This window comes from Salmo salar, chromosome ssa23 (assembly GCF_905237065.1).
Source record: "Salmo salar chromosome ssa23, Ssal_v3.1, whole genome shotgun sequence".
Lineage (NCBI taxonomy): Eukaryota > Metazoa > Chordata > Actinopteri > Salmoniformes > Salmonidae > Salmo > Salmo salar.
The window spans coordinates 21,349,998-21,926,713 of record NC_059464.1 but is presented as its reverse complement, the minus strand read 5'-3'; the positions used below and the strand labels follow the sequence as shown (position 1 = coordinate 21,926,713).

Here is a 576,716-nt window from a genome sequence, read left to right as displayed (position 1 = left end):
ACAATGAAATGTAAACATAAATATACAGGTTGATATCTCCCTCTGCAAACAGTTAAGTCTCTGCCACAGGCTCATCAGCTGTGTGAGTGGTCAGTCTGTATACACTCCTTAGTAGAATATCACTTAGAGTTAAATAAAACTTTTTTAATATATATATATATATATATAATAGATTTATTCTGTGCAGTCTTTTAGCAGTACTTCCTCGTTTTCACCAGTTTGCTCTGGTATTTGACTGAGTGACCACTGTGGCCCACAACATAAACGTCCAGCAGATAGGTCTTGCCCGGCTCCAGCCCTGTGATGGTTTCCGTGGTAACGGCCTTCTGCAGGTTTGGGCTGTGGAAGTACTTGCAGAGGACCTTCTCTGACTTCCTGCGCGTCTCAGGCCCGGCACACTGGTTCTGCTCACGGCGCCGCTGCTCCTCGCCGTAGCTCTCGGACACCTCTTTTTTGTAGACGCAGAACTTGTTGCGGTCCTGCGTTCCCAGCCAGGCCACAGTAGCAGAGGAGCAGGTACGCAGCTTGTCGAAGGCCTTGATGCGTGTGTCCTCGGGTAGCGATGGGAAGGGCTGCTTGCTGCTGGGCTTTGTGGTGGCCAGCACCTTCAGGGTGGACGCTCCTTTCCTGCTGCCTCGCAGACGGATGAGGTACTTGGCCTTGGGCTTCCCTCGCAGCTGGAACTGCCGTATACCCTCCACATTCTGGGAGAGCAGCAGCTTGCCATCACGCCTAACCTGCACCTGAACAGAGTCCAGACAGGCATGTACAAACAGAGTGACCCTCTGGTGGGAGGAGACAGGGGCGAAGCGCAGGAATTTACTGCTCTTCCTCTTGATGAAGACGTCGGACACTTTGCCATCCTTCAGTTCCACCGTCTTCTGCCGAGCCTCCTCCTTGGTGCGGGCGAAGGTGCCCACATAGGCGGTGCTGGTGTTGGTGGCAGAGTTCACAGCAAACACGTCAAAGTAATACTGAGTGTCCGGCTTCAGGTCCGACACGGTGAAGATGTTCTTGTTACCAATGCAGACTTTCTGAATGTCAGAGGCCTTGGGTTTGGCTGTGTAGGAGCGGGAGATTTTGTTGCTGGTGAGACCTCGGTTTAAGTTATTGTCTGAGGGGACAAAGCCAAAGTGAGCAAAGTCGAAGGGGCTGAAGTCCCGGCCTGGCTTTGGAGCGGCCATGAAGGCATCGTCAGCGCTGATCTTAGCCTCAGCAGCACACAGGCTCTTGAAGTTGTGCTCCTTGTTGATGACCACACAGTACTGGACGGGCTGGCCCATCAGAACACCCGTAGGGGTGGGCTTCCAGGCCAGAGTGACAGTGGTCCGGCCCAGGGCGGTGACGTCCACCCGGGGATCGTAGGGCAGCTCGGGGTAGGGCTGGTCAGACGCTGGGGTGGTGGTGGCGTACACCTTGAAGTTGCTGTCCTTCTCTGTGGAGAGCATCTCCAGCTGATAGAGGCCGGAGGGAGAGCTGGTGGCCACGTATGACTCCACATCGTTCCCCTTGTAGGAGAAGAGCTCTGTGCCCTCATCTACTGTCACCTGCTGCTGCTTCTGCTGGTCCAGGGGCTCTGGCTCACCTGGAAAACACACGAACTTAACATGAGTTCCTTTCATATCAAAGCATCCCCATCACCTCCTGAGATATTTTTTGCTAACCTCCCTTAATGTTTATTTAATTTTTTTCGGCCTCTGAAGTAAAATAATTTCCACAGGTGGCTAAAAATGACCCGTTTAATGTGTTGATCCTGATGAGGTCATGGTAAAGCTCTCTCCGAGCTGTACGGACGATTAGCCCCTCACGAGCCAGCGACCATGTTTTCACTCTAAACATCCCCAAAAATCCCAGGCTGGTATTCACTTGGCCCTTCCTGGGAACTTGTGAAGCTATGCTACAAAGAGGCACCTTGTAGCCTATCCATGAGGGAGTCAGTCGCAGGCCTTATTTCACCTGAGCAAGGAAACATAATATTATGCTTGTCAACCAGAGAGTGTGCTCAACGGTGTTCTAAATTAATGCTGAAAGATCCGATCCGAGGCCGAGACATTCAGCAAAGAGCGGAGCAAACATATGAACAGACAGAGAGGTTGTGCATTTGTGTATTTACACTGGAAACTAATGCAATCCTGACGGCTAGTGCTCCACTCAGCCTATGTGAATGGCTGCTCGGTCTATGTTAAGTTGCCATGTGTAGCACATATTGGAGATTAACTGTGTTACAGTATTTAGTCTCTATTCTATAATCTATTAGGACAGTGCGTGAACATCAAAAAAGCAGGTGGTATCAGGCAAGGAGCCCATTTATTCATTGGCACAGACACATGCACACCCATATAGTCCTACACGTGCACACATGTACTTTCACACCCTCACATTATGCACACTCTAAAACCACCGCTGCAGTCCATGTCTGTGCTCTAATGGGACTGGGCTTGAGGGAGTTGATTGATTTCTTGTGTTTCTAAGACAATGTCCAGATGGAGAGAGAGTGACTGAGTGTGTGAGAATGAGAGGGGAGGGAGAGAGATAGTCTTCCCATTGGAGGACAAAGGGAGTATACGTTAGGAATGGACATAGGGGGTTATTGTACCTAGCTATATAAATATGTTTATGGGGGAGGAACGAGGAAGGCTTAATCACATTCTAAACTCTTTACTCATACACTGTGTTTGTCTGCCAGCCAACCAACCAGCCAGCCAAGGGCAGTCTGTTCTACTCAGAGCTCTGTGCCCTTTTCACAGACTACAGAGGTGTGGTCAATTCAGACTTCAGTGTGGTCAGTTCAGACATTGTGCCACTAGTTAGTTAATAACCATATCACAACCACACCAAAAAAGCCGACCAGCAACGCGACCCAACCACAACAAAATGTACAAAGTCTTTCTCATTTTATTCAAAACTATATCAATCAAATGTTTATGTTGCTGTTAGTTAATGTTCATCCCGATGAATTAGTGAGATGATTGTTTATGTACTTGTTGTACATCAAACATATATTTCACAAGTTTTACAATGTACTTATTGTAATAGCCCAATTTACATTAGCTATCAGTTCTATAAATCATATTTATGTAAATACCTGATCCCTCTCCGCTGGCCTCCTCGGGCAGCTCCTGCAGAGTTAGCTTCCACTCCAGAGGAGCATCACATGGTGTTACCGTCACAGACAGTGGGGTGTTGTCCTCCTCCACCACAAAGTAGTACCTTCAGAAACAAGAAGTATTGCCCAGGTAAATGACAGGGATCCAACAGAATGCAGGGTTAACTGCAGGGTTAACTACTGAAATCACCCTACACACTAAATCTATGGTCACACTATGGAATGCTAATGACCTGGGTCTCTATCAGCAGACATTACCTAAATCACATGAACATCTCTTTCTCATCTATAATGCATTTCCTCGTCCTAGTATACATTACACAATGCATTCCATATTCCCCATGCATCCATTTGCCATAAGTCGTCATACAGAGCCTACAGTGCTATTTAGTGTGGGAAGGCTACGACGCTGTTTTTGAGTGATACACAACCTGGTCTCATGCATTTGGTAAGATAAGACATACAGTACATGTACATGTTTGGAGCAGTAAACCTACATGTTGGTAATGGTTGTTGATAGTGACGGCTGTCTTTACATAGACCTAAACTCATTACCTTTTGGGCGTGTCTCTGAACAAGTATCCACTGATCTCAGCTCCGTCTGGGATGACGGAGGAATCATGGAACAGGGTCTTGTCTCTGATCTGCATCTGGAACAGGCCCTCGTCTCGCGTGGGCAGCTTCTGGCCCACTACAACCCCCAGCAGTAGAGCCAGGGCCAAAGGCCAGCCCTGAGGTCCAAAATCCAGCCTCATCCTCCTGTAACACATAAAGCAGATATGCAGGACCGTCAGAACAAGTAGAATTCATGTTAGAAAAGCCAAAGTAGTGAATATTGGACATCTTTCAATAAATACTTGGAAGAAGAACTAGAAAATGTACTTCCAGTTTTGCCTGTTAAGTCTATCAGAATGGAAGGGGAACCAGTAACACGCTGCCAAAGAGAGGAAAGTGAGAGACAGAGATGGACAGAGAGAGGCCCCATCTCTTGGAAAAAGAGAGAAAGTGGAAGGCAGAGAAAAAGAGAGAAGACACTTTGGACCAGAAAGAGGGAGAAGATCAAGAGGAATACAGCGGCTAGTGTGAGAAAGGTTCCCCAAGGTCAGAGAAACAAGATTGAAGAGGATAGAAGAGGAGAAGAGATTGGCACCAGCCGCTACACTGTACTGTTCAGTAGATATCCCCACGGCTATGGGACGTGGCTCAGTACACAGGTCTTTGCAGCTCACTGAAGATCAGGAACACTCAGATATCCTCTGTCTATTGATTTGGCCACATTGATTGCAGCTGATGGGAAAGCCAAATCCCAGGTGATTTAATCAGGATAAGGATAGCAGATTAGCCAGATACTTTACTGCCATTTACAGCAAGTGAGAGTGTGTCCTTTTAATGACCCCTCTCTCTCCCTCCTTGCTCTCCTTTTCTCTCTCCCTCTTTCTTTTCCACCCTAGCTCTCCATCTATTTTTCTGTTGCATCTTTGTCTCTTGCACACACATACAATCTCTATCCCTCCCTCTTTCTGTCCTTGTCACACAGACATCCTATCATTCCTCCCTCCCTCTGGAGAGACAGATAAGTCAAACCAGAGAACCCAAAGCTGGACATGCTTCCATGCTACAAACATGGCTTCATTACTACATTGTTTTCCTTTTAAAACACAAGCCAGAGAAAAGCCCTTGACAGCTGTGTCAATTTTTCCCTTTAGGCCTCTCGTGTCTGAGCTGAGCCTTCCCTCATTCAGCCAGACTTCAGAGAGGTGGAGGAAAGCCTTCTAAGTGGTACTTTGAGATTTGACTCACAGAGAGGAGATCCTTATCTCCGCTTGTCTTATTCCACTTCAGAAGCGTGTCGGGCGGAACAAAGACATGTCTATTAATACTCGAGACAGTCCTGAGGTGGTATGTACAGAGCTCTACAGAGTTGTCTCTCACTCTTCAGCCCCAAAACAAAGCACAGAGGCTCCCAGAGGCCCCAGTCTCTGCTGCACCAAGCCCACATAATGACACTACTGGACTGATGTCATCAGACATGGGATATGTGCGCTCTCAATTATTAATTAGTGTGGAATCGTCCAGCAGATTTGCTTGCAAACATCTGTGGCATAACCCAACATGCACTTGATGTGTTGTTTCCAAGGTAAGCAACTTGCCCACCGCGTGTGATATTACTGATTCAAACTAATGGCTTGGGTTAGAGTTGGTCAAAGTGCTGCAGTATCCCAAGTCTGAGAAGCGTTACCACTAAATGCTACGTTCCTCCATCCAGACTCTGATCCCATGTATGAGCCACTGCTGAAAGATGACACCTGCACATTAAAACAGTTGGATTCGACTGTGCTAATGTCTAGACCTTGAGGTTGTGTGGTGCAGCACAGGCAGTATGTATGGGTCATACAGGCTGGAACCTGGAATGTTTGTGCATGCATGAGACTGCAGGCCTGCCTCTACCATTCACAGGCTCCCTTTACCAAAATAAAACTTCAAAAAAGCTGCATCTGGAACAAATAAAGCCTAATGTTTAATTAGAGTGAGGGAGAATGTATGATCGTAATTTGGGGGAGGATAATTTGAAGGCAGAGCCGGCCACAATCGTGGCAACTTTGTTTTGCTGCTGTTTTTTGTATATTTATATATTCATTTATTTTTCAGTTTCACTCCGACTGGAACTTTGTTCAAAACTTGAAGCACTTTTGGTTGTTAAAGAAAAAGTCTAATGCATAATAAATGGTAAGTTGTGGCAGCTCGAGGGGTGGGGAGGGGTGGGGAGGGGGTAAGGATAACACTGAACAGGTTAGGTGCACAAAGCATAATTAAGATAGTAATTGATGGAAATAAAGGTATGTCACAGTTCAACTGTTTAACCCATAGTACGACAACAACAAATGAACCAATGTTTACCCTGTGCCTATATCATGCCTTTACCAGAACTATGTGAATGACAACTTAGCCAGATAACAATGTTAAAGGGATACCTCTGGATTTTGGCAATGAGGTCGCTTTATCTACTTCCCCAGAGTCAGATGAACTCGTGAATACCATTTTTATGTCTCAATCAATCCATACATTAAACAAATGAAATGTATTACATGATAAAGAAGTCATTGTGTGTGGTCAGTTTGGTTGTAGGATGTAGGTGTTTGTTCATGAATGTTTTTATGGGTGTGTTCGTACATTTAATCTGGAGTGCCAGAGCGTGCTCAGAGTGCGCTCTGGGCATTCGTAAATTCACAGCATTGTCAGATTGTCCGTTGGTAAAGTCAGAGCGTTTCGCACTACACTGGACACTCTGACCGAGGAGTAGGGTAGATCTGAGCGTTCTGACCTCACAACGGCAGTCAAGCACCCAAGCTGGCTAACATTGGCTAGCTTGCTAGCTACTTCAAGACACAAATCAGAGAACACCTCACTCTGACCATTTTACTCGCCCTAGCAGAGCTGGTTAGGCTGTTTTCATGTTATCCAGAGCATTGATGAATGTAACTGGGCTGCTGGCAACAATTGAATTGCACTTTTTTTGCCGACTTTTACTGACACGTTCAATGGGTGTTGCGCGTTCATAAATTCATCAGTTATTGTGCGCTCTGGCACACTCAGACGAGAGTGCTCTGAAATCAGAGTAGATAGCCAGTGTGAATTTACGAACGCACCCTATATGTATGTATGGTTTGAGATCAGTTGGTGAGTCAGCTGGTGAAGTCAGTCAGTCAATGTGAAGCTAGCCCAGCACAGCCTGATGACCAGCACACCTAATCAGTGTTCCTGAGTGACAGAGAACATGTATGCACAACGGAGCAGCTTACGCCCGTCATTCACACGGCCCTACAATAGTCTTGGACTCCAACTGTCCAACATGAAAGACCCGTGTGGAGTGTGTGTGTGTGTGTGTGTGTGTGTGTGTGTGTGTGTGTGTGTGTGTGTGTGTGTGTGTGTGTGTGTGTGTGTGTGTGTGTGTGTGTGTGTGTGTGTGTGTGTGTGTGTGTGTGTATAAGCATGTGTATGTAAAAGAAGATTGTGTGTGTGTGTCTGCGTTTTTGCCTGCCAGTGTGTATACTAGGCCTCCGACTACCCCTACACTACCACATCGCCCCTCCATCTCTCCATCCCTCCAATGTCTTCTCTGGGTTGCCCTCTCCATCCAGCCGCAGTCCCAACCCCATCCTCCCTCCAGCCTCCCACCCCCAGCTCCACGACTCCCTGTCAGGACGGGTAAACCTCATGCCTGCTCCCACATGGAGCTCATTAGCAGGACGGGAAGGAAACAAATACACTTTAATTTCAACACAAATAAAGAGACATTTAAGATTCTCCCCAACGAGACGCCTGGCAGGGCTCACAGGACCTGGAGCCTTTGTTTGATTTCTTAAAGCTGCTCTGAAGGCAGATTTACAGTCGGTAGGTCTTCAGTAGTAGACTCCATCACTGCTGTGCTGTCAATTCAGGGCCAACCAGGGGATTGGGGATACAGACAGGCAGGCAGGCAATGGCTGAGGGCTAAGAGCCTGAGATGGAACCAACCACACATAACCTGGGCCCATTCTGACGGAGAGCCAAACCCAGAGCACGTCTGGTGCTCTTGGAGAGCCAAACAGCTCATTAATGAATTGGTAGAGACTGTGGTTTAGGCTCCTGTCCAGGGGCAGAACTTTTGTCTGTGCACAATGTGAGTTTCTCTGTTTGTGTATGTCTTCTAAACCGTCAAATTCCTCAGAGTGTGTATAAGTCTACATCATCACTCATATTCTGTCTCTAAACCACCCACATCCTCCTCATCGTCAGCCCACAAAGACTCAAAGACTTTGCTACTGCTGGCACAATAGCGTGTTCAGGAAGGGGAGCCTATTTTCCATCCATGCCTGCCTGCCTCTCTCTTGTTCTGTTTTATGGTCCATCTCTGAGCGAGGCAGCGGTTAGCACGGCATCCTGGAATGTTGCTTAGTGGAGCGGGTCAGGTCATAGGGCACTTTCTATTACTGCACAACAAATGAGCCATTCAAATGAGGGGCGCACCTTTGACTGATGTGCACTTCGTTGCTGTCATTATGACTAAAGGGAAGCGCACACAAGATTAGCCCACAAAAAGCCCCATGGGAAAGAAGTGGTCCACTCTCTGCCCATCAGCATATCAACGATAAGGGCATAGACCAGCATCGTGGGAAATGAGGCAGTCATGTATCCATTATGTTCCGCTGGGCAGAGAGATCCGTCAGTCTGAGGGCACTGCCTCTGCTTGTGTCCATTTGAAGAGGCATAATGAGGGATTTGCAGAGGGAATGTTTTGGACACTGGGAGAGGGTGTGGGTGGATAAAATGAATGGTTTAATGAAGGGAATAAAAACCTGTCGCTATGTCCTTAATCTTCCAGCAACGACTCTGGACGTGACATCCCACTCCAGCGGTCCGCACAAAGCAAACGCAACGAGAAGACTGTATATACCGCAGCTCGTCACTTCTCCGGACGCATAAATTGCAGTAGCAACACTGGCGGAATTCTTTCAGCCCAGAGTTTTCATATGCAAATCACGGTTTAGTTACGGTATGCAACACAGACCTTCCCATTTTCAGACTTTTTGTTCATGATTCATTCTCCTGAGAAAGTACGGGAGGCAGTGTGGCTTCTCTCTGCTACTAAATACAGTTATTCAAATTCCCATTCTGAGTCTGTCTCTCATTATACTCCTGAGCCCAATGGGGAATGCAGCTGGGGGAAAAAACAAGTCTCACCAAGGGATGGATGAGGTGAATAACAGAAGCACAGAACTTGGAATTCCTTCCTTTCTGATTTCCTTGCGTAAAATTCATAACGTAAAATGCATTAATTTATACAAATAATTTATTAACGAATAACTCGTTTTATAAATCAAAAATATATTATTACGGCTCAAATAAACGTATTTCTAAAACAAAAAGTTAATAAGAAAGGATTAATATGATCAATGATCAATTGTTTAAAAAAAATGCAGTAGTTTGTTTTAATTTTAAGAGGATTTTTAAGGGTCTCCAAATGTGAATATATGTGTGTGAGAGAGTAATCAGAGCAGCGGTTATAGTGCAGGTGCGGGGGCTCGCACAGGGTTGAGGAAAACTATTCTAAAATACTGATGTCCCATTTTTAAAAAACGGATGTCCCAACGTGTGTGGTATGTTGCATCGGTAGCACCACTATAAAAAAGGGCAAGTGAAGAGAATGTATGCCACGCACTATAGAATGGGGTGAGAACGCATCTTGGTGAATTGCGTCTGGCGGCTTTGGAGGGTGCTCCGTCACCCCTGAGAGCATGGGAACCCCGTTAAGAGCACAAAGCAGCGCGCCTCAGATCCAGGAGCCCCGAGCCCGTGGACACTGCCTCCCGCGTGTCCTTTTCAACTCCCTCAAAAGTTCATCCTTTTTGCGCGATATTAATCGTGCCAAGTGAAATAGTGGCCACAGCCAAACTAAGGGAACCAAATTAAAACAGCATGCGAGCCCGGGCTTGATTGAAATGTGTTTGAAAACCTTAACTTCCCGGAGTTGTAAACCACAAAACCCTTTCCCCTCTATCTGGCAGAATTTTCAAAGGCAAGCGTTATTTAATCGGAGAGTCCCTTTCTGTTTTTCTTTTTTATGGAACCGTCTCATTATCTTCAAAAAGCGCTCCACAAACCATATAGAGTAGTCCAGGCTACTCCAAAAACGCAAGCATGTTGCCTGAAAGCAGCGTTTTCAATCGATGTGATTTGGCATTCATAGGTTTAGGCTATTTCATAAGATATTTATAGAAAACAGAGATCTAATGAGCCACGGATACACTTAAAATATTTTGTGAATGAGCGTCTTACCTTTCAGTTTTAGGGATGATGAAAATAGTTGGAAAGTTGTATGAATGTGTAGCTTTTTCCTAACCTGCCCAACAATTATGAGACCACAATAAAAAATGTTTAAAAAAATGAAGAAAAAAATACAAAACAATTGTCCTTTTCACTGTCCAATAGATTCCTCGAGTCAGTTCTTGTGTGGTGGCAATCGGATTACAGGTCTGGTTAGTTGGTGGCAGTTCTGGAGGGTTGAGCCTTGTTTCAGAATCTGAGTTGGTAGGTATCCTGAGTTCTGGTTGCGCGTCCGTCCCCTGCCGCGCGGCTGCTATTGAGACTCCGACTGGCAAACTGGTGCGAACTTCTGTCTCTGCGCTCTCCCTAGGTGCACTCCGATAACCAGCCCACTCCTCCTGGACATCACAGCCCCAACAAATAAAAAACCAACCAGAGACCAGCCAGAACCAGCAACGGACCTATCACAGACATGAACTTAAACTGACATCACTTTATGAATGAAAAACCTATATTTCTACATTACTTTGGATTTACTTGGAATGGCTATAGCCATACCAAGTAGACCCAATTTGTATAAATTGGATGACAATTACACACGTTTTACATACATTGTATTAAACCTTTTTTCTTTGCATTCAAAATAAAACTTTAAAAACATTTTTCCATCGAATAAGGTATTATCCCTACAAGGCGAACACTAAGGTTTAACTTACCAGAAATACTTGAGAGACGTGTCTGTAAACCTAGAGCAAAGCAAAACAAGGCATCGATCTGGTGTCTTCACCTCTGTTATTTTAAGAGCGGGGATTCCCTGTGAGCTGTTTACGTACGTCGTAATGCGCGCAGAAAACGAGCAGACTTGGGTAGGACCCTTTTCAAAGTCACGCAACCCTCGGGTTACATTTTCTGTGTTATCAGTGAGCAAGTTTTATCATGAGCCTAGATAGATGTGTAAGCAAAACCATTTTATTCCTTCATCTGTCGTGTGTAATTTATGTGTAATATATCCATAAAGAGCGATTTCTCTGGGTTGCTTTCGTTTGTCCGGAGTGTTTACACCAAACCAATTCGACTGGGCCGAATGTGTTTTTGTTGCTTACATGACATTATTCCGTTTAGCCTAAAGGTGTGAAAACGCCGGCGGTACAGAGATGCTTTTGTCTGTTCCCGGGCCATAACCCAGGGAAGTAAATATTTATCCAAGATAAGAGCCTTTGACTGAATTCTGTCGGTGATGTGAATTGTAAATAATGTACGACTTTATGGGGGCTGCCGAGGTCAGCAGAGTAGCCGGAGTAAAATGATGTCTTTATCCAACCCCGTCCAGAAAATAGATAGGAGCGTTAGCGTTTAAAACTGTTGTTTCATTACCCCGAATCCCTTGACGCATTAGCAGAAACACGTGTAGCAATAATGCATAGTCTATATAAAGGGTTAGCATACTCTACCTCGTTAAGGGGAGAGGGAAAGGAAAGCAACGTTGGATAGGAGAGAACTTGGCAATTATTTAACATTATGTTAGAGAGCAGTTGGCCTAAATATGTAGCTCATTTTCCATCATACATTTCCAATTTGACCTCTAGCCTAATCATATCATTTAATGCAGACTAATTCAATATGCGTAGTCTATTCTATATATTATATATATTTTCAGGCAAAATCAAATATATATGCGTAATTTCGCATTAAGCATATTCCCTCGACATTATAGTATCAGTATCAGTATAGACAGTAAGTAGGCCTAACAAACATTTCGCAATTAAAGTAAAAAACATTGAGTGAGACGCCTTGGTGCAACAGCATCATCTAGCGTCAGTGGTCTCTCTGGAGGCGTAAATCCGCGCACACTAGCCTACACTGGTTAGCGCGCTGGCTAGGTAATTACCGAGTGGACTTTCTATCACAGGAAATTGGTGGCACCTTAATTGTGGAGGACGCGCGCGTGGTAATGGCTGGAGCGGAATGAGTGGAATGGTATCAAATACATCAAACACACGAAGTTTATGGACATGGCTCTTGTTATGTCCACTGTAAACGAACGGTTTTCCAGGCACATTGCTGCCTCCATGGCGAAGTGATCTCGTCAGCGCACAGGGTTATATGCGTTTGAGTCATTCGGACAGACTATGCTGCCACAGTGGTAGGTGGGCAAGTGCTGGCCACTCCTGGCTCCTCGCATGGTCTGGACTGTCTGGATCCTGTAGGGAAGGTTGTGTCAAGTTTGATAGATTATTTGGGAGCAACTTGAAGTAGAGCTCCAGACCCCTGACTTCCTGACCTTGCATCTCACATCCTGCTATCAATCCGCATAATGCAAAGCCCTTCTCTCTCTCTGTCTCTCTCTCTCTCTCTCCCTCCCTCCCTCTCTCTCTGTCTCTCTCTCTTTCTCTCTCAATTTCAATTTAAGGGGCTTTATTGGCATGGGAAACATATGTTTACATTGCCAAAGCAAGTGAAATAGATAATAAACAAAAGTGAAATAAACAATAAAAAAATTTACAGTAAACATTACACTTATAAGTTCCAATATAATAAAGACACTTCAAATGTCATATTATGTATGTATACAGTGTTGTAATGATGTCCAAATAGTTAAAGTACAAAAGGGAAAATAAATAAACATAAATATAGGTTGTATTTACAATGGTGTTTGTTCCTCACTGGTTGACTTTTTCTATTAGCAACAGGTCACAAATCTTGCTGCTGTGATTGCACACTGTGGTATTTCACCCAATAGATATAGGAGTTAATCAAAATTGGATTTGTTTTCAAATTCTTTGTGGGTCTGTGTAATCTGAGGGAAATATGTGTCTCTAATATGGTCATACATTTGGCAGGAGGTTAGGAAGTGTAGCTCAGATTCCACCTCATTTTGTGGGCGGTGTGCACATAGCCTGTCTTCTCTTGAGAGCCAGGTCTGCCTTCAAATGCCTTTCTCAATAGCAAGGCTATGCTCACTGAGTCTGTACATAGTCAAAGATTTCCTTAAATTTTGGGTCAGTCACAGTGGTCAGGTTTAGGGCCAAATAGCATTCTAGTTTGTTCTGTATTTTTCCAATGTGTCAAGTAATTTTCTTTTAGTTTTCTCATGATTTGGTTGGATGTAACTGTGTTGCAGTCCTGGGGCTCTGTGGGGTCTGTTTGTGAACAGAGCCCCAGGACCAGCTCTCTCTCTCTCTCTCTCTCTCTCTCTCTCTCTCTCTCTCTCTCTCTCTCTCTCTCTCTCTCTCTCTCTCTCTCTCTCTCTCTCATACACAGACCAGATTCAAATTGGACCAGATTCAAAGAGAGAGAGAGAAAGAGAGACAGAAAACAGTTTGGCTATTGACATGACAAAGATTTGGAAAAGTATCCACACTAAGGACATTTTACCACAGATGGGAAAAGGACTAAGGGGGATAAAGAGGTGAAAAATGTTCATGGCATAATTCTCTCCACTGTACTTCAACCCCATTGCAGGGCTGATTAGTATCTCACTTTCACACACATTCACTGACAAAAGCATTCCAAGCACATACCGGTAAACTATTAGACACCTTTTAGCATTACACTGCCTATAGCCAATTGTGATTAAAAACATTATGTTAAAGTGGTGTACTTTTTCTAGACATACATTCCATTCAAATGCTTACTGTAATGTTGAGTCAGCTTCAGCCCATACAGTATTATAGCCCACTCCTAACATTCATCAGCATGCATCTCTATGCGCCTGATCCTGGATTGGTCAGCCTGTCAGAGTGGAGATGCGTTCTCTCTGAGAGTCATTGTTATCACTGACCTGGAGTCTGTTAGCATTGGGGGATGCTGTAAGGCAATGACTGATTGTTACCTCCTTTAAATGTTCCCCTTACACACTTCTCAACTACTCCCCTAAGCTATTAATGCAGGGAGGATGGAATGCCATAGCTTATCAGGCTGGAATGTATTTAGTGTGTGTGGATGTGGTGGCTCAGAGATACACACGCACACTCTGAGATACACACGCACACACTCTCTAGGTTATCTATGGGTCTCCTCCTCAGAGCTGTGGAATGCTAACTAGGAGGCTGTTCCCTGGCCAGTGTCCCCTGCTGGCTAACAGAGCACTCCACTACACATCACAGCTAATCATTTACTTTGGACAGACAAGAGCTTGTGCCATGGCAACAGTTGCTGTGTAAACAGTTTTCACCATTTATGGTTTCCCCTTCCTGTTGTCCTGTTGTGTTTGTGACAGGACCAGACGGACCAGGGACGGATTAGGCATAAAGGCTGAACTCTGACCTCCAATGGCCACTACTTCTTCTTCCAGTCATTCAAAGACATTTGGCAAAATATATTGTTACAAGGTTTCCAAGGAAGAGAGCAGAGTGGGAGAGAAGCAAAGGGGGCTACAGTTCAAGGTAAGGAAAGAGGCAGGGGAGGATGATAGCAGTAAGTAAACTTTATCTGAACACAACTTGTCTTTCAGTAAATATCGCTCAGATGAAAGACACCTGTAAAAGAACATAAACTATGTGGAAGAGCCCCTTCTGTTGGACTAACAGTTTTAATATATATCTGGTTGTGTCAGCAATCCATCCATTTTTTCTCTAATTGGTCTTTGGAACAATCCAAGCAGCTCTGAAAAAGATCTGATGTGAAAAGATCTGATGTGAAAAAGACCATTTAGTAGAAAAAAGATCAGAATTGGGCTGCCTGTTTAAGACCATGGCGCATTTGGAAAAATGTGTCTGTCCTTCCCGCCCTTCTCTCTAAAAATTATATTTCAATCATGGGGAAAGGGGTTATACCTAGTCAGTTGTACAACTGAATGCCTTCAACTGAAATGTGTCTTCCGCATTTAACCCAACCCCTCTGAATCAGAGAGGTGCGGGGGCCTGAGGTAGAAGACGAAAAGCTACAATTGAAGCCAGACGAAAGAAGACAAGGGTGAAGAGTGAATATCGTGTCAGTGTCTAACTTCCTCTTATCCAATAAGAGCGCGGTGTGTCAGCGGCCGACTTCATCTTATTATCCAATAATGGAGCAGCAGGCCAGTGGTACCCAAAATACCCAGGGGACCCCAGACATAAACATTGCCCAAAGTTTGGATTCACAATCACACACAGACACACACACACACAAGTATACTGTATACACACAGACGTTTAGTCCAGGCCTTTTTACTGCAACTCTAGAGCACAGCAGCCAGAGGCATGGTATGTGCATTGTAAACACAGCCGGGGAGAGTCAGAGTGAGACGAGTGGAGGAGAGCTTGACTTCCTACTCTGCCTCTCGTCCAGGCCACAGGAGGACACACTCAATGGAAGCATTGCATCACTAGCAGCACAGCAGCATGGTTACACAACGCACCCATTTACAGAATTAAGATGAAGTTCAAATAAACAATGTGTCGTTGAAGAGCTGCTAACAGGAAAACACTAGGGGGCCATACATGCAAACGCTAGAAAAAGATGAAGGTTAAGTTTAAGAATCAGCCAATTAAAATTGTCAAAGTAGTGGCATTTGATCAAAGGCTACATGTTAGCTGTTCCGATTAAATAAACCTGCAGATTTAGCCCTACCTCACCAGATGGCCGTGATTATTTACTGTAACAAATTCCATATCAGCCAACTAAAATCGTAGACGTAGTTGGACGTGTTTCAACACTTGTTCATGGAAGCATCCTTAACATACAGTACCAGTCAAAAAGTTTGGACACCTACTCATTCAAGGGTTTTTCTTTATTTTTACTATTTTCTACATTGTAGAACAATAGTGAAGACATCCAAATGGTGAAATAACACATATGGAATCATGTAGTAACAAAAAAAGTGTTAAACAAATCAAATGTTATATTTTAGATTCTTCAAAGTAGCCACCCTTTGGCTTGATGACAGCTTTGCACACTCTTGGCATTGTCTCAACCAGCTTCATGAGTAATGCTTTTCCAACAGTTTTGAAGGAGTTCCCACATATGCTGAGCACTTGTTAGCTGCCTTCACCTTCACTCTGCACTCCAACTCATCCCAAACCATCTCAATTGGGTTGAGGTCGGGTGATTGTGGAGGCCAGGTCACCTGATGCACCACTCCATCACTCTCCTTCTTGGTCAAATATCCCTTACACAGCCTGGAGGTGTGTTGGGTCATTCTCCTGTTGAAAAATAAGTGATAGTCCCACGAAGCGCAAACCGGATGGGATGGGCTATCGCTGCAGAATGCTGTGGTAGCCATGCTGGTTAAGTGGGCTCCCGAGTGGCGCCATGGTCTAAGGCATTGCATCTCAGTGCAAGAGGCGTCATTACAGTCCCTGGTTTGAATCCAGGCTGGATCACATCCGGCCGTGATTGGGAGTCCCAGAAGGTGGCGCACAATTGGCCCAGTGTCGTCCGGGTTTGGCTGGGGTAGGTCGTCATTGTAAATAAGAATTTGTTCTTAAGTGACTTGCTTAGTTAAAAAAAGGTTAAAAGAAGTGTGCCTTGAATTCTAAATAAATCACTGACCATGTCACCAGCAAAGCACCCCCACTCTTCCTCCTCCATGCTTCACGGTGGGAACCACATATGAGGAGATCATCCCTCCACCTTTTTGGTTGGAACCAAAAATCTCATATTTGGACTCATCAGACCAAAGGACAGATTTCCACCAGTCTAATGTTCATTGCTCATGTTTCTTGGCCCAAGCAAGTCTCTTCTTCTTATTGGTGTCCTTTAGTAGTGGTTTCTTTGCAGCAATTCGACCATGAAGGCCTGATTCACGCAGTCTCCTATGAACAGTTGATGTTGACATGTGTCTGTTACTTGAACTCTGTGAAGAATTTATTTGGGTTGCAATTTCTGAGGCTGGTAAGTCAAATGAACTTACCTCTACAGCAGAGGTAACTCTGGGTCTTCCTTTCCTGTGGCGGTCCTCATGAGAGCCAGTATCAACATAGCGCTTGATGGGTTTTGCAACTGCACTTGAAGAAACTTTCGAATTCTTGAATTTTCCCAGATTGACTGTAAATTCTTAAAGTAATGATGGACTGTCGCTTATCTTTGCTTATTTGAGCTTTCTTGCCATAATATTTTATTTTATTTTATTTTATTTCACATTTATTTAACCAGGTAGGCTAGTTGAGAACAAGTTCTCATTTACAACTGCGACCTGGCCAAAATAAAGCAAAGCAGTGCGACAAAAAACAACAACACCGAGTTACACATGGGATAAACAAAAGTACAGTCAATAACACAATATAAACATCTATATACAGTGTGTGCAAATGGAGTAAGGTGGTAAGGCAATAAACAGGCCTTAGTAGCGAAGTAATTCCAATTTAGCAAATTAACACTGGAGTGACAGATGTGCAGATGATGATGTGCAAGTAGAAATACTGCTGTGCAAAAGAGCAAAAAAGTTAATAAAAACAATATGGGGATGAGGTAGTTAGTTGCATGGGCTATTTACAGATGGGCTATGTACAGCTGCAGCGATCGGTAAGCTGCTCAGATCGCTGATGCTTAAAGTTAGTGAGGCTGATATATGTCTCCAACTTCAGCGATTTTTGCAATTCGTTCCAGTCATTGGCAGCAGAGACCTGGAAGGAAAGGCGGCCAAAGGAGGTGTTGGCTTTGGGGATGACCAGTGAGATATACCTGCTGGAGCGTGTGCTACGGGTCGGTGTTGTTATGGTGACCAATGAGCTGAGATAAGGCAGCGCTTTACCTAGCAAAGAGTTATAGATTATCTGGAGCCAGTGGGTTTGGCGACGAATATGTAGCAAGGGCCAGCCGACGAGAGCTTACAGGTTGCAGTTGTGGGTGGTATATGGAGCTTTGGTGACAAAATGGATGGCACTGTGATAGACTGCATCCAGTTTGCTGAGTAGAGTGTTGGAGGATATTTTGTAAATGACATCGCCGAAGTCGACGATCGGTAGGATAGTCAGTTTTACGAGGGTATGTTTGGCAGCGTGAATGAAGGAGGCTTTGTTGTGAAATCGGAAGCTGATTGTAGATTTAATTTTGGATTGGAGATGCTTAATATGAGTCTGGAAAGAGAGTTTACTGTCTAGCCAGGCACCTAGTTATTTGTAGTTGTCCACATATTCTAAGTCAGAACCGTCCAGAGTAGGGATGCGATCGGGCAGCGGGCAGCGATCGGTTGAAGAGCATGCATTTAGTTTTACTAGCGTTTAAGAGCAGTTGGAGGCCACGGAAGGAGTGTTGTATGGCATTGAAGATCGTTTGGAGGTTTGTTAAGACAATGTTCAAAGAAGGGCCAGATGTATACAGAATGGTGTCGTCTGCGTAGAGGTGGATCAAGGAATCACCCGCAGCAAGAGCGACATCATTGATGTATACAGAGAAAAGTATCGGCCCGAGAATTGAACCCTGTGGTACCCCATAGAGACTGCCAGAGGTCCGGACAACAGGCCCTCCGATTTTACACACCGAACTCTATCTGAGAAGTAGTTGGTGAACCAGGTGAGGCATTAATTTGAGAAACCAAGGCTGTTGAGTCTGCCGATAAGAATGTGGTGATTGACAGAGTCGAAAGCCTTGGCCAGGTCGATGAAGACGTCTGCACAGTACTGTCTTTTTTGATGACGGTTATGATATCGTTTAGTACCTTGAGTGTGGCTGTAGTGCACCAGTGACCAGCTCGGAAACCAGATTGCACAGCGGAGAAGGTACGGTGGGATCCAAAATGGTCAGTGATCTGTTTGTTAACTTGGCTTTCGAAGACTTTTGAAAGGCAGGGCTGGATGGACATAGGTCTGTAACAGTTTGGGTCTAGAGTGTCAACCCTTTTGAAGAGGGGGATGATCGCGGCAGCTTTCCAATCTTTGGGGATCTCAGACGATACGAAAGAGAGGTTGAACAGGCTAGTAATAGGGGTTGCAACAATTTTGGCTAATCATTTTAGAAAGAGAGGGTCCAGATTGTCTAGCCTGGCTGATTTGTAGGGGTCCATATTTTGCAGCTCTTTCAGAACATCAGCTATCTGGATTTGGGTGAATGAGAAATGGGGGAGGCTTGGGCAAGTTGCTGCAGGGGGTGCAGAGCTGTTGGCCGGGGTTGGGGTAGCCAGGAGGAAAGCATGCCCAGCCGAAGAGAATTTCTTATTGAAATTCTCGATTATCGTGAATTTATCGGTGGTGACAGTGTTTCCTAGCTTCAATGCAGTGGTCAATTCTCCATGGACTTTACAGTGTCCCAGAACTTTTTGGAGTTAGAGCTACAGGATGCAAATTTCTGTTTGAAAAAGCTAGCCTTTGTTTCCTAACTGACTGTGTGTATTGGTTCCTGACTTCCCTGAAAAGTTGCATATCGCGGGGACTATTTGATGCTAGTGCAGTAAGCTACAGGATGTTTTGTGCTGGTCGAGGGCAGTCAGGTCCTAAGCCAGGATTCAGAAACGGGAAGGACATATGGACTCTTTCCCCAAATAGGGCTATCTTCTGTATACCACCCCTACCTTCACAACACAACTGATTGTCTCAAGCGCATTAAAAAGGAAAGAAATTCCACAAATTAACTTTTAACAAGGCAATTGTTAATTGAAATGCATTCCAGGTGACTACTTCTAGAAGCTGGTTGAGAGAATCCCAAGAGTGTTCAAAGTATATAAAATATATATAACATATAAAATATATACACTTTTTTGGTCAGTACATGATTCCATATGTGTTATTTCATAGTTTTGATGTCTTCACTATTATTCTACAATGTAGTAAATCGTAAAAATAAAGAAAAACCCTTCAATGAGTAGGTGTGTCCAAACTTTTGACTGGTACTGTAAGTCCAACAGCACTTTCTGATAATCAAAGCAACTACAGCCAACAGGTTGAAAATGAAGCTTAAGAATGAATTTAATAAGGAGCTATCTCTTTATTCAGCCTTGCAGACAAACACACTTTTATGGCCTTATAATCATGTTGCATAGGCTATATTACATGGAGGTGTACACCTAAATGTAAGCCTACAATGTTTCACATGCATTTTTATGATCATATACTATGTCACATTTGCGTTATGGTTAATTGACTGGAGGACAAGCTTTACGAAGACTAATGGAGTAGGATTACAGGTTGCACTCTCGTTATCATCCTACAGATGGCAGTATTGCAGTTATTGTTAAGAAGTTTATTGCAGTCCAGACTCAAACCCACACTTAGCCTTCCATATGTAAAAGGTTCCACATCGACAGTCTTAACGGAGGAAGACACTTGGCTGTATCAGTATCAGAATATGAATTACTTATATTTGACAAAGTCATCTAACTCTCAGATGAGCCTTTTTTTGTAGGCTCCTTCCCTCAGCAGCCTCCACTGATTTCATCACTGACCATTCTCTCTCTCTCTCTCTCTCTCTCTCTCTCTCTCTCTCTCTCTCTCTCTCTCTCTCTGATCCCATGCAGTGTATGCCTGGGCAACAGTGCCCCCTGGTGGTTGACAGGGCCCTGACCTCCCTCTATCATCCATCAGAACAGCTGCCAGACCGGACCAGGTCAGCATCATCTCCAGCTGGACCACTGGACCGGGTCAGGTCAGCCTCTACAGCTGGAACAGCAGGACCAGACCTTGTCAGCACAAACACTCAACACAAATATTAGTCTCTAAGCTTAGAGAGAACAACCCATATACGCTCAAACAGAAACTATGACCGTACCCTCACACATGCTGTCATGTGCTGTAATCCCTGTGTACACACACAGATACGACCTCGTATAGCCCCCACGTTCTACACATAAACACAGACCGACACAAAGCCCCCCAACACAAGCTGTAGAACACGCTCTGCATAGAGACAGGAATGTAACTAGCCCTTAAAGTGAGCTCTGCTGTGGAGAAACCGGAAGAGAAAAAGGAAACCATTCTTCCAGATCTCAATGTTTTTCTGGCATCATATTTAGTTCCTCCTCGGAGGCTCCTTGCTTATCTGCTGTACTGTGTTCTTTATAGCACCTCATCTGGGTTTCTCATGAAACCTGTTTAAGAGCACTTACTATACAATCATACACAGCAGCACTAACTAAGCAAACAGAACTTACACTGAGTTTGGATGAAACTCTCCAGATCTATGCAACTAACAGGTCTATCTGTATTCATTAGCACAGTAATGATGTATCAGATGCACTGACTGTATATAGTATGTAGAAGTAAAAAGCACAGAGGGTTATACATTACATTACATTTACATTTAAGTCATTTAGCAGACGCTCTTATCCAGAGCGACTTACAAATTGGTGCATTCACCTTATGATATCCAGTGGAACAACCACTTTACAATAGTGCATCTAAATCTTTTAAGGGGGCGGGGGGTTAGAAGGATTACTTTATCCTATCCTAGGTATTCCTTAAAGAGGTGGGGTTTCAGGTGTCTCCGGAAGGTGGTGATTGACTCCGCTGTCCTGGCGTCGTGAGGGAGCTTGTTCCACCATTGGGGTGCCAGAGCAGCGAACAGTTTTGACTGGGCTGAGCGGGAACTCTGCTTCCTCAGAGGTAGGGGGGCCAGCAGGCCAGAGGTGGATGAACGCAGTGCCCTTGTTTGGGTGTAGGGCCTGATCAGAGCCTGAAGGTATGGAGGTGCCGTTCCCTTCACAGCTCCGTAGGCAATCACCATGGTCTTGTAGCGGATGCGAGCTTCAACTGGAAGCCAGTGGAGAGAGCGGAGGAGCGGGGTGACGTGAGAGAACTTGGGAAGGTTGAACACCAGACGGGCTGCGGCGTTCTGGATGAGTTGTAGGGGTTTAATGGCACAGGCAGGGAGCCCAGCCAACAGCGAGTTGCAGTAATCCAGACGGGAGATGACAAGTGCCTGGATTAGGACCTGCGCCGCTTCCTGTGTGAGGCAGGGTCGTACTCTGCGAATGTTGTAGAGCATGAACCTACAGGATCGGGTCACCGCCTTGATGTTAGTGGAGAACGACAGGGTGTTGTCCAGGATCACGCCAAGGTTCTTAGCACTCTGGGAGGAGGACACAAGGGAGTTGTCAACCGTGATGGCGAGATCATGGAACGGGCAGTCCTTCCCCGGGAGGAAGAGCAGCTCCGTCTTGCCGAGGTTCAGCTTGAGGTGGTGATCCGTCATCCACACTGATATACAATAATTATAAAAATTATACAATACAGTATGTGTGGTGTTTTGGGGTTGTGCCGCAGAGCATTATGGGGGTCTTGTATATGTTGTCGATGATCACGTTCCAGATAAATGGCTGGACTGAATTCCTGTCTCCTGTCTCATCATTATTGAATTGTTATAAAGACGTGGTTATGAAACCCATGAGACATAACAAAAGACTGGCGACGAGTAAGTCTGAACCTTCGGGAACTATTCTGTCTGGAAGAAGTCGGTTTCCTAAGTTTAAAACTGCTATTTGCAATTGTAGCCTACAGTCTGGGACAGTGGTCACCAACCTTTTCTGAGTCAAGATCACTTTCTGAGTCCAAAAGCAAACTGAGATCTACAGTACCGCTCAGATCTACAGCACAGGAACGCCCCCCCCCTTCCCTGCAGGAACGACCCCCCTCGAGCACCCCATTGGTCCCTGCATGAACGCCCCCCTCCCCGAGTACAACATTTTCAAGCTTGTGTGACACTTTTGAATGTGGGTCAAAATAAATCTTCATGCTTGTGTGACACTTTTGAATATGTGTCAAAAGGAAAATAACAGTATTATCTGACTATTTCTGCCCCTGCCTACCAGAGTCCTCCTTGCTAGCTAGCGGGAGCGACACCGATAGGCAGTGTTCTTCGCTCCCACATCCTGAATACCGGCCCTCCCCTCTGTTAACAGAACTGTGGAAACATTGGGCGACAGGCGGGGGCGAAGGAAACTGTCTACTGGTCACTCCCGCCTCCCACTAGCACAGCAGGCAGAAGCAACACTGTGTGCTAGTGAACTAGCCAGCTTGGTAGTTAGCGACATTGTGTGCTAGCTTGCTGGTTTGCTAGCTAGCACACTGTGTCGTCGCCGCCTCCAGTGTACACGAGAAAACTGTGCCCAACAGGCGGCGGCAAAGGACACTGTGTACCGGTTGTCCCGCCTCCTGTTAGCACAGCAGATGGGAGGCTAGGGCGACACCGTGTGCTAGCTATTGACCAGTTCATGACCACTGGTCTAGGCTAATGTTAACACAGTGTATTACTAGCAGAGGCAAGTGCAGAGTCGAGCTAGCTAAGAGATAGAGTTAGCATAGTCATGGGCGGCAGAATAAGATTTGAGACGGACTTCAGAGTGAGAAAACAACGTGATTAAAAAGGGAGGAATGTATCGTGACTAAAGGAAAGAACATTTACTCAACTGTGAAGACGAACTTTGGAAACTGCTAGATAAGCAAACTTGAGGATGAAACATCAGTGAGTGAAGTGAATGATCACGTGACTGAGGAAGATATTTCTGTGTCAGAACAGAACGTTGCCGTGGTGGAGGCCAATATTGAAGTGGGTGACTATCAGGAGCCTATTGAGAAACAAAAAAATGTCTGATATTGTTGGAAATATTGGACAGTTTGATGAAGGTGTTGAGCAGTGGAGTTCATATACATAACAGTTTGAATATTTTGTGCAAATGACATTGATGAGGACGAAATTGTGACTACATGTTTTTGTGTTATGGGTCCAAAGACATTTAATTTACTACGCAGCCTGCTACAGCCAGACAGGCCAGGTAATAAGGCGTATGGGGATATTGTGGAAATACTGAAAGGACACTTTTCACCAAAACCACTAGTTATTGCTGAAAGGTTTAGGTTCCAAAGAAGAAATCAGAGGGAGAATCAGTGACAATGTTTGCTGCATTAAAGAAACTATCAAAGCACTGTGAGTTTAAGATGTTCTACATGACACTATGAGAGACAGACTAGTATGTGTGCTCGGGAGTGAAGCTATTGAAGGCCATTCAAGTCAGTGTGTCCATCAAACTAGCTGCTAAAGAGGCTCAGCAGTTGAGTTTATCAGGAAAAGTGCACAGAGTTGCAACTGAAAATCAGAGACAGGGAAATCAAGGCACATGCTTCCGCTATGGCAAAGCGGGACATCAGGCGTCTACATGATGGTGTAGGGACATGGATTGCAGAGCCTGCGGTAAAAAGGGCCACATCAAACAAGCCTGCAGAAACAAAAAGAGATTAGAGAAAACTATAAAGACTGAAAACAAGAAAGAGACATTCCATCAAAAGAAAAAGCGACATGTTCATGCTGTTGAGCAAGAGCACACAGAGGTGAGTGACTCATCAGACGAGGAAGTCACACTGAATATACTGACTTGCTAGGGGGCCGCACGGCTACTATGTCTCTCCCTTGCTAGAGGGGCAACCAGTGTCTATAAAGACTGACACGGGGGCAGAAAATACATTTAAACCACTTCCGATTCAACCGGCACACATCGAGATAAAGACTTACACGGGTGAATCTGTCGTTGTGAGAGGCATCACTGAGGTCACAGTTCAGTTAAACGGACAAACTGAAAAGCTGCCACTCTACATCGTGAAAGGAGACTATCCATCACTACTGGGACGTTCGCGGCTGGAGAAAATCACACTAGACTGGTTATCAGTGCGTACAATGACAAATGGCGACACAGGCCTACCCGCCATCTTAAAGAAACAAGTCTTTAACGGAGAGCTGGGTAGCATGAAATACATTACAGTGAAGCTTAGCATTAACCCAGACAGCAAACCAAAGTTTCTGAAAGCACGACCCATTACCTCATGCTATCAGACCAAAAGTTGAGGCTGACTTGGACGCTTTAGTCAAGAACAAAGTACTGGAGCCGGTCAGTGTGAGTGAATGGGCAACCGACATCGTACCAGTCCTTAAGAAGGATGGTGGAATCAGGATATGTGGAGACTTTAAAGTCACAGTTAACTGTGTGTTGTCCGCTGAGCAGTATCCGCTACCTCCCATCAAATACCTTTCACGGGTTTAGCTGGGGTCAAAAGTTCTGCAAAATCGACCTCTGCCAAGCCTACTTGCAGATGAAAAGTAAAAAGAGCTGCTGACCATTGTGACACACAAGGGGCTCTTTGGGTACTGTTGTCTACCGTTTGGAATCACAAGTGTGCCAGCGCTCTTGACTGGATTGCCAGGAGTACAATGATACCTGGATGACATCCTCGTTACTGGGAAGGACGAAGAGGGCTATCTTCGGACTTGGATGCTACCATACAGAGACTGAAGGACTACGGACTGCGAGTTCGTAAGGACAAACTTGCATTCTTCCAATCATCGGTTGAATACCTAGGACACGTCATCGATGATACAGGCCTTTACAAGGCTCCATCCAAGGTCAAGGCAATCTTGGACATTCCAGCTCCTCAGAACGTCAGCCAACTACGTTCTTTCCTGGGGTTACTCAATTACAATGAAAGCTTCATTCCGAGCTCAGCAACAAAGCTGAAGCCGCTGCATCAGGTGCTTTGTCAGGACAAAACATGAAAATGGACATAACAATGCAAAGAAGCATTCGTGAAAACCAAGGAAACACTAGTGAAATTGAGGTAGATGCACTTCGACCTGTCATTGCCCATCCAACTAGCTTGTGATGCTAGTCCCTACGGTGTGGGAGGAGTCATGTCCCATATTATGCCTTCTGATGAAGAGAAGCCAATCGCTTTTGCATCGAGGACATTGAAAAAAAGCAGAAAGGCACTACGCACAGATAGAACAAAAAGCTTTAGGCACAGTTTTTGGAGTGCATACGTTTCACCAGTATCTGTACGGGAGGAAGTTCACCCTTCTTACTGATCATCGTCTGCTGACGAGCATCTTTGGACCTCATACTGGAATTCCGTCACTTGCTGCAAGCAGAATGCAAAGGTTGGCTTTGTTGTTGTCAGCACACACCTACGACATCAACTACCGCAAGTCAGAACTGCACTGCAACACAGATGGACTTTTCAGGTTACCACTACCTGTGGTCAAGCCGGAGTCACCCCAAGCTGATATCTTCTACTTCAGACAAGTGGAAAATGCAACAGGCACTTCATCACAAGTGCAGAGAAACACCAGAAACGACCTGGTGTTATCTGAAGTGATGGAAATGAAAATAAAATCAAAATGAAATCAAAGTTTATTGGTACTGTACATAGTTTATCAGACGTTATAGCGGGTGCAACGAAATGCTTATGTTACAGTAATCCTAATGCATCTATACGTTTATACACCGGATGAATATACACAACATATACTAAGAATGATATGTAAAGCAGTAGATATATTAGAGTAAGCTATTTCAAGAATCCAATATATAAATAAATATGAGGTGTGTATTAACATTGTAACTAAAATGCAATGTACAGTAGTAGAAATATTAGAATGAGCTATGTCGAGAATGCAGTATTTAAATACACAGTACAAATCCCATGGCAAAATGGATAGAATTACAGGAAATTAGCTTCTGGACCGGAATATAAATATATACAGTGAGGGAAAAAAGTATTTGATCCCCTGCTGATTTTGTACGTTTGCCCACTGACAAAGAAATGATCAGTCTAAAATTTTAATGGTAGATTTATTTGAACAGTGAGAGACAGAATAACAACAAAAAAATCCAGAAAAACACATGTCAAAAATGTTATAAATTGATTTGAATTTTAATGAGGGAAAAAAGTATTTGACCCAGTCTCAAAATGAAAGATTTCTGTCTCCCAGGTGTATTTTATATAGGTAACGAGCTGAGATTAGGAGCACACTCTTAAAGGGAGTGCTCCTCATCTCAGCTTGTTACCTGTTTAAAAGACACCTGTCCACAGAAGCAATCAATCAATCAGATTCCAAACTCTCCACCATGGCCAAGAGCAAAGAGCACTCCAAGGATGTCAGGGACAAGATTGTAGACCTACACAAGGCTGGAATGGGCTACAAGACCATCGCCAAGCAGCTTGGTGAGAAGGTGACAACAGTTGGTGCGATTATTCAACAGACACGCATCCCATTTAACACCCTGATAATAGCTCATTTACAATTCGATTAATTTCTCTAAACTCTAAATAGAATAGGAATGGAGTTATGGACTTACTCAGGCTGGTTATAGGCAGACTATCACATTCAACCTATACCATAGCCCATCTAGCCTATTTAAAAAGGACTGAAGACAGAAACAGACCATTTGGTTCCATTTCAACATATTTATTATGTTGAAACCAAAATGCTGTAACATACATAAATGAAATAGCATAGTACACGCACCAAAACTTTTCAAATGTTCAAATCAAAAGGCTATTGCACAGAAAAACGTGGACAGTCAGGTGCACCGCAAATTCAGGACGGCTGGAGAGCAACAAAATAAACTGAAGCACTGATCATTGCTAAACCTAGTCTACAAAACCAAAACAATCCATATGTTCAAATCAAAAGGCCTGATTAACATCACATCAATAACACAGCTACATCCAGAGTCTCTGGTGCTGACACATTCAGAAATCAAAAGATGGTTTAGTATTTAGTTTAAAAGCTCTGACCAAGGCCGAGAGAACAAGAAACACTTTTCAATGAGAAAACAGAAATTCCCTTTGGGTAAAAAAAAAAAAAAGACTGCTGTTTTCAAACATGTAGCCTATGATGCAATAGCCTACTCATGATCACTTTAAGGAGAACAAATGCTACTTAGCCTACATTTGAACACCACCGCAGAAGCTTCGCTATTCGGCATCCTCCCAATTAAGTAGCGTAGTTTTGTTGTTTGGCTACTTGAAGAGAACAGCCCACCTCTTCCAATGCATTGTGGTAAAGTGTGCATCGAATTCTACTAGATTAAGAGCTGAAATGAGTATAGCATTCTGGCATTTAAACCACACTTGATTTTCGCTAATTCATATACTATAAAACTCTGTATTTTTGCATACTTAGATTGCGTCATGGGCGATTTAGTTTTTTCCCGTTATTTGTTGATTTCGGAAGGCATCCCCATATTTAACTGATCAGCTGTTGTCAAAGCCAAAATGAGTATGACATCCGGGCATTGAAAGTATCAAACATTTTCGAAAGGTCTCATACTATAAACCATATTTTTTTAGCATTATCAAACGGTCTACTATTTAGGATTCAAGTATGGGTATTCGGACATGGCGAGTGTCTAAGGTTCAGGGCAGGGTACTGGGCAGAGGCCTGCTAGTGGTGACTGTTTACCAGTCTGATGGCCTGGAGATAGAAGTTGTTTATCAGTCTCTCAGTCCCAGCTTTGATGCACCTGTACTCTCTGCCTTCTATATGGTAGCGAGGTGAACAGGTCGTGGCTAGGGTGGTTAAGGTCCTTGATGATTTTCATTGTCATCAAAGGTAAAGCTACTGGAGATGCTCCAGAACTGAAAATGTACCTTTTTAGGACAACTAAGCCATCAGTACAGTCCGGTTCCCTGCTGTGTAGGAGGAGAGTTATCATTGCGCCTTTGCTGAGGAAATTCAGTGTTCCACAGGTCATGTGCAATGGTTCGCATGAAGGAAATCACACACATCTACTTCTGGTGGCCTGGACTGGATGGAAGCATTGAGGAGAAAGCAAAAACATGTTCCTCATGTCAGAAGGTTCACAATGTACCTCAATTTGCACTTCTTCATCCATGGGATTGGCCGGAGGAGACATAGCAACGCATACACGTCAACTTAGCAGGTCCATTTAAAGACAGAATGTTTCTTGTGGTCGTGGATGCTCATATTAAGTGGCCATAGGTTGCCATCCTGAGGTCTACTAGTGCTTAGAAAACCATCAAGAGAAGTGTTTAGATGGTTCGCATCGCCACTCTAACTCATTAACGACAATGCACCGCAGCTAGTGTCCCAAGAAATGGCCATGTTCATAAAGGTGAATGGTTTACAGCATATCAGGTCTGCACCGTATCTGCCAACGGGCGAGGGGGAGGTTCAGACCATTAAAAGCATCTCAGGGTGAAGGGACACTGCACCAACGCTTGAATAGCTTCCTGTTATCCTACAGGAACATACCTCACGCAACCACCAAGGCGTCACCTGCAATGCTACTCATGACGAGAGAGCTACACACAAGCTTCGACCAACTCAGACCTCCGATCGTAAAGGAGACAGTGCAACATCAACAGTAGAGTCAAGTCAAACGTTGTGAACTAAGAGCAAAGGACAGAGCTTTCAATCTTGGAGAAACCGTCTTAGCTAGGAACTACTAGTATAGAACAAAAAGGCCTGCACACTGTTAAAGCTCCCAATTCACTGCTTTATTGACAACGTTTCGATCCGAAATGGATCTTCGTCAGGTCGGATCGAAACGTTGTTAATAAGCTGTGAATTGGGAGCTTTAAAAGTGTGCGGGCCTTCTTGTTCTATACTAGTATTCTTCATTAGCCCAGCACCTATGTTTTTAAGGATGTGCGTATGACCACAAACTTTAGCTAGGAACTACCTCAACAGACCAAAGTGGGTTCCTGCTACAGTCATTGCTCAAACTGATCCTGTGTCCTACACTGTCCATACTGCAAAGGACTGTTTTTTTTATGGAGTCAATTTAAGTAGTAGGGGAGGAGATGTGGTATATTGGGGGGCCATAGAGCATCATGTGGGTTTGTATGTGTCGTCGATGGGCACGTTCCAGATAAATGGTTGGACTGAATTCTTGTCTCCCGTCTCATTATTATTGAATTGATATAAAGACATGGTTATGAAACCCACGAGAAATAACACTATGCACCATGAGGAGAAAGCTACACAGTGTACTTATGCAAAGTTCTCTGAGGATCTATGAGGAAAATACTGGACTGTTAATTTGAAGCATCCAGATTCTACTGGCTGTTTGAAGAAAAGTTAATATCCCAGCTGGCACATTTCTTTTGGTTCTTTGGAAGTTCGTTTTTTGGTTTCACGTTGGTTGCGGTAACGAAGCCATACGTTTCCTGACAGGTAAAACGTAATGTTTTTTAAACAATGAGAACAGAAATGCAAATTTGACCTGTTCTGGGAATATTTATTTTTAGGTTGCAGGGAGGTTCTGAGAGCATTTTACTCTGGTTGTCTGAACGTTTTCCTGGGAGGTTTTATTAATGCTCCGAGAATGGAAATTATAGGTTATTTGGAGGTTTGTGAATAACTCCTTAAAACTTTCACTGAATGTTTCATTAGGACTTTTGACATTGCTTGCTTATTTTGGGTTAACTTTCTTGAACTCCAAGCACAGATAGAGCATATGGAAATTCATTTTCTTAGCCTTTCCTTTCAGCACCATGGAGTGAATCCTTACCACTGCTACACCTGGCTATCAGCGGAGCTTGGTCTGGCAAAGAAACAGTTCGTTCAGCCTCATTTACTGACTTTTTAAAACCATAGCTGATATGGCTGACTTGCTAAAACAAATGTGGCTTGTACTGATTCCTTGTGGATTTGTGTAAGTCGATAAGAACTGCATTGTCCTTCTGAACCATACACAAACATTATTACATTTATGTTCAGTAAATTCCTAATGTTTGTTCTTATATCATTAAGTATAAGCAGGTGCAAGCAAATGAGCTGCAACAAGGTATTCCTTCAGCACTTTCAAAATGGACATCAACAGAAATTCAGATAGGTGTTAGTTCAGATAAATTTAGCAAGATGTTGAGGCCAGGGGTGGAAAGAGTAGTGTAAAATCCTACTCAAGTAGAAGTATTGTTACTTTAATGAAATTGTAATCAAGTAGAAGTAAAAGTACTGGTGTAAAATACTACTAAAGTAAAAGTAGCACATTTAAAAAGTACTCAGAGTAAAAGTTACTAAGTTACTTCTAAAATAATTTGCTATTTCAATTTTGATGGTTATTTGTATTCTCCTTTTACAAGAATGGAAGTTCATGTGAAAAGGGTGTGGCAATTGAATGCAAGCTTCACAAACAAATGAATATCATTTATCTATATACTACTGTATATGTAATACACTGTGTGCACAATTATTAGGCAAGTCAGTATTTTGACCATATCATCATTATTATGCATATTTCCCAACTCCAAGCTGTATAAACTGGAATGCTTATTGGATTTAAGCATATCAGGTGATGTGTATTTGTGTAATGAGGGAGGGTGTGGCCTAAGGAGATTAACACCCTATATCAAGGTGTGTATAATTATTAGGCAGCTTCTTTTCCTCAGGCAAAATGGGCCAAAAAAGAGATTTAACTGACTCTGAAAAGTCAAAAATTGTCAAAAGTATTTCAGAGGAATGCAGCACTCTTGAAATTGCTAAGATATTGGGGCGTGATCACAGAACCATCAAACGTTTTGTTGCAAATAGTCAACAGGGTCGCAAGAACCGTGTTGAGAAAAAAAGACACAAATTAACTGCCAAAGATTTGAGAAGAATCAAACGTGAAGCTACCAGGAACCCATTATCCTCCAGTGCTGTCATATTCCAGAACTGCAACGTACCTGGAGTGCCCAGAAGTACAAGATGTTCAGTGCTCAGAGACATGGCCAAGGTAAGGAAGGCTGAAACCCGACCACCACTGAACAAGACACATAAGTTGAAACGTCAAGACTGGGCCAAGAAATATCTGAAGACAGATTTTTCAAAGGTTTTATGGACTGATGAGATGAGAGTGACTCTTGACGGACCAGATGGATGGGCCCGTGGCTGGATCAGTAACGGGCACGGAGCTCCACTTCGACTCAGACGCCAGCAAGGTGGAGGTGGGGTACTGGTATGGGGTGGTATTATTAATGAAGAGCTAGTTGGACCATTTCAGGTTGAAGATGGACTCAAACTCAACTCCCAAACCTACTGCCAGTTTTTATAAGACACTTGGTACAGGAAAAAGTCTGCATCTTTCAAGAAGACCATGATTTTTATGCAGGACAATGCTCCATCGCATGCACCGAAGTACTCCACTGCATGGTTAGCCAGTAAAGGCCTTAAAGATGAAAGAATAATGACATGGCCCCCTTCCTTACTTGACCTAAACCCTATTGAGAACTTGTGGTCCCTTCTTAAACGGACGATTTACGGTGAAGGAAAACAGTACACCTCTCTGACCAGTGTCTGGGAGGCTGTGGTTGCTGCTGCACAAAAAGTTGATCGTCAACAGATCAAGGAACTGACAGACTCCATGGATGGAAGGCTTATGACAGTTATTGAAAAGAAGGGTGGCTATATTGGTCACAGATTTTTGGGGGAAATGTCAGAAATGTTTATTTATACATTTTGAGTTATTTGTTTATTATTCTCACTTCAACAGATGAAAATAAACAAGTGAGATGGGGTACTTTTCGTTTTTCATTCAGTTGCATAATAATTCTGCACACTAATAGTTGCCCAATAATTGTGCACACATAGATATTCTCCAAAGAAAGCCAAAACCTCACTTTTACTTTCTTAAATATTCATGTTTGAGGTTTATTAACATTTTGGATTGACCGAGAGCACTGTAGTTGTTCAATAATAAAATGAATCCTCAAACATACAACTTGCCTAATAATTGTGCACACAGTGTATTGTTTCATGTAATGCTTGACAGGCTAAATGTTCCATAAAACACCAGAAAATAACCAACAAGATAAGATCCAGCACAGCTGATTTTAATATTAAATCTTCAACTTCACATATACAAATGTTCAAAGAAATGTTCAAAAGGCATATTTTTTTGTGGAACTACCTATCGAACCCTTAACTCACCTCAATTCTCTCAGAATTTGCCTTTCATTTTCAGTTGGAGCTGATTTTCTAAGTTAATTGAGTCTATCCTAGCTCGCTTTGTAGTGAAGAGTAGTCCAGCACAGCTAAAACGAGCGGCAGATGCAGGCAGGCCTGTGTTGAGCTTGAGAGACAACTTCTTTATGTACGAAAACAAATGAAGTAAATCCATTTTGTCCGATGGACTAGCAAGATACCCATCCAGCTCCCCTGTACCTTCTGACCGCTTGGTTGTCAGTGATGAGAAGAAATTCTCTTCATCAGATGAATGCTGCCTTACGTGCTAAGTCTCGTCCTGTGTGATTGTGTCAAGTTGATTCTTCAGGTACGCCAAACCTGTACACTGGAAACAACACAACATTCACATATTCAGTGTTTCAGCAAACTCTATTGTATGTGGCTGGCAACACAATCATATTATTGGCATTGCAATAGCTCTAACACAGACATCCGCACTTGTTATTCTAAGATACTGAGATTGATTTGAGCTGTTCAAATACATTCAGACCTAACAAATGCTCTAATGTTGAGGTGAGTCCATGTCTGGCTGTACCCAAACATAGTTATATGCAAAGGTTATTGTCCAGCACCTGTAATGCAACTTAAATAATGAAAAAAAAGAAAAACATAACAAAAAACAATGAAATAAAAGACTCAAAAACCAAAAGATATCATCATATGGACAATGAGGTTAAAAACTTTTGGAGTAAAGAAATCATACCGGCTGTGATGACATCAGCTTTGTCAGTCCAAGACGTCTTGAACTTTGGCAGAAGGATTGCGGCAGCAATAAGCTGTGGCTGCTCCATCATTTCTCCAAAGTGCTTTTGGAGACCGTTCTGAATGGCTCTGATAAGTGGTAGGCATTTTTGGCAAGATGCTTCCAGGCTTTGAAGTTTTGTTTTTAGTAAGAAGATCACTGGCAGCAGCCACCCCATATGCGTGTTGGTCTCAGACTGTAGAATGTTCAAAGCTGAGACCAAAGGCTCCATCACTTTGCAGTACACATTCAAGAAGGACATTTCTGCCAGGCTCAGCCTGAAAGATAAAGTAAATGTAATACCTCTTAGAATTCTAACATTTCATGGACAATAAATATTACCATAATAGGAAAGCATTACATTGATTCAAAGAATTGCTACTCACATTTTCACTTTTAATTCTTCTCACACATTTCTTATGGCATCCTCCCCCTTCTCTTGTATGATACGTGTGATCCTCTCCACAGCCAGGTGAGTTCCAACATGTTTGATTTGGACGGATCAACTGCAGTTTGCAATCATTCTCTACAACTTCAGCAGCTAAAGTTGACCGCCCCATTTTATTCCACATGGCTTGGCATTTGGCAAAAGATGACCTGGACAACCTTTTGTAGCTTTCACTATATGTTTCTGCCAACGGAGAATCTGTTGTTGCAATGAGGTTCAGCAGGTGACATGCACACCGTTGATGCTGAGGGAGTTGATATTCTAGGCCACTGTCATTTTCCAGGATGGAATAGGTGTCTTGGTATTCAACCTGCTCTGCTGGCTCTTCAGCATCTGAGTCTCGGTCTGCTGACTCGACTGCCTGGTTCTGCTCACCAAAAACATTGAATGCTTTGATGAAGTTTGATCCACTGTCTGTTGTGGTTCTTACCACATTCCCCCTGATCCTGTATGCACAATTGATGTCATCGAGGGCACCCGCAAGCACATCAAATGTGTGGAAACCTCTCAATCTCTTGCAAGCAAGTGCAGCAGAACGTCTCACCAGAGTTTATTCATCTATCCAGTGATATGTGACCCCGATGTAACTCGTTTGATGAGCTGTCCAACAATCAGTGGTGGTGGCAACATAATTTACCCTGCCAAGGTGTGCCATAACTGTCTTCTTGTGATTGGCAGCTTCATGTATACTTGAACGAACAGTAGGTCTGGAGATGACTTTGCATTGAGGATGCAGGGTGGTTACCAACTCTTTAAAAGCTGGTTGTTCGACCAGAGAATGGCTGTTGGCCCTCACAGATCAAATGAATGACAAGCTTGTCAACGGTTGCCTGTGAGACGCACCTGGCTCCTCCCACTGCCATCATTTCAGACATCTTTGCTTGCTTGCAAGTTGAAGAGGTGTTTGATAGTTCCTTGGTTTGTTTGTTTGTGGTTGCAGAGGTGAGCATATTGTAGTTTGTCATCTTTAATGGATGTTTCCTCTGTGGACAAAATTATTGCGTCAATCTGGGCAAATAGGAACATAGCCTGACCAGTTTAGTTTTATACAAAGTAACTTAAACCAACACATTTTTTTTATATACCTTTATTTCAACAAGGAACACAGACTGAGACCAAGGTCTCTTTTACAGCTGGTCCCTGCGTATACATGTTTACACACACAGTTTAGGTACAATTATTAAGAAATTACACAAGACAAACAAAACGATCACAGATAACACAAAAAATACAGCAGCAGATTGTTACATTTTCACATAGGTTATTCCCCTAACAGCACAATAACTTGCATTACCCGAAACAGTTACAAGCAATACAAAAATAAAAATCCTCCAATAAATGTTTAAAATGAGCAAGGGGGACAAGAGTCTGAAGTTTAAGTTTAGTCTGCAGGCTATTCCATAGGCAAGGAGCGTAACAGGAAAAGGCAGCCATACCCAACTCTGTGGAAATCGTATGGGCCTTTAGTGTAATCCATGCTTGAGACCTGGTTTTAGGAATTATAATTGTAATGTTGATGAGTGATGATAAATAAGGAAAGAAGTTTATTCAGAAGTGCTTTATAGACAAACACCATTTAGAAATGACAGCATGTTTTGAATAATGTCACTGTTCAAATACATATGGATGTTGGGGAATATTGTTCTTTCTTTTCCCCAGTTATAAGAACTATAGTTTTACCAAACATGATTTCTGTCTATTATTCGAAAGTCAGTGATCCAACCAGATGTAGCCAGGTAATAACCAAGCAAAAAAAAAGATCATGTACATACCGAAAAATCCCAGGTCTCAAAATGATTTATTTCTTTTATCTTCACAAGTTCCTTCATTTCACTTTTAGTTATCCCCAACAACTTACATTATGGGGATGGCTAACTACTAGCCACCATAATGTCAAAGCGGTAGTAGCCCGCACTACAGCGTATAGTTCTTTCAGCTGTGTAAAGACGTTGGTCAGGGTTAGCTTCTAACTGGCTAGCAACAGGATGAGCTAGCTAAACGTACCAGTATGCTACAGATTGAATGCAACTGGCTACTAGCAACACTTTGTTAGCTACATTACATAGCCTACACAACAAACGCCATTCATGGAAATAAAATGTATGTATAACTTTACTTTTCGTACTATTACATGTTTCCTCAAGTATGACACAGAGCTTTTGTAGGCAGCCACCTCCACCATCTTTGCTAAGCAGAGCTTACATTCCATAATTACCCTGTCACCTCTTTGTTTGAAGCTGAAGTGTTCTTTGAGATGCGGCCAGGGATTTCCTTCCTCATGGTCTTCAGAAGACCCGGCCACTGGCTCTGTCTCTGTGCGTGTCTGTATTGTGTTATTTTTCAAGTTGATTAGGAAATCTTTTTTTTCATAGCATTTAGCTGCCTTTTTTTTACTGTTAGAAAATCCTGCTACCGATCATCATTTGGTTTGCATACACAGCTGTGATTGGGCCGTTTTGGCGCGATGCGTGAAATTGAATTGTATTGGTCCATCTGGTCATGTTACTTGTCACTGACAAACAAGTGAACAGTTCTAGCTGCTACAAAAGGCGCAAACTTTATGTGCTTGCCATGATGATGTGTATCCTTTTTTTAGATTGTACTCTGTAACGGATGGTTTTGAAAATGTACTTAAGTACTTTACTTCATTCAAAATGTACTTAAGTAAAAGTACAGCCTTTGAAAAATACTCAAAAAAGTACAAGTACACAGAAAAGCTACTCAATTACAGGAACTTGAGCAGTTGTAATTCGCTACTTCCACCCCTGACTGAAGCCTTAACTTTACTCTTCTTTAAGTCACCACACACAGAGATAGAGAGCGAGAGAGATGCGGTTAGCCTACCATTTGAAGTATTTTATTAGGCCTACGTAGTCTAAAAAGGAAGGAAAATACAATCACAAGGATCCACTTTTATAGACAATATACAGGTGCACAGACAACTCATTGCACAAACAAAACAACCCTCGCAATATCAATTGGAATTACATGGGTCTATTACTGAGCTTTTTGTTGAAAACAAATATTTGAATGGCTGTCACTGGCAAACATGGTTACAGACTCAACAAAATTATATAGTATCCCCTCCTCGTGAATGAGAAGCGCATGAGCTAATTTATGCAGCAGCATACAAGACATTTTTGGATTAACTGTTGTGCTGTTGTGCTGTGCTCACTTGAACAGGAAGATGGTGCGGTGGTCCTTCTTGTCTGCAAATTCTGTCACCAAAGGTGCTTTCAAGATAGCTGAGAAGTCTGGGGGGAAAAAAAGGTTGAATCATGACGTCAGTGAACTTCAGGTCGGAGCTCTAGAAAGAGACCGAAGTTCCCGGCTTGGAAGTCTGAGTTGGATGACTGTTAAAAACCTATTTTCCCGGTTGTCTTGAACTCACTGAAGTCTGAGATTTCCCAGTACCGAGTTTCCAGTTGTTTTGAACACTGCAGAAGTCATGCTGGATTGGCAGCATGGCCAATCTATTCAACCTTTTCTGGCCCATGATGTTGCAAGTGAATGTTTTATCCTTTTAAGCTTGGTAAATATACCATTTCAGTCAGATGTTTTAAATCCTTAAACCCAGACTTGGACCACATATCCTATCCACCGAATAGCAGGCAGGGGAAGCAAAATAGTGATTGCTTTGCAACGCTTGCAGCTAGCCATTGATTCCTTCCAAAGCACTCATTGTTGAATTTGCCATTTCTAACTTTTTGTGTAATGTTTGTCATATGACAAGGATTGAAAAGGATTTGCCAGTAAATTGTCAACGTGATTCATGATGATGACTGCTTGTCTAGCTTGCTAGCTAAGATTTTGAAAGTAAGATGATCAGTCCAATCAAAGCTACGGTAGATATAACGTGATTTGACATCATTTTATCTGTGGCCAATGACCTTGAGTCTTCTTGATTGGGCACTTCTAATGTAAATCTATGGCAGCACCCAAGGGGGCTTGAACTGCCTAGCTCTCCCTGTAGATTCTGCGGTGACGTAGTGTCCCCATGAGTGACAGAACACTGAGCAAATCACAGCGCAAGTAGAAATGATTACCAATGCCTACGCTCTGTATATTCCGCTGGCTGCCCCGACACCACAGAAAGCACTGAGCTAGGCTGGAACACCTGCATTTCGGAGCTGCCTTACTCAAGAAAGAGACCATGTTTGTATGCGGCTTGATTAACTCAATCTTTTTTTCTTACACTACTTGCAAACTGATATGTGACATGAATTAATGCCAGAATAACATAAAAAAAACAGGCTCTGCCCCACCTGCCCTGAATGACAGGTCGACACTGATGCTGAGAACGGGATGTATATGTTTTTTAATAACATTCTTAGAACGTTACTAAAGTTTTCTTGTGGTTTTTAGTGAAAGTTGTCTGAACGTCCTCTGAACAATTTGAGAACATGACTTTAATATAACCATGAGGAAACCTGTAGAAAACATACTGATATACTACAATTCCCACAGAATAACATTCTCACTGGGCACACACTAGTTGAATCAACGTTGTTTCCAGGTCATTTCAATGAAAATATGTTGAACCAACGTGGAATAGACATTGAATTGACGTTTGTGCCCAGGGGGTTCTTTCTTAACATTCCTAATGTCAAACAGGTTGGAGAATGTTCCTAGAACATTAACAAATTTGAAATTAAATGTAACCATGTTTGAACGTCAAGGAAATGTTCTGTTAATAAAGTAATGAAATACCAAGAAAATAACGTCTTTGGTCAAGTTCCTTAAATGTGCTGAGAATGTTCCAAAGCCAAGCAACAACTATCCAGAAAGTTGTGGGAAGGTTGTATGCAAAATAACCATAGGACAACCACAGTCTCACCAAGCTCTAAGAAACATATGGTTCTCTGAACATTATGTGCTAGCTGGGATGTTACTATCATTAAGATATCAGAGATCCCAGGGGAGATCAGTTCAGTTTTTATTAGATTTGCCCTGTCATAGTCAGGGGAAATGTCAAACAAAAACATTGGATGTTCCAGATTTTTCAGGCAGAGGTTTTTCAGTCCTTCCCAAAAAGGGGCTGTACAGGAAAACCCCCATAAAGACCTCTCTGAGAGACATCCAGCATCAACTTTACAGTCTAGACAAGCACGCCAAAGAAGAGTTGGAAGAATATATGATTGGGTAGAAATGAACACACTTTGGCCAACTCAAACACAGACTGAAAAAGGTTAACGGAAAGTATAATTTAATCGCTGTCAGGACTACACTAAAAGGAAGCATAGTAAATACATGAAAATGCTATAAAAATTACCTTTAACCTACAAACTGTATGAAGTCACATGCTGTGTTGTCTGTACATCATATCTTCTTATGACACAATCAAAGAGTTACTGTGTAAAAAGAAATTGCACTCCAAGATTTCAATGACTTCCAGGTGTAAGAAAGATGAGAAAACAACCAAATGTCATGAATGCAAAGACCTCCCTCTTCTGGCCAGAGTAGTATAATGCACCCCCTCACTAAACCCAAAATCCATGTTTGAGTGTAATACACACTAACAAACACAAGAGGGCAGTCAAAGATTAAATGATGTCAAAGTTCCTTTGTTATGGGAATCAAATTCAGTTTTTTTTGTGTGGGGGGGGGGGGTCACCTTTATTTAACCGGGTAGCCCAGTTGAGAACATTTTACAACTGCGACCTGGCCAAGATAAAGCAAAGCAGTGCGACAAAAACAACAACACAGAGTTACACATAAACAAACGTACAGTCAATAACACAATCGAAAAATCTATGTACAGTGTGTGCAAATGTAGAAGAGTAGGGAGGTAAGGCAATAAATAGGCCACAGAGGCTAAATAATTACAATTTAACATTAACACTGGAGTGATAGATGTGCAGATGATGATGTGCAAGTAAAGATACTGTGGTGCAAAAAAGAAAGAGGATAAGTAACAATATAGGGATAGGTAGTTGGGTGTGCTACTTACAGATTGGCTGTGTAAAGGTACAGTGATCGGTAAGCTGCTCTGACAGCTGATGCTTAAAGTTAGAGTGGGAGATATAAGACTCCAGCTTCAGTGATTTTTGCAATTCGTTCCAGTCATTGGCAGCAGAGAACTGGAAGGAAAGGCGGCCAAAGGAAGAATTGGCTTTGGGGATGACCAGTGAAATATACCTGCTGGAGCACGTGCTACGGGTGGGTGTTGCTATGGTGACCAGTGAGCTGAGATAAGGCGGGGCTTTACCTAGCAAGGACTTATAGATGACCTGGAGCCAGTGGGTTTGGCGACGAATATGTAGCGAGGGCCAGCCAATGAGAGCATACAGGTCGCAGTGGTGGGTAGTATATGGGGCGTTGGTGACAAAACGGATGGCGCTGTGATAGACTACATCCAGTTTGCTGAGTAGAGTGTTGGAGGCTATTTTGTAAATGACATCGCCGATGTCAAGGATCCGTAGGATAGTCAGTTTTACGAGGGTATGTTTGGCAGCATGAGTGAAGGAGGCTTTGTTGCGAAATAGGAAGCCAATTCTTGATTTAATTTTGGATTGGAGATGCTTAATGTGAGTCTGGAAAGAGAGTTTAGAGTCTAACCAGACACCTAGGTATTTGTAGTTGTCCACATATTCTAAGTCAGAACCGTCCAGAGTAGTGATGCTAGTTGGGCGGGCGGGTGCAGGCAGCGATCGGTTGCTGCAGGGGGTGTTGGGATGTTGGCCGAGGTATGGGTAGCCAGGTGGAAAGCATGGCCAGCCGTAGAAAAATGCTTATTGAAATGATCGATTAATGTAGATTTATCGATGGTGACAGTGTTTACTATCCTCAGTGCAGTGGGCAGCTGGGAGGAGGTGCTCTGTTCTTATATCTGTTCTTAGTTTTACATTTTTTGAATGGGGCATGCTTATTTAAGATGGTGAGGAAAGCATTTTTGAAGAGCAACCAGGCATCCTCTACTGACGGGATGAGGTCAATATCCTTCAAGGATACCCGGGCCAGGTTGATTAGAAAGGCCTGCTCTCTGAAGTGTTTTAGGGAGCGTTTGACAGTGATGAGGGGTGGTCGTTTGACCGCGGACCCATAACGGAAGCAGGCAATGAGGCAGTGATCGCTGAGATCTTGGTTGAAAACAGCAGAGGTGTATTTGTAGGGCAAGTTGGTTAGGATGATATCTATGAGGGTACCCGTGTTTACGGATTTGGGGTTGAACCTGGTGGTTTCATTGATAATTTGTGTGAGATTGAGGGCATCTAGCTTAGATTGTAGGATGGCCGGGGTGTTAAGCATGTCACAGTTTATGTCACCTAGCAGCACGAGCTCTGAAGATAGATGGGGGGCAATCAGTTCACATATGGTGTCCAGGGCACAGCTGGAGGCAGAGTGTGGTCTATAACAAGCGGCAACAGTGAGAGACTTGTTTCTGGAAAGGTGGATTTTTAAAAGTAGAAGCTCGAATTGTTTGGGTACAGACCTGGATAGTAAGACAGAACTCTGCAGGCTATCTCTGCAGTAGATTGCAACACCGCCCCCTTTGGTAGTTCTTGTCGGAAAATGTCATAGTTAAGGGTGGAAGTTCCAGGGTTTTTGGTGGCCTTCCTAAGCCAGGATTCAGACACGGCTAGGACATCCGGGTTGGCAGAGTGTGCTAAAGCAGTGAATAAAACAAACTTAGGGAGGAGGCTTCTAATTAACATGCATGAAACCAAGGCTTTTACGGTTACAGAAGTCAATAAATGAGAGCACCCGGGGAATAGGAGTGGAGCTAGGCACTGCAGGGCCTGGATTAACCTCTACATCACCAGAGGAACAGAGGAGGAGTAGGATAAGGGTACAGCTAAAGGCTATCAGGACTGGTCGTCTAGTGCGTTCGGAGCAGAGAGTAAAAGGAGCAGGTTTCTGGGCGTGATAGAATAGATTACGCACAGTCTGGGCACTGATGGAGGGATTGTGCGTTTCTGGTGTAACTCAGGCAGTTGTTTTTGCCATCCTGTACCTGTCCCAAAGGTGTGATGTTCGGATGTACCAATCCAGTGCAGGTGTTGTTACACGTAGTCTGCCACTGCGAGGATGATCAGCTGTCCGTCCTGTCTCCCTGTAGTGCTGTATTAGGCGTCTCACAGTACGGACATTGCAATTTATTGCCCTGGCCACATCTGCAGTCCTCATGCCTCTTTGCAGCATGCCTAAGGCACGTTCAGGCAGATGAGCAGATGGAAAGCATTCCATCTTTAAATTAATGCACTTCAAAATGAATTTTGTAACTTTTGCCGCAGAAGTATTTAACTCCAGGGCACTCCATCATCGTATGAACGAATGAATCTACCTGATTTAGGGGACACAGTGAACAGTTGGGAGTTGGGTCACATTTCATCGTCATTATTTTTGTTGGTGTGTTAAATACAGTCTGTGAGCAAACTTAAAATGTATAAATTGATGGTTCAGATTACAGGATGGCAAGGTCATATTTTTCCATGTTATGTTTCAGTTAAAATGTGGTTCAGATTCAATTAGATTGTGGGCCATACTTTTTTAATGGCTAGCTCAGAATATGAACATGCCAAAAGTTGTTTATACATTATAAAGATCAGTCCTTTCAGGAGCAATAGGAGAAAACCTTATTTCTCTCTATACTCAGCCGGAGAGGAGGAGAATCATATCTAAACCAGTTTAGGATGGGGCGAAATGCTACTTCTTTCCCTCATTGTAAATGTATACATTTTATCCAGGATTGTTTACATTGCCATATAAATTGTGATAAAATGTTCTCTCTGCCCCATGGCAAAATGAGTAGAACTGCAGAAAACTTGCTTGAACCTTTTCACATGAATTCCAAATATCTGTAACGGTCACACCCTAGCATGAGTTGTTTTATGCACGTGATGTCAGAATGCACGCGCTGTTCCAAAATGTGATTGTTACGCAACAGGATGGTTAACACGTTCTGCCTGCTAATTATCTATAGGCTATGCTTCGACTTGTCAATTTAAAATTATTTTCTAACAAGTTTATTTTCTAACAGTTTGAGTTTGAGTTCTGCATCCTCATTAATTCACATATAATTAGGCCATTGTGTTGCGGAAAATGTATGTTTGAGGCTTTACTGAGGCGGACAATCTTCTCTCTTCGAGGAGAGCCCAAGCACTTCATCAATGTTTCCGCAGATGAAGTATGCAGACATTTGCGCAGTCTTGCACGAATTGGCACATTTTCTGGCTGGCGCTCGCATTGCCTTCCTTGTAAATTTTCCTCACAAATGACTTTGGACATGTGTGCATTCCTATCAAAGTAAGTGCCTTATTTTCTGTGTATCATGTTGTCGTTTCTACTGTAGCATACAGTATGCATGTATGGAGCATAATGTATTTACAGTTTTATTCACATGTTTTCAAGTACTGGTGACAAATAATGCATTCCGATTATTGAATAGATTATAATGGACACCTATGATGTGTGTACAATACTTTTTTGAAGGTTGTACTGATTATAATGAGCTAACGCTAAGCTACTTGCCAGCTATGTTTGTTGACATTATACAATGCATTCTGGGTGTCACGTCAGCGTATGTCAGACCAAAGATGTTATAATGAGATGAAGGGTTAACTTCCGGAAGTGAATGAAGGAAAGTGAATGATCGTAGACGTCACACCACCTTCAACATGCATACTGCAAACAGACCAAACTCATCTTGTCTCCTCTTATTATCTTTGGTTGATACAATAAAACAAACATGGCGGCGAGCACAAACTACCCATCATTGGATTACTTTCGATTTCTAGAAAGTGTTTTACTCAATGATTTCGATCAATGGTGAGCTCACCTGTGATGGGATAAATTATAAATAATAATTGCTATTAGCTAATTCATATTGTGGTTTCTGACAGCCGAGAGTTATCTAAATATGACCGCTTTCCTCAGTTAGCGCTACAACTAATGTTGCCTTCATTTTCCGGCTTGGATGATTGCGTATGCTGTCACTACTTCTGTGAATGTCTGAACATTGCATCGAAAAATAAACTGGTCACATTTACAGTGGGGGAAAAAAGTATTTGATCCCCTGCTGATTTTGTACGTTTGCCCACTGACAAAGAAAGGATCAGTCTATAATTTTAATGGTAGGTTTATTTGAACAGTGAGAGATAGAATAACAACAAAAAAATCCAGAAAAACGCATGTCAAAAATGTTATAAATTGATTTGCATTTCAATGAGGGAAATAAGTATTTGACCCCCTCTTAATCAGAAAGATTTCTGGCTCCCAGGTGTCTTTTATACAGGTAACGAGCTGAGATTAGGAGCACACTCTTAAAGCGAGTGCTCCTAACCGCAGCTTGTTACCTGTAAAAAAGACACCTGTCGACAGAAGCAATCAATCAATCAGATTCCAAACTCTCCACCATGGCCAAGACCAACGAGCTCTCCAAGGATGTCAGGGACAAGATTGTAGACCAACACAAGGCTGGAATGGGCTACAAGACCATCGCCAAGCAGCTTGGTGAGAAGGTGACAACAGTTGGTGCGATTATTCGCAAATGGAAGAAACACAAAAGAACTGTCAATATCCCTCGGCCTGGGGCTCCATGCTAGATCTCACCTCGTGGAGTTACAATGATCATGAGAACGGTGAGGAATCAGCCCAGAACTACACGGGAGGATCTTGTCAATGATCTCAAGGCAGCTGGGACCATTGTCACCAAGAAAACAATTGGTAACACACTACGCCGTGAAGGACTGAAATCCTGCAGCGCCCGCAAGGTCCCCCTGCTCAAGAATACATATACAGGCCCGTCTGAAGTCTGCCAATGAACATCTGAATGACTCAGAGGACAACTGGTGAAAGTGTTGTGGTCAGATGAGACCAAAATGGAGCTCTTTGACATCAACTCAACTCGCCGTGTTTGGAGGAGGAGGAATGCTGCCTATGACCCCAAGAACACCATCTCCACCGTCAAACATGGACGTGGAAACATTATGCTTTGGGGGTGTTTTTCTGCTAAGAGGACAGGACAACTTCACCGCATCAAAGGGACGATGGATGGGGCCATGTACCGTTAAATCTTGGGTGAAAACCTCCTTCCCTCAGCCAGGGCATTGAAAATGGGTCGTGGATGGATATTCCAGCATGATAATGACCCAAAACACACGGCCAAGGCAACAAAAGAGTGGCTCAAGAAGAAGCACATTAAGATCCTGGAGTGGCCTAGCCAGTCTCCAGACCTTAATCCCATAGAAAATCTGTGGAGGGAGCTGAAGGTTTGAGTTGTCAAACATCAGCCTCGAAACCTTAATGACTTGGAAAAGATCTGCACAGAGGAGTGGGACAAAATCCCTCCTGAGATGTGTGCAAACCTGGTGGCCAACTACAGGAAACGTCTGACCTCTGTGATTGTCAACAAGGGTTTTGCCACCAAGTACTAAGTCATGTTTTGCAGAGGGGTCAAATACTTATTTCCCTCATTAAAATGCAAATCATTTTATAACATTTTTTATATGCGTTTTTCTGGATTTTTTTGTTGTTATTCTGTCTCTCACTGTTCAAATAAACCTACTATTACAATTATAGACTGATCATTTCTTTGTAAGTGGGCAAACGTACAAAATCAGCAGGGGATCAAATACTTCTTCCCCCCCACTGTAGGACATAACTTTGTAAGGACTGTGTTTGTGCAAAATGTTTCTGTGAAAAAACAGTGTGGCTAGCTCAAATGCTGACTATTGCGTCAATCGAAACAGGACGTTCTAAATAAGCTTTCTAATCACACCGGTTTGAGCGTACGATGCAGGGACCACTGTAGAATGATCACAACCGTTTGTTGGTACGTGTGAAAATTAAAACTGCAACATTTTAGCTACACCCCATGACAAAATGTGTAGAATTGCAGGAAAAATTGTTCTCTCTGCCGTCAAGAGGGGGTCCACTAAAACGTTTTGCCCACTTTGTGGGGGGGGCAATAGGCTAGAGCCGGCTCTGCTCTCAGTACATCAATAATAAATACATGGTCTCTCTCATATCTCATATTCACTGTATGCAGCTACTATGCAACATTATTGAAATGTTTATTAGTTGTCATGATAATGACCATCAATGATCTAAGACAGTCCTTTGGCATTAGCGTAATGTTGTGCAGCGTGTGTGTGTGTGTGTGTGTGTGTGTGTGTGTGTGTGTGTGTGTGTGTGTGTGTGTGTGTGTGTGTGTGTATGTGTGTGTGTATACATAGCTGGAGCTTTGAATTGCCCAATTCATTATTCAGTGAGAGCTCCAGCATCAAGTGTCTGCTGTATGTCGATGTAAGACAAAAACTTGCCTGAGTAACAATGCTGCATCCACCATGTACAACGTAATTAAAAAATAATTAAAAATGATTTCACCTTTATTTAACCAGGTAAGCTAGTTGAGAACAAGTTCTCATTTACAACTGCGACCTGGCCAAGATAAAGCAAAGCAGTGCGACAGAAACAACAACACAGAGTTACACATGGAATAAACAAGCGTACAGTCAAAAACACAATAGAAAAAAAAACAAAGTCTATATACAGTGTGTGCAAATGGCGTGAGGAGGTAGGCAATAAATAGGCTATAGTAGCAAAGTAATTACAATTTAGCAGATTAACACTGGAGTGATAGATGAGCAGATGATGATGAGCAGATGATGGTGTGTAAGTAGTGATACTGGTGTGCAAAAGAGTAATGTACATAGTTACTGGTTTGAAATCCATATCTATTTGTAGGTTGAATATAAATGACAAAGGCCAAAGACGCTTTCCATTATCTTTCAGTGTTCTCCCCACAGCACCTGCTCTTCCAGACCACACAGAGCATCTGGAGCTCAGGGACACCTGTCATCATCATTGACCTCCGACCCCCAGCTGGAGTGCTGCTCTGGAAAAACTGGGGATGGCCCTGATGATAACAAACAAACACATACACACACACACACGCACACAAACACACACACACACACACACACACTAATCAAATTTCATTGGCTATAATCGTGTAATGTAGAGGCTAATACAATAGTTTTGGTTGATAGAATCAGAAAAAATGGGTTGTGTGTGACTCTGTCTTTGTGTATCTGTGTTGTCTCTGTTACTTGTTTAAACAGTTTTACAGACACTCCCATGTGTGTCTGCTGCTTACAGGCCAGACCAATAGGTAGTCTGTTTTTGCCTACAGTGAATATCTACTCTATGGAAAATCGACGGCTAGTGGCGTGTGTGTGTGTGTGTGTGTGCAAACTTTGCCCTTACTGTCACGTGTGCTCCCTCTCCGGCCTCTAGGTCACCAGGCTGCTCGTTATGGCTCACACTTGTCACTATCGTTACGCTAACCTGCGCGTCATCAGACTCACCTGGACTCCATCACTTCCCTGATTACCTTCAAAATGTATCAACCCCGACAAAAATGTCACATTTCCTGTTGCTGCACAATTATTTTCCTGCTGTAGCAAACTGATTTAAATTAAGATCCTACATCTGTACGTCAGCCAGTTGTGGGTGTAGTAGAGGCAGCCATGCTTGTGTTGGTCTCAAGATTCCCTCAGATTCTGATAGGTCGCATATTGCTGCATTTACACAGGCACCTCAATTCTGATCTTTTACCCAAGTTGGCGAAAGAGCTGATCTGATTGGTCAAAAGACCAATTAGTGTAAAAAAAGATTGTAATTGGGCTGCCTGTGTAAACGCAGTGTGTGCGTGTGTGCGTGAGCGAGCCCATTGTTAATACATGTCCAATGGAAAGCAGAAGGCTAGAGCGAGGTTGTTATCTGTCCATGTGGATGTTTGCTATTAAAACAGACCACTAGCTTCTGTGCAGCAAGGGGACATTTACTCTGTCATTAAGATAATGCTGTGTCTCACACACAGGAAGCTACTGAGTGCAGAGTAGTGATGGAGAAAATACTGCATGGCACCAACCTAGGAAATCATTGTGGTTAGAGATATTGATGGGAATATCAAGAACAGATTTATTACAAATAGACATTCCTAGACAAACTAATTTCAAGTAAAATGGAGATATTGATCTGGCATAGTGAGGATGATCACAATGATGCAGGAGAGGAAGAAGAGACTGAGCTGCAGATTTGTTCTCTCACAACGAGGTTATTTTACCTCCCTCTGATACCGAAGACCCCAGCCCTAGACCCTTAATAAGTGTAAACCCTGACAGATGTGACCGCCTATCTAGCCCCACTCCTTCAGCCCGGGAGATGCCATAGATCCAATCAGTGCCACCATCCCACTGCAATGGGCCGTCAAATGCTAATGTGTTCCACTCTGATACCGACCTGCTGCTCTGCCAAGCTCTCTGAATAATTCCAATTACACAGAGATGCATCATATATAATGTCTAGAAGACCATGGAGGTCTGGTGTGAAGGAGTGTGGTGTGTCTGTTTCAGACAGGATGCCTGCCCTCGCTTTGGAGAAGACACACATCAGGGTGTATGGTTTGACGCGTGTGTGTGTGTGTGTGTGTGTGTGTGTGTGTGTGTGTGTGTGTGTGTGTGTGTGTGTGTGTGTGTGTGTGTGTGTGTGTGTGTGTGTGTGTGTGTGTGTGTGTGTGTGTGTGTGATGACTGTTTGCAGATGCTTTATCAGTCAGTGGCAGAGAGATGCTATGTAGTGGTGGGAGAGACACAACAAAGAGCCAATTTACAGAAACAAAGGCTGCCACGACCTGCAGGCCATGCTGGTTACAAATCAGAACAAAACCCTCCGATAACCAAGCACAAACCCTAAGGAGATGTTTAACAAACCTTCAGAAAGGCTCCCAGAAACGACCAGATGACCTTACAACAGTCAGGTAACATAACATACTGCCCCTGAGCAACACACAGGAACACATAACCACATCAATTTTGGGGCCATAATGATGAAATTGAGAAAGTCATATTTGGTACGGTGTGTACTGAGTGGGTTTTGGTGTACACCGACAAAGGGAAATTACCTGTTGCCATGACTACAGCAGCTGAGCCGTGCCACAGCGTGAACACACACTCACTCAGATGAGACCTAATTTGAGCTGGCTTTACACACACACACCATGAAATCGGAGATAGGTCTGGATCAACGTAACAGGTGCACTGTGATGGCCAAAGGTAGCATTATAACCAACCATGTAACCATGTTAAAAGCCTACCTGTTTGGTTTCGTAACTCGCGTGTTCGCACATGTGTGTGTTTGTGTGGATAGAAAGGGTTGATGGTGTATATGAGTATACCACGTGCTTTTTACTTTTTGTTCTGTTTTGCTTTTATATATATATATATATATATTTATATTTGTTTTTTTACAACCTCCCTAGTGCGAAACTGAATGTGTGTCAATGTGAGTTTGTGTGTCAGCCAGCCTAGGTGAGTTATTTGTGCCTATCTGTGTTGGAATGTGTAGGTCAGGAGTTGAGATTTAGGTGTCATATTCTGCATCTGCCAGCCCAGGGACAGGGCAGCTGGAGGCCTGAGCCTCAGAGAGAGAACACCCCTAACCACAAAGAGAAGAGAACACCCCCAACCAGCCACCCTAGCAGCAGCACCCTTCGCCCTCCAGGCCCCAGTCATGGTCCCCTCGCCCGGCGATGTATAAGCAGCGTGTGGAGGGGGGCTAGCACTAGCAGCTGGTAGCCTGCCTGCTCTATCACAGCTCCCCCATCCCTTACCCCAAACTGGCTAATCACAGCCAATGATTGCTCAGCACCAGCCGTGGCCACTACACCTGCCCCCTTCCTCTGGTGGGACTGTCCCATCTGGGACACATAAAGAGGGAGGGGGGGAGTAAAGAGGGTGTCTGCTTACTAGCCAAACAGCTGAAAACGCAACGAGGATAGAGAAGAGCAACCTCCATGGCCTAATCAGATAAATAAGAACAATCACTGGAGAGAAATGATTTCATTGCTTTGGAAACATCATACAGATGTAGGATCTTAATTTGATCACCCTATTGCACCCTAATGTAAAACTAGAATTGCACTTGAGGTTTAAAAAGGTTTGTAATTTCCACTTTCAAATTTAAGACTTGATTCTCCCATCAAAATATGTCCATTAATTATAATCCACATAATAATTCACATTTCCTGTTGCTGCAGGATTATTTTCCTGCTGTAGCAAATGACTCAAATTAAGATCCTACATCAATACGTCAGCCAGTTGTGGTCAGAGACCAATGTGTTGTAGAGGCAGCCATGCTTGTGTTGGTCTCAAGATTCCCCCAGATTCTGATAGGTCGCCTGTGGCTGCATTTACAAAGTCTAATTCAGATATTTTGCCCAATATATTGGCAAATGAACTGATCTGATTGATCAAAAGAGGGGTCTCAAAGGGGCATAGGGGGTTCAAAGTGTGTGTGTGTGTGTGTGTGTGTGTGTGTGTGTGTGTGTGTGTGTGTGTGTGTGTGTGTGTGTGTGTGTGTGTGTGTGTGTGTGTGTGTGAAATCATTTCTGGGTAACAATGAAGTACCTTAATGTGATTGTTTTCAATTAAAATGGCAACAAACCAAGAATTTTGCTAGAACTGTCTGGGAGTGGTCTGAGTGCAAAGGGGAAAACTGAAAATGAGTTATTATTGGCAGAGAGGATTGGAACTCTCTTTCTTATTGGTATATTAACTAATTTCTCACCTGATGATGTCATCAGGCAGGCCAAAACTCCATCCCACCAAAACAGGTTGAAATTTCAGGCGGTCTTTTCATACAGCTTTCACAGTATTATTCCAACATCATAGTGTGGAAATATATATAAAACACAGGGAAATCACGTTTTTGACTGCACTAGGCCTTTAAGCACTGAATCAATTGAATCGACGTGATTTGGAAAGGCACACACCTGTCTATATAAGGTCCCACAGTTGTCAGAGCAAAAACCAAGCCATGGGGTTGAAGGAATTGCCCGTAGAGCTCTGAGACAGGATTGTGTCGAGGCACAGATCTGGGGAGGGGTACCATAAAATGTCTGCAGCATTGAAGGTCCCCAAGAACACAGTGGCCTCCATCATTCTTAAATGGAAGAAGTTTGGAACAACCAATACTCTTCTTAGACCTGGCCGCCCGGCCAAACGGAGCAATCGGGGGAGAAGGGCCTTGATCAGGGAGGTGACAGAGCTCTAGTTCCTCTGTGGAGATGGGAGAACTTTCCAAAAGTACAACCATCTCTGCAGCACTCCACCAATCAGGCCTTAATGATAGAGTGGCCAGACGGAAGCCACTCCACAGTAAAAGGCATGACAGCCCACTTAGAGTTTGCCAAAAGGCACCTAAAGGACTCTCAGACTATGAGAAACAAGATTCTCTCATCTTATGAAACCAAGATTGAACTCTTGCTAAGCCTCAAGTCTGGAGGAAACCCGGCACCATCCCTACGGTGAAGCATGGATGTGGCATCATCATATTGTAGGGATGTTTTTCAGCGGCAGGGACTAGGAGACTAGTCAGGATCGAGGGAAAGATGAACGGAGCAAAGTACAGAGAGATCCTTGATGAAAACCTGCTCCAGAGCACTCAGGACCTCAGACTGGGGCGAAGGTTCATCTTCCAACAGGACAACAACCCTAAGCACACAGGAGTGGCTTTGGGACAAGTCTCTGAATGTGCTTGAGTGGCCCAGCCAGAGCCCAGACTTGAACTCGATCTTAAATCTCTGGAGAGACATTTTCATAAATGTGGCGTACCGAATTATTGGATCCCTTGACAAAGATGAGCAAAAAAAGACTGTATCAAATGAACAATACAAATCGTGAGCTATTATTGTATGCTAATAAAAATGGAAAAATTATATAATTTTATGCTAATATAATTTCTCAGAGAAAATGTTTTATTTAACAAGTACAGTTGAAGTTGGAAGTTTACATACACTTAGGTTGGAGTCATTAAAACTCGTTTTTTAACCACTCCACAAATTTCTTGTTAACAAACAGTAGAAATCACTCTGCCCTTTCCTGGTTGTTAAAATACTAATGGTTTGCCAAATTTCAGTTTATGTGACAAAACCATCTAAAACGCTGTGAAATATATGTTCAATAACCAAAGATATTATATTTTCAGCTGTTTGAAGCTGGTGTACCAAACCGAAAGTAAAAGCAAAAACAAAATTTAAGATCAGGAAGCATAGAAATAGCCCACATAGAACATATCTACTGCTTCTTAGACGTGCTTTTAATGAGAATGACAAATCTATAACTCACATTCCTATGTGAATTTGTTTGGGTCGCCCATAAAGTTACATATATTGAAGGGAAACGCTTAAGATGTTTTATGCAACTTGGCCCTGTTCTATGACAGCTGCTCTGGACACAAAACCGTTAATTACCTGCTTAAGGCCTATATATTCAATTTCTTTAGGCAATAATGCATGCTTTTAGTCCATGTGTGACCCAACATCAGTAGGAATAAAGCATATGATGGTGGGGATGGGCTATCTGATGGATATCTGACACATAGGACTGGATGTTCCCATTCCGCCCAAACCTGCAGTGGACAAACTCATAAATATAATTTCAAGCTTAATGATCAGGACATCATGACGAAGTAGGCTACTGGACCTTATGAAAAATGAAAGATTTACGTAAACAATGCGGTGTTTGCAGCTCGGCCCCGGTAGAAGCGCTCAGCAGCATTCACTAAAAAGGGCGGAGCAAGGGAACAGAACTTGATGCGGTCATGACGTAGACTTCATCGAGACCTTTAATCCTGTTCCGCAGCAGTACAGCCGGTATCGAGAGGAGGGGGTATACGGTCGGTCAGGACTGGATTGCGTAAGCTACAATATAAGGCTAACTTTAACATGAATAAATAGGGGCCTATATTCATCGTGTTTAAAATAAGAAACAAATATTAATTGTAGAAAACGCCGACCGAACAGAGACAAACCCCTCCTCTCTCGTAGACTATTTATCTGTCGACGCACCTATTCTGCAAATTCTCCTATGTTGTTCTAGGCGGAGGAATGGAAAACTGCGTTCAAATCCATATTTGTAGATAAATAAATGGGTGATTACGTTTTGGTTTATTACAGACAGCGACCATTGGACACGGCTCTACTCTCCTCGACGGACGCGCTCTAAGATCTGCTCCTCCTCTTCTCCGGTTTCCATCCGCCAGTTGCGCCCCGGCTCGCCCTTGGTCTCGCACAGTAGCGTCGCCGCCTTGTCCCCACTGTTCCTGTCAGCTGCTGCGCATCAGCAAAACATGCAGGATGAGCCTGTGGGGGTGACAACCGAACAACGACCCCCGCCAACAGAGGAAAAGTAGTACAGCAAAAACAACACAATCAATAAAACCGGGATACAGCAACCAAATGAAACCAACAACCAACTGGAAGCCCTCACTTCCAACTACAACCACCTGAACCAGTATCCAGATTTTCCGATTTTGGTCAAGATCATTTTTGCCCGACACAGTCTATCTTTGACCTTCAGCACGACTGGAAAATACATCAGCTAGCTGAGTTTGGATGCGCTGAGTCGCCCCTACCCCAAGGAAAATTCAGTCACCTGCCGCTGAGGCAGCCTTTCACCACTCAAGTCTCCACCAAACCCGAGCGTAGCACAGACTCCAGCCCCGGACGAATCGGCGGTTCGCCAGTGGGGGAGGTTGAAGCCGATGTGGAGACTGCCGCGTCGCCATCGCCCATTTCCGTAAATCCAAACAAGGTTAAGATCCAAATGGACTCCCTCATCACCCACCATATAAATAACGGCAATGGCAGTGGCACCGGCAATATGTTGGCCGGAAGTCTCGGGGGTGGTTTTCCAAACCTCCAGAACCAAGAGATGCAGAACCCGAGTGGCGGCTCAGCTTCACCTCCACTCCATGGATTCGGAACCCCGTGGTCGGTTCAGACCAGCTCCCCACCACCCGTCTCCAACTCGGCCAACCCTATCCACCACGCAAACGCGATTAATCAGATGGCTCCTACCGACCCAGACAACAGCTTTTATCCCGGTATCCCCTCCTCCATCAATCCAGCCTTCTTCCAGAGTTTTTCTCCGGTGTCGGCTAATCCGTGCCCCGGGATTAACGTGCAGAGTTTCACCAGTCCGTTCTCGCACCAGATCAACGCCCCTCAGCAGACGCAGCAGAGCCGCCGGTCCCCAGTCAGCCCCCAGATGCACCCCCAGCACCAGCAAGGCGTCTTCCTGCAGCAGAGGAACAACTACAACCATCACCACCAGGTGAGCTATCTCCAGTCCTCTCTACGCATCTGTTGACATGGAAACCATCATCAGGATCCCCAGAGAATAGAGGATTGATCCATTAAAATGACAGATATATAGAAACTGTTCAAGTGGGTGGGAGATAGTAATATAATACTTTTTTGTCAAGCTAATGTAAGTTAGTGCACATCAATGTCACTCCTAGATTGTATTAGGCTCAGGCTATGGTTATGAATATGTTATTACATGTTAGTTAGCCTACTATACAGAAGTGCAACAAAGCAGCTATGATGATGAAAACAAATAAAGAACATGTAAGAGTAGGGCAGGGATTACATTATTCAATAAACCCCACACTGTGTGTGTGTGTGTGTGTGTGTGTGTGCGTGTGTGACTAACTAATAGATCTGAGGTTCAAATGGAAATGTATTCATCACATGCTTGGTAAACAACAGGTGTAGGACTAACAGTGAAATGCTTACTTACGGGCCCTTCCCAACAACGCAGAGAGAAAGAAAATAGAGAAGTAATAGAAAAGTAAAACACAAAATAATAAATACACAATGAGCAGCGATAACTTGGCTCTATACGCGGGGTACCAATACCGAGTCGGTGTGCAGGGGTACGAGGTAATTGAGGTAGATATGTACATAGAACTAAGAATAAAGTCACAGATAATAAACAGTAGCGAATGTGATAAGACAAAAAAAGTTAGTGCAAAAAGGGCCAATGCAGATAGTCCAGGTAGCTATTTGGTTAACTATTTAACAAACTATTTAGCTGTTTTATGGTTTGGGGGTAGAAGCTGTTCAGGGTCCTGTTGGTTACAGACTTGGTGCGTCGGTACTGCTTGCCGTGCAGTAGCAGAGAGAACAGTCTTTGATTTGGGTGGCTGGAGTCTTTGACCATTTTTAGGGCCTTCCTCTGACAGTGCCTGGTATAGAGGTCCTGGATGGCAGGGAGCTCGGCCATAGTGATGTACTGGGCCGTACGCACTACCCCCTGCACCTTGCGGTCGGATGCCAAGCAGTTGCCATACCAAGTGGTGATGCAGCCAGTCAAGATGCTCTCAATGGTGCAGCTGTAGAACTGTATAACTTTTTGAGGATCGTTAAATCTTTTCAACCTCCTGAGGGGAAGAGGTGTTGTCATTCCCTCTTCACGACTGTGTTGGTGTGTGTGGACCAAGATAGATCCTTAGTAATGCGAACCCCGAAGAACTTGAAGCTCTCGACCCCTCCACTACAGCCCCGTCGATGTGAATGGGGCCGGCTCGGCCCTCCGTTTCCTGTAGTCAGTGATCAGCTCCATTGTCTTTCTGACGTTGAGGGAGAGGTTCATGTACTTACTATGACTGGGATATGTGGTTATCCCACCTAGCTATCTTAAGATGAATGCACTAACTTTATGTAGCTCTGGATCAGAGTGTCCACTAAATTACTCAAATGTAAATGTCATTTTGTGAGTGTGTGGAGAGAGAGAGAGAGAGAGAGAGAGAGAGAGAGAGAGAGAGAGAGAGAGAGAGAGAGAGAGAGAGAGAGAGAGAGAGAGAAATGGATGTTGGTGGTGTCAGTGTGCACGGGATACTTTGTATTAGTCTTAAAGCCCTAAATCTTCTTACCCTTCCAACCCCTCCACAGAACCAGGTCATTGTAGGCTGTTGCAGAGGGAAACACAGGATCAAAAGAAACACACAAAATACCAACAATGAATACAATATCACATTCAGTCTCTATCCACTCCTCCCCGTTCTCTCTCTCTCTCTCTCTCTCTCGCTCTCTCTCTCTCTCTCTCTCTCTCGCTCTCTCTCTCTCTCTCTCTCTCTCTCTCTCTCTCTCTCTCTCGCTCTCTCTCTCTCTCTCTCTCTCTCTCGCTCTCTCTCTCTCTCTCTCTCTCTCTCTCTCTCTCTCTCTCTCTCTCTCTCTCTCTCTCTCTCTCTCTCTCTCTCTCTCTCTCTCTCTCTCTCTCGCTCTCTCTCTCTCTCTCTCTCTCTCTCTCTCTCTCTCTCTCTCTCTCTCTCTCTCTCTCTCTCGCTCTCTCGCTCTCTCTCTCTGTAGCCCATGGTGAAGCAATCTCCCTGGGGGGGCAGTCACCAGGGGAGTGGTTGGAGCTCTGGTGGTATGTCCTGGGGTCGGGACCACCGTCGTGGTGGAGGCATGGGCATCCCGGGCTCTGTCAGCCAGGTCTCCCCCATGAAAAAGCCCTTCTCCAGTAACGTCATCGCACCGCCCAAGTTCCCCCGTTCCGCCGGCCCCATGGGCCCCAAGGCCTGGATTGAGGAGAACATGTTCCGAACAGACAGTAACAGTAACACGCTTATGCCTCTCCAGGTACGTGCTTTGACTGTGGTGTATGTGTTTTTCTCAGTAAGCTACAAAACATTAGGAACACCTGCTCTTTCCATGACAGACTGACCAGGTGAATTCAGGTGAAAGCTATGATCCCGTATTGATGTCACCTGTTAAATCCACTTCAATCAGTGTAGATGAAGGGGAGGAGACAGGTTAAATAAGGATTTTTAAGCCTTGAGACAATTGAGACATGAATTGTGTGTGTGTGCCATTCAGAGGGTGAATGGGCAAGACAAAAGATTTAAGTGCCTTTGAACGGGGTATGGTAGTAGGTGCCAGGCACACCAGTTTGAGTGTGTCAAGAACTGCAACGCTGCTGGGTCTTTCACGCTCAGCAGTTTCCCGTGTGTATGAAAAATGGTCCACCAACCAAAGGACATCCATCCAACTTGACACATCTGTGGGAAGCATTGGAGTCAATATGGATCAGCATCCCTGTGGAATGCTTTCGACAGCTTGTAGTCTATGCCCTGACGAATTGAGGCTGTTCTGAGGGCAAAAGGGGGTGCAACTTAATATTAGGAAGGTGTTCCTAATGTTTTGTACACTCAGTGTGAATTTACAGGGGTGTGTGTGTGTGTGTGTGTGTGTGTGTGTGTGTGTGTGTGTGTGTGTGTGTGTGTGTGTGTGTGTGTGTGTGTGTGTGTGTGTGTGTGTGTGTGTGTGTGTGTGTACTGTATACTGGTGGGTTTTAATGCAGTGAGTGAAATAGGGCCGGACTCATAGGATTACGGAATTATTTCCTGAATTAGATATTGAAGCCAGAGAGTGAGTGAGAGAGTGGGTGTTTGAGAGAGAGTGGTCGATGAAAGGTGGTAGAGAGAGAGAGAGAGAGAGAGCAGGGGTGACAGGAGAACAGTTTAATTGATGGGAATGGGACAGTTTAATATTCACAGCCCTGTTTTCAAAGTACAGAGTGTTTCAGAGTGTAGGATTGTGGGAAAGAAGGAGCAGGAAGGCGACAAACATCAAACGCAGAGAGCCAGACAGAGAAAGCAAAGCAGGAGGCAGAGGGGAAGACAGAGAGCCAGGAGGGAGCAGAGGGGGGGGAGTGTAAAGGGGCTCTTTAGAAAACACACAGCTGAGAATCAATGTCACTCCCAGATGACGAGCAGAATTACCATTTCAATCAGACGGGAGCGGTGTTATTTATTTCTGCCATAGTGGGAGGTGTTAGGGAGTAGGGCTGCTTTAAAGCTACTTTAACACCACGTTTAGCAGGTTTCACCTGAGTCTATTTCAGGATGGGAGTTGTTATAGCTTTTATGAACACATACTTCAAGACACATAACTGATGTCATCTAATTATGCACAGCACAGTTCTGACCTTTTAAGTACAAAGGGGGAAACTGGAGGCAGAAGGTCTTAAGAAAGGATCTTTGGGTGGACCACTGTCACCATACTGTACTTTCCCAGGTGGAGACCGGAAAAACACGCTAGTTATTCCCCTGATGTATTTTTCAAAGTAATCCCCTCATCACTTTCTCCCTTCTGTCATGGCTCTGCTCTTCCTCTTCCAGGAAGCAGGCGAGGCTCCATGAATTGTTCATTTCCATAAACAGTGTCCGACTAGCAATTCCTCAGATTCCATACACGTCTCCTCTCTTTTCCTTCCTTCCTCTGTGTTATGTTTGGATAGGGCTTTTTGCATTTGTGCTTCATCATGATGTGAACGTCATTGACAGAGATATGTAGAGGGAGAGAGAGAGGGGTGTATGCTGGCACTGGGAGAGAAAGAGAGGTGACCTACTGCCTATTCCGTGGAGTGTACATTCCTACACGCTTCGATCATTCCATAATAATGCCTTTATAAATCCTTCATAAGATATGTCATACCATATAAAGGATGTTATAATACACAGACCTGTACTACATTCTTATTCGGTGACAGTGTGGCAACACTCCTTCAGTTGCTACAGCATCACATAAACTAGACTGTCCACCCGATGACAGGCTATAGGATATTTAACGGCCATGTTGTTTTTTCCTCTGTGTAAAGCCCAGCTATAAACAGGCCTGGAGGGAACCTGGCTGGGCTGCCTGTAATAATCTGGTATTATCCAACCAATGGCCTTTTCTCTCTGCCCTTCCTCTTACTGTCAGGGGCCCTGACTGATGCCTCAGAGTAAGGCAGTAAACGTTAGCCTAACATTAGGCTAAAAATCACACACAGATTGACCACTGGACCACTTTTAGATGAGTGTTTTGAATCCTGTGTGTGGAGACGTAGTGTGTGGAGTACTGTTGAGTGGTGGTCTGGCTATGTGATGAACATACGTCTAGCATCTCATGTTCGGCACGTAGAAAATGTTTTTATTGTCTAATTAGATAAGAGAGTAAATATTAAGTTGTGAGAGGTGCTGATATGACCTTTTACTATCTCGCCTCATGTTCTCAACCGTGAGAGGGCACAGATCTGTATAAACCATTTTCTACGTCTTTCTTCTAAATGATCTACCATCTGTGGTATGTTATAAAGGTTGAGTGGCCTCTGGTTTAGATCTACTGTACAGGGGTCTGTCTTATTGCCCCTCTGATGAGTTCATAATAACCTCCATCCCATCCCAGCAAGCACTCTGGTTAAATCCCTGGATTTGGTTTCCGCTCTCTCTCTCTCTCTCTCTCTCTCTCTCTGACGTGCTCCAGAGTTCCTGGTGAATCCATCATTGGGTCCATTCTGCTTACAACCATACCTTAGTACCCCTGAAGTGAATAAATACAGATTTGTTTTTTTATCCGTGGATGTGCTGTTCACCCGTGGAATATTAAGCCAAACCCACAGGCTTACCCATGCCTACAGTATGTACCAGACCACTGCAGGGTTCCAGTTGTTGCATGTGTGTGTTTCAGTTTGACAGTTTTTTTTTTCTTCAGTTGTTTAAGCCTTCATATCTCTGTCCTTCCCTCTCTCCCTCCCTCCCCTCAGGATCGATCTAGAATGTACGACAGTCTAAACATGCACTCACTGGAAAGCTCTCTGATTGACATCATGCGGGCGGAGCAGGATCCAATGAAGGGTGAGACACTACTTACTTACTCCCTCCCCACTGTCTTTAATTCTCATACTTACTGTACTTACTCACTGTATAATGGGGAAGGGCATTGTGATTGTGGAGAATGGTGATTAAGGGGAATGCGTTTGAGGCGCAGCATACTCTTTCCCAGGGAACTGACAGGCTTCCTGCTCCCTCCTCGAGGCATGTTGTTTTCCCCAGAGCGAGCAGCTTATGTTCTCCCTGGTAAGAGTGAGTATTACTGCCACCACCGGCTGTGCCTTTAAATGAACTTACAGCCCTGATCCTGATCCTACTGCTACTGCTTAACCTGGGCCACACGGACAGACAGGAGTCAGGCAGCCTGGCAGCACTCTCTGTCCTGATAGGGTAGGACACTCCTCACAGGGACAAGGAGTAGGGTGACTGGGCTGGCCCAGGAGTAGGGTGACTGGGCTGGCCCAGGAGTAGGGTGACAGGGCTGGCCCAGGAGTAGGGTGACTGGGCTGGCCCAGGAGTAGGGTGACAGGGCTGGCCCAGGAGTAGGGTGACAGCGATGGCCCAGGAGTAGGGTGACAGGGCTGGCCCAGGAGTAGGGGGACAGCGATGGCCCAGGAGTAGAGTGACAGGGCAGGCCCAGGAGTAGGGGGACAGCGATGGCCCAGGAGTAGAGTGACAGGGCTGGCCCAGGAGTAGGGTGACAGCGATGGCCCAGGAGTAGGGGGACAGGGCTGACCCAGGAGTAGGGGGACAGCGATGGCCCAGGAGTAGAGTGACAGGGCTGGCCCAGGTGCTGGATCTTGAGAAGAGACTCCATCCAGGTACACTGCAGTCAGTGTAAAATGACTCCTAGCTAGCTACACACATGGTTAAGCCTACTGGCTTCAACATACTCCCCCAAACCACGGACAGGAGGCTCCTAAGACTATATGGCAGAGACTGGGAGACAATTTTACATTTACAGTACACAGTACAATCCCTTACATTGAATTTGGCACAGTATACTACCCCTGAAAGACTATTATTATTGTTCATTATTTACTAGTCTAAATAGCGATGTCATTCTCACAGCCAGTGTTCGGTACTCCACCTGTACAGGACTCTGAGTTGAATTTCTTGTTTAGCCTGCAGGAGCAGATAGAGCAGACATTTTAGTCATTTAGCAGACAGTCTTATCCAGAGCCACTTACAGGAACAATTAGTGTTAAGTGCCTTGCTCATGGGCACACCGGCAGACTTTTCACCTAGTTGGCTCAGGGATTCGACCAGCGACCTTCTGGTTACTGACCCATCGCTCTGCCGACATAGGCCAGTATTCACAGCACAGAGAACCAGAGGGGAAACAGACTAAATTTAGACATGATCACACATTCACACACAGCATGTGACAGCCAGAGGAGTGCGGAGAGGAGGGTGGAGGGGAGGGTGGAGGGGGACGGTAGGGGAGGGTGGTCTTTGCCATTTATAGCCCTGACTGCTAGGCACAGGGCTAAGCTAACAGAGCAGAAGCAGAAGGCGAGCACAAACCTAACAGGGCTTTAGAAATTAGCTTAGCTAATTGGGCATGGGAGATTTACCATGCTAACATGGCAGTGGAAAAAGGGTTGCTTCTTTTTCAACTGGAGATCGGATCATTTGCCGTTATACATTCTTTCTAACCAGGAAGTTGGCGATGTCTACATAACAGCAAGTGATTCAGGTTTTGCATTAAGGCTCCCTCATTGCGTTCTAGGTAACATTCTCTGTAGTTAAACATGCTAAGCAAGTTCTATATATTTATTTTTTCCCCAGCTTGGATCAACAGGGTATTGTTCTGTGTTCTGTTTCTGACACTACAGCTCAGTAGGCCATGTGACAAGGGTGCTGCTGCTCCATATACATGGCCGTGCCCATGATGGCCTCGCCCTGGCCTCTCCATCTGCTAGGAGTCTCATCCCTGTGTGTATGTGTGTGTGTGTGTGTGTTGTGTGTGTGTGTGTCTCTCTCTAATGTCAGGCCGTGTGGGATGCCCTCACCCCGGAGCCGACGGCCTGCTCATGCTCAATGGTAATTATCTCTTGTGGCCAACGCCAGCTTGTGTCTCTTTTTCCATCTCTTTTAGAAATGTTTCAGTGTAAATGTTTCCATATCATGATTATCACATTGGGGACACTTAACCAGGCTAGTTCGAGAAGCAGGCTAGACAGTATGTGTAGGATGGACATTTCTGAAATTCATTTGTGTTGGGATATACCCTTCTCTATAGTGGACCGGGCTGGATTGCCTTGTTTAATGAGTAGTGTTGGTTCTCCTATGCTGTGTGTGTGTCAGTTAGACTGACAGTAGACTGTAGTAACAGTGTAGTAAACATGTCTCCTGTTATATATGCATATAGAATCTATAGGACAAACTCAGCCATCATGTCAACTCTAAAAACCTCATGAGGGATATGCATTGTTGTTGTAATCCTACTGTGGCTTAAGATAATGAAGTACTGCATGTCCAAGAGGAATGTTTAATAGTGTCCTTCACATGATGAAGTGAAATGCCTAGTTGTCTAAGTCACATGACCAGCAGCAGACGAGCCGGATGTAGGCTTGGTCACATGACTAGAGGCCTAGTGTTGTTTCCATTAGGCTGGTCCTCAGCCTAGCGAGGTTTACAATATAGACTACAGTCCTGCTTGAAACAAAGCTGTTATGTTTCCATCCAATTTGCGACAGGTTTTCATGCGAATATGATCAAATCTGCAAACAAAATACCCACCAGAGGTGTGTTTCTATCAGACTGACTTTGTTGCGGATAAAAGGATAAAAGACATTGTGCACATAAAAAAAAAACAGTTTTGCGTTTAAGATTTCATGTATCCAATAAAAAACATGTTTGTGTTCCCATTGCATTTTCCACTCTACCAATTTTTTGGTCACAAAGAAACTGTTGCGATAAATGACAAATTTGCCCATTCTCGTTTTTTGCACATTCTGCTCTCAGAGAACAGTTCGCTTTGAAATTGCAGTAAAAGTGCAGTAACTGCAGTCGACTGTGGTATTTTGGACGCGGTAATTGCAGAATAACTGCAGTGTACTGCAATTATACTGCACTGTAACCGCAGTTACACTGCAAAATTACTGCAGTAAAAAAACAGTGTTATTTTGGACACAGTATTTGCAGCACAGTTATACTGCACTCTGACTGCAGAATTTTTTTGTAAGGGCAGGTTAGGTTATATGATGAGCTAGATAAGAGCAAGATCATTTGTATTTGTTAATTGGCAGCTAAGCACTGATCATCATGCCACTGGCATACAAATTAAGACCCTAAATATTTATTGGAAAGGAGCATCAAGCTCATCACCGTGCACTTTCACCACCCTGTAGCCTAAACTGTGCATGCATTTCCAAGTTGCAGTGGGAGCACCACCAGCATAGCATCGCGTGACAGCAAATGTACCTCTACATGCTAGTTATTCTAGCTACAATTGCGCAAGTAATAATTTCCACCACAATTTGTTTCATAATTCATTTTAACGACACAAAAAGATGCCACTATGTCGAACGAACAAATGATCTGTCAACGTTTATAAAACGGACACTTCCTGTTTCCATTACACTTTTTTATACACAATGACTTTACTCGCATAAAAACTGTGGAGGGAAAAGTAATGACAAGCTTGTGACCATAATAAGGTTTTATGACACGCCAACCATGCAGTCAGATGAAGAGGAGATGAAAGGGGGTAGGGGTAAATAATGGTACTAGGTACTAGAGAGCCATAGTTTGATTGCTCTGTAGTGTCAGTAGTACCAGCCAGGTCTGTGGGTGCTTTACTTTGCGAGGAATGTCTGCAAGGCATAAAACCACTCTTTACTTTGTTTACGTACAGCAAGGAGCTATGGGAGACGTCGAGGTAAAGCCGCCTTCATGTGACGTGCAGTCTGTGTCATGTCGTGTGTGTTGCGTGTACATACACTACACAGCATGGTTTAACGCTACTGAACTGCAGCTACCAAAACAGTGTCTGGATACAAACAATTCAGTGTTTCTAGTGTCAGCATGACTTATCACCAACCGTGAAAAGGCTCAGTTCAGTCCAAATGATATTTTTTCCTGTGTTTTGTATCATATTGTAAAACAGCTGATGAAACTAGCACTGTAAAAGTGTGTCTTTTTTTTCTCAGTGTTATTTCCTGATAGTTACTGGTTGAAAATACAATCCACAAAGGACCTTCTAATCAGCGTGTTTGCATGGGCGGGAGTTTCTGCTTGCCTGGTGTTATCACCAGGCGGTAAATTGGTTAATCGACCAATAACAAAGTTCCAAACCTCTCTGCCAATAACAGCTTGTTTTAAGTTTTCCCTCCCCACTCAGACCACTCCCAGACAGTCCTAGCAAAATTCTTCCTTGAAGAATAGTTTTTGTATATATTTGTATAATGTATATCTTTTTCAATTTGAATGGAAAACTATTACAGTAAAGTACTAAATTGTTACCGAGTAATGATTTGATATTGATACAAAACGACTGCATTGGGCCTTTAACTGATGTGGGAGACAAAAAAAAGACTTTAGTACGAATAATACGTGGTGTCCCAAGCAGTTGCTTCTTGTACCAGCATTTGCTTTTTGTTTTTGATTGTACTATGTTACAGGTCACTCTGCTGCACAATATGTGTTTACATCCAGACATAGCACATTGCTATAGGTTTCAGACTCAGTAAACCATAGGTTTTCCTCAGTCCATTACTCTAACCCCTGCTACTGCTTTCTCACCAGACCTCTATCCTGTCCTCTCTGTCTGCTGTCTGTCAGTCTGTCACAGAGCTCTGGCTGGAGAATTCATGGTCTTACAGCACATCTATACTAGATTGCACATAATCCTCTTTCACTTCATGTTTATACTTTATATTGTAGCTACAAAGCACAACGCCTGATGACAGTTGTCAACAGCCAATAGCACATGTTATAGACCCTGTGCATTTATCATGTGATTCATTATAAAACGAGAAGTGTATCAGAGCAGGCTGGGGGGAGGAGCTATAGGAGGAAGGGCTCATTGTAATGGCTGGAATGGAATTAATGGAACAGAGTCAAAAATGTGGTGTCCATAGGTTTGATACTTTTCCAAGTATTCCATTCCAGCCATAAAAATGATCCTGTCCTATAGCTCTTCCCACCCGCCTCCTCTGAGATATATAACATTAAGCCATTGGGCTCCATGAGTGTTCAATCTAGTAACTGTCAGTGGGTGTTATAGCAGAGATAGGACAGAACCATTGGTTGCTTCTGTTGTTTACAAACCCCCAAGTATTGAATATGCACAGCAGAAGTATGGGTGCCTTGTGATGTGACTGTATGTATGTTTGTGTGTATCTATGTGGATGTCATTGTCTTTGCGGTCTGACCTCTGACCTCCTCTTCTCCAGGCCGCTCGTCCCTGTTCCCCATTGAAGACAGCCTCCTTGACGACGGGCACGGTAACCAGGGCGTCCCAGGGCTTGACACTAACTGTTACCCCCACCCAAACGGGGAGCGCATTGAGCGTTTCTCCCGCAAAGTGTTTGTGGGCGGCCTTCCCCCTGACATAGATGAAGGTGAGAGGAGGAAGAGCATAACACAATCTTGTTAGTTCAGTGACAGTTTGTCTGTGCCAGTTAATATGGTGGTGTGAACGGTTGCTCTTACTCACGTTGGTTCCTTCTTCTTTGCCCCTGCTCCCTACTCCCTCCTATCTTTCTCTCGTCAGATGAGATCACCAACAGTTTCCGTCGCTTTGGCCACCTGGTGGTGGACTGGCCACACAAGGCTGAGAGCAAATCCTACTTCCCCCCGAAAGGTAAAGCTCCGCTCAGAATTTCTTTAACTGAAACTGACATAAAGGTATGTCATAAAGGTATGTCTTAGCACCGTATACTGTATATATATGGCCTGTAGCTATCAATGAAGTCCCTGTGACTGCTGGAAGAGACAGCACAGCTACGTTAACCCACATTCTCTTTCCATTATGACTACCTACATAGTCTGTATATATAGTACTTAGTCAAATGGGAATAATTCAGTGTATTTGTAGCAGTATTTTTCCCCACAATCGGATATGCTTTCCAGGTGCTATCCCCTGAGAGTGTGTTGTGTGTGTTGCCTAGGTTACGCCTTCCTGCTGTTCCAGGAGGAGAGCTCAGTGCAGGCTCTGATCGAGGCCTGCATGGAGGAGGACGGCAAGCTCTACCTCTGTGTCTCCAGCCCCACCATCAAAGACAAGCCTGTGAGTCCAACACAAACCCAGCTCTCTGTAGGGCCATTCCCACCAGCAAGGACATCTGTGAGACTAGCGACACCTACACTGTGTAATTCTATCTGGCGATGATTAAATGTATGGGATATGTGTGTATGGGTGTGTGTCTCCAGGTCCAGATTCGTCCGTGGAACCTGAGTGACAGTGACTTTGTGATGGACGGCTCTCAGGCTCTGGATCCTCGAAAGACCATCTTCGTAGGAGGCGTTCCCCGCCCTCTCAGAGCGGGTAAACACACAATCTCCCTCTATCACAGAGCTCTCCAACGCTCCTGTCGTTTTTCACTCCGACCCCAGTCTAACCTGGTTCAGTTTATCAACCAGCTAATTATTAAGGTGTGCTAGATTAGGGTTGGAGTGAAAAACCTACAGGACAGTAGCTCTCCAAGTAGAGGGTTGGGCAGCTCTGCTCTAGTTGATCTACTCAGCATGTAATTGGATCGGTATGTTCATGTTGGTGATGGTGAATAGATAAACAGATGTTGTGTTTGAAGTAATATGGACCGTCTGAAAGCTGGCAATGTTTCCCCCTGTGTAATCACATCTCGTATAATTCATCTGACAACCCCCTCCTCCACTCTTTCTCTCTTGCCCCTCCCCCATCTCACCTACTCATGTGTCACCTCCCCATCCCCTCCCCCACTCTCTCTCGTTTCTTCTGTTCTGTCTCTTTCTCTCATCTCTCTCCAGTGGAGTTGGCCATGATTATGGACCGTCTCTATGGGGGGGTCTGCTACGCTGGCATCGACACCGATCCAGAGCTCAAGTACCCCAAAGGGGCGGGGCGCGTGGCCTTCTCCAATCAGCAGAGTTACATCGCTGCTATCAGCGCCAGATTCGTCCAGCTGCAACATGGAGACATTGACAAGCGGGTATAGCCCTCCTCCCTTTCTCCCTCTTTTCCTCCCTCTTTCCCTGCCATCCTTCCCTCCCTCCCTCCCTCCCTCCCACCTACCGCTCCCTCTCATTAACCACACAATCCTGTCAGAGACATTCTCCTTATGATTTTCTAGGGATGACGAGAGAGAGTGAGTAAGAGAGGGAGCGTGTGAGAGGATCAGTCCTCCTGAGGATTTGTGGTTCAAAGGAAAAGAGTTTGTGTGTTCCCTCAGCATCACACGCAGATAGTTAGGCGGTGGTTGCTATGGAGAGGAGAACGCTTGTTAGTGCTGATTGAATTACTTCCATTTCTCAGCGCTGACTCCTTTGTCTTTAAATCTCACAGAGCCTCAACCCTGTCCTTGTTTGTATAGTAGCATGTTCATCTCTCACTATGCATTTTAACTGTGCTTTCTCAGTGTATTTACATGCTGTATGCTACATGTATTTACATCAATACCTATTATTTTATAGGTATATTATTTGGATATTCGACAGGCAGAACAAAAACTTAATTTAGGCATACTGGTCGAAATGAATTAAGGTTAGGTTTAGGAACAAATGTCAGGTTTAGGTTAAATGTAGGTTGTTTCGCTGAGGTTAAGGTCAGGGTTATGGAAAGGCATAAAAGTTGGGTTAGCATAACGCCGTGCGTCGCCATACTGTAGATTTTCTGCCGGTCAAATATACACTTATCCTATTGGCTTTCTCAGTATACACTGAGCTTGCAAAACATTAGGAACACCTGCTCTTTCCATGACATAGACCAGGTGAATCCAGGTGAAAGCTATGATCTCACCTCTTCAATCAGTGTAGACAGGTTAAAGAAGGATTTTTAAGCCTTGAGACAATTGAGATGGATTGTGTGTGTGGGTGCTATTCAGAGGGTGAATGGGCAAGACAAAATATTTAAGTGCATATGAACAGGGTATGGATGGTGGTAGGTGCCAGGTGCACCGGATTGAGTTTGTCAAGAACTGCAACGCTGCTGGGTTTTTCACGCTCAACAGTTTACCGTGTGTGTCAAGAATGGTCCACCACCCAAAGGACATCCAGCCAACTTGACACAACTGTGGGAAGCATTGGAGTCAACATGGGCCAGCATCCCTGTGGAACGCTTTTGACACCTTGTAGAGCCCATGCCCCGACGAATTGAGGCTGTTCTGAGGGCAAAATGGGGTGCAACTCAATATTAGGAAGGTGTTCCTAATGTTTTCTACACTCAGTGTATGTATCTGTGCTGTGTCTGAGTATTCCACTTCTCATCCCCGCCATGCCCCTGTACCGCTATACCCTTGTACCCCTGTACCCCTGCAGGTGGAGGTGAAGCCCTATGTTCTGGATGACCAGCTTTGTGATGAGTGCCAGGGGGCACGTTGTGGGGGGAAGTTTGCCCCTTTCTTCTGCGCCAACGTGACCTGCCTGCAGTACTACTGTGAGTTCTGCTGGGCTAACATCCACTCCCGCGCCGGCCGAGAATTCCACAAGCCGCTGGTCAAAGAAGGGGCTGACCGCCCACGGCAGATTCACTTCCGCTGGAACTGAGGAGAAACGCGATCACATGTCACCATGGCGACATGGTCAGAAGCAACAGTCAAGGATGAGAGACATCGCCAGGCAGGAAAAAGTGTCATCGCCCTGCTTCTTACCGTAAGCTATCAGTATAGAGTACATAACAGTATACAATATATCTATCTTTTGTAGCAGCCAAACATTACAAGCCTCAGTTTTTCACCAACCCCCCCCCTTCACATCTCAGGCTCTGACAACTTTTTTTGTGGTACCTTCATGTTTTTTAAGAGGATATTTAAAAAGAGATCGATTTTTGGTAGTTTTTCAAATTATTTTTATATGTGAGATATAATGTAGATATGAGAATGTCTTTGCATGGGGGCAGCCTGTCTGTCTGTCTGTTTGTCTGTTTGTCTGCTGCTAGCCACCCCCTAGTGGGTGTAGCGTGCCCTTGTTTCTGGGAAAACCTTGATTCTATAATCTGGATGCCTGCCCCAGGTCATTTACCAAAGGTAGCAAAACGATAGGAAGCGTAAAAGGGATACACTTCTGCCACAAAACAAACTTTAATTGTTCATTGTTGCTATGTTCTCTTTTTCCTTATTGGGGAAGAGGTACAAAAATGATAGGGTTATTTTTGCTCTCATTTTGACCTGAAAAAATATAACTACAAATATGAATCTGGTTTGTATTAACTCTATTTAACATTTTTAATCACAAGCTATATTAGAAGCTTTGCTGCTATACATAATATATGAATAGATGTATAGGTGTTATATATTAACAGCATCTGTAAACCGTAATCTTGAAAATGAAATGCAGTCTGCACTCAAACACTCATGGCCCCCATTGCCATGGAAGAATAGAATGTGAAAATTAAAATGCATGTTTGTGCATGCAGGATAGACTTAACCAACACATGCAGGATAGACTTAACCAACACGTGCAGGATAGACTTAACCAACACGTGCAGGATAGACTTAACCAACACGTGCAGGATAGACTTAACCAACACGTGCAGGATAGACTTAACCAACACGTGCAGGATAGACTTAACCAACACGTGCAGGATAGACTTAACCAACACGTGCAGGATAGACTTAACCAACACGTGCAGGATAGACTTAACCAACACGTGCAGGATAGACTTAACCAACACGTGCAGGATAGACTTAACCAACACGTGCAGGATAGACTTAACCAACACGTGCAGGATAGACTTAACCAACACGTGCAGGATAGACTTAACCAACACGTGCAGGATAGACTTAACCAACACGTGCAGGATAGACTTAACCAACACGTGCAGGATAGACTTAACCAACACGTGCAGGATAGACTTAACCAACACGTGCAGGATAGACTTAACCAACACGTGCAGGATAGACTTAACCAACACATGCAGGATAGACTTAACCAGCACATGCAGGATAGACTTAACCAGCACGTGCAGGATAGACTTAACCAACACGTGCAGGATAGACTTAACCAACACGTGCAGGATAGACTTAACCAGCACGTGCAGGATAGACTTAACCAACACGTGCAGGATAGACTTAACCAACACATGCAGGATAGACTTAACCAACACGTGCAGGATAGACTTAACCAACACATGCAGGATAGACTTAACCAACACATGCAGGATAGACTTAACCAACACGTGCAGGATAGACTTAACCAACACATGCAGGATAGACTTAACCAACACATGCAGGATAGACTTAACCAACACATGCAGGATAGACTTAACCAGCACATGCAGGATAGACTTAACCAACGCATGCAGCAAACAGATATCATATAACAGATATCGTACATAAACAGATATCATATAACAGATATCATACATAAACAGATATCGTATAACAGATATCATACATAAACAGATATCGTATAACAGATATCATACATAAACAGATATCGTATAACAGATATCATACATAAACAGATATCGTATAACAGATATCATACATAAACAGATATCGTATAACAGATATCATACATAAACAGATATCATATAACAGATATCATACATAAACAGATATCATACATAAACAGATATCGTATAACAGAAACCACTAAAATCCTACTGTGAGTAGCATGAACAAAAACAATAGAAGCCTAGGTGTAGGAGAAAAAAAATACCACGGAGATCAAGAAAAATACATTAAAACGACTTACTTAAAACATCTTGCATGCATTGATGTTGATACGTTGTTTGATCCGACATACTTATACAAAAAAAATGCTATATTGGTTCTAGACTAGTGGATGCCACCATTTTGTGACGTGGTGGTTTGTGAGGAGTGAAGAAGCTGTTGAGAAGCTGAGTGGTGTTTAGTCAGTGGTTAGTGTCGTCTCTGTGCTGTCTGTGTGGGTCTTGTTTGTGTGTGGACAGAGGTTTTAGTCTAGTAACAATGTAGATATACGAGAATGAGGACATCACAATATTTTGCCTTCACCCCTCCTTTCCTCCCCACCTTTTTATAGTTACTGTGGTTACTCTGATGTAGCAAAGCGCTTAACAGACCAAAAACACACACAGTAGCCTGGCTGGATCAGCTAACTACAGGCATACGACTGGGAGATGTGTGTTTGTGCGGTGTAGTGTGCCATGTGTTACGCTAGTTGGCTAATCCACACCGCTGTTCAAATGTTGTCATGGAGAAGGATTCGTAAGGAAGCATCTGTCCAATATTTGTTCCTGGGTTGTGTGATCAGGCTATGAATTTTGCAGTTTGATGAAACTGTTCTATAAACAATCTGTCTCTCATATGTACAGTAATTACTCGTTTTGAGACTCCAGACCTACAGAAAGTGGCCAGTTTTATGTCCTGTTAGTGAAAGATGACAAAGACACACCCCTTCACTTATAATAATAAAACATTTTGGTCTGCAGAATATATATTAACTGTGTTCTTTGTTTTTTTCTAACTGTGACCCTGTGAGGATATCGCTCTTAAATACTTTTCAGGGACAATCCCTCTCTCTGTGAGCAATGACCTGCTGGTGCATTAGCATATCAGCTGTATGGTACTGTACATGTCTGTATCTCTACAGTGTAATATCCCTGTTATTCCTGTGTCATAGTGTTTCTATGTTTCATGCCCTGGTGTGGAGTCCTTGGTATCCGTAGGTCAGGTGTCAAGTGTTGCTGTTACTACTCTATGGGGATACGATTTTATGTTCATTTATTCACATACTGTATTATTAGATCATTTATTTGTTCCGTCTTGAACTTGTGACCCCCTCCCTGTCCCAAGCATCTCTAATCACTTCTGATAATATATTATGCACTTCCCTTTCTATATTTCCCTCTCTTTACCCTTGGATGATTTGATTCTTGACTCATTTTCACCCTAGCAGTTAGATAGCTAATACAATGCGGACGTGGTTTGGGAAACAACCCATTTTGCATCTTTTTCATTACTCATGAAAAATTCTATTTTATCACACTTCTACCTATTTATAATTCTACCAGATGATTTATTGAATATCATTTTTTCATAATGACTTCTTTAAGAAATTGTGTGAGGAGGCGGTGGTCTTAGGTTTTTCTATGTGAAGGAAGCAGTTATCTCATACGTTCTAATATATTCAAACTGAGTCCCGTTGTTACAGGAAATGTGTTTCTGCCCGTCTCTCTGTAAACTAACAGGGTGCTGAGCTATGATGACTGGCTCTACAAAATGGTAGCCAAAAAAATGATAAGCAACAGCTTCAAAGCAAATTAATAAGGATCCTTTAGCCACCAGCCACCCAACTTGTACTCGAGAGTTCTTGTACGGCGTTCGTGGTGTGGTTGGTGTTGTGCTCAGAACAGAACAGAGCTCGCTTTTACATTGTCACCATTGTCCTGTAACACTTGACTCCTTGTGCTGTTTGTTGAGTAATCTGAGTAATATGTTGAACACTGTTACTTTGTACAGTGCCTTCAGAAAGTATTCAGACCCCTTGACTTTTTTCACATTTTGTTATGTTACAGCATTATCCTAAAATTGATTAAATTAATACAAATCCTCAGGAATCTACAAAAAAAGACCCCAAAATGACAAAGCGAAAACAAGTTTTTAGACATTTTATTTACATAAGTATTCAGACCCTTTGCTATGACATTCGAAATTGAGCTCAGGTGCATTCTGTTTCCATTGATCATCCTTGAGATGTTTCTACAACATGATTGTTGGAGTCCACCTGCGCTAAATTCAACTGATTTTACATGATTTGGAAAGGCACACACAGTGCATGTCAGAGCAAAAACCAAGCCAATAGGTCAAAGGAATTGTCCGTAGAGCTACGAGACAGGATTGTGTCGAGGCACAGATCTGGGGAAGGGTACTAAAACATTTTTGCAGCATTGAAGGTCCCCAATAACACAGTGGCCTCCATCATTCTTAAACTTCCAAAGAAGTTGGAACCACCAAGACTCTTCCTAGAGCTGGCCACCCAGCCAAACTGAGCAAACGGGGGAGGGAGGTTACCAAGAATCTGATGGTCACTCTGACAGATCTCTAGAGTTCCTCTGTGGAGATGGGAGAACCTTTCAGAAGGACAACCATCTCTGCAGCACTCCACCAATCAGGCCTTTATGGTAGAGTGGCCAGACGGAAGCCACTCCTCAGTAAAAGGCACATGACAGCCCACTTGAAGATTACCAAAAGGCACCTAAAGGACTATCAGATCATGAGAAACAAGATTCTCTGGTCTGATGAAACCAAGATTGAACTCTTTGGCCTGAATGCCAAACATCACGTCTGGAGTAAACCTGACACCATCCCTATGGTGAAGCATGGTTGTGGCAGCATCATGCTGTGGGGATGTTTTTCAAGCAGCAGGGACTGGGAGTCTAGTCAGGATCAAAGCAAAGATGAACGGAGCAAAGTTCAGAGAAATCCTTGATGAAAACCTGCTTCAGAGCGCTCAAGACCTCAGACTGGGGCAAAGGTTCACCTTCCAACAGGACAACAACCCTAAGCGCACAGCCAAGACAACGCAGGAGTGGCTTTGGGACAAGTCTTTGAATGTCCTTGAGTGGTCCAGCCAGTGCCCGGACTTGAACCCGACCGAACATCTCTGGAGAGACGTGTAAATAGCTATGCAGCAACACTCCCCATCCAACCTGACCGAGCTTGAGAAGATCTGCAGAGAAAAATGGGAGCAACTCCCCAAATACAGGTTTGCCAAGTTTGTAGTGTCATACCCAAGAAGATCTGATGCTGTAATCGCTGCCAGAAGTGCTTCAACAAAGTACTGAGTAAAGGTTCTTAATACATTTGCAAACATTTCTAAAAACCTGTTTTTGCTTTGTCATTATGGGGCATTGTGTGTAGATTGATGAGGGAAAAAACCGATTTAATAAATGTTAGAATAAGGTTGTAAAATAACAAAATGTGGAAAAGGTCAAGGGGTCTGAAAACTTTCCGAAGGCATTGAATGTGTGCGTCTTTGTTTTTTTAAGAATCATATTTATTTCACTTTTTAGTAGACAAATAACTATTTGATTTTGATTGTATTTTGTATTTCAATAGGTTTGTTATTATTATTATACATATTTTAGTTGTCCTAATATTCTAATTATGTTATTAAGTCAGGCTCTGTTGAAAGACAAAAAGAAACAAACTATTTCAAAAATCATGTCATTATGTATATATTGATGTATTACTATATAACTGTTTTAATATGTCTAAATGGTTGATATATAAGTTCAGCTTTACACCTTTTAATTGAAGGAAAGAAACATTGAGGGTTCTATTATATTCATGGAAGACACTTGAGATTCTCTCCCTGTTGCATCGAGGCCCTTGGTGCCTCTCCTCATAGATGCTCTGAAACTTGAATATAACACATTTTGAAAGGCTGACTAACCTCGATTCTGTGTTGTGACGTGCAATACTGTTTCTAATGTTTGTATAAAAAGTAAGAATTACAGTGTAAACCTTTTTAATGCAGATTTATTTTTTTCATTGCATATTTTGCATATTTCTGATCCACAGCGTCATTTTTTACTGTCAGAAAAGAAACCCCTTTTCATTGCAACTATTTTTAAATCCAGATATCTTTGTACTGATGTAAATGATTGTAATTATTTTGGATAGTGTTTTGCTAACAAAAAGAGATACTTTTTCATGCATATTTCTATTTCATTTCATTTTCATTTTTTAAATTTAATTTAATAGTAGAATACTTTGAGTCATTTTTCATATTGTATGTCATTGATATTATTTTGTATTTTTATGTGGCAATATATACAATTTTAAGAGGCTAATTGCATAGATATTATTTTAATTGGAATAATTTTTTAAGCTAAATCTTTGTAATATTGTTAAAGTAACTCATTTCTAAATTTGAGTTTGTGTATGGATTCACAAAAGTGGTTTGAGGTGTACCGATTGTAATTATAACTCAATGGTTCTTTGATATGCAAAATAGATATAATGTTTGTTTGTTTTGTATTTAAATGGTGTGTTGATTACAATCTGTTTTCTTTAATTTCCTGAATAAATAAAGACCCATTCTGTTCGGACACAACATGCTTGCAGTTTTTCTCTGTGTTTGTCTCTATGGCTCTGCCTAATGTTTAGGACAGTTGTTCACAACCTTTTTTGATTACTGTGCCACCAACTGAATTTTGCTCTGCCCGGAGTACCCCTGCTGTACCCCCTCGTGCATTTTACCTGTAAGCCTATGGTCTCATGAGTCTTCTCAAGTACCCCCTGTGGATAGTCCAAGTACCCCCATGGGTCCTTGTTCCCCTGGTTGGGAACCACTGGTTTAGGATGCCATCACTATTGCTTAGCTATTCTTGACTAAGCTGCAGTATATAGGGAGAAATGACCCTCTGCTTACTAGCCTAACTGTATAAGGAGTCCTTTAGTTGTATGTCTGAATAGGAGTGTAGTGAATGATATGAAACATACAGGTAACTGTCAAAGTAAGTGAACACAAACTACATTGAAAGCAGGTGCTTCCACACAGGTGTGGTTCCTGGGTTAATTAAGCAATTAACATTCCATCATTCTTAGGGTCATGTATAAAAATGCCCAGTTGCCCATTGTTTTTGGCTACCATGGCTAGAAGAAGAGAACTCAATGACGTTTGAAAGAGGGGTCTCGAAGGAGCATAAGGGGTTTAAAGTGTGTGTGTGTGTGTGTGTGTGTGTGTGTGTGTGTGTGTGTGTGTGTGTGTGTGTGTGTGTGTGTGTGTGTGTGTGTGTGTGTGTGTGTGTCTCACCAAATCTCAACCCATTGAACACTTACGGGAGATTCTGCTGCTGTATGTAATCTAGTCTTCTTGAAAAGTGATTAAATGTTGCGTTATAGATTGACCCAGCCAGAGGCTGGGCTCCACTGGGACTAGTAAATATAAGGCCAGGGTCATTGTGCAGTCCATATGATATACCGCTTAGCACAGCAAGCATCCTGAGAGAGTGTGGGAGCGAGGGAAGGAAGTTTCAGAGTAAATGGGTTTTGAGATCAGTTTTGACAGATGGCCAGGTTTGACCATGACCAGGGTAAACGTGCCGGTCATTTGCCAGTACTCAGAACACCTACCTGTGTTTCCACTGAGAAATGGTGTGTCAGTAGCCAAACACCAGCCAGGATCCCATCCTACAGCACTCCTTTACCAAAGCCACTATTTCCCCTCCTCTCTGTCCTTCTTATACTGTATATATATCGCCATCTAGAGGCTAAATGTGGCTATTGCTACAACTTCTCAGAGCAGCTAATACTGTACTTTACCTGAATTATCATGGTGTTACAAGAATCACACTCCAGAATAATGTATGGTGTCAAGAGTTGACTCTCTATGGTTGACTTTATGGAGGAAACGACTGGTGAAAAGGTGTGTGTTTAGGCCTGCACTCTGAACTTGAGTCGGTCATAGTTGTTTTGATTTGTGGAAAGTTTGTAAGGAGACAGAGGGAGTGGATGAGGGAGAAAGAGGGAGGGGTGGGAGTGAAACAGAGAGGGGAAGGTTTACTAGACTCTGAAAGGGAGCAGAGAGACAGAGGGAGTCCCACACAGATGTTTGAGCACACAGGCGGAGGATAGGAGAGAGACAGAGAGATTGAGAAAGACACTATGTTATCCAAGGACATTCTCTTCATTTCTCATCACCAAGGAGACAGGACTGTGACCAGGAAAGAGACCCGAGGATTGACACACATATCATAATTTGAAGTCGTTCAAGTGGTCAACATGAGGAGCAGCTCTCAAGCCTGTGGTAAGAGCATTCAACTGGCAAATCAAACATCTGCATGTTCCTTCATTCCATACGTTATGTCAGTGCTATGATCACTAAGATTATAAGCCTAGTACCTCTGCACATTCATCTGGTATTGGTAGCCTATTTCCTGTATATAGCTCCATTATTGTTTATTTCATTTTATTCCTCTTGTGTTACTACTATTATTTGTATTATTATTTTTAAACTCTGCGTTGTTGGGAAGGGTTCGTAAGAAAGCATTTCATGGTAAAATCTACACCAGTTGTATTCGGTGCATGTAACAAATACAATTTTGATTTGTACGGGCCATACATTTTTGTTAATGGATCAGAGACGCTGACATGCTTTTACAGTAACCTCATCTGATCAACACCTTTGTCTTTATTGCTCATTTTAGCAGGCGTACCAATAAAAAAAATGGCACTATGCTTTAGTCATTCTTTTAAGAATGTGTAAGTGTCCTTTCTTTCTCTGTGTGTGAGCGTGTGTATGCCCAGGTGAACACTTTGTCTCTGTGTGTGAGAATGTCTGCATCTGAGGCAAGTTAGAGTCGAGTGCTTTAATGATGGGTATGTTCCAGTGATGACATCATCCCTGCTGGGCAGAAATGGCAGGCAGAGATTCTCACTCAGAGAATAAATTGCCCTAATTAACTATGGGGGTCCTAAGGGTATCTATTTCACAGTGCTGGCTGAGCTTGCTCACACCAGTATGTGAATGATCAGGGGGAAGGGGTGTGTGTGTGTGTGTGTGTGTGTGTGTGTGTGTGTGTGTGTGTGTGTGTGTGTGTGTGTGTGTGTGTGTGTGTGTGTGTGTGTGTGTGTGTGATGTGCAGGTCAGCTGTTTGTTTTCCACCAACAATTGCTAATAACCCATCACCAATCGCCAGACTATATGTGATAAAGTGATAATCTGAGGCCCGTGCCTGACCCTAACCCGCTAATATAGAAAATGCGCTGTACAGTCAAAGATGGCAGAGCGATTTTTTTTGACAGGCCGTTTTAGAAAGGCCTATGTTTCTGCATATAATTTCCGACATTTTGGTTGGCAATTTGTTAGTCAACTTGTCTGTAGTTAGATACATGCAGCTTCTCTTCTGTCTACTTGTTGCCCTAGAATACAAAATAATCCCTTGCTCACCAGAATCATTTCATAAACCGATAGAATGAATGCTTCAATCTAGTTGACTGTAATGTTTTCTCTTTCATCTCTGCTACTGCTACTCTCCCGCAGCAAAGATGTTTACGGACTGAAAAGAAAAGGCAACTCTAAATAGTTTCCATGCAACATTTCAGTTTGACCAGTTTTAAGGAAATTTAAAGCTGTGAAAAACTACCCAACATGTTTCTGATAAGATTTCCGTTCAGCTTGGATGCATATTTTATCTGGTTGTGGTACTATCAGCTTTTAGAACTAGCTGGCTACCACATGGTTACTCAACACTGCAACTTAGAGGCTGCTGCCATATGTACATAGACATGGAATCTCAAGTAATTTTAATAATGAAACACTAGTCACTTCAATAATGTTTACCGTAATTTCCGGACTATTAAGCACACCTGAATATAAGCCGCACCCACTGAATTTTATTTTTATTTTTATTTTGAACATAAATAAGCCGCACATGTCTATAAGCCGCAGGTGCCTACCGGTACATTGAAACAAATTAACTTTACATTTACACAGGCTTTAACGAAACACAGCTTGTAACAAAAATAAATAGGCTTTAACGAAACATGGCTTGTAACAAAAATAAATAGGCTTTAACGAAACACGGCTTGTAACAAAAATAAATAGGCTTTAACGAAACACGGCTTGTAACAAAAAATAAAAAATTAGCAGTAAGCTTTAATTGTCTTTTTGCACTGAGTCAATTCCTCACACTGCTGTTTCCAACGTCTTATCATCGACTCATTAAGACCAAGCTCCCGTGCAGCAGCTCTATTTCCTTTTCCAACAGCCAAACCTTAACCCTTTTAGCTAACCCTTCCCCTTACCCAAACCTTAACCCTTTTAGCTAACCCTTTCCCTAACCCAAACCTTAACCCTTTTAGCTAACCCTTTCCCTAACCCTTCCCTAGCCAAGGCTGTGTACAAGCACTGAGGTTGAGAACAATTGTTATTTATCATTGGTGATCTCCTATCGTGTGCGTATGACGCTCGAAGGATTGTTTGATAAATCACACTTTTTCTATGCATATGAACATTCTGTATTCCATTTGTACAAAGTATTTTCGAATAGTTTCTCTGCAATATTGATAAATGAGGCCCTAGGACCCCCAGGACGCGCATCACTAGTGTGTGTGTGTGTGTGTGTGTGTGTGTGTGTGTGTGTGTGTGTGTGTGTGTGTGTGTGAGTGTGTGTGTGTGTGTGCGTGTGCATGCGCGTGTGTGTGTGTTCAACTATAAAGCATTGGCATGTGTGAGAATAAAGTATGACTGTTTTACACAGATTATTTATATTATGTTCTGTGGGTTATGATTCCCCTGATCATGAAGTTCTAAGTCTTCCATCTTCAGGACGGAGTGTTCATTATAGAGATCCTATTAAATTACTACAGCAGCTATGTCATTAACCCTCAAAGTTCCAGAATGGTATGAAAATGGCAGCCATTGTGGTCAGGGAGAAATCCATACCAGTCTAATTGGAATGAGTGGCAGTAGAGGCATAGGTGATGCATTTCCTGCGTTTACTTATGCAGGAAAGTAAGGCATGTGATATATCAGAAATGGTGTAATATAGCCTAACTATTGTCAACCTAAAATATTATCATACAATTATAAATAGAGTTTACACAGGTTTTATACCAATTGTCTGTATAACAGCCTGTAAAATAATCAGGGCTCAGGCTAAGACCCAGATGCAGACACAGGAGGCAGATAGTACGAGTCTCAGAGGTTATTGTAGTTCAGAGTTTTTTATAGTTAAAAGGGCAGGCAAAGTAAGTCAAGGCAGGCAAAGGGTCGTAATCCAAATCAGAGTCAGGCAGGTACAGGACGGCAGGCAAAGTAAGTCAAGGCAGGCAAAGGGTCGTAATTCAAATCAGTCAGGCAGGTACAGGTCGGCAGGATCAGGGTCAGGACAGGCAGAAAGGTCAGAACTGGGAAGACTAAGAAAAACAAAAGCTAGCGCACAGGAAACACGGGAACACGCTGGTAGAACTTGACGGGACAAGACGAACTGGCAACAGACAAACAGAAAACGCAGGCATAAATACACAGGGGATAATGAGAGGAGATTGGAGACACCAGGTGGGGGGTGGAGACAAGCACAAATACAGGTGAAACAGATCAAGGTGTGACAAAAATATATGCAAACAGACAATAAATGTCTCCATGTTTGTTTTCTTGGAAAACTGTGTGTTAAAATATGATAAAATATCAGTACTTTTTGAATTTACAACTTTTCTGTCCTAACATCAACTGAATTCAGCCAGTGTCTGGCTGTGTTGACTGCATTGTTTTTATGGAATGCTGGCATATTGGCAGTAAATTTGAAAAAATATTGGATCATCCCACTTAAACTGGGTTGGAGAGTAGCCTAACTAATTAAGCTTACATGTACAGTGCATTCGCAAAAATATTCAGGCCCCTTGACTTTTTCCACATTTCATTATGTTACAGCCTTATTCTAAAAAGGATTAAATAGTTTTTTCCCCCCTCATCAATCTACACACAATACCCCATAATGACAAAAGCAAAAAAAGGTTTTTATATTTTTTGGAGAATGTATTAAAAGGAAAAAACTGAAATAATGACATTTACATAAGTATTCAGACCCTTTATTCAGTACTTTGTTGAAGCACCTTTGGCAGCGATTACAGCCTCGAGTCTTCTTGGGTATGATGCTACAAGCTTGGCACACCTGTATTTGGGGAGTTTCTCACATTCTTCTCTGCAGATCCTCTCAAGTTTTGTCAGGTTGGATGGGGAGCATCACTGCAGAGCTATTTTCAAGTCTCTCCAGAGATGTTTGATCAGGTTCAAGTCTGGGCTCTGGCTGGGCCACTCAAGGATATTCAGAGACTTGTCCGAAGCCACTCCTGCGTTGTCTTGGCTGTGTGCTTAGGGTCGTTGTCCTGTGGAAGGTGAACCTTCACCCCAGTCTGAGGTCCTGAGCGCTCTGGAGCAGGTTTTCATCGAGGATCTCTCTGTACTTTGCTCTATTCATATTTCCCTCGATCCTGACTAGTCTCCCAGTCCCTGCCACTGAAAACATCCCCACAACATGATGCTATCGCTACCATGCTTTACTGTAGGGATGATGCCAGATGTTTCCTCCAGATGTGACACTTGGCATTCAGGCCAAAAAGTTCCATCTTGGTTTCATCAGACCAGAGAACATGTTTATCATGTTCTGAGAGTCTTTAGATGCCTTTTGGCAAACTCCAAGCGGGCTGTCATGATCCTTTTACTGAGGAGTGGCTTCCTTCTGGCAACTATACCATAAAGGCCTGATGATGGAGGCCACTGTGTTCTTGGGGACCTTCAATGCTGCAGAAATGTTTTGGTACCCTTCCCCAGGTCTGTGCCTCGACACAATCCTGTCTCAGAGCTCTTCGGACAATTCCTTCAACCTCATGGCTTGGTTTTTGCTCTGACATGCACTGTCAACTGTGAGACCTTATATAGACAGGTGTCTGCCTTTCCAAATCATGTCCAATCAATTGAATTTGCCACAGGTGGACTCCAATCAACCTCTCAAGGATGATCAATGGAAATAGGATGCACCTGATCTCAATTTAGCAAAAGGTCTGAATACTTATGTAAATAAGATATTTCTGTTTTTGCTTTGTCATTATGGGGTATTGTGTGTAGATTAATGAGGAAAAACATTTATTTAATCAATTTTAGAATAAGGCTGTAACGTAACAAAATGTGGAAAAGGGGAAGGGGTCTGAATACTTTCTGAATGCACAGTTACATTACTAGCAAAAATATTGTAATCAGATTAGGCTACAGATACTTTTGAAAAAGTAAATGATTACTTATTGGATTATTTTTAAATTCAGAAAGGATGTTTGCGAGAAAAAAAATACATTATGACACCTTTCTGTTTACTCAATGACATTCAATTCAGCATTGAAAAAAGGTGCAAGTTTAAGTTTCTTCCACCTGAGCGAATCTAACCACAAGTCAGAGACCACTATGATGTAACACCAAATGCATTTGATGCATCCTTTTTGTCTTCTTCTAATGCCTCTTAAGGGGAAAGTAATCCAAAAGTAATTGAAAGTAATTCGATTACGTTATCCAAAACTTACATTAGGCTACTGATGACAATTTTGGACAAGTAACTAGTAACTGTAAGGGATTACATTTAGAAAGGAACCTACCCAACCCTGACTGGCTGGCTAGCTAGCTAACAAACATTCGGTGCAGATTATGTTTTACACAATAACTTATCACAGCCCCAGCTGACCACTGGTTTACCAACTCCGTTACCAACATGGTTGACCTTTTGTACCATCATAAGAATGTTCATGTCCATTATAGTATTCTAAGTCCTAATTATGTGGTGCTCATCCTGTATCTCTAATATCTGACAACAAACTTAGCTGACATCTTCTTTACTAGAAGCCATGGAAACCCAATGTGTAATGGGAAGTAAACCATATTTACGACCAAAACACACATTAGAATCCACATATCCCCCCCCCCCAAAAAAACGCACTATTGTCAGAGACACACTGACGTGGAGCAGATGTACAAACACGGACAGAGACACAGACCTAACATGCTCATGCCCAGATGCCCACACATACACAAACACAAAACAAGAAGAGCAGAATTACAGGCGTGAACATTCTCCAGATCTCAAAAACATCTGTACCTGTCTGAATCTATTGTTCAGGTGTCTGTTACATTACTGGTATATTAACTATATTATAAATGCTGAAGCTGGAGTAAACTCAAAATACGTTTTCCCACAGCTGCTTACAATTACAGCTATACATGTTTTTTGCATATTCTTTACAGTATTATTATCATGGAATAAAATTAATGTTATTAAGCATTTCTAACAACCCTAGTCAATTATGCTTGCCTTTGGTGTGTAAGTAAGTCTAACTTAATTTGTATGATTTAGGCCTTATGACTTATTACATTTTACCAAATAGTATCCAGATACAATATGGGTGCCAGAGGGAAAGAGGCGTCCATGATGTGGCCTCTTACGTACCTTCTATACAGCCCAATGCACCCCAGTCCTTACAGAACTAAGTTCCATCTCTTTCTCTCTCTGTCTAAATCATCACTGATCTCATTGCTGCTTAGCGCAATCATCCACTCTTTTAATAACATTATTGCTATTGCATACTGTCAGTGTTTAGTGGATCCAAGAGCAGATAACACGGCTGTGTTTCTGTGTGTGTCTAGAAGGTTATTTCCCGATTGGGTTGCTCTGACAAAGTTGTTTTGGCTGTTGTCATAACTAAAGTATTGGCTTGGAACCAAGCAAGGCTTCTCTCACTGCATCCGCTAAAACATGACCTGTGACTGGGGGGCTGACAACAGAGAAGAGAAAGAGAGAGAGAGAGAGAGAGATTGTGTGAAAGAGAGAGAAAGAGTCCAAAACTCAGCGCTGTTCATTAGGACCCACATCTGGCCCTGTGGCTGTAGTTCAGCAGACGTGTTGAGGTGTGTAATCTTGATTAATCTCTCAGTGTTTGCCACTCTGTTTAAGGCATGTGTTGTTTTACGGGGGAATCTGCTGTGTTTTATAGTGCTGTGACTAATGCCTATATATAGTCTAATGTCTAGTCCCTACAATTGTATCCGAGTCTGTCTGCTCTGGCTAGCTGACACTAGAACGAACTCCTCTCCCGCCAGGAAACTGTTTTGTCTTCATTTCTGTTCGTATCTAATAACTGCAATCTAAACTGGCTGTTTCTCAATTTAGAATTTAGAAGAAAGTTCTCAGATTTGTTAGATTAATATGCACACTACCATTATCAGAGCATGTCATCTGTTTGTGAATGTGGATATTTGAGGTTGTGTATTACATACCTTCTCTCTTTCTCCCTCTACAGAGGTGAGGATGTGGCTGTTTGTGGCCATGGCTTTTCTTTGCCAGTGTGTGATTGGTCAGACGCTGGAGGCCAAGGCGAAAGGAGCTCCGCCTCGTCTGATCTGCAGTGTTCTGGGGTTGCCAGGGAGACCAGGTAAACCTGGCCCAAATGGGCCGCCAGGGGAAAATGGGAATATGGGAATCCCAGGAAGAGACGGAAGAGATGGCAGGAAGGGAGAGAAAGGAGAGAAGGGTGAAGCAGGTACAGTACTGACCTTGTATAACTCCATAAAACATATCCACACAGTTCACATATTGACTCATACTGTATATTTACTTATTGTCTACATTAGCTCTATCAACATGTAATACAATACATGGCCAGATTTGGCAGTATCACCACAACATTGATTGGAGTCCACCTGTGATGAATTCAATTGATTGGACATGATTTGGAAAGGCACACACCTGTCTATATGAGGTCCCACAGTTGACAGTGCATGTCAGAGCAAAAACCAAGCCATGGGGTTGAAGGAATTGTCCATAGAGCTCCGAGACAGGATTGTGTCGAGGCACAGATCTGGGGAAGGGTACCAAAACATTTCTGCAGCATTGAAGGTCCCCAAGAACACAGTGGCCTCCATCATTTCTAAATGGAGTAAGTTTGGAACTACCAAGACTCTTCATAGAACTGGCCACCTGGCCAAACTGAGCATTTGGGGGAGAAGGGCCTTGGTCAGGGAGGTGACCAAGAATTCGATGGTCACTCTGATAGAGCTCCAGAGTTCCTCTGTGGAGATGGGAGAACCTTCCAGAAGGACAACCATCTCTGCAGCACTTCAGCAATCAGGCCTTTATGGTAGAGTTTCCAGACGGAAGCCACTCCTCAGTAAAAGGATCATGACAGCCCGCTTGGAGCTTGCCGAAAGGCATCTAAAGACTCTCAGAACATGATAAACATGTTCTCTGGTCTGGTGAAACCAAGATTGAACTCTTTGGCCTGAATGCCAAGCGTCACGTCTGGAGGAAACCTGGCACCATCCCTACCGTGAAGCATGGTGGTGGCAGCATCATGCAGTTGGGATGTTTTTCAGCGGCAGGGACTGGGAGGCGAGTACAGAGCGGAGCAAAGTACAGAGAGATCCTTGATGAAAACCTGCTCCATTGCGCTCAGGACCTCAGACTGGGGCGAAGATTCACTTTCCAGCAGGACAACGACCCTAAGTACACAGCCAAGACAACGCAGGTGTGGCTTCGGGACAAGTCTCTGAATGTCCTTGAGCGGCCCAACCAGAGCCCGGACTTGAACCCGATCGAACATTTCTGGAGAGACCTGAAAATAGCTGTGCAGCAACACTCCCCATCTAAACTGACAGAGCTTGAGAGGATATGCAGAGAAGAATGTGAGATACTCCAAAAATACAGGTGTGCTGATACTCAAGGCTGTAATCGCTGCCAAAGGTGCTTCTACAAAATACTGAGTAAAGGGTCTGAATACTTATGCAAATGTGATATTTCAGTTTTACATTTTTTATACATTTGCAAAAATACATGTTTTTTTTCATTATGGGGTATTGTGTGTATATTGATGAGGGGAAAAAAGTATTTAATGCATTTTAGAATAAGGCTGTAACTTAACAAAATGTGGAAAAAGGGAAGGGGTCTGAATAATTTCCGAATGCACTGTATGTGTTACACAGCCATATTTCACCAGGCAGACCATGAGCCAGACAGATAAAGTTATGTGTGGTTTAAATCAAAACTTGTGTGTGAGGTGTGGTTTAAATCCAAGATTTCTATGTGTCTGAGCTTTCCAGGGAGTTTCCCTTATTTGGGGTGTGTTTATGTTTTCCCCACTGTTTAGACGCCTGGTTCTCCTGCTTTGGAGTGATTCAGTCTAAGACTTTATATGGGTCAGCGCTGCCATAGAAGCTGAAACAAAGTTAAATCACTGCCTCTGTTAATGTCGTCCATGTACTTCATGGCTTTAAGTCAAGTACTTGAGACATGAGCTCCCCTAAATGCAACAAAAGTCACATTTGATGGGGTCTCTAACCATTCCCCTATTAGTTTCAAATCAAATTTTGGACTGCTACAGTGGTAAATATGAAAATAAAAGCTTTTTCTAAATGAAACGAACACCCCCGCCTCCCGTGTCATCCTTTAAACCAGTTACAGTTGCTTCAGGTTATTTCAATCGCATTCATCTCTCTCTGTCTGTCTTGAGTTTTCTAGCAAACTTGCAACATTGTATTGACTAGGTCCAGCCCGCTAGCAACTTGCAACATTATCAACTCCCAGCTAGAAACTGATGTTCTGAGAACCATATGTTTCTTAGAGCTTGGTGAGAGCGTGGTTGTCCTATGGTTATTTTTCATACAACCTTACCACAACTCTCTGGGAATGGTGCAGTATAGTTGCTGAGCTCTTCCGAGAATGTTAAGAAACAATGTTCTTCTGTGGGAATGTCAGTACTTCAGCGTAATGTTTCCTACAGGTTTCCTCATAGTTCTATTTAAAGTCATATTCTCAAATTGTTCTGAGAACGTTAAGAAAACTATTCACAAAAAGCAAAAGAACACTTTAGTAACGTTCAGAGAACTTTCTAAGAATGTTATTTAAAACCATATACATTCCGTTCTCACCATCAACAAAACTCTCTCTATCCTCTGTCTTCTTAAGTGTGTTCAGGTGTGTTGGCCGCGCCCACTAATTGGCCACACCTGATCTTAATTAGTCCTTGTTTCCTTTGAAATGGGGTCTTTTTGAATAGACTAAAATGAATAGCTATGTATGAGTTAAAAACCATAGCATGCTAGCTCCATCTTGGTGGCACACTGGATTTTGATGGAGAACAGAAGACCATAGGTTTGAATCTCATTGCCCTGTGCCACAATAAAAAATAAATGTGTTTAATTGATTAATGCCTAAGCAAATCACATGTAATGTTTCCTATCTGTGCTTGGAGTTCATAAAAGTTAACCCAAACTAAGATAGCAGTGTTATTGAAACATGTTATACTTGTGTAAAAGTAAATATAACTTAAAACCTGTTTGGGATATGGGGCAGTATTTTCACGTTCGGATGAAAAGCGTGCCCAGAGTAAACTGCCTGCTGCTCGGGCCCAGAGTCAAATATTTGCATATTATTAGTAGATTTGGATAGAAAACACTCTGAAGTTTCTAAAACTGTTTGAATGATGTCTGTGAGTATAACAGAACTCATATGGCAGGCAAAAACCTGAGAAAAATCCAACCAGGAAGTGGGAGATTTGAGGCTTGTAGTTTTTCAAGTGATTGCCTATCCAAACTACAGTGTCTGTGGGGTCATTTTGCACTTTTTAAGGCTTCCACTAGATGTCAACAGTCTTTAGAACCTTGTTTCATGCTTCTACTGTTACTGGGGAGAGAATAAGAGCCCATTCAACCAGTGGACTGCCTGAGACCAATGAGTTGTTTACTGCGCGGTCACACTCCTTCTTTTTCCTCTGTAATGAATACGCTATTGTCCAGTTGGAATATTATCGAATATTTATGATAGAAAGACAAACGTTTATCTTTAAAATGGTGTAAAATAGTTGAATGTTTGAGAAATTTGAATTATGAGATTTTTGTTGTTTTGTATTTCGCACCCTGCTATTCCATTGGCTGTTGGCGAGGGGTCCCGCTGGCGGTGCGGGGTCCCACTAGCGGAAATTCTGTCCTCAACAGGTTTTATTAGAAAATGACTCAAGTAAATGTGAAAGTCACCCAGTAAAATACTACTTGAATAAAAGTCTAAAAGTACTTGGTTTTAAATATACAGTTGAAGTCGGAAGTTTACATACACTTAGGTTGGAGTGATTAAACTCATTTTTCAACCACTCCACAAATTTATAGTTTTGGCAAGTCGGTTAGGACATCTACTTTGTGCATGACACAAGTCATTTTTCCAACCATTGTTATCAGACAGATTATTTCACTTATAATTCACTGTATCACAATTCCAGTGGGTCAGAAGTTTACATACACTAAGTTGACTGTGCCTTTAAACAGCGTGGAAAATTCCAGAAAATGATGCCATGGCTTTAGAAGCTTCTGATAGGCTAATTGACATCATTTGAGTCAATCGGAGGTGTACCTGTGGATGTATTTCAAGGCCGACCTTCAAACTCAGTACCAATTGGCTTGACATCATGGGAAAATCTAAAGAAATCAGCCAAGACCTCAGAGAAAAAAATTGTAGACCTCCACAAGTCTAGTTCATCCTTCGGAGCAATTTCCAAACACCTGAAGGTACCACGTTCATCTGTACAAACAATAGTACGCAAGAATAAACACCACGGGACCGTACAGCCGTCATACCGCACAGGAAGGAGACGCGTTCTGTCTCGTAGAGATGAACATACTTTTGTGCGAAAAGTTCAAATCAATCCCAGAACAACAGCAAAGGATCTTGTGAAGATGCTGGAGGAAACAGGTACAAAAGTATTTATATCCACAGTAAAACGAGTCCTATATCGACATAACCTGAAAGGCTGCTCTTCAAGGAAGAAGCCACTGCTCCAAAACCGCCATTAACAAGCCAGACTATGGTTTGCAACTGCAGATGGGGACAAAGATCATACTTTTTGGAGAAATGTCCTCTGGTCTGATGAAAGAAAAATAGAACTGTTTGGCCATAATGACCATCGTTATGTATGGAGGAAAAAGGGGGAAGCTTGCAAGCTGAAGAACACCATCCCAACCGTGAAGCACACGGGTGGCAGCATCATGTTGTGGGGTGCTTTGCTGCAGGAGGGACTGGTGCATTTCACAAAATAGATGGCATCATGAGGGAGGAAAATTATGTGGATATATTGAAGCAACATCTCTAGACATCAGTCAGGAAGTTAAAGCTTGGTCGCAAATGGTCTTCCAAATGGACAATGACCCCAAGCATACTTCCAAAGTTGTGGCAAAATGGCTTAAGGACAACAATGTCTAGGTAATGGAGTGGCCATCACAAAGCCCTTACCTCGATTCTATAGAAAATTTGTGGTCAGAACTGAAAAAGTGTGTGCGAGCAAGGAGGCCTACAAACCTGACTCAGTTACACCAGCTCTGTCAGGAGGAATGGGCCAAAATTCATCCAACTTATTGTGGGAAGCTTGTGGAAGGCTACCTGAAACGTTTGACCCAAGTTAAACAATTTAAAGGCAATGCTACCAAATACTAATTGAGTGTATGTAAACTTCTGACCCACTGGGAATGTGATGAAAGAAATAAAATCTGAAATAAATCACTCTCCACTATTATTCTGACATTTCACATTCTTAAAATAAAGTGGTGATCCTAACTGACCTAAGACAGGGAATTTTTACTAGGATTAAATGTCAGGTATTGTGAAAACGGATTTTAAAGGCATTTGGCTAAGCTGTATGTAAACTTCCCACTTCAACTGTAAGTATGTATCAAAAGTAAATAGAATTGATAAAATGTATCTAAGTTTCAAAAGTAAAAGTAAAAGTATCAATTATTTCAAATTTCTTATATTAAGCAAACCAGATGGCACAATGTTCTTGTTTTATTTTATTGACTGATAGCCAGGGGCACACTCCAACATTCAGACATAATTTCCAAATGAAACATTGGTGTTTAGTGAGTCCACCAGGTCAGAGGCAGTAGGGATGACCAAGGATGTTCTCTTGATAAGTGTGTGAATTGGACCATTTTCCTTTCAAAATGTAACGAGTACTTTTCGGTGTCAGGGAAAATGTATGGAGTAAAAAGTACATTATTTTATTTAGGAATGTAAAAGTAAAAGTTGCCAGAAGTACAGATACCCCAAAAAACTACTTAAGTAGTACTTTAAAGTTTTTTTACACCACTGGATAAGAGCATCAGCTGAATTACAAAACTTTCAAACGTAACAGATGTTTCTTTCCCTTCATCAAATGGCAGGTGCTCAGTGCACTGCTTGGATGCGCAGGTATCCTACTTTTTGAAGTGAATTGACAATCAGATGAAAACATCATGACTGGTTGTGTTTATGTCATATTAAAAGGTAAAACACTTTTACCCTTAAAATACATGTCTTTACTATTAGGCCCATAAAAAATAAAGCATATGCACAAACAGGAAGTACCTTGAAAAAAATAGAGACCCCCGAATGTCACGGTATAATTAGCATACTGGGTTTAAGATAAATCCTGCATTAGTATCAGATGCAAAACATACTATATCAACGAGCCGTAAATGTCAGGCTCAAAGTACCTGCGTTCTGCATGATATTCTTTTACAGATTTACAGATTAAAAGGAACCTAGGCACGCAAATCCACACAGTGTCACGGCTGTCGAAAGGAGAAGAGGACCAAGGTGCAGCGTGTGTGTCGTTCCACATTTTTATTTACACTGTGAAACTATGCAATACATAAATAAACTGAAAGACAAAAACAACAAACCGTGACGCAAAGGTGAAACATACATAACTCAAAATGAATCTCCCACAAACCCAAGTGGAAAAAAACCCTACTTAAGTATGATCTCCAATTAGAGACAACGAGGACCAGCTGCCTCCAATTGGAGATCATCCCAAACAAAACCAACATAAAAATACAAAACTAGAACATGAACATAGAAATACAAAACATAGAAAAACACCCCCTGTCACGCCCTGACCTACTCTACCATAGAAAATAACATCTTACTATGGTCCGGACGTGACGCACAGACACATTCTCAGACACACACATCAGAATAGCACTCATTTTTGCAGACATTCAGTACATGCACACACATGCATCCTGTCCATTCTTTCCTAGCTCCAAGAAAATGTATTGTGTGATGGTTTGGTTTGATACAATCACAGATCTCACCACACAGTACACCAGTCAGTGCAGCACTGTCAAACATACTGTAGATTGTGGCTGGACTCCAAGGGTGACATAATAACCGAGGATGGATGTGAGGCACTGAGCCTATTCACTAATAGTAGGTTTGAAGATGCACAGGGAATCATCTTACCCATATTACAAATAGGTAATCAATGCTGGTCTAAAGTGATACCCATAACTGTTATAGAATGTGTCAATGGCAATACACAGCTAGAATTACAGACAGTCTGATCGCCAACTGTATCTCTCTGTTTCAGGGGAAAAGGGGAAACTTGGCCCAACGGGTAAACGTGGCGAGCGGGGTGTCCGGGGTCCAGGGGGGAAGAGAGGTCCTGATGGAGAATGCGGGGACGGGGGCCGACCAGGGCCTCCAGGGCCCCTTGGGAAGAAAGGGGACAAGGGCCAGCGAGGACCACTGGGTACGGCAGGCATCTGCCGGTGTGGCAGCCTGGTGCCTAAAGCAGCCTTCTCTGTGGGAATCACCAGCAGTTACCCTGCTGAGAAGGAACCTATCAAGTTCAACAAGGTCCTCTTCAACGAGGGCGGCCACTACAACCCAGAGACGGGCAAGTTCATCTGCGCCTACCCAGGCATCTACTACTTCTCCTATGACATCACCCTGGCTAACAAACATCTGGCCATCGGGCTGGTGCAGAACGGGCAGTACCGCATCAAGACATTTGATGCCAACACAGGGAACCATGATGTGGCCTCTGGGTCGCTTGTGATGTTCCTGAACCCAGAAGACGAGGTGTGGCTGGAGATCTTCTTCAAGGACCAGAATGGCCTGTTTGCAGACGAAGGGTGGTCTGACAGCCTGTTCTCTGGATTCCTGCTCTATGCAGATACCAACTACCTGGACTCACTAGCAGAGGACTACGCATAGTGACTTATAACGCTCAATAAAGGACTGAGAGGACTGAGTTTGTAGCCTCCCCTTGACATATTTACAGTATCTATATTTCATCATGTATTATTTATATTCTATATAACTATGTGGGTGTACATGTATGCAAGCGTGTGTGTATGTATTGTGGGACAAGAAACAATATATTTTTTAAATGTTTGTTTACAATGTTTGTTTGGAGAAAAATGTCTAAGTATCTCAAAGTGATATGTTTCATTAATAAAATTGATGATATGCACTCAGTCAGTAAGGAATATACACTGTACTCTCTTTTCAAAAGTATTGAATAGTATTAGAGTTGAATACTATTAGAGTTGAAGCCACAAGTACAGTACAGCCAGTGCGGAGATATAATATACAGTTGAAGTCGGAAGTTTACATACACCTTAGCCAAATACATATAAACTCAGTTTTTCACAATTCCTGACATTTAATCCAAGTAAAAATTCCCTGTCTTAGGTCAGTTAGGATCACCACTTTATTTTAAGAGGTCTTTATTTAACCTGCAAATTAATTATTTAAAAATCATACAACGTGACTTTCTGGATTTTTGTTAGATTCCGTCTCTCACAGTTGAAGTGTACCTATGATGAAAATTACAGACCTCTACATGCATTGTAAGTAGGAAAACCTGCAAAATCGGCAGTGTATCAAATACTTGTTCTCCCCACTGTATACATGCTGGAGCGCGTGCTACGGGTGGGTGCTGCTTTGGTTACCAGTGAGCTGAGATAAGGCGGTGCTTTACCGAGCAAAGACTTATCGATGACCTGGAGCCAGTGGGTTTGGCGACAAATTTGAAACGAGGGCCAGCCAACGAGAGCATACAGGTGGCAGTGGTGGGTAGTATATGGGGCTTTGGTGACAAAACTAATGGCACTGTGATAGACTGCATCCAATTTGCTGAGTAGAGTAGGCTATTTTGTAAATTACATCGCCGAAGTCAAGGATCGGTAGGATAGTCAGTTTTACGAGGGTATGTTTGGCAGCATGAGTGAAGGATGCTTTGTTGCAAAACAAGAAGCCGATTCTATATTTAATTTTGGATTGGAGATGCTTCATGTGAGTCTGGAAGGAGAGTTTACAGTCTAACCAGACATCTAGGTATTTGTAATTGTCCACATATTCTAAGTCAGAACCGTCCAGAGAAGTGATGATGGATGGGCGGGCAGGTGCGGGTAGCGATCGGTTGAGAAGAGCATGCATTTAGTTTTACTTGCATTTAAGAGCAGTTGGAGGCCACAGAAGGAGAGTTGTATGGCATTGAAGCTTGTCTGGAGGCTAGTTAACACAGATAACACAGGTTTGTAGGCTTCCTTGCTTGCACGCGCTTTTTCAGTTCTGCCAACAAATTTTCTATGGGATTGAGGTCAGAGCTTTTTGATGGCCACTCCAATACCTTGACTTTCTTGTCCTTAAGCCATTTTGCCACAACTTTGGATGTATGCTTGGGGTCATTGTCCATTTGGAAGACCCATTTGCGACCATGCTTCAGCTTCCTGACTGATGTCTTGAGATGTTGCTTCAATATATCCACATAATTTTCCTCCCTCATGATGCCATCTATTTTGTGAAGTGCACCAGTCCATCCTGCAGCAAAGCACCCCCACAACATGATGCTGCCACCCCCGTGCTTTACAGTTGGGATGGTGTTTCTTCAGCTTGCAAGCCTCCCCCTTTTTCCTCCAAACATAACGATGGTCACTATGGCCAAACAGTTCTATTTTTGTTTCATCAGACCAGAGGACATTTCTCCAAAATTACGATCTTTGTGCAGTTGCAAACCATAGTCTGGCTTTTTAGTGGCGGTTTTGGAGCCGTGGCTTCTTCCTTGCTGAGCGGCCTTTCGGGTTATGTTGATATAGGACTACCTTTTTCCTCCAACATCTTCACAAGATCCTTTGCTGTTGTTCTGGGATTGATATGCACTTTTCGCACCAAAGTATGTTCATCTCTAGGAGACAGAACACGTCTCCTTCCTGAGCAGTATGACGGCTGTGCGGTCCCGTGGTGTTTATTCTTGCGTACTATTGTTTGTACAGATGAACGTAGTACCTTCAGGCGTTTGGAAATTGCTCCCAAGTATGAACCAGACTTGTGGAGGTCTACATTTTTTTTCTCTGAAGTCTTGGCTGATTTCTTTAGATTTTCCCATGATGTCAAGCCAAGAGGTACTGAGTTTGAAGGTCGGCCTTGAAATACATCCACAGGTACACCTCCAATTGACATAAATTATGTCAATTAGCCTGTCAGAAGCTTCTAAAGCCATGACATCATTTTCTGGAATTTTCCAAGCTGTTTTAAGGCACAGTCAACTTAGTGTATGTACACTTCTGACCCACTGGAATTGTGATACACTAAAAAAAATCTGTCTCTAAACAATTATTGGTAAATTACTTGTGTCATGCACAAAGAAGATGTCTTAATCGACTTGCCAAAACTAAAGTTTGTTAACAAGAAATTTATGGAGTGGTTGAAAAACAAGTTTTAATGTCTCCAACCTAAGTGTATGTAAACTTCCGACTTCAAGAGTGTAATGTAACACATGTTAGGATATATGATATAAATGCTCAATACCGAGAGTGTAATGTAACACATGTTAAAGTTATCATTGGAAACTGACTGTAATAAACCAGTTCGTCCCTATCAGCACAATCATTACCCTTCACTATCTCTATAATATCCCAGCAAAACACTAGAGTTATGGCAGATAATAATCAAGTCAACTAATTCTACTACCCATAGATTATCATTGTGGTCTGGTCCAGCTGATTGAGAGCAGTATGTGTTGAAATCTTCCCCATGTGTTTTTTGGCATGATTTCAGGAATTTTTGAAGCAATGTGTGTTCCTGTTATCTTGTTTACCATCAGAGAATACGGCTTCTCTCATCACATAAAAATTATGCAGGTGAGTATTACCTCATAAAAATAAAAATGGAAATAAATCTGTACAGACATGAGGGGTGTGTGGGGGGGAGACCAGGACCATTCACAGATGATCTCACTCAGTTTAGCTCAACGCTGATTGTCTATTAGTATTATTGTTTATTTTTATCAAGAGAAGCCAAATGGCTTCCCTTGCATTCAATGCTACGGCTGGCAACAATGTCATACAACAGACAACATCAAATAGATGGCCTACACATACTGAGACAGAGGGATGCTGTTTCACTCGCTCAGATACATTTAGCCTCTTGTGAATTGAAAGAAAATTATTAAACACAGAGACGAAAGATAAAATATATTATTTTTTCTTGGTAATTTTTTTATTCTCTGGGTAGAAAAATCTAGCTAGCTAGCTCAGCCATTCATTGGCTAGGTATTCAGAAGCTGGGCAGAAGGCCTTTGCCATTCAACTGTATTAGAGCAGAATTTTGGAGTGACTGTGGAAGCAACCAGTCACATTTTGACTTGCAATGGGTGGGACCGTTTAAAAAAGAAACTGGCGTGTCTAGGCCTTCTACTGAATGCGCAAGAGAAAAAAATGAGTGGCGCAAGCAATATTTTTCCCACGCTAAAGCTAGTAACGCTAGCTAGCTTTTGTTGTAGTAGTGTGACAATGTAAGCTAGCTTGTGTTGTAGTAATGTGACAATGGGGACAGTGGCTGCTGCAGCTGTTATGAACTTCAAGGTGGATGTTGTTGGTCATTTTTTTGTAATACCCTTCTCAAGATTAACTTTCAAACTTCTTTCAAACTTCGTTTGCAAATTATTCTCATCTGGTGAGTGAGCGGTCAGTTATGTACAACGGCAAACCAATCTGTTGGTAAAGCGACGCAAAGCCAACAAGCCATGGCTTCCCTCAGAGGAAAAGACAAGGAGCAACTTGGAGATGCAAATGAGAGTAATGAACAGCTAAAGGATATCGAATGCTAAAATGCTTTCAATGCTAACAAAAAAAAAAATAACTGTTACAATCTGTTGTTAATAAAGTAGTCTATCGTGTCAGACATGCACATACAATGCGTGCGCAAGAACGAACGAGACAACAAAATTAGCCTTCTGGAAACAAAGTGGCAAACTTTAGAAGATGAACTGAACCAGCAAGAAAACAGAGTGAGACAAAACAACATGAGAATATTGTCCTTACTGGAAAATGAGTAAAAAGGAGACCTTTCCAGCTACATATCAGAGGAGCTTGGCGTGGATATGTTACCAGAAGATCTGGAACGATGCCATTGGATCGGCGTGAAACAGAAGAATGCTAAATACCCTTGCATGGTAATCTTCTAGCTGTGGCACTATCAGACCAAAGTCAACATTCTGAAGGCACAGAGGGGAAAGGAGATCAAAATCCACAGCCAGTGCATTCGATTCGTCCAGGACCTGTCTGCTTAGCTGAGAAAAAAGTACAAGCAATACATTCCGATCAAACAGTAACTGGAGGAAAAAGGAATCAAGTCTCAATTACGCATCCTGGACATTCTCAAGTGCCGATGAAGCCTTACATAGGCTGCAATAAATATTTTCAGTTGAAGGAGAGCCCATTGCCCTGAGGAGAGGACGAAGCAGGGGGAAAGTAAGCACACTAGGTTACATACAGTGATGCCCAAGACCAGCTTATTGTAAATTGAGACAATCCTCTTTCCGCCTCCCCCCAATACAATCTAAAGTCTGCTGTCCCCAAGCAACTGTTCTTCTCTATGAGGTAATGATAGAAGTAGCCAATGCCATTGAGATACATGGACACTGAAAAGTCTATACTAGAGAGGAAATATAGCACGTATGTCAATAATTGTTCTATGGATGTGTGTGTGGGCATGAGGGTGAATATGGGGGCATGATATGTGTGTGGGCATGATATGTGTAGTAGGGTGGGAGAGAATGGATATGTGTGTGGGCATGATATGTGTAGTAGGGTGGGAGAGAATGGGTGGGTGGATGCATAGGTTGTATGTTGTATTTGGATGAAGGAGAATGGATGAGTAAGTCGATATACGGATGGGTGTAAATGTGTCTGAGAAGGAAGGGTGGCAAAAGACTTGGGATAAACTTTGCCTGGGCGGGTAAGGCCCGGTAGGCCAAGGATGGGAGGTGGGGATAAGCTTGGCTTGGGTGGGCAAGGGTGGGTAAGGATGGGAGGTTTGGACAAGCTTGGCATGGGTGGGAAAGGGTGGGTAAGGATGGGAGGTTTGGACAAGCTTGGCATGGGTGGAGTTTGGTTTGGGAGAGAGAGAAATATCTCTAGCGGTTGCCCCAGCATGAGTTTTTTATGCATGCGATGTCAGAATGAGCTCACTGTTCCAAAATGTTATTGTTACGTAACAGGACAGTTCATCCGCGCTGCCCTCAAACCAAGACACGCTGCCTCCTTTTATCTACAGGCTGTTTCAACTTGTCAATTTCAAATTATATAAATAATCTCTCCACAATGAATTTCAATAGAAAACTATTGGTTGCAGGACAAGATCCTGCAACCAAGGAGAGGTAAATACCTGTCTATTTATGGAAAAATTGCCCTGATTAACTCCTTAGTCATATCTCAGTTATTCACTTACTTATTGTGCTGCCAACTCCTGATGATTTGTTTTCAAATCATATGAGCAAAAAATATTTCGTTTTATCTGGGACGCTAAACCAGACAAAATTAAAACGTGCCTATCTATATAATGAATATGAATTGGGTGGGTTGATATTTTTAAATATAAAGGCACTAAACCTCTCTCTAAAAGCTTCACTCATTCAAAAGTTGTATATGAACCCTAAATGGTTCTCAAGTAGATTACTAAGAAAAGCTCATCCATTTTTTGTGCAGATTGCCGTGTCTCATTTTCGATTAATTGAAAATGATACTTTTTTCAAAGTATCTCTCTTTTTCAAACAAGCATTGCAGACCTGGCTACAATTTCAATTTCATCCTCCTGAAAAGATAGAACAAATATTACAACAAATATTATGGCTGAAATCAAATGCGCTGGTTGATAAAATACCTGTATTTATGGGAAAGATGTTTGAAAAGAGTATTTGTTCTTAAATTATATTGTACATTGGAATAGTAGAGTTATGTCCTTCATGGAGTTGTCAGAATTGTACGAGAAGGTCTGCTCAACCAAGAGTACAACCAATTGATTACAGCATTACCCCAAAAATGGAGGAGGCAGGTGGCAGCCGGAGGAGGTAGAGAACTGGTCTGTCTGCCCAATATAAAGGATCAAAACTGTCAGAGGAATAAAAATAGCATACATAGGAAAGTACACCAGTTTCATTTGAGGACCAGGATGTTGACAATTGTGCCATACAGATTGCAAAATAGTTGGGAAGAGATTTTTGATGTACCGATTCCATGGTACAGGGTGTATGAGTTGATATATAAAACAACTCAAGATTCAAGACTTCGTACTTTTCAGCTAAAATGATTATATAGAATTCTTGCCACCAACAAAATGTTAAATATTTGGGGCATAAAATCATTGAAGCTTTTCAGATTTTGTTGTGAGGATACAGAATCAATAGACCATTTATTTTGGTATTTACATTTACATTTTAGTCATTTAGCAGACGCTCTTATCCAGAGCGACTTACAGTAGTGAATGCATACATTTCATTAAAAGAATTCCCCCGTACTGGTCCCCCGTGGGAATCAAACCCACAACCCTGGCATTGCAAACACCATGCTCTACCAACTGAGCCACACGGGACTCTTCAATATTCCCATTTAAGAAGTTTTAGGTTGTAGTTATTATAGGAATTATAGGACTATTTCTATCTATACCATTTGTATTTCATATACCTTTGACTATTGGATGTTCCTATAGGCACTATATTGCCCTCAGGTAGGCTGTTTCTGGTCTCAGGTTCAGGAATGGCTGAAAATGCATAGCATTGATCTAAAATTGACCCTAGAAATAGTACTGTTAGGAGATCTGGAGAGACCGTGTCAGATTAAATAACTAATACTTTAAGTTTAACGGATTTCATCACGAAGTGGGTGGCCAGCAGAGATAGATGGGATGGGCTGAGGGAAACTAAGGGTTGGGATGTGGAATTGGAGACAAGTGGGAGGGGAGTTGCTGTGCGGGAGATAGAATGATGGTCAAAGATAAAAGTAAAAAAAAAATAATTTAAAGTCTAAATAAAACATAATAAAAAGTCAGTTTGAATGACACTGAGAGGCAGTGTTTTTACAACTAATGCCGGTTTGCCTGAGGCTGATGCTGTGCAGGTGTTTGTACACATGCATATACACACACTCATTCAAATAAACACATACAAGAACACACACATACATGTAATAGTGCCAGACATGCACACAAACATATACAGTGCCAGGAGACAGGAGATGAGGAGCAGGTACAGGGAGTGAAGGTTTATTAGCTGACGGACATGAAACGGAACAGGACCAGCGTCTGGACAGGAACACATAACAAACACAATACGGAACAATGCGGACACAGGGAACACAACCAAGGAACAGACAGATATACAGGGGAAAATCAACAAAGGGAAGGAGTCCAGGTGAGTCCAGTGAGCGCAGCTGCATGTAATGTTGGTAACAGGTGTGTATGATGACGGGTAGCCTGGCGTCCTCGAGCGCCAGGGAGGAGGAGCAGGAGCAGGTGTAATGTTGGTAACAGGTGTGTATGATGACGGGTAGCCTGGCGTCCTCGAGCGCCAGGGAGGAGGAGCAGGAGCAGGTGTAATGTTGGTAACAGGTGTGTATGATGACGGGTAGCCTGGCGTCCTCGAGCGCCAGGGAGGAGGAGCAGGAGCAGGTGTAATGTTGGTAACAGGTGTGTATGATGACGGGTAGCCTGGCGTCCTCGAGCGCCAGGGAGCAGGAGCAGGTGTAATGTTGGTAACAGGCGTGACATACAGTTGGCATTGCTGTTATGATTATAGTTGTCCTTAATTTCCTTTGTTTTAAATGTATTATTTCGTTTTATTATTATTTTTTGCATTGTTGTTGACTGTTTTCTTCTGTCTTTTCCTTTTTTCTCTTTAGTTCATTCTCTTGGTTGTTGGTGCATTGGGGGGTTCTTGGGGGTGGGGAATGGAATTAATTGTATTTTTAAATTTATATTTTTCTTCTTGGGGGGGACTGTGGGAGGGGTCTTGAATGGTTGAGGGACAGCTATTGGGGAACTGTGGGGGGGGGATCTTGGAGGGTTCGGGTTCATGTTTTTTGGCCTGGTGGTAGATTTGTCAGCATGCCCTTGAGCAGGGCATTGACCATAGATGCTTCTGTGTGTCGCTCTGAATGGGAATCTGTTGGATGACTGGTATGATGTCGTTGTTGAGCGGCTTCACTGCAAGTATATTGTATGTTTCGGATATTCAATAAATAATAATAAATAAATTAAATAAATTAACAAATTCAAATGATTTTCTAACTAGTTTTATTTCGAACAACAGTTTGAATTGAGGTCAAATCAATCAATCAAATGTATTTATGAAGCCCTTCTTACATCAGCTGATGTCACAAAGTGCTGTACACCCATAGCACCACCAACAGTGTTAAACAAAACGTGTATGTATCTCTTTGAAGGTCTTAATAATCCACTTTTAAACTGTTTAAACACTTTTAAACCCAGCCTAAAACTCAAAACAGCAAGCAATGCAGGTGTAGAAGCACGGTGGCTAGGAAAAACTCCCTAGAAAGGCCGGAACCTAGGAAGAAACCTAGAGAGGAACCAGGCTATGAGGGGTGGCCAGTCCTCTTCTGGCTGTGCCGGGTGGAAATTATAACAGTACATGGCCAAGATGTTGAAATGTTCATAGATGACCAGCATGGTCAGATAATAATAATCACAGTGGTTGTAGAGGGTGCAACAGGTCAGCACCTCAGGAGTAAATGTCAGTTGGCTTTTCATTGCCGATCATTCAGAGTATCTCTACCGCTCCTGCTGTCTCTAGAGAGTTGAAAACAGCAGGTCTGGGACAAGGTAGTACGTCCGGTGAACAGGCCAGGGTTCCATAGCCGCAGGCAGAACAGTTAAAACTGGAACAGCAGCATGACCAGATGGACTGGGGACAGCAAGAAGTCATCAGGCCAGGTAGTCCTGAGGCATGGTCCTAGGGCTCAGGTCCTCTGAGAGAAAGAGAGAGAAAAACAGAGAATTAGAGAGAGCATACTTAAATTCACACAGGACACTGGATAAGACAGGAGAAATACTTCAGATATAACAGACTGACCCTAGACCCCTGACACAAACTATTGCAGCATAAATACTGGAGGCTGAGACAGGAGGGGTTAGGAGACACTGTGGCCCTGTCCGACGATACCCCCAGACAGGGCCAAACAGGCAGGATATAACCACACCCACTTTGCCAAAGCACAGCCCCCACACCACTAGAGGGATATCTTCAACCACCAACTTACCATCCTGAGACAAGGCCGAGTATAGCCCACGAAGATCTCCCCCATGGCAAGAACCCGAGGGGGGGTGCCAACACAGACAGGAAGATCACGTCAGTGACTCAACCCACTCAAGTGATGCACCCCTCCTAGGGACGGCATGGAAGAGCTCCAGTAAGCCAGTGACTCAGCCCCTGTAATAGGGTTTGAGGCAGAGAATCCCAGTGGAGAGAGGGGAACCGGCCAGGCAGAGACAGCAAGGGTGGTTCTTTACTCCAGTGCCTTTCCATTCACCTTCACACCCCTGGGCCAGACTACCCTCAATCATAGGACCTACTGAAGAGATGAGTCTTCAATAAAGACTTAAAGTTCGATACCGAGTCTACGTCTTTCACATGGATAGGCAGACCATTCCATAAAAATTGAGCTCTATAGGAGAAAGCCCTGCCTCCAGCTGTTTGCTTAGAAATTCTAGGGACAGTAAGGAGGCCTGCATCTTTTGACCGTAGCGTACGTGTAGGTATGTACGGCAGCACCAAATCGGAAAGATAGGTAGGAGCAAGCCCATGTAATGCTTTGTAGCTTAGCAGTAAAACCTTGAAATCAGCCCAAGCCTTGACAGGAAGCCTGTTTAGAGAGGCTAGCACTGGAGTAATATGATCACATGTTTGGGTTCTAGTCAAGATTCTAGCAGCCGTGTTTAGCACTAACTGAAGTTTATTTAGTTCTTTATCCAGGTTGCCGGAAAGTAGAGCATTGCAGTAATCGAACCTAGAAGTGACAAAAGCAAGAATTAGCTTTTCTGCATCATTTTTGGACATAAAGTTTCTGATTTTTGCAATGTTACGTAGATGGAAAAAAGCTGTCCTTGAAACAGTCTTGATATGTTCATCAAAAGAGAGATCAGGGTCCAGAGTAACGCCGAGGTCCTTCAGTTTTATTTGAGACGACCGTACAACCATCAAGATGAATTGTCAGATTCAACAGAAGATCTCTTTATTTCTTGGGACCTAGAACTAGCATCTCTGTTTTGTCCGAGTTTAAAAGTAGAACATTTGCCACCATCCACTTCCTTATGTCTGAAACACAGGCTTCCAAGGAGGGCAATTTTGGGGCTTCACCATGTTTCATCTAAATGTACAGCTGTGTGTCGTCTGCATAGCAGTGAAAGTTGTCATTCGGAAACGTAATGTTATCACCAAGAGGTAAAATATATAGTGGAAACAATAGTGGTCCAAAAACGGAGCCTTGAGGAACAGCGACATTTACAGTTGATTTGTCAGAGGACAAACCATCTACAGAGATAAACTATCTTTCTAACAGATAAGATCTAAACCAGGCCAGAACTTGTCCATGCAGACCAATTTGGGTTTCCAATCTCTCCAAAAGAATCTGGTGATCGATGGTATCAAAAGCAGCACTATGGTCTAGGAGCACAAGGACAGATGCAGAGCCTCGGTCTGATGCCATTAAAAGGTCATTTACCACCTTCACAAGTGCAGTCTCAGTGTTATGATGGGGTCTAAAACCAGACTGAAGCGTTTCGTATTCATTGTTTGTCTTCAGGAAGGCAGTGAGTTGCCATGCATCAGCTTTTCCCAAAAAAAATGGAGAGGAATGGGAGATTCGATATAGGCCGATAGTTTTTTATATTTTCTGGGTCAAGGTTTGGCTTTTTTAAGAGAGGCTTTATTCCTGCCACTTTTAGTGAGTTTGGTACATATCTGGTGGATAGGGAGCTGTTTATTATGTTCAACATAGGAGGGCCAAACTCAGGAAGCAGCTCTTTCAGTAGTTTAGTTGGAATAGGGTCCAGTATGCAGCTTGAAGGTTTAGAGGCCATGACTAATTTCATCAATGTGTCAAGAGATATAGTATTATAAAAGTTGAGTGTCTCCCTTGATCCTAGGTCCTGGCAGTGTTGTGCAGACTCAGGACAACTGAGCTTTGGAGAAATACGCAGATTTAAAGAGGAGTCCGTAATTTGCTTTCTAATGATCATGGTCTTTTCATTAAAAGAAGTTCATGAATTTATCACTGCTGAAGTGAAAGCCATCCTCTCTTGGGGAATGCTGCTTTTTAGTTAGCTTTGCGACAGTATTAAAAATACATTTTGCATTGTTCTTATTTTCTTCAATTCATTTGGAAAAATAGGATGATCGAGCAGCAGTGAGGGCTCTTCGATATTGCACGGTACTGCCTTTCCAAGCTAGTGGGAAGACTTCCAGTTTGGTGTAACACCATTTCCATTCCAATTTTCTGGAAGCTTGCTTCAGGGCTCGGGTAATTTATGTATACCAGGGACTAGTTTCTTATGACAAAGTTTTTTGTTTTTAGGGGTGCGACTGCAACTAGTGTATTACGCAAGGTTAAATTAAGTTCCTCAGTTAGGTGGCTAACTGATTGTTGTACTCTGACGTCCTTTGGTAGGTGGAGGGAGTCTGGAAGGGCATCTAGGAATCTTTGGGTTGTCCGAGAATTTATAGCATGGCTTTTCATGATCCATGGTTGGGGTCTGAGCAGATTATTTGTTGCAATTGCAAACGCAATAAAATGGTGGTCCGATAGTCCAGGATTATGAGGAAAAACATTAAGATCCACAACATTTATTCCACGGGACAAAACTAGGTCCAGATTATGACTGTGGCAGTGAGTAGGTCCAGAGACATTTCGAGAGAGGTGTGTTCCACCTCATCAATTTACATAAAAGTGGGCCCTTTCACTTTTGCGGACAATTTATTTTTGTGGCATAACTGAGCCGGATAAATTTCCCCAAGCACTTCCCCATAGTTTCCGCAGATCAAGTATGTAGACATTTGCACTTCTCCAGTCAGACCAGGACCTGCACAAACTTGTTCACATTTTCCGGCTGGTGCCCACATCGCCTTCATTGTTGTTTTCCTTACTACATGATAATAACTTTGGACATGTGTGTGTTTCTGTCAACGTTAATGCCTTATTACATTATAATAGTTTCTGTATGTCGTGATGTTGTTTCTGCTGTAGCTCACTGCATGTATGGACCATAAAATATGTGTGTATTCCTTATAACTGTGGACAAACAAGGTACTAATTTCATAACCTTTATGGTGTTATACTCAATTGTGCTTACATAGCTAGCTACATTCATATTAGCTCTGTAAAAACAATTCTAATTGCGTCAGAGAAGTATTAGCTTGTTTTGTCTTTTGAAGCTTCCCTGGCCTTATGAACATGGTTTTTCATTTGGCCTGTTTAGTATAGCTCTCTTCTGCCCTGCCCCCTTGTGGAGCTCAGCAATTACTTTTTCTTATTGTTATACAAACTGATATTTGTGATTTTGTATTTTTATAGCAGTATAATTATGTTACTTCTTTGTAATATTGTTTTATTGCTATATCCTGATATTGTATTCTAATTACAAAAAAAAAAACACACACAAACAATATTGAATATTATTTGCCAATATAATAACTGGAACTGGACATATTTTGAGCTGAAGATTGAGGCCAGCTTTTGTATTGTAGCGTACACTCAACAGTTTTACTGGATGAAAACACAGCAAGAAAACACAGAGGCCTATATGTAATAGTCGTCTATTTTATTGAAGTATTGGTGGTGGTTGAACAACAACATCAAAAACTTGCTTTAACAGAGGAAAAAAACTGCAAGAAAAGACTGACAACTTATGAATATGCATAGCCCATATTTCATATTCACGCAATGATTGAACAACAACTGCATTTCCACCCCCCACCTCTAAAGGCATAGTATCATGGCAGGTCACCTGTCAAGTCAGTCAGTCAGTAATTGCTTCAGATGTGCTCAATAGCGCTTGAGCATATGGTACTCCCCAAAGCATGGTGAAACACATAGAGGTGTGTCACTTGCTAAACCCTTGTACTTTGTCAACCTCTGCTTCCTTCTCCTGGTGTGAGACAGGCACACCTTGCAGTGCCTCCGTGTGCGACTGCCTTGAGCAGCAGTTTGAGGGACTTTGAAGGGAAAATGCCGTGCAGTGAGGCGTAGGGGATTGTCGCAGCAGGACGACTCCCAGCGGATGGGCGCCGAGGGGTGTGGTGCTCCTCCAGCAGCTCTCTCATGAGGTTCTCTCTGTACTTTGGTAGGTAATTACTTTACCTATGATGGAGTGGGGAGGATGAGGGAAGGGAGAGGATGATGAGGCAGTGGGTAGGTGGGTGAGATATTGTCACTATAATTGCATAGAGGAACTGTAGGTGATTTTGTATGTGAAAAGTCATCTCAGCTGTTAGTTGGCGGTGAACTATGTGGCCATTGAAGGCAGTAGTGTCGATCAGACGGAAAAATATCTTCTTATACCACTTGATAGTTTTCCAAGCGCATTCCACAAAGCTGTTTATCATGTCCACGTTATCCACTGCCCCCATTTTGAGGTTATAGTCAAGCACACAGCCTGGTTAGATCTCTCTCCCCCCGTCAGGTTGTCCACCTTCCCTGTGGCAGACATGGTTGCTGTATGGACAGTAGAGAGGACATGGATATCTCGTTTGTCATGCCACTTTACTGCCAGTTGTTGACCGTTCACCTTGAACTCCACCTCCCCTCTCTGCATCTTCCTGCAGCCAAATGCCGGCATCCCCTTCCTGTTCGACTTGACTGTGCCAAAGGCTCCTGTGCTGTTGGAGAGCAGATGCTGGAAGAGTGTGGAACTGCTGTACCAATTGTCCACATACAAAAAGTGTGTCCCTTCTCAAGATGAGGAGTCATCATGATCATCACCATGGACCCGGACACCCCAAGCCCCTCAATGTTGGATGTCAGTGGAAGACCCTGTGTAGACTATAACGTCCTGGCAAATCCTGTCATTATGTAGCACATAACAAAGAACTTGACCCCAAACCTGTGCCTTTTAGAAGGATAAATGCTTATGTCAGGCTGGTAAGAACATTTCTTATTTTGTGTAACGGGTCATTTAGGTTGCCAGTAGCATTGTCGACAAATTGCAGGCGTCGCAGCAGAACTAGGAAGCGGTATTGGGTAAAGAGGGTGGCAAAGAAGGGAGTTGCAAACATAGGATCTTTGCTCCAGTATTCTCTTAGGGAGTTCTTCTTCACTATTCCCATGAGAAGGACTGTCACCAGGAAGGTATACATTTCACTAATTGTGGTTGTCACCTATTTAGCGAGTTTCCCCCTCACTCCTGGCTGTCTTCGCCTGTAGCTTCAAGGCATAGCGATTGGGAAAGGGGGATACCTAGTCAGTTGTACAACTGAATGCATTCAACTGAAATGGTCTTCTGCATTTAACCCAACCCCTCTGAATCAGAGAGATGCGGGGGGCTGCCTTAAATCGACATCCACGTCATTAGCGCCCGGGGAACAGTGGGTTAACTGCCTTGCTCAGGGGCAAAACAGATTTTTACCTTGTCAGCTCAGGGATTCGATCCAGCAACCTTTCGGTTACTGGCCAAATGCTCCTACCCGCCAGGTTACCTGGTCTCATCCACTATGTCTTTAACCAGTTCCTCTGGTTAAAGCAATCTGCCTCAAAGGGAAAATGCAAGGGGCGTTTCACTCCAGACTGGGACTCATCAAAGCAAACAGCATGGCCAGGAGGGGTGAAATGGCTGGCAGCCTTCCAGCTACCACAGAACTCCTGTACTTCATCCACTGTCGGTCTGCCTCCATCCCCACCAGCATCTTCAAAGGGAACTGGGACTTCGTCAGTGGGCAAGGGGTCCTCAGATTCAGGGTTGGGGGGCAGCTCCTCACTGTCACTGTCAGAACCTGATTCTCATACTCAGACTCATTGTCAGAATTTATCAAAATCTCCAGAATGTCCACCTTTGAGAGTTGTCTCCTTTTGAACGACATTGCTAATGCTACAGCTTAGCCCACCAGCTACATAAATAAACAAGAGTATTGAATGGCTCAGAGCGGGGGTCAGAGGTTGTGATGGACTGCTGGCACGCGCCACTTGTATAAAAAAAAATCACTATCAGAAAATGTTGTGGGTAATTATTTATTTACTGTTTTATTCACGTTTTCAAGTACTGTGGCGAATCATGCCTTCCAATTCTTGCATAGGTTGTAATGGACACGTGTGTAAAATACTTTTTCGAAGGTTGTAATGACTATGATGAGCTAAGCAGCTTAGTAAGCTAATTCCAACTATGTGTGGAGCCATGTTTGTTAACATCCAATGCATTCTGGTTTTCACGTTAAACGTCTGTCACATGAAAGATGTTATAACAAAATGAGGTGAAGGACTGTTCACTCATCTTTCGAGTAAACTTCCGGAAGTGAATGATGGGATGTGAATGATGGTAGACGACACACCCCTTTCAACATGCATACTGCAAACAGACCAAACTCATCTTGTCTCCTCTTATTATCTTTGGTTAATGCGATTAAAATAAAATAAAAAAAACATGCCGGAGCGCGCAAACTACCCATCGTAGGATTACTTTCGATTTCTAGAAAGTGTTTTACTCAATTACTTCGATCAATGGTGAGCTCACCCATGATGTGACGAATTATAAATAGTAACTACTATTAGCTAATTCATATTATGGTTTCTGTCAGCCGAGTGTTATCTAAATATGACCGCTTGTGTTAAGTCAATCTTTCTTGTTAGTGCTAGGACTAAAGTAGCCTTCATTTTACGGTTTGGATGATTGTGTATGCTGTCGCTACTTCTGTGAATGTCTGAACATTGCATCCAAAAATAAACTGGTCAGGACATAACTTTATAAGGACTGTGTTTGTATAAAATGTTTCTGTAAAAAAAATCAGTGTGGCTAGCTCAAATGCTGACTGTTACGTCAATCGAAACCTGACGTTCTACCTAAGCGTTCTAATCACACCGGTTTGAGCATAAACTGCAGGGAACACTGTAGAATGATCACACCCGTTTGTTGGTACATGTGAAAAGGTTAACTATACAACAATGTAATTGTATTTATTTTTGTGACTTGCAAACCTGTTGTAAAAGGAATAGGAGTTCTGTACAGATTAGTCATTATTATTCTTTGTTTGTCATTATAGCTAAGATTCAACGGTGGTTATTGGTGAGAGTGGCTTTTTCAGAGGGATTGGGCCGGGGTTCATTTATTTGTTATATATATATTTTTTATTTATTTAACAAGGCAAGTCAGTTAAGAACAAAGTCTTATTTACAATGACAGCCTACCCCGGCCAAACCCTAACCTGGACAGCACTGGGCCAATTGTTCGCCGCCCTATGGGACTCCCAATCACAGATGGTTGTGATACAGCCTGGAATTGAACCAGGGTCTGTTGTGACGCCTCTAGCACTGAGATGCAGTGTCTTAGACCGTTGTGCCACTCAGGAGGGAATCAAACACTTTTCTGAAGTATGTGTGGGGCCTCCACTCATCCAACTTCAGTCTCTCGGTTGACCCACTCTGCCCAAGTAGACCCCAACCGGGCACTACATTTTCATTTAATTGACAAGGTAATACAAACTAACCACAGTACTTAAGTGTCAGTCTTTATCCAATGTATGTACAAGTACATAATCCTCAGTCTGTTGGTAGATTAGGAGAGGAGTTGGATCTTAAAAGCCCTAAAAAGGCTTAGTGACTCAAAGCACAAAGTACTTTGCTTTATGTTTTTTGTGTGTTCTCTGGAAAACGTCTGCTTAGCCCACATCTTGACACGCTCTGTATATGTAATGTATACTGCTCAAAAAAATAAAGGGAACACTTAAACAACACATCCTAGATCTGAATGAAAGAAATAATCTTATTAAATACTTTTTTCTTTACATAGTTGAATGTGCTGACAACAAAATCATACAAAAATAATCAATGGAAATCCAATTTATCAACCCATGGAGGTCTGGATTTGGAGTCACACTCAAAATTAAAGTGGAAAACCACACTACAGGCTGATCCAACTTTGATGTAATGTCCTTAAAACAAGTCAAAATGAGGCTCAGTAGTGTGTGTGGCCTCCACATGCCTGTATGACATCCCTACAACGCCTGGGCATGCTCCTGATGAGGTGGCGGATGGTCTCCTGAGGGATCTCCTCCCAGACCTGGACTAAAGCATCCGCCAACTCCTGGACAGTCTGTGGTGCAACGTGGCGTTGGTGGATGGAGCGAGACATGATGTCCCAGATGTGCTCAATGGGATTCAGGTCTGGGGAACGGGCGGGCCAGTCCATAGCATCAATGCCTTCCTCTTGCAGGAACTGCTGACACACTCCAGCCACATGAGGTCTAGCATTGTCTTGCATTAGGAGGAACCCAGGGCCAACCACACCAGCATATGGTCTCACAAGGGGTCTGAGGATCTCATCTCGGTACCTAATGGCAGTCAGGCTACCTCTGGCAAGCACATGGAGGGCTGTGCGGCCCCCCAAAGAAATGCCACCCCACACCATGACTGACCCACCGCCAAACCGGTCATGCTGGAGGATGTTGCAGGCAGCAGAACGTTCTCCACGGCGTCTCTAGACTCTGTCACATGTGCTCAGTGTGAACCTGCTTTCATCTGTGAAGAGCACAGGGCGCCAGTGGCGAATTTGCCAATCTTGGTGTTCTCTGGCAAATGCCAAACGTCCTGCACGGTGTTGGGCTGTAAGCACAAACCCCACCTGTGGAAGTCGGGCCCTCATGGAGTCTGTTTCTGACCGTTTGAGCAGACACATGCACATTTGTGGCCTGCTGGAGGTCATTTTGCAGGGCTCTGGCAGTGCTCCTCCTGCTCCTCCTTGCACAAAGGCGGAGGTAGCGGTCCTGCTGCTGGGTTGTTGCCCTCCTACGGCCTCCTCCACGTCTCCTGATGTACTGGCCTGTCTCCTGGTAGCGCCTCCATGCTCTGGACACTACGCTAACAGACACAGCAAACCTTCTTGCCACAGCTCGCATTGATGTGCCATCCTGGATGAGCTGCACTACCCGAGCCACTTGTGTGGGTTGTAGACTCCGTCTCATGCTACCACTAGAGTGAAAGCACCGCCAGCATTCAAAAGTGACCAAAACATCAGCCAGGAAGCATAGGAACTGAGAAGTGGTCCGTGGTCCCCACCTGCAGAACCACTCCTTTATTGGGGGGTGTCTTGCTAATTGCCTATAATTTCCACCTGTTGTCTATTCCATTTGCACAACAGCATGTGAAATTTATTGTCAATCAGTGTTGCTTCCTAAGTGGACAGTTTGATTTCACAGAAGTGTGATTGACTTAGAGTTACATTGTGTTGTTTAAGTGTTCCCTTTATTTTTTTGAGCAGTGTATAAAATAACTATGTATTCATACCACAGGAGGTTGGTGGCATGTTACATAGGGAGGACGGGCATGTGGTAATGGCTGGAGAAGAAAACAGTGCATTCGGAAAGTATTCAGACCCATTGACTTTTTCCTCATTTTGTAACGCTACAGCCTTATTCTAAAATGTATGAAATAGTTTTTCCCCCCCCCTCAATCTACACACAATATCCCATAATGAGACAGCGAAAACAGGTTTAGACATTTTTGCAAATATATAAAAAACTGAAATATCACATTTACGTAAGTATTCAGACCCTTTACTCAGTACTTTACTGAAGCACCTTTGGCAGCGATTACAGCCTTGAGTCTTTCTAGGTATGACACTACAAGCTTGGCACACCTGTATTTGGGGAGTTTCTCCCATTCTTTTCTGCAGATCCTCTCAAGCTCTGTCAGGTTGGATGGGGAGCGTTACTGCACAGCTATTTTCAGGTCTCTCCAGAGATGGTTGATCGGGTTCCAGTACGGCTCTGGCTGGGCCACTCAAGGACATTTAGAGACTTGTCCCAAAGCCACTCCTGCATTGTCTTGGCTGTGTGCTTACGGTCGTTGTCCTGTTGGAAGGTGAACTAATGCACCAGACTTAGTTCCTGAGCGCTCTGGGGCTGGTTTTCATCAAGGATTTCTCTGTACTTTGCTCCGTTCATCTTGCCTCTGCCTTGATCCAGACTATTTTCCCAGTCACTGAAAAACAGCATGATGCTGCCACCACCATGCTTCACTGTAGGGATGGAGCCACGTTTCCTCCAGACGTGACACTTGGCATTCAGGCCAAAGAGTTCAATCTTGGTTTCATCAGACCAGAGAATCTTGTTTTTCCATGGTCAGAGTCCTTTAGGTGCCTTTTGGCAAACTCCAAGCGGGCTGTCGTGTGCCTTTTACTGATGAGTGGCTTCCAATAGGCCACTACCATGAAGGCATGATTGGTGGAGTACTGCAGAGATGGTTGTCCTTCTGGAAGGTTCTCCCATATCCACAGAAGAACTCTAGAGCTCTGTCAGAGTGACCGTCAAGTTCTTGGTCACCTCCCTGACCTAGGCCCTTCTCCACCGATTCCTCAGTTTGGCAGGGCGGCCAACTCTTGGAAGAGTCTTGGTGGTCCCCACTGTGTTCATGGGGACTTTCAAATAAATGTTTTGGTACCCTTCCCCAGATCGGTGCTCAACACAATCCTGTCTCGGAGCAATATGGAAAATTCCTTCAACCTCATGGCTTTGTTTTTGCTCTGACATGCACTGTCAACTGTGGGACCTTATATAGACAGGTGTCTGCCTTTCCAAATCACATCCAATCAATTGAATTTACCACAGGTGGACTCCAAATCAATGTTGTGTAGAAATAGCTCTAGGATGATCAAACGGAAACAGGATGTACCTGACCTCAATTTCGAGTCTCACAGCAAACAGTCTGAATACTTATTTACATAAGGTATTTCTGTTTATTTGTAAGACATTTGCAAACATTTCTAAAAACCTTTTTTCGCTTTGTCATTGTGGGTTATTGTGTGTAGATTGATGAGCTTTTATTTTTTTTAATTTAATCCATTGTAGAATAAGGCTGTAATGGAACAAAAGGTGGGAAATGTGAAGGGGTCTGAATACTTTCCAAATACACTGAAGGTGGAGGACCCATTGAATGATCGCTCTTCATTGATAGAAAGCTGGTTGTAGATGACTCTGCTCTGGGCTTGAGTACACTTTGAACAAAACAGGGAGACAGATCACCTCAAATACCTCTACTTCATTTCAACAACTGTATAGCGGAACTCCTAACTCCTAGTCCAAATGTTTCTGCTACAGTTTGCCATTGGTAAATAGATTCTTGGCTTTTAAAATGAATGATAAAGGCATACATTTTATATCATTTGGGACTCATTTCAGAGGCGAGGTCCTCAATGGTCGACAGACTTTATTTTAATAGCTTCAAAAGAAGCTACTTCATGTTATGCACTTTAAGGATGTGAAAGAGCGCAAAGTTGACTGTTTTGGGGATCATGAGAATAATAATGTGCTGTCAATCGCCTATAACAATAATATCCTATATCATAGCCCTGTCACCTATAACGTCACATTGGATCAAAGGCTAATCGAACCAACACCAAAATAAGCCTAGATTGATTAGTCTTGAAAGTTGAAATCAACTTTACAATTCTGCAGTTGATGGCCTAATTTCAACATTTCAAAAGCACTGTTGAACATAATTGTAAAAGAACGCTACTTTTAAATGAAATGTTTTATTTAACTAGGCAAGCCAGTTAAGGACAAATTGTTATTTACAATGACGGCCTAGGAACAGTAGGTTAACTGCCTTGATCAGGGGAAGAACGACAGATTTTTGCCTTGTCAGCTCGGGGATTCAATCTAGCAACCTTTCGGTTACTAGTCCAACGCTCTAACCACTAAGCTACCTACTTACCTCAGATACATTGTTGGTCGAAGAAAACATTTATTCGATGTTATTATAAAAGTACTTACTATTTCAATACAGTGGGCGGGTTTAACACAAATTTGAACATATATACCTGTCATGTAAAGTCTTCATACAAAGTATTCAGCCTATATGTCACAGGGGTTGTGAAATGGAGACCAAGACGCAGCGTGGATAGTGCTCATTTTCAATACTTAGAAGACACTTGACAAAAATAACAAAAAAAACGACCAACACAGTCCCGTCAGGTACACTTAGACTAAACGGAAAACAACTACCCACAACACCAAAGGAAAAAACAGGCTGCCTAAGTATGGCTTCCAATCAGAGACAACGAAAGACATCTGCCTCTGATTGGAAACCATACCCAGCCGAACATGAAAACCAACACATAGAAATAGATAACTAGAACAAACCCATAGAAACAGAAAACCCAAAATACATACAAAACAAACCCCCCTGCCACGCCCTGACCATTCTACTATGGCAAATGACCTCTTTCACTGGTCAGGATGTGACACTATCAAGTATTTTTTTTACAATTATTTTATTTCATTTCATGATTCAATGTTTTTCAGTGCTACCAGGAGAGAGCAGTGACACAACAACCAGGTTTGGCAGAAGGACACTAGATGGTCGTATCTGTGTGGTAACAGACTAATTATAATGTATATGACGTTACAGTGGCAGAAAAAAGTACCCAATTGTCCAACTTGAGTAAAAGTAAAGAGAGCTTAATAGAAAATGACTCAAGTAAAAGTCACCCTGTAAAATACTACTTTAGTAAAGTCTAAGTTGGTCTTCCCTGTAGCTCAGTTGGTAGAGCATGGTGTTTGCAACGTCAGCATGGTGTGTTCAACGCCAGGGTTGTGGGTTCGATTCCCACGGGGGGCCAGTACAACAAAAAAAATATTATAATAATTGAAATGTATGCATTCACTACTGTAAGTCGCTCTGGATAAGAACGTCTGCTAAATGACTAAAATGTAAGTATTTTTGAAATAATTTCAATTCCTTACATTAATCAAACCAGAACACACATTTCCCTTGTTTTACTAATTTACAGACACAGTTGAAGTTGAAAGTTTACATACACCTTAGCCAAACACATTTAAACTCAGTTTCACATTTCCTGACATTTAATCCTAGTAACAAAATCCCTGTCTTAGGTCAGTTATGATCACCACTTTATTTAAAGAATGTGAAATGTCAGAATATCAGTAGAGAGAATGGTGTATTTCAGCTTTTGTCTTTAATCACATTCCCAGTGGGTCAGAAGTTTACATACACTCAATTAGTATTTGGTAGCATTATCTTCAAGTTGTTTAACTTGGGTCAAACGTTTCAGGTAGCCTTCCACAAGCTTCCCACAATAAGTTGGGTGAATTGTGGCCCATTCCTCCTGACAGAGCTGATGTAACGGAGTCAGGTTTGTAGGCCTCCTTGCTCACACATGCTTTTTCAGTTCTGCCCACACATTTTCTGTTGGTTTGAGGTCAGGACTTTGATGGCCACTCCATTACCTTGACTTTGTTGTCCTTAAGCCATTTTGCCACAACTTTGGATGTATGCTTGGGGTCATTGTCCATTTGGAAGACCCATTTGCGACCATGCTTCAACTTCCTGACTGATGTCTTGAGATGTTGCTTCAATATATCCACATAATTTTCCTCCCTCATGATGCCATCTATTTTGTGAAGTGCACCAGTCCCTCCTGCAGCAAAGCACCCCCCACAACATGATGCTGCCACCACCGTGCTTCACGGTTGGGATGGTGTTTCTTCGGCTTGCAAGCCTCCCCCTTTTTCCTCCAAACATAACGACGGTCATTATGGCCAAACAGTTCCGTTTTTGTTACATCAGACCAGAGGACATTTCTCCAAAAAGTATAATCTTTGTCCCCATGTGCAGTTGCAAACCATAGTCTGGCTTTTTAATGGCGGTTTTGGAGCAGTGGCTTCTTCCTTGAAGAGCAGCCTTTCAGGTTATGTCGATATAGGACTTGTTTTACTGTGGATATAGATACTTTGTACCTGTTTCCTCCAGCATCTTCACAAGGTCCTTTGCTGTTGTTCTGGTATTGATTGCACTTTTCGCACCAAAGTCCGTTCATCTCTAGGAGACAGAATGTGTCTCCTTCCTGAGCGGTATGACAGCTGCGTGGTCCCATGGTGTTTATACTTGCGTACTATTGTTTGTACAGATGAACTTGGTACCTTCAGGCGTTTGGAAATTGCTCCCAAGGATGAACCAGACTTGGAGTTCTACAATTCTTTTTTTTTTAGGTCTTGTCTGATTTCTTTTCCATTTCCCATGATGTCAAGCAAAGAGGCACTGAGTTTGAAGGTATACCTTGAAATAGATCCACAGGTATACCTCCAATTGACTCAAATGATGTCAATTAGCCTATCAGAAGCCTCTAAGTCCATGACATCATTTTCTGGAGTTTTCCAAGCTGTTTAAAGGCACAGTCAACTTAGTGCATGTAAACATCTGACCCACTGGAATTGTGATACAATGAATTATAAGTGAAATAATCTGTCTAAACAATTGTTGGAAAAATGACTTGTGTCATGCACAAAACAGATGCCCTAACAGACTTGCCAAAAATATAGTTTGTTTACAAGAAATTTGCGGAGTGTTTGAAAAACGAGTATAAAAACCTTCCGACTTCAACTGTATACACCGAGTGTACAAAACATTAGGACATAACTGTGGTAAGCATTGGAGTCAACATGGGCCAACATCACTGTGAAATGCTTTCAATACATTGTAAAGTCCATTCCCTGACGAATTGAGGCTTTTCTGAGGGCAAAACGGGGTGCAACTCAATATTAGGAAGTTGTTCCTAAGGTTTTGTATACTCAGTGTATAATAAAGCATAACAATACTACACTGAACAAAAATATAAACGCAACATGTAAAGTGTTGGTTCCATGTTTCATAAGCTGAAATAAAAGATCCCAGAAATGTTCCATACGCACAAAATAAATTATTTCTCACATTTTGTGCACAAATTTGTTTACATCCCTTTTAGTGAGCATTTCTCCTTTGCCAATATAATCCATCCAAATGAAAGGTGTGTCATATCAAGAAGCTGATTAAACAGCATGATCATTACACAGGTGCACCTTGTGCTGGGGACAATAAAAGGCCAGTCTAAAATGTGCCATTGTCACACAACACCACAGAGGTCTGAAGTTGAGGGAGCATGCAATTGGCATGCTGACTACAGGAATGTGCACCAAAGCTGTTGCCAAAGAATTTAACATTCATTTCTCTACCACTAGCCACCTCCAACATCATTTTAGAGAATTTGACAGTACGTCCAACCGGCCTTAGAACCACGTGTAACCACACCAGCCCAGGACCGCCACATCGGGCTTCTTCACCTGCAGGATCGTCTGAGACCAGCCACCCAGACAGCTGATGAAACAGTATTTCTGTCTGTAATAAAGCCTTTTTTGTGGGGAAAACTAATACTGGATTGGCTGGGCCTAGCTCCAAAGTGGGTGGGCCTATGCCCTCCCAGGCTCATCCATGGCTGTGTCCCTGCCCAGTCATGTGAAAGCAATAGATTAGGGCCTGATGAGTTTTTCAATTTACTGATTTCCTTATATTAACTATAACTCAGTAAAAAAAATGATATACATTTTCTTAATTGGTTTATATTTTTGTTCAGTATACATATTGAAAAGCATAGTTGTGAACGTATTGTTTCTTAACGACCCAATACAGTCAAGTGCATTTATGACGGACATCAGGTAGATGTGCGCGTGTGTGTGTGTGTGTGTGTGTGTGTGAAAAAGAGAGAGAGAGAACAAGACAGACAGTTGTATCAACACATGCAGCTAGAGACAGGGGTCCAGCTCCCGCAGTTACCTAGTGTAGGACTAACTGACCCTCTTGCTAGAAGAACCACACTTCCAGGAGGCTGCAGAAGGAGCGAGGGTGTGGTTGAACCAAAAGTACAGCCTACACTAACTTAAAGTTGTTAGATTTAACACTTTCTGTAAAATGTTTGGGACCTGAATTAAAGCAATAGACAGCAAGATCGTGTTGAACCATCCTGCCTGCTTACTCTGCCTGGTCTCCCCACACCCAGGGGCTGGCTACAACTGTTTAGCTGAAGTTTATGCAAAGATATGGGTCCAGCTCCCCAAGGAGGATGATCATGCTGGAACTTGACTCACGTGCCTTCTCTGACCTCTCAGCTATCATCTTACCTGACTCCATTTCCTCCTGGTTGATGACTGTGTTGCAGGAGTCTGTCCAGCAGACCGTCCAAGACAGGTCCTGACACTCGTTTCACAAACTCTGTCCGTACAGAACGCAGCTGCTGCTCTGAAGAACCAGTCAAACTGCTCCCAGCCGCAAGCCCTGCCCCCAATACAGCACCTGAGAGAGTCAGGTTAGAAAAATAACTACATTTGTAAATTCACATGACCTACTATAAAATACATTAACTGACGATATGTAAGCAGGTTAGTCGTTCTCTTTTACAATAACGACCTGCATCAATGAACATACCAGACCGCTCATTTTCAATTCAAAGTTCACATTTTCTTTTAAGATTAAGGGTTCAAAATCAACATATTTCATTCCTGCTCTGAAAAGACTTGGTGGAAGATGCTGTATGCTGAAGTCCATGATTATCGGCACCCTTGATTAAAAAAAAAGACAGTAAACTAGATACTAATACTGAGCTATATTGCATGCGCAAAACGTTTTTCGGGAAATTATATTATTTTTATACTAATAAAATTGCTGAGAAAGATTGTTTAACAGGTAATTATATATATATATTATTTTTTTTTTATTTATTTATTTTAAAACCATTCCTCCATACAGAATCTTTCCAGATCCTTGGTATTCTTCCGTCTGCTCTTATGAACTGCCCTCTTCAATTCAGACCACAGGTTTTCAATGGGGTTCAAGTCCGGAGACTGAGATGGCCATTGCAAAATGTTGATTTTGGTCAATTAACATTTTTTTTGTGGATTTTGATTAGTGCTTGGGGTTATCCTCTTGCTGGAAGATCCACTTGCGGTGTCAGCATCCTAACAGAGTCAACCACTGGTGTGTGTGGCCAAAGAGCTCTATTTAATTTCATCTGACCACAGCACCGCCTGGAGTTTGATAAACAGGATTGGCACTTAGATTAGAACCGGTGCTAAGGTCAGATGACACAGAGCTCTTTGGTGCCGCACACCAGTGGTGTGTTTGGTGTAGAAAAACAGAAGCATATGCAGAAAAGTACCTCAAACCTACTGTAAAATATTGAGGTGGATCTTTGATATTATGGGGCTATTTAGCTTCCATTGGTTATAGGGCCTTGGTAGAGGTCAACGGCGTCATGAACTTTACCAAGTACCTAATGTAACACAAAAGTAAAATTCTCGCAAACGTTGTCACTTCCCAATCTGTCCATGAGAGATACCAGGACATTATAGCCAAAAACTTGGTTGCCTCTGCCAGTGGATCTTCCAGCAAGACAATAACCCCAAGCACTAATCAGAACCCACAAAGAAATGGTTAATTGACTACAAATCAACATTTTGCAATGGCCATCTCAGTCTCCGGACTTGAACCCGACTGAAAACCTGTGGTCGGAATTGAAGAGGTCAGTCCATAAATGCAGATGAAGGTTATCAAGGATCTAGAAAGATTCTGTATGGAGGAATGGTCTAACATCTCTCCCAATGTGTTCTCCAATCTCATAAAACATTTTTGAAAAAGGTTCTGTGTCGTTATCGTCGCAAGTTGAAGGTGCTAAAGTATTGAACAAAATCTTTGAGCAATTGTATTCGTATAAAATAATTTACCAATTTTTGGGAGCATACAATATAGCTCAGTATTTATTTTACAGTATTTTTTTCTCATCTTTTTTAAGGGTGCCAGGTCCAAAGCAACTGATTAAAAGGTAAACTGCCCCACGTTGTGAAATTCGTATGAAATCCATTTAATTAATATGACCTCACAATTGAGGCTAGCTAAATAACTTCCTACACAAAAGTCATTTTAGCTGAGTCTGTTTTCTGTGTAGGTAGTTATTGCCCACTACAAGAATTGCCTAATTTTCCCAGGAGGGGTTGTAACATCAAGTTGCTAACAATGAGGTCTATGCCAATACCTGCTGGTTATACCTACTTGTCATATATAAGTGAACGATGAAAAAAAATATAACCTCACCAGTCAGACCAACATCCTGTTTCCAAACCTCCACCTTTCCTTGTTCCAGCAGCATCAAAATCACATGCTCCGTTTCTGCCTCCAGGAACACCTCAAAGCTGGCATGGTAGTTTGGCCCGTAGTCATAGTCACACTCCTCACTCTGAAACAGAATGAGCAGCCCTGGTTTTGGAACAAGCTCTTTTAAAAAGGGTCAATCCAGGATTTCGAAAAGGATGTGTTTACAAACAATGGTTTGGATGGGGTACTACAGTTGAATAAAGCTCATGAAGGATTAAGTTATATTCTTTAAGAAATGAATGGCTAAATATAATTGATGTACCGATCCCTGAATAGCCCTTTAACATCTTACTGTAGCGTGTATGCAGTGTCATAATGGCATAACGAATGTGTATGTGTGACGTCAGTGTGTATAATAGGACTGTAAAAGGTTGATGTATCTTATATCTTTCCTCAGGAACACAGCCAAGAGTGCATCTCTGTCCAGGTGTAAGAGTACATGTGGGGCTGGTCTTGATGAATCTATCATACTGGTGCTGCGACTGCGAAGTGACCTTCAATCAAATCAGAGCTTTAGGTTGTCTGAAACAAGCCTTCTAATGTTATTAGACGATTAGAACATACATTTTCAGAATAATAATTTAAAATATCTATTTTTTAAAACACTACCTCTGGAAGTGGCCCGTTACTTGGCAGTAGAAAAACATCCAGTATGCGTTTCAGCCTGCCGGGTAGTCTGAGGAGCTGCAGGCCCTGACCACGCATTGGACAACGAAGCAATTTATGGAGCAGACCAAAGAGAGAGGGGTGACGTTCACAAGCACGTGCCAGTCACCGTCAGTGGCTTTAAGATCTCAACATTGTCTTGAGTCACATGGGCCACAGACAAGGCAGTTGCGGCGGCGTCGGACGGGCTAGTTGCAACTGACGAATTGCGGCAGTGTCGGACGGGCCAGTTGCAGCGGCCGAAGTTGCGGCGTCGGACGGGCCATTCCCTCTGTCTCCATTCGAGGTCGGTTATTCTGACACGTGGTATAAATGATTGGAGACAGGCGCAGGAATACATAATACGGGGTTGTAATACTCCACCCAAACAATACAAACGTGCCAAGAAAAGGCATGGGGGACAAAGCCCAAAACAAAACACTTAGGGATGTAACCAAAACAAAAGAGCGAGGTTAAACTTCTAATAAATACACGGGACGAGACCCGTAATAACAACGCACAGGACGAGACCCGTAAACAATGCATGGGACAAGACCCGTAATTGTAACGGCTGGCGTCGGATATAGACCAAAATGCAGCGGGAAATGTGCACTCATCTTTATTATATTCGGACAAGAAGGAGAACCAAAATAAACACGTACACAAAAAAAACACAACGACTATTCACAGGCTGGTAAGGCACAAGGCTATACACAGAACAATCTCCCACCAACCACTCAAACAGATACCTATATATAAGGACTCTCAGAGGCAACTAGAAAACACCTGCCTCCAATTGAGAGTCCAACCCCAATTAACAAAACCTAGAAATACAAAAGACTAGACAGAACATAGAATTACACTAACATAGAACAGTGCCCAAAAACCCCCGGAATACATAAATCAAATACCCTACTAAACAAACCACCACCCCGAACCACATAAACAAATACCCTCTGCCACGTCCTGACCAAACTACAATAACAAATAACCCCTATTACTGGTCAGGACGTGACAGTAATAACAATTGCACAATACTACACAGGACCCGTAATAGCGAGTACACAGTACACACAGCACGAAAGCCGAAACAAATCACATGTACTCACAAGACCAACGGCCATGGTAACAATAACCGACCAAACAATGGTGAACAGAGGGCACATATATACAATTACTAATCAGGGGGAAATAGGAACCAGGTGTGTGTAATTAGACAAGACAATTTGTGGTTGGTGGTAATGAACCAGTTCAGTGACACCTAGAAGCCGGTGACGTAGAACTCCGGAAATGGTGCACGGAATGAGCACAGAGGAGGGATCTGTGACAGTTCACCATTTTTGGCTTTGGAATTTCCATAAAAACGCTCCAAAATCTTTGCAATGTAATTATTTCATAATGCATTTAATGTAAAAAAAATAATGTTTTTTTTTATCTATGATGAATTTTTTTGTTATACAGACCTCAAAAAGCACAAATTGCTCAGCCCTAGCAATTACATTTTATTTGATTAACTATGACCTTTTATTTAGTGAAACTCCATGTTCAGAGATCCAACTCACCAGAGGGAATCTCACAACTTGGGAGGTGTAGGTGATGGACAGACCCCTTAGGACATTCAATGCTGAACAGGGGTCCTGCAGGAGTCTGGCCTGTGGCTTGCAGGAAACTGTCATTCAATTGGACAGTCCTGTAGAGCACTGGTAGACAGTGAAGGATCAAGTGGATTCAGTAGAAACACTGATTTACAGGGGATAACCTGAAAAGGACAGAAAGACATGGAAATGGCTGGAGATTCAAAGATATTACAGTGAGGCTGTTCTATTTAAGAGGTTCTGCTGCCCTCTAGTGGTTAGAGTGAGACTAACTAAACAGAGAAGAGGAAACATCAATAAATCCAACAGAACACATTAAAACACACCAATACTCAAACTGTCTGTAGGTCCAACAGAACATATTAAAACACACCAATACTAATATAAAGTGTAGGAATGATTCCAGAAGAAAACTAATTATGAAACATTGCTACGACTCACCTTTGAATGTTTAGGTCATCTATCTGACACAGGGTCAATGAGGAGGAGGAAACCCCAAACCCAGGATAGAGCGGTTCAGTGAATGTGGTGTGTTCTGTGTGAAGGTGTGTCAGTTCAACAGGGGAGGACACGCTATAGAAGGACAAAGTACCAGCTGGTCAGTCCAGATACATACCAAGTCTGTTAGAATCAGGACCAGGGATGGATCTGCTGACTCCAGCATGGTAAAAGTCATAACCACTGTCATAGCAGAGTAAACTCCAGGACTTGCTATTGTACCTGGCAGGTAGCCTAGTGGTTAGAGCGTTGGGCCAGGTTGCTGGATCGAATCCTTGAGCTGACAAGGTAAAAATCAGTCGTCCCGTCCCTGTTCCCCGGTAGGCCGTCGTTTTAAGTAAGAATGGGTTCTTAACTGACTTGCCTAGTTAAATGAAAGGTTACACACACACACACACATCCAATCATACTGTCACGCTCCCATCCCTTCCTCGTCATTCCTTTGTACACCACACCAATGACAGTCACTCCACTTCCCAGTAATAACAATATCCAGATAAGCCTTCCCTGCAGAGAACTTGGGGATAACTGTCAAATCTGTCTGGATGGTCTTCATAATGCTGCTCCTCTTCAAACTCTGCCATCTTCCTGTTCCCCTCAGACAGTATCAGTTTTGGGTGTGCTATATTTGGGTCCAGGGTGAGATGACAGGCATCTGTAGATAAAAGGAGAGTTTAATCAAACGGTATATAAAATGTTGTTTTTGTAGGTACTGTACAACTATAGTTACTATGTCAATATAGTCCTGAATAGGTAGTTGATTAGAATTGAAGACTTACATTTTCTTGACCCTAATTTCAGCCTGCACTCTCCACCATGAACCACACTGTAGGAGAAACTGGTCATGAACCACACTGTAGGATAAACTGGTTATGAACCACACTGTAGGAGAAACTGGTTATGAGCCACACTGTAGGATAAACTGGTTATGAACCACACTGTAGGAGAAACTGGTTATGAGCCACACTGTAGGATAAACTGGTTATGAACCACACTGTAGGAGAAACTGGTTATGAACCACACTGTAGGAGAAACTGGTTATGAACCACACTGTAGAAGAAACTGGTTATGAGCCACACTGTAGGAGAAACTGGTTATGAACCACACTGTAGGAGAAACTGGTTATGAACCACACTGTAGGAGAAACTGGTTATGAACCACACTGTAGGAGAAACTGGTTATGAGCCACACTGTAGGAGAAACTGGTTATGAACCACACTGTAGGAGAAACTGGTTATGAACCACACTGTAGGACAAACTGGTTATGAACCACACTGTAGGATAAACTGGTTATGAACCACACTGTAGGAGAAACTGGTCATGAACCACACTGTAGGAGAAACTGGTTATGAGCCACACTGTAGGAGAAACTGGTTATGAACCACACTGTAGGAGAAACTGGTTATGAACCACACTGTAGGAGAAACTGGTTATGAACCACACTGTAGGAGAAACTGGTCATGAACCACACTGTAGGATAAACTGGTCATGAACCACACTGTAGGATAAACTGGTTATGAACCACACTGTAGGAGAAACTGGTTATGAACCACACTGTAGGAGAAACTGGTTATGAACCACACTGTAGTAGAAACTGGTTATGAACCACACTGTAGGATAAACTGGTTATGAACCACACTGTAGGATAAACTGGTCATGAACCACACTGTAGGAGAAACTGGTTATGAACCACACTGTAGGAGAAACTGGTTATGAGCCACACTATAGGAGAAACTGGTTATGAGCCACACTGTAGGAGAAACTGGTTATGAGCCACACTGTAGGAGAAACTGGTTATTGACTGACAAAGACCTAATAAAGCAGTAAACATTTAAACCAATTTTGTTGTGTTCTGGTGCGCTATACAAGTTCATTACTGGAGACAAACAGGTATTCTATACTAGCTATTGCACACAGAACGGGAGTACAATTACAACAGGATATCAGTGATGCAGAAGAAGAGTATGCATGTAGTGATGATGTATGCTGTGTTGGAGAGCTAAGGGGAGTAAACTTCTGCCTGAATGACGTGCCCATAGTAAACCGCCTGTTGCTCAGGCCCTGAAGCCAGGATATGCATATAATTGGTACCATTAGAAAGAAAACACATTGAAGTTTGTAGAAATGTTAAAATAATGTAGGAGAATATAACACAATAGAAATGGTAGGAAAAAATCAAAAGAAAAACCAACCTGAATTTTGAAAATTAGCAGTCTATGTTCAAGTTTTTAGGCTTGTAACTTCCAAAACAAATAAGAAATATCAGTTTTAGTAAAGGGACACAGTCTTGGAAATTCGTGTGTGCGCACGCCATGAAGACAGGACGCACCTGCTAAAATCAGTTTCCTATTGAACATGCTTCTTTCCGTAAGAAATATTATAGTTTTATTACATTTTATGGTATCTGAGGAGTAAATAAAAACGTATTTTGATTTGTTTAAACAAACTTTAGGGGTAGATTTTCGGATTCCTTTCTCTGCATGTTGAACGAGTGGATTACTAAAATCGATGGCGCAAACTAAACAGACTTTTTGGGATATAAAGAAGGATTTTATCTAACAAAATGACACTACATGTTATAGCTGGGACCCTTTGGATGACAAATCAGAGGAAGATTTTCAAAAAGTAAGTGAATATTTAATCGTTATTTGTGAATGTATGAAATCTGTGCCGGTGGAAAAATATTTTGATGTGGGGCGTCGTCCTCAAACAATCGCATGGCATGTTTTTGCTGTAATAGCACCTGTAAATCGGACAATGCAGTTAGATAAACAAGAATTTAAGCTTTCAGCCGATATAAGACTCTTATATGTACATAAATGTTTAATATCCATAATTTTAATGATTATTTATTTGAATCGTGCGCCCTCCAGTTTCAACGGAAGTTGTCCCGTTAGCGAGACGCCTATCCCTACTTAATGGCCTCATGTTACTGAGCCTACTACACCACCGCTGCTCACACAATTAGCACATTACTCTTCTGACTTCAGCTTCATCAGTTTATATGTGGGATCCACCAGAGCAGCTGAAATCAGTCCCCTTGCAGAGTCTCCTGGGTGATTGTAGCTCAGGTCCAGCTCTCTCAGGTGGGAGGGGTTTAACCTTAGAGCTGAAGACAGAGCAGCACAGCCTTTCTCTGTGACCAGACAGCCTACAGAGAGACACACACAACATCTGTCTAGGTTGGTGTACTGGTGTCAATCATCTGGTAGGACACTCATGTACTGTACAGCATACAATGTCATTCTAGATGATTCTGTACTTCCAACATTGTGGAAACAGTTTGGGGAAGGCCCTTTCCTGATTCAGCATGACAATGCCCCCATGCACAAAGCGAGGTCCATACAGAAATGGTTTGTCGAGATCGATGTGGAAGAACTTGACTGGCCTGCCCAGAGCCCAGACCTCAACCCCGTTGAACACCTTTGGGATGAATTGGAACACCAACTGCGAGCCAGGCCTAATTGCCCAACATCAGTGCCCGACCTCACTAATGCTCTTGTGGCTTCTTGAAAGCCTTCCCAGAAGAGTGGAGGCTGTTATAGCAGCAAAGTGGGGGACTAACTTCATATTAATGCCCATGATTTTGGTATGAGATGTTCGACGAGCAGGTGTGCACATACTTTTGGTCATGTAGTGTATGTTGAAATGACGATATCGCTGTATTCATTGAAAATCAATGAATACAGCGATATTCATTGATCAATCTGGAGCTGGCAAACAGATTGAATAAATAGCCTATAACTGCAGTTTGTTGTTGTTGTAGCCTTGTGTTATTATGCAATTATTAATGGCCATGTTTAGTTCATTAAATTGGAAGTTATCAATTGTGATCATGGTCATACAGCTCTATCGCAAATGTAACCTATCATTCTCTACATTTAATGTCAGTTCCATTGTGGACTTTTCCCTGAAATTATGTCAGGGGCTATAGGTTACCTGCATCTAGCTCAGAAAACCATGGCAAAGTTGAATTGCAATTATAAACCCATATTTTTGTCAGTAGCCTATGCCTATTGAAATAACAAGTCAATCTGGCAAATTTATAACGGTTTGTAGTCTTAACATCTGGCACATAATAATGGCACAATTGCCAGAAAATAGCCTAACATTACATTTTTCATCCAAGTTTCTTGCACAGAGATTTCAAAATCCTCTGTCCAACTTTCATCCCTTAAAATGTTGGATTTATCTATAGTTATGCACAAGCGCTAACAGGATTTATTTAAGCAATAAGGCCTGAGGGTTGCGGTATAGGCCAACATACCACAGCTAAGGGCTGTTGGAACGGCAGGTAGCCTAGTGGTTAGAGTGTTGGGCCAGTAACCGAAAGATTGCTGGATCAAATCCCCAAGCTGACAAGGTAAAAATCTGTTGTTCTGCCCCTGAGCAAGGCAGTTAACCCACTGTTCCCCGGGCGCTGAAGACGTGGATGTTGATTAAGGCAGCCCCCTGCACCTCTCTGATTCAGAGGGGTTGGGGTTAAATGCAGAAGACACATTTCTGAATACTAGTCCATTTTTGGGGGGGCAGCAAGACAGGAGTTGCCACATTTAGCAACGTTATCGAGCAAATTAAGAAGGAAAATCGACATAATTTGTAATGACATAGGCTAAGAAGCAAAAATCGGTTTTCCATCAAAATAATAATTCTTGGAGTTTAAGATTATGTCCCAAGAGAAAATATAATTTGCCTACTCACTTGGACAACTGACGAGGTATCTCCCTTTCCCTTTCTTTTGCACGACGCCTGGATACAGCCCTTACCCGTGGTATATTGGCCCTATACCACAAACCTCAGAGGTGCCTTATTGCTATTATAAACTGGTTACCAATGTAATTAGAGCATTAAAAAAAAAAAAAATTCTCATACCCGTGGTATACGGTCTGATATACCATGGCTGTCAGCCAATCAGCATACAATTATAAACTTGGCGGTTTGAGCCCAGTTTGGTGATTGGTGTAAAGCTGTGGTATAATCAAACTGTGTACCACGGGTATGACCAAAAAATAATGTTACTGTTCTAATTACGTTGGTAACCAGTTTATTATAGCAATAAGGCACCTCAGGGGTTTGTGGTATATGGCTAATATACCATGGCTAAGGGCCGTGTCCCTTAGCCGTGGTATATCTACCACACCTCCTCGGGCCTTATTGCTTAATCATAGCAGTCAAGCAAGTTAAATCGACATCCATTGATGTTAAATTATCTGGTGACTAGTTTTCAGGCTTTGTGTGCGTGTTTGGATCATTTGAACCTGACCTGGTAGCCCTGCATGCAGCCAATAATCACGGAAATGTGCTGTCAATGGGCCCATAACAATAATACCCTACATCATAGCCCTATAACATCTATAACATCTCATTGGATAATATTGATTAGGCTAATCAAATCAACACCAAAATAAGCCTAGATTGGTCATTCTTAAAAGTTGAAATCAGTGATCAGAAATCAACTTTACAAATCTGCGGCTGTGATATAAATGTTGTCGTTATTTGTTTTCTGTTACTCGATACACAATTTGGACACCATAAACGAGAAAACGAGTTTCCTCTTGTTTGGCTTGCCGAGATGAAAGGAAGGATTTTGAAGCCTTGAGACAATTGAGACCTGGATTGTGAATGTGTGCCATTCAGAGGGTGAATGGGCAATAAAATATTTAAGACTGTGCTATCGCCGAGCTTGGGTAAATTACATTACTAAGCTGCTCCCGAATGTACTATGCCAGGACATGGAAATCGATTCTATCTAGTCCATGTGGGTTTTAATGACATTATGAAGGGCAGCTCTGAACAGTTGAAACTGGATTTCAAAGAGCTGATTGATTATCTGCTAGACACTAATAAAAGACCCATCATTTCTCGCCCTGTGCCCTCTCTGAATCGTGACATTGAATGCTTTAGCAGAATTCATTCTCTTCACAACTGGCTATCTGATTATTGCAGCTCAATGTGTGTAACTTTTGTTGACAATTTCGATTCCTTTGGATCCTTTCACAGCATTATAAGGCTGCGTTGAGACAATGACTTACAGTGCCAAAGGCCCAAGCCCAACTCAGTTTATCCCTACCATTGTGTCGCTGAGTTGTCATAATGCTTCAGTAAATGTACATTGTAACAGGTGCGTTGGTAGACACAATGTAAGTTACCTAATTTATGTCCCTCTAACTAACCTGAATGCCTCTGCTGATCCTACAGCTGTTGTATGCAGTAATCATGTGCCTATGAAACAGTTATACTGTTATCACTGAGGCAGTGTGTCCTAGTAGGAAGTCCACTTTGTGCAGCTCACCCTGCGCTAACATAAATAACATGATCATGTCTACTTCTACTTAGCTTCCCAGTAAAGCAATGAAAACAATCAAACATCCCAGAAAAGTGCTAGAAATAGCCCACGTTAACATATATAGCTTAAGGAACAAGGTTCATGAAAACAATAACTTGCTAGTAACAGATGACATTCATATTCTGACTATCTCTGAAATTCACTTAGATAATACCTTTTGATGATACAGTGGTAGCAATACATGGTTATAACATCTACAGAAAAGACAGAAATGCCAGAGGTGGAGGTGTTGCTGTTTAAATACAGAACCACATTCCTGTAAAACTTAGAGAGGATATCATGCTAAATACTGTTTAAGTAATATGGCTACAGCTTCATCTGCCTCATCTAAAGCCCATTCTTGTGGGAAGCTGCCATAGACCACCAAGTGCTAACAGTCAGTATCTGGATATAATGTGTGAAATGCTTGATAATGTATGTGATATCAACAGAGAGGTATATTTTCTGGGTGATTTAAATATTGACTGGCTTTCATCAAGCTGCCCACTCAAGAAAAAGCTTCAAACTGTAACCAGAGCCTGCAACCTGGTTCAGGTTATAGGTCAACCTACCAGGGTAATTACAAACAGCACAGGAAGGCTCTGACGAAGGCCTTGAGGCCAATACATAAAGCTTATTAAAGAGCAGTGATACTATCAAGAGCAGTGTGAGGATTTCTTCTTTTTTCGCATCTTTTTTCGCCAACAGCACAGGAATGAAATCATCAACCTGTATTGATCACATCTTTACTAATGCTGCAGAAATTTGCTTTAAAGCAGTATCCAAATCCATTGGATGTAGTGATCACAATATAGTAGCCATATCTAGGAAAGGCAAAGTTCCAAAGGCTGGGCCTAATATAGTGGCAAGAGGTTATACAATAAGTTTTGTAGTGATTCCTATGTTGTTGACATAAAGAATATTTGTTGGTCTGTGGTGTGTAATGAGGAGCAACCAGACGCTGCACTTGGCACGTTTATGAAATTGCTTATTCCAGTTACTAATAAACATGCACCCATTAAGAAAATGACTGTAACAACTGATAAATCCCTGTGGATGGATGAGGAATTGAAATATTGTACAGTGGAGAGGGATGAGGCAAAATGAATGGCAAATAAGTCTAGCTGCACAACCGATTGGCAAACGTACTGCAAATTGAGAAGTCATGTGACTAAACTGAATAAAAATAAGAAACTATACTATGAAACAAAAATAAATGAAATAAAGAATGATAGTAAAAAGTTTTGAAGCACCTTAAGTGAAATGTTGGGCAAAAAGGCAAATTCAGCTCTATCATTCATTGAATTAGATGGCTCATTCGTCACAAAACTCACTGATATTGCCAATTACTTTAACAACTTTTTTTATTGGCAAGATTAGCAAATTTAGGCATCACATGCCAGCAACAAACGCTGACACTACACATCCAAGTATAACTGATCAAATTCTGAAAGACAAGCATTGTAGTTTTGAATTCCGTAAAGGGAGTGTGGTAGAGGTGAACAAAGTATTGTTGTCTATCAACAATGACAAGTCACCGTGGTCTGACAACTTGGATGGAAAATTACTGAGGATAATAGCGGATGATATTGCCACTCCTAATTCCATATCTTCAATCTAAACTAGAAAATGTGTGCTCTCAGGCCTGGAGGGAAGCAAAAGTCATTCCGCTACCCAAGCATAGTAAAGCCCCCTTTACTGGCTCAAAAAGCCAAACAATCAGCCTGTTACCAACCTTTAGTAAACTTTTGAAAAAAATGGTGTTTGAAGAGATACAATGCTATTTTACTGTAAACAAATTGACAGAAGACTTTCAGCATGCTTATAGGGAAGGACATTCCACAAGCATGGCAATTACACAAATGACTGATTGGCTGAGAGAAATTGATGATAAAAAGATTTTGAGAGCTGTTTTGTTAGACTTCAGGGCGGCTTTTTACATTATCGATCATAGGCTGCTGCTGGAAAAACGTATGTGTTATGGCTTTACACCCCCTGCTATATTGTGGATAAAGAATTACCTGTCTGAGAGACCACAGAGGGTTCTTTAATGGAAGCCTCTCCAACATAATACAGGTAGAATCAGGAATTCCCCAGGGCAGCTGTCTAGGCCCCTTCATTTTTTCAATCTTTACTAATGACATGTATGCGGATGACTTATCTCTATACTCGTCACCTACTACAGCGATTGAAATCACTGCAACACTTAAAGAGCTGCAGTTAGTTTTAGAATGGGTGGCAAGGAATAAGTTAGCCCTAAATATTTCAAAAACTAAAAGCATTGTGTTTGGGACAAATCATTCACTAAACCCTAAACCTCAACTAAATCTTGGAATAAATAATGTGGAAATTGAGCAAGTTCAGGTTACTAAACCGTTTGGAGTTACTCTGTTTTGTAAACATGTTGATACAACAGTAGCTAAGATGGGGAGAAGTCTGTCCATAATAAAGCGCTACTCTGCCTTTTTAACAACACTATCAACAAGGCAGGTCCTACAGGCCCTAGTTTTGTCACACCTGGACCATGTTCATTCATGTGGTCAGGGGCCACAAAGAGGACTCAGAACAATTTGCTCAGAAAAGGGCAGCAATGCTAGATCTTAAATGTACACGGAGAGCTAACATTAATAATATGGACGTAAATCTCTCATGGCTCAAAGTGGAGGTTGCTGGAACCCAGGAAGAGTAGCTGCTGCTTTGGTTGCAGCTAATGGGGATCCTTAAGACATTTTTTATAAAAAAGTGTTAAGTACATTTTTTCAAATAAAAGTAACAAATAATTCAACAGCAGCAGTAAAATTACAAGTGAGGCTATATACAGGGGGTACAGGTACAGAGTCAATGTGTGTGGGCACCGGTTAGTTGAGGTAAATGAGGTAATATGTACATGTAGGTAGAGTTAAAGTGACTATGCATAGATTTTTAACAGAGAGTAGCAGCAGAGTAAAAGAGGGGTCTGAGTAGCCATTTGATTAGCTGTTCAGGAGTCTTATGGCTTGGGGATAGAAGCTGTTAAGAAGTCTTTTGGACTGCGACTTGGCGCTCCGGTACCACTTGCCACGTGGTAGCAGAGAGAACAGTCTATGACTAGGGTGGCTAGAGTCTTTGACAATTTTTAGGGCCTTCCTCTGACACCGCCTGATATAGAGGTCCTGGATGGCAGGAAGCTTGGCCCCAGTGATGTACTGGGCTGTACGCACTACCCTCTGTAGTGCGTTACGGTCGGAGTCCGAGCAGTTGCCATACCAGTTGTTTGGACCATGATAGTTTGTTGGTGATGTGGACACCAAGGAACTTGAAGCTCTCAACCTGTTCCACTACAGCCCCATCTATGAGAATGGGGACGTGCTCAGTCCTCCTTTTCCTGTAGTCCACAATCATCTCCTTTGTCTTGATCACGTTGAGGGAGAGGTTGTTGTCCTGGCAACACACGACCAGGTCTCTGACTTCCTCCCTATAGGCTGTCTCATCATTGTCGGTGATCAGGCCTGGCCATGCAGTCATGAGTGAACAGGAAATACAGGAGGGGACTGAGCACGCACCCCTGAGGGGCCCTCATGTTGAGGATCAGCATGGAGGATGTGTTGTTCCCTAACCTTATCACCTGGGGGCAGCCCGTAAGGAAGTCCAGGATCCAGTTGCAGAGGGAGGTGTTTAGTCCCACGATCCTTAGCTTAGTGATGAGCTTTGAGGACACTATGGTGTTGAACGCTGAGCTGTAGTCAATGAATAGCATTCTCACATAGGTGTTCCTTTTGTCCAGGTGGGAAAGGGCAGTGTTGAGTGCAATAGAGGTTGCATCATCTGTGGATCTCTTGGGGTGGTATGCAAATTGGAGTGGGTCTAGGGTTTCTGGGATAATGGTGTTGATGTGAGCCATGACCAGCCTTTCAAAGAACTTCATGGCTACAGACGTGAGTGCTACGGGTTGGTAGTCATTTAGGCAGGTTACCTTAGTGTTCTTGGGCACAGGGACGATGGTGGTCTGCTTGAAACATCTTGGTATTACAGCCTCAGTCAGGGACAGGTTGAAAATGTCAGTGAAGACACTTGCCAGTTAGTCAGCGCATGCTCAGAGTACACATCCTGGTAATCCGTCTGAACCTGCGGCCTTGTGAATGTTGACCTGTTTAAAGGTCTTACTCACATTGGCTATGGAGAGTGTGATCACACAGTCGTCTGGAATGGCTGGTGCTCTCATGCATGTTTCTTTGTTACTTGCCTCGAAGCGAGCATAGAAGTAATTTAGCTTGTCTTGTAGGTTCATGTCACTGGGAAGCTTGTGGCTGTGCTTCCCTTTGTAGTCTGTAATAGTTTGCAAGCCCTGCCACATCCGACAAGCGTCGGAGTCAGTTTAGTACGATTCAATCTTAGTCCTGTATTGACGCTTTGCCTGTTTTATGGTTTGTCGGAGGGCATAGCGAGATATCTTACAGGCTTCCGAGTTAGAGTCCCGCTCCTTGAAAGCAGCAGCTCTACCCCTTAGCTCAGTGTGGATGTTGCCTGTAATCCATGGCTTCTGGTTGGGTTATATACAGTGGCTTGCGAAAGTATTCACCTCCGTTAGCATTTTTCCTATTTTGTTGCCTTACAACCTGGAATTAAAATATATTTTGGGGGGGGTTGTATCATTTGATTTACACATTTTTTATTGTAAAACAAACAAGAAATAAGACAATAACTATTCACCCCCCAAAGTCAATACCTTGTAGAGCCACCTTAGCAGCAATTACAGCTGCAAGTCTCTTGGGGTATGTCTCTATAAGCTTGGCACATCTAGCCACTGGGATTTTTGCCCATTCTTCAAGGCAAAACTGCTCCAGCTCCTTCAAGTTGGATGGGTTCCACTGGTGTCCAGCAAGCTTTAAGTCATACCACAGATTCTCAATTGGATTGAGGTCTGGGCTTTGACTAGGCCATTCCAAGACATTTAAATGTTTCCCCTTAAACCAATCAAGTGTTGCTTTATTTATTTATTTATTTATTATTTTATTTCACCTTTATTTAACCAGGTAGGCAAGTTGAGAACAAGTTCTCATTTACAATTGCGACCTGGCCAAGATAAAGCAAAGCAGTTCGACAACATACAAGAACACAGAGTTACACATGGAGTAAAACAAATATACAGTCAATAATACAGTAGAAAAATAAGTCTATGTACAATGTGAGCAAATGAGGTGAGATAAGGGAGGTAAAGGCAAAACAAAGTCCATGGTGGCAAAGTAAATAGATTTGTAGTAGAAGAAAGTGCAAAGTAGAAATAGAGTTAATGGGGTGAAAAGGAGCAAAATAAAATAAATAAAATAAATAAATACAGTAGGGGAAGAGGTAGTTGTTTGGGCTAAATTATAGATGGGCTATGTACAGGTGCAGTGATCTGTGAGCTGATCTGACAGCTGGTGCTTAAAGCTAGTGAGGGAGATAAGTGTTTCCAGTTTCAGAGATTTTTGTAGTTCGTTCCAGTCATTGGCTGCAGAGAACTGGAAAGAGAGATGGCCAAAGGAGGAATTGGCTTTGGGGGTGACCAGAGAGATATACCTGCTGGAGCATGTGCTACAGGTGGGTGCTGCTATGGTGACCAGTGAGCGGAGATAAGGGGGGACTTTACCTAGCAGGGTCTTGTAGATGACCTGGAGCCAGTGGGTTTGGCGACGATTATGAAGCGAAGGCCAGCCAACGAGAGCGTACAGGTCGCAGTGGTGGGTAGTATATGGGGCTTTGGTGACAAAACGGATGGCACTGTGATAGACTGCATCCAGTTTGTTGAGTAGGGTATTGGAGGCTATTTTGTAAATGACATCGCCAAAGTCGAGGATCGGTAGGATGGTCAGTTTTACGAGGGTATGTTTGGCAGCATGAGTGAAGGATGCTTTGTTGCAAAATAGGAAGGCAATTCTAGATTTAACTTTGGATTGGAGATGTTTGATGTGAGTCTGGAAGGAGAGTTTACAGTCTAACCAGACACCTAGGTATTTGTAGTTGTCCACATATTCTAAGTTAGAACAGTCCAGAGTAGTAATGCTAGGCGGGCGGCCGGGTGCAGGCAGTGATCGGTTGAAGAGCATGCATTTAGTTTTACTTGTATTTAGGAGCAGTTGGAGGCCACGGAAGGAGAGTTGTATGGCATTGGAGCTCATCTGGAGGGTTGTTAACACAGTGTCCAAAGAAGGGCCAGAAGTATACAGAATGGTGTCGTCTGCATAGAGGTGGATCAGAGACTCACCAGCAGCAAGAGCGACATCATTGATGTATACATAGAAAAGAGTTGGCCCAAGAATTGAACCCTGTGGCACCCCCATAGAGACTGCCAGAGGTCCGAACAACAGGCCCTCCGATTTGACACACTGAACTCTATCAGAGAAGTAGTTGGTGAACCAGGCGATGCAATCATTAGAGAAACCAAGGCTATTGAGTCTGCCGATGAGGATGTGGTGATTGACAGAGTCGAAAGCTTTGGCCAGGTCAATGAAAACAGCAGCACAGTATTGTTTCTTATCGATGGCGGTTACGATATCGTTTAGGACCTTGAGCGTGGCTGAGGTGCACCCATGACCAGCTCTGAAACCAGATTGCATAGCGGAGAAGGTGCGGTGGGATTCGAAATGGTCGGTAATCTGTTTGTTGACTTGGCTTTTGAAGACCTTAGAAAGGCAGGGTAGGATGGATATAGGTCTATAGCAATTTGGGTCAAGAGTGTCTTTCAGAACATCAGCTGAATGGATTTGGGAGAAGGAGAAATGGGGAAGGCTTGGGCGAGTAGCTGTGGGGGGTGCAATGCTGTTGACTGCAGTAGGGGTAGCCAGGCGGAAAGCATGGCCAGCCGTAGAAAAATGCTTATTGAAATTCTCAATTATAGTGGGTTTATCGGTGGTGACAGAGTTTCCTATCCTCAGTGCAGTGGGCAGCTGGGAGGAGGTGTTCTTATTCTCCATGGACTTTACAATGTCCCAGAACTTTTTTGAATTTGTGTTGCAGGAAGCAAATTTCTGCTTGAAAAAGCTAGCCTTAGCTTTTCTAACTGCCTGTGTATATTGGTTTCTAACTTCCCTGAAAAGTTGCATATCACGGGGGCTGTTTGATGCTAATGCAGAATGCCATAGGATGTTTTTGTGCTGGTTAAGGCCAGTCAGGTCTGGGGAGAACCAAGGGCTATATCTGTTCCTGGTTCTAAATTTCTTGAATGGGGCATGCTTATTTAAGATAGTGAGGAAGGCATTTAAAAAAAATAACCAGGCATCCTCTACTGACGGGATGAGGTCAATATCCTTCCAGGATACCAGGGCCAGGTCGATTAGAAAGGTTTGCTCGCTGAAATGTTTCAGGGAGCGTTTGACAGTGATGAGGGGTGGTTGTTTGACCGCAGACCCATTACGGATGCAGGCAATGAGGCAGTGATCGCTGAGATCTTGGTTGAAAACAGCAGAGGTGTATTTAGAGGGCAAATTGGTTAGGATGATATCTATGAGGGTGCCAGTGTTTACGGCTTTGGGGTGGTACCTGGTGGGTTCATTAATAATTTGTGTGAGATTGAGGGCATCAAGCTTGGATTGTAGGATGGCTGGGGTGTTAAGCATGTCCCGGTTTAGGTCACCTAGTAGCACGGGCTCTGAAGATAGATGGGGGGCAATCAGTTCACATATGATGTCCAGAGCACAGCTGGGGGCCAAGGGTGGTCTATAGCAAGCGGCAACGGTGAGAGACTTGTTTTTAGAGAGATGGATTTTTAAAAGTAGAAGTTCAAATTGTTTGGGTACAGACCTGGATAGTAGGACAGAACTCTGCAGGCTATCTCTGCAGTAGATTACAACACCGCCCCCTTTGGCCGTTCTATCTTGTCTGAAAACGTTGTAGTTAGGGATGAAGATTTCAGAGTTTTTGGTGGACTTCCTAAGCCAGGATTCAGACACGGCAAGGACATCCGGGTTGGCAGAGTGTGCTAAAGTAGTGAATAAAACAAACTTAGGTAGGAGGCTTCAATTGTTAACATGCATGAAACCAAGGCTATTACGGTTACAGAAGTCATCAAAAGAGAACGCCTGGGGAGTAGGAGTGGAGCTAGGCACTGCAGGGCCTGGATTCACCTCTACATCACCAGGGGAGCAGAGAAGCATGAGGATAAGGGTACGGCTAAAAACTATAAGAATTGGTCGTCTGTGACGTCCGGAATAGAGAGAAAAAGGAGCAGATTTCTGGGGGCGATAAAATAGCTTCATGGTATAATGTACAGACAAATGTATGGTAGGATGTGAGTACAGTGGAGGTAAACCTAGGCATTCAGTGATGATGAGAGAGATATTGTCTCTAGAAACATCATTGAAACCAGAAGATGTCATAGCATGTGTGGGTGGAGGAACTGAGAGGTTGGATAAGGTATAATGAGCAGGGCTAGAGGCTCTACAGTGAAATAAGCCAATAAACACCAACCAGAACAGCAATGGACAAGGCATATGGACATTAAGGAGAGGCATGCTTAGCCGAGTGATCAAAGGGTCCAGTGAGAGTTAGATAGCTAGCCAAGCCATAGGTAGCATGCTGGTAGAAGATGGAGGAGGTCTGTTTTTAGCCACCTCGTGCGATTCCGTCTGTAGATTAGTGGGGTTCCGTGTGGTAGGGGGGACCAGTCCAATTGGCAAAATAGTTAGTTATAGTGGTCCAAGAAAATTGTCCGATAGACCTATTCAGATAGCAGCCGATAAGACAGCTAACGATTAACGATTAGCGGGCCGCAGATGGGCATTCAGGTTACGTCGCGACGGAGGGGCCAGTTGGATAACTCCCTCGGACAGATAACGTCGGCAGTCCAGTCGTGAAGGCCCGATGGGGCTCCGCATCGGCAGTAAAACGGGTCCGGATAGGTGATTGTAGCCCAGGAGAGGCTGATGGAACTCTTCAGCTGGTAAGCTCCGGAATAATTATGTTAACTCCGGGACCAACGTTGCCAATAGTCACTCAGGTAGCAGCTAGCTAGCTGCAAGATCCAGGTGTAAACGTCCAGAGCCTGCGGTAGAAATCCGGGGATATGGAGAGAGAATAGGTCCGGTAAGCTCTGGTCTGAGTCGCGCTGTACAAAAATTGGCGATAGCTTTTCGAGCTAATGGATTGCTGAGGACCGCTAACCGTGGCTAGCTGAACTCCAACGTTAGCCAGTGAACTGGCTAACCTCTGGCTAGCTTCTGTTGTGGATTTCAGATTTGATATGTAAAAAGAGATGCGAAGAAAATATGTAAATATATATACACGGGACACGACAAGAGGAAGACAAAGGACGTCTGAACTGCAACGCCATCTTGGGACTGCTTTTTCATTTCACTTCACCTTCACCTTCACCAATTTGGACTATTTTGTGTATGTCCATTACATGAAATCCAAATAAAATCAATTTAAATTACAGGTTGTATTGCAACAAAATAGAAAAAACGCCAAGGGGGTGAATACTTTTGCAAGGCACTGTACGTACAGCCACTGTGGGGACAATGTCATCGATACACTTATTGTTGAAGCCAGTGACTGATGTCACTGGCTTCAGTCACTGGTGTACTCCTCGATGCCATCAGAAGAATCCCAGAACATATTGAACACAGAACATCTGTGCTAGCAAAACAGTCCCGTAGTTTAGCATCTGCTTCATCTGACCAGTTTCTTATTGACTGAGTCACTGGTGCTATATCACAAGATAAATATATCACTCCGTACTGTGTGTGTGTGTGTGTGTGTGTGTGTGTGTGTGTGTGTGTGTGTGTGTGTGTGTGTGTGTGTGTGTGTGTGTGTGTGTGTGTGTGTGTGTGTGTGTGTGTGTGTGTGTGTGTGTGTAAGGACAGACCTTGGCACCTAGGCTATTGCAGCATAGATACTAGTGACTAAGACGGGGGATTGACCAACACCTTGGCCCATCCAAAATTACTCCAAGATGAGGCCAATCAGGCAGGATAAACACCACCCACTTTTCCAAAGCACAGCCCCCACACCACTCAAGGTAAATCAACAGACCACTAACTTACTAACATGAGACAAAGTCGAGTATAGCCCAGGAAGATTATGTCAGTGACTCAACCCGCCCATGGGAGTGGAGTATAGTGAACAAAGCCTGGCATGACGTGATGCACCCTCATAAGGACGGCATGGGAGCACACGAACAGGCCAGTGACTCGGCCTCCGTTATAGGGTCAGGGCCAGCCAGGCAGAGACAGCAAGGGTGGTTCCTCTCGCCAGTGCCTTGCCGTTCACCTTCTCACCCCTGAGCCACACTACACTCAATCATAGAACCTACTGAAGAGATGAGTCTTCAGTAAAGAAGACATATTGAAGAGGGTTGACAGAGAGGCTATAGAGAAGAGCATTGCAGTAGTCCAGGTAAGCGGTGACAATCTGACAAACTGTTCAACCAATACTATTCAGAATGCCAAATCCTGGAGGTCCATCTATGCAGAGCAGAAAGTCTTACTGTTGTGTGAAACTGAGGGAGTCAGAGAGATGGGGCTCTAATGTTGTGTTTTTGGGGAAAACCAAAGGCTGTGCGATGCGTGTCCCTACCCTATGAACAATACAAAGTTGGATTGAGGTGCCTAGGTCATGTGACCAAGGGGCTATTGAAATTGTAAGTAAAAAAATCCATAAGTAAATTAAGGTAAAAATAAGAAAACTAAGGGTGTACAATGTGTGTCCCTACCCTGTGAACATTCCAACGTTGGTGTGAGGTTTCTAAGTCACATCATCAAGGAGCTATTGAATTTTAAGTAATTTTTATCAATATATTCCTTTTTTTAAATGTAGGAATCATTTTATGATAAAACTAAAGGGTTTGCAACATGCTTCTCTATATAAATGTGACCTGTTTCAGGAAACTAGGCATATGTCACGGGTCACTACTTCACAGGAGAGCCGTTTGAACGTAAACCTTTTTTTAATCAAAATGTTTTTTTGGGCAGAAATGCCTTCTCGAACATGTGAACTTTCATGTGACTTAATAACAAAATTGTATGCCATCTCTAAATATAAATACAATTGTTAAATTACGAGCCTAGTTGGTTTAGCCAAAGAAAAAGCCAGCAATCTTCCCGCTAGCCATGATTGGCAAATATAATGAGTGGGTTTGACATGCCGAGAAATGAGTTTGAATTGGTCTGCAATATAGCACGCTTCTGTCTATTTGAGCTAGTCAGTATGTCTAGGTAATCCTGTCTAAAGCAGCTTTTTTTTAATGTATTGTGTATTAAAACTGCATAAGTGTTGCTCTCCACTTTCTGGAGGACTGAGTTTTGAAATCAGTGGAATTTGAGTATGATAGATTTCGGATTACATTTTAAAACTAAGGGCAACCATAGATTCATGCAGGGTAGTAACGTCATTAGTTGTGATTATGGTTCGTTGTTTACCTAGCTAGCTAGCTAACGTTAGCTGGCTTTCTAGCTAACGTTATGTGTATGACCTTATTATTCATATCTCAGAGCTATTTGCTTAGCTAGGTATAGCCTAATGTAAGTTAGCTAACATTGAACCCGGATGGTTAGCAACCTGCAGATTCATGCAGGTTAGTAACGTTATGAGTTGTGAATATGGTTCATTGTTAATCTAGGTAGCTAGCTAATGTTAGCTGGCTGGCTCGCTAGCTCACAACACTCTGGAAAACATAACAGCCTAACCAGCTCTGCTAGGGCGAGTAATGTTCAGTGAGCTGTTCTCTCACTTAGATGTATGGAAATAGCTAGCATGTTAGATTGGGTGCTTGACTGCTGTTGTTAGTACATTCGGATCAATCCTTAAAGAGATGAGTGGGGCTAAAGTTAAGAGGGTGTGAACGATGCTGAATGGGTGTAGACAAAGAAAGGCTCTCCAATAGTAGTACCAAAACATTCAAAGGCCATTTTCTCAAAAGTGAGTTTACAAGTTTATCAACTTTCAAAGCAAAAATGACTTTCCCATTGTCCCTCAACTGTAGTGTATGATATATCATTTTGTAGCTCTGAGTCTCTACTATTATCCAATGTAAAAAACACAATTTCAAATTTTGCTACATAAGAACAATTTCAGCCGGTCGGTCACAAATAATAATAGGCAGTTGGAATGAAGTTGCTAAATCACGTGGTTGAAGAGATATTGACATTTTAATATTGTGATCTTGCACTTTGTTGATGGTCCCTAACTAGTTGCATTGCTGGTGTGCCAGGCTGCTTACACCATTGCCATTTGATTATGAAACTCGGGTTGGAATCGGGAAAATAACCTGTGCAATGTTGTACACCTTTTTTCCTTCACAAAGAGCCTAACCTGAGGTATGTAGCTCAAATTGTAAGCGAGCTATTGACGTTTTGAAGGTCCGAATGTCTGGCGAATATCAAATCTCAAACTAATTGTACCAAGGTTGTTTTGCAGTGATACCAGGAGAGGTCAGTGAGTCACTTTTATTTTAAATAAGAATATAATATGTTTCTAAACACTACGTTAATACACAACTGAATTTGTCCCAATACTTTTGGTTCCCTAAAATGGGGGGAATATGTACTAAAAGCGCTGTAATTTCTAAACGGTTCACCCATTTGGATGAAAATACCTTCAAATTAAAGCTGACAGTCTGCACCTTAACCTCATAGTCATTGTATCATTTCAAATCCAAAGTGCTGGTGTACAGAGCCCGAACAACAACAACAAAATTGGACACTGTCCCAATATTTTTGGAGCTCATGTATTACAATATCAAATTAAATCAAATGTATTTATAAAGCCCTTTGTGACATCTACTGATGTAAAAGGTACTTATACAGAAACACAGCCTAAAATCCCAAACAGCAAGCAATGCAGGAACCAGGCTCTGAGGGGGTGGCCAGTCCTCTTCTGGCTGTGCCGGGTGATTATAAGAATACATGGCCATTAAGGCCAGATCGTTCTTCAAGATGTTCAAACATTCATAGATGACCAGCAGGGTCAAATAATAATCACAGTGGTTGTAGAGGGTGCAACAGGTCAGCACCTCAGGAGTAAATGTCAGTTGGCTTTTCATAACCGAGTATTCAGAGGTAGAGAAAGAGAGGGAGAGAGAGGTAGAGAGAGAGAGAGAGAGAGAGAGGTAGAGAGAGAGAGCAGTATAAAGAGTGAGAGAGCGGTATAGAGGTAGAGAGCAAGAGAGAGGTAGAGAGAGAGAGGTAGAGAGGGATAGAGAGAGAGATCAATGAATTGTCAAGAGAACTAGAACAGTCTGCAGCACACGGCCTCATCCTACTAGAATCAAATGTCTACTGTTTGCTGATGATCTGGTGCTTCTATCCCCAACCAAGGAGGGCCTGTAGCAGCACCTAGATCTTCTGCACAGATTCTGTCAGACCTGGGCCCTTAGGAAGTATGCATGGATAAAAATGGCAATCGATAAAAAAGTGCAAAGGATCACGCATGTTAAGCAAATACTATGGCTTAACAAGTGTCTAGAAGTAGCCTAAAGAGTCCTTCTTATTGTACATAATCATTGGACAGTGGCCTTGCTCATGCTTACAGAAGCTAGGCGCCTTTACGTATCAGTTTGGACATCTTCTGCACTTTATTGATAGCTGGAAAATGCTTGAAGATTCACAAAATACAGTATGATAAAATGCCATGATAAATTTGAAAAAGATTGCATTATAATACCACTGTATTGTCATATCTGATACACCAACTGAAATAGACTATTCACCATCCGCCCGCTGTTCATTCTGGCTAGATCTAAAGGTACAGGGGGAACATTAGGCCAGTGGAGGCTCCTTAGGGGAGAAAGAGGACCCTCCTCCTCAGGCAAGCATTTAAAAAGTTATCATTTTTATATAAAACTATTCTAAATATATTCACGCCACCAAATAATTGTTTATAACACACTGTTTTGCAATGAAGGTCTACAGTAGCCTCAACAGCACTCTCTAGGGTAGCACCATGGTGTAGCCGGAGGACAGCTAGTTTCCGTCCTCCTCTGGTTACATTGACTTCAATACAAAACCTAGGAGGCTCGTGGTTCTCACCCCATTCCATAGACTAACACAGTAATTATGACAACTTCCGGAGGACATCCTCAAACCTATTAGAACTCTTGCAGCATGAACTGTGTTGTCTGGTCTGATAAAAATCAAAGGATCAGAGAATTAATCTAGTAATGAAAGCATAAGCTACAGCTAGCTAGCACTGCAGTGCATAAAATGTGCTGAGTAGTTGACTTAAAGAGAAAGACAATGGTTGAACAGTTTTGAACAAATTAATTTCTTCAAAAAAGAAAGAGAGGCAAAGAGAGAAACAAGGAGATAGCTACATGTTGTATTTTTTTAAACTTTCACTTCCACTTAGCTAGCGAATGCTTCACTGTGGGAACCACACATGCGGAGATGATCTGTTCACCTACTCAGAGTTTCACAAAGACACGGCGGTTGGAACCAAAAATCTCAAATTTGGACCAAAGGACAGATTTCCACCAGTCTACTGTCCATTGCTCATGTTTCTTGGCCCAAGCAAGTCTCTTCTTCTTATTGGTGTCCTTTAGTAGTGGTTTCTTTGCAGCAATTCGACCACGCAGTCTCCTCTGAACAGTTGATGTTGAGATGTGTCTGTTACTTTAACTCTCTGAAGCATTTTTTTGGGCTGCAATCTGAGTTGCAGTTAATTGCCGATTTTTGAGGCTGGTAACTCTAATGAACTTATCTTCTGCAGCAGAGGTAACTCTGGGTCTTCCTTTCCTGTGGCGGTCCTCATGAGAGCCAGTTCCATCGTAGCGCTTGATGGTTTTTGCGACTGCACTTTCCGCATTGACTGACCTTCATGTCTTAAAGTAATGATGGAACTGTCATTTCTCTTTATTTATTTGAGCTGTTCTTGCCATAATATGGACTTGTTCTTTTACCAAATAGGGCAATCTTCTGTATACCACCCCTACCTTGTCACAACACAACTGATTGGCTCAAATGCATTAAGAAGGAAATAAATTCCACAAATTAACTTTTAACAAGGCACACCTGATAATTGAAATACATTCCAGGTGACTACCTCATGAAGCTGGTTGAGAGAATGCCAAGAGCGTGCAAAGCTGTCATCAAGATAAAGGGTGGCTACTTTGAATAATCTCAAATCTCAAATATATTTTTATTTGTTTAACACTTTTTTGGTTACTACCTGATCCCATATGTGTTAATTCATGTAGAAAATAGTACAAATAAAGAAAAACCCTTGAATGAGTAGATGTGTCCAAACTTTTGACTGATACTGTATATCTTTTTTTTATCTGAAGAAATGTGTAGAGCACAACCACATTTTAGGCTATTTTGTCTTGTATTTTGTTTATCATTACATATGAGTGTGTTAGCTCTGGACTATATCTGATAGTTTGCAGGTTGTTTATCATTCCTAAGAAATAATAAAGTTGTATATGTACCAAATCTGAAGCTCAGCCTCAACTGTGTTAATGTACTGTATAATATTTTTTAAATAATTAAGCAATAAAGCATGAGGGGGTGTGGTATATGGCCAATATACCACAGCTAATGGCTGTTCTTATGCACAATGCAGAGTGCCTGGATACAGCCCTTAACCGTGGTATACAGCGCATTCGGAAAGTATTCAGACCCCTTGACTTTTTCCATATTTTGTTACGTTACAGCCTTATTCTAAAACAGACTTTAAAAAATCCTCATCAATCTACCCACAATACCCTATAATGACAAAGCAAAAACAGGTTTTGCAAATGTATTACTTAAAAGAAATATATATATATATATATATATATATATATATAAATGATTTACATAATTATTCAGACCCTTTGCTATGAGACTCGAAATTGAGCTCAGGTGCATGCTGTTTCCATGGATCATCCTTGAGATGTTTCTACAACTTGATTGGAGCCTACCTGCGGTAAATTAAATTAATTGGACATGATTTGGAAAGACACACACCTGTCTATATAAGGTCCCACCATATGATAGTACATGTCAGAGCAAAAACCAAGCCATGAGGTCAAAGGAATTGTCCATAGAGCTCCGAGACAGGTTTGTATCAAGGCACAGATCTAGGGAAGGGTACCCAAAAATGTCTGCAGCACTGAAGGTCCCCAAGAACACAGTGGCCTCCATCATTCCTAAATGGAAGAAGTTTGGAACCACCAAGACTCTTACTAGAGCTGGCTGCCTGGCCAAACTGAGCAATCAGGGGAGAAGGGCGTTGGTCAGGGAGGTGAGCAAGAACAGGATGGTCACTCTGGAGCTCTGTCAGAGTTCCTCTGTGGAGATGGGAGAACCTTCCAGAAGGACAACCATCTCTGCAGCACTCCACAAATCAGGACTTTATGGTAGCGGCCAGACGGAAGAAACTCTTCAGTAAAAGGAACATGACAGCCTGCTTGGAGTTTGCAAAAAGGCACCTAAAGGACTCTGACCATGAAAAACACAATTCTCTGGTCTGATAAAACCAAGATTGAACCTTTTGGCCTGAATGCCAAGCGTCAGGTATGGAGGAAACCTGGCACCATCCCTATGGTGAAGCATGGTGGTGGCAGCATCATGCTGTGAGGATGTTTTTCAGCGGCAGGGACTAGAAGACTAGTAAGGAGAGGGAAAGATGAACAGAGCAAAGTACAGAGAGATCCTTGATGAAAACCTGCTCCAGAGCGCTCAGGACCTCAGACTGGGGAGAAGGTTCACTTTCAACAGGACAACGACCTTAAGCACACCGCATAGACAACGCAGGAGTGACTTCGGGACAAGTCTCTGAATGTCCTTGAGTGGCCCAGACAGAGCCCGGACTTGAAACCGATCAAACATCTCTGGAGAGACCTGAAAATAGGTGTGCACCGACGCTCCCCATCCAACCTGACAGAGCTTGAGAGGATCTGCAGAGAAGAATGAGAGAAACTCCACAAATATAGGTGTGCCAAGCTGGGTAGCGTCATACCCAAGAACACTCAAGGCTGTAATCGCTGCCAAAGGTGCTTCAACAAAGTACTGAGTAAAAGGTCTGAATACTTACGTAAATGTGATATTTCAGTTTTTTTTTATACATTTGCAAAAATGTCAAAAAACCTGTTTTTGCCGTCTCATTATGGGATATTGTGTGTAGATTGAGGGGGGGAAAAACTATTTCATACATTTTAGAATAAGGCTGTAGCGTTACAAAATGAGGAAAAAGTCAATGGGTCTGAATACTTTCCGAATGCACTGTTTTCTTCTCCAGCCATTACCACATGCCCGTCCTCCCTATGTAACATGCCACCAACCTCCTGTGGTATGAATACATAGTTATTTTATACATTACATATACAGAGCATGTCAAGATGTGGGCTAAGCAGACATTTTCCAGAGAACACACAAAAAACATAAAGCAAAGTACTTTGTAAATATGTTTCCATTTTTTATTTGTCAAAAAAACGTTTTTGCTTTGTCATTATGGGGTAGTGTGTGTAGACTGAGGTGGGGGAAACAATTTAATCCATTTTAGAATAAGGCAGGAACATAAAATGTGGAAAAAGTCAATGGGTCTGAATACTTTCCCACTGTATGTATGTATACTGGCCATATACCACAAACCCCAGAGTTGCCTTATTGCTATTATAAACTGGTAAGCAATGTAATTAGAGGCGTAAAAAAAAAAGACTATGGCTTTTAGCCAATCAGCATTCAGCGCTCAAACCACCCAGTTTATAATTAACTTTATAAACTGTGTGGTTCTAGTCCTGAATGCTGATTGGCTGATAGCTGTGGTATATCAGACCGTATAGAACTGGTATGACAAAATATTTATATTTACTGTTCTAATTACGTTGGTAACCAGTTTATAACAGCAATAAGGCACCTCGGAGGTCTGTTGTATATGGCCAATATACTACGGCTAAGGGCTGAATACAGGCACTGCGCGTTGCATCGTGATAAACAGCCCTTAGCCGTGGTATATTGGCCATTTACCACACCTCCGTGCCTTATTGCTTAATTATATGAAATACTACTATTGTTTGAATCCTCTAACACATAGAGCAACACTTTAAATCAAAGTTACTTTTATTGTTCTACTTTTGAAATTGTACATAATCAATATAACTTCTCATGCAGATTGTTCGAACAGGCTACTTGTCTCCTGACAATGGATGTGCTATGTATAGCAATCACAGTGAGTTTCACAGATTAGGGGCTACTTTTCAAATTGGCTCCATTTGGTCATTCTATATCTCAGATTGTTTTGTAACCCTCTGCCCTGGGAGTGCTTATGTGAATGCAGGTGAATTTCACTGTCCTTACCATTGATTCAGTGGAGAACAGTGACAAAGGGAAAATACTTAAGTAAATATTAAATCAGAACAATCAAATGTTTCCAGCCACAAAAGAGAAAGATAAGGAGCATTGTGAATGACATTTTAAAGGTTGAAATCAGAGATATTGCATAAGTGTATTACCTGCAGCCAGAAACCACAATAGCTCTTTATTCCTGAAATGCCTGTACCCATCTGACACAATTCTACCAGTGAACTGACCACCATGGTGACACACCCTGGTGACCTATATATTTTTTAATAATAGCCCATTATCTTTAAGGACTTACAATCAACAAAATAAAACCTAGACAATCAGGCTCCCATTGATTTTGTGATTTTAGAGCATAAGAAAACAATTAGCCATGTCAAAATGCTTAGAATTGCAGGAAATTATCTTAACTGCAAAATGTTGTTTCAGCTCCATGCCAAATGTATAGAATAGCAAGAAATTTGCTTTAAAACTTTGCTGCCAAGAGAATTTTTCACTCATTCTTTGGTCAGTATGTTTTTACACCGCTCAATGGTGGGTCGTGCCTCAAGACACCTAGGACTCAAAGCAAAAAAAATACATAAAATAAACAAAAAAGTGTTGGAACCCCTGATCTAACTCACATGGGTTGCCAGATCTAGCTCACATGGGTTGCCACTTGCCAGCATAAGAACCAGTCTTCACCATGAGTGGGCACACTACATGAAGGAACTCTACAATAGCGTTATCATACATTTGTGTTTTATTAATATACATAAAATTGTTAAGAGGACCACGACCATTTTAAACTTTGTTGAATGTGTGTGGTCCCTGGTAGTGAAATGCGCAGCTGTGTGTAATAATAAATAATTTAGTGGGTGCTTATTTTCCTACGAAGGGACCTCACATCACAACAGTGAATAATATGATGTTTCTGACTTCTCTATTTTCAATAAACCAAGTAAGACTACAGTAATCGCAAATTGGTGATCTAAAACAAACATAGGAGAAGAGGAAGTGGAACTAGTCAGAAACGACAGGATACCGGTTTTACAGAAACAAATACTATGTGCTCACATATACCATCTGCTTTTTTGCAACTCAAACGTAAGTGTAAAACAAATCACCTTCTCAAAACCACAAAAATAAGGAATCAGAATTTATATTTGCAGATACGTCATCCAAACACCCATATACTTTATTTTCTAAATTAGTGTTTCCAAGAAATACAGATAGAAATGGCAATGTCAGGAATCTACTTTTTACTTAACATTTCATGTAGAAACTATCTGAAGTGACAAAATACAACAAATGGCATATTCCCAGGTGAGGATTAAAGTGCAGATGAGGGGGGGGATTCATCGAGAGTAAGGTCAAAGGTCACTCTCCAGAGCGGCAGCACGCCCTGAAGCCACACTGCAGGTTCTGGCAGCCGCTGGCCGTATCAGCATGGGGACCTGCAGAGAGAGTCCACAGTCAGAACAGTCAATCACTCACTCATAGGCCATGTACTGATGTGCCCATTCGTTTTACCTTGCCGGTGCACCGGCTGGGTGGAGTTTGCACTTTATGGCCAATGGAATGGTCTCAAATTCCAGTGGCATGGTCAAGTTAAAAACCAGTGCCCTTATTAACAGGAAATGTAACTCCTCCCAAGTAGGGCTACCGCCCACTCTTCCGACTGGTTTAAAAACAATGTCAAAAGATACTGTTTACACAATGGAGTTAAACATTAAGTTGTGACACAACAGTAAATGTGTTCCGCCAACCAGCTACTTATAGGCCCACTTACCTTGCACCTCACAAGATCAGCAGGACTGTTACATAAGGAACTTACACTGGGAAATGTTCTGGACAGCCAGGTGAGGTTAGGTATGATTGTAATAAGAGGGTTATCGAAGCACATTCATTATTAGTCTTGCCGGATAAGCCCCATAGAGAGATTCTTCAATCCTGCGACCAAATTCACATTTTTTTTGTCCATTAAAATAACATCAAATTGTATTTCTGATCAATTTGATGTTTTTAAATGGACAAAACAATTTGCTTTTCTTTCAAAAACAAGGACATTTCTAAGTGACCCCAAACCTTTGAACGGTATTGTATGTCATTGAAAGCAAGTCTAAGAAGCTTATATTTTGTATTACCATATCATGTTTGTATGATCTCTATAGTTATGTACTTGAAAATGTATCAATTGTCCAATTCGGCATATTTGGGCAGACTTGATAGAAAATATTGTGCAGTATTGCAATGCTTCACTGGATCAGTCTGAAATTTTGTACACACAGTGCTGCCATCTGGTGGCCTAAACTCCTATATGATATTATGGCCTTTCTCTTGCATTTCAAAACACATGTTTTTTTGTTTGTATTATCTATTACCAGATATATGTGTTAACCTGTTGGGGCTAGGGGGCAGTATTTACACGGCCGGATAAAAAACGTACCCGATTTAAACTGGTTACTACTCTTGCCCAGAAACGAGAATACACTAAAGTTTCTAAAACTGTTTGAATGGTGTCTGTGAGTATAACAGAACTCATATGGCAGGCCAAAACCTGATAAGATTCCATACAGGAAGTGCCCTGTCTGACAATTTGTTCTCCTTCTGTGGCATCTCTATCGAAAATACAGCATCTCTGCTGTAACGTGACATTTTCTAAGGCTTCCATTGGCTCTCAGAAGGCGCCAGAAAGTGGAATGATGTCTCTGCAGTCTCTGGGCAAAAAACTGCAGGAGTTTTTGTGAGTGGTCAGGCAGGGAAAAATGACACTGGAGATGCACGTCCACGAGACGACTCCATGTCTTTGAATGAATACAACGTCGCCCGGTTGGAATATTATCGCTATTTTACAAGAAAAATAGCATAAAATTTATTTTAAACAGCGTTTGACATGCTTCGAAGTACGGTAATGGAATATTTTGCATTTTTTTGTCACGAAATGCGCTCGCGCGTCACCCTTCGGATATTGACCTGAACGCACAAACAAAACGGAGCTATTTACATTTCCATTTTAGTCATTTAGCAGATGCTCTTATCCAGAGCGACTTACAGTAGTGAATGCACACATTTCATACATTTTTTTTTTCTGTGCTGGCCCCCTGTGGGAATCGAACCCACAACCCTGGCGTTGCAAACACCATGCGTTGCAAACACCATGCTCTACCAACTGAGCTACAGGGATGGCCTATTTGATTATAACTATGGATTATTTGGAACCAAAACAACATTTGTTGTTGAAGTAGAAGTCCTGGGACTGCATTCTGACGAAGAACAGCAAAGGTAATCCAATTTTTCTTATAGTAAATCTGAGTTTGGTGAGAGCCAAACTTGGTGGGTGTCAAATTAGCTAGCCGGGCTATCTACTCAGAATATTGCAAAATAGGCTTTCGCCGAAAAGCTATTTTAAAATCTGACACCGCGATTGCATAAAGGAGTTCTGTATGTATTTTGTGAACGTTAATCGTGAGTAATTTAGTAAATTCACCGGAAGTTTGCGGTGGGTATGGTAGTTCTGAACATCACATGCTAATGTAAAAAGCTGGTTTTGATATAAATATGAACTTGACTGAACAAAACATGCATGTATTGTATAACATGTCCTAGGAGTGTCATCTGATGAAGATCAAAGGTTAGTGCTGCATTTAGCTGTGGTTTTGGTTTTTGTGACATATATGCTTGCTTTGAAAATGGCTGTGTGATTATTTTTGGCAGGGTACTCTCCTGACATAATCTAATGTTTTGCTTTCGCTGTAAAGCCTTTTTGAAATCGGACAATGTGGTTAGATTAACGAGTCTTCTCTTTAAAATGGTGTAAAATAGTCATATGTTTGACAAATTGAAGTTATAGCATTTATGAGGTATTTGTATTTCGCGCCACGCGATTCCACTGGCTGTTGACTAGGTGGGACGCTTGCTTGCCCAGGGAGGTTAAATTCTCCTACAACTTCACATTTCCACAAACTTCAAAGTATTTCCTTTCAAATGGTATCAAGAATATGCATATCCTTGCTTCAGGTCCTGAGCTACAGGCAGTTAGATATGTCATTTTAGACTAAATTTGAAAAAAAAAAGGGTTACATTACATAATCGTTAATAAGAAGGCCACAATGGAAGTACGTTGTTAAACGTTGTGTCATCCCCAATCATTTTAAATGCATTGTGTCCACATGTGGTCGTTTTGTAAAATAAATTAAATTCAAGAAATGTATAAAATTGTGCATCACTCATATCCTTGTATGAATACGTTGCCTGATAAGAGGGTGTTTTCCCAGTTTTCCCTAATATTGTGCATTTTGTGTGTGCGCGCGTTACCATTGATGTTGTCGCAGTAGTAGAAGTGTTCATCATTGAGGGCAGGACAGGCTGACACCAGCTCCTGTAGCCCAACCTCAGTGATGAGGAGACATCCAGACAGGTTCAAATGCTCCAGGAGAGGAAGACCTCCACGCTGAGACAGCACCCTGAAACACACACACACACGCGTAGAGTATATAATACACAATCATTTGAACCTACTCACAGTCAATATCAGTAACACAAAGAAAGATTTACACAATTTATCCACAGGTATAATACATATGCATGTTTGTCATTTCTTTGAAGAGCAGCATCCCAAGCAGTTTTACCTCAAGCCCAGGTCTGTAACCCGATAGCATCCAGAGAGGCTGAGGAATCTCAGCGAGCGCCGAGCGTCTGACTGATCAGTTCTGTTGTAAAGCTCCAGGCACCGCTGACCCCCAGAGGAGCATTTAGTCCAAAACTCTGCCCCTGCACTGCCCCTGGTGGTGTAAGACAAACACTGCAGCCCTCCATAAGTCCTCAGGGCCATCTCACCAGTGCAGCAGGTTGAATGGCCACAGCAGGCCTCCCCAAGCCCATACTGCTGCTGCCAGTAGGAGGTGCTATAGCTTGTCCTGAGGCCCCGCCTCCTACTCCTCCTGCAGCAACACGAACCTCCTGGCTTCGTCGCCACAAAGCCTCGCCCCTCAGGGGTAGACACTCCCCCGCGGCGGTTCCACTCTGCTGCATCCTCGATGTCGGCCAGCTCCGAAGGGTCCAGGACCCAGACCCTGGAGGGGCTGCTGCACCGTCTCCCCGTATGCTGCTTGAAGATCAGGGCCTGCCGGCTGGCCCCCGTCAAACGGAGGCTCCGCTCGTCCAGCAGACTGATGGGAGGTGGGCTCTTCAGAAGCTTGGCTTGCCGGTCGGATCGTTTCTGAGAGTAGGTGAGCGATGCCAGGTACCCCAGACCAATGGACAGCTTCTTCAGGGTGTGGTCAGTGATCTTCTCACAGCCTGATAGGTCCAGGTGCTCAAGAGACAGACATGACCCCAGAGATGACCAACTGACAGAAAAGAAGTGAAGAGAAATCAAATCAATTAGGGGAGAAGAGAGACAAGTTCAATAGTTAATCATACCCTGTAGTCTTCAGCATAATTGGTCTGGCTATGGATGGCATACCTGTCAAAGGCGGAGTCTGTGACATCAGTCTGAGTGAGGTCCAGGTGGGTGAGATTAGGACAGAGACTAAGGATCTGACGCACCTGTGGCAGCAGACACACATACAGCACCAGTTAATGTTTGGACACACCTACTTATTCAAGGGTTTTCGTTTATTTTTACTATTTTCTACATTGTAGAATAATAGTGAAGACATCAAAACTATGAAATGACACATATGGAATCATGTAGTAAACAAAAAAGTTAAATCAAAATATATTTTATATTTGAGATTCTTCAAAGTAGCCACCCTTTGCACACTCTTGGCATTCTCTCAACCAGCTTCATAAGGTAGTCACCTGGAATACTTTTCCAACAGTCTTGAAGGAGTACCCACATATGCGGAGCACTTGTTGGCTGCTTTTCCTTCACTCTGCGGTCCAACCCATCCCAAACCATCTCAATTGGGTTGAGGTCAGGTGATTGTGGAGGCCAGGTCAAATGATTAAAAACATTTTTTTTTTTACCTTTATTTAACTAGGCAAGTCAGTTAAGAATAAAATCATATTTACAATGACGGCCTACCGGGGAACAGTGGATTAACTGCTTGTTCAGGGGCAGAACGACAGATTTTTACCTTGTCAGCTCAGGGATTCAATCCCGCAACCTTTCGGTTACTGGCCCAACGCTCTAACCACTAGGCTACCTGCCACCCCACCATGAATCTGATGCAGCACTCCATCACTCTCCTTCTTGGTCAAATAGCCCTTATACAGCCTGGAAGTGTGTTGTGGGTAATTGTCCTGTTGAAAAACAAATGATGCTCCCACTAAGCACAAACCAGATTGGATGGCGTATTGCTGCAGAATGCTGTGGTAGCCATGCTGGTAAAGTGTGCATCGAATTCTACATAAATCACAGAGTGTCAACAGCAAAGCACCCCCACACCATCACACCTCCTCCATGTTGGGAACCTCACAAACGGAGATCATCTGTTCACCTACTCTGTGTCTCACAAAGACAGCGGTTGGAACCGAAAATCTCACATTTGGACTCATCAGACCAAAGGACAGATTTCCACCGGTCTAATGTCCATTGCTCGTGTTTCTTGCACCAAGCAAGCCTCTTCTTATTATTGGTGTCCTTTAGTAGTGGTTTCCTTGTAGCAATTTGACCATGAAAGCCTGATTCACACAACAACAACAAAATATAATAATAATTCACGCAGTCTCCTCTGAACAGTTGATGTTGAGATGTGTCTATTACTTTAACTCTGAAGCATTTATTTGGGCTGCAATCTGAGGTGCAGTTAATTGCCGATTTTTGAGGCTGGTAATTCTAATGAACTTATCCTCTGCAGCAGAGGTAACTCTGGGTCTTCCTTTTCTGTGGAGGTCCTCATGAGAACCAGTTTCATCATAGCACTTGATGGTTTTTGCTACTGCACTTGAAGGATTGACTGACCATGTCTTAAAGTAATGGACTGTCATTTCTCTTTGCTTATTTGAGCTGTTCTTGCCATTATATGGACCCGGTCTTTTACCAAATAGGGCTATCTTCTGCATACCACGCCTAACCTTGTCACAACACAACTGATTAGCTCAAACGCATTATGAAACAAATTCCACAAATTAACATAAGGCAGACCTGTTAATTTAAATGCATTCCAGGTGACTATCACACGAAGCTGGTTGAGAGAATTCCAAGAGTGTGCAAAGCTGTCATCAAGGCAAATCGCAAATATAAAACATTTGTTTAACACCCTTTTGGTTACTACGTGATACCATGTGTGTCATTTCATAGTTTTGATGTCTTCACTATTATTCTACAACATAGAAAATAGTCAAAAATAAAGAAAAACCCTGGGATGAGTAGGTGTCCAAATGTTTGACTGGTACTGTATACATACAGATCATTAACCAACACTCTGCCATGTAGAGCCTAGTCAGTCTGAAACAGCCTTCATTCACACGCCAGCTTCTCTCATTACTTAGAGAATAGGAAGCTTTGTATTAGTAGCACTGCTTCATTGATGTTCTAGGCATATTATCATGAATATTCATACCATCTTACTGGAGACCGTAGAGCTGTAGGCCAGAACGATGGACCTGACAGAGGAACCCACAGCTGGCAGAAGGTTCTGGATCATTTCATTTAGTAGTTTCTTCTCCCGCTGAGCTGAGCTTATAGCCAATGAGTCTTCACAAGTATCATCTAAACAAGGGAGAAAATGGGTACACCAGAGATGAGGTAATAGGACAAGACAGCCAGAAAAATCGCCCTAACAATTCTTCCAAATCTGTAAACACTGTCACTTCAATCAAGCTATGCATTTTCCCTGGATCAATCCTTTAGATGTACTCCTGACAAACACAGACTGACTGGGGTTGACACCGTTAGGAGGCTGAAAGAGCTCACCAGACTCATCCACATCTGCATCCTCATCCCACTCCTGGTAGGCCTTGCCCTCATCCTGCAGACTGTTCACCCACTCCTCATCCGGTTCCTGATTCAGATCAGCTGGGGGGCCGCGATAGTGATCCCCTGGGAAACAGACAGTGTCTTATTTCATTAAGAGGAAAAACAAGTGTCAAAATATTTTATTGGCAGCTTTTACAGTGTTGACTGCTTCACCATCAGTGAGGACAAAAATATTAAAGGTCAACACTGATATCTCTGTACCTCTGGCCCAGCGTACAGGGTAGAGGTGCCTCCACAGAGAACCGGTCTTGGCCAGGTCGGACCAGGCTGAGGACACCTGGCCACAGTGACACAGGTCCTCAGGACCCAGGTAGCGGAACAGATGCAGCAGGATCTCTGTAGGTAGCTGGGAGATGTGGGTGGAGCACAGCTCTTTCTCTAGTTCTGAGGATTGATAACCAGTTTTTTTAAACGTTTTTTTAAAATAGTCAGTGTAGTGTACAATACATACTGAACTCAAGTGCTTATGAAATGTTACTTAAGTAATGCTTCTCTACAGTTCGAGGTAAAAAGACCTAAGAATAATTGCTAGACCATAGCAATAACACAGCAACAGAAGTGTGATTCAGCCGTCTGTAGAAATGTTTTTGGTAAGCATTAAAGCCACACCTCAACAAACATTTGGTTCTGGGAAATTTGGCCAACTCATTTCCTAATGTACTGACCACATCCGCCAATATAGCGTAGTTATGACTAAGCTGAAGTTGAGAAGTGTGTTGCTGAAGGAGATATTAGGTAAAGGGATTGCATGGTGATAGATGTCATATGGAGGAGGCTGTGTATACTGGGGAGAAAACAGAATCATAGCCGTCACCAAGATGTAGGTGTGCGCTCTAGAGAAGGCAATAAAGGGGTCTGTGACTCACCGTCAGTCTTCTCGTGGTCAGCATACTTGAAGGCCTTGTGCAGCTCCTCTGCCTGGCTCCACAGACTGAGCCCCTTCAGCACTTCTGCTGCACAGTCCCATCGCTGCTGGCTACAGTGCTGTGCCATCACCTGCTTCTTGAGGTCTTTCAGCTCCTCATAGGTGAAGTACTGCATCAGCATGGGCTGGAACACCTGGAATAGACCCCATTACATAAACACATATAAAGCAATTCATTATTATGAGCTAGACAGAAAGGCCAACAGTTCAAGAGAATATCTTATTTGCTGGTACTGTTATGATATGGAGGGAAGGTTACTGTTAGGACAGACAAAACGCACTATCCAGATTACACTTCCACACACTCCATTCCCCCAGGAGGCAGCAGCAACCTTGTCCAGATGCTGAGTCTGGTTGATTAGCACATCATTTGCTGACAATTAGTGTGATCGTCAGTCAGTGTCCCAGTTTACATGCCTTGAGGCTGCTGGGTTTGTTTGGTTTCGAGTCTAGTTTGGGCATGCCTGTTTGTAGGTTTCTGTTTTGTACGTTATTTTCGTTACTATCTGAACAACTAATAAATCGCTTGTGCTCGCCGACCACATACTCTTATTTCTCCCAAATGCACACATTAATTCAGGTTACAGACCATGTAACTAGGCCTAGGACCACTAAAAGTGAGTGCAACAATATCCGTAGGCTAGTTATGGGTTTTGTGACAGTACCCATTCATGGACAGAACACTATATAACAAACATGTATTAATAATTGGTAACACTTTATTTGGATAGTCCATCTAGTAACCTAAACCTTTATCTTAAACTTTGCCCTTATTCTAACCCTAACAAGCAGTTGCTTATCAACAGATCATTTCTTTGATAGTATGACCATATGTAGAGGATCTACAGATGGACTATCCAAATAAAGTGGGACCTAATCATTTACACAGTAGGTCCTACATCAGAATATCTCAAGTTAATTATTACAAATGACATGATTTAATCATACCTCTTCCTCCTCCTTCATGTGGGGTAAGAAGTCCTGTGTGAATGCCTCCAGTCGCTCTTTCAGTTGCCGGGCATAGTTCAGCTGCTCATACTCGCTCTGCAATTATACCGTAATCATGACATCATACACGACTGACTGTCATTCACTCCACTTAAATAAATGCCATCAATCCTCAGCTTCGGTCAAATCAAACCACACAATCGTAACAGTCAAACAATCAAGAGTGAACAGACCAATAAAATACTCTAACAAATACTTTCACTTGTAGGATAAGCAAATTATTAACAGGCAAAACTGAAAAATACCAGCTGTAACTTTTTTTCATCCAATATTCCATTGATGAATCTGCAGAGACTTAACCAAAAATTATTAGAATTGCATTTACAAACAATTAAACAAAGTTTTGTTTATCTGAGCTGAAATGAAAACATTTCCTGTCCTGGTTGAAGACCAAGTACAGATTACCAAATTCTGCTCTTACAACGGAAATTCCACCGTTTAGTAAGAGCAGATTATGATTGGGACAGACTCAGACAAATGTTAAAATGTACACAATTGCGCCATTCAGGACAGGCCATTTCTTGTTTGTACATGGCTACATTTGTCTCAAAAAGCTCTGGAAACAGGTCACAGGAACAATTCTGCCTGGAACCAAAATAGGCCAGCAGTCTCTCTCTCAAAACAGCTTATGGCATCTATAAACGGAGTCTCCCTGTAATGTTCACAGGCCCATGCTATTCGTGTCCTGCTTGGTGCTCCCTACAAGCTACAAAATACAGCTCCTCCTAACACCAAATATAGGCTACTGTATACAATCAGCATAACGAGGAGAGGCTATAAGGTCATTCCTGATCAGTGAAACGACTAACCAAAATCTAAAACAGACATTTTGCAGGTCAGGAAAGTCCATATAGGCTTTTCCAACATAATGCCAATAATTTAACAGATTCCATTTTAAGGAATTGAGGCATAATTATTATTGTTCAATCATGTGTTGTGTTTAGAAACACCAGTTTCACTAATGTAAGGGGTGGAAAAAAAAGGTAACAGGAAACCTAGCTGAGGAACGCTCAACTCCGTTGTCTTGTATCGAGGCGGAGATGAGTTTGGATAACTGTTCACGGGATTTGCTAGCAACATCTTTGAGCCACCACCAGTCGATTCTTGTAAAAATATTAATTCTGAAAACACTTACCTGTACCTATGTTTGTCCAGTACAACTGCAGTCCTTCCACGGGGTGCTGAAATTCATACTTTTAATAAACTTTTAGCGGCTACAACCACCAACTTTTCCCTTGTTGCTCGTACTACGTAAGCTGAGATGCAATTGGGTCTGTGCTATCCCGAATCCATGGGACGTCCCTACCCCATTTAAGTTTAAAATGGTTAAGGTTAGGGGTTAAAGTTAGGGTTTAGGGTTGGGACATCCCAAGGATCCCGGATAGTACGGACCAAATTGCATCTCAGCTTACGTCGTACAAGCAACGAGGAAAAGGTTGGTGGTTGTATTCGCTAAATGGAAGGACTGCAGCTGTACAGGACAAACAAAGGTACAGGTAAGTGTTTTCAGAATTGAAATTTTTTACAAGACTCGACTGATGGTGACCCAATATTGTTGCTAGTAAATCCCGCAACCAGTTATGAAAGCTAAACTCCGCCTCGATATAAGAGAACAGTGTTGAGCGTTTCTCAGTTACAGGAAACCAAGACCTTCCTTATCCAACAACATGTTGTTGTTAAAATGACATGTCTGAAGGCTGAATGACTACAGGGATAGGCTATCATTTCTGTGCAGACATGACTCAGTGACACACAACACAAAGCCCAAGGAGCAAGAGGGATTATTTGTGAGTCTTTTCATAAATGTTATGTTGGTGGCAGTACTTTTACTGATATCATTAGTGGAGTCACCTTAACGCTTCTCAGCCCTTTCTCAAACAGGGACAACATCTCTGACAACTTGTTATCGGAGTGCACATTATACACAGTGCAGCTGCGCTGTTGCAACAGGCCGATGATATACTCGTTTTCAATCTGTTCGTGCATCTTGAACTCCTTGAAGGTGGCACACAGTGACTGAAGAAATGAGCGGAAGTCATTGTTGTTGGAGAAGTTGGTCTGTGACAGCTGTGGTATAAAGGAAAGAAATAACATGTCAAAGTTTCTCAGATAGCAATAGCAGACCTGCACACAACCATAGCAACAGAACTGTGGACATGCCTGTATGAGTGGAACTAAGCCTCATTAACGTGACCTTAGGTATGCTCCCTCTAATTCTCCCATCTCGCTCAGCAGACCTGAGCCCTAGGACCATGGCTGTCTGGCTGTCCCCAGTCAGCATGGTCATACTCTGATCCAATTTCTGCTGTTCTGCCTGCGGCAATGGAACACTGGCATGTTCACTGGATGTGCTAACTTGTACCGGACCTGCTGCCCTCTCCCTCCACGTCATTTGCTGTCTCGACCTCTGAATGCTTGGAAATGAAAAGCCAACTGCCATTTACTCCTGAGTTGCTGACATGTTGCACCCTCTATAACCACTGATTATTATTTGACGTCTTAAAGAACGATCTGGATCTGTACTCTTATAATCTCCACACAGCACAGCCAGAAGAGGACTGGTCACCCCTTAAATCCTGGTTCCTCTAGTTTTCTTCCTAGGTTCCTGCCTTTCTACTGAGTTTTTCCCAAGCCAGCGTGCTTCTACATTTGCATTGCTTGCTTACTCTTTGGGGTTTAGGCTGGGTATCTGTATAAGCACTTTGTGAGTTCTGCTGGCGTAAAGGGCTTTATAAATACATTTGATTGATTGATAAATGCCCGCAGAACCGTTCATTCCGCTGTTCATTGCTTGGATGGGCTCAAAGTAGCTTGCTAGCTAAGTTATGCATATATTTTGTGTTTTGCTCATGCCAAGTTATGACGTTAGGTAAAGGGGAAACAATATTAACTAGCTAGCCACACTGTAACGGTTTAGCTACCTAGCTAAGATATCGTGTTGCATAACTACAAAAGGGCTAGAAAACTTCAGACTCGTCTTCGGCAGCCACGTAACTAGCTATAACTAAAGTGTTTGTTACCTACTAAATAGCCAAGTTAGCTATCCTGTCTTTGCCTTGCTAGGTTAGCTTGCTAAGAAACTGGTTGAGACCTTTCCCAACTAGCCAGCGACTGACATACTGTAGCTAACTACTATGCCAAAAACACACCCATTTCTCAGACCAGCTAACGTTAGCTAGCTAAACCACTGCGTTAGCAGCAAATACCAGGCAGCAGACGATAGCTAGCTTTTTGAGTAAATTCTCAATTCACATTCCTCCATACATACCTTCTCGCAGTAAAGTCCTACCAACTGTTTCATTCGCCAATGTGGGCCAGTAAAAACATCCACCTCGTCGGGAAAAGGTGCCATCTTCACTCCATAAAAACTAGTCAGCACTAACGTTGTACGCTAGCTAACTGGTTAGCTTAGCATTGGTGAAGTCAGAATGGGCATGCGCACTCCACTGTTATGTGACAGAATCGGTGGCGTTGGAATTAGGAATTAGAATACACCGAACAAAAATATAAACGCAACATGTAAAGTGTTTGTCCCATGTTTCATGAGCTGAAAAAAATATCCAAGAAATGTTCCATACGCACATAAATCTTATCTCAAATGTTGTGCACATTTGTTTACATCTCTGTCAGTGAGCATTTCTCCTTTGCCAAAATAATCCATCCGCTTGATATGTGTGGCATTTCAATAAATGTATTACAGAGCATGATCATTGCACAGGTGCACCATGTGCTGTAGACAGTAAAAGGCCACTCTAAAATGTGCAGTTTTGTCACACAACACAATGCCACAGATGTCTCAAGTTTTGAGAGCATGTAATTGGCATGCTAACTGCTGGAACGTTTGCCAGAGCTGTTGCAAGAAAAATAAATTAACATTCAGTTACCATAAACCACCTCCAACATCTGGCTAATCTGGGACCAGTCACACTGACAGCAGATTAAACTGAGTTTGCACAACCAAAGAATGTCTGTACCCACTGTCAGAAACCATCTAAGGAAAGCTCATCACTCTCACCAGGGTCTTGACCTGACTGCAGTTCAGCATCATAACCAACAGCATCATAACCATCATAACCAACTTCAAATGCTCACCTTCAATGGCCACTGCATGCTGGAGAAGTTACATTTTAGTCATTTAGCAGATGCTCTTATCCAGAGCGATTTACAGTAGTGAATGCATACATTTTTTTTGCTTACGTAACTGGTCCCCCGTGGGAATCGAACCCACAACCCTGGCATTGCAAACACCATGCTCGACCAACTGAGCCACACAGGACTGTGTGTGCTAGCAAGCTACTTTGAGCCCATCCAAGCAATGAACAGCGGAATGAACGGTTCTGCGGGCATTTATCAATCAATCAAATGTATTTATAAAGCCCTTTACGCCAGCAGAACTCACAAAGTGCTTATACAGATACCCAGCCTAAACCCCCAAAGAGTAAGCAAGCAATGCAAATGTAGAAGCACGCTGGCTTGGGAAAAACTCAGTAGAAAGGCAGGAACCTAGGAAGAAAACTAGAGGAACCAGGATTTAAGGGGTGACCAGTCCTCTTCTGGCTGTGCTGTGTGGAGATTATAAGAGTACAGATCCAGATCATTCTTTAAGACGTCAAATAATAATCAGTGGTTATAGAGGGTGCAACATGTCAGCAACTCGGGAGTAAATGAGTAAATCTCAGTTGGCTTTTCATTTCCAAGCATTCAGAGGTCGAGACAGCAAATGAGGTGGAGGGAGAGGGCAGCAGGTCCGGTACAAGTTAGCACATCCAGTGAACATGTCAGCGTTCCATTGCCGCAGGCAGAACAGCAGAAATTGGATCGGAGTATGACCATGCCGACTGGGGACAGCCAGACAGCCATGGTCCTCGGGCTCAGGTCCGCCGAGAGAGATGGGAGAATTAGAGGGAGCATACCTAAGGTGTGCTCTTCATGGATGAATCCCGGTTTCAACTGTACTGGACAGATGGCAGACAGCATGTATGGCATCTTGTGGTTAGAAGGATTACTTTATCCTATCCCAGGTATTCCTTAAAGAGGTGGGGTTTCAGGTGTCTCCGGAAGGTGGGTGATTGACTCCGCTGTCCTGGCGTCGTGAGGGAGCTTGTTCCACCATTTGGGTGCCAGAGCAGCGAACAGTTTTGACTGGGCTGAGCGGGAACTGTGCTTCCGCAGAGGTAGGGGGGCGAGCAGGCCAGCGGTGGATGAACGCAGTGCCTTTCTTTGGGTGTAGGGACTGAAAGAAGGGCACTGCGTTCATCCACCTCTGTTGGGGATTATACATATATTATATTAAAGAACATTGACACAGATATTACCATTCATTTATTTTTTATTCATTCTTGTATGCAATTGGTATACTTCCTTCTTACTCGTACAGCATATCATTTGTATAATTTGGTGTAAATGATTGCCGTTAGAAGTGGGTGCCGTTTATAATCCCCAACAGACAAACCCCCATACTTCTTTTCAATGTAAAAAGAGGATTTCAAACTTCCTTGTTTGCTACACTGCACGTTCTGTCTAGCCTTGCTTTCACAAAAGCATCATATTTTTATAATAAGCCATTTTCATTTATTTCATACGGCACAATTTCATCCCGGACTGTATTTTTATCCAGAAAACAGGATAGAGTGGTTGAGTGAATGTAGTTTGTACTCTATAGAGGAGGGTCATTGTGTCAGTAATGTCATAGAACGTTAGCGATCCAGCCTTGTGATCCAAGTAGAGCCCTATTTTCTTAGAGGGCCAAAAAGGTAGTTGTTTAGTCTGTTTAGTATTCTCCCAAACACAGCGACCAAACACATCCAAACTCCAGGTCTGTTCATGAAAGTTTAAAATCCAATCAAAATGATCATTCCTAGGACACGTCTTTCTGTTTATCCCCTTATATGCAACACCCATAATAACCTGTAGTCCACTCCATTCAACTTCCCAGTAACAGCGGCCTGACAGAGCCTCTCTACACAGTACTACAGCATTGTTTACAAATCTCTCTGGGTGGTCAGGATAAGGCAGCGCCACATCCTTCCATACAGCCTCTTTGTTGTCTTTGGAGAGAAGGAGGTTTTTATGTGCAGTGTTTAGGTCCAATGTGAGCTGACAGGCATCTGATGGTAAGAAATCAGATATGATGAACCCGTACAAAAAGTATTGATCTGTCTGTCTGTTGTTTGTCTTCCATACTTACATTTCCAAAACTCCTCCCTTGTTGTTGGTACTTTACTCTCCACAAACTTTTCTTTTACTTGGGGTAGAGCTAGAGGGATACAGAAATAATGAACTAAAGACAGTAAATTATGTTGCATTAGTCTCAAGATAAGCTGTGATTGTACCGATGTAATTTTAGTGCAAATGTGTGGTGAAAATCGACTCACGTGGACTGGGCTTTGATGGCTGCAGAATATGAACATCCTGTACTGTGGAAACGGATATATTGGCCTAGTGAATATAACAATATAATTGAGCCATTCTATACGGATTCAGGTATGTTTATTTGTTGTTTTTTAAATTAGGTTTACTCAATTAAATGAAGGAAAACTATTGATTGGTCAGTGGAGATGGTTTGAGTGTAACAAGGGATTTGACAAGTTTGGTCTGTTTGTTGCAAACCTTTTTTAGAGATTTTTATGAAGGTCCCTTTGCAGATGTCCTCCAATCGCTGTTTCAGTTCGGCCACAGATTTCTTCACGCCTTCAAAAGACACTTGTTGGCTGACATTGATGCTGCATGAGTCTCCGCATTCAGGGAGGGCTAGGATTGATTGACAGCTCTAAAGACACAGACAGGCAATCTTAATATACAAGTTGGATCCTGACAAATTCAAAGTGAAACAAAGTACCAGAGGAATTCTGTGTGAATTTGGCAAACAAAATCATATTTTACTGAAGAGTCATCGTATCCAGGAGTCTTGATAGTGCCATATTACCTGGAGGAAAATAATATAATCTTTTGTTTTTGACAACTGTCCAAGCTCAGCATCTCTCCTCCTCAACTCTGCAATCTCCTTTTGCAACTGGTCAACCTGCTCCTCAGCCTGGCCCACAGCAGCATTCTCCTGTGATCTGATCAGTCTTTTCACATCAGAGTGACACTTCTCAACAGAGCGGATCATTTCATCAAAGACCTTGTCACTGTCTTCCACGGCTACCTGTGCTGAGTACTGTAGGGAGGCACACACAAATAGAGAGCGGGAGAGAGAGCAGCAGTCTTCCTTTGAAATCATACCTCTCATACAGCTCTGAACTCAGATGATTGGTTGGAGAAGAGCTTCAGTTGTCAGAAGTTGAAGTTCTCTCATCAATACTCACTGTGAGAGACTCCATGGCCTGCTTCAACCGCAATAGCTCCTTCTCTTTCCTCTTGATTACTTGCTTGGATTTCTTGTGTGCCTCCTTCAGTTCTTTCTGTAGATCCAAAACTCTTATGAGTGAAAATGACATGGCATTTCATTGGAATGGTGCTTTAAACCTTCGGAGGTTAGGGCGGTGTTTTGTTTACTCTCTAGCTACTGTTTAATTGCTGTGTGGACTTCAGACTAAGTCCTATCTTTTTTATCACTGTGGATACTGACGCATAGGCTACAGTTTCATTTAAAAACAATTCATACAAAACATGTATAGAAGCAGTCTCAGAGAGCTTACCTGTTTTTCTGTGCTTTCAGCTACAGCTGAAACGGTTTCATGGCCTTTGTGTACACCCATCAAACACTCATAACAGATACAAAGTTGATCAGTACGGCAGTAAACCTCCAGCAGTTTGTCATGCTGGGAGCATATCTTCTCCTGAAGCTGTATGGAGGCTTCCTCAAGCCTGTGTCGTTTTCCTGGGTTTAGCTTGTCATGAAGCTTGAGGTGTGTTTCACAGTACGAGGCCAGGCACAGAAGACAAGACTTGATGGCTTTCTGCTTTCTCCCAGTACAGACATCACACACAATATCCCCTGTTTCAGCATAACTAGTAACAGAAGGGTCAGCTTGGAGTTCTTCAGTCTTCTTCAGTCTTTCCACTACCTCTGCAAACATGGTATTTTTGTTCAGAGCAGGCCTTGTGGTGAATATCTGTCTACACTGAGGACAGCTGTAGACACCTGTCTGGTCATTTACACTCCAGTAGTCCTTTATACAGCCCATGCAGTAACTGTGTCCACAAGGAATGGTCACAGGCTCCTTCAGTAGATCCAGACAAATTGAACAAGTGAATTGTTCTTCACCAAATAATGAACAAGACTCAGCCATTTTAGAGATTGTGGCGGAGACTAATGTTTATCTTGTGTGTCAGGGCTGGTTCCGGTATAGCGCAACGATCTGAATTCCTATTCGTTCTCAAAAATGACATTTCCTGTTTTGTCTGCACAGCTGCTGAGGGGGTGTGGTACACACTCTAGTACAGTAGGTGGCAGCCAGTGGTGTAAAGCACTTAAGTAAAAATACTTTAAAGTACTACTAAGTCGTTTTTTGGTGTATCTGTACCCAACTATTTATATTTTTGACAACTTTTACTCCACTACATTCCTAAAGAAAATATGTACTTTTACTACTATACATTTTCCCTGACACCTAAAAGAACTAGTTGCATTTTGAATGCTCAGGCAGGACAGCAATATGGTCCAATTCATGCACCTATTAATATAACACGTTGTCATCGCTATTGCCTCTGATCTGGCGGACTCACTAAAGTCTGAGTGTTGGAGCGTGCCCCTGTCTGTCCAGAAAAAAAAGAAAATCATGCCATCTGGTTTGCTTAATAGGAATTTGATGTATAAAATGTCATTTCTACTTTTACTCAAGTATTACAATCAAGTACTTTTGTTTGCGGACCGCCATAATACTATAAAAGAAGAAGCGATTTTTATCAAGTTCTCCATCTGGGGCTTGAATGTGTACTAGTCGGCTATGCTCAACGACAAGTTATAGCTTTTCTCTTAGCTCTAGAAGTCAACAAAAGAAATATACTGCTCTCTGACGGCTCACAGCTACCAAGAATGCTGTTCTGAATTGGTTTGTTTAATAATAGGGTCAACTTCAACAATGAAAGGTCCACAGAAACTGGAGCTGCAACAACATCGATGATGTTCATTTTAAATCCAAAATAGTAATCCCTAACTACTAGGTACAATTTTGTGTGATTTTTTTTTTAAGTGTATGTTTCTATTTCTTTTGTTTCTTATTTGAAGTTTAGCAAAGTACACAGTGATACTGTGTTTTCTCATATTTAGTTTAAAAGTTTAAAGCTAGAATCCTTAGTTGGTAGATCCATTTTTTAAAACTTTTAACTGAATTATATATACCCATTGATTCTTGAAGAATAGAACTTAAAAATGCTTCATGAACTGAGTTCAACTGTTGAACCCAAAATGCAAGCTTGTTTTACTCAAATGTTTGTAAACAATATACAGTGGCAAGAAAAAGTATGTGAACCCTTTGGAATTACCTGGATTTCTGCATAAAATGGTAATCAAATTTGATCTGATCTTCATATAAGTCACAACAATAGACAAACATAGTGTGCTTAAACTAATAACACACACATTATTGTATTTTTCTTGTCTATATTGAATACATCATTTAAACATTCACAGTGTAGGTTGGAAAAAGTATGTGAACCCCTAGGCTCACAAGATTCAGACTTCTCCAAAAGCTAATTGGAGTCAGGAGTCAGCTAACCTGGAGTCCAATCAATGAGACAAGATTGGAGATGTTGGTTAGAGCTGCCTTGCCTCATAAAAAACAATCACAATATTTGAGTTTGCTATTCACAAGAAGCATTGCCTGATGTGAACCATGCCTCAAACAAAAGAGATCTCAGAAGACCCAAGATTAAGAATTGTTGACTTATATAAAGCTGTAAAGGGTTACAAAAGTATCTCTGAAAGCCTCGATGTTCATCAGTCCACGGTAGGACAAATTGTCTATGAATGGAGAAAGTTCAGTACTGTTGCTACTCTCCCTAGGAGTGGCCATCCTGCAAAGATGACTGCAAGAGCACAGCGCAGAATGCTCAGTGAGGTTAAGAAGAATCCTGGAGTATCAGCTAAAGACTTACAGAAATCTCTAGAACATGCTAACATCTCTGTTGACAAGTCTACGAAATGTAAAACACTAAACAAGAATGGTGTCCATGGGAGGACACCACAGAAGAAGCCACTGCTGTCCAAAAAAAAACATTGCTGCACGTCTGAAGTTTGCAAAAGTGCACCAGGATGTTCCACAGCGCTACTGGCAAAATATTCTGTGGACAGATGAAACTATAGTTGAGTTGTTTGGAAGGAACACTCAACACTATGTATGGAGAGAAAAAAGCACGCCAACATCAAAACCTCATCCAAACTGTAAAGTATGGTGGCGGGAGCATCATGATTTGGGGCTGCTTTGCTACTTGCTATCATCGACGGAAAAATGAATTCCCAAGTTTATCAAGACATTTTGCAGGAGAATGTTAGGCTATCTGTCCACGAATTGAAGCTCAACAGAAGTTGGGTAATGCAACAGACAGATTAGGCCTACCGATGCAGAAAAATGTAAGCTTTAATTGCTGGCTACTCTTCTTCCATGGCTTAACCCAATGAGAAAAGGTCACAAGTGTTTACCTAAAAGCTTCTGGGTTTAAACATCTTCTATTGTACAGAAAGTGAATAGCTTAATCAATTGATAGTGGCAGAATTAGATTCCAAGCAAAGTCAGCCTCTGAATGTCAAAGAAACGAAACAATGATATCCCCATATGCATGGGAGTCGTGTCTTTCCCAGGTATTTTACAGCTTGTTTCTAGCGTAAAGGACCAAGCGCTGTTATAGATCACTTTATATAATCAGATCAGTTTAATTTTCTTCAAAATCTTAAGCTAACAATGGGTAGGCCTTTTTGACATTTTCCTTAATAAAAGGTAGGCCTATGGGATACCCCCTCAATTCGAGTTTTGGTTTTAACTAACAGCCCTTCACTGATACAGAGGTAGGCTATTTAAAGAGTGCATGATGGGTGGAGGATTTAACAGACAAATCTATGGATATACAGTGCCTTTGGAAAGAATTCAGACCCCTTAACTTTTTTCACATTTTGTTACTTTACAGCCTTATTCTTTCTTCCGTCGCGACGTCCCTCCAAGGCCTGTCTGTTACCTTGCTAGCCCCGGCCCGCAAGCTGCCTGAAGCCACTCACTGGACTCCTATGATCACTCGGCTACTCATGCCTCTCGCTAACGTCAATATGCCCTGTCCATTGCTGTTTTGGTTAGTATTTATTGCCTTATTTCACTGTAGAGCCTCTAGCCCTGCTCAATACGCCTTATTTAACACTTTAGTTCCACCTACCACACATGCGGTGACATCACCTGGTTTAAATTATATTTCTAGGGAAAATATCTCTTTCATCGTCACTCTATGCACAGGTTTACCCTCACTGTATCCACATCCTACCATACCTTTGTCTGTACATTATGCCTTGAATCTATTCTACCGTGCCCAGAAATCTGCTCCTTTTACTCTCTGTTCTGGACGTACTAGACGACCAGTTATTTTAGCCTACCCTTATCCTACTCCTCCTCTGTTCCTCTGGTGATGTGGAGGTTAATCCAGGCCCTGCAGTGCCTAGCTCCACTCCCATTCCCCAGGTGCTATCATTTCTTGACTTCTGTAACCGTAAAAGCCTTGGTTTCATGCATGTTAACATTAGAAGCCTCCTCCCTAAGTTTGTTTTATTCACTGCCCTAGCACACTCTGCCAACCCGGATGTCCTAGCCGTGTCTGAATCCTGGCTCAGGAAGACCACCAAAAACCCTGAAATTTCCATCCCTAACTATAACATTTTCCGACAAGATAGAACTGCCAAAGGGGGCTGTGTTAGCCTGCAGAGTTCTGGCTTACTATCCAGGTCTGTACCCAAACAATTCGAGCTTCTACTTTTAAAAATCCACCTTTCCAGAAACAAGTCTCTCACTGTTGCCGCTTGCTATAGACCTCCTTCAGCCCCCAGCTGTGTCCTGGACACCGTATGTGAATTGATTGCCCCCCATCTATCTTCAGAGCTCGTGCTGCTAGGTGACCTAAACTGGGACATGCTTAACACCCCGGCCATCCTACAATCTAAGCTTGATGCCCTCAATCTCTCACAAATTATCAATGAACCCACCAGGTACAACCCCAAATCTATAAACACGGACACCCTCATAGATATCATTCAAACAACCACCCCTCATCACTGTCAAACGCTCCCTGAAACATTTCAGCGAGCAAACCTTTCTAATCGACCTGGCCCTGGTATCCTGGAAGGATATTGACCTCATCCCGTCAGTAGAGGATGCCTGGTTATTTTTTTTAAATGCCTTCCTCACCATCTTAAATAAGCATGCCCCTTTCAAAAAATTTTTTTAACCAGGAACAGATATAGCCCTTGGTTCTCTCCAGACCTGACTACCCTTGACCAGCACAAAAACATCCTGTGGCGTTCTGCATTAGCATCGAATAGCCCCCGTGATATGCAACATTTCAGGGAAGTTAGGAACAAATATACACAGGCAGTTAGGAATGCTAAGGCTAGCTTTTTCAAGCAGAAATGTGCATCCTGTAGCACAAACTCAAAAAAGGTTCTGGGACACTGTAAAGTCCATGGAGAATAAGAGCACGTCCTCCCAGCTGCCCACTGCACTGAGGCTAGGAAACACTGTCACCACCGATAAATACACTATAATTGAGAATTTCAATAAGCATTTTTCTATGGCTGGCCATGCTTTCCACCTGGCTACCCCTGCCACGGTCAACAGCCCTGCACTCCCCACAGCAACTCGCCCAAGCCTCCCCCATTTCTCCTTCATCCAAATCCAGATAGCTGAGGTTCTTAAAGAACTGCAAAACCTGGACCCCTACAAATCAGCCGGGCTTGACAATCCCTCTCTTTTTAAAATTATCTGCTGAAATTGTTGCAACCCCTATTACTAGCCTGTTCAACCTCCCTTTCGTATCGTCTGAGATTCCCAAAGATTGGAAAGCTGCCGCTGTCATCCCCCTCTTCAAAGGGGGAGACACTCTAGACCCAAATTGCTACAGACCTATATCTATCCTACCCTGCCTTTCTAAGGTCTTCGAAAGCCAAGTCAACAAACAGATTACCGACCATTTCGAATCCCACCGTACCTTCTCCACTATGCAATCTGGTTTCAGAGCTGGTCATGGGTGCACCTCAGCCACGCTCAAGGTCCTAAACGATATCATAACCGCCATCGATAAGAGACATTACTGTGCAGCCGTATTCATCGACCTGGCCAAGGCTTTTGACTCTGTCAATCACCACATTCTTATTGGCAGACTCAACGGCCTTGGTTTCTCAAATGATTGCCTCGCCTGGTTCACCAACTACTTCTCAGAGGGTTCAGTGTGTCAAATCGGAGGGCCTGTTGTCCGGAACTCTATGGGGGTGCCACGGGTTTCAATTCTCGGGCCGACTCTCTTCTCTGTATACATCAATGATGTCGCTCTCACTGCTGGTGATTCTCTGATTCACCTCTACGCAGACGACACCATTCTGTGTACTTCTGGCCCTTCTTTGGACACTGTGTTAACTTCATTAGGGTAGGGGGCACTGTTTTCACCTCCGGATGAAAAGTGTGCCCAAAGTTAACTGCCTGTTACTCAGGCCAAGAAGCTAGGATATGCATATAATTGATAGATTTGGATAGAAAACACTGAAGTTTCTGAAACGGTTAAAATAATGTCTGTGAGTATAACAGAACTGATATGGCAGGCAAAAACCTGAGAGAAATCCATCCAGGAAGTGGGATTTTTTATGTTTGTAGTTTTCCATAGACTGCCTATACAGATTCCATTGACTTAGGACTCAAATTGCACTTCCTATGGCTTCCACTAGATGTCAACAGTCTTTAGAAATTGTTTCAGGCTTGTATTCTGAAAAATGAGGGAGTAAGACCACTTGAATGAGTGGACACCGCAGTGTCCCAGAGGTTTTTCATGTGCGTGACCGAAAGCGCGCCTTTCTTCTTTTCCTTTTATATTGACGAAGCTTTTGTCTGGTTGAAATATTATTGATTATTATGACTAAAAACAACCTGAGGATTGATTATAAACATCGTTTGACATGTTTCTACGAACTTTACTGATAAGGATTTTTCGTCTGCCTATTGTGACTGCCTTTGAGCCTGTGGATTACTGAACAAAACGCTTGAACAAAACGGAGGTTTTTGGATATAAAGAGGTACTTTATCAAACAAAACTAACATTTATTGAGTAAATGGGAGTCTTTTGAGTGCAAACATATGAAGATCATGAAAAGGGAAGTGATTCATTTTATTGCTATTTCTGACTTGTGTAACTCCTCTACTTGGCTGGTAACTGTTTGTAATATTTGTCTGCTGGGCGCTGTTCTCAGATAATTGCATGGTATGCTTTCGCCGTAAAGCCTTTCTGAAATCTGACACCATGGTTGGGTTAACAAGAAGTTAATCTTTAAACCAATGTATAACATTTGTATGTTTTATGAATTTTTATAATGAGTATTTCTGTTCTTGAATTTGGCGCTCTGCAATTTCACTGGATGTTGGCCAGGTGGGACGCTACCGTCCCACAACCTCTAGAGGTTTTAACTAACCTCCAGACGAGCTTCAATGCCATACAACTCTCTTAAATGCAAGTAAAACTAAATGCATGGTCTTCAACCGATCACTGCCTGTACCTACCCGCCCGTCCAGCATCACTACTCTGGATGGTTCTGACTTAGAATATGTGGACAACTACAAATACCTAGGTGTCTGGCTAGACTGTAAACTTTCCTTCCAGACTCACACTAAGCATCTCCAATCCAAAATTAAATTGAGAATCGGCTTCCTATTTCGCAACAAAGCATCCTTCACTCATGCTGCCAAACATACCCTCGTAAAACTGACTATCCTACCGATCCTCGACTTCGGCGACGTCATCTATAAAATTGCCTCCAACACTCTACTCAATAAATTGGATGCAGTCTATCACAGTGCCATCCGTTTTGTCACCAAAGCCCCATATACTACCCACCACTGCGACCTGTACGCTCTCGTTGGCTGGCCCTCGCTTCATACTCGTCGCCAAACCCACTGGCTCCAGGTCATCTACAAGACCCTGCTAGGTAAAGCCCCGCCTTAGCTCGCTGGTCACCATAGCAGGACCCACCTGTAGCACGCGCTCCAGCAGGTATATCTCTCTGGTCACCCCCAAATCCAATTCCTCCTTCGGCCGACTCTCCTTCCAGTTCTCTGCTGCCAATGACTGGAACGACCTACAAAAATCTCTGAAACTGGAAACACTTATCTCCCTCACTAGCTTTAAGCACCAGCTGTCAGAGCAGCTCACAGATTACTGCACCTGTACATAGCCCATCTATAATTTAGCCCAAACAACTACCTCTTCCCCTACTGTATTTATTTATTTCGCTCCTTTGCACCCCATTATTTCTATTTCTACTTTGCACTTTCTTCCACTGCAAATCTACCATTCCAGTGTTTTACTTGCTATATTGGATTTACTTCGCCACCATGGCCTTTTTTGCCTTTACCTCCCTTATCTCACCTCATTTGCTCACTTTGTATATAGACTTATTTTTCTACTATATTATTGACTGTAGGTTTGTTTTACTCCATGTGTAACTCTGTGTTGTATGTGTCAAACTGCTTTGCTTTATCTTGGCCAGGTCGTAATTGTAAAGGAGAACTTGTTCTCAACTTTCCTACCTGGTTAAATAAAGGTTAAATAAAATAAATAAAAAAAAATATTCAAGACAAAACAATTATTGCTTTGCCAAATGTTTTTGCAGTATTACTTTAGTGCCTTGTTGCATTGTTTTGGAATATTTGTTATCCTGTACAGGCTTACTTCTTTTCTCTCTCAATTAGGTTAGTATTGTAGAGTAACTACAATGTTGTTGATCCATCCTCAGTTCTCTCCATTTTCATCCATTAAACTCTGTAACTGTTTTAAATTGACCATTGGCCTCATGGTTAAGTCGCTGAGAAGTTTCCTCTCCGTCAACTGAGTTTTTAAATCATCTGATTTTGATTATTTTATATATTTTACATGTCATAAGGTCACACAGAGGGCCAGAGAATTAGCCACCTGTGATAATCTGAAGTACCCAAAAATGCGACTAGATGTCAGCTTATGAAATAACTTGAAAGCTACCAAAATTCTAGTAGTTTACTGGTGAACTTCTGAAGTTTCCAGTAATATACCCTCCCTTTGCAAGCCTAGGCACGCATAAGTCTTAGCCTAAGCTAAATTACAATTGTTTGTTTTTATCTTTGAAGTCATCTGTTTCAGAGACATGGACAACTATGAAAAGGTGAGGAAGATAGGGTAAGGTTCCTTCGGGAAAGCAATCCTCATCAAATCCAGGGACGATGGAAAACAGTATGTCATCAAGCAGATCGGCATCTCCCGGGTAAGAGAGAACACACATGACATGTCACATTTTACATGTTATGGAAGTCTTATTCCACCCATAATATGATATATTTCTGTCGCTATCTCTTTGCCTTTTCCCTCCCCCTCTCTCACTTTCTATGGCAGATGTCCAGTAAAGAGAGACAGGAGTCCCGGAAAGAGGTGGCTTTTCTGGCCAACATGAGCCACCCCAACGTCGTCCAGTACAAAGAGTCCTTTGAAGGTGAACAACAACCTGCGCACTACACAGTCCAGGGGCCCCAGTTCAGAGGTCAACATTCAGCCGTGATGGCCAGAATACCTCTGGGCCTATATCCATTTCCTTGAGACTTGTGAAATAAATCATGTAATTTAGCATACACTTAAACCTAAGCGATTTAGTCCTGCACGCATACATTTTACATATTGGTGGTCCTGGGAATTGAATCCACTACCCTGGAATTACAAGCACCATGCTCTACCAACTGAGCTACAGGGCCCGTCACCTGTGGTGTGATTGCTAATGAACCAACGTGATGAATCTCAGTGGGTGTGTGAGACTTGGCAGAAGCCTCCAGAGGGGAAGTAGAGAATCCATCTGGCTCATTAATTACATTAGACGGAGGATGGATGACCTCACACTGTCCTCTCCCTCCTGATTCAAGCCTGCAGAGTCTGTTTAACACCTGTCTGGCCAAGGAGATCGAATAACGGTGCTTGTGTGTCCTGTAGCACAGTGTAATACATAGACAGGGGTTAAACTAATCTTTGTGTGTGTCTTTGTGTTTTCTAGAGTGTGGATGTCTGTACATCGTAATGGATTACTGTGAGGGAGGAGACCTATTCAAGACGATCAACTCTCAGAAAGGAGTGCAGTTCTCTGGGGAGCAGGTACAAAAAAAACAATGGAGGCACCAAGCAGATGAAACTCACCTGAAAGCCATGGTTCAGATGAATGAAGCACAAAAAAGACTTACGTTTCCGTAGCAACAGACTGATTTTTGTCATGGAGGGAGCGCAGGAGTAATAGGTGAGCAAGACAACATACTAAAGAAGCTAGCCTGCGTTTTAGTGAAAAAGGGGGCAACTTCTTTGCAACGGTAATCTCCATTTCAGTAACTCCACAATCTTCTTTCTCAGTACTGTGGAGCTGGCCAGGACATGTATCGGGACGCCGTACTACCTGTCACCTGAGATTTGTGAAAACTAACCGTACAACAACAAAAGGTAACCATGTCTGCCTGGCTGAGGGGACATTGCCTCACATTGGGCCGTGAACTTACTTTGAGGATTTGGTCTTTGTGTGAATGTCAGTTTGTAAACACTCATTTTAAAATTTGTAGAGTTGAATCACCTTAATTGTACAAATTCTGAGTAAATTTGTCACACACACACAGAATAATGCAAAGTCTTTGAGGTACATTGAGGCAGCGGCCGCTGCCACCACGATGATGAAATGGTGTCATGTATAGCCTTTATTGAGTCGACTTACTGGCTGGTGTACGTCCAGAGAAGGAAGCCTGTGTTGATTCGAACCTATTTAAATATACTTCATGTACTGTAGTCTAATCAACGGTCATGCTTGTCTCCCAGACCATGATGCGGTGAAGAGCGAGCTATGGAGGCTAGAGCAAGCTCATGTTAGCAGGTCCGTGGTTGGTCACGAACTATTCTAGAACACACTGTTCTGTCTCTAACTGGCAGTAAAGCTTTGCTGGATTTTTTTGGTAATAGTTCTTAGTCATGATGTACAATGTTATTTCAATACTAAGTCAATTAAAGCTTTTCCTCTACAACTGTTTCCAGGCATTGGGGTCATGCGGGAGCTGAACGGGTCAATCAGGTTCAGGAGTTCCTGCAGCGTAAAAGGGACGCCATGCTGAACAAGGTGCGCCCTGAGGGACAGTTGGAACCCCCCCCCCTCCCCCAGCAGCAGTTTTACGGGCGCCCAACCAATTGTGCTATGATGTGTTTTTTTTCGCGTTATTTGTAACTTATTTTGTACATAATGTTTCTGAAACCGTATCTTACGACAAAAAAGAGCTTCTGGATATCAGGACAGCGATCACTCACCTCGGATTAGACGAGGATTTTTTCTTCAACAAGCAAGAGCTTCTGGATATCAGGACAGCGATCACTCACCTCGGATTAGACGAGGATTTTTTTCTTCAACAAGCAAGACGCACAAGACATTCTCCAAACACCCGACAGGGCCAACATCCCCGTTATTTGCAAGAGGAAGCGACGCAGGTACAGAGGACAAAGAGCCATACTACCTCAATCAGCCTGACTAACCATTTACATTTACATTTTAGTCATTTAGCAGACGCTCTTATCCAGAGCAACTTACAGTGGTGAATGCATACATTTCATTTTTTTTTGTACTGGCCCCCCGTGGAATCAAACCCACAACCCTGGCGTTGCAAACACCATGCTCTATCAACTGAGCCACAGGTAGAGTATATGTAGAGCATATGTAGCCTCGCTACTTTTATAGCCTCGCTACTGTATATAGCCTGTCTTTTTAATTGTTGTTTTTATTTCTTTACTTACTTATTGTTCACCTTACACCTTTTTTTGCACTATTGGTTAGAGCCTGTAAGTAAGCATTTCACTGTAAGATTTACACCTGTTGAATTCGGCGCACGTGACAAATTAACTTTGAATTGTTAATAACCATAGTTTCGATCTGGAATCAAGGTTGAATTGAATGCTTACCGGTGTTTTGGACTAAATGCAGCACATTTTATACATCTGAAATGTGATTGAATTGAACTGTGAACAGGGTGCCCGGCAAAACCTGGCAGCCCTCTATGGTCAGTCCAGCTACAGGAGAGTCAAGCCCAACAAAGAGGAGGAGGTAGGAGCCCAGCTTTCAGCTCTGGATGTCCAGCCAGCCTCACTCCATCCGATCCCTCACTCATAACGACATGCCTGGGTTTGGCTTCCCCGTCTTCTGTTGTGTCTGCATGGTGCTACCCTCAGACACATCCCCTCAACTCTGCAGTCAAAAAGTGACCCAGCAGCACCTCCCAGTGTCTCACTCCCTGTACTGCATGTTTCTGTGTGGACAGGTGTGTGTAACGTCATGTCAATGCACAAGTCTGTGTCAGAGCTGCCGTTCATTCATTTGGTGCACCAGTAATGGCTGTTTTTTTTTACTCTTTCCACACATTTTTGTGCACATTATATTTTGCCAGGGGTTTTTTGTTTTGTTTTTGACTGAAAGAACCTCATCTCAATTAACACCAGTGTGTCATTTTTAGGCGTTTACGTGTAACTGAAGTGAACGCACTGAAGTGAATGTATTGTCTTTTTTTTGTCGTGTCAAATGTGTTGATGGCTAATTCAGTCAATGTTCTCCTTGTGGAAATGGTTATGATGTTAGTGAATTATGTTGTGTTTTTAAATCATCAGTTGGTGTTTGTTGTATCAGGTGAAAACGTGTGTGTGTCTGTGTTACCTGCTAAGGTGATCTGCGCTGTAGTCTCACTGAGCACTGTGTAACTTCTTAGTTGTGTGTGTGTGTGTGTGTGTGTGTGTGTGTGTGTGTGTGTGTGTGTGTGTGTGTGTGTGTGTGTGTGTGTGTAACATCTGTGTGTCTGTTCTCAGGAGTACCTGTCCCAGCGGAGGCAGATCAGGCTACAGAACTTCAACGAGCGCCAGCAGATCAAAGCACACCTCAGAGGAGAGAAGGTATCCCTCCGCCACCAGAGATCAGATCCTGTCAGATTATGACACTGTATTTGTTGGATCGTTTTTGTGTGAGAGGTTTATGACATCCTCTCGGGGTCGTTCTGGGGTCCCTTCCAGTACGACAGTGATGGCTCAGACAGCCAGGTGTCCTGTAATGAGGCAGAGCTTAGGAGAAAGAAGATTGAGTGCCGCTCCATCGGCGCTCCAAGTGATGCGCCCAGAGCCAAGCCCAAAGGTCAGGAAGTGGGGGCGACCTTAGTGGAAGTGACAGGTCAGGAGAAGAGGCAGACTATGTTAGAAGAGATGCCTGAAGACGCCACCCAAACCTATAGAGAGAGAGGGTGAGTGGGTTACGTACTGTACAGGTTATCAGTTACTGACACTCTTTATCCAGAGACATACAGGTAGTAGAATATATCAGCCCATCTAAATCACTCAGGCAGATGTTCTCGTGTTCTTTCCAGATCCAACAGACTTGGAGTCAGTGGTCCTGGAGGAGTGCCAAAAGCGGGCTGCAAATCCCCCAGCTGGCGTAGAGCAGGCATGGGAGAAACAGGCCCTGCTGCTGAGGTGAGGGTTTACTGCCTCCACTGGAGCGGCATGGCATGCATCTAATCCAAGTATATGCCTATTCCTAGTGACCTAATGTGATTTCCATTAACATTATTAACATTGGATTAAAAACCTCTTGACTAAAATGTGACTTGAACTGTAATGAAGTTTAGCCATTTTCTTGGATTATTTAGGACATGTTCATGAAACTCAATTACAAAGAATTATGTCTTGCAAAACCAGCCTTCTGAATACAGAATTCCTAATTGATACTTGCATTGTATTTTGTGTGTGACTTCCCTATCAGGTCACCAGAGGGCAGAGTAACTCCAGCAGAAACCAAGGGGGTTGGGGAGATGGCAGAGAAACAACCCGAATCGTCTGGTAAACTGAGAGAGACACTGCTATAACTAGACTGCCTTTTCGGTGAAGCTGGTGTCCCATGCTCAGCTGCCTTTTCCTCTTTCTTTCTCTTTCCCTCCCTTCGTCTAGCTATAGTGCCAGTGTGTGAGGAACCTCTGTTTGTGAAGCTGTCCTCCTCCTCGGCCCACCGTCGTACTGCAGCTCTGGTTCTTATGTCAGCCCAGTCGTCCATGGAGGACTCGTCCTCCTCTCTGGCCTCACGCTCTCGCTTCGTCTCTCCGCTCCGCTCCAAACACCACAACGCCCTCTTCATCGGCCTCTCCGCGGGCCAGTTCGACGCCAACAACCCCAAGGTGAATAACAACACTTCTCCTCATGGAGACTGGGGATAATAACTAAAGAGAATGGATGGATGTGGAATTATAAAGGAAATATTATGAATAACGGAGTAATAACATTCTCATAATCGCACTAATATTGTAACCCTGTCCCTGAACATCCTTCTATAATAGTACACAATCACAAGTAACAAGCATATTTCCTCCATAAAATGAATAAATTAAATGGTTCATTATTATCAGCCAGTATCCTATATCAATCACAATTTAGTCATTTAGCCGACTCTCTTATCCAGAGTGACTTACAGGAGCAATTAGGGCTAAGTGCCTTGCTTAAGGGCACAACGACTGATTTTTCACCTAGTCGGCTTGGGGATTCGAACCAGCGACCTCTCGGTTACTGGCCCAATGCTCTTAACAGCTAGGCTACTTGCCACTCCCGTAAGTAAGTAGCCTTGAACGAGCCTTGACTTGTGCGAGCCAGAATGGCTCGTAGGATCAGTCTCCTGTTTCGGTAGCGTGAGGCAGCTTGATGTACAAGTACACCCTCTGGACAGGACGCTGGTCTATTGCAGGGTCTTCATTCATATGACATCTATTATTCTGTCCTCTACAGTGATGTGATGCACAGCTGTGGTAGATGTTCAGAAAATGTACTCGGACCTTTCTGCCTGTGCCTGATGAAATGCGGAGGTTCTGTGGTATTTTTAGGCTCTGATTCAGTCTTTAATAATAAAGGGCTCTGGAATGGAGCCAGCCCTATTAATCACGTGTCCTGGAAGAGAGCCTGATGGGGGAGAGAGGACATTTATCTTCCTGCATCTTTCATAACCTCTACCGGGGAGAGAGGGAGAGAGGCCCAGGGAGAGACAGGCGAAGTTCCCTGTTATTTTTGTAGGGACTGTGTGTGTCTGTGCAGAGTTCCAACTTGGAGCTGTGTGTGTGCGTGCACGCTCAGGTCCAGGTCGGGAGCCCTGCATGTGTGTTTTCAGCGATGGCTCTCCCTGGACACAGCGTTATTAATGCGATTCTTCCACATCCCTGATGTGTCATCATACCAGAGGCCACTCCACCGGCCTGCCTCACACACTCACTCACTCACGCATGCCCACACACACACACACACACACACACACCTCACATGCACACCCATGTCCTCAAACATGATCGGACCCATCATCTCAATTTCCACCTAAAATGATATCCTGGAAAATTGGCTTTTGTTTACAACGCCATTCTAGTCAAATATCGCATATTGAGCAGCAACTGTCCTGATTACGGATGCTGATCCCGTAGTTAAAGGCATTTTTCACATATTACAATTCTATTCGGTTTCTTGAGCTTCTGGGCACCTGACCTGGCTGCACTACAACTTATTTAAGGCAACAAAAGAAAATCCTGGTGTAACAAAAGAAAATCCTGGTGTAACAAAAGAAAATCCTGGTGTAACAAAAGAAAATCCTGGTGTAACAAAAGAAAATCCTGGTGTAAACTTTTGAGTTATGAAAGTCTTGAGCTGGCGCTAAGAATTTGCATGTGTGATATTTAGTTAGTCATGGTGGGTGTATAGGAGTGTGACTTGCTGGCTGTGTGGTGTGTGTGTCCTCAGATGCTGTGGACCTGTTCTCTCCCAGACCTCAGCAGACTGTTCAGCTCATTACAGGAGGCGTCAACGGGGCTGTTGCCCCCCGACAACAACAACAACCTGGAGATAGAGACAATGGAGGAAGAAGAGGCCAAGGAGGATGCACAATCAGAGAATGAGGAGTAAGACACTGCGACACACTTGCACTACACACACACAAACACCATGAGTATATGTTTGATATATAGACACTTAAGTTGACTTCTCTGTGTCATGAGGAACATGCTTTGTGCAGTATGAAACCATGTGTATAATGAAGCTGTGAGTAATATGTCCTGTGTTCTCTCAGTGTGTATCAGGATGATGACCTGAGGGAGCTAAGGGCCTCCATGGAGAGACTCCTACAAGAGGAAAACAGCGAGGGAGAGGGGTGATGAAGATGGTGAGGGGGGCTCTGGCTCTTAACGGGAGCCCTCCAGAGGAAGAGGGAGGAGATTGCTTCAATGGCAACCCTGCTTTGGATGATGATGATGATGATGATGATGACGATTCTGCTGAGGTAGAGGAGGAGCTGAACGGGATGGCTGAGGATGAGGAGGAGAGTTCTAATGGGAATCCAGGTGATGAGGAGGCAGGACACACACTCACCAACGGACTGGAAGAAGAGGAGCACCACAGCAGTGAGAGCCAGCTCCATGAAGAATGGAAGAAGAGGAGCACCACAGCAGTGAGAGCCAGCTCCATGAAGAATGGAAGAAGAGGAGCACCACAGCAGTGAGAGCCAGCTCCATGAAGAATGGAAGAAGAGGAGCACCACAGCAGTGAGAGCCAGCTCCATGAAGAATGGAAGAAGAGGAGCACCACAGCAGTGAGAGCCAGCTCCATGAAGAATGGAAGAAGAGGAGCACCACAGCAGTGAGAGCCAGCTCCATGAAGAATGGAAGAAGAGGAGCACCACAGCAGTGAGAGCCAGCTCCATGAAGAATGGAAGAAGAGGAGCACCACAGCAGTGAGAGCCAGCTCCATGAAGAATGGAAGAAGAGGAGCACCACAGCAGTGAGAGCCAGCTCCATGAAGATTGGCAATCAGGTACATTTAGTAATCCTTCTTTTATCCACATGCACAATAGTTACAATGCTCACAGTCAGAACCAGATTCTCAACAGGATTGTGTGTGTGAACACCAGACGACAGTGGTGAGGAGGAGGATGTTGAAGCTGAACAGCAGGACAGCATCTGCAGCCGTCTGGAGGAGCTGCGTTTGAACCTGGAGCAGGAGATGGGCTTTGAGAACTTTATAGAGGCCTACAATAAGATCAAGGTATGGATTGGACCCGCTTACCCTCTACCCTCATGATGTAGTTATGATCTATCGTCCAGAAATTACGGATGGTAATTGAATGTTCATGTCATTGTACCATTAAAGGCAATTCGTGAGGTTGAGGATAAGAACATCGACATGTTACTGAACAACATCCTGGGGACTGAGAACCAGCACCTGTACCCCAACATCCTTCACCTGGTCATGGCTGATGGAGCCTACCAAGAGGGTTAGTATCAGAGACCTTTTCTCTCTCTCTCTCTCTCTCTCTCTCTCTGTCTCTCTCTACTCTGCATCCCACCTTCACTTATTTGCCCTTTGTTTTGACAGATCTATTTCCCCTCATGTTTAAATCACAGGCATGCATGATGTGTTCTTCTATTAATTGTTGTGTTCAGCGAGTATGCTGAATGCCTCTAAAACAGGTTCTCCCACAGCTCTAGACTGTGTGAGAGAGCCAATAAACCCTTTAATCTAATCTGCCCAATCTGCTATTCTCTCCTAACGCCCCCACAGCTCTACCCAGTCACTTGGACTGTGGCGATGTGAAACACACCCTAAAGACCCCCCCCAACACACACACACACACACACACACAACCAGACTCCTGTGCCAAGTCAGCTGTCAGACACTGGGGAGGTGTAGGGGGGAAGAGTTTAATTTGTGTCTGACAGAACGGAACGGAACTCCCCCAGGACATGAGAGCAGAGGCTTCAGACAAAGCTCTCAGTCTCTCTGGACTGTCTCTCTGCTCTCTGTTTTGTTCCCTCTTCTTACTCTTTGGATAAAATAAACACTTGTCTTTCTCTCCCTCCTTACCACACTGTCTAGACTGTTCTGTCTAGACTTCCAGTGCTGGCCTGTTTGTCTCTAACAGCCTTGCTGATCGATCCATTATTATTTGATCTTGTGTGTGCCTCACGCCCTTTCATTTAGGCAATGAGAGCAGAGAGGGGAATGTTAATGGAGCAGGAGGGTGAAGCTGATTTACAACGCTTTTACTCTGCTGCTTTAAACTTGTCTGTAATCGGAATTAGTCTAACCTGTCGCTGAAGATTAGAGCAACTTGTCTCCATTTATGCTTAAATGCAGGGAAACTTAAATCAGTTCCACCAAATTTCCATCAACATGTTAAATGTGCAACCAGAGGGAAAAAAATTCACCTAGATCACCTGTACTCCACACACAGAGACGCGTACAAAGCTCTCCCTCACCCTCCATTTGGTAAATCCGACCACAACTCTATCCTCCTGATTCCTGCTTAAAGCAAGAAGCACAAGTGACTCGGTCTATAAAAAAGTGGTCAGATGAAGCAGATGCTAAACTACAGGACTGTTTTGCTATCACAGACTGGAACATGTTCGGGATTCTTCCGATGGCATTGAGGAGTACACCACATCAGTCACTGGCTTTATCAATAAGTGCATCGAGGACATCGTCCCCACAGTGACTGTACGTACATACCCCAACCAGAAGCCATGGATTACAGGCAACATTGGCACTGAGCTAAAGGGTAGAGCTGCCGCTTTCAAGGTGCGGGACTCTAACCCGGAAGCTTACAAGAAAACCTGCTATGCCTTGCGACGAACCATCAAACAGGCAAAGCGTCAATACAGGGATAAGATTGAATCATACTACACCGGCTCCGATGATCGTCTTATGTGGCAGGGCTTGCAAACTATTATAGACTACAAAGGGAAGCACAGCCGCGACCTGCCCAGTGACACGAGCATACCAGACGAGCTAAATCACTTCTATGCTTGCTTCGAGGCAAGCAACACTGAGGCATGCATGAGAGCATCAGCTGTTCCAGACAACTGTGTGATCACGCTCTCCGTAGCCGATGTGAGTAAGACTTTTAAACAGGTCAACATACACAAGGCTGCGGGGCCAGACGGATTACCGGGACGTGTGCTCCGGGCATGTGCTGACCAACTGGCAGGTGTCTTCACTGACATTTTCAACATGTCCCTGATTGAGTCTGTAATACCAACATGTTTCAAGCAGACCACCATCGTCCCTGTGCCCAAGAACACAAAGGCAACCTGCCTAAATGACTACAGACCCGTAGTACTCACGTCCATAGCCATGAAGTGCTTTGAAAGGTTGGTAATGGCTCACATCAACACCATTATCCCAGAAACCCTAGACCCACTCCAATTTGCATACCGCCCAAACAGATCCACAGATGATGCAATCTCTATTGCACTCCACACTGCCCTTTCCAACCTGGACAAAAGGAACACTTATGTGAGAATGCTATTCATTGACTACAGCTCAGCGTGCAACACCATAGTACCCTCAAAGCTCATCACTAAGCTAAGGATCCTGGGACTAAACACCTCCCTCTGCAATTAGATCCTGGACTTCCTGACGGGCCGCCCCCAGGTGGTGAGGGTAGGTAGCAACACATCTGCCACGCTGATCCTCAACACTGGAGCTCCCCAGGGTTGCGTGCTCAGTCCCCTCCGTACTCCCTGTTCACCCACGACTGCATGGCCAGGCACGACTCCAACACCATCATTAAGTTTGCAGACGACACAACAGTGGTAGGCCTGATCACCGACAACGACGAGACAGCCTATAGGGAGGAGGTCAGAGACCTGGATGGGTGGTGCCAGAATAACAACCTATCCCTCAACGTAACCAAGACTAAGGAGATTATTGTGGACTACAGGAAAAGGAGGAATGAGCACTCCCCCATTCTCACCGACGGGGCTGTAGTGGAGCAGGTTGAGAGCTTCAAGTTCCATGGTGTCCACATCAACAACAAACTAGAATGGTCCAAACACACCAAGACAGTCGTGAAGAGGGCACGACAAAGCCTATTCCCCCTCAGGAAACTAAAAAGATTTGGCATGGGTCCTGAGATCCTCAAAAGGTTCTACAGCTGCAACATCAAGAGAATCCTGACTGGTTGCATCACTGCCTGGTACGGAAATTGCTCGGCCTCTGACCGCAAGGCACTTCAGAGGGTAGTGCGTACGGCCCAGTACATCACTGGGGCTAAGTTGCCTGCCATCCAGGACCTCTACACCAGGTGGTGTCAGAGGAAGGCCCTAAAAATTGTCAAAGACCCCAGCCACCCCAGTCATAGACTGTTCATGGCAAGCGGTACCGGAGTGCCAAGTCTAGGATTTAAAGGCTTCTCAACAGTTTTTACCCCCAAGCCATAAGACTCCTGAACAGGTAATCAAATGGCTACCCGGACTATTTGCATTGTGTGCCCCCTCAACCCCTCTTTTTTACGCTGCTGCTACTCTTTGTTTATCATATATGCATAGTCCCTTTAACTATACATTCATGTACATACTACTTCAATTGGGCCAACCAACCAGTGCTCCCGCACATTGGCTAACCGGGCTCTCTGCTTTGTGTCCCACCCGCCAACCCCCTCTTTTACGCTACTGCTACTCTCTGTTCATCATATATGCATAGTCACTTTAACCATATCTACATGTACATACTACCTCAATCAGCCGGACTAACCTGTGTCTGTATGTAGCCTCGCTACTTTTATAGCCTCGCTACTGTATATAGCCTGTCTTTTTAATGTTGTTTTATTTCTTTACCTACCTATTGTTCACCTAATACCTTTTTTCCGCTATTGGTTAGAGCCTGTAAGTAAGCATTTCACTGTAAGGTCTACTACACCTGTTGTATTCGGCGCACGTGACAAATAAACTTTGATTTGATTTGAAATGGTGATCCTGCTGAATGCTGTTGTATGGCTGTTTTGCATGTGCCAGATTCAAGAGTTTAACCTCTATCCCCCTCTCTACTTTAGTGTTCAGGGTCAAAGGTCACTGGCTTAGGTTAATGGGAATGGCAATTTAGTAATATGACTGCGAAAGTGATGTGTTCAGTTTCTCGCCCATCCCGTCAAATGAAGAAAGATGATTTGACCTGTGACTCCTGGGCTCTGAGTGAATCCAACGATTCTCTCGGGCTACTGCTAATCTAATGACTCTTTGGTTTTTTTAACATGATTCCCATCTCTCCCCTCTTCCTCTCCGTCTTAGATAATGATGAATAGGGGATGTGTGTCCAAGCCGCTGGCAACTTTTGACAATCTACTAGCCATCTGATGTCTTCCGATGGTCCACTGCGTATGGTAGATGACTCTCTGCATGGAGGGTTGGGGCCATAGATGGATCTGAGAGGGGTTGGAGCCAGGCCCAGGCACACTTGCATGATTTGAATAGGCTAACTAGTACACTTGATGTCTGTTTTTCCTACTTCCACTTCCAGCACCTGACACACTTTTGTCTAACTTAATGTTAATATAAAAAGGTGTTATCAAGTAATACTTTCTGGTAACCAAAGTTAAATGGAAGGTTTCATCAAATGTATATCTTTATGTCTGTATCTGTTGGAATATATTCATGGACCAGTACTTAAAGGAACATTTCTAAAAATGTTCAACTTCATATTCATTATCCCCAGCATCACCCCAACATCAACATATGTGAAAATTGCGCGTTTCTATGTTTTGGAGTACAAAATGCAGAGGAAGATAAGTTTCCAATGACGTCGTCAACCAATTAGTAGGCAATTCCTACTCATAATTGGTTAAAATCCCACGATGTCATTGGAAACGCTTGTCTTCTATCTTTTTTACAACAAAACAAAGGAATGTGCAATTTTCACATATGTTGAGGTTGGGGTGGTGCTGGAGATGATGCATATGAAGTTGAACAATTTAGAAATGTACCTTTTTAATGGTTAATAGCACCATGTTAAGGGTCTACTACAGCAACCTGGTCAAACAGGTGATTATACCTCCGAACGTCAGGTGCTCTTCACAACGCTGAGGTTAGGACCACCCGGTCACCATCCTCAGAATACAAACCAGGTCAACTTCTACATGCAAAACTTATTTTCAACCTTGTTAAGATTCCATAAAAACCAGATGGACCTCCTTTTCTTACTCACTTTTTCATTACAGTTAAATATTCTATCATTTTTTTAAACATTTCTTACCGGTTCCGTCCGTCTTCAGCTCAAAATGAAAACTACATTTTGTGTGAGGATGTTGTGTAGCAGCTGTACTGGAGTGTTACTTGTTATGCGGTATGTCATTAGATTGCTACTCTGAAGAGAATTGTAAAGATATAAATGAATGGTAATATCGATTTTAAAGCATTCTTATTTTATAATTAAGCAAATATTGTACATCTTTATAATATAAAAAAATAAATGCTTAACTTTTTATAATCTTTGTTGTGTGGACCTGTGTTGTCTTGTCCATCAGGGACTGGTGTGCAGCTGTGTTCAGAACACAGTGGGAGAACCCTAATGTGGATTTCACCTGATCAGATATTCTCAGGCAGTTTACAAATAACAGTATGCGACAGCTATGTTTCACAGGGAAACTAAATGTGTTGGATGCGGATATGAAATGATCAGTGTACAAAACTACTGGCTTCTGTTAAGGAGTAATATGATACAGTACGCTGCCTCAATCACTCCCCATAGCTTCTGTTTTCAAGTGCTTTTGAGATTATACTAGCCACCCTTATTGTCCTATAAAAATGAGGATGCTGCTTCTAGTCTATATGTTACTGTATATTCAGAGCCATATCCCTGTAATGCTTAGAGAAGATCTCATGTCAAGTGTTGTTGAAGTGTTGTGGTTGCCGGTTCACCTGCCTCATCTAAAGCCTATTATTTTAGTGTGTTGCTATAGGCCACCAAGCGCTAACAGTCAGTATCTTGATAATTTGTGTGAAATGCTTGATAGTGTATGTGATGTAAACAGACGTCTCTACTTTCTTGGGGATCTGAATATTGACTGGTTTTCCTCAAGCTGTCTGCTCAAGAGGAAACTGCTCACTGTAACCAGTGCCTGTAATCTGGTCCAGGTTATTAATCAACCTACCAGGGTGTTTACAAACACTACAGTAACTATATCATCCACATGTACTGATCACATGTTACTAACACTGTAGAACTTTTCTCCAAAGCTGCATCCATACCCATTGGATGCAGTGATCACAATATAGTGGCTATGTCCAGGAAAGTTGTCACTGATTCCCCCCCGGTACTGCTGCTCACTCCGTTCACCAGCTCCGGAGGTCAACGTCACCGGCCTTCTAGGCGTCACTGAATTGGATCATTACCACCATCATTCCCATTCCCCCTGATTTAGTATGTGTTTAATTTTGCCCTCTGTTCCCGTGTATTGTTATTATGGGTCTCGTGCCGTGTATTTATTAGAGGTTTACACCTCGCTCTTTTGTTTGGGTAACATCCCTGTGTGTGTCTGTGTGTGTGTGTGTGTGTGTGTGTGTGTGTGTGTGTGTGTTTGTTTTGGGCTTCGTCCCCATCATATTCATGACGTACTATATTTTGGTTAGGGAAATAAAAATCAAATATTTTCATATTCCTGAGCCTGTCTCCTATCACTCCTATCATACAATGTGACAAAAGCCAAGGTTCCAAAAGTTGGGCCTAAAGTAATGTATATAAAAGATAATACAAAAGTATTTGCTGTGACTCTTATGTGGATGATGTTAAAATATTTGTTGGTCTGATGTGATTGATTATGAGTTTCCAGATGCTGCATTAATGAAATTGCTTTTTCCAATTATTGATGAACACCTGTTAAAACCCCCAAAGGTCGATGTCCATGACCCCGCGGAAATCTAATTACCTTAAAAATCTGTCTGTTTAAACTAAAGATATGTTTTTTTTGCATTGGATACATCTCAATCCACCACATTCGCATATGTAGCATTTCCACATCTGTGGTGAAAGGTGAAAAAGCTAGAGTGGTGTTTGTCAGATCATGAGACATCCTGAAAATCGGTCTTCTCACAAAATCGTTTGTAGCATACAAACAGTTTGGGCGAAACACTAATATGACCCCGCTGTGCAAAGGTGAGACTCTCCCGAACACGTACATGTTGTTTTGCTCTAGGACTCCCACAGGACTCACGAGACTCATCTGAAGGTCCCATGGTACCAGTTGAAAAAATCTATGGAAGTACAGTACTATTCAAAAGTTTGGACACACCTACTCATTGCAGGGTTTTTCTTTATCTTTACTATTTGCTACATTTAAGAATAATAGTGAAGGCAAAGCTGTCATCAAGGTAAAGGGTGGCTATTTGAAGAAGCTCAAATATAAAATATATTTTGATTTGTTTACAACTTTTTTGATTATTACATGATTCCATATATGTTATTTCATAGTTTTGATGTCTTCACTATTATTCTGCAATAAGTGTTCTAAAACTTTTGACCGGTAGTGTATGTGTTTTGGTTTTTCAACCTCTGCCATATCGTGGATTCAGAGCTATTGACTCAAATAGAACTCAGAGGGTTTTCTTTAATGGAATCTTCTCTAATGTCAAACATGTAAAGTGTGGTGTACCACAGGCCAGCTCACTGGGCCCTCTACTCTTTTCTATTTTTACCAATGACCTGCTACTGGCATTAAACAAAGCATGTGTGTCCACGTATGCCGTTGATTCAACCATATACACATCAGCAACCACAGCTATTGAAGTCACTGAAACCGTTAACAAAGAGTTGCAGTCTATTTTGGAATGGGTGGACAGTAATAAATTGGTCCTGAACATCTCTAAAACTAAAAGCATTGTATTTGGTACAAATTATTCCCTAAGTTCTAGACCTCAGCTGAATCTGGTAATGAATGGTGTGGCTGTTGAACAAGTTGAGGAGACTAAATTACTTGGTTACCTTAGTTTGTAAACTGTCATGGTCAAAACATATAGATCCAATGGTTGTAAAGAGGGGGAGAGATCTGTCCGTAATAAAAATATGCTCTGCTTTTTTTGACACCACACTCCACAAAACAAGTCCTGTGAGCTCTAGTCTTATCTTATCTTGATTATTGTCCAGTCATATGCAGCTGGCCCAGAACAGAGTGGCACATCTTGCTCTTTATTGTAATCAGAGGGCTAATATTACTATGCATGCCAGTCTCTCTTGGCTAAGGGGTGAGGAAAGACTGACTGCATCGCTTCTTGTTTTATAAGAAACCTTGTGTTGGGAATTCCAAATTGTTTGCATAGTCAACTTACACACATCACTGACACTCACACTTACCCCTACCAGTCATGCCACCAGGGGTCTTTTCACAGTCCCCAGGTCCAGAACAAATTCCAGGAAACATACAGTACTATACAGCCCCACGATTGCACGGAACTCCCTTCCATCTCATATAGCACAAGTAAACAGCAAACGTGTTTTCAAAAAACAAATAAAGCACAACGCCTCTCCCCCATGTGGCTTACTTTTTGTGTGAATGTACTGACGTGTATGTGTAACTGATATAGGCACACTACATTATGTTTTTAAATGTCTGTGAATTGTCAAAGATTTTGTCTGTAATGTCTTTTTTGTAATGTGTCAGACCCCAGTAAGACTAGGTGTCACAATTCCTCTCACCCATCCTCTAACAGACTAATGGGGATCCTAATAAAAATAAAGTAAAAAATGTAATAAAAATTCCATACTGCCCTGTTCCTAGCTCATGTTCTACACCGTTTAATGGTGTGATTTATCTGTGTATCACAGAGCCAGAATGTACATTGTCCTCACTCCCCCAGTCCTCTCACCCATCCTCTAACAGAGCTTTATTCCAGTGCCAGGAGCCAGGAGTGTGATGGAAATTGCTATAGATTAGTGTGCTGGCCACCAGCAAGCAGCGCTTTCAATATTTATACTGTTATCATGTTTATTTGTTTGTCATCCCATTTCTAATTTACGAATTCCATTTCATGTCTGCTGCTATCTGAATTGCATTAGGTGGTTGTTTTATCTTCCCAAGTTAATTACATTCCACGAGCTGAAGTGGCAAATAAGTACCAAGTGGGTGTTACACAGAGTGGAAGAGGAGAACTCCAGTGGCTATAAGAGTCAGGCTGGTTCCCAGACTTGCCCTCTACAAGATCATCAGCAGACTCCATCACTTTAATCTACCATCCTCTGACCAGCTCTCTCCGCTCAAGCCATGAACTGACCCTCTCCGTCTTCGGAGGATGCAGCTTTCAAAGAGTTGGTTGACCTGTCATGATATATTGCTTGTTTGTTTTTTGCCCTTGAAGTGCTATAGAAATTAATAAATTATTATTATAATAAATGGAGATACAGATGTTGGATCTTAATTTTACATATATTGTCACAGCTAAATAATCCTTCAGCAACAGGATTTGAACGTGCTATTAGCTGGCCAAAAGTAGGCTACATAAAAAATGCAATACTGTTACTATAACCGTGTGTTGGTTTGGATTTTCAGGGAATTTATGTAAATCACGAAGCTCATCTGCATTTCCTGCGGTGCAGAAAAATGATCAGGACCAGAAGGGTGATAAAACTAAGATCCTACATCTGTACCTGTTCATTTGCCAAATGCAGCAGCAAACTATTGGAGAATTTATTGTGGAAAGGTGGATTGCTGAAGGAGATCATTTGAAGGGCAATTCTGACACTTTTCAACCTCTTATTCATTATCTCCAGCACCATACCAGTGCCTATATCCACTATATATATATATATAAAAGTATGTGGACACCCCTTCAAATTAGTGGATTTGGTTATTTCAGCCACACCTGTTGCTAACAGGTGTATAAAATAGAGCACACAGCCATGCAATCTCCATAGGTAAACATTGGCAGTGGAATGGCCTTACTGAAAAGCTCAGTGACTTTCAACATAGCACTGTCATAAGATGCCACCTTTCCAACAAGTCAGTTTATACTGCCCCCTACCCAAGAGAGGTTATAGCAGCAAAGGGGGGACCAACTCCATATTAATTCCCATGATTTTGGAATTAGATGTTCGACGAGCCAGTGTCCAGATTCCTTTGGTCATGTAGTGTATGTGAAAACGGTACATTTCTATGATCTGTGTAAAAAGTTGAGAAGAAAGATCCCCCCAAAAATGCTTCTCTGTGACATCACAGAGGTAGGATTAAAAGTTAGAAAAACCATGACGTTCAAAACCTGCAACAAGTTACTAGCTAGTTGGAGAGTATTTTCTTGCTGTCCTCATCACTGCAAAGCTCAGTGTTTGAAATTCCCTATTTTTATTTTTGAAATGTTTAAACTTTTCATGATATCCTCAGGTAGAACGTTTTTTTTTTTAAATGTTCTTCTACAAAACAAAGACATGCACCGTTTTCACACATGTAGACATTGGTTTTGTGCTGGAGATAATACAAATGAGGTTGAAAAGTGGTGGAATTGCCCTTTTAAGGGTTTATTGAGGAGCACACATGATGAGAATATCACCTTCCATCAATCTGCATTGTCTATTTCATAAATGTGTGTGTCTTGATTTTCTGAAAAGAATTCCATCCACATTCACACCCACCTTGATATCTCCTTATTATCTCAACAAATGAAATTTGTTTTGTATATGTCTAGGATTCTTGTTTATACTCTTTGCTATAGAACTGCAGGTGGTAATTTAGTTGTTTTATGTCTATGATTGAATTAATATTTATTCTGTGTATGTCTATCATATATAGCCTTCAAATGCAGGCATTTTATTACTTGAAGTCCAGCCAACACCTGCTGTCATTTTACCCCTTATGGCAATAAAACCATGAAACTCTTTCAAGTCCGAGACTTGAAAGAGGGGCCCCTGATGAGAGCTATAGATCATACTCCTGTCCAAGGCCCCTCAACAGCTCCACTAACTCTATCCTGCAATGTCTACTATTAGGGCAAACTTTATCTCCATACTAGAGGGATTTCTAATAGTACTACCACAGCCCAAACCTTTAAGATTAGGGTTGATTTATGAGGAGATCAAAAAGACTGATAAAAGGAGTTATTGTTACTAGGTTGCTGTCCCATATTCACCTATCCCATAATTGACAGTATCACTGGAGTGAAGTTAATTGATTTCTTGGTTGAATTTCCCACAAGGCCATTGATTAGCTGAGTCTCGGCTCTCAGAGGAGAAGCTAATACACTGACACACATGTTCACACACACATCCAGCATTCATTGACATTCAGCTCTGATCCCAAATCTAATTTGAAAGCTTTTGCCCCAGGATGTGGTTTTGAGTTAGAACGTTTTATCAAGTTAATACAAATGGAGATCTCTTAAAAGTGATCTTTTCGCAAATAAATTAATGTTGGATATTTTTTTGTTAAACCCAACAGATGTTTAATGAATTTTAGTACTGCATTTCAATTAACCTCTGCTCTAGTTTAAATTAATCTACACAGACCTTTGCGTCAAATCTGTACTACTCATTTTCTGTTGGAAATTACCTCTGTGTTGTATGAATAAATAAGTGCACTATTGAGTTAAGGATATCATTTGATAAATGTTATTCTCAAAATTCAAAGAGCATTTCCCCCAAATGAATGAATTAGCTATTCATCCATTTAAAGTAATCTTGTATGTAGTTCTCTTGCAAAAGTCGATACATTTTGACAGTGCAAGGTGTAATGTGTTTGATACTCCACCACTAGTTCTTGAAATTATTCAATTTTCCATCACTAATGATGAATAATATATTCCTTACTTAAGTTATGTGAAATGTTGTGATATTGCTTTTCACATGTTTATATTTGTCATGAGAACTAGTCGGCGGCAGGTAGCCAAGCGTTTAGAGCATTGGGCCAGTAACCGAAAGGTGGCTGGTTTGAATACCCTAATCGATTAGGTGAAAAATCATGCTGTGCCCTTGAGCAAGGCACTTAACCCTAATTTGCTCCAGGGCTGCCATATGGGTGACCCTGTAAAACAACACATTTCACTGCACCTATCTATATCCTTATTCACATCCCTGAGTTAATGCTTTGTAGAAGGACCTTTGGCAGCGATTACAGCTGTGAGTCTTTCTAGGTAAGTCTAAGATTTTCCCATTATTCCTTTGAAAATTATTCAAGCTCTGTCAAATTGGTTGATGATCATTTCTAGACAACCATTTTTAGGTCTTGCCATAGATTTCCAAGGAGATTTAAGTCAAAACTGTAACTCAGCCACTCAGTAACATCCACTGTCTTCTTGGTACTGTAAGTAACTCCAGTGTAGATTTGGCCTTGTATTTTAGGTTATTGTCCTGTTGAAAGGTTAACTAATTTCCCAGTGTCTGGTGAAAAGCAGACTGAACCAGGTTTTCCTCTAGGATTTTGCCTGTGCTGAGCTTCATTCCGGTTCTTTTTTTATCCCCAAAAAACTCCCCAGTCCATATTGAGTACAAGCATACCCATAACATGATGCAGCCACCACTCTGCCTGAAAATATGGAGAGTGGTATTCAGTAATGTGTTGTTTGATTTGCCCCAAACATAACACTTTGTATTCTAGACAAAAAGTTTTGCAACATTTTTTGCAGTATTACTTTAGTTCCTTGTTGCAAACAGGATGCATGTTTTTGAATATGTGTATTCTGTACAGGCTTCCTTCTTTGCCCTCTGTCAATTAGGTTAGTATTTTGGAGTACAGTACCTACAAAGTTGTTGATCCATTCTCAGGTTTCTCCTATCACAGCCATTAAACTCTGTAACTGTTTGAAAGTCATCATTGACCTCATGGTGAAATCCCAGAGTTGTTTCCTTCCTCTCAGGCATTTGAGTTAGAACGGATGCCAGTATCTTTGTAGTGACTGGGTGTATTGATACACCATCCAAAAATGTAATTAATAACTTAACCATGCTGAAAGGGATATTCAATGTCTGCTTTTTTTTAACCAATAGGTGCCCTTCATTACAATGCATTAGAAAACCTCCATGGTCTTTGCGGATTAATCTGTGTTTGAAATTCAATGCTCTGAGGGATCTTACAGATAATTGTATGTGTGGGGTACGGAGATGAGGTAATCATTCAAAAATCACATTAAACACTATTATTGCACAAAGAGTGAGCCTATGCAACCTAATATGTGACTCTAGCAAATGTTTACTCCTGAACTTATAGTATTTAGGCTTGCAATAACAAAGGGATTGAATACTTACTGACTCAAGACATTTCAGCTTTTCATTTTTAATTAATCTCTAAACATTTCTAAAATAATTATACTTTGACATTATGAAATAAAAATCTAAATTTAATCCATTTCAAATTCAGTGTGTAACACAACAAAATGTGGAAAAAGTACTGGGGTATGAATAGTTTCTGAAGGCACTGGAATGCAGACTGCTAGCCAGGCCAAATCGCCCAACATAAGTGCCCAAACTCACTAATGCTCTTGTGGCTGATTGGAAGCAAGTCCCCACAGCAATGTTCCAACATCTAGTGGAAAGCCTTCTCAGAAGAGTGGAGGCATTATAGCAGCAAAGGGGGGACCAACTCCATATGAATGCCCATGATTTTAGAATGAGATGTTCGGCGAGCAGGTGTCCACATACTTTTGATCAAGCAGTTTATATATAACGTTTCAAAGTTTGGGGTCACTTAGAAATGTCCTTGTTTTTGAAAGAAAAGCTATTTTTTGGTCCATTAAAATAACATAAAATTGATCAGAAATAGTGTCGACATTGTTAATGTTGTAAATTACTATTGTAGCTGGAAACTAGAGGTCGACTGACTATGATTTTTCAACGCCGATACCGATACCGATTATTGGAGGACCCCCAAAAACCGATACCGATTAATCGGCCGATTTTGATACTTATTTGGAATAATGACAATTGCAACAATACTGAATGAACACTTTCATTTTGACTTAGTATAATACATAACTAAAATACATTTAGTCTCAAATAAATAATGGAACATGTTCAATTTGGTTTAAATATTGCAAAAACACAGTGTTGGAGAAGAAAGTAAAAGTGGAATATGTGCCATGTAAAAAAGCTAACGTTTAAGTTCCTTGCTCAGAACATGAGAACATATGAAAGCTGGTGGTTCCTTTTAACATGAGTCTTCAATATCCCCAGGTACGAAGTTTTAGGTTGTAGTTATTATAGGAATTATAGGACTATTTCCCTCCATACCATTTGTATTTCATGTACCTTTGACTATTGGATGTTCTTATAGGGACTATAGTATTGCCAGCCTAATCTCAGGGGTTGATAGGTTTGAAGTCATAAACAGCGCAATGCTTGAAGCACAGCAAAGAGCTGCTGGCAAACGCCGGAAAGTGCTGTTTGAATGAATGCTTACGAGCCTGCTGCTGCTGTGGCGGTCCTCATGAGAGCCAGCTTCATCATTGCGCTTGATGGTTTTTGCGACTGCACTTGAAGAAACTTTCAAAGTTCTTGAAATGATCCGTATTGACTGAGCTTCATGTCTTCAAGTAATGGGAAATGGAGGCACAGCCACTAACTTCCCAGTGACACGAGCCTACCAGATGAGCTAAAGTACTTCTATGCTCGCTTCGAGGCAAGTAACACTGAAACAGGCATGAAAGCACCAGCTGTTCCGGACGACTGTGTGATCATGCTCTATGTAGCTGATGTGAGTAAGACGTTTAAACAGGTCAACATTCACAAGGCCACATGGCCAGATGAATTACCAGGATGTGTACTTGGCACATGCGATGATCAACTGGCATGTGTCTTCACTGACATTTTCAACCTGTCCCTGACTGAGTCTGGAATACCAATATGTTTCAGGCAGACCACTACAGTCCCTGTGCCTAAGTAGACTAAGGTAACCTGCCATGCTGATCCTCAACATGAGGACCCCTCAGGGTTGCGTGCTCAGTCCCCTCTTGTACTCCCTGTTCACTCATGACTGCATGGCCAGGCACGAGTCCAACACCATCATTAAGTTTGCCAATGACACAACAGTGGTAGGCCTGATCACCGACAACGATGAGACAGCCTATAGGGAGGAGGTCAGAGAGCTGTGGTGCCAGGACAACAATCTCTCCCTCAACGTGATCAAGACAAAGGAGATGATTGTGGACTACAGGAAAAGGAGGACCGAGCACGCCCCCATTCTCATCGACAGAGCTGTAGTGGAGCAGGTTGAGAGCTTCAAGTTCCTTGGTGTCCACATCACCAACAAACTGTCATCCCCCTCAGGAGACTGAAAAGATGTGGCATTGGTCCTCAGATCCTCAAAAAGTTCTACAGCTGCAACATCGAGAGCATTCTGACTGGTTGCATCACTGCCTGGTATTGCAACTGCTCTGCCTCCGACCGCAAGGCACTACAGAGGGTAGTGCGTACGGCCCAGTACATCACTGGGGCCAAGCTTCCTGCTATCCAGGACCTCTATACCAGGCGGTGTCAGAGGAAGGCCCTAAAAATGGTCAAAGACTCCAGCCACCCTGATCATAGACTGTTCTCTGTGCTACGGCATGACAAGCAGTACCGGAGCGCCAAGTCTACGTCCAAAAGACTTCTTATCAGCTTCTACCCCCAAGCCATAAGACTCCTGAACAGCTAATCAAATGGCTACCCAGACTATTATCATTGCCCCCCCTCTTTTACGCTGCTGCTACTCTCTGTTATCTATGCATAGTCACTTTAATTTTACCTACATGTACATATTACCTCAATTACCTCGACTAACCGGTGCCCCCACACATTGACTCTGTACCAGTACCCCCTGTATATATAGCTTCGCTATTGTTATTTTACTGCTGCTCTTTAATTATTTGTTACTGTTATTTTTTATTTTTTACTCATCTATTTTTTACTTTACACTTATTTTTTCTTAAACCTGCGTTGTTGGTTAAGGGCTTGTAAGTAATTATTTCACTGTAAGGTCTACACCTGTTGTATTCGGTGCATGCGACAAATACAATTTGATTTGATTTGAATTGATTTGATTTGATGGGCTGTTGTTTCTCTTTGCTAATTTGAGCTGTTCTTGCCATAATATGGACTTGGTCCTTTACCAAATAGGGCTATCTTCTGTATACCACCCCTACCTTGTCACAACACACACAACTGATGTTCTCAAACACATTAACAAGGAAAGAAATTCCACAAATTAACTTTTATCAAGGCACACCTGTTAATTGGAATGCATTCCAGGTGACTACCTCAAGAAGCTGATTGAAAGAATGCCAAGAGTGTGCAAAGCTGTCATCAAGGCAAAGGGTGGCTACTTTGAAGAATCTCAAATATAAAATATATGTTGATTTGTTTAACACTTTTTTGGTTACTACATGATTCAATATGTGTTATTTCACAGTTTTGATGTCTTCACTATTATTCTACAATGTAGAAAATAGTACAATAAATAAAAACCCTGGAATGAGGAGGTGTGTCTAAACTTTTGACTGGTACTGTATATATTACTGTTTACTGTACATGAGTCTGATTGTTGGATGCATTATCATGGCTGTCAGATTTTCTCCCTCCAGGGGAAAATTTAGCATATTTCTTGTCTTGTCTCTTTCATCCTTCCTCTCCCCTGCCTCTAGGCAATAGCACATGTCACCTCCATCATCTGTGTGTGTGTGTGTGTGTGTGTGTGTGTGTGTGTGTGTGTGTGTGTGTGTGTGTGTGTGTGTGTGTGTGTGTGTGTCTTGTTTATTACCAATAACATGGTTGTGGACTCGTTTCTTTCTGTTCTTCAGATTGGGTCTTTCTGAGTGGTCATTACCTCTCAAGGTCTGTGAATCACTCATTCTGCTTTCTACTGCTACAAATAATCCATACCTGAGGCTCAGCCAGACGTCACACAGGCAGAGAGGTTAAAATATGATTGGGTTCGTGCTGGAAAGGAGGGCAGGGGTTATAGTCCTAGCCCTACACCCATCCAGGGAGAGTGGAGCACTGTCTCCGTCTCCATGACGATGAAACCAGACCTGAGAGTCTGCCAGCTCCTATGGGATCACTAGTGACAGAAGAGGGCCAACTCCATATAAATCTTGCTTTTATTGCTCTTTCTCTCCTTCTCCCTGTCTTATTCCCCCTCTCCGTCCCTCATTCAGTATGCAGTGTCCTCAAACAAAGTGAGATCATTATAAATCACACTTTTTCTTGTTTTCATGTGCCTTTCTCCCTCTCCCTGCTGCTGCTGCATCTGCACTCCTCTCTCTGCCCCTATGGCAGCTGTGTTTCTGTGCATATGGGTCTTTCTATAAACTAGGGTACCATTTCTTGTAATGGATAACTGTTTGGAGCTTAATCATTTTCCTTGTTTTTTTTTTACACAAATACATTAAGATATAAGGGGGAACACAGATACCTTCAATTTAATTCATGAGTTAAATCAAAACCTATGTTTAAACAATTTCTCATGCTTGGAGTCTTAACAGATTTGTCAGAAATCGTGTGACATAAAACACTACCTTTCTTTCCTTACATGAGACTTCTGTTTGTCATTATATCATATACTAAGCATTTACCAATTGAATTACACAATGAACTTGATCCTGTAAAATTCCTGGATAATGCTGTTGGACTCGTTTTTTTGTATGGAGATCTCGGAAGTGCACAGTAACCTCGTAACATTTCGTATCTCCGTATGTTATGTTGTGAAAACAGTTATCATGGGCACATCTCCATATTGCATGGATTGCGAAATAGAATTCTTCTAATAGAAAGAGTAACTTTAACAAGATCAAACAAAAATCGATACTGTCATTAACGGGGCTCTTCAATAATGATGCATAATAGTTGTTTGAGGTGTATTTGATGTCTAGCTGTTTAGTTTTGTGGGGAGATTATCGTGCAACGTCAGTTGATTCAGGAAAGGTGACAGGGATAAAGTTCTAGACACTGCATGCGATTGAACAACAGCCAAAATGAAGGGAATTGACAACATTTTAGTGTCTATGTTGTTACTGCTTTCAGGATAATTAGCTTATGTCATGGACAACATTATGTCAAAATTCCTGGGGTAAGATTACGGTCCATGTACGTTTTGATCGTTAGTTTTTCCGAGTTAAAAAGGAGCAATCGGGAACGTGAAAACGACTTGGATTTTTTTTTAAATGGCTTGTATTTCATTTTTGCATATAAAACCAAACAAAACAAAAATGTGAAATGTGGATTTTCACATGTGGGTAGGTTTAAATGTGGAATGCCTGCCATTGGCCAACACTTTCTGTGCTTTCAAAGTAGGAGTTCATTCACCCTTTTAACTCCATTCTATGAATCTATGAATCTATTATGTATTAATTCATCGATTAAGAGCTGCCCATACAGTGCCATGATAAAGTAAGATTTCTCAATTTCTGCATAAGAATTGGTGTGTATTGACTTGTTAATGAACTGCTGTTACTGTAAATGGTTAGTTGACTGATATATCCAAGTTACCTAACTAACCATTGGTAATCTTATTCAATGATGCCATACAGCCAAAACCACAATCTATTTCTAGACTAGACACATGCCCCTAGATATAGTTAGCCAGTGGTGACACATCTAACTAGCTGGAATGAATGAAACATCCAACCAATACCTCGAGTCATGCTGAGGGATGTTGGGTCCTGTCCAGAAGCAACCCCTAGCCCCTACCCCTAGCTGAGAGGAGTGGACAGGTGTAAGCAATACCGCCAAAATTCCACCAAGCCTTTCAGAGGGTAAGGTGTAGCTCTCACCATGTCACCACACATCAATCCCTCTAAGATCTCCACAAGTTTCTAGACTCTGGGCAGTAGGGGCTAGGAGTTGTTTCTGGACAGGCCATGAGTATTATGGTAGTGCAGTCAGTCAGTCTTGCACTGTCTAAAACTGTTAAAGGAGCAGTGCATTTAAAAACGTGATTTTTCCGTTTTTTTTAGGATACACTACATTACCAAACGTATGTGGACACCTGTTCGTCGAACGTCTCATTCCAAAATCATCGGCATTAATATGGATTTGGTACCCGCTTTTGTGCTATAACAGCCTCCACTATTCTGGGAAGGCTTTCTACTAGATGTTGGAACATTAGGCCTGGCTCAGAGTCAGCATTGCAATTCATCCCAAAGGTGTTCGATGGGGTTGAGTTCAGGGCTCTGTGCAGGCCAGTCAAGTTCTTCCACACCGATCTCGACAAACCATTTCTGTATGGACCTCGCTTTGTGCAAGGGGGATTGTCATGCTGAAACAAGAAAGGGCCTTTCCCAAAATGTTGCCACAAAGTTGGAAGCACAGAATCATCTAGAATGTCATTGAATGTTGTGGTGTTTAGATTTCCCTTCACCGGAACTAAGGGGCCTAGCCCGAACCATGAACCATTACAGTTGGCGCTATGGTAGCGTTCTCCTGGCATCTGCCAAACCCAGATTCATCCGTTGGACTGCCAGATGGTGAAGCGTGATTCATCACTCCACGGAACATGTTTCCACTGCTCCAGAATCCAACGGCGGCGAGCTTTACGCCACTCCAGCTGATGCTTGGCATTGCACATTGTGATCTTAGGCTTGTGTGCGGCTGCTCGGCCATGGAAACCCATTTCATGAAGCTCCCGACAAACAGTTATTGTGCTGACGTTGCTTTCAGAGGCAGTTTGGAACTTGGTAGTGAGTGTTGCACAACAATTTTTACTCACTACGCACTTCAGCACTCGGCGGTCCCATTCTGTGAGATTGTGTGGCCTACCACTTTGCGGCTGAGCCATTGTTGCTCCTAGACATTTCCACTTCACAATAACAGCACTTACAGTTGACCAGGGAAGAAATTTGACGAACTGACTTGGAAAGGTGGCATCCTATGACCGTGCCACGTTGAAAGTCACTAAGCTCTTCAGTAAGGCCATTCTACTACCAATGATTGTTTATGGAGATTGCATGGCGGTGTGCTCAATTTTATACACCTGTCAGCAATGGGTGTGGCTGAAATAGCCGAATGCACTAATTTGAAGGGGTGTCCACATACTTTTGTATATATAGTGTATTTCAACACACACACTGTGAGGTAGGGCCAGGATGACATCAGTATCACAATATTTTTTCCATGGCAAACATGAAGCAGATCAAACTCTTTGGTCCTTTAATAACCTGCTGTATGAAAAATATTGTGTGCTACAGGTTGGAAAATTAATAAATGTGACTCTGGATGACAACATATGATGTTTGTGTCCAACATTAGTGTTTGATTGCTACGATACTAACGAGTATCGCGATACTGGTATCGTCCCGCCCCTACTATGAGGTTGAAATAAAACTCTGAAATTGTGATAATGATGATACTGCAGTTTTTGTGTAAGAGCTATTGGGAAAAAAGCCTTGAATTTCAACCTGTTCAGGTGGTGATGGAACTTTTGGCCCACATCATGACATCACAATGTGATCTGATTATAATAGACCAATGACTGTTCATCTGGGTTAGGAGGTGGGCTCTAAACCATACTATCAGCCAATCAGGGATGTGTATGTAAATACAGTACCTGTCAAAAGTTTGGACACGCCAACTCATTCAAGGGTTTTTCTTTATTTTTACTATTTTCTACATTGTAGAATATGGATCTTCCCTGTGGCTCATTTGGTAGAGCATGGTGTTTGCAACGCCAGCATGGTGTGTGCAATGCCAGGGTTGTGGGTTTGATTCCCACGGGGGGCCAGTACAAAAAAAAAAATGTGTGAAATGAAATGTATGCATTCACTACTGTAAGTCGCGCTGGATAAGAGCGTCTGCTAAATGACTAAAATGAAAAATGTAAATAATAGTGAAGACATCAAAACTATTAAATAACACATATGGAATCATGTACATTTACATTTTAGTAATTTAGCAGACGCTCTTATCCAGAGCGACTTACAGTAGTGAATGCATACATTTCATAAATTTTCATTTCATGCATTTTTTTTTGTACTGTAGTAACCAAAAAAGTGTTAAATACTTAAAATTATAAAATCATATTTTGATTCTTCAAAGTAGCCACCCTTTGCCTTGATGACAGCTTTTGCACACTCTTGGCATTCTCTCAACCAGCTTCACCTGGAAAGCTTTTCCAACAGTCTTGAAGGAGTTCCCACATATGCTGAGCACTTGTTGGCTGCTCTTTCTTCACTCTGAGGTCTAAATCATCCCAAACCATCTCAATTGGGTTGAGGTCAGGTGATTGTGGAGGTCAGGTCATCTGAGGCAGCACTCCATCACTCTCCTTCTTGGTCAAATAGCCCTTACACAACCTGGAGGTGTGCTGGGCCAAGTGTCCTGTTGAAAAACAAATGATAGTCCCACTAAGGGCAAACCAGCTGGAATGGCATATCGCTGCAGAATGCTGTGGTAGCCATGCTGGTTAAGTATGCATTGAATTCTAAATAAATAACAGACAGTGTCACCAGCAAAGCACCTCCACACCATCACACCTCCTACTCCATGCTTCACGGGAGGAACCACACATGCAGAGATCATCTGTTCACCTACTCTGCATCTCACAATGACACTGTGGTTGGAACCAAAAATCTCACATTTGGACTCATCAGAACAAAGGACAGATTTCCACCAGTCTAATGTCCATTCCTCGTGTTTCTTGTCCCAAACAAGTCTCTTCTTCTTATTGGTGTCCTTTAGTAGTGGTTTCAGTGCAGCAATTCGACCATGAATGCCTGATTCACTCAGTCTCCTTTGAACAGTTGATGTTGAGATGTGTGTGTTACTTGAACTCTGTGAAGCGTTTATTTCGGCTACAATATCTGAGGCTGGTAACTGTAATGAATTTATCCTCTGCAGCAGAGGTAACTCTGTGTCTTCTTTTTCTGTGGCGGTCCTCATGAGAGCTAGTTTCATCATAGCCCTTGATGATTTTTGCAACTGCACTTGAAGAAACTTCCAAAGTTCTTGAAATGTTTCGCATTGACTGACCTTCATGTCTTAAAATAATGATAGACTGTTTTTTCTCTTTTCTTATTTTAGCTGTTCTTTCCATAGTATGCACTTGGTCTTTTATCAAATATGGCTACAGTATATTCTGTATACACCCCCTACCTTCTCACAACACAACTGATTGGCTCAAACACATTAAGAAGTAAAGAAATTCCACAAATTAACTTTTAACAAGGCCCACCTGTTAATTGAAATGCATTCCATGTGACTACCTCATGAAGCTGGTTGAGAGAATGCCAAGAGATTGAGCATTGCAAGGGCCAAAGGAGGCTCTGGGAAATAAATAAATAAATAAATATATATATTGGAGTTATTTTCATTAAGTAAACACACACAGTGATTTATTAGACATACAGTGTTGATTAAAAATTGCAATTAAATAGACTGCATGGGGGCTTTAATAGCTGTCAAATACTTGCTTCCTCTGTCCTTGGGAGAATCTCAATCCTCTCTCCTCGTCTCCTTCTCAAAGCCCATTGAATGAGAACGTCAGAGGTTCTTCCCCTCTCAACTTCTTATCCAATAGGTTATGAGAAGGAAGCGAGGAGAGGACGTGAGGAATCAATGAAATGCAATAGATTCTCCCCTTGTTTCCCCCCATTCCTCACCTCCATCTCAAAGCACATTGGGGGAAAGGAGTGAAGGTTCCTCCCCTCAAGCTACAATGCACTTTCAATTAGAGGCAAGAAGTGGAGGAAACAAGGACAGAGGAAGCAATAATTTTATGTCTAGTTTTCAGATACAGACTCACACACACACAATACTTTAAGAGTTTACTGATTTTAATGATTTCATTATTGGTAATAATCAGATCAAATCAAATCAAATGTTATTGGTCACATACACACGGTTAGCAGATGCTATTGTGAGTGTAGCGAAATGCTTATGCTTCTAGATCCGACAGTGGAGCAGTATCTAACAGGTAATATCTAACAATTCCACAACAAAACCTAATACAAACAATCTAGTAAAGGAATGAGATGAGAATAGATAAGTATAAAATATATGGATGAGCAGTGATAAGGCGGCTAAGATGCAATACATAGTAAAGAATAGATAGTTAAGGATACAGTATATACATATAAGATGAGTAATGCGAGATATGTAAACATTCTTAAAGTGGCATTATTAAAGTGACTAGTGTTCCATTTATTAAAGTGTCCAATGATTACAAGTCAAGTCTCTGTGCTAGTGGTGGCTGTTTAACAATCTGATGGCCTTGAGATAGAAGCTGTTTTTCAATCTCTATGTCCCAGCTTTGATGCACCTGTACTGACCTCACCTTCTGGATGGAAGCGGGGTGAACAGGTAGTGGCTTGGGTGGTTATTGTCCTTGATTATCTTTTTTGCCTTCCTGTGACGTCGGGTGTTGTAAGTGTTCTGGGGGGCAGGTAGTTTGTCCCCTGTAATGCGTTGTGCAGACCGAATCACCCTCTGGAGAGCCCTGGGGTTGTGGGCGGTGCAGTTACTGTACCAGGCGGTGATACAGCCCGACAGGATTCTCTCAAGTGTGCACCTGTAAAAGTTAGCGAGGGTTTTCGGTGACAAGCCACATTTTTTCAGCCTCCTGAGGTTGAAGAAGCGCTGTTGTGCCTTCTTCACCACACTATCTGTGTGCGTGGACCATTTCAGTGTGTCTGTGACATGTACACCGAGGAACTTAAAACTTTCCATTATTATTATTATTATTATTGTCTATGGTTTTGTTGACTTAACCCATTGTATTATATGATATTATTATTATAAACTATTAAAACATATAGAAATGCTGTTGTTTGTCTTTTTTATTCTTCAGGAATGTTTAGCATGTCTATAAATGATAGAGAAGTTGACTAAAGCACAAAAAGACCTGGCAACTAGGCATGACAAAGCAACACGCAGTTTTCATGTCTCTTGTGACATTTTGAATGACATGTAAATGTTTTGTTGTTGCTAGGTTGAGTTATGGTCTCATTGTGCCTACCTATACTTTTATTCCTGTAACTACGCATGTGAAGTTGCAAGAAAATAATATTTCAATGTATCTCAAACCATTTTTAAATGTTGACCCTGATGTCAGACATTGGCCCCTCAATTTATAGAAAGACCCATAAGACCCTCAGGTTATGGGACTTGTCGGGGAAATGGCAGTCCCTGATGGATTCTATTAATAAGAGCGGCACCCTCTGAAAGGGTTTAATCTCATTCTCTTTCTCTCTCACACATAAACACACTGTTTACTAGAGACAAACACACATGGAAAGATGTTGTTTACTGCAGACAAATGGAGGTGTAAATGAAGGGTTGCTCTGATTCTCAGTGGAAGAGGAATGGAGTCGGGGATGGGAAAGAGGTCTATCTCAGTGTCTGGCTGCTCAGAATGCCTGGCATATCCTCTTTATATCAGCCTGTTACACATCTTAACAATATTCACATATGATATATTTATATTAACATTCCAGTGAAGAATGGCGTACACCAATCATTGATCCCTTTTTGACATGAAATAGGCTACTTTGATCAATATTGTTGGGAAGTTTAGGGCTGAACTTGGAATGGAGGGCAGTGCCATGGGGAATGGAGGAAGATAAGGGGGTGAGCGATGGTACTGAGATAAAGAACCACAATACCATGATGTCTTTTTTTTCACCATACTTGCACCATGTGCACATACTTTCTGCAAGCTGACACAAATCTAAACTTTGAGCAGGTTTCACTACTACTGCCGTCTACCATAAAGCTTATTATTGTTGCGGGCGTCCATAACAATCTAACAGTATTACAAAGAAGGGTTGTCCGCTAGGGGTTTCAAATACAGTAGCCACATCAGGATGAATTATCGACAAAATGTAAATTGTTTCATGAATTGAATAAATAATATCACAGGGAGTATTGTTAAACATATTTTGAGTATGTGTGAAACAGACTATCTGTTACATATTGACTGACATCACATCACGCCCTCCTGCCTCGGTGAAGTAGCTTCGGCGTCTTCCATAGAATCAATCTAATTCATCATGGGGTTCGGAATCGGATACGGCAGCTGGAGTTTGTTACTCCCGTCCGTCTTTCCCAAACCATGAATTTCCCGGTTTAGATACATGCTCTCTTGGACTAGGACAGTGCAGAATAAAATGTCGTGTAAAGATTTTCTCTCCGTGGAGCAGAATAGAGGGTGAAAACTATATTACCCGCCAAATAGGCTATTTCCCAAATCGCTCATTCGCTATCCAAGTCGGATAGAGAAATTGTTTGGAGAGGGGAGGTGGAAGAGGCCCGACTTAGAGGTAAGATTTATGTTTTCAAGGGCGATTGTTTTTCTAAATTCAAACATATAATACACAAAATGGTAGGTGATTCAATGGCATTATTTAAATATTTGTATTGGTTTACACACTAATAACTAGTAATCACACAGCTACAGCTAACTTTAAAATCCCTCCCTCGTTTTGACACTGTTGTTTCTCAACAAACTAACCTAGCTAGCCAGACAAGTAGCCAACAAGCTAACCTCGGTTATAATACATAATCCTATGGGACACACTTAACTTTGTTCTTATGACACTTAACTAGTTGTGGCTTTAACTAATGTGGCTTTTCTTTTTCGTATTGTGTGACATTGTAGCAAAGTTACGCAAGAAATTGTTTTTCTGATTTTCTAAAGTCATTTGTTGTGAACAACGTTCTTTTCATAACGTAACCATTCTGCTCCCTAAACTTGCGTTCTACGAAGTGGTCGTATTGTGTCGGACAAGGTCGTTATTATTTCTTCCAAATGTACCTATGTACTTTGTTACAGTCAGGGATTATGGTCATCAAAGCACTTTCTTATAACATTCATTGGCACAGATACGCTTTCCTCTCGGTTAGTTCTGGACACAGAAATGCACACAAGTTTTGCGCGGTTGTAGTGTATGTAATCCCACCGCTAGAACGTGTCAACATCTCTCGCCAGGGTTTCAAATGGTCTTTAATCTAATAATGCACGTCTGTGAATTAAATTACATAATCCCAAATTAATATTTTATGTTGCGTTCTCCAGTCAACAAACGGTAAATGTTCTGTTGGGAAAAAATATTTTATCAGGTAGGATTGACTGGTATAAATGCGATCGAACGTATCTGTACCACTTTAGAAGACGAGGTGAAGGCATTCTGTGTTCCTTTTACCTTTGGATGTGACTGGCATGATGACAGAGAACTTTGGAATGTAACAGTCTTGAACTTTGCTACATTCCGTACATTATAGTAGCAATACTTAGCATAATAGCATCCCGTTATATGCAGGAATCAGACTGTTGCCATGTAATCTTTTCATATGTGGAATAACAAAGGATTTACCCCCATACTACAGCTGCTGCAGGCGCTATGGCCATAGCTGCGGCATGGGAGTGACGTGACATTCAGCACGGAAATGGCTTCCTAAACACAACCCCCAACCAACACTACCATCATGCTTGTCCCACTGAAGTAGAAGCATAGCTCAGAGGTGGAGGCAGAAAGCATGGATGAATCAGTGCTGTTGGACTTGCTGGAATGCCCAGTGTGTTTGGAGCGGCTGGATGCCACAGCCAAGGTCCTCCCTTGCCAGCACACCTTCTGCAGGCGCTGCCTTCAGGGCATCCTGAGCTCCCGGGCAGAGCTGCGATGCCCAGAGTGCCGTACGCTAGTGGAGTGTGCTGTGGACGAGCTGCCCAGCAATATCCTCCTGGTTCGGCTGTTGGACGGCATCAAACAGAGACCCCGCAGGGCGGGCCCCGTAGCTGGAGTCTGCACCAACGGCACAGCTGGAGTCAGGATGCAGGGCAACGGGCCCAGAGACTCAGGCGCTCCAGGAGCACAGCCCCAGAGAGGCCAGGCAAAGAGCACCCCAGTGAGGGTAAGTAGTCCACTTTCAGGGGGTTGTTAAATATGGATGAGTGAACATGTATGTGGTTTCTCATAGTTTGAGCCAGGGCTGAAACAAATCAGAGCAAATCTGCAGGGATTAAATAGCAGCATGTTGCATTACTGGCTCTAATCGTTGGCCCAGATGAACAGTTATCATAGTGATCCTACAGCTGGCCAGCTGACTAACAGCCCAGTGCTGAATACAACAGGGACTACTGAGCAGATGACAGTTGAGCCAACAAATGTTTCCGTCCTCCTGGCTGCTAAGTACAATAGTGTCATGAGGTTCATATTGAAAAATAGATTTTGAACTGTTGTTAGACCATTCATTTTTTTTCTTCGTTAGATTGGAACATATGTGTGTCAGGTCCATCTTGTAGTGAGGGTTTTGGAATGAAGGTGATGCAGGTGTTTGTCAGGACTGACAGTTGCTGTGCAGCACAGAGAGATAGTCATCAGGGATGATGCAGAGCCAGAGGTGAGTGCTAGAATCCTATTAGGTCTCCGACAACGAGCTTGGTGCTCTGAAGGCCAAGTTATGCAGCTGAGAGAAACCGTCTCCACTGACGAGAGTAAGCAGAATTATGTTCTTCCCTCGTATCCTTAGGAGCCACAGGCAGAAGACTGGATGACGTGTTTGGTTATGTTAGGGGGATATTTGGGGTCATATGTAACATGAAACCAGTCCACGATGTTCTTTTCAGATGGTGCCTTCAGAAGGTGTTTTCACCCCTTGACTTTTTCCACATTTTGTTGTGTTATAGCCTGAATTTGAAATGGATACATTTATATTGTCACTTGCCTACACACTACCCCATAATGTCAAAGTGGAATTGTGTTTTTTTTTTCTTCAATTTTTACAAATGAAAAGCTGAGATGTCTTGAGTCAAGTATTCAACCCCTTTCTTATGACAAGCATAAATAAGTTCAGGAGTAAACATTTGCTTAACAAGTCACATAAGTTGCATGGACTCAGTCTGTGTGAATGTTCTATATATTTTATGATTACCTCATCTCTGTACCCCACACATACAATTATCTGTAAGGTCCTTCAGTCGAGCAGTGCATTTCAAACACCGATTCAACGACATAGACCAGGTAGGTTTTCCAATGCCTTGCATAGAAGGGCACCTATTGGTAGATGGGTAAAGGAAAACATTGAATATCCCTTTGAGCATGGTGAAGTTATTAATTACACTTTGGATGGTGTATCAATAAACCCAGTCACTACAACGATACAGGCATCCTTCCTATCTCAGTTGCCAGAGAGGAAGGAAACTGCCCAGGGATTTCACCTCGAGGCCAATGGTGACTTTTTAAAACAGTCACATAGTTTAATGGCTGTGATAGAACTGAGGATGGGTCAACACCATTATAGTTACTCCAGAATACTGACCTAATTGACAGAGGAATAAGAAGCCTGTACAGTTATGTTTTGTTCTGATTAGTGTTATGTTTGGGGTAATTCCAACACACTACATTACTGAGTACCACTCTTCATATTTTCAAGCATAGTGGTGGCTGCATCATGTTATGGGTATGCTTGTAATCATTAAGGACTGGGGGTATTTTTTTCAGGATTAAAAATAAACATAATGGAGCTAAGCACAGGCAAAATCCTAGAGGAAAACCTGGTTCAGTCTGCATTCCCCCAGACACTGGGAGAGGAATTCACCTTTTAGCATAAAAATAACCTAAAACATGAGGCAAAATCTACACTGGAGTTGCTTACCAAGAAGACAGTGAATGTTCATGAGTGGCCGAGTTATTGTTTTGACTGACCAAAAATATAAGCGCAACATTCAACAATTTCAAAGATTTTACTGAGTTACAGTTCATATAAGGAAATTGGTCAATTGAAATACATTTAATTAGGCCATAATCTATAGATCGTTGGTCACAGATGCCTTTGAAAAATAAAATATAAAGTAGGGGCATTGGTCAGAACTAGTCGGTATCTGGTGTCCACTATTTGCCTCATGCAGCGTGACACGTCTCCTTCGCGTAGTTGGCTGTTGATTGTGGCCTGTGGAATGTTGTCCCACTCTTTAATGGCTATACAAAGTTGCTGGATATTGGCGGAAACTGGAACATGCTATTGTACTTGGCTATCCAGAGCATCCCAAACATGCTCAATGGGTGACATGTCTGGTGAAGGCCATGGAATAATTGGGACATTTCCATCTTCCAGGAATTGTGTACAAATCCTTGCAACATGGGGCTATGCATTATGCTGAAACATGAGGTGATGGCGGCGGATGAATGGCATGAGAATGGGCCTCAGGATCTCGTCACGGTATCGCTGTGCATTCAAATAGCCACTGATAAAAAGCAATTGTGTTTGTTGTCCTTAGTTTATGCCTGCCCATACCATAACTCCACAGCACCATGGGGCACACTGTTCACACCGTTGACATCAGCAAACCGCTCGCATACACAACGCTATACACCTGGTCTGCTATTGTGAGGCCAGTTGGATGTACTGCCAAATTCTCTAAAACAACGTTGTAGGCGGCTTATGGTAGATAAATTAACATTCAATTCTCTGGCAACTGCTCTGGTGGACATTTCTGCAGTCAGCATGCCAATTGTACTCACTCAAACTGAGACATCTGTGGCATTGTTGTATGACAAAACTGCACATTTTAGTATCCTTTTATTGTCCCCAGCACAAGATGCACCTGTGTAATGATCATTTAATCCACTTCTTGATATGCCACACCTGTCAGGTGGATGGATTGTCTTGGCAAAGGAGAAATGCTCATTACAGGGATGTAAACAAATTTGAGAGAAATAAGCTTTTTTTGTGCGTATTAACTTTTTCGTAATAGGCTATTGTTGCACAATCCAGGTGTGGAAAGCTCTTAGGGACTTACCCAGAAAGACTCAGAGCTGTAATCGCCCCCGACGGTGCTTCTACAAAGTATTGACTCGGTTGTAAATACAAATATAAATGAGATACATTTGCAAAAGTTTTCAATTTGTCATTATGGGGTGTTGTAGATGGGTGAGAAAGAATTTTGAATTCAGGCTGTAACACAACAAAATGTGGAATAAGTCAAGGGGTATGAATTCTTTCTGAAGGCACTGTAGTTGTCATGGCATGTCATCTGCTCTTTCTCCCCCGCCAACAAAAACTAGCATTCTTTTCTTTTTAAATGGAATAATTTGGGAAAATGTTAAGTACAATGCTTACTGGCACGGCATTCTGTCACTTATGTCATATGAAATGGCCTACCAGTGATGCAACATAAGATTACTGCATGTACTGTAACAGACAATCTGTAATGTTTAGCCTAGGTGTTGTATGAGCTGGGTTCACTCAGTATTTAGGTATTGACAAGTTGTGTTTGGTGTATTGTACCTCATTCAATAATACTCAAGGAAGAAGCTGGGTCAATGGACAGGTTGTATGTAGTCAGTGTAGTCAGTGGAATGTTGTTACTGTGTCTGTTTTAACTGTTCAGGTATAGAGATCCCATCTCCTCTGGGCAAAACTACCTAATGCTGGTTGAGCTGCCTCATTTACTGTAGTATCACTTCAAAAGTCTGCCCATTTCAAGCTGGGCCTGTTGGAACTTCCCTCTATTTTGAAAAGCCTGTTTATTGAAGATAAGAGCTAGTCATACTTGTGACTGCTCTATTATATGGTCCTTTTGAGGTTTATATGATCCCCTCAGTAAGGGGATGGAACTCGCAATGCCCTGAGCTATCATGTTTAGCCTAAACAACCGCGTAACACATAAACGCATGCACGCACACCCACCCACTACACAATACTGGGAAATGATCCAGACTCCTTCGCTTTTCCCACATTTTGTAAGGTTACAGCCTTATTCTAAAATGTATTTAAATGTGTTTTTCCCCCATCAATCTACACACAATACCACATAATAGCAAAGTAAAAACAGGTTCTTTCAAACGTTTGCTAATACTTTATTACATAAGTATTCAGACCCTTTACTCAGTATTTTGTTGAAGCACCTTTGGCAGCTATTACAGCCTTGAGTCTTCTTGGGTATGACGCTACAAGCTTGGCACACCTGTATTGGGGAGTTTCTCCCATTTGTCTCTGAAGATCCTTTCAAGCTCTGTCAGGTTGGATGGGGAGTGTTGCTGCACAGCTATTTTCAGGGCTGTTTGAGTTGGGGCTTTGGTTGGGCCACTCAAGGACATTGAGACTTGTCCCGAAGCCACTCCTGCATTGTCTTGGCTGTGTGCTTAGGGTTGTTGTCCTGTTGGAAGGTGAACGTTTGCCCCAGTCTGAGGTCCTGATGAGAAACTGCTCCAGAGCTCTCAAGGATCTCTCTGTACTTTTCTCTGTTCATCTTTGCCTCAATCCTGACTAGTCTCCCAGTCCCTACCACTGGAAGACATCCCCACAGCATAATTCTGCCACCACCATGCTTCACAATAGGGATGGTGCCAGGCTTCCTCCAGACATGACCCTTGGCATTCAAGCCAAAGAGTTCAATCTTGGTTTCATCAGACCAGAGAATCTTGTTTCTCATGGTCTGAGATTCTTTAGGTGCCTTTTGGCAAACTCCAAGTGGGCTGTCATGTACCTTTTACTGAGTGGCTTCCGTCTGGCCCCTCTACCATAAAGGCCTGTTTGCTAGAGTGCTGCAGAGATGGTTGTCCTTCTGGAAGGTTCTCCCATCTCCACAGAGGAACTCTGGAGCTCTGTCACCGTGACCATCGGGTTCTTGGTCACCTCCCTGACCAAGGCCCTTCTCCACCGATTGCTCAGTTTGGCCGGGCGGCCAGCTCTATGAAGAGTCTTGGTGGTTCCAATCTTCTTCCATTTTAAGAATGATGGAGGCCACTGTGTTCTTGGACATTCAATGCTGCAGACATTTGTTGGTACCCTTCCCCAGATCTGTGCTTCGACACAGTACCGTCTCGGAGCTCTACGGACAATTCCTTCGACCTCATGGCTTGGTTTTTGCTCTGACATGCACTGTCAACTGTGGGACCTTATCTAGACAGGTTTATGCCTTTCCAAATCATGTCCAATCATTTGAATTTACCACAGGTGGACTCCAATGAAGTTGTAGAAACATCTCAAGGATGGTTAATGGAAACAGGATGCACCTGAGCTCAATTTCAAGTCTCATAGCAAATTGTCTGAATACTTATCTAAATAAGGTATTTCTGTTTTGCTTTGTCATTATGGGGTATTGTGTGTAGATTGCTGAGGATTTTTATTTTTTATTTAATCAATTTTAGAATAAGGCTTTAACGAAAAAAATGTGTAAAAAGTCAAGGGGTCTGAATACTTTCCGAAGGCAATGTGCGTATTACCAAGTGTCTTCAAAGCACTTTCAGCATCATTTCTCTGCTGTAGCATGTTGTCTTTGTGAAGTCTGTTCTGCTCCCTCCCAAGGCATCTTACTGTAGAGAGAGAGAGACAGCTGAATGGGAGAGGGGAGGGTAATGCAGGTGGAATATGTCAAAACATGAAAGGCAGAGATCAAAGCCTGGCTGGGTGCTAGAACGGTTTTATCCCTCCCTCCCTGCCCAGTGAGTCAAGGAGTGCTGGTCGACTCCTCAGGGATCCTTCGCCTCGCTGCCCCCACTTGGTTCTCCTCATATTGGACTCAGTCCTCCACCACACTGACTCCCTCTCTCCTATTGGACTCAGTCCTCCACCACACTGACTCCCTCTCTCCTATTGGACTCAGTCCTCCACCACACTGACTCCCTCTCTCCTATTGGACTCAGTCCTCCACCACACTGACTCCCTCTCTCCTATTGGACTCAGTCCTCCACCACACCACACTGACTCCCTCTCTCCTATTGGACTCAGTCCTCCACCCCACCACACTGACTCCCTCTCTCCTGTTGGACTCAGTCCTCCACCACACCACACTGACTCCCTCTCTCCTGTTGGACTCAGTCCTCCACCACACCACACTGACTCCCTCTCTCCTGTTGGACTCAGTCCTCCACCACACCACACTGACTCCCTCTCTCCTGTTGGACTCAGTCCTCCACCACACCACACTGACTCCCTCTCTCCTATTGGACTCAGTCCTCCACCACACCACACTGACTCCCTCTCTCCTATTGGACTCAGTCCTCCACCACACCACACTGACTCCCTCTCTCCTGTTGTCCTCAGTCTCTCATTCTTTGAACTGGCCCCTTCAGCTTGGCGCTCCTGTCCAGCCCTGCCTGCCCCTCTAATTCTTATCTGGCCCAGAGAATGGACTTGAGGGGCCGGAGCCTGACCGACAGACGCAATACAGGGTTTTGTTTCTGCTCTCCTCTGATCTGACATGGGTGTCAGGAGGGACTTGGGGAGAGGGGGCTGTGTGTGTGTTTTTCTTTGGGGGGGGGATGCTGCCAGTGGCAGACAAAGGGTAAGGAAGGAATGCTATGGAAAAGGTGTTAATTGTAAAAGGGTCAATGGTCCCTCCCCTTCCTTGACCCTGGCCTGTCACAATGTAACAGAAGTCACCAGTGGTGTGACACCGTGGCCCTGGCATGTTTCTGAATAATGGGGAATAAAGGATCGGAGCAGGCAGCCTCAGGGAAAGGCTGTATGACTGTGGAGGGGACCTCATCACTGATGAGTCAGGTTAGCTCTATGGCTCTCCGATTACTGGGATGTTTTGTCCTCCTGGCTTTGTTGTTGAGTCATACTAGAACAACACAGTAGTTTTCCATCCTCCCACAGGTTTGGATCAGATGATCATTATCATGTGATGTGGGTAAAAGCCGTTGTAAGTGGAAGTCAGGGGTCAGGTTCAGGGGTCGTGGCTGTGTGGGGTCGGAGCCAGCGGAGACGGATTAAAATAACCTGCTCATTAACACAGAGGGGGAGAGCTCCCTCCCCCTGGATGTCTTTCATTTGCATTTTAGTCTTCGAGAAATTGTTATTCTACTGAAAGCTCAGGCTTGTTTTAAAACAGAATATTTTGTCAGCAATGGATTGCTATAGCTGTGTGGCTGATTGGCCAAGTGTCTTCAAACTGAAAAATTCTACTGAATCTGAAATTGTGGATCTGAAATTGTTCCACAGCTGGTGTCATTATCACATTGCCACTTTTGATGGGACGTTAGCTTTGTGTGAAACCCAGCACGTACATTTTGTAGAGGAGGTTATCTGGCATCCTGCTCGACGGCAAATGTTGATTCAACGACGCCGGAGGAGAGTTGCGTGAGCTGGACCTCCTGTCGTGTGGGCGCTAGCGATGGTGGGGGGGAGATGCAGCAGTATCCTGTCTAGCTGAAGCTCGGGGCTGGAATTAGGCCATTGTTTCCTCTGTAGTAATGATGCCTTAGTAGAACTCATGGCTGCTTCCCTCTTTCTAGGGCTGGTCATTTCCGGGGACCTATTATCACGATAGTTAGGTGCTGATACGATATGTATTACAATTCTACTGTATTGCCATTCTCTATTGCGATTTGATGTTCCAAACATATTGCTCACCATATGTCTGCTGCAGAGAGACAAGGGAGCCATGAGTGAATGAGTTCTGATCAGTCAGGGGAAATAAGTGCTTCTTATCTTTTTGTTTTATACTTGTTTTCTTTGGAGTTGGATGGGTTTCTTTTTATAGTGAGGAATGATGTTGTTTACCGCTTTGTCCTGGTATAAGTGTCTCATTCAATTCCAGTGCTCCTCCTTGCGTCTGAGTCCCACTGCTGCTGGCCCTCTTTGATGACGTCATATTGTTGTTGGCGGTGTTTTCTGCTGGCTGTCTGGCTCACTTCGGCCTGTGTGATGGAACCACCTCATTACACCCTCACTCTGCCCACACACTGGCAAACGCATACTTACACCTCCACTGGGAACAGATGAACAGGCCCTATACTTTTCTCTCCGTCTTTCGCTCTCCTTCCTTCTCATTTTGCCATTCCTTCTCATTCTCACATTGCCATTCCATGTATTTCCCATGGAAGTCCCGAGGGAGCAGGTAGTATTGTTGTCTGAGGTTTTGATTATTCACCTAATGTCCTTCTTTGTGAAACTATCACCATCTCTTCTTTCACGTCTCTAGGGTGCCCATCCTTTCTGCTGAGTGGCGTCTTCTGCCCCCCCCCCCTTATCTAGCTGGAGCCTGTGGCCCTCCCTCTCCTCGTGGCTGGAGCCTGTCTCTCTCTCCATGTTAAAGGGTTCATGAGATTAGACTGGGATTGATTGGCCAGTGAGACAGCACTGCTCACATTCTGGCACTAGCAAGCACTTGTTGGTCACTGTGTATGTATGCTCGGAATCAGGGCATTATGTCTGGGTGTACATGTTGCCCATGCTGGCTATGCTATGGGAATGACTGTCCCTCTCTGGTGTTTACATCATTCAAAGAATGTTTTCAGCTCAGAAATGTAAGGCGTATGTAGGCCTGTCTCCCCAGACAGAACGGTGTGTCTGTGTTAATGTATGATCTTTTTATCTGCCTCCCCAGACAGACTTGAGAAGCTGTGTGCGTGTGTTCAGACAGCTAGTGTGTGTGTGTGTGTGTGTGTGTGGAATGCCACAGGTGGTCAACATCTCTGTTTTCCTAAACACCGGGCCTGTCTGGTCTCGTCCAAACGGCAAGCTCACACACTCAGCTTTTGTGCTTGTTGTTCGTGTGTGTGTGTGGTTTTCTGCGTCTGTCTAGTGACGTTTGGTAGCTCTTTGAACTTTAGGTTATGCTCTGGTATGATATACGGTGGCTGTACATCAATAAGGCTTTGTCGGGCAGACGGGGGAGGCAGACGGGGGAGGCAGACGGGGGAGGCGGGCGCCTGGGCAGCTGTTGCCCCCAGGGCAGAGTCACCTGCAGCATCTGCCTCCTGTCCTGACAGACTGACACACTCATATTCAATGGGGGGATGAGTCGGCCATCTTTACTTTCATCACGTATTCCAATGTAATGTAAGGCTTAAAGGGACATTTTTTCTTGTAATCGTTGGCGTTACTACAACAACTGTAATTTTATAGTCTAATCAGTCACAATTCAGTGTGTATGTGTTTGTTCTGTTGTCTGTGAAGGTGTGGTAGGAACGTTGGTTCCTGTGTAAGCACTAGACTGGGTGGCCTAAACTCAGCATTTGCCAACCCCAGGCCCCCCTCCACATGCCCCCAACAGCTCTGTCAGCATGAGGTTGGGGGGGGGGGGTCGTCTGACCTCTATTTTAATGCGGTGCTGACACACACCTGTGATGACCAACCAAACTCTCTCTTCCATCTACTGGGTCTCCAGAGTGACTGTGTGTGTGGTCCAGCCACAGAGACTTCCTGATTTTATATACTAACAAACTCATGGCGCAAGTGTCTCAAACACACAACAGCAGGTGCCTGGCTATGCAGCCTTGGGTTGATCACAGGGTTGCAAAGTTCAGGGAACTTTCAAGAAATTCCCTGGTTGTCCAGAAATCCTGGTTGGAGGATTCCGGTTTTCCTGATTTACTAGGGTATACGGTATTACCGGAAGTGCCCATGAGGGGCGCTATATATATATATCTCTCTCTCTAGATCTAGGTACCAGTCTTAGCTAACATTCTGCTCCTTGCCACCCAATCTCATTGCCAAAGAGTCTGGCCTTTCGGCAGTCTCAACGTGCAGCTAACTAGGCACGTTGTTGTATTTTGAGGCTTCAAATCAAAGCAGAGGTTTTGTGGTTGGGATTTGCAGCATGTATTTAGTTTGAGCATTTAAATGTGAGCTAGCAACGTTGGGCAGACTGGTTTCGTCTGGACAAACAAACGGTTGCTTAGCAACTGGATACCAACGTGTTCTACTGTGATTGGAGGATGGCTGTGAGGGTTAAATCGAATCAGGATCAACTCCTCTGTTCTCCTCTCTCATTAATGATATAATTCATTTTTGAAGATGGCAGAAAGGCCTGTCTTTGGCAATGGCAAGGAGTGGAATGTTGGCAAAAGAGACTTGTACTCCGACTAGAATGTCTCTGCTGTAACCAAGAAGCTTGATATTGACATCTAGCCGCTTAACTAGCAAGTTAGCGAACCAAATGCAAAGCTGGAGTTCTGAGCTGGATAGAATTTATTTGGCACATCTTAGATTTCTTCTAGTTAAAAGCAGTGGCGTAGCAGCCCCCGGGTGCCTCCAACACACCCCCGCTCCGAGTATTCGTTATAAACGGTATATGGTATAAATCGTCCCGGGATTTTGCAACCCTAGTGGATCGTAACCCCCATATTCACCCTGAACTTTGGTCGGTCAGTCAGTGAAATTAATGTTTGACTGTGTGTCAGATGTTTGAAATCAATCACATAGTGGTGCTCCATCTCAATTCCTCTAGTCCCTCTGGCCCTGTAACTCCACAGCTTTAACAGAGCAGCTTGACCTCTGACCTTGTGGTGTTATTGGTCTGTGGTCGGTTGACCATTGGCTGGCCATCATGTTAAGTGTCCAGTTCCCATCCCCAGGGCTGAGTCATGATTTGGTGGGAGTTTCCTTTTCAGTTGATTGACCTCTGACCCCTTGCCCATTACTCCCACTGTGGAAGGTGTGTGCCTCACCTCTGAGGTTTTGCATACAGATGTGTGGTCCATCTTCTGAAAAGGAGAGATGGGAAGGAGGTAGAGCTGGGTGATATGGCCTACAAATCATAACTCATTTTCTTTCAAGCTTATGGGCGATTCATGATATCTCGAACAGTCAGCAGTAATCGGATGAATTCAAGGCTTGTGAAGATATACCTAGGCTAAATATAAACCATAACACCCAATAATGATTTTTATCAAAATGGTCCAACCTGCTTTTCTTTTGCAATCACTGATCTCTCAAGTCTGTCAAAATGCCTTTTTTGTTCCAAATTTAACCAGAACCATGCATAATGCACATTCACTAATAATGACTAACTTCTTGTAGCAGTCATTATAGAAAATGAACACGGGTCTCATAAACAATCTCTTAAGCACGAGCTAGTGAGGAAGTAGCCAGGTAATCTTTATATTTCAGGTTTAGCCAACTTGGATCTACTTGCTAGCTAACAAGGTAGAACAGTTGAATTGTTATCCACACACCCTTCTGTCTGTCTCCAACTGTTTGAACAGCATGCTAACCTGTCCACTTTGTTCAGATGTTGAAATCAAGTGGCCTATCTTATTTCTCAGATTGAGAATGAGTTGCCTATTCCTTACATAGTGTATTATGCTTACTGCACATTTATAAAACGCAGACTAGACAGCTAGTATAACAGTCTTTGGTTAAAATGCTACTCGCGGTGCCGCAATGCCGCGCCGGTCGAACTGAGCATTAATTTCCCAGAATCTATGTTAATTGATACACACGTTTTAGAAGTGTCTGCTCTGCTCGCAGTTTTGAGTAGTTGAGACATAAAAAGGGTATCATTAGAAAGGTTATGTTGTCCTCTATTACAGTAAAATAATGTCTCCATGTGTCCCATTCTGTTGGACCAAACCTCAAACGCAAATAGCGAGTTGAAGCCGCATGTCAGAGGGATATGTGATCTCTCAACTTTGTTGGCGTGAGTGGCAGGGGGAGGGGCTTGATGTGTGTTAACCATAGGCGAACAGTCCAAAATAAGCCTGATGTGTTTTCTATGGGCTTATTTTTGACAACTCCCATTGTTAGGGTGGAGACGTGCATCTTGTTATTACACGTCTCTGGTGTAGATGGGAAGGTGCGCACTGCACAGAAGAGTGAAAGAGACGAGACCAAAAAGACACACGCTCGTTTTAAAAACCAAAATAAACGTGATTCTTGCGATACAGGCATTTGGAATATCGAGCGAAAACGTGCATTCAAATGAATTGGATTATATCGCCCAGCCCTGAAAGGAAGGCAGCCACACATGCACGCTTCCTCTACCCCCCCCCCCCCCCCTCACTTTTCTCTGACTCTCCTTTCAGATCCCTTTTGCTTCTTGCAAGGGAAATCAGAGCCTTGTGTTTGTTTATCTGCAGTGTGCTGATAAAGTTTCCAGTTTGTGCTATGGGGCCCAGGGGCACAGTTTAATCTGCATTTGTCCCCTGAGTGACATCCCTTCCCCATCAGAGGGGCACGGGGGAGCCAGCCGCCCAGCCAGGCACTGAGACCAGGGGATGTGGTGGGGCTTGATGTGCTTATGGGTGATTATGTATATGGGCTATAACAAGGGCTATATAAATGGGATTACAGTACAGCCACCTCTCTCCCCTTTCTCTCTCTCTCTCTGTCTGTCAGTGGGTGGGTGGCCATAGAAACACTTCTCTTCTGAGGGTCAGGAATCAAAGCCCTTGGTGAGAAGCACAGTGCTAAAGAGCCTGGGAAACTGTGTGTGTAGGAGATTGTTAGAAGTGGGTATAATGGTATAATGGTCAGTGTATATTGTTTGTTACTGAAGTGGTGATTGAGTGATAGAGAGGGCCCTATGAAGCTGCTGCTGGTGGGAGCTCTGGGTTCCAGGTTGATGTTGGTGAAGGGGAATGTGTAATTTAGAAGGCTACTCTCTTAACCTCTGACCTGTCTCCTTTCGGCACCTTGTCTCACACACACACACACACACACACACACACCCACTGCAGTATGTTTTAACTTTACCAGGCTGTTCCTCTGCTGGTCCCTGTGGAGTGCTGACCCTTGACCTGTCTGATACTTGTTACTGATGCCTTGTGTCTCCTAGAATAGATCGTATTTATTCACATCCAGTCCCAGTGCTCTGACTATGGAGAGAGGGGATACCGTTGGATACCGCTGTGAATGGAAACCAGTGGATCTCTCAGCTGCTCTTCATCAGCCAATTGTTGCATCATTTGATCACCTCCCACCACTTCTCTCAGCACATACCACTACAGTCATATGATGCTTTCATACTGAATCTGTTTCCCACAGAGCCACGGAGATGAAACGTGTGTGTGTGTCTGGACATCCAGTTTGAGGGAGGCAGTGAAGGAGATATCAAGTGTTCTCATTCTTCCTGCGTGGGGCCTCTCCTGCTGACAGTGTGGGATTTAATTATTCAAGTTGGTTTGAATAGAAAAGAGGAGCGCTGTTGAGGACCGAGGGAAGGCTCTACTTGTTGGTTATTCTGTTTCACACACACGCACGCTCTCTCCCTCCTCTCTCTTGCTCTCTCCCGCCACCCTGACCAGAAACAATCTTCCTGGGCACACCTGAGTAATGTCACACACATCTTCCTCCCTGGCGAGCTGACCGACCTACGTCGGGAGCCCCGGAGACGAGGATGTCCGTTTTTAGTGCTGTTTGTTTATTTGGGTGACTCCCACACTGATACAGTGGATTTGAATGTCGTCATTGTGGTGAACTCGTGGCTGATATAAAATCACACCCACACAGGCACAGTGAGATCCAGGTCTCTCTACTCTGTAACCATGCAGATGCGGTCAGTGCACAGTGGCAAACAGTGTTGGAAGTCTGATGTCACAGTCCAGGTGTATTGAATATTGTGTGAGCTGGGCTCTGAGCTGCTGATAATAGCAGTGTGCGTCCCTCGTTAGCTCCTACTGTATCTCACAGCCTGTCCTCTGGAGCCATAAACACACAGCCCCTCCCTCCCATAAGCCCTTCCCTCCCTCCCTCCCAGTCCCTTCCCTTCTCACCACCAGGCAGACCAGAACATAAGCCCCTGCCTGCCTGTTATTAGTCTGCCCTGACACCCTCAGTCTGATAAGCTGATGAAGTCCAGCTGCTCTGCAGAGGCTCTGGCCTCTGAGTTCTGTTTTTCTGTGAACAAACAAAACCATTTTTTTTGTTTTGCTTACGTAGCTGGGATTGGATGTGTTGCTTCAGGTGCAAAGACCCAGTCAAGGTCTTGGTGGACAGGACAGGGGTCAGGTCTAGTAAGGGGGCTGCATAAGCTGGTGGAGTTCACAACGATCTGACTCTAATGGTCTAGCTCAGGTCTGCCAAAATATGGGGGGGGGAACGAGCGTAGAGCAGCCAGTCCGTTGTCCCCGGCTCTCTAGCTCCGCAGCTCTAGAGCTCTGCCAGCATTCATCAGGGGAGAATAAATGCTAGACGTTCGATCTAAGCTGTGGGTGTTTTGGGAGAACACTGCACACAACACACTCCCATACTGGATCACACACACACACACACACACACACACACACACACACACACACACACACACACACACACACACACAAACGTGTGCTTTCTCACAGAATGATAAATGATGGACATAGCTGTGATGGTCTTTGAAAGGGGGAACAGATGCAGCATTTGTATACTGGTCCTTTGCCACAAATGCTTTGTTTGTCCACTGTACAGCTGTCCAAATACCAGCCAATGCAATCAACCGTTTAGCTGCCCGCTGTTTCCTTTCTGTCCCCAAAGGCTGATGCCCACAGGTTTGCGGCCCAAAAGGCCAAGCTCGGGCCTAAAGGCCAGTGGTCTGAAACCGCCAGGACCAACCCACAACCTAAAGTCTTAACACTGGCCAACACTGGTCAGGGCCCAATCACAGCCCATGTAATCAGTAAATTGACTGTGTAGTTTCAAATCTGTTGGTGTGTTCCTCTTGTCTAAACGCTGCTAATTCAGGTCCTGCGGTTCTACTGTCTGCCTGGCAGGTGATCCAGTCCTCTTTTTTTAAACAATTAACCCTCCCAGTGCCACTACCACGGCCAAGGCCAAATCAGTCCAGTCTGACTCAGCAGGACAGGAACAGCTGGCTCTGCCTCAGTCTAACTAATTCACTTGACTGGAACAAAAGCCTACCGACTACCATGCTGCACCCGCTTCCTTCCAGGAGCTGAGCGGTCGTGGAGAGTTCTGAAGAGGCGCTTAGTGTTCAGCTCACACCAAGCGGCACCAGATACACCGATAACTATGACATTTCGTAAAGTAATCTCCTTGAATTAGTCCCAATCTCACTTCATTTATTCTAAAGCCTCTGTCAGAGCTCGTTCTCGATTAGGAGATTGAAGATTCCTATGTTCTCTTGCATTTTCCCCTGAATAGGCAGAAAACTCACGGATGGAAACATGAGATTTTAACGCTGACTTCCCTCTGAACTCTGTGGTTCCAGAGTGGGCCCAAGTGGGCCCAAAGGCTGACATCTGTGGGAGAAATGGTGAAAGAGAGGGAGGCTGAGCAGAAAACAAGCCCTTCAGAGAGGGGAGATGTGAACTTGAGAGAGGAGTTAATGTGCGGATGTTGAGCCTCTCGAGGCCACTCTTAAAGCCTGCTCCTCTACTCACCAAACACACAATCCCAGCCTCTTCTCCTTCAGCCTGGAGCAGCACGACTCAGCCCGTTTAACATGCCTCAGCCAGAGCAAGATGGACTGGGAGAAGAGGAGAGGAAAATAGACAGATAAAAGTGGAGGAGTTTTTGATTCATTGCTTTTAGTGACTGCATGGTCTTTGCGTGGCCAAACTGGCCCATTGAAAGATCTCTGGTGAATTACTGGAAGAACTTGTAGTGTACTGCTCTCTTGCACGCCTCACTGCAGGCAGGGATATAAAGTGAACAGATTTCTGTTTGCTTGTCCTTCTGGCTCCCCCAGCTGTTTCTGCTACATTATATTAGTCCTGGCCAACAAGCCTGCTGGGGCCCCGTCTCAACGTGTCGCTGTGTGTTTCTGGCTCCTGTTGGAGTGGAGGTTCTGTCAGAAGCATCACCATCACACTGAGAGTCCCATCTCAGTGTCTCTTCTTGCCCCCCCCCCCACATCTTCCTCTACTCCTGCTCTTCTGTCTTTTGATCGTGCTTTCTCCCTCCCCCTCTTTCTCCTCAGTGTAATGTGAGTGGGCTCTTTCCTATGAGAGAGAGTCTTTAAGCCCACTCAGTGTATGAACTGGCACAGAGATAGAGGGTTCTGTTCTCAGGTCTGCTGCTTTAGCCAGACAGACCATGTGATTTCCCCCAGCCACCCAGAACCAGCCTCCACTGCTGGAATGGGGCCAACCAGCCAGGTAAAGGCTAGACACGCACATGCACTCACACGGTCCATGCACACGCGTGCTCATGTAAGATGGCAACTTCACTACAACACATCACACCAACACACACACAGAGCCGCACACAGCTTTATCAAAACCGTATGGTCTTCCATAAACCCAGACCCCCTTCCTGGCAAACTGGTTTCTTTTTGATGACTAATCTGTAGTTTACGTCTTAGTTGTACTTCCTTGTGTTGAATGTTTTTTTTATAGATTTTTCCCCTCTCTCTTAAAGTGAATTCTGAATGTAGCCTAGTCCCTGGTTTAGGCCTACACATGGCTGCCTCATGGGCCCTCGCTTTGTCCAGACTCCAGGAGAGGCCGCTTTGATCAAAGCCAAGGACTGCAATTCCCAGGAGCCCCCACACTGCAGCCCAGTGAACAGGCCGTAAAGGGAAAATTTGTTTGGGTCAATGAGTGGCTACTCCTGAGGTGTGTGTGTGTTATAACTGACACTCGGGGGAAGGGAAGCAATGGCTCTTTGTATGTACATTAGTCTGGATGAGAAAGACCTTTAGTGACCTGATCTAGGGATGAGGCTTGGGCGGTATCCCGGGATTTACGGTATTACTGGCGTAGCACACAAGGGGGCGGCAAAAACGCAAGGAAAGCCTATTGGGCCTATTACCAAAATACCCCCCAAATTACACAAGTAATAGCGAACTTGCATAGACGCTGTTAGCTAAATACTAACTAACAAAATTAACATATACTAATTGGAAAGACCGACAAATCCAGCTAATAAAGTTATACAGGCATAGCTAGTAGCTACAGAATGTAATTTTTCGGGGAGTGTGGACATTTACAAGCGAAAGTGTGAGATTGTTCAGTTGCACAAAGTTGTGATTCATGCTTTTCTGATGGAAGAGCAGCATGTGTACACGGAGGGGAGAGGAGGAAGAACAGAGGGGGAAAAAAAACGCTAGTGGGAAGCACAGGGGAAAAAAATAACTCATCCAGAGCTCTTTAGCTTCTCAAACACGGCAGAAAGCCGGTATAAGATATCTGTTGGCAAATATTTAATAGTAAATGGCATACAAGTGTGACTTCATCACCTCATGTGCACAACAGAGACTCGTGGACTCACCAGCTCCTGCTTTCTCCCGTTGTGCTATTTACAAACACTGGCTTAACTGTTCTGGGGAACTACCGTAAGCTTCATAATGTGAAGAACGCAATCTGCTTCATGTCTTAATAACATGTTGCACAAGTTGACTGCATATATTAACTTAAAAAGTAACTACAAATATTCAAGTTTTTTTGAAAAACCTACTAGGGATAGCAGGAGGAACCGGAAGATCGTTAGTGCCAGTACACCGAGCCAGTAGTAGAGTTGAGGACAAGTGAGATGTTCTGCTCACGTTCATGTGTGAGCCAGACCTCCATCTGTTCACTCTATGGTGTGTTACTGTAGCTTTTACCCCTCTAGAGAAGGTGATAGTCCATTAACTTCAGCACTGCCCTACGCCCCTCCCCAGGCCCCACCAGGCCCCCCAGGAACTGCATACCCCTCTGACTTTGAATGACTCTCTTTCATAAGATTCACTACATTGTAAAGAGGCCCATAAATAGCCCTCAAAAAGGCTTGCTGAGACGAGTTGCCATAGAAACCAGTGGTTGGAAGTTAGTCTTTGTGTTGGTTCCATGCAGGAGTGCGTGCGGGAGGCAGGCGGGGGGCAGTAGGAGCAGTAACGCTAGCTAGCTGCTCTTTGGCTCAATGAACAGACCTGTTTGAGGTCATCTGAGAGCGCTGGAGGTAGACTACGATCTGTCTGGCTTCCTGAGGTAACATTTACAGGACTCAGGTAACCTTTTAGAGGACTCAGACAGGACTAGTAATTCTATTTATGGCTAAATTAGGGCTAAATATAACCCTCTATCAGAGTCCTGTTTAACAGATCACCCACTCATCTTTTCTCCTGATCTGTGCTGTCTCCATGTGTCCGGACTGATCTGCTCATTCTTACCTCCGATTAGGGACATCAAACGGTCAACCTGCTGCACATACGCTATGGACCATCCAGTCTAGAGTGCCTGGTTAAATTGTGCTTGGGAGCATTTTTTAAATTTTTATAAATGGTTAAACTAGTGAGATATCTGATTATTGAACAAATCTTTGCTTCATTTCCTATCCTAAATGAAGGTATTTAATTGTTTTGCCCTATCTAATTCATGTATATTACGCTGCTTTCCATGATGTGTACAGTATGTGCTACTACTTTACACAAGCTGGTGTTTTGACCACATTGAATTGGGGGGAATTAAACATTGTTTTTACCTCCGATTGGGTGATGTTAGTATAAAAGTTTAGTCAACAAGATGACGCGATCGTTTGCTTTAACAGAGCAATATCTTTATTTTGCTACTGTTGATTTTGTCATAAACGCTGACGCAACTGTCATTTTCTTTCTCAAATGGCACCGATAATTCGGGGGGGAGGGATCTCTCTAAAAGTTGCTGGCCACCAATACGCGGACAGTCAAACTATCACTTAAATACAGTGGGGGGAAAAAAGTATTTGATCCCCTGCTGATTTTGTACGTTTGCCCACTTAGAGAAATGATCAGTCTATAATTTTAATGGTAGGTTTATTTGAACAGTGAGAGACAGAATAACAACAAAAAAATCCAGAAAAACGCATGTCAAAAATGTTATAAAATGATTTGCATTTTAATGAGGGAAATAAGTATTTGACCCCTCTGCAAAACATGACTTAGTACTTGGTGGCAAAACACTTGTTGGCAATCACAGAGGTCAGACGTTTCTTGTAGTTGGCCACCAGGTTTGCACACATCTCAGGAGGGATTTTGTCCCACTCCTCTGTGCAGATCTTCTCCAAGTCATTAAGGTTTCGAGGCTGACGTTTGGCAACTCAAACCTTCAGCTCCCTCCACATATTTTCTATGGGATTAAGGTCTGGAGACTGGCTAGGCCACTCCAGGACCTTAATCTGCTTCTCCTTGAGCCACTCCTTTGTTGCCTTGGCCGTCTGTTTTGGGTCATTGTCATGCTGGAATACCCATCCACGACCCATTTTCAATGCCCTGGCTGAGGGAAGGATGTTCTTACCCAAGATTTGACGGTACATGGCCCCGTCCATCGTCCCTTTGATGCGGTGAAGTTGTCCTGTCCCCTTAGCAGAAAAACACCCCCAAGCATAATGTTTCCACCTCCATGTTTGACGGTGGAGATGGTGTTCTTGGGGTCATAGGCAGCATTCCTCCTCCTCCAAACACGGTGAGTTGATGCCAAAGAGCTCCATTTTGGTCTCATCTGACCACAACACTTTCACCAGTTGTTCTCTGAATCATTCAGATGTTCATTGGCAAACTTCAGACAGGCATGTATATGTATTCTTGAGCAGGGGGACCTTGCGGGTGCTGTAGGATTTCAGTCCTTCACGACGTAGTGTGTTACCAATTGTTTTCTTGGTGACTATGGTCCCAGCTGCCTTGAGATAATTGACAAGATCCTCCCGTGTAGTTCTGGGCTGATTCCTCACCGTTCTCATGATCATTGGAACTCCACGAGGTGAGATCTTGCATGGAGCCCCAGGCCGAGGAAGATTGACAGTTCTTTTGTGTTTCTTCCATTTGCGAATAATCGCACCAACTGTTGTCACCTTCTCACCAAGCTGCTTGGCGATGGTCTTGTAGCCCATTCCAGCCTTGTGTAGGTCTACAATCTTGTCCCTGACATCCTTGGAGAGCTCTTTGGTCTTGGCCATGGTGGAGAGTTTGGAATCTGATTGATTGCTTCTGTGGACAGGTGTCTTTTTTTATAGGTAACAAGCTGCGGTTAGGAGCACTCCCTTTAAGAGTGTGCTCCTAATCTCAGCTCGTTACCTGTATAAAAGACACCTGCGAGCCAGAAATCTTTCTGATTTGAGAGGGGGTCAAATACTTATTTCCCTCATTAAAATGCAAATCAATTTATAACACTTTTGACATGCATTTTTCTGGATATTTTTGTTATTCTGTCTCTCACTGTTCAAATAAACCTACCATTAAAATTATAGACTGATCCTTTCTTTATCAGTGGGCAAACGTACAAAATCAGCAGGGGATCAAATACTTTTTGTGACACTGGCCTACACACAGTAACCCATAATGTCGAAGTGGAATTCATTGTTTTAGAATTTTTTACAAATTAATTAAAAATGAGAATCTGGTATGAGTCAGTAAGTATTCAACCTCTTTTGTTATGGCAAGCCTAAATATGTTCAGGGGTAAAACATTTCTTAAGTCAGAAGTTGCATTGACCCAGTCTGCAATAATAGTGTTTAACGTTATTTTTTAATGACTACTATCTATGTACCCCACACATACAATTATCTTTTAATGTCCCTCAGTCGAGCAGTGAATTTCAAAGCGCAAGGGAGTTTTTTAGGATAAAACGGAATAGAACTAAGCTCAGGCAAAGTCCTAGAGGAAAACCTGATTGTCTGCTTTCTGACAGACACTGGGAGGCAAATTCACCTTTCAGCAGGACAATAACCTAAAACACAAGGCAAAATCTATATTGACTTAAATATGCTTGAAAATCTATGGCAAGACTTGAAAATGGCTGTTTATCAATGAGCCACAACCAACTTGACAGAGCTTGAAGATTTATTTAAGAATAATGTGCAAATACTATAAAGTCCAGGTGTTAGACTTATCCAGAAAGACACCGCTGTAATCGCTGCCAGAGGTGCTTCTACAAAGTATTAATTTAGGAGTGTGAATACTTATGTAAATGAGATCTGTATTTCCTTTTCAATAAATGTGCAAAAATGTCTAAAACAAAGTTTTTACTTTTTCATTTAGGGTATTGTGTGCGTGTGTGTGTAGACAGGTGAGACAAATTGAGTCAATTCTGAATTCATGCTGTAACACAACAAAATGTGGAATAAGTGAAGGGGTATATAGAGTGCCTTCAGAAAGTATATCTCAAATAGTCTTTTACCATATCAAAATATATTTTGGCATATAGTGTACTATATTTGCAGGTTAGCGTTTTTCGTCATGGTGTGATTTTAATTTATTGAAATGACAGACATCCCAACTGGTTTGCCCTGCCTACTCTGACTAGCTCAAATTAACCAGTACATGTATTAACCCCCCCCCCATTGAACTATTCATTAGGCCCTAAACTATGGATGTCACATGACTGGGAATAAAGATACAGTGGGTTAGGAAAGTATTCAGACGCCTTGACTTTTTCTACATTTTGTTACGGGCGGTCAGCTCTAGGAAGAGACTGATGGAGGCCACTGTGTTCTTGGGGACCTTCAGTGCTGCAGACATTTCTTGGTGCACTTCCCCAGGTCTGTGCCTCGACACAATCCTGTCTTAGAGCTCTACGGACAATTCCTTCGACCTTAAGACTTGGTTTATGCTCTGACATGCACTGTCAACTGGGACCTCATATAGACAGGTGTGTGTGTGTGTCCCTTTCCAAATCATGTCCAATCAATTGAATTTAGCACAGGTGGACTCCAATGAAGTTGTAGAAACATCTCAAGGATGGTTAACGGAAACAGGATGCACCTGAGCTCAATTTCAAGTCGCATAGCAAAGGGTCTGAATACTTATGTAAGTAAGGTATATCTGTTTTGTATTTTATACATTTGCAAAAATTCAAAAACCTGTTTTTGCTTTGTCATTATGGGGTAATGTGTTTAGATTGAATTAGAAAAATGCTTATTTAATCCATTTGAGAATAAGGCTATAACATAACGTTTTGAAAGTCAAGGGGTCTGAATACTTTCCGAATGCACTCTATGCATCTGTTGGTCACTTTTTAAATTTTTTTTTAAGTAGGAGTGTGGATTAGAAAACCAGTCTGTATGTGGTGTGACCACCATTTGCCTCGCGCGACACATCTCCTTCACATGGAGTTGATCAGGCTGTTGATTGTGGCCTGTGGAATGTTATCCCATTCCTCTTCAATGGCTGTGCGAAGTTGCTAGATATTGGCGGGAACTGGAACACGTTGTCATACACGTCGATCCAGAGCATCCCAAACATTCTTAATGTGTGAAATGTCTGAGTATGCAGGCCATGGAAGAACTGGGACATTTTGAGCTTACAGGAATTTTGTACAGATTGTTGCGACATGGGTACGTGCATTATCATGCTGAAACATCAGGTGATGGCGGAGGATGAATGGCACAACAATGAGCCTCAGGATATCGTCACGGTATCTCTGTGCATTCAAATTGCCATTGATGAAATACAAATGTGTACGTTGTCTGTAAATTATTCCTGCCCATACTACAACCCCACCACCACCATGGGGCACTCTGTTCACAACGTTGACATCAGCAAACCGCTCAACCACACAAAGCCATGTCTGCCATCTAACCTGTACAATTGAACCGGGATTCATCCGTGAAGAGGACACTTCTCCAGCGTGCCAGTGGCCATCGAAGGTGAGCATTTTCCCACTGAAGTCGGTTACGACGCCGAACTGCAGTCAGGCCAAGACCTTGGTGAAGACGATGAGCACGCGCATGAGCTTCCCTGAGATGGTTTCTGACAGTCGGTGCAGAAATTCTTTGGTTGTGCCAACTCAGTTTCATCAGCTGTCCTGGTGGCTGGTCTCAGACAATCAGGTGTAGAAGCCAGATGTGGAGGTCCTGGGCTGGCGTGGTTACACATGGTCTGCAGTTGTGTTGCCGGTTGGATGTATTGCCAAATTCTTTAAAGCTACGTTGGAGGCGGCTTATGGAAGAGAAATTAACATTAAATTCTCTGGAAACCGCTTTGGTAGACATTGCTGCAGTCAGCATGCCAATTGCACGCTCCCTCAACTTGAAGTGGCATTGTGTGAACTGCACATTTTAGTGTGGCCTTTTATTCTCCCCAGCACAAGGTGCACCTGTGTAATGATCATTCTGTTTAATCAACTTTTTCACACCTGTCAGGTGGATTATCTTGGCGAAGGAGAGATGCTCACTAACAGGGATATAAACAAACATTTTAGAGAAGCTTTTTGTGCATATGAGAAATTCCTGAGATCTTTTAGCTCATGAAACATGGGAACAACACTTTACGTGTTGCGTTTCTATTTTTGTTCAATGTTGTTAATTATTTCCTTGACCTTCCTTAGTCCTTTCCCTGCTTATGATCCACAGTCAGAAGCCCCTCACCCCAGGATTGTGTGTACAGAGAGAAGACAGGGAAGGCTGCGCTCTCCCAGTGGTCATAAACGTGACCATTAGGAAGCAATTTAAAGTAATGGCACTTTAATGAAAACAAGATGGCTACTGCCCGTAGAATTCCACACTTCCACATTGTGTCACTCCCTTCCTGTGTGCTTTCTCAACTCTAGGGGAGACTCATCAGTAAACGGTGACATGTAAATGAAGACCGAATGCCACGTGCTGGTTGGAGAAAGATACTGTTTTGTCCAGGAATGTCTGGGATCTTTCTGGGGAGGGGTGCTGACAAAGACCAAGCCCAGGAGCGAAAGACGGGAGGCTTGGCTGGAAGAAGAACATCCCTACAGTCCTCAATCCTCCCAGACTGGAGATTTCTTTGGCCAGGGGTTTTTTGTCTACGATCTGCATAGACCTCACTTCCCAAAAGGCACCTGTAGTCAAAGGACTGTGTGTCCGATGGCCATCTATGGCAGTTCTAAACAGTAGGCTTACTGTTACTTGGTAGAGTAGCTGTGTGATGAGCAGCAGACATTCTCTTCATAATCTACTACAGTGTATATATAAATCATGGCAGGTATACAGCCTTTGATTGCTCAGTTAAAATGGCATATAGTTTTTGTAGTGCTGCTGTCGTCATTGGTGGTTAGGGTTAGTCTAGTCCACAGGCAATGACCTAAGCTTACCCCCGTCTGTCTTTCTGTATGCATATAGTGTTTTGTGTAGTTGTCTGTTTGCTCGCTGGTTGTTGACATCTGGCTGTGCTTTGGAGCACAACAGTGTTGTAATTCTGTAATGATTCGATGCCGTGGAAGTGAAGACTATTACAGCCAAATCCACGTAGCACTCCACTCAGGTCTAATTGCATTATCTTTGAAGGTAGGGTTACACACGCCATCTGATGCCAGACAATATTGCCTTACACCAGGGTTCCCCAACTGGCGGATTTGGACAGGGTTCCCCAAATATTCGGCTCGCGGGTGATTTCTATTTGCCCCCCCCCCCCCCAAGTTTTGAGCAAAACACAAGTTACTCTACTGCCAATGTTTGTCTATGGAGATTGCTTGGCGGTGTGCTCAAATGTATACACCTGTCAGCAACGGGTGTGGCTGAAATGTCCAAATCCACTAATTTGAACGGGTGTCCACATGCTTTTGTGTGTGTGTGTGTTTATATGTGATCGTATACAGATGTAAGCAAGGTTTGAAATGATTGTTTTAGTCAAATATGATATCTGTTTGGACTTCTTGCGGTCAATTTGCAGTTATTTGTAATTATGTTCTGGTCCCTGACCATCTGCTCAAGAAAGAATCTTCCCGCGGCTGAATCTATTGATGATCCCTGCACTCACACGCAGCCTGTTACTGCTGTTCATGCACGCACACAAACACATTTTCTGCAAATTAGAGTGTATAGTTGTGGATCGAAATAGTGTGTTTGTGTAGTCAGCCTCTCTCATGCATGATGTGGAAGTATGTGTACTTGTTGTTCAACCGTAGTCCTCACACCACCACACACTCAGTAGGTCTGTGATGGTGTACTGTCAAATCATGTGTTTAAATTTATAACCAGGGCAGAAGTGATTAGTTGTGGGTTGTAGTTAGATTCTCATTAGAGGTGCAATGGTGAGAAAGCTCCCTGCTCGGCTCTGCTCTGTCTGATACAGAGTTATGCTGATGAATGATGACTTCCATTAAACATTTCATTCAGAGCAGCTGTTAATGTGGGCTGGAGCAAGAGAGGGGGGGAGAGGTAGAGCGAGGGAGGGAGGGAGGAAGGGGACTAGAGCGAAAGTTTACCCTCTTCCCTTGGCTGTATTTAAAGCCTTAGTATCTATTGATTTCCATCTCATTGCTCTCCCTCGGAAGGGAGCACCAGCCAGCTCAGCACACAGGTATCAAGGCTTTATCTGTGGGAGCGGAAAGGCTGAGGAGCAGGGAAGATGTTCCCTGACGCAGTCTGTTCTGTCTGTCTGCCTCTCTCCGGATGGGGGTGAAAAGCCATAAAGACACAGGGACTGTCTCTCTCTCTCTCTCTCTCTCTCTAAAAAGAGATTGTACCATTTGTGTGGGGGATGCTCTCCCTCTTTCATACACAAGCGGGTATTGGCATAAACTGGTTCATTGTGAAACCCAGTCGTACAGTGACTAACACAGTCATGACGGGAGGGCTGGCGGCCAGTTGTTTGGACTGGACTGAAGCCTGGATTAGACTCCTTCATGTTGGTCCAGTTCAGACACATTAGCATAGTTTCCATGGTTGCAAAACGGAAATGACCCCCCCACCATCTTTTTTCCATCTCATTCATGCAGACCAACTCTTCCATTCACATTCAGAAGCCCCCTCCCTCTCTTCAACCCCCCCCCCCACCTCCACCCCTACTCTACGCTATCTCTCAAACTGGGATGGAACAGAGAAATGTAAATCTGCTGACGGCTCCTCTTGTGTGAGGCAAATGGAGGGGTATCGAGTTGAGGGAGAGAGTCTGACTGCGTGTGTGTGTGTGTGTGGAAAGCACTACTGGACTGCAGAGCACTGGGTTTGTGTAAAGTTAATACTCAATACACTGACTGTAGTTGTTGTGTACTGACCATTGTTGAGTTTAAAGGGCCCTACACACCCTATGCAAACAGAGCGTCGTATACGGTCCGTTCCAACATTTTAGCCACACAAAGGTACGCAGAAAGCGCCGCTCAGTCACTGCGTTTGCGTACGGTGTGTAGCGATCTTAAGGGTGGTTAACGAACAGCCATGTCATGAAAATGAGGCGACCTGAATGTGCCAACAGTCTGAATGTACACATTTTTATATCAGTTTGTCCTTTTTTGGGGGGTCCTTTTCTCCTCTCCCTCTTCTGCACAACATGCCGTGTTATTCTTAAATGAATAGCAGCGCTTTTAACGTTAATGTGCATCTACATCTGGTGGGCTGCCTGCCCCCCTCTTCTCTCTCCCCCGGACCCCCCCCTTTAGCCCTGACCATCCTGTGCAGCGTGTGATTGGCTGTGAGGTCCAGGCAGGACGGGGCCCAGGTCTAAGCAGGGCTGTGTGATTGTGTGCGGGCGGGGTAATGTCTCCCTGGCTCAGCATCACAGCTCTGTGTTCTGTACTCTCGTTCTCGTCTCAGCCACGAAACACTTCATTAGCCTTTAACAAGACCACAGCGCCTGCCTGCGCCAAACTCTACTTTCACCTCTCGCTCTCTCCTCTCTCTCTCTCTCGCGCTCTCTCTCTCCCAGACCCTCTTTCTATTGCCCATTTCTCTTTACCTTTGACTGTATCTTTCTCCCGTTCTCTCTTTAATGCCTAGTTTCTTTCCTGTCAGTGTTCGGATCCAGGCACTGTTGGTAGTGATTGTGATTCTGAGCACTTCTAAAGGCCTCTAACAGAGTACAGGGAGGAATAGGAAGGGGGTAGAGGATTTTTGGATGGGTGCCCTCCTCTTGGACAGCCACCCTGAATGGGGCTCATTGATCCCCCTTGTCCCCCCTCTGTGTTCTCACCCCTGAATGGTCCTTTCAGGGCTCTGGACTAGCAGGTCGAGACCACCAAGCCTTCCTGTGTAAGAGAACTGGGCCAGGCCCAGGGCATTTAGACTGCTGCATTACACACACACACACACACACACACACACACACACACACACACACACACAGAGAGACACACACACAGAGACACACACACGCACACACACAGCCTGCCAGCCACAGACACACACAGCCTGCCAGCCACAGACACCCAAGCTCATCACAGTCTCACTCTGATCCTGTACTACAACTGACTTTCTCACTTAAAGGGGCCCTAACAAGACACACTCAGTGTCTCACACACACACACACACACACACACACACACACACACACACACACACACACACACACACACACAGATGCAGGTTTTGTTAACTGCATTCCCGAAACAAGGAGTATTCTTGTCTCTCTATTGCTTCTTCTTTCTTCCTGCTCCCATAGCAAGTAGGCCTTCCTTTGGTTTCCATAGTAACTGGTGTCTGTTTTGGGCCGAGCTTCTTTTAGGTACATCGTTTGAGTCTCTTTCTCGGTTAGAGAGAAACTGAGAGAGGTGAATGCCGGTGAGTGTGGTGACTGAGGCCCTCCCTGACTTGGAGGAAGCCGATGATTCACCTGAGGGAGGGGTGATAGGGTAGTGGTGCGTGAGGGTCTGAAAGTGTTCCTCTGCTCAAGTCAGGGTGGTTTATTCCTGATTCCCTCGTGTGTGTGTGTGTGTGTGTGTGTGTGTGTGTGTGTGTGTGTGTGTGTGAGTGACCCATCACTACTACCCCTCACTGTGCTCTTTCTTGTCCCTAGTGGCTCTGGTCTTCACAGTTACACCTCTCTGGGTTTTGAAAAATGTATGTGCTTCTGAGTGGTGCTCCATCAGTCCTGATATTTTGGGTCTAGCCTGAACTCTCTTTCCCTCCCTCCCTCTACAGGGTGTACCCCAGCTGCCCTGTGCCAAGGCCCTGTACAACTACGACGGCAAGGAACCTGGGGACCTCAAGTTCAGTAAGGGTGACATCATCATCCTGCGACGCCAGGTGGATGAGAATTGGTACCACGGGGAGATAGGCGGAGTCCACGGTTTCTTCCCCACCAACTTTGTCCAGATCATCAAGCCACTGCCGCAGCCCCCGCCACAGTGCAAGGCCCTCTACGACTTTGAGCTAAAAGACAAGGAGGCAGACAAGGATTGCCTGCCCTTTACTAAGGTGAGTTATAGACAACTTTACTAGTGTTGCACGGTATACCGGTATCACGGTACCAAAGCGTAATAATACTTATGATACCAACATATGATACCAGCCCTCACCCACCTGCTGCTCTCAGCATCCCCTACCAGCCCTCACCCACCTGCTTCTCTCAGCATCCCCTACCAGCCCTCACCCACCTGCTTCTCTCAGCGTCCCCTACCAGCCCTCACCCACCTGCTTCTCTCAGCGTCCCCTACCAGCCCTCACCCACCTGCTTCTCTCAGCGTCCCCTACCAGCCCTCACCCACCTGCTTCTCTCAGCGTCCCCTACCAGCCCTCACCCACCTGCTTCTCTCAGCGTCCCCTACCAGCCCTCACCCACCTGCTTCTCTCAGCGTCCCCTACCAGCCCCTCACCCACCTGCTTCTCTCAGCGTCCCCTACCAGCCCTCACCCACCTGCTTCTCTCAGCGTCCCCTACCAGCCCTCACCCACCTGCTTCTCTCAGCGTCCCCTACCAGCCCTCACCCACCTGCTTCTCTCAGCGTCCCCTACCAGCCCTCACCCACCTGCTTCTCTCAGCGTCCCCTACCAGCCCTCACCCACCTGCTTCTCTCAGCGTCCCCTACCAGCCCTCACCCACCTGCGTCTCTCCGTCTGCCCTCCATGCACATCTATTCATCCATCAGTTTTGTAAATATAATATAGCCTTGATGGTGAGTGGGGATGGAGACCCTGATCAGTATTTTGTTAAGTTTGATCCATTGGAGCAGTGCACAGAGCGAGCAAAGTTGATACATTGTACATCATTTCATCCCTGATATAACCAAGAGCACAGGCCAGTCTGAGTATAGGCTTTGCAAGTTCGCTGCCACGCAGCAGTGCCAGAGAAGAAAAACAGCTTTGCAACAGCATGGAAAACGGCGTAGAAAATGAAAACATTGTTGACTCATATAACCGGAGCTAATGTTTTGTCTTCTGGCACCATTTTGCGCATTTGATATAATTTCACAAACCATGTCGCGAGACGTTTTTAAACCAATCCCGGACCGCTAATTATTGGTTTGATAACACAATTTTCAGTCATGTTAGCTAGCTAGCTAACAACCTGGTAACTTCACAGTAGAGCTAGGCAAATTTGATTGGCACAGGAAGAAAGGAAAAGGGTCTGCTACTCACAGGATGTTTATTCAAATGTAGGATTCATATAGGCATAACTATATAAAAAATCTATCTTTTTCTGGTGCACCTTACATTCTGTTTGGTGCCTAACATTTTTTTTAAAGTTGGGAGCAGTGTGAGTTTGTGTTTATGGGTGGCGTGTGTGTGCTTATGAGAGAGAAAGAGAGTGAGTGTGCTTGGGAGGGAGGGAGGGAGGGAGGGAGGGAGGGAGGGAGGGTGTGTGTGTGTGTGTGTGTGTGTGTGTGTGTGTGTGTGTGAACTGAAGAGTAGGTTTCATGCAGTGTTTTCCCCTTACTGACACATACATGCAGATCATTATGCATGTATATTCCTCCAGCAAATCACAGGTAGACCTTTGCAAATATGAGTAATTTGCCATTCTATGTTATACATTGAACAGTGTGGCGTTAAATTCAGTATGTGTTGTATTGAGTAGAAGTGTGAACATCAGTCACAGATTGGTTGTGTAGCACAACATCTCTCCCCCCCCCCGATACTACTTGGTATCGTGATACTTGGCCTGGTATCGTTTGTAAAATGTGGGTATCGTGACGACACTAGACTTTACCGACGTACCACATAGGACATAGTAGCAAGAGTTTTAATTACAACCTATACTGTTTTTTTTCTAAGCTGTCATTTTCCTGTTTTTGGAGCGTCTAACAGCTCAACTGTTGATTGTAAAAGCTCTGTGGTTTAACCCTGACCACACTCTGAGTGAATTCGTGGCGGTCTTTGTGGACGTGTCCTGCTGATGCAATACATTTTCCCTCCTAGTGTAGAGGACCAGTTATCCACGCTCACACTGCACCTACTGTACAATTGCTAAGCGGGTTGGAACAAATTTTCCAATCGTTTCGTTCTGAACGGAACCATTTTTTTTTTTTCATTCCACTGTTCTAACCAGAAAAAGAAAGTTCTGAACCGGTTCAAACCCCCAAAAAGTACCGGTTTATATTGTTCCTTTTTAAACCTCAAATATATATATATTTTTTTACATTAGAGCAGCTCATAATGGAGCAGGTAAGCCATTTAATCTGTATAGGAAAGTTGTTAAGAGCATATTGTCTTTTGCATGGTTTAATCATAATGAAAGACAAACACACACTGCACTGTGCTGCCAGTCACTATGGACAGACGTGAGATACAACTGAAATGTTGCAGGTGGGAAGAGGGTGGAGCAGGAAGCTTGACTTGAAGCGCTGGGCATCTTATGACACGTGTTATCTGAATTAGATTACGTTATAGTATCCTTAACTAGCATTGAAAAAGTTACATTCTTCTCTTATAAAAAATGTCTCTAATTTCTGAATCACAGTTGTAACATGGTCAGCATTCTACAGTAACCTATGCTTGGACAGGGGCAGGTAGCCTACACACGCACTGACAGGCAGCCTACACACGCACTGACAGGCAGCCTACACACGCACTGACAGGCAGCCTACACACGCACTGACAGGCAGCCTACACACGCACTGACAGGCAGCCTACACACGCACTGACAGGCAGCCTACACACGCACTGACAGGCAGCCTACACACGCACTGACAGGCAGCCTACACACGCACTGACAGGCAGCCTACACACGCACTGACAGGCAGCCTACACACGCACTGACAGGCAGCCTACACACGCACTGACAGGCAGCCTACACACGCACTGACAGGCAGCCTACACACGCACTGACAGGCAGACACTGGGACACGTCTCTGAGTGACAGTGAGGGCTTTGCATAGACGCTAAACTGTCACATGAATAGAGCTTTGATGCGATTTTTGTGGGACTGTGAAAAAAATGCCCAGAACGTAAAAGAACGGCATTAACCGGTTCCCATGTGTTTTAAAATAACGGTTCTGTTCCAGAACAGTATAAATGTAAAATAATTGTGTTGTTTTAACATATCCTTCAATCCTTCAACCGGTTCCAACCCCTGTTGCTAAATTACTTCATTCCTGGATCTACTCAAATATACCCAATGGGTCATTACTTTCTATCTTTGACTTTTATATGCTGTCTGCTGTTTTTTTATGTCTTATGAGCAAAATCTGAAACAAAGGAAAGTGCTTGGCTTGTTCCTTTCTAAACAGGATCCAGTTTATTGCTCTTGTAATGCAGTCTAGCCTTAATGTGGGCACTTCCTTTTAGTTTTTAATAAAACATGGTCTCTCTCTTTCTTCATAAAGGATCTAAAACTCTGCTGGTTAGCAGCATCTTTAATGACAGTCTGCCCGGTAACAACCTCTGTATATTTTCTCTTCTAGGATGATATTCTGACTGTGATTCGCCGAGTGGACGAAAACTGGGCAGAGGGAATGCTGGGGGATAAAATAGGAATCTTCCCCATATCGTATGTTGAGGTAAGCGAAATGTTCCCGGAGCGTCCCTGATATGTCCGGGGGGGGTATTTTACCTCAGGAAGAGGTTGGAAAATGCTGAGTGTGTTAGTGCTATCATTTTTGCTTTGTTAGACATCTTGCAAAATGTGCACATTAGTGCTCTCTCTGCTCTCCCCTGTTGCTTCGCCCCTGAAAACGGTCAAAATATATTTCACCAAAGTACTAAACATGCCAGTAGATTTCCTGCCGATTGGCCATCCTGAGGTAATTCACTGTCCTCCAAAAGCCTCACTGATCACTGCTATTTTAGGAGAGAACTGTCTGCTGGGTTGATAAACTTTACCTGTGTAATAGACCTGAAACATAACCGGAGAATGTAGAAGTAACATGCAGAAGTAACCAGTGGCACTATGAAAACCTTTTAGAACAGCATTTCTTTCTTAATGGAGGAGCATGGTAGAGAGACGCACAGGAGTGGGTGGAGACTTGTCATAATAGGAAGCGCAATTTGAGGAAGGCAAGACCTTTTTCCGTGTGGATGATTTTGACACTGACGTCGAAAGTGACATTCTTAGAAGCAGAGGAGGAGAAGAAGGCCCTATTCATGTGACAGATTTTAGGTTTGTCTAATTTCCCGACGGGGGCGTTTTTGAAGGGAATGGATGCGAAATCATTCGTGCATATACAATTGGCTGTGTTTTCACAGCAGACATACTATGTTTTCCTCCAAGGAAGACATTTTTTCACTCGTGTCTCGCACAGGTTACACAAATATCCCAATGATGAGTACTCCGCATATGTCACACAGTAAATAGCTTTTTAAAAGAAAATATGAACAATTCTGGCACTGTTATAGAGGACAAACCCAAATCTAGGTCTTGCATAACCACACTTGATTATGGATGGGGAGTTCTGTCTGTGCAGTGATTCTATACTGATACCCGTTCTATATTTGGCTGTATATACTTGGCTGTAAATCTGATCTAGTGCTACGTGTGTACACGGGACCACTTGGTGAACCCAGCTTAGCACTGCCTCTCCTCAGGATTGGTGTGAAAATTCTCTGCTTTGATGTTCTAAGTAGAGGAAGAGCAGCTCGGGGCTATCTGTGTCGTGGAGTGCTCCCTCGTCCTCCCTGTGATTAGCTAAACCCTTTTTAGTGTTCCTCCTTTGATTCCTGCCTCACACGAAAGAGGCAGTGAAGGCCTGCAGTCTCCTCCGCTCGCTGCCTGAAAACCCTCCACTCCCCCTGAGCCCAAGGTCCTCTCTCAACCCCCTGGCACTGGCAGCATTCTCAGCACACTGCTTTCTCCCATCAGATAACGGCAAAGGGTGGTTTTCACTATAGCTAGGTTCATTATGAAGAGTGACAGCTTTCATTATCATATTAACAACTCCCTTTCTCTCCTATCTACCCCTCCACATCCTGCTCTCCATGTTCCCCCTTCTTCTTTTCCCACCTTCCCTATATCCATCCTGTTCCCTCTCTCCTTCTGTAGTTTAACTCTGCGGCCCGCCAGCTGATTGAGTTAGACAAGCCTGGGGACTCCAGTGGGGACTCTGGCGAGGGGGCCTCGTCGGGCCCCCAGAGTAACGGGGGGCCCCACCGGGCCGGGGAGAAGAAGAACAGTAAGAAGCGCCACTCGTTCACCTCCCTCACCATGTCCCACAAGCCCTGTCTGGCCCCGCCCCCCCAGAGACACTCCATGGAGATCAGTGGGCCGGTCCTCATCAGCTCCTCCAATCCCACGGCAGCCGCACGCATCGGCGAGATCAGCGGAGGACTGTCCTGCAGCGCACCCTCACAGGTGAGATAGAAGGGAGAGGGAGCTACTGCGTTCCCTCTTGTCCAGTGTCTTTGTACTGTTTGGTTAGGGGCCTTGTATTTAACGAGGAAGCCACTAAATCGAGAGAACCTTATGTCTGAAGCACTCTTGTATATGATGAATGGAATTAATTGACCCAGAACCCAAAGTCTATTGTCCCTAGTAATGAATTCCTATACAATTTACTGTAGAACTTTGTTCTGAACAACCCGCTTAAACCAGAATTGTAAAAACTGTCATGTTGGCCCGCATAACAGCTCATCTGTCTATGGGTGGGTGTCTGTACAATGGACAAGTGTATAATCACTGCCATTGATTTCATGGGGTAGGTGATGATGGACTTGTCACTCTGTCACCAGATCTGTCATAACCCTCAGTGTGTGTCCTGCTTCCTGTCCATCTCGGCTCCACACTGTCCATCTGGGCTTGTTAATCAGGCGTAATGAGTGAGGAACCGAGGGAAACTAGGTGCACTAAAGACGCTCACGCAGCAAGCACAAACAACAAGCAGATTCCACACTCTTGTTTTCATCAGATGTTTTTGTTCCCTGATAAAGATTCCCACTCTCCTTATGTCAGCAATTACCCACACTTCCCTCCCTCTCTCCCCCCGTCATGCCAAACAGGCCAAGGCTCCGTCCAAGCGTTTGAAATTACGGCTGCGTGACTCCACTCGCCCGCAAAAAAGACTCCAGCTTAGCCCCCGAGGTTTCCACAGCAACCTCGGAATGGCAACCACTCACAGCTGCTCTGTGGTTGTCAAACTCTGTAGAGAGAGAGAGAGAGAGGGTGGGGTGGCTGGGGGCTTGACAGACACAGACAGGCAGACAGTTTAGCAGGCAGACACACACAGACTATAAGATAGACAGACAGATGATTAGTTAGCGTGTCAGGCAGGCTGAAGTGTTCTGTGACTGACAGGGGGCTGTGAGAACCTTCAGTAGGTCGTCTAGTTTTTTTCTTCATTTTCTCTCCAGTGGAGAACAGCGTAGAGGAGCATTGAGACGACAGCTGCCTCACCCCAGCCTGCATGGTATACAGAGTATGGACTTCTATACTGACATTGCCAATGAGCATACACTCTCTTCACATGAAGGTTAAATATTGACTTCATTTCATGAGTGTTATTTTGGTTTGAAGTACACTGTATATACAAAAGTATGTGGACACCCCTCCAAAGACTGAATTTGGCTATTTCAGCCGCACCCGTTGCTGTCAGGTGTATAAAATTGAGCCCACAGCCATGCAATCTCCATAGACACACATTGGCAGTAGAATGGCCTTACTGAAGAGCTGTGACAACGTAGCACAAGGATGCTACCTTTCCAACAAGTCAGTTCGTCAAATATCTGCCCTGCTATATCTGCCCTGGTCAACTGTAAGTGTTATTGTGAAGTGGAAACATATAGGGGCAACAACGGCTCAGCCGTGAAGTGATATGGCACACAAACTCACAGAACGGGATCGGTGAGTGCTGAAGCGTGTAGCGTGTAAAAAATCGTCTTTCCTCGGTTGCAACACTAACTACCAAGTTCCATACTGTCTCGGGAAGCAAAGTCAGCGCAATAACTGTTCGTCGGGAGCGTCATGAAATGGGTTTCCATGGCCGAGCAGCCGCACACAAGCCTAAGATCACCATGCGCAATACCAAGCATCGGCTGGAGTGGTGTAAAGCTTGTGCGCCATTGGACTGGAGAAGTGGGAATGCGTTCTCTGGAGTGATGAATCACGCTTCACCATCTTGCAGTCTGACAGACAAATCTGGGTTTGGCGGATGTCAGGAAAATGCTAACTGACCCAATGTATAGTGCCAACTGAAGTTTTGGTGAAGGAATAAAGGTCTGGGGCTGTTTTTCATGGTCCGGGCTAGGCCTCTTAGTTCCAGTGAAGGGAAATATTAACGCGACAGCATACAATGGCATTCTTGATGATTCTGTGCTTCCAACTTTGTGGCAACAGTCCCGTGCACAAAGCGAGGTCCATATAGAAATGGTTTGTTGAGATCGGTGTGGAAGAACTAGACAGAGCCCTGACCTCAACCCCATCGAACACATTTGGGATGAATTGGAATGCCGACTGTGCGCCTGGCCTAATCGCCCAACATCAGTGCACGACCGCACTAATGCTTGTGGCTTCTTGAAAGCCTTCCAACTATTGGAGGCTGTTATAGCAGCAAAGGCGGGACCAACTCCATATTAATGGCCATTCTTTTTTATGAGATGTTCGACGAACAGGTGTCCACATACTTTTGGTCATGTAGCGCATCTTAAAAAATGTGACATTTGAGTGGTCTCCCTCGTAGTCCCTGGCTCTTTCTGACTGTTGCAGCAGTCAGAAATTGAGCATTTATTTTGGAGGGTGTGATTCTCTTCTTGGTTATATTTTGAGTAGGAGAATAGAATGTACCATTTGAGTGTCTTCTCGCTGTCTCACCCCCCCCTGGGCATTGGGCTGCAACACATTTCAGACACACTAACATGCTTTACCCACAGCTTCTCCTGGGAAACAGCAGCCTCACAAATCCTTTCTCCAACTGCTGGCATTCCTCAGTGTGTGTGTGCCGACAGTTTCTCCAGAAACTGTCTGAGTATTTTTGTGCATCCCATATAGCTTTTCATTTTTGGATGATCCAGCTCTCGTTAAAGCCTTGGCCACACAGGGAGGGGAGAATGATGTATTTTAAACTCTTCTTTATTATAAAACCTCTGTTCCCACCTGGGAGGTGAGCCTGCTCTTTGAAACAGGCGCTGTAGGACTCACCATGGGTTTGATTTATAGATTAATGGGCTTAATAAAAACACATATAAAGATGGAGAGAGACCCCAGGTGGAATCTGTGTCTCGGCCTCTCGCCTCTCTTCTCTCGCTCCTCTTCTCTCGCTCCTTGAAAGCAGACTGAAAAACAATAACGGGAAGCAGTCGTTGCCCCGGGGGGCCGGAGGGAGTGTATGGGAAAGAACACGCCCTCTGTCCACTGCTTTTATTTTAGAGGGAATGGACTTGAAGAGACTGTTGACTAAAGGAGCCTGTAGTGTATGAAAACAGAACTGCTACTCTTTAATGTGTTGTAAATCGGAACACACTGTTACGTTGTAATTGATGTGCTGTACACATACACTCACATATAAGTGGCTCATACACGTATAGCAAAATGCTCAACACAGGTATAGCCTAGTACAGTACTGCATGTGTGGGTACTGCAGCCCCTCATGATGAGATGTTTTTGTGGCCGTCTTGCCTCACTGCACCTTCCCCTGCTACACAGTTGATTTGAGTTTGAGGTGGGTCCTCTGTAATGATTTACCTTGAGGCTGCTGTGCTCTGTCTGGGGCAGTCATGCATGGCTTGTGGGGAGTAAAGGGTACAAGGAGACATTGTGTGTCCAACAGTATTGCCCCGTGAGTCAGTGTCGCGCAATGGGTGAATCACTGTGGTTCACTTTCTCTCAGCAAGTTATCCGTCTTCACCCGGCCAATGAAAACTTGTTCTTGACAGTCATATGATCTCACCCAGCCAAGCGTGTCATCAGGACACCAGCACAGCTTGACTTAGCCAATTGGGTCCACCGCTGCTGTGAAGGCGACGTTTCCATTTGATGTGACATTTTAAGGCCGTGTGACATGTTTAAGAGACTGGGTTGGGTAGGTTACTTTCTAAATGTAATCCGTTAGTTACTAGTTACCTGTCCAAAATTGTTATCAGTAATGTAACTTTTGGATTACCCAAACTCAGTAACGTAATCTGATTACTTTCCCCTTAAGAGGCATTAGAAGAAGACAAAAAGGATCCATCAAAAGCACATGGTGTTACATCATAGTGGTCTCTGACTTGTGGTTAGTTAGATTCGCTCAGGTGGAAGAAACTTAAACTTGCGCCTTTTTTCAATGCTGAATTGAATGTCATTGAGAAAACAACAGAAAGGTGTCAATGGGTTTTTTTCACGAACATCCTTTCTGAATTGAAAAGTAATCCAATAAGGAATCATCTAGTTTTTCAAGAATATCTCTAATCTGATTACAATATTTGTGCTGGTAACGTAACTGGGTACCGTTGTTTTGTAATCCGATTGCATGTTACTGATTACATGTAATCAGTGGCTTACATGTAATCGGTTACTCCCCAACCCTGTTTAGAGATGAAATAACTCGTCTGTTAGATAAAACATAAGTCTTCTGCCCATGTGAGACTGGATGTGAGGAGACAGACTGGCACAAATGGTGGGTTGCAACGATCATTGAAATGCCATAATTGTTCTAGCACACAGTCCTGTGTTCTGTGTGTAATGCTATTATATTGTAGTGGTGGTATTGAGGAAGTTGTCTGACTTTGTCCATCCTAAACAGGTACACATCTGCACAGCTGGACTCATAGTGACCCCTCCCCCCAGCAGTCCTGTTACTACAGCAACTGTCTTCACGTTTCCCCCGGAGACGGGCTACGCATCCATCCCTGTGGTAGGTGGAGTTCTCTCTTCACCTGAAACTACAATACTGGGCCTCTAATACTGGTTTTGAATTGGCCCATGGCACTTCACTTACATCAGGTTCCTCTTAAAACTGAACCTGCATACAGGCTGTGCCAGTGTTGCGCTGAGTGTGTGGAAGGGGGTGTGGCTGTGTTGCTATGTGGTACTGCTGAGAATGTATACATAAAGGTTGAGCTCTCTGCTTCAATGGAGAACTCTACATGATGTTTCTGTACAGAGGATTTCTCTGGCCTGCAGGCAATCTATTTATCTCCGCTCTAGCGTCAGCCACACACACACACACACACACACACACACACACACACACACACAAGCATGTAGGCCCTTCTGAGTGCTGTGCCACTCCCTCCCCCATTGCTCCATAGTATTTATGTCTGTCTGCTCCTCAGGCCTGTTAATGTCAAGTTGAGACAGAGTTATCTTGTTCCTTGTTTATTTCTCTGCAGATACAGTGCCTTTAGAAAGTGACTTATTCCACATTTTGCTACAGCCTGAATTCCATTTTTTTTTTTTCTGTCTCACCGATCTACACGCAATACCCCATAATGACAGTGAAAACATGTTTTTAGAAATGTTTGCAAATGTATTAAAAATGAAATATAGAATTATCTCATTTCCGTAAGGATTCACATGCGAGTCAATGCTTTATCTTGGGCATTTCTGTTTCAGCTTTGAGTCATCTTGGGCATTTCTGTTTCAGCTTTGAGTCATCTTGGGCATTTCTGTTTCAGCTTTGAGTCATCTTGGGCATTTCTGTTTCAGCTTTGAGTCATCTGGATTTGGGGATTTTCTTCCTTGCAGATTTTCTCAAGCTCTGTTAAGTTAGATGGGAAGTGGCTGTGAACCACAATCTTCAAGTCTTTCCACAGATTTTCAATGGGATTCAAGTCTGGGCTTTGGCTTGGCAACTCAAGGACTTTCACATTCTTGTTCTGAAGCCATTCCAGCGTTGTTTTGGCTATATGCTTAGGGTCATTGTCCTGTCGGGAACGTAAATCTTCGCCCCAGTCTAAGGTTGTTTGCACTGTGAAGCAGGTTCTCATTAACAATTTTCCTGTATATGGCTCCATTCATTGTTCCCTCTATCCTTACCAGTCTCCCAGTCCCAGTTGCTGAAAAGAATCCCCATGGCATGATGCTGCTGCCACCACCATGCTTCACAGTAGGGATGGTGTTAGACGGGTGATGAGCTGTGCCTGGTTTTCTCCATCAGAACACAATCTTTCACGTGCCTTTTTAACTCCAGGCGTGCTGTCATGTGCCTTTTTCTCGGGAGTGGCTTCCGTCTGGCCACTCCCATAAAGCCCAGATTGTTGAGGTGCTATAGAGACTGTTGTCCTTCTGGCAGGTTCTCCCATCTCAGCCATGGTACTCTGTAGTTCTGTCAGTGGTCATTGGGTTCTTGGTCACCTCCCTGAACAAGGTCCTTCTTGCCTGGTTGCTCAGTTTGGTTCTGACATCTGGGTAGTTAAATATTTGTATCATTTCCCAGTGATGGAGACCACGGTGCGCTTGTAAACTTTCAACAGTCTAGAAATTGTTAAACCCTTCCCCAGATATAAGCCTCATCACAATTCTATCTCGGAGATCTACAGACAGTTCCTTAGATTTCATAGTGTAGTGTCTGCTCTGACATGCACTGTCAACTGTGGGACCTTATATCGACCGGTGTGTTTCTTTCTAAATCAAGTGGCCACAGGTGGAGAAAATCAATTTGGAATTCAGGCTGTAACAAGAATGTAAAATGTAGAATAATAAGTAAATGGGTATAAATACTTTCTGAAGTCACTGTACATGGATAGTTATACATGTTTAGAAGAGAACAACCTCTTTCTCAGTACACCAGTGTGTCTGTGTGTGATTGTGTAATAGTTGTTTAGGTCTGGTTTCTGTCCCGCTAGAGGCAGAACAAGGAGGAGAGCTCAGAGGAATCCGCTCACTGCGGGCCTGTGGGCTGAACTATATAATGTTTAAAGAAATGTTTTTACTTTCATATGGTCCTCATTAAACACAGCAATGGATTCACCAGGCCCCAGTGTCGTTTCTATAGCAACAAACAAGCAAACAAGCATGCTGGAGATTCCTTCCCAGATCTCGGGGGAAGTTGGGGACAAGACCAAACCTCTGTGCCAAGCGATACTCTCCCTCATTGAACAGAGTAAATGATATCCCTCTTTCACTGACCAGTTTCTCATTATGTAACACCTAGTCAGTCATTGGTTAAAAGGCCAGGGGTGGGCCTCCCGAGTGGCGCAGTGGTCTAAGGCACTGCATCGCAGTGCTAGAGGCGTCACTACAGACCCGGGTACGATCCCAGGCTGTGTCACAACCGGCTGTGATCGGGAGACCCATAGGGCGGTGCACAATTGTCCCAGCGTCGTCTGGGTTAGCGGAGAGTTTGGCCGGGGGTGCTGTACTTGGCTCATTGCGCTCTAGCGACTCCTTGTGGCGGGCCGGGCGCCTGCAGGCTGACCTCTGTCGTCAGTTGAACGGTGTTTCCTCCGACACATTGGTGCGGCTGGCTTCCAGGTTAGGCGGGCGGGTGTTAAGAAGCGCGGTTTGGCGGGTTATGTTTCAGAGGACCCATGACTCTTTCTTTCGGTTCCAAACAAAAATGTTTTTGTGTGTTGAGATTCGATTCAAGCTTACTGTAAACTGTTCTAATATGCTGTCTAATCTCTTTCAGACTGTCGTTGTTGATGTTTGTTGTTTTCATTGACAGGATGCTCTCCCTCCTCCCCCGCCGCCTCCACCACAATCCTCAGCAGTGGGAGCAGCCTCATCGTTGGCTGCCAGTCAGAGACCCTCCCCCAGCACCAGCGAACAGAGTGGGCGGCAAAGACCCACAGTGTGAGTACACACACACACATGCATGTAACACTCTTCCACGTATAAAGTACAAGCACGCTAAACCCGAGAGAACATGCAGTGAAACAGCAGGTTCCACACATGGCTAGGGCATGGGTCCTTCTGGGTGGGTTCTGGGAGTTCTCCAAGCCTCTGAATGACCCCTAAGCTTTCAGTGTGGAGCACCAGAGGTTGACCCAGAGCTCCGTTGACGGATGAAAGGGCAACACCTGTGGGGGACAGTCTCCTGGGTCCTATCAGAGACCCTGTCTGTCACCTTTGACCCCTGGCCCCTCACATCATTACTCCTCTGAGACTCCAGACACCTGATTTGGAATTAAATACAGCCCACCTCCCCAAAGCGTGTATCTGTCCGTGTGTGTGTGTCTACATTTGTCTTCATTTCCCCTCCCCTGACACCAGTGAAAGTGTCTATGCTGTCTGGTAGCAGGGGTTCTTTAAAGCCTCTGCGGTTCCCTGAGACATGCCTTTCCCACTCCCTTTACAGCACCTCAGTGGTGCCCTGACCCACATGGCTGTGTCATCCAGAATGTAACCATAGCATTCCTCTATAGTAGTATAGTGCAGCTTTCTCTTAATGTACTGAGGAAGACCAGTCCAGAAGGGACTGTCCGCCTCCGTCTTTCAGTAAGGGTTTCAGAGAGAGAGCGGAGATGTTGATGAACATTCTATAGACTGTGGTAGGGGGGTAAATTTAGCTCATGTGACGGACTAAATGTTCCAAACACACAACACGTCTTCGATTGACTCATTTCCTCTTGAGGGTAACTGGACAGTCCCCGTGTGTGTGTGTGTCCATATGTGTTTGATGTTTCCTGTCTCTCTCGCCTCCCTCTCCAGCTACGTGGCCCTGTTTCCCTACACCCCCCGTAAGGAGGATGAGTTGGAGCTGAGGAAGGGAGAGATGTTCCTGGTGCTGGAGCGCTGTCAAGATGGATGGTTCAAAGGCACCTCCATGCACACTGGCAAGATAGGAGTGTTCCCTGGCAATTACATGAGCCCTGTCAGCAGGTCTGACGCAGACATTACACACACACACACACACACACTCTGATTATCTCTGTATGTGTAGCGTTCCTAAGGCTCCCAGCTCTAACCCTTCGTCCCCGTCCTCTGTTTGTCCCATTAGGACGATGTCCGGCAGCACCCAGCCCAAAGTGCCCCTGGCTCTGTGCACCCAGGCTGGGCGAGGGGTCACCATCGTCAGCCCCTCCTCCACTCCTCTGGGGGCCATCGTTCCAGGGCCTGACTTCAACAAGGCCCTCCCCATCTGCCCGGGCCCCGCCCTCTCCATCCCTTTACCCGCTGGCATGGTGACGGCTGCTCACGTGACAACGGGACAGGCCAAGGTGCTCATGCACATGACGTCCCAGATGACTGTTAACCAGGCACGCAACGCTGTCAGGACAGGTAGGGTCCCCTGGGGGAAGAGGAAGGGTGCAAGCATGCGTTCTATGTAGCCAGTGTAGGATAGTGTATGTGATTGTGAATATATGATGAAAGGGGCATATGGTTCTGTGTGTATGGCCTAACCCCGTGCCTCTCCTCTGCCCCCAGCTGCATGCCACAGTCAGGACCGGCCCACGGCTGCTGTGCCGCCCATCCAGTCACAGACATCTGTAGCCTACCTGGCAGTGTGCCAGTCCCAGAGCTGCTCCTCCTCCTCCAACCCTGCCCAGGGCTGTGTCCGCTCTGGGGTGGCACTGGGATGTGCCGCCGCCTCCCTCACCCCGCCAAACGTCAGCGCCGCGTCCCTGGATGGCGATGCCTTGCGACAAGTGGCAGTCCTCACTGTGCCTGTCGCCCCCGGCAACGGCAGCTCCACGTCAGCTAACTCCTCCCTCGCCTGTCGGCTGGACAAGGATGGCAAGGTGGGCATTCATAATAGCACCCTAGTAGGGATGTGCATCGATCCCTTTCCAGACGATTCATTACCTATCTAGATACTTGGGGTCCGATACCATACAGGAACGATACGTTTTAGTTTGAAACGATTCAGTTTGATACGATTCGATGCACTGACATTTGATGCATGAACATTTATTTTCCATTCTAAATTCAAATCTGCTGATGGAGCTCATATATAGCACAACTTTGGATTTCACCCCCATCGCATAATAAACATTAACACCTGCTCTTTCCATGACAGACTGACCAGGTGAATGCTGTGATCTCTTATTGATGTCACTTGTTGAATCCATTTCAATCAACGTAGATGAAAGGGAGAAGACAAGTTCATTAAAGAAGGATTTTGAAGCTTTGAGACAATTGAGAGATGGATTTTTGTGTGCGTGTCATTCGGAGGGTGAATGGGCAAGACAAAATATTTAAGTGCCTTCGAACGGGGTATGGTAGTAGGTGCCGGAGCACCGGTTTGTGTCAAGAACTGCAATGCTGCTGGGTTTTTCACACAACAGTTTCCTGTGTGTATCAAGAATGGTCCACCACCCAAAGAACGTCCAGCCAATTTAACACAACTGTGGGAATCATTGTAGTCAACATGGCCAGCATCCCTGCAGAACACTTTCGACTATAGCTGACCCCATTTAGTCGACTTGTTTGGTCGATAGACTGTTGGTCAGCCTAATATTGCGCTAGCCATTTTACAAACATTTGAATGCTGGAGGTGATGTGCAGATGTGCCAGATCAGGAATAGGCCTACCTATTGGTCATCGCGCAAAACGGTGCACGGTTTGGGCTCCCGCAGACCGATGCACTCCATATCCATAAAGATTTGAACTGGGGACGATGCATATCAGTGAATCGTTACACTTAAACAACACAATGTAACTCCAAGTCAATCACACTTCTGTGAAATCAAACTGTCCACTTAGGAAGGAACACTGATTGACAATACATTTCACATGCTGTTGTGCAAATGGAATAGACAACAGGTGGAAATTATAGGCAATTAGCAAGACACCCCCAATAAAGGAGTGGTTCTGCAGGTGGGGACCACAGACCACTTCTCAGTTCCTATGCTTCCTGGCTGATGTTTTGGTCACTTTTGAATGCTGGCGGTGCTTTCACTCTAGTGGTAGCATGAGACGGAGTCTACAACCCACACAAGTGGCTCAGGTAGTGCAGCTCATCCAGGATGGCACATCAATGCGAGCTGTGGCAAGAAGGTTTGCTGTGTCTGTCAGCGTAGTGTCCAGAGCATGGAGGCTCTACCAGGAGACAGGCCAGTACATCAGGAGACGTGGAGGAGGCTGTAGGAGGGCAACAACCCAGCAGCAGGACCGCTACCTCCGCCTTTGTGCAAGGAGGAGCAGGAGAAGCACTGCCAGAGCCCTGCAAAATGACCTCCAGCAGGCCACAAATGTGCATGTGTCTGCTCAAACGGTCAGAAACAGACTCCATGAGGGTGGTATGAGGGCCCGACGTCCACAGGTGGGGGTTGTGCTTACAGCCCAACACCGTGCAGGACGTTTGGCATTTGCCAGAGAACACCAAGATTGGCAAATTCGCCACTGGCGCCCTGTGCTCTTCACAGATGAAAGCAGGTTCACACTGAGCACGTGACAGAGGTGACAGAGTCTGGAGATGCCGTGGAGAACGTTCTGCTGCCTGCAACATCCTCCAGCATGACCGGTTTGGCGGTGGGTCAGTCATGGTGTAGGGTGGCATTTCTTTGGGGGGCCGCACAGCCCTCCATGTGCTCGCCAGAGGTAGCCTGACTGCCATTAGGTACCGAGATGAGATCCTCAGACCCCTTGTGAGACCATATGCTGGTGCGGTTGGCCCTAGGTTCCTCCTAATGCAAGACAATGCTAGACCTCTTGTGGCTGGAGTGTGTCAGCAGTTCCTGCAAGAGGAAGGCATTGATGCTATGGACTGGCCCGCCCATTCCCCAGACCTGAATCCAATTGAGCACATCTGGGACATCATGTCTCGCTCCATCCACCAACGCTACGTTGCACCACAGACTGTCCAGGAGTTGGCGGATGCTTTAGTCCAGGTCTGGGAGGAGATCCCTCAGGAGACCATCCGCCACCTCATCAGGAGCATGCCCAGGCATTGTAGGGAGATCATACAGGCACGTGGAGGCCACACACACACTACTGAGACTCATTTTGACTTGTTTTAAGGACATTACATCAAAGTTGGATCAGCCTGTAGTGTGGTTTTCCACTTTAATTTTGAGCGTGACTCCAAATCCAGACCACCATGGGTTGATAAATTGGATTTCCAATGATTATTTTTGTGTGATTTTGTTGTCTGCACATTCAACTATGTAAAGAAAAAAGTATTTAATAAGATTATTTCTTTAATTCAGATCTAGGATGTGTTGTTTAAGTGTTCCCTTTATTTTTTTGAGCAGTGTATATATATATTTTTTGTAATAACGACAAATTACAACAATACTGAATGAACACTTATTTTAACTTCATATAATACATCAATAAAATCAATTTAGACTCAAATAAATAATGAAACATGTTCAATTTGGTTTAAATAATGCAAAAACAAAGTGTTGAAGAAAGTAAAAGTGCAATGTAAGAAAGCTAACGTTCCTTGCTCAGAACATGAGAACATATGAAAGCTGGTGGTTCCTTTTAACATGAGTCTTCAATATTCCCAGGTAAGAAAATTTAGGCTGTAGTTATTATAGGAATTATAGGACTATTTCTCTCTATACGATTTGTATTTCATATACCTTTGACTATTGGATGTTCTTATAGGCACTTTAGTATTGCCAGTGTAACAGTATAGCTTCCGTCCCTCTCCTCGCTCCTACATGGGCTTGAACCAGGAACACATCGACAACAGCCACCCTCGAAGCAGCGTTACCCATGTAGAGCAAGGGGAACAACTACTCCAAGTCTCAGAGCGAGTGACGTTTGAAACGCTATTAGCGCGCACCCGGTTAACTAGCTAGCCATTTCACATCGGTTACACCAGCCTAATCTTGGGAGTTGATAGGCTTGAAGTCATAAACAGCGCAATGCTTGAAGCACAGCGAAGAGCTGCTGGCAAAACGCACTAAAGTGCTGTTTGAATGAATGCTTACGAGCCTGCCTCTGCCTACCACCGCTCAGTCAGACTGCTCTATCAAATCATAGACTGAATTATAATATAATAAACACACAGAAATACGAGCCTTAGGTCATTTAATATGGTCGACTCTGGAAACTATCATCTCGATAACAAAATGTTTTTTTTTCCTTTCAGTGAAATACGGAACCGTTCCGTATGTTATCTACGGGTGGCATCCCTAAGTCTAAATATTCCTTTTACATTGCACAACCTTCAATGTTATGTCATAATTACGTAAAATTCTGGCAAATTAGTTCGCAACGAGCCAGGCAGCCCAAACTGTTGCATATACCCTGACTCTGCGTGCAATGAATGCAAGAGAAGTGACACAATTTCACCTGGTTAATATTGCCTGCTAACCTGGATTTCTTTTAGCTAAATATGCAGGTTTAAAAATATATACTTCTGTGTATTGATTTTAAGAAAGGCATAGATGTTTATGGTTAGGTACAGTCGTGCAACGATTGTGCTTTTTTCGCAAATGCACTTTTGTTAAATCATCCCCCGTTTGGCGAAGTCGGCTGTCTTTGTTAGGAAGAAATAGTCTTCACAGTTCGCAACAAGCCAGGCGGCCCAAACTGCTGCATATACCCTGACTCTGTTGCAAGAGAAGTGACACATTTTCGCTAGTTAAAATATATATTCATGTTAGCAGGCAATATTAACTAAATATGCAGGTTTTAAAATATATACTTGTGTATTGATTTTAAGAAAGGCATTGATGTTTATGGTTAGGTACACATTGGAGCAACGTACCTAAGCGATTATATGCAACGCAGGACAGGCTAGATAAACTAGTAATATCATCAACCATGTGTAGTTAACTAGTGATTATGATTGATTGTTTTTTATAAGATAAGTTTAATGCTAGCTAGCAACTTACCTTGGCTTTTTACTGCATTCGCGTAACAGGCAGGCTCCTCGTGGAGTGCAATGTAAAGCAGGTGGTTAGAGCGTTGGACTAGTTAACCGTAAGGTTGCAAGATTGAATCCCCGAGCTGACAAGGTAAAAATCTGTCATTCTGCCCCTGAACAAGGCAGTTAACCCACCGTTCCTAGGCCGTCATTGAAAATAGAATGTGTTCTTAACTGACTTGCCTAGTTAAATAAAGGTGTTAAAAAAAAATTGGTCGTCCAAAAATACCGATTTCCGATTGTTATGAAAACTTGAAATCGGCCCTAATTAATCGGCCATTCCGATTAATCGGTCGACCTCTAGTTGCTACTCTCCCTAGGAGTGGCCGTCCTGCAAAGATGACTGCAAGGACACAGTGCAGAATGCCCAATGAGGTTAAGAAGAATCCTAGAGTGTCAGCTAAAGACTTACAGAAATCTCTGTAACATGCTAACATCTCTGTTGACGAGTCTACAATACGTTAAACACTAAACAAGAATGGAGTTCATGGGAGGACACCACGGAAGAAGCCACTGCTGTCCAAAAAAACATTGCTGCACGTCTGAAGTTTGCAAAAGTGCATCTGGATGTTCCACAGCGCTACTGGCAAAATATTCTGTGGACAGATGAAACTACAGTTTAGTTGTTTTTCAAGGAACACGTATCACTATGTGTGGAGGAAAAAAAAGGCACAGCACACCAACATCAAAACCTCATCCCAACTGTAAAGTATGGTGGAGGGAGCATCATGGTTTGGGGCTGCGTTGGGGCTTGGACAGCTTGCTATCATCGACGGGAAAATTAATTCCCAAGTTTATCAAGACATTTTTCAGAAGAAGGTTAGTCTGCCAGTTGAAGCTCAACAGAAGTTGGGTGATGCAACAGGATAACGACCCAAAACACCAAAGTAAATCAACAACAGAATGGCTTCAACAGAAGACAATACGCCTTCTGGAGTGGCCCAGTCAGAGTCCTGACCTCAACCCGATTTGAGATACTGTGGTATGACCTCGAGAGAGCAGTTCACACCAGACATCCCAAGAATATTGCTGAACTGAAACAGTTTTGTAAAATTCAATAACCAAATGTTTGGTTATTGCTGCCAGAGGGTCAACCAGTTATTAAATCCAAGGGTTCACATACTTTTCCTGCACTGTGAATGTTTACACGGTGTGTTCAATAAAGACATGAAAATGTATAATTGTTTGTTATTCGTTTAAGCAGACTGTTTGTCTGTTGTTATGACCTAGATGAAGATCAGATCAAATTTTATGACCAATTTATGCAGAAATCCAGGTAATTCCCAAGGGTTCATATACTTTTTCGTGCCACTGTAGCTACTTCTATCATGCATAGCATATTTGGCTGATGTGGAACATGGCTACAGTGGATTGGTGAAATAATTCACATTTTCCCGGAGTTTCTGGTGCCCTTGTTTTGAATACCAGGCGCTCAGTATTTTTGTTGAACACAGGAGTCCTTCCAGTTTATCTTTAGAAACAAATTCTCACACAGAGCTCTGTCTGTTTCACGGGTCGGCCCTGGGAATTGAGTTAGAGAGTGAGAGAAACTCTGCTGGCTGCAGTCCTGAAGACATCATTACACAACAGTGATTAGTCTGGAGCAAATTCTCATCAGGCCCTAATGACCATGACAATGGATTATGTTTATGCAGATTTGACTGTCCACACAGTGAGTTCCTGTAAGACAGTCTATATGCAGCCCACACCATTATCAGACAAGTGCATGGTAGTAGCACCGTGAATTTACCTTTTTCTCTCTGTTTTGTTATTTTGTTTCAGAGGGAGAAGAAAGGTATTCTGAAGTTGTTGTCTAACAAGAAGAAGTCTCGCCCCTCTCCCCCCTCATCCCCCACCCTGGAGGCAGAGCAGGCTGCTACGGGAGAGGTCTTCCATGGGGCCATGGGCCCCGACATCACCCCTTCTCCCTCCTCTGCTGGCGTTGTCGTGGGTAACCATGGCCGTGCAGTCCCCTGCCCTGTGGAGCCTGAGTCTACCGCAGCCACCTCTTCATCCTCCTGTTCCTCAGCCCCGGAGTTAACGCACCGTAAGAGCAGCCCCCTGGACGGATGTGCCCCCATCGCCCCGCCCCCTCGCCAGGCATGCTCCTCCCTCACCTCCCAGCAGCACGACGCTCGGCCAATCCTATGCGAGAGGTACAGCATTTCTTATATTGTAGGACAGTGACATATTGTTAAAGGTCTGTCTGATGTTGTGATTCTGCTGGAAGTGTGTGTGTGGCGTCTCTGATCTCCTGTGCTTCTGCAAAGTGTCAGTACAGTATCCCCTCTGATTCCCCCCCTCCCCCCAGGTACAGAGTGGTGGTGTCCTACCCCCCTCAGAGTGATGCAGAGCTGGAGCTCAAAGAGGGAGACATAGTGTTTGTCCACAGGAAGAGGGAGGACGGCTGGTTCAAAGGAACCCTCCAGAGGAACGGCAGGACCGGACTGTTCCCTGGCAGCTTCGTAGACAGCATCTGACTGACCATCTGACTCACACTTGACCACAGTGGACCGACCGTGACCTGACCATACCATGAACTGACCATCAATGGAGCCACATCTGACTTTGTTGTTGCCTTGTTTTGGGGCCAAGCTGCGAGCCAACCAGCTGAAGTTGCTAGGGACAGGATGAGAGATGGATACATACACAACATTCAAAGTGGTCCTCAAAGCACACAGGAGAAGAATGATGAAATAATTTAAACATAGCTGCAGAGGAAGAGGAGATAACTGTCAGTTGGAAGCACGGTGGACCGAGCTGGAGGAGAGCACACTACTCCTGTTGATTTCCTTTTTGTCAGTTATTTATATCTGTAACAATTCAAAACGTTAAATGTGTGCCTTGTACTGTTCCTCACTTTAGTGTATATAAAGAAACAAAGACCAGAGAGTCAGAACTAATAATATGAACTGTTAATAGATGAAAATATGACAAGTTGTAACTTATTTTTGTTGTTGGTTTTTTTTTCTGGAAAAGATGTGCTTGGCCTTTCGTTGTTTAGGGGTTTTAGTCGGCGCCTGTCTGACATGTTTCCTACATCATTTTGTGCTTGTCTCTCATTGGCTGCCGTGCTGCATGTTAATATTGCATGGTGTCTCCACTGATTGGCTGTTTGAGCGCAAACGTAAAGAATACAGCAGATGGGAGGAGAATCGGTGATGTCAGCACATGCAGTGAAGCAAGAAAAGGGGTAGAGGTGGGCCCAATTCCAATCTGATCCCTTGAACCTATTCTATTGACTGGAAGTTATCAGCTGGATATAATTAGCTCCATACCCTCTGGTTGGGTAGTTGGATTCTCTGACATATTGCAAACACCCATCTATTCGTTTGACATCCAATTTGGCCCAACACCTCTCTCCAACAATGGAATTTGCACAACCTCCTCCTGTATCCCTTGGACCTTTGGTGTCCCAAATGGCTTCTCCTTTGGCTCCAGGACCCCTTATTGGCGAGCGGGAGAGTCATCTTGGTGGAATTATTATACCGTTGATGATCTGATGCCTGGTGAGGTTTTCCAAACATTCCCATAACGTTAGGAAAGCCAGCTTCTACTGTTGATTTACATTATTATTAGGAATTTTGTTTTGGTCTTTTTTGACATGTTAACTAAAACACTCCATAGATGTTGCAATCAAGTGTTACTTAGTGTATATTGTTCTGTGTGTAGTTATTGAACATGGTAGCTGCTCCCCCACTCCTCTAGTAGTGGACCAACCTCATCGGACATACTGCAGCTCAAGATCTCAAATGGACCACAATCAGATACAACACAGGAACCATATCATGCGACTGATAGTTACGTCTTTAATAATATATGGATATCTCTCTTCACTTGGATCTATACGACGCCAGATGTTCTGGACAGCATGGAGATGCAGCAAGACATCTGACAGGCCTGCTCTATGTATGACCTTCACGGGCTCTCAACCCTCATTTCAAAGATGAATTCATTCCTAACGTGTCGTCAATACAAGACAAAAACACTGCTTACTTATAAAGCACAGACTGTTTTCCTAATGTAACATATCACTGATATCACTCCCCCAATACAATCTAGTGTGTTTCTCCTTGAAGTTGCGAGTGGATTTTTTTTTTTAATACGATCAATGACTTGGACAACGTTGATTCTTGGTTTAGTCGGGTTTAGCTGTACAGTGCGTCTATACAATGTGTGTGATTGTTAAGTGTTCTATCGACTTGAATATGATTTGTGGTGATTTGTGTGTGGCTGGTGTGAGTTTTGGTAGCCGTTTTTAGTTTTCTGTTTGTTTCAAAGCACAAAAAAGAGAGCGAGGTGCGATTTGATTGGGTTTGGAGGATGTGAAACCTCAGAGCCCTGGGTCCTACTTATTCTCAGCTACTTTTGATTTCAAAATAATCCAGTCTCACTCCACACACTCTCCACCTCACCCTCCTCCATAGGCCTTCAGTCGTTGTAATGAGATTGACAGCACTGCTAGTAAGAAACACCGGGCACCACACGATGAGCCATTGATTTGATCCAATCTCATATTTTTGGCAGTGGAGAAAAGTCTACATTGGATTATATTAGTCAATGATAGACAGTAAGTGGCTGTTCTATTGTTAGTGGGCTTCCTTTACTATAGCACACCAGGCAGACACCAAGAGGCTAGTGTCCTTGGTTTTCCTCCTGCTGCAGCCTCTTCTATCAGATGCTATGGTGCAATATCAACAGCTGAGGCCACTGTGTCTAAATGACAGGGTGGACCTGTAGGCACTAATCCACTCCAATAAGAGATCTGCTCTTAGTTTGCTCCTAGCAACTGGCTATCAACAGTCTTAAGGGAGTTGGAAGGTCAAATTAAAACATTTAAAGATTGAGGACATTTTAAACACCAGATGGTGCAGCATTTTGGAGATTTCATATGTCAGACCTGAGGGGAATATTTTCCAAAGCATGTGTAAGTGGGTGTTTGTGTCATGCAGTAGCTGGGACCACTATGTGTGACTGCTGGATATGTTGTAGTTGTATGTTGTTTTGAAATAGCATTTCAGTTGAGAGTAAAGGCTCTATAAAGTGGTACGAAACACTGTTCAGACCAGTTTGCTTCTCAATTTGCCTATGTAGAATGAACCTAATGTTCCACTGTTGTCTTGGCATTCACCATCTCCACCTCACCTCTAATGCTGAACTGGGTTTTGCATTTGGAGTGCTTTCTGTTGCTGATGAGCCTTTTTTTTTTTCATACATTACACAAAATACATTTAACTACTGTACCATCAGTATATACAGAAGTAGGATCTTAATTTGAGCCAGTTTGCTACAACATGATGGTCCTGCAGCAACAGGAATTATGTGGATTACAATTAGTGGATATTTTTGTAGGGGCTGATACATTTTTCGTAATTGGACATTTCAAACTTCAAATACACTGCAAGTTTTACATTTCCTGCATTGCAGCAAAGTTCTCCTGCAACAAAGTGATCAAATTAAGATCTTACATATGTACCATAGTCATTTTAGTCAGGTTTATTTTCATATATAGTTTAATGATCAAATAATGACATTCTCTGACTGTCTAGAACAACCGAAGCCGTTCGGTGTTCCTGTGAACATGTTTTTACTGTAATATCATGCCTTGTTGGAACACAAGGTAGCACTAAAGTCTGCTTTATTAAACTAAACAGATTCTCCTTATGCCAAGGTGACTTGCTTGATTATTTTTTTGGGGGGGGGGGGGTGTTATAATTATTTTTATATAGTTAGTCTGATCATGGTGACATTGGCATCCATTCAAAACATTCTTAAATATGAGGGAATAGCACATTTTGTAAAAATAACTACAACAATAAAAGCTAATGGTTTCCATGGTTTTTGTCAGTCCTCTTCATTTCTGTGTGTGTGTCATTGCGTTTAGCTGGTCTCTTCCTGCCAGTGTAGAGGTGTCTGAAAGCATTACCACAGACATGAGGGACTGAAGACATGACAGCAAAATCACCTCTCGTCTCTATTCTCATCCCTCTGCAGGATCTGCTTAAGATTGTGTGTAGGTCTTGAAGCAATCCTCTCTATGTATGAGCCATGTTACAATCCCCACCAAGTGGGTATACCTTATTGGCGCGATGCATAGGGTGTTTCCCTTTTACACCAGGGTTCGCTTCCCGCTCCTTCCATTCACTACATTGGTGTCAGAAGTGGGATGGTGGCCGTGGGGCCATCGGAACGCACCGACCGGGACTTGTGAGGGCCGCTGAGATTAGTCAAAGCGCAGGGATGTGCCTACCTGTTCAGAGGGGGCAGTGTAGCGGTCCTCGCTATATGAGCCATGTTACAATTCCCACCAAGTGGGTTAACCCTATTGGCGCGATAGGTAGGGTCCCACTTCTGCCTTTCACGCCAGCAACCCAGGCTACCGTAAGTTTACAAAATGCCAATTGGTCTGTCGGGAGTCTGTATATTAACTGTGTGTATGGAGATCAGGGCCTCGTTTCAATGTTCTTATATATTTTTTCAAAAATGTCTAAAACCTGTTTTCACTTTGTCATGGGGTATTGTGTGTAGAGTGATGAGGGGAACAATTAGTTGAATCCATTGTTTGACAAAGGCTGTAACGTAACAAAATGTGGGAAAAGTCAAGGGGTCTTAATACTTCCCGAATGCACTATATACCCTAACTTCACTTTGACAGGCAAAGACTCAAAATGAAAACTCAAAAGAACAGAAAATGACTTCTGTTTCACTACTCACGCCACCCTGTCTGCGTCTCACCCAAACAACAAGCATCACAAACACAGGGAATCTTCCCCTTCGGCTGGTCAACTTTCATATTTCCCGCTACCTCAGTAATCACTCCCTTCAATGGAGCCCTTTTCTTGGGAGCAAAACATCTCTTGTCCCCACTTGTTTAACTCAGAGCGTCTGCTCCCTCTGACCAGCAGAAACACAAACAATTATCACAAGACCACTTCTGGTTACCTTCACCGATTCCGCAGCATCCTACTCTGTTTTCACCCACCCTAAAACCACAAATGGATCAGCCAAAAGGCAAGGGTCCAGTTTTTCCCAAAATGTCACTCCTACCGTCAGACTCATCTTTATCCTGACACTCAGTGCAAGCCTCGGGCTCTGAGAACTTCACCACACTCACAACCTCTGATAAAGAAAAGCAGCGCTGCTCCCAGATCTGCTTTCTCCATTCAAATCTTACCTTAACATTAGAATTATTCCACAATTTTGATGGATCTGCTGCTAGCTATTACCACCTATGGCTGCAAATACGCTATTGAGGCGGCTTATTGGCCTATTCTTACCAAATAATAATGCACTAAATCAAAGATTGGGCACATCATGAAACCCGTTGAGTCAAAAATTACAGACAGTAGCCTAGTCACAAAATAGATCTCAATTTATTGAACATGAAATTGATTTCAATATGGTTGAAATGGCCTATATAGCTAGGCCCATGTATGTCTATGTATCTTTTAATGCAGTCATCTCAGCATCATTTTATCCTTCACTTGTTTGTAAAGTTGCAAATACTTTGGCAACTTTGTATTTCTAGTGAACTTCGTTCTGAAGTTATTTGCAGTCACAGTCAAACAGCATAAACATCTTGATTCTATGTTTAGCTGAGATCTTTTTTTGAAGATCCACGTTACTAAAGAAAGCTCTGGAACACAGCTTGTCTACTAAAGATGCATTGCAAGAATGTTCTAACGATGATCTTAACGCTATGAAGGATCTGGGAAACGAGATCCTAGTCACAATACAAAGCCAGGTTTTCACTTTAACTGCGGTCAAACACAAAGCCCCAACAGCCAAACACTGCATATAGAGTCTATATAACAATGCATGACTTAAAGCTCCTTGCCGTGGCTGTGCTGTTCCCAGAGTGAAATAAACTCCACAATGCTGCTCTGTGAGGTAGGTGAGTCATGCAGTAGCCTAAGCTCCTGTCTTTTTGTGTGTGATGATGCTGAGCTGGAAAATGTTGAAAGGAGCTAAAAGGGGCTCTGTGAGGTCACTGGTGCACTGACGCTTCCTCTAGATGGTAGGTTACCATGGAGATTGGTTATTCCAATTTGTGTGCATGACTCTGGTGGAAAGAGATGGTTAGGTGGCTCGATGGGGGGTACAAAGACAAACAGTTGGATATTGAGATAAAGTGAACGTGTGTTTTTCCATTGCTTGCTTTTAATCTGACTTGGCTCAATTGGCTGCTCTTTTCCCTCCCTCTCTCATGCCTCCCCTATATCAAGGTGTTCTGGTACCTCCCTTATGTACTATGCTTTTCGCATGCTAGACTTTTACTATAACACAGGTCAATATACTTCCCTAACAAAGGCAAAGGCAGGTAGCCTAGTGGTTAGAGCCTTGGACTAGTAACTGAAAAGTTGCAGGATCAAATCCCTGAGCTGACAAGGTAAAAATCTGTCGTTCTACCCCTGAACAAGGCAGTTAACCCACTGTTGCTAGGCTGTGATTGAAAATAAAAATGTGTTCTTAACTGACTTTCCTAGTTAAAAAATATGCAGTAACTACACTTTTAGTCAAAATTGAGTTACGACTGAAATCAGACTTTGCAGTATCTGTTTTATCTTGTGACATAGTGTCCCGGTACAGTGATGTTCCGTTTCAGAGAATATTTAGTTTGAAATTTGCAGTAACTACAAAATCCAATAAAAACCAAGGCAACCAGCAGTAAATGAAGTTACTGCACTTTGGCTTTGTTCCACTGTGTTTTGACTGCAGTTACCCGCTCTGCCATACAAAGGCAAATAGCAGTAGCTATGCAAACAGTAAAACTGACAAAAATGACTTTAAAGTTTATTTGCTCTTCAGCCAAATATGTTGTAGGTAGATAAGTTATAATGCACTGATATATTGTCTTATTATGACGTAATTTCTTATGCATATCAATCATGACCACTGATTTGACCCCTAAGTCAAATAAAGTTCGATTAACACTTTTAGATTGAAGATACTGCACAAAGTCAAATATTTCAAGCATACACATTCTTTGTGATGAAATAGTCCTTACCTTATGGTGAAAAAATGCTTGAGGGTTACAAGAATACGACATTCAAAAAATGTCGTATAGCTACATCAAACCATTAAATATATTTGGAATGTAGTTAGAACTCTCAAACTGTTTCCATCAAACAGAAAAATAACAAGAAAGTTGGATAAACACAATTAGATTGTAGATACTGCACTTTGCCATTGCATTACCCATAGTTACCCAAGTTGTTTAAGGTCAGTATCTGCATTTTAGGGGTCATACCCACACTGTGCCAGAGAGGGCGTACACGCTACTGCAACACCATTTTCTTTTTTGGGACAAAACAATGAGTAGGTCTAGAGTTGAAAATGCAATGGAAACCCATTGAACTTGTATTTTTTATTCAGTACATGGGGATTTAACCGCAAAAGTAATTTTTATATGCACTATTTATATGCACTATTTATATGCACTATTTGTGCACAGACAAGTCAATTTGATGGAAAAACAACTCTGATGGGAAAATTTGCATATTGTTTTTATGCAGATTTTTGAATATTCACATGAAAATCTGTGGCCAATTGGAAGGAAACCTAGCTATAGACACTTTAAAGACTCTGGCAACTGCGCTAGTCCAGTGTCACTTTGATTATGCCTGCACATCATGGTTCACCAGCAGCCCCAAACATCACTAATGCACGCACGCTCCTATTATGCACAACAAAAATGACAGAGACATAGGACACAGACACACGGAACTCCAACATAATACCGGGAAACCATACACGTGATCCTATATATAGCAAGTCAACCTCGAGTCCACAACTCTGCTACTGGTTAGTACCAATGGATGCAGAAGAAATGGATGAAGTCTGTAGCTCAAACACTCAATGTTTAAAACAGGGTTAGAAGTCCTAAATCACACCAGCGTGATGATGGGACTCATTAAGTTAAAAATAATGCCAAAAGCTAGCTAATGTGTGAACAGTAGAACCTTTTTTGTCTGTATATCTGTAATGTGTCTGTATCTATGTATTTATGTAAAAATCGAAATAAGTCCTCGACTTTATTGTGCAATCCCGGTCATTGAAAAACATTTTGTACTGTGTATATATATATATATTTAAAAAATGTATTGACAAATTAAATTAATCAATCAATCCAAACTGTGCCGTGACCATTTAATCAATAGAAATAGAGCTATATGGAATCATTTTAAGAAGGCCATACCAAGGATCATTTTGCTATTTGATTTTGAATTTTAAGACCCCTTTAAGTATGAAAAAATATGTAAAAAATACCAGGAAACATTTTAATTTTTTACATGTATTTAACCCCTTATTTTTGTCACTAAACAGTCTCCATAAACACTTCCAATTATGTTTTCAACTGGTACAACTGAGTCTTGTGAGGCCTGTGTGCATCCTAGAGCAAAACAACTGACATGTACGTGTTCGTGAGAGAGTTCAGACAAATCCCAAGATGCTTGTGGGGGTCGTAGAGCAAAACGGAGACACCTCCGAGTTCGTGAGGGTCTCATCTTTCCATAGAGGGGTCATAATAGTTTGTAGGCGAAACCAACGTTACAGACGATTTTGTGAGAAGACCGATTTTCGGGATGCCTCATGGTCTGACAAACCCCACTCTATCTCTGTCTTTTATTTGTATTTTATGTTTGTCGAGATTGACATAGTGTATTTATTGTGGTGTTGAAAGCGCAAACCATGATATTGAAGCGCCCGAAGTTGGTATTCATTGTTCATTGGTTGTGTGGTGCAGTGGCACAGAAACCTGTTGGTGGAAAATTTGTTGCATATATTTTATATCATTATCAATATTGCATCAAAATGTTGAAAGTCTGACTTCCCCCTAGCTAATCATTTTCTGCAGCCGGCACTGATCGTACTATAGGCCTGATGAAACAGACAGGAGACTGAGCTCGTCCGTGGTGGTCGGCGAACCTTCTGGCCCATAGCCCTGCATGTCATCGACTGCGCCACAAAAGTATGCTGAAGTGGCAGTCGTGTCCATGTTTCTTAACACAGGGTCGCTACAGTTATTGTTATTTATGGCCGTAAACATTATTTACATTTAACTCTATGAGGGGGACGGTCTGCAATTTTTTTTTAAGTACAAGGGGAGGGTTTAGGATACCTTGATGTTGGACCAGCCCTCCCCCAATTAAAATTCAAACTGTCCCTAATGGTATCGGGTACTGTAACAGATTAAAGAGTTGTCTGTTTAATCAATAAGCCTTGATCTGGCATGGCCGGGCCTTCCTACTGGAGAAGGAGGGAGGAAATCATTATCCCTACTACAAACAGTGTGAATGTTGTGTTTGTGTACATGTTGATGAGGAGGTGCGGGGTGTGTCAGTGTGTCAGATACGCTGTATATTCATGTGTGAGGGAGGAAGTGTAACCAACAGTGCAATTTTTAAGTAAAAAATAGGTATTAGGTGAACAATATTCATGTGAGTGTATGTGTATGTAGCAAGAAATAGAGTACATTTATTTGAGTTGGTTGAATAGAAAGTGTGTGTGTGTGTGTGTGTGTGTGTGTGTGTGTGTGTGTGTGTGTGTGTGTGTGTGTGTGTGTGTGTGTGTGTGTGTGTGTGTGTGTGTTGTGAGGAAGAGAGCAGAACGTGTGTCTATGTTGGCAGGCGTCATTAGACCACAGGAGTGTGAAGGAGGAAAATGAGGTCCTGATGTTCAGGATGATGATCTGAATACAAATTAAGCCTTGTGACACACACACACACACACACTCACACACACACACACACACACACACACAGTCTCCTTCCATACAAATCATAATACATTTCAGTCAACACCTAAACACTACAAGCAACACCAAATGTTGCTCAACAGTTTTTCTTGTGAATGTGGAGATGTGCTTTGTATTTTCTTACATCTTCTGTGTTTTTCCATCTGAGGGCGTAACTCATAAGACAGGGGTCAAATGTCAGCTTGTGATTTACCCGCTCCCCTCCTGGAACCAGGTCACTGAGGACAGCAAATCAATCCTGAAGAACTTCCAAATGATTAAAACCCTCCAGCTGCGTTTGACCATTGTTTTTCCACTGGTGACCCAGTGGTTACATTGAGCTGGGCTCCTGGACCTTGGGTCAAAGAGAAAAGTATGATAAAAGTATGATAAACCAAAGTTAGGGTTGTAGTTGGGGATAGGGTTCAATAATGTATGTAAACCCTGGATTATTGATGCTATGTTTTTGTCAGGCTTTGAGAGAGGCTTTGAAGCCACTGGTCTGCCATATTGGCACTTCCCAGAAGAAGCAGTCCTCCGTAGGAATGAATGGAATTCTACAGTACTTGAATGAAAGGTTTCAAGGACAAAATTACATGTATTTAAGTATTTTTGTTGTTGTAGTGTGAACAATAACATTAAAACTTTCTGGAAATTATACTTTAAGGATTTCGTTTTTAATAAAAAATATGCATTAAGGTGTCTGTAACAAAATAAACGTGACAAAAACAAAATGTACACATTATTAAATTAATTTCTATAGCTCCCAAACTATGTTTTACAATGGTCATCCAGTGTATATATAGATCATTGGTAGAGCTAGGGTGTGGACATCAGCTAGGATTAGGGTGAGCCGGTGAGGGTAAGAGTTGAGCTAGGGTTTTTAAATGTATTTATTTAACCTTTATTTAACTAGGCAAGTCATTTAAGAACAAATTCTTATTTACAATGACGGCCTACCTAAAGGCAAAAGGCCTCCTGCTTGGTTGGGCTAGGGGTTGAACATAAGGCTAAGGTCAGCCCTTATCCCAACCCAAACCCTAGGTTCACGTACACATCTGGTTCAACCCCAACTTCAACCACAACACTTACCCTAACCTCATGTCCACATCCTGGTTGAAACTCCTTCCCTCTGGCCGCAGGTTAAAAAAACAGGGCCTCCGCAACTTAACAAAATGTTGGACTAATTGCACTTGGAGGTGAAATAAACGCACACCTGCTTAGGTGAGGTGCTGGCTAGCGGAGTAGAACACGTCAAGAAGAAAACGGGAGCCGCACACTAGGAGCTCAGATGCAATAATTTAATTTTACATATCTGGCATTACTCATCTCATATGTATATACTGTTTTCTATACTTCTACTGTATCTTAGTCACTTAATAAAGTTTACATATCTTGCATTACTCATCTCATACGTATATACTGTATTCTATACTATTCTACTGTATCTTAGTCCATTCCACTCTGACATAGCTCATCCATATATGTATATAGTCTTAATTCATTCCTACTTAGATTTGTGTGTATTGGGTATGTTGAGTAATTTGTTAGATATTACTTGTTAGATATTACTGCACTGTCAGAGCTAGAAGCACAGGCATTTTGCTGCACCCGCAATAACGTCTGCTAATCACGCGTATGTGACCAATCAAATTTGATTTGAATTAACCTAATAACCAACGTTTCGACAGACAAGTAGTCTTCATCAGGGTATAATGACAAACACTGCGGGTCACTAGTTTATATAGTGTCAAAGGACACACACAGGAGTCTGTAATCATGGCCGGGTATGGCTTGATATCATTGGTTCATTTACAGATATAAATAGAACATACATTACCAGTCAAAAGTTTTACTATTTTCTACATTGTAGAGTAATAGTGAAGACATCAAACATATGAAATAACACATATGGAATCATGTAGTAACCAAAAAAGTGGTAAACAAATCTAAATATATTTTATATTTGAGATTCTTCAAATAGCCACCCTTTGCCTTCATGGAGGCTTTGTACACTCTTGGCATTCTCTCAACCAGCTTCATAAGGTAATCACCTGGAATGCATTTCAATTAACAGTTGTGCCTTGTTAAAAGTTAATTTGTGGAATTTATTCCATCTTAATGCGTTTGAGCCAATCAGTTGTGTTGTGATATGGTAAAGGGGTATACAGAAGATAGCCCTATTTGGTTAAAGACCAAGTCAATATTATGGCAAGAACAGCTCAAATAAGCAAAGAGAAATGACAGCCCATCATTACTTTAAGACATGAAGGTCAGTCGATATGGAAAATGTCAAGAACTTTGAAAGTTTCTTCAAGTGCAGTTGCAAAAACCATCAAGCGCTATGATGGAACTGGCTCTCATGAGGACTGCCACAGGAAAGGATGACCCAGAGTTACCTCTGCTGCAGAGGACTAGTTCATTAGAGCCTCAGAATTTGTAGCCCAAATAAATGCTTCACAGTGTTCAAGTAACAGACACATCTCAACATCAACTGTTCAAAGGAGACTGTGTGAATCAGGCCTTCATGGTCAAATTGCTGCAAAGAAACCGCTACTAAAGGACACCAATAAGAAGAAGAGACTTGCTTGGGCCAAGAAACACGAGCAATGGACATTAGACTGGTGGAAATCTGTCCTTTGGTCCGGAGTCCAAATTTGAGATTTTTGGTTCCAACCACTGTGTCTTTGTGAGACGCATAGTAGGTGAACGGATGATCTCCATATGTGTGGTTCCCACCGTAAAGCATGGAGGAGGAGGTGTTATGGTGTGGAGGTGCTTTGCTGGTGACACTGTCTGTGATTTATTTAGAATTCAAGGCACACTTAACCAGCATGGCTACCACAGCATTCTGCAGCGATAGGCCATCCCATCTGGTTTGGGCTTAGTGGGACTATCATTTGTTTTTCAACAGGACAATGACCCGAACACGCCTCCAGGCTGTGTAAGGGCTATTTGAACAAGAAGGGGAGTGCTGGAGTGCTGCATCAGATGACCTGGCCTCCACAATCCCCCGACCTCAACCAAATTGAGATGGTTTGGGATGAGTCGGACCGCAGAGTGAAGGAAAAGCAGCCAACAAGTGCTCAGCATATGTGGGAACTCCTTCAAGACTGTTGGAAAGCATTCCAGGTGAAGCTGGTTGAGAGAATGCCAAGAGTGTGCAAAGCTGTCATCAAGGCAAAGGTTGGCCATTTGAAGAATCTCAAATATAAAATATACACTGCTCAAAAAAATAAAGGGAACACTTAAACAACACAATGTAACTCCAAGTCAATCACACTTCTGTGAAATCAAACTGTCCACTTAGGAAGCAACAATGATTGACAATACATTTCACATGTTGTTGTGCAAATGGAATAGACAACAGGTGGAAATTATAGGCAATTAGCAAGACACCCCCAATAAAGGAGTGGTTCTGCAGGTGAGGACCACAGACCACTTCTCAGTTCCTATGCTTCCTGGCTGATGTTTTGGTCACTTTTGAATGCTGGCGGTGCTTTCACTCTAGTGGTAGCATGAGACGGAGTCTACAACCCACACAAGTGGCTCAGGTAGTGCAGCTCATCCAGGATGGCACATCAATGTGAGCTGTGGCAAGAAGGTTTGCTGTGTCTGTCAGCGTAGTGTCCACAGCATGGAGGCGCTACCAGGAGACAGGCCAGTACATCAGGAGACGTGGAGGAGGTCGTAGGAGGGCAACAACTCAGCAGCAGGACCACTACCTCCGCCTTTGTGCAAGGAGGAGCAGGAGGAGCACTGCCAGAGCCCTGCAAAATGACCTCCAGCAGGCCACAAATGTGCATGTGTCTGCTCAAACGGTCAGAAACAGACTCCATGAGGGTGGTATGAGGGGCCGACGTCCACAGGTGGGGGTTGTGCTTACAGCCCAACACCGTGCAGGACGTTTGGCATTTGCCAGAGAACACCAAGATTGGCAAATTCGCCACTGGCGCCCTGTGCTCTTCACAGATGAAAGCAGGTTTACACTGAGCACGTGACAGACGTGACAGAGTCTGGAGACGCCGTGGAGAACGTTCAACTGCCTGCAACATCCTCCAGCATGACCGGTTTGGCGGTGGGTCAGTCATGGTGTGGGGTGGCATTTCTTTGGGGGGCCGCACAGCCCTCCATGTGCTCGCCAGAGGTAGCCTGACTGCCATTAGGTACCGAGATGAGATCCTCAGACCCCTTGTGAGACCATATGCTGGTGCGGTTGGCCCTGGGTTCCTCCTAATGCAAGACAATGCTCGACCTCATGTGGCTGGAGTGTGTCAGCAGTTCCTGCAAGAGGAAGGCATTGATGCTATGGACTGGCCCGCCCGTTCCCCAGACAGGAATCCAATTGAGCACATCTGGGACATCATGTCTCGCTCCATCCACCAACACCACGTTGCACCACAGACTGTCCAGGAGTTGGCGGATGCTTTAGTCCAGGTCTGGGAGGAGATCCCTCAGGCGACCATCCGCCACCTCATCAGGAGCATGCCCAGGCATTGTAGGGAGGTCATACAGGCATGTGGAGGCCACACACACACTACTAAGCCTCATTTTGACTTGTTTTAAGGACATTACATCAAAGTTGGATCAGCCTGTAGTGTGGTTTTCCACTTTAATTTTGAGTGTGACTCCAAATCCAGACCTTCATGGGTTGATAAATTGGATTTCCATTGATTATTTTTATGTGATTTTGTTGTCAGCACATTCAACTATGTAAAGAAAAAAGTATTTAATAAGATTATTTCTTTCATTCAGATCTAGGATGTGTTGTTTAAGTGTTCCCTTTATTTTTTTGAGCAGTATATTTTCCAATACCTCGCAAAGAAGGTCACCTATTGGTAGATGGGTAAAATTTGTTTACCACTTTTTTGTTTACTACATGATTCCATATGTGTTATTTCATAGTTTTGAAGTCTTCACTATTATTCTACAATGTAGAAAATAGTACAAATAATGAAAAACCCTTAAATGAGTAGGTGTTCTAAAACTTTTGACCGGTATTGTATAAAAAACATGAATGGCTACCTAGGCCTACAAACATTTACAATAAATAGCAAAATCACAATAATCACAAGAATGGCTATAGATCAAAGTCTACGTCGAGATCGAAGGGAGCAAGGGACTTTAAATTAAAGATCCAGGCAGCCCCTCATTTTAACCAAAAATTGTCAAGGTCACCCCCTCTCCTAGGAAGGGGGTGACGCGTTCTATGCCGATATAACGTAGGGACGAAATAGAGTGGTTCGCTTCCAAAAAGTGGGCCGCAACTGGTACGTCGAGTTTTTGCACCTAAAGCTGGACTAATTGCACTTAGCACTTGGACTATGAAGCTGCAATTACCCAGCCTATTTGCTTGTAAATATCCTTTGCTATTATTTTTTTTATGTGATATGTTTTATGGCTGCTGCAAAAAGATTTGCCTCTCTGAGGACATTCAAGTTTTCTGAATCTGAACGTCCACATCCCAGTTCCAACCCTAACCTCAACCACAACCACAACCACAACCCTAACCCCAACCTCAACTACAACCCTAACCCTAACCCTAACCTCAACTACAACCATTGCTCCAGGGTCGCTGTCAATAACGGCTGATCCCTGGCTCTGACCCCACTCTCCGGGTTTGTCTCGGGGGGAGTGAGATATGCAAAAAACGAATTCCAATTCACACATACACTTGTACATGTGTGAAAAATGACAAATGTAAGCACCCACCTAATTATCTTATTATTCCCGGTTCAAACCTAACTGTAACTCTAACCCTAAACCTAGAGTAGGTTTGATCATCATGTCTAAACTGTGGACAGGCTGTGGTGTGGTATGTCTGTGGGTCCAGCTACCTGTGAGGGACACCGCCAACCTCAGTGGTCCGGGGACACTGGCACGAGCTGTGAGATTTATGTGCGTATCTCTTGCTCCCCCATGTGGTCGAATTAATAAACGCACTACAGGAAAAATGGCGACCTCCGTGTGTGTACGGTGTCAATGATCAACTAACGTTTGCACATATTATTGCCAAAGGACCCGGATAGTCAAACGATAAGAATTATATGGAGTGAAATGCCAACTTGGTATCCATCTTAAACGACAACAGAGTTGCGTGAAAACGTGAGTTTTGCACCAAAGTACCTTCAAATAATCTTGCTAGCATAGCTAGCTAACTTAGCTTTTAAATCAACTAACAGCCACACAGACAGTTGCATGCTCTGTCCAGAATAATGTTACTAGCTAGCTAGTTAGCCGGTCTATCAAATATTTGTATAACTAAACCATTGTTCTATCTGTGGGTCTATGGCCCAGCCGTGTTGTTGTTTTGACAAGGCCAAGGGTGTATTCATTAGGCCAGTTCTATTGCAAAACGTTTTGCAACAGAAACCGTTCAGTTCCATTCTGTTCTTAAACGAAGTTATGACACATGTTTTGTTGTTTTGGCTCTGTACTCCAGCATTTTGGATTAAAAATAATACAGTGACTATGAGATTGAAGTGCAGACTTGTCAGCTTTAATGTGAGGGTATTGTGTCATTTTGGAGTCACTTTTATTGTAAATAAGAATAGAATATGTTTCTTAACACTACATTAATGTGGATGCTACCATGATTACGGATAATCCTGAATGAAATGTGAATAATGAGTGAGAAAATTAGATGCATAAATATCATACCCCTCAAAAAATGCTAACCTCAGATGTTATTGTAATGGTGAGCGGTTAGCATGTCTTGGGGTATGATATTTGTGCGTCAAACTTTCTCACTCATCTTTATTCAGGACTATCTGTAATCATGGTAGCATCAACATTAATGTCGAAGTGTTTAGAATCATATTCTATTCTTATTTACAATAAAAGTGACTGCAAAATGACACAATACATTAGTTACCATTAATTTCTGTTGGGCACAAAATAATCTAAAACACAACCAAAACAAACAGCAAATGCACCCAACAATGTAATCATTGCGTGCTAGGAATATGGGACCAAATACTAAACCTTTGACTACTTTAATACACATATAAGTGAATTAGTCCCAATACTTTTGGTCCCCTAAAATGGGGGGAATATGTACAAAAAGTGTTGTTCACCAATATTGGTGAAAATACCCTCAAATTAAAGCTGACAGTCTGCACATTAACCTCATAGTCATTGTATCATTTCAAATCCAAAGTGCTGGAGTACAGAGCCAAAGCGACCAAAAATGTGTCACTGTCCCAATACTTTTGGAGCTCACTGTATATACCACTATCCCCAACACACCCCACCACCCCTTCCTGCTACTTTGGCCCTAACAGATCCTACACCAGGTTGTCAGCCTGGGAGGCTGAAAACCCTTCTCTCAAACCCCCCTGTAGTTCTTCTGCACTAAAATCTCTGACACCCAAAAACCTCTCTGCTGCTGCTGCTACTAGAAAATTACATCTACTTGGATTTTCTTTCCATCTGAGCAGCGCAATTAATGACCATAGCAATAAACGGCAAGAAGCCGGCCTTTCTAAAGCACAAACTGTTCGGGTTACTCTGTACAGGCCTCTCAGGCTCCCTCACCCTTTGCCCACCATTTTCTACTTACCTCACTGCTCTCACCCTGGAAACTTCAACCTGTCTCACTCGCACAAGACATTTCTGATCACTTGCAACATGGCCACTCCCACAATTGAAACGACATACTCCTTTGACCCATGCCCTCCTGCACACTTCTCACATCTCGGAATCTCCCTCCTACATACTGCTGCAAGATGAGCATAAACTTGTCACCTGCGCACCCTCGGAGGCTCTTTGGGGATGCAGTGGGGGGCACCTTCCGGAAGGCCGACAGGCGGCGCTCCGCCGGCTAAGCGGGCTGCCTGGGGACCAGCCCTAGCACCAGGTCGTACCGGCCTGAATTTCCATTGCTCTATCCAAAATTACAAACAACTAATTGCAGCATTACCTCAAAAATGGAAAAGGAAAGTGGAAGGGGGAGAAAGTAAGGAACTTGCCTGTTGGACCTGCATTAAAGACCAAAATTGGTTAAAGAAAATTGTGCTGAATAAAAAAGTACCAGTTTCATTTAAGGACAACAAATTGGCAACTGTTCCATATACAGTGCATTTGGAAATTATTCAGACCCCTTGACTTTTCCACATTTTGTTACGTTACAGCCTTAATTTAAAATGTATTAAATTGTTTTGTTTCCTCATCAATCTACACACAATACCCCATAAAGACAAAGCAAAAACAGGTTTTTAGAAATGTTTGCTAATTTATATTTTAAAAAAATACTTAAATATTACATTTATATACAGTTGATGTCGGAAGTTTACATACACTTAGGTTGGAGTCATTAAAACTCGTTTTTCAACCACCCCACAAATTTCTTGTTAACAAACTATAGTTTTGGCAAGTTGGCTAGGACATCTACTTTGTGCATGACACAAGTGAATTTTCCAACAATTCTTTACAGAGATTATTTCACACATAATTCACTGTATCACAATTCCAGTGGGTCAGAAGTTTACCTACACTAAGTTGACTGTGCCTTTAAATGAAGTCATGGCTTTAGAAGCTTCTGTGATAGGCTAATTGACATCATTTGAGTCAATTGGAGGTGTACCTGTGGATGTATTTCAAGGCCTGTCTTCAAACTCAGTGCCTCTTTGCTTGACATCATGGGAAAATCAAAAGAAATCAGCCAAGACCTCAGAAAAAAATCGTAGACCTCCACAAGTCTGGTTCATCCTTGGGAGCAATTTCCAAACGCCTGAAGGTACCACGTTCATATGTACAAACAATAGTACGCAAGTATAAACACCATGGGACCACACAGCCGTCATACCGCTCAGGAAGGACTCGCGTTCTGCCTCCTGGAGATGAACGTACTTTGGTGCGAAAAGTGCAAAACAATCCCAGAACAACAGCAAAGGACCTTGTGAAGATGCTGGAGGAAACAGCTACAAAAGTATCTATATCCACAGTAAAACGAGTCCTATATCGACATAACCTGAAAGGCCGCTCAGCAAGAAAGAAGCCACTGCTCCAAAACCGCCATTAAAAAGCCAGACTATGTTTTGCAACTGCACATGGGGACAAAGATCATACTTTTTGGAGAAATGTCCTCTGGTCTGATGAAGCAAAAATAGAACTGTTTGGCCATAATGACCATCGTTATGTTTGGAGGAAAAGGGGGGAGGCTTGCAAGCTGAAGAACAACATCCCAACCGTGAAGCACGGGGGTGGCAGCATCATGTTGTGGGGGTGCTTTGCTGCAGGAGGGACTGGTGCACTTCACAAAATAGATGGCATCATGATGGAGGAAAATTATGTGGATATATTGAAGCAACATCTCAAGACATCAGTCAGGAAGTTAAAGCTTGGTCGAAAATGGGTCTTCCAAATGGACAATGACCCCAAGCATACTTCCAAAGTTGTGGCAAATGGCTTAAGGACAACAAAGTCAAGGTATCGGAGTGGCCATCACAAAGCCCTGACCTCAATCCTATAGAACATTTGTGGGCAGAACTGAAAAAGCGTGTGTGAGCAAGGAGGCTTACAAACCTGACTCAGTTACACCAGCTCTGTCAGGAGGAATGGGCCAAAATTCACCCAACTTATTGTGGGAAGCTTGTAGAAGGCTACCAATGCTGCCAAATACTAATTGAGTGTATGTTAACTTCTGACCCACTGGGGATGTGATGAAAGAAGCAAAAGCTGAAATTAATCATTCTCTCTACTATTATTCTGACATTTCACATTCTTAAAATAAAGTGTTGATCCTAACGGACCTTAGACAGGGAATTTTTACTAGGATTAAATGTAAGTAATTGTTAAAAACTGAGTTTAAATGTACTTGGCTAAGGTGTATGTACATTTCCGACTTCAGCTGTACGTATTTAGAGCCTTTACTCAGTACTTAGTTGAAGCACCTTTGGCAGCGATTACAGCCTTGTGTCTTCTTGGGTATGGCTCTACAAGCTTGGCACACCTGTATTTGGGGAGTGTCTCCCATTCTTCTCAACAGATCCTCTCAAGCTCTGTCAGGTTGCAAATGTATTAAAAATACAAAACTGAAATACCTTATTTACATGAGTATTCAGACTCTTTACTTTGAGACTCGAAATTGAGCTCAGGTCCATCCTGTTTCCATTGACCGTCCTTGAGATGTTTCTACAACTTGATTGGAGTCCACCTGTGGTAAATTCAATTGATCTGATATGATTTTGAAATGCACACACCTGTTTATATAAGGTCCCACAGTTGACAGTGCATGTCAGAGCAAAAATCAAGCCATGAGGTCAAAGGAATTTTCCATAGAGCTCCGAGACAGGATTGAAGGTCCCCATGAACAGTGGCCTCCATCATTCTTAAATGGAAGAAGTTTAGAACCACCAAGACTCCTAGAGCTGGCCGCCCAGCCAAACTGAGCAATCGGAGGAGAAGCGCCTTGGTCAGAGAGGTGACCCAGAACCCGATGGTCACACTGACAGAGCTCTAAAGCTCCTCTGGGGAGATGGGAGAACCTTCCAGAAAGACAACCATTTCTGCAGTACTCCACCAATCAGGCCTTTATTGTAGAGTGGCCAGACGGAAGCCACTCCTCAGTAAAAGGCACATAACAGCCTGCTTGGAGTTTGCCAAAAGGCACCTAAAGACTCTCAGACCATGAGAAACCAAGATTAAACTCTTTGGCCTGAATGCCAAGGGTCATGTCTAGAGGAAACTTGGCTCCATCCCTAAGGTGAAGCATGGTGGGGGCAGCATCATGCTGTGGGAATGTTTTTCAGCGGCAGGGACTGGGAGACTACTTAGGATGGAGGCAAAGATGAATGGAACAAAGTACAGAGGGATCCTTGATGAAAACCTGCTCAGGACCCCGGACTGGGGCGAAGGTTCACCTTCCAACAGGACAATGTCCTTAAGCACACAGCCACGACAACTCAGGAGTGGCTTCGGGACAAGTCTCTGAATGTCCTTGAGTGGCCTAGCCAGAGCCCGGACTTGAACCCAATCGAACATCTCTGGAGAGACCTGAAAATACTGTAATAGCTTATGTTTCACAGAGACTTGGCTGAACGACGACATGGATAATATAGAGCTGGCTGGCTTCTCTGTGTTTCGGCAGGACAGAGCAGCTATGTCTGGTAAGACAAGGGACAGGGGTGTGTGTCTATTTGCCAATAACTGCTGGTGCGCGATGTCTAATATTAATAAGAAGTCTTGAGGTATTGCTTGCCGTAGGTAGAATACCTCATGATAAGCTATTGACCACACTATCTACCAAGAGAGTTCTCATCAATATTATTCGTAGCCGTCTATTTACCACCACAAACTGATGTCGGCACTAAGACCGCACTCAACGAGCTGTATAATGCCATAAGCAAACAAGAAAATGCTCCTCCAGAAGTGGCGCTCCTAGTGGCCGGGGACTTTAATGCAGGCAAACTTAAATCTGTTTTAACTAATTTCTACTAGCATGTCACATGTGCAACCAGAGAAAAAAAACTAGACCACCTTTACTCCACACACCGAGACGCATACAAAGCTCTCCCTCGCCCTCCATTTTGCAAATCTGACCATAATTCTATCCTCCTGATTCCTGCTTACAAAAAAACTAAAGCAGGAAGTACCAGTGACTCGCTTATTACTGAAGTGGTCAGCTGACACAGATGCTATGCTACAGGACTGTTTTGCTAGCACAGACTGGAATATGTTCCAGGATTCATCCAATGGAATTGAGGAGTATACCACCTCTGTCACCGGCTTCATCAATAAGTGCAGCGACGACGTCGTTCCTCACAGTGACCGTACGTACAATTCCCAACCAGAAGCCATGGATTACAGGCAACATCCGCACCGAACTAAAGGCTAGAGCTGCCACTTTCATGGAGCGGGACACTAATCCGGACACTTATAAGAAATCCCGCTATGCCCTCAGACAAACCCCTCAGACAAACCATCAAACAGGCAAAGTGTCAATACAGGACTAAGATTGAATCCAACTACACCGGCTCTGACGCTCGTCGGATGTGTCAGGGCTTGAAAACTATTATGGACTACAAAGGGAAACCCAGCTGCGAGCTGCCCAGTGACGCAAGCCTACCAGACAAGCTAAATGCCTTTTATGCTCGTTTTGAGGCAAGCAACACTGAAGCATGCATAATCAGCTAACACCAGCTAATCCAGACGACTGTGTGATAACGCTCTCCGTAGCTGATGTGAGCAAGACCTTTAAACAGGTCAGCGTTCACAAAGCCGCGGGGCCAGACAGATTACCAAGACGTGTACTCAAAGGATGCGCAGACCAACTGGCAAGTGTCTTCACTGACATTTTCAACCCCTTCCTGTCTGTAATACCTACATGCTTAAAACAGACCATCATAGTCCCTGTGCCCAAGAAAGAGGTGACCTGCCTAAATGATTACCGCCCTGTAGCACTCACGTCGGTAGCCATGAAGTGCTTTGAAAGGCTGGTCATGGCTCACATCAACACCATCATGCCAGAAACCCTAGACCCACTCCAATTTGCATACCGCCCCAACAGATCCACAGATGACGCAATCTCAATTGCACTCCACACTGCCCTTTCCCACCTGGACAAAAGGAACACCTATTTGAGAATGCTGTTCATTGACTACAGCTCAGCGTAGGGCCCACAAAGCTCATCACTAAGCTAAGGACCCTGAGACTAAACATCTCCCTCTGCAACTGGATCCTGGACTTCTTGATGGGCCGCCCCCAGGTGGTAAGGGTAAGCAACAACACATCTGCCATGCTGATCCTCAACACTGGGGCCCCCCCAGGGGTGCGTTGTTATTCCGCTCCTGTACTCCCTGTTCACCCACGACTGCGTGGCCAAGCACGACTCCAGCACCATCATTAAGTTTGCTGACGACACAACCGTGTGTTGTTGCCTGATCACCGACAACGATGAGGCAGCCTATAGGGAGGAGGTCAGAGACCTGGCAGTGTGGTGCCAGGACAACAAACTCTCTCTCAATGTGAGCAAGACAAAGGAGCTGATCGTGAACTATATGAAAAGGCGGGCCGAACAGGCCCCCATTACGTGATCGCTGTGCTATTGCCTGTGTGAGAGATGGTAAAATTCCTAAGAAATCTCCACGTGTCATTACGAAAAGAAACTGGAAGCGGTTTGATATTCAAGGAATTTTACATGATGTATCTAGCATTGAATGGAATTAATCCCTGATGTTGAACAAGCCTTTTCTTACTTCCACAACGCATTCCAGGATGTATGCAATTGGCATGCCCCCATTCAGGATTAAGGGCAGAGAGAACCCTTGGTTTACTAAGGAACTTACAAAAATCATAAGGGAACGAAATGCTATGTGGGCTAAAGCAAGAGGGACTGGTTTGGCAGATGATTGGATGGATTTTAAACGTATTCGAAATATGGGTGTGACTATGATCCGTAAATTGAAAGCAGACCACTTCCTGAAATCTACTTCACACAATTTAAATAATCTATCCAAATTCTGGCAAGTAGTGAGAAGTTTGCAGTGCAAAAAAGATGCACAGCTTCGCAAACAATTGTTGGTAGACACACAGATTGTAACTGAGAGAACCTCTATTCTGAAAGCCTTAAATCAACATTTTCTAGATGCAGGCAGTTTATTTAAAAAGGTCAAAGGTATAATTGAGCCCCCTATGAATTTACCTGACACCCCTGTGCACTCCTTCACCATGTTCTCCTTTTCATCCTTCTCTGTTTCAGAAGTGTGTAAAGCCCTGAAAGAAATTGATGGGGAAAAAATCCCCATGACCCTGAGAAACTAGACCCTAACTACACCTAGCTGCAGACATCATTGCTCCCCCCTTAACATGTATTTTTAACCTCATGCTTGATGATAAGGAAATCCCCAAGTTATGGAAATCTGCTTTTGTACTGCCTCTCCTGAAAGGTGGAGATCCTTCGCTACTTGACAACTATCGACCCATATCAAAATTGTCTGTACTGTCAAAGGTACTGGAGTCCTTAGTTAGTAGGCAGCTAAAGGCCTACTTCCAAGAAAACAACATCTTAAATGGAATGCAATCAGGTTTTAGGTCTGGCCACAGAACTGTTTCAGCAACATTGAAGGTTTTAAATTACATCCACTGTGCTCTTGATAAGATGTTACATTGTTCTCTCAGTTACAATCTTTATTGATTTGTCGAAGGCTTTTGACACCGTGGACCATGCTGTGTTAGTGCAAAGGTTAAAATATTGTGGAATTACTGGTCATGCTCTAGATATGTCATTTATAAACCAATCAAATCTTACACAATGTGAAATGGCGGACGGTTGTAAATCTGAGTCCATAGAGGTGTGCTCAGGTGTTCCGCAAGGTTCTATTTTGGGCCCACTGTTGTTCATTTTGTATATCAACAACATTGGAGATCTTATGGAAACAGCGGATGTTCATTTTTATGCAGATGATACTGTTCTTTATTCAAGTGGTAGCAGTTTAGCTTTTGAAAATGCCCAAAGAGCATTTAACATCATACAACAGAATCTGGATGATTTAAAGCTGGTTCTAAACTTGGGTAAAACAAAATGCATGGTATTTTCAAATGCCAGGCATGTTACTAATCATGTCATTGCTACATTGGCTGTACATACTATAGAGCAAGTTAAAGTCTACAAATATTTGGGTGTGTGGGTTGATGACAAGCTGAGCTTCACTGTGCATGTAGAGAACTTGATAAGGAAGCTCAAGCTGAGAATAGTTTTTTTTACCGGCATAAGGCTTGTTTTCTTTTGATGCCAGGAAGGAGCTGGTACGATGTACATTACTGGTGGTTTTAGATTTTAGTGATGTTATATATATGCAGGCCTCAACCACTACTCTGAGAGCACTTGATTCAGTGTATCATGCAGCCCTCAGGTTCATTCAAAATCAAAAACGTCTAACACATCATTGTGATCTCTACAGCGCTGTTGGCTGGTCGTCATTGACCTTGCGTAGGCTTAAACACTGGTATACACTGATTTATAAGGCCATATTGGGAAAAATGCCATTTTATCTCTGTTCTTTTTTAGTTAGTTCGGTAAATAAATATTAATTTAACGTCCCATTCTCATTTGCTTCTAACAGTACCAAAAATTTGAACAGGTCATGGTAGAAATAGTTTTAGTTACTCGGCTCCGTGGTCCTGGAATTCTCTCTTGAACATTTAAACATTTTATGATGTAGTTTGGTTGGTGGAGTTTAAACACTTGATCGATGTATATATCATAGAGGAGTGTAATTCTCTTTAGGACAGTTTTTATTCAAGACTTTTGTGTTTTTTACATAAAATTTTTTTGTTGTACTGTATATGCCTTTATTGTTTTGTTTAATGTTGTGTTAGTGTATGTAAGTTGTTTTGTATGAAACTTTGTTCCCCCTGCTACTATTGGACCAGGTCTCTCTTGGAAAAGAGATGTTATCTCAATGAGCAAAACCTGTATAAATAAAGGTAACATTTTTAATTTTTAAAAATAAACATTGACGGGACTGAAGTGGAGCAGGTCGAGAGTTTCAAGTTCCTTGGTGTCCACATCACCAACAAACTATCATGGTCCAAACACACCAAGACGGTTGTGAAGAGGGCAAGACAACACCTTTTCCCCCTCAGGAGACTGAAAATATTTGGCGTGGGTCCCCAGATCCTCAAATAGTTCTACAGCTGCACTATCAAGCGCATCCTGACTGGTTGCATCACCGTCTGGTATGGCAACTTCTCAGCATCTGACCGCAAGGCACTACAGAGGGTAGTGCGTACAGCCCAGTACATCAGTAGAGCCAAGCTTCCTGACATCCAGGACCTATATACTAGACGGTGTCAGAGGAAGGCCAAAAACATTGTCAAAGAATCCAGTCACCCCAGTCATAAACTGTTCTCTCTGCTACCGCACGGCAAGCGGTACCGGAGCGCCAAGTCTAGGACCAAAAGGCTCCTCAACAACAGGCACCCCCAAAAAGGCTACCCACAAGCTTCTACCCCCAAGCCATAAGACCGCTGAACAACTAATCAAATGGCCAACCGGACTATTTACATTTGATTTCCCCCCCCCTTTGTTTTTACACTGCTGCTACTTGGACAAGTTCATTTGAGTTAACTGCACCTCACAGAGTTCAAGTAACAGACACATCTCAACATCAACTGTTCATAGGAGACTGCGTCAATCAGGCCTTCATGGTTGAATTGCTGCAAAGAAACCACTACTAAAGGACACCAATAATAAGAAGAGACTTGCTTGGTCCAACAAAAATGAGCAATGGACATTAGACCAATGGAAATCTGTCCTTTGGTCGGTTGAGTCCAAATTTGAGATTTTTGGTTCCAACCACTGTGTCTTTGTGAGACGCATAGTAGGTGAACAGATGATCTCCATATGTGTGGTTCTCACCATGAAGCATGGAAGAGGAGGTGTGATGGTATGGGGGTGCTTTGCTGGTGACACTGTCTATGGTTTATTTAGAATTCAAGGAACACTTAACCAGCATGGCTACCACAGCATTCTGCATCGATACGCCATCCCATCTGGTTTGCGCTTAGTCCCACTATCATTTGTTTTTCAACAGGACAATGACCCAACACACCTCCAGGCTGTGTAAGGGCTATTTTTTCAAGAAGGAGAGTGATGGAGTGCTGCATCAGATGATCTGGCCTCCACAATCCCCCAACCTCAACCTAATTGAGATTGCTTGGGATGAGTTGGACCACAGAGTGAAGGAAAAGCAGCCAACAAGTGCTCAGAATATGTGGGAACTCCTTCAAGACTGTTGGAAAAGCATTCCAGGTGAAGTTGGTTGAGAGAATGCCAAGAGTGTGCAAAGCTGTCTTCAAGGCAAAGGGTGGCTACTTTGAAGAATATAAAATATATTTTGATTTAACACTTTTTGCTTTCTACATGATTCTATATGTGTTATTTCATAGTTTTGTTGTCTTCACGATTATTCTACAATGTAAAAAATAGCAAAAATAAAGAAAACTCTTGAATGAGTAGGTGTGTCCAAACTTTTGACTGGTACTGTAAGTATTCAGACCCTTTACTCAGTACTTTGTTGAAGCACCTTTGGCAGCGATTACAGCCTTGGGTATGACGCTACAAGCTTGGCACTCCTGTATTTGTGGAGTTTTCCATTCTTCTCTGCAGATCCTCTCGATCTCTGTCAGGTTGGATGGGGAGCGTTGCTGCGCAGCTATTTTCAGGTCTCTCCAGAGATTTTCAATCGCATTCAAGGACTCTGTCTGGGCCAATCAAGGACATTCAGAGACTTGTCCCGAAGCCACTCCTGTGTTGTCTTGGCTATGTGCTTAGGGTGTTTGTCCTGTTGGAAGGGGAACCTTCGCCCCAGTCTGAGGTCCTGAGTGCTCTGGAGCAGGTTTTCATCATGTACTTTGCGCCGTTCATCTATCCCTCAATCCTGACTAGTCTCCCAGTCCCTGCCGCTGAAAACATCCCCACAGTCAGATCCTGTCACCACTATGCTTCACTGTAGGGATGGTGTCAGGTTTCCTCCAGACGTTGTGCTTGGCATTCAGGCCAAAGAGTTCAATCTTGGTTTCATCAAACCAGATAATCTTGTTTCTCATGATCTGAGCATCCTTTAGGTCGCTTTTGTTAAACTCCAAGCGGGCTGTCATTTGCCTTTTACTGAGGAGTGTCTTCCGTCTGGCCACTCTACCATAAAGGCCTGATTGGTGGTGCTGCAGAGATGGTTGTCCTTCTGGAAGGTTCTCCCATCTCCACAGAGGAACTCTGGAGCTCTGTCAGAGTGACCATCGGGTTCTTGGTCACCTCCCTGACCATGGCCCTTATCCTGCGATTGCTCAGTTTCGGCTGCCAGCAATAGGATGAGGTGGTTCCAAATTTCATCCATTTAAGAATGATGGAGACCACTGTGTTCTTGGGGAACTTCAATGCTGCAGAAATGTTTTGGTACCCTTCCCCAGATCTGTGCCTCGACACAATCCTGTCATGGAGCTCTGCTGACAATTCCTTCGACCTCATGGCTTGGTTTTTGCTCTGACATGCACTGTCAACTGTGGGACCTTATATAGACAGGCGTATTCCTTTCCAAATCATGTAAAATGAATTGAATTTACCACAGGTGGACTCCAATCAAATTTTAGAAACATCTCAAGGATGATCAATGGAAACAGGATGCACCTGAGCTCAATTTTGAGTCTCATAGAAGAGGGTCTTTTTATTTTTGAAACAAATCTTAAAACATGTTTTTGCATTGTCCTCATGTGTTATTGTGTGTAGATTGATGAGGATTTGTTTTATTTCATCAATTTTAGAATAAGGCTGTAACATAACAAAATGTGAAAAAAGGGAAGTGGTCTGAATACTTTCCCAATGCACTGTATATCATTAATTTATATGTCCAAAAATGAAACTTATGGATCTAGCTTTAAGGAAGGGCTTCAGTAGACGTTAAACCCGACTCACCCTGAAACCAAATGCCAATGTCATCTCATCTTTGACTTTGCCCTGTGATGTGGTCTCTTCTGCAGGGCAGGGGCATGTCCAGGCTGTGTGTGGTGTGTGGGGGCTCCAGGGGCATTGGCAGGGCTGTATCAAGGCTACTGGCAGAGAGAGGCTGCAGGGTTGCTGTGGTGTCCAGGAACCAGGATGCTGCTCAGGCCACTGTGGTGTCCCTCGCTGGAGGTACAGTATTATACCTGCAGTGGTGTCATGCACCTCTTAGTTGGGCTCTGCTGTTCACATTTTCAATGTCTAACCCAGCGTTTCCCAAGTTCGGGGTCACGACCGCATGTGGGGTTGCCTAATTAAAAAATGTCTAGCAAGAGATTTGCGCTTGGTTCATAGAACCGGGGTTACGTCGGTAACCTCCAGTAGCCGCTAGATGCGGTTGTCATAAACAGCACGTTTTCGGTTTTCTTCCAACAAACGTCTTACTATCTTTTGAACCATTTAAACTGCAAATATAATGACCCCATCAATGAAAGATAAGACTCTCAGGAACACAGAGTGGACAGGGCCAGGCACTAAATACGACTGGGGGAAAAATAAGGTACAGGCTAGTTTTTCAACACAGAATATCATACAAAATTATTGACTGATGATCTACTGAACTTCCGTCAATTCTGTCACTTCAAACCATACTTCCTTCAGATTTAAATACTGTGAAAAGTACTGTCAGAATGATTTGTAATAAACTGTCATAGCCCCATTTTAAAAAAGTTAACATTGGCCGTTGATTACATAACTTATTTTTACATGGTGGGGTGGGGTCGCACATTTTTTTGAAATATCAAAATGGGTTCATGTGCCAAAAAGGTTTGGGAACCCCTATTCTAACCAGATGATTAGGCTAGTGCCACATTCACTTATGTTGTTTATCAGGCCTAAACACAGTTGTAGTTTTCGGTTTACCTTATGTTTAACCAATCTCTCGTTTTCTAGCTGACCATATGGCCTTTAGTTGTGACGTCTCCAAAGGAGAGGAAGTTCAGAAGATATTTGAGACGATCCAGAAGACCTGTGGAAACATCTCATACCTGGTGAATGCAGCTGGTATCAACAGGTGTGTATGTGTGTGTGTGAAATACTTGCATGAATCAGTACTCGTTAGTTTCATACCTTCAGAACTCCCATGATAGTCATAAGCCGGTGCGCTTGCATGTGTATAAAAATATAACTCATCCATCTCCTGTGTGTGTGTGTGCACCTTCCTGTCTTTATGTGTGTGTTCAGGGATGGTCTGTTGCTGAGGACCAGGCCCGAGGACATGGTGGCTCTGCTTCATACCAACCTACTGGGGAGCATGTTGACATGCAAGGCAGCGCTACGGAGCATGCTCCACACCCAGGGAGGGGCCATTGTCAACATAGGTACTGTTACTGTACAGTGCCTTCGGAAAGTATTCAGACCCCTTGAATTCTTGTTACGTTACAGCCTTATTCTAAAATTGATTAAATAAATAAAAAATCCTCAGCAGTCTACACACAATACCCCATAATGACAAAGCAAAAACAGGGTTTTAGAAATACCATATTTACGTATGTATTCAGACCCTTTACTATGAGACTCAGGTGCATCCTGTTTCCAGTGATCATCCTTGAGATGTTTCTACAACTTGAGTGGAGTCCACTTGTGGTGAATTCAATTGATTGGACATGATTTGGAAAGGCGTGTCTATATAAGGTCACACAGTTGACAGTGCATGTCAGAGCAAAAACCAAGCTATGAGGTTGAAGGAATTGTCCGTAGAGCTCCAACATAGGATTGTGTCGAGGCACAGATCTGGGGAAGGTTACCAAAGCATTTCTGCAGCTTTGAAGGTCCCCAAGACTACAGTGGCCTCCATTATTCTTAAATGGAAGAAGTTTGGAACCAACAAGACTGGCTGCACGACCAAACTGAGCAATCGGGGGAGAAGGGCCTTGCTCAGGGAGCTGACCAAGAACCCGATAGAGTTCCTCTTTGGAGATGGGAGAACCTTCCAAAAGGACAACCATCTCTGCAGCACTCCACCAATCAGGCCTTTATGGTAGAGTGGCCACTCCTCAGTAAAAGACACATGACAGCCCACTTGGATTTTGCCAAAAGGCATCTAAAGACTGAATGCCAAGCGCCACGTCTGGAAGAACCTGGCACCATCCCTACGGTGAAGCATGGTGGTGGCAGCATCATGCTGTGGAGATGTTTTTCAGTGGAAGGGACTGGGAAACTAGTCAGGATCGAAGCAAATATGAACGCCGCAAAGTACAGAGAGATCCTTGAACTTGCTTCAGAGGGCTCAGGACCTCAGACTGGGGCGAAGGTTCACCTTCCAACAGGACAAGGACCCTAAGCACACAGCCAAGACAACGCAGGAGTGGCTTCGGGACAAGTTTCTGAATGTCCTTGAGTGGACTTGGACCCGATTGAACATCTCTGGAGAAACCTGAAAATAGCTGTGCAGCAATGCCTCCCATCCAACCTGACAGCGCTTGAGAGGATCTGCAGAGAAGAATGGGAGAAACTCCCCAAATACAGGTGTGCCAAGATTGTAGCGTCATACTCAAGAAGACCTGCCAAAGGTGCTTCAACAAAGTACTTAGTAAAGGGTCTGAATACTTATGCAAATGTGATATTTCCGGGGGGGGGGGTTTTAAATATAAATTTGCAAACATTTCTGAAAACCTGTTTTTGCTTTGTCATTATGGGGTATTGTGTGTAGATTGATGAAGGGGAAAAAACAATTTCATATATTTTAGAAGAAAGCTATAACTTAACAAAATGTGGAAAAAGTCAAGGGGTCTGAATACTTTCTGAATGCACCGTATGTCCAGCCCCTTCACACTACTGAGGTACTAACCTAACGTAGCAGACGTAGAAGAAAGCGCCTGAGCGGAGTTCCCACATCCGGTTTTCAGCGGAAAAGGAAGCTAGGTTGAATTAGCTGTATCCCTGAAAACCGGGATACATCCGGTTACTGACAACTCTGCTCAGGGTGCTGAGAGATCAGATGCATTCTATGTTGCCATTTGGCCACAAGGTGGTGGTTGTGGTCCAGGGAATAAACATAATCTCTCACTTCACTTTACGTTGAGTTAGCCAAATCACTGTGCTCATGGTTGTGATCTGTGTGTACTGTAGGCTCTGTGGTGGGGTTGAAGGGGAACGCAGGTCAGTGTGTGTACAGCGCCAGTAAAGCAGGTCTGGAGGGCTTCACTCGCTCCCTGGCCAAGGAGGTGGCCTCGCGCAATGTCAGAGTTAACCTGCTGGCTCCAGGTATGGAACTGTCTCTTCCTCTTTTCTTTACTGCTCCTCTCTCTCTTTCATCTATAGTCTGCTTATTCTCCTCAACTTCTCTCCTGTCTTGTCCTAGCCTTTGTACTCCTCTGTATGCTTCAGCCATCTCCTTCATCATTGTCATGCTAAAATAGAAAGACTTGTACTGTACCTAGGATATTGATTTCCAATGTCCACTCAGCTCGAATTCAGTTTTCTCCTGACGCTGACCCTCCCTTATCTTTTCTCCTCTAGGTTTCATCCGGACAGACATGACAGTGGGGCTGAGGGAAGGGGAGGGGGTGCGGACCATCCCCCTGGGGAGGTTTGGGGAGCCTGAGGAGGTGGCCAAGGCTGTTCTTTTCCTCCTGGAGTCTCCCTACATCACAGGGCAGGTGCTGGTGGTGGACGGAGGGCTGCAGCTGGCCATGTAGGGAGGCCCTCGACCCCTCTATATACACCTGGTGCCCACTATACCTCCTAACACTGTCAGCTGGGTGGTTTAGAGCCTGTGTCTCGGATGAGAATTACAATGGAGAGTTCTGTGTTTTCCAGAATATGCATGTTTCAGCTTAGGATGGGCTGGGTTCATGCATAGGAAAGGGATAAATATCAGCTTTTTATCTATACTGAACAAAAATATACACGCAACATGTAACGTGTTGGTTCCATGTTTCACAAACTGAAATGATCCCAGAAATGTTCAATTTGCACAAAAAGCGTATTTCTCTGAAATGTTGTTGTGGGCTTGACCTTGTAATAGTCAGGGCCATAGATATGTATACGTGTGTATGGTTCATGTAATACTGTTGCCCCTATCTGTACACAGTGCTGAGTCACAGGGTACTGCTCCACATAGCTCAGAGGGGTTGTGTCTTTATGTGAGTGACAGTTTTTCATGACTAACACTGCTGACTCCACTGTGTCTGACTCAGCCTGGCCCTCCACGCTCCTGAGGCCTTAACTTTGATCAGCAGATTTAATGCTATTACTCTTTCCATGACTTATAGGCACCTAGTGCTGACCAAAGCTCTCATGTTTCACTCTCCCACTCCCCTGGGGGACTGCGACACAGTGCAGGCCCCAACCGCCGCCCCCCCTTGAGCCCAGCCCTGGAGGGGCCCAGAGAGGGGGTATGGATGGGGTCTGACTGCCTAGTGCCTACAGCTGGAGGGGATTTTTAGCCCATGGAATGTTTTGAGGGTCCAGTTACAGCTCAGGATCGGTGGTGCAAATGGATGGGGTCAGAGGTGACTGTCATGCTCAGTGTGGAGATTTGAAATGCTGTGATCTCATCTGTCATTTCCTCCAGTGGAGAGACATTTCACCTCACTGGAGTGTGCTGCCCAGTCCCCTCACACACACCGCTCCAGGGTGCTCAACAGTCACATATATTTACACGTCATTAGAAGCCTTCATGGATCTGGGGCATCTGCGCTCAGCTGCTGTCTATCATGTGACCTAAGATCAAGGTGGAGACGATGTAAACTAGGGATCAAGGTCAAATCTGATAAGAATTCTCAATAAAGAATGGCATTTCCCCTGTGATGGATGATATGGCTGCTGGGTAAGTTTTTGTATGGAATTGATTTGAGCAGTCTCCTACTGTCTCCTCACTCAACATAAACACAGTACCTCTAGACACTTAGATTGTTTTATTATCTTTCATGAACTAATGTAACATCATGAGAACATTCCATATACAGGCATAGAAATCAAAAAGGTGTCCTATACGTTTGTGTGACTGATCACAGTAACGGCAGGACAAAACATGCTGTGAACAGATACAGCAAAAGAAGCCTATTTAATAATGCAGTAGTGAGAGAAAATATATCATTACTTATTTCAATACAATTCTGTGTATATCTTTTCCCTTAACAGCTTTGCTATAATTAATAATAATAGTCATTTGGTATAAGTGCCTCATAAAAACATGGACAGATATTGTGATTGAAATAGGCCCAATATACTGTTTCAAAAAGTGTGATATTTTAATACAGACAGGATTAGGTTTTGTCATTGAACATTTGAGAGAAAAAAAAATCACTAATATAATTTATGTCAAGTTTCTTGAGAAGGTTTTCTCATACAAAAATAAAGCAGACAATCTGTGGTGTGTGATCAATCAACTGAAGCCATTATTAGGACTGTCTCGTGTCTGTGAAGATTTTAAACTTCAAAAATAAACCAAAGCAAATAACTGATCTCCAAAATCAGTCATCAGTCATAACCATCATTTTCCTCATCAACACCATCATCATTTCATCATCATCAACATAGTCAATTTCTTCTTTGTCATCTACAGTGAATTCTATTCCAAAAAACTTGCTTTCCTCTGTCCTCGACTTCCACTCATGGATCACACAGTTCACAAGCGTTGAAGTGACTGTTGTCACTGCGCTGAGACTGATCATCTGGGCCTCCTGGCACAGGATAACCCCTCTTCCTGTCCCTGTTACAGTCAACCTTCACACACCAGTACCTCCTAGCCAGTCATGGCCCTCTCTATCCATCAATCAATCACCGAAGTTACCATGGTAACGGTGAGAGCTCTCAACGGTGTCCGAGTCATTCAGCCAACATTCTCTTTTTCACAACTCATCTAGTCACTAAATAGTTTGAACTTTCAAGGTCATTTGACCTGACAAAAGAACAAGAAAAAAAGTATGTAAGTCCTTGTGCAATATTGATGGTAATTGTGCTAAATGTTGAACCTGACAATGCTGATATCTATGGATTTGTGCTATTAATAACTAAAACCAGACACTGTTTATATCCATGTTGTGCTATATTACCAAGACTATGCTGTGATAACCATATAAAAGAACAACTCTTTCGTCTCTCAACAGTCCAGGGAAACATGACGTGCGGCTCCCATGCTTTGGACTTTCCATACCTTTCCATTGCGTCCAAAGTCTGTCCCGTTTCTACATATCTCTACCCCTATAATTTGGTGCCTCTGTTGGGGGAGTATTTCATAAGTAAGGCATCAATTTAGATAGAGCATTACAAATGGCACCATTGTCACATGCATAATAACACTACTTTAGACTTTAAAATATATAAAAAAAATTTACAAAGAGTTCATGTGAGATATCTTAGGCACTTAAGAGGTGTGTGTTTATGGTAGTGTTACTTTGAGAACTAATTTACCAACATTCAAGTCTTCTTCAGTTCCACCACCCATTATCAGAAATTTGTGAACAATATTTTTTTTTAATGGACCACAGAATTGCAAACAAACTACAATGGCCACCAAGGGTAGATTCCTCTGGTTCCTCTGGTTGATAAAATGGAACCATCTTTTTATTACATTTTTTATTTAACCTTTATTTGACTTGGCAAGTCAGTTAAGAACAAATTCTTGCGTTAACTGCCTTGTTCAGGGGCAGAACGACAGATTTTGACCTTGTCAGCTTGGGGATTCGATCTAGCAACCTTTCGGTTACTGGCCCAAAGCTCTAAACACTAAGCTACCTGCCACCCCATCTGATCCTAAGTTGGGATCCATGTTTCATTGACACTGAGATATTATGGGGTGTCACATTGCCCGTCATCCATCTTCCAAAATAGTATCTGTGGCATTGTCGTAATACGCCTCAGATGGAGGGGATTACATTTACCCCTATATGTCTGGGGAGAACGGGGGAGAACAGGGGTTGGTGCTTGTAGCACTGGGGGTCAGTTTTAAGGCATTAGGGGGTTGAGTGGGGGGTGTGAACCCCGCTGGTCTCTACAGGTCATCACTCTCCACCAGGCCTCCCGGCTGCAGGGGGCTGGAGTCAGGGAAGAAGGCTGCCTTCACGTCCAGTCCTCTCTCTGTCAGCGCTGCGTAGCGACTCGTAGACGGACGCACCTTCTTAGGCTTGGGAGTGTTGGGCTGCTGCCACTGAGCTGAGGACGGAACATAGGTGGAAGAGATGAGAACAGAGACAATAACAGTGATTTAGCCTTTACATTTGGTCCTGTGTGTTTAGAGGGTATATAATATTCAGTTGGTTTGTGTGGACACAGAGAAAGACATTGGTGTCTGGAGGACTTACTGTGGACGTCGAGTCGTGCGGTGCTGGATACAATGCCAGCGTCATTTTTGGCCGACACGGTGTACCAACCAGCATCCTCCTTCATGGCTGGCTGGATGATCATACACAGGTAGCCACAGTTGTCCTGGTGCATGCTGGGAAACAGAGTTCAACACACTCCCTCAGGACCGAGTTTCACCAACTGTTGTCAGATCATCAATATCTTTATCTTTTGCAGGTCCAGTTTAAGAGGCTGCTTACCAATAATATTGCTACACTACTTCCTTTGACTGTTATTGGACTTATATAATACAAGCCATAGACGGTGAATGGTAGAGCTGACTTACCTGATCCTGTCTGTATTGCGAGTGAAAGACTCGTTCTCTTTCTTCCAGAAGATCTTTGGGTTGGGGACAGCCGACACACGGCACTCCAGACGTACAGGGTTACCCTCGGCAACAGCAGTGTTCTGCAGCTTCTCGATGAACGAAGGAGCCTTGTGAATCTCTTTGGCTGGAGACAAGAGAGAGACCACGGTCAGTCAATAGTATATCAAACTATGACGTATTGTGATAAGTACTACGGTATTTGCATCAACAAATAAAAATGGACAAAGGGCCCTTATATCTGAAAAAACATCTAAAATATTATGGCCAATGCTTGACTTGGGTAGGAGGAGCTCACCGGAGCTGAGTACCAACACCTCAAATGTTCTACTGCTTGAGCTCCTGTTCCTCTTATAGAATAGTAGCTCAAAAGTATTGTGGAGCTCCTGCACTTAAATATAAACAGTACCGGTACCCAAAATGAGTACTGGAACCTATTTCAGTCCAAGTCAAGCACAGATTATGGGTACATTCCTGTAACAATGTTTTAATGTTGTTCATCTGTCTATACTTATACATCTATGTACTGCGTGGGTGTCTACCTGCGACAATGAGTTCCAGGTTGAAGGAGTTCTGTCCGGCGCGGTTGCTAGCGATGCAGGTGTAGATGCCTGCGTCGCGGCTGGACACGGGCTCGATGACCAATGAGTGTACGCCATTCTCCCTCACTAGCATCTTGTGGGCGGAGTCAGGACGGATGGTCTGACCATTCAACTGCCAGATCAGGTCTGGTGTGGGCAAGCCACTGACCTAGAGGGGACACACAACACAGACTCACACATATAGTACTCACACATCACATTGTGTTATTTATACAGTGATATGGTGATTTGAATCTAGATGGAGCATGACTCTATCTGCAGTGTATATGTGCTGGTATATATTTGCATTGTGAGTACAGTAATATGGTGTGTCTCTGTCTGCAGTGAGAGCAGCAGTGTTTTATTGTTGCTTGTCTGGAGTCTCCCGGTCGCCTGCATGTTTTCTCATGGGAACTGCCTGGCCTTTAAAAGGACCCGTCTCTCTTTTCAGCACCCGCTGCATACCCCACACCTTCCCCTTCCTCAGGTCTGACCAGTAGAGCCCACCTGTGTGTGTGTGTGTGTGTGTGTGTGTGTGTGTGTGTGTGTGTGTGTGTGTGTGTGTGTGTGTGTGTGTGTGTGTGTGTGTGTGTGTGTGTGTGTGTGTGTGTGTCCGGCCTTGACTCTATTGAGTGCTGGAAGAAGAATTTATACACTTTCTGTTGAACAACATGGTTCAGCCTGACTGCAGAACACTTCCTGTAGTTGAGACACTATTGGCATGGAAAGTTTGGAAACCCACAAACGATTTGGAAATAAATATATTCTATAAATATAATTGACATTCAGAGCCCCAAGACATTGGAGACTCACTGTGTTTATTTTTTGGACGAGTATAAAAAGAGTCTTTTTATAGCGTGTGAAATCCGTGTATGGCGCTGTTTGGTTGTATTACAGTTTTGTAACATAGTTTTCTAACGGTCTGACCGCACAGGGAGGATTAGTGGCCTAGTGAGAAAGGGAGAAAAGGGGACGGACAGAGAAAGCGAAAACAAAGGGAAGGAGAGTATGGAGAGAGACATAATTGCAGAAAGAGTGAGAGAGACATCCCCGTAATCCTAGCAAAATGACCCCAGGATTTCCACTCCTCTTGCGCTCTGAGCCATTCATCATGAAAGAAGAAATTAGATATATAGCCTGCAGTTTTTTTCTTCCCCAGTATATGGAATTAATGGGGAGGACACCTTTCTCAGGCCCACAGACACTCCTCATCTCTGACACATACACACAATTAGAGGGTGGATCTGCACTGCTTTCCTCCATTTTCTATGATTTACTATTTGCTGAACACCAGGGTTAATTTTGGAAAGTTGGAATGTTCCTTTTGGGAATTCTTAGAACCTGCACTGCTTCCAGTAATGAAAAAGCTCCCAGTCCTCCATAAACAGCAGGCCTATAATGGTAGAATCCTAAAGGTGTGGCTGTAGTTGAAGAGGTCAAGGAGAGATGGGTTCAGTGTTAAGGGGGCGTGGTCTCACCTTGCAGTCCATCCGGCAGAGCTTGCCCTCCTGGACGATGAGGTCACCGGGCGCCTGCAGGAAGTGGGGGCGGAAGTGACGCTCCTGGATATTCTCGTTCTCATCACCACTGTCTCTGGACCGAGACCTAGGTCTGAGAGAGGGAGGCAGAGCAAGAATTTTACACCTAACAGAACCCAGTGCTCCCACTAACAGCACCCTGTCTCTCCGTTTTGGAACTCTATGGTGGGTCATGACCCCAGGCGTTCCCTGTCCTCCTGCACTATCACAACAATGACATCACCATCCCTCCACACAGCGTAAATACACCCGAGCTGTGCAGAGCGGAGCGAGGGGAAGAGAGAGGGTAAGAAGGAGAGAGATGTACTGATGGATATCTTCAAACGCTCTACTCAGACAAATGAAGGCCTTATCTGGGAGTGTCTGTGTACAGATCAGCTTACCGTAATGCACGTGTGTGTGTGTGTGTGTGTGTGTGTGTGTGTGTGTGTGTGTGTGTGTGTGTGTGTGTGTGTGTGTGTGTGTGTGTGTGTGTGTGTGTGTGTGTGTGTGTGTGTGCGTTCGTTCGTTTCCGTTCGGTTGGGTGTGGGAGTGTTATTATATGTGGGACAGGTATTATGCAGAACAAATATTACACCTATCAATCTAACAGAGCAGAACCAACAGGTGTTTCCGCCCTCTCACGCTACACTATTCACCTCACATAAAAATGTCAGCACAATGATTTAACACACACTTGTATCAACAATACTGTACATAACTCTTTTAAAATGTCATAATAATGGTCGTTTGGAATTGATGTACATATACTTGGTATCATTGTGAATATGAACATTTAGTTAATAATGTTGCTTGACCGGTGGTTAGGCTGGCCAAAAGTAGGCTACATGAAAAGTTCAATACTGGTAATATAACCGCGTGTCAGTGTAAGATTTCAGTGAATTTATGTAAATCATAATGCAGGAAAATTCTCATAAACACAAGAGTGATCAAATGAAGATGCCACATCTGTAAGAACGGCATATGAATAATAGCCAACAGTGTTTTTCTGCCCTCTCCTTCTGTGTCAGGTATTGTAGTCTTCCTGTACCTGCGAACATGTCCAGGTGCAGAGCGCTGGCTCCTCCCTCTCTGGTTCACTGCCTGGACCATCATCCTGCCAGTACAGCTCACCCTCCCCTGAGAGAGAGAGGGAGAGAGAGGGAGAGAGAGAGAGACGTTTGTTCGACGTTTATGACTGTTCATACTCAAACTCAACTAAAACCCTCGTCAGGGAGGAAGTACAATGTGTTGAAGTTGGCCAGGCTCTCAGAGAGCCAACAGTACATGAACTCTCGACCCACATGAAGGCTTTAGTGATTTCCTGTCTCACTCAACGCCTGCTTCCCCTTGCTGGCTGGAGACCCTTATCTTCTCCATGGCTATTATTCTCCAGAACTAATGACTGCTAACAGCATCAGCACCACTGGCTGCCAAACGGCACCACTGGCTGCCAAACGGCTTGGTCCTGATAATGTGTGTGTGTGTATGCGTGTCCATAGATACAGTGTGTGTATGTCCCTTGTGTACAGTAGATCAGTGTGAAACAACTTGGTGTGAAAGTCTGTGCTGAGTTTTCTACATGGGGTGTGAATCAGTCAGGTCCTGTGTGTGTGTGTGTGTGTGTGTGTGTGTGTGTGTGTGTGTGTGTGTGTGTGTGTGTGTGTGTGTGTGTGTGTGTGTGTGTGTTGGGTGGGTGGGTCAGGTGTTCTCACCTCGGGGTTACCAGCCATGATGGTGTAGTTGCCGTCATCGTCCAATGAGGCGGCGGCGGTGTGGAGGTTGCAGGTTCCGTCAGCGTCACGGCTGATCCTGTAGTGTTCACTCCTCTTAGAGATCTGCTTCCCATCCTTAAACCAGTAGATCTATACGGGACAGGAGATATACACCACAGAGTTACACAATGACCTGCTTCCCATCCTTAAACCAGTAGATCTATACGGGACAGGAGATATACACCACAGAGTTACACAATGACCTGCTTCCCATCCTTAAACCAGTAGATCTATAGGGGACACAATGACCTATAGAAGTGGATAGGAGTAGAGAGGGAAGGGAGGTATATTATTATATTATATCATATTATACTCCCTCCATCCTCTATCTATCCTCTCTTTTTCTATCTCTTCCATTCATCTGATGCCTGTCACCACCCAGTCATTACAGCCTCTGATGCTGACCACAGTGGCGGACTCAGAGATGTTAGTACAGCAGGCCTCGCCCTTATAACACACAGTACATGTACCTCCTACTAACAACACCACACATCATCAATTCCAAATGATCAGAACAATATGGCAGTACATTAAATAGGTTCAGCATACAACAATACACTATAACTAAATAGCGTAGCAGTGATAATATTGACATTAAATACAATAAAAAATACTAGAATACGGCGTCCTGGTATGCGAGACTAACGATGAATCAGTCCGCTATATTTCCACATCCTCACTCTGTGATCTGTGTGACCTCTGACCTTTGGCTTGGGGTCTCCGATGACCTTGCAGGAGAAGGTGACGGGCATGCCCTCGAACACCTTGTAGTGTTTGAGCTTGCTGTCAAGGAATGGCACCACCCCTTGGCCTGTAGAGTGTTCGTCATGCTGCACATCGTCGTCGGACTCCTCCACTGGAGAGCGCTCCAGACGGAACTCGATCTCACTGATCAGGCGCTGCTCAAAGCTGGACACCTTGTACTCCTGCAGAGCACACAGAGAGGGAGCAGGGTTAACCCTGGGAGACGGAGTTCAAGGAGCATCACTGTTACAGGAAGAGCCTGAAATCACAGAGGGCCGGGGTCACAGAAAAAGCAGATGAAGAAGAAGCGCACTCCACCAAGAACATTCTGTGTCACTCAGGCATGCATTCATTGATTTATCCTTTCATTCATTCAAGAACAATGAGTAACGGAAAACCAAGATTCTCCTTTTCCCGTCAGCTCGCCTTTATCCCGTGTCTTCCTATTCCCTGTCAACTCTATTCCTCCCTCCTTTTCAGTCTATTCCTCTCAATTCCTCCTCTCTCCTTCAATCTCAACCTCTCACCATCCTGGCCCAGCCTGTTGCGGCAGAGGCAACATCTGGAGAGTAGAGTGTACTGACTGACTGACTGACTGACTGACTGACTGACTGACTGACTGACTGACTGACTGATAATTACAGGCGTAAGACACGGCTGAAGGGTTATGACATCTCAAGGGGAGGCAAAGCTTTGGTAGGGGGAGGACTGTGGTATGTTGCCAACGCTCACCAAAGTGTAAATCTATTTCTCTGCCTCTCACTCAATCCCCGTCTCCCCTCCTTCTCGCAAACGTTTCTCTCTCTCTTCCTCCCTCTCTCTCCCCCCCCTCCCTTGAATTCTTGTTCTTTCTGTTTCTCTCTGTTTCTCGTTCACTCGCTCACGCACGTACACAAACAAGAGACAAGTATATAGGTCGTGACACGTAACACACACACACACACACAGCTACGGGTGTATCCCATAGTTCTGATGACAGTGGACCATGTTCATTTTAGCATTTCATGCCAGGAAGGTGTGGGAAACAAGCTCATGCAGGCGCCAATATCTGATTAACACATCAAAAGTGACCAATCGACACACTGAGATTCAATGAATCAACATATACATTAAAAGTAACAGCCATGCTGGGACAAAGCCTTGGCCATACTTACACGGTTTCTCATAAAAAAGTATTGGTCAGTAATTGGGTCAACTCTGACTGAAGACCACAGGCGGTCAAAAGATATGTAACCACCACAATGACCTTAACAGAACCATGAATGAACTTTTTTCCCATCTGCTTTTTTGTCAAATGTATGTTTGTCTTTATCCTTATCAGTTCCTTTGCAGGTTCCCAGGCCTGATCCTGTTACGGTCAAAGTGTTTGTGAGCACATCTAATAGAATTATTATCAGTGTGGCTTTGTTTAATGGCTTAAGCACGGGGAGTGACCACACACAGTGAGTGAGAAAGAGAGAGGGAGAGAAGGAAAGAGAGAAAGAGGGGGGAGGAGAAGGAGAGAGAGAGAGAGAGAGAGAGAAAGAGGCTTGAATAACCTTTTGAGGGACCGATTCTATATCAGATGAACTGGAGTCCTGCGAAGACATAAAATAATAGTGAGGTGTTATCTCTGTGTTACTGTATGACGTCACGACCCGAGGTCCAACCGCACACCAAGAGGGTGTGGGCGTGCATGCACTTACCAGCATTCATGAAAGAGTGTGTAACATTGTAAGTCTTATACCATTTCACATTTCCACAAAACACACATGTTTTCATCACACATCCTCTGATTTGGAACAGGCAAACGCACAGCCTCAGGCAGAATAGTGCCCAGAGCCATGCAGAGCCAATCTCTATCAGACAGGGAACCAGGCTCACAGTCCCATGGACCTCCAGGCAGCCAGAGCCCAACGTCATTACAGCACAGCAGCACAGAACAGCCCTGACCTCCACAAAACACCACTGCCACTGTCTGCAGCTGTGAGAGGACAAACTCTGTTTACTTGGCACTGAGGCTGGACTTTAGTCAATGCAACAACTATGTGTGTGTTCTGGACATCTTTAAGACGACATGCTGTATTAATCTGTGTGGCTGTAGCCTATATTCGACACTTTATCACAGTTCTATACAGCTTTTTAATGTTTCTGAGGGGAACAAATAGCTACATTCAACTCATTTCCAGCTGCGTCCGTATCAACACTGTGGAGTCTGCAAGTTTTAATAACAGAGTGTTTTTAAAGAGGGTTCTGTAGGATAGTATTCTGTTCATATCAAAGCTTTATTGCATGCTTTAAATTAAAGTGTTTCCAGTGTAGCCGAAATATAATATAGGCTTTTTCAATAATAAACATCACAGGCCAGCATTCAGATGGAAAAATAGACGGAGCTCAGAAATTCAGTAACCCTGCACACCGACACAACTCTGAGTAAAAGCGGTGTGACTGACAAATATGACTAATGTAGGTGTGTATGCCACACGCACACACACACACGCAATACTGCAGTGTAGCACAGAGGTGGTGATCCTAGACAAGTATTTTGTGACTCTGTGAGTCTGTACCTGTCCAGTCCAGCCCAAGTGTGTGTGTATATACCTGTCCAGGTGTGTGTGTATATACCTGTCCAGGTGTGTGTGTATATACCTGTCCAGGTGTGTGTGTGTGTGTTCTTGGTCTAGTTGCAGCAGCAGCGTACCTGTGTGACTGGCTCCTCATCCTGCTGCTGTGTGTTTAGTACTGTGGCTGCGTTGTCTGCCCCCAGCAGCCTGCGAGCCATCTTCTCCTCGTAGGTTAACCTCTGGAAGCACCGATTAATGGGTCAGCCGGGGTTAGTGTGTCAGTCGCAGCAGCAACACACACTCGTTAAAAATATTAATAAGATACAGTCTTCCTGAGATACTCTTGTGATATGGATGACATGGGGGAAAAACGTTTTGTCCTCTCCAAGTCAAAAAGGCTCTTTTGGACTCACTATAGTACCGGGCCTGTTCTAACAGCAGCAGAAAAGCTCGTCTGTGGACATATCTGTGGCATAGTTATGCATGTATTAATGGTTGGGAATGAAATATGATTGATATTTGACGTGATGGACCGCTTGTTAATAATATGTATTAAAAGAACGTCACAAAAATACCTTCATTCCCAAGTTACCTACAAATACACAGTCATTTACAAATACACAGTCATTTACAAATACACAGTCATTTACAAATACACAGTCATTTACAAATACACAGTCATTTACAAATACACAGTCATTTACAAATACACTGTCATTTACAAATACACTGTCATTTGCAAATACACAGTCATTTACAAATACACAGTCATTTACAAATACACAGTCATTTACAAATACACAGTCATTTACAAATACGCTGTCATTTACAAATAAACAGTCATTTACAAATACACAGTCATTTACAAATACAGTCATTTACAAATACGCTGTCATTTACAAATACACAGTCATTTACAAATACGCTGTCATTTACAAATACACAGTCGTGTTATGAAGGCACTCTGTAACACACACCTGTTGTCCATTGCTCATGCGCTCCTCCTTGAATCGTAGCTTCCTCTCCAGGTCCTGAATGACAGCATCCTTGGTTCCCTGGATGTCAGAGTCAGAGGCCAGGCGTGGGGTTCCTCTGGACTGCTTCCGGGGGAAAGCACCGCTGACAGAACACAACAACAGAAGCAGGGGTTAGGACATGGGACCTCAGGCCGATAGTCAACAGCGGCTGCTGTTTCTTTCTACAGTAGATCACATAGCCATGATGTGCAATATGTTGTATGTGTGTGTGTGTTAGACTGACTGGGAGTTATTTGAACCCGTGATTGAGACAGAATAAGCCACTTCTTTCTGTTTCTCATTCCCTTATCTGAACATGTCCAACTGCAGCCTTCCAGACAGAGTCCTCTTATCTCTCACCCCTGCTGCAGGAATGCCCCGGTGAGGTGAAAAACAGAGGAGAGGGCTTGATGAAAAAGAGGGCCGAGGGAAGGAAGGAGATGTGGAATTGCCTTAAAGGGGAAGGGGGAGAGCGTGTTTGACAGCAGAGCAGAGTGGATGTTTTCTCCAGAAGGCCAGGCATCATCAAGCGGAACCAGAGCCAGGATTATCTACACAACACCAGATCTCTATCAGTTAAATAAACATAAACATGACCAAGCTCACTCTGGGTGCAGCCGACTCATAGTCAGGCCTGGCCTGAGATGGTAGGGTTTCTTGACTTGAGAAATACTATTGTGTTTTGGAAAATGCCCAGTAGGGTGTGTTGAAATCTCAGCTGTGCATAAACCCTTCAAATATATATTGATTTGACTTTGACACACCCTTCATTCTAAATTCATTGTGTATATTTTTCAGACGATAGTGCAAATATTCTTAACTCACACCCACACACACATTTACACACCTCGGGACACTGGGAGAGAAGGTGCTCTCTGAGCTGAGTGTCTGTACGAGCCCCTGGCTGGTCTCTGGGTTGTAAACATGCTGAATAAGAATTTAAACAGGCCATCTTCCATCTAGCAGCAGACCTCCAGCCTCCAGGCTGTCACTCACTGACTGATATGCTATACTACCATTTGACTGTGGAATGAAATGGTCTGAAAGTATAGGGTACTGCCCCATGGACAGCCAGTGTAGCTGTGTCTAGAGCCAGTGTAGCTGTGTCTAGAGCCAGTGTAGCTGAGTACATTGAGGATACTCACATAGTCCCATTCCCTTTAGGCAGGCCCAGGGCGTTGATGGACGGGCTAGTGGGCGTGGCTGGCAGGACGGAGGCCAGGAAGCCAGCAGGTGATTGGGGCATGGAAGTGAAGGGGGAAGAGCTGCTGGAGTGGCCGGGGGGAGAAGGGGGGAGTCGAGGAGATGGGTGGAGGAGGGGGGTGGGGGAAAGTCTTGGCTGGGGCCTGATGGAGAGGACATGCTGCTGCTGAGGAAGGGAGGGGGTGGAGGAGGGAAGGAGGGAGAGGACGGGGACTGAGACCCGATGCTGCTGCCCTTAGTGAAGGGAGGTAGGGTGACCCTGGTGAAGGGTTTGTGTGAGGTGGGTGGGGAGAGGGGTGAGGGCAGGCTGGATCCAGAGGAGCCAGAGGACTGGGTGATGTAGCCCCCCACAGGGACTGTCCCCCCGGGGCTCTGGGCAGCGATGAACTGCTTGGGCCGGGCGTAGTTGAATGTGCTGGTCTGCATGGCGCTGCTCTCCAGCTCCTGGAAGGAGGGAGGAGGGGGAAGAGGAGGAGAGGGTGGAGAGGACGGAGAGGACACTTCCTTGGGCTGCTGCAGCGGAAGTGGGACTTCCTGCTCTTGCTCCTGCTGCTGGATCCAATTGGCTGCTTCTTGCTGTTCCAATAGAATCTGATCCTGCAGCTGCTTCAACTGTTCTGTGTTCCTAAAAGGAAAGGGGATACATAGGCATCATCAGTAACATGACTGCTGGACAGTGGGGTCACTTTGAATGATCATGCCAAACAGTAAAAAATAAAAAAAAACACTATTGCAGAATAAAACTGGACAAAGTTTTAAAAGGTTTGTGACCTTAATGAAAGCAGGAACACACACCAGTAGATCAGAAGCATTCCGTACAGGCCTTTTCTTTTCACCAATGGAATCTATACAGCAAAGGCCTAGACTCCATACTATGTATCCATATTTTGTGTCATGGTCAGTATAAACGCCCAGAGAGCCTATCAGCAGTGGTTTTCCTTTCCCAGGTCACCAATCAGCACATAGCACACATACCCCTGTAACACTCAACATCCTCTCAACCCCACTAGAACGCTGGAGGGGATGAGATAACGCTGCCAAGGTTACAGGGACGTTGTAAAAATGTTACAAAAGCATGCGGCTGTAATCCATTACCACCTTGACTGACACAAGACCCTATTACTCGCCTCTCACTCTCTAGTTACACAACCATGGTTGACAAATGAAAGAGATTGTGATTGTAAAAACAGCAATCACAGAGAATGAGCCTCCCAGTCGTGCCTCACTCAGGAATCACACTGGAGCTTTTGTCACCAGCCTGGAATTGATAGCCTGTGAGGCCTGAGTTGAGAGGGTTCAGAGTACCATGGGGTGCGGTTAATTCAGCTAGCCAACCTTACCACGGTGTTTGTGTGTGTGTGTGTGTGTGTGTGTGTGTGTGTGTGTGTGTGTGTGTGTGTGTGTGTGTGTGTGTGTGTGTGTGTGTACGTAAAGCGCTGATTAGTGCTGTTCTGGGGAGGAAACCTCTGCATAGTGAGTCTATCAGTCATTACATAAAGTCTTAAAAGGCCAGCCACGTCAAAAAGTACAATTTTAAATTAAATTAAACATATTCATTTTGTTTGGCATATTTTAACATCTCAACCAATGCCTTTTAGCATAGGAGTCCTGTATTTTTTCAAATATGGTTCAAAACCAGGAAGTGAATATTAGCAAAAATTGACGTTATTAATCACACATTTTCAGTACTAATTCTGTATAAAATTGAAAATTACAAGACAGTATTTCGGATATGTATTTCTTGGTGTGCCAGTTAAAGGGTTAAACTGCAGTGCGATGAAACAAAATCAACACAAATACACGTCTCTGTCACGTCTTGTTTTCAGGGGTGAATCCTAATTATGCAGCATGGTATTCTGTCATAGAGGATTTCACACACAGAGCCCTCCTACACTGTCAAATCACCTCTGACCTGGTCTGGGATCAGTTGGCTGGAGAAACTGAGGCTCTCAAGGAGGTTCCTGATCCTAGAGGGGGTGGATGACATGACTGTGGACTGGAATGAAGAAAGAGGGGCAAGTAAACTAGATTCATCCTATGTCCACTGTTTGCTTTGAATGTGTTAATTTATAATGGGGAAATATTTGATTTGGGTCTGGGGGCTTGTAACGGGAATGTACAGTGGGAACTTCAGAACACACATGACATCGTTGAGTTATCTTCTCAGGTTAGCAGAAGGGGTCTTGGGGAAATCTATAAAACCCCAATGTTAGAAACCTTAATGTTAATGGTCCAGTCTGTGACTGGTAGTGAGTCCATCAGAAAACCTGGATAGAAGAGTCTAGATACAGCTACATGCCTTGTCATCAGGACTTCACTAGCACAAAATTCTCAGAATCTGTTTCAGATGCTGAATAACCAGGACATTTTTAATTTCTGTCTGAGGTTCCAGGGGATAAGCCCCCCATTCCCCAGCCTCCCCTCTCTCTCAAAAAATATGAAGAGCCCAACACAGGTATTGAACATTTTACAGTAAAATGACAGAACTAACAGTGAAAACACCATGAGACAGATATTCCACATGATTTGAGATCAGTCACATGCTCCCCTCATTAGTAGCATAGCAACAGTGGAACTCCAGGCCCAAATAAACACTCATTATTCGAATCACTCCAACCTGTCATAACCTGTGTGATGGTGTAGACTATGGTACATGAAAAATAGCATGTGAAATAGCAAAATGAAATAATACAGGGTCTACTTTTCCTTGTGTGTTTTTCTTAATATCCCAGCAATGTCGGACATCCAAGCCTCCACCAAAAGAGCGCTTTTACAGGAATAGTTTGGCAGCTCCTGAGAGCGGCAGCCCTGGCCTCCACTCCTCCGTGGCGCTTTCAGTCCTTTTTTGGCTGCGTTCTCTCAGCGCAAGGCAGAAGCTCTTCGCCTCGCCCGCCCGCTCAAGCAGAGGGGAAACGCGCTTAATTTCCTCAACGCCTTGTCTTTCTCTCTCCTTCTCTGCCAGCCTTCGTGTGTGAGTTGTGCATGAAATTGTTTCGACAACAAACCGTTTGCCCGCGTGCCTGCATTTTTTAATAACCCACCTGATGGTTTCCAGCCTGCCTAGTATATTTTAGAGAATGTTAGGAGCCCAGTTTGAGTATACTAAATATATCTGAAAAGTTGTTCTGGTGTTTTTACTCCTGCCTCCTGGAATTTTTCTGAGTATGTTTGGGAGGCCGAGTGGATGTTGGCTAGCTGTGACTGACTGACATCATCTTCTTGCCTTAAAAGGTGTTCCTTCTTTATATAGAATAGCTACTTCCAAACAAACGTCGGCGTTCATTATTCCCCAAAACAACTGTTGTACACCCCTCTCCCTCTCTCTCTCTCCCAGCATGGTCAATCAATTCCACATTTAGGACAGTCTAATTCCCCTTGCTTATTTTACAAAAGGGCACTCACATGATTAAGATGAATTTGTCCTTCTTTCCGCATAATGACTAACGCTCCAATTGTATTCTACGTTATGAAATCTGACATATTAATTTCATTCGAATTTTTCCACGCAATTGAATTACCATTTTGTCAGATAGTATCATCTTTTATATTCTGAAACTCTAAAACAGCCCATAAACGTCAGATATTTTTATGGTTGTCAGTGAGAAGGTCAGACTGTGTAATATTGTAGCTGCATCAGTGGTTTTATTGTGCCTGGTCTGTCTGCCTCTAGGACAAAAGGAGTGGGCCACCTTGGCTGACACCATGGCCCTGACCAGACCAGCCTCCAGCCAGCTCTACCCAGCCAACATTCACTTACCAAATGACTTCCGAGAACTATTTCATCTCTCTCAATCAAGCTTTTTCTCTACTGATTCAGGACAGGGATTGTCTATTAGTCTTGAATGAGCCAACGGACAAATCATTGGGATAATAAAGTATCACTTGACTTGATTTAGTCACCAACTCTGGGAACAAAGAGAGGAGCCTTCCGCCCAATCAACCACTCTTAAAAAGATATTTAAAAGAGGTGGAGGTTCATTCTAGCATACAGCATTCACGTATAGCCATACAGCCTTTTAATTTACAGTACTTTCACATCTCCACATAAATCCTCCCATTGTTTAGTCTGAAAAAGGGCATTTTCTTATAGCTGTTCAGAACAGCCTGTTCTATAGATGTCAGTCTGACTCTCTTGGGGACAAGAAACAAAACCTACATTATTTAGAACTTCTAAAAGGTTTGTGAACAGAGTTGGTGCTTGGTTAAAAAAAAAGAAGTTTTATCTCTCATGTGAGCAGCTAAAGAAACGACAGAAACTGCTGAAAAGGCTGGAGTTAATTCCTTTCTTTCTTCCATTCCTCTGAGAGTCTGTTCCTATCTGTCTTGCGGTGCAGTGGGGCCTTGCAGGGAGGGAGAGAGGGAGCCGTCCTGCTCTCCATCTCCATGCCAACGGCCCAGTGTTGTGCTTTACCGAGTTGAGCCAACTGGCCCACACAACTCCCAGTTCCAGTGTGAAAACACTGCAGAGCTCTGCCCTGTCATTTCAGACTGTAACAGTACATTACCGTTAAATTTCTCTCTTCCTTTCTCCTCTCTCTTTCCCTCCATTTAGAGGTCTAAATAGGCCAGGCTGTTAAATGTTCTTTCTCTCTCATCTTGAAAAATGCTTTCAGTTGGCCTGGTTCCTGGTGTAAATTATTTAACATGGAACACAATGAAAGGAAACTTTAGAAGAAACTTTTGATTGACAAACCATTCTTCACATTACCCTCATAGTAAAACGTCAATAAGGATTCTGGTGGTGCTTTTACTTTCCAGTTTCTACATGGGAACATTAGCAGCATCGCTGAGCTTAACGGGGTCAGGCACAGCTTGTCTGAGTGAAAGTTAATTGAATCAGTCTTTTAGAACACCATGTAGCAAGCTGAAACAGACTGTGTTGTAGCGGTCAGAAAGAGCAAGCTGAAACAGACCGTGTTGTAGCGGTCAGAAAGAGCAAGCTGAAACAGACCGTGTTGTAGCGGTCAGAAAGAGCAAGCTGAAACAGACCGTGTTGTAGCGGTCAGAAAGAGCAAGCTGAAACAGACCGTGTTGTAGCGGTCAGAAAGAGCAAGCTGAAACAGACCGTGTTGTAGCGGTCAGAAAGAGCAAGCTGAAACAGACCGTGTTGTAGCGGTCAGAAAGAGCAAGCTGAAACAGACCGTGTTGTAGCGGTCAGAAAGAGCAAGCTGAAACAGACCGTGTTGTAGCGGTCAGAAAGAGCAAGCTGAAACAGACCGTGTTGTAGCGGTCAGAAAGAGCAAGCTGAAACAGACCGTGTTGTAGCGGTCAGAAAGAGCAAGCTGAAACAGACCGTGTTGTAGCGGTCAGAAAGAGCAAGCTGAAACAGACCGTGTTGTAGCGGTCAGAAAGAGCAAGCTGAAACAGACCGTGTTGTAGCGGTCAGAAAGAGCAAGCTGAAACAGACCGTGTTGTAGCGGTCAGAAAGAGCAAGCTGAAACAGACCGTGTTGTAGCGGTCAGAAAGAGCAAGCTGAAACAGACCGTGTTGTAGCGGTCAGAAAGAGCAAGCTGAAACAGACCGTGTTGTAGCGGTCAGAAAGAGCAAGCTGAAACAGACCGTGTTGTAGCGGTCAGAAAGAGCAAGCTGAAACAGACCGTGTTGTAGCGGTCAGAAAGAGCAAGCTGAAACAGACCGTGTTGTAGCGGTCAGAAAGAGCAAGCTGAAACAGACCGTGTTGTAGCGGTCAGAAAGAGCAAGCTGAAACAGACCGTGTTGTAGCAGTCAGAAAGTACAAGCTGAAACAGAAACAACCCATGCCAACAGTCAGCTACAGAGGGTTTCCAATCTGTGATCGCCACCGGCTGCCTCTCCTCCATAGACTCCAATCATACTGTCTTTAATCAATGCTCTCTCTAATCAACATGTCTATAATGGTCATCTTTACACACAGTCGCTTGTTTGTGCTTCCTGGACAATGATGGCCTCGGGTCCATACAGACAGGCGGTTCTACAATTAGACTGACTAACATGGCAACAAGCAAGCTGTGAGCCATCGCTGGGTTTTACGACCTAACTTGTTTGGGTGTGAGGAAGGGGAGCTTGTCTTTGATTGGCCACTGGTTTGTTGACTAGGAGGAGGAGAGGAGAGAAGGGAGAGGGTTTATGGGATTCCGCCAGCAGCACTCACTAATCACAGGAAGTGACCATGGGAGGACAGGAAGTAGTTGAGTGTAAACAGCCAATAAGGAGGGGGTTCCTTCTATAAACAACAACAAGAGGCTAAGCTTCCTTCTGCATGATGTGTACATACAAGCCAGCCATGTGTAAGTGAAAAGCTGTTGATCCACTCAAATGTCTGAACAACAGGTTTACATTTTCCCACAATGGAAGCAAAGAAAGTTTTACTTATATTAGTGTTTGTCTGTGAGTGTAGAGTACAGCAGTGAAGGCTCCTCAGAGGAGGAAGGGGAGGACCATCTTCCTCAATGAATTTCATAAAAATAAAAATTGTAAAACATTGAAAAAGTTATCCTTTTTAGATAAAACTATACTAAATATATTCACGTCACCAAATAATTGATTAAAACACACATTGTTTTGCAATGATAGTCTAGAGTAGCCTCAACAGGGTAGCGTCATGGTGTAGCCGGAGGACAGCTAGCTTCCGTCCTCCTTTTGGTACATTGACTTTGTCATGACTGTCCTGTGAGGATCCAAATAGGTCAGATCATCTTTGCAATAAATAACTTCAATCAGACCCTCTCTCACCCACAGAGGGGGGGAGGAGGGAACTGGTCAAGGAGAGAACATTCAGACATCCCTCTCCAAATTCAGCCAAGGAATGTGCCTTGATTTTAAGAAACTCTAACACGTTCAAAAGCAACTACTGGAACAATATTTCTAACATAGAACGTGGGGAATGGTCAGAGGCAATCTGGAGACCACTGGTGACGTTTCGGGTGTTATTTTGTGATGTCATTAAAAATGTTATAACGGAAATACTGTAACTTGGAAAGTATACACACTATATGTGTGAAGTGTCCATCCGATGCGTTGTGCATGAAATATGAAAAATGATGAAAATGTTTTTGTTAAGAGAGGGACATGATTTTAGGAGCCATAAGAGATAATAGTTTTACATAACTTTGCACAGTGACAAGTCACGCCATTGAGTGAGGTCAGCCTGACGGAACCGCCCCTTTTGAACTAACTGTATAAAATTATGGGTTAAGAATGAACATGTCAGACCAGGGAGACGTTGAGCTGCAGCTCACTTTTTATTTTTTCTCCCCAATTTCGTGGTATCCAATTGGTAGTTACAGTCTTGTCTCATCGCTGCAACTCCCGTACGGACTCGGGAGAGGCGAAGGTCGAGAGCTGTGCGTCCTCCCGAAACAACCCAACCAAGCCGCACTGCTTCCTGACACAATGCCCGGAAGCCAGCCGCACCAATGTGTCGGGGGAAACACCGTACACCTGGCGACTGTGTCAGCGTGCACTGCACCCGGCCTGCCACAGGAGTCGCTAGTGCACGATGGGACAAGGACATCCCTGCCGGCCAAACCCTCCCCTAACCCGGACGACGCTGGGCCAATTGTGTGCTGCTCCATGGGTCTCCCGGTCACGGCCGGCTGCAACAGAGCCTGGACTCGAACCCAGAATCTCTAGTGGCACAGCTAGTACTCTGATGCAGTGCCTTAGGCCACTGGGAAGCCCGCAGCTCACTTTTAAGGTGGTTTAAACTTTGAATCTTAACACGAGGTAGAGACGATAAAGTCAACTCCCGGACAATCACTGGTACGACTGATAAGCTGTCCTAAGTAAAGTATCTAGAAAAACTAATTTAAGTGGGACCATTCCATTACTCTGTTCAAATCATCGTATTACGCTACTCTCATCACCCCACTGGGAACCATCGACACAGCTGGCTAGACTATCTTCAATGAAGCATCTTCCAGAGCAAATGGAATTAGAATCAAATCTGTAGTTCTGTTCAGGACTACACAACAAGTCACCAGATACCGGACGGCTGCCGGATACCAGACGACTGCAGAGGAGAACAACAGTAGAAGACTGGTGGGGACCCCTTTTGGACAATCAGAGCCTTACAAGCGTGTCACGCAAAGGCCCAAACAAGCCCCTTTCCAAGAAGGCCCAGCTAGGAGAGATGCATGGCAAACCAAGGCATTTCCACGTAAATAGATTCATGATTTCTTACTCCAAGCAGGCGGCGGTTCATGTGCAAAGAATAAGTGAGAGTAGTTTCTAAATGTACCAACGTTAAGTGTTTCTGTCCCTCTCTCTCTTTCTCGCCCTCTCCATGTCTTTTGTAACAAGCAGCCATATCGTTGTCAGTCCGCTAGGGACCTGTTTCTAATGTATTATGTGTGTATGTTTATTCTGTGTTCCCTGGGTGCCGAAGACATGGATGTCGATTATGGCAGCCCTCCGCACCTCTCTGATTCAGAGGGTTTGGGTTAAATGCGAAAGATGCATTCAGTTGTACAACTGACTAGATAACCCCATTTAGTTAGCTAAACCAATTTGTGTAGTACTGAACCATAAGCAAGGCTGGGGTTTTTGCAGATGCAAGGAGGTTAAGACTGTTCAGAATGATGATATGATTAATAAGTTGACTGTTTATGGATGTAATATGTACAGACCTTTAGAGTTTAATTTGGGAGATGATAACTCTTTAAAGAACTTCTCTTGTGGTGCCCCAAATCCTAATGAGTTAATTGTTACATGATTCATTTAATTTAATCGGGTAACAATTAAACATAGTTAGTTGATTAGATAAATAACAGTCATCTGATTAATGAAAGTAAAGTCACGACAACTTCAATACATAACCTCTTGGTTCCATAGACTTACAGAGTAACTATGACAACTTCCAGCCTATCAGAGCTCTTGCAGCATGAACTGGCATGTTGCCCACCCAATCAAATGATCAGAGAATGAATCTAGTACTGAAAGCATAAGCTACAGCTAGCTAGCACTGCAGTGCATCAAATGTGATGAGTAGTTGACTTAAAGAGAAAGACAATAGTTGAACAGTTTTGAACAAATTAATTTCTTAAAAAATGAAGGAGAAGCAAGAGAGAAATAGAGAGAGAGAGATTTCGTATTTTTTTTAGTTACTCAAACACCCGGCTCAAACAGAAGGATGTGTTAGCTAGCTGGCTATGACTATCCAACACAACACTGGAACTCGTCAAATTCAAAGTAATCTTTTGGTTTTAATAATTTATTTCCACCGGGGCCCCGCCGGTTTAACTGCTTAACTGGGTTTACTAACACACTAGTTCTATTAACTATGTTGACTAGGACGTTACTTTAGCTAATATGGGGACAACGATGTAGGCTGTGTGTAGCGGTTATGGTTTGGCTTGGAAAGATTTTTTTTCCTAGTCACATACAGCTGATGTGTTGTTCATTGAAGTCCACAAACGAAGGGAAATGGTGAGAGGAGACTGCATAGAGGCTACAATGAAGACAACGTGGCTATGAAAGTGAACTGTGTTTATGCGTGATTAGGGGTTTATTCATTCCGCCGATTCTGATCGAAAACGTTTCTTAAACTGAAGCAAACAAAACATGGATAAGAATTCCTGAATTTGTCCAATAGAAACTCTCATTTGCAACTGTTGGACTAATGATCACACCCTCGATCAAATCAAATCAAAGTTTATTTGTCAGGCGCGCCGAATACAACAGGTGTAGACCTTACAGTGAAATGCTTACTTACAGGCTCTAACCAATAGTGTGAAAAAAAGGTGTGTGTGTGTGTAGGTAAGTAAAGAAATAAAACAACAGTAAAAATACATTTGAAAATAACAGTAGCAAGGCTATATACAGACACCGGTTAGTCAGTCTGATTGAGGTAGTATGTACATGTAGGTATGGTTAAAGTGACTATGCATATATGATGAACAGAGAGTAGCAGTAGCGTAAAAGGAGTGGTTGGCAGGAGGTGGGACATAAAGCAGATAGCCCAGTTAGCCAATGTGCGGGAGCACTGGTTGGTCGGGCCAATAGAGGTAGATGTACATGGATGTATGGTTAAAGTGACTATGCATATAAGATAAACAAAGAGTAGCAGCAGCGTAAAAGAGGGGTTAGGGGGGCACACAAATAGTCCGGGTAACCATTGGTTACCTGTTCAGAAGTCTTTTGGCTTGGGGGTAAAAACTGTTGAGAAGCCTTCTTGTCCTAGACTTGGCACTCCGGTACCACTTGCCATGCGATAGTAGAGAGAACAGTCTATGACTGGGGTGGCTGGGGTCTTTGACCATTTTTAGGGCCTTCCTCTGACACTGCCTGGTATAGAGGTCCTGGAAGGTAGGTAGCTTTGCCCCAGTGATGTGTTGGGCCGTACGCACTACCCTCTGAAGTGCCTTGCGGTCAGAGGCCGAGCAATTGCAGTACCAGGCAGTGATGCAACTGGTCAGGATGCTCTCGATGTTGCAGCTGTAGAACCTTTTGAGGATCTCAGGACCCATGCCAAATCTTTTTAGTTTCCTGAGGGGGAATAGGCTTTGTCGTGCCCTCTTCATGACTGTCTTGGTGTGTTTGGACCATTCTAGTTTGTTGTTGATGTGGACACCAAGGAATTTGAAGCTCTCAACCTGCTCCACTACAGCCCCGTCGATGAGAATGGGGATCTCCTCGGTGCTCCTTTTCCTGTAGTCCACAATAATCTCTTTAGTCTTGGTTACGTTGAGGGATAGGTTGTTATTCTGGCACCACCCATCCAGGTCTCTGACCTCCTCCCTATAGGCTGTCTCGTCGTTGTCAGTGATCAGGCCAACCACTGTTGTGTCGTCTGCAAACTTAATGATGGTGTTGGACTCGTGCCTGGCCATGCAGTCGTGGGTGAACAGGGAGTACAGGAGGGGACTGAGCACGCACCCCTGGGGAGCTCCAGTGTTGAGGATCAGTGTGGCAGATGTGTTGCTACCTACCCTCACCACCTGGGGGCGATCCGTCAGGAAGTCCAGGATCCAGTTGCAGAGGGAGGTGTTTAGTCCCAGGATCCTTAGCTTAGTGATGAGCTTTGAGGGTACTATGGTGTTGAACGCTGAGCTGTAGTCAATGAATAGCATTCTCACATAGGTGTTCCTTTTGTCCAGGTGGGAAAGGGCAGTGTGGAGTGCAATAGAGATTGCATCATCTGTGGATCTGTTTGGGCGGTATGCAAATTGGAGTGGGTCTTGGGTTTCTGGGATAATGGTGTTGATGTGAGCAATTACCAGCCTTTCAAAGCTCTTCATGCCTACAGACGTGAGTGCTACGGGTCTGTAGTCATTTAGGCAGGTTGCCTTTGTGTTCTTGGGCACAGGGACTATGGTGGTCTGCTTGAAGCATGTTGGTATTACAGACTCAATCAGGGACATGTTGAAAATGTCAGTGAAGACACCTGCCAGTTGGTCGGTACATGCCCCGGAGCACACGTCCTGGTAATCCGTCTGGCCCCGCAGCCTTGTGTATGTTGACCTGTTTAAACATCTTACTCACGTCGGCTACGGAGAGCGTGCAGGCAAGAGTGTGTGTGAGGCCGTATTGAATGTGTCACTGTCTGTCCACTTGTCATTGTCTGTCATCTCAAATGTTTATCTCGACCTGTGTACACCTACATTGTAAACTTTCATTCAGAGGCTAGGTTGCAGCAACCTCACGATGGGTACAGGGAAAATGTCAGTATCATGTAGTATCCTAAACCTATTCATGTTACATTGAGCTGGGTGAATGGAATATGAATGACAGTCATCCAACATGCTGTAATAGAAATAAGGCCATTCTCATGAGAAAAAAAAATTGTCCTCCCTCATCATAAACGGCACTGACCACCACTGGAGTACAGTATCTGTCTGTGTCATTGTTTAACCACACGTCACCGTGCCAGTTTTAAAAAGAGTGTCCTTGTCAAACAATAATTATTTATACCCAAACAAGCTAGCAGAGCTCCAGCATCACACCTCCAAAACAAACACAGTCCCTATGTGTGTGTCCTACCGTGGAAATACACCCCAAGGTGGTAACACAACAACATGCTGGCCCCAAACCATGCCCGAGCCAAGAGTTTATCAGACCAGATCCAGGAACGCATGATGAAATCAATGGGAGTATGGGAAAATATCAGACTCCCACTGCAATCACATAGACAAATACACCTCTCCCTGTCACCTCCCCCAAGCATGACCAGACATACAGTACAGTACGATCAGTGGTGCATGTTGTCTCTCTGTGCATGACAGCACCTGTTTCACACTTCCCTCACCTGTATTATACAGTATTACCGTGCCCCCATTACATCACTGTTACAGTGCGTCATCCTGCACTCAACCAATCTCTGACAGAAAGTGTCTGGTCTGTCACTCTGTCTGACGTACTGACTGAATCAACGAACGTCAGACTGTGACTAATTGACTTAGTGTCTGACTGACTGGCTACGACATGATTGATTGACTAAGGAAATTCTGAATTCATTTGACGTGTGGCTCACAGACACACACCTATCAGGCTGAGTGTAGATCAAAATAATATCATGTTTGTGTGAGATCAGACTGCAAGAGGAGGAGTAGATGGGAGGCATGCAATACTTACACATGTTTATACACATGCACAAACAGGTACAATACCCAAGGCTTTTACAAATGACAGGAAGTGTAGATATGGGCCAAAATCCCCATGATCCCGTTGTTAATGGTGATCTCTATCGCTGCAGAATAATGTCGACACTATGGTATCTGTATGTACCCTAGCAAAGTAACAGGTCATACACACAGTTATACATCGACTTTGTTCACCAAGGATCTCGAATAACAACAATGAGCTCTTTTTTTGTTGGCAATTTGACATCCATTTGGAGTTCTATGGTAAGTTTACAGTAAGGGGCTGCAATAACAACATACATGATTCCAGTATACAAACAACCCCAGCAAGATAGCTGAATGTTTATGTTTGACATCATCACTTCAGATCGCCGGATGAGATAAACCAGTGAGCGTGATAAACTTCCATCAACAAATTCATGTGAAGCCCTCAAACAGAGGGGTATAGTAAAAAAGCAGGTTCACTGAGTTAGCTAACTCGGCTAACTTGTCTAAATGTTCTGAAATAACTGAGTATTTTTTGGGGGGGACGATAAGCTTCAAATGAGCATGGTCTCTTTGACTCAACAACCAACAACACATATCTGAGTTTAGCTTTGTTTTTACTTTGTAGTATACCCCTCAGGTGTGAGCTGCGCGCACACAAACCACACCAAACTAAACACACACAGAGACAGTACACACATGTAGGCCTACACCTGCGCACAAGCTCTGCCTGAAATTAGCATTTTGGATCATGTTTTTAAGGAAACACCTCAAATATCTCCGCCCCGTCCATCTGAGGGCAAGCGAGCTGATATAAGACAGGTAAGTTACCCAACCTGGTGTTAGGGCTGGAAAATGCCAGTGCGGCAGTTTTTATACATGACGAAATTGCAAACTAACGTGCTTTTGACACTAGCACCACCTTAACGCCAGCCGAAAATAGAGCCCTTAATCAGATCCGTTTCCACATGAAGGAGCATGTAGGTCAAACCTCCAGTCAGGTTTAGAACCAGTGTTAACCCATTTACCTGACCCACATCACAGGCTGACTCAACACCATGCAGTCCCACTCTGAGAACCTCATTCACCCCATACACACAAAACTCATACACACCCTAACCTCTCAACACACACAAAACTCATATACACCGTAACCTCTCAACACACACAATACTCATATACACCCTAACCTCTCAACACACACAAGACTCATATACACCCTAACCTCTCAACACACACAATACTCATATACAGCCTAACCTGTCAACACACACAATACTCATATACACCCTAACCTCTCAACACACACAAAACTCATACACACCCTAACCTCTCAACACACACAAAACTCATACACCCTAACCTCTCAACACACACAATACTCATATACACCCTAACCTCTCAACACACACAAGACTCATATACACCCTAACCTCTCAACACACACAATACTAATATACAGCCTAACCTCTCAACACACACAATACTCATATACACCCTAACCTCTCAACACACACAATACTCATATACACCCTAACCTCTCAACACACACAATACTCATATACACCCTAACCTCTCAACACACACAATACTCATATACACCCTAACCTCTCAACACACACAATACTCATATACACCCTAACCTCTCAACACACACAATACTCATATACACCCTAACCTCTCAACACACACAAAACTCATATACACCCTAACCTCTCAACACACACAATACTCATATACACCCTAACCTGTCAACACACACACAATACTCATATACACCCTAACCTGTCAACACACACAATACTCATATACACCCTAACCTCTCAACACACACAATACTCATATACACCCTAACCTCTCAACACACACAATACTCATATACACCCTAACCTCTCAACACACACAATACTCATATACACCCTAACCTCTCAACACACACAATACTCATATACACCCTAACCTCTCAACACACACAATACTCATATACACCCTAACCTCTCAACACACACAATACTCATATACACCCTAACCTCTCAACACACACAAAACTCATATACACCCTAACCTCTCAATACACACAATACTCATATACACCCTAACCTCTCAACACACACAATACTCATATACACCCTAATCTCTCAACACACACAATACTCATATACACCCTAACCTCTCAACACACACAATACTCATATACACCCTAACCTCTCAACACACACAATACTCATATACACCCTAACCTCTCAACACACACACAATACTCATATACACCCTAACCTCTCAACACACACAAAACTCATATACACCCTAACCTCTCAATACACACAATACTCATATACACCCTAACCTCTCAACACACACAATACTCATATACACCCTAATCTCTCAACACACACAATACTCATATACAGCCTAACCTCTCAACACACACAATACTCATATACACCCTAACCTCTCAACACACACACAATACTCATATACACCCTAACCTCTCAACACACACAATACTCATATACAGCCTAACCTCTCAACACACACAAGACTCATACAACTCTCCCTAATCCCTCCCCCCCTGGTTTGGCTGAGTGCTCCTCCTCAGTAGAGAGCTGCCCAACTTTCCATGGACATTTCATAACCCCCTTGATTCAGCTCCTAGCTCAGATCCTTTGAGGTGCTTTATTGGCAGCAGTAGTCCCTGACATTTTTCATATAGACAACAAAGGAAAACAGAAAAGCCCTTTTTTTTAATCAACTTCCATTCCATGTCTCTTTCCTTGTCCCACTTCAATTTCTCTCTGTCTTTGTTCTCCTAGACTTCCAAACGTATTTTCAACCTCTCCATCTTCCTCTCTTTCACCTCCCTCCGTCTGTACCCTATCACCTCCCTCTCTTTATGGTTCTAATTGCACACACACCACATAAAACAGAACCAGACTATTTTCTTTCCCCCCCCCTTTAAACGCTGCACAGAGCGTGTGGCTCATTCCAACTAGACTAACAGTTCAGGGCTGCTCCAGCTCCAATCACCCCCTTCTTTATGTCTCTCCCTCTCTCCGTCCATCTCTCTCTCTCTCTCCCTCTCTCCGTCCATCTCTCTCTCTCTCTATCATCTGTGGAGCCATTTCATATATATAATAGAATAACAGGTGAGGAGTACCGAGAATGAACAGTGAGCTCTCTCTCTCTCTCTCTCTCTATCTCTCTCCCTCCCCTGTCTCTATCTCTCTCCCTCCCCCTGTCTCTCTCTTCTCCCTACCCCTGTCTCTCTCTCTCTACCTCCCCTGTCTCTCTTTATCTCTCTCTCTCCCTCCCCTGTCTCTCTCTCTCTCCCTCCCCTGTCTCTCTCTCTCTCCCTCCCCTGTCTCTCTCTCTCTCCCTCCCCCTGTCTCTCTCTTCTCCCTACCCCTGTCTCTCTCTCTCTACCTCCCCTGTCTCTCTTTATCTCTCTCTCTCCCTCCCCTGTCTCTCTCTCTCTCCCTACCCCTGTCTCTCTCTCTCTACCTCCCCTGTCTCTCTTTATCTCTCTCTCTCCCTACCCCTGTCTCTCTCTCTCTACCTCCCCTGTCTCTCTCTCTCTCCCTCCTCTGTCTCTCTCTCTCTATCTCTCTCCCTCCTCTGTCTCTCTCTCTCTTTCTCCCTCCCCTCTATCTCTCTCCCTCCCCTGTCTCTCTCTCTCTCTCTCTCCCTCCCCTCTATCTCGCTCTCTCTCCCTCCTCTAACTCTCTCTCTATCTCCCTCCTCTGTCTCTCTCTCTCTCTCTCTCTCTCTCTATCTCTCTCCCTCCCCTGTCTCTCTCTCTCCCTCCCCTGTCTCCCTCTCTCTCTCTCTCCCTCCCCTGTCTCCCTCTCTCTCTCTCTCCCTCCCCTGTCTCCCTCTCTCTCTCCCTCCCGTCTCCCTCTCTCTCTCTCTCCCTCCCCTGTCTCCCTATCTCTCTCCCTCCCCTGTCTCCCTCTCTCTCTCCCTCCCCTGTCTCCCTCTCTCTCTCTCTCCCTCCCCTGTCTCCCTCTCTCTGTCCGGTGAGACGGAGTGTTTTTCTTTATTGCAGGAAGGCTCAAGACATTCTTCCTGGGATTGGAATGGGAAAGACATCGCCATCAAACGGGATTAGCAGCAGGAGTGGAGAGGAAGAAGGAGAAAGAGGAGGAGAGCCAGAGAAAGAGAGAGGAAGGGAGGGGGTAGAAACCAGAGAACCGGTGAAGGACTGGTACTACTGTTCTTTCCTGACAGACACTATTGCGCTAACTAATCAGACAGACCCCAAGAGTGGCACCACACAACTGGCCTATATAAGCATACCTAGTCTTTCACCACTAACACACCACGGACACAACCCACAATAAAGCAACGGGCACTGGACTACTGTTATCCATACATCAACTCACACTACAACTCCTTGCAAACTCACAGACCCTACCACCCTTAGTAAAGCAGTCATTTGCCTGCAGCCCTCCTCTTCAGACGAACCACTTCCCAGAGCCTTCAGTGAATGAATGGGCTTCTATCTCTGCCTCCCTAGGTCCTATAAACCACACATCCATACTCCAACACATGCTTTTAACATTAACTGGGTGAGCGGCTGGCAAAGCAGACAGAAATAAAGGAAAGGCATTCCTGGCTCTCCTTCTCTATCATTTGTCTCTCTCCTTATTCTGCACTCCCTCATTCCCTCTCTCAATTCAACCCTTCGGTTTGAACGTTTTTTTTCCAGAAGATTTTGTGATTTTAATCCCATCTGTTTTAGCTCGTGAAGTTTTACTACAACGGCAACACTGTATTTCATTAAAGCAGTGAGGTAAGCATGAAGCAACAGTGGCTGTGCTAATGTGGTGTGCTCATTGTTCTCTCTCTAATGAACTGAACATGACAGAGAGTTAATGAAAAGCATCTTGCTCGTTGCTGCTCACCCTCTCCTGGCTTCCCCTCGTCCTTCTCTCTCTCTCCATAAACAATTACTTCCACTGAAGTGTGTTCAAAAAAAAACATATTTTTGTTTAAAAAAGTTGTTAGTACCTTCAGTGATGTGGTCCAGGTGAGTGTGTCTGTCTGGTGCTCAGGTAGTCCCCAGGAGGTGTGTGTGTGTGTGTGTGTGTGTGTGTGGTTGTTTCTGTGCCGGTCTGCCAGGTAGCAGAGCAGCATATATAGAGCAGCCAGCAGCCAGACAGTGACAGACTCAGCCTCTCTCTCTCCCTCCCTCCCTCTCTCTCTCTCTCCCTCCCTCTCTCGCTCTCTCTCTCTCTCGCTCTCTCTCTCTCTCTCTAACTGCATGAGTCAGCCTGAGCCTGTCTGAGAACCACCTCTTTCACAATAAAAGCTTGGCAACACGGCCCACTGATCGAGAGACTTCCCTTTCAGAACCAGACTCCAAGAATAACAACACCCCACTATTTTTGAGTCAGAGACAAAAGACTGAAAGTGAGAGAGAAAGAGATAGATTGTGAAAGAATTGCGACAGCTCGAGGCAGACGCCCAGATCGTATTACATTAGGGTACCTGACGTATGTTTATCGTATTGTTATTTCGGACTAAGATCTGATGTATAATGTTCCCACTGATTCATGGGAAATTAAGTTCCTGAATCAGAGAAGAAATTCATCAAACATGTTATTCTCTCTTCCTCAGATAAGATACAATCGGAAGGGAATCTCCGTTATAAAGTCTCTATTATGGCTTTATACTGGCGGGAAATATAATCCATATTATGTTCTGTGTACTATAGCTTTCATGGGTGGCACACAGAAACAGTCTCTGCTGTGCTTTTCATATGTTTACAGACCAGAGTTAGCATTATCTACATGCCAGCCACATAACAACCAAATAGTCTGTGCTTTATTTAACTGACAAACGTAGCCATAGCAGTCTGTCTAGGAACTAGGATTAGTTCAAATAGTGGATCACACTTACAAGGCCACACAATCCATTACAGACTAACAATCTTCCACCACCACCCCCACAGATCTGGAACATGTCAACAGTTTTTTTCCCCCAGAGATTTTGGCCTTCAATTTTGGGAGGCAGACATACATTTTTGGTGCATTTATCAGTTCTGTTTTGGTGTGTAATGTCTATTTGTAGGTCGACCTGTGTTCTCCATCTCATCTGCTCTGCTGTTGTCTCTCAGTGGCTGGAGATGAGTCCCAGAGGAGAGATACGGGGGCGAGGGGGCGGGGTAGGGGTCAGGGGGCGGGGCCAGGGGGTGGGGAACATGGGGGCGAGGGAATGTTCAGTTCCTCTCTCAGGACGGCTCAGTCATCTCCCCAGTGTCGAGTCACACCACTCACGGCCAAGTCAGCTTCTATGTATCTCACTCTCCTGCTTATGGAAGACAGGTTCAACAACTGTGTGAGTACTATAGTGTTGTAACGGTGATGTATGTATGCAATATGTTGCTGACTTTACAGTATATCACAGACACCCTGTAATTCATGTCACTCTGCTCGCTATAAAGAGGAAGTTGTGTCTACGTTTCCTGGGTGTTAGGATGTGCGTCTGAGCGCATCTGGGTACCAGAACCCCCCCCGCACGCACACATGCAGGCACACACACACACACAAACAAGGGCAGGGATCTGGACGGCAGCTATAATCAGAGGCTGATTGACTTAATGCGGAAACAATGTGATTCTCAAAAGCGTATGGCTGCTAGAGCTCCTCTGTGTTTAGAATGCCATTCCCTCTGGGAAACAGCCCCTGCTCTCAACAGGGCATCACTAAGACCTCTGTTTCCATGCTGTCAACTAATAAGCATACTCTCTCTCTCTCTCTCTCTCTCTCTCTCTCTCTCTCTCTCACACACCACTCTCTCACCACTCTCTTTCTCTCTCTCTCTCTCTCTCTCTCTCTCTCTCTCTCTCTCTCTCTCTCTCTCTCTCTCTCTCTCTCTCTCTCTCTCTCTCTCTCTCTCTCTCTCTCTCTCTCTCTCTCTCTCTCTCTCTCTCTCTCTCTCTCTCACACACCCACTCTCTCACCACTCTCTTTCTCTCTCTCTCTCTCTCTCTCTCTCTCTCTCTCTCTCTCTCTCTCTCTCTCTCTCTCTCTCACACCACTCTCTCTCTCTCTCTCTCTCTCTCTCTCTCTCTCTCTCTCTCTCTCACACACCACTCTCTCTCTCTCGCCTCTCTCTCTCTCTCTCTCTCTCTCTCTCTCTCTCTCTCTCTCTCTCTCTCTCTCTCTCTCTCTCTCTCTCTCTCTCTCTCTCTCACACACCACTCTCTCACCACTCTCTTTCTCTCTCTCTCTCTCTCTCTCTCTCTCTCTCTCTCTCACACACCACTCTCTCACCACTCTCTTTCTCTCTCTCTCTCTCTCTCTCTCTCTCTCACACACACCTCTCTCTCTCTCGCCTCTCTCTCACCACCCTCTCACCACTCTCTCTCTCTCACCACTCTCTCTCTCTCTCTCTCTCTCTCTCACCTCTCACCACTGTCTCTCAATTAAATTTCAATTTCAATTCAATTCAATTCAAATTCAATTGAAGGGCTTTATTGGCATGGGAAACATATGTTAACATTGCCAAAGCAAGTGAAGTAAATAATAAACCAAAGTGAAATAATCAATACAAATTTACAGTAAACATTACACTCACAAAAGTTCCAAAATAATAACTACATTTCAAATGTTAAAGGGAAAATAAATAAACATCAATGTGGGTTGTATTTACAATGGTGTTTGTTCCTCACTGGTTGCCCTTTTCTTGTGGCAACAGGTCACACATCTTGCTGCTGTGATGGCACACTGTGGTATTTCACCCAGTAGATATGGGAATTTACCAAAATTGGGTTTGCTTTCAAATTCTTTGTGGGTCTGTGTAATCTGAGGGAAATATTTGTCTCTAATATGGTCATACATTTGGCAGGAGGTTAGGAAGTGCAGCTCAGTTTCCACCTCATTTTGTGGGCAGTGTGCACATAGGCTGTCTCCTCTTGAGAGCCAGGTCTGCCTACGGAGGCCTTTCTCAATAGCAAGAATTTGCTCACTGAGTCTGTACATAGTCAAAGCTTTCCTTAAATTTGATTCAGTCACAGTGGCCAGGTATTCTGCCACTGTGTACTCTCTGTTTAGGGCCAAATAGAATTCTAGTTTGCTCAATTTTATGTTAAACCTTTCCAATGTGTCAAGTCATTATCTTTTTGTTTCTCATGATTTGTGTTGTGTTGTCCTGGGCCTCTGTGGGGTCTGTTTGTGTTTGTGATCAGAGCTCCAGGACCAGCCTGCTTAGGGGACCCTTCTCTAGGTGCATCTCTCTGTAGGTGATGGCTTTGTTATGGAAGGTTTGGGAATCGCTTCCTTTTAGGTGGTTGTAGAATTGAACGCCTCTTTTCTGGATTTTGACAATTAGCGGGTATCGACCTAATTCTGCTCTGCATGCATTATTTGACTTAATAGTTGATTTTAAGATTTTATTTGATCATGTATATGTTTTTGTTCTTTGTTATAGGGCAAAAAAGATTGGAGTTGGTTTACCCATACATCTCCATTTTGGATAGACAACTCTTTGTGTTGTTGTTTGTTTATTGTTTTCCAATTTTCCCAGAAGGGGTTAGAGTCTAGGGATTCTGCAATTACATTGAGCTGATTTCTGTTCCTTCTTTTTCCGTAGTGTATTTCTGTATTGTTTTAGGGATTCACCATAGTGAAGGCGACGACTCAGGTTTTCTGGGTCTCTATGTTTTTGGTTGGATAGGTTTCTCAATTTCTTTCTTAGGTTTTTGCATTCTTCATCAAATCTTTTTGTCATTGTTGTTCATTTTCTTCCGTTTTATGATAAATATTTTTAGATTTGATAGGGAAGCTGAGAGGTCAAATATACTGTTTAGGTTTTCTACTGACAAGTTTACACCTTCACTACTACAGTGAAGCGTTTTGTCCAAGAAGTTGTCTAAAAGGGATGGAATTTGATGTTGCCTAATTGTTTTTTGGTAGGTTTTGTCACTACTTTCCTTCCTTCTATAGCATTTCTTGATCCTCATGATTGAGTACTGCTCTGTTCAAGTAGACTGTGATTCTGCTGTGATCTGATAGGGGTGTCAGTGGGCTGACTGTGAACGCTCTGAGAGACTCTGGGTTGAGGTCAATGATAAAGTATTCTTCAGTACTACTGCCAAGAGATTAGCTATAGGTGTACCTACCATAGGAGTCCCCTCGAAGCCTACCATTGACTATGTTCATACCCAGCGTGCCACAGAGCTGCAGGAGTTTTTGTTATGTTGTCGTAGTTGTGCCTAGGGGGGTATATAGGGGAGGGAATGCTGGGCAGGTAGGTGTTTGTCCCCCTGTATGCTGAGGGTATCAGGTTCTTGTCCAGTTCTGGCATTTAGGTCGCCACAGACTAGTACATGTCCCTGGGCCTGGAAATGATTGATTTCCCCCTCCAGGATGGAGAAGCTGTCTTCATTAAAGTTTGGGGATTCTAGTGGGGGGATATAGGATATAGGTAGCACATAGGACATTTTTCTCTGTTAAGATCATTTCCTTTTGAATTTTTAGCCAAATGTAAAATGTTCCTTTTTTGATTAATTTAATAGAGTGAGTTAGGTCTGCTTTATACCAATTTAGCATACCCCCTGAGTCCCTTCCCTGTTTCACACCTGGTAGTTTGGTGGATGGGACTACCAGCTCTCTGTAACCTAGAGGGCAACCAGTGGGTCCACCTCCTCTACGCCATGTTTCTTGTAGGATGACAATGTCTGTATTTCTGATTTCTTTGGTGAAGTCCAGGTTCCTGCTCTTTAGGCCAAAGGCAGGTGACCTCAGGCCTTGGATATTCCGGGATGAGATAGTGAAGGCTTTGTGTTCCATGAAGAGTCCAATGTTGTTAGTCGTGTAGTTTGGCGAGCAGAGCCTGCTGTGTGAGCAGAGCCTGCTGAGCATCTGGTACACACCATTGCCTTGGGCTAGTGTAAGAGTGGGGGTTGGGCCTGTTTGCCTGCTCACGGCCTGGGCGAATATGTGTGACTTTCATGCTGAGGGCCTCTTAGCGGGAATGGGGGGCATGGGGTGGGCAGGAGGGGCAGAGGTCGGATCTGAGTGGGCCTAAATGGGGTGTGGGCATGGTTGACTTGGGGGGGTGTTGATTGGTTGGGGTGGGGGTGTGGATGTGGCTAGTGGTGCTGTGGTGTGGATGTAGGTCCTCTCTGTGTAGGTCCGGGGGGGGGGGCAAGGTGGGCGAGTGTCTCTCTGGACTGGGCGGGGTGTCTGTTGATCTGTTGCTCCTGTGTGAGGTGTTGGAGCTGCAGTTGAGGGCGATGTCCTTTAGGGTCCGGGCGAAGGTGGGCACTGCTGCCTTGTATTGGTGGACCTGGTCGTAAAGGCTGTTCAAATCCAGGGTGGAGTGGTGGGCCAGGTAGACTTTTGGTTTTGAGGCACAGTCACGGGAAATACTTGCGTTTACCTTGTGTATGGTAGCAGGGTGGCAGTATTTTTGTGGTAGCAGGGTGGAGATAACCACTTGTGTGTTGGCGAAAGTAGAAGAAGCTTTTTCAATCACTCCCTTGAGTGCTGTGGCCACCCTTTCGTGCTGTGTTCTCAGCTCGTTTGTGCCTGTGTGTATTGTTATGTGGCTGGGTGACCTTAGTTGGTCCTCAGACAGAAGGCTTAGGACACACTGGGTGTTTGGACACCAGAGTTTAGACACTGTGTTTGGGAAAATGATAATTTTCCTGTATATATTTCCTGTTTGAGTCCATAAGAAGTACAATCTGTGGCTTGTGTATGTCCTCAGTGGGTGTGTGGGGGTTGTCAGGAGGGCTATCAGGGTGGCTGATAGGGGAGGTGTTCAGAGGGGGTGGGATCCCCTGGGCTTGGGGTTCTTCATTTGTCTGTCCTGCTGTGATGTCGAGACTTTGGTCAGTGTGAGGTGGGCTGTTCTGCTGGCTTCTCTGCGGGGGTGGCCAGCTATCTAATGGGTTGTTCTCTGTCACACTTCATTGTTCTCACCTTCTACTCCAGCACTCTGATCCTCTCCTGTTGATGTTGTCTCACCACAGTCCAGAATGTAGATATGTCTCTCTCCACCCTCAGCTCTGGTTGGGGGAGGTATTGTTGAGCTGGACTATGTTGTGTGCTGACTAGAGTGTGTTCACCTGCAGTTCCAACTCCACCTGCCTTATCCTTCATTGCAATGAGGGAGTAGTACTGGGAGGTAGACTTTCCGCTTGGGGTTGCTGGTCTGTGGGGTTGTTTAATGAAGAGGTCTGGTCTGACACGCTCGGGGTGGGGGTATCTTTCTCAAGGGAGAGCTTATCCTACTGAGCTTTCTCTGCGATTATGTGAAAGTCCAGCTGAAACGGTTTGGGGTTGTCCTGTACCATTACTGTTCCAGACTTGTACAGGTTGACATTGAGTCCTCATTCTCTAGTATCCTGAGTTTCCACCCATCGCTACCCCCCCCCTTAACAGAGGGGTAAGTGTGTTTATATAGCACTGCGCCATGCCAGGGGATGGTCTGTGTGGAAGATTAAGCTGCTTATGTTCCCATTTTACTAATAGTCAGCAAAAAGTGTCTCTTGATTTTCCATAAGGAGCTTATTTTTGTACTCTTTTCGTGCGTTCTCATTTTTTACATCCAGAGGGTACTGTATTGTAATGACCTCTGAACAGCGGGAGGGGGCTTCAAAGGCCTCTGCATTTGGGTGGGGTAGGCTGTGAAACTCTCCTGCCATTGTTGCGCTCAGTGGCTTTGACACCTCTCACTTCACACCTCAGTGCTAATTGAAGTTGCAGTCAGATCTGTTTTGTCCTAGCAAGTTTGGTAGCCTTAACATAGCATTAACATTAAGTCCTTATAAAGTAAATATATCATTGTAATGTATTTTTCTTCTTGGCTTTAAAAGTAGCTTCAGACTTAAACATGACTCACTCAGTTCCAGGTTGGATGGTGTTTTCAGGTTTCTGTTGTTTGTTTCCCAGAGCATTTGCTGTACAGTAGCTTGGTAATAAGAATCTTTGGTAGTAGGAATCCTTCCATGTAATTTTGTCCAAAATCAGGTTCCAGGTTTGGAGTTTTGATTTGGAGTGAAGGTTATGTTGTGGAGGGTAGTATCCTGTATTTTTCCTTCCTGAAAAATCCAAGTTTATCTAACTCTAAATCTATCTTTTTATAAAAACATGCTGAAAAACGCGGGAGCTCATCTGCTCTCACTCTCTCCCTCTCTCTCTCACCACTCTCTTCTCTCTTTCACCCCCCCCTCTCTCTCCCTCTCTCTCATACCACTCTCTCTCACCACTCTTCTCTCTCTCACCCCCCCCTCTCTCTCTCTCTCTCTCTCTCTCTCAGCACCGTCTCTCACGACTCTCTCACTCTCTATCACCACTCTCTCTCACCACTCTCTCGCTCTCCTCTCTCTCCACTGTCTCTCTCTCACCACTGTCTCTCTCTCACCACTCTCTCTCTCCTCTCTCTATCTCACCACTCTCTCTCACCACTCTCTCCTCTCTCTTTCTCTCTCTCTATCTCACCACTCTCTCTCACCACTCTCTCCTCTCTCTCTATCTCACCACTCTCTCTCACCACTCTCTCTCTCTCTCTCTGCTCACCCTTATCCCTTTCTTCCATGCCCCTGCTGTATTGTAAAGGCCAGCTCTAACCAATCAATCAATCAAATGTATTTATAAAGCACTTTTTACATCAGCCGATGTCACTAAGTGCTATACAGAAACCCAGCCTAAAACCCCAAACACCAAGCAATGCAGATGTAGCAGCACAGTAGCTTGGAAAAACTCCCTAGAAAGGCAGGAACCTAGGAAGAAACCTAGAGAGGAACCAGGCTATGAGGGGTGGCCAGTCCTCTTCTGGCTGTACCGGGTGGAGATTATAACAGTACATGGCCAAGATATTCAAACGTTCATAGATGACCAGCAGGGTCAAATAATAATAATCACAGGGTGCAACAGGTCAGCACCTCAGGAGTAAATGTCAGTTGGCTTTTCATAGCAACTATCTTCCTTATTTGGAAACCTGCTCCATTCCCTGCAGGTCACTCTAACCCAACCGGCCAATACAGTGTCAAGCCATAGCTCTTTCAGCCAATCCTGCTGCTCGCCATGTCCTTTTAAGGACTGCCCATCTCAGGGGAAGTCTGGGGGTTGTTGAGGAACGATCTGCCTCCCTGCTTTCTGTACTTAGTATCCTCTACTTTACCTTATTCTTTATCTTTCAAGAAAACTCTCTCTCTCTTTCTCTGGCTAGTTCTTTTTGTAGACACCCATTCACACTCCAGGTTCACATTTACAGCAACAAATGTAACCACTCAGATAGCTGATAAACAACAACAGTCTCACTTTGGGTTTTTTAACAACATTGGCATGACATTAATGAAATACCTCAAGTTGCAAATGAAGGTCAGGACTGTCCTGAGCTTGCCAGGTAGCTGATAATGAAGAAACAGAGTGTTCTGTGTATAAACCCAGTTCCATATGTGTCTCTTTAACATACATGTTTCCCAGCTTTCCATAAAACCACACACAAAGCCCCTACAAGAAAGTGATTGTTAATACAGCATTAGAGAGTTAATGAGTTACACCTCATAAACACAAGGCCTCTGCTGTGAGTACAGCTCTGAGTCACAGCACAGATATGTGACAAAGCCCGGCAGCCAGCGCAACAGCGCAACACAACCACAACCATAGAGCAGTACGGTCCCACAAACACGACCCTGAATGGAACACAACCACAACCATAGAGCAGTACGGTCCCACAAACACGACCCTGAATGGAACACAACCACAACCATAGAGCAGTACGGTCCCACAAACACGACCCTGAATGGAACACAACCACAACCATAGAGCAGTACGGTCCCACAAACACAACCATAGAGCAGTACGGTCCCACAAACACAACCATAGAGCAGTACGGTCCCACAAACACGACCCTGAATGTAACACAACCGCAACCATAGAGCAGTACGGTCCCACAAACACGACCCTGAATGGAACACAACCACAACCATAGAGCAGTACGGTCCCACAAACACGACCCTGAATGGAACACAACCACAACCATAGAGCAGTACGGTCCCACAAACACGACCCTGAATGTAACACAACCACAACCATAGAGCAGTACGGTCCCACAAACACGACCCTGAATGGAACACAACCACAACCATAGAGCAGTACGGTCCCACAAACACGACCCTGAATGGAACACAACCACAACCATAGAGCAGTACGGTCCCACAAACACAACCATAGAGCAGTACGGTCCCACAAACACGACCCTGAATGGAACACAAACAAAGACGCAAGACAAAGAGCAATAGGGCACACAGACACAACCCCGAACGCAAGAGGTCGCAAGATCAACACAAAGCTCTGAATTTGACAGGCACGGACCATAGCTTCAACAACACCACATATGTATATTAAACATGTTGTTTAAGTATACTGTATAAGCACAGTTGGAGAAGTAATGAACATTCCAAAGCATCAAAATCCAATCTGAGATGAACTCTTGAGTACAAAACAACAACCCGTATCCAGGCACCTCTGTAAACAGTTGATGTGTATTTGTGTATGTGTGTGAGTGAGAAATAGCGCCGGGGAAGAGCGGTTTGTAACCAAACGGGTCGAGCATGGCCTTCAGTTTGTTCCAGTTATCCACTGTTACCCTGACGATGATGACCTCAGAGAGGGTTAAAAAGGCTGAGGGGTGGGACACAATCATTTAATCTCTGTGGCATGACAATTATGCAGCCGGCATGGGTTTGAATGGCACTGGGTCAATCCATAAGCAATATATAGCAAATGAAAGGGGATTAGGAGCTTCCTCATCTCTACCACTCTGCAGGCTTAACACACATACACACATGGTGTCACCTACAGCCAAGCAGGCTGTTGTTCTAAGCTCCTGCATGTTTGGGATTGTTAGCCCAGTGTGTGTGCGTGTCACACATTTTAGTCAGGAATGGGAGTTCCCCGAAGCCTTGAGGGGGAGGGTTACCACATGGTGAGGTTGTGACCCCATACGCAGCCATTTACTAGCAGCATTTTAACACATAATAGTCACCTTTGACCTCTGACCCCTAAAAGATAATTGTTGTACCCTGTCTGCTATGTGGCTCCAGCAGAGCCGACACCTTTCACTTCCTGCTCCCTGGACACAAAAGGACAGAACATGACTTTGTATTGTTCTGTGATTTCAGCTGTTTACAAAACCAAATACTCTCTCTCTCCCTCTCTCCCTCTCTCTCTCGTTGTGACTCAGTGTGCTTGTGGTAGGTCTCTCAGGGTGGAGGCTGTGACAGATCAGTCTGGAACAGTGAGGATTAACACAGCTGTCTGAACACGATGACCCTCTCACCCTAACCCTGCAGGGGTTCTGAGAGGCACCACAGCATCACTTCCTCGTCACCGTGACGACAGGCCCACTTTGCCACATCATGAGCTCATGATCAACAGCCTGTTTATAGACTCACCAGAAGGAACTCAACTTGAACCAGAACTCAACCACATTTCAAGTAGTCCCCAATCAAGGACTGCGTTGTGAAGGTTAATGGTTTTGTTATGTAATGTTTTTAAGTTTAGATTGTGAGCGGGTTATGACAAGGCAAAGTTGAGGTTGTGTAAACTGCTGATCTGTGCTTGACTCCTCTGCTTTTCACGATCTGTAATCCTCACATAATCTGGAGCAATCAGGAAGATGGAGCCAGGTGGAGATTCTCACAGAGGGTTTGCCAGCGAGGGCTCAGCGGTAGATGAAAAGAAGGTTGTTTCTAAAATGGATACGTGCAAGATAACTATTTCAACTGTCATGTTTTGATTCCCTGTCTTATGAAACAGTGATTAAGATATCAAATGTTTGCAGGGTAATTGCTGCTTGTGTGTTTGACGACGCCCACCCACAGATTATATCCCAACCCATAATCTAATGTTGTGCGACCGTGATCACAGTCAGTACTACAGTCACACCTCACTGTGCCTCATTCACTTGACTCTTCGCTATGATCCTCTCCTCGAAAACCTCACATGACATGGGTTTGGACTTTCCCTTCAGAGGCTGCCGCTTGAAAAGAATGTCCTTGGTGTTTCTGTACAAATACATACTGTGTCATTATCTTTTGTAAACTTTGTTGGCATGTGAAAATAGTCAATGTTGACAGTAATCGACAGCACGGGAGTTAAGAAATTGAAGACGTGCCACACGGAATGTCAGGGAAAATCTGAGACAACAGCTCCACTAACTGACTCTCTGAATGCCTCTCCCACACAGTGCTTTCAGCTCTTACTAGCAAGGATATGACATAATCCATAGTGAATGCAAACAGTTCATGTGAAATTTCACACCGTAGCATGTATTAATACTAGAAAGTTGATACTAGACACCAATACCACTCACACTCCATCCGTCACAATGTACAGTACACATGCGACACACACACACACACACACACACACACACACACACACACACACACACACACACACACACACACACACACACACACACACACACACACACACACACACACACAGTCGTAAACACACACACACATTCCACCCAGGTCGTCCCAAAATACAACTTCCAGATCAGTCCAGTGCGTATGTGTGTGGCTTTATACGTGGTCACATGTGTCCCTTTAGACCCCTGGTGAGTCTGAATCATAAACCAGGACTGCGCATACAGACTCTCTACAAAATTGCAGCCCAGGTACCTCAAACTGATGTCATAGCTCCCAGCTAAGTGATTTATGACCTGCCTCATGGCATAGCTACATACCCAACATTTACAGCTTAATACATACCCTTATACACCGCCGCAAGCCCTTAAGACCCAAAACCGCCTCTCTCTCTCTCTGACTCTCTCTCTCTGACTGACTCTCATTCAATGGGCTTTATTAGCATGGGAAACACATGTTAACATTGCCAAAGCAAGTGAAGTAGTTAATATACAAAAGTGAAATAAACAATAAAAATTAACAGTAAACATTACACTCACAGAAGTTCCAAAAGAATAAAGACATTTCAAATGTCATATTATGTACATATACAGTGTTGTAACGATGTACAAATGGTTAAAGTACAAAAGGGAAAATAAATATGGGTTGTATTTACAATGGTGTTTGTTCTTCACTGGTTGACCTTTTCTTGTGGCAACAGGTCACAAATCTTGCTGCTGTGATGGCACACTGTGGTATTTCACCCAGTAGATATGGGAGTTTATCGAAATCTGTTTAATCTGAGGGAAATATGTGTCTCTAACATGGTCATATATTTGGCAGGAGGTTAAGAAGTGCAGCTCAGTTTTCACCTCATTTTGTGGGCAGTGTGCACATAGCCTGTCTTCTCTTGAGAGCCAGGTCTGCCTACGGTGGCCTTTCTCAATAGCAAGGCTATGGTCACTGAGTCTGTACATAGTCAAAGCTTTTCTTAAGTTTGGTTCAGTCACAGTGGTCAGGTATTCTGCCACTGTGTATTCTCTGTTTAGGGCCAAATAGCATTCTAGTTTGCTCTGTTTTTTGTTAGTTCTTTCCAATGTGTCAAGAAATTATCTTTTTGTTTCTCATGATTTGGTTGGGTCTAATTGTGTTGCTGTCCTGGGGCTTTGTGGGGTGTGTTTGTGTTTGTGAACAGAGCCCCAGGACCAGCTTGCTTAGGGGACTCTTCTCCAGGTGCATCTCTCTGTAGGTGATGGCTTTGTTATGGAAGGTTTGGGAATAACTTTCTTTTAAGTGGTTGTAGAATTTAACGGCTCTTTTCTGGATTTTGATAATTAGCAGGTATCGGCCTAATTCTGCTCTGCATGCATTATTTGATGTTCTACGTTGTACACAGATGATATTTTTGCAGAAGTCTCAATTTTGTGTTTGTCCCATTTTGTGAATTCTTGGTTGGTGAGCGAACCCCAGACCTCACAACCATAAAGGGCAATGGGTTCTGTAACTGATTCACGTATTTTTAGCCAGATCCTAATTGGTATGTCGAATTTTATGTTCCTTTTGATGGCATAGAAGGCCCTTCTTGTCTTGTCTCTCAGTTCGTTCACAGCTTTGTGGAAGTTACCTGTGGCGCTGATGTTTATGCCAAGGTATGTATAGTTATTTGTGTGCTCTAGGGCAACGGTGTCTAGATGGAATTTGTATTTGTGGTCCTGGCAACTGGACCTTTTTTGTAGACATTTTACTTCAGATTCTAGTAGGGTGAGGCCGGGAGCTGCAGACTTTCTAGTGCCCTCGCCAATTCGTTGATATATATGTTGAAGAAGGTGGGACTTAAGCTGCCTCCCTGTCTCACCCCAAGGCCCTGTAGGAAGAAATGTGTGTTTTTTGCCTATTTTAACCGCACACTTGTTGTTTGTGTACATGGATTTTATAATGTTGTATGTTTTTCCCCCAACACCACTTTCCATCAATTTGTATAGCAGACCCTCATGCCTAATTGAGTCAAAGGCTTTTTTGAAATCAACAAAACATGAGAAGACTTTGTTTTGGTTTGTTTGTTTGTCAATTAGGGTGTGCAGGGTGAATACGTGGTCTGTCATACGATAATTTGGTAAAAAGCCAATTTGACATTTGGTCAGCACATTGTTTTCACTGAGGAAATGTATGAGTCTGCTGTTAATGATAATGCAGAGGATTTTCCCAAGGTTGCTGTTGATGCATATCCCACAGTAGTTATTGGGGTCAAATTTGTCTCCACTTTTGAGGATTGGGGTGATCAGTCCTTGGTTCCAAATATTGGGGAAGATGCCAGAGCTAAGAATGATGTTAAAGAGCTTTAGTATAGCCAATTGGAATTTGTGGTCTGTATATTTGATAATTTCACTGAGGATACCATCAACACCACAGGCCTTTTTGGGTTGGAGGGTTTTTATTTTGTCCTGTAGCTCATTCAAGGTAATTGGAGAATCCAGTGGGTTCTGGTAGTCTTTAATAGTTGATTCTAAGATTTGTATTTGATCTGATTTCTGGCGTGCTGTTCCTTCTTTTTCCGTAGTGTATTTCTGTATTGTTTTAGTGATTCACCATAGTGGAGGCGTAGGCTCAGGTTTTCTGGGTCTCTATGTTTTTGGTTGGATAGGTTTCTCAATTTCTTTCTTAGGTTTTTGCATTCTTCATCAAACCATTTGTCATTGTTGTTAATTTTCTTAGGTTGTCTGCTTGACATTTTTAGATTTAATAGGGAGAGGTCAACTATTCTGTTTAGGTTTTCTACTGCTAAGTTTACACCTTCACTATTACAGTAAAACATTTTGTCCAGGAAATTGTCTAGAAGTGATTGAATTTGTTGTTGCCTAATTGTTTTTTGGTAGATTTCCACACTACTTTACTTCCATCTGTAGCATTTCTTAATATTATTCAAATCCTTTGGCTTTGATGACTCATGATTGAGCCTGTTCAAGTAGAGTGTGATTTTGCTGGGATTTGATAGGAGTGTCAGTGGACTGACTGTGAACTCTGGGTTGAGGTCAGTGACAAAGTAGTCTACAGTACTACTGCCAAGAGATGAGCTATAGGTGTATCTACCGTAGGAGTCCCCTCAAAGCCTACCGACAGAGCTGCAGGAGTTGTGACCATTTTTGCTGGTTATGTTGTCGCAGTTGTGTCTAGGGGGGCAGATGGGGGAGGCAATGATGTCACCTCCAGGTAGTTGTTTGTCCCCCTGTGTGCTGAGGGTGTCAGGTTCTTGTCCAGTTCTGGCATTTAGGTTGCCACAGACTAGTACATGTCCCTGGGTCTGGAAATTGTTGATCTCCCCTCCAGGATGGAGAAGCTGTCATTTGTAATGTATGGGGATTCTAGTGGGGGGATATAGGTAGCACACAGGAGGATTATTTTCTGTTGGGATCATTTACTTATTAATTTCTAGCCAGATGTAAAATGTTCCTGCTTTGACTAATTTAATAGAGTGGGTTAGGTCTGCTCCATACCAAATTAGCATACCCCCTGAGTCTCCTCCCTGTTTCACCTGGTAGTTTGGTGGATGGGACTACCAGCTCTCTGTAACCTAGAGGGCAAAAAGTGGATTTGTCTCCTTTATACCATGTTTCTTGTAGGATGACAATGTCTGTATTTCCAATTTCTTAAAAAAGTCTGGGTTCCTGCTATTTAGGCCAAAGGCAGATGACCTCAGACCTTGTATATTCCAGGACGAGATAGTAAAAACTTTGTGTTCCATAGTGTCTAGTGTTGTTTTTGTGTGATTTAGTCTCTCTCTATCCCCCCTCTCCCTCCCTCTCTCAACACTAGGCCAATGTTCCGATCCTAACAGCCAACCTGTGGCCTCTCCCCTAAGAGCTTCCTCTGATTCTTCCACCAGGTCTGGCAACACCAGGAACATCAGCCATCAGAACCACACACTGACTGACTGACTGACTGGCTGAATGACCCAACTCCCTCTTCCTTCAGTAAAGAACAGTCACAGTGCAGACAGACAGCAGGCGTGTTTTCCCAGATCAGGTCTCCTGCGGTCACCTTAGCCTGCCAAGTCATACAGCCACTTCCTCTCCACAGCCCAGCTCTGTTAATGCAGTTCTGAGATAGCATCGACAGGAGAGCTTTCAGTAACACTACTAATCAAGGTACCGTCCCACAGATCCATAGCTAAGAGATCAAGGCAATGTGGCACATTAATAACAGGTGTAGGCCTATGTAACGGTTGAGATGCATGGATGCAACAGTACTGTACGTCCTCTTAGGCCATCACTAAAACACATTTCTTCCCTCCGAATACAATACAGCCGTTGAAGCAGAACGAGACTGTAATCATGGTTGGTCCGGTCTATTGAAAACATCAGTCAAAACAGACACCTGTTTTGACATCAGTCAAAACAGACACCCAGGCACCTTATTGGCTGCAGTGAAATGAGAGCCATTGCATGATAGAGTTTGGTTTTACATAGAGAGATGTAGAGCCAAGACAGTAGGGTCATAGTTTCCATTCAGTCCCCATTGGATTTACGGCAATTTAGCAAAACTACTCAATCGCAAACTCAATTAAAGTTACATTGGAGTCCTCAAATCAAATCCAGCAAATATAAAAACGGACTTTTACACCAGAGGCAGTAAAAGTCACACAGCAGGATCCCTTTTCAAAGGCAACAGACATAGATACTGTAGAACAGCCGCTTCAACATTGTGCAACAGCATGCCGTTTAAAAACCATGGAAAAAACTTTAAAGGTAACAGGAACGTGTGCAGGAGAACAAATGAGAGGCGGTGACCCCTGCCGTGAGGTCAGAGATTAAAGATCAAGAGTGGCCGGTGCCTAAGGCTTTAGTTTGTCAGCCAACATTTGTACAGGTCACCAGGGGACAGAGAGGGATTTAACCTCGGGTACGGCACAACGCAGTACACTGTCCCACTGCACGCTTCACAGTGGGGGGGATGATTGTTTTAGGTAGCCTGTCCATGTCATTACTATGGAAAAACTCACTCAAGGAAGCAGCTTTACGGAGATCCTGCTATTTGCAGAAACTCAATCCGGGACACAGAGCGAAATATAGCAAAACAATGTAAATGTGCCAACACGGCATTCTGATCCCAGCATTACTCAAACAACAGGGCTCAGTTCACATCACACCCAGAGAGCCTCACCCAGACCAGACCCAGACCAGACCAACTTTTCTGTTGTTTACCTGTCAGTTTCTGTCTCCTCCTCTATACCCGCCGCTCTGGAAGCATAGAGGACAAAGTCAACATTTAGTAAGAGTTAACCAGACAGGCATCCAAAAGGGGGATTCAGAAACTCAACGCAACAATGCACATGCGATGTGCAAAGCACAGAGCATGAGCCCCACATAACATTCATGCTTCACATGCGCCCAGTCTTAGGCCACATCACAAATACGTCAGTCTCAGACCCCATCGCGACTATAACGTCCCTCCTCACTAATGCACAAGACCTATATCATGCCTGAACCACTAAATCAAATGAGCCAAGATCAGAAGCTTCATACAATTCCATCTATAGACAAACCTGACTGAGCAACAGCAAGTAGCAACGCGCATGCCCCGCCCACCTGTGGAGCGGTCTTTTTCAGCCATCTACTTCCTGTGTGTGAGGGTTGCAAAATCCACTTCAATCTCTCTGGATTAACTGCTTTCATTTGACTCCTAAGACTTCTATTATACTCTTGCCTGTTGTTTTCCCCCGTTAAGGTTACGACCGCGGAAATGTTTAATGACCTGTCAAACACACCCTGGTAATGGCTGAAATGGGCTCAATGGAATACGTTGTTTTACCTTCGTCTGGGATTTAACGCACCGTCTCGATATTTGCGTCAGAAGAACGAGAACTTTATTTTGATGTGTGTTGATTTTTGGTGGAATTGAAAAAAGTTAGAATTTAATACAGTTGAAATGTTTACAAATTAGATGTGCTGAAATGAAAGCAACTCCCGAAAATGAACACTCTGATTATAGTGATATTATGTCTGATCTCACAAACAAAAGTATGTGTAATCTAGAGCCAGGCGTGTTGACTTTTAATCCAATTTTATCCTGTTATTTGTTTCAAGATGCTTTGTGTTGTAGTCGCGACAGACAAAGATACTAGGCATGTTGTCAACCAGCACATCCAGGACATGAATAAGGTAAGTAACAACTGGCTTCCGTTTCCTGTGTAACATCAATATGAGTAACATCAATATTGCTACATGTTCTCTTTTTACAGCAAAAGCAGACTCTACCTAACTTTGGCTTGTAGTCCATGTCTGCAATAAACTGGAATGTGAACTGAATGTTTGTTTAATGTCTCTGATTGTCCATTACATTATTATTATTTTTACCTCCACACAAAGTCTTTCAGGTGTATAGATCTTTGGATGGCCCTACCAGACCTTGTGTGGGGAGTGTTGACTACATCAGGAGGTGCTTGACCTGAGATGTTAGGATCTTCTTGTTGAGGTGCAGCGTCCACCTCTAGGTTGTGTTCAGCACCCTGCTGGGCGTCAGCTGGTGCTCTGTCTACTGGCTCTGTGCCAGGGTCTTCAACAGTGGGGAAATCCTCCTCTATTTCTCTGCTCTTCCTCAGGTGTCGCCTGTTCCTCCTGAAGACTTGTTCCTGTTCTGTCTTCACCTCGTAGGACCTTTGCTCCACAGGTCTGACTACTGTGGCCCTCTGCCACCACTGTTTCTGTCCTGTGAGTGGCTGAACTCTCACCCTGTCATCTCGTTGCAGCTCTGTGAGATCCTTAGCAGAGGTGTCGTAGTACTTTGCCTGTCTCTGCTGTCTTTCTTTGAAGTTCTCCGGCTGACAGTTTGCCATCACCGGTCCCAGAAGATTTTTGCTCATTATAAGTAGTGTCTTTGTACGTCTTCCCATGAGCGCCATTGCAGGGCTGCTGTCTGTTCCTTGTGAAGGGTATTTCTGTGATGCAGCATGGCCAGGTATTGGTCAGCACCGGCTCTCTTTGCTTTTACCATCAGTCTTTTGGCTGTTTTCACTGACGATTCCACTTTCCCATTACTTTGCGGGTATCCTGGAGACAATGTTTTGTGTGTAAAGTCCCAAGCCTTGCTGAAACTTCGGGAACTTGTCTGAAGAGAACTAGGGACCATTGTCTGAGTAAAGGATGTCAGGTATCCCACAGCGTGCAAAGTGTGTCTTCAGTTTTTGAATGACCGTTTTCAACTGTGTGTTCTCCAAATGGTCCACTTCCCAGAAGTTGGAGAGATAATCAACTGTGACCATGTAGTCTGTTGTTGAACTGGAACAGGTCAGTCCCTATTTTTTCTCAGGGACGCTTTGATGCTTCGTGTGGCCTCAACGTCTCTTTCTGCTGCTTCACACCCCATGCAGTGCAGGTGCTACATTGTGTCATTGTAACGAATACTCTGTGAGAAAAAGATGTAGATTCACGCGCAGACCACGGCAGATGTTTATTAAGCCTTCGCAGAAGGCAGGAATCGTGGTCGCAGGCAATGGTCAAACACAGGTAGGCAGTCAAAAACAAGCAATACCTCACAACCATACAAACAGAAAGAACTGAACTAAATAGGGAGCTGATGAGACCAGGTGAGAAACGAACACAGGTGAAATCAATGAACAAAAATGAAAGACAAGGGCTACGTTCAAGAACACAAAGAAAAAGAACACAAGGTTGACTACGAAAAGAAAAGCAAAACCTTACAGACATGTATGTTCTCAGCTGTGCATTCATGCCCGGCCAGTAGACACACTCGCGAGCTCTTCTCAGACATTCCTCGATTCCTATGTGTGAGGAATGGATTCTCTGCATTTTCTCCTACCTGAGGGCAGTAGGCACAACGACTCGCTCACCTCTGAAGATAACTCCATTTTGCACACTCAGCTCATCTCTGTTGTGAAAATACATGGCTACTTCCAAGGGTACATGTTCTTTCACTTCAGGCCACCCCTGCAGGATCATATTTTTCAGTGTCTGGAGCTCCCGGTCCAGCTCAGTGGCTCTCTGGATGGCCTTTAGTCTCTCGCTTGACACAGGGAGGTAGTGTATCATATTGATTGATTCCACTTTGACCTCCACAGGGCCTCTGTTGTCTTGTTCTGTGAGGTACGCCCTGCTCAGGGTGTTGGCCAGCACCACATGCTTTCCAGAAACGTATCGGAGACCGACCTCATAGTTTTGGAGTCTCATGAGCATGCGTTGTAGTCTTTTTGGTGCGCTGAGGAGAGGCTTTGTCATGATGCTCTCTAGAGGCTTGTGATCTGACTGCACTTCCACAGTTCGTCCATATGTGAATTGGTGGAACCTCTTCATGCCAAACACCACTGCAAGCACCTCCTTCTCGATCTGTGCATACCCTTTTTCAGTCTCTGTCAGGGCTCTGCTGGCGTATGCTATTGGTTGTCCTCTCTGCATCAAGGCTGCTCCTAACCCACTCTTTGATGCATCACATTGTAGTACACGCTGCTCTGTTGGGTTGTAGGATTTCAGCACAGAGGTCTGTGCAATGGTATCCCTGATTTTATTGAAAGCATGCTCATGTCTCTCTGACCACTCCCACAGTGAGTCCTTGTGTGTTAGCTGTCGCAGTGGCTCGTAGAGCTCCGTGGTGTGGCTGTAGAACTTGGCTAGGTATTTGACCATGCCCAGGAAGCGCTGCACCCCCTGCACATCTGTAGGCCTAGGAATCTATCTGATGGCTGTCACTTTTCCTGGGTCCACTTTCAACCCCTCTGATGTTAGCAGGTGGCCAATGTAAGGCACTTCCTTCTGCCTGAGCTGCAGCTTCTCCGGATTCAGCTTGATATTGAGCTTCCTGCATCTGTCCAGGAGCATTCTCAGGTTTTTGTCATGGTCCAGACTCGCTGCTTAATTGTTGTCTCCTTCTCCCACAATCAGGATGTCATCTGCATTGATTTTGACTCCTGGAAGACCTTACATTGCCTGGTTCAACTTCCTCTGAAAGGTCTCTGGGGCTGGACTGATTCCCATTGGCATGCGCAGCCACCTGTAGAGTCCCATGGGAGTAGAGAATGTGGTGAGATAGCTGGATTCCTCCTCCAGTTCCACATGCCAAAATCTTTTTTTTACATCACAAACAGAAAACACGCGTGCTCTGTTCAGATCTGGCAGCACGTCTTCAGTAGTGGGAAGTGGGTAATGGCTCCTCTTGAGTGCCTTGTTGAGAGGTTTTGGATCAAGACACACTCTTAGTTACCCAGACGGTTTCTTCACTACGATCAGGCTGATAATCCAGTCTGTGCTTTTTTCAACTGCATTTATCATCCTTCTTTTCTCTAGACCACCGCGCTCCTCTTTGAGTGGTTTATATAGTCCCACTGTCACTCCTCTCTTTGGCAGCTGGACGGGCTCCACTCGCTCATCCACTTCCAGCTTCAGTTTGCCGGGGAAGCATCCATCTCCCTGGAATACATCAGAGTAGTCCTGTTTAATTTGCTCTTTAGTCCAGGATCCTGTTGTTTTCTCGATGTCCAGAATGTTGTGGTGCTGCACAGTAATTGACTCCATTGCCTGGATAGCCATACTGCCTAGAATGGGCCTGTGCACGTTCTTGATGACTACAATTAACTCAACTCGGTAGGTTTTCTTATTGCGTGGATTGATCACTTTAAGTGTGCACTTCCACAGTGGCGTCAGAGTACTCTTGTTATACATCACCAATACCTGACTGCAGGGCTCTAGGTGACTGGCTTTTGTGAGGTTTGCATGGATAACATTACAACTAGCACCACAATCTAGCTGAAATCTGACTGCCTTTTTGTTGACCAGCATGGTTGTAAAGATAGCTACATTGGGGTCTGTGGTTTTCTCCTGTACCAAGTTGACGCTCTCTGACTTTGGCCCTAGTGTGATGCAGAGAACATCCTCACCGCTCTCTGAGTCAGCTGACGCATTTTCCATTGCCAGGACTCTGTTTCTCTTGCTGGGCCCTGCACTTTTGCAAACTGTAGAGAAGTGATAATTTTTCCCGCAGGATTGACATTTTTGTCCATATGCAGGGCATTTTTCCTTTTTTCTCTCATGTGTCTGTCCACAGTATTGTACACTGCTCAAAAAAATAAAGGGAACACTTAAACAACACAATGTAACTCCAAGTCAATCACACTTCTGTGAAATCAAACTGTCCACTTAGGAAGCAACACTGATTGACAATACATTTCACATGCTGTTGTGCAAATGGAATAGACAACAGGTGGAAATTATAGGCAATTAGCAAGACACCCCCAATAAAGGAGTGGTTCTGCAGGTGGTGACCACAGACCACTTCTCAGTTCCTATGCTTCCTGGCTGATGTTTTGGTCACTTTTGAATGCTGGCGGTGCTTTCACTCTAGTGGTAGCATGAGACGGAGTCTACAACCCACACAAGTGGCTCAGGTAGTGCAGCTCATCCAGGATGGCACATCAATGCGAGCTGTGGCAAGAAGGTTTGCTGTGTCTGTCAGCGTAGTGTCCAGAGCATGGAGGCGCTACCAGGAGACAGGCCAGTACATCAGGAGACGTGGAGGAGGCCGTAGGAGGGTAACAACCCAGCAGCAGGACCGCTACCTCCGCCTTTGTGCAAGGAGGAGCACTGCCAGAGCCCTGCAAAATGACCTCCAGCAGGCCACAAATGTGCATGTGTCGGCTCAAACGGTCAGAAACAGACTCCATGATGGTGGTATGAGGGCTCGACGTCCACAGGTGGGGGTTGTGCTTACAGCCCAACACCGTGCAGGACGTTTGGCATTTGCCAGAGAACACCAAGATTGGCAAGTTCGCCACTGGCGCCCTGTGCTCTTCACAGATGAAAGCAGGTTCACACTGAGCACATGTGACAGACGTGACAGAGTCTGGAGACGCCGTGGAGACGCCATGATTCAACAACTGAGACATAAACTGAACAAGTTACACATACATGTGACTAACAGAAATTGAATAATGTGTCCCTGAACAAAAGGGGGGTCAAAATCAAAAGTAACAGTCAGCATCTGGTGTGGCCACCAGCTGCATTAAGTACTGCAGTGCATCTCCTCCTCATGGACTGCACCAGATTTGCCAGTTCTTGCTGTGAGATGTTACCCCACTCTTCCACCAAGGCACCTGCAAGTTCCTGGACATTTCTGGGGGTAATGGCCCTAGCCCTCACCCTCCGATCCAACAGGTCCCAGATGTGCTCAATGGGATTGAGATCCGGGCTCTTTGCTGGCCATGGCAGAACACTGACATTCCTGTCTTGCAGGAAATCACGCACAGAATGAGCAGTATGGATGGTGGCATTGTCATACTGGAGGGTCATGTCAGGATGAGCCTGCAGGAAGGGTACCACATGAGGGAGGAGGATGTCTTCCCTGTAACGCACAGCGTTGAGATTGCCTGCAATGACAACAAGCTCAGTCCGATGATGCTGTGACACCGCCCCAGACCATGACGGACCCTCCACCTCCAAATCGATCACGCTCCAGAGTACAGGCCTCGGTGTAACGCTCATTCCTTCGACGATAAACGCAAATCCGACCATCACTCCTGGTGAGACAAAACCGCGACTCGTCAGTGAAGAGCACTTTTTGCCAGTCCTGTCTGGACTAGCGACGGTGGGTTTGTGCCGCCCATAGGCGATGTTGTTGCCGGTGATGTCTGGTGAGGACCTGCCTTACAACAGGCCTACAAGCCCTCAGTCCAGCCTCTCTCAGCCTATTGCGGACAGTCTGAGCACTGATGGAGGGATTGTGCGTTCCTGGTGTAACTTGGGCAGTTGTTGTTGCTATCCTGTACCTGTTCCGCAGGTGTGATGTTCGGATGTATCGACCCTGTGCAGGTGTTGTTACAAGTGGTCTGCCACTGCGAGGATGATCAGTTGTCTGTCCTGTCTCCCTGCAGCTCTGTCTTAGGCGTCTCACAGTACGGACATTACAATTTATTGCCCTGGCCACATCTGCAGTCCTCATGCCTCCTTGCAGCGTGCCCAAGGCACATTCACGCAGATGAGCAGGGACACTGGGCATTTTTCTTTAGGTGTTTTTCAGAGTCAGTAGAAAGGCCTCTTTAGTGTCCTAAGTTTTCATAACTGTGACCTTAATTGCCTACCATCTGTAAGCTGTTAGTGTCTTAACGACCGTTCCACAGGTGCATGTTCATTAATTGTTTATGGTTCACTGAACAAGCTTGGGAAACAGTGTTTAAAGCCTTTACAATGAAGATCTGTGAAGTTATTTGGATTTTTACGAATTATCTTTGAAAGACAGGGTCCTGAAAAAGGGACGTTTCTTTTTTTGCTGAGTTTATGAGTGCATTGTATGATTTTATTTTTTACATTTTACAATACATTGAATACCCACCAAAATCCCTGTGGCCTCATTTATCAATCCTGCTTAGGCACACATTTGTGCGTAAACCATGCGTGGAATCATTTCAAATCAAATTCAATCAAATCTATTTATAAAGCCCTTTTTACATCAGCCGATGTGAGATTCATCAATATGAATGTTTGCTTGAGAGTATGGGCACAGCCATGACATTGCGTATGCACAGTGCAAAGCGGTGGAATAAGGGAACTGTTTGTCAAGTGTAGAATGGGGAAAATATATGTTGAAAATGTGTGAAATTGTGAGTTATAATTAAATAATATTTAAATGTCATTGTATTTCCATTGTGAATTCAAGCAACATATCTTGACATGCTATTTAATTTGACCACGTCAGTGCATTCGTTAAGATAATAATCCATATAAAGTACAGTAATTTATTAAATGAGAGGTACGTATGTGTCACGTCCTGACCAGCACAGGGCGTATTGCTTAGTCTAGGTCAGGATGTGGCAGGGGGTTTGTGTTTGTTAAGTGTTGGGTTGATGATTGGGACTTCCAATTGAAGGCAGGTGTGTATAGTTGCCTTTGATTGGAAGTCCTATATAGGTGTGTGTGTTTGTCTTTGGGGTTGTGGGGAATTGTTCTGTGTTGAGCCTATGCTTTGACAGACTGTTGGTTGTTCGTTCATTCGCGTGAGTGCTTTGTTATTTTGGGTGTTCATTTTTGATAGTTAATAAAAGTCAAGATGAGCCTGCACATACCTGCGGCGTTTTGGTCCTCTTCTCTCCAGTACGACATTTTTAAGGATGAGTACGACTTATTGTATGACAGAATTCCCCACCAACAAAGGACCAAGCAGCGGAAGAAGGCTGGCGAGGTAAGGGAGACCGAGAGGCACCCCCAATAATTTTTTAGGGGGGGCACAAGGGCTGTTTGACGGGGCAAGAGCTGCCCGCCAGTCAACAGTCGTCATCAGAGCTGCCCGCCAGTCAACAGTCGTCGTCAGAGCTGCCCGCCAGTCAACAGTCGTCGTCAGAGCTGCCCGCCAGTCAACAGTCGTCGTCAGAGCTGCCCGCCAGTCAACAGTCGTCGTCAGAGCTGCCCGCCAGTCAACAGTCGTCGTCAGAGCTGCCCGCCAGTCAACAGTCGTCGTCAGAGCTGCCCGCCAGTCAACAGTCGTCGTGAGAGCTGCCCGCCAGTCAACAGTCGTCGTGAGAGCTGCCCGCCAGTCAACAGTCGTCGTCAGAGCTGCCCGCCAGTCAACAGTCGTCAGAGTGCCCGCCAGACTGCGCTGAACTGCCGGCCCAGTGGCCAGAGCTGCCCGCTGAACTGCCGGAGTGGCCAGACTGCGCTGAACTGCCGGAGTGGCCAGACTGTGCTGAACTGCCGGAGTGGCCAGACTGTGCTGAACTGCCGGAGTGGCCAGACTGCGCTGAACTGCCGGAGTGGCCAGACTGCGCTGAACTGCCGGAGTGGCCAGACTGCCCAGACTGCCCAGACTGCCCCGAGCTGCCAGACTGCCCAGACTGTCCCGTGCTGCCAGAGTGGCCCGACTGCCTGGAACGGCCTGCACCTGAGCCACCTCCAGGATAGGTGGGTTGGGGAGGGAGGGTGTAGCACAGTGGCGTCGGTGACGGCAGCCACCCTCCCTTCCCTCCCTTATGGTTTAGGGGTTATTGTTTGTTGGGTTTTTGTTGGGGTATTGGGGATTTTCTTGTTTTTCTTTTTTTTTTAGGTGCATCCTGGAGTCTGCACCTTGAGGGGGGGTACTGTCACGTCCTGACCAGCAGAGGGCGTATTGCTTAGTCTAGGTCAGGATGTGGCAGGGGGTTTGTGTTTGTTAAGTGTTGGGTTGATGATTGGGACTTCCAATTGAAGGCAGGTGTGTATAGTTGCCTTTGATTGGAAGTCCTATATAGGTGTGTGTGTTTGTCTTTGGGGTTGTGGGGAATTGTTCTGTGTTGAGCCTATGCTTTGCCAGACTGTTGGTTGTTCGTTCATTCTCGTGAGTTCTTTGTTATTTTGGGTGTTCATTTTTGATAGTTAATAAAAGTCAAGATGAGCCTGCACATACCTGCTGCGTTTTGGTCCTCTTCTCTCCAGTACAACATTTTTAAGGATGAGTACGACTTATTTTATGACAGTATGAAAGTGAAACCATTGTTGAAATACGATAAAATACTGAGATAATGGGAAATCGAATGACAGATGGCTGATCTTGCTCTTTTGGAAAATGTGGCACGTGCTGTATTTCGCAGAGAGCACATTTTTAGAGACAGGTGGGACATTTTCTGCAGATAGTACCGATTGGCTCATCAGATATCGTTTCCAAAAAAACTATCTTATAGGATCTTTGCGAGGATTTAAGACCTACTTTAAAAAGGCAAACACGTGCCATTCCTGTGCACATCCAAGTGCTATCCACCCTTGGGTTATTGGCAACAGGTACTATTTCAGCGGGAGTTTGACGATTGGCATCTCACAGCCCTCGATGAGCCAATGTTTGGGATGCAATCATCAGCAAAATGAACAGTAACACTTACAATTTCTATACTCCATTGTACAACAGGTTGAAGTCAAGAGATGTTTCTTTGCGATGATGCCATCAATCGGTTCCCAAATACGAACGGACCAATAGACTGCACCCACATCGCCATACAATCACCATCCCAAAACGATTTAAGCTATATTGAACAGAAAAGATTTCCATTCTTAATGTGCAGGTGATGCGATGCACAAAAGACACTGCTGAATGTGGTGGCAACAATGTTAGCCTATACACCTACAAGAGGGAGAGCGCTGAGGATGGATGGCTTAATGGTGAGTGTTGTCTACTGATGTGAAGTATATTTGCCATTGCTAAAGCAACTTCATTGTCCTAATGGTCCTCTCTTTGTAGCTACAACTGAGCGAGCCAAATAAAACCTTTTGGTTGTACTCAATCTCTGACACTAGCACCTCTATTTCCGTCTCTGAAACGTTTTTATTTGTTTGGTTTTGAACAACAAATGGTATTTATCAATGGTGATCTCCTACCGGTGTGCATATGACCCTTAAATCACACTTTTTTTCTATGTGGTAGTATTTTGAATAGTTTCCACTCAATACTGATAAATGAAGCCACTGAACTTTTAATTCAGTCATTATCTGATGGATTATATAAATCCTAAAAGTTTGGATTATCTTCATCCATTTTCCAACTGTTGCTGACCATTGCTACAGCAAGCCCTGCAACAGGAACAGTCCCAATTTTTTTATCTTTAACTAGGCAAGTCAGTTAAGAACAAATTCTTATTTACAATGACCGCCTACTGGGGAACAGTAGATTGCCTTGTTCAGGGGCAGAACGACAGATTTTTCTACCTTGTCAGCTCTGGGATACGATCCAGCAACCTTTTGGTTACTGGCCCAATGCTCTAACCGCTAGGCTACCTGACACCCCAAATAAAAACATAAAAAAGCCATACAAAGACTATCAAAGCTCTACAGCCCTGTAACATCACAGACATCATACCCGCTGCCTACACTATAATACACACAGGGAGGCTACAGGGAGGCTACGGGGAGGCCATACAGACAGAGCAGGGGTCCTGGGCGTGCACACAGGAGTCATACAAAGACAATCGGAGCCATCCAACAGAACAGAAGCCATACAGACAGATTAGTTTTGAGCCGCAAAGCAGCTGCCAGCCAGGCCATCTCTGGCACACAAACACAGCACTGACATGGCACTGACACCATAAAGAGACCGGAAAGCTTTTGTTCTCTCTGCTGGGATTCCCCTTTCAAAAGCTGAATACACCCAGCTCCCTGATCAACAATCCAGTCCAATCCCTTACTATGGGAATCATGATGCCGGCTCAATCAGCCATCACTTAGGACAAGGGTGATGGCAGGATGGGTGTACTCACAGTTTGGGCTTGTTGGGCAGCGGAGGGGCTTCCTTCACCAGGGGTGGAGACATCTTGGCTGGGCCTAGGAAGTCTGGCCGGGGCTCTGGTGGAGGCAGGCCGAAAGAGGGCTGAGGGGGACTGGCCCTCCGGTCCTGGCCCTCCATGTTGGGGTACATGTGGGAGTGCGGCAGGGCTGACACACTGGGCCAGATCTCCAGCTCATTGACATGGAAACCCTCTGCACTGGCACTGGGTGGGATCTTGGGCGGTACCTCCAATAGGCTGATCTCTGTGGGCGGGGGTGGGGGGAAGGCCTGGGCATCCTCGAAGACAGAGTCATCGCCGGATGCCACACCGTCCCTGGCCGATTCGTATACCGCTAGAGGGAGAGAGACCAGGAGAGAGTAGAGGTTTACCCCCAGCATAGCCCTACCCCCTCCTCTTCACAGTGCACTAGCATATCCTCCCCTCCCCTTTTCCTAACATAGTACACTAATATTACCTCCAGCAGAGCCCAGCTGACCCCCATCCTCACATACCCCACTAACATGGCAGCTCTAAGTTAAGTTAGCATGTGATCTAAAGTAGCAGCTGTGTCTAGTCAGCCTGTTTGTCTTGAGGAGCTCTTGATGTAATCCCTGTTTATTTGGCCTGTGGATTTCCTCTGATTGCGTGGTGAACTGAGAGTACACAGGGAGAATAAACACGCCTCCCTTCTCCCGCAGAGATATATGCTGCTCACCACCTAACTAGCCTATTTCTTCCTCCTCTCCTCCCCCTCTTCTTTTCTTCTCATTCTCATATAGATCAAAGATTATCCAGGATAATAAAGAGGACCAGAGGAAATACCACACAGGGATCCAGGTCGGAGCCAAAACCACTCGACCTCCCAGGCTGACTGCCTATTGGTAATCATTGACATGAACCAGAGGTACACGATCCCTCGTCGTTGAACCAGATGTACAGTGCATTCGGAAAGTATTCAAACCCCTTGACTTTTTCAACATTTTCTTAAGTTACAGCCTTATTCCAAAATGAATTACATAAAAAAAATCCTCATCAATCTACACACAAGACCCCATAGTGACAAAGCGTTTTTTAGAAATGTTTGCAAATATATAAAACATTTAAAACAGAAATACCTTATTTACATAAGTATTCAGACCCTTTGCAATGAGACTTCAAATGTAGCTCAGGTGCATCCTGTTTCCATTGATCATCCTTGAGATGTTTCTACAACTTGATTTGAGTTCACCTGTGGTAAATTCAATTGATTGGACATGATTTGGAAAGGCACACACCTGTCTATATAAGGTACCACAGTTGACAGTGCATGTCAGAGCAAAAACCAAGCCATGAGGTCGAAGGAATTGTCCGTAGAGCTCCGAGACAAGATTGTGTTGAGGCACAGATCTGGGGAAGGGTACCAAAACATTTCTGCAGCATTGAAGGTCCCCAAAAACACAGTGGCCTCCATCATTCTTAAATGGAGGAAGTTTGGAACCACCAAGACTCTTCCTAGAGCTGGCTTCCCAGCCAAACTGAGCAATGGGAGGAGAAGGGCCTTGGACAGGAAGGTGACCAAGAACCCGATGGTCACTCTGACAAAGCTCCAGAGTTCCTCTGTGGAGATGGGAGAACCTTCCAGAAGGATAACCATCTCTGCAGCACTCCACCACTCAGGCCTTTATTGTAGAGTGGCCAGACAGAAGCCACTCCTCAGTCAAAGGCACATGACAGCCCGCTTGGAGTTTAACAAAAGGGACTTAAAGTCTCTCAGACCATGAGAAACAAGATTCTCTGGTCTGATGAAATCAAGATTGATCTCTTTGGCCTGAATGCTGAGCGTCACGTCTGGAGGAAACCTGGCACCATCCATACGGTGAAGCATGGGGGTAGCAGTATCATGCTGTGGGGATGTTTTATGGCGGCAGGGACTGGGAGACTTGTCAGAATCAAGGGAAAGATGAACGGATCAAAGTACAGAGAGATCCTTGATGAAAACCAGCTCCAGAGCGCTCAGGACCTCAGACTGGGATGAAGGTTTCCTTTCCAACAGGACAACAACCCTAAGCACACAGCCAAGGCAATGCAGAAGTGGCTTCAGGACAAGTCTCTGAATGTCCTTAAGTAGCCCAACCAGAGCCTGGACTTGAACGCGATCTAACATCTCTGGAGAAACCTGAAAATAGCTGTGCAGCGACGCTCCCCATCCAAACTGACAGAGCTTGAGAGGATCTGCAGAGAAGAATGGTAGAAACTCCCCAAATACAGGTGTGCCAAACTTGTAGCGTCATACCCAAGAAGACGTGAGGCTGTAATCACTGCCAAAGGTGTTTCAACAAAGTACTGAGTAAAGGGTCTGAATACTTATGTAAACGTGATATTTCAGTTTTTTCATAAATTTGCTAAAATGTCTACGAACCTGTTTTTGCTTTGTCATTATGGGTTATTGTGTGTAGATTGATGAGGATTTTTTTTTTTAATCAATTTTAGCTGTAACGTAACAAAAAGTCCATGGGTCTGAATACTTTCCGAACTGTACAGTACCAAAACTCTGCATAAACACTGTGCAAACTAGACAATTGAAAGTTGAAGTCAATTACACTAAAGGCAAATTCACCTATAAGTTGCTACAAGTTATACAAACTGTCCCGATGGTACATTTTCTGTAACTGTGAATACAATAATGATGGTAACTCACCTGTGGGAGTGTTGAAAGCCCCTCCAGTAACAGAGAGTTGGGCTGTGCTGCTGATGGAGCCGTAAAGGTTGGTTGCAGTGCAGCAGAACTGACCTCCATCGTCAGGGAAGGCCTCAGCTATCACCAGCGTACATATCTCCTCTGGAAGAAACAATTACAACTCTCATCAAATCCCTGTCGTAGCAGTGACACAGTGTTACAACTAACAGCTAAAATATATATTTCTGGTGGTCAGTATAAGGACAGTGGTATGGCTGACAGAGAAGTGTGTAAAATCTGAATGAGACAGACGCTGACTCTTTTAGACAGGTTTAATAGACATTTACACAGCCATAGAAAAGAGTGGCAGGTTTACTATCCATGTGTTTGTAGTTGGAGGTAAGACAGACATATGATAGACAGTTAGACATATGGTATGTACATGTTAGACAGGAGACTGACAGTTAGATGTGACTCACTGCCAAGGAAGAGACTAAAGAGCAGACAGGGTTGGAGGGTAGAGAGACAGACTGACTGACACACACACCGCTCTGAATATGGCAGGTGAAGTAGGAAAGCATAGACAGACAGACAGACAGACAGACAGACAGACAGACAGACAGACAGACAGACAGACAGACAGACAGACAGACAGACAGACAGACAGACAGACAGACAGACAGACAGACAGACAGACAGACAGACGACAGAAAGAAAGAAAAGACAGGTCCTGAGAGATGTCTGTAGTGTGACTCACAGGGTTTTTGTGAGAGCTTGGCGATAACACCTGATGTATCTTATTAGTCACACCGTCTCAGACTGGAAAAAGTCTGTGTGTAAATATGTGTGTGAGAGTTTAGTAGGGATTCCCTCTTACTGTGCCAGACTGTAGTTTTAAGGCCTTACACCTTTTTCTTCATCAAATCCAGGTGAACGGGAGATGACATCATCCCAGTGCCAAAGTGACAGCACAGACTGACACAACAGATAGATTGAGGACAGTTTGGATGGATGGTGGAGCAGACGGGAGTTGACATATGGCTGGGACTTTGTTGACGACAACATGACTGAAAATGACATATGGAGGAAGTGGGGTTCCTCTTACCTGGCTCTGCTGCAGACCGGGGCTCTGTGTTTCACATGATATCAAAGGAAGCGAGGGAGAGGAGGTAAAGAACAGAGAGAGGGAGGGAGTAAGACTCATAAGTCACAATCCTTTTTTTTTTACTCGTCGATGCTATGTGGGTCTAACTCTGGGTCCAGCCACCACCAATAAGTATTCTGACTCTACTGAGAATGTCTCACTTTTCTGCAGGATGCGGAAGTCTGGAGAGTCCTGGATGACCTGTCCCTGTCTGAACCACTGGACCTGCAGAGGAGGACTGCCTCGAACCCGGCACTCCAACACCACCACCTGACCCTCTGACGCCTGGGCATCCTGTAAGAGCTGGATGGGGAGAGAGAGACAGAGAGAGAGAGAGTTAGTTAGTTAGTTGCAGGAAGGGAGAGAATTAAGGTGAGATAGATTAAATGGAGATGGGGGGGCGAGGTAAAGAAGAGAAAGTAAAGGAGAAAGGGTCCGGGGTAGACACATGAGAGAGAGGCGAAAGAGAGGAGGAGAAAGAGACGTGGGAAGGAAGAAAGGGCAAGAAAGTGGGAGAGAAGGGAATTAATGAAGACAAAGAGGAAGATGACAACACAGTGTCAGTGAGCAGAACAGAACACCACGCTACGGAGTGGGAGGCCAGCAGACACTGTCCCCATTTACAGCACTCTGTTTCACTAAAGGACAGAGCAGGGCTCTTCTCCAGACAATCCTGTGACAGCTTTAGTGTTGCAGTCAGAGAGGCAGGAAGCCATCCATTGAGAGGCCAAGGCAGCATTGTGTTACCTCTCCAACCAGTCAACAGGTCTCACAGTGAAAGGACTCATCTATCAGCAACTGAAACTCCCTCTTTGTGTGTGGAGAAGGTCATGTGTGCGTGTGTGTGTCTGTGAGTGTATTAACTGTGTTTGGGAATCTCACTGTGTATTTTGGGACGACCTGGGTGGAATGTGTGTGTGTGCGTGTGTTTACGACTCTGTGTGACTGTTTGTGTGTGACTGTTTGTGTGTGACTGTTTGTGTGTGAATGTGTGTGTGTGTGTGCGTGTGCGTGCGCGTGCGTGCGCGTGTGCGTGTGTGTGTGTGTGTGTGTGTGTGTGTGTGCGTGACAGCCAGGGTGACATCACACCCCTGACTTCACCCACTTGTTGAGATGATTAAAGCCCTTCAGCTCCTGCAGGAGGGGGTGAAGACAAACAAATGTCTTTCAGTAATGAACTGGAAAATGTAGTCTTCAGGGATGGATGGGAGTGAAACTCTCCTGACCCCTGTGGGTTTGGCAGGCCTGTTTGATGCTCTGCCACTTACATGCCACCATCACACACACAGCCCGACGCATGGCCCGAGGTGGGCTGGGGGAGAGGAGGGGGAGAGGTGTGGGTTCCACAACAGTTAAACCAGGAGACAGGAGCACTCCGGCCCTTCGGCTAACTGTAATGATTTATTTGGCCCCCGCCAGTGAAAGCCACTGTCCTATCCTGTGTTATTCCAGGGAGATGGAGCATGCAAGTGTCTGCACATATGTGTGTGGGATGCATAACTTTGCCATAATTCCAGATGTAGTCTTACCTTGGTGAAGATAGGGGGCGCTGTGACAGAACCATCACCATGTAGTGAAGAAACTGGACTCCGCATCTGGAGGACAAGATAATCTGACCATCAACATCCACCTTGAGAAATGGTTGTGTTTCCTTGTGGTTTCAATTTTAAGACAGATCGTATACCGCTGTGTGTGTGTGTGTGTGTGTGTGTGTGTGTGTGTGTGTGTGTGTGTGAGTGTGTGTGTGTGTGAGAGAGTGTGTCCTACCCGGTGTTGAGGTGCAGATAGGGGCTGGACCAGGGTGAAGCGGTGAGGTACGGACTCGGGGCTCTTGGGTGAAGGTGAATGAATGGACAGGGAGATTGACGTTGTCTTCTTCTGGGACCTGAAACAGACACAGTATTAGGTCCGTTCCTCAGAGATGTCCACACACTGACCGAGTGGCCATTTAGAGAGAGAGAACAAAACAGTGCAGTTAATGTCTCACATTATCTGAGATAATAAAGATGTTGATGCCTTAAACACATTTCACTACTAAATACTCTTTACTTATTGCTCGCTCTTTACAATAATGGTCTGCTCTCACACGTCTAATTCGATAGACACACAAAGTGGGCAGTTTGCACCTTATAAATGACTTTGGAGCCTATGAAAATGGTCCCCCACAAGGACTAAGATGATGTCACTGAGAGTGAGAGCCAAGATGTTAATGTGTGAACAGAAGAGAGAATGAAGGCAGAGTGAAGACAGGAAGAGTTGGGAAATACACAGAGAGATACAGAGAGACAATGACAGAGAAAGATAAGAAAGCGAGATAACATGAGATGGGGAACCAAGGAATTCTGCACAAATATCCTCAGTGTAGAAAGTAAAACACCAAATAATGCATGCAGAGCAGAATCAGGCCGATACCCGCTAATTATCAAAATCCCGAAAAGAGCCGTTCAATTCTACAACCACTTAAAAGGAAGCGATTCCCAAACCTTCCATAACAAAGCCATCACCTACAGAGAGATGCACCTAGAGAAGGGTCCCCTAAGCAGGCTGGTCCTGGAGCTCTGATCACAAACATAAACAGACCCCACAGAGCCCCAGGACAGCAACACAATAGACCCAACCAAATCATGAGAAACAAAAAGATAATTACTTGACTTATTGAAAAGAATGCTATTTGGCCCTAAACAGAGAGTACACAGTGGCAGAATACCTGGCCACTGTGACTGACCCAAATTTAAGGAAAGCTTTGACTATGTACAGACTCAGTGAGCAAATTCTTGCTATTGAGAGAGGCCGCCGTAGGCAGACCTGGCTCTCAAGAGGAGACAGCCTATGTGCACACTGCCCACAAAATGAGGTGGAAACTGAGCTGCACTTCCTAACCTCCTGCCAAATGTATGACCATATTAGAGACACATATTTCCCTCAGATTACACAGACCCACAAAGAATTCGAAAACAAATCCAATTTTGTTTGCGTGAAATACCACAGTGTGCCATCACAGCAGCAAGATTGGTGACCTGTTGCCACAAGAAAAGGGCAACCAGAGAAGACTAAACACCATTGTAAATACAACCCACATTGATGTTTCTTTATTTTTCCTTTTGTACTTTCACTATTTGCACATCGTTACAACACTGTATATGGTCTTAATATGACATTTGAAATGTCTCTATTCCTTTGTAACTTTTGTGAGTGTAATGTTTACTGTTCATTGTTTATTTCACTTTTGTTTATTATCTATTTCACTTACTTTGGCAATGTAAAAATATGTTTCCCATACCAATAAAGACTTTTGAATTGAAATTGATTATATTACAGAAATAGGTCAGAGGTAAAGAACCTGAGTGAATGAGATTCAAGTTCTTAATGTCACGTGCACAAGTACAGTGAAATGCTTGTCTTACAAGCTCCAAGCCCAACAACGCAGTAATCAATATCAATGTAGCACAAAAATAAATGTAGAGAGAGAGAGAGAGAGAGAGAGAGAGACGAGAGAGAAGGCCTGTATAAGCTTTCAGGGCTAGGGCAGGCAGCCTTTACCATATTAACCCATGGGGACCTCTCATTATCTAAATGAGCCAGAGTTTCACTGGCCAGGGTAAGGTCATTATAGAGGTTTATAGGACTAGTTAAAATTAGAGCAGGCAGCTAGCCTGATTACCACCTGGAGGGTCCAGCTAACCTGAACACTACCACAGAGTTAGGAAGGGGTTAAGGCTCACAAGGTGAGGGGTGGAGAGAGGGTCATGCTGAGACACTCGCACACACACACACGCACACACACGGAGGCACACACACGTACTGAGGCATGACTCCTGATCTGGAATTTGTCAAAGATCCTTCTCCTTCTGAGTCTGAGGATGAAGCACCTAAACAGAGGTACAGAGGGAAGGGGAAACAGAGACCTTTCAGTGGAGAGTTTACATGAATTCAAATGGCATTCATTTGTTTGACAGTGAGCCCAGATATATTGGAGAAGTTGTACCGATGCAACACAGGAGGTTGGTGGCACCTTAATTGGGGAGGACGGGCTCCTGCTAATGGCCGGGGCAGAATTAGTGGAAACCATGTGTATGATGCCATTCCGTCTGCTTTGTTCCAGCCATTATTATGAGCCGTTCTCCCCTCGGCAGCCTCCACTGCTATGCACTCACCCTCGATGTAGACCTCTGCCGAGGTGTTGTCAGCGCCGAGACTGTTGGAGGCAACGCAGGTGTAGCGTCCCGTGTCTTCCTCGAAGGCCTCAGCGATCATCAGCGTGGACAAGTCACCATCCCTCCAGATCTGGACGTCAGGACAGTTGTGTAGCTCCCGCCCCTCACAGAACCACCTGGACATAACAGATGGGGGGGGGGGGGGTAAGAGGGAATTTTCGGTTAAATACCATTCCTACAAACAGCCGTAGGCCCTACCAATGTGCTGATACAAGTAAGAGCCATTGCTCAACGTAAAACAACTGAATTGATTTCAGATTCTCAGATTAGCGGTTATAATCATGACTGTGAAGAATGTGATGGAGGTCTGCCAATCAGGGTCATTAATCAACTGAGTACTGCCAAACACCTCACGAATCTGTGTTACATTGGTTTTGGGATCATTGAGATCTTTTGTAAAAAAAAATTGGACCAACGTCACTTGTGTGCGACTTTATTTGTGGCTACTGTGCATACTGTGACATTTCTACATGAAGTTATGAGTCCCATTTGATTTACTTCTCTCGACACCATGTCCACTGTGCAGCGTAAAGAGACAAAGTCGTTTCAGACCTTTTCTCAAACATATGCCTTCACCCACACCTCTACCCTCTGGGCATGTCTGAGAGAGTGTTTCCATACCTGCTTAAACTCAGCCCTGGGGCAATGACAAAACACAGAGTTACGGGAAACAGCCCCCCCCCCCAGACGTCTGAGGTTCTGCCTGGGCTGGAGCGTGGCCTGGTGGGACCTGCCTGGCTCGGTACCCCCTCACAGGGCTTCAATCACTCTGGCGTTGTTCCCCTCTCTGGGTCCCAGGAGGCATGAGACAGTCTAGTCTACCACACTAAACAGGCTAGAGACAGCCTACCACACTACAAAGACTGTCTCATCTCTGTTTACTGAGCCAACGATCAAACCAACCACTACTGACTCCACCCAACTACTTCAAACACAGCCGATGACCCCCATAACCATCTCGCTCCTTCTTCTCCATGCTTCTTCTCCATGCTTCTTCTCCATGCTCATGCCCTCCTATAAAATGAGAGCACATGCTTCTGCACAGTTCACCCGAGCAGTGAGGGGGAGGACGAGCAGGAATTCAGCAGATTGCAGGAAGCACAGCTGTTCCGTTCCGCTGGTCGCAGACCTCGGGACATTCCAGCCCTCTTGGCGCGCTATATAAAAATGCTATGCATTCCGCTGTTTGGCTATTATACTTTACACTATACACTCCACCCTGCTATTAATCTACCAGCCCAGATAACCAGACAGACAGATGTCACTTCATCCCCTGTGATTTACACTTGATGGTGTGGGTGTGAGAGACGCTGAGAGGAGAGAGGGATGGAGAAAGTGAAAGACAGGGCTGGGTATGAACGAGTGGCGTGCCAGGCAGGTTCAGACAGAAACAACTGTCTACACGACACTGTCATTATCAAAACGGGATCGCACATCGCAATTCATTAGCACCACTGACAGCTGGATGAACCAAAGGGGTTTAGTCATCATATTCCGACAACTGGGACTGAGATTAGCAAAAGGGTTATTCCCCATCATGTGTCTTAGCATGGTTAGCAAGGCTAGTCATAACACATTCTAGAAGTGGGACTCCACTGAAGTGCTGCTACTGCCACAGCTCGTACCTTAACCTCTCACTACAAAAGACTTGGGAGCTGGGTCTCTTCCTTATCGCTCGATGAAGGGAAATGAGGGAAAGTTGGCAAGCTACAGCCTATCGTGCTGTGTGTTAAATGACAGGAAACAGAGCAGTGCTCAGAGATTGGATGAAGGGCTGTTTAAGACATGCGGCCTCTAGCAGGAAGGCAGGGGGACCTTTTATCCAGCAGCAGCGGCAGCATGTCATCCACACAGGCAGCTGGAGGCCAAAGAGTCAGCCACGCTCCAAACATCCACGGCTATCTCCACTGTACTGATAAAACAGACTGTGACCCACACACCGAGCCTTTGTACAGTGCTCTTTGACCCCAGAACATGGGTTTGCTGCTTGACATGTTTTATAACGCTCAGTAATATCAAAGGCTTCGGTTGAGGCACAGAGACAGTTACAGGGTAAAAGTTCACTGAGCTGACAGCAGCAGGCAAATGAAAGTCTTGATTGTTTGAGCAAAGCAATATGTCTGAGTGTTTGGTGATACATTTTTGACATTATGGCAAGGGGGAAGAAAAAAAGACAACATGGTTGGTTCAAATCCACCTTCTGGGAATTTGCTCTGAATGAAAAATCCTGGGGATTTGTGTTTTTTTTTGTTCTCAGAACTCAAACTGTTTCTGTTGAGTCACCATCTCCCTAGGGTAATCACAGTGACTCGTAGTCTCCTCACGATTCTCAGATGCTGTCAGTTTGAAATATTCCCCACTACAGGAACCACACTGCAGGAACCACACTGCAGGAACCACACTGCAGGAACCACACTGCAGGAACCACACTGCAGGAACCACACTGCAGGAACCACACTGCAGGAACCACACTGCAGGAACCACACTGCAGGAACCACACTGCAGGAACCACACTGCAGGAACCACACTGCAGGAACCACACTGCAGGAACCACACTGCAGGAACCACACTGCAGGAACCACACTACAGGAACCACACTGCAGGAACCACACTGCAGGAACCACACTACAGGAACCACACAGCAGGAAGCACACTGCAGTGATCACTTCAGCTCTCGCAGAATCATTTGGACATTTGGTGGAACACCAAATGAAACACATATTGTACAGAAAACAGCATATTACGAGTCATTCCGTCATTATGTTAATGTATTGACAAAGCTGTGTGCGGTAGCTGTGATGCTGAGTGATAAGGAGGGTGTGTGTGTGTGTGTGTACAAAACATAGTGAACAGAGACCAGTAAACCAGCAGGGGAAGTGTGTTTTCCATGAGCCAGACAGTCTTAGTCCAGGCCCCAAGCAGATAAATTCAACTTGTTACGGTACTGCCCAAACTGAACTGTGTACTAAATACCCAAAACAAATAAAACTGGCAATCACAGTATTCAGCAGTGGTCAGATTGAGGCTTGTTAATAATTTTCCATTGTGGTTGTGGTACAGCTCTGTCCTGCCAGCCTCTCCTCCAGCTCTAAGTCTCAGTCAAACAGTGTAACACGCGATACAGCATGTGTCATACAGACTCCCCGTGTTTTATAGGCGTGAAGGAGCATGGCTTTGGATGGATTACTGTACATTCACTAGGGTCCAGTTTGGTAGAAATGCAAAAGCTACCCATAAAGAGGGAGAACGAGTAAAGTAGGGCAGCCAGGAGCTCAAGTTGAACCTAGCAGGCAGCCAGAGTTGCAGAGTAAATGTTACCCTCTCCCGACGAGCACCACAATAAAACCACATATTAATCAAACACTAATGACCTGCTATTACGCGTAATTACTGAGTAAACTCACTTAGAGACAGGCTCCTTTTTTAATCCCCGCTCCATTTAGCTCTGTTTAGCCAGGCACTGTGGAATGTGCTGAACACGACTCACTGTTCCTTCTCACTGGTCTCACTGTATTTCTAACTGTTCTCACTGTTCCCTCTTACTGTTCTCACTGTTCTCACTGTTCCCTCTTACTGTTCTCACCGTTCCCTCTTACTGTTCTCACCGTTCCCTCTCACTGTTCTCACTGTTCCCTCTTACTGTTCCCTCTTACTGTTCTCACCGTTCCCTCTTACTGTTCTCACCGTTCCCTCTTACTGTTCTCACCGTTCCCTCTTACTGTTCTCACCGTTCCCTCTTACTGTTCTCACTGTTCCCTCTTACTGTTCTCACCGTTCCCTCTTACTGTTCTCACTGTTCCCTCTTACTGTTCTCACCGTTCCCTCTTACTGTTCTCACTGTTCCCTCTTACTGTTCTCACTGTTCCCTCTCACTGTTCTCACCGTTCCCTCTTACTGTTCTCACCGTTCCCTCTTACTGTTCTCACCGTTCCCTCTTACTGTTCTCACTGTTCCCTCTTACTGTTCTCACTGTTCCCTCTTACTGTTCTCACTGTTCTCACTGTTCCCTCTTACTGTTCTCACCGTTCCCTCTTACTGTTCTCACTGTTCCCTCTTACTGTTCTCACCGTTCCCTCTTACTGTTCTCACTGTTCCCTCTTACTGTTCTCACTGTTCCCTCTTACTGTTCTCACTGTTCTCACTGTTCCCTCTTACTGTTCTCACCGTTCCCTCTTACTGTTCTCACTGTTCTCACCGTTCCCTCTTACTGTTCTCACTGTTCCCTCTTACTGTTCTCACCGTTCCCTCTTACTGTTCCCACTGTTCTCACCGTTCCCTCTTACTGTTCTCACTGTTCCCTCTTGCTGTTCTCACCGTTCCCTCTTACTGTTCTCACTGTTCCCTCTTACTGTTCTCACCGTTCCCTCTTACTGTTCTCACTGTTCTCACTGTTCCCTCTTAATGTTCTCACCGTTCCCTCTTACTGCTCTTACTGTTCTTACTGTTCCCTCTTACTTTTCTCACTGTTCTCACTGTTTCCTCTTACTGTTCTCACTGTTTCCCTCTTACTGTTCTCACTGTTCCCTCTTACTGTTCTCACTGTTCCCTCTTACTGTTCTCACTGTTCCCTCTTACTGTTCTCACTGCTCCCTCTTACTGTTCTCACTGCTCCCTCTTACTGTTCTCACTGTTCCCTCTTACTGTTCTCACTGTTCCCTCTTACTGTTCTCACTGTTCCCTCTTACTGTTCTCACTGTTCTCACTGTTCCCTCTTACTGTTCTCACTGCTCCCTCTTACTGTTCTCACTGTTCCCTCTTACTGTTCTCACTGTTCCCTCTTACTGTTCTCACTGTTCCCTCTCACTGTTCTCACTGTTCCCTCTTACTGTTCTCACTGCTCCCTCTTACTGTTCTCACTGTTCCCTCTTACTGTTCTCACTGTTCCCTCTTACTGTTCCACTGTTTCCATTTTTTAAAATGTAACCTTTATTTAACTAGGCAAGTCAATTAAGAGCCCATTTTTATTTACATTGACGTCCTACCAAAAGGCAAAAGGCCTCCTGTGGGGGGCACAACAAATCGTAGGACCAAACACACACCACCACACAACAACACTATAGAACGAGAGACCTAAGACAACACCTCTGTTCTCACTGTTCCCGATGGAGCAGCACTAGGCTGGGCTGGCTGGTCCAGATGTGGCCTAGCAGTGGTGGGTAATGTAACCCTCAGACAGAGAACAAGAGGAAGTGGGCCTTCAGTAGGTCCAGGATGTAGGTGGGAAGTGTGGGTGTGAGAGCAGGACACAGCCACTCTGCATTAATGACCTTGAACGATTTGAACGATAGCCATTCAATAAGAATTTCTTAAATTCCACACCCTTCACCTTCACCACCCTCTTCCTCTTACACACCCTGTACAATAACATTATGAAACACACTCTGCCCCCCCCCAACCCTCACACACACACACACACACACACACACACACACACACACACACACACACACACACACACACACACACACACACACACACACACACAATGGCCGGGTGTGTAGCTAGGAGCAACTACCTGAGTGTTTTAGCCATGGCCTCTCCTTTCCTCTCCCACCCCTAGGCACCAAGCCAGAGGACATCCAGACATCCCCCCAACCCTCCCTCAAGCACACATTGACTAGACCTCCTTCATTAGAACCTTGACTACAACCCTCCATCCATCAGAACAGCTGCTCCTACCAGCTTTACAAAGAAATCTGAGGTGAGCAAAGTTCTGTACACTATCCAACAGAGGATTTCTCAGAGGGAATGGGGAGTAGGGGAGCTGGTTATTGTGAATGTCGCTCATTGAGGCATGATACAAATGTAGCAATCTTAATATCTGGCTATTTCAAATCAAATTTCAAATCAAATCAAATGTATTTATATAGCCCTTCTTACATCAGCTGATATCTCAAAGTGCTGTACAGAAACCCAGCCTAAAACCCCAAACAGGAAGTAATGCAGGTGTAGGTGGTCCTTTGAATATGTTGGTCATTCCATAAAATAAGTGCCTTTTTCATCCCTTTGATATATCAAGTAGAAATTGGGCACCAATATTTAATTTTAAAATCCAATTATAACAAATGTGGCCTTTAATATAGACCACATGAAGAATTCAATCAATTTGATTCTTACATGAATAAAGACAACTAAAGTACCAAAATTCTGCATTTTGACATTTCCCTCCGTGCACCTTCTGCAACTTCTAGGAAGATTATAAACCAACTTAACCCCAACATTTCACTATCATTGTAAAGCCCTAGTTATTCTGTTGCTTTGACATTTCTGAAGATGATTTATTTCATGTGATTAGTGATTAATTTACGTCTGTCCCTCATTTTAAGGTCAACTCTGTTACGTGCACTGATCTCTCATTTAAATATGGTGAAAATATTCCTTAATTTTTTTTTAAATCAAAATAAACATTGAACATCTAATAGTCAAATCATAGTGTTAAAGAAGGTGAGCTTCCCTTCCCCCTGTCACAAGGGGATTTATGGCTGATTTAAGATAATAATCAACCCTGTTACGGTCAACCCTGTTACGGTCAACCCTGATAATAGACACTTACTATAGTCCTTTTTGTATTTAACCTCTTGAGATGGGAAAACATGTTTTTTTATGAAGTTGAACATGTGCTCTTTTTTGGACCAAGTTACAATTCTCAAAAGGCACCGAATTGGTGGAACGACCCATCTGTTGCACCATACATCAGTGCCAACACACAGGCTGATCCACCCAAAACGCCAAAATGGCAAGACAGAACATGAACATAGCATTGTAAAGGGTGAGACAAAACCATGTACTTTAGCCCTGGCCCTCTCTGGTGCGTGCCTAGGTCCACAGTCACCTCATCTGATCCTGTTGTTATTTGCTGCTGTTGATGGAAAGATTTACAGAGTGAAGCTCAGTTTCACCGCAAGACCGGAGAGCGAAGGAAAGAGCAGACGGAGAGAAAGACAGAGGGAGAGACAGAGAAAGAGAGAGGGCGTGAGAGAGATTCCATCAGGACAGAGGCACATCGGGTTAGATGCCAGCACACATACCCACCCCCCAAAAGTGTATATGAGAATAGAGTATACACGTCCGGTCTGGCATACATACATCACTGTCTCTTACATGCTGACTAGACCGGACACTTCGCGTGCATGAGCGTTGCAAAATACATTTACACATACATGTTATTCAATCAATGCACCCACATTGCCCGTTGAGCGTCTGCGTGGCCAGGCGCTAAAATAGAAATTGGTTCTATTTGTGACCCTTAACGCGCTGCAAGTCCCGCCTCTCCCATCTCCTCATTGGTTTTTAGGAGCGTATACCCACGTGGGTGATTGAAAGATGAACTGAGGTCCACACTCCAGTCGGTTGTAGTAATTCTGTAAAGTTGTTTGCCAACCTTCATATTAAGTCCAAAGAAAAAAAGCCATATAAAGTCGAAAGACGAAAAGCCATATAAAGTCCAAAGACGAAAAAGAAGCCTGAAGGAAGGAGGAGAGATGACGAGAAAAAAAATGTGGTTTACCGTTTTAACTGTGGATTAATTGTCGGAGTAGAGGACCTTGTGCATTTCAGTTAAATAACAACCCAATGTTTATATCCCAGGACAAATTAGCTAGCAACAGCAAGCTAGCTAGGTAAATTGCCATAAATGTTTAATGCTTTTTGACCTGTCCCCAAATTAATATAATTGGTTCAAAGTTTGTTCTGATATTTCAACCTGGGTGTCCTGATGGCTTCTGGTTTGGGTGAACAAAATGAACGTGCGTGCTACGGTGTGTGTCCGGTTTGGCCAGCATGTTAGTCATCTCTCCCTCTAATGCTCAGTCTCTCCTGTACTGACCACAGGAACCAAGCAAAGTGCAACTGGACTGAAGCAGCACTTAAGTCTTTATTGATAATAACAAACTGCACCATAAAGTTGAAAAAAATGGTTCTCCAGTGATTTTTTGGTCAAAACATGTTTTTTTATATAAAAAGTATTCAATAATGCCCTTGGGAGAGTTTCAAAGACAAGCAGACACCACAGTCTGTACAAGTACAAGCTCTAGAGCCAGATCGTTTTTTGTGTCAGTGTCATGCAAACTCTCCAAACACACACAAATACAGCCACACTCCCAGACCCACCCACACTCACAGACATAAAGAAACTCTTTCACTAATGTACACACACGAAATGAAGAGCTGTATCAATCTCCTCACTTAACCCATAAATGGTCACCCGACCGTGAAATGTCATGCAAACTCTAGGTCTCTTGGGAGGTTTGAAGAACTTGTGCAGACATCTCTGGGAATAGATCTAAAAGCACGATGACACATGAAGGCTTTGGAAGATTGTGTACGCATATGGCCGGGTCTCATCACTTTATGGAGAAATAATCTCTCCCTATTGCAGCTACCTACGCACCCAACAACGTAACGCACTTATTTAATCAATTCATTTTTTGGCAAATGACACAGGCAGCGTTATTCCATATGGATATACTCAGAATCATAACAAGTTCATCTGAAAACTGATTAGAAAAAAGGGGCAAATGGTTTACAGACTAATCTTGACCATATGTGTGTGATCTGGGCACGGCACTGTCAGAAGTGCTGACAGCAGCACAGAAAACCCTGTTTAAGATCCTATTTCCCTGTCTGTTTTCTCTCTCTGGGGGAGGAATAATGTCACCGAGAAATATGGAAAGTCTTAGTTGGCATCAGATATTGTGAAGCTAGGGTTAGATGAGGCCATCTGACGAATCAATGTTTATGTTCATGCCACAGTCCCTCCAGGTGTGTGTGTGTGTGTGTGTGTGTGTGTGTGTGTGTGTGTGTGTGTGTGTGTGTGTGTGTGTGTGTGTGTGTGTGTGTGTGCGCGCATGCGCGTGCGCGTGCGCGTGCGTGTTGTATGAGTTTGGGTGTACACTAAAAGGGAGGAAAATAATGATACATTCTAGAAACCCATCTAACAAAATTTGTGGAAAGTGCAATTTGATGCTTGAGTAGCCATTTATATCAGGCAGGGTTAGGGGTAATGGGCCAGGGTTCAGAGGGACTATTCTGAACAGAGGACAGCTGTAGTAGATTGAGAGAGAGAGAGCGAAGCTCCACGGAGACAGTGAAAGATGCATGTGCAGCAGTTGAGCTAAGTGATGAATATTTATGCACACACACACACACACACACACACACACACACACACACACACACACACACACACACGAATGCACGCACGCACACAAACTCACAAACATGAGCACACACAAACTTCCCCCCACATACACACACACAGACACACACCGACACACTATCACAGTTTATTATGAAATAGACACAAACTACATATTTGAAATTTGTGACAGATTCATTTGTATTTCACGGTTTTCTTCACAACACATTTTGTGTCTATTTCACAATTTTCATTGTTCATAATGCATTTGTGTACATTACACAAATTCCAATTTGTTGTGGCTAACGTTAGCCACGTTAGCTAGGCGGTTCACGTTAGCTAAGGTAGCTAGGTGGCTAACGTTAGCTAGGCTAGGGGTTAGGGGTTAAGGTTAGATTTAGGGGTTAAGGTTAGGGTTATGTAACTTGCTAGCTAAGGACTTTAAGTGGGCAAGGTTAGGGTTAGCTAACATGCTAGCTAAGTAGTTAAAAGGTAGTCAGTAGTTGCAAATTAGCTAAAATTGTCCATGACGTGATTCGAACACGCAATGTTTGGGCTGCTAGATGGTCGTGTTATACACCCACCCATCCTCCCTGACCAACCTCCCTGCTATCATTTCTGTCTTAAGTAACCTACTGTCTTTATCTGTGATTGAAATGCACTGTAGGGAAGAGTGGGATAAGTTTATCCATTTTTACATTCAGCATCACTCCGTCAAGGGAAATATAGTATTCTTTCTAACAAAGATATGTATATATATTTCAGGACGTTGTGTATCCATGGACATAATCAGAATTCATGTAAACATTACAGATGTGAAAACATAGCTTGTCCAAAAAAGCCGTCTCCTGGCACAACTTACCCGGGGTAAGTAGTAAGTTGAGCCGCCGGACAGGGTATGTGAAGCCGCCTACAAATGTCTGTACTGAATTAAATATTACCGCTACCTTTTTAAAACCATGTATATTTTTATTTCACAAACACAATTCAACACAATCACAACCACTTTTTTCATTTTAATAATTTTAAGCATCTTTTAACACAGGCTTAACACCTAACAAACACTTTTTACTTTTAACATAGACCAGGACCTGTTGTTACCTCAAATCCCAGCGATAATGCATTGCATTACACCTGAGAAGAAAACATTTGAATTTGCTCAACTTGCCCTTGGCTCAACTATTGGCTTAACTCACCCCATGGCCATTGGCTTAACTCACCCTATGGCCATTGTCTCAACTTACCCCAAGGCAAACATTTTGACTATATTAGCCCACGTAGCTTCAAGGACACAGTTTCATGCTAGGTTTAGAACCTCATATTGAAGCTTATAGAGACCCCAACTGATATATAGAACAATCTTAAAATGATCTATAATACTTTGGTTTAGATACAAGCATTATGAAACCTCTAACAGAATAAATTAATTTGACAGTGAAAATCTGTTTTTTGGACCTGACTTGCTTACCACTTTTTTCATGTAGTTCCTTCCTTCACGGACTCCATGAAATTATGACCTCTTCCTAAATATTTGGTCAAATGATACATTTTGTGTATGTTTTCTTAGAAACACAGGTGGCTCAACTTACCCCTTTAGCTCAACTTACCCCACATTCCCCTATACAAAACTGTGTACTGCATACCAAAAAAAAAATCCAATAAGCAATTCTTGTCTATTTCACAATAATCTGTGATACTGGGTTGCACACGCACACGCACATGCACACACGTTATCCTTACCCTACAGAGTAAAGTTCCATCTTACATATTTCATGAGTATCTGTTATCAAATTAAATAAGTGCAAGACGAATCAATAAATATTTATAGTAGATATCAGCCATGCACAAAGCAGCTTTCCCAAATAAACATCAAAAAAAGATCACACAGTCCAATGGAATAACACGGACTATGAAGAGCCTCACAAGAGTAGGAAAACAGTGTGAGAGGCAAGGAGTGCCCTGAGGTGATGAAATACAAACAGGCTTAGCTTTTTTGTTAATGAGTGACCCAACACTGAACAAAATCATGTTCAGCATCAAAACCCAGTAAAACCTTCCATCAAATACCACAAATGTACAGCATGTAACCAAATACATCATTATAATTTCTCCACCAGGACCACAACTTTACTTGATATGACTAATAATGTCTTGCCCTGAAATATTCTGAGAAATTAATTCATTCCAGACCCAAATTAATTGCCAATATTTGTATAACAACCACACGAGCAGATGAGTTGATAAAATATGACAGATTCACCAAACAATGACATGAACAAGTAAGTCAACTTTAAACTAATAAACTAAAGTAGGCTACATTAACAACAACAACAGGGTTCAAAGTTCAGAGTTCCTTACCTGTGCTGATGTACTGGCCAAGTTATTGAATATAAGAATGTCACCTATAATTTCCTTTATCTTCAAGTGAAGTAATTGAAGATTTATATAAAGTCTCAACTTCTGAGAGAGTGACTCTCACTAAGCCACTGTCAAAAACACTGACACACACACACACACACACGCACACACACACACACACACTCTGCCACTGAGTAACACTGAAACACACACAGAGGGCACAGAGGGAACAGAGTGGGAGGGAGCAGAGTAAAGTGGAGAGAGACAGAAGGAGAGAGAGACAGTATGATTTTTTAAAAGCAACGTTGTGAGACGTGAGTCGGACTCTGATCTCTTGGCATGACTTCAGTTGAACTCTCCTTCAATCTCTGTGTCTCGCTTGTTTTCCCCCCGCTTGCTGTCAGTATCAGTAAATAACACATCGATCCCATTTTGGAGTCCACTGTGGCTGGACCAGGAACCCATGGAGGAAGGGGGAAAGAGAGGTGCTGACATCATGTCCAGAGTCCCCCAGGCTGAGACACACTGGGGGTTAAACCCCCCAACTCTACTCCATCCCAATTACTCTCTCTGGGTCAATAACATGGAAACCCAAGAGACTAAATCAGGATGATCCTGGTACTGTACTGTACATCCTGATAAAAATCATATCCAGGTGGGTTGAAACATCAGTGGCAGTAGTATTTGTATGTATTTGTATGTTTCGGATGCCATTCTGCTTGTGGGGCCAAATGTTATCCTAGCAGCTTCATTGTCACGTTTTTTCCCCCATACTGAAACAAAGCTGTGCCATGCATTCTGTATTCTGTCTGTATTCTGTCAGTTTAGCAGGCTGGGTCACGGTCTACTGGTCATCGTAAAGTCCAACAATACCCCTCAGTTCTGGGACTGACAGAGCCAGATTACTTTAGGGGATAAAAAGGCCTTAGAGGCTTAATTCTGTGTGTGGTATAATGATGAGAAATTAAAAATAACAGTGCTTTGTGACATCAGACATTTTATCTTGCCTGCCAAATTGAAATAGGCCACTTTGGCCAGGTCTAAAATAGCTTAGTTAGGACGGTATGGAAATAGATCTACTTAGAGTGGGCAGCACCTGGTCAGTATGGGACAGATGGCTGTGAACCCTGCCTGATCATGCTCTGCAAAAAGAGCATACACTGCCCTAAGACTGACTGCAGCCCTCACACTCCAAACGCTTACTGTACAGCTTACATACAGTAGAGCTAGAAATGTGAATAAAGTGATTGACGTTTCTCTAGTGCACTGGGGCAAGGCCTGACACAGGGGCTAACATCAAATGAAGCATGAAAGGGTGTAGTTTTTCACTCAGTGAAATGCTCAGTATGGGGTTCAGGTTTTGGGGTTTTATAACATTGGGTGAACTGCCCAGTGATATTTTTGTCTGTGTGTGTCAGTGGAGGCTCTGCCACTGGGAAGCAGCAGCAGATGGAATTATTTGTGGTAGTTGTTGCTAGGAGGGGTTCATACCAGAGACAGTGTGAGTGTGTGTGTGTGTGTGTGTGTGTGTGTGTGTGTGTGTGTGTGTGTGTGTGTGTGTGTGTGTGTGTGTGTGTGTGTGTGTGTGTGTGTGTGTGTGTGTGTGCGAAAGAGTGTATAGCGTGTGCACAGACCGACGAAGATGAATACACACACCCACATACACAAACCAATGATGGGCTGGTTCATGCTGCTCTCTCACAGTTTGTTTATTCTAGCTACCCAATAAAAGGGGTTGGTTTCATAGCCATTCCATTGGAGCTACACTACTGTGAAAAAGACATGAAAAGAACTATGTGTGTATCCTCCGGCTTAAGTAACCATAAAACACAGGTTAATGAGACGATGACTTTTACTGGTTCAAGATGTTCACATTACTAATACCAGGCTGGCCCACAGTAGGTTAACCTCAGGCCTGCTGTTGCTGGTCTCTGGTCTGTATAAAAGCTGGCCTGCCCCATCTGTATCATTAGGGCTATAACACAGTGTTCAGGGAGGCTTGGTTCAGGAAGAGAGATAGTTTGGAGCTGGAAGAGACGGTTCTGGCTGGGAGCATCAGGACCTTTCAAGATGTAAGTCAACTGACAGCATGAAGGGCCTCCTCCCTATCAGCTCTCATTTCCATATGGAGCACACACACTTACAGTACAGTATCCACACTGTCCAACACAAGCATTATAACATTACACACTCACTTAATATGGAAACTCCCATTAACAACCACATACATTCGTGCTTACAAGTACGCAAAACCCACTTACACGGAGTAGTCTATTTCACTGTTTAAAAAGGGCCATGTCAAGGTCACATGACATCATACAAAAATGGGTACAGTACATGTCAACATTTCCATGACAACCTTCACATTCCCAAAGCAAAATAAGAATAGGACCACTCATGAAGTTCACTTGGATAGGAGCAATTACAACATGAAAAACAACAAAACAGACATCCATGAGAACTCTTATGAGTTCAACATGGAGAGGAAAAGATGCTGGGTTTTCCACTGAGGGGAAACAAACAACGGGTTGTCTTAAAAATGCTTGAAATCAGCATTTCAAATGGAGCGAGATTGATAAAACATCCTTTCTGTATGTTTTCATCTGCCAGGCCAGAGAGGGATAAGAGAGAGGGACAGTTCATAACAGGCTTTCAGACCATGAGGTAGACTTCATCTTAAATACGGTTTCTGCAGTAGCAGCAACATAATTTCCAACCTGGTCTCAGGGCATTTTGTATTATTCTGTACGTAAATCCGGGACATCAGTTTAGTATGATGTTTATCAATGTTTATCTATTAATTTGTGGATGTCCATCACCCATTTTGTATGACGTGACGAATTACAATTCGTATTATATGTTACAAATTGGCAATACGTACAAAAAACACTTAAACCCTAAGTCCCTGGCAGAAAGAAAGCATAGCCAAATGGGCTTCAGCCCAGCTTGAACAAAAAAGGAAATAAGGTGCTCGACTGATGGACTTAAAAATCCCAAAAAGTATTCCTTATCCCAGGACACTTGAACAGGTGACTATCCAGGAAAATAAAGAAAAATGAGGACTATGTGTCTGCTTTGATCCTTGGCCTCAGCATGATGCGAATCAGCCTACAGTGTTCTCTCTCTCTCTCTCATGTGCCCTTTTTCTCTCTATAAAGAATAAGTCCTTCAACAAAAGACTGTCTCAGAGTATTCAAAAACGTGATTTCCTTGTGTTTTATATATACAGTTGAAGTCTGAAGTTTACATACACCTTAGCCAAATACATTTAAACTCAGTTTTTCACAAATCCTGACATTTAATCATAATAAAAATTCCCTGTTTTAGGTGAGTTAGGATCACCACTTTACTTTAAGAGTGTGAAATGTCAGAATAATGGTAATGGTAGATTATTTATTTCAGCTTTTATTTCATTCTTCACATTCCCAGTGGGTCAGAAGTTTACATACACTCAATTAGTATTTGGTTGCATTGCCTTTAAATTGTTTAACTTGGGTCTTCCACAAGCTTCCCACAATAAGTTGTGTGAATTTTGGCCCATTCCTCCTGACAGAGCTGGTGTAACCGAGTCGGATTTGTAGGCCTCCTTGCTCGCACACGCCTTTTTCAGTTCTGCCCACAAATGTTCTATAGGTTGGGGTCAGGGCTTTGTGATGGCCACTACAATACCTTGACTTTGTTGTCCTTAAGCAATTTTGCCACAATTTTGGAAGTAAGCTTGGGGTCATTGTCCATTTGGAAGACCAATTTGCAACCAAGCTTTAACTTCCTGACTGATGTCTTGAGATGTTGCTTCAATATATAGACATCATTTTCCTGCATCATGATGCCATCTACTTTGTGAAGTGCACCAGTCCCTCCTGCAGCAAAGCACCCCCACAACATGATGCTGCCACCCCCGTTCTTCAGCTTGCAAGCCTCCCCCTTTTTCCTTCAAACATAACGATGGTCATTATGGCCAAACAGTTCTATTTTTGTTTCATCAGACCAGTGGACATTTCTCCAAAAAGTACGATCTTTGTCCCCATGTGCAGTTGCAAACCATAGTCTGGCTTTTTTATGGCGGTTTTGGAGCAGTGGCTTCTTCCTTGCTGAGCGGCCTTTCAGGTTATGTCGATATAGGACTCGTTTTACTGTGGATGTAGATACTTGTACCTGTTTCCTCCAGCATCTTCACAGGGTCCTTTGCTGTTGTTCTGGGATTGATTTGCACTTTTCGCACCAAAGTACATTAATCTCTAGGAGACAGAACGCGTCTCCTTCCTGAGCCGTATGACGGCTGCGTGGTCCCATGGTGTTTATACTTGCGTACTATTGTTTGTACAGATGAACGTGGTACCTTCAGGCGGTTGGAAATTGCTCCCAAGGATGAACCAGACTTGTGGAGGTTACATTATTTTCTGAGGTCTTGGCTGATTTCTTTTGATTTTCCCATGATGTCAAGCAAAGAGTCACTGAGTTTGAAGGTAGGCCTTGAAATACATCCACAGGTACACCTCCAATTGGCTCAAATGATGTCAATTAGCCTATCAGAAGCTTCTAAAGGCATGACTTTATTTTCTGGAATTTTCCAAGCTGTTTAAAGGCACAGTCAACTTAGTGTATGTAAACTTCTGACCCACTGGAATTGTGATACAGTGAATTATAAATGAAATAATCCGTCTGTAAACAATTGTTGGAAGAATTACTTGTGTCATGCACAAAGTAGGTGTCCAAAACTATAGTTTGTTATCAAGAAATTTGTGGAGTGGTTGAAAAACAAGTTTTAATGACTCCAACTTAAGTGTATGTAAACTTCCGACTTCAACTGTATATATATTTCCACATCATGAGGTTGGAATAATAATGTGAAATTGTGAAAATGATGATAATGCCCTTTTAGTGTAAGAGCTGTTTGAAAACTTTTTTGCCAGTTTTGGTGGGATGGAGTTTTGGCCTGCCTGGTGACATCACCAGGCGACATTGGCGGCCCGTCCATTAGGGTGTTAGGGGCAGTACCCCACTTATGATTGGTAAAACTTTTGACTGGTTCAATATATAATATATTGTTCAAACAAGCTGCTGTTCACTTACCTACTGCTCCTCCATCAGCAGCTCAGGGCATTCGGGCTGCAGTCCAGCCAGCCCTTGGATTGCATTGGGATTGCAGGATTTCATCACATGATTTTCACCGCACAAAGTAAATGTACCGCCCAGGGGCCTTGAAATGAACGCCTACACCTTCTGGGTCTGCTCTATCAGGTACTGAAGAGCAAATTGCCATGAACTTGTAAATAAATAATCATGACAGTCATTGGGAGCCTGGGACCTGAACCAGACATCCACATAGGGCTGGGCAAAATATAAAATGAATTACATTTTTATGAGCGTCTGTTCTCATGTTGTCTTTTTGGTCTTGTCTCTGCACATTCCCATTTACACACACACACACCAAGCTCCTCCTCCTGCCATTCACAGGAACAAAGATGAAAGACCAATTCTTCCTCTGACAACAAGCAGTTTCATCTCGCTATTTGCATTTGAGGTTTGGTCCAACAGAGTCGGTCATATGGACACTTAAATAAATGGAGACATTATTTTACTGTAATTGGAGACAACATAACCTTTCTAACTATACCCTTTTTATGTTTCCTCTTCAAACTGAAGAGAATACCCTACTACAGTATACTGGGAGTATCAATGAACATTGATTCTGGAAAATGAATGCTCAGATTCTGTTGTGTGCGGCATTGTGGTACCACTTACCGCTAGCAGTATTTTAGCCACAGACTGTTATACTAGCTGTCTAGACTGTGTTTTATAAATGTTCAATGAGCGTTAAAAACTATTATATAAGGAGTTGGCAACTCGTTCTCAATCCGAGAAATAAGGTAGGCCACTTGATTTCAACATCTGAACAAAGTGGACAGGTTAGCATGCTGTTCAAACAGTTGGAGACAGACAGAAGGGTGTGTTGATAACAATTCAACTGCCATGTTCTCAGAATATAAAATATTAATATTCTAGACACGTTTCATGGGAACGTTGCAAGAACACTAATATATTTGAGACACTTTGACATACATGATTACATTGCGCTTGTTAATTTATACTGTAATTACTATTCAACATGTTCTCACCTGGGATTTGGCTGCAGGGAAGTCAGGCGCAAGAGAGCAGAAATGGGTAACAGCCGGAGCACTTTAATGATGCAAAAAACAAACTGCACCCAGAACAGCAAAATACGGGTTGAAATAACCCGTCGCAAACCAGTCAAAATACACAAAACACTTACAACAAACAATTCCACACACAGACATGGGGGGAACAGAGGGTTATATACACATCAAGTGATGAGGGAATGTAAACCAGGTGTGCGGAAAAACAAGACAAAACAAATGGAAAATGAAAGGTGGATCGGCGATGGCGATTGTAAATTGTAAATTGGATTTGAACTCACAACCTCTTGGTTCACGGTACTCCGATCTTCCTGCTACTGTCATGACTTTCGCGGAAGTCGGTTCATCTCCTTGTTCGGGCGGCGTTCGGCGGTCGACTTCACCGGTCTTCTAGCCATCGCCGATCCACCTTTCATTTTCCATTTGTTTTGTCTTGTTTTTTACATTAGCATGTGATGTTCAGAACTAGCATACCAACCAAAAACTTCCGGTGAATTTACTAAATTACTCATGATAAACGTTCACAAAATACATAACAATTATTTTAAGAATTATAGATACAGAACTCCTTTATGCAATCGCGGTGTCAGATTTTAAAAAAGCTTTTCGGCGAAAGCACATTTTGCAATATTCTGAGTACATAGCTCGGCCATCACGGCTAGCTATTTTGACACCCACCAAGTTTGGGGCTCACTAAACTCAGAATTACTATTAGAAAAATTGGATTACCTTTGCTGTTCTTCGTCAGAATGCACTCCCAGGACTTCTACTTCAACAACAAATGTTGTTTTGGTTCCAAATAATCCATAGTTATATTCAAATAGCTCCATTTTGTTTGTGCGTTCAGGTCACTATCCGAAGGGTGACGTGCGAGCGCATTTCGTGACAAAAAATTTCAAAATATTCCATTACCGTACTTAGAAGCATATCAAACGCTGTTTAAAATCTATTTTTATGCTATTTTTCTTGTAAAATAGCGATAATATTCCAACCTGGCAACGTTGTATTCATTCAAAGGCTGAAAGAAAAAAATGGAGTAGTCTCGTGAACGTGCATCTCAGTCTCACTGTCCCCAGGCTGACCACTTACAAATTCTGCTGCTGTTCTTTGCCCAGAGACAGCAGACACCCTATTCCACTTTCTGGCGGCTTTAGAGAGCCAATGGAAGCCTTAGAAAATGTCACGTTACAGCACAGATGCTGTATTTTTGATAGAGATGCAACAGAAGGACAGCAAATTGTCAGACAGGGCACTTCCTGTATGGAATCTTCTCAGGTTTTTGCCTGCCATATGAGTTCTGTTATACTCACAGACACCATTCAAACAGTTTTAGAAACTTTAGAGTGTTTTCTATCCAAATCGACTAATTATATGCATATTCTAGTTTCTGGGCAGGAGTAGAAACCAGATTAAATTGGGTATGTTTTTTATCCGGCCGTGCAAATACTGCCCCCTAGCCCAGACAGGTTAAATGGAAGACGTTTGGAACCACCAAGACACTTCCTAGAGCTGGCCGGCCGGCCAAACCGAGCAATTGGGGGAGAAGGGCCTTGGTAGGGAAGGTGACCAAGAACCCGATGGTCACTCTGATAGAGCTCTTGAGGTCCTCTTGAGGAACCTTCCAGAAGGACAAACATTTCTGCAGCACTCCACCAATCAGGCTTTTATTGTAGAGTGGCCAGACGGAAGCCACTCCTCAGTAAAAGGCACATGGCAGCCAACTTGAAGTTTGCGAAAAGGCACCGACTCTCAGACCATGAGAAACAGATTCTCTGGTCTGATGAAACCAAGATTGAACTCTTTGACCTGAATGCCAAGTGTCACATCTGGAGTAAACCTGGCACCATCCCTACAGTGGCGGCAGCATCATGCTGTGGGGGTGTTTTTCAGCTGCAGGGACTTGGAAACTAGTTCGGACAAGTCTCTGAATGTCCTTGAGTGGCACCAGCCAGAGCCCGGACTTGAACCTGATCTCTGGAGAGACCTGAAAATAGCTGTGCAGCAACACTCCCCATCCAACCTGACAGAGCTTTAGAGGATCTGCAGAGAAGAATGGGAGAAACTCCCCAAATATAGGTGTACCAAGCTTGTAGCGTCATACCCAAGAATACTCAAGGCTGTAAAAATTTTTAAAAAACCTGTTTTTTGCTGTGCCATTATAATGTATCGTGTGTAGATTGATGAGGGACATTAAAAAAGGCTGTAACCTAACAAAATGCGTAAAAAGTCAAGGGGTCTGAATACTTTCTGAAGGCACTGTACCGTCTACTTTTAAAGCCTTGTCTCATGCGCTATCAACCTCCTGAGTGACGCAGCGGTCTAAGGCACTGCATCTCAGTGCTAGAGGCATCACTACAGACACTGGTTCAATTACAGCCTGTATCACAACCGGCCATGATTGGTAGTCCCATAGGGCTGCGCACAATTGGCCCAGCGTCATCCAGGTTAGGGTTTGGCCCTGGGTAGGCCGTCATTGTAAATAAGAATTTGTTCTTAACTAACTTGCCTAGTTAAATAAATCAAAATGAAATTGAAAAGCCTAAAATATAAAAAGATAGCAGCTGTGTTGTTAGCCCGCTTAACTTTTGCCTTGTGGAAATGCTCCCATTATTTTGGGTTAATCGAGGAGAAAGAGAACAACATTTTAGTCAAATGCAAACTCTGCAAAGGATGCAAACTCTGCAAAGGAATCCTTGATCTCTGAAAAAGCATCTGGAGGATGTGCACAAAGGCACAAAGCTGGTAGCCAAAGTTCCAGAAATCCGTCAAAGAGTAGAAATCTATACACATTATGATAATAAACAAAGATGCATTTTTTTACATTTTCAAGTGTTCTAACGAAATTTCCATAGGCTTATAAACTGATAACTGCAATTTAAATGGCAATAATGAGAATACAGTGGCTTGCGAAAGTATTCACCCCCTTCGCATTTTTCCTATTTTGTTGCCTTACAACCTGGAATTAAAATAGATTTTTGGGGGTTTATATCATTTGATTTACACAACATGCCTACCACTTTGAAGATGCAAAATATTTTTGGGGGTGAAACAAACAATAAATAAGACAAGAACATTTGAGCGTGCATAACTATTCAACCCCCAAAGTCAATACTTTGTAGAGCCACCTTTTGCAACAATTACAGCTGAAAGTCTCTTGGGGTATGTCTCTATAAGCTTGGCACATCTAGCCACTGGGATTTTTGCCTATTCTTCAAGGAAAAACTGCTCCAGCTCCTTCAAGTTGGATGGGTTCTGCTGGTGTACAGCAACCTTTAAGTAATACCACAAATTCTCAATTGGATTGAGGTCTGGGCTTTGACTAGGCCATTCCAAGACATTTAAATGTTTCCCCTTAAACCACTCAAGTGTTGCTTTAGCAGTATGCTTAGGGTCATTGTCCTGCTGGAAGGTGAACCTCTGTCCCAGTCTCAAATCTCTGGAAGACTGAAACAGGTTTCCCTCAAGTATTTCTTTGTATTTAGCGCCATCCATCATTCCTTCAATTCTGACCAGTTTCCCAGTCCCTGCCGATGGAAAAACATCCCCCCAGCATGATGCTGCCACCACCATGCTTCACTGTGGGGATGTTGTTCTCGGGGTGATGAGAGGTTGTTGGGTTTGCACCAGACATAGCATTTTCCTTGATGGCCAAAAAGCTAAGTTATAGTCTCATCTGACCAGAGTACCATCTTCCATATGTTTGGGGAGTCTCCCACATGCCTTTAGGTGAACACCAAACGTGTTTGCTTATTTTTTTCTTTAAGCAATGGCTTTTTTCTGGCCACTTTTCCATAAAGCCCAGCTCTGTGGAGTGTAGGCTTAAAGTGGTCCTATGGACAGATAGTCCAATCTTCGCTGTGGAGTTTTGCAACTCCTTCAGGGTTATCTTTGGTCTCTTTGCTGCCTCTCTGATTAATGTTCTCCTTGCCTGGTCCGTGAGTTTTGGTGGGCGGCCCACTCTTGGCAGGTTTGTTGTGGTGCCATATTCTTACATTTTTTAAATAATGGATTTAATGGTGCTCCGTGGGATGTTTCAGAACAGGTGTATATATACTGAGATCATGTGACAGATCATGTGACTCTTAGATTGCACACAGGTGGACATTATTTAACTAATTATGTGCCTTCTGAAGGTAATTGGTTGCACCAGATCGTATTTAGGGGCTTCATTGCTAAGAGGGTGAATACATATGCACGCACCACTTTTCCGTAAAAATAAATTTAGTACAATTTTTGAAACAAGTTATTTTTTTCATTTCACTTCACCAATTTGAACTATTTTGTGTAAGTCCATTACATGAAATCCAAATAAAATTCCATTTAAATTACAGGTTGTAATGCAACAAAATAAGAAAAACACCAAGGGGGATGAATACTTTTGCAAGGCACTGTAACATACACTCAGTGAACAAAACATTAGCATCTTTCCATAACATAGACTGACCAAGTGAATCCAGGTGAAAGCTACGATCCCTTATTGATGTCACTTGTTAAATCCACTTCAATCAGTGTAGATGAAGGGGAAGAAACTGGTTAAAGAAGGATTTTTAAGCCTTGAGACAATTGAGACATGGATTGTGTATGTGTGCCATTCAGAGAGTGAATGGGTAAGACAAAATATTTAAGGGTGGCAGATAGCCTAGTGGTTAGAGCATTGGGCCAGTAACCGAAAGGTTACTAGATTGAATCCCCGAGCTGACAAGGTACCCTGAACAAGGCAGTTAACCCATTGTTACTAGGCTGTCATTGTAAATAAGTATTTGTTCTTATTGCCTAGTTAAATAAATAAAGTGCCTTTTGAACGGGATGTCGTAGTAGGTGCCAGGTGCACCGGTTTGAGTGTGTCAAGAACTGCAATGCTGTTGGGTTTTTCAAGAATGGTCCACCACCCAAAGGAGATCCAGCCAACTTGACACAACTGTGGGAAGCGTTGGAGTCAACATGGGCCAGCATCCCTGGGGAACGCATTCAACACCTTGTAGAGTCCATGCCCCAACGAAGTGAGGCTGTTCTGAGGGCAAAAGGGGGTGCAACTCAATATTAAGAAGGTGTTCCTTATGTTTTTTACACTCAGTGTATATTGCTAAGAATGTGAGAGTAGGGTGACTCCCAAGTTTGTCTTGAACCCAGGGCACCAACACCAATGATGAACGCCCTAACCACAGTCCCAATAAGGGATATCTCTAGGAAATGTGCTTATTGGGCCAGTAAAGTTAGGCCCTGTCCAGAATAAACCCTAACCCCTCTTCCCTAGGCACTAGTGTAGATCTGAAACTTGATAGGTGTAAGCAACAGGGTGAAGGCACTTTGAAGTAAATCTCAGCTCTGTTAAAAGTACACTCAAGAAAATATTTTATTGATCATAGTGATCCAGATTAAAATGCCCCTCCAACATCAGACGACTATACAGAAAGTCCTTACATTGTTGAAATAAATATAAATATGAACTTGATTGAACAAAACATGCATGTATTGTATAACATAATGTCCTAGGAGTGTCATCTGATGAAGATCATCAAAGGTTAGTGCTGCATTTAGCTGTGGTTTTGGTTTTTGTGACATATATGCTTGCTTTGAAAATGGCTGTGTGATTATTTTTGGTAGGGTACTCTCCTGACATAATCTAATGTTTTGCTTTCGCTGTAAAGCCTTTTTGAAATCGGACAATGTGGTTAGATTAACGAGAGTCTTGTCTTTAAAATGGTGTAAAATAGTCATATGTTTGAGAAATTGAAGTTCTAGCATTTTTTAGGGATTTGTATTTCGCGCCACGCGATTCCACTGGCTGTTGACTAGGGTGGGACGCAAACATCCCACCTAGCCCAGGGAGGTTAAGAACGATGGAGGCCACTCTGTACTTGGGGACGTTCAATGCTGCAAAAATGTTTTAGTACCCTTCCCCAGATCTGTGCCTCGACACAATCCTGTCTCGGGACTTCTAGGGACAATTCCTTCGGCCTCATAGCTTGGTTTTTGCTCTGACATGCACTTCAACTGTGGGACCTTATATAGACAGGTGTGTGCCTTTCCAAATCATGTCCAATCAATTTAATTTACCACATGTGGACTCCAATCAAGTTGTAGAAACATCTCAAGGATGATAATTGGAAACAGGATGCACCTGAGCTCAATTTCGAGTCTCATAGCAAAGGGTCTGAATACTTATGTAAATAAGGTATTTCTGCAAATTATTTTTTATTAATTTGGAAGAAATTCAAAAAACCTGTTATCTTTTGCATTATGGGGTATTGTGTTTAGATTGCTGAGGATGTTTTTTTATTTAATCAGTTTTAGAATAAGGCTGTAACGTAACAAAATGAGGAAAAAGTCAAGGGGTCTGAAAACTTTCCGAAGGCACGCAAATATAACACGCCAGAGATATGCTGCTGAATGTAATATACGGGTTACTTGAAAAAATTAACTGTAAACTGTAATAATATTACAATATTTGAAGACAGTAAGTCGTTATATTTCTCCATTACATATAAAAGTAATATATAACTGTAATATATTACTGTTAGTAATATATTATCCCCAACACTGGTCCCAAGTGATTATGTTGCAATTTGTCTATTTTTCCACAATAAAACTTGGAGATGGAACTGCGTTGTGTATTGTTTGGTATAACTGGCATCATCATTACTTAAATGGTAAATGAGAGGAAGCACAGACATATTACTATATATACACATTTCTGATATTCTGAGAATATGGCAACCATGTTCTATGTATGTTTCTATCAGAAGCAACACTACCACCTGGGCCATGTTTCAGCAACAAATTAGGAATGTTACAGATAGAAATGCAATGACGAGAGCTGATGTGATTCCTTATCAGAGACACATGTTTGTTCTACATGGTTGGTATATATGGTGTGGATTTCAAAAGGACGATAGAGAGTTCTCTTTTAGATGCTCAGCTACAGTATCTAGAATTTTACCGATTCCCATTTTTAAATTAGAAACGCATTTTAATTAGATCAGATAGGTGTGTTGTACCTGTTGCCAAATATTGACATTAACATAAATTGCTAAGAAGGTGAGAGTAGGGTGACTTCCCAAGCGGGTCTTGAACCCAGGCCACCAGCACCAAAAACAAACACCCTAACCACTGTCCCAATAAGAGCTAGGATGTGTGCTTATGGGGCCAGCATAGTTAGGCCTTGTCCAAAAGAAACCCTAACCCCTCTTCCCTAGGCACTAGTGTAGATCTGAAACAACTTTTGTGTCTAGAACATTAATATTGTGTATTCTGAGAACATGGCAACCTTGTTCTGTGTATGTTTGGTGGAACATTGATGGACTATTCTCCTAACCCTCAGAAAACTGGACACATGAATGTTCTTACAAAAAAAGTTTAAAAAAATGTGCCCTCTATAAATAACTATGAAGTAAGTTGTTGTTATCTCTTAATTTAGACAGATGATATAGAGCAGCAGGAGACAGAGGACTTTAACTGTCTTAACAGCATTTGGACTCTGTAACCCCCCAACCTCCCTACTCATTTTTTACTGCACAGACACATGAGACATGATGAGACATTATGGATGGTCTCATCCTCCCCTTTACATGAAACTGAATCCCCACACATGGACCCCCGGAATACAACTGTCTCTATGACATCATCACCTAAAAACAACATAGTGCCTCATCACTGACCTGTGGGTCTGAGTCACAGACAAACTGTGGCTGTGCAAGCAGCGAGGGAGAGAGAAAGAGAGAGAGAGAGAGAGAGAGAGAGAGAGAGAGGGAGAAGAGGGAAACAGGGACAGAGAGCTAACGGATGGGAGAGGAAGGGAGAGGAAGAGAAAAAAAGGAGGAATGTTGATAATGACAGTGGTGGGGAGAAGAGACAAAGCGAGTAAAGAGAGATCGAGAAAGAGATAGAGATAGAGAGAGATGCTTCTCTTGCCTCGGAGTGAGACAGTTTAATGTACAGCTGTACTCCTGTCACATGGACATGAATCGGGGAGGGGTTTATGGTTTTATGAGTCCCGTATGAACCTCTTGTCTAGTCATAAAACTGGCTTCTACACTCACACTGACACACACCTACACATTCAAGTAAACACATAGTCAAACACAAAATATACACACATACATACTAGGGCTGCACAAATAATTGAATTCACATCGCAATATTGCAATGTGCAAAATCGATATTACAAGATTCATAATCGCACACAATATTTAGAAATGCCTCTAAGCCGTGCGTAATGTCTGTTTTTATAGTTTACTCGTTTGTCATCTCTCTCTCTCTCTCTCTCGTCTTGTGGCTGCTTCCCACACACACACCAAGCTCCGCCCCCTGTCAATCAAGTAGCGCATTATTATTTATTCTTCTTCTTCTTTATGGTTTAATGGCAGACTACAACCTATAATGTGTATTGCCACCACCTACTGAACGGGGTAGTGAACAAGATAATACATTTAACAATTCCATTGTGGGAAAAGGGGGTAGGGGTGGCAGAAACTAAAATACTAAAATAGACACAGTCCAAACCAAAACACATCCCTACACAGGCTCAGGGGCTCGAAAAGTCGACGACAGGATTCCTCGCAAGGCCCAAAAGATGTCAGCCGCACTCACAATAAATCAGAGTCTATGTTGCAAAACTGCTTTTCTAGCGCTGACTGGAATATGTTTCAAGACTGCTGACATGCTAACCACCTCCATCTCAGGCTTCATCAGAAAATGCATTGCCGACGTCCCCACAGTGAAAGTTTGCTCTTCCCCAAATCAAAAGCCCTGGATTATCAAATCAAATAAAATTGTATTAGTCACATGCGCCGAATACAACAGGTGTAGACCTTACAGTGAAATGCTTACTTACGAGCCCCTAACGAGCCCCTAAAAATATGGATAAGAATAAGAGATAAAAGTAACAAGTAATTAAAGAAAAATAACAATATATACAGGGGGGTGGCGGTACAGAGTCATTGTGCGTGGGCACCGGTTAGTTGAGGTAGTATGTACATGTAGGTAGAGTTAATTAAAGAGTTAATTAAAGTGACTATGCATAGATGACAACAGAGAGTGGCAGTGGTGTGGAGGAGGGGGGGGGGGCAATGCGAATAGTCTGGGTAGCCATTTGACTAGATGTTCAGGAGTCTTATGGCTTGGGGGTAGAAGCTGTTTAGAACCCTCTTGGACCCAGACTTGGCGCTCCGGTACTGCTTGCCATGTGGTAGCAAAGAGAACAGTCTATGACTAGGGTGGCTGGAGTCTGACAATTTTTACGGCCTTCCTCTGACACCGCCTGGTATAGAGGTCCTGGATGGCAGGAAGCTTGGCCCCAGTGATGTACTGGGCCGTTCGCATTACCCTCTGTAGTGCCTTGCGGTCGGAGGCTGAGCAGTTGCCATACCAGGCAGTGATGCAACCAGTCACCTAGGTACGCGTTAAACTAAAGGACAGAGCTATCGCAGCCAACCCCGAGGCTACCGCTGAGGACACAAACGCTTACAAGAAGTCCTGCTACAACCTCCGCAGAGCCATCACTCCGGCAAAAGCGCAATATAGGAACAAGATGGATTCCTATTACACCAGTTCCAACGCTCGCATGTGGCAGGAACTAGAGTCCATTACGGACTACAAAGGTAGACCTAGCGGTGATCTATCCAACGATGCCTCGTTTCGACAAAAACAACACCAAGCCCTGCACGAGGGCTCCGATGCTCGCATGTAGCAGGGTCTATAGTCCGTTACGGACTACAAAGGTAGACCTACAAAGGTAGACCTAACCATGATCTATCCAACAATGCCTCTCTACCAGACGAACTTAATGCACTTCATGCACGCTTCGACAAACAACACCAAACCGTGCACGAGGGCCCCCGCCGCCCCAAGAGGACTAGGTGATCTCGCTCTCCGAGGCTGACGTGAGTAAGGTTTTTAATTTGGTCAGTACTCGAAAGGACAAGGGGTCAGACGGTTTTCCATAGCGCACTCTCAGAGCATGCGCAGACCAGCTGGCAGGCATTTTCATGGTAATTTTCAACCTCCTTATCCTAGTCAACCTCTCCTTGTCCCACATGTCTCAAGCTAACCACCATCATTTCTGTTCCGTATGGCTATCTTTCACAATGACTACCGCCCTGTAGCACTAACATCTGTCATCATGAAGTGCTTTGAAAGGCCATGGCACACATCACCTCCATCATCCCAGACACCCTAGACCAGGGTTCCCCAACTGGCGGCCCACGGACCAAATCTGAATGATTCATATTTTTTTCATTTAAAACTAATAATAATAATAATAATGCAAATCTCGGACCCTAGATACAAAAACTCCCAAATGCAATGTCCTAAGAAGGAAGTTAACCTATCTAAATAATGCAAAAGTTACATTTTAACAGTCAACTAAAAAAAAGGCAGCGGACCATTTTGTGGGGCTGAAACGTAAAGCTGCAACCGCAGCTCAATCAATTGGAGGTGCACAGCGTCTGGTGCTGAAAATATAGCTAACTTGTTATGCAAGTGTTGCAGAGCAACAAATGGAGAAAACCTAGACCAGTCGAGGAGTTAGCCTAGGCTTATATAAAATAGAGTTTCGCACAATTGACCCAGCATCGTCCGGGTTATGGTTTGGCTGGGGTAGACCGTCATTGTAAATAAGAATTTGTTGCCTAGTTAAATAAAGGTTAAATCAAAAAAAAATTCAACAATAACTTAACTGGCTGAGGTAGGTTGCAGTATGAGGCTTAACAGTAAAAAAAAGTTAGGGCCTAATATAAGCCTAATTTAAGATTTTTTTTATTAGGCCTACTTACAATTCCAAATGGCCAAAAATGTAGAATCCTACAGAAAACAATAATTTAAAGAAAAAAGGCGATGTCTGTATCTGAATGTCTGTATCGGGATAGCCTGCTCCAGTAATGACAGAACAAACAGAAGATAATTTCAGCTTGAGACCTAAATATCCCTGGATAAGCACTCACAATAATGTTAGTATTTAATAAATACAGTCATATAGGCCACTAAAATACTTACTCAATGGGAAAATGTGCATTTCCCCTCGGACACAATCTTGTGGATGTCACGTGAGATGAATGTGATTTTGATGTGTAGGCAGTCCTCGATTGACTTATGTGAAAGCCGGTTCCTGTAGTGAATCTATATTTCGATCATAGAGAAAAATGAGGACTCGCAGGTGTAAGTCGATCCAAACATTGTTAGAACATAAAATGCACGTTTCTTTATTGTGCTGTATTCTTCTGAGCATGCCACCCAAAACGCATACAAGGACTTGGCACTCCTGAGCGCATCCCTGATTTGGCTCGACGTCTGGAATTCATTCAGCTCAGTTTGAATTGCGGCCTCATCCAGCAAGGGTATCGTTTTCTTAGCAAGGGAGGATCATTCTCCACCTGGGCAGACTGTGAGAGGATCACGTACAAACGCAATGATATCCTTGGGCATGCTGTAGCCTTCAGATCTGGTGGTGAAGTTGCCTTGTCTCTCTGCCTGTCGTTCTTCAGTGTGCTGAAGTGCAGTAGCCTTCCAGATGACAAGTGCAAATCAAACAACTCAAGCTTCCTAGTAAAGGCCTAAAGTTTTTCCACCATGTCCACGACTGTTTTCCCTCTTCCTTGTAACAGAATTAATTTGTCAGACAAAGAGGCAGTGTGTGTAGCTTGCGGTTAATGCTTCAATGTTTCTGTGTCGGGCCTCTGTCTGGAGCGGGAAGGACACATTGAAAGTATCATGCTTAGATTCATAATGATGTCTGAGATTTAATTCTTTGCAAACAGTGACATTTTCTTTGCAAATAAGACACACTGGCTTAGCATTGGGAAAAGATGGTAAAATGAATGCATATGTCGCTGTACATTCTTCCCTGAAACTTCGATTGCCATTATTCACCTTGATTTTGATACTTTTTGAGAGCAACATTTTCTCATGCTATCAAGCTAAATGTTCTGAATGAATGTTGATGTAAATAAAATAGCGTAGTGGTTTTCCCCACCAATCAATGCACAGAGAAATAGACTAATTGAATAGAGACATGGTGATTTTATGAGCGTAATCAGATCAAAATGATTATGTTATTGTCACTTATTATGTCATTGTCAGTTTATTGTGTACAAATCAGATGTGTTAAAAATGTTGTTCAATTTGAACCCTGCCCTAGACCAAATCAATTTGCATGCCGATACAGATCTACAGTACAGACGATTCACCTGCAATTTCACAACACACTGCCCTCTTCCACCTGGACAATACCTATGTGAGAATGCTGTTCATCAACTACAGCTCAGCATTCAACACCATAGTGCCCTCCAAGCTCATCACCAATCTCAGGACCCTGGGACTGACTACCTCCCTCTGCAACTGGATCCTGGATTTCTTGATGGGCTGACCCCAGGTGGTGAGAGTAGGCCACAACACCTCCGCCACACTGACCCTCAACAAGGGGGCCCCCCAGATGTGTGTACTTAGCCCCCTCCTGTAATCCCTGTTTACCCACAACTGTGTGGCCATGCACGACTCCAACTTGATCATCAAGTTTTCTGACGACACGACGGTGGTAGGCCTGATCACCAACGGGGCCGCAGAGGAGAGGGTCAAGAGCTTCAAGTTCCTTGGTGTCCACATCACTGAGGACTTAACATGGTCTTCTCACACCAGAACAGTCGTGAAGAAGGCATGGCAACGTCTCTTCTCCCTCAGGAGTCTGAAACGATTTGGCAAGGCCCCTCAGATCCTCACAAACTTTTACAGCTGCACCATTGACAGCATCCTGACTGGTTGTAACACCATATCGTATAGCAGCTGCACTGCTCGCGACCGGAAGGCCCTATAGAGGGTGGTGCGGACAGCCCAGCGCATCACTGGGGGCGAGCTCCCTGCCATCCAGGACGTACAGTACATGCCAGGCGGTGTCTGAGAAAGGCCCGAAAAATTGCCAAAGACACCAGCGACCCGAGACATGGACTGTTCTCCTTGCTCCCATCTGGCAGGCGGTAGCGGTGCATCAAGGCTCAGACAAACAGACTCCTAAACAGCTTCTATCCCTTGGCCATAAGACTGTTAAATGGCTAACAACTACTGCTCTCCCTCTTCCACAGACTATCCACATGGTCACTATGCCTGTACACAGGTCTCTACCCACTCAGACACAACCTACTGTACGGTGCTGCTAAAACGATTATTGATCAGATATATTACTCCATTACACTGCTGTCCATTGATTATTGATTGCCATTAGTATTTATCTATTTATACTGCTACTGGTCAATATTACTCCTTTTTACATGTATATATTACCATAAGTATATTACCGTAAGAATTTATATATTCTTGCTACCAGTCACTTCTCAGCCCTGTTTACATGAATATCCGACTACCAGTCTTTTATTATTTTATTTCACCTTTATTTACAACTGTGACCTGGCCAAGATAAAGCAAAGCAGTGCCACAAAAACATCAACACAGAGTTACACATGTAATAGACAAAGTACAGTCAATAACACAATAGAAAATCTGTATACAGTGTGTGGAAATGAAGTAAGGAGGTAAGGCAATAAATAGGCCATAGTGGCGAAGTAATTAAAATTTAGCAATCAATTTAACACTAGATAGATGTGCAGATGAGGATGTGCAAGTATAAATACTGGTATAAATACTGGTGTGCAAAAGAGCAGAAAAAAAATATGGGGATGAGGTAGGTAGTTGGTTGGATGGGCTATTTACAGATGGGCTATGTACAGCTGCAACGATCGGTATGCTGCTCTGACAGCCGATGCTTGAAGTTAGTGAGGGAGATATAAGTATTCAACTTCAGTGATTTTTGCAATTCGTTCCAGTCATTGGCAGCAGAGAACTGGAAGGAAAGGCGGCCAAAGTAGGTGTTGGCTTTGGGGATGACCAGTGAAATATACCTGCTGGAGCGCGTGCTACGGGTGGGTGTTGCTATGGTGACCAGTGAGCTGTGATAAGGCAAAGCTTTACGTAGCAAAGACTTACAGATGGCCTGGAGCCAGTGGGTTTGGCGACGAATATGTAGCGAGGACCAGCCAACGAGAGCATACAGGTCGCAATGGTGGGTAGTATATGGGGCTTTGGTGACAAAATGTATGGCACTGTGATAGACTGCATCCAATTTGCTGAGTAGAGTGTTGGAGGCTAATTTGTAAATGACATCGCCGAAGTCAAGGATCGGCAGGATAGTCAGTTTTACGAGGGTATGTTTGGCAGCATGAGTGAAGGAGGCTTTGTTGCGAAATAGGAAGCCGATTCTAGATTTAACTTTGGATTGGAGATGCTTAACTTCTCTAGGGCCAGTGGGACGATTTCGTCCCACCTACGTAACAGCCAGTGGAATCCCGTGGCGCGTTATTCAAATATCTTAGAAATGCTATTACTTCAATTTCTCAAACATATGACTATTTTACACCATTTTAAAGACAAGACTCTCGTTAATCTAACCACACTGTCTGATTTCAAAAAGGCTTTACAACGAAAGCAAAACATTAGATTATGTCAGCAGAGTACCCAGCCAGAAATAATCAGACACCCATTTTTCAAGCTAGCATATAATGTCACATAAACCCAAACCACAGCTAAATGCAGCACTAACCTTTGATGATCTTCATCAGATGACAATCTTAGGACATTATGTTATACAATACATGCATGTTTTGTTCAATCAAGTTCATATTTATATCAAAAACCAGCTTTTTACATTAGCATGTGACGTTCAGAACTAGCAAACTTCCGGTGAATTTACTAAATTACTCACGATAAACGTTCACAAAAAACATAACAATTATTTTAAGAATTATAGATACAGAACTCCTCTATGCACTCTCTATGTCCGATTTTAAAATAGCTTTTTGGTGACAGCACATTTTGCAATATTCTAAGTAGATAGCCCGGCATCACAGGGCTAGCTATTTAGACACCCACCAAGTTTAGCCCTCACCAAAGTCAGATTTACTATAAGAAAAATGTTATTACCTTTGCTGTTCTTCGTCAGAATGCACTCCCAGGACTTCTACTTCAATAACAAATGTTGGTTTGGTTCAAAATAATCCATAGTTATATCGAAATAGCGGCGTTTTGTTTGTGTGTTCAAGACACTATCCGAAAGGGTAAAGAATGGTGACGCGCCCGACGCGTTTCGTGACAAAAAAAATCTAAATATTCCATTACCGTACTTCGAAGCATGTCAACCGCTGTTTAAAATCAATTTTTATGCTATTTTTCTCGTAAAAAAAGCGATAATATTCCGACCGGGAATCTGTGTTTTAGTACAAAGAGAGAGAAAATAAAAACATGGGGTCGCCTCGTGCACACGCCTCAGTGTCATTGTCCTCTGATAGACCACTTACCAAAGGCGCTAATGTTTTTCAGCCAGGGGCTGGAATTACATCATTCAGCTTTTTCCCGGGTTCTGAGAGCCTATGGGAGCCGTAGGAAGTGTCACGTTACAGCAAAGATCCTCAGTTTTCAATAAAGAGAGTCAAGAAGAACAAGAACTTGTCAGACAGGCCACTTCCTGTAAGGAATCTTCTCAGGTTTTTGCCTGGCATATGAGTTCTGTTATACTCACAGACACCATTCAAACAGTTTTAGAAACTTTAGGGTGTTTTCTATCCAAAGCCAATAATTATATGCATATTCTAGTGTCTGGGCAGTAGTAATAACCAGATTAAATCGGGTACGTTTTTTATCCGGCCGTGTAAATACTGCCCCCTAGCCCTAACAGGTTAATGTGAGTCTGGAAGGAGAGTTTACAGTCTAGCCAGACACCTAGGTATTTATAGTTGTCCACATATTCTAAATCAGAACCGTCCAGAGCAGTGATGCTAGGCAGGCGGGTGCGGTCAGCGATCGGTTGAAGAGCATGCATTTAGTTTTACTAGCGTTTAAGAGCAGTTGGAGGCCACGGAAGGAGTGTTGTATGGCATTGAAGCTCGTTTGGAGGTTTGTTAACACAGTGTCCAAAAAAGGACCAGATGTATACAGAATGGTGTCGTCTGCATAGAGGTGGATCAAAGAATCAAGTAGTTAGTGAACCAGGCGAGGCAGTCATTAGAGAAACCAAGGCTGTTGAGTCTGCTGATAAGTATACGGTGATTGACAGAGTCGAAAGCCTTGGACGGCTGCACAGTACTGTTTTTTATCGATGGTAGTTATGATATCGTTTAGGACCTTGAGTATGGCTGAGGTGCACCCATGACCAGCTCGGAAACCGGATTGCACAGCGGAGAAGGTACGGTGGGATTTGAGATGGTCGATGATCTGTTTGTTCACTTGGCTTTCGAAGACTTTAGAAAGGCAGGGCAGGATGGATATAGGTCTATAACAGTTTGGGTCTAGAGTGTCTCCAACTTTGAAGAGGGGGATGACCGCAGCCACTTTCCAATCTTTAGGAATCTCAGACAATACGAAAGAGAGGTTGAACAGACTAGTAATAGGGGTTGAGACAATGGCGGCAGATAATTTTAGGAAGAGATGGTCCACATTGTCTAGCCCAGCTGATTTGTAGGGATCCAGATTCTGCAGCTCTTTCAGGACATCAGCTGTCTGGATTTGGGTGAAGGAGAAGCGGGGGGGGGGCTTGGGCCAGTAGCTGCAGGGGGTGCAGAGCTGTTGGCCGGGGTTGGGGTAGTCAGGTGGAAAGCGTGGCCAGCCGTAGAGAAATGCTTATTGAAATTATCGATTATCGTGGATTTATCAGTGGTGACAGTGGGCAGCCGAGAGGATGTGCTCTTATTCTCCATGGACTTTACAGTGTCCCAAAACCTTTTGGAGTTAGTGCTGCAGGATGCAAATTTCTGTTTGAAAAAGCTAGCCTTTGCTTTCCTAACTGACTGTGTGTATTGGTTCCTGACTTCCCTGAAAAGTCGCATAGCGCGGGGACTATTCGAAACTAGTGCAGCGTGCCACAGGATGTTTTTGTGCTGGTCAAGGACAGTCAGGTCTGGAGTGAACCAAGGGCTATATCTGTTCTTAGTTCTACATTTTTTGAAAGTGGCATGCTTATTTAAGATGGTGAGGAAGGCACTTTTGAAGAACAACCAGGCATCCTCTACTGACGGGATGAGGTCAATATTCTTCCAGGATCCCCAGGCCAGGTCGATTAGAAAGGCCTGCTCGCAGAAGTGTTTTAGGAAGCGTTTGACAGTGATAAGGGGTGGTCGTTTGACCGCGGACCCATAACGGAGGCAGTGATGGCTGAGATCCTGGTTGAAAACAGCAGAGGTGTATTTAGAGGGCAAGTTGGTCAGGATGATATCTATGAGGGTGCTCATGTTTACGGATTTGGGGTTGTACCTGGTAGGTTCCTTGATAATTTGTGTGAGATTAAGGGCATCTGGCTTAGATTGTAGGACGGCCGGGGTGTTAAGCATATCCCAGTTTAGGTCACTTAACATTACGAACTCTGAAGATAAATGGGGGGCAATCAATTCACATATGGAGTCCAGGGCACAGCTGGGGAGCTGGGGAGCTGGGGGGGGGGGGGTCTATAACAAGCGTCAACAGTGAGAGACTTATTACTGGAGAGATGGATTTTTAAAGTAGTAGCTCAAACTGTTTGGGCATAGACCTGGATTGTAGGACAGAACTCAGCAGGCTCTCTACAGTAGATTGCAATTCCGCCCCCTATAGCAGTTCTATCTTGACGGAAAATGTTGTAATTGGGGATGGAGATTTCAGAATTTTTGGATGCCTTCCTAAGCCAGGATTCAGACACGACTAGGACATCATTTTTATGTACAAACCCACCCGAACCTCTCCATTATCTTTTTGAGGAGCAAATCACGCTTCTTCTGCTTCATGGACACACAAAAAACTAAATAAGACCACTTCTTTATGCAACATTACTCATTGTATCCATGATTTTTATAGAGACTTCAATCGAAACTCCCAGGAAACTCCATCGGTCTAAAACCGTCACTCCGAGTCAGAATTGGGCTTGGTTTTACAAGATTCCATCACAACTTTACTTCCCTTGTTTCCTTTCTTGTTTGCCACTGTAACCCACTCATTCTCACTCTCAACTTCTCCCCACGTGCCATTAATTTAAAAAAGAACATTCGCTGCTGCCATCTCTAATCTGCCTGCCTTTATGGTCCGTTACTCCTCCTTTTTGTTAGATTCCCTATAAGTTGTTCTATTCTTGCAGTCAAGAAATTGTTCCAAACAAGAACGATGCGGCTTTCCAATTTCCTTCTTAATACAATACCAGTCAAAAGTTTGGACACACCTACTCATTCAAGGGTTTTTCTTTATTTTTACTATTTCCTACATTGTAGAACATAATCAAAACCTATTTCTTACAATTACTTGCTGTACTGTTTCATTGTTCATTTGTTCAGTCGTTTCATTCTCAACCAGGATTTCATCATACATGTCAAGCAGTGAAGTTTCAGCTCTGTCTGTCCGTGGCCTCTCTTCCTCGGTGCGCACTGTGTCCGTTTCCATCTTGTCCAGCTGTGTGTATGTAATCATAGTAGCGATCCTTGTACCTTGCCTCGAGCACGGTGGTGACACAGTAAAGAGAGAATGCCACGAATCGCTTGTTCACAGCCTGTGTCGGCAGTTTTGTTGAGCAGGCGTTTCAATGCCATGACAGAGGGTATCATGTCTTCTGCAGGCACAGTTGTTGAGCTTAATTCTCCAGTCAGTTGTTCGAATGGAGCTAGTGTGTTCATGTTTCCAAGTTTCAAACATGTTCTCAAATGCCATTGAAATGGCAGCAGCGGTATGACAACCAGCACATTCATGAGCATGCAATACAACTTTCCTCAGTACGAAATCCTTGACGACCCACTGTGCTGTCAGACACAGCATGCTCATGGGGCTGATATCGCTGGTCCAAATGTCAGTCGTGAAGCTAATAGCAGTGACGCTATTATTGTGTAACTACAGTAGGGCAACATCTGAAAAATAGCGCACTTGGTAGTGTGTATCGGTGCTCGACCAGTCGGCGAAAGCCAACATCACCTACAACAGAGAACGGTTGATTGTCAAGGGCAATGGATTTCGCCTTTGAGTTGTCTCGCTGAAATGTTCTTACTCTTTCAAATGACTGCGCGACTTGTTGACTGCTCGATCCACACAGCAGACATTGTGGGCTAGGTTAGAAATGCTGTGTTGCACGTGTCGCGCAAACTTTTGAGTGCCGTCATTACGTCATATAGGTATGCACGCCAGCTTTGACATCGGTTTTGCACATCAGCGTTAAACTAGACATCTGGCTGATGCCGATGTTGGCATTTTTAGCTAAAATCGGCCGAATTCAATATGTTCACCGATATATCTTGCATCCCTAGTCAATAACGTTCTTTTACATTTCAAATTTTATTTTCAGTCCCACAAAAATGCAACAAAGCTCCTATGCAAAGCCCTTACAGTCACTCAAACTTATTCCAGTATCTGCCTGCCTGCCAGCTGAAAATCTTTGCCAGTGTATGTGTGTAGGCTAAGTGCTCCTCCCCCTTCCTCCAAAGCATAGTCTACAGTAGCTACTGATGTTACAGGTGTGATTCAGAAATTAGAGAGATTTTTAATTAGAGAACTTAATTTTGGATTAACTTGGATTAACTTTTTTCATGCTAGTTAAAAAATACTATAGTTATCACGTTTCACATTGAATTTATTAACGACAAAAAAGGTAAGACGTGTTTTTATTGTTATTCTGGTGCCGCTCTGCACACACAAGCTTGTTAGCTAGCTAGCTCTGGTCTAGCTCTTGAAAACTCCAGGTGGCATTATGAGTAATGTAATAGAACTGAGAGTCATGATCAAGGGCTAGCGCTGGTCCACCGTCAGTTAAGCCAACTCTCTGAAGTTCAAAGACATTCAAAGTTCCATCATAGAAGCCACTCCTCCGTAGGTATAATACTGTGGGCCTAATTCAGATAACGCACGTCATAACAAGATGCCCAGCGCTTCATGCCCAGCGCTTCATGCCCAGCGCTCTCCTCACCCGCAACATTTCAGTCACACCCTACACTACACTTGTCTGTCCAATGCATGTATGTACATAGTTTGCCCGCACCGTAACAAGCTGCTCTATCCATTGGTGAAGTAATTTAATGTCGAGCTACAGTAAATGTAAAAAAAAAAGTTAATTTCAGAGGTTTAAAAAGGAACAGAAAAAACGATATAAACCGTTAGTTTTCTGGGGTTTGAACCGTTTCAGAACTTTATTTTGATTCTGTTCAGAAATAAATGATTGGGAAATATTTTCCATTCCAACACCTGGTAAAAACATACACCCTCATGCACACCGTTTACAAACCATCAACCTACAAACTCTCCCACACACAGGCAGGCAGCAAAACACTCTACACGCGGTAATTCCATGAGGAATTCCTTTGTTTTAAATATCAGACATAATTGGATAAAGCCCTTCATCAAATACAGGGTCCTGGCAGCCACGCAAGAATCCAACCCAAGACAAACAGCACAAAACATAACACATCAAAAGGCATCTTACTGTAAGCTGAATCTAATGGTCGTGCCTTATCAAGCATGATGAATGGCAGGAGGGAGTCATTATGCAGGTGAGCCCAGGAATGTAGGCTAGCTCTGTGCTGTACTGCACCAGGCCCCAGGGCACCTCTGACTCACAACACAACTGATCTCAGAACTGAAACTCCTCTGTTTGAAATAAGATTATAGGGGATGTGGCATATTCAAGCAGATCCAAGTCTCCATTCAGCCAAGTTCACAAGATCTATCTGGGTTCTATAACCAAGTGTGTTCCGGAAGCCTGCTTGTGGCTTCGTGTTGGAGGTCTAGTTTGTATCTGCTTGAGGTATTATCTGTGTGCTTTAGGGGTACTTTGAGGTATTATCTGTGTGCTTTAGGGGTACTTTGTGGTATTATTATTATTATTGCTTTAGGGGTACTTTGAGGTATTATCTGTGTGCTTTAGGGGTACTTTGGATGTGTGTGTAAGTTGATGAATGCTGAGCTACACAAGTGTGTGTATCTCAGCGAGTGTGTGGTGAGATGCGATCAGGGTTTCCAGACGATGGGGGGGGGGGGGTGTAAATGCGTGTCTGAGTGTTTACCCTGAGAGCTGAACAGGAACAGCGAACACTCAGATTATCTGAAGAAGCTGTGGGAGATGTATGTCCTCTCCCTCCTCCTCTCCTGTCTGCTGGCAGTCTAGCATTACCCTCCTCCTGCCTCGCATAACTGCTGCCTTTGTCTGGCACAGACCACAGACACACTTAATATCAAATCCGGTATTTCACTCCTAACTCTCCAGATCATGTCTAACTAATGCACTTCTAGAAGTGTAACTCTGTTAATCCCCCTCTCTCTCCTCTTCATTCTCTCTTTACCCCTGTCTCGCCTCACTCCTACTTTATCTCTCTCTGGTTTGGTAAGTAAGTCATTTTGTGAACTGACCCCGAGTTGACTATACCACAGGCATCAAGATTGCCCTTAATATCAGCAAAACCAAACTATTCACTGTGTACTAAGGCTAACACATAGAGACAGCATGTATGGTAATGATGTAGGCCTATAATTACAGGCAATGCTGTTACTGCCCCCAAACAATCAATCATACGCACAACAACAACAAAAACATCTTGTTCACAAAATCCTCTCCTAGCTGAATGTAGGATTAGCGTAGATGTTTGTGTGTGATGATAAGAGCCGTAGCACAGCAGGACCCTTCCTGTCCTTGATGCACCAGGCTCCCAGACAGGAAGCGGAGCTGGAAAAGTCTCACCTTCAGGGGGGAAACTTCACACCCTGTCTCCAGCCCAGCAGATGCCAGGGTCCAGGGCCCGGGGCCAGGAGGGAGGCTGGGAACCATCGGCTCCCATCGTCATTCCTGCCTGTTAATGCTCCGGCGATGCACCGCTGTGACAGGTGTCCATCTGAAGGCCGTACTGCTGATGAGCTAGCTTACTGTGTGCGTTTGTGTGTGTGTGTGTGTGTGTGCCCCCCACTGTTCAATGTGTGTTATACATTATCGAATGTACTGTACGTCTGTATAAAAGCGGTAGTAATGACGCCACAACCTTTAATGAGCATATGGACTGGCTGACAATTGCTCGTACTCGTTTACCTCACTACATTCCCAAACAGCATGGTGTTAACTACCAGCACACATCTACTCATGTATTTACAAACACACATATTCACACACACACACATCCTTCAAACCACAGGACAGTGAGAAGTAGCTGTTACGTCACAACTGACTCTTTCGCATCTGCCTGCAAACATCAGACATTTACCTTACTTAAAGGTCCTCTCTGCTGACGCAGTCATACTCTACATGAAGGTAAAGCAATGCATGCACTTACACACTTACACACACACACACACACACACACACACACACACACACACACACACACACACACACACACACACACACACACACACACACACACACACACACACACACACACACACACACACACAACCCAGACCTCAACTCCTGTTCTATCATTACTGACCCCACTACACACAGACATACAGTAAGGATCAACCCTTGAATCTTGAGCTCTGTCATTATTGAGAACTATGATATGACATCATTCACCGCTAACAAAAGGTATGAAAATGCCAGCTAGCGCTCCTCCCAGGGAGATGAAACGGGCCCATGAGGGAGATGTTAAAATTACGGCCCTGCTTAAATAGGCCAAACAGTCGGCAACAGCGTTACAGTCCCACTACGTCATGAGTCAGTAATGGGTCGGGTCGGCTGGCTGCTATGACCTCATGCTATGACTGTTGTTAAACGGAAAGGAAGAGGAAGAGCTAGCTAATGTATCTCTTTACTAGTACAGCGACATCACACTCTGACAACATCTCCTTTACCACTCTCTCTCTCCACTCTCTCTCTCTTTACTAGTACAGCAACATCACACTCTGACAACATCTCCTTTACCCCCACTCTCTCTCCACTCTCTCTCTCTTTACTAGTACAGCAACATCACACTCTGACAACATCTCCTTTACCCCCCTCTCTCTCCACTCTCTCTCTCTCCACTCTCTCTCTCTTTACTAGTACAGCGACATCACACTCTGACAACATCTCCTTTACCCCCCTCTCTCTCCACTCTCTCTCTCCACTTTTCTTTACTAGTACAGCAACATCACACTCTGACAACATCTCCTTTACCCCCGCTCTCTCTCCACTCTCTCTCTCTTTACTAGTACAGCAACATCACACTCTGACAACATCTCCTTTACCCCTCTCTCTCCTCTCTCTCTCCACTCTCTCTCTCTTTACTAGTACAGCAACATCACACTCTGACAACATCTCCTTTACCCCCCTCTCTCTCCACTCTCTCTCTCTTTACTAGTACAGCAACATCACACTCTGACAACATCTCCTTTACCCCCCCTCTCTCTCTCCACTCTCTCTCTCTTTACTAGTACAGCAACATCACACTCTGACAACATCTCCTTTACCCCCCTCTCTCTCTCCACTCTCTCTCTCTTTACTAGTACAGCAACATCACACTCTGACAACATCTCCTTTACCCCCCCTCTCTCTCCACTCTCTCTCTCCACTCTCTCTCTCTTTACTAGTACAGCGACATCACACTCTGACAACATCTCCTTTACCCCCTCTCTCTCCACTCTCTCTCTCTCCACTCTCTCTCTCTTTACTAGTACAGCGACATCACACTCTGACAACATCTCCTTTACCCCCCTCTCTCTCCACTCTCTCTTTCTTTACTAGTACAGCAACATCACACTCTGACAACATCTCCTTTACCCCCGCTCTCTCTCCACTCTCTCTCTCTTTACTAGTACAGCAACATCACACTCTGACAACATCTCCTTTACCCCTCTCTCTCCACTCTCTCTCTCTCCACTCTCTCTCTCTTTACTAGTACAGCAACATCACACTCTGACAACATCTCCTTTACCCCCCCTCTCTCCACTCTCTCTCTCTTTACTAGTACAGCAACATCACACTCTGACAACATCTCCTTTACCCCCTCTCTCTCTCCACTCTCTCTCTCTTTACTAGTACAGCAACATCACACTCTGACAACATCTCCTTTACCCCCCTCTCTCTCTCCACTCTCTCTCTCTTTACTAGTACAGCAACATCACACTCTGACAACATCTCCTTTACCCCCCCTCTCTCTCCACTCTCTCTCTCCACTCTCTCTCTCTTTACTAGTACAGCGACATCACACTCTGACAACATCTCCTTTACCCCCCTCTCTCTCTCCACTCTCTCTCTCTTTACTAGTACAGCAACATCACACTCTGACAACATCTCCTTTACCCCCCTCTCTCTCCACTCTCTCTCTCTCCACTCTCTCTCTCTTTACTAGTACAGCGACATCACACTCTGACAACATCTCCTTTACCCCCCTCTCTCTCCACTCTCTCTTTCTTTACTAGTACAGCAACATCACACTCTGACAACATCTCCTTTACCCCGCTCTCTCTCTCCACTCTCTCTCTCTTTACTAGTACAGCAACATCACACTCTGACAACATCTCCTTTACCCCTCTCTCTCCACTCTCTCTCTCTCCACTCTCTCTCTCTTTACTAGTACAGCAACATCACACTCTGACAACATCTCCTTTACCCCCCTCTCTCTCCACTCTCTCTCTCTTTACTAGTACAGCAACATCACACTCTGACAACATCTCCTTTACCCCCTTCTCTCTCTCCACTCTCTCTCTTTACTAGTACAGCAACATCACACTCTGACAACATCTCCTTTACCCCCCCTCTCTCTCTCCACTCTCTCTCTCTTTACTAGTACAGCAACATCACACTCTGACAACATCTCCTTTACCCCCCCTCTCTCTCCACTCTCTCTCTCTTTAATAGTATAGCAACATCACACTCTGACAACATCTCCTTTACCCCCCCTCTCTCTCCACTCTCTCTCTCTCCACTCTCTCTCTCTTTACTAGTATAGCAACATCACACTCTGACAACATCTCCTTTACCCCCCCCTCTCTCTCCACTGTCTCTCTCTTTACTAGTACAGCAACATCACACTCTGACAACATCTCCTTTACCCCCCCTCTCTCTCCACTCTCTCTCCACTCTCTCTCTCTTTACTAGTACAGCGACATCACACTCTGACAACATCTCCTTTACCCCCCCTCTCTCTCCACTCTCTCTCTCTCCACTCTCTCTCTCTTTACTAGTACAGCAACATCACACTCTGACAACATCTCCTTTACCCCCCCTCTCTCTCCACTCTCTCTTTCTCTCTTTACTAGTACAGCAACATCACACTCTGACAACATCTCCTTTACCCCCGCTCTCTCTCCACTCTCTCTCTCTTTACTAGTACAGCAACATCACACTCTGACAACATCTCCTTTACCCCCCCTCTCTCCACTCTCTCTCTCTCCACTCTCTCTCTCTTTACTAGTACAGCAACATCACACTCTGACAACATCTCCTTTACCCCCCCTCTCTCTCCACTCTCTCTCTCTTTACTAGTACAGCAACATCACACTCTGACAACATCTCCTTTACCCCCCCTCTCTCTCTCCACTCTCTCTCTCTTTACTAGTACAGCAACATCACACTCTGACAACATCTCCTTTACCCCCCCTCTCTCTCCACTCTCTCTCTCTTTACTAGTACAGCAACATCACACTCTGACAACATCTCCTTTACCCCCCCTCTCTCTCCACTCTCTCTCTCCACTCTCTCTCTTTACTAGTACAGCGACATCACACTCTGACAACATCTCCTTTACCCCCCCTCTCTCTCCACTCTCTCTCTCTTTACTAGTACAGCGACATCACACTCTGACAACATCTCCTTTACCCCCCTCTCTCTCCACTCTCTCTCTCTCCACTCTCTCTCTCTTTACTAGTACAGCGACATCACACTCTGACAACATCTCCTTTACCCCCCTCTCTCTCCACTCTCTCTTTCTTTACTAGTACAGCAACATCACACTCTGACAACATCTCCTTTACCCCCGCTCTCTCTCCACTCTCTCTCTCTTTACTAGTACAGCAACATCACACTCTGACAACATCTCCTTTACCCCTCTCTCTCCACTCTCTCTCTCTCCACTCTCTCTCTCTTTACTAGTACAGCAACATCACACTCTGACAACATCTCCTTTACCCCCCTCTCTCTCCACTCTCTCTCTCTTTACTAGTACAGCAACATCACACTCTGACAACATCTCCTTTTCCCCCCCTCTCTCTCCACTCTCTCTCTCTTTACTAGTACAGCAACATCACACTCTGACAACATCTCCTTTACCCCCCTCTCTCTCTCCACTCTCTCTCTCTTTACTAGTACAGCAACATCACACTCTGACAACATCTCCTTTACCCCCCCTCTCTCTCCACTCTCTCTCTCTTTAATAGTATAGCAACATCACACTCTGACAACATCTCCTTTACCCCCCTCTCTCTCCACTCTCTCTCTCTCCACTCTCTCTCTTTACTAGTATAGCAACATCACACTCTGACAACATCTCCTTTACCCCCCCTCTCTCTCCACTCTCTCTCTCTTTACTAGTACAGCAACATCACACTCTGACAACATCTCCTTTACCCCCCCTCTCTCTCCACTCTCTCTCTCTTTACTAGTGTAGCAACATCACACTCTGACAACATCTCCTTTACCCCCCCTCTCTCCACTCTCTCTCTCTCCACTCTCTCTCTCTTTACTAGTACAGCAACATCACACTCTGACAACATCTCCTTTACCCCCCCTCTCTCTCCACTCTCTCTCTCCACTCTCTCTCTTTACTAGTACAGCAACATCACACTCTTACAACATCTCCTTTACCCCCCTCTCTCTCCACTCTCTCTCTCTCCACTCTCTCTCTCTTTACTAGTACAGCAACATCACACTCTGACAACATCTCCTTTACCCCCCCTCTCTCTCCACTCTCTCTCTCTCCACTCTCTCTCTCTTTACTAGTACAGCAACATCACACTCTGACAACATCTCCTTTACCCCCCCTCTCTCTCCACTCTCTCTCTTTACTAGTATAGCAACATCACACTCTGACAACATCTCCTTTACCCCCCCTCTCTCTCCACTCTCTCTCTCTTTACTAGTACAGCAACATCACACTCTGACAACATCTCCTTTACCCCCCTCTCTCTCCACTCTCTCTCCCACTCTCTCTCTTTACTAGTACAGCAACATCACACTCTGACAACATCTCCTTTACCCCCCCCTCTCTCCACTCTCTCTCTCTCTCTCTCTCTTTACTAGTATAGCAACATCACACTCTTACAACATCTCCTTTACCCCCCTCTCTCTCCCACTCTCTCTCTCCACTCTCTCTCTTTACTAGTACAGCAACATCACACTCTGACAACATCTCCTTTACCCCCCTCTCTCTCCACTCTCTCTCTCTCTCTTTACTAGTATAGCAACATCACACTCTTACAACATCTCCTTTACCCCCCCTCTCTCTCTCTCCACTCTCTCTCTCTTTACTAGTACAGCAACATCACACTCTGACAACATCTCCTTTACCCCCCTCTCTCTCCACTCTCTCTCTCCACTCTCTCTCTCTTTACTAGTATAGCAACATCACACTCTTACAACATCTCCTTTACCCCCCTCTCTCTCCACTCTCTCTCTCCACTCTCTCTCTTTACTAGTATAGCAACATCACACTCTGACAACATCTCCTTTACCCCCCCTCTCTCTCCACTCTCTCTCTCTCTTTACTAGTACAGCAACATCACACTGACAACATCTCCTTTACCCCCCCTCTCTCTCTCTTTACTAGTATAGCAACATCACACTCTGACAACATCTCCTTTACCCCCCCTCTCTCTCCACTCTCTCTCTCTCCACTCTCTCTCTCTTTACTAGTACAGCAACATCACACTCTGACAACATCTCCTTTACCCCCCTCTCTCTCTCCACTCTCTCTCTCTCCACTCTCTCTCTTTACTAGTACAGCAACATCACACTGACAACATCTCCTTTACCCCCTCTCTCTCCACTCTCTCTCTCTCCACTCTCTCTCTCTTTACTAGTACAGCAACATCACACTCGACAACATCTCCTTTACCCCCCCTCTCTCTCCCCTCTCTCTCTCTTTACTAGTACAGCAACATCACACTCTGACAACATCTCCTTTACCCCCCCTCTCTCTCCACTCTCTCTCTCTCCACTCTCTCTCTCTTTACTAGTACAGCAACATCACACTCTGACAACATCTCCTTTAGCCCCCCTCTCTCTCCACTCTCTCTCTCCACTCTCTCTCTCTTTACTAGTACAGCAACATCACACTCTGACAACATCTCCTTTACCCCCCCTCTCTCTCCACTCTCTCTCTCTCCACTCTCTCTCTTTACTAGTACAGCAACATCACACTCTGACAACATCTCCTTTACCCCCCCTCTCTCTCCACTCTCTCTCTCTCCACTCTCTCTTACTAGTACAGCAACATCACACTCTGACAACATCTCCTTTACCCCCCCTCTCTCTCCACTCTCTCTCTTTACTAGTATAGCAACATCACACTCTGACAACATCTCCTTTACCCCCCCCTCTCTCTCCACTCTCTCTCTCTCTTTACTAGTACAGCAACATCACACTCTGACAACATCTCCTTTACCCCCCCTCTCTCTCCACTCTCTCTCTCTCCACTCTCTCTCTTTACTAGTATAGCAACATCACACTCTTACAACATCTCCTTTACCCCCCCCTCTCTCTCCACTCTCTCTCTCTCACTCTCTCTCTTTACTAGTACAGCAACATCACACTCTGACAACATCTCCTTTACCCCCCCTCTCTCTCCACTCTCTCTCTCTCTCTTTACTAGTATAGCAACATCACACTCTTACAACATCTCCTTTACCCCCCTTCTCTCTCTCCACTCTCTCTCTCTTTACTAGTACAGCAACATCACACTCTGACAACATCTCCTTTACCCCCCCCTCTCTCTCCACTCTCTCTCTCCACTCTCTCTCTCTCTTTTACTAGTATAGCAACATCACACTCTTACAACATCTCCTTTACCCCCCCTCTCTCTCCACTCTCTCTCCCACTCTCTCTCTTTACTAGTATAGCAACATCACACTCTGACAACATCTCCTTTACCCCCCTCTCTCTCCACTCTCTCTCTCTCTTTACTAGTACAGCAACATCACACTGACAACATCTCCTTTACCCCCCCTTCTCTCCCTCTCTCTCTCTTTACTAGTATAGCAACATCACACTCTGACAACATCTCCTTTACCCCCCTCTCTCTCTCCACTCTCTCTCTCTCCATTCTCTCTCTCTTTACTAGTACAGCAACATCACACTCTGACAACATCTCCTTTACCCCCCCTCTCTCTCCACTCTCTCTCTCCACTCTCTCTCTCTTTACTAGTATAGCAACATCACACTGACAACATCTCCTTTACCCCCCCTCTCTCTCCACTCTCTCTCTCTCCACTCTCTCTCTCTTTACTAGTACAGCAACATCACACTGACAACATCTCCTTTACCCCCCCTCTCTCTCCCTCTCTCTCTCTTTACTAGTACAGCAACATCACACTCTGACAACATCTCCTTTACCCCCCCTCTCTCTCCACTCTCTCTCTCTCCACTCTCTCTCTCTTTACTAGTATAGCAACATCACACTCTGACAACATCTCCTTTAGCCCCCTCTCTCTCCACTCTCTCTCTCCACTCTCTCTCTCTTTACTAGTACAGCAACATCACACTCTGACAACATCTCCTTTACCCCCCCTCTCTCTCCACTCTCTCTCTCTCCACTCTCTCTCTTTACTAGTACAGCAACATCACACTCTGACAACATCTCCTTTACCCCCCTCTCTCTCCACTCTCTCTCTCTTTACTAGTACAGCAACATCACACTCTGACAACATCTCCTTTACCCCCTCTCTCTCCAATCTCTCTCTTTACTAGTACAGCAACATCACACTCTGACAACATCTCCTTTACCCCCCCTCTCTCTCCACTCTCTCTCTCCACTCTCTCTCTCTTTACTAGTACAGCAACATCACACTCTGACAACATCTCCTTTACCCCCCCTCTCTCTCCACTCTCTCTCTCTCCACTCTCTCTCTCTTTACTAGTATAGCAACATCACACTCTGACAACATCTCCTTTAGCCCCCCTCTCTCTCCACTCTCTCTCTCCACTCTCTCTCTTTTACTAGTACAGCAACATCACACTCTGACAACATCTCCTTTACCCCCCCCTCTCTCTCTCCACTCTCTCTCTCTTTACTAGTACAGCAACATCACACTCTGACAACATCTCCTTTACCCCCTCTCTCTCGAATCTCTCTCTCTTTACTAGTACAGCAACATCACACTTGACAACATCTCCTTTACCCCCCCTCTCTCTCCACTCTCTCTCTCCACTCTCTCTCTCTTTACTAGTACAGCAACATCACACTCTGACAACATCTCCTTTACCCCCCTCTCTCTCCACTCTCTCTCTCCTCTCTCTCTTTACTAGTATAGCAACATCACACTCTGACAACATCTCCTTTACCCCCCCCTCTCTCTCCACTCTCTCTCTCTTTACTAGTACAGCAACATCACACTCTGACAACATCTCCTTTACCCCCGCTTCTCTCCACTCTCTCTCTCTTTACTAGTACAGCAACATCACACTCTGACAACATCTCCTTTACCCCCTCTCTCTCCACTCTCTCTCTCTCCACTCTCTCTCTCTTTACTAGTACAGCAACATCACACTCTGACAACATCTCCTTTACCCCCCCTCTCTCTCCACTCTCTCTCTCTTTACTAGTACAGCAACATCACACTCTGACAACATCTCCTTTACCCCCCTCTCTCTCTCCACTCTCTCTCTCTCTTTACTAGTACAGCAACATCACACTCTGACAACATCTCCTTTACCCCCCTCTCTCTCTCCACTCTCTCTCTCTTTACTAGTACAGCAACATCACACTCTGACAACATCTCCTTTACCCCCCCTCTCTCTCCACTCTCTCTCTCCACTCTCTCTCTTTTACTAGTACAGCGACATCACACTCTGACAACATCTCCTTTACCCCCTCTCTCTCTCCACTCTCTCTCTCTTTACTAGTACAGCAACATCACACTCTGACAACATCTCCTTTACCCCCCCTCTCTCTCCACTCTCTCTCTCTCACTCTCTCTCTTTACTAGTACAGCGACATCACACTCTGACAACATCTCCTTTACCCCCCCTCTCTCTCTCCACTCTCTCTTTCTTTACTAGTACAGCAACATCACACTCTGACAACATCTCCTTTACCCCCCCTCTCTCTCCACTCTCTCTCTCTTTACTAGTACAGCAACATCACACTCTGACAACATCTCCTTTACCCCCTCTCTCTCCACTCTCTCTCTCTCCACTCTCTCTCTCTTTACTAGTACAGCAACATCACACTCTGACAACATCTCCTTTACCCCCTTCTCTCTCCACTCTCTCTCTCTTTACTAGTACAGCAACATCACACTCTGACAACATCTCCTTTACCCCCCCTCTCTCTCCACTCTCTCTCTCTTTACTAGTACAGCAACATCACACTCTGACAACATCTCCTTTACCCCCTCTCTCTCTCCACTCTCTCTCTCTTTACTAGTACAGCAACATCACACTCTGACAACATCTCCTTTACCCCCTCTCTCTCCACTCTCTCTCTCTTTAATAGTACAGCAACATCACACTCTGACAACATCTCCTTTACCCCCTCTCTCTCCACTCTCTCTCTCTCCACTCTCTCTCTCTTTACTAGTATAGCAACATCACACTCTGACAACATCTCCTTTACCCCCCCCTCTCTCTCCACTCTCTCTCTCTTTACTAGTACAGCAACATCACACTCTGACAACATCTCCTTTACCCCCCCTCTCTCTCCACTCTCTCTCTCTCCACTCTCTCTCTTTACTAGTACAGCAACATCACACTCTGACAACATCTCCTTTACCCCCCTCTCTCCTCTCTCTCTCCACTCTCTCTCTCTTTACTAGTACAGCAACATCACACTCTGACAACATCTCCTTTACCCCCCCTCTCTCTCCACTCTCTCTTTCTTTACTAGTACAGCAACATCACACTCTGACAACATCTCCTTTACCCCCCTCTCTCTCCACTCTCTCTCTCTTTACTAGTACAGCAACATCACACTCTGACAACATCTCCTTTACCCCCTCTCTCTCCACTCTCTCTCTCTCCACTCTCTCTCTCTTTACTAGTACAGCAACATCACACTCTGACAACATCTCCTTTACCCCCCCTCTCTCTCCACTCTCTCTCTCTTTACTAGTACAGCAACATCACACTCTGACAACATCTCCTTTACCCCCCCTCTCTCTCTCTCTCTTTACTAGTACAGCAACATCACACTCTGACAACATCTCCTTTACCCCCCCTCTCTCTCTCCACTCTCTCTCTCTTTACTAGTACAGCAACATCACACTCTGACAACATCTCCTTTACCCCCCTCTCTCTCCACTCTCTCTCTCCACTCTCTCTCTCTTTACTAGTACAGCGACATCACACTCTGACAACATCTCCTTTACCCCCTCCTCTCTCTCCACTCTCTCTCTCTTTACTAGTACAGCAACATCACACTCTGACAACATCTCCTTTACCCCCCTCTCTCTCCACTCTCTCTCTCTCCACTCTCTCTCTCTTTACTAGTACAGCGACATCACACTCTGACAACATCTCCTTTACCCCCCTCTCTCTCCACTCTCTCTCTCTTTACTAGTACAGCAACATCACACTCTGACAACATCTCCTTTACCCCCCTCTCTCTCCACTCTCTCTCTCTTTACTAGTACAGCAACATCACACTCTGACAACATCTCCTTTACCCCCTCTCTCTCCACTCTCTCTCTCTCCACTCTCTCTCTCTTTACTAGTACAGCAACATCACACTCTGACAACATCTCCTTTACCCCCCTCTCTCTCCACTCTCTCTCTCTTTACTAGTACAGCAACATCACACTCTGACAACATCTCCTTTACCCCCCCTCTCTCTCTCTCCACTCTCTCTCTCTTTACTAGTACAGCAACATCACACTCTGACAACATCTCCTTTACCCCCTCTCTCTCTCCACTCTCTCTCTCTTTACTAGTACAGCAACATCACACTCTGACAACATCTCCTTTACCCCCCCTCTCTCTCCACTCTCTCTCTCTTTACTAGTATAGCAACATCACACTCTGACAACATCTCCTTTACCCCCCTCTCTCTCCACTCTCTCTCTCTCCACTCTCTCTCTCTTTACTAGTATAGCAACATCACACTCTGACAACATCTCCTTTACCCCCCCTCTCTCTCCACTGTCTCTCTCTTTACTAGTACAGCAACATCACACTCTGACAACATCTCCTTTACCCCCCCCCTCTCTCTCCACTCTCTCTCTCTTTACTAGTGTAGCAACATCACACTCTGACAACATCTCCTTTACCCCCCCTCTCTCCACTCTCTCTCTCTCCACTCTCTCTCTCTTTACTAGTACAGCAACATCACACTCTGACAACATCTCCTTTACCCCCCCTCTCTCTCCACTCTCTCTCTCCACTCTCTCTCTTTACTAGTATAGCAACATCACACTCTTACAACATCTCCTTTACCCCCCCTCTCTCTCTCTCTCTCACTCTCTCTCTCTCTTTACTAGTACAGCAACATCACACTCTGACAACATCTCCTTTACCCCCCCTCTCTCCACTCTCTCTCTCTCCACTCTCTCTCTCTTTACTAGTACAGCAACATCACACTCTGACAACATCTCCTTTACCCCCCCTCTCTCTCCACTCTCTCTCTCTTACTAGTATAGCAACATCACACTCTGACAACATCTCCTTTACCCCCCTCTCTCTCCACTCTCTCTCTCTTTACTAGTACAGCAACATCACACTCTGACAACATCTCCTTTACCCCCCTCTCTCTCCACTCTCTCTCTCCACTCTCTCTCTTTACTAGTACAGCAACATCACACTCTGACAACATCTCCTTTACCCCCCCTCTCTCTCCACTCTCTCTCTCCACTCTCTCTCTTTACTAGTATAGCAACATCACACTCTTACAACATCTCCTTTACCCCCCCTCTCTCTCCACTCTCTCTCTCTCCACTCTCTCTCTTTACTAGTACAGCAACATCACACTCTGACAACATCTCCTTTACCCCCCCCTCTCTCTCCACTCTCTCTCTCTCTCTTTACTAGTATAGCAACATCACACTCTTACAACATCTCCTTTACCCCCCCCCTCTCTCTCTCCACTCTCTCTCTCTTTACTAGTACAGCAACATCACACTCTGACAACATCTCCTTTACCCCCCCTCTCTCTCCACTCTCTCTCTCCACTCTCTCTCTCTCTCTTTACTAGTATAGCAACATCACACTCTTACAACATCTCCTTTACCCCCCCTCTCTCTCCACTCTCTCTCTCCACTCTCTCTTCTTTACTAGTATAGCAACATCACACTCTGACAACATCTCCTTTACCCCCCCTCTCTCTCCACTCTCTCTCTCTCTTTACTAGTACAGCAACATCACACTGACAACATCTCCTTTACCCCCCCCTCTCTCTCCACTCTCTCTCTTTACTAGTATAGCAACATCACACTCTGACAACATCTCCTTTACCCCCCTCTCTCTCTCCACTCTCTCTCTCTCCACTCTCTCTCTCTTTACTAGTACAGCAACATCACACTCTGACAACATCTCCTTTACCCCCCTCTCTCTCTCCACTCTCTCTCTCTCCACTCTCTCTCTTTACTAGTACAGCAACATCACACTGACAACATCTCCTTTACCCCCCTCTCTCTCCACTCTCTCTCTCTCCACTCTCTCTCTTTACTAGTACAGCAACATCACACTGACAACATCTCCTTTACCCCCCTCTCTCTCCCCTCTCTCTCTCTTTACTAGTACAGCAACATCACACTCTGACAACATCTCCTTTACCCCCCCTCTCTCTCCACTCTCTCTCTCTCCACTCTCTCTCTCTTTACTAGTATAGCAACATCACACTCTGACAACATCTCCTTTAGCCCCCCTCTCTCTCCTCTCTCTCTCCACTCTCTCTCTCTTTACTAGTACAGCAACATCACACTCTGACAACATCTCCTTTACCCCCCTTCTCTCTCCACTCTCTCTCTCTCCACTCTCTCTCTTTACTAGTACAGCAACATCACACTCTGACAACATCTCCTTTACCCCCCTCTCTCTCCACTCTCTCTCTCTCCTCTCTTTACTAGTACAGCAACATCACACTCTGACAACATCTCCTTTACCCCCCCCTCTCTCTCCACTCTCTCTCTTTACTAGTATAGCAACATCACACTCTGACAACATCTCCTTTACCCCCCTCTCTCTCCACTCTCTCTCTCTTTACTAGTACAGCAACATCACACTCTGACAACATCTCCTTTACCCCCCCTCTCTCTCCACTCTCTCTCTCTCCACTCTCTCTCTTTACTAGTATAGCAACATCACACTCTTACAACATCTCCTTTACCCCCCTCTCTCTCCACTCTCTCTCTCTCCACTCTCTCTCTTTACTAGTACAGCAACATCACACTCTGACAACATCTCCTTTACCCCCCTCTCTCTCCACTCTCTCTCTCTCTTTACTAGTATAGCAACATCACACTCTTACAACATCTCCTTTACCCCCCCTCTCTCTCTCCACTCTCTCTCTCTTTACTAGTACAGCAACATCACACTCTGACAACATCTCCTTTACCCCCCTCTCTCCTCTCTCTCTCCACTCTCTCTCTCTCCCCTTTACTAGTATAGCAACATCACACTCTTACAACATCTCCTTTACCCCCCCTCTCTCTCCACTCTCTCTCTCCACTCTCTCTCTTTACTAGTATAGCAACATCACACTCTGACAACATCTCCTTTACCCCCCCTCTCTCTCCACTCTCTCTCTCTCTTTACTAGTACAGCAACATCACACTGACAACATCTCCTTTACCCCCCTCTCTCTCCACTCTCTCTCTCTCTTTACTAGTACAGCAACATCACACTGACAACATCTCCTTTACCCCCCCTCTCTCTCCCCTCTCTCTCTCTTTACTAGTATAGCAACATCACACTCTGACAACATCTCCTTTACCCCCCCTCTCTCTCTCCACTCTCTCTCTCTCCATTCTCTCTCTCTTTACTAGTACAGCAACATCACACTCTGACAACATCTCCTTTACCCCCCTCTCTCTCCACTCTCTCTCTCTCCACTCTCTCTCTCTTTACTAGTATAGCAACATCACACTGACAACATCTCCTTTACCCCCCCTCTCTCCACTCTCTCTCTCTCCACTCTCTCTCTCTTTACTAGTACAGCAACATCACACTGACAACATCTCCTTTACCCCCCTCTCTCTCCCCTCTCTCTCTCTTTACTAGTACAGCAACATCACACTCTGACAACATCTCCTTTACCCCCCCTCTCTCTCTCTCTCTCTCTCCACTCTCTCTCTCTTTACTAGTATAGCAACATCACACTCTGACAACATCTCCTTTAGCCCCCTCTCTCTCCACTCTCTCTCTCCACTCTCTCTCTCTTTACTAGTACAGCAACATCACACTCTGACAACATCTCCTTTACCCCCCCTCTCTCTCCACTCTCTCTCTCCACTCTCTCTCTCTTTACTAGTACAGCAACATCACACTCTGACAACATCTCCTTTACCCCCCTCTCTCTCCACTCTCTCTCTCTTTACTAGTACAGCAACATCACACTCTGACAACATCTCCTTTACCCCCCTCTCTCTCCAATCTCTCTCTCTTTACTAGTACAGCAACATCACACTCTGACAACATCTCCTTTACCCCCCTCTCTCTCCACTCTCTCTCTCCACTCTCTCTCTCTTTACTAGTACAGCAACATCACACTCTGACAACATCTCCTTTACCCCCCCTCTCTCTCCACTCTCTCTCTCTCCACTCTCTCTCTCTTTACTAGTATAGCAACATCACACTCTGACAACATCTCCTTTAGCCCCCCCTCTCTCTCCACTCTCTCTCTCCACTCTCTCTCTCTTTACTAGTACAGCAACATCACACTCTGACAACATCTCCTTTACCCCCCCTCTCTCTCCACTCTCTCTCTCCACTCTCTCTCTCTTTACTAGTACAGCAACATCACACTCTGACAACATCTCCTTTACCCCCTCTCTCTCGAATCTCTCTCTCTTTACTAGTACAGCAACATCACACTGACAACATCTCCTTTACCCCCCCTCTCTCTCCACTCTCTCTCTCCACTCTCTCTCTCTTTACTAGTACAGCAACATCACACTCTGACAACATCTCCTTTACCCCCCTCTCTCTCTCCACTCTCTCTCTCTCCACTCTCTCTCTCTTTACTAGTATAGCAACATCACACTCTGACAACATCTCCTTTACCCCCCCTCTCTCTCCACTCTCTCTCTCTTTACTAGTACAGCAACATCACACTCTGACAACATCTCCTTTACCCCCCCTCTCTCTCCACTCTCTCTCTCCACTCTCTCTCTCTTTACTAGTACAGCAACATCACACTCTGACAACATCTCCTTTACCCCCCTCTCTCTCCACTCTCTCTCTCTCCACTCTCTCTCTCTTTACTAGTACAGCGACATCACACTCTGACAACATCTCCTTTACCCCCCCCTCTCTCTCCACTCTCTCTCTCTTTACTAGTACAGCAACATCACACTCTGACAACATCTCCTTTACCCCCCTCTCTCTCCACTCTCTCTCTCTCCACTCTCTCTCTTTACTAGTATAGCAACATCACACTCTGACAACATCTCCTTTACCCCCTCTCTCTCTCCACTCTCTCTCTCTCTCCACTCTCTCTCTTTACTAGTATAGCAACATCACACTCTGACAACATCTCCTTTACCCCCCCTCTCTCTCCACTCTCTCTCTCTCCACTCTCTCTCTCTTTACTAGTATAGCAACATCACACTCTGACAACATCTCCTTTACCCCCCCTCTCTCTCCACTCTCTCTCTCTCCACTCTCTCTCTTTACTAGTATAGCAACATCACACTCTGACAACATCTCCTTTACCCCCCCCTCTCTCTCCACTCTCTCTCTCTCCACTCTCTCTCTTTACTAGTATAGCAACATCACACTCTGACAACATCTCCTTTACCCCCCCTCTCTCTCCACTCTCTCTCTCTTTACTAGTACAGCAACATCACACTCTGACAACATCTCCTTTACCCCCCTCTCTCTCCACTCTCTCTCTCTCTTTACTAGTACAGCAACATCACACTGACAACATCTCCTTTACCCCCCTCTCTCTCTTTACTAGTATAGCAACATCACACTCTGACAACATCTCCTTTACCCCCCCTCTCTCTCCACTCTCTCTCTCCACTCTCTCTCTTTTTACTAGTACAGCAACATCACACTCTGACAACATCTCCTTTACCCCCCCTCTCTCTCCACTCTCTCTCTCCACTCTCTCTCTCTTTACTAGTACAGCAACATCACACTCTGACAACATCTCCTTTACCCCCTCTCTCTCTCAATCTCTCTCTCTTTACTAGTACAGCAACATCACACTGACAACATCTCCTTTACCCCCCCTCTCTCTCCACTCTCTCTCTCTCCACTCTCTCTCTCTTTACTAGTACAGCAACATCACACTCTGACAACATCTCCTTTACCCCCTCTCTCTCCTCTCCTCTCTCTCTCCACTCTCTCTCTCTTTACTAGTACAGCAACATCACACTCTGACAACATCTCCTTTACCCCCCTCTCTCTCCACTCTCTCTCTCTCCACTCTCTCTCTCTTTACTAGTACAGCAACATCACACTCTGACAACATCTCCTTTACCCCCTCTCTCTCCAATCTCTCTCTCTTTACTAGTACAGCAACATCACACTCTGACAACATCTCCTTTACCCCCCCTCTCTCCACTCTCTCTCTCTCCACTCTCTCTCTTTACTAGTATAGCAACATCACACTCTGACAACATCTCCTTTACCCCCCTCTCTCTCTCCACTCTCTCTCTCTTTACTAGTATAGCAACATCACACTCTGACAACATCTCCTTTACCCCCCCTCTCTCTCCACTCTCTCTCTCTTTACTACTACAGCAACATCACACTCTGACAACATCTCCTTTACCCCCCTCTCTCTCCACTCTCTCTCTCCACTCTCTCTCTCTTTACTAGTACAGCAACATCACACTCTGACAACATCTCCTTTACCCCCCTCTCTCTCCACTCTCTCTCTCTCCACTCTCTCTCTCTTTACTAGTATAGCAACATCACACTCTGACAACATCTCCTTTACCCCCCCCTCTCTCTCCACTCTCTCTCTCTTTACTAGTACAGCAACATCACACTCTGACAACATCTCCTTTACCCCCCCCTCTCTCTCCACTCTCTCTCTCCACTCTCTCTCTTTACTAGTATAGCAACATCACACTCTGACAACATCTCCTTTACCCCCCCTCTCTCTCTCCACTCTCTCTCTCTCTCACTCTCTCTCTTTACTAGTATAGCAACATCACACTCTGACAACATCTCCTTTACCCCCCCTCTCTCTCCACTCTCTCTCTCTCCACTCTCTCTCTCTTTACTAGTATAGCAACATCACACTCTGACAACATCTCCTTTACCCCCCCTCTCTCTCCACTCTCTCTCTCTCCACTCTCTCTCTTTACTAGTATAGCAACATCACACTCTGACAACATCTCCTTTACCCCCCCTCTCTCTCCACTCTCTCTCTCTCCACTCTCTTTACTAGTACAGCAACATCACACTCTGACAACATCTCCTTTACCCCCCCTCTCTCTCCACTCTCTCTCTTCCACTCTCTCTCTTTACTAGTATAGCAACATCACACTCTGACAACATCTCCTTTACCCCCCCTCTCTCTCCACTCTCTCTCTCTCCACTCTCTCTCTCTTTACTAGTACAGCAACATCACACTCTGACAACATCTCCTTTACCCCCCCTCTCTCTCCACTCTCTCTCTCCACTCTCTCTCTCTTTACTAGTACAGCAACATCACACTCTGACAACATCTCCTTTACCCCCCTCTCTCTCCATCTCTCTCTCTCCACTCTCTCTCTCTCCACTCTCTCTCTCTTTACTAGTACAGCAACATCACACTCTGACAACATCTCCTTTACCCCCCCTCTCTCTCCACTCTCTCTCTCTTTACTAGTACAGCAACATCACACTCTGACAACATCTCCTTTACCCCCCCTCTCTCTCCACTCTCTCTACTCTCTCTCTTTACTAGTATAGCAACATCACACTCTGACAACATCTCCTTTACCCCCCCCTCTCTCTCCACTCTCTCTCTCTTTACTAGTACAGCAACATCACACTCTGACAACATCTCCTTTACCCCCTCTCTCTCTCCACTCTCTCTCTCTCCACTCTCTCTCTCTCCACTCTTTTTACTAGTATAGCAACATCACACTCTGACAACATCTCCTTTACCCCCCCTCTCTCTCTCCACTCTCTCTCTCTTTACTAGTATAGCAACATCACACTCTGACAACATCTCCTTTACCCCCCCTCTCTCTCCACTCTCTCTCTCTTTACTAGTACAGCAACATCACACTCTGACAACATCTCCTTTACCCCCCCTCTCTCTCCACTCTCTCTCTCCACTCTCTCTCTCTTTACTAGTATAGCAACATCACACTCTGACAACATCTCCTTTACCCCCCCTCTCTCTCTCCACTCTCTCTCTCTCCACTCTCTCTCTTTACTAGTATAGCAACATCACACTCTGACAACATCTCCTTTACCCCCCCTCTCTCTCCACTCTCTCTCTCTCCACTCTCTCTCTCTTTACTAGTACAGCAACATCACACTCTGACAACATCTCCTTTACCCCCCCTCTCTCTCCACTCTCTCTCTCTTTACTAGTACAGCAACATCACACTCTGACAACATCTCCTTTACCCCCCCTCTCTCTCCACTCTCTCTACTCTCTCTCTTTACTAGTATAGCAACATCACACTCTGACAACATCTCCTTTACCCCCCTCTCTCTCCACTCTCTCTCTCTCCACTCTCTCTCTCTTTACTAGTATAGCAACATCACACTCTGACAACATCTCCTTTACCCCCCCTCTCTCTCTCCACTCTCTCTCTCTCCACTCTCTCTCTTTACTAGTATAGCAACATCACACTCTGACAACATCTCCTTTACCCCCCCTCTCTCTCTCCACTCTCTCTCTCTCCACTCTCTCTCTCTTTACTAGTATAGCAACATCACACTCTGACAACATCTCCTTTACCCCCCCTCTCTCTCCACTCTCTCTCTATCCACTCTCTCTCTTTACTAGTATAGCAACATCACACTCTGACAACATCTCCTTTACCCCCCTCTCTCTCCACTCTCTCTCTCTTTACTAGTACAGCAACATCACACTCTGACAACATCTCCTTTACCCCCCCTCTCTCTCCACTCTCTCTCCACTCTCTCTCTTTACTAGTATAGCAACATCACACTCTGACAACATCTCCTTTACCCCCCCCTCTCTCTCCACTCTCTCTCTCCACTCTCTCTCTTTACTAGTATAGCAACATCACACTCTGACAACATCTCCTTTACCCCCCTCTCTCTCTCCACTCTCTCTCTATCCACTCTCTCTCTCTTTACTAGTATAGCAACATCACACTCTGACAACATCTCCTTTACCCCCCCTCTCTCTCTCCACTCTCTCTCTCTTTACTAGTACAGCAACATCACACTGACAACATCTCCTTTACCCCCCCTCTCTCTCCACTCTCTCTCTCTTTACTAGTACAGCAACATCACACTCTGACAACATCTCCTTTACCCCCCTCTCTCTCCACTCTCTCTCTCTCTTTACTAGTACAGCAACATCACACTCTGACAACATCTCCTTTACCCCCCCTCTCTCTCCACTCTCTCTCTCTTTACTAGTATAGCAACATCACACTCTGACAACATCTCCTTTACCCCCCCTCTCTCTCCACTCTCTCTCTCTTTACTAGTACAGCAACATCACACTGACAACATCTCCTTTACCCCCCTCTCTCTCCACTCTCTCTCTCTTTACTAGTACAGCAACATCACACTCTGACAACATCTCCTTTACCCCCCCTCTCTCTCCACTCTCTCTACTCTCTCTCTTTACTAGTATAGCAACATCACACTCTGACAACATCTCCTTTACCCCCCTCTCTCTCCACTCTCTCTCTCCACTCTCTCTCTTTACTAGTATAGCAACATCACACTCTGACAACATCTCCTTTACCCCCCCTCTCTCTCTCTCACTCTCTCTCTCCATTCTCTCTCTCTTTACTAGTATAGCAACATCACACTCTGACAACATCTCCTTTACCCCCCCTCTCTCTCCACTCTCTCTCACTCTCTCTCTTTACTAGTATAGCAACATCACACTCTGACAACATCTCCTTTACCCCCTCTCTCTCTCTCTCTCTCTCTCTCTCTCTCTCTCTCTCTCTCTCTCTCTCTCTCTCTCTCTCTCTCTCTCTCTCTCTCTCTCTCTCCTCTCTCTCTCTCTCTCTCTCCATCTCTCTACTCTCTCTCTTTACTAGTATAGCAACATCACACTCTGACAACATCTCCTTTACCCCCCTCTCTCTCTCCACTCTCTCTCTCTTTACTAGTACAGCAACATCACACTCTGACAACATCTCCTTTACCCCCCTCTCTCTCTCCACTCTCTCTCTCTCCACTCTCTCTCTCTCCACTCTCTCTCTTTACTAGTATAGCAACATCACACTCTGACAACATCTCCTTTACCCCCCTCTCTCTCTCTCCACTCTCTCTCTTTACTAGTATAGCAACATCACACTCTGACAACATCTCCTTTACCCCCCCCTCTCTCTCCACTCTCTCTCTCTTTACTAGTACAGCAACATCACACTCTGACAACATCTCCTTTACCCCCCCTCTCTCTCCACTCTCTCTCTCCACTCTCTCTCTCTTTACTAGTATAGCAACATCACACTCTGACAACATCTCCTTTACCCCCTCTCTCTCTCCACTCTCTCTCTCTCCACTCTCTCTCTTTACTAGTATAGCAACATCACACTCTGACAACATCTCCTTTACCCCCCTCTCTCTCCACTCTCTCTCTCTCCACTCTCTCTCTCTTTACTAGTACAGCAACATCACACTCTGACAACATCTCCTTTACCCCCCCTCTCTCTCCACTCTCTCTCTCTTTACTAGTACAGCAACATCACACTCTGACAACATCTCCTTTACCCCCCCTCTCTCTCCACTCTCTCTACTCTCTCTCTTTACTAGTATAGCAACATCACACTCTGACAACATCTCCTTTACCCCCCTCTCTCTCCACTCTCTCTCTCTCCACTCTCTCTCTCTTTACTAGTATAGCAACATCACACTCTGACAACATCTCCTTTACCCCCCTCTCTCTCTCCACTCTCTCTCTCTCCACTCTCTCTCTTTACTAGTATAGCAACATCACACTCTGACAACATCTCCTTTACCCCCCCTCTCTCTCCACTCTCTCTCTCTCCACTCTCTCTCTCTTTACTAGTATAGCAACATCACACTCTGACAACATCTCCTTTACCCCCCCTCTCTCTCCACTCTCTCTCTATCCTCTCTCTCTCTTTACTAGTATAGCAACATCACACTCTGACAACATCTCCTTTACCCCCCCTCTCTCTCCACTCTCTCTCTCTTTACTAGTACAGCAACATCACACTCTGACAACATCTCCTTTACCCCCCTCTCTCTCCACTCTCTCTCCACTCTCTCTCTTTACTAGTATAGCAACATCACACTCTGACAACATCTCCTTTACCCCCCCTCTCTCTCCACTCTCTCTCTCTCCACTCTCTCTCTTTACTAGTATAGCAACATCACACTCTGACAACATCTCCTTTACCCCCCTCTCTCTCCACTCTCTCTCTATCCACTCTCTCTCTCTTTACTAGTATAGCAACATCACACTCTGACAACATCTCCTTTACCCCCCCTCTCTCTCTCCACTCTCTCTCTCTTTACTAGTACAGCAACATCACACTTGACAACATCTCCTTTACCCCCCTCTCTCTCCACTCTCTCTCTCTTTACTAGTACAGCAACATCACACTCTGACAACATCTCCTTTACCCCCCTCTCTCTCCACTCTCTCTCTCTCCTTTACTAGTACAGCAACATCACACTCTGACAACATCTCCTTTACCCCCCCTCTCTCTCCACTCTCTCTCTCTTTACTAGTACAGCAACATCACACTCTGACAACATCTCCTTTACCCCCCCTCTCTCTCCACTCTCTCTCCCTCTTTACTAGTACAGCAACATCACACTTGACAACATCTCCTTTACCCCCCTCTCTCTCCACTCTCTCTCTCTTTACTAGTACAGCAACATCACACTCTGACAACATCTCCTTTACCCCCCTCTCTCTCCACTCTCTCTACTCTCTCTCTTTACTAGTATAGCAACATCACACTCTGACAACATCTCCTTTACCCCCCTCTCTCTCCACTCTCTCTCTCCACTCTCTCTCTTTACTAGTATAGCAACATCACACTCTGACAACATCTCCTTTACCCCCCCTCTCTCTCTCCACTCTCTCTCTCTCCATTCTCTCTCTCTTTACTAGTATAGCAACATCACACTCTGACAACATCTCCTTTACCCCCCTCTCTCTCCACTCTCTCTACTCTCTCTCTTTACTAGTATAGCAACATCACACTCTGACAACATCTCCTTTACTCTCTCTCTCTCTCTCTCTCTCTCTCTCTCTCTCTCTCTCTCTCTCTCTCTCTCTCTCTCTCTCTCTCTCTCTCTCTCTCTCTCTCTCTCTCTCTCTCTCTCTCTCTCTCTCTCTCTCTCTCTCTCTCTCTCTCTCTCTCTCTCTCTCTCTCTCTCTCACTCACTCACTCACTCACTCACTCACTCACTCACTCACTCACTCACCAGACAGTTTTATCTCAATCTCTTCAGTCAAAGACTCAATCATGGACACTCTTACTGACAGTACTGGCTGCTTTGTGTGATGTATTGTTGTCTCTACCTTCTTGCCCTTTGTGCTGTTGTCTGTGCCCAATAATGTTTGTACCATGGTTTGTGCTGCTACCATGTTGTGTTGCTACCATGTTGTTGTTATGTTGTGTTGCTACCATGCTGTGTTGTCATGTGTTGATGCATTGCTATGTTGTTGTCTTAGGTCTCTCTTTATGTAGTGTTGTGTTGTCTCTCTTGTGATGTGTGTTTGTCCTATATTTATATTGTATATATATATTTATTCCCAGGACCCCGTCCCCGCAGGAGGCCTTTTGCCTTTTGGTAAGCCGTCATTGTAAATAAGAATTTGTTCTTAACTGACTTGCCTAGTTAAATAAAGGTTGAATAAAATAAAAAAATAAAATATAGTTTAGTCACCAGGTTCTACTAGGTGGGAAAACATTTTTATAGGCATGTGTGAGTAAACATAGTCAGTACAAAATGGGAATGTTTAATTTAAACAAGATTCCTATATTTGATGACAAATTCCAACATCAGCGTAGTGAGTGGCGTGTTCCCGCAAGTGTTGGAAACGCTGCCTTGTTTGGATTTCAGCTCAAAATTCCTCTCTAGCTTCTCATCTTCCTCAAGTTTCCTCTGGGGTTGTGTGTGTTTGGTTTATCCCATGTAGCCAAGGCTGTTTCCCCACAGCTGTCTCCTTCTACGTCTCCCGACCGACTCTCTACTCCAAGGACAGTTTACAAAATGCTTTGTACGGCAAGCAGTTATGGTGATGACAAGAAAGAACATCACACGGGAAGCCTTGAATAACACATCCAACACACCACAATTAAAGATGGATTCTCTTCTACTCTTCTGAACAGACAGTTAAGGCATCATCTCTCTCTGGGAAAGGCATCCAAAAACAACATTGCTGCTAATATAACCAGGCCTTTAGAGGAGGTGTCCCCGACGCACACACGCACACACACGCACGCACGCACACACGCACGCACGCACGCACGCACGCACGCACGCACGCACGCACGCACGCACACACACACACACACACACACACACACACACACACACACACACACACACACACACACACAGCCCTGATGCCGAACAGGCCTCTCTCTCAGTATAAACCAGGGTGTTTGAGGAGCCGAAGTGTACACTGAGAAATACCAGGCGCTCGGGGACCGTAGGACTCTCCCACCAAGAACACAGACAACTGCAGTCGCCCACGACCATGGGAGACCGCGCCCAGCCACCAGGAATGCCTGTCCCAGTGAGCATGTGAAATGTTGGCACTGCTACCGCATCACCAACTCGTTACCCTGAGAGTGAATGGGCAAAAGGCATTTTTAGAGGTGAGGAAGGGGGATCTCCTGCAAAGACCTGGCAACCCCATCAAAGCCCCTGCCCGGGGAAATGACTGTTAAAATGGGGAGCAACCATTAAAGACAGACTGGTGGGAAGTAAAGGAAGATAAAAACACAAACACACACCAACACCACACACACACACACACACACACACACACAAACATGTATATAAGAACACACTCACAATAGAGACAATTAGCCATTGAAATGAAGGTAATGAGGAACAAAGGGTAGGATAAATAATAGTTATCCTCTGGAACACATAGAAAACACATACATGTGTGCTTGAGAATGGCCCTTTGAGACAAGCGTGCTATAGGGTAGTGAACAGTCCAATGATGATTATCTTGGAGACCCACATCCATCCACACATACAGTACGTACATCACGTGTACACATATCTTTGCTGGTATCTCATTTGATAAGATTAGCAGGTTGATGTGCTTGACCAAGGAGTTAGAGCCATGACCCATGACCCTTCCTAAAACCTTGTTATGACAAATAATAAACCATGGCCATATTACTGAGGCTATCTCTACGGCCAGTTTTTTAAGGAGGGCTTCCAAGGAGATAATGTGCAACTAAAATAAACACATCACATAAGATGTTCATTTATAGGTCATAGTTAAAATGTTCCAATTAAAGAGCAAGGGATATGTAGGCTAGGAATGTTGGCCATTCTGTAAAATCTAGATAAATTGTTTTGACCCTTTGCTCCTGGGTGGGGAGGCAACAGTTGATTACAGTTCCTGAAATTGTGAATCAAAGCATCCCTGCGGTACTTTACAGCAGTAAATCAACCTAGGTATCACATTACAGGGTAATTCCCAAAACCCCTGCAAGCTCCTGGGGTACAACTGCAGGGAAAGGACGTGACACACACACACACACACACACGGAGGTGTCTTCATCCTTAAAATCCTCACACACACGCAGACCCCACTTGGCCTGTGTCAGCAAACCCTGCACGCATAAATCTATACAGCACCTACAAGGCCTGGGGGCAATGTACACTGTCTGCTATGCCAAACCCAATGTTTACATACATGGCATGTCTCTCCACACCTGGAATTGATTGTCTCTATTGTAAAGGGGTCATGTAGCATACAACTCAAATGATGATGCTTCTACCCACTCAGTGGCCTTGTGGTTTGTGTCCGCCCTGAGATTGTGAGGCTGGCCGAGTAATACCAAAGAATGTAAAAATGGGACTCAGTGCGTCTCTGCTTGGCACTCAGCATTAAGGAGATAGACTAGTGTCCTGTTCATGGGGTTTACTTGTACATCAAGCTGCCTCATGCTACAGATAGGCTCCTGCTCCTATGAGCCATTCCGGCTCGTGCAAGGCTACTTACAGTTGGATTGTCAGGAGTAGTTGCATTATAAGGCAGAGGGTAGATTACTTGTTATGGTGTATTAAAACTAGGGCCAGCCCAGGACTGTGTTCTTCATTTGACATGGAATCTCTGGTCCTCAACATTTCCCTGACAGCACTGTCTCATATAGTCCTGACCAGGATAAGAGCTGTTCACTTTCCACCACACAACAGTCCCAGAGGGAGTCTGACTGTTATTGTGTGTCTGTCCTGGTGAGAGAGATGGATGAAGAGCAGGGGAACACTTCAAGAAAAGTATGTTCATGAAAGCCTCAGAGGCTGTAGCTCAGGCTTCTAACCCCATAGAGTTTACCCTGCTACATAGAGTTTACTCTGCTACATAGAGTTTACCCTGCTACATAGAGTTTACCCTGCTACATAGAGTTTACCCTGCTACATAGAGTTTACCCTGCTACATAGAGTTTACCCTGCTACATATAGTTTACCCTGCTACATAGAGTTTACTCTGCTACATAGAGTTTACTCTGCTACATAGTGTTTACTCTGCTACATAGAGTTTACCCTGCTACATAGAGTTTACCCTGCTACATAGAGTTTACTCTGCTACATAGAGTTTACTCTGCTACATAGAGTTTACTCTGCTACATAGAGTTTACCCTGCTACATAGAGTTTACCCTGCTACATAGAGTTTACTCTGCTACATAGTGTTTACTCTGTTACATAGAGTTTACTCTGCTACATAGAGTTTACTCTGCTACATAGTGTTTACTCTGCTACACCCTCCATTTCCCTGGAGAACACAAAACATACACAACGCAGGAGAAGCAGTTGACTGAATGTTGTGGTGGAAAATCTAATCAAATCAAATTTTATTGGTCACATACACATGGTTAGCAGATGTTAAAGCGAGTGTAGCGAAATGCTTATGCTTCTAGTTCTGACCGAGCAGTAATATTTAACAAGTAATCTAACAATTTCACAACAACTACCTTTTACACACAAGTGTAAAGGAATGAATAAGAATATGTACATATAAATATATGGATGAGTGATGGCCGAACGGCAGAGGCAAGATATATATACATATGAGATGAGTAATGTAGGGTATGTAAACATTATCTAAAACCCCTGATATTTCTCAGTGCACGTGAAACTAACACCAGTAGATGTTCTTATACATATATGTCGACATGTTGTCAACATATTCATTCATTACTGGGATGCCACTTGGTATAGTGCAGATTCCAATGGGGACACTGAAGACACTGTGCAACATCTTTCTGAATGATAAATACCACAGTGCCACCTAGTGTCAATAGACAGAAAACAAGACAAGACTCAAAAGTGGGTATCTGCAGGATAAGTGACAAAACATCTGGGTGAACCATGTTCTATCCAGATCCCCAAGACTTGGAGTAAACAAGACCTCAGTCTTACATCAAAAATTCAGACAATTCCTGACTTGTAAACATCAAAATCACAATCCCAGACTGATTATACAAGCAACATTCAGACACAAATAAACTACATATAGGTAAAAGAAAACACAAAACAAACCAAAATGATCTGAGACCTAGTCCTATTCCAGTCTCAGCCTATATTAGCCTCTCCCCCTCTTCCTCTCTCTCCCTCTTCTCCTGTTTCCTAGTGGTAAAATACATCCTTCATATTTCCCAAGAAGGTGTGAAGATGTGCGGTGACGGAAAACGCTGTGTCATGACATTGCTTACTACATTCCTGGCTCCTGTTGGCCTGGAGACTATTTATACAGCGGAGGAAGAGGCCCCTTATACTGTAGCTCACCAGGAGAGGAGAGAACCATGTCAGAACCACGGCCCCCAGGACTCACCATCTGTATTTGGACTGATCCAAATCCCTACAGCCAGGGGGCGCTGTATTTTCAAAAGGAGCAGAACGACTGCCCAGGCAGAAACTCCCTGACCTGACAGCGCCTCCACTAGCACCTGGTCACAAGGCTTATTGGTTACTCTATAGTTAAACACAGTGGAACTCTCCCAAACACACAGCAGGTGTTCCAAGGAGGCCTTCTCGACACCCAACAGCTCTCAACTCCTACCTCCTCCCGTTCCCCCAATCTCCCCCTCCCACAGCAACCCTATCGCTGACTGAAGGCTGAGCGTCATACCACTGACATCAGTCTATGTGAGTATGAGCTCCTTAGTGTTTCAGTTGGATCTTTTTCGCCATACATCCAAATCCTCTCAGAACAAAACTCCAAAGTCACCACGTGTTTGTCTCCAAATGGGGAGTCCGTGTGTTTCAATAGACCCGCTTCCAGAGGGGGATCTTTTCAAAAGTCTCCACCCTGGGGATCCACCTCCCTTAGGGGGGAAGGACATTGGTGTCGAGACAAACCAGAGGATCAACTGCCTTGGAACTGTTGGACTAAATATAGTTTCTGTGACTGTACTTTCCAGTATCGGAAGGAAAGATGCCAGCGTTCTAATCTTTACCCATTGCATCACATGGGCAACACGTACCATTGGAGATCTCAATGAAAGGATAAATAGATATAAAGTAGCGTATACATATGTTTGATTTTGTATATTTTTTTTCACCCCTTTTTCTCCGCAATTGGTAGTTACAGTCTTGTCCCATGACTGCAACTCCCGTACGGACTCGGGTCGAGATCCGGGCATCCTCCGAAACACAACCTAGCCAAGCCGCACTGCTTCTTTGACACAATGTTCGCTTAACCTGGAAGTCAGCCGCACCAATGTGTCGGAGGAAACACCGTACACCTGGCAACCGTGTCAGCGTACATGCGCCCGGCCCACCACAGGAGTAGCTAGAGCGCAATGGGACAAGGACATCCCGACCGGCCAAACCCTCCCCTAACCCGGACGACGCTGGGACAATTGTGTGCCGCCTCATTGGTCTCCCGGTCACGGCCGGCTGTGACACAGCCTGGGATCTAACCAAGATCTGTAGTGACACAGCTAGCACTGTGATGCAGTGCCTTAGACCGCTGCACCACTCAGGAGGCTACAATAGCGTAAAAATAAGCATGAGCGAATGTAAGTGTTGTTAAAGAACAAATTCAGCAGTCATATTTACTAAACGGATAATGCATACATGAATAAACCACCTCTTTGTGCTACCACTGGTGTTAACTGTCTCATTCTAATATCACTCATCACCAATATGATCACAACCAAAGCAGTCTTCCACCAAGCACCAGTCTCCTTACCTGACCAGTGGCTGAGGGTTTCCTGCCACCCTGCACTCCAGTCTGATGGGGTGTCCCTCTGCCACCTCCTGACTCTTCAGCTTCTGGGTGAAGTGTGGCAGCGACAGGTCTCCATCTACACATTGAGCTCCACTGTGCTGCTCCCCCATCAACTGGGCTCCACTGTGCTGCTGCTCTCCCATCAACTCATTCACACTCATTAGACCAGAGACAACTGGCACCCCGGTCACACTCAGTGGAGGGACACCCGTCACACCCGTTACGCCCATCATGCTTGCTGGCTGGGTACCCAGGCCTGGCTGGCCCTGCTGCGCCGCCACCTGTTGGGTGAAAGGCTGTGGAGGGACAGAGGCAAAGCCCCGGGGGGCCAGCCGGTGGCTCTTAGGAGACAGGTACCCGCTGTCGGGAGAGGAGGAGTCTTCCTCCCCCTGTTGCTCCAGCCGAGTGGAGCCTTTAAAGATGGAGGACAGCTCCTCGATGAAGGTGGCGGCGCGGCTGCAGAACTCCGTGGCTGAGGCAGCCCGTTCATTCAGCTCCAAGCCCTCATGGATAAGCCGAGGCTTGTCCTGTTTATAGACTGGGGTGATGGTCTTGTGGCAGACAAACTTCTCAGGCGAGGCCGTGGCTTCGAAGGTGGCCTGTATGGGCCTGCTGAGGTGGACACTCTGGCTGGAGGTGACTTTGACTGAGTGGCTGTCGTCCATGGGTGAGACTTTTGTCTGATGGGGGAAGCAGGGACTTTTGGTCAGGTATTCTGTGGTGTTGAAGGGGGCAAGGGAGGGGTGGTAGTGGAGAGCCGGCTCCTGGGTTTTGGGAATAGGGGAGACAGGGTCCACCCAGTCTTCTGCGTCACTGAAGGCCTCCCAGGCCAGGTCCAGGCTGCGGTTGATCTCGTCTTGGCTGAGAAAGGCAGTAAGGTCTGGAAAGTCCCCGTCACCAGCATCCAGCTCCGCCATAGAGTCCAGGTACAGATCCCCATCAGACGAAGCCTCCGAGAACACGCCCCCGTCTCCTTCTGGAACCCCACGCCCATCCTTCATAAGCAGAGAGGGGGGGAGGGACTGGTTCCAGCTCCCGTCCTGCATCCTGTAACACACACACACAAACATGACATTCAGTTAACACTGTAGATACAGAAAGACACTAATGGTAAGCTATTCACACATCCACAGTACATAATAATAAGTAAATAAAATGAACCCACACTCCCTCACAAACCAACAGTTGCTCAGTTGTGATGACTCAGGCTAGCATTCTTTCGGGACAGCTGGTGGGTATTTACAAATGGGCTTTCCGGAGGTCAAAGTGGACTTGACTGGCATTTGTCACCATCCCTCCCTCTATTCTCACCCTAACTGTATATTTCCCTGACTCTCCTCTCACTTCCTTATTCTTTTCTATCTCTGTCTCTCTGCAACAATTCACTGCAAGCATAGAGTTACAAAAGTTAACATATACAGTACCAGTCCAAAGTTTGGACACACCTACTCTTTCAAGGGATTTTCTTTATTTTTACTATTTTCTACATTTTCTAAAATAATAGTGAAGACATCAAAACTATGAAATAACACATATGGAATAATGTTGTAACCCAAAAAGTGTTAAACAAATCAAAATATAGTTCATATTTTAGATTCTTCAAAGTAGCCACCCTTTGCCTTCATGGCAGCTTTGCATTGTCTCAACCAGCTTCATGAGGAATGTTTTTCCAACAGTCTTGAAGGAGTTCCCACATATGCTGAGCACTTGTTGGCTGCTTTTCCTTCACTCTGTGGATCAACTCATTCCAAACCATCTCAATTGGGTTGAGGTTGTGCGATTGTGGAGGCCTGGTCATCTGATGCAGCACTCCATCACTCTCCTTCTTGGTTAAATAGCCCTTACACAGCCTGGAGGTGTGTTTTAGGTCACTCTCCTGTTGAAAAACAAATGATAGTCCCACTAAGCGCAAACCAGATGGGATGGCATATCGCTGCAGAATGCTGTGGTAGCCATGCTCGCTAAGTGTGCCTTGAATTCGAAATACATCACAGACAGTGTCACCAGCAAAGCACCCCACACCATCACACCTCCTCCTCCATGCTTCATGGCGGGAACAACACATAAGGAGATCATCCGTTCACCTACTCTAAGTCTCACAAAGATACGGTGGTTGGAACCAAAAATCTTATATTTGGACTCATCAGACCAAAGGACAGATTTCCACCGGTCTAATGTCCATTGCTTATGTTTCTTGGACAAAGCAAGTCTCTTCTTTTTATTGGTGTCCTTTAGTAGTGGTTTCTTTGAAGCAATTCGACCATGAATGTCTGATACACGCAGTCTCCTCTGAACAGTTGATGTTGAGATGTGTCTGTTACTTGAACTCTGTGAAGCATTTATTTGGGCTGCAATCTGAGATGCAGTTAAGTCTAATGAACTTATCCTCTGCAGCTGTGGCAATCCTCATGAGAGCCAGTTCCATCATAGCACTTGATGGTTTTTGCCACTGCACTTGAAGAAACTTCAAAAGTTCTTGACATTATCCAGATTGACTGACCTTCATGTCTTAAAGTAATGATGGACTGTTATTTGTCTTTGCTTATCTGAGCTGTTCTTGCCATAATATGGACTTGGTCTTTTACCAAATAGGGCTATCTTCTGTATACCCCCCCCTACCCTGTCACAACACAACTGATTGACTCAAATGCATTAAGAAGGAAAGAAATTCCACAAATGTACTTTTAACAAGGCACACCTGTTAATTGAAATGCATTCCAGGTGACAACCTCATGAAGCTGGTTGAGAGAATGCCAAGAGTGTGCAAAGCTGTCATCAAGGCAAAGGGTAGCAACTTTGAAAGATCTCAAATATAAAATATATTTTGATTTGTTTAACACTTTTTTGGTTGCTACATGATTCCATGGGTTATTTTATAGTTTTGATGTCTTCACTATTATTCTACAATGAAAATAGTAAAAAAAAAAATACTAATTCACACTCATTAGACCAGAGACAACTGGCACCCCGGTCACATTTTGCCAAACTTTTGACTGGTACTGTAATTCTATTATAATTAGTTGTGTTGTCCGTACACTGCAAAACACTATATCAACTAGATCGCCAGCCGCACAAACACACAAACCCACACCTGTTCACGCCAGCGTTTCCATTAGGAAAATGTGACGCCGAACAACGTGACCAGGAAGATTTAAATTTTCTGTCCATTTGAGAAATTTACCGGACAGGTACATTGCATTCAGAAAGTATTCAGACCCCTTGACTTTTTCCACATTTTGTTATAGTACATTCTTATTTTAAAATTGATTAGATTATTCTTTTTCCTCATCAATCTACACACAATACCCCATAACGAAAAAGCGAAAAACAGTTTTTTAGAAATGTTTGCAAATATACTGCTCAAAAAAATAAAGGGAACACTTAAACAACACATCCTAGATCTGAATGAAAGAAATAATCTTATTAAATACTTTTTTCTTTACACAGTTGAATGTGCTGACAACAAAATCACACAAAAATAATCAATGGAAATCCAATTTATCAACCCATGGAGGTCTGGATTTGGAGTCACACTCAAAATTAAAGTGGAAAACCACACTACAGGCTGATCCAACTTTGATGTAATGTCCTTAAAACAAGTCAAAATGAGGCTCAGTAGTGTGTGTGGCCTCCACGTGCCTGTATGACCTCCCTACAACGCCTGGGCATGCTCCTGATGAGGTGGCGGATGGTCTCCTGAGGGATCTCCTCCCAGACCTGGACTAAAGCATCCGCCAACTTCTGGACAGTCTGTGGTGCAACGTGGCGTTGGTGGATGGAGCGAGACATGATGTCCCAGATGTGCTCAATTGGATTCAGGTCTGGGGAACGGGCGGGCCAGTCCATAGCATCAATGCCTTCCTCTTGCAGGAACTGCTGACACACTCCAGCCACATGAGGTCTAGCATTGTCTTGCATTAGGAGGAACCCAGGGCCAACCGCACCAGCATATGGTCTCACAAGGGGCCTGAGGATCTCATCTCTTTACCTAATGGCAGTCAGGCTACCTCTGGCGAGCACATGGAGGGCTGTGCGGCCCCCCAAAGAAATGCCACCCCACACCATGACTGACCCACCGCCAAACCGGTCATGCTGGAGGATGTTGCAGGCAGCAGAACGTTCTCCACGGCGTCTCCAGACTCTGTCACGTCTGTCACGTGCTCAGTGTGAACCTGCTTTCATCTGTGAAGAGCACAGGGCGCCAGTGGCGAATTTGCCAATCTTGGTGTTCTCTGGCAAATGCCAAACGTCCTGCACAGTGTTGGGCTGTAAGCACAACCCCCACCTGTGGACGTCGGGCACTCATACCACCCTCATGGAGTCTGTTTCTGACCATTTGAGCAGACACATGCACATTTGTGGCCTGCTGGAGGTCATTTTGCAGGGCTCTGGCAGTGCTCCTCCTGCTCCTCCTTGCACAAAGGCGGAGGTAGCGGTCCTGCTGCTGGGTTGTTGCCCTCCTACGGCCTCCTCCACGTCTCCTGATGTACTGGCCTGTCTCCTGGTAGCGCCTCCATGCTCTGGACACTACGCTGAAAGACACAGCAAACCTTCTTGCCACAGCTCGCATTGATGTGCCATCCTGGATGAGCTGCACTACCTGAGCCACTTGTGTGGGTTGTAGACTCCGTCTCATGCTACCACTAGAGTGAAAGCACCGCCAGCATTCAAAAGTGACCAAAACATCAACCAGGAAGCATAGGAACTGAGAAGTGGTTGACTTGGAGTTACATTGTGTTGTTTAAGTGTTCCCATTATTTTTTTGAGCAGTGTATATAAAAAAGATTTACATAAGTATTCAGACCCTTTGCAATGAGACTTGACATTGAGCTCAGGTGCATCCTGTTTCCATTGATCATCATTGAGATGTTTCTACAACTTGATTGAAGTCCACCTGTGGTAAATTCAAATGATTGGACATGATTTGGAAAGGAACACACCTGTCTATATGAGGTCCCACAGTTGACAGTGTATGTCAGAGCAGAAACCAAGCCATGAAGTCAAAGGAATTGTCCGTAGAGCTCCAAGACAGGATTTTGTCGAGGCACCGATCTGGGGAAGGGTACCAAAAAATGTCTGCAGAATTGAAGGTCCCCAAGAACACAGTGGCTTCCCATCATTCTTAAATGGAAGAAGTTAAGAACCACCAAGACTCTTTCTAGAGCTGGCCACCCGGCCAAACTGAGCAATCAGGGGAGAAGTGCCTTGGTCAGGAAAGAGACCAAGAACCCGATGGTCACTGACAGAGCTCTAGAGTTATTCTGTGGAGATGGGAGAACCTTCCAAAAGGACAACCATCTCTGCAGCACTCCACCAATCAGGCCTTTATGGTTGAGTGGCCAGACGGAAGCTACTCCTCAGTAAAAGACACATGGCAGCCTGCTTGGAGTTTGCCAAAAGACACCTAAAGGACTCTCAGACCATGAGAAACAAGATTCTCTGGTCTGATGAAACCAAGATTAAACTCTTTGGCCTGAATGCCAATCATCACGTCTGGAAGAAACATGGCACCGTCCCTACAGTGAAGCATGGCGGTGGCAGCATCATGCTGTGGGGACGTTTTTCAGCGGCAAGGACTGGGAGACTTGTCAGGATGGAGGGAAAGATGAACGGAGCAAAGTACAGAGAGATCCTTGATGAAAACCTGCTCCAGAGCGCTCAGGACCTCAGACTGGGGCAAAGGTTCCCCTTCCAACAGAACAAGCTTAAGCAAACAGCCAAGACAATGCAGGAGTGGCTTCGGGACAAGTCTCTGAATGTCCTTGAGTGGCCCAGCCAGAGCTCGGACTTGAACGCGATCGAACGTCTCTGGAGAGACCTGAAAATAGCTGTGCAGCAACACTCCCCATCCAACCTGACAGAGCTTGAGAGGATCTGCAGAGAAGAATGGGAGAAACTCCATCTCTGCCAAAGGTGCTTCAACAAAGTACTGAGTAAAGGGTCTGAATACTTATGTAAATGTGATATTTCAGTTTCTTTTTTTTTATTCTACATTTCTAAAAATTCCCAAATCATCGCAATTAGGTTAAGGTTGGGTGATTGTGGAGGCCAGGTCATCTGAAGCAGCACTCCATCACTGTCCTTGTTGGTCAAATAACCCTTACACAGCCTGGAGGTGTGTTGGGTCATTGTCCTGTTGAAAAACAAATGATAGTCCCACTAAGTGCAAACCAGATGAGATGGAGCTAAGTGTGCCTTGAATTCAAAATAAATCACAGACAGTGTCACCAGCAAAGCACCCCCAGACCATCACACCTCCTCCTCCATGCTTCACGGTGGGAACCACACATGCGGAGATCATCCGTTCACCTACTCTGCGTCTCACATAGACATGGCGGTTGGAACCAAAAATCTCAAATTTGGACTCATCAGACCAAAGGACTGATTTCCACCGGTCTAATGTCCATTGCTCGTGTTTCTTGGCCCAAGAAAGTCTCTTCCTCTTATTGGTGTCTTTTAATAGTGGTTTCTTTGCAGCAATTCGACCATGAAGGCCTGATTCACGCAGTCTCCTCTGAACAGTTGATGTTGAGATGTGTCTGTTACTTGAACTCTGTGAAGCATTTATTTGGGCTGCGATTTCTAAGGCTGGTAACTCTAACTTATCCTCTGCAGCAGAGTTAACTCTGGGTCTTCCTTTCCTTTGGTGGTCCACATGAGAGCCAGTTTCATCATAGCTCTTGATGGTTTTTGCGACTGCACTTGAAGAAACTTTCAAAGTTCTTGATGTGTTCCGGATTGACTGACCTTCATGTCTTAAAGTAATGATGGACTGTCATTTCTCTTTGTTTATTTGAGCTGTTCTTGCCATAATATGGACTTGGTCTTTTACCAAATAGGCTTATCTTCTGTATACCACCACTACCTTGTCACAACTTTTAACAAGGCACACCTGTTAATTGAAATGCATTCCAGGTGACTACCTCATAGCTGATTGAGAGAATATCAAGAGTATGCAAAGCTGTCATCAAGGCAAAGGGTGGCTACTTTGAAGAACATCAAATATAAAATATATATATGTCTTATTTCATAGTTTTGATGTCTTCACTATTATTCTACAATGTAGAAAACAGTAAAAATAAAGAAAAACCCTTCAATGAGTAGGTGTGTCCAAACTTTTGACTGGTACTGTAAGTCCATTGATTCTTGAGGAATATAACTTATAAATCCCTCATGAGCTTAGTTCAACAGTCACACTCCATGAGAACCCAAAATATAAGCTTGTTTTTCTCTAATATTTGTAAACATTGTAAAGGTAAACAAACACTGTATATCCTCATAACATGGTTAAAACAATAATGTTGATATCATGGATGGTCAGTCCTTGCATCCATAGCTCTGTCTATTCATCTGAGAGTGGTTACATTTCTCCAGGCCTCCATGACAACAAAATCACAAACAACAGAGTAGGGCTGGCTAATAAGTCCTTAGTTTTGGGGTCATGCTCAGGTAAAACAATTTGGATAATCTACACTTCCATATTTCCAAGTCCTATTCTTGAAGATCAAGGGGTATAACATTTATTGGAATTCTGGTAGACTTTGGTTTTTAATGTAAAGATATAATTGAATCGTATTATTATATATAGTAGAAAGCGATGGGTTAGAAGAAGCCTACATAACCAAACCGTAAAGTAAAATGTAACATCCATATATGGCCAGATATGTAAACTTTAACATTGATTTATCTTGCAATTGTCATGTCCTGACCAGTAAAGGGGTTATTTGTTATTGTAGTTTGGTCAGGACGTGGCAGGGGATGTTTGTTTTATGTGGTTTGGGCTATGTATTTAGGTAGAGGAGTGTTTGGTTTATGTGGTCCGGGGTTTGTTAGTCTATGTTCTATGTTAGTATTTTTCTATGTTCTATCTAGTCTATTGTATTTCTATGTTTAGTTAATTGGGGTTGGACCTTCAATTGGAGGCAGCTGGTTATTGTTGCCTCTGATTGAGGGTCCTATAATTAGGAGTTTGTTTTTCATGGGTTGTGGGAGATTGTTCTTGTTTAGCTGTTTGCATGACAAGACTGTCAAGTTTGTAATGTATACGTGTTTTCCTTCTTCACAAAATAAAAAGGAGATGAGTGTACATTTTCCCGCTGCGTCTTGGTCTCTACCCTACGGCACCCGTGACAGCAATAGATTTAGTTCAATTGGTAACATACATTTTTGTCTTCTTCTAATGCCTCTTAAAGGGAAAGTAATCTAAAAGTAACTGAAAGTAATCAGATTACGTTACTGAGTTTGGGTAATCCAAAAGTTACGTTACTGATTACAATTTTGGACAGGTAACTAGTAACTAACGGATTACATTTAGAAAGTAACCTACCCAACCCTGGTTGTAACGTAACAAAATGTGGAAAACGTCAAGGGGTCTGAATACTTTCCGAAGGCACTGTATGTAGAACTCACAGAGAGAGAGAGAGAGAGAGAGAGAGAGAGAGAGAATGAAAGAGAGAGAGAGAGTGAAAAAGAGAGAGAGTGAAAGAGAAAGAGAGCGAGAGAATGAAAGAGAGAGAGAGAGAGTGAAAAAGAGAGAGAGTGAAAGAGAGCGAGAGTGAAAGAGAGAGAGTGAAAGAGAGTGAAAGAGAAAGTGAAAGAGAGAGAGAGATGCACCTTCACAGAGGAAAAGGGTTTGTTTTGGTCATAACCAGACATTTATGAAACTCTTCGCAGACAGTGATCAGTATCTCAAGCACAGCTCTGTGTGTTATGTACAGTAGGCTACATCTACATGTGAGCTCCGTGACTATATTGTAGATGACGGTACTGTACAGACTTGTATGCAATAGGCTCGTCTGTATAAAAGTGAGTGTGTTTGTGTGTCAGTGTGGTATATACAAGTGTGACATTCTGCCTGCCATGGCGTCCAGGAGACCAGCTGTTGTTGTTTTTATTCCCCTTGGGCTAAGTTTCACAGCAGCAGTACAATTCCACCCTAAAAAACGGCCCCTTTAAACACACACACTACAGTATAGCACATACAGGAGCTCACACAGGACACACAGATACATACACACATATGTATTCACAGTCAGGAACACAAGGGACAGTATTCTCTTCAGAGCCTGTTATTTTCCATGTGGAAAATAAGTAATCTATACAACATTGATTCATTATGAATGGGGAATATTTTTTTATATTTTAAACTGATTGACAAAAAGTCAATGGCCACTGTCAATGGTCATTGTAAATGCTGTCAATGACAGAATAGAACAGAGTACGTCAATTAGGCTATCACTGTTCAATAACTACTTACTTATTACTGACTTTGTAACGTACTTTGATGTAATGGTAATATTGATTGAAAATAAACACATTTTCCTTGCAGTTCTGACACTAACTGGATCTCAAACGCAAAGTGAATATCCCCACATACACTAACAGTAAACACGTATCTAGAGATTTCTCTAAGCGTCTTTCTAATATCACCACCCACTGGGCACATACTGGTTAAATCAATGTTGTTTCCACGTCATGTCAATGAAATTACCTTTAACCAATGTGGAATAGACGTTGAATTGACGTCTGTGACCAGTGGGAAGTTCGAAGGATCTCGTGGTGCTGATTAAATGAAGGAAACATCATCTCCAGGACATTCTACTAATATTGTCAACAATAAATGGTAAATAACAGCCTCACCTTCAAGTTTTTCTCCAAAGGTATTGTACCAGTCTAGTGTTTCCAGTTCTCTCTTAAGATTATCTGTGTGAGAAAGTCAGAAGCGTCTCTTTCCAGCAAAGTAGCTTTTTTCGGTCGGGCAGTGAGTGGGAGCACTGTGAGCAGGTCTAGGGCCACTTGAGCGGTGCCTCCAGAGTGCTGTCCCATCTGTCCCAGCGTTTGACCGCTCACTGTGTCAGGTTATATTTGGCATCGGGCTCAGGTTTCACAGCCAGAATGCTGCTGAGAGAGAGAAGAGAGAGAGAAATAATTAGAAAGAGCGAGTGGGGGGGGGTATATGAGGAAACCGCAGGGGAGTAATACTTTCCACTGATTACAATATATACAGTACTTTACACACAGAACGAAATACTCACACATACACACTCTCTAACACGTGGAACTGGGAGTCTTTTCACTTTGTACCTCAACATGTTGCACTATCAAACCTACAAAGCTGGTGGTCATGAAAGATGAATGTACTCTGCTACCTGCACAGTATGCATCTGTCTGTACCATAAATATGGGGGAGGAGGAAGGCCAGGCTTTGTCAGTCACAGTATGGGTTAGGGTTAGGAGCTGATGCTAATCTTGAATCAGAGCTTGACATCTCCCTTTTCTCTCCGCTGTAACTCTGCCTCCTCTGTGGCCAGTGGAGTTGACTCATTGACCTGAGACCTGCCACTGAGCCTCTGAAGAAGCTGTTATTAGTATAGACTCTTCAGTGTATGAGCGTTTTCTGCACAATGGAGGTTGGGGGCCAGGGTAACTTATGGTCCAAGCAATGCTTTCTCCTGAGCCCACATCCTCTCCATTAGCCTTGAAATACTCTCTTTCCTCTCTCTGCAGGCTGTTTCTCACTGATGCCTCTGCCTTATACCCTGAGTGACAGGTAGTGACAGTTTTCTGCTTGAGCCAAATTTGCTCGGCGAAACTAAGGTTGGGTTGGAAGGGCACAGACACGTTCTGGCTCTGCAGCCCCACTTGGTTAATCTGTGGGCCGTTATGGCAGACGGTTGGTCCTAACAGCACAGAGCTATTCCGGTTCTCCAACTACTGATTAGAGTTAAGTGCTAGTTACAGGGCAGGGAGGAATGTCCATTGGGACAGCTCTATCAAACCAGAAATCCCCCTCACACACACACTGGCAAACCACTGACACCAACACCACTTCTCCATCAACTGTCCCACAGCACCAACCCTTCATTCACTGCGCCAGAACACACACCCCACTCATCTTTTCAAAGCGCCATGGACTTACACCATCCATCTTCTATATTGAAATAGCTTAAGTGTACCTTGTTGAGGGTATAATTTAAAAATAACTGCATTAATTGGTGGTGTCTTCGAATAGCCTCGCTCATGGTCTGGCAAGAATAGAACTGGAGCTTTTCCAATCTGAGCGTCCTTTCAACTAGACTAGAGAACAGTTTACAGACCGAACTGTCAGTTAACACTTATGGTCATTTACCACTTCAACTTTTCAGAAGTATTTCATTTTTTTAGCTCTCACATTGATGATAACCATTTAAACTCTAGGTGGGTCTGTGTCCCAATCATCCAAAGGGGCCATCATCCAACTACACGAATGCCCAGCCATTAATGAGATATTGTATTTGGTCATCTAATTTCATTTTTTACTGGTGAATTGTTTTATTTTATTAAATCTACACGCATTGACAATAATATCTAGCTAGCTATCCCCAAACAGCAGTTAGATAGTAGCAGCCAAACGAAGAGGCGATCTTTTTTTCAGCAGCACAGTAGTTTAGTTTGTCCTTTCAATTTCCCCATTGCTTGTATTTCATTGGCTACTCAGACTTGAAGACAATTGGTCAAGACTTATGTCACGGCGCTTTCAGCAACGAAATGCGAATATGGAGCTAGCTAGCTATAAACTGTTATCGTTAGTAGCAATTTTGAAAGTAACGTAGTTGGTCCTCAGACATCCCAGCACAGTAAAATGCCATACACTGGCTATTTCTTTCCCCTCGCAGTTGTTGTTAGCGAGTTGACTTAATTTAGCAAGCTAGCTATTGACAAGTCAATTTTACAAGACAATTGTTGATCAATTAAACGTCAACTAGCTAGCTAATATTTTAATCATTATTACAATGTTGCTTCTTGTCACTGGCTAGCATAGCTTGCACGCGTTGGCAATCTATGTAGGCTAACAGTGATAAAGGTGTCTTCTACTGTTGTGTTTTTGTTCTGTACCTGTCTCAATCTCATCGGGCTAGTCTCGTCAGAGAGGTAGAGGCACATCCTCTCATTATTATAGTAGATCATCTTTGATCTCGTTCCCCTGACGCAATTAACCTGGGGACCAGATTATAGGATAGGTGTCACTGCCAGCCTCTAGTCTGGGCTATTAGAGATTATTTCCAAACTCTCAGACACTTGTCATTGACACATTTAGCTAACTATTTCTTTAATAAAAAGTGCAGCAAATCTGTGCCCCCTGGCATGATCTTGTTAATGCTGCTGTATTCTATTTTCAGTACACAATAATGCCTGCCTTTCATCAAGTGGGGGAGAAGCAGCTCCCAAATCCAGTTCTGTGTATGGCATAGTTTCCAAAGAGGGATCTCATTGCCCTCGCAAACACTGCTGGCTAGGTAAGGAGAGAAACACACCCACACTTTCATACCCAGATCAATACCAGATCACATCAGTTTATTATGGGAGTCATCTGTGTGTCAATCTATGTTTGTGTTGTAGCTGCTACTGCATCGCCTTGCACATTTCCAGCGTGTTTGGAGTTTGCCACCCAATGAGAATACGGGAAAGGAGATTGCTGCGCTTGTTTGGAGACCTGATGGCAAGAGATAGACCTGAATGTCTCAAGTTACTTATCACATTGGAAGCATATGTTATGTTACATTACCACTGTTACAACAATAAACCTTCACACACTCAACACAACACATTTACTACAGCACAGTGTGTCAGCCTCTGCATTTGTTCACTGCTTATCTAATGTGCGTCCTCTGTTTTGTGTTCAGTCCTGGCCTTTAGCCTCGGGGACACTTAAGCTGGTGGTGCTGTGTGATGCAGAGAAGGCAGAGATCCTTCACCTGTTCCCAGTGGAGAACCCTGTGCCCTGCATGCGCTGGATGGAGGTGCTGGAGGAGAGCAGGTCTACAGGGTGGGAGGAGTGGTTACACTAGATACTTTTGAGTGTGTCTGAACTGTGTAGTGAAATATAAACTTTGTGTCTTTCAGTGTCCTCAACTCATTCTACACCTCTGAAGATGAGTCCAACCTTTTTCTTCCCAAGTTGCCAACTCTTCCCAAGAGGTAAACGTGTCTTTATAATGTCACTGACGAATCAATCGTTTGTCATTTATTCAAGTCAAATATATTTTGGAGAACTCTTGGTTCTTGTGTTAACACATACTTTACAGCATTTAGCTTGTTTTGCGGCATCTGCCCCCTACTGAAGACATGTTTTGTTTATTCTTAGCTACGGTACTATATCAAAGATATTCCGGTATGTTTATGTATCTTCAGCGACAGCAATTCATTTAAATTATATTTTAGACAACCTTCTGCACTAGGATACATTTTCTCATAACCAACCCTCCGTCTTGTAGCGAGGAGAAGTCAGACGAGATCCTGAACCTTATGGGAGAAGGGAAGTGAGTGATGCAAGTTTCACATGCTTTATTATGGAAGATTCAGTTAACACACAATCTCATGTACACATCCTCACACATCCGTCAAGTGTCTGCAGACTAAACATCCTGGTTCTTGGTGGAGGTTCTGGCTTTGTGGAGCTGTATGCCAATGGGATATATAAGATTGCCACTTTACCAGGGGTAATATTGTACTCGCACACTTATGCACTGGTTCACCCACCCACTCTCTGCAGTGACTACACAACTATGCTACACTAAGAAACCCCTTAGATAGTTATGTAACTAACAAGATTCTCATCATCAAGTCCATGGGATGTGTCATATCCTGTGTCTGTCCGGTGACCTGAAGTCCCTGTTTATCATCACAGAAATCAGGTCAGCTGACAACGACCCGGAGATCTGCTACATCCAGGTAATCAGTTATGCCCACATTTAAGTGAAATGTAGTATATTTCTGACCCATCATGACTGTCATCTTCTATACTGAACAAAAATATAACCGCAATATGTAAAGTGTTGGTCCCATGTTTCATTAGCTGAAATAAAAGATCCCAGAAATGTTCCATATACATAAAAAGCTGTGCAGAAACTTGTTTACAGCCCTGTTAGTGAGCATTTCTTATTTGCAAAGATAATCCATCCACCTGATATGTGTGCCATATCAAGAAGCTGATTAAACAGCATGGTCAATACACAGGTGCACCTTGTGCTGGGGACAATAAAAGGCCACTCTAAAATGTGCAGTTTTGTCACAGAACACAATGCCACAGATGTCTCAAGTTTTGAGGGAGCGTGCAATTAGCATGCTGACTGCAGGAATGTCCACCATAGCTGTTGGGAGATAATTGAATGTTAAGTTCTCTATCATAAGTCACCTCCACTGTCGTTTTAGAGAATTTGGCAGTACGTCCAACCGGCCTCACAACCGCAGACCACGTGTAACCACGCCAGCCCAGGATCTCCACATCCGGCTTCTTCATGTGCGGGATCGTCTGAGACCAGCCATCCGGACATGAGGAGTATTTCTGTCTGTAATAAAGCCCTTTTGTGGGGAAAAACTTCTTCTGATTGGCTGGGCCTGGCTCCCCAGTGGGTGGGCCTATGCCCAGTTGTGTGAAATCCATAGATCAAGGTCTAATGAATTTATGTCAATTGACTGATTTCCTTATATGAACTGTAACTCAGTGAAATCTTTGTAATTGTTGCATGTAGCGTTTATATTTTTGTTCAGTATATATTCTTATCTTATTTGAGCTCTTTCACTATGTATGCCTGTTGTGTCCTCCAGCTCGACACAGGGCTGCTGTCCCGCTGGCTCCCTGAGGTCACCAGGATGGCACACAAGTTCACCCACATCTCCACTCTGCTGCAGGTCAGTGCCCTCCTTATGTAACTAATATGGCAAGATGTCTCCTCATAGTTCATTTTTCCATAGAGATATGAGGGCATTCATCAGACTAGTCTGGCCATTGGTCTTTCTCTCTCGATCCAACTTATTCTGTCTCTCTCTATATCTTTCCTTCGGCACCTGCGTCTCTCGCTCTCTCTCTCTCACCAGTATGTGTGAGACTTGGGAGGATATCCTCATGCAGATGGACCTTTGGCTCACTAAGTTCGTTCAGGTCAGTGGTCACTGTTAGTTCAGTCTGCCTCAGCCCATTTTCCAATAATGACAGCACCCCTAAAAGGCATGATCTGAACCAATTCCTGTTTTTAGGAGAAGAACACCAGGACACAAGTCCAGGATGAGTTTCTAGAGCTTCTACTATGGGGACGATCAAGGTGAGAAAAGTGTCCAATGACTTGTACGCTACCCTGTCCTCCACAGAACATGCTTTCTACCTAAGTAATACCACATCCGCTCGGGCCTTATATGGCCAATATACCACGGCTAAGGGCTGTTCTTATGCACAACGAAATTCAGAGTGCCTGGATACAGCCCTTAGATGTAGTATAATGGCCATATACCACAAACCCCCGAGGTGCCTTATTGCTATAATAAACTGGTTAGCAACGTAATAAGAACATTAAACAAGCAATTTTTTGTAATGTCCGTGGTATACGGTCTGATATACCATGGCTCTCAGCCAGTCAGCATTCAGGGCTCAAACCACCTGGTTTATAATAAGTAATAGATCATGTAGTTGAGCCGTGAGCACTAATGCAAAAATATGTTAAACATTTGAGATGTAGTGATTCAAAGTGTCCTGTAGGTGCCACTGCAGGACATCATAAACCTCATCTGACATTGAAAAGACTGATATAGCGATGTCTAAGGTTTTTTATGTGCAGACTAACTAAATTCTCTATTTTTAATCAGCCCAGAACCACAGTTCTCTCCTCATGAATCAGCTGACCGTCAAGGTGAGCTGAATAATAAAGTTTGAGTATGTTGGTAATTTTGTAGCTTTGTAAGACTGATGTGATTTGTTTGTTTCATAGCGGCTGAAGAAGCTGGGCCAATCTATAGAAACCTCTTACTCCAGCATTCAGAAGCTGGTGATCAGCCACCTACAGAGGTTGCAACTCAGCTGACATTAATAATTATCTCTTCTCTTATCCTGACCCATAATGCCCTTTTGTGGACCATACAATGCAAATGTCAAGAACTTGTATCTAATGCCAATCATCCCCTCTCTTTTCCTCTCCTTTCTACAGTGGCTCAGAGGTCTGTTGTACCACCTCCTCAGTGAGGTGTAGGGGATGTCTCTATGGAAACAGATGTCCCAGCCTCTATGCCTGGACGACGCAGCTATAGGAGGTACAGTGCTTAGATCCTGCTTAAACTGACTGTGGTATATTTTCTGATAAAAAGAAGATTAAAGTGGATGTAATTGCACAATGAATTAGTCTGTGATAAGATCAGGGCTGGCACTCATTGATCATTTGCATAACTGGACCATTTGTTTGAAGCTTGTTTCTAAGCTGGATTTTATTTCAAATGAAAGTTATGTGAATATTTATGTTTTGTTATAGATCCCATTACAGCTGTGGGTTCATTCACTTTGAAAGCCAACAAACTTCTACAGTGAGTGGCTCAGTTGGTAGAGCATGGTGTTTGCAGCGCCAGGGTTGTGGGTTCGATTCCCACGGGGGACCAGTACAGGAAGAAAAAAAAAGTTATGAAATGTATGCATTCACTACTGTAAAGTCGCTCTGGATAAGAGCGTCTGCTAAATGACTAAAATATAAATATTATTGATATGCTATTAGAATAGTCTTTTGTCCTCATAACACATTTTGAATCATTTAAAATGGAAATAATTTCAAAATGGAATTGACTTCATCCCTGGTGTTTGTTAAATCTCTCATCCTCATGTTATTCCTCACTGTCTCTCTTACTCAGAGTGATTGACAAGAGCATGAAGAACTTCAAAGCTTTTTCCCGATGGCTGTATGTAGGCAAGACCTCTTGAGATATAGCACCTTTTGGTGACTGGACGGTACATTTAGTATATAGAAAATAGAATTGGTTATTAAATGCAAGTGTTTTAATACAGTACCTTCAGGAAGTATTCACACCCCTTGACTTTTTCCACATTTTGTTGTTACAGCCTGAATTAAACATTTATTAAATTTAGATTTTGTGTCACTGGCCTACACGGACAATACCCCATAATGCCAAAGTGGAAATATGTTTTTAGACATTTTTACAAATTCATTAAAAATGATAAACGGAAATGTCTTGAGTCAATAAGTATTCAGCCCCTTTGTTATGGTAAGCCTAAATAAGATCAGGAGTTAACATTTGCTGAACAAGTCACATAATAAGATGCATGGACTCTGTGTGCAATAATAGTGTTTAACATTATTTTTTAATGACTACCTTATCTCTGTACCCAACACATACAATTATCTGTAAGGGTCCTCAGTCGAGCAGTTCATTTCAACCACAAAGACCAGGGAGGTTTTCTAATGTCTCACAAAGGGGGTAAATGGGTAAAAATGAAAATAGCAGACATTGAATATTCCTTTGAGCATGGTGAAGTTATTAATTATTATTTGGATGGTGTATCAATACACCCAGTCACTATAAAGATACAGGTGTCCTTCCTAACTCAGTTGCCGGAGAGGAAGGAAACCGCTCAGGGATATCACCATGAGGCCAATGATGATTTTAAAACAGTTGAAGTTTAATGGCTGTGATAGGAGAAAACTGACATTGGATCAGCAACATTGTATTTAGACCACAATACTAACAAAGGACAGAGTGAAAAGAAGAAAGCAATAAAATATTCCCAAAAATGCATCCTGTTTGCAATAAGGCACTAAGGTAAAACTGCAAAAAATGTGGCAAAGAAATCCAACATGACAGAGCTTGAAGAATTTTTAAAGAAAGACTCACAGCTGTAATCTCTGCCAAAGTTGCTTCTACAAAGTGTTGACTCAGGGGTGTGAATACTTTATGTATTTCATTGAATAAATTTGCAACAATTTCTAAAACCATGCTTTCACTTTGTCATTATGGGGTATTGTGTAGATGGGTGAGAAAAATAATCTAGCCAATGACACCCTCTCCTGTGACAGAACGAAAGAGCTGTTTGACCAGAAAGGGACAAGCATCGTCTGTCTGTATGTATATTTTATTTTGTCTGTGATCAGTGTTCTCTGACACACTTTGTGTCCTTTTTTTTGCAGTACCTGAAGGATGAGGATCTAGTATCTGCCCAACATCAAGGGGAACCAATGGCTGAAGTTTCTGCAGGAGAGAACACACTTGAAAGGTGAAATATAGCCTTCATCTCAACTATAACTAGGCAAGAAGTGTGTGGTTATTTCCATGTTGTAATTAGATGGAGGATGTTTCGTTTGGCATTGTATTTCTCTATTTTTGTGACTGATTGCCTTACTGAACTGACATTTTTCCTGATTGATTTGTTTATCCAGAGAGCCGCTCCTCTTCCCTTCGTACCCTCAGAAGTCCTTACACTTTGTGAAGAGAATGATGCAGGGGGTGACTGAGTTGTGCCTACAGAAAGTCTAACACACACACACACACACACACACACACACACAACACACTAATGAATTAAGCCTAATGCAGGGCTGCTTTTGAATCCCAGAGCATGTAAGTGGGCGAGTGGGACACGATGTAATTCGAGCAGATAAAAAAATCTCTCCCACTCCACTTTTGTTCTGGAACAGCTCAGCCACAAGGCATGCTTTGCCTAGCATTTTTTTATCAGTATTCTTTTAATTAGGCCTATTCAGTTGTAATTATTTAACCTACCCCACCCACAGTAGGCTATATCTAGTTTATATTCTACTTTCTAACATTATGATATGTAGTTTATATTTTTGAAGCACTTCAAATGTATTAACGGATGTTTTGGGTAGGCAATACATAGGCTACTGTAAAATGTATTTTTGTTTTCCTTGGAATAGAAACACCATTCTGTGAAAAAAAATGTATTAAGCTAAAATATCATAAATAAATGAATTGTAAATAATAAAAACAAGTATCGGCTTCTTTCCATAAATAAAAGGGAATAAATCATTACAAACTGCAGCGGTCAGATGATTTGCGCACAGAAGCAAGCACCAACAAGATTCACTTGTGCATTGAGCGTGTGAAATGCGCTCTACAAATTAAGTAGTATTATTATAAAGACAGAAAAATACACATGTAAAAGCTTAATTACATAAAGGAATATTAGTGAGAATATAGTCATAATATAAACAAGAGAAAGGAGAATAGAATATATTTGAAAAGCCAACCATTTTTAAATACTTTGAGATGAAGTCGCCCGTGTGACATGTAAGTAGGGACCGGCACAGAGTCCAGAAGGACAGTGTCACAAGGCTACAGTCATAGGCCTCCACTTCGCCACTGCTGGAGGGACTACAGTACATAGCCGTCGTTGATTGTGAGCTAGAATGAAATGTGTACCGCATGAGGTAAACAGCGGTTTTTCATCAATATAATCAATGTAGTGGGGTAACATGATATCAAAAGGGAATCGCTTAGACCGCACTTACCGGTAGGACCAGTTATCTCACGGGCTCTGGTAGAGAAGTAGCCTATGTGAGCTCTAACATTAGCCTAAATGTGCAGTTAAACTATCCATCACCAATAAATGAATGAACTTCAGAGATAATAGGCTGGTTTATGCAACGGACAACATCCTTTTATTAGCCAAACATGAATCGCCTATAAAAAAAAAGAGGTTTGTGATATGCCTTCAATCGAAAGGTTTAACTTGTTATAGCCTACAGTTCACAATAACAGGAAGAAAATACATTTAATCACGTTTAATCTTTGAAGTGTTGGCTAATGGTTTACTGAAACATAAGGAAGCTATCCGATTTCCAATAGCACTGACGACAACAACCCATTCATTTGATGATAAAGCAAAAAAATATTGATTTGAAAGCATTTTGAGAAGGAACGCTTGAGAGGGAGAACCGTGCATAATGGATGGATTTGGTGGATGGGTTGCAAAATAAATCCTTGCATAGCAGGGATCAACTTGCTGTGGCAGCCCAGTGGTTGAATCAACAGTGTTTCCTTGTCATTTCAATGAAATGTATGTTGAACCAACGTGGAAGTGAAGTTATGCCTTTGCCCGGTGGGAGTTTGTTTTAGCCTCATGCAGCAGTAGCATTAATAATAATAAACGATTACTACCTTACTATTCTGCGCAGTCTGACGCAGGCTATTTCAAACACTTCAAGAAACCAGGAGTCACCTATTTGGACAATAATGTTGTGTGGTGTCGTTATTATTAGCGGGAAGGAGTTGAACTAATATCTAATTGTGGGTCTTTGGTAAACAAAAGTGTCACAATACATATGTTGCATATTTAACAATCAGGGCATTTGTATCTGGGGCGGCAGCGTAGCCTAGTGGTTAGAGCGTTGGACTAGTAACCGAAAGGTTGCAAGTTCGAGTTCCCGAGCTGACAAGGTACAAATCTGCCCCTGAACAAGGCAGTTAACACACTGTTCCCAGGCCGTCATTGAAAATAACAATTTGTTCTTAACTGACTTTAAATACAAATAAAAAAGATCTTCATCCAAACCTGCCCTGATATGCAAAGAAGATTTGTCCTGTGCCTTTGGGGATTTAGATAATTAACCAGTATTTTAGGGACTGCATATAACCAGCCGAGAGCAGCAATGATCTGTTCTCTTTTGGTGATGTTACACTTGCGCATGCCTTCGGCGACAGCCAGTACGATTACAGCCAAAAACTGTTTTGTGGGGTTTATAGTGAGTCTCTTATAGAATGTCTGATCATTCAGTTGCCTGAGTACTTCAGTCTTATAGACAGTGTAGTCTTGTACAGTAACATCGTCTCCCTTGTCCTCTGGACGGATGACTTTGGAGGTGTCATTGTGGAGATGTAAGGGCTTGTTCCTCAGAGCGGGTAAAATGATTCCTGACATAGGGGAGAGAGGCATCTGTAGTACCTATCCACAGCTGGGCCCAGGTGGCATGAACGTAGATGAAGCCCTAACTTCAACTTGCAATCTCTAAAGAACACTTTCAGATGCAATCAGTGGTGTGTATTCATGGATGCTAAGGGAAGCCAGACTAACCCCAAAAATATCTGACCAATACATATTTTTTTTAAATGATGTGTCTTTCGTCTCTGTTTTCATAATTTTACATCAATTCGGAAGTGGCTGAATCTCACCAGAGAAATCAACCGGGTGAAGGAAACAGCGCTCCTCTGTCTCAGTATGTGCAGCTCATGTGTCTGATGCTGTCTGGAACAAAAGAGTATGACATGTTGCCGCCGTAGCATTTGATTGGACTGCGTCAGGAAAACAAACTGGCCAGTTTGGATTTGACTTCACCCCAATCAAATCACATCCTAAGCAAAACATCATCATTGTCAGAAAAACATGTTTCTCGTCTGCTTGTGTTGATGTCCTGCAGTAGCTAGCTTGCTAAATCGTCCCTTTCCTAAGCCATGGGTGGAGTTGCAGGTAGCATAGCATTTAAGAGTTTTGGGCCAGTAACCAAAAGATTACTGGTTCGAATCCCCGAGCCATATCTGTTTATATGCCCTTGAGCAAGACACTTAACCCTAATTGCTCCTGTAAGTTTCTCTGGATAAGAGCATCTGCTAAATGACTAAAATGTAAATGTAAAAAAAATTGATGGAGATTTGGACTTGTGGTTTTGACTTACTTCTCTACAGGCCAATAATTATGACGATGATTCTGATCTAAATGAATATATTGTGCCACTGGCTTGAGACGATTGAAATTAAATATGTAGCCTAGATGTAGGCTCACGTTAACTAGCTAGTTAACTTAGCTGGTTCATTGTCGCCCATGCGAGGGAGATAGCATTTTAGCTAGGTAGCCTATGAAAGCAAAAACTAAAAGCGTACAGAGCCATAATTTGCACACACACACACACCACGATATTTATTGGACTAAATAGTTTTTGGTATCTTTAAGTTAGTTGTTGATTTGATGATGTTTAAACGTTTAAGTGTAAATGGTGCTGGAATAGTGGAGGCAGTGCCCCTGTTGTCTTTGTGCTGACTTGCAGTAAGTAGTTGTTTAGTAAACTGTCAAACATTAACTTGCTGGACCATGTTGCAGGTCATATAACTGTTTTTTACATGCAATATTTGCTTTGTGGACTTCACCAGACAGATGTTGCTCTCTGGTTTTGTGATGAAACAAACAAATGTGTGGTTGAATTTATTCTGCCACTGTGCCTGTCGTCTTTTTGTGACAGCCTTATTGTATATAACGGTGGCGTGTGAACGAATGTGTTATAGAGCAAACAAGGCAAATAGGTTGTAATATGACTTTTTTACTGGCTTTGCTTGGTTTCTCCAGTGATTTTACCCACGTACCTACCGCTACTTGATGCAATGAGCGAATTAATTAGTAGTCAACGCTTTGCAGTTGTGTGTCCTGATATTCAGGCTGATTTGCTCATGTATTATTTTGTGTATAAACTCAGCAAAAAAAGAAACGTCCCTTTTTCAGGACCCTGTCTTTCAAAGATAATTCATAAAAATCCAAAATAACTTCACAGATCTTCATTGTAACGGGTTTAAACACTGTTTACCATGCTTGTTCAGTGAACCATAAACAATTAATGAACATGCACCTGTGGAACGGTCGTTAAGACACTAACAGCTTACAGACGGTAGGCAATTAAGGTCACAGTTTTGAAAACTTAGGACACTAAAGAGGCCTTTCTACTGACTCTGAAAAACACCAAAAGAAGATGCCCAGGGTCCCTGCTCATCTGCGTGAACGTGCCTTAGGCATGCTACAAGGAGGCACGAGGACTGCAGATGTGGCCAGGGCAATAAATGGCAATGTCTGTACTGTGAGACACCTAAGACAGCGCTACAGGGAGACAGGATGGACAGCTGATCGTCCTCGCAGTGGCAGACCACATGTAACAACACCTGCACAGGATCGGTACATCCGAACATCACACCTGTGGGACAGGTACAGGATGGCAACAACAACTGCTCGAGTTACACCAGGAATGCACAATCCCTCCATCAGTGCTCAGACTTTCTGCAATAGGCTGAGAGAGGCTGGACTGAGGGCTTGTAGGCCTGTTGTAAGGCAGGTCCTTACCAGACATCACTGGCAACAACGTCGCCTATGGGCACAAACCCACCGTCGCTGGACCAGACAGGACCTGCAAAAAGTGCTCTTCACTGACGAGTTGTGGTTTTGTCTCACCGGGGTGATGGTCGGATTCGCGTTTATCGTCGAAGGAATGAGCGTTACACCAAGGCCTGTACTCTGGTGCGGGATCGATTAGGGGGTGGAGGGTCCGTCATGGTCTGGGGCGATGTGACACAGCATCATCGGACTGAGCTTGTTGTCATTGCAGGCAATCTCAACGCTGTGTGTTACATTTAAGACATCCTCCTCCCTCGTGGTACCCTTCCTGCAGGCTCATCCTGACATGACCCTCCAGCATGACAATGCCACCAGCCATACTGCTCGTTCTGTGCGTGATTTCCTGCAAGACAGGAATGTCAGTGTTCTGCCATTGCCAGCGAAGAGCCTGGATCTCAATCCCATTGAGCATGTCTGGGACCTGTTGGATCAGAGGGTGTGGGCTACGGCCATCCCCCCAGAAATGTCTGTGAACTTGCAGGTGCCTTGGTGGAATAGTGGGGTAACATCTCACAGCAAGAACTGGCAAATCTGGTGCAGTCCAGATGCACTGCAGTACTCAATGCAGCTGGTGGCCACACCAGATACTGACTGTTACTTTTTATTTTGACCCCCCCCTTTGTTCAGGGACACATTATTCCATTTATGTTAGTCACATGTCTGTGGAACTTGTTCAGTTTATGTCTCAGTTGTTGAATCTTGTTATGTTCATACAAATATTTACACATGTTAAGTTTGCTGAAAATAAACGCAGTTGACAGTGAGAGGACGTTTCTTTTTTGTTGAGTTTATCTTCAGTAAATAGTGTATTGCACCATACTGGTCACCTACTTATTTAAAAAAAAAATACAAATAATTGCTCAATAGACAAAGAAATATATATTATTTAAAGAAATAGCATCCACACACGGGCCAGCTTCATCAATGTATTTTTAAATTTTAGGCTTTTCAAATACATTCCATTCTCTATATTCCCACTAATATTCCTTTGTGATTAAGCTTTTACATGTGTATTTTTCTTTCTATATTATACTAATAATAATAATCATGTTTAATTTGTAGAGCGCATTTTCCACACTCAATGCACATGTGCTTGTTAAAACATGTGTTAATAGTCTGTTAATACATTTGAAGTGCTTCAAAATCATAAACTACATATCATAATGTTAGAAAGTAGAATATAAACTAGATATAGGCTACTGTGGGTGAGGTAGGTTAAATAATTACAACCGAATAGGCCTAATTAAAAGAATAATGATAAAGGGAAAATAAATACACTAGGCAGATGATGCCCAGACCTTGTGTCTGAGCAGTACCAGAGAGAAATGACGCTCTGCTCCTCACTCCACACTCACCCCACTTACATGCTCTGGTATTCAGAAGCAGCCATGCTTTAAGCTATCAAAGAACTGGCCATGAATAATCATATCAATGGATGGAATCAGTGAATGAATGGCTGCAGCAAGCATTACACGGTCTGACAAGCTGCATAACAAAATAGGCTTAATTAGACAAAAGAACAATTAAGTCATTCAAACAAGCTAAGTCGTTCAAATGACTTAGTATCTAATTTGAACAACTAAGGTAAAACATTTTTTTAAAGTAATTCAAATGAGAATTCCAAGAGTCTACTTTTTTTTTTTTTTCTTTGCCTTGGGCTTCAGGGCCTCTGTAGAACTTTGGTCATGCATTTATGAGGCTTCTGCTAGGAATTCCAGGCAGCTATAAATCTGACTAACTCACCACAGGAGTTTTGTCATCTTGCAGTCTCTCTCTCTCTCTCCCCCTCCTTCTCACACACTACTTTAGTTGCCTTGTCCATCCCCCTCAGTTCTCTTCCATATTCTCCTTCCCAGCCTTTCTGTCTGTGGTAATATGATTTCATTGCATTAACAAGCCATACAACGGCACATACCCAAGGAACACTTTGTCTTATGATTTGCATGTGGCAGAAACTATTTTATCATTCTAATTCAATTGGTTTTGCATAACTAGACAGCAGTCTGGAGAGATTACATCCAAACGAAGGCATATGAATTTGAGTTATGACATGACATGACCTATGGTGATACTGATTTGCCTCTGTTTGTAGGAGGTCATTGGAAAATCTGTGAAACAGGGTGTTTGTTTGCCTCTCTACACTGTGCCAGATAACAATTTTAGTGAATAAATTGTGTTTATTAATTTGTGGTATGTTTTATTTGTTTCATTTTATTGTTTTGATCTTTTCAGATCAGAAACTGTACATCTGTCATTGAAAGACAGAAACATCTTGTCATTTCTCATTTTACCAAAACACTCTCCTCAAGATGATAACGCAGATCATGTATATTGCCAAGGTTATTATCATGATTATTGGTGTCCAGATACAATGATAAGAAGACCAATATGCAATATGTAGTGTTCTGCACGCCAGAGATTTCACCCTGCAAGATTTACCGACTGCGGAAGGGTACTAACCCATATGAGCAGGGGCGAAAATCTGATATCAACTTTGGGGGGGACAATTACATGAAATTTTCTCAAGAGCAATTCCTGAGGGGGACACCAAAAGTAGTGCTGTAACACATAGCCTACATTGTAATATGGTAAATGTATATTGAGGAACCAAAGAAATAAGGTGTTTGCTGTACTCCTAACTACCGGTACCCAAAACTACACAACTACTCACAACAGCAATACCATTGCCTTTAACAAATCTTAGTTCAGTCACCAGTTTAAGTTGAGAGTGGGGGTATCCATGGCATTTTCCAATTATGTTCCTATTTTACAAGTAAAAAAAATTGAGAACCTTTCATAATGTTGCCAAACAAAGACTCAACAAACTTACCTGAGACTCCGTCTCTGCCAGTCTGTCCCTGCATATCTGTCCCCAACTCTGCTGTCTGTGTGCCATCTGTTGCCTGCTCTGCCTAATGACATCATTGTGAAACATTTCCATTAGAATTTCATTTCTTTCTTATGAACATTTTATCAACTAGTCTTTGAGATATTAGGCTACTAGGGTTCTTACTTTGCGTTTTGGTGTACTGAAAAATACCCTGATGTCCGTCTTTTATTTTTCTGCCATTTTTCGACCTGGCTGGCTGGCTACACACACACACAGTGTGTAGGTTATTTACAGTAGGAGATGGGCTTCTATCATCTTATCTTTTATCATTCTATTTGGGCTTCGATCTAAAAGGTAGCTAGCAAATGTGAAACGGATTAAAATGACAAGAGTTGACAGCTGTATGAGTTCACCATTTACACAACATATGCTGCAACCTTTTGTAATTTTAATAGTTTGTTTCATATTGGCTGGCTTCCAACAATAGCTGAATTTGCAAAGCAAGCGAGCACCAATTCCGTTTCAGTGGTGTTTGCTATAATCTTTGCTACCCGGGTTAAATAAAATAAATAAATAAAAGTTCCCTTGCGACAATTTAGCTTTTGCAACGAGACCATTAAATATATTTAAGACAATGGTAGAAGAAGAGTGTAGTTCTGTTCAGTTTGGACTTCAGTTTATCGCTAACCTTATCACAGGGACTTTGAAGCACTAACTTACATCATCTGCATGCTGATCTCGGAATAAATTGTCGATAGCAAAGATTCCATCTTTGACGAGGCCACATAAATGGAATAGGTACTAGCTAGCTTAATAGTTCATTTTTGCACGCTAGCTCTGCATATTCAGCTAGTGTGTGTGCGCGATTGACTGGATTAACTTTACGTCAGTTACGTTCATTGAGTGCCTTTCAGACAGTAGACACGACCCCTCTGTTTCCTTGCCAGTGAATCAAACCATTGTGAGGAAAAGGGTGGGGGGGTCGCAATCTTTTGAAACTTAAAAACGCGCTATTAAGTGTCTATAATCAGCACAATTGCTTTCATTGCGTATTATTAATATTATTTAAATTACATAGTTATGTTTCAGTTATATATTGGGGGGGACAAATCATATTTTTCCCAGGATGGGGGGGTCGTGTCCCCCCCGGGATTTCCGCCCCTGCATATGAGTACATTACAGCACTGCACCCTATTTTAATCTGGTTCAATCCCAATTTACTAGGTCTTTGTCTATGACTGAGCATGTGCTTTTTTTGTTTCACTGATTGTTTATCTTTTTATGTCTGTCACAGACCTGTTCTCACTGGTCTCGTGGCGATAGATCTGAGTGACGTTCTCAGCCACAGTATTGATAATGATGCTGCAGGAGTCAGATGAGTGCATCACTTGTCTTCCTCTCTTTCCTAGAATCCTACACTCTCAACAATGCAACCTCTAGCTGTACAGGCAAATTATGGGAACATGCATTGCATATTACTTGCTCTAATGATGATCTGCAATTGATTATTTGTTGTTTTTATTGGTGTTAATGACTATTATAGATCCATTTTTTTTTTTGCATGTCTGTGTGTTTAAGTTCTGACTGTGTGTACAGTTGCCAGGATGCTCGTTTCTATGACGATGAGACATTGACAGTGGTGCTGCGAGCATCAGAGGAGGAGGAGAGCAGGGGGCGTGTCCTGGCCCAGCTCCCTCTCGGCTCAGCTCTCAGCTGTGAGGAGGAGTTCCACAGGGACCCAAGTCTTAGTGTATGGTTGAAAAACCTTTTTCCCCTAACATGCAAACCTAGCCCTATATTCCTAATTCGTGATCTATTTGTAACTGTAACCTGCACCTCATCTCAAACCATTAATTATGTTCTACCTGATTACAGACTGGAACTCAAGACTTAGTGCCTTCAGAAAGTATTCATATCACTTGACTTATTTCACATTTTGTTGTGCTACAGGCTGAATTCAAAATGGATGAAATTGAGTTTCTCACACACAATACCCCATAATTATTTTAAAAAAAATTCAAATGTATTGAAAAACTAAATACAGAAATGTAATTTACATATAGTGGCAAGAAAAAGTATGTGAACTCTTTGGAATATCTGGATTTCTGCATAAATTGGTCATCAAATTAGATCTGATCTTCATCTTAGTCACAACAACAGACAAACTAAACTAAACTAATAACACACAAATTATTGTATTTTTCTTGTCTATATTGAATACATAATTTAAACATTCACAGTGTAGGTTGGAAAAAGTATGTGAACCCCTAGGCTAATGACTTCTTCAAAAGCTAATTGGAGTCAGGAGTCAGCTAACCTGGAGTCCAATCAATGAGATGAGATTGGAGATGTTGGTAAGAGTTGCCCTGCCCTATAAAAAACACTCACAAAATTTGAGTTTGCTATTCTCAAGAAGCATTGCCTGCTGTGAACCATGTCTCAAACAAAATATATCTCAAAAGACCCAAGATTAAGAATTGTTGACTTGCGTAAAGCTGGAAAGGGTTTCAAAAGTATCTCTAAAAGCCTTGATGTTCATCAGTCCACGGGAAGACAATTTGTCTAAAAATTTAGAAAGTTCACCACTGTTGCTACTCTCCCTAGGAGTGGCCATCCTGCAAAGATGACTACAAGAGCACAGCACAGAATGCTCAGTGAGGTTAAGAAGAAACCTAGTGTCAGCTAAAGACTTACAGAAATCTCTGGAACATGCTAACATCTCTGTTGACGAGTCTACGATACGTAAAACACTAAACAAGAATGGTGTTCATGGGAGGACACCACGGAAGAAGCCACTGCTCTCCCAGAAAAACATTGCTACACGTCTCAAGTTTACAAAAGAGCATCTGGATGTTCCACAGCTACTGGGAAAATATTCTGTGGACAGATGAAACTACATTTACATTTAAATTTTTAGTCATTTAGCAGACACTCTTATCCAGAGCGACTTACAGTAGTGAATGCATACATTTCATACATTTTTCCCCCCGTACTGGTCCCCCGTGGGAATCGAACCCACAACCCTGGCGTTGCAAACACCATGCTCTACCAACTGAGCCACATGGGACCACAGTTGAGTTGTTTGGAAGGGACACACAACACTATGTGTGGAGAGAAAAAGGCACAGCACACCAACTTCAAAACCTCATTCTAACTGTAAAGTATGGTGGCGGGAGCATCATGGTTTGGGGCTGCTTTGCTGCCTCAGGGCCTGGACAGCTTTCTATCATCGACGGAAAAATGAATTCAAGTTTATCAAGACATTTTGCAGGAGAATGTAAGGCTATCTGTCCACCAATTGAAGTTCAACAGAAGTTGGCTGATGCAACAGGACAACGACACAAAACACAGAAGTAAATCAACAACAGAATGGCTTCAACAGAAGAAAATACGCCTTCTGGAGTGGCCCAGTCAAAGTTCTGACCCGATTTGAGATGCTGTGGCATGATATCAAGAAAGCGGTTCACGCCAGACATCCCAAGAATATTGCTGAACTGAAACAGTTTTGTAAAGAGGAATGATCCAAAATTCATCCTGACCGTTGTGCAGGTCTGATTCGCAACTACAGAAAACGTTTGGTTGAGGTTATTGCTGCCAAAAGAGGGTCAACCAGTTATTAAATCCAAGGGTTCACATACTTTTCCACCCTGCTCTGTGAATGTTTACACAGTGTGTTCAATAAAGACATGAAAATGTATAATTGTTTGTGTTATTAGTTTAAGCAGACTGTTTGTCTATTGTTGTGACTTAGATGAAGATCAGATCAAAATTTTATGACCAATTTATGCAGAAGTCCAGGTAATTCCAAAGTGTTCACATACTTTTTCTTGCCACTAAGTATTCACACCCCTGAGTCAATACTTTGTAGAAGCACCTTTGGTGGCAATTACAGCTGTGAGTCTTTTTGCGTAAGTCTAAGAGTTTTGCACACCTCAATTGTACAATATTTGCCCATTCTTTTTTACATTCTTAAAGCTCTGTCAAGTTGATTGTTGATCATTGCTAGACAGCCGTTTTCAAGTCTTGCCATAGATTTTCACACCGATTTAAGTCAAAACTGTAACTTGGCCACTCGGGAACATTCAATGTTGTCTTGGCAAGCAACTCCAGTAAAGATTTGGCCTTGTGTTTTAGGTTATTGTCCTGCTGAAAGGTGAATTTGTCTCCTGAATTTGTCTGGAAAGCACACTGAACCAGATTTTCCTATAAGATTTTGCCTGTGCTCAGCTCTATTTTGTTTATTTTTATCCTAAAAAAACTCCCTAGTCCTTGCCAATGACAAGCATACCCATAACATGATGCAGCCACCACCATGCTTGTGGTACTCAGTGATGTTGGATTTGCCCCAAACATAATGCTTTGTATTCAGGACTAAGTTAATTTCTTTGCCATACTTTTTTTGCAGTATTACTTAAGTAATACAGGATGCATGTTTTGGAATATTTTTATTCTGTACAGGCTTCCTTTTCACTCATTTAAGTTAAACCCTGAGCGTTTTCCTTCCTCTCCAGCAACTGAGTTAGGAAGGACGCCACTATCTTTATAGTGACTGGGTGTATTGATACACCATCCAAAGCTTAATTAATAACTTCACCATGCTCAGTGATATTCAGCTTTTCATTTTTTTTTTTACCAATAGCTGCCCTTCTTTGCGAGGCATTGAAAAACCTCCCTGGTCTTTGTGGTTAAATCTGTGCTTGAAATTCACTACTTTATTGAGGGACCTTAAAGATAATTGTATTTGTGGGGTAAAGAGATGGGGTAGTTTTTCAAAAGTAATGTTAACCACTATTGAACACACATGAGTCCTTGCAACTTATTATTCAATTTGTTGAGGACATTTTTACTCCTGAACTTATTTAGGGTTGCCATAACAAAGTGCTTGAATACTTATTGACTCAAGACATTTCAGCTTTTAATTTTCTATGAATTTCTAACATTTTCTACAAACAAAATTCCACTTTGACATTATGGGCTATTTTGTGTAGATCAGTGACACAATCTCAATCTAATCTATTTAAAATTCAGTCTGTAACAAAACAAAATGTGAAAAAGGTAAAGGGATGTGAATACTTTCTGAGGGAACTGTACATCTAAACACCAACTATCACCTTAACCTGTAATTCACTTATCTTCACTGTAGTCATCATGGGTCACCTGTTGACTGTGCCATCTGTATTAGACCAGCAGAGTGGTGCCATCCATGCACATGGGCTGGTACTGGAGAACCAGTGGAGAGACTTGACGAACATGAAGGCCCAGTTTGGGGCTGTGAATTGGATTCGGAAAGTGGCCTGTGTGGTAAGACAATGGAAAGGGGATTCCCTTACTAAGGCTTTAACAGGCTTGTTGTAGTTTGGTTTAGATGGTTCAGAATCTCTCGTTCCGAAGTTCCTTTCTATTCTCTGTGTCCCAGCTGAGCTCCAACCTGCAGCACATCCGTGTGTTTGAGATGGATGTGGAGGATGAAGAGCGGCCTGAGTTGCAGAACGCCAGCTCTGATCAGGATGGCCTGGAGGAGACGCTGGCCAGCCAGGGGGAGGCTGAAGGAGGAGAGACTCAGGGGGCAGGGAGGGGGACAAAGTGCTGAGCAGTGACTGGAGTGTGGGGATGCCCTCACTCACATAGCAGCACCTCATCTAGGCAATATAACAATCGACAACACCAAACCCTATACTTTGGCAGTAATCAATCCCAGTTATGCCACCATTGTAAAGCCAATGACCCCCTAGTTGCACTTTTTTCCCCTAACAAAGTGGAAATAAACGTTTTGATAAGAAAACAATCTTCTGGTTGTTGTTTTGATTTGGTTGTTTCCTATGTCTGTAAGGCAAGTGAAGACTGGTCTCCAGAGAGATAATGTAACATGGATCTGATCCTCACACAAATTCCTAGAGTACAGTCAAAATAATGTATTTTGGGGAGCACTAGACTTGACCACACCTTGCCCCTTTCGAATTCTGACTGGGATTTCCTTCCCCACTTGTCTAACATGTATGGTAAACAATGTTGAATAAACTCCATTTGAACCTACTCTACCCTGTTGTTTGCTGATTTTGTCCTTATTCAGGTAGCGATATGACACAAAATCCCCACGGGTAATTAACCTGACTTTCAGAACGCTGGTCTGTATATAGATCTAGCGGTTTGTATTTTCAATCTACTGAACAATAGCCGAGTGTACATACCGACCGGCGCTCTAAAAAGTCAAATAAATAATCATTTACTGTGGATATTTGTCTTCAAATTTCGACCCGAAAGAGGACCAACTTCACATAAAGATTGTTCAAATGTAAGTTTATTCAATATTCTGGCTTGGAAGGTATGGTCTTGCCTAATACATCAGACTGTGATACTAGCTTTCTGGTGGTACAGTCTGACATAAAGCAGTGTAAAAACGTGTCCACGTTTTTTCAGTGCTTTATGTCAGACTGTACCACCAAAAGCTGGTATCATAGTATGATTTAGGCAAGACCATGTCTAACTAAGTTGGGTCTAGGTGGAACAAACTCCTGCAAGTACATTCTAGGTCCGTGACAAGTAACATATGAGCAACAGTTAGCTCGTGTGATTGTTTTTATTGACAAACCACCATACTTTTCATTGTCCTGTGTATGAGCTCACATGATAATATTCTATGCATTGCAGACAGTACTGTGGGGTATAATCGATACTGTAAACGCGCGCTTGGTTACGTGCTCGTTACCTATGTTTCACGTGGTGACGTTCCTAGCCTTGCCTGTATGTCTTTCACAGTTGGCGACAGGGATAGTGGAAATGTTTTCGACCCTGCCCGTGTGTACGAATATTTGGAGAAGATGACGATAAGCCCAATAACTTATTTCAACACCAAAGTCTCTTCAGTATAAACGTGATACTGCTTAGAGTGACTCACATATCGTGCCCTCCAGCCGAGAAAGAAGAAACGAAAAACTACATTGACACAGCCGCGGATTTTTGTGTGGCTGGGTAGCGCTAACGTTAGCTAGCTAACGTTAGCTAGCTATGGAGGATATTAACTCAAACATCAACGCGGACTTGGAGGTGCGCAAGCTGCAGGACTTGGTAAAGAAACTCGAACAGCAAAACGAGCAGCTCCGTAGTCGGTCTACTCTATTGTCTTCGTCTGGATCAGTGTCAGGAAACCATAGACCCCTTAGTGCTGGATATGACTCACCCCTGTCAGCCGCCTCGGCGGCGGGGCTGGCCGGGTTCCCTGGGGTGGGGTTCGGCGGAACGGGTGCCTATGGAGGGCTTTTGGAAAACTCCCGTTGTTTGAGCCCCAGACTGTCATATGATGGCATCAGTTTCAGGAGAGCATATGAGGGCGAGGGGGCATCGGCTGCCACCTCTTTCACTGGCATCAATTCGTACTTTACTGACGCAGGGGAAACACTGGGTTTTATGGATGAAGGGGAAAATTCAATCTTGGATGAAGTAGACATCCTCGATCTTGAAGACATGGATTGTCTGAACGAAGATGAAGACAGCTGGTGAGTGATACACCATCTGTAATTCAAGTAGCCTGAGGGTTTTTCGAACAACGAGAACACAACAGTACGCCCTAATGCATTTAGCTAGTCAACCAGTGTGCCTATCATGCGCCCATATGTGACAGCTCCACAGCCGAGCGCAGCTGTTCCAGACATTATCAACGATGACAAACCCTTGGGGAGGGAAATAATCCTCGCTGAAATTGCGCCATAGGAATGCACAGGACGGCCATGTTCTCAATACAATAGCTTGCCACAGACAGAGGTCATCACACACCGCAGACCGATTGTCTGCCATTCGTTCTTGATTACTGAGTGGCTGGTGGATGGAATTAAATCCAAATGGAAATTGGATCCCGTGTGGGGACTGTCAACCCACCTGCACTTGTCACATTACATCCTGATCAATATTGTATCAGTAGAACTTGGCATTCATTGTTCTGTGGTTGCTGCTGTGCTTGGACTAATCACACCCCTTTACTATTAGGCCTTAGTCATAATGTTTGCATTTTAGTGGTCTTGTTTACTCTGTCAAATGATGTACCATAAAAGCTAGTTGTTAGTTAACTATGTTAATTAACAGTAGGCCTACAGTATTGTGCCTCCAGGATAAGGGAAGCACTGTTCGTATGGTGGCCATTTGCACTATTTTGGTGACATAGCAGAAGGCTGTCAGCTGGGAAGGGAGAAGTGTGCACAGTGAAATTTTCAAGTTGTTTACCCAACCAAAGGCTATGGGGAAACAGCCACAACCATGGTTACCTTCTTTGTTAGGACTATCAATACTAATACACACCATCCACTAGTCTAGTGTATGAAACGAGGTTGAGGGGAAATCATTGCCTACTAGGCCCTAATGATTATGACAATGTTATAGTACTTGAATTGTTGTAATAGCCAGGCCCAGCCACAGTTGTTAGCCATGCCAAACTGAATCGCAGGATCATGTATTGTTTGCTGTGCTCAGATTGAGCATTTGTGGTTTATAGGGTTAGATCGCTTACACAGATGAACTTTTAGAAGTATAGCCTAGTCCTTGAAATGTTTAATTGGATTTTTGAGGCAGAACAAATCTCACTGCTGATCCCAACCTGAGGAAATCCCTGAAACAGTTGTAGAGAGTGATGAGACCTCACTGTCGAGCTGACGTGAAATAAGCCCTGTTTATAAATGAGATGTTGTAGTTTTGTTTAGTAGAGCATTAGGAATCATTAGCCTATAATGAGGAAGCTGGGTCAGTGTTCATTTCTCCCCCTCTCATTCTCTGAAAGATAGGCCCTTGTCTGCCATGGTCCGCTTAGTAGGATAGGGGTTTTATTGGCATATTATGGGCCTCTTGAGGGTAATTTAATGGTAATGGCTTGTGTTTTAGGTCAAGGACCAGGTCAGAGGCGGCCAGCTATAGAAAGGAGATACACTAACTAATTATGGCCAGACTGTCAGGTTAGTAATACTGCATGGGCTCTGGCAGCCCCTGGTCATTTAATCAGATGAAATTAGCATTTCCCTAGCCTGACTCAGTGTGTGACTTTGCCTGCCCTATGTGAATGTATTAGATACAGAAACATCTTCGACTACTCTTCAATATTTGGAAGAGAGGATAGAGGAAGCATGACTGGGAAGTTTACTGTGGCCTCTTAGTACCAGTTCCTTGTTGCCCCTCTAACCCAATCCCCACACACTCCACTGGTGGTCTCTCTGCCCTCTGGCTGGTGATACACACAGGATTACCCATAGTACTACTGATTGATGGCTTGCCAGTCCTGGTCATAGATTCCCATAATCCCTGAATTAGCATCAGACTGAATTTGCAGGGCCGTCTGGTCCTGCAGCTATTTGACGACAGCACAGCACCATCCTGCTGTTAAGCTTTTCATTCTAAAATACAGTTAGGAGGATCCAGCCAGACACATGTTTACAGGAGAATTAGGCTAAGCTATATGTAAAACCATAGCAATGTGGATGTGACACAGCTTTAATTATGCCTAATGCTAGAGTGATAGGTCTACAAGTTCTGGTTGAATTTGATTCTTTAAATGTTATGGATTACAGTCAGATTCTCCATGTGGCATACTTTTAGAATGCCCATAATGTATTGAATCTAGGCCTACATTTTTCTGTTTACTAGTAGGCCTTAGTGTTATTGTTGTTTAGTTGAGGACTCTCATGTGGGAGGTTTTCTGTTGCTGAGACAAAGGTGACTCAGATTCCTCTTCCTGGTACAGTCACTTTCTCTCTCTCTCTCTCTCTCTCTCTCTCAGTATAAAGCAGGCTTATGTATCAGCCGTAGCAGCTGTGATGAGATGTAGGCCTAAGCAGGTTATAACACTCACCAAACCTGCATCGCCCCTCATCACATCTATTTCCACTGATTATCATCAGGTCTCTTACCTTATTGATTGTTGTCATCATTATCCCAGCCATGCCTTGCCTGGTTAGCAATTTGTCCACTGGACAGCATTATATTCATGAAGGAGGGCTGGTGGAGTCGTGAAGAGGGCACGACGACGCCTATTCCCCTTCAGGAAACTGAAAAGATTTGGTACGAGTCCTCAGATCCTCAAAAAGTTCTACAGCTGCACCATCGAGAGCATCCTGACTGGTTGCATCACCGCCTGGTATGGCAACTGCTCAGCCTCCGACCGCAAGGCACTACAGAGGGTAGTGCATACGGCCCAGTACATCACTGGGGCTAAGCTTCTTGCTATCCAGGACCTCTATACCAGGCGGTGTCAGAAGAAGGCCCTAAAAATTGCCAAAGACTCCAGCCACCCTAGTCATAGACTGTTCTCTCTGCTACTACACAGCAAGCAGTACCAAGTCTGGGTCCAAAAGACTTCTTAACAGCTTCTTCCTCTAAGCCATAAGACTGCTTAACAGCTAATCAAATGGCTACCCAGACTATTTGCATTGGCCCACACCCCTTTTTTTACACTCCTGCTACTTGCTGTTTATTATTTATGCATAGTCACTTTACCCCTACCTACATGTACATATTACCTCGACTAACCTGTACCCCCGCACCACACACATTTTTACTTTGGTTTATTTAGTGAATATTTTTTCTTAACTCAAATTTTTCTTAAAACTGCATTGTTGGTTAAGGGTAAGCATTTCACTGTAAGGTCTACTACACCTGTTGTATTCGGTGAATGTGACAAATAAAATGTTATTTTACATGATTTGTTCACCTTGCAAAAGGGCCGTGAATGAGCAAATGTTAGCTAATGCATTTCCACCTACAGTGAAGACCAAGGGCAAGCAAACGTTTTTCCTCATAAACAAAACACAGGAACAAAGTTTCCAGCACGACTTTTAAACGTGTGTATTTTTGTGTGCCATGTCCGTTGACGTGTGTGTGTTGTGTTCGTCCAGGCTGTATGAGGCGAAGCTGAACAGCCCTTGGCAGAAAGCCTTGAGTCCCATCGTGTGGTGTCGCCAGGCTCTGGACAACCCCAGTCCTGACATGGAGTCAGCCAAGCGCTCCCTCATCCACAGACTGGACCTCACCATGTCAGGTACTGTCACCTCGCTCCTCTCCATTCTCCTCTCCTGTTTCCTCTCTTCTCTCACTTCTCCCCTCGCTTTTCCCAGCTTTGCTCCAAACAAGTGTGCACACATCTAGGACAAATATGCTTTTGTTTTGTAGTACGAACTATGCTGTATGAGTGTATGTGTTACATTTATCATGGCCAGTGTGCCTGTGAATTCTATCTATGTCCCTCTGCGTATTATGACAGCTAAATATAGACGATCAGGACAGCAAGGCTAAAGTGAGACCAGTTCCATTTTTACAGAGGTATGCTCATGTGACGCACATATCGTATCCAGCAACAGTTTGTTGAAGGTCGCTATCCCTAAACCTGCGTGTGCTCCGTAACGGTGACTGATCACGTGGCACTGGACCCCCTGGGCAGACAGACAGCACCCGCAGGACCATGGGGTTCCTGTCCTGACATGGAGTCAACAGCTGACCTGTTCCCCTCACATCCCCTTCCTGCGAGTGCCCTTTGAAGTTATGTATCACACTGAAGTTCAACTCCGACTGTTCATAGACCACAACAGGCTCTGAGGCTCCGGTGGGTGACCCATACATACTATGGATGAGTGTTACTTGGGTGATGGGTGGTGTTGAGGATAATGTTACCCATTCATTTGGACATCTAATGCTTCAAATCACTGACTGTGCCCCCCCCCTCCACCTCACACCAAGGGCAAAGGGAGGTTCTAGAGATCAATCAGCTGGTTGCTTTTTGCACTGCTTATTATCAGCAACAGGTCAATAAATGATTTGGGTATGTGTGAACAAGCAGAAAACAGCAATGCAGGCTATATAGCTCTTGTACAATATGCAGGTAACAAAAGGTTAAAGGACCCACCTGCTGCTGACTGGCTTCTAACTGCCTATACCTGAGGGGAGGAGAGGTAGGCAGCAGTCAGACAGCTTCAAACAGGCCCAAATGACTGCTTTTCGACCGCAGGATGTGCAGAGCGGGCCTAGGCGTGTCCTATGCATCTACTAAGAGTCTTGTGTGGCTGTACTGTATGATGGGCTCCTCAGTGACACACCCTCTCGGGAGTGTGAAAATCTGTTGCCATGGCGTCGTGTGAGGACTGTTTCCACGGGTGAAGGAATTTCACAAAGCAAGGCATCTGGCTCATGACTAACATAATACACAGCTTGACAGTACATTTATACCACATCATAGGATTATTTGAAATGCTTATGGAAGACCCTTTCAGAGGGCTTAGCCTTCAATGTCCATGAGAAACTCCCAAACTGTTGGAAGGAAGGCCCAGGGCGATTGCTTGCATACTGAAATGTGAATGTGTTTGTGTACTTTTGTTTTAGCTTGTCCATGGTAACCAAGCGTGTGTCTTTAGACTCCCTGCGAAATGTAAGCAATGAGATCCCTTAAATGCCATGCCCCAGTTACATAACAAACTGGAAGCAGGGACAAATAGTTATTTATTTTTCAGTATAGTCGAGTTAAATAAATGTATTAGACACGATCTAGTTTCATTAGTGAAGTATTATCAAACGTTTCGAAATTCAAAAATGTATTCTGGGCATTGTCATGACATTATAACACTGAAAGCGTAGCAGGAAGTAAAGAATGGCCCGGGCCGGGGACTCTCCTGACAGTACCAGTCCTGTAATGCTGGGTTAGATTCAGAATGGCGCCTTCTGAACAGTGCTTTGACAAACGTCCACAGATTCCACCCACACAGTTCTTCTCTACAGCAGAAAGTACCTAATCCCAAGCTGATAGGCCAGCTATCTAGCCATGCTCACCCTAACATGTAGCTACTGTTTTAAGTACTTAAGCTATAATGGACTGGATATTTCCGCCTTCTCTAAGTCATGCTCTTTCACTTGTTCATCTCTCCCCTCATTTTCTTTCTCTCGCTGAGCCACACAATAAAGGCTTCTGTTGCCCTCTCCTCATGTGAAATGCTCCTAGCTAGCTGGCCCAGTCCATCTCAAGAACCCTTTTTCACTTTTAAGGAGCGTTCAATGACGGGTATTGGTTGACTTTTCTCTGTCCAACTGAGCTGTTTAATCGGACGTGGCAACCTCTGGGTTTGCTTGTTCTGTCCTGTCTGTCACTGACGCCATGCTGTCTAGGCTAATTCCAGGGGAAACTGAAGGTCCTGCAGCCAAACCATCAGCTGGGAAAGAGATTTTATTACAGCTAGTATCTTGGCTACAAATGAATGGAAATAGCGGTTTTGCTCCTGATTATCTTTGCTGGCTTGCCTCTGAAGCTAAGCAGGGTTGGTCCTGGTCGGTCCCTGGATGGGAGACCAGATGCTACTGGAAGTGGTGTTGGAGAGCCAGTAGGAGGCACTCCTTCTTCTGGACCCCAAAATATATCCCAATACCCCAGGGCAGTGATTGGGGACATTGCCCTATGTAGGGTCCCGTCTATCGGATCGGACGTTAAACAGGTGACCTGACTCTGATCACTAAAGATCCCATGGCGCTTATCGTAAGAGTAGGGGTGTCCTAGGTTGTCCACCTAATCATCCCCAGCTTCCAATTCGCTCATTCATCCCCTTTCCTCTCCCCTGTAACTATTCCCTAGGTCATTGCTGTAAATGAGAATGTGTTCTCAGTCAACTTACCTGGTAAAATAAGGGTTAAATAAACGTCATAGTGTTATGGAATGGTTTTAGCATGTAGGGAGAAAGTGTTAAATGTTGAGTAAGTATGATCATTTATATTGCATGTATTTACCCATCTATTTTTTTAGGCATCAGGCAAGATTTCTAGGTGTTCTTTTTTCTTTTGTTGCATGGTTTGTTTTAGGACACCGTATTTTAGGACGACACTATTTTAGTTGGTCCCTGTGCTGCAAATCCCTGCTGAGACCCAGCCAGCAACACACTGACTATAGGCTGTCTCCAACCTCCTCCTGATTTACTGTAGAGCTAAGCTGCTCCATCTGATCACCTCCTAGCCCTTAAATCATTCACCCCTAGCCTGGCACCAAAGGATACCTGGGGGAACAGCACTGAATGCACCCTCTGAAACGCTGTCCTTTCCTTGTGGTTTGTAAGTCTACAACTGCAGTAATCTCCCTGTTGGGAGCACCTGATAGATGTCCACTTTAGGGGTCACACACTCCGCTATGTCTGTCTCCAGAGGTCAGAGGTTGACCCCCACGATGCGTTGCCAGGGCTTGTGTTCGGCGTCACGGCGGACACATGGAGGTGCCACTCCGAGGCAGGTAACTCCCTCCTTTAACTCACTGTGTTTGATCCCTGTCAGCTGTCTCTGTGTGCGAGAACCTATATCCTGTATGTAGAACCTATAGGTATAATGTTGATCATACCACAACACAACTGTTGTGCATATCTGACCTATAAAGAGCGCTCTCTCAGCACTGGGAGTCTGGACAGAATCTGTCCTACAGACGCCTCTGTCTCTGGTGAGGTCCTGGTTTTAGATAAACCCGTGCTAATCTCAGTGTCTGACCTATCTGGGAATCCTCAGAGGACAAAGTGATCGAGAGGTGTGTACGTCTGTGGTCGAGTGCTTGTGTCCCTGGTTAAGGCTTAAGCATGCAGGTGGTACTGCGGTAGTGTCATGTTGTTGTGATCCTAGTATTCCTCAATGGCTGATCTCTGAAGGAAGTGAGTGAGTTGAGTGGACATGTTGTTATTTCCTAAATAATGCGGTAGGGCCGAGTGCAGAGCATCAAAAGATGAGGAGATGGAGGGAGGAAAGGAGAGCGAGTTGATGATAATAAAAGGCTTTTTCCAGTCATCATCCAGCTGTGTAAACACATGGAGGGAGGGAGATGAGCAAACAAGTGACCCTGGAGATTGGAGTGTATGCAGCACTGCGGGCAGAGCTGTCCCAAGCGGGACTGCAGTATAGCAGTCAACACTGATGGCCATTGGCCAGTGAGTCGTATCCCTGGCAGAGCAGCCAGGCCTGGTCTAATGGCTGAGCTGAGGCAGGCTCCATGGTTAGACTGCCTACCTGGGACTAACTAACTAACTGACTGACTGACTGGCAGGCTGTATGGAGTCTCTGTGGATAGCTGGGTATCACAGTGCTGCATTGTGCTGCTCTGACTGTACTACTGAGTGAATGGGCCGCATTGTTAACTCTTTCTTCAGTCCATGATAAAGACGCCTACGACTGCCATACGATTTAAGTGACTCTAGAATGTGCACCAGTGCCAACACACTGGAGAGGAGAGGACTCCGAGAGACGGTGTGTGACTGTGTGCACATTAGTGTTTGTGTCAGTGGTTGGTATAATGCAGCTTGCGTATGTCAGCTGGCTCACATTGAGTACGCTTGCATTCCCAATAACAATTCGATATTCAACTGATTATGTCAGTAGGCAGATTATGCAATAGCCATGTAAACACCATACTTATCTTAATCGGCGTACGGTCAAAATCGAAGTAAGCATACGGCGATTAAAAGACCTGGCTTTCTGAGCAATCTTTTGAATTATTAGGACATGTAAACACCTTAAATGGTAGAACGTTTACCACATCAGTGGTAGAACGTTTATTTTGAGTGGCGATTTTCTGCATTGTTATCAGAGTGCCGTCAGGTAGCCTGATTTCAGATGTGTCCATGTAAACAGGATTATTAGGGAAATCGTTATTTTGGCAAAGTATGTAAGTGTTTTAATCAAACTATTATATTAATCGGACTATTCACACTAGTCGCATTGTGTGCATGTAACCACACTCACTGTGATTAAACTACTCCCTCGAAGGAGGCAACCGGTAATGCCTGCAATGATTTCCCATGTAAGATATTATCTCACTGATTTAATTGGTCATTACGGTTTAGATTGCTGGCTGTACAACAATCCCTTATGTGATGTAGTTATAGGCTATCAAATCACAGTTTTTTGGGAAGCTTACACAGATTTGAAGATGTTATCGCAGGTGCAGCGAAATGCTCATGTTTCTAGCTCCAACAGTGCAGTAATACCTAGAAACACAAAACAATACACACATCATCCAGAAAGTTAAAAGAAATGAAGAAATCTCAGAACTAGCAATGTCAGAGTCCTAGAAAAGGTGTGTACAGTAGTAGTTAAATAGGATGAGCCATGACTAGAATACAGTATATACATATAAAGTGGGTAAAACAGTATGTAAACATTTATTAAAGTGACCAGTGTTTAACGACTATGTACATAAGGAAGCAGTTTCTAAGGTGCAGGGTAAAGTACTGGGTGGTAGCCAGCTAGTAACAGTGTCTAAGGTTCAGGGCAGGGTACTGGGCGGAGGCCGGCTAGTGGTGACTGTTTAACAGTCTGATGGCCTGGAGATCAAACAGCTTCTTGACAAACAGCTTCTTTCGGTCCCAGCTTTGATGCACCTGTACTGTCTTCTCCTTCCATATAGTAGCAGGGTGAACAGGGCGTGGCTCGGTTGGCTGAGGTCCTTGATGATCTTCTTGTGACACCGGGTGCTGTAAATGTCCTGAAGGGCTGGCAGCGTTCGGCTGACCGCACCTCCCTCTGGAGAGCTCTCAATGGTGCATCTGTAGAAGTTTGTGAGGGTCTTAGGGGCCAAGCTGAATTTCTTCACCCACTGTCTGGGTAAAGGGACCATATCAGCACAACATGTTCATAGCAATTCTCTTCATTCTTCACAGCAAACAAGCGGAGGAGCCTGTATGGAAGTCCCTATAGTCCCCAGGTGAACTACGGAAGCCCATACAGCACAAACACAGTGAACAGCCCCTACAGCAGCGGCTTCAACTCCCCTTCCTCCACCCCCAGCAGGGTGCCCATCGTCAGACAGCAGCTGATGCCCCCTCTCCACCAGGGTACTGTACACAGGCTTTATATGCCGGTCTTTAACTCTCTCCTCTATCCCTTTATGTTCATTAAGTATGAATAATATAAATGTGTGTGTCCCAGCAGCTCACCAGCAGCAGCGTGGTGGCTCAGTAGAGAGAGAGAGGAACGCCCCACCGGTCAGCCCTCAGTCTTCAATAGACAGTGAGCTGAGCACCTCGGAGATGGACGAGGACTCTGTGGGATCCTCCACCACGTACAAACTCAACGACGTCACTGATGTACAGATCCTGGCTCGCATGCAGGAGGAGAGTACGTACCATCTTCTAACTCTGTCCGTTTGTCCACTATTACCAGTTCAATTAGGAGAAACGACAGGGATTATTTTAACGGCCAAAAACTCAATATTTTTAGATTTTGTGGCATAGAGAAAGCTATAAACAATACTCTGGGCAAAAGAGAATGTTTTAGGATTTTTACCCTCCAGATAGTTATCCCAAAAGGTCTTAATGATGAAATGCATGTTATGTTGTAAATGTGAACCTGAAGTAATGCCTTGTCGTTAATCGCTGCAGCCTACCTGCACTGTACCCAATGATTTATGAAAACCTACTTGATAGGTCGATGTCCTCATTGTGGTTTTCCAGAAGTGTTTAATGAAGTTTTATGTACACACATTGTTCTATTTGGTAACAGGTGTTTATTTGTCCTTGACTCCAACCCCATTCGATGCACGGAACGGATGGGGGTGGAGCAGTGTCTACATATGTGTGCAAAATTAAAAACCGCTCACAAAAGCTCTGACGGAAGGCCTGGCGGCCGATGAGTGAAGCTTAATAAAGAACAGTGATGCTAGCAAGAGCAGCGTGCGGTTTTCTCTCGTCTCTCATGTTCCACAATAAACCCTTTACTCACCTGTCAGATGCTGAGTGTTTCTACTGACTTTCTTTGTACAGGCTGTACTAGCGCTGTATGTTCTGACCGTGTCCCTGTGTGTGTGTTTCCAGGTCTTCGGCAGGACTATGCTGCCACAGCTTCCAGGCGTAGCTCTGGTTCGTCCTGCCACTCTCTGAGACGCAGCACCTTCAGTGACCAGGAGCTGGACGCCCAGAGTCTAGAGGACGATGAGGAGGCTGTACACCCCGCCTTCCACCTCCCCTCGAACCGCTTCTCCCACTCCCCCAGACACTCCCCCCCCGCGCCTCCCCCAGGAACTCCCCCCGCTCCCGCTCCCCAGCACGCTCCCTGGAGTACAACCACAGCCGGGGCTCCCCGCAGCCAATCATCAGCCGGCTGCAGGCGCCACGTCACTCCCTGCAGGGCCACGCCCCCCAAGACCTGCAGACCAACGTGGTGAAGAACGAAGGTGGGGGGGGGGGGTTGAGTGACTAGAGAGGGGAAATGGTTTTGTGTTGGGGTTAGTTCATTGTTATGTGGAAGACAAACTATATGGATTCATATGGTCTATCCTTTCTGATTCAAATGAGGACCGTTGTGTACGGTATCTGTTCCGTCCTGTTTTCAGTTGTTTTCCTCTGCTGTGGTGTTTGTAGAGAAGCTGGGGCGTAGTCTTCCTAACCTGACCCGCTCCAACGTGGCCCAGCAGGGCCCAGAGCCCGTCAAGAACAGCAGGAGCTGTGAGTCCAACCTGCAAGTGCCAAACGGAAGCTCACCCAGACACCAGGCAGTCAGTCAGTCTGCCAGTGAGTATTATGCACACACACACACACACACACTATCCCTATCGCATGTTCACTCGGGAATCGCAATCCGAGACATGCTTTCATTTTCATATTCTGTCTTGTATACTGATAAATAATTGTTTCTGCAGCATATTCAACAGCAGCAGTGTAATGACAGGAGTAGTGTTTCATGCTCGGCCTTATTAAACCTCTTGCTTTTTAGTGTCTTGGCTTTGATGGTTTGGGGATCTCTCTGTTTGATCGTTTTAATAAATTCTCCTTCCGTGCGCTCTTCTCCTTTTTACCCAAATCAATTAGAATCAAGAGATTTAAAAGTAGGTTATTGTGAGGATTTATATTTAGAATGTAGAGAGAACTGAATAAAACACTGAATGCTCTTTAGAAATATCCACCAACTGAATTGGAACTGGAGTGGCCATTTACTATAATCCTAGAATGAGACAACAAAAAAACCACAGTGAATCAGTGATGGTAGTGTTGTATTTTAATCCATATAACTAATCCCCACTCAGACACCTGAAGGAGAAACGGCTGCTGGACAAATGACATGTGTAATCTGTGTCAGTTAATCTGTTTGAATACACTGATAATGAACTATGTGTAAGTGAAGCGGGCATGCCTGAGCTTGAATAGGACCACTTTGTGAATGTCCGTAATGTTCTGTACTATCCTGTACTGTGTCACTGTGGTATGGTTTTGCTCTTGACACTGAGTCGTCTCCTGTACTTCTCTGGGCTTTTTCTGTCTGTGGTGGGCAGTATGACACCACTATCCCTGCCTCTCTATCTGACAGTAGAGCATGCGCTGCCTTTCACCCACCCCTCTCTTTCTACTGAGGCCCTGGTAGTGGTTTGGCCTAGTGTTGGCCCAGCTCGGCTCTGGAAGTACTTTACCCCTGTCAGTCTCTCTCTGTCTCTGTGGACTGTGAGTGTCTGGCTGCACTGCAGCACCCCATAGCATTTCAGGCTGCTGTTTTACCTTTGGCTGTGAACGACTATAAGCCCGGCTTGGCTGACTCAGTGGCCTCACTGGCTACCACAACCCCTCCTGGCTGCCTGGTTCAACCCTATGTCATGTCCTCTTCTCCCTGGTCTACTAACAGTAACAAAACAGAAAGGATTGACTCTGTTTCTCCCCAACTGTCATCTCCATTTTTCCCCAGTACCCCAGCACTCCTCCACTCCACTCCACTCCCGGTACTCTACCCCCCCTCGCTCCTCCCAAACAGGAACTCCCGCTCGATCCTTGCTGTCCCCGAAACCCAAACAGCACCTCCAAAGCCCTTCTTCCCTCCGAGGTAACAGCCTGCCAGTGCCTGGGATCATCCACGTGATGAGTAAAGGGTCCCCTATATACACACGCATCCTGAGTAATACACACATGACCACGTTCTTTACCAAAAGTAAAGCTTTTTACCGTGACTGGTTGGCTGTGTGACGTTCCTGCATGCACTCGACCCAATACAAAGTGCCAGGAAATTTGGTACAGTTGTTTCCAGATTTGCAAGGAAAGTAATTGTTTTGTGGGATGGTCACTTCCTCAGGGTAGGCAGCTTCTGGGATGGTCGGGAGTCTGGTCCTGAACGGTTTTTTGAGTGTCTCCCCGGTGTTCTTGTAGGATGGGCCTGTTGGGTCTGGTCTGAGCAGAACAGACAACTCATGTCTCCCCCCTAGTGGTGATGGTGAGAACCTGCTGAGAAACCCTGTGGCTCTGGGATGCCTTCGGGCTCTCAAACCTCAAGGCTGTTTCAGATGATGTTTAAAATAATCTCAGTATCTGATGGCACAGCTGATGTGGTTAGCCACAACACAGTCATTCCTCTTTGTGGCGGTGGTTGCTGATTGGTTGGATGACTAGATCAAGCGTAAGGTTCACATTTACACCGAACAAAAATATAAACACAACATGTAAAGTGTTGGTCCCATGTTTCATGAGTTGATATAAAAGATCCCAGAAATATTCCATACGCACAAAAAGCTTATTTCTCTCAAATTTTGTGCACAAATGTGTTTACCTCCCTGTTAGTGAGCAGATCTCCTTTGCCAAGATAATCCATCCACCTGACAGGTGTGGCATATCAAGAAGCTGAATAAACAGCATGATCATTACACAGGTGCACCTTGTGCTGGGGACACTAAAAGGCCTCTCTAAAATGTGCAGTTTTGTCACACGACACAATGCCACAGATGTCTCATGTTTTGAGGGAGCGTACAATTGTCATTCTGACTGCAGGAATATCCACCAAAGCTGTTGCCAGATAATTTAATGTCCATAACCCGCCCCTAACGTCGTTTTAGAGAATTTGGTAGTCCGTCCAACTGGCCTCAAAACCGCAGACCACACGTAACCACGCCAGCCCTGGACCTCCACATCCAGCTTCTTCACCTGCGGGATCATCTGAGACCAGCCACCCGGACAGCTGATGAAACTGTGGGTTTGCACAACCAAATAATTTCTGCGCAAACTGTCAGAAACCGTCTCAGGAAAGCTCATCTGTGTGCTCGTCATCCTCACCAGGGTCTTGACATGACTGCAGTTTGGCGTCGTAACCAAATTCAGTGGGCAAATGCTCACCTTCAATGCACGCTGGAGAAGTGTGCTCTTCACGGATGAATCCCGGTTTCAACTGTACATGGCAGACAGCATGTATGGCATCGTGTGGGCGAGCGGTTTGCTGATGTCAACGTTGAACAGAGTACCCTGTGGCGGTGGGGTTATAGTATGGGCAGGCATAAGCTACAGACAACGAACACAATCGCATTTTATCGATGGCAATTTGAATGCACAGAGATACCGTGACGAGATACTGAGGCCCATTGTCGTGCCATTCTTCCGCCGCCATCACCTCATGTTTAAGCATGATAATGCACACCATTATCATGGATCTGTACACAATTCCTGGAAGCTGAAAATGTCCCAGTTCTTCCATGGCCTGCATACTCACCAGACATGTCACCCATTGAGCATGTTTGGGATGCTCTGGATCGACGGTTACAACAGCGTGTTCCAGTTCCCACCGATTTCCAGCAGCTTCGCGGAGCCATTCAAGAGGTGTGGGACAACATTCCACAGACCACAATCAACTCTATACCAAGGAGATGTGTCGCGCTGCATGAGGCAAATGGTCACACCAGATACTGACTGGATTTCTGATCCACGCCCCAAACATTTTTATTTTTTCAAGGTATCTGTGACCAACAGATGTTGTATATCTGTTTTCCCAGTCATGTTAAATCCATAGATTAGGGCCTAATTCATTTATTTAAATGGACTGATTTCCTTATATGAACTGTAACTCAGTAAAATCTTTGAAATCGTTGCATGTTGCGTTTTATATTTTTGTCCAGTGTACTTGAAGTTGTCCATGGATTAGTTTACTTATAGACCTGTATTGGTAACTAGGTGGTCTGCTTTTTAGTATAGACTCGAAGAGACTTTTTAGTCCCAAGGTTCTTTTTCCATCCATAATCCTACACTTTCTTCTGCTGTCCTGAATGAAGTCAAATCTCTCCTGTCTTCATCTTTTAGTCCATCTTTCCTGTTGCTTTGGAGAAGAAGGGGATTTCAGTGAGTATTCACTGATCATGCTCCCTACTTTTTATATATTGTGATTGTGCTCTCATGATGTGATGTGTTTAATGTTGTGGTATTATCGGTGCCCTTCCTGTCACTCGAGGGCATGTGTGCCTCATCCTACACATGAACAAGCATCGTGGGAGTTTGTACAGTTTGTATAGACTTTATACAAGGCCTCGTTTTCATTCGTCGTTTTATTTTTCTTGATTTTTTTTATATGGTTATTGTGATTTTAGTGCAAAATTCCATCACATTAGATTATTCGATTGATTCTGAATGCATATTAGGTGATGATCTCCATTTTTCTCATACACGTTGTATTTGTATCATATGTGCCTCAGATCATTGTGTTGTTCATTGCTTGGAAGGCCACTGAGACCACAGACCTCTGTTGTGGGAATAATACTGTCATCTATAAGCCATCTCTTCATACTACAGTGTACTGTACTGACCTGTCCCCTCTCTCTCTCCTGCCGCTCCAGTCCCTTCTCCCAGTAAGCTGCGAACCCCAGCCACACCGTCTCCCCTGGCCCTGAGGCAGCCTGTAAAGGCCACATCTACCCCTGGTTCTGGAGCCTCCACCCCCACACGCTCCCTGGGCCCAGCACGCAGCGGCCTGCCCCGGCCCAGTGCAGGAGGAGGTGGCATCCCTGTGCCTCGCAGCAAACTGGCCCAGCCAGTACGCAGGTTGGTACACATATTACACACAACTTCAAAGCAAGTTTAGTTGGTTACAGGTGTATCAGACTTTCTTTTACTCTTGCGTACTGGCAGAACTAATCTGTTTCTCTGGCTCTTCTCTTGCCCAGGTCTTTACCTGCCCCTCGGACCTACAGTGGCGGAGAGAACTGGAGAGAGGGCTGCTACTGAGGCTGGCATGGCCCGCAGGGGGCACTGTTGCTCTCATCAGCACAAAGAGGCATACAAACATTACAATGCGGCACTTTATCAACCAAGATTACTTTTACCATGAATCAAGAAACTATATCAAAGACACAAGTCACATTCTTCGTACTATCATGAGCAACATGATCTGAACAGCTGAAGCAACATGGTGTGTGTATCTGTGTGGAGAGGTTCTGAAGGGGCCAGGGTCCGTGCTATTCCGGTTCCTTGGGACGTCCCTACTAGTGACCCGCAACTGCTAATAACCCATCCGCAACCGCCCGACAATATGTGAAAATCTGAGGTCTGCACCTGACCCTAACCCGCTGATATAGAAAATGTGCTGTATACCACAGTCGGAAACAGCTAAACAGTTTTTTGACAGGGGGTGCAGGATTTTCTTTTGCCTAATTTAGATATGTTTCTGCTTATAATTTCTAACATTTTAGTAGGCTATTTGTTAGTCAACTTGTGTATAATTAGATACATGCAGCTTCTCTTCTTTCATTATATGTAGCCCTAGAAGACTAAGTAAACCCATGAATCAGTAGAGTGAACGCTTCAATCTAGTTGACATCGGTAAAGTTTTCTGTCATCTGTTTCTTTTGCGGAATATAAACCGGAACGATTTTCTGTGCAAAATGTTCTAAGGAAATTTGTAAGGAAATCGAACGCTGTGAAAACGAGCTGTGAAAAAGAACAAAATCATATTTCTCCACTCCTGTTCCCGAGTCAAAATGTTGCCTACATTTGGTGTATAATTTTACTTCAGGAAATGCTTAATTCTGCAGGAGTTAATATTAAGTCTGTGGGAGGTTGTGATTGTCAAATTTGTGTAGCGCCTCAGTCATACATAACATAAACATAGGTTTAGGATAGGGATGTCCCAAGGGTCCTGTATAGCACTGACCAAGGGGCCAGGCAGGGCTGGCATGCGGAAGCCCAGAGATGCCAAAGAAACCAGCCGAGCTCCAGCATCACGGCGCCTCCAGAGGGCACTGTCACATGCCTCGGGGTGTCTGTTCAGCCATCAGTCAATCACACAATGCTTCTCTCCATCTCTCCCTTACTCCTTCCCTCTTCTCTTTTATCTTTTCACCTCCCTCAGGTTGAAATGTTTCTACACATTTCTCTTTTTGCAGTCTGTTCTTAACAGATGCCTTGGTCAGAGATCTCTATGATGATGCTGTGCAGGTGAAGTGTTCCCTTAATGTTAAAGAAATGTTGTGAATGTTTCGCGACGTGAACGCACCTCTGTATGGTTGTGTTGTCAAATCATAGTTTTTGTCCACTTGTGAAGCAACTAGAATGTATTAATGTTTGTTTGGGACATTATTTATTCAAATAATTATTTAAAGAGTTCCTTTTCCAAATATACATTTTCAACATTCGTTTTCTATTGATTTGTGAAAATGAACATTTTGAACCTCAACTGCAAAGCTTATTCTCCAAAGTCTTTTTAGATGGTTTCATAACAGGACATTTGTGTTTTTATGTTGAGAACACACAGGTGACTGGTAGAAACAGGCCAAAGCCCCATCTCTGACCTTAACCATAACTATGGTTTAACCTGGACTGACTATCACATATTGTCCAGAGCTGGGTAGTCAGTAGTTATGTTAAACTGGGCCAGTCACTGGTAGCCGTCACAATCTCACTCCAAATCTACTTCTGGATTGGTTAGTTCCATCTGCTCTCCCACATTTAGATGAATGTGCAGTTACTGTATCTACAGTATAGTCAGACGTGCTCCCACTAAAAACATAACTAATGCATATAGAATTCCACACTTGTAACCCTGAGATCTGAGCATGCAGCAAAGGCTTGATGTAGTTCCTTTAAAACCTGAAACGATATTGTGTCAGTGTATGTTATGTCAAGACGGAGACAGTAAATGATCATGACATCTTAAGTAAGATAACAATGGAAGTTCAATAAGTTAGTGGCCATTTGCCTCTTGTGCTTTAAAATGAATCAAAGAGGAGTGTTGAGATTCATAGGGATGGTATTGGTGTGCCAGAAATTATCAAACTAGTGCCTATTCATTTAAAGTTTCACTTTATTTTGAATGTGCTTTTATTTGTTCATTTATCATTATGTGCCAATAATGTCATGGTTTGCCAATATAATTTGTCTTTGCATTTCTGCTTGATTTAGTTTGGGATTATTTTGTAATTGTATCAACAATGCATTTATAATTGCTTGTGTATAATATGCGCCTTGATATTTATAACAAATGACTCTCATTCTGTAAATGAAACTATTTAAGAGAGAGGTGCCTCTGTATGTCAAGGTTTGGATTTAGTGGAAAACTTGGCTAGTGTTGCAAAAAATACATACCACACCATTTTGGGGTAGTTTTTGTTAATTCACCTTTTTATATTCACCAACATGACATTCGGGGCTGGATTCAATTCGTATTGCATAAGCATCGCGGAAAATCCGTGTTGAAATTTAAAGGCAATGTTCCCGCGTCCACAGAGACTACATTCACGCTGCATATGTCGGTTCAATCGGAAATTACCTTTACATTAACACGGATACGGATTGAATCCAGGCCTCAGATTCCCTGTATAAACTCACATTTCAATTTTAAAAAGTTGAGAAACTGTTGTCTACTGTGTCATGAATGGGTCAATTGTGTTATGGTTGGGGCCAATTTCATTCAAACTCTTGTCATTTCAGTCAGGGCCGGCGCCAGAAGGAATCCGTTGAAGGAAAAATTTTTCACTGTACCTCCCATGTGTGCACGCACTTGTGCGTTCCATTTTCATTTTTAAATTGGTGTTATAGTGAACACCATAGGCAGCTCGTGAGTTTGAAGTTTGGGGAAGCTTACAATTTATCCGACCATTTCTACTGATCTGCGTGCCAGTTATTATTTTATATGTGCATTATTGTGGAACGCTTTTTAATTTCAATAACATTTTCGTTGCTCAATAATTGTCATGTGGTTAATCAGCAATCTGAAGTAAAACGATCATCTAAAAGTTAAAATTCAACTAAAGGAGAGCACCAGCCTCTGCCATATGGACACATTGATAATGTAAACTGTGATCCATTGGCGGCTAAAGAAATACGCGCAACTCCGAGGTAGCCTATAGGCCAATGCGGCAGCAAGCCTATAACTTCATCAATTAAGAAAAATATATTGGCCTAAAGCCGACATTAAAACAGTAGAAAATATTTCACATTAATCTCTCTACTCAGCCTGTCTGTCTCCCTTTCTATCTGTCTTGACTTGAGCTATTGGTAGTGAAGTGCAACATTATCAAATCATCAACTGGTCAACTTGCAACATAGTATCATATCAACTAGCCTATTCTTGGCCCTCAAGAGTTTTGTGCACCAGTGAGCTTTTTTATGACATTTCCCCTGGATATGTGGAATCATCAGATCATGATACACTACAGTATACAGTACCAGTCAAACATTTGGACACACCTACTCATTCAAGGGATTTTCTTTATTTTTACTATTTTCTACATCGTAGAATAATAGTGAAGACATCGAAACTATGAAATAACACATATGGAATCATGTAGTAACCAAAAAAGTGTTAAACAAATAAAAATATATTTTAGATTCTTGTTAGTAGCCACCCTTTGCCTTTGACAGCTTTGCACACTCTTGGCATTCTCTCAACCAGCTTCACCTGAAATGCTATTCCAACAGTCATGAAGGAATTCCCACATATGCTGAGCACTTGTTGGCTGCTTTTCCCATACTCTGCGGTCCAACTCATCCCAAACCATCTCAATTGGGTTGAGGTTGGGTGATTTGTGGAGGCTAGGTCATCTGATACAGCACTCCATCACTCTCCTCAAATAGCCCTTACACGGCCTGGAGGTGTGTTGGGTCATTAACCTGTTAAAAAAAGAATGATAGTCCCACTAAGCTCAAACCAGATAGGATGGCGTATCGCTGCAGAATGCTGTGGTAGCCATGCTGGTTAAGTGTGTCTTGAGTTCCAAATGAATCACTGACAGTGTCACCAGCAAAGCACCCCGACACTATCACACCTCCTCCATGCTTCACGGTGGGAACCACACATGCAGAGATCATCCGTTCACCTACTCTGCGTCTCACAAAGACACGGTGGTTGGAACCAAAAATCTCAAATGTGGACTCGTTAGACCAAAGGACAGATTTTCACCGGTCTAATGTCCATTGCTCATGTTTATTGGCCCAAGCAAGCCACTCCTTTAGTAGTGGTTTCTTTGCAGCAATTCGACCATGAAGGCCTGATTCACACAGTCTCCTCTGAACAGTTGATGTTGAGATGTGTCTGTTACTTGAACTCTGAAGCATTTATTTGGGCTGCAATTTCTGAGGCTGATAACTCTAATGAACTCATCCTCTGCAGCAGAGGTAACTCTGGGTCTTCCTTTCCTGTGGTGGTCCTCATGAGATCCAGTTTCATCATAGCGCTTGATGGTTTTTGCCACTGCACTTGAAGAAACTTTCAAAGTTCTTTACATTTTCCAGATTGACTGACCATCATGTCTTTAAAGTAATGATGGACTGTCATTTATTTGCTTATTTGAGCTGTTCTTCCCATAATATGGACTTGGTCTTTTACCAAATAGGGCTATCTTCTGTAAACCACCCCTACCTTGTGACAACACAATGGATTGCCTCAAACGCATTAAGAAGGAAAGAAATTCCACAAATGTACTTTTAACATGGCACACCTGTTAATTGAAATGCATTCCAGGTGACAACCTCATGAAGCTGGTTGAGAGAATACCAAGAGTGTGCAAAGCTGTCATCAAGGCAAAGGGTGGCTACTTTGAAGAATCTCAAATATTTGTATTTGTTTAACACTTTTTTGGTTACTACATGATTCCATATGTGTTCTTTCATAGTTTTGATGTCTTCACTATTATTGTACAATGTAAAAATAAAGAAAAACCCTTGAATGAATAGGTGTCCAAACTTTTGACTGGTACTGTATATGGTCAACTGCAAGTGCTGTTAGTGTGAAGTGGAAACATCTAGGAGCAACAACAGCTCAGCCGCGAAGTGGTAGTCCACACAAGCTCACAGGAAGGGACCGCAGAGTGCTGAAGCGCGTAAAGATTGTATGCCCTCGGTTGCAACACTTACTATCCAAACTGCCCCTGCAAGCAACATCTCCACAATAACTGTTTGTCCGGAGCTTCATGAAATGGGTTTCCATGGCCGAGCAGCCGCACACAAACCTAAGATATCCTTGTGCAATGCCAAGCTGGAGTGATGTAAAGCTTGCCGCCATTGGACTCTGGACCAGTGGAAAGGCGTTCTCTGGAGTGATGAATCACGCTTTACCATCTGGTAGTCCGGTGGACGAATCTGGGTTTGGCGGATGCCCCAATGCATGGAACCAACTGTAAAGTTTGGTGGAGGAGAAATAATGGTCTGGGGCTTTTTTTCATGGTTCGGGCCAGGCCCCTTAGTTCCAATGAAGGAAAATCTTAATGTTACGGCATATAATGACATTGTAGACAATTCTGTGCTTCCAACTTTGTCAACAGTTTGGGGAAGGCCCTCTCCGGTTTCAGCATGACAATGCCCCCGTGCACAAAACCCTTGTCTGGCCTGTCTGGCCTGCACAGAGCCCTGACCAACTCCATCAAACACCTTTGGGATGAACTGGAAAGCTGACTGCAAGCCTGGCCTCATCGCCCAACATGAGTGCCCGCCCTCACTAATGCTCTTGTGGCTGAATGGAAGCAAGTCCTCGCAGCAATGTTCCAACATCTAGTGGAAAGCCTTCCCGGAAGAGTGGAGGCTATTATAACAGCAAAGGGGGGACTAACTCCAGATTAATGCCCATGATTTTGGAATGAGATGTTCGAAGAGCAAGTGTCCACATACTTATGGTCATGTAGTGTATTTTGCTCTTTCACACCGAGGATTGGTGATTATCGAGGCCGGGAGTGTTGGAAAGATATTTCAAATACTGAGGAACTAATAATTTGCGATTGATGATTAAAAAAAACAGGCTTTGTTGACTTACTGTGTGAGATGAAGAAAACATTTCTGAGAAGCTCAGCTTATTAGTGGTGGACGTGGTGAGTTATGACAATCAGAAATCAGACATTGCCAAATGGTCACTTTTCTACTTTTGCATGCAGGGGATCAAGTAGACCTACTTCTGTGTATGCTGAGGCGTACATGCTCCCTCAAGTTATCAGGAAAGAGAAACCAGACACATGCTCACATGGAGAACTCCAAACAAAATACAATAAAAAAATGACTAAACTCGTAATGGTTATGAAATAAACTTGTTTCTCACAAGTGTAGCAGGTTGTGAACTCAGCAGACACGTTCCCAGTCCGAGAATGACAACAGTGGGCCTAAATACACCATTAACAGAAATTAATATAACCAAATGATGGGGGATTAAAGGTACATGTACTAGGTCTTCTGGTGACAGGTATGGGGGAAATTATGTTTTTAAATTACATATAAAGGGCAAGCAATTCACACAAAGAAACAATGAATGGCAAGAATTGGCGAGAGACAGCTGAGCACATTCTGGAGAGCTGAGTGTATGCATTCTGGAGAAAGACACTCCTCCCCTTCTTCTTGTTGCAACATTTTCAATTATACTCAACACACATTATCTTCACACATATTTTAGATGCTATTCACTAACAGCACAGCTGGACCTACTGCCATGCGCACTACCCATTTTTTTTTTTTAAAGCTAATGATCCTCTGTGTCTAAGTCATGCTCCCTGGTGTAGAATTTTGAATGATTTTATTTAGACAGGAGTAATTATATAATGTTGGCAACATCAATTTACTTTCGGGGAAACCATCATCCTAACAGTGCACTGTGCACCTGCCCACTTTCCTTTACCAATTCGTTTGAGGCTGAAATCAGGGTTCTGTATATAATGACGAGATGCTCATGTCTCTGCCGTAACATTGGGAGTATTTGTCCAAAAGGCTGGAAGGCAGGTAACAAGTTTAGGTCTGCATATTATTCCCATAGAAATGCATTGGGCTTATTCTGTACATATTTTGGCGAGAGTGAGCCCTCTCGCGTCCTCTATGCCGAAACTCACTGGAGAAAGCATCCGGGCGAGCGAAACAGCATCCCTCTATAGTCCATGATTCTGTCCATATGTCGCCACATTCGGAAATTACCTTTACATTTCTATTGCGCAATCTGTACGCTTCAATTTTACAGATTGAATAGAGCCCCAAGTCATCTGTAGTGTTTCAGTTAATTTCCTGCTCCTGACAGGTCCTGCATTATGCGCCACCACACTATACATGTACCGTATGTGTAAAGTAGACTGCTTCCGTCCCCCCTTATAAGGTGTCTTGAAGCTCCATTGGTTACCATTCAATTAGGCTTCGGGGGAAAAGTGCTGCATCTGACAGCATTGCATGCGGTATTGATTTAGTCATGGGTAACTGCATATGTGGAGTGTGTCTGAAAAGCTTAAATTCTTGTTAATCTAACTGCACTGTCCAATTTACAGTAGCTATTACAGTGAACGAATACCACGCTATTGTTTGAGGAGAGTGCACAATCATAAAATGTATTAATAAACCAATTGGCACATCTGAGCAGTCTTGATACAACGTTTTGAACATATATACAATGGTTCATTGGATCAGTCTAAAACTTTTCACATACACTGCTGCCATCTAGTGGCCGAAATCTAAATTGCGCCTGGGCTAGAATAATACATTATGGCCTTTCTCTTGCATTTCAAAGATGATGGTACAAAAAAAAAAAAAATCTTTATATTAACTTTTACCAGATTTAATATGTTATATTCTCCTACAATTATTTCACATTTCCACAAACTTCAAAGTGTTTCCTTTCAAATGGTATCAGGAATATGCATATCCTTGTTTCAGGTCCTGAGCTACAGGCAGTTAGATTTGGGTATGTCATTTTAGGTGAAAATTGGGAAAAAAAGGGTTGGATCCTTAAGAGGTTTTTAAGTTGGTCCACTCTGGACTCCAAAGGCAACAAGCCCACCTCCCGGAAGTCCTGTACCCCTATGTGGATCCTAGGGGGGGACATTCAGCATATACAGTACCTGATAACATTATTTTGCATGACCTGCATTCTCCTTTTCAGCTTTTTGATAGCCCACTATACCAAGCAGAGCAGGCATTATCAAAATGACACTGAATCAAGGTTGAGACAAGCAGTTTCTTAACTTTGATGTTAAAATATCTAGTGCTACGATATAAAATGTATATTTGTTAGTCATTTTAGAAATAATTTTTAGCAGCAATCATGTCTCCAGAAAGGGATTGATCTAGGGACACACCAAGATAAGATACACTTATTTTAGATTCAATCTCCTTGCCTGCACAGTTTACCTTTATCTTGTCAGCCCTAAGCAATCTACATTTTTTTCCAAACAAAATCGATTCAGTTTTTCCCAAATGTAGTGACACTTTGTTGTCAGTCAACCAATCTCTAAAAAATGCAATTCCTCACTCAGGGTCTCTTCTAGTCAATATAACTATTTGTTCAGCACTTTTGAAAGGTACAGCAACAGAACATGGGCCGTTCTTACAGTATTCTCCCTGTACACCAAACCAGAACTTTAAGATAAATAAAGGGGGCATATTAGCGGACAATGAAAGCTCCTTACAATATTTGATGATTACATTTATCTAAAACAAGCTATAGACTACATGTGCACTACCAAGTCAGAACAGGACTTATTATTTATAGGGAAATGGACCAAATTATTAGGGTGAGGCACATGGGCTAATAACAGCTTACTACACAACATACACTTAGTATTACTTTCTTAGTTACAGTATACATGTCTCCCTGGCATATTACAACATTTATGCAAGACATTTTTGGATTCCCCTTGTTGTGCTGTGTTCACTTGAACAGCAAGGTGGTGAAAACTTTGTCATCCAAGTCTGGCATTCTCTGGATTTATGGTGCTTTCAAGACAACTGGGAACTCAATAAAAAACAAAGTCGAATCATAATGTCAGGGATCTTCAGGTCGGGGCTCTAGAAAGAGGTCAGAGTATTATTTTTTTTTACCCCTTTTCTCCCCAATTTCGTGGTATCCAATTGGTAGTTACAGTCTTGTCTCATCGCTGCAACTCCCGTATGGACTCAGGAGAGGCGAAGGTCAGAGCCGTGCGTCCAAGGGTTGTGTTTGACAATGCCCACTTAACCTGGATGCCAGCAGTTCCAATGTGTCAGAGGAAACACCGTGCACCTGGCGACCGCCACAGGAGTCGCCAAACCCTCCCCTAACCTGGACGATGCTGGGCCAATTGTGCTCCGCCCCATGGGTCTCCTGGTCACGGCCGGCTGTGACAAAGCCTGGACTCGTACCCAGAATCTCTAGTGGCACAGCTAGCATTGCAATGCAGTGCCTTAGATCACTACGCCACTCGGGAGGTGAGGTCAGAGTTGCCGAGTTGGAATTCCGAGTAGGATGACCGTTCAAAACTTATTTTCCTCAGTCAGAGCTCGTTTTTTTCCAAGTTCCCAGTGGTCTTGGACTCACTGAAGTTTGAGATTTACCCAACTTCCAATTGTTTTGAATGAGGCAGAAGTCATGCTTGATTGATAGCATGGCTAATGTATTCAACCTTTTCTGGCCCACGTTGTTGAATGTTTATCCTTTTAAGCGTGGAAAAGAGACCCTTAAACCACACACCTACTCCACTGAATAGTGTCTAATGGCCAATGAGCACCAATACATTTTATTTATAATTTCTCTTCATTTTACTAGGCAAGTCAGTTAAGAACAAATTCTTATTTTCAACAACGGCCTAGGAACAGTGGGTTAACTGCCTTGTCAGCTCAGGGATTCGATCTTGCAACCTTTCGGTTACTAGTCCAACGCTCTAAACACTAGGCTATGCTGCCGCCCCATATGACAAGGATTGAAAAGGATTTGCCAATACTGTAGATTGTCAATGTGATTCATGTTGATGACTGCTTGTCTTGCTTGCTTGCTAAGATTTTGAAAGCTAGTGTAGATATAATGTGATTTGATGTCAATTATCTGTGGCCAATGACCTTGAGCCTTCTTGGATGGGCACTTCTAATGTAACTCTATGGCAGCACCCAAGTGGCTTGAATTTTCGAGCTCTCTCCATAGATTTTGCAGTAAGGTATTGTCCCCATGAGTGACAGAACACTGAGCCAATCACAGCGCAACTAGAGAACATTACCAACCCCTACGCTGTGTATTTTACACTGGCTGACCCACCACCACAGAGAGCACTGAGTTAGGCTGAAACACCTGCATTTTGGAGCTGCCTTTCTCAAGAAAGCAAAAAAAAAAGACCAAGTTTGTATTGCTTTATTAACTCAATGATTAAAAAAAAGAGTACATTGTTTGCAAACTGATATGTGACACATATTAGTGCCAAAATAACATGCAAAACATATCACATATATATTTATTTATTATTATTATTATTTATTTTTTTGCCCCACCAGCCCTGAATGACGGGCCGTCACTGCTGCCTCGTTAATTCTCATAACCCGCTATGTTAGTTCTCCTAACTGCCCACATGAATTATCCTAACCGGTTTAACTAAAACACTACAAGGAAGCCGCAAGCAGCCACACTAAACGGTCATGAGTGACAACCAATCTGCCCAATTAGCTGTTATGTTTCCATACACCCACTTATGTTGATCCTCCCACTAATTTCGCACGCCCACTTTCAGACACTCCACATATGCAATTCCCCATACTGGATCAAATTATTAGGGTTAGGTTAGTCCTCTCCAATCGGGGAACGTTGTCATTTAATGAATGGTTTCATTCGTTTAATGGCATGACTTGGAAGTGGCCAGTATGAAAACAGCAGGCCAGTAGGATTCAGAAAGATCTGTGAGAAAACGCCTAGAAATAACTCTGTGAGATGTGCGCATGCCATGCACATGTGCAGAGGTTCATGGTGATTACTTCAAAACTGTTAATCCAATTCACGAAAGATAGAAATAGCACAGAGAAGAAAAGAAACGTGCCCGCGGTTAATGAAAGAGCATCCCAGTTTCCCCGTTTGCCTACTCCACCTAAACATTTCAAGAGTCATTAGAACTGTGCGCTTGTCACAGCAAACTACAGCCAGGCACTTATTAAAAACATGGATTTATTGTTCGAAAGTAATATTACCCAAATTAGGTGTTCCAACCCGATAATTATTTTATTAGTATACTATAACACATTAGAGAAAACTGTGAGTGATATAAATATTCCAATGCGATAAATAAAGGCGTTTTCTCCTGTGCACGAGCTCAAAATAAAATCCTGCAGGAGTGATCGAGCCCATCACTCCAGAGATGATGAGCAGACTCCCCTTACCTCGAGCAAATCAAATCAAATGTATTTATATAGCCCTTCTTACATCAGCTGATATCTCAAAGCAACTTGCGTCTTTCTGGAATGCTGGCGCGCGTGTCAGCTGTGAGCCAATCCGTGGCCCCAAACGTCACTATGTGGTTCTCATGGTCTGTGTTTAAAACGGTGCACCGCATTCTCTGACCACTTGAGCCTCGAGTTTATTCCTCTGTCATTGGTTACAGCGCGCAAAGACGATGCACCGCTAGGGGACCACCGTTCACGCACTGACACCTTCAGGTGGACACCGACTGTGGAGAGCATCTGTACCCTGGTAAGGCGATGGAGAACTCAAGCGTGGTGGTCACTGATGTTCCAACTGCTGGCCTAACAGAATTCCTCAACTTCACCATGAATGACACCATCTCCCGACTCTACGAAGGCTTCACAGATGAGCTCGCCATGACAGAATTACGCGTAACGAACGACCCGGTATCTCTGAAAGTCAACACTCTAAGGACTGCGTTTGCTGCTGGGCTTCGGGCTAAACTGCCACCGACGGAACCCGCTCACTTGGTGATTGCTTTTTGGGATTCCCCGCTAAATCACGGAATCAATGTGTTTGTAGGGATTGTCCTGTGCTTCACCATGCTGGGCCTAGGGTGTACGGTAGATGTGAGCCAGCTTGGGGAACATATCCGCAGACCCATCGGGATTCTGCTGGCGATAGTGTGCCAGTTTGTTATCATGCCCCTGGTCGCCTTCCTGCTTGCTTTGGCATTCTCTCTCGACGATGTGGCGGCTATGGCCGTGCTACTGTGTGGCTGCTGTCCAGGAGGAAACCTATCCAACATCATGTCGTTATTAGTGAACGGGGAGATGAATCTGAGGTAACTAAAGGAACGAATACAACTACCTCCCACCTTTCCAAGTGGACTATAAAATGTACCTCAAATAAAAAGATCTCAATTTATAGCCTACTTGGATGAATGGAAACCTAAACCTATATTAATTGATACATTGTCCGATATTGCACTTTATTCACGATGCCTATAACTCGAAGTTTAGACACACGTAGCCTATTACTTGGATTTTACGCATATTGGTAGAGTTTTACGCATGACAATTAAAATGGAATTTTACGCACGGTCGTATCTCCAGCATAGCCTACTGTTGGGACTTGTGGTCCAAATTGTCAAAACAGATTGATTTGAACACATCTTAATTTATTAAATAGAACACGATGTCATTATTTGAGGATCCATCACTTAATATTCGTCCACCATTCTAAAAAGTAATATTAATGTACTGGTCACTCTGCTTTTGGGGACTCGAATAAAGTTCATGTGACGGTGTGATACACTTTTGTCTTTATCTTTTCAGCATCATCATGACCATTTCATCCACGGTCCTAGCGCTGGTTCTGATGCCTCTGTGTCTGTGGATATACAGCCGCGCCTGGATCAACACCCCGGTGGTCAACCTGATGCCGTTCGGCGCGATCATCCTCACCCTCTGTAGCACTCTCATCCCCATCGGCCTGGGGGTCTTGCTCCGGTACCGCTACAACCGAGCTGCGGACATCGTTTTAAAGGTCTATAGAGGAAGGTTTGGAGACGGGTTGACTGGTTCATTGTGAGATTGAGAGCACTTGGCACATACTTTAGACAGCTAGTGAAAAGCTGTTTTGTTATATTCCTTTGCCCTTCTCCTTTTTATAGTTTAGTTTAGAAATATGACATTACACGAAATTCATCAATAAAATGTATTAGATCTAGGTACTATATAAAGAATACATATGTAGAATTACCTACATTATTTCCTGATTCTAAGTGTCACATTAACAAGACTAAAATAGTACATTTTATGATTAAACAGGGTAGTTTTGCAAGTAAAATAAATCAACATTTTTGTAAAAGTCATTTGTGGATCTTTTGACTTTGTAATCACGAGTGTGACATTGTACCCATTGAGTCATTTTTTATGTCTAGCTTTTAGTGGCGACAAAGCCTGCCCACATTGCACAGTGACCTCAGAGGCAGAGTACTGTCAGGGAGAGCCCCTCGGCCCCTCCCTTTCAGATGAATGTATCTAAAAGGCAGCTCAGACAGGAGAGGGAGGGGCACGAGATGTGTGACAGAGTCATAGAACTGGATGATAGATCCACAGAGGGGAAGGGATGCAAGAAATAACATCGATTCAAGTGGACCATGCTCACTTGTGGCTTTTCCTTGCTGCTTAATAATACTGGTTCTGTTTGAATATCCTGAAAATGCATCCATTGTTTCTTCCCTCCACCCTCCTAAAACTATCTGGATGTAGAGAATGCCGATGTCATAAATCCTTTGTTGATTCCGTGCTGTTTGTTTCCCCAGGTGTCTCTGTGGTCTCTGCTGGTGACCCTGGTGATGCTGTTCATCATGACGGCGGCCATATTGGGGCCAGAGCTGCTGGCCACCATCCCTCCTTCTGTCTATGTGGTGGCTGTCCTGATGCCTGCATGTGGCTACGCTGCAGGCTACGGCCTGGCCACCCTCTTCGACCTACCGCCCAACAGCCGCAGGACCGTGTCCCTAGAGACCGGGTGCCAGAACGTGCAGCTCTGCACAGCCATCCTGAAGATGGCCTTCCCACCACAGCTGATGGGGGTGCATGTATATGTTCCCTCTGCTCTACGCCCTCTTCCAGGCAGCCGAGGCCGGCATCGTCATCCTGGCCTACCGGATGTACAGGAAAGAGGTTCTGCACAAACCAGACACAAACCCACCAGGGGGCAACAGGGAGATTGGATATAATAGGTTTGAAGACGAGGATATGGGTTTTGACACTTCTTATGGGGCGGTGATCACGAGTGACCCAAATCTCATCATGCTGGAGCCTTGTCCGGACTCTACTCCTGTTTAGTGCGCATGAGACGATGACGGCCCACCATCGGTGGAGTGGCGCATAAAGACATTCAGGTCCGCTCATGACATCACTATCAAAAACAATCCTGCAGGAGTGTCTCATGACAGGACAGAAGACTGCAACTATTTATGAAGGGAGAGAATGTTACAAAATATATTTGAAGCAATTCATAAGACCATGAAAAAAAATGATGAACAGGTTCATAGAAGTAAAAAAAAAAGCATATCTGAGCTTACTTCAACATTTTTTTTGTATGAATCAAAATGGCTGTGAAAATGGATTTCATAAAATATATTCATCCACTCTCCCATTACTGATGCAGGACAACAGCGGTTTGCCAAATGTATCATGTCACTTGCTTGTAAAGTCAAACATGATCATGAGCTACATAGCTAACATTGTCAATGATTGTTTTGCATTCAAAGCAAGTATTCAAGTTCAAGGGTACATGTTTTGGTGCCTATAGTTTCAGTTGAAGAAGAAAAATCATGCAGTACAATTCTTCAACAAAACCTAACTACTCCATATCACCATATATGTACGATGACAACCCGTCTGTAAAATATACAATTGTGTATATGTTTATCAATGTATATTAAAATATATATGATATAGGAAAAATAAAACATCTACTGACACTTCTGCATTCTGTAATCTTGCGCAGTTCCGTTATATTTGCGGATTGGTCTTGGAGGCCAATTTAGGAGGACTGCCACACCTGCGTACAATTAATGAAATCGTGTCTCGTCAATCTATTTAAATTGGTAAACCAAATAACCCAAGTTGGCTGAGGAAAAATGGCTACATATGTAGACGAGTCGATCGACAGTTATTTCTATTCATCTTACAACCCTTATTCTGGCAGGTATCCCAAACCAAAAGGTGCGGGCTGGAGAAACAATTATTTGGCCAACTATGTGGCTACAGAGGACTATTTTGATAACCACCAGCGCGCGCAACTTAAATCCATCTTGTCTCAAATAAACCCCAATCTTACACCGAGGCTACGGAAAGCAAATACCAAAGATGTCGCTGTGCAGGTCAACCCGAAGAAGGATGTCTCCGTGCAGTGCTCCCTCGGCCCAAGGACTCTCATGACCGGAAAGCGAGACGCTTTGCGCAAGAGGAAACAGGAGGCCCAGACACCCGGTAGCCCTGCCGGTAGTCCAGGCAGCTCGGTGGGAGGCGTGCTCTACCCTCGCACACTGGCGGTCTACTCGCCTGTCGCTTCTAGGAGACTTGCATATTTTCTGGAAGACGACAAAGGGGGACCGAGTGAAGCACCGACCGGCGACCCACCTGAAACCGTGAAGGCCGGGAAAAAGAACAAAGGCGAAAAGTCTACAGAGGACAAAACAGAAAAGGCAAAGGACGAAAAGACTGGGCCAGGTAAAAAAACTAGTAAGAAGACTGACCGGTCAGTTACGACCGAGGATGTCAAAGCCGATCAGGATGGATCGGAAGTCAAGACCCGCGTGAGGTTTCAGGTGAGCCCCAAGCGCTGACAATACGTTTATTCGGTCAGTCTGAAAGACCCAAAATAAACATTTGACTTGTGAGTAATTGTATAAGTGGCTGTGTACAAGATGCTCTATGTAATTCGCATTCTGACTAGACTCAATGCCTTCCTAGTTTCTGGAGCAGAAGTATGGGTACTATCACTGCAGAGACTGCAACCTGCGTTGGGAGAGCGCATACGTTTGGTGCGTCCAAGGAACGAGTAAGGTATAGTAAGCTGGTCCATTCAATCCCTGACATATGACTAGTGTTAGTGCCTCTTATCAAGTGCCGTCTCTGTTTCAGGTCTACTTCAAGCAGTTCTGTAGAACCTGCCAGAAGTCCTTCAATCCTTACCGGGTGGAGGACATCACATGCCAGGTTAAGGATCTAGGCCTCTGTACATTGTTAAACTCACAAACCAACAGGTTAAACCATGACTTGACACTAAACTTGGGTCCTCCACTTAACCTTGTCCTCTGTCTCCACAGACTTGCAACAAGTCGCGCTGCGTGTGCGAAGTGACCCCTCGCCACATTGACCCCAAACGCCCCCACAGACAGGATCTGTGTGGCAGGTGCAAGGGCAAGCGGCTCTCCTGTGACCGCACCTTCAGTTTCAAATACATCATCTAGCAGGAACCTGCACATGAACATCTAAGTCCTGCAGCCCAGAGAAGCCCCTGTGCACATTTAATGAGGCTCTGGGATGGAGAATACTTTTGGATTTCATTATTTTCTGTTATGCCTTTTATTTTCATTATGATAGTGATTGCAGGAAAACACTTCTGAATGTGAAATAAAGTGGCAATACCAAGCAGTCTACATTCTGTGGCATTCTTCTCTCCCTGTCTAGGATGGCTTGTCAGTGGTTAAATGCTAATCACTATGCATGTGACGGTCAGTGGCGCAAGCTTGTAGTAGTATGTCAGCCATTGAGCTCAGCAGCATAGTTCAATGCACACCAAATTGGTCAAGTTAAGCAATAATTTTGCTAAAACTGTCTGGTCTAATTAACCTGAACTTGCAGTCAGAGGTTTGACTTTTAAATGTGTGGAAATAACATGTTCTGTCTGCAATGGGCCTTTAACTGAATAACAGCAGAGAAATTCATATCAAGTTTTTATTTATCCAGAGAGAAGGCTTGGTATGTGATGACAAAAGTATATTGGTAATGCATCCCTACAATAAACAATTTCAGGTAAATATCTGTTAAATAACTAAGATCAGCATTCAAATGCAACAGACAAGTTCTCTGAGGAATGAGTACAGTGATCGTTTACAATGTGCCATGACAAGTTTCCTGCAACACTTTCAGACATCAAGTTCATGTTTGGCACGCAGCAAGCAGTGCCTTTTCAGAAGCAAAAGCAGAGCCTTAATGGCAGCAGTTTCCCCTCAGAACACAGGGCCGTGGCACACCATCAGTGCAGCTGTGCGCAGCCAACATGGACAAACACAGGCCTCAGTTTCCCCTCATAAGTCTTCTTAGAGGAGCCTGTTCCGGGGTACAGGGCCAACATGGAGATCACAGTGGAGAAAAGGAATGCATAGGACTGGGCTTGGTTGGGCTGTGGCAGTCCAACAGGAAGCAGAATCTACGCTAGCTAGCGCCTTTAACCAGTTCAAATTGACTCTGAGCCACAATCCCCACCAGGCAGGCCAATCTTTGGGAAATGTTAAAGTTCGTGTGAAAGGATTATAATAGTGGAGCGGGTCATTAGTTACTCAATATCAGCCATCTTTCTCGCATTAGCTTCATACATCCTATTCGGATTAACAGTGCAACAAAAGTACAAGGGGAAAATACTGGTTTTACACTACATTTTCTAAAATATATACAGAGTAAAATAAGTTAGATGTTTACATAATGAGTTGTAGCCAGTCTGCACTTCTGTGCAATTATATGCATTTGTGTATACAAGAATATTAAATGTACACCACACAGCCTAAAGTCTACAGGTAGCTACTTATTTGGTTACAGAGTGAGTTTCATTAGAAGACCTGCTGAAGATGATGCTAGTCTCCAACGCAGGTCAATAAACAGATCCATTTATCTTTTTCCAGTCCCTAAGGGGGGGGGAGACAGCTCCCCTAGAGTTACAATTACACGTTAAATACCCTAACATTTACAACCTAGGATGTTAGCTCTAATAAAAAATAGTACATTTCTCAAAAAATATTATTGCAGTGCTTCTCTCTTTCAAGCATGCTTTTGAAAACTATTATATTTTTTTCTTTGTTTTTGTGTTTGTTTATGAATCTTGACAAGGACTGCCCTGTCCTCTCACAAAGCCACCCGGTTTCCTTCCGGACCGACTCCCAAGGAGCCCATGCTCCAACTCTTCTGCTACAAGAATAACACCACATCTCCCTGACCGAACCTCAAACCCCAACCAGTCTCCTGAGAGGGGCTGAGGAGGCAACTGGCCAATATGGGAGACCCATCAGGTAATTTCCGCCAAAACGCTTCCAGTTTAGCATCATCATCCCCATTGTCGCCTTCCTACTTCTCGCTCCTGGCCCAGTCTTCACCAGTCACATAATACCCCGACTTATTGCAGCTGAATTTGGCAAGGTGGCTTATTCTGGGAAAACAGATACGAGCTTTTAAAGTATTTTATATATGTAATATATATTAATATGAGTCACAGTTATTCCCACACATCCTTTAGCCCTTATTAGGTGGAGTCTCTTCTGTCCTCCCCTGACACACGTCCCTGTCTCCCCAGCCTCCAGAGCAGATGGAAGCTGTGGGTGGTACAGGAGAGGTCTACTGCAGTCCAGTCTAGACTAGTCCAGTCCAGTCTTTGGGCCTGAAGGCTCACAGTCCAGTGCTGACCACTGTGGTCTGGGGGGCCTGGGCCTGGCTCAGAGCCTCTCTGATCTGCAGGTTGAGCTCCATGAGGCGCCCGCTGGCCTGGGACAGGTCCCTGCTGGGCCCCACCACGGCCAGGCAGCCTGTCTGGCCCAGCGTCTGGTGACGGAAGTAGATGTGCAGGAGAGTCTGGACCGCGTCGTCTGACTCGTTCCCAAAGATGTCGTTAGGCCACAGAGACCTAGTGGAGGAGAGAGAGGAGGAAGAGAGCATCAGGACAGAAGACTTGACGCATGCCTGTGTAGTCTATACATTGAGGAATAGATGTAGGGTAGAAAAGATGTTGTCCTTCGTTTCTTTACCTGAAGGTTTTGACCTGTGTGAGGGCAGAGCCGAAGTCTCTGGCTCTCAGGGTCTCAATCAGTGATTGGATGGCTGTCTCCGTACTGGTCTGGGAGGCATCCGACACGCCCACATCCTCCTGTCCATCAACCCCCGACTCCACCTGCTTCAAACAGCTCTCAAGGATGGCCAGCTCCTCTGACATGTTGGTCACCTTGGAGACACACCCAAAAAGGTCAGATAACCACAGAGATAATCTCACGTGTATTTGAGCACGTGCAAGACTTGTCTAGAAAGTCAATGAAGCAATGCAATTAGTATTGATGTGATTAATTGAAAAATCTGACCTCATCTCTCCATGTGAGAAATGATTCACTCTCATTCAGGGGATTTAATGAGATTTATCTCCAGTAAAAAACCATGAGACAGCAGGGCTAGACAGCAGCAGAACATCTAGATAGGGACTGAGAGAGTGCCTGACTGTCACTATGTCTGAGTGCTTGTATGTCTGGTCGGCAAAATCGTGCGCGTGAGAGAAAGAGCATATACATGGAGGTATCTTGGAGAATGTTTATATCTTTTCTCCAGGGCACATTTGTACATCGTCATCTACAAAAATGGCTCATGACTTTACAGATCGACTTTTGCCGTTACAGTATCTTTCATTCCAAAAAGCATAAGCTTGCTCGTTCACCCACTGAATGGCAGGCACACACAATCCATGTCTCAATTGTCTCAAGGCTTAAAAAAATCATTTAACCTGTCTCCTCCCCTTCATCTACACTGATTGAAGTGGATTTACAAGGTGACATCAATAAGGGATCATAGCTTTAACTTAAATTTACCTGGTCAGTCTCATGGAAAGAGCGGGTGTTCCTAATGTTTTGTACACTCAGTGTATATACACAGGAAGCAAGTGAGTTTAATTGAGCGTGTGCGTTGTCACTGCTTGTTTTCCTTTCAGGGAAGATGTGGTGTCTGAAGCTTTCCTGAAACCAACCTGAAGTCCAATTAAAGAGCTCATTGGGGAAGGGAAATAAACCAAACAGACCCTCTCTGTGTTGACCTAGCACACACTGGTGCGTGAGACGTGAAACACTCCAAGTGTGCTTCAGTGGGTGACTTGCGATGTTACTTTTTGGCATGTAAATAAATGACACAACTGACCCCTATTAACACAGCCTAGAACTGTTTTCATGCTGCCCTTCTGTACCACCCACATGGAGTGTCCCACCACACAGGCCCTGTTGAGAAGTGTTTGGGTGCAAACCCCTTGCCCAGTCTCACCTCTGCCTCTCTCTTGATGGTGTCCACATGACTGATGAGTTTGCAGTAGGCCTGGAAGAGCAGCAGCAGCTGGAAGTGCAGTTTATAGAGCCTGCGACACAGCTCCAGCTCCTACAGAGAGAGAGAGCAGAGACAGTAACACACCGCTCACACGCGCTACAGCCACACCAGGTCATAATGGTCACGTGATAAGACGGACGGATATCCTGGGTTAGAGACTAACGGGGGAGGAGATGAAAGGGTTAACAAGGCGCGGAGCGATGTCCCTACAGCAGGGGTCTCCAACCTTTTCTAGCATGAGTTACTTTAAAAAAAAAACATTTAAACCTTGTGAGCTACTTCTTTTTTTGAGCTTTCAAATAGCTACTTTCTTCTCTTCTCCCCCCGCAGCTCTTCCCCGGGTCCTTAGTGTACAAGACAAAGTAGTGCACGGTGTTCTGTCAATACACCTTTGGAGTATAAACAACTCCACGGGGGGCCCTATAAAATCTGTGATTTCTTTCCCAAATTATGTTCTCAGTTTTATTTTTCCTCACTTCCATTCAGCCACAAGACCATTAGTGAGGTCGGGCACTGATGTTGGGTGATTAGGCCTGGCTCGCAGTCGGCGTTCCAATGCATCCCAAAGGTGTTAGATGGGGTTGAGGTCAGGGCTCTGTGTAGGCCAGACAAGTTCTTCCACACCGGTCTTGACAAGCCATTCCTGTATGGTCCTCGCTTTGTGCATGGGGGCATTGTCATGCCGTTGCCACAAAGTTGGAAGCACAGAATCGTCTAGAATGTCACCGTATGCTGTAGCGTTAAGATTTCCCTTCACTGGAACTAAGGGGGCCTAGACTGAACCATGAAAAACAACCCCAGACCATTATTCCTCCTCCACCAAACTTTATAGTTGGCACTATGCAGTCGGGCAGGTTCCCTTCTCCTGGCATCTGCCAAACCCAGATTCGTGCGTTGGACTGCCAGATGGTGAAGCGTGATTCATCACTCCTCCAGCCAAGTCCAATGGCGGTGAGCTTTACACCACTCCAGCCAACGCTTGGCATTGCACATGGTGATCTTAGGCTTGTGTGCAGATGCTCAGCCATGGACAGCCATTTCATGAAGCTCCCGACGAACAGTTATTGTGCTGATGTTGCTTCCAGAGGCAGTTTGCAACTGAGTACCCACAATTATTATTATTGTTATTTGTAAAAACAATTATTTACGCACTGCCGTTCTGTGAGCTTTTGCGGCCTACCACTTCGCAGCTGAGCCGTTGTTGCTCCTAGACGTTTCTACTTCACAATAACAGCACTTACAGTTCACCGGGGCAGCTCTAGCAGGGCAGAAATTTGACGAACTGACTTGTTGGAAAGGTGGCATCCTATGACAGTGCCACGTTGAAAGTCACTGAGCTCTTCAGTAAGGCCATTCTACTGCCAATGTTTGTCCATGGAGATTGCATGGCTGTGTGCCTGATGTTATACACCGGTCAGCAACGGAAGTGACTGAAATAGCCGAATCAACTAATCTGAAGGGGTGTCCACATACTTTTGTATATACAGTGTACTTTCAGAATTGTTTGGCGAGCTACTCATCGGTGGGCTGTAATCGACTTGTTGGAGACCCCTGCCCTAAAGAGAACCAACGAGGCCTAGGTGACAGTCTAGCCCTATTAACTAGCTACTAACCAACCAGAGGTCGGCATCAATATTAGCCATGGAGGACTGGGTTATACAAAGACCATCACCACCTGTCTGTCACGACCCCTATGGATAAGGTCTGTCCAACCACGGAGCTAAACCGACCAAATGTGTTACTGGAATTATCAAAACATTCTCTCTAATGCAGGAAACATGGAAGAGAATGGGAATTTGAACAGATATGGGAATGGTGCAATAAGCATGCAAAATGAAGGTAGACGAAACATGGCTTCACAGCTCTCCCTCTCCCGCTCCCTCCCCGTAACCCAGGGCAACATCCCCCTCTCAAATCAGGCAGACAACTACCACAATCATGATTTCATTTGCGCGATTTTACATCTGCTGTGCAAATCAGTAGGGATGAGGTAGGGGTTAAGACGTTGACAAGATTATTCAGTCAAGGCGAAGCCAAGAGTAGAGCATATATCTGCATACATGCCAATGATGAGAAACAGTAGGCTTGGGGAAATGATTTAGATATATGAGAGAGAGGTGGAGTCAGAGTGGGAGGGCCCAGGCCTTGGTTGGTTGACGACTGCGGCAGGTACCCGCGGAGAGGGATGAGATGGTCAGTGTGTTGTCCGGACATCATGATTATATTGGAGTCTAGAATACTTAGAGAACCACTTACTGCTAGTTTTTCCATTTGCTAATAAGCAAGAGGGTGAGCAGGTCACAAAAACAAACAAACAAAACAGGAAGAGAGAAAGACCAAGAATTAGTGAGCCTTCACATCGAAACCCTGATATAGTGACCTGACAGGCGAGGAGGGGAGGGGTAACCCCCCCCCTCCATCATAACGCCCATTCTCAGGTCAGGGGGGAGGCTTAGTCCCAACAGTGGTTGTTAGATAACACAGCGCACATCAGCTGGTCTAGGATCAGTGTGTTCAAGTCAAAGCAGTGTAGAAATACAGAGACAGGGACAGAGAGCTAAGAGGGGGGAGAAGAGAGCTAAGAGGGGGGAGAAGAGAGCTAAGAGGGGGGAGAAGAGAGCTAAGAGGGGGGAGAAGAGAGCTAAGAGGGGGGAGAAGAGAGCTAAGAGGGGGGAGAAGAGAGCTAAGAGGGGGGAGAAGAGAGCTAAGAGGGGGAGAAGAGAGCTAAGAGGGGGGAGAAGAGAGCTAAGAGGGGGAGAAGAGAGCTAAGAGGGGGGAGAAGAGAGCTAAGAGGGGGGAGAAGAGAGCTAAGAGGGGGGAGAAGAGAGCTAAGAGGGGGAGAAGAGAGCTAAGAGGGGGTGAGAAGAGAGCTAAGAGGGGTGAGAAGAGAGCTAAGAGGGGGTTAAGTAGAAGAGAGCAGCGAATGAGTATGTGCCTCTCTGCTGATGACAGTACAACAGAGCTTTAGTCTGTACTAGCTCATTTTTCACAGCCAAGCATGTCCTCTGACCTGAAGGGGGGCTATAAAGCAAAAAGGCTATAAATCTATAACCTCCAGCAGCGATGTCAGAGTACTAAACATTATCAGGGGACAGGAGGAGACCGCACGGTAGAGGTTCTCAGCTGTCCTCAGATCAGCTACATCTACCATGATGAGCTGAAGTAATACTGGCTTCAGGACCAGTGGACACACCAGGGTTCAGTAGTGATTATATCACTGGGCTTGTGGGTAGTTCAAATATGGTGTCGAGGACGAACAAAAATGTTTCAAACAGGCGTGTTATGATGCTTATCGACTGTTAGAAAAGGCACTCAAACACAGACTGTCGTCACATTTTCTGAAAGACGTCAATTTGCTGTGTTCAGATGGGTGTGGGTTAGTCATACCTGGGCTTGAGTGTTGGGTCGTTGGTTACCGTCTTTGTCGCGAAACGTCTTCCTGCAGTTCTCCAGCCACTGTATGAATGGGATGAGGGAGGGAGGGAGGGAGGGAGGGAGGGAGAGAATACGTCATGAAATTGATTGTCTTTTTTCTTTCTACGAGTGTGTGTTTGTGCAGGGGTCAGGTGGGGGAGTAGATTTAATAAAAGTGCTGTACTTAGCGAATTAAAGCGGGTCGGTTCCAGTCCAGGGGGGGTGGAGACCAATCTTCCAGGAACTGCACCCGTCTCATTCAATTAGCGCCCCTGCATCCCAGAGCCCTCTCTCTCTCTCTCAATCTTATCTGTTCTCTTTACCCCCCCCCCCCCTCCATCTCTCCTTCCTCCCTCCTGTCCAACCCTCTAACTGATTTAGGAGCGCCAGAGAATATGTTTAGCCCGTCAGCAGAGGATGTCGCTAGCAATGAGGACGCTAAATCCACTCATATCCTCCTGTGATTCAATGGCTGACCCGACGACGAGAGACACCCAACACATTTATCTCCTTATGACTCAGCTCATTGTCTCGGTTCTGTTCCCTCAGCCTCTTCCTCCCTGATCTGGGCTGGAGGTGAAATCGGACAGCTCATTGAGCCTTCAGGTTTTCCTCACTATAAATGAGAGGCCATTGAAGTACCACCCAGTGTTCTGGTGCAGGGCTGGTCCGAGTACAGATATGTGCTATGATAATTAGCCATAGAATAAGGATGTGTGATTGCGTGGTCTGGGGGTTTAGGAAACGATAGGTCAGAGTACTGTAACTGTAGATAGGGACAAGTGTGTAACGGGGACAGCTCACCTCCTCAGCCGCCTCTCTCTTGCCGTTGTAGGTGTCCAGGTGCTCCTGCAACTCCAGCACACTAAACTTCAGAGTCTCCAGCAGTCCACATGACACCAACTACGACACAGACCGGACGCGTTAACCAACCAACGAAAGGACAACCAACTACACAATGCAACATCACACGAGTGTGTCAACTCCCTGCAGTATAGGCCAAGTACATTTGCACTGCGTAACGTGCAATTGCGCACATAACAAGTACGGCTGATTATACAACTACTGCCGTCGCTAAAAATATCTCACCGACAAGCATGCTACAGTTAGCTTTCATCATGGTTCCCTTTTGCAACCAGAGAAATGATGCAACATAACTTCACATTATTAAGGAAGTGGTCATCTCTGTTTTAACAGGCGTAGACTCACCGTCTCAGCGTCCAGCAGCACCGTGGGGCACTGTGAGTGAGAGGTCATGACCTCCAGGGAGCTGAGGAACTGGTTCCCCATTCGCTGCAGCCGCTCTCCCTAGGAAACGCACTGACGAGTGGGTGATGAAGCCAAACTTCCTCTGCATGCTCTGCAGACACCAAGACAATAACACATTCAACAGAGCGAACACACACACACACACACATAATATATACAAAACAAACATACAACATATCCCACTGTTTCTTTCACCTTAAATAGTCGGGAGAACACGTGGAAGGTGTACACAGCAGAGGACCCATCCGTGTCCGACAACATCTGGTTGACATGGCAACGCCAGGCGTCCTCCTCGTCGTCATAGGCAACGGGCTGGAAAGCTGCCAGGATGGCGGAGAGGAAGGGCGAGGGGGGCGGAGAGGCCTGGATCTCTGAGAAACCATCTTGATCACCCTCATCCTGACTGAGAACAGACAAACACACAGGGTCTGTCTTAGCACCACTGACACACACACAGGATTCACCCAATTCTGAATGCTCTGACTGCAACCAAAACAACCTCACACTTCCTCCTCCCCTCGCTCTCTCTCTGCAGATGTTTCTGCTGCAGTGTTTCTTTTGCAGAGCTCTACTACAGAGCAAAGAGAACACATGGGTCTCCTACCATCTTAACACAACCACACACACACACACACGATACTCACAGGCCTGTGGGACCGAACAGCCTGATGAAGCAGACGGAGTAGAAGTATCTGATGCCTGCGCTGCCGAGCGCTGTGGAGGACACAGACTTCGTCCTCATCCTCATCTTAACTCCCTCTCCCTCCCTCTCTCTCTGCCTGCCGCTCCCTCTCTCTGCAGCACAGTAACAGTCTCTCTCTCTCTCTGCAGCACAGTAACTCTGAGTCTCTGCTAGCTGCACTAGCCTGCCTAGCACACGGCACCGTACCACACAGGAATGCAGAGAAGAGCTCTATCTGAGCCCAGCATCTGACACACACACACACACACACACACACACACACAAAAGGCCCCAATCTCACAGCAGGCAGCGCAACACCTCCTGCCGAGTTAAGCTTTCTTGTTGGCGCGAACACACACAGCAGAGCCCCTCTGTTTTCCGGGGGAGGATCATTAGGAGCTCTGCCATTCCCTCTAGCCATCAATCAAACTGCCTGGGTTTTGGAAATGGGGGAAATTAATTCTAGTACTTGTGTACTGAATGAGCAAGCAAGAAGTGTATACGTGGTTTCTACATCTCTGGTAGTTGAATAGAGTTGATTTGTGGCTGTACTGTGATCAGTGTCCTCTAGCCCGAGTTGGTCCACCTTGATGAGCGTGTGTATATAAAAAGGAAAGAGAGGAGCCAGAGCTGGCCCACCTTCTGAGAGATGCCCGCTGCTCCAGCCCAGCTCCACTACCAGCCTGGCCCGCGTGGGAGTAGAGCCAGAGATGAGCTCACCAATTACAGCAGCTCTTAAGACCAGAGAAATCGCAGACAGGCCAGGCAGACCCGACACACTCAACCGTCCACTCGATCAATTACTTGGGCAAACACAGAACGCACATACAATACTTGCTGTCACGACACCAAGACCCACCACACACACACACACACACACACACACAAAACAGGTTGGGAGCAACACATGGTCAGCTGCAGAGCAGTGCCCCTGGAGCAGGTTAGGGGGTTAAGTGCCTTGCTCAAGGACACGTCGGCAGTACGTGGCACCTGAGATATTGATGCCAGCAACACTCTGGTTGTTGACTCACTCCCCCCAGGTTCCGCTTCTCCACACGCAAGTCTGAACTGAAAACAGGATGTCAATCTAGAGACAGGATCAATGGATACCTGCCAACAATATACACCTGACGACAAACAGATATCTGACTAGAGGCCACAACCACTGGTACAGGTCCTCTGATACTGGTCAGTAGAGTACAGCAGTCTTACCTGGACATGTCGGAGAAGTCAGCCTCCTCCTCCTCACAGCGGTCGTCCAGCTCCTTCAGCGCCAGCGTCACGTCCTCCTCACACACAGAGCCACAGGGGCTGTCTAGGACGGGGGGCTGGGGCATGGCTGTGAGGGAGTCCCTCTCTTCACAGAGGGACCCCGGCGGGGTGTCTATGGCCGGTGGGAGAGGGGGGGCCGGGTCCAGGTCGTCGTGGGGGTCCTGGGAGTCGGTGAGGTCACACAGCTCAGGGGGCAGAGGGGGGGCGCTGCTGCCAAACCCCGTGTCCGTGCTCACGCTGCTGCTCAGCTCATCTGCTGCCGTCATGCTCACCCCGTCCTAAACAACAGCCAGCAGGGGGAGCTCAGGAGCAGGTCAGATATAGATATATATACACACTACAACACTACATCATTATACAAAGATACATTCTCTCGAAACCTCACAGAACCAGAACTGGTTGGTTGGCATGACAACAGCCCTTCTAGAAGTCTCCCTAAGAGTTACTTCAGTGGTTGCCAACTGTTTTCTGTTGTTGTTGCTTACTGTACCACCAACTGAATTTCTCTCTGCCCGGAGTACCCCCTCATTTTACCAGTAAGCTTATGGCCTTGTGGGTCTTCTCAAGAATCCCCTGTGGCTAGGCCAAGTACCCCCAGGGCTCCCACTAACCCTGGTTAGAAACCACTGATCTACTTAACCTTTATCTATGCCTGACAAAAACATTGCTGGCTTAATCTCATTTTAGAACATTCAAGAAAATAATATTAGAGGTCACGGTCAGCATAATTCAAGAGATTGATGTTCACTTTAAAGAGTTCATACTGTGTCTCTCTAGAGAAAGGGAACACACTAAAGAAATAGGGCCAATATCAATCTGGGAGGCTGGGAGAGCTAACGAGCCTTCAGATTAGACGAGATGTGTTGCACTCTGATCAGTGGTGGGGAGGACGGGGCTCATAGTGATGGCTGGAACGGTCTCCCACAAAACACCTGGTTTCCCTGTGTCTGATACAATTACATTCCCTCCATTCATTATTACGAGCCAGCCTCCCCTGCCCGATGCATTCTAACCCATACGGATGGATCATAAACTACCGATTTATGGCTCACACTAAATGACTAGCTCCAGAAGACCGTAAAACGTGCCATTTGAACACAATGACACATTGTTACCCGACTGACAATGACAAACTGCTGTGCGGGGGTAGTTACCTGCATTAAACCACAGTGTGCGTCATTAGACAGGAAACACTACAAGTCAACTGTGTTCATGGAAGACACGTCCACGGAACTGGGGGGGGGGGGGGATCTAGAACATGTAATTGAAATGGACGTGTTCTGTCTGTGCCTCGTTTCCCTCCATTTAAGAGTCTAAGGCACTGAGAGAGGAGAAGGTGGCAGGCTGCCAGAGCGTCCCTGAGGCACGATGGCTTCATTACGGAAAGCTTTTAGGAGTGGGTGGCCGTCCGGGCCGTCGTGGAGGGGGTGAGCAAAAGAATCAATGGTTTTATCTGGGGCTCATTACACTAAGAGCTGGGCCTATCATGGGGGAGATGTCCTTGAGGTGATGGGTACAGGCAGGGACAGGAGGAGCTCACAGGGGATCTTTATTCACATTACTGGGGGGGGGGTTCTCTCTGACTGAAAGCACCCGTTGAAAATCCCACCTCTCAGTTTCCCCTCGCACAATCCGCAGATGTACGTCCTGTGTCAGTGTGTATGAGATGGTCAATTCAGAATGGGGTCGTCGGGGACAAACAAGGGCGGCATACCATCAACACAAAACCTAAACATTATGTGGAAGAGGTGTAGATAATAAAATGGACTAATGGAAGCTGTTAGTGACTATGGGTTCCCTAACTGTGTTCCCTGGTGAACGGTCCTCACTGGTTATATCTAACGCATGTCTGTGTCGCGTCACAATGCTCTCTAGCGTAGCCAGGCTTAACGAGCTCATACTCACATATGGGTCTGCCCCGCTGGTGTCCAATGCTCATCACGTATTTAACGAGGCGTTTCGTTTTCAATGTTCAGGTTCCAAATTGAGAGGTGAACCGTTTCGGCTAGCCTGAGGTGAGCATTGACGATGATGTCGTCGTCCCCCCCCCCAATTACACAAGCAAGAACCACGAACCAGCTAAATCAGAGAAAGCAAGAGCCAGCCCACCACAACACCCACAAGCCCCGAGCAGCGCGACAAGCGGAGAGAAAGAGATGAGACGGAGGGAGATGTGAACAAAGAGAGCACCCCTTACGGCTCTGTCCAGAGAACAGGCAGGACAAGAGCCAGCCCACTGCACCCCAGGTACAGCGCTCTCCCTAGAGGCAGGAGGAGAGAGGAGGCGGCCACCAACCCTCTGCGTGAAAAAAAAAAAAGTCTGACAGAGAGAGCCCAGCAGAGGTAGAAAGTGGTTAAAAGAAGAAGGCGCTAGAAAGAACCGGAGCACCCCGATTTATTTCTCCCGATTGGTCGCACCTCAGGCAGCTGACTGCTGTTTGAGTCAGAGTGGGGTATCTCCAGTGCAGTGCTGTCCTGGCGGGGCAGCAGGGCCGTGGTCTCCTCTGTCAAGGCACTGCTGGACGACTCCTGCGATTGCTGCAGAGAGTCCACGTGGTTGGACGTGGCATCGTCCGTAGCCGAGTCACTGTTCATCTGGAGTGAGAGACGGACGCAAAGAACGGTTCAACTTTTCCATTTGGAACTAGATAGTAAATACTAAATCAAACCTCCAAACTCAATATATTATCTGGTCCTCTGCTCCGTGGCTCCAGGATATCTGCTACTATACCGTTTAGTATTTATTGTTCAACATGCAAGGTTCTTTTTTGGCATACACGAGTAAGATGTTAACCAAGAAAAAAAAAAAATCAGCTATGTTCCAGGCATTCTTACAAAACATTGTTGTTATTTGAAAAAACGATATATTCTCACATTACTCTGTCTGCAAATGACATGCTGCATGCTCATGGTAGCACTGTTTAAAAGTTACTACAGAGCCGTCTTCGGGCCCAAGAGGATCAGTCTCACAGTGCATTATCAAGCGCAAAGGAGGAATAAGACAGCATAGACTGAAGAGCAGCTCCAGGAATAACAGCATATTGTCGATAACACCCTGGGAAGATATATTTTTTTTTTAGCAAAGCAAAGAGACGTTAAGAGAAAGGCAGCCAGAGGATTGGGGGTTAAAATGATATTGGGTTCATGCTCACAAAGGAACATGCTGTTAATTTGATGCCAGTTGTAACTTGACTAAATACATGCTATGGACTCTTGAGTTTCACTTTATTGTAGCTTATCTCCCAGTTAGTTCATTGATTCACATATATTATGTCTGTGACCTTAAACCTATCAGAAAGCTGGACTGATTCTTAGAAGTACAGTGTTTGGGTCTCTACTTTACTTACCTAAAAACAAACTTCTGGGGGAAGGGGGGTACTGGTTTGTGGGTAAAATTAGGGTAGAGCATCTAGGATTGGGGTGAAGGAGGGTAGAGGGAGGGAAATAGTGACTGGTACCAGCGGAAGCAAGCATCTAACCCCAGGCCATACCGGGTAAGGTAGCAGCTCTGCAATAGCTCTGCTCAGCGGGGACACACACACACCATGCCAACGGGCTGTGTGAGGAGCATGGGGACGGGAGGGGGACGGGGGCACCCTGGTGGTGGGTGAGACTTACGAGGCCAGAGCGGGTGAGAATCTGGCTAGCGCTCAGTACCTCCTCCTCAGACGACTCGTCCGTGTCCTCCTGGTTGGTGAGGTTGAGGCTGGGCGTGCTCCCGGTGTACTGGCACTCCTGCAGGGACGGCGTGTCCCCGTCTCCCTCCCCCTTGTCCATGCTGTCCAGGGAGCGGCGACGCACGCCCCAGTTAAAGTTGTCCATGCTCTCCCCCTACAGGACACCCAAGGAAACACCAGTCAGATACCAGTAGAACTAACGGAAGTTTGAGAGATCTGTCGAAGATGTGGATGGATCACAACCGCACAAGTACACAAGAAAACAGAAGTACGTCACTAACATGCCACATCTAAAAGAGCTGTGTTTGGGATGGGGAGGAAACAATGCCTTTTCTCTAAGGCTGTTTGACCCTAATCACTTCGGACATAGAGCTGCAAAACTTTAAAGACAAACTAAAAAGCACAAGCGGAGGATAATCAGGACAAAGTGCAGACTACATTGATCATGAAACAAGAAGTATTTGTGGCATGCTTCATTGGCTGTCTGTTTCTAGACTGACAAAACAGGTGCTTCTACAGGGTGACAATCACATGACTGACAGAGGGAACAGCAGGGCACTGAGGAGAGCAGCTCTTGCTGGCCCAAAACTTACCTGCAACTCCTTGTGGCGGGAAAGGAGGAAAGGTAACAAAGTGAGTTAGGAAGAGTAGGCAGTAGGGACAGTTAGAGGACAACATGGAAGAAAAGTCATACCAAGACCTGCACACGCACTCGGATGTACTTGAGTGCACGAGCCCACAATCACACACACTGAATGAAACCATTTGTTGTCACCCATCAACGACATGATCTGAAATGATGCAACAGCAGAGCGACTATTGCAAATGATCATATACAAGACAGGTGTGTGTGTGTACAGATGACTTATCCTAGTGTACAGTAAGTCACCCCTCACCTCAGCATCTTCCAGCTCCACGTCCAGGAAATCAAAGTCCTTGAAGACTCCAAACTGCTGCTCACTTCCTGCATCCTCTCCCTGCAGGTCCTCCTCCCTCACCACCTCCTCCACCGTGGGGATCAAACTGGTTTGCTGATCACCTGAGTCCAGGTCCTCATTGGATGAGAACACCACCTAAACACAGACAGAGAGAGTACAGTTATGGTAAACATGTTCAATAAAGCACATGGAGGGATAGGATATGTTTTGTTGAAGTTGATCACTAGTCATGCTCGCTCACAGTTTGACATGCCAGGTGTCTTACAGAAGGATTCTTGGGAACGCCAGACTCGGGACCACACAGAGAAAGAACGTTCATGAGCTTCTCTCTGGTTCTCCTCTAAATTAAGACAACATAAACCAAAAACGCATGAGACATTTCAACGTTACACATATCAAACCACATCGTAACATATCCCGTGGCTGAAAGTACCTGAGAGAGTTGGGGCCTCTTCCAGCTGACAGGCACCAGGCCGTTGGAGTTGGATCCAGAGGAAGTGGAGGACGTGCTCCGGGTCACAGCGATGACTTGCGGTTTCCCATTCCGCCCTACAGTTGTGCGCTGGTCCCCGTACTTATGCCCTATGATGGGCGTCTGGGGGTCAAAGGTTAAACCAGTTAATCTCGATTATACAGGTCTGATTATTTTCTGATAGATGGTAGGGGATGAAGGTAAAAGAAGAGTGAGAAACATGGAAAGAGTGAAAAAAACAATCAATCAGAGAAGGACAAAAAGATAAGAGGACGTAGGTCAGGACAGATGTCTGAGAAAGGTACTTCTTTGTATTGACCTTTTACAGTTTCATACAAAAACATGTTACAACATAAAACACAAAGTTTAAAAACATACATTTGTACATGGAGCAGGCAAGACCTCACCTCTGAGATGTCGAAGTGGAAGTCCAGCGTCTTGCCGGGTAGCTCCTTAGAGGAGTTGTTGAAGATGCGAGTGAAGGCCATCTCTGGGGATCCAGAGGACTCGGAGCTGTAGGAGCGCTGCACCTCGTCTGGCAACACCAGGCTGGCCGACCGAGACACCACCAGCTTCAGGATGTTCTGGGCCTCCTTCCAGTACGGGCTCTGGGGAACACACGAACAGAGGTGGTGTTGGTTAGATTGTTAATAGGAGAGAATTTAAACATGGTTTTAGGAGGACACCTCAGTTCTAGGGAAAGTTAAATATATTTGTCCTTCAACTCAAACCCATTGTTCTTTCCCAAACAAAACACCATCCAATTCTAGGCCTATCCACAGATGTGAAGGAACAACATGTCTACAGTCAGCGCTCCCATGATACTGTATGACATTTTCATATCACGTACACAAGTACAGTGAAATGACTTTCATGCAAGCTTCAAACCCAACAATGCAGCAATCAATATAGTACTAAAAATAACAAGGTAGAACAAAAACATGAGAAATAAAAATAAGAACACACAAAAGTAAGAAGCTATATAGAGGGTCAGTTCCAATTCCATATTTACAATGTGTAGGGATACTGGAGTGAAAGAGGTAGATATGTATAGGGGTAAGTTGACCAGGCATCAGGATGTATGATAAACAGAGTAGCAGCAGCGTAAATGATGATTGCATGTGGGTAAGTGTGCGTGCGCGTGTGTAGAATCAGTATAAATGTGTGTGCATGTTATGCGTGAGTGTGTAGAGTCCTGTGAGTTTGCATGGAGACAGTGTCAAAATCACATAGACGTGTCAACTAGTCCACGTAGCCATTCTGTTAGATATTTAGCAGTCTTATGGCTTGGGGATAGAAGCTGTTCAGGAGCCTGTTGGTGTCTGACTTGATGCACTGGTACTGCTTGCCGTGCGGAAGCAGAGAGAACAGTCTATGGCTTTGGAGGCTGGAGTCTAACGATGACCACGCGGTCGTGGGTGAACAGGAAGTACAGGAGGGGACTAAGCACACACCCCTGTGGGACCCCTGTGCTGAGGGTCAGCATATTCGATCCTACTCGGACCAGGCTGACAACCCTTACAAGCAACCTTGAAAGAACTCAGTCTGAATTAACAGTCTTTATTCAAACACACTAACAAAAGAATCCACTTGTACAAAAGCACACACTGCTGTGGAGGTCGGTGAGTGGAGAATTGTCCTGAGGCTGGGTGGGGGAGGGTAGGAGTGGTAGTCAGGCCAGTTGCAGCTCTGACTGAAGCGCAGTTCAAGCCCAGAGGTCAGGGCTGGTAAAAGACTCTTCTATAAAGAGCCTTGGCTGGCTGACTATGTCCAAATGGCCTGAGATCCATGACCTGCTTTAAATCTTCAAGTGCGTCACTCTGTAGAGATGGAGTCATTCTGGCTTTCTCCCTCACATATTCACTCTCTTACACACCAACGGCTGTATCTGCTGAAATGAAAGAGCCACGTGACACATACAGGAATAGAGCTGCCTGACACAATGTACTGTATCAGCCAATTCCCGTTCATTCTTCTCAAACCTCTCCGAGATGAGGCCTAAACAGTGTCAGAGTGTTGGGCTGAAACCTAAAGGGCCAAACCAGGTCTCACCTGGACATATTTGCCGATGATCTTCATGATCTCCAGGTTGAACTGTTTAACGGGCGCAGCAGACAGGTCAATGTGACTCAGCAGGCTGTAGATGATCTGCAGCAGGGACTGCTGCATGCTGGGTAGGCCTTTCTCCAGCAACTGGGGGTGAGAGGGGAAGGGGAAGGAACAGGCTCTCACAGCAGCTATCATGGGTTAGATGTTGGACATCTGATTACCAGCTGATCAACAATCAACTGCTGACTTGCCATAATAAAAAAACACAAGCTCCTGTAAACGGAGGTTAACCAGTGGGTGTAATGTGGACGGACTACGTAATAAGTTGCCAGCTTTGATTCTCCTCATTACTTCTATGAAAGCCTGGTGTTGCGGGTGCTTACCTCGGCCAGATATGTGACCAGACTGAACGTGATCTCAGCGAAGGCGTCGTGCAGGTAACGACACACCACGTTGATCCAGTTGGCGCAGTCTCTGGAGTAGCTGTGTGCGCTGTACAGGCTCATCATGTGGGCCAGGTTAGACAGCGTGGCGGACTTCTCCTCGGCACACACCTTGGCTATCTTATCCGCCGTCTCCTTGCAGAACGGAGTGGGGCTGTCAAAGTGCTGGATGAGGTGAGGCAGCAGGCACAGGATGTTTAGAGGAAAACCTACAAGGAGACGGTAACAGACGACGTCAGGATCAAGTGAATCTAGATCGCCTGAGCAAACACAGGAAGAGAAACAGGTCTAAACCCATCGGAAGGCTCTAGGGGTATTAGTGCCATTTACCAAGCATGAAGCCAGGAACTTGTGCTGGATAAGATCAATACCTGCTCGCTTACCTGCCACCTGGGAGGGGTCGACCAGGGTGTGGCGGGAGACGCTGATGAGCTTGCTTAGCAGGTGGATGGTGAGCTCCTGGGTGGAGGCTGAGGTGAAGCCCTTGAGGAAGAGCTGCAGCAGACCAGGGAAGCTGTACCATTTCAGCTTGGCCTGCACCCTCTCTAGTCTCTCCCTGCTGTCTGCGTTCTCCAGGGGCAGCTGGCCCAGTAGCTTGTTGAGCAGCCGCAGGGCCAGCAGGTACTCAAACTCATAGTCCGACTCCAGGAGGGATGCCGCTATCCAGAACACCGTGGCCATCAGGTTGGATGGGTCCACAGGAGGGATGGCCTCCTCCCCAGGACCCCCTCTGCCACCCTCCCGCAACGACGACAAGCTCTGCGTTCGGGCTAGGTTGCCGTGGCTACCGGCCAGCCGGTCGGCGATGTCTAGGGTGTTACTGCGGCGGCGGTCTCCCTTACGTTCACCCACGAGGCTGGCGCGGAGGGAGTTGCTGCGGGTGTGGCTGTGGGGGTAGTGGCCTTGGTGGAAAAGACCACCGCTACTCAGATTCAGCTGGCCCGTGCTCTTCCTTTTAGCTGCAAACTTGGCCCCCAGCAGGTGCTCATGGGCAGAGGGCCTGCAGGATAAATGACAATAAGTATTTCGCTAACATAGGGTTTTAAAGTGTCGATAACGTGTGTGTTTAGAGAGCGCGAGTTGACAAAATTGTGTTTGTATCAGCGACGGGAAATACCACAGTAACAGTGTGAGACAATGTCCACTGAACATTTTACAAAAACACATTTACTTGAAGAACAGTGCAGAAGCAAAGTTCGGTAACAGAATGACGGAACAAACAGCACAAACTGTCATCATTCTGTTACCAAACTTTGCATCTGCACTGTAAACATGTTTTTGTAAAACTCTGGAAATTGTTAAGTAGTCCTTGTGCATAGAGTTGTATGGTTTGCTTTGCAATCATTGGTTTTGTTACATACATTTTCATGTGAAAAATCAGAGTCTCATTGTCACTGTTACCGTGGAATTGCCCAGATCTAACTGGTCAGTGCTTACTGTGCCAAAGCAGTGAGGAGGTCATAGTTCTTGACGGTGTCAGCGAGCGTGTCGATCCCTGACTCCAGAGTCAGCAGCAGCTCGATAACAAAACCCTGAGGAGACAGAGGAGCAGAGGTCAACCACCGAGACAAACCGACCCCTGATACTGCAGTACCCAGTGGCTGCTGCTTCCTAACAGAGTTGCTGATCCACACTGATCACAGGTCAGAGTGGCTGAACCCTCTGGAGTATAGTACCTGTTTAACCTGTCTGGGCTAAGGGGCAGTATTTTCACGGCCGGATGAAAAACGTACCCAATTTAAACAGGTTACTACTCTGGCCCAGAAACAAGAATATGCATATTATTAGTAGATTTGGATAGAAAACACACTCTGAAGTTTCTAAAACTGTTTGAATGGTGTCTGTGAGTATAACAGAACTCATATGGCAGGCAAAAACCTGAGAAAAATCCAAGCAGGAAGTGAAAAGTCAGAATTGTAGTTCTTCTTTTGATTCTCTAACGAAGCTCCAGTGTCTGTGGGGTGACGTTGTACTTCCTAAGGCTTCCATTGGCTGTCTAAAGCCTTCAGAAAGTGGTTTGAGCATTTTCCTGTCACTGGGCAGAGTATAGGAGCTCAGTTACTGAGTGGTCTGCCTGGCAACAAAGGGATTGGATATGCTCGGTCCCACGAGCACACCCCTCCTTCTTTTTCTTCTTGAATAAATATGCTATTGTCCAGTTGGAATATTATCGCAATTTTACGTAAAAAATACCATAAAGATTGATTTTAAACAGCGTTTGACATGCTTCTAAGTACGGTAATGGAACATTTGACGTTTCGTCTCTTGTTCCGTGCTCGCGCGTTATGCCTTTGGATAAGTGATCTGTACGCACGAACAAAACGGAGGTATTTAGACATAAATATGGATTATTTGGAACAAAAACTAAATTTCTTGTGGAAGCAGCAGTCCTGGGAGTGCATTCTGACGAAGATCAGCAAAGGTAATACAATATTTCTAATACTAATTCTGAGTTTAGGTTGCCCCGAATTTGGCGGGTGTCTGAATAGCTCGCCGTGATGGCTGAGCTATGTACTCAGAATATTGAAAAATGTGCTTTCTCCGTAAAGCTATTTTAAAATCTGACACAGCGGTTGCATAAAGGAGTTGTCTATCTATAATTCTTAAAATAATGATGTATTTTGTCAATGTTTATGAGTATTTTTGTAAATTGATGTGCACATTCACCGGCGGTTTTGGTGGGAATACATTTTCTGAATATCACGCACCAATGTAAAATGCTGTTTTTGGATATAAATATGAACTTTATCGAACAAAACACACATGTATTGTGTAACATAATGTCCTAGGAGTGTCATCTGATGAAGATCGTCAAAGGTTAGTGCTTCATTTCGCTGTGTTTTGGGTTTTATTGACATGTCCTTGCTTGGAAAATGGCTGTGTGGTTATTTTTGTCTATGTACTCTCCTAACATAATCTAATGTTTTGCTTTCGCTGTAAAGCCTTTTTGAAATCGGACAATGTGGTTAGATTAACGAGAAGTGTATCTTTAAAATGGTGTAAAATAGTCGTATGTTTGACAAAGTTGAATTATGACATTTTGTTGTTTTTGAATTTTCCGCCCTGATATTTCACTGGCTGTGTCCCACCTAGCCCATACTAGTTAAGCGGCTATACTCTCATCTCAGATCAGAAGTTACTGAGAAAACTTATAGAGCAGACAGCCCAAAGGTCATACTAGAAGGTGGTTGTCTTGATACCGGTGGGTCGTGTAGCTCACCTGCGCCTCCTCTCCCGGGTCGCCCACTGTCTCTACGAGGCGTGAGAGGACATCAGAAAGCGTGGCGGCTGTGAGGGGTTGTTTGAGAGCCCTGAAGATCTGGAAGGAGCGTCCTGCGTAGTGACGAGACGAGCAGGACAGAGCAGTCTGCAGGGCGACCTCACTCAGCAACTGCTCCAGTTGGAAACCTGGTTAACACAAACAGCCAGAGATATTTCATATAAAAACACAAGGATGCTAGACACAAGAATAGAGGGATATTTAATGGCAATATTTTAGCGCTAAGAAATGCTACAGGACAGGACAGTCAGTGCAGTAGAGAGTGATAAGGAAGTGACATAAACACACAAGGACCTGACTGGGACTGTTTGAAGACCGTCACTACATGTCGGAGGAACACGCTCAGCTGGTCAGCACTCTTTATGTTGGGGTTCTTGGGTGACACGTCCTCATGGTTCCACAGGGGCCCCCGCTTTCTGCAGGACAGAAAGACAAGCCCGAATCAGGAGAGAAAACGAGGGGGAAGTCCGAACGATCGTCACACAACTCATCGAACCCTGATATTCTCACCCCAAGACAAAATGGTTTGTAGTAGCACACGCAAACACATGCAAATAAACGATACCCCATCCTTTCAGACATGGCTGCAAGTGCGAGATCAGATACATGGGTTGGATGAAGAAATGAGTCATGATGCTACAGTACATCACACAAGACAAACTGATATATAGAGCTATGACAGACACATACAGTGCAAAAAACAGATTTTCAGGTAAATGTAGTGTAGTTGAGTGTCGGGTACTACCTGGAGGTGACAAACTCGATGAGGGCTTTGACCTTCTCGTACTGCTCTGCGGTGACGTCCAACCCGTTGATCAGGGTGGGGGTGAGGTGGGGCAGGGGGACGACTCCTGCACCCAGGCTGATGCTGGACGACGTGGAGCTGGAGCTCAGGCCTGAGTCTGTCATGGGAGACGGCTGGTAGTCTGGCACAAAGTCACACACTCCTGCGTGAGTAACACACAGACACGAGCATGGCTGACGAATCGCTAGAAACTTGAGATTTCACACACTGATCTGTGAAGACTGGAGAGCAAATGAGGACATGGATCTCTGCTGCCCCCTACTGATCTTATTGGACAATACAGAACCAGGCAAAGAGATATTTGTGTGCTTGAGCTAAGCTACTCAGATCTTTGCAGAGCACTACTGACCTGTGAGGTTGAACTCGTGGGGCGGTGGCTTCACGGTCAGCACCTTGGGGTCGTTGTACTCTCGGTTGCGCAGCAGCACGGAGGCCAGGGATTGGACGCCGCTGTTGGTTCCCTGGACGACCAGCAGGTGAAGCAGGAGGCGTTTGCAGTGCTCGTAGACCTCAGGGTGCTGGTGGTCCAACCCTGGTGGGGGGAGAAACAACACAAGGGACTACTGAGAAAATCTATTCCATGAACACTGGCAAAAGTAGTTTGCATTTGTTTTGCCTGTAAATGATGTGTATAAAGACAAGTATACGTCACTCAAATCGCAATCAGTCAGCTGTATAGAGGTGAGTGGTTAGTTACCTATGAAGATGGAGTGCAGCAGGAGGTGAAGGTAGGCGCTCCACTCCACTTTGACCCCATGGTCCACTATAAGGTCAGTCAGTAGGATGACAGCTATGTTACACCTGAGGTACACCACAACAGCGGGTCAGCTGGGACAGGGGAAAGGTCATACAGACAGGTCAAGTGGAGAGGGGGGGTAGAGGTTACCTGTGGAGGGGTACTCCAGGGGTGTTGGTCTCTGGCAGGTAGTCCACCAGAGGGGACCAGCAGCCCCCTGTGGGAGGGAAAGGGAGGGGCTCGGGACGGTTGTGGTCCATCACCTTCAGACGCCAGTTAGCATACAGCGGCATGGAGTCACCTGGAGAAAACAGTGGCTTATCACACACCTGTGGCAACGTGGACGTACAGTATGTATATACAGTTGAAGTCGGAAGTTTACATACACCTTAGCCAAATACATTTAAACTCAGTTTTTCACCATTCCTGACATTTAATCCTAGTAGAAATTCCCTGTCTTAGGTCAGTTAGGATCACCACTTTATTTTAAGAATGTGAAATGTCAGAATAATAGTAGAGAGAATGATTTGTTTCAGCTTTTATTTCTTTCATCACATTCCCAGTGGGTCAGAAGTTTACATGCACTCAATTAGTATTTGATAGCATTGCCTTTAAATAGTTTAACTTGGGTCAAACATTTCGGGTAGCCTTCCACAATCTTCCCACAATAAGTTGGGTGAATTATAGCCCATTCCTCCCGACAGAGCAACTGAGTCAGGTTTGTAGGCCTCCTTGCTCGCAAATTTCCTATGGGATTGAGGTCAGGGCTTTGTGATGGCCACTCCAATAGCTTGAATTTGTTGTCCTTAAGCCATTTTGCCACAACTTTGGAAGAATGCTTGGGGTCATTGTCCATTTGGAAGACCCATTTGTGACCAAGCTTTAACTTCCTGACTGATGTCTTGAGATGTTGCTTCAACATGGCATCATGAGGGAGGAAAATTATGTGGCTATCTATTTTGTTAAGTGCACCAGTCCCTCCTGTAGAAAAGCACCCCCACAACATGATGCTGCCACCACCGCGCTTCACAGTTGGAACGGTGTTCTTCGGCTTGCAAGCCTCCCCCTTTTTCCTCCAAACATAAGTCATTATGGCCAAACAGTTCTATTTTTGTTTCATCAGACCAGAGGACATTTCTCCAAAAAGCATGAGCTTGTCCCCATGTGCAGTTGCAAACCGTAGTCTGGCTTTCTTATGCCGGTTTTGGAGCAGTGGCTTCTTCCTTGCTGAGCAGCCTTTCAGGTTATGTCGATATAGATACTTTTGTACCCGTTTCCTCCAGCATCTTCACAAGGTCCTTTGCTGTTGTTCTGGGATTGATTTGCACTTTTCGCACCAAAGTACATTAATCTCTAGGAGACAGAACACGTATCCTTCCTGAGCTGTATGATGGCTACATGGTCCCATGGTGTTAATACTTGCGTACTATTGTTTGTACATATGAACGTGGTACCTTCAGGCGTTTGGAAATTGCTCCCAAGGATGAACCAGACTTGTGGAGGGCTACAATTTATTTACAGAGGTCTTGGCTGATTTCTTTTGATTTTCCCATGATGTCAAGCAAAGAGGCACTGAGTTTGAAGGTAGGCCTTGAAATACATCCACAGGTATTGACTCAAATGATGTCAATTAGCCTATCAGAAGCGTCTAAAGCCATGACATCATTTTCTGGAATTTTCCAAGCTGTTTAAAGGCACAGTCAACTTAGTGTATGTAAACCTCTGACCTACTGGAATTGTGATACAGTGAATTATAAGTGAAATAATCTGTCTGGAAACAATTGTTGGAAAAATTACTTGTGTCATGCAGACTTGCCAAAACTATAGTTTGTTAACAAGAAATTTGTGGAGTGGTTGAAAAACGAGTTAATAACTCCAACCTAAGTGTATGTAAACTTTTGACTTCAACTGTAAAGCATAGAGTAGTATGGCTGTCTCTTACTCTTCTCCTCCTCATAGGATCCTCCAGAGCTGCTGCTGTAGCGAGACTCCAGGCGGTGGTGCTGACGGTTCAGGTTGCTGTTCAGACCACTGTAGATGTCCAGATGGGTGGAACTGCAGACAACAGAGAGACAGCTGTAGTCTCACTGGGAGTGTCTCGGTGTGTGTGTGTGTGTGAGAGAGTTAGTGTGTGATCTCATACCTGTCATCCATGTTGGAGTCTTTATTCTTGCTGCTGTCATGGTGACCGTCGGTTCCTGGCACCATGGTGTTACTGCTGGAGGTGGTTCCTGTCGACAGAGACGGGGATAGACATCTAGAAACTACGGCAACAAGGTTTATGAGGTACATGACAGACAATGTCATTATGACAGTTATACATACAGTCCAACAGTCCATGAGGGAGCAGACGGGGGAATATGTAACATAGAAACATCAGGCATCTGTGTTTCATATCCCAGGACAGTGGGGCTATAACGTAGAGGGGGGACATGTATAGAAGACAGTGTGATATATACCTGCTGAGGTGACGGAGGGGATCTTGTAGCTGGAGGTGATGCGGTAGTAGGGAGGGTTGTCCATGTGAGTGACAGCAGAGCTCACTGGGTCTGTCAGGTCCAGCTCACACATCAGCTCCTCCAGCAGCTGCATAGTCTTATCCCTGCCCAGGTACACCACCACCCGCTTCACCTGACAACACACACACACACACACACGTTTTAACAAACATTTAAGATGACTGAATAATGGTTGGATATGGGAGGTGTGAGGGAGAGAGGACACTGTGTGTAAACTGGACTTACATAGGGCAGGAGGCTGGGCTCACTGTTGACCCCTGACATGCTGATGAGGAAGTGCAGGATGATCTTCAGGTTCTTTGGCCAGCTGTCGGCCAGGGTGGTCCACACGTTCTCTATCTCTGACCACGCAAACTCATCCCCGTACTGTATACACAAGCGCAGTTCAAACAAACACTATCATTTATCAGCAGTAGACAACGTAATGCCTGTGTGTGTGTGTGTGTGTGTGTGTGTGTGTGTGTGTGGTCGTACCTTGGCGGTCATGAACATGAGGTTGTTGAGCACCATGGTGGTGGCGTGCGGGGAGCCCCAGCCCTCCCCTCTGAGCCAGCGCCGGCTGTTGACCATCATCATGTCGCGCTCGTGGGCCTCCTCCTCCTCCTCCTCCTCACAGACTGGGGGTTCCTGTCGCCGTGGCGACGGCTTGAAGTCCACCAGCTCCACGTTGTTCATCCAGGGCAGGAGGTAGTGCAGCATCACCTGGCGACCACCAGGGTGTGCTGTCTGGATACGCTGGCTCACCTCTGCGGAAGGAAACGGCACAGTCGCCGCACTGATATGACTCATATCTACGTGCCAAACGCCAAAGCTACGCATCTCGAATGGCCGGCCATGTCCTTTTAAAGAGCACTACATTGACCAGGGTGTCTTTTGAGACTTGCCCAATGAGACAGAAGAGTGTAGGACGGTGTGTGATGTAACAGTGCAGACCTGAGAAGATGGGCAGGGTGAGCTCTGGGTATGTCCTGGCCAGCTCCTCAGACAGCTGGTAGTAGGAGACAGAGTAGAGGTGTGGCAGCGGGGAGGGAGGGCTCAGGATCCCATCTGTTCTCTGGATCTCCAGTTTGTGAGCGTAACGGAAGAACTTGGGCTCCAAGATCTGGGGACAGAACACGCACAGAAAAATCCCATTAAGTACATGTAAAAAAAAAAATACTGGATCTTCCCCAAATAGATCCAGTATGTGTCCCGGATCGTGTCAAACCAACCTGCAGCAGCTGCATGGCCACCTCATAGATATCTCTGGATGAATCAGCCGACTTGAACAAGATCAGATTCAGCAGCACCACAGTGTCAAACTGGTAATCCCTGTAGACCATACGACATCAATCACATTAATACATTATGGATTAGAGTTAATACACTATAACACTACACACACAAACACTATAAAATGGCCGACGTGCCTGTTGTGAAAGACGTTGGCGATGGCCCTGAAGCAGCCGGCAGCCACGTGGCGTGAGCCAGTGTAACAGCGGTCCACAGCCCAGAACATCAGGTTACTCTGGTCTGGGTTCAGCTCCAACAGCAGCATCACCGCCTCACAGCCCAACTGGTGCACCTGCAGGGGGGGACACAGAGGGACCATCAGCACAAGCCCTCCATATACACTCAGCGCTGCACCTCAAGAGTCAAGCTATTTCCTTCCCTTCATCCGTACCACTCAAAGTAATTGAACCTGTGAAAGTTTAGCCTTATCCTGTTTGGCGATCATATCAGTGCCGATGACGGACAGCTGGTGGTAATCAAGGAATAGTTTAAGCCGAGCAGTGAGGCTATAGTGTAGGAGGGCTCTTCTCTTACCTTCCTGTCCTGAGAGTCCAGGATGTTGTCCAGCCACTTGTAGAGATAACCATCAGAGGAGAGGCCAACGTTATCAGCCACTGGACCACAGCACAATACTGCCGACATGGCCTGCAGACACGCAGTAGACAAACATTTACCCTGTCATGACGTGTTTACAGAGTGGGATCTCAGTGATAGGCTTGCGTGTGAACAGCTGGTTGTACCTTGAGAGCACAGTACTGGTGTCGGTTGATCTGCATGTTGCGGTCGCTGTACCGGTCCAGTGGGGTGAACATGATGCTGAAGGGCCCAGCCCAGTGGCTGAACAACATGAACAGACTGTGTCTCAGAGACTGCTGGGGGAAGATGGTCCTCCTCTGGTGCACTGGTGGGAATACGCAGTCAAGTAGCCACTCACAAAACACACATCTACAACATTTTACACTTTATAGTGTGTGTGTGTGTGTGTGTGTGTGTGTGTGTAGTACCTGGGACGTTCTGAATGATGTTGGCCACCAGAGCGCTGAAGTGGCAGCGGATGTCCTTCAGTGTGTCTGAGTCTTTGTCGTTCTCAGCCTCCAGCAGCTGTCTCGTCAGATCCACATATTCCAACAGTGTCGAGTTCAGAGAGTGACTCTCCCCGTCCAGACCGCCACTCCCCCTGCACACACACACAGGGGGTACAGCACAGGGGTCAGTGGGTTCAAAAGATGGAAGGTCCATGATTCTATTCTAGGATACTATATTCTAGAACTACGTGTGCATTTATATGTAATGGTTCTGTTCTGGCTTCCACTCACGTCTGACTGACGACGCCAGCGTCGGCCAGAAGCTCAAAGATCCGGACCAGCTGGACCCTCAGGATGTCGCGACGCCTACGTCGCTTCATGTTCTGCAACAAGAGGAGCAGAGCCAGTAGTGAGCAGGTGGTACAGTGTTACGTTAGATACATGAATGGAGATGTGAGGGTCAGTGAGCTGCACCCACCTCAGGTCTCCTCTCCAGAGCCTCCTTAATGATGGGGTTCAGTTCCTCTATCAGATCTCTGGAAGATAGAATAGAAGTAAGGAAAACTACTGGGGAAATGCTCATACACACTTCACTACATTCTGTGCCTACTAACCAAATAACGCACACACTACTATATTTATATATTCAAACATGCAAATTTAAAACACAGGCAACTCAAACATGACTCTCAGCCACAGACAGATTTACAGGGCGGCTCCCTCACCTGAAGGCCGCGGGGTTGGTCCTGCCAAGCCCCAGGACGAGTGACTCTGTGATGTCCATGCTCTCAGAGCGCATCATCGGAACAACGTGTTTGAACAGGGATGAGGGGGACGGAGTGCCAATAATCTGGACACACACAAAGATCAGAAATCAATATGAAAACAAATGATTTTTCAATATCTAACTAAAAGGATAGAGCTATATATAGTACAAAAAAGACTGCATTTTCTCAACTTGGAATAGGCATTGTCACAGACAGCACTCAAGTAAAACATATATAGAAAAAAAAGTGGATAGGTCATGCCCTCTGACCTTAGAGTCGTAGCTGTAGCCACTGTCCGGCGTGGACGCCAGCGTCTCAGGCGGGGAGCAGCGGACGGAGCCAGAGGAGGAGGAGTTGGGGGAGGAAGTGGCGGAGCTACAACAGAGGATCAGGTAGTTCCTCCACAGCCCCACGTACGAGTCACTACTGCTGCTCAGGCTGTTCAGCTTCTTAGCATTTATAGGGCTGCTGCAGGGGCAGAGGACAAAGGTCAAAGATTAATAACAGGCAGGTGGTATATATATATTTATTTTATTGTGGGCAAAGACACTCGATTTTGCTGCAGCAATTCTGACATTTTGGATGGCAATATGCAAAAACTGTTTAATTTGTCGTGAAAATTAGTTGCAAAGGGAAAAAGTTTATTGACATGTGGCTTAATTGAACCATACTACGCGGTAAATGTGCTGGGATTGGTTGAAATTGCAAGCCCTCTTTTTTGTACTGCGCTGATGGGTAAGTTTAATGCGATAATATTGCTACGCTTTGAGTGCTTTACGTGGAAATAGTGAGGTGTTTGGTCAAATCTGCAAGCCATAGCATAATATGCGGGGAAAATCGCAGACTGCAACCACATCAATACCAAGTGCCTTTTTACAGCCTCAAATGTAAACGTGTACAGGCACCCATGAGAACAAAATTGACAGAGTAAAGGCCTGGAGAGACGTACTTGATGTCCACTTGGGGAGAGAGCAGCTGCAGGCGGGTGTAGGCGAACATCCCGGCGTAGTTGAGTGCGGTGGGGCAGTGCTTGGGCAGGTGCTCCTGGCGCAGGTAGCTGGACAGGCTGATGACCCAGGGGTCCTGGCCCTGCGTCACGTGGGCAAACACCCAGATGTGTGACGGGCTGATCACGTCAAACTGGTGGCTGATGGGAGACGAGTTCCATTCTGCCAGCGTCTGCAGGTCAATACCACTGGGACAATATAGCAGGTTGGTCTGCAGGGGAGAGGAGAGGATGAGGGTCAGGGTGTCTGTACCATGTTGTGTTGCTGCCATGTTGTTGTCATGTGTTGCTGCCATGTTGTGTTGCTGCCATGTTGTGTTGCTGCCATGTTGTGTTGCTGCCATGTTGTGTTGCTGCCATGTTGTTGTCCTAGGTCTCTCTTTAAGTAGTCTTGTCGTGATGTGCGTTTTGTCCTACATTTTTATTTTGAATCCCAGCCCCCGTAGGTGGCCTTTTGCCTCTTGGTAGGCAGCCATTGTAAATAAGAATATGTTCTTAATTGACTTGCCTAGTTAAATCAAAATCATGTGTTACCCAACAGCTTTGCCATTCTTACCTGGTCAGCTCCTGTGAGATGGATGAAGCTCTCCAGCACAGATGCACTTAGCCTGTCCATCACATCTATGGCCAACTCCTCATCTCCCTGAAAAAGACAGGCAGAAACAGTGAACGTGAGTCTCTTGCATCTTAACTGAGGTTACTTTAACAACACTGCATCTCATTATTTGAGTCACTTTCACAACCCCATCTGTCAGTCTGAGTTGGTAGTTACCTTGGCGATGCCCAGAGCGGTGTGCAGGGCTCGGACCTCTTTGAGGATATTAACAGCCAGCCTGCGCGTGGCGGGGCGGCAGCTGCACAGAACCACCAGTGCCAGGCCCTCCGCCACGTGCAGCACCCCCCACAGAGGAGAGCGCTCCAGGGGCAGAGACGGCCCGCTTCCAGGGCCCTGCTGGAGCACACACAGACAGGGTTACTTTATCACACAAACCAAATTCAAAATACACAATATAAACTGGATGGTTCGAGCCCTGAATGCTGATTGGCTGACAGCCGTGATATATCAGACCGTAAACCACTGGTATGACAAAACATTATTTTTACTGCTCTAATTACATTGGTAACCAGTTTATAATAGCAATAAGGCACCTCGGGGGTTTGTGATATGTGGCCAACATACCATGGCTAAGGACTGTCCGCGTTGCGTTGTGCCTAAGAACAGCCCTTAGCCGTGGTATATTGGCCATATACCACACCCCCTCTGGCATTAATGCTTAAATAACCCTACTACTACAGTACAGAGCAAGGACTTCGAGCCCCTGTCCTTATACGGCGTTACACACATGTAAAACACACAGAGTTGACCACAACCGGACAAAATGAGAGACGCCACAGCTATCCACCCACCTGTGCCTCGTGGGTCTTGTTGCTGGTCTGGACGGTCTGCCTCCACTGGCTGATGAGCTGCAGCAGCATCTTGACGGCGTTGTCTAGCAGCGTGGGGTGGACGTCGGTGACCTCGCGCACCACGAAGTAGACGAAGCCAGAGAGCACGTCCTCCCTCCACTCTGGGAAGTCCACCATCAGGGCTTGCAGGGTGGTGAAGGCCAGGCCGCGCAGCTCCTCGTCCATGTGGATGGTCAGCCTGGGGAGGAGGACGCACGGGTCAGACAGAGGTCAAAACGGGATCACAATCAGAGCTTTTGAAGGCACAGCTTTGGCAAAATAAAAAGCCCCATTGCGCTGTTCATCAATTAGTCCCAGACAGAGGTGGCGCATGTGAAGGAGTGGGGTCCTTTACTTAGCCAGCAGCTCAATCAGGTCCTGTCTGCTCATGCCGTCCGGGATCAGCCTGGGGATGGCCGCCACACACGTACGGAACAGATCGATCTTCGGCTTCCTCTCCCCCCTGCAAAACAACACAGTTTACACACACACGTAAAAAACACATATGTTATGGGCCACACATGTTTTAAGTCAGAGAGGCCCTTACGTAATCATGTCCTCAGGCTCCTTATTGGACATCTGGACGTTGGTCATGCTCATGGAGCGCCCCACCTCCTTGTCCAAGTGACGCAGAATGTTGTCCAGGGCCTTTCTCACCGCTGGGTAGTACAGTGACATGCCTACACACACACTCACAGTCATTACTCTGACACTGTACACAAACGTAACCTTAAAATGACCCACTCCCATAAGATTATTTATTTAAGAAATGTATACGGCAGGGACAGTGCACAATGACCAACGTTTCATGTTCAACATCAATGTAAAATAGCCAGAGTTAGCAACAAAGCTGACTTTGGTCCATAGTCCCTGAGTCATAGCTGATTCATGCTGTCCTGTTGTGACCAGGGTGGAGCTCAGAGATGTTGACCTACCGATGACCTTGGCCTCCTCGTCAGTGAGGGTGGTGGCGAGGAAGATCTTTTTGACCCGCAGAGTGTTTCCTGAGGGCATGATGACCCCTGTGGTGGGCATGGGCGGCTCCCCGTCCTTCTGCTGCAGACTGTCAGCTATCACAAGGAAGGCCCTCAGGCCAATATTCATCCTCTGAGAGCGCGAGAACGAGGGAGAAAGGAACAGTCGGTGATTGAAGAGAATAATCACAGTGAGTATGATTGGAAAATGACTGTCGTCTCTCGGCCATCTCTTACCTCTGGATTGATGGTGAAGGTCTTGTGAGATTTCCCCACACACAGGAGGTCATAAATGATCTCCTTCATAGCAAAGTCAAGCCTTTCCTGTGAAATGAGCCACAAAAGACCCATAATCACTAATCACAGATAACATTCAAGCCAGTCGCTGAATTATACAAGAACTACTCCAGCATGACCTCATAAAACAAACCTGAGCTATGAACTGGATGATCTTGACGAAGATGTTGAGGGGCGTGTCCCTCGGCACCACACTACGGGAACCTTTGGGGAAAAGTGCTGAAACGATGCTGAGCAGCCGGCTGCAGGGAAACAGGAGAGGATTAAATGATTATTCAACGGGTGATGTTCACCAAGGAGACTGTAGACTAGACCAGTTCTGAGTGTAGATGGGATTCTAGTTCTGCTTCTGCAGAAGGAGTGGGCATTTGTTTGTTGTAATATGGTGATTTAGGTGCTGGTCTGGGAGACTTTCATTTGACAGTGTCTGTTCACACAGAGATAGTGGTCATGGGCCAACAGGGTGAGTGTGTGGACCCTGGTCCTGACCCGTCTCAGTCTCTGGGCCAGGCTGGTACTGACCTCTGCGTGACGGTGTTGCTCTCACACTTGATCCTGATGATGTAGACCCACAGCAGTCTATAGAGGGACTCCAGCGCCACACGGGACATTTTGGGGTCTTTGTTCTAAAAAAAAAAGGGACAGAGAGGAAACAGATAAACTGCCTCCTCCGGGAAGTCCGGTGTGGAGCACAAACCATCCCTTTGACCTACTGTACTGAATGAGACAATTTATTCAGCTTGTTTCAGGTCTCATTTAGAGTAAATGTTTGAGATGCCCCAGTGATGGATATGACTCGCGGCAAGTCGTATCTGTGATTTGATAACGAGGTCCGCCTTCAGATCTAACGGCCTGTCAGATTCATCCACCTGTCACACACCAATTACATTTAGGAATCGTCTTCCATAAAAACGACTGATGTACGAGATTCTTGAAAAGATTTCAGCTCGTCTTAAAAGAAATCGGTGCCAGAGTGAGCCTGTCTATATATAGATGTAGTACAGCGTGTTATGCTAGCGGTAGGTTCTGATGTTCTGAACCCCGGGGAATGTTTGTACAGCTGAGCGTTCACAAAAACAAACAAAAAACAGTGAGTAAAAACGCAATTACACAGCGCTGCCCATCAAATCCACGCACGCAACATACCCTCCTCCAACATCAACACAGTGGACAGCCATACAAAGGATTCTTTCAAGGGTACTAAAATGACCTTTCCGACCCTTCAGTGGGCCACGGAGCTGCAAGGGTGTGTCACACAGCCGCACGGCAACACCACAGAGATAATAGAATTTGGTGTAACTAGAGAGAGCCTCTCACAAACGCTAAGTGAACACACAAAATTATGCAGGACTCTACGGGTCTCCAAACAGAGACTAGAAAATCCATCTGGTTAGTCTACCAACAACCCCTTCCAGGTAACTGGCTTCGTAATACCCCTCAAAGAGTAAGGTAGGTCTCTGAGAATGTGTTAGCTACACATTGGCATGATGCAGTCCGCTCTATTGACGTCACTAACCACTACTATACACAGAAAACAGCAAAGCCGTAAACCACTGATGAAGTCAAAGCCGTCATAGCGTTTCAAACAATTTGCGATTAAGAGCCAAGTGTCCAACCACTATTTTCTGTGTAATCTTTTCTCCCAGTAAGTTCCACTTTAAGAAGACTATCCAGCTCATTGTTGCCCCCGGCTAAGGAGGTGCATTCCCTCTGTCCTCCAGAGGCTCAGGACAGGGTCAGGTGACCTCTCGGACGAGGGGGGGGGGGGGGTCATGCCACCAGACAAACTCACCTGCAGTGTCTCAATCTGCTTTCGGATGCTGTTGTTAGACGGTATCTGGAGCGAGTGAAAATGTGAGACAAAACGACAGGAGACATGGCGTGTGAGGACGTGGGGAGGGAGACATGCAGGTTAGAAAGAGAACAGAGCAAAATATAATAGAAACACAAAAATGAGAAGTTTGACTAAAAACCCTCACTACCAACTGCCTTCTATCGACTTGAGCCAGTCCCATATTAGACACAGAAGTGAGATGCAAAGTAAGAAATGCAAAAGCAGTAATATGTCAAAACAAATATCCATCAATATAGTCGTGTAGAAAGACTGCAATGATAGACATTTTATTTATTTTTTTACATTTTGACATGTAGCATGATGTTCTTATATTTCATACTTTGTGAAAGTGAAGAAGATGAAAGATGTGCAACAGATGGCAAATCAAACTGACAGGGAAGAGAACACAAACACACACAAAGCAGGGGTGAAGGAGGTGTGGATAGACGGCGTGAGGAGAGGGACAGTAAACAGACAGAGCAAGTAGGAAAGCAAGCCGTATGTTACGGCACTAACAAAATCGGATTGTTTTGGAGAGCAAGAATCAAGGTAAGGCACTAAACGGAATCAATCAGAATTTGATCTGGAGTGACGTGAGAACAAGGACAGGGTTAAAATGGCCCAGTGGACAACAGGAGCTAAATCATCACTACTTCCCCCAAAAATCTCCACCAGAGACTCAGGTTCCACCACAAAAACAAGGGAGATTAGTCCATTTGGTGCTGATGTAAATCTAAATCACCAGGTTAAGTACAACTACGTAATCAAAGAGAATCTAATCTTTCACAGGATATCAAAAGCAACTGAATCACCACCTGACTGTGATTATAGAGAGTCAGTTCAACAACAGAGTCATCAGGAGCAAAGGGAATTATAGCGCGTGTCCACCATGGAATCAGAGGTAATGAATCGCCACAAAGGAATCTATTCAGAGTTGAGAAGCGAGGAGACAGTCACACAACACAGTAAAAATCTGGGCTGGATTGGCTTGAGGTACGGTACAGGAGAGGAGCACGATTGATTGGCTTGAAAGGGGTTGTCGGACAGGGTAGGAGGAAGATGTGATTATTAAAAGGCACACCCTTCAACACCTCAGATCCATTTCTGATGTGTGGGGGATGGCTAACATCTCACTATGACAATTAACAACTTACCTGGACTAAAGAACATTCTGCTAGAGCAATAAGGTTTCAGTCACGGTTAACAGTAACACATGACAGAACTTGGTATGCAACAAACATCTTAGGTTCATAGCACTTCATACAGCTAAAGGGACTGGAGATAATCTATTTTCATTATACAGTCTTTAGAAACACTCAATGACATGTCCCAGTGAACTTCAAACATTAGGGAATCCGCTGTCTTTAACTTCTTTGGGATAGGGGGCAGTATTTTCACGTCCGGATGAAAAGCGTGCCCAAATTAAAAATGCATGTTTCTCAGACCCAAAAGCTAGGATATTCATATAATTGGTAGATTTGGATAGAAAACACTGAAGTTTCTAAAACTCTTTGAATGATGTCTGTGAGTATAACAGAACTTATTTGGCAGGCAAAATCCCGAGGACAAACCAACCTGGAATCTTTTGTTGTTGAGGTCACTCTCTTTTCAATGGGTTTTCATTGGGAATCCAGAACTCTAAGGCAGTTGCTTGCAGTTCCCATCGCTTCCACTGGATGTCAACAGTCTTTAGAAATTGGTTGATGTTTTTCCTTTGTGTAATGAAGAAGTACGCCTGTTCAGAACGAGGCTCGAGGGAAGTGTACTGTTTGATAGAGGCGCGTGACCAGAAAGCACGCTCCACTTTGTTTTCCTCCGGTATTGAACGCAGTTTATCCCGTCTTAAATTTCATCGATTATTTACGTAAAAAAATACCTAAAGTTGTATTAGGAAAGTTGTTTGAAATGTTTGGACAAAGATTACAGGTAACTTATGAGATATTTAGTAGTCATGTGGCGTGAGTTGGAACCGGTGTTTTTCTGGATCAAACGTGCCAAATAAATTGACATTTTGGATATATAACGACGTAATTAGTTGAACAAAAGGACCATTTGTGATGTTTAATGGACATATTGGAGTGCCAACAGAAGAAGATCTTCAAAGGTAAGGCATGCATTATATATGTTATTTCTGACTTTTGTGTTGTGCCTGGCGGGTTGAATTATGATTGTCTGTGTTTGTTTGATGGGGTGCTGTCCTCAGATAATAGCATGGTTTGCTTTCGCCGTAAAGCCTTTTTGAAATCGGACACTGTGGTTGGATTAACAAGAAGTTTATCTTTAAAATGGTGTATAATACTTGTATGTTTGAGGAATTTTAAATTATGAGATTTCTGTTGTTTGAATTTGGCGCCCTGCAATAGCGTCCCACAAATCCCAGAGAGGTTAAAGATAAACCAGAAAGTGTCCTATTCAAATGTGAAATTGGCATGGACGTTTGCATTTCTTTTCAGAGTCCTTTATAGGCCAGTAACTCTGTCAGGTACATGCTTGAGCTGATTGTGTCATTTACCTTCAGGTGCGAGAGGCAGTTTGTGAGGAAGATGTGCCAGTTATTGAGGAAGAACTGCTTCTGACTGACACACAGCAGGCACGTCACCAGAGGATACAGAGCCTGAAAGAGGGAGGGAATGGGGAAAGAGGGAGGGAATGGGGAAAGAGAGGGAGACGATAGAGTTAACGTAATAAAATTTTTAAAAAGAGAGCGGAAAGGAGACCGGAGAGAGAAGTGGGAGGGAAGAGTTGACGTTACCAAAGAGTGCTTCTTCCTGGAGCTAAGGTCAAAGGTTGTCTGGTAGAGCATCTCCACAAAGTTCTTGAGGCACGGCACGTTGACTTCATTCTTCACCGCCTGCAGGGAGGGAGGAAGGCGTCACCACAGCCCATTCAATTAATACGTGCGACCGAAATGGTACCCTATTCCCTTTATAGTGCACTACTTTTCACCAGGGCCCACATATAGGGAATGGTGTGCAATTTCAGACGCTGCCAATGACATCACAGCCAATCTAATGTGCTTTCTATGGTAACTAACACAGTGGAATCTAGAAAAACACTATGCTACTAATAACCATACTGTGGAATGTGGGGTTTTCCCATGTTTGGTATTATGTTGTCTGGTTGGTACTCACAGCAGCAACAGGGATGAGGATCTCAACAAAGAGGCCAGCCAATGCATGCTTTATGTCCTTATCCTTCACCTCCAGGAAATACTGGGCACATTCCTGAGGAACACACAGAGCCATACCAACATGGATGAGGACAAACGGCGTGACAGATCCACAAACCCATTAGACACATAAAAACCAAGACTGTAACGGATTCTCGCATAAGGGCAGAAATCAATCAAATGTATTTATAAACCCCTTCTTACATCAGCTGATGTCATAAAGTGCTGTACAGAAACCCAGCCTAAAACCCCAAACAGCAAGCAATGCAGGTGTAGAAGCACAGAAACCAACAGACGTAAGGAAAACAAAACAATCTGCATATTACCCAACATTCCATTAACACACTGGGAAAAATCAGGGCTTGTTCCGAGGGGAGCATATTGAGCAGGATCTTTGCTGCCGTATTGAGCTTAACGAAAAGGCATTGCTCCGTTCAGTGCTCTTGGCTGGGCCTACAATGCACACACTCCTCTTGGCACAAAGATCCGCTATCTGATCGTTACTCTAGCTTTATGAGGCTTGGCTAGAGAGAGCTGCTGAGTCCCAACAAAAAGGCTGCAGTAAAACCTCTAATGGGTGTACAGTGGTTCCGCAGAGAGCCATCAGTCGAGCATACGGAGCCACTCGGACACAATCAGACATACAGTACCGTACAGTCTGGGCATCCAGTAGATTAGATCAACACCTGTTGCTTGGACACATCAGGGTTGAATTCACCAAAACTGAAGTTTTGAAAATGGGGAAGGAATGCCTGAACTTGTCCAATGAGGAACGCTTCTTTTCTTGGTACGGTTTGCTACGGTGAGCTCTAAATGAACACGACCCAGGATAACTGACCTGCATGAACTGGAAGGAGGCCTCGAAGTCCTCCACGGGGTACATCTTGACCCTGAAGAACTTCATGCCCATGATGAGGCTGATGATGCTCTGGACCACGTAGGGGCTCTGCTCCTTCTGCCTCAGCTCCTTCAGCTCCGTGATGAACTTCTTACGCACCGCCTGGAACCTGGAGCGACCAACACACATTACACCGATTTAGCGTCTCACTCAGCCTCTGATTCTCAGTCTTTCATAAGGAGTTGGCGCATTTTTAACAGAGTTTAGAAGTGGCGTGTAAATAAAACAGGAGTGACCTGTTCAGTTATTTCAACTGCGTTGAGAGGACTTGAACTTGGAAAAACCCCAAGGAGGAAACCCTTACTTTGACTGTGTGAGAACTCCGATGACCTCCGCATACAGGTCTGCTATGATGTGCACATTGACAGTGTTGGGGCCGGAGTACCTGTCAATCAGAAGACATCGTTGACCCACCCACACAAAGAGAAGTAGCTCTCGTAATGTTTTAACATGGGTGTACGAAGACACTGACCCATAAAACAGACCTGTGTGAAGCAGCTGAACAAACAACAAAACTATTAAAGGAAATATCATCCCAACAGCCATCTCTCTAAAACCAGAGGCATGTGGCTGTATAATGTAGGGTTGAAACAGTTGAGTGAAGGTTTACTCAACTTGTCTAACAAGTGGCGATTGTGTTTTCTGAGAGTGACAATGATGTGGACAGGCCATAAAGTCACACACATTGGTTATAAAAAACAGTCTATCCAAACACCCATAAAGTAATGAGTCACTGCACTGCAGAGCCAAAACCACTCAGGAATATTATGTGTTGGACTTAGACTACTGTACTGTATACAGCCCTCAAAACTCAACTGTGGACCTCGAAGCCAGTTCCACTGTGTTTTTTCATTGTTCCCCTCTAATCAGGGACTGATTTAGACCTGGGAGACCAGGTGTGTGCAATTAATTATCAGGTAGGACAGAAAATCAGCAGGCTCCGGACCTCGTAGGGTAAGAGTGAACACCTCTGGTATATATGACAGCAGTGTGTGTGTGTGTGTGTCAGTCAGACCTAGGCAGAAAAATACCAACTTTTCAAATACTCAAGGTAGTCGAATTTAGTCTATACAGTTACAACTAAAACGCAAAAATCATTTGATATTCAAATACAGGTCTCAGAAAAACAAATAACATTTTAAACTTTTGAATACCTCTCAGGAAACCAAATCAATATTTGAAAATATTTGAATATATGCAATTAAATTGAAAACCAAAAAATATTTGATGAAGAACCAAAAACTACAAGTTAGTTGAAATTAGTCCCAAAAAATGATCATAAGCACATGGTTTTAAGGGCTCTTTGTTATAAATCTTAATATAGCCTATTTAGCCTAGAACTAAATATGAGGGACATTGAAATCACCTCAATATTAGACTAGACCACTTTTGCAGCTTCAAAATGACTGACAAATATATTTTCATAATGAGTGAGACAGGTATAGTAATACTTGACATCAAGGTCTTTGTAACTTTGATTACCATAGCAACGTTGTTACATGAAGTTGTTACATAGTTGCATAATAATGGAGTCATTACATGGAATAAGGAACAGTCACTTGGTAGTATTCTAGGGAACATTCTCAGAGAAAGCGCAGAACAGCTGGCAGGTATATTAACGATAATGTTCAACCTCTTCTTGTCCCAGTCTGGAATCCCCACGTTTTAAGATGACCACCATCATTCCTGTTCTCAAGAACTCTAAGGCTTCATGCCACAATGACGTCTGCCCTGAAGTGCTTTGAGAGGCTGGTTATGGCACACGTCAACGTGTGGTGAGGGTAGGCAACGTCACCTCCACCACGCTGACCCTCAACACGGGGGCCCTACAGGGGTGTGTGCTCAGTCCCCTCCAGTACTCCCCGTTCACCCACGACTCCAACACCATCATCAAGTTTGCTGACGACACGACGGTGGTAGGCCTGATGACCGGCCACGACGAGACAGCCTACAGGGAGGTGGTCAGTGACCTGGCAGTGTAGGGCCGGAACAACCTCTCCCTCAAAGTCACTAAGACCAAGGAGGGGGGAAGGCACGTCCCCATCCACGGGGATGTAGTGAAGTCGGTCGAGAACATCAATTTCCTCAGTGTCCAAATCAGTAGGAACTTAATATGGTCACACGCGCACAGTGAAGGTGTGACAGCGCCTCTTCTACCTCAGGAGGTTGAAAAGGTTTGGCAATCCCAATCCTCAAAATGGGACAGCCCATTATCCCTGGGGCAGAGCTGCCTGCCATCCAGGACCTCTATATCAGGTGGTTTGAAAGGAAGGCCCAGAAAATCATTCAAGACTCAAACTACTCAAGCCATAGACTGTTCTCTCTGCTTCTGCACAGCAAGCGCTATCGGTGCATCAAGTCTGACACCAACAGGCTCCTGAACAGCTTCCATCACCAAGCCATAAGACTGCTAAATATCTAACAGAACGGCTACACAGACTATCGGAGTTGACCTTCGTAGTTTATTCTTTCACCGTCTCTGTGCACACTCACAGGGCCTTACATACTACGCACGCCGATACTCCTCGCATACAAAACGCTCACTCCACAATTTGCGCACACACACGTATGCACATACTTCTATACTGACTCTACACACACCCACTCACATACAATCATCCTATAAGCTGCTGCTACTCTGTTTATCATACACCCTGATGCCTAGCCACCTTACCCCTATACATATCCAGCTCTATCAATCCGGTATCCCTGCACATTGTACTGGAACTGACTCTGCATACACATATATAGTAGTATGCTGTATACTATATAGTACGGTTCGTGTTCTTATTTGTATATCGTGTGTTTTTGTTCCACCTTGTTACTTTTAGTATTACATTGTTATTGATTACTGCATTTGTAGGATTAGCGCTTACAAGGCATATATTTTTATATATATTTATATTTTAGTCATTTAGCAGATGCTCTTATCCAGAGCGACTTACAGTAGTGAATGCATACATTTCATAATAATTTTTTCCCCCCAGTACTGGTCCCCCGTGGGAATCGAACCCACAACCCTGGCGCTGCAAACACCATGCTCTACCAACTGAGCCACACGGGACTGAGTCACATATCACTGTACTTGTGCATGTGACATTAAAATGTGAAACTATTCCTTGTGCACAGTAGTTACAAAAACTCAGGTAATTGCTGTGCAATTAAAATGCTACGACAGAAGTACTATATAACGCGCTCATAAAATGCTGCGCCAAAAGTAATTACAGTTTTATTACACCGGCACAAGAACAGTTTAATGTTAAACATTTAGTAGAATGCTCACAATAATAAAATATGTCTATTAAGTGTCGAAAGGAACCTAATATCCCAAAACAGCCTTCTTGAATCAACTACAGCAGAGTTGGGTGGGAAATCATGTTACTTTGTATTCCCAGTAAACTATCCCTTTAAAGATGGTATTGTGTGTGTGCTTGAAACAACACTTACCCTCGGCTCGACAAAGAGGTTCAACTTGCTGTTTGCAAATGGCTTTGAATTACTCTACAGTATTTTCAGGTTTTATCAAATGAATTGCAGCTTTTAACCTTTTCAGTGGCATGTTGAAAGAGTCATACAATAGTTGAGCGTCAACTTATTTATTCTTCCCTCTACAAAATATCATTGGCTTGACGCGATCATGTAAACCTGGGGCAATGGACATTCAGGAGAATGGACATATCCTGAATTTTCCGATAGAAATGTATTCTGTAGATCAAAGTATCAAATATTTTGTAGATCAAAGTCCGATATACTGGAATAGTACAGGAGATTGTATTTGCACAAATCATTCCATTTCTATCCTCAACATACAGTTCCAGATAAAGCCCTGCCATTAGCTGAAGGCAGCCAATCGAATACTTTCAAAAAGAAAAAAAAGCAACCACTTCCTGAGATCAGTATTCAAATATTTAAAAGTACTTGCTTTCTCAGATCTGTATTCAAATAGCTGTAGTCACTTCCTAAGTAACTATTTGTTCCCCTGAATTTATCACAAAGCATCGTTAAAACTACAGTTATCCCAGGTGTGGTGTGAGTGTGTGTGTCGTTTACACTTACCCCTCTTTGTGTTTAAAGTGCTTGAATGCCAGGTTCAGAACTTCATGTACTAAAGCGTCTGGCACGGGATGAAGAGGAATCTGTGACGTAAACATTAAATCACCAGTCATAATAGGCACATTGATACTCCCTTCATGCTGTCTCCCTCTCTCTTTGCTAACATTCATTCTCCTCCCTGTTGTAGCCAAGGACAACCAAGCTCTATGCTCAGTCAGGGCTTGTTGATGGTCTAAGAGAGTGTGGTTTGGATTTGGTTAGTCTGCTGTCAGTCTAGATGCTGTAGCTTAGGATGACAGCTCGGTATGCTGACATTGCATTGACCACTCTAAGGGAGAGGACTTATTTCTATACCCCCTTTTTCTCCCCAATTTCGTGATCTACAATTGTGATCTTGTCTCATCACTGCAACTCCCCAACGGGAGAGGGAGAGGCGAAGGTCGAGTCATGTGTCCTTCGAAACATGACCCGCCAAATCGCAATTCTTAACACCCGCCCGCTTAACCCAGAAGCCAGCTACACCAATGTGTCGGAGGAAAAACCGCTCAACTGACGACAGAAGTCAGCTTGCTGGTGCCCGGCACAAGGAGTCGTTAGAGCGCGATGAGCCAAAGAAAAGCCCCCCCCCCCGGCCAAACCCTCCCCTAACCTGGACGACGCAGGCCAATTGTGCACCGCCCAATGGGAACTCCCGGTCACGGCCGGTTGGGATAAAGCCTGGGATCGAACCCGGGTCTGTAATGACGCCTCAAGCGCTGCGAAGCAGTGCCTTAGACCGCTGCGCCACTCGGGAGGCTGGGAGAGGACTAACAGCACAGACAAACAAACAGAAGTAAAGTTAAACAGGACTTACCTGTTTTAAAACTTCTACTGAAACTAAACAGAAAATGAAATCTATGGCCAAATCCCTCCGCTCCAATAGGTAGTCTTTATCCCGATGCTGTTCATCCCTATGGGGAGCGAGGGTGATAGATCGAGAGGGAGAGTGATAGATCGAGAGAGATCGAGAGAGATCGAGAGATCGAGAGAGAGAGATCGAGAGGGAGAGATCGAGAGGGAGAGATCGAGAGATCGAGAGATAGAGAGAGAGCGGGAGAGAGAGAGAGCGGGAGAGAGAGAGAGCGGGAGAGAGAGAGAGAGAGAGAGAGAGAGAGAGAGAGAGCGGGAGAGAGAGAGCGAGAGAGAGAGAGCGGGAGAGAGAGAGAGCGGGAGAGAGAGAGAGCGGGAGAGAGAGAGAGCGGGAGAGAGAGAGAGCGGGAGAGAGAGAGAGAGAGAGAGAGCGGGAGAGAGAGAGAGCGGGAGAGAGAGAGAGAGAGAGGGAGAGAGAGAGAGAGAGCGGGAGAGAGAGAGAGCGGGAGAGAGAGAGAGCGGGAGAGAGAGAGAGCGGGAGAGAGAGAGAGAGAGAGAGAGAGCGGGAGAGAGAGAGAGAGGAGAGAGAGAGAGAGAGGGTTATGACGGACTGAATAACACTAAACACACTTACCAGAAACAGGTTGATTGTTCAGGAGCGGGAAGCGAGGGGAGGACAGGAGAGAGGGATGAGCAGATAACAGGAGTATCGTACCCTTTGGACTTGGTGCTGGAGCGAGGCCTGTACTCATAGGACTCATCCTCGGTGCCACTCTGCCGCCGGTACCAGTCAAACAGTGTGCGCAGCAGGGAGGGCAAACAGTGTTCCGCTATGGAGCTCATAGAGCTTATTAACTGTGAGAAGAGCACAGAGACGCTTCACAATAGAGTCTACACACGTTATTATAGCTTACCAGAGGATGAGAATGTACAAAACAAAGTCAAATACAAACATCTTCACGGGAACAAACAACTTCATCGCCAATATTACACACATCATTACACACAGACAGAGGCGCTATATTTTATGTAGACAGCCCATTCTACCGCCACAGAGAAACGGCTCCACTGTAAGTTGAGATGAGGAGAAAGGAGGACGCAGGGAAAGGGATACAGGGGAGCGGGGGGATATCTAGAAAGAGAGAAGTGGAGGGAGATTGCGGGGAGATGACCTAATTACTGGGTGACATACAGTAGAGAACAGGACATATCGACTGGGATTGTGAGTGCGGTGTTCGCTGACGTGTCGAGCACAGTGAGGTCCTATCCTTTTGAGCGGCTAGGTGGCGCTGCAGCCGCCACAGCACAGGGCTCTTGCAGTGGCCGTACATTACGTCAGGGCCGACCAACAAACCGGCTCTGGTTGAAATACCTCCTCAGCACTTTGATCATCAGATCAAATATGTTAAATGAATGGAGGTGAATTGCAACCTCATACTATGGATCTTTTATCAACATCTTGGTAGACAGAATGGTAGGGGTATAGAGCCATAATGCTAGGAAGAAATGTATGTGGTTTACAGTACATTATCCTCAGTTCTTCTACAACATGCACCAGAGCAATCATAGTCCTATGCATGTCAAGTGTGTAGTGTTCACAGTCAGGCAATATGCGGCTGGGCCGAGTAATCGTACCTTTCCGCACAATGAATGGCGTGTGCCTGAATGAAGTGCATGTCAGTGTATGTTGTGAGGGGCAGTGTGCTGAGGGTGCTGGATGATGGATGCTGGGAGGGAGAGTTATGCAACTGCTCTCTGTGCCCTCCAGGCGGACACACTCCAGCGCCCGACACTGATTTACTGCGGAGGATGACACAGCGATTCTGCTCCCGCTTTCCCTCAGTGCCCACTCTCTCCCCCTCCCGGTATGCCCCCTCTCTCCCCCTCCCTCAGTGCCCACTCTCTCCCCCTCCCGGTATGCCCCCTCTCTCCCCCTCCCGGTTGCCCCCTCTCTCCCCCTCCCTCAGTGCCCCCTCTCTCCCCCTCCCGGTATGCCCCCTCTCTCCCCCTCCCTCAGTGCCCACTCTCTCCCCCTCCCTCAGTGCCCACTCTCTCCCCCTCCCTCAGTGCCCACTCTCTCCCCCTCCCTCCCTCAGTGCCCACTCTCTCCCCCTCCCGGTATGCCCACTCTCTCCCCCTCCCGGTATGCCCCCTCTCCCAATCACAATGGAGGCAGCTGGATCTATAGCGCCATATCCTCATTGACTTTGTGTTGTGCTGAACAAAGCACTCCGCAGCAGCTCCATTGTTCAGAGTTCTGCAGGCACCAGTTGGAGATGAGGGATGCATGGGGCACTGAGTGGGGATTGATTGGGTGGAGCTGGAGAATTTAACTACTGTATGGATGGGAGGGTGGGGAGGGATAGAGTATATAACAATGCATGTGCAGTGTGCACGCACACACACACACACACACACACACACACACACACACACGCTAGAACTCACCTGATCAAATTGCGCATCTTCCCCTCTTTGGAGGGATCGCGACAACAGTTTCTCCTGAGGGAGAGAAAGACAGAAACAGGGCTGTCAGTCCACATAGGACAAATATGGATTCCTAACATAATAGGACCCCTATGTCACGGATACCAGCAGACCCCTGGATGTGGGGCCAGCTGAAACAGGAGATGAGACAACGCGCGCTGACACGGTCGCCAGGGGTACGGTGTTTCCTCCGACACATTGGTGTGGCTGGCTTCCGGGTTAAGTGGACATTGTGTCAAGAAGCAGTGTGGCTTGGCTGGGTCGTGTTTCGGAGGACGCATGGCTCTCGACCTTCGCCTCTCCCGAGTCCGTACGGGAGTTGCAACGATGGGACAATTGGATACCACGAAATTGGGGAGAGAAATATGTCTCACGTGCCAGATTGAAGTGCCCGGCAGGCCGGATACAGCCCCTGGGCCGTACTTTGCGCACCCCCCTCCCGATATAGAGTATAGCAATTGACAGTGAACGAGCTCTGCCATCAGCCTGGGGTCATTACCAGCCTAGCAGCCCCTGAGTAAACAGTCAGTCAGGAGTCCATCTACCAGCTGACCACTGGGCAAACACACCAGCCAGGGACCAAGGAGAGAGAAAGAAGGGGCGAGCGAGAGAGAAAGAAGGGGCGAGAGCGAGAGAGAGAAAGAAGGGGCGAGAGCGAGAGAGAGAAAGAAGGGGCGAGAGCGAAAGAAGTGGGCGAGCGAGAGAGAAAGAAGGGGCGAGAGCGAGAGAAAGAAGGGGCGAGAGCGAGAGAAAGAAGGGGCGAGAGCGAGAGAGAGAAAGAAGGGGCGAGAGCGAGAGAGAGAAAGAAGGGGCGAGAGCGAGAGAGAGAAAGAAGGGGCGAGCGAGAGAGAAAGGGCGAGCGAGAGAGAGAGAGAAGGGGCGAGCGAGAGAGAGAGAGAAAGGGCGAGCGAGAGAGAGAGAGAAAGAAGGGGCGAGCGAGAGAGAGAGAAAGAAGGGGCGAGCGAGAGAGAGAGAGAAAGAAGGGGCGAGCGAGAGAGAGAGAGAAAGAAGGGGCGAGCGAGAGAGAGAAAGAAGGGGCGAGCGAGAGAGAGAAAGAAGGGGCGAGCGAGAGAGAGAAAGAAGGGGCGAGCGAGAGAGAAAGAAGGGGTGAGAGAGAGAGAAAGAAGGGGTGAGAGAGAGAGAAAGAAGGGGTGAGAGAGAGAGAGAAAGAAGGGGTGAGAGAGAGAGAGAAAGAAGGGGTGAGAGAGAGAGAGAAAGAAGGGGTGAGAGAGAGAGAGAGAAAGAAGGGGTGAGCGAGAGAGAGAAAGAAGGGGTGAGCGAGAGAGAAAGAAGGGGTGAGCGAGAGAGAAAGAAGGGGTGAGAGAGAGAGAGAAAGAAGGGGTGAGAGAGAGAGAGAAAGAAGGGGTGAGAGAGAGAGAAAGAAGGGGTGAGAGAGAGAGAAAGAAGGGGTGAGAGAGAGAGAAAGAAGGGGTGAGAGAGAGAGAAAGAAGGGGTGAGAGAGAGAGAGAGAAAGAAGGGGTGAGAGAGAGAGAGAGAAAGAAGGGGTGAGAGAGAGAGAAAGAAGGGGTGAGAGAGAGAGAGAAGGGGATGGAAGCAGAACGAGGGAAGCACTCGGGTAAATGAATAGCGAGAAGAACAGAGCTACATGGAGAGAATAGTTGAGTGTCCAACACACACACACACACACACACACACACCTCCCAGCCCCTAGTTAAGGCATGGGATTACACCTCCCACGGAGTCTCGATATCCGGGTAGAAAAAGCTCAATATTCCTAGAAAAATGTTATTGCTCCAATTCTGGGAAAGCACATTGGAATGTGCCTCATTTCTCCCACTCTAGATGTTCACACACACACACAGAGGAAGAAATCGCACACATAAACCCCTCCAAGTTTAAGGATGTGTCTGTTTACAGACTGAACATTAAGCAGTTACTAGAAAAATGACATGTAACCTCTTTGGCCCTTAGCCAAGTACTACTCTGTAGCAGGAACTAAGGACACAGCCTGATTAATGGCTAGTGAGAATAGCCTTAAGTTTTGCTTAATTCCAAATAAACAGTTAAAGTTCCCCTATTTGTAGTGGCTAGCCTATGTAGATCTGAAAGGTAAAAGCACATTGCAATATCGGTAAGAATATTGCTTCAATGGTCCTCCCGAGTGGCGCAGCAGTCTAAAGCACCGCATTGCTTGAGGAGTCACTACACACCCGGGTTCGATCCCAGGCTGTGTCACAGCCAGCTGTGACCGGGAGACACATGAGGCGGCGCACAATTGGCCCAGCCCAGGGTTTGGCCGGTCGGGATTTCCTTGTCCCATCGCGCTCTAGCGACTCGTGGCGGACTGGGAACCTGGAAGCTGACTTTGGTCGCTAGCTGGATGATGTTTCCTCCGACACATTGGTGCGGCTGGCTTCCAGTTTAAGCGAGCAGTGTCAAGAAGCAGTGCAGCTTGGCAAGGTCGTGTTTCGGAGGACGCATGGCTCTTGACCGTCGCCTCTCCCGAGTCCGTAAGGGAGTTGCAGCGATGGGACAAGACTAACTACAACTGGATATCACGAAATTGGGGACAAAAGGGCTAAAAAAAAATGAATAAAAAGTGTATTATTGCTTCCCCTATCCAATTCTTTCAGACAAGTGCCTAGGATTCAGGGCTAGGGGTTGATTTTAAAATGTGGCCTTAGTTTCTCGCTCTCAGATCACAGCAACTCACCAGCGGTTCAGCCATCACCACCTCAATCTTCTTCTCAGCCAGCACAGCAAACTCAGCCAACAGGCTCTTGATGACAAACTCCCCGGGCTTGAGTTCGGGGTCGATGGTGATGCTCGACATGGCGGCGACGTTTCGTTTCTCCCACGACAGGGGGGCCACGGAGGGGGCGCAGCGTCTACTCACACTGTTGACTGGGGCCGAGGCTGGAGGGAGAGAGAGAGAGGGGACAGGAGAGAGGGGACAGGTCAGAGAGACTGCGTAGAGAGAGCAGGCAGTGAGTCTGAACACCATCACATGACTGGAGGTGAGGAGGCAGCTATAATCCAAACAGAGAGAGAGCAGTGGAGAGATGAGAGAGAGAAAAGTAACCTCAATATCAACCTAACTCACACAGACGAGCTATGCTAGTATGCCAGTTGGTGCTCAGTGGAAGACAAAAAAAAACATCTACACATTTGATTAGCCTATAACCTATTGGTTGCTTGATTTCACTAGAAAAATGTACCATCACCCAACTAACTGCAGGCTACGAGGACAGCACACATTCAACGTTGGGTAAAAAGGATGTAGCACTGGTCTCAGGCCTCACTGGACTACACCAAATCAAACCCAATGAGCTGACCAACTAAAAGCAACAATATACACTGAGTGTACAAAACATTAATAAGGCCTTCCTAATATTGAGATGTGCGCCCCCCCCTTTTGCACTCAGAACAGCCTCAATTTGTCAGGACATGGACTCTACAATGTGTTGAAAGCCTTCCACAGGGATGCTGGCCCATGTTGACTCCAATGCTTCCCACAGTTGTGTCAAGTTGGCTGGATGTTCTTTGGGTGGTGGACCATTCTTGATAGACACAGGAAACTGTTGGAGGTGAAATACAGCAGCGTTGCAGTTCTTGACACAAACCAGAGCGCCTGGCACTTACTACCATACCCTGTTCAGAGGCACTTAAATCTTTTGTCTTGCCCATTCACCCTCAATGGCAGACACACACAATCCATGTCTCAAGACTTAAAAAAATCCTTCTTTAACCTGTCTCCTCCCCTTCATCTACACTGATTGGAGTGGATTTAACAAGTGACATCAACAAGAGATCATAGTTTTCACCTGGTCAGGTCTCTTGTTCTTAATGTTTTGTACACTGTGTAAGCGCATGAGAAGTTAACACAGATGCAGATTCACCCCCCCCCTGCACCATTCCACAAACACAGTTATATGAATATTAAAGAACCCAGCAGATTGGAGTGAAACTTCACACAAACTGTGCACAGAAGCGCTCAATATTTAGACAAGCTTCCTGTAACACGTTCCTAGAGGGGTCAGCATGGAAAGTAAACTCACAGAGAGGAGTGTGTGTGAATGTGCGCCCTTATGCGAGGGCTGGTTGGTACCAGGGTTTCCGTTAGTCAAAAAAAGTGAAAGGCCGATAAACCTGCCGGGAATGACAGGGAACCCAAAAAAATCCCATTGCAAAATAATGCTTTTTATTCATTCATGGAAATACCAGTCGAAGTAAATACATTTGACAGTCATACTTATCGGTCTATAGGTCAAATGTGCATAATTTAGTGGAATAAAAAAATTGGCCTGTGTATTTTCATTAGCTGTTGGATAAATAAGATACACAATGACTATCAGACGCGCCACAGCATCCAGAGCCTAATTTGAGCTGGATTTCTCCTGCAGCTCCTCAGCTGGTTGCCACTGGAGGGGGGGGGGGAGGGAGACGACTGCTTTTTAAAACCCGGTCATTGCGCAACAATTCTAAATGCAATGTTAAAATGAGTTTTGTTTCTCAACTGGAATTTGAAGCGCGCCTCCCATTCACCATTTCATTGTAGGCAACAGGCTATCAAGCGAGTCACCCACCACTTTACAATGTGAGCTGGAGGCAGTATGCATTTTGAAAATACTTAATTGTTTGAAACCTAAAATGTTTTATTTCATATTATGAGGCATGTCGTACCTTGCTACAAAAGGAGCCTTTAGGTACAATCTGACCATGGAAATGTAGAGGCAATGATTTTATAATTCAAATTTTATTGATCACTAGGATCTATTTAGCAGATGTCATTGCGGGTGTAGTGAAACGCTTGTATAAAGACTTCATAGGTGTGAGTTTAAAGTTTGGGAAGGCTTACAATGTATCCTATCATTTCTACTGTTCTGCGTGCCAGTTATGATTTACATATGCTCATTTATCATAACAATATGAATTAAAAAAGATTTTTTTTTAAAGTCAACTAATGCGAGATTACCAAACCCTTTCCCATATTGATATGCGTTATTCATTGGCGGCTAGAGAAATGAGCACATGGATCTCAGCCTATAGGCCAATGCAGCAGTAGGCCTATAATTGCCATTGCTCTTTCACACACTGAGGATTGGTGGTGATCTAGGGGGAGATTGTTGTAAAGAGTTCAATGTGAGGAAATACAGTTAATATATTATCATTTGTAATGGATGTATTATAATTCGTAATGGATGTAAAAAAATAAAACACTTTCCTACATTTCTATGCAGCAGGCCAGAGAAACCAGATATTCTCATTGTCTTTTCTTTGAAGTGCTCAATGTTAGCAATCAACAAATGGACAAATCTCTTAAAATGATGGTTATGAAATAAACCAAAACTTGTTTCACAAGTGTAGCAGGTTGTGGACTCCTCAAACAACGTTTCCACTCCAAGAATGGTAAATGACTAATTAATACATGCATTAACAGAAATGTATGCAACCAAATGACGGGGATTAACAGTACATTTAATACTGGTGTCATATGTAAATGGTGAATAAAAAAAGAAATGAATCAAAAAGGGCAAAACATTCGCACAATGAAACAATGAATGTGCAAGAATTGGCAGGAGACAGCTGAGAGAAACTCTAGAGAGAAACTCGTCTATATCTTCACCACACACCCCTGCCCTTCTTGTCTCAACATTTTTAATTAATTATACTCAAGACACATTATCTTCACACATATTTTAGATGCATTTCACTGGACAGACGCAACTCAATAATCAGCTAGGCCTATTGCCAAGGGCGCTGCCCAAATTGGCATAGGCCTACGGGCTTGTGATTTAAAATAAACCACAGAATGTTTCCGGAAATTTTCCATGCGAAGTTAAGCCCTGGAATTTGGGAAACTTTGCTTAAATTCATCAAAAAAAAGTCAGCTTATAACAGTGAAAGGTTTTTTGTGGGATACACATAAGGCAGTTCTAGGTCTTGTGGCATATTTTGGTTAAACTATCCCCAATTCAAATGGAAGTGCAACCCTCAGCATGCACAGTGCATTCTTCCATCACATGTGCAGTGCACTCTACCATCACAGGTACAGCTGATTCTCAAGATCTTGCACACTAATGAGATGCTATTGAGCCCACACTACTACACTGTCTGAGCCAAGGACTACATGCTTTCTGGTAAGTTTGATTACAATACTGGGTGGGGTGAAAATATTTTACATGACTTTTTGCTAACTAGTAAATAGTAGCCTACAGCAAAGTGTGTTTAAATAATTTCTAACTTGTTAATTTCGGCTAGTTAGTTTTTGCTACCATGTTGGTTTTAGCTTGCTTAAGCCTGCTAACTGAGGAGTGTTAATTCACCCGTTTCCATACATGTTTCATTTTAAAACATGTATCTTACAAAATTAGTTGTTTAATATAAAACTGCTTCACTATTTAGCTGTACATGGAATTGAATTCTGTTTTTCTTTTTTTTTTTTACACATTTTGTTCTAATCTTTACAGGAAAATGCCACGGGCATTATCTGATGTGTTGAGACATTTCACTGCAGCTAATGTAGAAGGAAAAAAAACTGTGTACATTTACAAATACTGTGCCAAATCATATGTGAAGAATGCAACAAAGATGCAGAATCATCTGGCCAAGTATATAAAGTTCCCTCAGCGCTCACAACAAGCTGACAAAAGTCCCTCTACTTCTATTCCAGGTGAAAATGACAGCAACAGCTAATGGTCCTCCTGGAATCAGAATTGTTTTTGACTCAATGGAGGAACATAGTCAGAGAAATGCTGATGGATGTCTTGCTCGAGCTGGTTCACCTCTGATGCTCACAGGCAATGTGTATTTAAGAGATTTCTGAATGTTCTTCACCTAGCATACACCCCTCCATCCAGACACGCTTTATCTACTCATTTGCTGGATGCAGAGTTCAGAGTTCAAGTGAAGGTCAAGCAAATCATAGAGAAAGCAGACTATTGCAATCATCGTTGATGGGTGGTCGAATGGTCATGGGAAAGGAATAATTAACTACATCTCCACCCCTCAACCAGTATTCTACAAGCGCATAAACACAAGGGACAACAGACACACCGGTCTCTACATTGCAGATGAGCTGAAGGCAGTCATCAATGACCCTGGACCACAGAAGGTATTTGCACTGGTGACAGACAATGCTGCCAACATGAAGGCTGCTTGGTCTAAAGTGGAGGAGTCCTACCTTCACATCACACTCATTGGCTGTGCTGCTCATGCGTTAAATCTGCTCCTCAAGGACATCATGGCACTGAAAACAATGGATGAGAGCCAAGGAAATGGTTAGGTATGTGAAGGGTCATCAAGTTATAGCAGCAATCTACCTCACCAAGCAAAGTGAGAAGAATTAGAGCACCACATTGAAGCTGCCCAGCAACACCCGTTGGGGTGGTGTTGTCATTGTGTGTGACAGTCTCCTGGAGGGGAAGGAGTCTCTCCAAGAAATGGCCATATCACAGTCTGCTGATATGGAAAGTCCCATCAGGAGGATCCTCTTGATGGAGCTGTGGGGACAAAGTGTGTTGCTGGGATGCTTCAATGTGGTGCTCTAATTCTTCTCACTTTGCTTGGTGAGGTAGATTGCTGCTGTAACTTGATGACCCTTCACATACCGAACCATTTCCTCCTGGATGATGTATTTTGGGAGAGAGTGGTAAGCAGCCTGAAACTCCTGAAACCTATAGCAGTAGCCATTGCACAGATTGAGGGAGACAATGCCATCCTGTCTGATGTTCAGACTCTACTTGCAGATGTAAGAGAAGAAATGTGTAGTGCCCTGCCCACTTCACTGTTGCTCCATGCAGAGGAAACTGCAGTTCTGAAATGCATCAAAAAGCGTGAAGACTTCTGCCTGAAGCCCATACACGATGCAGCGTACATGTTGGACCCCAAGTATGCTGACAAGAGTATCCTGTCTGGTGCAGAGATCAACAAGGCCTATGGTGTCATCACTACTGTGTCTCGCCACCTTGGCCTGGCTGAAGGCAAGGTTCTTGGTAGTCTGGTGAAGTACACTTCCAAGCCAGGGCTTTGGGATGGAGATGCAATATGGCAGTCGTGCCAACATATCTCATCTGCCACCTGGTGGAAGGGACTGTGGATCTGAGGCTCTTTCCCCTTTTGCCATTATCATCCTCCAAATCCCACCAACATCAGCCGCCTCAGGTCCTTGTTTGGGAACACACACACGAAAGCACGCAACAGGCTGACCAATACAAGGTTTTAAAAAATTGGTGGCCATCCACGCAAATTTGAGGCTTTTTGAGCCTGACAACGAGCCATCCTCAACAAGGTTGGAAAGTGGCAGTGAAGATGAGACCTCAGAGTCTGATGTTCACGAGGTGGACATTGAGGTCCAGGGAGAAGACAACCAAAGCTTTAGTTTCTAGAATATTATTTTACAGATGTTCAAAACGTTTTTGGGAGATGCGATGGATAATTTAATATTCCATTTCTTTTGTTGTTCAGTGAAATCATCCCATGTGAAGAGACAACTCATTTACGTAAAATCTCAATTCGTAACTAAATGTTTATATCTAGAATGTAATAATTTGCAATTATGCATACTTATAAGGTCAAATGTTTATGTTTCTGTCTTCATATGATATGGTAAATATATCCAATGCAAAAAAGCATCTACATTTAAACGATATTAATATTAATTTGCATAAATTTCTGTTAATTCCCATGGAAAGTTTCAACCTCTGAATAATCCTCAAAATGTGCAACCCTAGGCTAAGTCATTCTTTCTGGTGAAGTATTTCAATTATTTAATTTATTTCTGTATACACAGGAGTCATTTTATAATTTTGGAAAATGTATTTCCATTTACTTCCCTATTGGATCCACCACTATGCCATTTCTCTCCTGTTCTATTGGTTTGCATATCAACTGTCTTTCAATGCCCAGACGCCAAAGGCACAATCCTAGTCATATTAGCAACCCATCCTAGTTGTTGCATCTTTAGATCTCTGTCACATATGGAACCGCTATCAGGGGAGTTGTTTAGAATTGTGCTTTCCCACAAAATAGCATTTTTGCACATGTTTGAAAATAATGTTTTATTGGCTGCTTCATTACACGAGTTGCATGTTCTGTTAAGATGCATTACCATAATATAAATGTGATCCTTGTCATTCTGAGCACTGTATGTGGACACCCCTAATGGTTTATGAACCCAATGCATATAGGTCCAGGAAATTAAAATCTTCTGAGTCACGAGCCATATTTTCCTAATGGAAACACTGGTTGGTACGTGCACACATTTAAATACTAAATATAGCCAATAGCCATCGTGTGTGTGTGTGTGTGTGTGTGTCTGTCAGTCAGTTAAGCCTTCGTTTGATCTGTGTGCTGTTCCAGCCTGTTGGTTTCTCTAGAAACAGGTGAAAACACATGTGTGTACTTCTACAAGGGGCAGGAACCACATTATTCAAGCACAAAATCCTCTACTGTCTGCCAAACTATACATTCAGACACACCAGTCCAGGACTACTTCTACCAAACACAGTCAACCTTTAACACACAAGGTGGTTGCATACGCACCGCCCAAGCGGAGGGGAAAAAGCTTTTCTGACATTTATAGACACAGCAACCAACAGAAGGGCCCTGCTGCTGTACTAGGACACAGTCTGCCTGCCAGGACAGAGGGGACTCTGGGACAGAGGGGACTCTGGGACGGACGGCCAATGGTCAGCTGACTCCCAACCTCCCTCCAAGGAAACGCCTCACTGTTTCTTCCTGATTACCATGGGAACACTGGTGTGTTGCCCAAACTTCAAAACAATAGTATGGAGTAAACCAGCGCACAGTAAAAATTAATGAGTTTTTCAGAAGAGAAGGAAACATGTTCACACCCAGCAACTCCCCCATTCAAACCCTACTGAACAAACAGACAGACACACACAGTTTAACTCATAGGTTATATGAATGGGCCCTAACAGAATCTTTAGCGTTTCAGAGTTGGGTGGCTTTAGCCTATACATTAGTGTTGGGGAGCATTACAGCCCTTCCATTTATTTATTTTTATTTTTTTTTAAATCAGCAGCCACACAAGTTAGTCTACTGTTACTGTAGCCAGCCGCAGTCACAAAGAGCTGGAGGTGGCACCCTTACTTGCAGACTTAACATAAATCGGACATTTCCAATGGTTCAGCAGCCGCAGCAGAATCGCCGCCTAGCAGCACAGTCATGCTGCTTTATGTAAAAGAGCTCGGGGAGTCAGGGACAGTGTTCGGGTTAATGAGGGTACAATATTGGGGAGTGTCAGCTGAGAGTAGTTCAAATGTTGTTCTGCAGCAAAGAGAGCCTTTGAAACAGTCCCACTTTGTTTACTGTGCTCCACACCAACACCCTCTTTCTCCCCTGATGACGTCACATAGCCAACTCACTACAGGCCTGTGCTCTCAGCCTCCCTTTCCCTCCTCCCCTTGCCCTTTTCCAGTCCCCACCCTCCTGCCCTTTTCCAGTGTCCCCCCTCCCTCCTCTCCTCGTTCCCTTACCTCGCCTCTCACCTCGTTCCCTCGCCTCTCACCTCGTTCCCTCGCCTCTCACCTCGTTCCCTCGCCTCTCATTCCCTCGCCTCTCACCTCGTTCCCTCGCCTCTCATTCCCTCGCCTCTCACCTCGTTCCCTCCACCTCACCGCCTCTCCCATCTCCTCCAACCCTCCCCCTCTTTCCCTCTCTGCTAACCCCCTTCCCTCTCTCCCTCACCTCGCTACCGCACCCCTCTCCATCCCACCGCTCCCTCGCCTCCCTCCCACTTGCTCCCTCTCCCCCTCTTTGCTCCCTCCCTCCTCGCTCCCCCACTCCCTCCCCACCTCCCTCTCTTTGCTCGCTCCCGCCCCTCCCCCACTCCCCTCTCTTTGCTCGCTCCCGCCCCCTCCTCGCTCCCCCCACTCCCTCTCCACCTCTTTGCTCCCTCCCCCTCCTCGCTCCCCTTCCTCGCTCCCCCCACCCACCCTTCCCCTCTCACCCCTGCTTTCCCTCTCTGCTACCCTCTTCCCCTTCCCAACTCCTTCCCCCCGTCCCTCTCCCCCTGTCCCGGGCCGGCTGGGCTGCTGACTGCCTGGCTCACAGAAATGAGAAACCCAACATTGTTTGTACTTTTCCACTCAACAACAGAGTGAAGAAAAAATGCAAACCATCCAATTCCTTTCCCTGGCCAAGTCTCTGCCTCGCTCATTTGTGACGTGCAACACCTCCCTCCCTCCCTCTCCCAACTGACCCGATTGCACATGTTCACAAACACTCCATAAACCTGTGAGCTGCTTCCACTTGCTGTCTGGCCTGTCATTATACTGATTTACTACTCTACTGACTCACCCAACACCCCATTTCACATTCAAATCGCAATGCAAACGCATAGTATGACCTTGTGATGGCAAGTAAATGACCAAGCCCTTCAGAGAGAGCTTTGTGATCTTTCCAAGAAGAGGACTTTCTAGGTGAGAAGAGGACTCCGAATGGTAAGTATCTACAAGACTAATAGTGATTACTCTTGCAGATAAAAGTCCTCGAGGCAGGCTACTACAAGCCCTCCAGGCAGAGCTAGTCTAGTAGCTACTGTGTTGAGTGGAGATGAACCAGGCCACATATGCTCCATGCTCATCATGCATAGCGTGCCAGAGGTCCACTGTGAGACCTGCAATTAAAAGAGCACCCAGCGGGATTATACAAGTATTAGAGCGAGCGACTCCACCTAGTCACTTTAAAAATAGAGCCCTGCCCAAGGCCCTCACTTCTGCTCCCAGGACAACCAGGGACAATCGAACACACACTATGTGTATGTGTTTGCACATACAGAACACTGTTGTAGTACTGAAGCACTATTCTAGAAATGTGTCTGGACACGTCCAGGTTCCAATGCGTTTGGACTGGCCTCCTTTAGGTCCAAATAATCCCATAGACAATTCAGAGACAACACTGTATTACTCAGATCACGCATGCAATGTAGTAAAACAAATGCATTCCCAGTGTTTAAAGGGGACGTGGATAACCCTGGTGTAACAAGCAGCCTAAGGCGTGATTACACACCTGTCAGTTCACTGCCGAGCATGATGATCACAGAGCCACCTTGTTATAATGAGTGTTTTGGCTGAAGACTTGTGACTGCAGAGGATCTGAACTGAGGACAGGCTGAACTGAGGACAGGCTGAACTGAGGACAGGGCAAATCCTGGGACATTAAATATAGGGGGAAACAGAAGGAAAGCGGGAGAGAGAGCGGGAGAAAAGCGTTTTGGCAGGGTGGCATAGTGACAGTTGCTGAAACTAAGCCTTAATCGTCATTGTTCTAAGTGAGAGGCCCAATGGAGAGTTGGCAGCCAACACAGAGGGGGAACAGAGGGGTGAAGGGGCATTCATTAGGAAACAACATGTTTACCCAACGGTCACCTTGCATTTCTACTGAGCCATTACGAGGAGCCAGCTAGCTACTGTAACAGACTGAATAACAGACCGTTAGTTTCATATTACCGTTTAGTCTGGTTTACAATTAGGGTTCTAGTAGCAGTTTGACAATTGAAAGTAAAGCACCGCTCACTGTGCTTGCAACACATTAAAGGTGATTTATGGTTACTCCAGTGTCTCCATTGGCCGCACAGCATTTCGCTATAACCGCAATAACACCTGCTGAATATGTGTGACATCAATAACATTTGATGTACTGCGATTCGGCCTCCGCAGAAGTCAGGGCATGCATGCTTCTTACGCTTCGCAGAGCTGTTGTGAAGGAAGTTGTCAAGGAAGTGAGTTTGTGTTGATACAGGACGTACCGTCACCCCCCCCCCCGTCAACTAAATCATGTCAACGCAGAGCTTTACGGAGCCCTCCGCATTGTGACATCACTTGGGAGGCGCACGGCGATGCGGCACAGAGCTTGATTTGGCCTCCGGAGGCTCTGCAATTGAGTCACACTCTCAGTACGGGTGGATTGCGAAGTTCCTCAAAGCTAACGAACACACTACAGATGATCATTTGATCAAAAAACGCTTATCAAAATGATAAATAAATAAAAGAACTGGGCTACTTAGGTCTTGAGGAAATATAACGAGAGATATTAAAATGAGACCAAGCCAGAATAGGCTTAGTCATAGTCTAATGGGTCACTGCTCAAGAAAAGTGACCTGACCAGTATTCTCACTGTGCGGATTTCTTCATAATCAAAGAAACAGAATCACTGAGGGAGGCAAACAAGCACAGCTTCAGTAGTGACCCTTACTGTAACTAACTTCCCAGTAGAGATGAGGACCATGGGTAAGGTCAATAGGATGGTGCACAGGCCCTCCGATGTGATCTGTATACCAGTCGAATAATGGGAGTCAACGAGAAGACGGATCAATGAGGAAACATTAGCCATCCCAGAGGATGATGGAGGGGGAGAGAGACACGGACAGACAGACGACAGAGTAAAAGACAGAGAGCTCGTGCAGACACATTTACCCACACAACAAGCACCTGGCGCCCTCACGGAGACACTCAGGGGAGAGGACTTCCCGTCTGTGTGCGTCTGTAATCGGAGTCTGTATCTGCAGATGCTCATCAGAGCAACAGGTCCCGAGGGACAAAGAGCAGCCAACCAGTAGAGAGGTCAGGACGAGAGAGAGAGGGGGAAGAATGGGAACGCTCACTCCTCTCCTACCCGCACACAGACCAAACTAGACCGGGCACAGCTGGACCAAACATTTCCCCCATCTGTCTACCACCTAGACCCCCCCGTTCCCCCTTTCTGCTCAGATTAAACCATTGATGCGAATGTCCAAGAGAATAAGCAGTCTTAATGGCTGTGTGTGATATAGATGGATGAGCGCGTTGTTTGCTAGGTATGGTACAGAAACGTCGGGTGTGCGCTTCCGACGGGCTCTGTGATGAGGATACTCACAGCTGCCGCTCCACGACTTCAGCAGAGACTTGATACTGATCTCAAAGAAGAGCGAATCCTGCAGGCTCAGCATGACGCCAGCGAGGGCTGTTACCAAAGACCGGTCCTGTTAACGTTATCCTCCAAAACACAGACTGGAAACTCCAACCTCGCTGGCCCAAAAATACACACTTCCTCTCCCCCAAAACACAGACACACCTCTCCTCCTAACAGACAGGAGCCCAGTTCTACCCTCCAGAGGAGCTGGTTATAGGAGTCATGGTGAACATCAGAACAGACCAGTCAGCCGCTGTTTGCAGAGAGGCCCATGGGGAAGTGTCAGACGGTTGGTTAGCTGGGTTCAGTGGAAAGTACAACCACCCAGAGAGACAAGGAGAGAGGAGAGTGTGAGGATCTTTAGAGCTGCATTCCATCCAAAACGCCCGCTCGCTAGCCAATCCACAGAGTCCCTCACCACGCTCCCAGCACAGACAACACGGAGGTGAATGAATACCGTAGGAAAATAAATAAATAAAACTACTTTCCTCCCGGTGTTAGAGAGGAATGGGAAGTGGAGCAGCACGCAGAAAAAAAAGACTTGTCTCGGGTCGGAGCACAGCAATATTCCCTCTCCTCTTCCTGTGTCGAGTCCAAGCCTGCTACTGCTAGCACTGTCAGCTATTCTCCCCCCGTCGCGCTCTCCCTCTCCATTCGCTTGCGGACAACCCCTCCCCTCCACTAGCTCTTGTTCGCTCACTGATGCTTGCTGACGCACTCCCTCTCCCTCTCTAGAGGGTTAGTTTCAATAGCTGGGTGAGGGGAGGTGGGGGGGGTAGAGGTGATGTCATCAAAATGCTGCGAGTGTTCCTTGGCTGTGGTCCAGCGCTGCTGGCCTATCAAAACTACACTTCCTGTTCTCTCCACAGTAATACTGATGCGTCATCCCCGACTGCAGTATGAGGAAGAAAAAGAGGGATTGAAAAAGCCGGGGGGTTGGGGGGGACTTGGAGGGAGGCGGAGGACACACCAGAGCAGCATAAAACCAAAATTAAAACACTATTCAAACTCCATTCAGCACTTTTCCAACAAAAACAGGAAATTATTTTCTTTAAATACAAAAAAAATGTTCCACCTATAAAAAAGTATTTCACACACACCAACACAGAGTAGCCTAGAGTATGCTGCTGAACATGAGACTCCATATTGGGGGGGGGTTTCACCTTTCACCTGCCTGGGGCCCAGAACATGGCACGCTGCAGCCCTCACCCACAGAGCATGGCATGATGGGTAGAAAGATACTTAATCCGTTTGGGTCAACAACAAACTGACACACCCATAAGAGTCATAGGATTACATCATAGTTTTTGTCCAGCAACAGCCACCAGACACAAAGAAACGCACACACATCGTTGGCGACACACACCCCATTGTGTGTTTGTGTCTCTTTTTAAACCCTGGCTGCAGACTGAAATAGAGCCACATGACATCAACTGATTTGTGGTCATACACAGTACTACATTTTGTTCACAAAACACTTCAGGGAGAACAGATATACAAGATGAACACTAACAAAATATATATTTTTCCTCCGTTTGTAGCGCAACCTCTCCACTTTTCTCTTTCTCAGTCGCTCTCACCATCACATGACTGTCTCTCACAACATAAGTTATGCAAAACCAAGCAGGGCTCTGCATTGTAAACAAACTCTCCACAAAGAGCTGCATTGTCACACCCTGCCCGCCCTGCAGTATTGTCACTGGGCATTCAGGAGCCTTATGATGGAGCAGTACTGAAATAGTTTAGCCATTTAAAACAAATACAGTAGAAAGGAGAGGGAGTAGTGTGTTCATTGCTGTCGGTGATTGACCGTATGTTAACTAGCGTTAACGCAATGACTGGAGGTCTATGGTAACTGCAAGTAGATACCGTAGGCTTGGTCATTGCGCTAATACCAGTTAGCATTGGCTCACGAAACTACCTATAACTTTCTTCATACTGGATGCAGAGACCTAAAAATTGTATCCATGAGTTAAATCAGACCCTGGGAAAGTAGATAAATGGCTTCATTGCCAAAATACCAAAGTATCCCTTTAATGGATTTGAACTTCTTTGGGATAGCGGGCGGTATTTTCACGTCCGGATGAAAAGCGTGCCCAAAGTAAACTGCCTGCTTCTCAGACCCAGAAGCTAGGATATGCATATAATTGGTAGATTTGGATAGAAAACACTAAAGTTTCTAACACTGTTAAAATAATGTCTGTGAGTATAACAGAACTGAAATGGTAGGCGAAACCCCGATGACAAACCATTAAAAAAATAAAGTAAAAAAAAAAAATATATAAATTTTTAAAAGAAATCAGCATACCACTGATTTCAATGCCTGGCACTTTTATAATAGGGCGAAATCGTCCCCGATTGCAGTTCCTAGGGCTTCCACTAGATGTCAACATCGTCCCCGATTGCAGTTCCTAGGGCTTCCACTAGATGTCAACAGTCTTTAGAAAGAGTTTCAGGCTGGTTTTTGGAAAAATTAGGGAGAAGTTGTCGTTTTTCTAAGCAGCTCCCATTTTGGCTGTAGTGTTTCCAAGCGCATGGCCGAGAGAGCACGTTCTTTTTGTTTATCTCCGGTAAAGACTAACGATTCTCTGTCTTAAATTGTATTGTTTATTTGCGTATTAGGGTACCTAACGTTTGATTATAAACGTTGATTGACTTGTTTGGATAAGTTTATTGGTAATGTTTGGGATTTATTTTGTATGCATTTTGAAGGAGGGAAACCGAGTGGATCAATTGACAGAAGCGCACCAGCTAAACTGAGTTTTTATGGATATAAAGAAGGAATTTATCAAACCAAAAGGCCCATTTGTAATGTAACCGGGACATTTGAGTGCCAACAGAAGATCTTCAAAGATAAGGCATATATTATATCGCTATTTCTGACTTTCGTGTCGCAACTCCCTGGTTGAAAATGATTTGCTATGCATTTGTGTGCTGGATGCTGTACTCAGATAATCGCATGGTTTCCTTTCACCATAAAGCCTATTGAAATCTGACACCTTGGCTGGATTAACAACAAGTTAAGCTTTATTTTGATGTATTGCACTAGTGATTTCATGAAAGTTTAATATTTATAGTAATTTAATTTGGCGCTCTGCCATTTCACCGGATGATGGTCAGGTGGGACGCTACCGTCCCACGTATCAATAAGAAGTTAACTTCTTTGGGATAGAGGGCAGTATTTTCACGTCCGGATGAAAAGCGTGCCCAAATTAAACTGCCTGTTTCTCAGGCCCAGAAGCTAGGATATTCATATAATTGGTAGATTTGGATAGAAAACACTGAAGTTTCTAAAACTCTTTGAATGATGTCTGTGAGTATAAGAGAACTTATTTGGCAGGCAAAATCCCGAGGACAAACCAACCTGGATGTAAAAAAAAATATATAGATATATATGTTTTTTGAGGTCACTCTCTTTTCAATGGGTTTTCTTTGGGAACCAAGACTTCTTAGGCAGTTGCTTGCAGTTCCTATCGCTTCCACTGGATGTCAACAGTCTTTAGAAATTGGTTGATGCTTTTCCTTTGTGTAATGAAGAAGTACACCTGTTCAGAACGAGGCTCGAGGGAAGTGTACTGTTTGATAGAGGCGCGTGACCAGAAAGCACGCTCCACATTGTTTTCCTCCGGTATTTAACGCTGTTTATCCCGCCTTAAATTTTAGCGATTATTTACGTTAAAAAATACCTAAAGTTGTTTGAAATGTTTGGACAAAGATTACAGGTAACTTATGAGATATTTAGTAGTCATGTGGCGTGAGTTGGAACCGATGTTTTTCTGGATCAAACGTGCCAAATAAATTGACATTTTGGATATATAACGACGTAATTAGTTGATCAAAAGGACCATTTGTGATGTTATGGGACATATTGGAGTGCCAACAGAAGAAGCTCCTCAAAGGTAAGGCATGCATTATATATGTTATTTCTGACTTTTGTGTTGTGCCTGGTGGGTTGAATTATGATTGTTTGTTTGGGGTGCTGTCCTCAGATAATAGCATGGTTTGCTTTTGCCGTAAAGCCTTTTTGAAAATCGGACACTGTGGTTGGATTAACAGAGAGGTTAAAAGGATACTTTGGGATTTGAGGAATTTTAATTATGAGATTTCTGTTGTTTGAATTTGGCGCCCCGCAATATCACTGGCTGTTGTCGAGGTGGGACACTAGCGTCCCACATATCCCAGAGAGGTTAAAAGGATACTTTGGGATTTTGGCAATGTCTACTTCCCCAGAGTCATATGAACTTGTGGATACCATTTTTAGGTCTCCGTGTTCAGTATCAAGGAAGTTAGAGGTAGTTTCGCGAGCCAATGCAAACTAGCGTTATCGCACTGAATAGAAGTCTATGGGTATCTGCCAGCATGCTCATTTGACAGTGGGGAAGTAGATAAAGGGCCTCATTGCTAAAATTCAGTAGTATCCCTTTAACACACACACCCCTCACCTACCCATGGCTCAGATTTTTTACATATATTTTTTTAACCTTTATTTAACTAGGCAAGTCAGTTTAGAACAAATTCTTATTTACAATGACGTCCTACCCCGGACAACGCTGGGCCAATTGTGCACTGCCCAATGGGACTCCCAATCACGGCCGGTTGTGATACAGTCTGGAATCGAACCAGGGTCTGTAATGACACCTCTTGCACTGAGATGCTGTACCTCAGACCGCTGCGCCACTCGGGAGCCCATATCAGAGAGAGCACTGTTTAGAGTAAACACTGTTCATATCTTCAGGAACGCAGTACAACAGTATCAGCTCTCTCAGGTTAGATCAAACAGTACTCTGTCCAAAGCAGAACAGGATATCATCAAAGAGCACTGGGCCCCCAACAAGAATGTCAACAATGGAACTAAGCTATGCATACCTCTACATTTTGGCAGTTTGTTTTGATGATATAGGCCCATCTGTACTAGCGCTCAAGGTTCAATTGAAAAAGACCATGGCAGGCCAGGTAGAGGCAGATGTCCAATGGGAGGAGTGACAGTGGCTGATTGACAGCTGGCCGTCCTGACTGGCTCCAGACATTACTGGGCAGGGGGAGTTCCTCCTGTAAGGCCACAGTGAGGACGGAAGATACATTTCCTGTCCACAGTGTTCTGCACAAAGTAGGGGGGAAAAGAACAACAATTGATAGGAGCTGTAATCTACTGCAGAGTTCTGTCATACTATCCAGGTCTGTGCCCAAACAATTCGAGCTTCTACTTCTAAAAATCCACCTTTCCAGAAACAAGTGTCTCACCGTTGCCGCTTGTTATAGACCCCACTCAGCCCCCAGCTGTGCCCTGGACACCATATGTGAATTGATTGCCTGCCCCATCTATCTTCAGAGTTCATACTGTTAGGTGACCTAAACTGGGATATGCTTAACACCCCTGCCGTCCTACAATCTAAACTAGATGCCCTCAATCTCACACAAATTATCAAGGAATCTACCAGGTACAACCCTAAATCCATAACCATGGGCACCCTCTTAGATATCATCCTGACCAACTTTCCCTCTAAATACACCTCTGCTGTCTTCAACCAAGATCTCAGCAATCACTGCCTCATTGCCTGCATCCGTAATGGGTCTGCGGTCAAACGACCACCCCTCATCACTGTCAAACGCTCCCTAAAACACTTCAGAGAGCAGGCCTTTCTAATCGACCTGGCCCGGGTATCCTTGAAGGATATTGACCTCATCCCCAGTAGAGGATGCCTGGTTGCTCTTTAAAAGTGCTTTCCTCACCATCTTAAATAAGCATGTCCCATTCAAAAAAAATTAGAACTAAGAACAGATGGTTCACTCCCAGACTTGACTGCCCTTGACCAGCACAAAAACATCCTGTGGCGTACTGCATTAGCATCAAATAGCCCCCGCGCTATATGCAACATTTCAGGGAAGTCAGGAACCAATATACACAGTCAGTTAGGAAAGCAAATGCTAGCTTTTTCAAACAGAAATTTGCATCCTGTAGCACTAATTCCAAAAGGTTTTGGGACACTGAAGTCCATGGAGAATAAGAGCACCTCCTCCCAGCTGCACTGAGGCTAGGAAATACTGTCACCACTGACAAATCTACAATTTCAATAAGCATTTTTCTACGTCTGGCCATGCTTTCGACCAGGCTACCCCTACCCCGGCCAACAGCTCTGCACCCCCTGCAGCAACTTGCCCAAGCCTCCCCCATTTCTCCTTCACCCAAATCCAGATAGCTGATGTTCTGAAAGAGTTGCAAAATCTGGATGCCTACAAATCAGCTTGGCTAGCCAATCTGGAACCTCTCTTTCTAAAATTATCCGCCGAAATTGTTGCAACCCCTGTTACTAGCCTCTCTTTCGTATCGTCAGAGATCCCCAAAGATTGGAAAGCTGCCACAGTCATCCCCCTCTTCAAAGGGTGAGACACTCTAGACCCAAACTGTTATAGACCTATATCCATCCTGCACTACCTTTCTAAAATCTTCTAAAACAAAGTTAACAAAACAGATCACCGACCATTTCGAATCCCACCGTACCTTCTCCGCTATGCAATCCGGTTTCCCAGCTGGTCATGGGTGCACCTCAGCCATGCTCAAGGTCCTAACCGCCATCGATGAGACAGTACTGTGCAGCCGTATTCATCGACCTGGCCAAGGCTTTCGACTCTGTCAATCATAACATTCTTATCGGCAGACTCAATAGCCTTGGTTTCTCAAATGACTGCCTTGCCTGGTTCACCAACTACTTCTCAGACAGAGGTCAGTGTATCAAATCGGAGGGCCTGTTGTCCGGACCTCTGGCAATCTATGGGGGTGCCACAGGGTTCAATTCTCGGGCCGACTCCTTTCTCTGTATATATCAATGATGTCGCTCTTGCTGCTGGTGATTCTCTGATCCACCTCTACGCAGACGACACCATTCTGTATATATCTGGCCCTTCTTTGGACACTGTGTTAACAAACCTCCAAACGAGCTTCAATGCCATACAACACTCCTGTGGCCTCCAACTGCTTTTAAATGCTAGTAAAACTAAATGCATGCTCTTCAACCGATTGCTGCCCGCACCCGCCCAGCATCACTACTCTGGACGGTTCTGACTCAGAATTTGTGGACAATTACAAATACCCAGGTGTCTGGTTAGACTGTAAACTCTCCTTCCAGACTCACATTAAGCATCTCCAATCCAAAATTAAATCTAGAATCGGCTTCCTATTTCGCAATAAAGCCTCCTTCACTCATGCTGCCAAACCGATCCTTGACTTTGGCGATGTCATTTACAAAATAGCCTCCAACACTCTACTCAGCAAATTGGATGTAGTCTAGCACAGTGCCATCCGTTTTGTCACCAAAGCCCTCATACATATATACACACATATACACACACACACACACACATACGTACATACATACGTACATACATACGTACATACATACGTTCGTTGCCAAACCCACTGGCTCCAGGTCATATAGAAGTCTTTGCTAGGTAAAGCCCCACCTTATCTCAGCTCACTGGTCACCATAGCAACACCCACCCGTAGCACACGCTCCAGCAGGTATATTTCACTGGTCATCCCCAAAGCCAACACTTCCTTTGGCTACCTTTCCTTCCAGTTCTCTGCTGCCAATGACAAACAAATTGCTTTAGCTGGAGACTTATATCTCCCTCTCTAACTTTAAGCATCAGCTGTCAGAGCAGCTTACCGATCACTGTACCTGTACACAGCCAATCTGTAAATAGCACACCCAACTACCTCATCCCCACATTGTTATTTATCTTCTTGCTCTTTTGCACCCCAGTAATTACTTGCACATCATCATCTGCACATCTATCACTCCAGTGTTAATGCTAAATTGTAATTATTTCGCCTCTGTGGCCTATTTATTGCCTTACCACCCTACTCTTCTACATTTGCACACACTGTACATAGATTTTTCGATTGTGTTATTGACTGTACGTTTGTTTATTCCATGTGTAACTCTGTGTTGTTTGTCGCACTGCTTTGCTTCATCTTGGCCAGGTCGCAGTTGTAAATGAGAACTTGTTCTCAACTGGCCTACTTGGTTAAATAAAGGTAAAATTAAAATATAAAAAATAATCCTATACAGGTCTACCGTCCTCCTCCTAATGCCTCACAATGCTATCAACATTATATTTAGCGCCATAACACTACGTCAAGGTGAGAGGCAAGGTTGGTTCTAATAGATTTTGTTTCAACTCTGATCGCTAAGCAGCTAGCTGAGCATCTTCAATCATTTTTTAATATGTTAATAACACGCACTAGAAGCTCCCATCCATAACCATTCACTTTCCATCCAGAACCACCACCACTTCCTTCACGCCACTTCACCATATCCCGTCTTCCACCTCACTTGACCCAGCTTCCCCAGATTTGACTATCAAATCCACAGAGCTGAGTCAGGGGAGAGTTACTTTAAGGTCACCACAGCACAGCACAATGAGTCCCTCCCTACGGATAGAAGCACAGAGCTGCTGTCGGCCAGCCAATTTGGAATTAAACCTCTTCACAAACACACGTAGCCCCTCACTCTCGGCAATTTCATTCCTCATGTGATGGGTCAGTTATTTGAGAGTCTGAGTGTTCATAAAACGATTTGTCCCCTCTGCTATGAGAGTTTTCCCACAGGAGTTGCTGGCTGGCTCGGTAATACTATTTTACTGTTACTGCCTTTTGGGTTAGCAGTTCTGCTCCCTGTATGCAGCCCGATTACAAAACTGGTGCTAGATGTCTGTACCAGCATCATCATGGAGGTCAAAGACACCAGTTAAGAAAGAGGTACTAGGCTACAACATGTGTATCAAGAGTCCGCCAATAACCCCATCCCCAACACACACACATCTCCACATTATAAAGTACCCCACATACACACAAAAACATCTGCGTTTAGTCACATTCACGAACACACCGGGCACCCTTTAACCAGATACGTATCAGATAATTCCCTGGAATCAGGTTGCAGCATATCCACCACAGGGGTGATGTCATTGTGTGCTTCAATGACCAATAACAGAGAGCGAAAGAGAGCACCACCTCAAAAGTCAATGCAGGAAGGGCAGGCCATGGCAGACTAGAGGAGAGACCGAGGACGTGACACTGAATCATGTGGGAAGGGTGTGTGAGGGAGGTCCCAAACTGCAGAAAGAGCAGCTTCAAAAACATTCAAAATGTTTCCTTGATTCTTTAGGCTACGCCATAAACCACAGTAATCATCATCATCATCATCATCATCATCACGCACCCCATCCATTAGACGACACATTACCACCGTCATCAACATAAAAGTAGTGTGTTCTTGTCTAATACAGCGGAAGGCAGTGTCCTGGTTGAATAGAACCTGGATTCATTCAGGTTTTTCATTCTCAGAGGGAAAATTAGGGAGGGAAATTCATCTTGAGACCACAAACATGTTCCACACAGGAAAGTCCCGGAGAAGGGGAGGGGTAACTTCCAAACCTGGCAAAGTGCTACCCGTTCACCTTCCACCATGCGCGTGGCATGGATCCATTTCTGTACAACTCAGCGACTTTGTCAAATCTAACCTGAATAGAGGCACCTCATTGCCCTAGAATAGGAATGTCAGTAGTAACAGCGTGGAGTTCAGATTAACACTCATACCGTCACCCAGCTGCTACAGTAAAAAGCTTTTTGTGTCGTCTCGTAGACATGTAAGCTCTCTCTCAACCTGGGGTCAGAACTGGTGTGTCCTGGTGCGTCTGAAGGGAAAACAGCGTGGGACTGTATTTCGGTGTAGCCAGCTGTCAGTGTGGACTAGCTGTAAAGCTCTCATAGGGAGAATTGGTTGATTTGTTGATTCAGCCATGTTTCAGGGAGGAGCAAACAGAGAGCGAGCTTGTTCTGACAGGCAGGGCTGAGCACAAAGCCATGCTGATCAACTGACGAGTCATCACCCTGCGGATGATGGAAAGAGGCTGGTGAACACACACACACACACACACACAAAAACGAGAGGCCTGTTGAGTGCTTACTATAAAACAGATGCGTTTGGGCCTCCATTTTGAAGCCAACAGTAAATTATTTTGTGTGTATTTAATGGCCCTTTCAGAACCAAAACAAACCATGTTAGAGATCCATTCCAAGCCATTAAACTCAGAAGCTACCGTATCATAGAGCATTCAAAATATATTTAAGCCAAAAAAAATGTAATAACAGCAACTCAAGTTCCATTTCAGCATACAATATAACACCGCTCAGTGACTTTGTGATAGAATATTCCACCGTCCTGCTAACTTTCACTGTGCCCTTTCAGAGTTCTCCGTCTGTAATACCTTGTGGTCATAGCGGTATGAGCATGCTGCATGTGACATTTTTATTTAACTAGGCAAGTCAGTTAAGAACAAATTCTTATTTACAATGACGGCCTACACCGGTCAAACCCGGACACCGCTGGGTCAGTTGTGCGCCGCCCTATGGGACTCCCAATCATGGCCGGATGTGATACAGCCTGGATTCAAACCGGGTACTGTAGTGATGCCTCTTGCACTGAGATGCAGTGCCTTAGACCGCTGTGCCACTTTGGAGCCCAGAATTGTCAATGTCCCAGATCGCTCACTACCACACAAATGTTAAACTCTTTCACACACACAAGACACAAAGCCTTACTTTACCTGGAGGTACTGATGTGGCAATAACAGAACAAACCCTCCACCCTCAATGATCCTATAGCCTACTGTGTTTCATGTGATGGCGTCTCATTGGTATCACGTTAGAAAGTTATTGCAGCTGATGACGTTATCGGTTTACCATGTACTAGGCCAAAATAAAACAAAAAGAGTCAGCAAGTTGATTGACTTGACTCTGCTCAACAGCACCTCAAGTGCATACGACAACAGAGTTAAACATAAATGCAAAACTCTGTGGTCTTGATAAGTCGAGTCAGTCATTCATTGTAAGAGGAGGCTTCTTAGTCTGTCAGTACCTTTGATGCGGTTGGTCCGGTTGGAGCGGACGGGCCTGGTGGTGGAGGTATTCACCAGACCCTCCTGGTCCTCCTCGATGGTCTGGCCCATGGCCTGCAGGCCCAGGCGCTTCATCCTCAGCAGACGGGGGCCTGTCTCCCGGGGCAACCCTCCCCCAGACTCCAATGCCCCCCCGTCCCACGATATGGCGGCCGGGACCAGACTCCTTAGGAACTCCATGTCTGTCTGTATTCACGCCAACTCACTCAGTCCAGCATCCAGTCCAAATCCACAGTCAGTCACTCTGCACCATCTTCCCCCACAAAACTACCTGGCTGTTTACCACTAACAGCCAGGGTTACAGCCACTATGTCTGCCTGCTGCTTAGCGCTGTACAGTCAGTGATATCGTAGACTACGATAGTCAACAACAGACAGCCCATTAGAAGAATGAAGAGACACTACCTGGCCTATTGAAACTCAGTCTGTTGTATCCCCCTACAGCGAAGAGTCGGAATGGGAGAAACTTCCTGCGCAGCCAGAAACAGTACCTGTCTGCTCAGAGGGAGAAGGCAAACAGACATCACACTCCAGCAGTGATGTAATCAGGAGTGGGTGGAGCCAGGCCAGGTCGGTTGCCAGGCCCTATCAGGGGCAGGACCAGAACATGTTCCACAGGAGATAACGCACGCATGGGCCCACAGCCAATCAAAACAGAGACAACACCCTGGCCTACCTCTCTTCGAAGAGTGAGCGAGAAGGAAGAGAGACCAGTCTTGGTGGGGAATTAGTGAGAAGTGGAAGGGGTGTGTAAAACAGAAGTGGCAGATCAGAGACAGACTGGATGTTCTGGCGCTCACCTCTCTTAGGCGGCTTTTATTTACAATATTAACAGGTGCAGGACGATAAACTTATTACAGAAAATAAAAACAGGACGTTGACAAAGAATAAATCTAAGATATTCTTGGTATAAACTATTCCGGAAACAACTCTTTACCCATTACAAAACTCAGGTATGGCTCTACTCTAGCCAACCTGTTACCTGCCCAGCCTGCTCTCCCCCAGGAAAAGGCCAACTGAACACCTAAGTACTCCTTCCAGGAACTCCCTTCAGCTAGGAACGAACGTTCCATCATTATAGCCCCGAAACACATTTCTACCATAAATGCCTAATTTCCCATGGACATATAACACCATAAAAACAACCGTTTTAAATAAACCCACATTTGAATATCTTGTGCCATAACTATTTATTTAAGTCACACAATACACATTCATGAAGTCATTTCCCACTGTGATAATTCATCACTTTAGTTGTTCCCATAAACCAATAAAAATGTTCCTCTGGCTCGTAGACTAATTTGCGTAATGCACACCGGCACTTCAACAAAAAACAGCGCGGCGCTTCAAAACAAACTAATCAGGTAGGTTAAATTATGTGTTTATTCTCTACCAACACGTCTATCGTTACTGTAATAATATATTTCACATTGCTAGAGCATGTACGTTTAAATGGGCAGCTTTATATAGGGTAGAAACATGGTTAACAAGTTATTGTTTAAAAGTAAACGGCGTGCAAACACTCGACTTTGGCGCCTTACGTCAAAGTATTGTTGGCTAACGGAATGCGCAACTCTAACCAACATTCTCTTTTGTTTCAGGATTCTTGGCTATACCTTGAGATACAATAAAGAATCTCTCCAACCAATCACTTTTTCCCAGTGTCATCGTTTATAAGGCACGGACATGCGCTCCATGACAGGATGACTCCGGCCCGTCTGTGTATACTGATAACCCTTATCGCCCAGTGAACTGTCATATTGTACTAAACATACACTTGACTTAGCTTGGGCGGTATACCGTATACCGGGGTATTTGTAAATAGCCACGGGATGGTTTTTCAATCATGTCAAAACTCCAAAAGTTCTCCAATAAATTGTCATATTTGTAGCTACTGTAAGTAAATACCTGCAGGCAACTTGTGCAACACGTTAAGAGATAAAGATAGTGTTCTTCATTTCACCCGTCACATTATGAAGCTTACTGTAGTTGCCCAGAATCTTTGAGCCAGTCGTGTTGGTTTGTAAATAGCACAACGGGAGAAAGCGAGTCCAGCTGTGTATTGACAGGGGTTGCGTTTTATATTGAAAGTCAACCGTGTTTTGTTTCAATAGAGTGTTCAGGGACGTGCAACTATAGTTTTCCTTCACAGAAAATACATTAGTGCAACACATTCAGCAGAAAATAGCTTCATTGTCAGAGGACAACAGAAGTGCAACACTATTTGGCTGGCAGCCACACAAGTAAATGAGCTTACAATGAAAATAAAGTATTTGGCCATCATATTTCTGTTTATCACAGAAAGAATGTAACCAGCTATCTTTCATAATGTTTGGCTTAAAGTTAATCTTGCATTTTACCAGAGAAAAGTAGGCTGGCTACTAAGAGAGAAGTACCAGAGAAAAGTAGACTGGCTGCAAAGAGAGAAGTACCAGAGAATAGTAGCCTGGCTGCAAAGAGAGAAGTACCAGAGAAAAGTAGGCTGGCTACTAAGAGAGAAGTACCAGAGAAAAGTAGACTGGCTGCAAAGAGAGAAGTACCAGAGAAAAGTAGACTGGCTGCAAAGAGAGAAGTACCTGAGAAAAGTAGGCTGGCTGCAAAGAGAGAAGTACCAGAGAATAGTAGACTGGCTGCAAAGAGAGAAGTACCTGAGAAAAGTAGGCTGGCTGCAAAGAGAGAAGTACCAGAGAATAGTAGGCTGGCTGCAAAGAGAGAAGTACCTGAGAAAAGTAGGCTGGCTACTAAGAGAGAAGTACCAGAGAAAAGTAGACTGGCTGCAAAGAGAGAAGTACCAGAGAAAAGTAGGCTGGCTGCAAAGAGAGAAGTACCAGAGAATAGTAGGCTGGCTGCAAAGAGAGAAGTACCTGAGAAAAGTAGACTGGCTGCAAAGAGAGAAGTACCAGAGAAAAGTAGACTGGCTGCAAAGAGAGAAGTACCAGAGAATAGTAGGCTGGCTGCAAAGAGAGAAGTACCTGAGAAAAGTAGCTACACAGTCAGAGCACGGTCTTTTGATAGAATGCCTTTGTGAATTCTCAGAATGGAGAAGTGCAATTGAATAGAACATTTGTTTGATGCTGAGCAGAAATAACACTAAAAGAAGCAGTTTAGATAATTCTTATGCGTTTTATATTTTTCTCCTGCGTGAAAAACAAAGAATTGTGCGTTAGGGCGACCCCTGAGTTTAACTTGCTAGTTATCAAAGTGGCTGAATTAGTAAGGTCAAGGGGCATCATATTGTGTTAGCTTTCTGCCATGTTTGAGATGTCAAAGCCCTTTGGATGAGTTATCTGCACAGCTGCCACTGCAGCTTGATTTCCTTGAGTTTTTCTCCTCTCTATTCTGGGCCCTTCTGCTCCTCCCCTATCTCCTCTGAGCATAGTAGGCTTTCCCGTTGCCCTAGCGACTCCCAAACTCCACAGAGACACAGTACTATTCGGTCTTCAGACAAGCATGTGTCAAAACATTGTTCATTTGCTAAAGTTCTCTTTCACATTCGCTTGTAAAAGGTCCAAACTATCAAAAATAATAAATAAGTCAACTTTTTTTAAATATATTTTTTAACTTAGTTATACAAGTTTCCTCATTGAGATAAACATATATTTTAAGAGAGACCTGGTCCTACCTATATATGTATAATTTTATAAGCCGGATTGCCTGTCTTTGCAATTAATTTATTTTCGTTTGTGCTCGTTAGCATATTTAGCTAGGAGCCTAAATGCAAATGAGCCATTACTTGTGCTAATGTTGTTAGCATTTTGTTTGGGGGGGGGGGGCCCTTGTGTACTAAACTGGTAATACCGTAAATCCCAGTGAGACAGAAAGACGGTGTGAGGCTATGAAAATCTGGATACTGCCCAACCCTACACTTAACACTTTCCAATCCCATTGTCTCGCACATGCTCTATTTACACGAACTCCGTTCGAACCCGGGTATTATATGAACAAATATAAGACATGGCAAAATGAGCAGAATTGCAGGAAATACGCATTAAAACTGGAAATCGATATAGTTACACATCACAATATTATTTTGGACAATATATCAATACTTAATCTAAGTATTGATTTCTAAGTATTGGTAGCGTTAGCTAGCGCTAGTTGGTTGTACCTGCACAAAAACTCCAGTATTTTACCTCCTAAGCTTGTTCTCCATCTTTTTAAAATAGTGAGTCAATGTCATCAGCACTTATTTTCATGACTGATCAAAACCCTTTCTCTCATGCTCTTGGTCTCTTTGCAGCAGACATATACAGTAGTGAGCAATATGTTTGAAACATCTAATTGCAATATTGAATAACAATACATATAGCATCGTGAGAATCGCAATACATATCGGCACTTAAGTATCGTTAGAATATCTTATCGGAAGTTCCAGGGCAATTCCCAGCCCTAGACCATATCCATTCCTACCTTTGCCACCTAGGAAGTGTGTGACTGGACCTTCTCAAATAGTATTAGAGTACCCTTGCTCTATAGGTTACTAAATATGCATGCATCGCATAGATATTCAAACAGAACAGTTTAACTCAATAGGAATTGCCACAACATGGATGATGTAGCCCATTTACAGAGCCATTATCAAGAAAGTCAATTTTCTGCTGATTCGTCTTCACCACACCTATTGTGAGCGGTTTAGTTCAGCCAATAGTACAAACACCTCCCTCTGAGCGCCCTCTACCAACCTGATCTGAGAACAGCTGTGACAGATGAAGCTCATCCCATCTTGTGTAAAACAACTTAAAATAGAACAAAGATGAGTTAGTATCATATAATCTGAATTCTACTGTTTTGAGAGCTGCGCAATAGACAGGTACAGCACCTACTGATGCAGGTTTACTGAGGTCAGCTGTACTAGTGTTCAGTAGGACAGAGCCGTAGGTTAGAGTTCTGGCACAGTAGGAAGTAAAGAGGAAGTGCTCACATCCTTTGGTGCAGCGTGAGAACAAGTTGAGGTGGTATAATAGTTTCAGTACCACCCCAGCATACCCCCCCGTGTTGTTAAAGCTGCTTTCTGTCAAATCACCCCACAGAGTTTTTATTTTATTTTTAAGAATCCAAAAACGCCAGCCAAAACACATTACATTTTAGTCATTTAGCAGACGCTCTCATCCAGAGCGACAGTAGTGAATGCATACATTTCATACCATGCATTTCTTTTTGGCCCCCCGTGGGAATTGAACCCACAACCCTGGCGTTGCACACACCATGCTGGCGTTGCAAACACCATGCTCTACCAACTGAGCCACAGGGAAAACACTGTCTTGTTCTTCACATTTTACTTTTCACTTATTCAGTACTAACCACATAACTGTTTTTGCTGTGTCAGAATAAAGCTGCAGTGTGGCATGCATACAAGCCAAAAAAAGGACAGGAGTGGTGGTGTGTACTGGGATGTCTTAGGCAGCTAGCATTACAGCAGCCCTGCCCTCTAGAGGCCAGTCAGTAGACTGCACTGCCAGCACAAAAAGCATTGAGCAGAGGAGCTGATGAAGGAGCCTTTGCGCTGAGCTCACTCTCAATGGCACAGATACACAATCCATGTCTCAAGGCTTAAAAACACCTCTAATCCGTCTCCTCCTGTCCATCTACACGGATTGAAGTGGATTTAACCAGTGACAACAATAAGGATCATATCTTTCACCTGAATTCACCTTGTCAGTCTGTCATGGAAATATCAGTGCTCCTAATTGTGTATACAGTGTATGTAAAACAAACCAAAATTAATCTGACAGAAAACAGATCAAAATAGCAAATGAATAGTTGAAAGATTGAGCGAAAGAGAGAGCGACTGAGCTGAGTAGAGGATTGGAAGAGAGAGAGAAAGAAGCCAGTTTGGCCTAGAGAGAGTGAGAAAGCCTAGTGATCAGTCAGATCGTCATCACTGGACCAGGGCAGTACAATGGCCAGTGGAGGTGGCTGCAGTGTGGAAGGGCCAGGTCAGTGCTGCTGCCAGGTTAAAACAATAGCCCACTGCAGGAGGCCCAGATCCCAGTCAGCCCCGGGGAATGTGAGAGAGGAAACTCAAGGAACAATGCGCAAGGGTTCCTACGCCTCACTGGATACCGCCCCGACGCTAGTCAGGCCCTAGGCCTGCTTTCACGCCTGAGAAAAACAGGAAAACTGCTGGGGCCGGGCCATCTCAGATTGTACAGCGCCCAAACACTTGGCTACACTCGCAGATAGACACAAGGTCATTCACTGAGGAGTCCTGAGGATGACCCTCCTGTTATGTGAGAGCGGAGCTGTGCTCCCTCCACGTGACAGAAACCCAGCCAGCTAGTCCACCTGACCTGATCCCAAACAACAGCTGGAGTAGGTTGGGTAAGGACAGTTGCTGTACGCCCTCCCGTGGTCTGGACAAACACTACAGGAGTTGATAAAAGGAGCTTGTGCAGTCTGCAAACATGGTCTGACATGACACCTTTGATGCCTGTTTCAGCAGTGAATCACCTCCTGCAACACTTGTCCAATGCCTCTGGCCTTGCCCCTTGACCTGGCTCTCACATACCCCCTTCAGTTTTTCACAGGTCTGAAAGGACGACGGAGCTTCGCTTCATCCATCATTGCCTCCAAATATCCAGATCTTTCATAGATCTGAACACGGGGGGGGGGGGTGTCATTGAAACCAGGCAGTCGCCATGTTGCCTCTCCTGAGATAGTTGTAGGGTCCGCCCACAGGCAACATGGTTGTCATTGCTGGGGAACGTGAGAATGTCACTTAACCAGCCCCCAGGTCACAATCACACACGTTTCGGTCTTGGCCAATCACCACTCAGAACTAACAAGAGGGCTTCAAATGACCGGCTAGAGGCCAGAGTGTTGCACGGCACTATAAAACTGCTAGATTGAAGTGAACAGAACCAAACAGCTCCATTCCAACTCTGCTACATTACTGCTTGCTCAAGAACCAATAAAAGAGCGCAAGCTAAAAGGTCAAACTTATTCTATTGATATGTTGCAGGAACCAACGTGCTCCTCTCTGTCCTGCAGAGACGTGCCCTTGCATACCTTGGCATTTTCATGCTATCAGACAAGCCCGGCAGTGCACACTTAGCCCGAAAGGAACCCTTCAACAAGTTTCACTGATCTATCAAGAAAGAGACTCATACGACACAAAGGAAATGATACAAAGAACAGAACTCTTTCTTCGTGTGTTCTGTCTAATGGTGGTAGAGTATCAGTGTCAGACTGAGGTGACATTTCTCATGTCACACAGCTGACAGACAACACCTAGTTCACAGCCTTGAGTCAAAACCACCACCAGTGAGACTGACAAGTGCCTGGCTGCCAAACAAAGTGCCCAAAACATCTATGCCACTTCCTAATATAGTGTTTAAAGCCAAGAGAATTAAAAGGAATATTTAAACAAATAACTAAAATTATTATTTCGACCATAATAATCTTTCCCAGTTCCCACACTGCTTAGCTCTGAGCTCCTGTAACAGCCATGTTAGAAAATCACAGTGCAAACAGCTCCTGCTAAACCCGTGTGAGGTTACGTACCTTAAGGCCATAGAGCAGTGGCTGTACTGGGACAGTCAGGAAGGAGAGGTCCCAACGATGTCAGCGCACAAGACTCTGAAACAAAATCATTCAATTAGTTACCACACCAGTCAATCACCCACAGAGATGCATCCTGTAACAACCTCCTATACGGTGCAGTCGGGAAGTATTCAGACCCCTAAATTTTCCACATTGAGAAAAACTTCATCTATACCCCATAACGACAAAGCGAAAACAGATTTAGAAATTGTTGCAAATGTATTAATACAAAACAGAAATACCCTATTTACAAAAGTATTCAGACCCTTTGCTATGAGACGCGAAATTGAGCTCAGGTGCATCCTGTTTCCACTGATCAGACGTTCAATGGAAACACCTCTAACTGCACAGCACATCACTATTTAAAAAGGCAGCAAAACAAACTTATTCACACACTCACAGTGGAATGAGGCATCTTTCTCCAACAAGTACAGACAAAATGCTTCACACACACACACACACACACACAGAGAGACCTGTGAATAATAGATTAACTTCCTGTTACAGCTCAGACCACAACACCGGAAAGGTGTGTTACCAGACCACAGACAGAACAAGTGGAGCAGAGAACAAGACCATAAAGGCCCTTTTTACCTCACTGGGTTGGGGAGTAACAGATTAGGTGAAGTGTTAGAGGTCGACCGATTAATTAGGGCCGATTTCAAGTTTTCATAACAAATCAGTATTTTTGGCCACCAATTTTCCGATTCATTTTTTATATAAATATTCTTTAACTTGGCAAGTCAGTTAATGACGGCCTAGGAACGGTGGGTTAACTGCCTTGTTCAGGGGCAGAACGACAGATTTTTACCTTGTCACCTCGGGGATTCAATCTTGCAACCTTACGGTTAACTAGTCCAACGCTCTAACCACCTGCTTTACATTGCACTCCACGAGGAACCTGCCTGTTACGCGAATGCAGTAAGAAGCCAAGGTAAGTTGCTAGCTAGTATTAAACTTACAAAAAACAATAAATCAATCATAATCACTAGTTAAACTAGTAATATCATCAACCATGTGTAGTTATCTAGCCTGTCCTGCGTTGCATATAATCGATGTGGTGCGCATTAGCGAAAAAGGACTGTCGTTGCTCCAACTTGTACCTAACCACAAACATCAATGTCTTTCTTAAAATCAATACACAAATATATATTTTTAAACCTGCATATTTAGTTAATATTGCCTACTAACATGAATTTATTTTAACTAGGAAAAATGTGTCACTTCTCTTGCAACAGAGTCAGGGTATATGCAGCAGTTTGGGCCGCCTGGCTCGTTGCGAACTGTGTGAATACCATTTCTTCCTAACAAAGACAGCCAACTTCGCCAAACGAGGGATGATTTAACAAAAGCGCATTTGCGAAAAAAGCATAATCGTTGCACGACTGCACCTAACCATAAACATCAATGCCTTTCTTAAAATCATTACACAGAAGTATATATTTTTTAAACCTGCATATTTAGCTAAAAGAAATCCAGGTTAGCAGGCAATATTAACCAGATGAAATTGTGTCACTTCTCTTGCATTCATTGCACGCAGAGTCAGGGTATATGCAACAGTTTGGGCCGCCTGGCTCGTTGCGAACTAATTTGCCACAATTTTACGTAATAATGACATAACATTGAAGGTTGTGCAATGTAACAGGAATATTTAGACTTATGGATGCCACCCGTTAGATAAAATACAGAACGGTTCCGTATTTTACTGAAAGAATAAACGTGATAGTTATTGGATTCGACCATATTAATGACCCAAGGCTCGTGTTTCTGTGTGTTATTATGTTATAATTAAGTCTATGATTTGATAGAGCAGTCTGACTGAGCGATGGTAGGCACCAGCAGGCTCGTAAGCATTCATTCAAACAGCACTTTCGTGCGTTTTGCCAGCAGCCCTCCGCAATGCATTGCGCTGTTTATGACTTCAAGCCTATCAACTCCCAAGATGAGGCTGGTGTAACCGATGTGAAATGGCTAGCTAGTTAGCAGGTGCGCGCTAATAGCGTTTCAAACATCACTCGCTCTGAGACTTAGGAGTGGTTGTTCCCCTTCCTCTACATGGGTAACGCTGCTTCGAGGGTGGCTGTTGTCGATGTGTCCCTGGTTTGAGCCCAGGTAGGAACGAGGAGAGGGACGGAAGCTATACTGTTACACTGGCAATACTAAAGTGCCTATAAGAACATCCAATAGTCAAAGGTATATGAAATACAAATCGTATAGAAAGAAATAGTCCTATAATAACTACAACCTAAAACTTCTTACCTGGGAATATTGAAGACTCATGTTAAAAGGAACCACCAGCTTTCATATGTTCTCATGTCCTGAGCAAGGAACTTAAACGTTAGCTTTATTACATGGCACATAATGCTCTTTTACTTTCTTCTCCAACACTTTGTTTTTGCATTATTTAAACCAAATTGAACATGTTTCATTATTTGAGGACAAATTGATTTTATTGATGTATTATATTAAGTTAAAAATAAGTGTTCATTCAGTATTGTTGTAATTGTCATTATTACAAACCCCAAAAAATGTACAAAAAAAAACAACAAAAAAAAACGTCCGATTAATCGGTATCGGCTTTTTTTGGTCCTCCAATAAATCAGTATCGGTGGTGTCGGCGTTGAAAAATCATAATCGGTCGACCTCTAGTAGGTGTACCAATTAAGCCCTCAAAAATCTAAGTTTAGATATTTCTAATATATACTTCCCTACTTTTTGTAAGAAAAGTGGAGATAAAATTAAAGATGAACCTCTCAGGTGAGGTTGACTTTACAACAAAACAAAAAAATCTCTCTCATGGTGTACAAGATACCGGTGTGATTCGCGCTGAGTGGACTGAACCATTGTGGAGGCCGTGGGGATGGCAAAGTCCGTCAGACCAGTGCTTCTAAGACAGGTGCTACTGAAATTGAATATGGTTATATTACATAAGAACAATGGTGCGACACTAATACAAATATTATTTTATAACAAATGCACTTACTCCCTCATTGCAGAGTGGTCGCTGTCCACGGTTCTAAAACACATCAGTGTGCTGTTTAAATTGGTGCCTTTTCCTAGACCATGATGCTATTTGCACAATAGCAAAGTTACCCAGCCTATCGGTTTTTAGAACAATGCCCCGGAAGCAGCAGCAGTGCTGGATATGAGAAAACAGCCCTTGCCTAGTCTAAGAAAAGTGAGGAGAGGAAACCCAAACTTAAAAAAAAATTATTACAAAAGAAATATAGGGTTTATAATCAATAGCCTAACTGTTAGATGTGCTGGCTTTATAAATCAATATATCTACAGAAGTAAGACAGATCCTGCTTCTGTTGGCGGTTGTTTAATAGCCTACTGATTCCGGTAGCAACAAAACTCACGTAACATGTCAAGTAAACAGTTTCACATAGTCGGTTGTTTTTAAATATTTTCTTTGCTGTAATAAAGGCTTTGAACTGTTCCAAATTGTCCGAAAAATAATATTTATAATGATGCTCCTTTTTCTTCATCTCATTATTATGATAATATGTCATCATTCGTAGGCTTAGTACAGCACCCTTTATAACCACCATTGCGCTGTAGGCCTAAGAGCACATCCTGTATAGTCTTAATTAGGGATGCACAATATACTTTTTTTTTAAAGAATTTAAAAAGAGACTGGTGAACATATCAGAATCGGCTGATATTAGCTAAAAATGCATTGGTATCGGCCGATGTCTAGTTTAACGCCGATGTGCAAAACCGATGTCAAAGCTGACGTGCATACCTATATAACGTAGGTACATGTAATGACACCACATAACATTTTGCACAACACGTGCAACACAGCATTCCTAACCTAACCCACAACGTCTGCTGTGTCGATCGAGAAGTCAACAAGTCGAGCAGTCATTTGAAAGAGTAAGAAAATTTCAGCAAGACAACTCAAAAGGCGAAATCCATTAAAGCCAAGATAATGGTATTCATTGCCCTTGGTAATCAACCGTTCTCTGTCGTGGGTGATGTTGGCTTTCGCCGACTGATCGAGCACTGGTATACACTACCAAGTGTGCTATTTTTCAGATGTTGCCCTACCGGAGTTACACAGTAATAGCGTCACTGCTATTAGCTTCACGACATACATACTATGGAACGCCATTTGAGTCTTTGCGTGTCAAAAAAGATACAGTAGCACTGTCAAAGCTGTACAAAAAAAGTCTGCAAACAAGCAAACACTGGCCACGAACGATGTGTTTACAATACCCCGTTGGTAATAAAGCATAATTTGTTCAACCACAACTTCTGGGGTAGCTAGCTTTAGCTTGGTACCTAGCTAGCACCAATTACAACCTGTCTGAAAACAATGACCAGTAGAAACTGAAGTCATTTTCATTATTCTTAGCAATGATTTAGGAATCCTTGAGTAACTATTAGCTAGGTTGCCACTTGTTGTTCGCCTATTGAAATTCAATTCATGAAAATAAATAGCTAGTCAGCTACTTAACCCTGTTGCCCAAAGCTAACATTACAAGCAGCCAGCTAGCTTCATCTGGCTAATGAGTCTCGACCGGACCGGGTTGTGAAGCTAGCCACAATAAGGATTAGGTACAATAGCGGAATATGGAGTTTGCCTTCGAAATAAAAGTACCTCTTTGAATTTGATGCAAATAAATACAAATAGTAGAATTAAGCCATACTTTTATTTTGAAGGCTAACTGCAAAGTCCACTATTGTGGCTAATCCTTATTGTGGCTAGCTTCACATAGATGGATCCAACCACCATTAATCAAATAAGAACTGTCTTATAAATTAGATGACACCTAGCTATATAATCAGCTCGCTAACTATAGCTCCTGAAACAGATGTCGTTTTGCTATGTTTTTGGGGAAGAACATTGTTTGCATCCATGAGCTAGCTAGCTTTAAAAAATATGACCAGCACTGTTGATGCGCGAGACAACTTGACCAGCATCATAGCATACGTATTGATGAATCATTGTGACATGAAATACTAGTAATAGTTATTACACTATGAAAAAAAAATCTAAGAACGCATTCAATTATTATGTGACATGCAGTCATATTCAGGTCCTTATTAGTCAACAAGCTTATATGACACGCGAAGACCAAAACGGCGTTCCATAGAAACCCCGGTTGAGAATGAAACAGCACAGCAAGTAAGTGAGTGAAAGAAATAGGTTTTTATTATGTTTTACTGGTAATGGGGACATACATAAATGCCAACAAAATAACTTTTTGGACAGTGTGGTGCGTGTGTAATCTTTACTTAACTAGGCAAATCAGTTAAGAACAAATTCTTATTTACAATGACGGCCAACCCCGGACGACGCTGGGCCAATTGTGCGCTGCCCTATGGGGCTCCCAATCACGGCCGGATGTGATACAGCCTGGATTCGAACCAAGGACTGTCGTGACGCCTCTTGCACTGAGATGCAGTGCCTTAGACAACTGCGTCCATGTGTGTGGGTAACTATTTAACTGTACTAGAATGCTTAAAAGGACGCCAAAAAAACCAATTGGTTATCAGTATAGTTTTTTTGGCAAGGAAAATATCAGATATCAGTATCAGGCACAAATGTCCTATTGGTGCTTCACTAGTCTTAATGCCGCAACTTACTTAGGCCTATATTTCAACTTCTGAAGCTACTGTATCAATCAAATAATTCGCTCATGTCATCACGCAGCATATGCGTCATTCATGATCTGAAATAAAAATCAAGCATTTTAGTTTTAAAATAAAATAAAGCGAACCTTAAACAATAAACCATTCCATTTCGGAAATTGCATTCACAAACAAATGCGACTGTTTAGTCTTTGCTGTAATAAAGGCTTAACAAAAAAATAAAAAAAATAACACTTTGTACGCTTATACTTTAGTGTTGTTTACATTGTTCCAAAAGGTCCAAAAAATGATATTGTAATCTACAGTATACATCACCTGTTTGGCACACACAATATGCACGCAGTGCTTGTGCCTTAACTTATTTTTCTTGATCCCAGTATTTTACACAACTAGGTCACATTTATTCCACACACCTGACTTTCCCCCTCATGAGCAACCTGTAAATATTCCCGTTTCGAGTTGTCACGTCCTCTGAATCCATTGTGCTGACGTGTTACGGTGTTCAGAGTTTGTTATATCCAATAGGTCAGGTCCCATTGTCCCCTATTCGGACAGGATTTGTTTTTTTTACTGGGATAAGTCGGGTAATGTAATTATGTGCATGAGCACGAGCACAAAACACCATCATTTTTCTCCCATCCGAGTCTGCCATGTCAGTAATTTTCACATGGCAGGAGTGTAACATTTCCATCCAGAATCAACTTTTTTTTGACAGTTAGTTAAATTTATCGACTCAGGTTTGCACAAGAAAACTAAGGGCTGCGCATAAACTAAACTCAGTAGAAAAAGAAACGACCCTGTCTTTCAAAGATAATTTGTAAAAATCCAAATAACTTCACAGATCTTCATTGTAAAGGGTTTAAACACTGTTTCCCATGCTTGTTCAATGAACCATAAACAATGAATGAACATGCACCTGTGGAACAGTGGTTAAGACACTAACAGCTTACAGACGGTAGGCAATCAAGGTCACAGTTATGAAAACTTAGGACACTAAGAGGCCTTTCTACTGACTCTGAAAAACACCAAAAGAAGATGCCCAGGGTCCCTGCTCATCTGCGTGAACGTGCCTTAGGCATGTTACAAGGAGGCATGAGGACTGCAGATGTGGCCAGGGCAATAAATTGCAATGTCTGTACTGTGAGACGTCTAAGACAGCGCTACAGGGAGACAGGACAGACAGCTGAGCACTCTCGCAGTGGCAGACCACGTGTAACAACACCTGCACAGGATCGGTACATCCGAACATCACACCTGCGGGACAGGTACAGGATGGCAATAACTGCCCGAGTTATACCAGGAACGCACAATCCCTCCATCAGTGCTCAGACTGTCCACAATAGGCTGAGAGGCTGGACTGAGGACTTGTAGGCCTGTTGTAAGGCAGGTCCTCACCAGACATCACCGGCAACAACGTCGCCTATGGGCACAAACCCACCATCGCTGGACCAGACAGGACTGGCAAAAAGTGCTCTTCACTGACGAGTTGCAGTTTTGTCTCACCAGGGGTGATGGTCAGATTTGCATTTATTGTCGAAGGAATGAGCGTTACACCGAGGCCTGTACTCTGGAGCGGGATCGATTTGGAGGTGGAGGGTCCGTCACGGTCTGGGGCGGTGTGACATCATCGGACTGAGCGTGTTGTCATTGCAGGCAATCTTAACGCTGTGCATTACAGGGAAGACATCCTCCTCCCTCATGTGGTACCCTTCCTGCAGGCTCATCCTGACACGACCCTTCAGCATGACAATGCCTCCAGCCATACTGCTTGTTCTGTGCATGATTTCCTGCAAGACAGGAATGTCAGTGTTCTGCCATGGCCAGCGAAGAGCCCAGATCTCAATCCCATTGAACACGTCTGGGACCTGTTGGATCGGAGGGTGAGGGCTAGGGCCATTCCCCCCAGAAATGTCCGGGAACTTGCAGGTGCCTTGGTGGAAGAGTGCGGTAACATCTCACAGCAAGAACTGGCAAATCTGGTGCAGTCCATGAGGAGGAGATGCACTGCAGTACTTAATGCAGCTGGTGGCCACACCAGATACTGACTTACTTTTGATTTTGACCCCCACCCCCCTTGTTCAGGGACACATTATTCAATTTCTGTCTCAGTTGTTGAATCTTATGTTCATACAAATATTTAAACATGTTAAGTTTGCTGAAAATAAACAGTTGACGTTTCTGTTTTTTGCTGAGTTTATATATGAATGGACAACATGTAGCCTATTAACTTTCACAGTGAATGCTTTGGTTTATATGTTTTGTGCCTATGAATTGAATATTGCCAAATGCATCAGTAAAAAGTAGCCCATTTAAATGCAACCCTTGCGTTAATGGATCGCAAAGCAGCAGCATACAATTGACCTACACGTTAGGAAATGATCAGTTAACTTTCTCATCCATTGCCTTAAAATATATCTCAAGTTGGGGTAGTGTGAAGATTAATAAAGAAATAATCCATTTCAGAATAAGGCTGTAAAGTAACATGACAAGATGTGGACGAAGTCAAGGGGTCTGAATACTTTACGAATGCACTGTATGTCAATCTACTATCACCCATAGTAGAAACGTTTGCCTACTCCATTGGTCAGCTTGACGTTCTGCGCGAGAAAGAAATAGCCTATTCCAGACTCTAGGACAGCTGTGGGACGTAAATCCCAATTTCATACAACCAGTAGGCCTAGACTACATAAAAAGTAAAACGCAAACGAGGCGCATGCAACATTTAGCATAACAAACCATTTCTTCACATTATAAGATCAGCAATGCGCACAAGCCAGCAGGATACTCGTGAATGTTTGTTCCATAATGTGTCAAACACCATTGTGAGCGGTTTCATGTGACCGATGAAAATATACATTAGAAATTTAGAACGAGGGGAGATTTAAAATATGCAACAACTAGCATGGGTTGCTAATATGACTAGGATTGTGCCTTTGGCTACTGGACAATGAAAGAAAGTTGATTTGAAAACAAATAGAGCATGAGAGAAAAGGCTACTGATTTCAATGGCACATGGAAGTCTTTATAAAATAATTGCCTGCCCTTTTGGTTGGATTTTGGCTAGACTACTTTGAAGCAATGTAAGACATGCCTCAATATGTAGTAAAGCATTCAAGCTTCAAACAAGTAAATGTTTTCAAATCCATGAAGCCTCCAGCTCATTGCAAAGTGGTGTGTGACGCGCTGAAGCCTGCCTAGTTGCCTAGGCACTTAAATGGCGAATTGGAAGAGGTTGAGAAATAAAAGTAGCTTTCTTTAAATCGTGACATTTAAAAATATATATATTGTTGCGCAATGATTGGGCTTATCAAAGCACGTTTCAGTCCAGCTTCATTAAAACAGCTGTATTAGCAGCTCTCGACATACATCGACTGGTAGGCTATTTCAATCAATGAATAGGCCAAAATGAATTATATCGCAAAGGGATTCCCCCCCTTCTCCCAGACAATTGATCAGCGCCAATTTGATCAGTTCTGCATTTATTTGGGGCCCAAAAGGCAGCTAACGGAACCCCTGCCATCTATATATAGACCCACGACAAGCAGCAGAAGTAGAGTTGCACTCATGCATTTTACAGTTTGGAAATAATAACATTGACGACATTTACGGAACTACGCCTACCTACACACTATGACCGGTTGTGACAGACGTGCTGAAATAGACATTGTCGTGGGGTGAGCGTAAGACGCCTGGACAACAAAGGGCACCACAGTATGCAGCACCAACCTGATCAATGGTTAAGTGAAACTGAAATCCCCCAGGGTTTTCTAGGTCAGACAGGATGCTGATCTCATCTGCACGTGAGAATATACTGTATTACCTTGATCTCACCACTGGTGCAGTCATGACTGGGGTGAGGTCTCGCTATTATTACACCCCCCCCCAAAAAAAATCATCCAGGTACCAAACACAGGCATGTGTTGTGCTTTACACATGGAGCCACACCCATTTCTGTAATGGTAATGCAAAAGGGACAAAGAAGAACTAAGTACATCTGGTTCACCAGCACTAAAATGACAGGCTTTGCCCTGGCATAATCACTACCTTCCTATGGAGCGGAAACATCACTAGCTTCTGACAGAGAAGGCGTTCATGCTACCACCCAAACAGGACCCCTTATTTGCATGTTTTAAAAGCTCTTCCTCACAACTAGTGTGCTTTCTAAAATAGAGGTATGTGAAGCCTAGTACACATCCCTGAAAGTTCCAATCCAAACACACAAGCACACTGTATGAGGTGTGAGAGAGGTACAGAGTTGGCTTTCCTTGGGCCAAAGACAGGGTGGTTTCTTTGGTGAAGTCAGTCCCAAACATTAATTATCCTGCTCCAAACCAGTTCTCCCGACCCAGAAATAATCTGCCTCGGCAAGGTCCAATTATAGGCTATTCCTAGCTGAACGCACCCCACATTTCTGTGTATTACAGAACACAGCCTTTGAATCCAACGAGAAAGGATATCTCTCATTTTAGGATCACTATGACTCAAGGAGGAGGGGGGCTTGTCAGATGAAGAACAGCTATTTAAACAGTAACTTGCATGACCTTTCAGTTTAACATGCTCTTCATTATTGCCGGTGGATACCCACTGCAGCAGTTCAGATTAATTATTTAGCTCCAAGCAAACACAGTCATGCCTCCAACCTTTTCAGTTAGGTTTAGTAGATCATTTGGCAAGAGATCCAGCATCACAGTCACCAAGCAAGCAAATACAGGCTGTAATTCAGCTGGTAATAAGAATACAGCCGGATGTAGTTCACACTCTAAATCCAGGTTTCCTTTAAGTTCTCTTGATAAGGCAGTAGGTGAACTGTTGAGAGGTCATAGGTCAGTCAGATACAGGTGTTACAGAGAGTCAAGAAGCAAGGCAAGATATTTGTGCAGCCCTGCAGGTAAATAATGGGAAGCATCATATATTTGTTTTACCAGATGGCAGAGGTGCAAAAAGTGTCAGTCAGTTGGTCAGTACAGGGACAAAGCAGTAAGAGAGGGGAAGGACAACAGTGTCAGTCTGATGTGACAGGAGAAACAGTGAGACACAGGGCTCAATAAGAAGAGAAATGCTCTTTACTGCAGTTATTATTTGGCTCCTGTAAATCTAACCACCACCCTCCAGTGATAAGTGATCCATGGCCCTCCTCTGGCTCATCCTGAGAGGAGACAAGCCCATGGCCTGACAGGAGAACCATTCAACCAGAGGCCAGCTCTTAGTGGTCTTCAAAAACCTCATGCCACCATGAAATCTGAGAGACCTTGCTCAATTGTACCAAGGTATTAACATTGTTCATTCCATGTACCTGATGTGTGTGCAAATCCTTAGCAACAATCAAGATGTATTCAACGGAATTATACAGACATGACATAATGCTGGTATGAAAAGAGAACACAGTACTTCTGTTTTCAGATCATGAATACCTGCACAACCTCAGAGACATTTCAGAGGAAAGTGGTTCTTCACAAACGTGTCATGATGGTCACATGTTGGGTGTATGAGAGAAACTATTTTGATAACAGCACAAATAAATGAGGACAAGCTGCGAAGTTAACTCCTTGCAAAGGGGAGCCAGGGATGCTTCGTCAGGGCCATTCTTAGTGAGCCTGGCCTTTCATCCCTACACTCAATGCCATTAATGTCTTACCAGATTAAACCAAACACACACATTCCCTGGAATTATGCGCTGAATAATTCCAGATAGATGCCCCTCTGTAATCTAGAGGGATTCCCTGCTGTTCCTATGCACAGAGACCCAGTGTGTGTGTCTGTGTACAGCGCAATCACACACCTGTACTGTCATCAGATGCTTATCCTTGCAGGGTGAGGCCGGGAGGATGAGTCAACCACACAGAGAGAGACATGTATGGGATGGGGCAGACAGGGCCCTCACTGTACCTCACACTCACTTTAAAAAAAAACACCACAACAAACCAGACTGCCACTAATCCTAGGAAAACCTAACAGCCTTCTGTCCTGACTATGACAATCTAGTGATGTTTTTTTGTATCAAAATAATAAATTGTAACCCATTATGATGCATCGGCTTTATAAGTTATGTAAGATGTGGCCTGTTATTCAACAATGAAAGAGCACCAGTCCTTGAATTAAGTGGTTACTGATTATTCACAGCATGTACAACAACACCCATGTGGGAGTGACACAGACAAACTTTTCTCCAGATGAGAAGTGCATTGTAAAGGCCTCGGGGTCCACAGGCCACGTCTGAAATAGTTCAGCCCTCTCCACCTCCGGGCTCATTGCAAAGTGGCCAGATTCCTCTGTGTGTCTGTGTTCCCATTTCAGTGCTTGCCTCCAGAAAACAAGAACAAACTCCCCATTGTCTGTTGCACTCAACAGAGCAGATAAAGTTTTGAGAATGTTAGACATGAAACACACAACTATTACACCATACAAACACACCAGAAGACAGTGGCAGCTGACAGGCAAACCTATTATGATTTATCTTTACTGTGCAGTGTGTACACTGCCAAACGTTTTCACAGACACTGATGTTTGGTTCCCATGCCAGCCTGGATGTGGCCCAATTTAAGAGGGGGACAAAAACAGCTGCTAAACAGGACAAATGCAACTTGGCTGTTGCTGTAATTACACACTTGGAAGAAAGAGTGCCCAGTATCAATTACAGAATGTTAGCCATTACAGTTCTGATTGGTGATTAACTTTGAATCTAGCACCTACAGAATATACATCAAGGTAGAGTGAGAAAACACCCAGCAATGATATTTATAGAGAATGCAATCTTTGGCGGAGAGAATGATATTCCTTGTTGTTGGGCTACAGGCATAAACAACTAGCATTGAATACAATTTTGGGGTATATTGGCATGACAAAGTAAAGGCGTTTCCGAAGTAAATATGGCTGTATAATAACAAGTGTATATGGATATTTGCTGATTATCCTGAAACAGTAGTTGTATCCCAACTAGTAACTTACTACTTATCCTTGCCAGTCAAATTGCCAATACAATCAACAGATGGAGATAGACAAAACAAAATGAACAGGGGGTTATAGTTCGCTATAACTACCGTTGCATAATGAACTAA

General features: G+C 44.1%; 14 protein-coding genes and 1 long non-coding RNA gene across 20 annotated transcripts in view; 10 read left to right on the top strand and 5 right to left on the bottom strand.

Moving 5' to 3' along the window:
* The window catches only part of LOC106584222 (protein NDNF), an 11,390-nt gene extending 564 nt beyond the window's left edge, over positions 1-10,826 (bottom strand). Inside the window, exons 1-4 of one of the 2 annotated variants that reach the window (XM_014169265.2) lie at positions 10,627-10,826; positions 3,662-3,865; positions 3,086-3,210; positions 1-1,585 (exon numbers count right to left, since the gene is read on the bottom strand). The exon at positions 1-1,585 is cut by the window's left edge and continues 564 nt beyond it. In XM_014169265.2, the coding sequence (XP_014024740.1) occupies positions 192-1,585; positions 3,086-3,210; positions 3,662-3,861 (1,719 nt within the window). In that variant the 5' untranslated portion in view covers positions 3,862-3,865; positions 10,627-10,826 and the 3' untranslated portion in view covers positions 1-191. Of the gene's footprint in view, positions 1,586-3,085; positions 3,211-3,661; positions 3,866-9,922; positions 10,325-10,626 lie in introns of those variants that run through there. The other variant, XM_014169264.2, reaches the window with a different exon arrangement.
* Positions 10,827-52,144: 41,318 nt separating this feature from the next.
* LOC106584219 (cytoplasmic polyadenylation element-binding protein 2) lies at positions 52,145-69,486 on the top strand. Of its 2 annotated transcripts, XM_014169258.2 has the most exons (11): positions 52,145-53,809; positions 55,849-56,121; positions 59,069-59,159; positions 61,131-61,181; positions 62,998-63,021; positions 64,538-64,705; positions 64,858-64,947; positions 65,255-65,373; positions 65,517-65,631; positions 66,093-66,274; positions 67,599-69,486. In XM_014169258.2, exons 1-11 carry the CDS (start codon positions 53,300-53,302, stop codon positions 67,824-67,826), a joined length of 1,851 nt encoding a protein of 616 aa, XP_014024733.1. In that variant the 5' UTR covers positions 52,145-53,299; the 3' UTR covers positions 67,827-69,486. The 2 variants fall into 2 exon arrangements, with proteins under 2 accessions (XP_014024733.1, XP_014024734.1); XM_014169259.2 differs by lacking the exon at positions 62,998-63,021 and having other exon boundaries at positions 52,147-53,809.
* Positions 69,487-75,793: 6,307 nt separating this feature from the next.
* On the top strand, positions 75,794-91,034 carry LOC106584223 (complement C1q tumor necrosis factor-related protein 7). 2 transcript variants are annotated; one of them, XM_014169266.2, is made up of 3 exons: positions 75,794-76,019; positions 83,054-83,293; positions 90,143-91,034. In XM_014169266.2, exons 1-3 carry the CDS (start codon positions 75,995-75,997, stop codon positions 90,769-90,771), a joined length of 894 nt encoding a protein of 297 aa, XP_014024741.1. In that variant the 5' UTR covers positions 75,794-75,994; the 3' UTR covers positions 90,772-91,034. The 2 variants fall into 2 exon arrangements, with proteins under 2 accessions (XP_014024741.1, XP_014024742.1); XM_014169267.2 differs by lacking the exon at positions 75,794-76,019 and adding an exon at positions 82,456-82,661.
* A 54,026-nt stretch (positions 91,035-145,060) lies between these two features.
* On the bottom strand, positions 145,061-158,661 carry LOC106584217 (F-box/LRR-repeat protein 5-like). Of its 2 annotated transcripts, XM_014169255.2 has the most exons (11): positions 158,426-158,661; positions 157,009-157,224; positions 155,098-155,193; positions 154,091-154,283; positions 153,426-153,608; positions 153,162-153,287; positions 152,809-152,957; positions 150,765-150,847; positions 149,929-150,648; positions 149,615-149,763; positions 145,061-146,754 (listed from the first exon to the last, which is right to left on the bottom strand). In XM_014169255.2, exons 1-11 carry the CDS (start codon positions 158,507-158,509, stop codon positions 146,678-146,680), a joined length of 2,076 nt encoding a protein of 691 aa, XP_014024730.1. In that variant the 5' UTR covers positions 158,510-158,661; the 3' UTR covers positions 145,061-146,677. The 2 variants fall into 2 exon arrangements, with proteins under 2 accessions (XP_014024730.1, XP_045561903.1); XM_045705947.1 differs by lacking the exons at positions 157,009-157,224; positions 158,426-158,661 and adding an exon at positions 155,403-156,240.
* A 1,805-nt stretch (positions 158,662-160,466) lies between these two features.
* Positions 160,467-163,452, bottom strand: LOC106584220 (E3 ubiquitin/ISG15 ligase TRIM25). Of its 2 annotated transcripts, none has more exons than XM_014169260.2 (7): positions 162,798-163,450; positions 162,465-162,560; positions 162,083-162,316; positions 161,767-161,926; positions 161,532-161,573; positions 161,345-161,413; positions 160,467-161,264 (listed from the first exon to the last, which is right to left on the bottom strand). In XM_014169260.2, exons 1-7 carry the CDS (start codon positions 163,389-163,391, stop codon positions 160,729-160,731), a joined length of 1,731 nt encoding a protein of 576 aa, XP_014024735.2. In that variant the 5' UTR covers positions 163,392-163,450; the 3' UTR covers positions 160,467-160,728. The 2 variants fall into 2 exon arrangements, with proteins under 2 accessions (XP_014024735.2, XP_014024737.2); XM_014169262.2 differs by having other exon boundaries at positions 160,974-161,264; positions 161,532-161,595; positions 162,798-163,452.
* A 7,301-nt stretch (positions 163,453-170,753) lies between these two features.
* LOC106584204 (serine/threonine-protein kinase Nek1-like) lies at positions 170,754-184,627 on the top strand. Its single transcript, XM_045705904.1, is given in 18 exon segments — positions 170,754-171,571; positions 171,700-171,796; positions 172,346-172,538; positions 172,693-172,728; positions 173,359-173,440; positions 174,338-174,412; positions 175,165-175,248; positions 175,366-175,519; positions 175,713-175,818; positions 176,108-176,184; positions 176,293-176,516; positions 178,111-178,268; positions 178,436-178,503; positions 178,650-178,860; positions 179,117-179,175; positions 179,273-179,406; positions 179,512-179,635; positions 183,429-184,627. Coding segments are annotated over 18 exon segments (2,013 nt in total). The 5' UTR covers positions 170,754-171,454; the 3' UTR covers positions 183,443-184,627.
* A 19,416-nt stretch (positions 184,628-204,043) lies between these two features.
* Positions 204,044-258,142, top strand: LOC106584225 (E3 ubiquitin-protein ligase SH3RF1). Its single transcript, XM_014169269.2, has 12 exons — positions 204,044-204,329; positions 205,396-205,920; positions 233,398-233,673; positions 237,098-237,193; positions 238,672-238,980; positions 243,341-243,451; positions 246,206-246,333; positions 247,192-247,362; positions 247,481-247,761; positions 247,909-248,222; positions 254,090-254,463; positions 254,619-258,142. The coding sequence occupies exons 2-12, from the start codon at positions 205,546-205,548 to the stop codon at positions 254,785-254,787; spliced, it is 2,604 nt and encodes an 867-aa protein (XP_014024744.1). The 5' UTR covers positions 204,044-204,329; positions 205,396-205,545; the 3' UTR covers positions 254,788-258,142.
* An 11,865-nt stretch (positions 258,143-270,007) lies between these two features.
* cbr4 (carbonyl reductase 4) lies at positions 270,008-287,300 on the top strand. The gene is given in 6 exon segments (NM_001141763.1): positions 270,008-270,149; positions 282,522-282,675; positions 283,435-283,555; positions 283,726-283,862; positions 285,613-285,747; positions 286,003-287,300. Coding segments are annotated over 5 exon segments (717 nt in total). The 5' UTR covers positions 270,008-270,149; positions 282,522-282,530; the 3' UTR covers positions 286,182-287,300.
* An 87-nt stretch (positions 287,301-287,387) lies between these two features.
* On the bottom strand, positions 287,388-431,013 carry LOC106584205 (palladin). The gene is given in 24 exon segments (XM_045705935.1): positions 287,388-289,641; positions 289,791-289,924; positions 290,117-290,282; positions 290,698-290,905; positions 292,215-292,347; positions 293,305-293,393; positions 293,969-294,118; positions 294,733-294,954; positions 296,311-296,349; positions 297,453-297,554; positions 298,293-298,434; positions 299,477-299,646; positions 299,649-300,159; positions 333,647-333,682; positions 344,656-345,016; positions 347,342-347,482; positions 348,426-348,449; positions 348,626-348,767; positions 349,994-350,059; positions 350,232-350,349; positions 352,267-352,333; positions 352,619-352,794; positions 421,115-422,200; positions 430,793-431,013. Coding segments are annotated over 23 exon segments (4,443 nt in total). The 5' UTR covers position 422,200; positions 430,793-431,013; the 3' UTR covers positions 287,388-289,480.
* A 3,025-nt stretch (positions 431,014-434,038) lies between these two features.
* On the top strand, positions 434,039-434,846 carry LOC123723836 (uncharacterized). Its single transcript, XR_006761463.1, has 3 exons — positions 434,039-434,110; positions 434,407-434,451; positions 434,820-434,846. It is a non-coding gene; the product is annotated as an uncharacterized lncRNA (long non-coding RNA).
* Positions 434,847-435,706: 860 nt separating this feature from the next.
* Positions 435,707-437,802, top strand: LOC106584078 (anaphase-promoting complex subunit 4-like). Its single transcript, XM_045705903.1, has 5 exons — positions 435,707-435,823; positions 436,010-436,073; positions 436,169-436,233; positions 436,772-436,815; positions 437,798-437,802. Exons 1-5 carry the CDS (start codon positions 435,720-435,722, stop codon positions 437,800-437,802), a joined length of 282 nt encoding a protein of 93 aa, XP_045561859.1. The 5' UTR covers positions 435,707-435,719.
* A 15,729-nt stretch (positions 437,803-453,531) lies between these two features.
* On the top strand, positions 453,532-472,450 carry LOC106584103 (SLAIN motif-containing protein 2-like). Its single transcript, XM_014168937.2, is given in 10 exon segments — positions 453,532-454,391; positions 457,767-457,909; positions 463,533-463,706; positions 463,801-463,989; positions 464,685-464,867; positions 464,870-465,043; positions 465,231-465,380; positions 466,543-466,677; positions 469,439-469,643; positions 469,766-472,450. Coding segments are annotated over 10 exon segments (1,902 nt in total). The 5' UTR covers positions 453,532-453,903; the 3' UTR covers positions 469,827-472,450.
* Positions 472,451-481,359: 8,909 nt separating this feature from the next.
* LOC106584105 (sodium/bile acid cotransporter 4) lies at positions 481,360-484,692 on the top strand. The gene is given in 4 exon segments (XM_014168967.2): positions 481,360-482,029; positions 482,523-482,733; positions 483,515-483,784; positions 483,786-484,692. Coding segments are annotated over 4 exon segments (1,287 nt in total). The 5' UTR covers positions 481,360-481,481; the 3' UTR covers positions 484,044-484,692.
* Positions 484,693-484,716: 24 nt separating this feature from the next.
* On the top strand, positions 484,717-486,273 carry LOC106584106 (zygote arrest protein 1). The gene is made up of 4 exons (XM_014168968.2): positions 484,717-485,533; positions 485,679-485,771; positions 485,850-485,924; positions 486,035-486,273. Exons 1-4 carry the CDS (start codon positions 484,844-484,846, stop codon positions 486,176-486,178), a joined length of 1,002 nt encoding a protein of 333 aa, XP_014024443.1. The 5' UTR covers positions 484,717-484,843; the 3' UTR covers positions 486,179-486,273.
* Positions 486,274-486,651: 378 nt separating this feature from the next.
* On the bottom strand, positions 486,652-557,035 carry LOC106584104 (protein furry homolog-like). Its single transcript, XM_014168954.2, is given in 63 exon segments — positions 486,652-488,601; positions 488,723-488,916; positions 489,990-490,100; positions 492,306-492,323; positions 493,437-493,505; positions 494,268-494,366; positions 494,673-494,771; positions 494,773-494,823; positions 494,928-495,135; positions 496,405-496,482; positions 496,627-496,964; positions 499,105-499,281; positions 500,305-500,517; positions 501,260-501,436; positions 501,567-501,641; positions 501,735-501,896; positions 502,181-502,381; positions 503,826-503,966; positions 504,206-504,474; positions 504,649-505,265; positions 505,703-505,797; positions 507,486-507,673; positions 507,840-507,961; positions 508,291-508,492; positions 508,700-508,882; positions 509,048-509,151; positions 509,237-509,387; positions 511,029-511,141; positions 511,230-511,317; positions 511,546-511,717; positions 511,831-511,971; positions 512,080-512,351; positions 512,539-512,707; positions 512,817-512,916; positions 513,015-513,169; positions 513,412-513,522; positions 513,618-513,778; positions 513,882-514,054; positions 514,194-514,285; positions 514,381-514,438; positions 514,628-514,752; positions 514,939-515,137; positions 515,619-515,887; positions 516,232-516,318; positions 516,448-516,627; positions 517,083-517,320; positions 517,477-517,584; positions 517,669-517,801; positions 518,057-518,228; positions 518,333-518,419; positions 518,526-518,634; positions 518,915-519,018; positions 522,739-522,840; positions 522,979-523,077; positions 523,358-523,450; positions 524,234-524,402; positions 524,598-524,678; positions 528,350-528,429; positions 529,200-529,296; positions 529,911-530,050; positions 531,644-531,697; positions 534,357-534,559; positions 556,477-557,035. Coding segments are annotated over 63 exon segments (9,531 nt in total). The 5' UTR covers positions 556,697-557,035; the 3' UTR covers positions 486,652-488,366.
* Positions 557,036-576,716: the final 19,681 nt, after the last annotated feature.

Coding starts and splice junctions, on each gene's coding strand:
- LOC106584219 (XM_014169258.2), top strand. CDS start 53,300: ATGGACTCCCTCATCACCCACCATATAAATAACGGCAATGGCAGTGGC. Junction 63,022..64,537: donor GAGCTATGGGAGACGTCGAG/GTAAAGCCGCCT, acceptor CCTCTTCTCCAG/GCCGCTCGTCCCTGTTCCCC. Junction 65,632..66,092: donor TCCCCGCCCTCTCAGAGCGG/GTAAACACACAA, acceptor ATCTCTCTCCAG/TGGAGTTGGCCATGATTATG.
- LOC106584223 (XM_014169266.2), top strand. CDS start 75,995: ATGAGGAGCAGCTCTCAAGCCTGTG. Junction 76,020..83,053: donor GAGCAGCTCTCAAGCCTGTG/GTAAGAGCATTC, acceptor CTCCCTCTACAG/AGGTGAGGATGTGGCTGTTT. Junction 83,294..90,142: donor AGGAGAGAAGGGTGAAGCAG/GTACAGTACTGA, acceptor TCTCTGTTTCAG/GGGAAAAGGGGAAACTTGGC.
- LOC106584217 (XM_014169255.2), bottom strand. CDS start 158,509: ATGGCACCTTTTCCCGACGAGGTGGATGTTTTTACTGGCCCACATTGG. Junction 153,288..153,425: donor CCCTGTACGCTGGGCCAGAG/GTACAGAGATAT, acceptor TCTGTTTCCCAG/GGGATCACTATCGCGGCCCC. Junction 152,958..153,161: donor TGCAGATGTGGATGAGTCTG/GTGAGCTCTTTC, acceptor TCCCTTGTTTAG/ATGATACTTGTGAAGACTCA.
- LOC106584220 (XM_014169260.2), bottom strand. CDS start 163,391: ATGGCTGAGTCTTGTTCATTATTTGGTGAAGAACAATTCACTTGTTCA. Junction 162,561..162,797: donor CTGAAAGCACAGAAAAACAG/GTAAGCTCTCTG, acceptor TTGGATCTACAG/AAAGAACTGAAGGAGGCACA. Junction 161,927..162,082: donor ATTATATTATTTTCCTCCAG/GTAATATGGCAC, acceptor CTGTGTCTTTAG/AGCTGTCAATCAATCCTAGC.
- LOC106584225 (XM_014169269.2), top strand. CDS start 205,546: ATGGATGAATCAGTGCTGTTGGACTTGCTGGAATGCCCAGTGTGTTTG. Junction 243,452..246,205: donor GCTACGCATCCATCCCTGTG/GTAGGTGGAGTT, acceptor TTTCATTGACAG/GATGCTCTCCCTCCTCCCCC. Junction 246,334..247,191: donor GGGCGGCAAAGACCCACAGT/GTGAGTACACAC, acceptor CTCCCTCTCCAG/CTACGTGGCCCTGTTTCCCT.
- LOC106584078 (XM_045705903.1), top strand. CDS start 435,720: ATGCCTGTTGTGTCCTCCAGCTCGACACAGGGCTGCTGTCCCGCTGGC. Junction 435,824..436,009: donor ACATCTCCACTCTGCTGCAG/GTCAGTGCCCTC, acceptor CTCTCTCACCAG/TATGTGTGAGACTTGGGAGG. Junction 436,074..436,168: donor GGCTCACTAAGTTCGTTCAG/GTCAGTGGTCAC, acceptor TCCTGTTTTTAG/GAGAAGAACACCAGGACACA.
- LOC106584106 (XM_014168968.2), top strand. CDS start 484,844: ATGGCTACATATGTAGACGAGTCGATCGACAGTTATTTCTATTCATCT. Junction 485,534..485,678: donor AGACCCGCGTGAGGTTTCAG/GTGAGCCCCAAG, acceptor ATGCCTTCCTAG/TTTCTGGAGCAGAAGTATGG. Junction 485,772..485,849: donor GCGTCCAAGGAACGAGTAAG/GTATAGTAAGCT, acceptor TCTCTGTTTCAG/GTCTACTTCAAGCAGTTCTG.